A 468,866-nucleotide genomic window follows, 5' to 3' on the forward strand; every position below is an offset into this window, starting at 1 on the left:
GGCTTGAAACGGCAAGCAAAAATCTATTGTTCTAATAACTTGTGAGTCGAGGTACTTGTAAATCAGGGACCGTTGTATGTACCGTTATGTGGCCAATTAAAAAGTCAACTTTCTGAGGTCCCCTTTCAGATTTAGGAACTAAATAAGGAGATGTGAAGAAAGAATAGTATAGAGTTGGCCATTTCTTCCTAGACAAGAGAAATCAGCTCCAAATAAGGCCAAAGGTTGGTACCCTGGTGATACTGTCAGGTTCTCTGTTCCCACAAGTACGGCTTTGTCATGTTCATAGCCTCAAACCGAGACCATGTCACATCCTCACCCGGCTGCAACGCCATCATGGCCGGCCGCTTTTGTTACTCCTGTGCAATTGACTAATTGATCCTGGGAGAGAGGAGAAGGAGCAGTAGGGCTTTTGTCTCGGGAGCCGCTGAATAATGTGGCGTTAGGGGAGAAGAGAGCTGCTGATAAAAGCGGGGGCAGAGAAGGAACAGGATGCAAAGCATGCTTGGGATAATGTAGCTGCAGTGCTATCTCATTTCCGCACACAAAAGTAGCACGACTACTTTGTAAATGAAAGTCAGTCAGGCGAACGGTGCCCCTCACGCTCTAGCACCCCCTACTTGAGATAATGGCCGTATGCACATTGTAGCTGCAGACACAAGATTGACTCAGAAGAAAGACGTGTGGGGGTAGGAAACATAAAACACATAAATGTGTGACTGTATCCTTCTTTGCAGTATTTTCTCAGAAATGAGGAAAATGCCTCACACCTCCTGGTCTTACCTTGATTGAGGATAGAAAGACTGAACTGCCGGCTACCATATTTTCCGCACTACAAGGAGCCCTTAAAAGCATTCCATTTTCTCAAAAGCCGACAGTGCGCTTTATAATCCGATGGACCTTATACAGGGATCAATATTCCGATTTCTTGGACGTCCTATTTGAAATGTTGTGTTCTTTGTTACAGCTGCAGCGGTTGTGAAAGCTCTATATAAGTGAAACTGTATTGTATTGTATTCTCTTGAGTGTCACTCCATCTAGTGGATGCATAACGCAACCGCAGCCATTTTGTAGCTTCTATTCTATGCGCTTTATAGTGCGGTGCGCTCGAATGTGAAAACCGTTTTAAAATACGCCATTCATTGAAGCTGCATCTTACACTCCAAAGCGCCTTGTTGTGCGGAAAATACGATACATTTCTTCCAAGTAGGCTACACCTTGTTTTAGTTTAGGCAAATGGGGTTAAGGTTTCTTTCGTTCAGATAATGGTCTTTTTATTTTGTGTGTGTGACTGAAACAAAACAATAGCCAATGAAGTCAGACATGGGTGACACAAGGATGCCGGAACCAAATAGGGGATCAACTGGTGGTCTTAGTTGTTTGGTATGCGTGTCCCAATTATTCACCACAATAGGAACGACATGGACTTCACATCTCAAGAACTTGAGTAGAAGCGGTCTCATCATTAATGTACTCTAGCTAGCAGACTAGCAAACTATTAGCCTAGCTTGTTCTTTTTTTTTCTTCAACTGCTCCCCTGTTGCCTCTCACAGGTTAGTCAGGTGGACAGGGGGAGTGGATATTTTCAATAAAATAAGTAACTCAGTACAGTGTACGAATTTTTTCCCAATTTTTTTTTAATCAAATTTCCCAACGTAGTGCTAATTACGGCCATCATTCCGTGTGAAATCAATTCTTAACGTATTTCTTTCAAGTGATACTTCACACATTCAAGAATTCAAGAATTCCTGGCAGCTTGGTGGAAACATAGCTGACGTTATTTTCCATCATGAGCCACGGTATATGGTTTGTGGGTTTAATGTTCACGCTAAAAGCATTTTTGAAATGGGGTGTAAAATGATTTACATGGAAAAGAGGTCAGCTGCATTACACCCCCTTTCCTTCAGTTGCCGTGGCCTTGTCACATATGGTTATGCTTATTGGGTATATGGGCGATGGGGTGCGCAGGTCACTGCACCAGCATGCCTCAGAACATCACCACGCCCGGGCTACAGTAAGAATAGTGCACTGACTCATATTTCAACGCGTGCGTTTCTGTGCACGGATGAGGCATGGTAAATGAATGGAGATAAGAGCAGAAAAATGGAGGGGCTGGCTGCACACAGCTTCATCTCTTTGTGATGTGGTACACTGCGTCCCGTGTTTCTTGCGTGCACGCGGCATGAGGATCGCATGTTCAGGTGGGAAGGCGCGGGCAAAGTTCGTGCGAAAATAAGAGATTTAAATGTTGAAATGTGGTTGAAAAGACAACGTCCTTGTCGCTTGACTGATTGCTGTGACTTTTTTGTTCTCGATTAAAACTTCATTTGACTTTCTTGGTGGCTCAATAACGATTAAGGCACTCACGTGGACATGAAGCTTTCAACTTTCTGAAATATCAGCAAAATATTGATCATTTTTTAGCATTGCAGGTGACAACTGATTGATGGGCAAAGTATGGACCAGAGGCCACGAACTGTATCGCCCGCTCCATTGTTTAGTCGGGCCCGCCCAGCATTTAAAATATCAAGAGTCCTATATTACTTATTGCAGCTGTTTTTCCAAAATCACTTCATTAAATTGCTACGCTTGCACAGTTGCCACAAACAACTGCACGATTTCCAACAAAAAAACAATTTAGAGAATCCTCAGGATCGGGCATAAAGCAGTCTGAGATGGTCCAAGACACACCAATGAAAATGGGTTCAGGGAATTGCGCTTATCTCAAGAAGTCCACTGACTGGCAAAGAATTCTCATTCGTGTCGATTTCTGACAGGGGCAGGGTGCCCATCGGGAATATTTGGAAGATATGTAAATATTCCCCAACAGCCAGTGTATTTGTTCGCCAGTTATGGCCATCGCGGCTGCGAGCAGCCACCCCCGCTTTTCCATCCATTTGAAAATTCCAGTATGGCCTTTGAGCACAAAAATATGCCCACCTGTGATATCCTCCTAACTACCAGGAAAAAAATGTTGTCCAATCACATTTATTTTGAAATTCCCCAATCTATGTGAAGTAATTGGACTACTCCAAAATAACATTTTGATATTCCACTACATTTTTTAAACACTTGAATACTAGGCCCAAATACACTTAAAGCAACTCAACGTATTCATAAGAGTCTTATAAATAAAATGCCAACAGCATTTCAAGACAAAATGTGTTTGATAAAAAGTATTACTTTTCCTCTTACCATAAAAAGTTGAACGACTGGTAGTCAGGAGGATATTGCAAAATTCTGAATCGAGGAAAGACGATGGGCCAAACACAATGTTCACTTTGGTCTGGAAATTTCATTTAAGTTATCCATCCAACAATTTTCTAATCCGCTTATGCTCATGAAGGTCAGGCATGCTGCAGCCAATCCCAGCTGTCTTCGGGCAGTAGGTGGGGTACAGCAAGAACTGGTTGACAGCCATGTCATGAACTACGACAGTATGAGTGATGTTGTCCCGTATTCCCGCATTAATATACCGCCAAATGAATATCCCCCAAAAACTAATTGTTAACTTGCATGATGCTGGAGAGGGTCACAACAGTAATTCACAAAAAGGTGGTCGGTTTTGAGACTGCTGTCCTACCTACTCCAGGGCCTGGACGCATTACTATCACAGACAGTAAAATGAATAATTAAGTTCATCTGAGAAATTTTCAAGCGAACACAACAACATATTCCTCCTGCATTAATGTCCCGCATTAATATCAACTAATTTTAAGAACGGCTAATTCAGTGTGCATTTGTATGTACAGATAGGTCAGTCTAAAAGCGACAAACCGATTTTGCTGTGTTTTCTCACATAGGCCAATCTAATCTGAACTCATTCCTTCTTGCTGGTCCCTTTCACACCCTAATCGGTGAGACTTAACAGCAAAATCAATTTCCAACACCCAGCAGAGGGGCCCACTGCTTCACCACTGCGTCTGATTGATGACGCACAGGTGCCATCTCACGGGCCGCTGCTTTTTATCGCATCCTCAGACTTGGTCACCGTTCAGTGCTTTTTTTATGACAAATAACAGGAGATCTAATAGCCATACACCCCCGCTGCGTAAATCTGGGCGTTGACGGCCAAACTGAGACAGGTGGAAGACAGGCCCGCATCAACAAGTTATTTAGTCTGAAGCATCGGGTTCAAGGGGCGAAAGAACTTGGAAGAGTCAGCAGAATCCAAAAAGATGGCCTGCTTGTGCTATAAACTAATACTTTACTTCCCCCCCGACAAACATTTGTACGGCTGTTGCTAGTGGGCAATACAATGAATGCTGATGACATTTTTTTTTTTTCCAAGATGGCGCCCGAGTAGGCAGCCTTCGGCAAGTGCTCTTCAAGAGCCTTGCTTTTTTTTGTTCTTTTTTGCTGTTTTTGTCTTTTGTTTTGTCACATGTTGTTTGCTGTTTCATTGTGTGGACCTGATATGGACTGTTTTCAGCGCTTTTTGGCCACGACGTTCGTCAAAGGAGCAGTATCTGTGCTTGGTGGTTGCGCCTTCTCGGAAGCACGCCTGTACCAGCACAGATTTTGATTGGGAGGAATGTCGGCGCCATTGACTGTCGGTGCTGGACAGACCTGGGGCGCTTGTGTTTTTTGCGCCAGTAATGGGCAGCATTTTTCACAACCCCGATTTGTTCAGTGGCTATGTCAGCGCTGTTGGACAGTTGGCGTTGGTGCGGCTGGATGGATGGCCGCTGAAGTTGAGGATGAGGAGAGAGGAGCGTTGGCGAAGAGCGCCGATGCGTATTTGGAACCGTGAGTCGCCGCTTGGAATTGAAGTGGATTTCAATGGGACAGGAGAAGTGAACCAATCTCTTTTTTCGTCAATGGATGCTACAGCTTCTTGTTGACTTTGAAACTTAGCTTGTAGCCGACGTGTGCACATTTTGAGCATGACGTCTCTGATCCACTGGTTAAAGGACACTTTGATTCTCTCCTCTTTCATCTCAAACTGCTTCAAACAACAAAGCGTGTGACGGAAAAGTGGTTAGGACTGCACGACTGCCCGTGTTTTATGTTATGTGTTGTGTTTATTATTTTACTTTATGTTAACTGTTTTGTAAAGCGCTTTGTTACAGCTGCCGCTGTTGTGAAAGCGCTATATAAATCAGCATGTATTGTATTGTATTGTATTGTATTCAAGACTTGTATAGACTTCTTGCTGACACACACGCCATGTGTCAGACAGAATAATAAACATTTCTCCCATATGCCTCAAATATGAAAAAGTGCAGAAGGGGACGGGGGGGGGGGGGGGGGGGGATTCTTAGTCAAAATGATGCTGGTCTGTAAGGAACCAATGTGTGACTTCCATCAATTCATTGCCTGCAATGTTTACCTTCATTAGAGTTGCGGGTGAGCAGCCTTGTTCAAAAAGCATCTGAAACCAAAGAGTTGCCTTTGTTTGTTTCCTGCATCCTTTTCTCAATTTAGAAGCACTTATCATCAGGGACACTGAGGGAGCCTCTGCAAGGCCCGATGACGTCATTGTCACCATTTAATGGAACAAGGTTGGATGGTCTGGTTTAAATATTCTGACTCATACAATAACACACACACAGTTTTTTTCCTCTCAAGAAGCACTGCCTAATGTTAACCATGTAATTCACAAAACAGCTAATGACCTACAATTAATAATTGTTAACTTGTATGAAGCTGGAGAGGATCACAACAGTAATTCAAAAAAAGATGGTCGGTTTTGAGACTGCTGTCCTACTTCAGGGCCTGGACGCATTACTATCACCGACAGTAAAATGAATAATTAAGTTCATCTGAAAAATTTTCAAGCGAATATCACACTATATGTCTGCTAATTGGGAGTTTAACAGAAATGGACAATGCTCCCAGTTGTGCTCAATTAAAAAAGTGTCACTCACTGTGTTGGGTTAGTTTCAGAAAACTGTGTCTGTCTACATTTGATGACCACTGCACGCTGAAATCCAGATAAACCCAAATGGTTCACATCCTTTTTTTCCTTGCAACTACGTGTATACTTAGCTTGTGGGAGCGAATGTCGATGCAAAATTATGCAAAACTAAGGGCTGATAATATACTGGCACCGTTGCTTTTTCGGATTACCGAAATTTGTCATGTGATTTGATTATGTTTGCATCATTAGACAAGAATTTATGGCTATAAACGAGGGTTGCTTAGACTTCATTAAGGGTGTGCAAGAACAGAGCATGACGGTTCGCTCTGTGACTGCTCAAGGGCTTGGATTCCAAATTTGGAGGAAATCCTGTTCTAATGATAAGTACATTTACGGCGATTACGTTGATTTCTTTAAGTACCACGGTGAATTTATGACATAAACAGGCCACTTATCTAGTTCAGCGTCTCCCTGTGAGCAAGCTTCCATAAAGTTGACCCCGTGACTGCCACTTGATGCTGATAACATGGCAAGCTTTTGTTCACGAGGTCATTCTTCAAGGCTTTTGGCTTGGAGATCGAAGTGTTGCAAGTTCAAGACATGCTGGCGGGTAATTGGAACTGGTTGCTGAAAAAAAAGGCCTTTAGGTGTCCTCAAGCGGGGGAGGGCATGATGCAGATGTGCAGTTATTTCCATCTGACATCTCAAAAAGTGAATTGAAGCACACCTCCAGCTTCACTAAAACAACAGTTGTGGTAGCCTCAGATTAATTTCACTCATTTGGATCAGCGGCAGTTGTAAATGGGTGGATTACACCGAAGTAATCATGTTGTAGTACAACAACAGCCAATTGCTTCTTGAAAAGAATAAGATTTTAAAAAAATAAAATTTCACAATTTCTTTTTTGCCCTTTCGGTAAAGAATGACGAGCAGTGAGGTTAAGGATGGATCAAGTGATTGCGTTAAATCTGATAAATGGCTGCGTTCAAAGAGGCGAGTAAAGGCAAACACGGTTGCCAATCAATCACAGGGCGCTTTGAATTGTAATTCACCCGGCGCCAGCAGGTAATCTATGTGAACCAGTACAATGTTGAAAACTATGTGCCGTGCATACATGGTCATGAAAATGTGAAGCCGTGAACACTCTCCAGACAATGAAGTATCACCGTGGAGCATTTGTCCAATTTTTACTATTTGGCTCCTTGGCCCATGTGGGGAAAATGAGTCTAGTCGCTTAATGCATCTCTGCAATCCAACAAGTGTGTGATGCATTTCAAATCACAATGCGGCGATGTCAGGTAGTTACCGAGACGCGCATTTGAAAATTGTGATCTTTATTCAGTGCACTTTGTCAAAGTGCGCAAGTTCTGAACCACAAGCATGTTTGGAGAACGAACTTTCAACTGAGCTGTCGCACACAATTCCGATCTAAATGAGTGGATCACTTGAGGCAGATAAAATGTTAAGGTTGCATGTGGTGGAACTTTGGAATAATACTTTCAGTCTCCCGCTGCAGAAACTGTAATAGTCCAATGGTGAAACACGTGGATGACTCAAAAGGTTCAAGGCTTGAGGCTAAAACAGACCTTTTACCTCCCACTGACCCGACTAACACCGACTTAAGGTGTCCAGTGGAATAATGACATGAGGATGGAAGAAAAGGTTGGATTACATCAGCATGGCTGCACACAGGGCACAATGCACCTTCAATCAGACTGTTCTGTTGGCTTTCTGTGGAGCAAAAGTGGTCATAATTACTGTCGTTCAAGAGATGTCTAGAATGACCACTGAGATATGAAGGAAAATATCAGCCTTACTCCACTTTCAAGGTTGCACATGCCAACTTCCATGATGCTCAAATTGTCGTATGTACTGTAATGGAATAAATAGTGTTTCAAAAATCCCTTATTCTTGACTTCTGATGTCATCTATTTGTTGTAATATGTGGAGGTGGTTAAACATTTATATGGTTTGACACAACTCACACTCATAACGGCCCTCCAAGGGAAACCGTAACTACAATGTGGCCCGTGACAAAAATGAGTTTGACACCCCCGCCATAAAGGGATGCATTTGCATATCGAGTCTAGTCGCTAATCCTGTCAACTAGCCAACAAAGTATGATCAAAATCTATTTTATTTAGCGCACATTATGTAACTGTATGACCTTGAATAACAGATTCAAATTCGAGTAGAGGCATGCTCACCTGGTTCTTTAAAAGGAGAACACGATTCTCTGTCATTGCCACTCCAGCCAACATTTCCATCCACGTTTGCTCCCGGTTTACACACACGTACATGACTGTGCGTGCATACATATCTGTTCATATTCTTACTTTTGTTTTCTTGCCCACTTACTCAAGTTTTGTCAAATGGCATTTAAATTTAGAAAACGTAGACAGACAAATGGTATGACAATAGCCTAAGTGCCCGAAGACAGCTAGGATTGGCTGCGGCATGCCCGCTACCCTCATGAGGATAAGCGGGTTCGAAAATGGACGGATGGATGACTGCAGGGAAGACCGACAGGCAGGGAAAGAAAGCACGTCTAGGCCACAGCCAATCTCTGGTGGCCTAAACCGCTGTCAGCTTCATCGATACAGGCTTTCCAGCAGGGTGAACAAAGACAGCCCGACAACTGGCTGCAGTCTGATGGCGCTTAACAACTTCACAGCCTGCTAACTGACAAAGTCCCGCAGCGGGCCGTCAATTTGGCCACCGTCTTTCTGGGTCGACGTGGCCGGAAGAAAGAGACGTGAGGTGGGAAGGTTGTGGAGGGGTCGGGGTGTTGTCTCAGGTTCTTTGTGAGCAACTTTGAAGGTAGTACTTAAATGCGATTTTCTCTTGGAGCTCTACACTTTCACACCTGATTTATGCCTCTTTAGAAGAGCAATACATTTTCATGACATCTTAATTAAATCCAACGTGCAGGCCTCAAGCTGAAGCAAGAAGGCCTGCACTCTGTCTTACTTTGCCCGTGATCCCTGAGGTGAAAATGAATTGTGTTTTCCCATTCACTAGTTGGATTTCCCGGTTTTATTTTACTTCACTTGTTTGCAGGCAGGAGCCTTCAGTGGGTCCAGTTTTCCAGAATGCCATAGAAACCTCAGACTCATGCACATATGACAAAGTACCTGTACACTGAACTGAGTAAGAAATTTGGTCAGCTATTCCAGTGATTGTTGTCTTTGACCCTGAGAACAACCCTGAGAACAACTTGGACCCGAACAATAACTTTTTCAAGACCGACCGACCGCGAGGGAGCCAGCGACGACCGACCGTGAGGGAGCCAGTGATGACTGTGAGGAAGCCAGCGATGACTGTAGGGAAGCCAGCGACCGCGAGGAAGCCGGGAGACAACCAGCCAGCGACCACCGCGAGGGAGCCAGCGACGACCGCAAGGGATCCAAAGACGACCGAGAGGAAACCAGCGATGACTGCAGGGGAGCCAGTGACCGCGAGGGAGCCGGGAGACAACCAGCCAGCGCATGTGAGAGAGCCGCGAGGCAGCCAGCCAGCGAGCGTGAGGGAGTCGGCGACGACCGCAAGGGAGCAGGAAATTCACATCCCAAAAACATGCACTTCCAACCCTTTGAAGATATTGACTATAAGCTATTCGATCCCGAGAACAATTTGGACCCAGACAACTTCTTCAACAACAAACAAAGGGTAACAAACTCTGACTATTACCTGGATGAACAATTCAACACTAATATAAAATTGGAAAATGCACTTTCAGTAATACACTTAAACAGTAGAAGTCTCTATAAAAACTTCACAAAAATCAAAGAATACCTGACTAAATTCAATAAATTTAAAATAATTGCCATATCAGAAACTTGGCTTGATGAAGATAAAACAACTGAAATGGAAATAGAAGGTTATGAAATGTTTGCAATAATAGGGAAAACAAAAAAGGAGGGGGGGTTGCAATATATGTAGACAAAGCACTTAAATGCAGTAAAATCGAGAGATTGACAGACACAATAGAAAACCTAATGGAATGTCTAACCATTGAAATACATAATAAAAAGGCATCAAATATCATCATAAGTTGCATCTATAGGACACCAGGATCATGTATTGACCCATTCAATAAAAAACTAACAGATATGCTCAGTTACAAGAACGATAAGAAAACACTAATAATATGTGGTGACTTTAACATTGACTTATTGAACCCAAATGGACACAAAAAAACAACTGACTTCATAAATACTATGTACAGCAAAAGCTTTTTCCCAGTAATCCTGAAACCTAGCAGAATAACAGTTGACACGGCCACATGAATAGATAACATATTTATAAATAAGATTGATCATAAAATGGAAAGTGGACTTCTCATTAATGACATAAGTGACCACCTACCTGTTTTTGCAGTTTTTCATAATTATTTTGATAGAAAAGCTAAGTCACAACTCACATAACAGAAATAAGACTAAGAACCCAACGCTCCATCGATGCCTTTAAGCAAGACCTAGAAAAACAAAAGTGGACCGAGGTTGACTCAAACGAAGACCCAAATACAGCGTTTAATGTATTTCAGTCTACCATAATCTCCTTATATAATAAACATTTTCCATTAACTAAAGTCTCCAAAAAGTATAAAGACCCAAGTAAGCCATGGATAACGAAAGGCATAGAAAATGCATGTCAAAAGAAAAACAATTTATATAAATTGTTTTTAAAATTGAGAACTGAAGAAGTAGAAGAAAATAGAAGACCCATAAAAATAAACTAGTAAATATTATAAGAACCAGTAAAAGAGATCATTATCATGCACTATTAGAGCAGAATAAAAGTAACACACAAGAAATATGGAAAATACTTAACTAAGTAATCAGAAATAGTCGTAAAAAATTGATTATCCAGAGTTTTTTATCAAAGGCAAAAATACTATTTTGGAAAAAACTGTAGAAATAGCAACTGAATATAATGAGTATTTTGTCAACATCGGCAGTAACCTAGCAAAACAAATTCCTGATCCAACAAACTTGTTTGAAATAGATATGTAGAATAAAAACTCCTCCACGATGTTCCTTACTGCTGTAAAACAAGAAGAAGTATCAAATATAAAAACTTTAAAAAATAAAAAGTCAACTGATTGCTTTAACGAATTAAAACAAAAGCATTATTAGTTTGGCATTTTTTAATGTGCCAGACACCCTTCCTGAGACAACCCATTTGTTGTCGTTTTTTTTAATGTATTTATTTTAGTGGGTGGGTATTGGGACACTGGCCAGGAATCAAATTTGCACTGTCTGCAGGAACGGCAGCAGCATGTACTGTATCACTAAACTGCACCTGTTGTCTTTTTTTGCGACTTTTGCGAGCACTACAAATTGCTCGCTTGCAATGGAAAGTCACCATTGCAAGTGCTTGAGATGCAAGTTGAAATGCAAAAAAAAAAAAAAAGTGCACTGTACATGCCCAACACACTTTCAGGGACATCTTGATAGAATTTAATGTTAGCGGCCACCTTTTTTGTCATGACAACTCGGTTAAAAAAAAAAATCACTTATGAGCTACCATTGCTTAGGTTCATGATGACGTTTGGCAAACCATACTTCTGAAGTGACACCCAAGTGGAAGGAAAAGATATCTTGTCACCTGATCCCAGTCATGTGGTTTTCAAAACTTGCCATGAAGGGAGCGGTTGGGGACGAGAGATGGGATGATTTTTTGTTGTTGTTGAGGACAGCAGCACCCTGACTTGTCTTGAATGCTCATCCAAAGTTGCACTGCTCAAGAATTCAGTCGTCATGACTCAACGAGACAGTGAGGAGAATACGTAAGTAGCAGGGAAATGAGAGGACCTAGTCACTAATCTTGTCTTGTTCTGAAGTAATGTTAATGCTCTGAACTGTTATTAATAACGATTGAGAAGATTAGATTAGTGGCCCTTTTTTTAAATTGAAAACTTGAACCCCTTTTTTCGTGCAACACTAGACACACCCGACTATCTCCAGTGGCCTGCACATACGTTGAGTAGGCGACACCTGATCTAACAATGATGGCTTAGCTAAATTAAGCGGACCAATTACAAAGTGGCTCATGTATTGTTTAAATTTTCTATATGCATCCAATCGAAGAGAAACTGGACTCACCCATTGCAAACTTGATTTTTTTTCATTTGACAATAAACTTGTATCCAATCCAAATCTTTCTTACGTCTGCCTTTTAGGTATGGCCTGTATATATTGGCTGCAACAATAATAAATGATTTCCGTCCATTTTCTGATCCGCTTTATTCTCACAAAGGTCGCGGGGCATGTTGGAGCCTATCCCAGCCGTCTTCGGGGACACCCTGATCCGGTTGCCAGCCAATGGCAGGGCACACAGAGACAAACAACCTTCCGCGCTCAAACCTCGGGACAATTTTGAGTGTTCAATCAGCCTGCCATGCATGTTTTTGGAATGTGGGAGAAAACCAGAGTACCCGGAGAAAACCCCCAGAGGCCCAGGGAGAAACACCACACATGGAGGCCAGAGCTGGAATTGAACCCGGTACCTCTGCACTGTGAGGTTGACGCGGTAACCACTAACTCACCAGGCCACCCTTATAAATGATTTTTGTGACATTATTTAAGCCTGGCTTATTTCTAATGTCTGGTACCTGGCTAGCTCGATCCCACACCGCTGTCATCAATTCACACCTTTCCCCAGAGAGTAGCATTTATCCCCACCGACTTACTTCCCACCGAAACCAGCACTCTCTTGTTGTGAAGTGAGTCCATATAGACAGTTGGTACACAACAAAGTCCCTCCCTCAATCGATGGAACCTATTTACCATCAGCTATTGAGTCACCTGCCCCTCAGCAGGCTCCATGGCATGTGCTGACAAAACACAAACAAATTAGGCGAGCGAGGAAGAACAACAGAAATGGAAGCAGGCGGCATATGAAAAGACACATTTTGTCTAATGAGACTTTGGCAGCGCTGGGGGGGGGAAGAAAGAAAGAGGAAAATAAAGAGGAATGGGTCGATGGGAACAGATAATCACAAGGGCTCTGTCCCAATGTATAGAGTGTGACATTGCAGAGGTGAGGGAAGAGATCAATGGGCTGCTTTTTGTTGATCTGTAATCCGTAACTATCAATAAGTAATTAACCTACAAAAGGAGAATGTGGGAGATGGCAAGGGTACGACAACGGGGGGGGGGGGGGGGGGGGGCATATAAAACACCGGCAATTTGGCTTTGGGACGAGGGTAAACACTTGGTCGCTGCTGTTAGACAAGTCATCTAATCTCTTTTCTGGGACAAATATTCAACAGCATAGGCATCCCAGGACTGCTCAGCTTTCCAAAGAACATTTCGTCGTCTATCTGCAGCCTGATCACAACATCCTCTTTTGCCAAAGATGGAGGGAGGATGGTCTTATTAGGAGTCAGAGTGCCCTCTGTGGGCAAGAAAAGAAAAAACAAGAGGAAGGATAGTAGCAAATCTGCCTGCGGCTAAAATGCGCAAGCCTTCATTTTCCTTAATTGAGAGCACAAACGGTGGTCAAATTAACAAAACACAAGGCCAAAAGCGTGTCTGTACATGTTTAATGGCACACAATGCCTATACAGTGTGTCATGAGGATTTCAAGTTTCATTCATATCATGTCATGGATTACACATTGAGTTTGAAGTTCATAATAAAGCGAACCTTTGTACTGAAACGTCACATTAATCAATTAACATACGACATGACCACACAACTGGGTGTCTAAGAAGCGTCTAGCGTGCAAAGTTAAATTGTGTCGCTGTCAAAATGGCCAAAGTAGAAAACTGTTAGCCAGGAGTTATTGCTGGGGGGCTCGCAGCATGTCCACTTAAATTAGGATAATCAGGTAAAAATTGAGCTTGGAAGTAGCTTTTCCCCCAAAAAACATGCCATGGAAAGAGACCACAATGCTCCACAGTGGAGGGAAAAAGGATTGAAAGAGCAAAAGCTACACTGTGTAAAAACAGACAGCGGGGAACTCCAAAGTTGAAATTTGGAGTACAATTGACATTTTGGAGAACACCGAGAGAAGGTGTAAATTGCGATTTTAGCTTCTCTGGCTAGCTGCCATGTGCTAAAATTAAGAGTGTTTAAAAAGTGTTCAACTGTTTCAAATATTGTTAATACGTGTATGACAATATAGTTAAAATATTACGTGAAGGGAACATAGGGAAAATGATTCATGTGATTAATTTTGATTATTTTGGGGCTTAAACGTCCTTACTCCACAATGCATTTCTATGATTGTCAGTTAGGCGCAGCTTTTCACTTTGTGCGGGCCACTCCACTGCACCTTCACCAGTGGGACCTTAAAAACTATCGACAGAGGCATGCCTTACCAAATGAAGCCAAATCAACCAAAGATGGATTCCAATTAAGATGTAGGAACCTTTCAACGATGCTCAATGAAAACCTGAGCTCAGTTTTGAGCTTTGTGGCAAAAGCTGTAATTACTTATTCTATGTGGATGTCATTTGTTTTAGTTTTTTTTATTTTTAAGAAATTGTCACAAAAAAAATCCACAACCCCCCCCCCAATTTTTTTTTCTATTTCACATGTGTAGAGAATTTTGAGGGAAACAAATTATTCCATGTTGGAATGAGGCCGTAACAAACTACTTTAAAAAAAACAAAAATCAAGTGCTGTAAGTACAGCGCATTTTCCAAAACTTGGCAGGTAGGTCAACAGTCGTCAATTTAACGAACTGTCCATTTAAATTTGGCCAAGCGGTATGTAGGGTAGGATGAGGGCTGGCAAGCTTCATGAAACAGCTCTGCCCCTAAACAAGCCAATTTCAACATTACGAGGGTGCTTGCCAATGTCCTCCATCTAACTGGGCTCAAATTCAGCAATTAGTTCTTTCTGCAATATAAGCAGTACATTTACGTCATATCACTGATGTACTTTGATGAAAGTATATGACAAACGTTAAGACGCCTGGTAATTGTTTTCAATTCATAATAATTCATAATATCTGTTTTTAAAATGACATTTACAACCAAGAGTTCATGATGGTAACAGTCTGGACTCGAGAAAATGGTTCCAGATGAAACTCTCTCATTGGGAAATGTTGCTTTAAAAATCGACCTAACGGAAGTTCATCAATGTCACAGAACCGATTGTGGTCGACCTTCAAGGCACAACTGTACAGTTTCGTCTAGGAATTAGTGTGTCGGATGAGTTTGAGAATGTGTCTTCATGATTCATTGTTAAGAATGTCGAGTGTAAAAAATGGCTCCCAAAAATGGTTCTTCACCAGAAGGGACACCTAAAGAGAGAGGACAAAATGATATTATGAACAAGTCAGGTAAACATGTTCTCCACAGTTTACAAACGATGATGATCACAAATATGAACTTAGAGTACTTTTTAAACTACCTGTAGATTAACAGGAGTGTGTTCACTTTCACCGTTTTCATCATTATGGCTACAACAGACTATGGCAACTATCCTGGCAATGACACTGCCCATTGTAGACAAACAAACAAACAAACACACAAAAAGCAGGTGCACAAACAAAAAGTGGTACCGACCATCCAATGTAACATTGGCACAGGTTCTCATGGGACGTGGCCTGCTTGATCAGAAGCTCTACTTGCGTTGGCACATCCAGCGTCTCGTCATGAGAGAAGTCTCGACCTGGAGGGATCACAGTCACGTTAACCCTTTCATGCACCCTGTGACCTGATAACACGATAAGCGGTCCACTGTAGTGACCGCTGTCCCTCAAAGGGTTAAAATGCAAAATGCCATTTGTTTGGAACGGCCAAAGAAAGGCGAGGTATTTCTACACCAGCCTTCTCTGAGGCCAAGTAAGAAAGAAAATAAACGTAGACGTTTGAAGCATCATTTTCTTCACAGTTAAAGTGGCCAGGAGGAAAAAGTACACAATCTGTGTGTGTCTGTTTATTGTGTGAAATGCCATGAAGTTAGAAGGGTGATCATTTAAGATCATTCATCGTTCATTACATATTGACATTGATTTGTCATTGAAGAAGTGTGATTGTGACCATCAGTGTGGAAACCTGAAGCTGACTGGTTGAAGGCTGCAGAATTTACCTGTCAGTTTATCTCGCACTCTGTTGATAATTTGAATGGCTTTCTTGTTGAGGGCTTCGGGTTGCACCAAGCCATCGCCAACTGAAACAGATAGAAATTTCAAATCTCAGACTCTTGCGAAGGTATCAAATTGTGTTGGCTAAGCAGTGAGCAGAAGTGGCCTCGTTCAACAATCAAAACAAGAGCAAACAGAGCAAACGAAGCGTGAAAAGGCAACAACTCACTGAATGAGTGAATGGATTCAGGCACTGTAGTCCCTGGTTTCTTGTGCGTAGCTTCACCCATTTCTATTCCCTCAAGGGGTTCTGCGTAAGAGGACAGAACACTGTCAGGGGTATGTGTGTGTGTGTGTGTGGGGGGGGGGGGCATCTTTGTATAAATAAAAGCAACATTGGTGACTCACCTACTGACTGGCCCGCCGTATACGAGTCTGTCCTCGTGCGTGAGCGCTTGTTGCCTTTTGTGTTAGCTGGGGGGCAAATCATGCTTGTTAGCGATAACCACAACAACATGGCTTTTATTTATTTTTTTTGTGTTGTTCAAAAAGTGCTGTGAATTCTACTCCTGAGTCAAAACACAGTCAGGTAGAAAGATTTCTCTGCTGTTAAAAAAACAGAAGTTATTATTAGACCACATACAGTTACAATTAGCAGTGCAACATTCATTTGTATTTACACCCAATCATAATTAAAGAGCAGAACCAAAAAGTCCAATTTTCACATTGATACATTTCTTTTAAAATCTACCTTACTCTTCAAACTTTTTTTTAATGAAGGGCTACAGCTTCCTAGACTTAGGTTTGAAACAAAAAGCCTAATTTACAGTGAACATGATGAGTAAGGATACATATATCAATGCATATGTGATTGACCAATTCCTACCTCATCACTCTTTATCTGACAACAATTTTTTTATCTAATAGTACTTCACCATCTGTTCATGTGAATGTGTTGTGTTGCTTGAAATGACCTTGAAAATTCAAGGAAAAGGAGAAATTTTCACTTGAAATGCTTTGCGTCACGACAATGCCTGCCGGCCTTCCATTAAACCGCCTAAATCCTGTTCCTTTGTCCAGCCATGCAGTTGAGAGACATTATTTCATAAAGTAATCATCTGTCATTCCGTCACAGGCAGAGAAAACGGTCACACTGAGCCAGACTGCCGTTAACACGCATCAAATCTGCACACGCTGTACTACTTTACAAAATTTCCCTTCAACCTGACAGTAATTTATGTAGATTTTTTTTTTCTTAAGAATGAGACTAGGTAACTTATAACTTTAACATGTTTGGTAGATAGTGTACAAAGAAGGACTTCTCATTCTACAGTTTGTAATAGTTTGGGATGAAAGAGTAGCATACATTAAAAAAGTAACAATAAAATCGGATGTCTTTTCGGTGTTTGTTTTTCTTTTTACATTTGTAAGCATGGGGCTGAAGGAGTTTCTCCCAGAAGCTTTGTGCCTTGTCAATATTGATTTTGTTCCATCAATGTCAATTTATCTGACGTTATTTCAGTGCCAATGTGCATTTTTGTTTCTTTAATAGGACATACTGTATGCTTCCGCAAGAAAATGCTGAAAGCACAGAGGACAATGTTCAATTGTCCTAAATGGTTCCTTACTGTCCATGAGTCTCCAATTGAGCAGCGGGTCGTAGACGAAGGCCTCCAGCACGGCCATGACACTGTCTCTGTGCTCCCTCAGCACCTCCATGACCGTGTGGCATGTGATTCGGTAGTTACCGTCCAAGCCTGTCACCTTGCACATAATCAAAAACACGCAAATTACTGGCCGCCAAACACAAACTTTATACACAATCACAGTTTTCTGTCAGGACAAATAAATTCTGGATGAGTCCAGTATTTGCTAAATAAGGCTAAATACAGATGAAGATGTTGTGCCGGTTACCTCCATGGCATTGGTCAGCATCCTTGTCAATCTGAAGGGAATCTTTTCAGGAAACTTTTCTCGAGTCATAGCAACCTGGTCAATGTAATCCTGGTTAATCTTGGGGCCAAAATAATTGTCTGATGCGTGCATGTCACATAAATAAATTCCTCTTACCTCAAAACAATCTCCAAAGTCAATATGGAGGATCTTTCCACTTAACCGATCCAACATCAAATTGGAAGGATGTCTGTGAAGAACAGAAACATAATCTCCTTATAAACAATGTTGGTTAAACAATGGTAATTTCTCTCTCTTCTCGTCGATGAGTCCACCTGTCGCCCAGTCCCAGGATGTAGCCGACCATTGACATCACAGCCAAGGAGCGGGTATAATTCGTCCTCCTATCAAACCAGACCTGGAGGAGAAATAATGACTGGGTTACAAAATGTCTAAATGAGCTGTGCAAGATGACAAACAAGATGAAATGATTTTTTTTTCTCAACACCTAATCTCTGAACATTTGAAGAGGTTCACAAACGAATAAAAATTGCAGCTACAGGGCTACTTATTAAAGTGAGGCACGGTGCCTTCAATGACACTTTCCTTGTCCTACAATAGTTCCTCTTTTATAGCACGGTTTCTTATTTTGGATGTGTTTGTCAAGTGTCCTTGACATTTTACCCTTGAACCAGTGAGGACCGATGCTGAAAAGATCATGTCCACTCATTTATACTCGCCAGTGCTGCTAACAAGAAAAAAATAAAAATAAAGAAGCAGAGCATCTTACCTCCGAACTAGGGCTCTTTAGCCACAAAAGCTTTGCCAGGTCATCTCCGGCAGTGTTGTTGACTGCGTGCTCAAACACCTCCACTTTCTCCATCAGTGTCAGGTGGTCATAGTCAGGCGCCATCTGGAAGATAAACCAACCACTGCATGACTTTTCACTCCATCCAAGAAAATTACCATAATCCAGTGCTATGCACCAACAAACAAGGCAGTGCAGCAGCAAAAAGACAACTTTTATGAATGCCTAAAATAGGTCTTTAACAAAAAAACAAAACAAAACATTATACAGACATGAAATTTCAGTTCCAAAATAGGTCAAGATAACATGAGAAAGGAGCAAAGAATGGGCAATGCTAATTAAAATCAATGGCGGACAATTAAACGCTTTCTGTGCTTTTTCAAAACTTGGTCATAGGAAGCATTGTCTTTCCTCACAAAATGGCATGGTTGGCCCGGATCACAAAACTGAAAATTACATTGATCAGATTTGCATCGGCAAAACATTAAGAACAAATATGGAAGAGGTGAAGTGTATTTTTTTCTGCAGTAAAAAATCCAAACAACAACAAAAACACAGCAGAACATTAATCTTCAGCCATGTCCAGGCCCAAAACATCAGAGAGGAATTCCAACCTATTCTACCTGCTAGGTCAACTGGAAGAAGAACGGAGCACGGCTCAATAGTGGCAAAGCATTGAGAGGTTGGAGTGAGGCATGTGAAGACATGCGGGAAAAGGATGAGAAAGAATATGGAAGAAATATCAGGGGACACTCTGCAGAAACTGCCAACTCAGAAAAAAGTGATGGACGCAATCAAAAAATAGCTACAAAAGCAAAAAGCACAGCTTGAATACTCCCGAGCAAAGTGAAAAGGAGAATCAAGAAAGACAAAAGATAGATCATCAGTAACCTTGCAACCCAGGCCGAAGACGCAGCCAATCAACCCACCAAAACTACAATGTAACACGGATAGGAATGGGCAGCAATTACAAAAACCTAGAGTCCTCAACAGACCAAAATGAGTCAAGGAAGGAAAACTACTCAAAAGGAAGGAACATTTAAGGACAAGGGGCAGAACACTTCACAAACAAGCACAAAAAAACCCCAAGAAAAAATAAAGGATATAAAACTGAAGGATCCCAAAGCACAAGGTCTGGACGGAACAACGCCGGAAACCATCAAAGCCTTCCCAGAAACAGCAACAGCACTACCCGGCTATTCAGCTGAAGAAGAAAAAGAGCCAAGCAACTACGCTGAAGGGCACCAAGTAAAACTTTCTCCCCAAAAAACCTCAAGGACTGCAAAAACAAACAAACCAAAAAACTACATGGGAATCAGGGAAGATTCCAAGCAGAATTATTCTAGATAGGCTCTCCAAAGAAACAAAAGAAAAACAACAACAAGCTGGTTTCTGATAAAATAGCTCCTGCACTGAGTGCAACACCAATCTTCGCATCATGAGCAGGCCCTGGACTTTTGTCAGCCTCACCACTCAAATTCGACTTGGTATACAATTAAATCAAGCACACCTTTGATTTTATCTCACCCCCCCCCCACACACAATTTTTAACAACTGTATCACGAGCAAAATCAAAACGGCTAATATCATTTTTTTCCCCCAATGTTTTAATGTCTCACTCTATTGGCTGAAACTAGATGCTGCTTTATTGTCATTGACTATTTGTTCATTAGATATGGTAATGATTGGGACATTATATTGTTGCAAAATCTCTTTCAATTCCTTTTATATACTATCGAAAGAAAACCCTGCGGCACAAAGCAATTAAGGAGTCCAAATGCATCTTCGTTAAAGATGCATTGGTCTTTATTAGACAACAAATGAATGTAAATAACATCTTGCTTAATTAAACATAAATCTGCATTGTACAAAATGAATGATAATTTGTTGTGAAAATGTGTTTGCGCCTCAGTGTTGCTCTCTGAATTTAAGGACCGGTACGTAGGTGTTGGGGGCAAATGCGAAAAACAAATCAATAAAGACTTAGTCCAACACACTGGTGACGCCATGAAAAAAAAAAACCACACACACATTAAAAACGATCATGTGTTTCAGTAAGCATTATGCTCTTAGGAGGTTAAAGGCAATGAGGGCACTTTAGGACAACCGTAACAATGGGAACATTTGCATATATGACATAACAGTGATGAATCACCAGTTCCGATATGGTATGATTAAAATTTCCCTGGCACTTTTTGCGAAGTTGACGGATAACAGCTCACAGGTTTCAAGTCAATTCTAATAGAGGAAAAAAACAAACAAACCCCAATCAAATTCTTCCTGAATTATAAAAAGACCCATCGGGTGATGGATGTGCAGTCCCTTGAAAGACACTACACATAAATGCAACTCGGATTATGACTTATTGTCAAGGTAAAACTTAACGATGCCAAATGTGGAATTGATTACAAACAAAGGGGGTTTCAAAAATTATGAAAACTTTTGAATTTAAAATAGAAGAAACTAAAATGACACTGTGACAAACCTTGGCAAGAAAGAATTGCATAACATAAACCTTTATATGCTTAACATTTGTGAATTATTCACTGAGAAACGTAAAATGAAGAAAGCTGCCAACATCAGCAAACTTTAAACCCATTCTCGGATCAGTCCCTTTCGCTAACAGTTTTGAGGAGAAAGGACTTCAGACAGTGATTACATACCCTGAGCATGATGCGATGTTCAATGTTCAGGAGGATCTTTTTCTTTTCTCTGTAGTCTCGAATGAGAGCGTGCAGGGTGTCACAGTGGGGCACCCAGCCGATCAGGCCTGAGTTTGTAGACAAAGGGATCACTGCGTAGCGCTGGATGCTAACATGAGTGACACATGAAGGATAACAAATATTAATTCTGTGAGGGAAGGTTTTCAACAAAGATGTTACTGTGCGTGAATACGCGAGCAGTTAGCCTACCTGAGGTTCTTGCGCAAAGAGGCGGGGTCGTTTGCGAGCAGCGTGTTGACCAGACCAAATAGCTGCATGACTCTCTCATCCTGCCTGAGGTCCTCGTGGCCCTTTAACAGGAACATGAACTCATGGCCGTTGCTGCCTGCAGAGGGAGCCACAAATCACAACATTGACGACGGTACCTGATAGCAAGATGGAATAATTCTTCAATTGCCTCTACATGTTGATGTCCTTTGAGAAAAAATATGGCCAAATTTCAATATCATGAATATGGACTAGACTTCTTGGAGGGATCACTGAGATCAGTTTAAACGTCCTACAAATTTGAAAAAGCTGTGGCTGCATGATTGTGGTTCTCAGAGAGTAATTTGTGCTCAAGCTTTAATATTAGATTTGTATAGTTGTTTGCTTCTCAACACCATCCAAGCGATGCAAAGTATTTCCCGCCGCCAGAGAGGTCTGACAGTAAAATCTCAGAGCCCCGTAGCGGGTAACAGGTCTTAATCTGATGTCTTGCTCCAGAGGTCAGTTGATTTATTGCCTTTCATCTTTTACAGCCCGCATTGTGTATCACTGAGGGCGCAACACGAGAACGAGGCACGAGGCTGCCCAGTGCAAAGTGGGAGGTAAAGCGCAGCATTTGTGATTAATAGCAGCGTGATTTGGCTTCGAGACAAGGTGACTTTACGGTAGCGTGGCAATTTTTTGAAAGGCCTTCCAGTGATATTTCTCACCATAGAGCACAGCAAATGGGATAGTGTCACTGTTATTTATTTATGCCTCCAAATTGTTGTCCAAGAATGCTGATTTATGTGCAAATGGAAACTTTTATTACTACGATGATGGAACTGGTAATGTCAAACAATCTGTTCTGCAATTTTGATTCACCTGCAGCTGATTGGAGTTGGAATCAAAATTTACCTCGAGGAAAGAATGGAAATAGAAATTGCTATTTTAAACCATTGACTATACGGGCAGTTTTTAAAGTAACATGAACATTTGTAACTGCAATACAAGTGTAAAAATTACTTAATCATAACACAAAACTGAACTTTAATTTTGATGAGGAAAAAATATGCAGAAGAACATGACTAATTTGGGAGATGTGCCTCTTGACATGAACACCATCACTCCAGCTGTATATTCCCAATCAATTTTAAATTGTATGTAAGTTAACTGCGGTGTACTCAGTTAGGCTTTTGTGACTTGCATGCCCCTCCCCCCCCAGTATTTTAGAATCATAGTCACAGCAGGAGAGCTACACCCAAGGCACAGTGTGACTGTGACCTCAACTGAAGTGCCCTTCTCAAAACTGTTATTCTCAGCATAATGCATTTCAGCAATCACAGTTGCCATTGGTAATTGTCTTTTACATGTCCAATGAACTGGCAAATAACTATCTTCTAATATTCCCTGAAAAAAAGGCTTGCTGCTGCTGTGCTCAGGCCAAAGCGATATAACCGTTTTTCTTTGTGGCGTCTTGATGTGAAATCAAGGAAGTATGATAAAGCGAGTTTAGCCATGCACACACATTCTTTTAGATGTAGGAAGCCCTTTACTTCAACTGGATTTGGTGGCATGTCATGGTCACTAGCTTGCCGATTTATGTGAGACGGCACACTGGTCAACTGGTTAACATGTCCGTCTCACAATGCATGTTCTCCCTGTGCCTGCGTGTGTTTTCTCTGGGTACTCCGGTTTCCTCCTACATTCCAAAAAATATGCATGGCAGGCTAATTTAACTTGTCCGTAGGTGTGATTGTGAGCGTAAACGGTTATTCGTCTCTGTGTGCCCTGCGATTAGCTTGCAACCAGTTCAGGGTGAGACTGGTTCGAGGCGCACTGGCTAGAAATGGAGCCTGCAACAGGAGCCAAGAGAAAGGCAATGCTTGAGCACAAGAACAACCCCTGCCCCAACACCCGAGACACCCTCCGTGCTGCCAGGAGTAAAGCCCAGCGGTCAGCCCGCCGTTGTGCTAACAAATACTGGCAGGACCTCTGCATGGAGATCCAGTCAGCTGCTGACCAGGGCAGGACCAGGAGCATGTATGAGGGGATCAAAACGGCAACGGGTCCATCATGCAACAAAACCGCCCCTCTCAAGTCCAAGACCGGTCACACGATCCAAGACCAAACAGGCAAATGGACAGGTGGGTCGAGCACTACCTAGAGCTATATGCAACTCAAAACACCGTCGCAGGAGCAGCCCTTGACTCCCTGCCTGACCTTCCCCTCATGGAGGAACTGGACAGCGCACCCTCGCCTGACGAGCTTGCGAAAGCAATCGACGCTCTAAACAATGGCAAAGCACCAGGCCAGGATGGCATCCCCCCGAGGTACTGCGGCATGGGAAACACATGCTCCTGCAACCGCTGCACCAGCTTCTGAGCCTCTGCTGGGAAAAGGGCCACATCCCCCAAGACATGAGGGATGCCTCCATTGTCACCCTCTACAAGAACAAGGGGGACCGCAGCGACTGTAACAACTATCGGGGCATCTCTCTGCTCAGCACCATTGGGAAGGTGTTCGCCCGCGTCGCCCTGAAACGGCTTCAGCGCCTCGCCTCACGCAGTGTGGCTTCAGGGCTAAAAGATCCACAGTGGACATGATATTCTCCCTCCGCCAGCTTCAAGAGAAGTGCCGCGAGCAGCAAAGACCTCTGTTCATTGCCTTCGTTGACCTGACCAAAGCATTCGACCTGGTCAGCCGGAGCGAGCTATTTCAAATACTGGAGAAGATAGGCTGTCCACAAAAACTGCTCACCGTTATCCGCTCCTTCCATCAAGACATGCAAAGCACAGTCCGCTTCAACGGCGCTACCTCCAGCCATTCCCAGTCAGCAGTGGAGTGAAGCAGGGGTGCGTCCTTGCACCAACCCTATTTGGAATCTTCTTTTCCATCCTCCTCCAGTATGCCTTCTCCGACTGCGAAGAGGGGGAATACCTCCGCACACGGCAAGATGGTAGCCTCTTTAACATGGCAAGACTGCGCGCCAAGTCTAAAACCTACAACATCCTGGTAAGAGAACTACTGTTTGCAGACGATGCTGCCCTCACTTCCCATAGTGAGGCAGGACTCCAGCACTTGGTGAACAGACTCTCGCGTGCGTGCAGGGACTTTGGGCTCACGATCAGCCTAAAGAAGACAAATATACTAGCCCAGGGAACCACCGTCGCCCCCTCTATCACCATCGAGGACACGCCGCTGCAAAATGTCGACTCCTTCACCTATCTAGGCTCAACCGTCACATGTGCAACAACACTCGACGCCGAGATCAGCTCGAGGATCGCCAAGGCTGCCGGTGTGATGGCGAAGCTGTCGAAACGCCTCTGGGAAAACAGCCTTCTCAGTGCAAAAACCAAGGTTATGGTGTACGAGGCCTGCGTCCTCTCCACCTTACTCTACGGCAGTGAGTCATGGACCACCTACGCTAGGCAGGAACGGCGACTTAACACCTTTCATCTACGTGCCCTCCGGCGGCTGCTGCGCATCAGGTGGCAGGACCGGATTCCAAACACCGCGGTCCTCCAACAAGCCGGCCTCCTAAGCATCCAATGCACCTTGATGAAGAGGAGGCTCCGCTGGATCGGCCATACCTTCCGCATGGACCCCCACCGGCTGCCGCGGGAAATCCTCTATGGCGAGCTGCTTGAGGGACGCCGGAGTGTGGGCCGGCCCCAGCTGCGCTACAAGGACACTTGCAAACGTGACCTAAAGGCGGTCCGGGTGGATCCCAACAGATGGGAGAGTGCAGCAGCAGACCGAGCCACCTGGCGCAACACCATCCGCATAGGGGTTGCCGAGGCTGCGGCGGAGGAGCAGGACCGGGCCTCACAGAAGCGGGCAGCGAGAAAGTGCCGCGCAGCTGCTCCACGCACCACCCCACCATCCTCAACATTCACCTGCGTGAAATGCCAGCGGGAATGCCACTCAAGAATAGGGCTCTTCAGCCACTCGCGCTCATGCGTCCAGTACAGGACCTAATCCCCCCCTACGCGTCGACCATCGCCTTTCGAGACGAGGATGCTATATATATAGTTCAGGGTGTACCCCGCCTACTGCCAGAAGACATCAGGGATTGGCTCCAGCATGGCCACGACCCTCGTGATGATTAAGCAGTTTCAGATAATGGATGGATAGATGTTTGTGTGCCTGTGTGTGTGCACGTCAAGTCAAGTCAACAGTATTTATAGAGCACTTTCAAATAGCCATCGCTGCACACAAAGTGCTGTACATGGAGCAATTTAACATGCACAATAAACAATAAACACTTGTGTAACTTTTGTGCGGTTTGACATCTGTGTTCATACAATTTTCGGACAAGTTAAAGTTAAGCCAAAGAATCAGAAACCTTTTTTCTCTAACCCGACAAACTAAAGCAACCTGCCGATAATCCTTACCCATAATGGTGAGTTTTCGTGGGCGCTGCTTGGAGGTGATGACCTGCAGGGAGGGCGCGATGGACTGGATGCGAATGATTGGCTGGTTGGGGTCATAGGTGCCCGGGACGGCCAGTTCCAGGTCGCGGCACATCAGCAATTTAGGAGAAACATACTGCAGCTCCAGAGAAGTAAGCTGCATAGAATTTTGAGAGGATCGGTTAATGACATGGTCTGGTGATGCAGCAGAGGAATCTTCTTTTTGTGCCATATGGGGAAAAAAGCTGCACTTTTTAGCACATCTGTCTCATAGCGCAGAGGTCATTGGTTCAAATCCAAGCTCCAGCTTTCCTGTGTGGGGTTTGCATGTTCTCTCCATGACTGTGTGAGTTTTCTTTGGGTACTCCGGTTTCCTCTCACATTCCATGCATGGTAGGTTTACTGAAGACTATAAATTGTCTTATCTATGTGTGGTCTGCGATTGGCTGGGGACCATTTCAGGGTGTACCCTGGCCCGACGTCATCTGGGTATAAGCGGTGTAGAGAATGGATGGATGAATGATCAAAACTGCTACTGTGAGTGTACTGTAGATGGAATCGTAACAGCTCTGTCACCCAAGTAAATGTGACATCATAGCAGTGCAACACACACAATCAATCCAGCAAAGAAAATGTAGATCACGCACTGATAATCACTTTTCTCTGATTTGCCGAAAACGTATCAGCATAGTCGAGGGACTGCATTGCACTGTACGGTAACTTACATGTGTGGAATATAAAATAGCTGGGGAAGTCAGAATTGGTCATAAGACATTTGTGTTGGCGCAGCTTTGCTTACCTGTGGCAACTGTTTGGAGATGCGTCTGAACACATGATAGTAAAGGTCCCAGGCCTGTGTCAAGTCCTTCACATTTCCAGAGCGCATGTATTTCCTGCACCAATCCTGAGCCTCCATTAGGTCTCTGCCATAAGCCTTTACCATGTATAAAAATAAATGATTTAATCCTTGAACGTTGCTTGATTAATAACCTTCAATTTGAATTATTTCATTTAAATGGCACCCATTACATATGTATATTTTTTTGTCATGAGGTCAGAACTAGGTGTACTTTCTGGTGTTACGAGGGCAGCCAGACAGACCTGATTAAATGACGTTTCTTTCAGGGTCTGCGGCCCCCTCTCCATCATGGCGTGTAGAGGTTCGAGCACAGCAAACATGCCCTTGACATTGCGCTCCCCAAAGTAGAGACGTGAAGCCTCCTCGAGGCCCTCGTGCCACATCTCATGCCACAAGATGGCAACTCGGATGAGCTCCTCGCTAACCTGGATCGAGGACACAAAAGTATACATAACTACATAACAGAGTAATGACTATAATACCACCAAAATATGCGGATGTAATTTAACAGCTTAATCAAAAATACTTTGATGATGATGTCACAATTTATATATGCATTGTTTAAGTAAAAAATACAATCGTGTCCATACCATGATGGCTTGCTGAACCAGAGTGTTGCAGTGTTCACACATGTTTTTCAGGATTTTGTTTGCAGCATTGTGGCGAGCCGTGGTGGTTGATTTTGAGGCCACAGTTAGTGGGTAGATCAAGGCCTGGAGAGGAAGGGTTATAAGATAAGATAAGATATCCTTTATTCGTCCCACAATGGGGAAATTTACGGCCTCCAGCAGCAAGAATGTATGTAGAAAGAAGAAAGGAGAAAGAGAAAAAAACAACAACCATCTTTCAATTAAATACAACATGAACACAAATGGATAAATCGCAGTACTATTTATAATTTTCCTTCACATCATTTAATTATTATTATTATGATTGTTATTTTTAATTCATCAGCCTGACAGCAGTCGGTAGGAACGAGCGTCGGTATCTCTCCTTCTTGCAGCGCGGGTGTAACAGTCTCTGGCTGAAGGAGCTACCAAGTGCTGTCAGGGCGGGCTGGAGGGGGTGGGAGGGACTGGCCATCATAGCTTTTAGCGTAGTTAGTTAGTTAGGTTATGCTTTAAATATTGTTAGTTAGTTAGTTAGGTTATGCTTTAAATATTGTTTCAGGACAAAAAGTGGGGGAGCTCATTTAGCAGTAGAAGTGCAAACCTACTTGTGGATGATATCTCCCAATGTCTGTTAGCAACTGGTGGATGAGGCGACCCACCAGAGGACGAGGGGTATCAATCCGAGCAATGAGCTGTGGGATCACCTGAATAGGAAACACGAAGATGAGCACTAAATTAAATAGTTTTCACCTCACCAGTCGCTGATACCAAATAACTTGAGTTGAGGGATTGACAGAGAAAACTTGTCTGAAAATGTACAAAATTCCTTATTAAATCAAATGCTTCATATGGAGTCGATCATATATATCGAATAGCGTGGATTTCCGCTATTCCGCGAATGTCGGGGTCGACTGTCGGTGAAATTTAAAATATTCACTTATTACTCATTCCTATTATTTTTGTTTAAAGTTCAAAAACAAATAAGCGAATACTCAACGCAGCTATGGACCAGCAGGTCACCAGTGTGAGGTGCAAGCAGAGAACTTAATCTCTCAAAATAACTTACTGCAGTTCATAACTCAACTCATCACTTCTCGCTGGGCCGATTTATTAAAAAAAAAAGGAAGACTGTACCTGAATAGTGAGTGGCCCTGATCATATGTCGTTGCCAATAATCTGTCAATCACTACTTTAGCTCGTTGCTGCCTGGCAAGTTTCTCTGTAAAAGTGTGGTATTTTTGTGGCAGGATGTCCTAAATGTCGATATTCTCACCCGAGTATTAAAATCCAACACTTGTAATTCATATAATCATTGAACCACAAACAAGCATACGATAAACTAATGAACAGACAGTATACTGGCGATTGAGAAACTATTGGTCTGAAAAAAAACTCTTGTTCTGACCATGAACAGGTGACAACAGTATGTGTGTAAGTTTTACCTGCAGCCAGGTATCTATTTGGATGGTCTTGATGCCCTCCACCAGGGCCTCATTTACTTCAGGCCAATGGCCATAGTCAAACCACAAAGTCAGAACCCTAAAAAGTACAGTCATGAAATAGAACGTGAGGATAAACAGTACAGAAAATGAATGGATGAAGATATAAGAGTGAGCCTAGTTATTACAGACCGAAAAGAAGAGTAGGAGAACAAGCAACCACTATATGTCCTCTTAAACTCACATAAGTCTTGCTTTGTCAACTTAGGACAGTACCGGAGCTATTTGACTTACCTGAGTGTGTCTTGCAGGTTGTTTCCTCTCGACAATGAAATGGAACGGAAGAACCCTTGAACAGCAGGAACTGTGTACAGAAGCAAGGTCTTGGAGAGAAAAGGAAAGAAAGAAATATGGAGGAATATAATATATTTGTAATTATTATTTAAGTATTATTATAAACAGTGTTCCTCACATTTGTTGAGTGTTAAAAAGTTTGTTATTTCATCATGTAATGATGTTGCTTGAAGTTATGGGAGACCACTATAGCACAGTTAAAATCCCAATGTGGAGGGCCACTATCCTGCGTGTTTTTGATGTTACGTTCCTCCAACCCACCTGATTCAAATGATCAGCTCATCAGCAAGGTCTGCCGAAGCCTGATAATGATCCTGATCAGTTGAATTGGGTGTGTGTTCGAGCGAACATGAGCTCTCTTCCGCCGACATTTAAAAAAAAAAAAAAATCTGGTGACCGGTTGGAAGTGGTTGTGTAGGTTGCTAAATGCTATCTTGGTTGACAGTTCAACAGTTTTACACAATTAGTCTGCTCCCAAATTCGTCCAGCCTACATCTTTTTTGTCTCGGTTCTTTGCTGGTGAAGGAAACTGGCCATGTTGTACATACTTCTCGGTGTGTGAGTGTGCGTGTGTGTTTTTTAACTTTACTTGTGTGTGCTTGTTCTGCGCAAGGTGCTCAACACCGAAATTTTTGCTTCGGATGCTTCAAATGTGCCGCCCGGCACGCTCCCAGGGCTGATCACACAAACTGTGTTCAGTGTGACCGTTGCATAACCATGACACAATGGTGATACTGTATTCGCTTGCATATTTCTGCAAATCTTGTTTCGAAATGATAAGCCTGTTAGGACTAGCTTCAAACCAGAACTGAAAAATGAATAAACAATCAGTTCTGCACTATGGACAGAATTCTCAATTATTATACCTACACTGAAAAAAACAACCCTTTGGTTCTATTGGATTTACTTCATTCGGACATGTACATCGGTTTGGCAGGATTAAAATGTATTAAACCAGCAAACATCATTTGAATATTTTTTAGAATAATCAGCCGAAAAGTACTTCAGTTGACCACATATGAATCATGTACAACCGAAGGTTCGTTTTTTTTTTTTTAGTACACTCGACTGCCAGTGGACAACTATGATGTGAGCTTCATTCTGCACCATTCTCACCTCATTAACCTTTTTTTGTCCTGGCGAAGGAGCAGGACTCTGGTCGTTGCTGTCAACCTCACTGTCGCTGTTGCTGGCCTCACTGTTGGCACTGGCACCACTGGCGTGCCGCAGCTTCTTCTTCTCATCTCTCGCCTGACTCTGGTGCTTGTAGTGCAGCACCGCCTCAAAATTCATAACTGCCCATGCGTGCCAGGCCTGCCAAAAGATTGTACAAGCTGGATAAAAAAAAGGAAGGAGGCAACAACTGGAAATGACTTCCATCACGATGATGGCTCATGATGTAATTTTTCCAGTTTTGGTTGGTGATCCAAACATGTGTTAGCGAATGTGCTGCGTTATGCAACCACCTTTTAAAAAGGTTACAAGCTTAAGGTAGTTGGCATGGACAGATGGTAGAAGGCTGGATAGCTGAGTAAAATGCAAACATCCCTGTAGCCTGAAGCACTGGCTTGGACCAAAAAACAAAACAAAACAAAAAAACTACCAAAAAAAAAATTCTCTGCACTGCAGTTTCGTAAAATATTTGATACACTGGAGTAAACACTCTAAATATAACCACTCATCGATCTGTACAAATGGGCCATGAACTGACTGAAACTAAACATCGTTTTGTGGAGATGTTTGTGTTGAAAGGCATTTAAGACTTTCGCCTGTAAGGACAGCCGCCTGCCGACAGAGCTGGATTCGATTTGTTTTTTTAACTGTTGCCGGAGAGGTTGAAAGAGAAAGGTTAGAATGTAAAGAGGAGCGGTGGGGCTGACCTTGTACCAGTTGCGGTCGTGCTCAGTGGAATGGCTGTAATACTGCAGGACCTTGGGGATGGTACTCTCATTGATGCCCTGCAGACTGAGCTGCCACTCTCCCAGCTTTAGGAAGCATCTGTGCAAAAGAAGAATAAAAGTCACGTAAATCAGCGCATCTAAAAAAGAAAAAATGCTCATTGTAAACGATATGTTTAAAAAAAAAACATTAAGTAGGATAACAAAAACACCAAATTGCTGGGGACCTGATAGGAAACAGGAGGTCAGAGGTTAGCCCTGCTCTCCAGCAACAAACTCAATCGCTAAAATGTTCTAAATGCTGTAAAATGAGTGCAGTTTCAGGGTCTCCTGCTCCTAATTTAACAAGGGAAATGTTCAATTTCTAGAACCACTGAATGACATGACCGCATGAGCAGTAAAATGGTCCTACTGAGGAATATAATCATGATTATGATGTCGCAGCTTCCAAAACACGTCTGATAAGTGGCATTCAGAGTACGAAGGACAGTTAATCAAAAAAAAAAAAAAGGGAGCCAATTCTGTTTTGACTTCGGGAGAAGCAAGGCGGCATTTTTTATTTGTGTATTTATTTTTAAATAATCAAATGCGAATAAAAACTTCCCGTATGTGCTAAAAGGTTCTGGGATTACATCCAGAGGGTCTGCTTAATTATCCAAACTACATTTTCTTCAGTTACAGCGAGCTCTGCGGCATTCCTCTTCATCAAGCTCTGGATGGTAAGACGCTCACAAGCAAACTACTGGTGTGTGGCAAAGGCTGAATAAAACGCTCACACATGTTGAAGCAAATTGAGCGCTTTGTGCACATGGTGTTGTCATCCCTTCCATCAAGAATCCAGCAGTCTTGGGTCCATTTGCAGAATACCTAAACTAAATTGTTTTGAAGGAGATTATGTAATTTTTCCTGAGTGCTTTTCCATGCGAGCATGTCTTCACGTGTAAAATGGCAAAAGTTTCCTTAAACTGCAAACAGAAAATGTAACAGGTTTGACTTTTTGGAAAATAGCAGGAGGTGTCTGGATGTTCGGAGATGTCAAAACTGTGTGTCATTTGTAGAGGTGATACCAGGTTATTCACGCTAGACAGACTTTGTCTAGCGGGAAGAACGTCCCTGTGATTGTGTACACACAGTGTTGGGCCGCTCGGGTGTGCCCCATACCCCACATCAGACCTGTATTCTTTAAAGTGTGTCAGCGTGTCTGTAGGAAACCAGCCCTTGACTGACAAGATACTCTTGTTGTTACTAACATGCATTCCTCAGACAACCAGTGTCCCTCTTGGGAGGTTGAAACGATTTTTCCAAAACAGCCCAGGTCTTTTTTTCCAATTTGTCACGCTTTACTGTGTCAATGTGTGACAAATGAGAAGCAATGATCCATGTCTGCGCGTTTGTGTCAGAAGTTGAGAAAGATTGTAACTCAGGGCAGATGTTAAAGCATAAAAATCCAATTACCCCACCCTCCAAGATCCATCTGCTCCAGAAACGTTTGCATATATCAACTGAGCTCTGGATGTGATCAGTAAACAAAACATAAATCATGTAATAGATATTCTGCATATTACACATGTATGATACTCTACAGTTGCACTTATATGCATTTAACTTCATGTTGTAATTTACAAATAACACATTATGTTGAGCTGCTGAGCTCTTTCTTTGCTTTTCTTACAGTACCTGTATTACAAAATAGGAATTCACAGTACGTGTGCTCACTTGTGAAGGTAGAGTGTATTATTTTTTTCAATGAATACACCAGTGCCTAACTCCATTTTAGAATTGTGGGAAAATTAAGAATGGAACTATACCACTGAGGTAATTTTCAATGCAGGCTTTTATATTCCATTTTCCATTAGACCAAATCAGGATCAAATCTCTGTAATCAGCGTATGACAACATAGGAAGTCATCTGAATGTCAGGCTTTTGAAATGTTGCAGTCAAGCTGACAACATTGTGAAAAATAGTTCATGCTATGCATGGTTTCCCCACAGTGAGCTTCACCTTTCTGCCAGAGCCGTCAGTCAAGCAACTCAGTGGGAGGCCTGAAGGTGAAAAACCGGCAGCGTTGTGGAAGAAGCAAACCGCATCTGCGACAATTGACGGCACGGTGCCATGTTTGGGTTGCTGATGAGTAGCTGCGCGTGATATAGTGCGAAAGAGGGCTAAATTTTGCATTGCAAAGGTTTACTATTTAGTCACTGAAAGGATCTGGCTCACCTAGAAAAAGACCCTGGGAATGAACGTGAAGGTGTTTTTTAAAACAGGAAAAAAAAACCTCACTCGGCTACATTTTTCTTCAATTAGCGTGACAGTTGGATACACCATGCAGCATTAATAATGTAGAGAGACACTGTTATGAAAATAAAGGAAAGTGACGCAAATGAGTTCAACAGTTATGATCTCAAGTACGCTTCCCGAACAAATTTCCATATATAAAGTACACATAAACCAAACCTCAAGTCAGTCAAAGAGCACAGAGTACTAGATTAGAGATTTGCATATAATTTGGTCAGAAAGCATCTTTTTTTTAAAGTATGTTTATTTAAAGAGGACAAACCTTGCCATCAGTTTATGAAGCTCCTGTTTGTGTTTTTGGTCTTCGGCCGCAATAGCATGCTGGGCTTGTTGCTGCATCCCTTGCACAAAATGCTGCATGTGCTGGAAGGCATCAATCTAAAGAGGTACAAAATGAAATTTAGAAAGATAAAGGTTGGATGGTGGCTGGGAGGCTTTCTGGTCTACAAGTGTCACCCTGAATCGAAGAAAGAAACAATGATAAAGCAAAGATTCAAAGTGAAGAAATTTACTTTGATAGCGCACTCAGCATGTAGACAGTGAACAAGGGCAGTCACTCTCATAAATCCTCGATTATACTTTACATGCAATTTGCATACCACATTTTATAACTCACACAAAAGCATAGTTCACCACTGTCACTTGTAATTGTGAATCATCTGTTCTCACAGCTTGTTGAGCTGTAGCTCCAAAAGGACAATAAACCAAAGACGCAGGCAAGCAATAGCGCAGTTCATACTTCAATGCTTGCTGAATTGAGGTCTTAAAAATGCACTGCATTCATAACAGCGTTTTAGCAATTCAAAAGTATTATTTAAAAAAAAAAGTAAAATCACACCACAGTGGCAATAGTAAGATTTAGTCAAGTGAAAATTTCTAGATTACATTTTTGTGCTGAGCCTGATTTTTCTCGAGCACATCAGGTTTGCAAAATAATAATACTAATAGTAATAATAAAATATTTATGAATTAAGGGTTAGGTCCAGCACCAGGTGGCTTTTTTTCTGGAATGTCACAGCTCTAAATCATGCCTGGTGAAATTTGTGTCATGGCTATACGCGCTACAATACAAACTGCATGAGTCATCAAGCTGAGCACTGAACACAAATGCTCTATGTTTAAAAGTGTTTTTTCCTGAGACCTTTCTGTGCAACAAATTTGGAAAATAATATAAATATAAATAACTTTAGACGTACAGTATATGTAATAATATGAGGTGATTAAAGGTTTACCGGTATATTGTTTCAAAGTCAAAAGGAAATTCTGAAGGAAATCGTAACTACCATGTGGCCCATGACTAAAATGAATGTGACATCTGCAGTGTAAAAGTCCACCATACTATATTCATTTTTAATATCTTTTAATTTGCCAAATTTAAAACAATTACCCATGAGTCCTAGTTTAGTTTTTACTTGGAAATTACATGAAAAAAAAACAGTCTAAAGTCTCCAGTGAAATCAAAGCTCCCCTGGCAGGACTTGCAGGGAATTTATTGGAAACTAAATGTTTTTATCCAGCTTCAAAGCAATCAATCATAAACCACGGCTCCTGACTGACTGACTCATGCACGTCTAACATTACGGGCTGTCTTTATGGCGGGATACAGTTGTGATGGAAATAAAAGTGTAAACCGGCCTGGCTTGGAAAGGATATGCGAAAATAAGATGTAATGGGCCTAAAAAAAATCCACCTCTATTCTATTACTGCATTCCCATCCAGAAGGGTTACCAAAAAGAGACCTCGCTTGCGCTTACCTTTCGAGCACTCTTCCACATGTACTTCATATAAGCGTAGGTGACATGGGGGTGGGCCGTGGGCAGTGGGTGATCAAGTTGCTTCGAGGGGTCGACACCCAAAAGGAGCACCAGTGTCTTATGGGCCAAAGCCTGCAAGGAGTGAGGCGAGAAAGTAAAACACGGGGCAAATGCATCACAGCGGAATGAAGAGCAGCGTCAGCAAGTTGACGGACCATCGAGGCAGACACCCGATGATGACATTCTGTCATTTTGGAAAAACTTAGAGGCCTTGAGATCTGACAGACCTTCATTATATAACTGTCACGACACACGTTTACTGAAGTCGGCAGGAAGAAGTTATTAAAAAGATTTTGGGAAGCAACGAAGGTAAAAAGGAGAAAAAGACCAGTCTTAAAAGGGTTTTTTTCTTCCCACCCCCAAACCATGTCTTCACTTTCTCCAATATGCTTGCCATTGCTTTCACTTTCAGTTACATCACAGTTAGTCATTCAAGCATTATGTGTGTGTGTGTGTGTGTGTGTGTGTGTGAAGCTGATTGTCTGCAATGCTTTGCAATCAATGAGACTAACATAGAGGTGGATGTAATTTATGTGTTTCAATGTGGGGGGGGGGGGGGGCTAGTTGGCTGAGTGATTTCAGTTACTGAAAAGTTCAATTTGATGGACCCAAGGCCAAGCATGGCTACTTTGATAAAAATGACACCACGTAGCAAATCCAGCATAGATTTACACTACAGGGAACAAGTGTGTTTCTAAGTGTGCCCCAGTTCAGATCCAATCACGTCCAACATAGTGCTCTTCTTTTTTTTTTTTAGCACTAAAGCCATCACAATGGATTTGAATCAAAGTGAACAAGATCTGCTTTAAGTGCAGACTTTCAGATGTAATTTGAGGGTATTTACTGCAAATGCAAACCAAGTGAATGGTGTTATGGTGTAGGAATTGCAACAGAATTATACTTTTTCAGGGACAAAAGTAATGGGACACTGTATGCTGAGCTGTTCCATGGCCAGGTGCATGTTATTCACTCATTATGCCGTTTACAAGGAACAGATAAAAGTTCAAAATGTCATGAATTTCAAAATCTGCTGCTGTCAACTGGCTCGGATCGAAAGACCTCTCACCATGAGTGAGCAAGTCATCATTATGCTGGAAAATCCAAACAACCCCATCATAGAGTGAGCATAAACATTTGGCCACATGAACTGTCTGGAAAATTATTTGAAAAAAGAATGCACAGAAAAAGACTGGTACATGGCCGAAGAATTATTTCCCTGTTGAAAAAATAAAAAACACCCCAAAAAAACTTTACAACCGTTGGCCACAGAAGTGAAGAACAGTCTCCAGGTAGATGTATGTGTCAAAGCCAACAATCAAGAGAAGACTTCAACAGAGTCAATACAGAATGTTAAATACACAACTTGCCAAACATCTTCAAAGTAAATAAATAAATAAACCCCTATACAATTCTGAAACACCATTGTGTGGCCAGTTGAGATGAAGATCAGCTTGCGTGAGAGTGATGGTAAGACAAAAGACAAAAAAGAACTGCTCAAGATCCAAAGCATTCCATCCCATCAGTGAAGCATGGTGGTGATAAGTGTCACGGCGTGGGCATGTATGACTGCCATGGTACTGGCTCCTTTGTATTTCCTGATGATATGACTACTGACAAAAGTGCAAGGTTTAATTCTCAAGTGGGTTTTAGCCAATGCTTTCCGCTCATATTCAGCCAAATGGTTCAGAACTTATTGGACAAGGCAGATGGACAATAACCTGAATGAAGCGTACCGCGAAAGCAACCAAATGAGTGTTTCGGTATTCCATTGTTTGTGACGAATAAATCTACCCGTATATTTTTTTGAAGTTGAATACGAGTACATGCCAAGGAATGATGCAGCTTCTTACCAGACGTCCACTCTTGCCACAAAGGCTGGCATATTTCAACCACGTCCTCATATCCTCATGGGGGCTGATCACCAGTGACCTGACCATTAGAATCCTTTGCCAATCCTCCACAATACGCTGACAACCCTGAGAGAAAAAAAAACACACACACAAAAAGCACATATGAACGGCTCTTCTGTATTCATAATAATAATAATAATAATAATTAAATGATGTGAAGGAAAATTGTAAATAGTACTGCGATTTATCCATTTTGAGTTCATATTGCATTTAATTGAAAGATGTTTGTTGTTTTTTTCTCTTTCTTCTTTCTACATACATTCTTGCTGCTGGAGGCTGTAAATTTCCCCAGTGTGGGACGAATAATGGACATCTTATCTTATCTTTTGTTTTTTTTTGCTGGATGAAATCATTGCCATTATAGACGCCACACACACACACACACACACACACCAACACACATACACGCACGTCAAGTTCCTCATGCCAGTACAATAAACAGATATATTGGTCAACTTTTATGTATTTTCAAGAACTATTCGTTGGCATCCTCTGCTCAGACATGATTTACATGAGGAAGGCAATATTATACTTTATTTATTTTTTGCATGAAAGAGCAAAATGGTGTAACTCAATATTTTAAGTCTTGCAGTAAAGCGATGACAATATTTCACTTCATTTTAATGATGGGCAAAAATCTTTCTATGGAACAGTTTCTGAGGGGATCTCAATTTTGAGCATTTTGAGTCCATTTGACAGAGAGAAATGTCTGGAAAAACAGTCATGCATGATGGTCGCCTGAAGGTTAAGGCACACGCACGTTACTTGAATATGAAATAATATAAATGGTATAGTCGATGAGTAGGACAGGGACCCTTTGACAGAAGAGTGACATCAATCCCAAATTAATTGTTATGAGGGGAGAAAAAAAGGCAGTCACTGCATTATACGGTCAGTGTGTTTGCTCTGCATGGCCATCACGAGACCCTAAAGCAAATTTCATCTTTTACAATGGAGGGGGGTGGGGGGGGGGTCACGCTGAACAAGAGTAGCGTCATTTTACAGAGACAGGAATTCTGTTCGTCTGGAAACGTTTTCTTTCCACCTGTCAAGTCTGAAACCTTTGAAAAGTCACAGAAAGGAATTTGCCAGGTGCCATTTCGAACCGTGGGAAGAAAATGGATAGACAGGAATGAAACGCGTTGCTTTTCATTTCGAAGGTGGTGAGGTGAGAAACCATCTTTTGTCAAGAGACAAATTCAAACTCCAACTCACATAATTGGATAAACTTTATTGTCAAATATACTGTATCTAAATGCTATTATTCCTTGACCAAATGTGGAAAAACTAGGGCTGGGCATATAGTTGAAAAGTGTATTACAATTTAAGTATTATATATTTGTCGATACTTATTTATTAATATAATGATGATTATGCTTTAACTAACAATGGTAGATTAAAACCACGTTACTTTGCAGCAGTTGATTCCTGCCTTTGCCACAGGGGACAGCGCTTCAAAGCGCAGTCACCAACGCCAACATCCTAATGGGTATGCTACACCCTAATTCCAAGCCACTGCCTGTGTTAACCTGTACAAAATCTGGAGAAAAACAAGCGTGATGCATCAGGAAGGGCATCCGGTGTAAAAACTGCCAAAAATATCATCACTGTCGTGCCCCAACAGTGGAAACTAACTGATTGCAGGGTAAAATTCCTGCCAAGAGAGTGCTCTAGTAGACTGTATTAAGGACATGAGTGGTTTAGAAATTGAAATATTTGCGTGGATGGCGTGCAATGGTGCAAAGCATCGGGACAAATCATTTTGCATTGACCATTTTCGGTGAGTGACTTGGTCAACCTCAAGGTTGGGCAAGTATAATTATCCCTTGAAATGTTATTTACTTTTTTCTGTTTATTAATAAATGTGTTTTTTAATATATCTTCAGTTTGTAAAAAAAAAAAGAAAAAAAAAGAAAATAGACATCTTTATTTTTCACAATGAACGGTTCGGTTAATGTGCACATGAACTGGTTGGGTTCCGCACCTCTAATAAGGTTAAGAACTACTGCCCGAGCTCTAATAGATTGTTAATTTCTCCCACACAAAATCAAGGACATGTTGTTAAACACTCATCCTTAACAGGAACGATCTTGGAAGTGTGTGTGCGTGTGTGTGTGTGTGTGTTTCTTATATATATTCCAATGCTGTAATATTTAAAACTAGTACGCTTATGGACTTGTTTAGCAAAAGTCAGATTTGGAGACAGAGGAACTTTCCATGCTTTCCGAGAGACTATAAGGCTTTGCTAGGAAACTACTCATATATCCTTGTGTGCACCAACTGTATGATGTTTGGCATACAATGCCGCCCTTGAGCCACAGTAGCCTTTTCAACATCTGCTTTAAGATGCATTTGAGCTTTCACGTGTGAGTTTGTGTGTGTGTGCGTGTGTGCGTGCGTGCGTGCGTGCGTGCATGCGTGCGTGCGTGCTCCGATACATAATATTGAAGGCCTGAGGTTACCTGAAGCCTCTCCCACCATGTTTCTCGAATGATGTCCCTCCTCTCGGGCACAAGCTTGTACTGGATCACCTCCTCCAGCTCTGACAGCATCTGGCACGACACCATTGCCTGGGAAACACATAAGTGCGATTGTTTTGATTTAATCATTTCAATTTATGGGGACAATATCCCAAATATGTACAATACAAGAGACACGTGAACATGTGCAGCCCTCGCAAGGACATGGTTATTACCAGTTACTCATATATCAGCTTTTTAGAAATGGTCAAGACATTGTGAAATTTCTCCAGAAGCTGCATGCCCCTGCGGACATGCATTTTATTAAATATATTTGTGGAAAAATAGGTCTTTTAAATCACAAAGAACTTCAGAGTGGCTGACCTCAGTTCAGCAAACATTAAACACTTACCACAAAGTCCGCTTAGATTTTTTTGGGGGGTGGCACTTAAAATTAAGAATTATATGGCAGGGATGTGTGGTCATCCTGTATTATAAAATTTATAATTCTCTGGTCTGTGCTTAATATATTTTCATATATTGACATTGGATGGATGGATGGTTTACGGATTAAGGTTATGTTGCATGTTAACTCTGTCTTGACGCTGAGGTGGCAGCAATTAGCCAGGTGAATAATTAATTAGTCTGCTACTAATTGAAATAAGCTGTTCTAGGAATTTAAAGTGCCGGTAAATATATCAATCACACCAACTACCTTGTGGGTGATTGATCATTTTAAACTGCTGGACCTTTTTTTTTTTCTACATTTCACACTGAATTAATGTAGTTCGACCTACTATTCTCTTAAAGTTGACTGTAGCAATTTAGCTCACAGAGTAAGGCTAAATTGACTTTTGTCATGTTAATTGGTAAATTGATTGAGTGATTATCAACAATCTTTTCCATCCTTTCCATTAGACACTGTACTACGTTCAGAAAGTTGCTGTTGCAGGAATTAAGTACATGGTATCAAACAAAGCCCTTTTAAGCCACTTTGGGGTGCAGGTGGCGAATAAAGCCTTGTTGGATTTTGCCTATCGCTAAACTCATAATACAAGGTGTGTCAGCAAAGTTCCACAACTGGTGTCACAAAAATATATACTGTGGTGCCTTGCGATACGAGTTTGATTCGTTCCGTGACAATCCTCACAACTGAAATCACTAGCATATCGAATACTGTTCCCCCCATTGAAATAGATGGACATGCCATTTATTGGTTTCAGTCAACAACCCATTCCGTCTCAAAAATAGCAGTCTATAATATTCTATTTTATCTGTAAAACACAATAAGTAGAGAGTAATAATAGGATTCAATCATTTTTGTCACACTTTGCATTATTTGTTGTGCCGCTACCTGTCCTGAGCACCTGGGGGCCATATATGACAGATGGATATATACTGTACATCGACTTCTGTACAATAATGTATAGACTTTCCAGCTCATCACAGCTCCTCTCACAAGACAAATAGTAGATGATTGATCGGAGTGTTCTAGTGAACATCTAAATGTATTGCTGCGCCACTGGTGTTCAAACATTAGTTGCTTAAAGCTTAAGATGGGAGTGGGATTCAACAGATGGAATCCTCTTTTTTGAACGGACTGTTCTCAAATCTGATGCGTCATTCTCATTGTTATTACCATTATATCTCAAGTTTGTGCTTGCAAGTCAAAGGACATTAAAAAAAGTCAGCTGATGGCAGCTTGTATCTTGAAAATCTTGTAAATCGGGTATTCAAGGCGCCACTAAATCAAAATTCTAAATGACATGTTTTTCTCTTTGAAGTAATTCCTCCGGAGTCTAAAGCACTTTCCTAGCCTTCTATATCATGTCTCATGATAGGATTCTTCAGAGATCCTCCACATCTTCAGAGCCATCTTGATGTCATATAAATTTTCAAAATGGGTCGCAATGATGTCTTCCTTCAGCTTCGGAAGAGGAAAAAACATAACAAAAATCAGACGTAGCCAAGTTGGGTGAGAAGCGAGTTTGCTCCATTCATGGTGATGTTCATCTTGGCCAGTAACCGTCGGATGCTGGAGGCATTGTAAGCAGACGTGTTGTCATGCAGCAATCACATTTTGTCCCACCACAACTCTCGACTCATCTTCCACACTAAACGAGGCGAACGCCACAGGATATCTTTGTGGATGTACTGATTGACTGTCTGGTCCTCGTTGAAGAGGAAAACTCCATTTTTGGAGTTGAGGTTTGAAATTCGGAACCTTTCTGAAATATCTCAAAGTCGCTCTTCACACATCAAAAGAAATTCATAGAAGTTGCAATAGAGATAAAATGTATTTCAATGTACCCCATAGGCTCGACTGTAGCTCTCTCCAGCCATGGCTGTCAGTTCAGCATCAAGGAGGTCTCTTGCTTTGTCAATGCACTGCAAAACAAGTAAATTATAATTACAGATTGGATGTTGACAACAATGCTCTCAGACGAACAAACAAAAAAAATCAGTTTGACTGGATCTGCAGAGCCAGTGAAAAGTAAGCCTAATGTCCGTCTACGGATTCTGAATTATTTCAAAAGATGGCCTGGTTATTGATTCGATTAAAATGTAATATTGAATCAAAAGCAGATGGTAGCAGGCTACAGCCACGTTAAAATACAATATAGATGGCTAGATTCACTGGCATACTGCATCATTGTTCGCAAGCGCTGCCAAAAGTGACACAGAAGTGTGACTAAACCTTAGGCCAGTACATACGGCAAAGCAGTTTGATGAACTGTTGAGTGCCAAGTGTTATATAAAATGAACTGTTGAAAGCAATCCACACGCTACCTTGCGTGTCGAGTTAAAAAAAAAATACTAGAAATATGGACCACAGATCTGAGTTCCATCCACTGCTAAGCATTATTTCACTATTGTGGAAGACCATAATTAGTGAGCATCAGAGGAATAACTCAGTTTGAATGATGGTTAATCTATTGTTACACTTATGTCATGAGAATATTTTTTTAGATGTGGGAGGCATATGAGTGATATGAACCAACTTTGTATTTAATTCTGTCAGTGAGATTGAATGCTTTGATTTATGTGTGGTGAACTTAATTTCATTACACTCGCATGACAGTTTCTCAAAATGTTACGAAAACATTGCCTTTGTAGTCAACAATGGCTTCATGATCCTGACAATTATCCATAAAACATTGTGGGAATCAACAATGTCCTTTTTTATTTGGTCACAAACTAATTTCTTCAGCTGCAGCCACAAATCCAATTTTAGTCAACATTTAAGAAGTGTGGTATTCATAAGATGCTCATAACCCAAAGCATGGCATTCCTAAATATTAAATACTCATCTGATGTCTGTAAGAATCATGTTTTCTGGAGCTGTCACTAAAAAAAGGGTAAAATGATGGTCGGTGACTGAGGAAGTTCTCATAAGCCAGGCCAAACAGCTGTTTCAGACCAACTACCAGCAATTATTTTTCACAGGCGAGGAAAGGAAGAGTTATGTGCCAAAACACCTGTGCAGGCATGCACAACAAAAAAAGACAGAGGGAAAAGGTGACAATGAGGCTTTTTTCTTCACAGTTAGTTTTGTTGACACCAGAATGCCATCATTGGACTTGTGTAAGACAGACGGCTCCTGATAAATGCAGTGTCTGGCTCTAATGCAAGGCAAACACGATGAGCCCATCTATTCTCCTCCTTAAATATTGGTCTTATATGCATTTGCGTGACTCCACTGACATTACTATACCATTAAAGCATGGTATGTATGATGCTATAGGAATATTTTGGAATATATTGCCCTGTTAGAGACCGTCTGTCCCGAAAAAGATGAAAACATGTATATGTTAAATAAGTACATGGTAGAAGGCCACTTATAGCATCGGTATTGTTACAGAAGACTGCTTCCCTGGATTGCTGTGGCTATGCATTACCGCTGGAAGAAACAATTTACAAAGCCGCCTCAAATTATTCGCAGACACAGAAGCCCTCTGGGATTCGGCACGCACATGTCTGCGTGTCTGCTTGAGCGGCAAAACAACCAGCCCATATGAAATCAAACAAATTTAAGTGTGAGGATTAAGAACCACATCCGCAAGACTAGACTGTGCTCATGTTGACATTTCATCTTTCAACCATGCTCCATCTGCTTTTCATTGCTCATTATTCATTTTGAATGGCCTGGTGTCAGTAAGAGTAAAACGGCTGCTTTCCCTATTCATCGGACGCCACATCCGATAGGCCACACCTGGATCTAATCTCGGCTTTAGAGGGGCTGAGGTGGGGAGCACGGAGAGCAAGCCTTGGGGCTTTCGGAGTGTTTAGGGGATGTGGTGGATCAATCCCAGGACAGCAGAGGCACAGGTGTGAAGGTGGTGAAGCTTGTGTTCATTAAAACTCCTGATGACCTATTCCAGTAAGATCAACTCATTTCATCAAGGGCTTGTTCTCAGGATAGCGACTAAGAACTACAAGGCCGCAGTTTCAAGATAATACAAATACGTACATAAAACCGTGTGATTTACCAAGTATCCTATAAAATAGGGTGATAAAGAGCAGCATTTAAAGCTGTGTTCTCACAAAAAAAACTTTTTGAAAAGCACGTCTGGCCTTGGTTTAATGTTCAAACAGCCCTTTACTGTCATTGGCTCAAACGTCGACCAGTAAACATCATATACCGGTAGATAAAGTCACAAACTGATTGGATAGCGCTCGTGATGCATTGTGCGACTAAAATGAGCGATAACGCACTTTACTTGGTGGTTTTAGTAAAGGTATCTCAGACTCCAGCTCAATTAAATTAGCTTATTTTACTTAACTAAAGGTACATTATATAAATAGTGCTAATACAAATTGGATTGATTTGCAATTAGAATAATGTGCATTGTCTACACAGTTGCCATTTGAAGATGGGGCATCATGAAAAATGTCATGAAAGGTAAATTATTTCGTTATTGTCCGTGACCTTGACCCTTCATGGGTTTCTGGTTGATTCGTGTATTGGTAAAGAGGTGCCCCTTGCATTTGGTACCGCACCAAATCCTGCACTGTTCTGCCCCTTCACTCCATCATCGTAGCCCGAGTGGATGTCTATTCCACTTATTGGATTGGATTGGATACATTTTATTGTCAAATGTACTGTATGTGTAACATACAGCACAGATGAAATTTCTTCCCTCTCAACATAAAACAAGAGGAGCCGCTGCAGGTGTCCGCGCCGCTATCAAAAGGTTATGTATAGTATGTTGCTGTTACATTGCATGGCAAAAAGAGGACTCTTATTGTATTTTATCTTCCGCCGCAGACAGGGTCAGGCTCTAAAGTGCGTAAACCTGAAAATTGTGATTGAATGCTTCAAAGGGCAGTTACATAACATTTCAACACCATATACGTTTCACTTTATTAAAAAAATGAAGAAAAAAAACATCATATTGAGGGAATTTGATATTTTGAGTCTGGAATATTCCTAGACATTTTTTATTCCTTTAAAGTAGGTTGTCCACTGAGGTAAACGTTCAATGGCTTGCTGAAAAGCCTAATGGAAATTCCCAAAACAGTGAGGCTATTGTGCATTCCCATGGCATGTCTTTGGCTTTTCTAAAAATACAGCCTTAATGTACTGTACAGTAAACGGGGGGTAGACGTTTGATCCTTTGGGTGTATTTCAAAGATGATGGCATAACAAAACATACCTGCTGGGCCAACGAGAACAGGTCCTGATGCAGGGCAAGCACTGCTCTATAGAAGGCACCATCATGCGTGTCTCTGGGGATCATGCATGTGTATTCTTCCATGCTGTCCCAGTGTCCTGAAGGAAAAACAATCAAACGCTCAATGACCGTTTCACCGTAGGTGACCCCGATTTACATAACAAGGACACCAAACATGACTTGTCAATGATACGCTGTCAAGACAGTCTTCAAATAGAGAGCTTTGCTGGTCCAAGGCAAAGCCACAGACCACAAATCTCAGGCGATGCGTTCTGACTGTGGTACGTTTTTCCTCCACCATTATATATTATGTCAATGTTGTGGTTGGCCACTTCCATGTCATGCGAGGATGCGAATGTTTATATTTCACAGTCATCCATTGCATCCTCCAGTCACACATTTTCCAAAAGCTCTGCAGGTCTAAATGCATGAAATTTACAAAAAAAAAGTGCTCCTCGTTAAGTGATTTGTACTTGAGTTAATGCTCGTGAGATTAAAAAGTATCTGAGTTACCAAGTCCCCAAGCGGCCGCGGCAGCCATACGAGCCATCTTGGCCTGAGTTTCTTCACTAACGAGAGTCCACTCCTCACAGCACTGTTGGTGCAACTGACCCCTAAAAAAGAATCAGCATGGGCTCTAAGGGTGCATATACAAGAAAATACAGCAGAACCTTAACATTCTTTTTCCTTCCAAGGTCACACTATTTTGAAACTGGTGAAAGGGGGGTTGGAATTGTAATGCTATGGCTCTAATGTTTGCTACATCAGATACATAAGGTGCAGTAATTTTTAAAACTGCGGCTAGCACCGCAAATATTTTCCTCAATGTTCCTGTGAAGAGTGTATTGATTTAAATGTAAAATTCAAAACACATTAGGACTGTTAAATTGCTCAGTCATGGCGGCGGTTTGCCAAGTTACCTCCAAACAAAGATTTGGCGACAAGTGCGAAATGGGCCAAGGAAGAACCCATTTTAATGTCGATCCGACAAATTGGATGTATTTGAGCCAGGAACCACTGTGAGGCAAACGTGCTAGCCACATGCTTCAACATGCCGCATTCCATTTATGATTTAGATATGAACTGACAAAACACTTTATAGTGCTGACACATATTGACTACAGTACAATACGGATAATTTTAAAAAAAGAAATGTGAGTTATAAAGGTTTACTAAAATCATTCCAAAATATATCAGTTTCCTTTGTTGACTAACATTTAATAACAAATAACTGACAATTGGAAGTAAAAGATATTATAAGTGTTTTTTTTAACATTTCAAATATTCATTCATATATTGCTCTTTAAAAATTAACATTTCAGATCAAAATAACATACAATAAAAGCTTGATAACATGAAGTACCTTAGCAAATAAAAAATAAATGACCTATTGCACTACAATCCACAATGCATGTTTCTTATATGTAGCACGACAGTCCACACACACACACACACACACACACACACACACACACACACACACACACACACACACACACACACACACACAAAATTCATTATGAACAATCAGAGCTGGACGGACTGTCCTACAGGAGACCAAATCATCACATCATCTTATACAGGAAGTCAGCTGGAGTGGTCTTGAAAGAGAATGGGAAATAGAATGATGCACAAAAACCACGAGCATGAAGGAGGTTTGGAAACCAAGAGAAGCCAGTCTCCAACTGACTAATGCATGCAAGATGCAAGCACACACAGCTTCCAATACAATGTGTAGCAATACTGTAGGCAAGGAAGTGCTTGAGATGAGTTATTGTGTTAAAGTTTAAAATATTATCGTCAGATTAACAACGTATATCTTACAACCACTTATTAGTGTCAAACTAACCCCTCGTTTGAATTCACTTGATTCATTGAAGCTGCTAACGGCGCAAACTTCTCTAAACCATCTTTCTACCCACCCATGCTAATCCGAATCGAGTCATGGGGGCAGCAGCCTGAGTAAAGAAGCGCAGAATTCCCTCTCCAGAGCCTCTTCCACAAGAATAAGAAGTTTCAAGCATAGTCGGCAGTCATAGACACATTGACAAAATCGTTGGTACCCTTCTTGTTACCCTTTTGTCCAGACCTGTGACAGGAGTTTTTTTAAATAATCCTGTTAAAAAAGTTAAAAAGTGATTTTCATTATTTAATTTTCATTAGATTTAGATTTATTGTTACCCCAGTATTTATGTCTGATTGAAGATATTTCTGTGACCATTGTGGGTTTTTCTTTTCATCAAAAGTTGAATAATATATTGCATATTGTTATCGTCTTTCCTTTGGTATGAGAACAACAAACAAACCGTATTGTCTTCATCAATAATTCCCGACTATTAACTCTCAAATTAGCCTTCATGTAATTCACATTGCATTTCCTTATTTTTCATGGCATTGGGAGACATTGGAAGAGTGACATAAGACTGTTGCTGGAACTTCCCAAATAAGATGCCTTGGTGTTTTGGATGGGAGATGTAAACATTCGCCACCAGGCAGGAACTGCATCAACATTCTACAATTACAAGTATATATTCTGCATACACTTAATCCAAAATAAAATATTTATTTTCCTGACAACAGTGTGCCATGTTCAATGAACTAAAACTCACCTTAAATTGCCTTGATTTCATCTAGAGGAACCCTAAATGTCACGTAACGTGCCGATAGCACAATTTTAACATGTTCTATTTCTACCTTGGGAATAAACGCTTTCTAAAATTATTATTAACCTGACAGGCAACTATGTGTTCTCCAAAATCTGATACTCATCGACTCATAACCCTTTCAAATATTATATAATCTTCAGACTATTCAGGTTCTCCCAAACCCCAACCTCAGCAAAATCATTTTCTCGCATAATAAATATCATATCATTTACCAAAATGACACCAATGACAACAATCACACAAGACAGTTACATAAGTAGATAGCCATCTGTTTAGTGTCTGAATTTCGACAACTATCCACATACAGCATTTGGATCTTCTGGACATTACTGTCTTTTTCCCCCCCAAGAATGCTCTTTGAGGGTGAGCTGTCGCTATGGTAAGCCTTCAGTAGAGTGGCTGCACCTCTAACTGGAGTTGGCCGTCTCTTCATTCTTTCCGGATTGAATTACTTCAGTCAACTCAAAGGAACCTTGTTTCAATCTTCTCACCCCCATCAAAAGGATTTTTGTCAGGAGATTTGGAAAAGTCTCCTAATGCAGTGATCCCAGGCATAATTAATTCACACTACATTGACTAACTCATTCTCCGACATAGGGAAAAAAACCTAAACTAAAAGCATCGAACAAGGAGGATATACAGTAGCTGATGAATTCACGGTTATGCACACAGCGGAAAGGCTAGACTAGAATGGCAACTCAGATGTCAAACTCCAGGATACATAATCACATACCATTCTCCCAGGGCCTCTAAGCAGCGCATTCTGCCCAGGATGAGCTCTGGATCCTCTTTGTTCATGTCAATCTTCTTATCGTATGCCACCAGAGCATCTTCCCACTCATGGAGCTTCTCATACCAAGTGGCTTGGATTTCCTGATCAAAAAGCGGACATATAAAACAGCATTGTTTGGACCGATGCATAATGAAATGTAAGGCAATTAAAGTCTTACTTTTTGAGATGTAAGAAACCGGTACAATCTTACTAATACACCCTAAGAGGCATTTTAAGTGACAAAGTGATGTCTTTTTTCCAGGCATGTCCATAAGGACCTACAAAAATTGTTCATCTTGGACATCTTTCGAAAAGATTTCTATAGTACACTAAATTTAGTACCATATAGTTATTAAAAGGGCAAAAATATTCCACAGTATTCTTTTCATTATTTTGTTTGTAAAATATGAATGAATTCGCATCTTTCACAACATTTACTTCGCTCAGCAATGAAATCTTTCCCTCTATTAATCACTCCTCATAACCCTTGTCAGAAGTGTAGTTTATTTACCACCATGGACGCTGTGATTATTGACTTAGGAGCAAAAGCAACACATTCATGCGCAGTCCAAGCAATAGCAGCCAGCCAAAGCTTGTTGCTAGCTAGTTGCTGCGACTTTAAGTGGCAGCAATCTTGCCTCGCCCGCCCACTATTCGCACATGGCTGACGCAAGTGACTCGCAGTTTAAAGTGTCAATTATAGGTGTCAAATGACGATAGACCTGGTATGAGAAAAGTGATACAATGGAAACTTTTATCGCCTTTCCTATAAATATGTATATATATGTATACATACACACACACAGGTGTATATATATAGATTTTTTTTATCTGAATACTTGATTAGTTGATTGAATTTTCAGTAGGATATCCAAATACCAAAATATTCGAAAGCCGCAATCCTAATTTCTCATCACTGTTTCCCTAGGTGTGAAGTGTGTGACAAAAAAAATAAAAATTAAAAAAACATGAGGAATGCACATTTTCTGTACACTGCAAGACAGCATCAATTTGCTAATGTGTGCTTTTTCAACAATTTTTTTGTCTATACAATTGGGAAACTACTCAATACTCCAAGCGAGACGAGTAAATGGGTTTTCCACATGCTGCATTTTAAGAAGAAGGTGTTCTGCGGGTACGCAGCTGGACAGTACCCCCTAAAGAGATGGAAGCTGAAATAAAACAACCCACAGCACAGGTCATCAAGGTTGTATTTTATCCTGTGAATCAATCGTGGCATTGAGAAGATAATGGTGACAGTGAGAATTACCAAATCCAATGCCAACTTGCCAAGTGTTGAAAACACAATATCAAATTGTTTGTTTTTTTAATTTCTCATGGGCAGGCTTACCATTACTTTTTCTGATCTGTCTTGACAGAAGTATGCAATATAAATTCACAAATAACTCAAGGTTAAACACATTAAAGTTGCTAACATGTATCCCAACTGATTAGACTGAGAAGCAAAAGATTCTCAAAAGATTAGAGAAAAAAACTCTAGTCACACATAATAGTGGCAGAAAGGATTCTGGAGCAATACAGATAACTTAACGCATGATTAGTAAAGTTTACTTTGGGTTTAGAAGAAGGGGAAAAAAAACTTACCAGTTCACCAAAATGTTTCATGGCATATTCCAGCACACCTGATGCGGCTTCTGGCTGCTGCAGTTTATTGTTGATACTGAAAAATAAGACACATGCTGACTTTCAGAAGAATATCTAGCTGAAGTTGTATGTGGGACGTTTTCGGAATGAGCTGTACTAAACACGTTTTGCTTTGGAATCATAGCTTCAATGATAACTTCCAAATACTGTGATAAAATAAAGTTTAATATTGGTTGTTGTCAATGGAATTTACATTAAGATGCACATTTTGAATCTCTGTTGTCATACTTCAAATTGTTTTGCTTGAACCTGTTGCCATATATGCCAGTGACAGAATGGTGACATATCTGGAAATCGTAACTGCCTTACAATGATGTATGATGTGATATGGTACTGTCATGACATAATTTCTAGGAGGATGTACAGTGGAAGCTTGAGTTGCAAAATTAATTGGTTCTTTTCCCCATTCAAATTCATGGAAACAGAATGAGTCATGATATTGACCTTAGTTTGATCGTTGTGTGGTTAAATATTAAATTCTGCGCAATGTGCAAAAAGGTGACAAGATAATTTATGGTGATGAAATAACAGTGGGTTTGTTTGCAAATCACTGTGCAGCGTCTTAGCCTTTCTGGCTATGGTAAATGGACACCATTCCCAACAATGTGACACGGCTTTTGCGTTGCATTGTGGGATGTGGTGGTCATTGTAGGCCCTCAAAAATTAAATCACTAAATAAAAGCAACAAAAACAAAGACTGCAGAACCACAGAGCCATGATGTTTATTCGTCGAGAAAAATGACAAAGAATTGCGCGGCCACGCCAATGGACGGGCATTGTAATTCAAGTCAATTTGTGGAGGAATTTAAATGTGTTACGTTCCCATTCATCTGGCAATTAGCGTGGGTCAAAAAATGCCCAATTCAAATTAAATTGCACTAATAAAACCACCACCAGAGGGTACTGGAACTGCACAAATGGGAACCAATCTGGCCTTTTTAACAGTGTTACTTTACATATGGTGACATGAAAATTTACGATATTGTGGCAATATGAATATCGCAATATCACCATTAACGTTACATCGCAACTCTGCAATGGTATGTAAATTAGACTATAATATAATTAGATAGAATAGATATAGATAATTAGAATCTGAAACTGATATTTGAGGCACTTTTCCCTCTTGTGTTATCTTTTGAAGGACAACTGTACTATACTATACTGTAGTTCCTCAATGGTAAAAACCCACGAAAAATCCCAGCCAATCCATCTGTAAAATGAAGCGCTTGAGCAATGATGGTATGCAGTAGAGTTCCCGAGGACAGTGCTGAGGGACTCCTGAGCATGTTTGTCAGACATGACTTTTGAGACAGAGCTGAGGTCCCAGTGTGATGAAAAATAGCTCTGCGTGTGGCCAATGCAAATGATCTTAAAGCTGCTGTGACGGGTACAATTAATATGCACACCGGGAATGTACTTGAATAGAAACCAAATGTAACCACTGTCAGCAACGTAAGCACTAAACTGAACTCTGAAATGATCATCATTCACCAGCAAAGTTGAAACCAGAGCACCAGAGATTTTTTTAGCCAGAGTTTCAGAATTTAAAAGAAATTACAAAATACCAAGGACAAGGCCATAAAGCAAGTTTAACATCTTCAGAAATTTGATTAAAATATATATAAGAATACAAGTAGAGAGGGTAACAAGCTACACACACAGATCTTGAAGATCTCTTGTGCAACACAAAAGATATTGCACATATGAATTCATATTTCTACAGAGCAACTGGGAATCTATTCCGTGCAGCACAGAAGCAGCTCAGTCAAGGTATGCTAAATGTTGCCCAGTTGTGGCTTTTCATCAGACGAGACAACGGTGAATAAGACTCTTCTCTCCTTGTGGACCCTGTAGATTGAATTGGACCGCAGCTAAAACCATCTGGCTGCCAGCTTCCACAACACATGCAGTCTAATCACGTCCACATGACAAGGCTCAAACATCATGTTCTCCATCTCAACTATTCGCAAGGACAGAACTTCATGACTCGTGTCAAGAATCTCTTTTGCTTACTATGAAAATCACCAAGGGACAAGACAACCTAAAGCCTTTGTCCTGAATTGAAAGGTGACGTCTAACGGTTGAAGCTCTGCCCGGTCCGACTTCAGAATAATTAAGTATTAACGCAAATACGTATTGAAAATGTGCCGTTTATGCAAAATCAAATTACTTAGAATGGTGAATTCCTTCAGGATTGTTGGCAAGTGAGTCGTCCCCGAAAAGAAAAGACGAAAACTGAAACCAGTTGTAAAGAGGAATGGCAAGTCAATTGACTAAAGAATGTAAAGAACATAAAGAAACTTGAGAGACCATAAGGTTCAAAAAGGACAACTTCAGACCATTTCGAAATATACTGGCCTCAAGACTTACACCCATTTACCAGATTTGCTTTTCAGATTCAACAACTCTGAATATTTATTGCCCTTCTAATTCCAAAAACAGACCGTTGCTCCACTTTGGTTCTTTGAATATCCAAAGGAAAATGCGACTCTGCAGGATACTTGCTATAAAATAAAATAAGGAATCGTCAAAATCTCGGCCTTCCACAATTGATGCAAGGAATGTAACGCCGAATGAACCTACACTGAATAAAGACTCTTGATCAAACTTTACGAAAAATGGAATTAAGGATGACATGTTCCTCATCTAATAATTGGAAATCTTGTAATGTATGCAAAGCGAACAGAGAGGAACACCAGACTTCACTACTGGACCAAATTTAATAAGAAAGAAAATCCTCTTGATCCCGGATATTTGAGGCCAGCCAAATGCACATTGAGACCTTAATGGAATCAAACTTCTGAAAGGCGAACTGGCAAAGCACATTCAGAAATTAATACTGATCCGTCATAGGTACAGCTACTCGCGTGAGAAAAGCTTAAATAATGCAGGGCTATTTTTAACATCTGAAACCGTCTAGTGACCAGCTGAGGGTGTACCACAACTCTTGTCCAAAGACAGCTGGTTTCGGCTCCAGCACACCCATGACCCTAATGAGGAAAAGTGGTATACAGAATTCAGACATTTTTACATATGGATCAGGGTTCAGCAACTTTGATGGTGATAGTGAGAATGTGTGCATCCCCAAACTCAGACTGTGAACGTCTTAGCATGTAGGTAAAGCACGTGAACTCAACATCTGCTGGATCGCACACTTGCAAACTGTCCTGGGATAAACGTAGCTGATGGTGGGTTAGACCTCTGACACGATAAAGCTGCTCAGCATGTTTTTACCCAACAGATCCAACTAATGGGATAACATTAGTTCTTTCTAACACCGTGAATGGAAAGTAGGCAACGTTTTTTTGTTTGTTTTGCTTTTGTTATGTTGCCTCGAGCATGTTGAGCTTTCAGCTGGAGAAACTATTGAAACATTATCATCAACTGGCAGAGCAGAGCAGAGCAGACCGCGTTTCCTGGATTCGTCACCTTCAGTTTAAAAGGCCTGCAGAACAAAGTGTCTCTGGTGACCTCATTGGAATGCTGCTGTTACTGTGTGAAAAACGAAGTCTGGACTTGGTTGTATATTTAGAATATTCTCTTTAGAGTTATTCCATTAAAAAATATATATATATATTATATATATAATATATATATAATATATATACAGTATATCATTAAAAAAAGGCAGACAGAGTTCTCCATCACACATATAAATCAATGGCAACCTAAAATATTGTGCGTTCTCATTCAAACCCCTGTAACTACTTTTGTGAATTGTGGATGCAGTATTTGTCCAGGATGTTTGCCCGAGCTACTGGTTTGGAGGATGGAAAACTGTTAGCTGATGGAGTAGTTGCGTTTGCGCTATAACAGATACCTGCTGGCAGCCATCACTCGCTGAAGCCACCAGGACACTTGAGGGTCTGCCAAGGCATGACGTATGCCACTCAGACCTGCTCAATGCCCCCAGTGTATTCATATAGTCTTCCACCTCACGGAAAATAGTATAAAAGTATCTTAGAATAGTTGATTTAAGCCAAAGTCAGAGGTTTAACTGTGTAACAGATCGTTGTTCACGTTTTTCCCCCAATGAAGCCCGATGCAAGTCAGCAATAATCAGATTTGGTTTAGCATGTGATTTGCCTGCATTGGATTTTATACCTTTAAAAAACAAAACAAAATCAATCCATTGCCAACGAGAGAAAGTTCTCAAATATCCCTTGTGACTTGTGTTTGCACTGTAAGATGCGCGGGTGGCATAATGTTATCAACCAATAAAAAGCCTGATGTCTTAGCAGTAAAGATGAAGCAAACTGGGGTTAATGGAGCTAATCTTCACGGCAGTAATAACACTGTTGGATTGGTGTTTTAAATTACAATGATTATACATATCTACTGGCAATTTTGTGGCAAAAGGCCTACCTCGGTCGCCATCCTTAGGTTTTAATGAAAACCATTTCGTTAAAATGTTTTGTTTAGCCTTGATAGCCGTCCACTATTGACGTGCTGCAGCTTAACTTGCAGTGTCGCAGAGAACTTGATATTCCACAAGAGGTGGGATATGCCGCGGACTGTTTGCAGGTCAACTAGGGCTTGACACGAAATGATAAACATCCACACGTGAGCAGCTGAAGTCTTCAGTTCACCGAATCCGGTGCGTCTGTGTGGTCGGAAGAAGTAGGCGCACCCAGGAATAATAAGACCATGCAAACTATAGAGGACTCAGCAAGCTACTGGTTGAAACATAATTGTATAGTGAGAAAGCCGTTCTTATCACTGCACTAATTGGATGATATATTGATTGTCCCCACTAAAAAAAGATTACTTAAAGGGAAGGATCTGCAGGACAGGTAGAAAAGAGTTAACGTTATGATGTAATTCCAATTTCTTTTTCCACCTCATGTACCGTAATTGAACCCATGAGTGTTCTGATGACAGCTTAGCTCCAGTGCCCACTGATGAATAACATCTTTCAGCATATATTGGTGACAGAAAAGCATCCAGTGAGCATTGTGTAAGTCACCAAAGGTTGGTTGCTTTGGTAAGAATGTAACATCTGATGAGACGAGTTAGTGGGTAGCTGTGTTTTAGTGTACCGTTTCGAAGAAAAAACGGTGTGCTTGTAAACATATTAAATAGCATCCAGCTGGTTCGTGCTAGTACCAAATGACAGAGTCCGGGTCAAGTAAAGAGGAAAGTGATGCCGCTGGGATGCGTTGCTGGCAAGTGAGAAGATGTGACTCAGAGTAGTTAGGCAAATGAGGACATGCAGGAAGGCAAATTAATCACATTTTTTCCAGAAAGGGAGACTGACGCACATCAGTGACTTAAGGTTACAGGATTCACGAGAGCTTCAATGACGAAGAATCTATCATCACGTCACCAACCTTGCCTGTGATTATTTAGAAAAGAGACAACGTTAAACGAAACTAACTTAAACTATTTCACATAAACATGAGTACAGTGATCCCTCGCTATTTCACGGTTCGTTTATCACGGCTTCAGTGCATCGCGGATACAGTATTGTATATGTTGCTCTATGTGACTCACTGTTGTTTTGCAGCTTCTCGCGGACCATTTGCAGACTTTCTAACTCATTTTAAAAATATATACCTGTATATATACGATATATATTTTAACCTGTATATGTTTATTGGTCGCTACTTGGCGGATTTTTGTTTATCGCGGGTGGTTTTGGTCCCCATTAACGATGGATTACTGTAATCATTTAAAAATACATTTGCATTAAGGCCATTTAGACTTGATCGGATGTATTCCACCATACTTTGTTACATTACAATTCTCATGCTTTCAAACTTGTCACCTGATATTCAAGGATATTTCACAAAATTAATGAAAAAAATAACAATTGGATATAGATTCATGCATAGTGAGTTGTGGCGTGTAATTTAGAAGAGTGGCGTTCCAATCTTCAAGTACCGTACTTGAGGCAGGTCTTGGCATGTTATTCTTGAGAATTTAGTCAAATCTGTAGAGATAGCTTAAAATAACGTAAGAAAGATTACACTGCAGCCATAGAATCGTCAGTAACTGAATAACATTTGACTGCCTAACCTAACATTTGGGGTAGGGTACGTTTTTTTACTTCTTCCTACCCCTTTGAACATCAATAATTGTGTCGTATGCTGACTAATTTCCCTTTCCTTTTTTACTTACCTTACTTTCTGTCAATTTATTACTGTATATTATTTTTACATTCAATAAACAAATAAACAAACACAAACAAAGTTGTCTGTATTTTAACTGCTAACGCAAATGACTGAATTAAGAAGCTAACTTAAAACTGTGAATGCCCTTGGAACTTCAAGCAGCATCATTTGGATTCTTCTGCAGAGAAGAGGTCAAAAAAAAAAAAACAATGTAGAAGAAGCAAAAGTCACTTGGAAGGAAAGGCAGAGGGGCAGGGGTGAGAAAGGACTTACACCGTGTGGGTTGAGCACTGGGAAGAAATGGGAGGACCCACATGCAAATATTTAAGATGCTCTGGGAGAGGAGGTCTTCAGTGAGGGGAACACGAGTGAGCTGCCGTTCAAAGAACAACTGAGCAACCACAACTTGACTGACTGACTGACTGACTGGGCTCGAAAAGCTATCACCAACGACCCGAGTGAATATCTAGAACGTCTTCAATATGTCAAAAGTCAATCTCAGCATTGTGGCAGTCAGCATTCTGCTGGTAGTCGGGACATGGGCCCAGAATCCCAGGAAAACGCTGAAACCACCAAAGCCAAACAAGGCTCAGTGCTGCGATGAGGTGCGTTCTCTCAAGGTTCAAGTGGCTAATCTGACCAGTCTCCTTGGGGAGCTGAGCCGCAAGCAGGAGGCAGACCTGATGAATGTCGTGAGGCAAATCATGGACCTGGACAAACAGAACCGGCAGCAGGAAGCCAGGGTCACCGAGGCCGAGAGCAAGTACTCTGAAATCAACAACCGCGTGGAGATCATGCAGCTTCAGACCCTGCAGTCTGCTCCTCAGACGACAACATCAGGTGAGCATTCATCCTTTTACTGCGGATGTTAACAGCCACCCAATTAGTAGCACTCCTGTGTGCGACTATCATAACATATATGCATTAGTGTAATTTTCCCCAGTGTGGGACGAATAAAGGATATCTTATCTTATTAGAAGCTTTTTGTATCTCCGCTGTAATCTTCTTTTTAAAATCCTTTTAACGGAATTTAAAGTTCGATCTAAATAACTTTCAATTCGATTTTCTGTCAAAGTCATCTATCATTTCAGCAGTTTTAACAACACAAACCCAGAGCGCGGCAAACTCGGCATGATGTCATTTATCATTTCAGTATCTTGACTGTGCAGTCTCACTGGGTCACATTTATGTCACTGAGAAAAGGGGACATGGAGACGTTTGGACAATATGAGCAAATTAGACAGGAGCGCAGAGCAGGACGAGGCCTGGGATTGGGCTAGATTTAAGATTTGAGATTTCGTACGAGTCCATTTCTACTTCTTGTAAACCTTTCAAACAGAATAAACTACAGGATTCAGGAGTTATCTTTTGGGGTGGTAGTTAAATCAGGACATTAAACTATTTCAATCTTTGATGGTGACTGACAATGTTTTTTTTCTCCAGATGCCATTTATGACTGTGCAACACTCTACAGCAAGAACTATAAGATCTCTGGCGAGTACAAACTTCCAAAAGATGAGTTCCTGGGAACACCTGAGCTCAGTGTGAGTAATACAGGACAGGCTTTCTGTATTTTATGGACTACCTTGTGGTGATCATTTTGGTAAAGCATGAATGAGGAACGTTTGGATTTTCACTCTGGTTAAGATTTTGAAAATCCTTTTAGGTGTTCTGTGATATGGAGACAAACGGAGGTGGCTGGACTCTCATCCAGAGGCGTAAAGTTGGTCTGACAATATTTAGCCGTGACTGGAAGCAGTACAAAAGCGGATTTGGATCCATCCGCGGAGACTTCTGGCTTGGCAATGACCACATATTCCGTCTAACAAGGCAGCCTAGTGTGCTCAGGATTGAGATGGAGGTAGGTGTTGGCAAAGCCAGGTCTGCAAAATTTTAAGGGAAAAAAAACCCATACATAAACAATGCATAAAACACATTTATAACGAACAGTATCAATGCACAAAATTGACTAAAAACATTTTATATGCAGGACTGGGAAGGAGAGACTCGTTATGCTGAGTACGGGCTTTTTTCTGTGGCCAATGAGCTCAACAGCTACAAGCTCTTACTTGCCCAGTACAGAGGGAATGCTGGAGATTCTTTGCGCTACCATAACAACACCAACTTCAGCACTTTCAACAAAGACAATGACAAGTGTGTGGATAACTGTGCGGCATTACGCAAAGGTAATTCATGACACCAACTCCAAAAACAATGGAGCAATGATGGTCAAAAACTGTCCAAATAAATGCCCTCAACTCAATCTCATCTCTTTTGTAGGTGGTTACTGGTACAATTGCTGCACTGACTCAAACTTGAATGGAGTTTTTTACCGCTACGGTGAGCACATGAAGGGCACGGATGGGATCACTTGGTACGGATGGCATGGTCCCAACTATTCCCTCAAAAAGGTGGAGATGAAAGTCCGGCCAGTAGGTTTCCACCCCTAAGTTCTACAGATATAAATTCTGGATCAAGACCACACAAGATCTCACTTATACATGATCAACCAAAAATGGCTTTCCGACAGCTGCCAAAGGAAGTCAATTTGTTGAGAATTGCCTTGATGAGGTTCAAGTCAGTTGAATGTTTTGTTGGTATTGGGTGTTATTGTAAATTGTAGTTGTGTTTAGTGTATTTATCAGTAAAATATTGTATTTTAAATGTATTCTCTTTTTCCACTGTGCCACATGGGTGGCTGGACCATGACTCATTTACAGTACTTGCAAAATCAAGAAAGCTTTTTTTTTCCTGGATTGATAAATTTCATTCATGAAGAGTAGCAAAGACATGTCAAGGTGGATCAAACCTATTTCAGGTGTGGGTAAAACCCAATTTCAACGCATCGTTTTATCGCTGAAATGGGACCAAATGCATTTTAATTGTGCTGCATTTTATTTTAAAACAAACTATTGATGTCTGAAATTTGTAAAATGTGTACAGAGCTGTAAGTATGCTGTTTTTATGTGACAGAAAATAAACATATTTTTGAAAAGAAATGATTATGCCTAACTTGACTGTGACAATTACCTTTTCCGGGTTTGAAACGTGACAAACTCAATGCATACCAAAGTATTCTCACCATTCATACCAAATCTATTTGCTTTGAGTGACTGACCTCTGACTCTGACATGTGGTCACCTCATGCCAGAAGGTTCTAAGGCTGCTTCCACAGTGATGAAGACCACCCACAAAATACTTTATTCTGCCATCAAGAAACATACTTAGCTAGCTAGCTTTATCTGTATGAAAATGAGCCAATTTTGCTACGTTTTGATCAACAAGTTTGTTACAATACTGACATGCTTAAAAAAATAATATTAATCATTAAAAAACTACAAAACAAGCTCTACTGTCTCGGAAGTTCGATGGCATGCTTGGAGAGATTCATTTTCATTTTACAAGGTGCCACATTAAGTTACGATAAACATCTAATTAAGGCTGTAATGGCATCCTTCCCTTTTGGAAGAAATTACCAGTGGAATTAAGTCGGAATGTGGCGGAAGACCGACTGATCCAAGTCTATAAAAGTAATCAAACTGGTGAAACCAACTGTAATAACATTGTGGAATATATTACTAATAATAATGACACTCTGGACTGTGTTGGGTCACATATATTTTCATAATACAATTGGCTTGACCAAAAATATATCCTCGTTGTATATGAACTGCATCTGGACTGGGACGTCATTTTACTAGCCTGCTTTCCAGAGGGCGACAGCGACATTACAACAGGGACCGGTGACCTTACGTCCTTGTCCCGAAAATATGCACGATGAAAGACTTGCACATATCTGAAAAGGAGACCTGACAGAGTCTAAAAGTGTTGACGATTGGCCATAGCTGCTATACCAAGCGGCAACAGTGTTATGGTTAACTTTCAGTGCTTTTGGCTTGTGTTACGAAAGTTCGGTAATTTGGGGCTTTGTATTTCTCTTATTACTTTCAAATGTCAGCAGTGATGGTTGTTGGCGCCATAGTTACCACATTAGTGAAACAATCATGGCTTTTGTACTCTCAGACTGAACAGTCTGTTCAATAACGCTGGTCAAGTGCCACCACCAGATTTTGCGAAGGAAATAATACAACACGATAGAAATGTAATCTTTAACTGCCAAATTGGTGTAAAGAAAAAAACCTTTGCTTAACAGACTTCATAAACTATGCTCACGCCATAACTTTGATCATGTACGATGGACCCCGACACACTGACGAACGTCGAGGGACATTCCTGCTGTCTGTGACCACACATTAACATTAAACAGCTGAATTTGTGGTAAACATTCTGATCTTCTATTATCACTGATGTGGACCATCGAACAAGATTGTACAGAGATAGACAAGCGTGCTGCTTTCCATGTGACGTTACAGCTGTGGTGAGATTATATCTTTGTGCGTTCAGGCAACCAGATCGCATTTGCAGTCGATGGCCCACTGGGAGGATTTTGCAGTATATTATGCCATCTGTGTTGTTTTTATAACAACATGATTGAACTCAGTGAGCATCATGAGAGGCGGTGTATTTCGTTGCATCATGCTAAGGAATTAATTCATTCATTCATCTTCCGAGCCGCTTGATCCTCACTAGGTTCGCGGGGGGTGCTGGAGCTTATCCCAGCTGTCTTCGGGCAGTAGGCGGGGGACACCCTGAATCGGTTGCCAGCCAATCGCAGGGCACACAGAAACGAACAACCATTCGCACTCACACTCACACCTAGGGACAATTTAGAGTGTTCAATCAGCCTGCCACGCATGTTTTTGGAATGTGGGAGGAAACCGGAGCACCCGGAGAAAACCCACGCAGGCCCGGGGAGAACATGCAAACTCCACACAGGTAGGCCGGAGCTGGAATCGAACCCGGTACCTCTGCACTGTGAAGCCGACGTGCTAACCACTGGACTACCGGGCCGCCTCCATGCTAAGGAAATATATAATAAATATGTTTTAACACAGTACATTAAAAAGGCAGGCTGCATACTATAGATGGCATTTTCATCAAGAATTACAGGCATCTAAAAACATCAAATCAACCTTAGCCTAATTCTAAATTCCATTTACCAGCAATATAGTTCAACGTTTATTATTAACATGTGGTTCAGATCCTGCAGCCCATTGCCCCATATAAACTTACCCAGTTTGATCATTATAATGGAGATGGAACGAATATGGTCAATGAACAGCATACTACTGCAGTTGAGGATAAGGGTACAAAGGTACTCTGAAAAGCCATAGCGATAGGGCCTACAAATACAGCCGTGAAACCAAAACCCTTTACAGGCCAAAGCATCAAACATGGGAACTTGGTCAAAATAGACAGCAGCAATAATGAATATAATGACAGAACATTTTACTCATTTGTAGTGGGGTATCATTGTAGCATTTTGTTCAAATTTGAGCATAAAGATCCACACGACAGAATAAAATGCCCAATAGTAATCAGAAAGTCATGACCACGCACCATGACTACTCAATTACTCAAGCACCAGCATGTAGCCTTCAATATTATCAGAATGGCGATCAGATACTGCGTGCAATTTTTTCCCCCTCTTTTTCAAAATGAAGTCGCGAGTCATTAGAGCCAGGTTTACAAAGTGTTTCATGCATACCAGGCTATGTTTATTTATTTTTTATGGGAAATTCTGGAGAAGTGAGAACCAGATGGGGATATGAAAAAACTAGACTGCCTGTTACCATCATTCATCATCATCATCATCATTAAGGCTCCAGAGAAATTGCGAACAGCCCCCTGAGAAACACAATTACAGATACTCATAGATGAAAAAGGGGTAAATGTCCAATTAGATACCTGGAAAACTACTTTCTGTATGCCATTCTGAAAACAAAGAAATAAATGCAAACACAAAAGGGTGGAAAACGTGACGCATTATATCTAAAGGTTATGGAACTGATAGCATGTGTTTTGTAATTGCATCAATTTTTTTTCAAAATTAACAGTTGGCTTGTGTCACACTCACCTGCCAAACTAGATTTTTGTGACAATAACTGTGCCTAACTACCTGGAACAATTAATAGGAAAGGGATGTGAAATTGGCCTAAAAAGACAGTTGTAATCTTTCAGTTACATTGACTCAATGACAATAAATACATTTACATAATACTACTTTAAGATGACATACAATCACAATTTTTGCAGAAAACAAAGAAAAAAATCTAACCAACAACAATAATAATAATAATAATAGTTGCTGGTTTTTGTCAGCATTGGGATATATTCCACAAAATTTCAATTTAGTTTTGGCAAGATTTCACAAAATAATGGGTAAAGAACTGAAGATGAAAATGTGTTTAATCCTGTCCTCCAGGAACTACAATTAATCTAAAATATAATAAGTAATAAAGAAATTGCAAAATTAATTTGAGACTTATACTACTGTGAAATTTCATCAGATATGGTGGCTACCGTTTTTGTTATGCTTTGCAAGCGCTGATTATATTTTGAGCTCCATGACTCTTCACCTCCCTTTTGCGATTAGATTGATGTGCTTTGTTAATCACAGAGGAAATGAAGTTCTGGTAATAAATCTTTAGTTTTAGCTTTGGCAGAAGTCTCTGCTGAACAAATGGTTAGAATATGATACACCTGTGTCATTTGCATTTTGGCTGTGCCTGAGGAATTTTCAGCATTCACATGCAATTTCAATTAAGAAATAAATTTCAGCGTCCTACCTGATAAGAGACTCCAGGATGAGGGGTGACGGACCTTTTTGAAACTCCAACTCTTTATAATGCAAAGCTTTGGCATATGCGCGGCACTTAGCGGCTCTCTCACCAAGCAGAATAATACCATTGTCATCTCTCAATGGCAGAGGCCCCTGGACAGGAGATATACACCAAAACAAGCAACCAAGTCAGCGAAGGAGGTTGCTACACAACAACTCACTCCGAGAGCTAGTTCGGAACATAGGACAGTTTGAGCACAGCGCATAGGCTAGCAAATGTGGCGCACAGGTGCGTGACATTAGCCCTTGGTTATCTCCGCATTGGTTTCACTGCGTTTACGTATATTTGCTGGATAGACTGTTTCAAAAAATTGGACTGATGTTGATAATATTTTATGTCTATCAATGAAATGTAGTCAAATGTCCATCCCTAATAAAGACTACGTTTCTTCAGTCTGTGACGAATATATTATTAATAGAGATATTTAATCAGTTTAGTCAATTGTGATTTCACAATGATCATATTTACTATAGTACTGCGCTATTCTGGTTTTAGAATTCAACCATTTTAAAATCCCCCCGGATTGTGTATCTACGGATACACAGCTGAGATTTCCCCCAAAATATGACCTGTCCAATCCTGCCGTTTAATTGTACGAGGGAGGTGTGGTGGTTTTACTGCTTAATGTCGACCTTGTCACTGTGCTCCATGAACTCTGCCAGGTTCAGTAGTGTCTGCGTGACCTCTGCGATGTCCTGCGACGTGAGCGCTAACTCAATGCTGCGGATGAGCTCATCCTGCTGGTCTTCACTTAGCTCGGACCAACAGGATAGGAAAGCCGCATTGAAAAGGTCCCTGTAGACAGAGATACACAAATGTTAAAAAGACACTTGGGGATGTCGAAGAGCACACAGTCTTTCAACTACCGGTACCTTACAAACACAGTGATTAATCAAGTGTAATCTCTTTCAGTTTTTTTGTTTTCTTCTTAAGGTCACATCTGGAAGCTACTAGTGTTTGCAACCAGTACACAGATCCACAACATATGTTCTGTGGGGTTTTTTTGGGTTTGTTAGTTTGTTTTTTGCTATGCACAGTGGTAGCTATTGGATGGCTTTTGGAAGGTTTTTTTGTCGGGGCGGGGGCGTTTTTTTTTTTCTTCATAGATTCACCACAAAATACAAATTAAAAAATATCTGAACTGAAAATCGACACCCTATTTTATTCCATCTTCAGTTCCTGTATGTATAATGGCCAGGTGTCCGAATACTTTAGTCTGCGTATGACTAATGTGGTGGTGTACCTGGCTAGTGGGATGTAGGTTTGAGCCAACGACCAACACGATCTCAGTGCTGGGGAGGAAGACTCCTTCAGGAGGACAACACTTAAGCGTCTCAACCACTCCAGCCAGTCATCTTTGGAAACCTTTCGAGCGGCGCCCCAGGCCTGTGAGCAACAGATCGTTTTCTTAGTTCTTGAGAACTACGTGGGAGCAGTCTGTTGGATGATCACCATGCACAGTTGCACAAATGCACTTCTGTATTGAAATAGTTCACAAGAACTCTAGATTTGATTGATTGTAAATTGCTCATGGTTGCAGAGCAGTGGCAAACCAAACCAAAATCAAACAAGGTTGCAGTTCTTCCATTACACTAGGAATTGATGTTCATTCCATGCTTTGTAATTCATCATTGACACCATCGTAAGACAATATTAATATTGCGGTACTTTGACTTCTCATTATAAGATTGCCACATGTATTTTAAAAGCCGACCTCAGCATGAGCTGCAATGAGAGGGGGGGATTGTCGGTCAGTTTCTCAGTTTCTCAGAGAAATGCTACAACTTATTTTCCACAAAATGTTGTCGAGGGAATAAAAGGTGCAGCTAAAGGAATTTATTTTCACTGTTTGAATCACTGGAACTATCTGCTGTCCACGATATCACTGAATACACATGGACCCTCCTGGCCATTCCTAACGTCTTACATCATTCTCTTGTGAACCAGAATGTAGCCAGCTCACAAATGAACACAATGACTAACAAACACAAGAATCAAATTAGGGCTTTGCATTCGTTTTAAATCTTAGATGAAAAGCTCTGCACCAGAGGTAAATTTGATCTGGATGAAAATTCAGATCTCGGGAAGACAGTGGATATGATTTCTCCGTTGGTCAACTATTTTGACATGCGCCAATACAAAAACATCACAAACGGTCTCTGCTTCTCTTGAGCACATTATTATATTCTCTGCTGTGCTACCTGACCATACCGCATTATCTCTTGTGCGGCAGTAGAATTCTGGACTCTAACAGAGCTGTTGCTTTTCTTTTACATAAAGGCATTCGGTTACCCCGTGCGCATCTGCACTCAATAGATTTCACCACCAGACTTGGGTCTTTGATTTTTTTCCCCCCTTTAATTTGTAACGGTCTGTTCTCAAGTCATCACCTCAAGTAAACTAAAATGTCTTGCAGACAAGTGATTGGTTTATTTACTTCATTTAACATGCAAACAAAGCTAAATACAGCTTGCATTACGATACTTTCTGACCTTTTGAAGAGCTGTTGTGCTAACGTGAAGTTTCTTCATTGGTCCCGCTTCCACTGGTCCACTGACTAATGCATCACCTTGGTTACCACGTACATGGCGGTGCTGAAAGATAAGAGGATTCTCTTCCTCCTCGGCCAGAGTATAGCCCTGTTATGAATACAGACATGCAAGGACCACACAGATGGGGGAGAAAAAAAAAGGCTGTCGCATCAGGCTGACAAAAAAATGTTTTGTGAATTAACGAGTGCATTTCCATTCGGGGTAATAACTACTAATCTTTTGTGTTACATACTGTATGCATGTAAAAGGTTTGATTCTGATTAACTTTTTTCTCAAAAATGTGGCACTACCTACTAGATGTTAGGTGCTGATTGCTCGTACTTTAAATATTGAATAATTGCAAATTAATATAAAGGTGTATTATTCATCACTTTAGTAGAGTTGTCAGTGTTTGTATTCCATACAACGAGGAGAGGAGCTCACCTTAACAATGCGACATATGAGTATGTCATAGCGTTGGTGGTTGATCCGGTGCTTCAGCATCACTTTATTTACCATGGGGATAAAGATCTGGTACTGCAGATGGGAGGCAGGTGAAGGAGGGTAAATCACAGGGCATATGTGTGCTTAATTACATACCTAATTTTGTTTTCCCCGAAAGCCAAATAAATGAGGATCAAACTACTTATGGGGTCTTACATCAAAAGCTTCCTTTTCACATGTTGCCAGACGTGGCTACATGAGGAATGCTAACGATAGTGTTGATGAATGGGGAGGAGTAAGGCATGGGAGGAGACCGAGTAAATGTGACCTTAGCCACGCTCATAAACAGAACACCCCCACTGACAGACCATGACATAAGCAGTCTAACGGGAAGTAATAAAGGGCACGGGGTGTAGGAGTAAGTGAAATTCCGTTCATTTCCAGCCAGCAGTGGGAAGGCGGGAAGTGTTCTACTGAATAATTTCTCCAGAGTGAGCCAACAGCTACCTTTTTGCCCAATTGGAAGACGAGCGAGGACAGGGTGTCCATGGACGTGGAGCGCAATTCAGACGTACTGTCAAGCGTCCGGACGATGGGGTGGATAATTCGAGATGCGTAGTCAGTGAAGTCCAGGGATTCTGTTAGCCTGTCCAGAGTCTCTAAGGCAACCCTGAGCCACAGAGAAAGAGGGGGAAACCATTCAAACATACAAATAAATATATTTGCATATTCTGCCCATGTTTGCATGTTTTTTCTGGGTACTCTTCCCCCCCACCCTCCTCTCAAATAGTTCAATGGTTCCATGCACAATCCTCAAATTTTGTGAAAATACTTTGGAATTTTCAATCATGTTTAACCTATCCTACTACTTGCTGTTTTGCCATGTCAAAATGACTCCATTGTGTTTTTGAGATGAAAAATGACAATGATAATTTCTTGTTCTAAAAAATGTATCAGGATTAGTGATACATAACAATAAGAATTACTGTTATTACTGTGAATGTTGTTCTTTTTATTAGGGATTATTAATAATAATGCTGACGATTCATAAAGATGTATTGTGCAGGTAAAAATTTGTCTTCATAATATTTTCTGCGCCCCCCACTATTCTGAACACAGTATGTTGATTAATATCGCATTTGTGGAATATGAAAATTTGCAAATATCACATCATGACCAAACCCAGACAGCATGTGGAGCAGTGACGGTTGTTACCGAAGGTTTCAGACACTGTGATGTAATTTTCAGTTGGTAGCAAGTGTCAGAGATGGATTAACAGTTGGAATTTTTTGTTTAAATCATATTTCAAAAATGCAATGTCTAGATTATTGAGGGTGCACAGACGATGTTATTGTGAAGAACATTTTGGAGTTGACTTCCCCTTTAAAGGGTAACATGTTCATATGCAAGTAAAGATTAATGATTGAGTGAGGTTTGACTGAAATGGTATTTTCTGGATGAACCGACACTCCATCCACAGACATGTGTTACAGACTTGCGGGCTTGCAGGGGCACATCGGGGGCATCAAAAAGCTTGACAATCGGAGGCAGCAACAGGTGGAGGTAGTCGTCGAGATTGGCACCAAACAGCTGGATGGCATTTAGCAGCTGCAGATAAAAGCACACAACCCAGCACAAACATCTTAATAGGTCTCTCTTGGTGTCACCAGTCACTTTTTACCCGAGTAATCGATAGAATGATTGATAGCATTATAAACTCGACGAAGATTTGCAAGCAAAAGTCCTAATGAGTCGCCTCTAAGAATACCTCCAACTGCTAAAACACGATCAGAAGGGTGCACCCTTATTTAATGTGCACATGGCACGGCAGCAGGAAGTAGAGGTGTGCAAGTGTATCCTGAGAGATGGTTGCAGACAGAATGAACAGTTCTCCTTGGAATGATGGAGGTATGCTTTTCTTTTCCACTCCTTTGGATTAGTGGAATTGGAGTCCCATTTCACGACATACTGGTAAACCCCAAATCCTTTTCAGCCAAATCTGACTCGTAGATGACCCAGTCTATAGGCTGCTGTTATCTAATTAGTAAAGCCTCAGAGATTAACCGATAGCAGAGGGGAAAATGCACCGTGAAAAAACATTTTGCATATGATAATGTCCTTGTGGCCTTATACCTGAACTATTTGCAGGGAAAAAACACACAAACGCGAGAAGCATCTAAAACAGAAGTGAGTGGCTGTTTCGGGTCTATACAGTCTTGCCTTTTGGAGAGTGCATTACGTAACTTACAGTTGAGCTCTGAATGAGCTTGATGGAGCCAACAGAAAACTGAACTGGAATATATTAACAACATAGGAACCCCTAAATTCTGAATTTTGATGAACATCTGATTCATGTCACACAATCATTAAGAGTTTGAATGGCCATCAAGCATGACATCACAAGATAAGCATTCAAGGATAGTATAATTTGTTGTTTGAATGTTTCAGTTGCTCAATAAAAAGACCAGCCTAAACAAGGTGTGTTGAAAGAAGAACGTGTGACGAGAAGAATGTATACTGTAGCAGAGGTTACGTGACGTAACCAAACTACATTCAATACAGTCAGACCGCAGCTGTGTTTTCACTTCATATCCAACTTAAGGTAGACTGCTTTCTTATTTCTGTATATTAATACCCGTGGCTTTTTCCATGTGTATGAAATCTAATGTCAAAATGTTACTGTAATGAAGGGTTTATGATGGTGGCAGTTTGACCCTGAAACAAGTTATTTGTATTTAAAATCATAATCACTTCAAAGTTCAAACACTTCATTAGGCTAACCAGCTTCTCTGAACCATTGTGTTCCACTTTAAAATGTGTCAATTTACTGGAAATACAGAGTGTATTTCCGTGTAATTTATTCTTCACCGATAAAAAAAATGGTATACATTCTGATTCTGATTATTCTGACACATTTCCATTCTTGATGAGAATACACTTTCAGCCCATGGTGAGATTTTTAAAAAACTCTTACCAGCACACAAAATGTGAACCTGTTTCAAATCAAAACCTCCACCTGAACACAGGTGGCTAATGTTTTCGCCAGCAGTCGTTTCAAGTAGCCAGTTTCCAACAGATTGCTTTTGTTGGGAGCACAAGCCTGCATTTACCTTAATAGTAACACTGCGCCCGGTGCTGTTGTCATGCATGAAGACACGCAACATGTGCGGGATGAGCTGAGGCAGGTAAAGTTTAAACTCGCCCCCCAGGGCCACTACAATCTGTTCAATCAGAAGGATGATGGTGTTCTGCATGGGATTGTTTGGTGTCCAGTACTCCTGCAAAACAACAAGTACTTTAGTTTCCTAGTAACAATAATTAAAAAAATCACAGTCGCTATTTATTTTGTGAGAAATGTGTCAGAAACGTATTCAAAAATTCGACATGAATTGCAAAACTATCAGCGACGATTGGACTCCCGAGCTTGATTTGTACTCGTTCAAGCAACAGTTCTGATTCTTTGAAAATGAAGGTGACACAATTGAATAATAAATATGCGGAAATAGTGGATGGTATCTGTATATAATGCTATTTTTCCTCATTTATTAAGTGTGGTGACTTCTGTGTTGTCACTGTCCAACGTTAACAAGGCATTAACTAAACGTATATGTAAAGTGTATGACATACGGACTTCTTAAAAACACCTAAGTGCACAGGAAAACATCACTTTCTGGTAAAAATTGTCATCAGTTCTATGATACAATTCAAAAGGTGGCACAACCCAAATGATGTTTTGAATGAAAAAAACAGGACTAAGTAGAATGTTATTCTAAAACGAGTGGCCTTATTAAATGTTATCCCAATAATTGAACACATATTTTTTATGTACCGTGTGTATGTCTGTGTGTATATATTATGTACACAGGTATATATTGTACATATATAATACGTCAAACCAGCTCTGGTCTAGGGTTGAGGATTTTTGAGAAAATGGGACAAAACATATTTCTTATAGATTTGAGACATTTTCATGAGCTGGATCCAGGAAAAGGGATTGTTATAATATTAGTTGCAGAGGGGATGGTGGTGGTAGGGGTGGGGGGGGGGGGGGGGGGGGGTTAGGGGGGGTGTCATGAACAGGGAAGTAAGATGACATCACACTTCAGTAAAAACTATAACACCATTTTCAGAATAGGTGGTACAAATGACAACTGTGTTCCTGAGAGACACTGGCCTTTGAACTTAAAGCAGAGTACATGAAGTATCATTAACTGGTGGAGGTGTTTTTGGTCAAGAGGCCACAGGGCAAATACCGACTTCCCGCCTTGCCTGCCCGTGGGTGCTGACGACAGAGCAAACGAGTGCACGTTCGCAAAGACTATTCAAGCTTCCTCCTCTGGTTGCAGCAGTTAGAGAAGGGGGGAAAAAAGGAGAATAGATTCTTTGTTTCACTTGCCTTTTATTCACCCGGTGGGACATAGTCGCTTCTCTTGGTTCTCTCAATTATTTCTCTCTAAGATTTATCACCATTGAAAAAGTACTTTGAAAGCTGCAAGTGAGTTCCAACAGAAAGGTAGTCATACGATATTTTGTGCCTTGCAATTTAATTATGAGCATGACAGGTGGGTTTGTGCAAGTGCAGAGGACATGGATTTAGCAGTGATTCAGCATCATGTGATAAAGGTGAATGGTGTGAGTCAGTGTGGGTTTTAACGGGAAGAAGGAACTGGATGTTTTGAGTGGAAATCATACCTCAGAGCTGTTAACTGCGGCTCCCAATGCCATATGTATTTCAGTGTGTGAAATGATCCCTCAGCCTCAGCCTCCAGTGGAAAGAATTTAATGGCTACATTTGATTGATCATTTGACATGATTCTATGAGTCTTGCTTGAGTGATACGTTGTGTAATAATTTGCTTATGCTCTGCTATGTGAAGCGGGGGCCAAAACGTCATTTATCGAGGCCCTGATCAAGTTACAAACGAGTCAAATGGAGAACACAACCTCCATCTCAAAGGTTTACAGCTGTTTGCATGAAAGGACTGGCTGATCCCCGTTTGAAAACCGGAGGTCAGGGACACGGTCATTTGCCATTTCAAATATTTCTGTCATTCATGACACAGAGCATCCGACTCGCAAAACCTTTTGAGGAAAATAAAATGATCATAATGAAACGATATTAAAAAAAAATGATGGCTAAAACCATGAGTTAATAACATATACCATTACTCTGTTGCATGTGTACACATTTAAAAATTATTTTTTAAGAGATCCAAGTCGACCCTTACAGATGATTTTTTTGCATTGATTCCGCATCTGCCCTCGTTTTTTTTTCTCTAGCACATCAGGTTTTCATAATGATAAATATAATAATATAGTAAAATATCAAGTAATATTTATAAATTAAAGATTAGGATCAGCAACAGGTGGAGGGTTTTTTTTCTAAAACATCACAGCTATAAATTACAACACATAGCATGGATACTGTGCACGGTTTTATAGTTAACACTTAAAAACAAAAAATGAAAATGACTCAAAAACCTGACATTTTGGAAATCTACATCGAAAATATGTTAATACATCTTTAGTTATATAGCGCTATTACAACAGCTTTAGGGACACACAAAGCCATCTCTGATTATAGTTTTTGCAGATCAGAGCTCTTGATGGCAAAAGCTCGCAAGGTCTTTATTACCAAGCAGCCTCTGTATCTTGAAGACCGAGCTTGTTGCATTGAAAATAATAGAATGCATCCCAAAATGTATTTTGCTCAAGGCTATTCTGAAAGGATTTACTGTGCAAGGGGGCCAGATGACTAATCAATAGACATGTTCCAAATGAGAACATTTCCCGAACATCTGCAACCGACGCTAGTTCATTGCTCTAAGCTTCACTCGAGGTTCTCTTCTCTCCTACCTTCTATTTTCTTCTCGGCCTATTGCTCATCTCAGCCGTCACATATTAAATCATTGGAACATCCTCACTGATGAGGAAAAGAGGGGACCGTAATTACAAGGATGGAAAGTAAACATAATTACTCACTCTGATGAGGGTGAAGATGTCATCCATGTAGGGGCGGATGTGGATCTTGACAAAGCATACCACCATTCCCATCTGCTGAAAAAGGAACTGGAGAAACACAAGGAAGAAGGTAAGACCGGAATTACTGTGGGGATATCGGTATTCAACTTAAACCGAGAAGAAACTTGATAGCATTCTAGCCCTATCTGTAGTGCTACCTACCTCTCGTATACTGGCATCACAGACGCGAATCACGTTGAGAAAAGTGGGCATGACCTGAGGTAGGAATTGGACGCACTTGAGGCCCAGAGACTTGAAAATGAAGGTAACAGCCTGAACCACCATGGTGTGGTGGTTTGACAGTGATGGATCTCTCAGGATACGCATCAGAGTAACGATCGCCACGGCGGGGTAAAACTCATCCAGGGGCAGGTTTCCCATATTGACCAGCATCTCACTGGTGCTGTAGTCAGCTAGGATTGAAGAGAAAACTACAGTCATCAACAGCACATGATGGAAATATGAGCGACCAGAACGTACATCAAGGATTGTCCAGTTGTTGCTCTTAGTCAATCTGCGCAGCTTGCGCCTTCCATTGTGAAGTGTAAATTGAATGGGGAACTGATCCCACACCAGCTCCAGCCATAATTCTGCTATGTCAACCACCATACTACTACTAATAGCTTCTGATAAAAGATCCCCAAATTCAAATATTTGTGCGAAAAATAAAAACAAATAGATGGCTTATCTTGTGTTTAGTAGTTCTCCATATTCTGACCGGCAAAAGGATTTGGAATCCTTGATACTCGATTATACTGTTTTGTTTGGAAGCATTCCATCTCGCACAAATATTATGTAACATGACATTGATATCGGAGATGCGCCGCCAGTAAAGCAACATCCGTATTGCGTTGATTCAGTGAAGAGGGCAGCCGTGAGAGAACAGAATCAAGACCTTCTTGAGCAAGGTTACGCTGGCAGCCTCTTCCTAACAGAGGAGGGTGTAATAGTAACCTGCATAGTAGAGGAGTCTTCCATTGAGTGTACTTGATGGTGATAAATATCTCTAATTATAATAATAATAATAATAATTTTTATCCATTTGTGTTCATATTGTATTTAATTGAAAGATGTTTGTTGTTTTTTTTTTTCTCTTTCTCCTTTCTTCTTTCTACATACATTCTTGCTGCTGGAGGCTGTAAATTTCCCCATTGTGGGACGAATAAAGGATATCTTATCTTAATGCCTCGTGGTTGTGCGCAATATCTCAGTACTCATGTTATAGGACGTTCGGGACCTTAACCTAGTCTTCTAAATGAATAAATATAATTTACTTCGTCCAGACATTCGTCAACCTAAAAAGGCTTTGGTTCCAACATCATGGACAAGGGGAGGTTTAACACATGAACATAACTGTGAATCACAGCATGCAGCTTGATCATGGCTATAGCCTGTGTGTTTCATCATCTTCAAAGATCCATGTGGAAAAGTGTCTCCCAAAGCAAGCATGCTTATGGTTTTTCTTGTATTGTAAGCTTTATGAGGTAATGCCGAATCATATGGGGGTACACTGTTAGCAGACATTTCCGGACAAGATGTACATCAACTGCAGAGGTAAGACTGAACTATCTACTTTATATATAACACAACACTTTGCATACACTGTTAAGACATATTTTTATTTAAAGTATCCAGACATTCAATCCCAGGAAGATATATTTTATTTTTCAGATGGTAGGGTAAAGGAGTGTCTGGCAGTGAAATTGTTTGCTTTGAGTATTATACAATACAATACATGCTGATATATATAGCGCTTTCACAACAGCGGCAGCTATAACAAAGCTTAAAACCTTATGCTGAGTTTTCTTTTCTATTGCTAATTTATTATATTTATTACCGGTATATTTATTATACAAATATACTGTATTGCTAATGCGATATTTGATATTGTACTTTTATTGAACTGTGCAACTATTTTGTGCAATGAAACACTGTCCCCACCCCAATTTTGCTGCTGTAGACTGCAAATTTCCCCAGTGTGGGACAAATAAAGGTTATCTTATTATAAAATATGACAAATATTTGTCATTGTTGTGAATAAAGTGTACTGCACTTTCGTTCCAATAACATATTTAATGTCTAATGGTACTGTACAATTTGTATGACCAATGTGGTTTGACATAATTCCCTCACGGAAATAAGGATGAATTAGGACGTTCCAAACGTTTGTTTTTGGCATGTAGGACAGCTGTTGAAGGGCAACTTTCAGCGAGGGTGCTATAATGTTTGAATGCTCGTTATTGAAGAACTTAAGGTAATTGTTGCCTTTGTATGTGTCATTACCTTGACATACCATAATCTCAAAGTTCAAATGACAGCTGTTGGCCGACAATTCATTCCTGTGTCCTTCAAAGCAGTTTTTTTATGTACCTTTTCTGCAAGTGATGCTTATTGTGGTAGTATGTCGATTTAAATGTGGAGAGCTAGACGTCTGATGCTAGACAGATGTCTGATATTCAGGGTCTTATTGCACTCCTGCAAGAGTGCTCATCTCCCTGAAGGGCTGTAGACAACGTAGGCTGTCAATAGGTCCTGCAGACTAAAGTGAGAAGCTTTGCTCTTTGTGTCTTTTATTATTCAAATCGACAACTTGTCAGCAGAAGACAGCTAATGGCCTGTTTATGTAACCGAAAAATAAATAATCAGTGGGGTTAAATTAATTAACAGAACTGACGGAAAATATTTTTGCAATTTTGAGCAATACCGATCTCATAAAAATAATATTTAAAAAAAATACAGTGAAAGAGATGGGCAGAACCAATGAAAAATGTGACAGACAAAATTGGTGCCCTAAAAACCCACACGCCACAAAATGACCCTTATAAATCTGCCAACACATACGACCTGAGCCTTCAGGTCTGGCTGGAGTGCATTCAGTTTGAGAACAATCTGGTAAGACTATTACCATATTGTAAGTCAAGACACAAGCTGGGATGCAGGCGGTGGTTCTCCATGCGCATGGTTACATGTGCATTCAGTGTCAAAATCTATCCCATCGACCCATTTTTCTCAATATCGAGCCATCATTTGGATGTCAACTTTCTGAGCGGTGCTTGTAGACTTAATTAAAGTCTCTCAATCTAAACAGTGACGGCACATTTTGCCAACATTTGTGAATTGGGGAGCACGTTAAGTGATTGAATTCTTTTCAAAGACAAAAATTTGGTGGTGATGTAGGGGGTCGGGGGATCAACCCTGAAAGGAAGTCAATTTGGAAAAAAGCTTAAAGAATTTTTTTAAAAAACATTTCGTCATCATTCGTCACAATTTACATGTTCAAAGGAGGTAGGAAGAAGTAAAAACATAATAAAGCAAAAAGACAAAGCAAAAGCTCTTTCGACGCTTCCCAAGTCTGCCGAGACACACGCACGTGCATGTCGAATGAACAAGACACATGATCTGCCAACGACGACCATGGGCTTGAGACGTTCCATAACTCAAGTCATATTTAAAGAACCATTTTGCCAGAGAAAGCCCCCCAAATCCAGATGCTGTAAACTATCTTTTAACTGGCATTTGGTCAACCCAAAAACGCAAAAAGAGCTGATGAAATCTATCCCAATCCATGTACGTTTTATTCTACATGCTGAAAGGCTTTCTTAAACAACTTTTACACACATTACACCAAGATGTTAACGGCCCTGTCACGTTATATTTTTATAACCATAATGGCCATCCATAGGCCAATTGCCAATGCCCTGTATCCTGCATGCGTCATTGAAATATATATTTTCAAATGTATATCCAAACACAATCTATTATGGCAACATGTCCTACGGTTGGCAGGTGTGTTAAAATCTGGCAGCCATTTCACATTTCTATGATGGTTAGTCTTCATAAGATTTTACACCAACACACATTGAGACAAAGAAAAAATTGCTCACTGTACCCATGTGTAAATAACGACCAGAGAAAATTTAGGAATGGTCTATGATGTGGGTGAGGGGCTACCGAACAAACTTTCCATCTACTGGGAATTTAATATCACTAGTATTTTTCTAAGAACAAAAAAATGCAGTGTTTCACCAATCATTTATTCAGGACACAATAAAACGTGCTGCCTACGCAGAGATTAGTCACAGTGTTGAAAGGCATACCTGAATCCTGACTGGACTTGGACTCAGAGAGGCTGACTGCAGAGGCATCTCGTGACTGATCGATCATGCCAATGTTCACCTTGTGCTTGTATGGGTCCAGAGCTCCCAGCAGACCGAGAACGCGAATGGCCTAGGGGGTTGGACACATGACACACACGCCATGACAGTAAGTCATCTTCTAACTGGTGGAAATCTTTTTTATTATTATTAAATACTTTCTGAAAACAGACAAGCCTCAAGAGCAATCACAGAGCACAGACCCGCGCCAAGGCCATGAAGGCATGCCGGCACCTCAAATGTTTTCCTCATTTATTCACTTGTAACTGGAAATGAAGGCTCTGGATGAAACGTTACCTCTTTTTAGCTCTGAGACCACGTCACAGTACAGAGCATGATGTCCAAATCGGGATTTTTTTTTCCATCCATCAATCAATGAAAAAACTAAATTCGACTTGTCATGTGAATGCAACAGTCCATGATGTGACGCACATGCAGACAAAACGTGACGTTGAGTGGCACTGTCAAGAAGTGAGCACAGTGTTTACAAAAGTAAATGGTCCTTTGTGTGGCTTCTTTCAGAATGACAGAGGATCAAGGAGGGAGTAGGTACAAATATTTTTGGAAAATGAGATGAATCTTAACCGTCTCCTCATTTCACGGAGACGTCGAGGAAAGATGACATGCCGTCATTACCACGCATAACAAATGAATCGTCTGTGTGGATGAAATACCACCATCACCACAAACGTCCAATTAATGCTTCATGTTTCAGGTAGAATTAAATTAAAAGACAAATGCAAAAGTAACAACTTTGCAGATGCAGCCTGAGCGAGCACTGTGCATATTTGGCTTTTGATGGAATATATACATTATTAAGTGTACAAATGAACGCTCATTCTGCAGATGCATCAGACACATATCCGATTTATATCCAATTGCTGAAAGTTTAAAAACAAAACATGAAAAAATCAGGACATTGCATAGAAAAAGTCTAAAAAAACATCTGATACACGTCGCATACTGTAGGGGCAAAATAATAAAAGTCAGAGTTGGAAATGTTAATATGACCCAAGATCCTTCATTAACACACCTAATTCAATTTCACTATATGACAAACTATAGCATGCGTGCATTATATATATATATATATATATACACACACACACACACACACACACACACACACAAAATACAGAGACTACCGTCATCGATCGAATGTTGAAATGTTGAATGCTGAATATATAAATTTAACAGAGTTGCTTGAAGAAGGGGTTACTTTGTTTTTAAAGATTTGCTCCTTAGATGACATCTCCACTATGAAAAACACTAGCTCCGAGCTATTTGGACTCATGTTAAGACAATTTTAAAAAATTAGGTTATTTTTACTCCAAAATGTGTCCAGGTAGTTTGGAATAATGCAAACCAGAAGCTCTGATGGCTATGAATCATTCCACCGGAAATTATGTAACATGCCGTTGTGCACATAAATGTCCATAAAATGTATGTCATAACAATGAAAAAAAAGTCAGAAGAATTGGGTTCTTTCCATGCATACTAAATTTGTTGGGATTAAGGTATATTAATGAAGGGCTTTTAATTGTATTTTCCAAAACAATTTCTCAAAAACTTGTCTCGGTAGGGTACTTTAAATCATTATTAGTCCATTACTTCATCCCAGATTTACATGAAACGTGCATCATTATATTCTTTAACTTCTGTTCTTTCCCCACACAAAAAAGTCTCGTTTTGTCAACATCACATACATAGAATCATATGAACAGAAATAACTGCTAGCCGCATTCAACAAGTCAGAACCAGATCAAATGTTTGTGTAAAATAACTATATATAGTTTTGTATTCAACAAATATTTTAAAGGGTATTAATTTACCAGTCATTGTCGCCCCCGAAGCACATGTATTGTCAATGTAATGACCCGCCTTCCCTTAGTCTCTCATTACATAACAGGTAGGGAATAAACAATTACCAATTACATCACTGCACAAAAGTTTCAGGTCTCTATGGAAAAGTAAGGAAGTATCTTGGAGTGTTTGTATTCATGTGATGATGACTCATTGGTCAAAATCAAAACAGACAAGTCTTCATTTATTTAGCATATGTGAACTGCTCGGCCTCATTACGTGTCACTGAACTCCTGAAGGATGGTCATGCTGCTACAAAGGAAAGCATGAGAAATGAGAAAACACAAGAGGACAGAGGCACTCGTGCATACTTCTCTCCTGATGCCCTGATTCTGCTCTGTCTTCAGGAAATTGAGCAGCACCTCGAGAAGGGAAGGATATTTTCGGTAGGGCTCCACCACATAACCGGTGCTGGCCACCTGTTGGCCTAAAGTCCACAGCGCCACCTGGTGGAAAATGAAATATGCAGATTTAATAAATGCGTTTGTATTGATCAGTTTTTAATTCTATAAATACTAGCACAATGTTTTAACTTCAGCACACATAATTTTTTTTCCCCACAAAAAATACCATTGTTTGCTTACTATAAGAGGAACATAATAACAATACCAAGTTCATACCTGTCGCTTGGCTAATGAGGATGAGTCCTGCAGCATGTCCATGATAATAGGAAAAAGCTCATCCATCCACTTCCTCATCTCCAGACCGCTCACCTAGACAAGAGATCACCGGGGATACATCACATTTATTTCCCTTTGGTGGGCTCTCAAATTATTTTGGAAGAATTACTTTTGCTAACTGCGCTGCATACATTTTCCTCATTTGACACTTCCTTCCTTTGGACAAATCAATCTTTCAGTATGTTCCAAGTGTTTGCATTAAATACCCAAAATAAAGCAGCTGAAACGTATTGTTTGTGTATTCTACAGCACAGACTTCCAAAGATAAACTTTTGTCTTGCACAATTATACTAGAATACATGCAAATAGTCAACTCTTATCTTATCATTTCATAAAGCTGGCAAGTTACAATTTAAATTTTAAGGTCATACTCTTTTTTTTTTTTTCAGCGTGGTTTGGCTCCAGTTAGCTCCTTCTGCTGCCTACCGTACTTTGAAGTCTTGTACATGACTTGGACAAGAGTGCCTCAAGCCTTACCTGAGCCAACTCGCCAATGGTGGCTAGGACACTGATAACCACTCCAGGATTGGGGTCTGGATCTTTCAGTTTAAGGATTAGAGCCTGAAGAAGGCAGAGGGGATTTTTAGTGACAAAGAGGATATAACGAGGTACTCCCAAGAATTATCTGTTCCATAAGTCTGGTTAATTTTAAAGCCATATGTACCTTCATAATGGCAAATTTGAGTTATACCTTGAGAATGGGCTCCATGTAGGGCCGTATGAGGCGGGGGGCGTTAGACACCAGATGACCGAGCATACGGGCACTTTGCTCTTTGTTTCTGCCAACACCACTGTGCTCCAGCTCTGTTAAAATCTGAAAATCATCAGCAAATAAAGCATACTTAATTTTTTAAACATTAAAGATCAGTGTAGAACAACATATGCTTGTGAAAGATTCGTTAAAAATGAAAATTGGTGATGATTGAACATTTTCTTCAGAGAAATGTATATTTTAGGACATTTTTATGGAGTAACATTTTCTCCTATGTATATGGGTCCCCGTGCGTCAACTCTGTATATTACAGTATTTACATTTGTGACATGGATTATACCAGTATTGTATATTTTTTTACAGCATTTGTTATCTCTCCTTTCTGGAGCTATTTTTGCACTCCGCTTCTGTGGTTTACACTTTCGTGCACTTAAGATACTGTACTCAAATTTCCTCCTTGCAGTATTTGATAGATTTGTATTTACTGCCCTCTATAGGTGTTCAACAGGCACAGCACAGCAACTGAGGATGAACGTAAAAAAAGTTATTGATATTCATGTCATTTCAGAATATTTATAATACTCAGGTTATGAGAGGAATCCCTTTTCTTTAATTCCGTGCCAATCTCTTAGCATTCACACGACCTTTTTGGCTCAACATCTCCAACCTGAATGAGCATCTTTCGTAAGAAGGGCATGACAAAAGCCGGGTTCATGCTGCTGAGTCGTCCGATTGTACAGATGGCCAATTCTCTGATCTCAAACACTTCATCATTCAGAGCCACAAAGAGCGCTTGCAGGTTTTCCGCCTGGGCAAGGTGGGCATCAAAGCGCTCGTCCAGAGACGCCAGCACACAATACCGTATGTCTGGATCTGAAGAAGGATGGTGAGAAATGTTAAGAGTGAATGTTTCGATCATAGTCATCCTCGGTGGAAGACTGTCAGAAGTTACCTGGATCTGTAATGCCAACCACGAGAAGTTTACTCAGCACATCTGCAACAACCTGTACCGCCGTCTGGCTCACAACGTGGCCGCTGATGGGGTGTATGGAGGGAGTGAGGAGACGGGAGCAGGTGCGAGCTGCCTCCATTCGGATCTCTTTGTGCTCACTGTTTAAGAAGTGGTCGGCACAGTGTCGCACAAACTGAGTGAGGGAGTGTCCTGATGAAAAATCACAGCGTGAGCTCTATTTATCCAAACGGTGTGCTTTAAAAAAAAATAGCAACTGCATTTCAGTACCCTGAGAAATGAATGACCTGGAATATTCACAAGCATTTCTCTCTCGACTCGAGAGTGCAACATAAAATGTGGAAAAATGCAAATACTGTGACTTCTTTCTGTGGAATCACTGTATAAACACTGTGGCTTGACAGTGATGTTTGCCAAGATGTTTAATTTTCAATTGCAATAACTTGACCTTCATGAACCACGTCAAACTTTTCATGCACATCGGGTACTGTCTTGTCTCTGCAGTTCTCAAAAGGTAGCCAAGACTCCACCAACCAATTTAACTGTGTCAATGTCTTGGCTCTCACCTTCAAACTCAAAGCTTCCTAGAGTGCGCAGCGCGAGTGTGATGCTGCCAACATCACTGGCCTCTGGGATGTTGGTAAGGCTTGGTGACGCAAGCTGGTGAGCCAAGCCTTTGGGCATGCCCGGGTGGCGTAACGGCTTGTGCATCAAAACCAGCGAGAGCATCTTCAGAAGCCCGTCCTGTATGTCCTTTTTCAGCTGCGGGATCTGACGACTCAGATCATACAGCACCGCCGTCAGTGCAGGACTGGACAAATAGAGGACAAGTTCAAGTTATTGGATAAAACCTACAGCTGTGACATTTTAATGAACTGAAGGAAAACAAATTAATTTGTGAATTTTCTTGGCACACAATACAAAGCACAAGGTCTTTGCTCTGGCTATTGGAAAATAAAAAAAGTAAGTGACTGCCTAAATTATGCATATACTGAAAGACTTATCAATGTTGCCAAAGCTGCGCTTTGTGGGGGAAAAAAAAACGTCATACCTTTGAGAGCATTTGTTGTTTGTTTTCAAGCACTTTATTCAAAATTATTTTACAAACGAAAATCTCAAAATTCAACAATTTCAAGCACCCGGAACACATGTAGCTATACATACACAATAACAGATCGCAGTGTGTGATACCTGAGGCCCACAGCCAGCATGGGCTCCAAAAGCTCCTTGATGTCTGGCTGGATGCTTGGACCCATAGCTCTGGAAAGCATGCTGATACATGTGAACACAGTGGCGTCCACCTGGATGGACTTCTGTCTCCTGCACAAGACCGATGGGAAAGGGAAATCATTGATTCTTTTAAGTCCCGCAACATGACCGAATACAAACAACAATGACATCAAATAATTACTAAAAGCAGGAGTGCCCAACTAGTCGATCATGGTCAACTGGATAATCGTGAAATGCTCCCAATTCGACCACGGTGGGTGTAGGTGAGAGAGGGCAAAAAAAAAGGTTTTGGGGTGTGTGTGTGCATGTTAATATTCTTACTTTTTTTTGTTTGTGTACACTACAGCCTGTCAAACCTATAAGTCAAGTCCACAAAGTATGAAAAAAAGTAGGGCATCTAACCTATAGTATATATTTGTGTGCGTGTGTGTGTTCTCATTCAAAGCTTGTTTGATCTGCAACGCAACAATGGCAGGGATGCAAATCTTGAGCGGCATTTTAAAATGGTGCATGCGAGCCGTGACGGGGATGTTTCAGCAAAAATGGCTTTATGCGCTCCAAAAGTGCATCCAGTCTCCACTTCCCAGTGTCAGTTCTCCCATTGAAGGTACGCAGTGATTTTCTTACTTTGTAAGCCAAATCAGACCATACCATAATATGTCACTAAACTACAACGGCGCAATACGAGAGTCAAAATTTCAGTAAATATTTGCAGGAAAATAAAAACATATATGCCACAAATATGAAACAAGTGACAAGAGTTTTTCAGCACTGCAAAAACTAGGTCACTGCACAACTTTGGTAACGGCAAAAGGTCATATGCTAGGAACAATATTAATTGAAGACCCCCTGCACTGACTTGTGAGCGAAGTCCTTGGGTGGTAGAGCAGCCTTTATAATCTCCAGAATCTTGGAAAGATACGGCTGTATTTCAGATCGGACTGCCACCACCAGTAAGCCCAGAGCTTGGAAGGCTGCTGTTCGCTCCTTCTCCTTTTTTAGACTGCCCAGTAGGTAGCCCATCGTGTCGGACAGATATTGGTCTGTAATGCACATGTCAATATTACATTACAAAACTTGTGGGGGCTCAAACACGAAGAAGTAGTGAGAAAACAGTGAGGCAAAATTAAGTTGCAACTTGCTGTCTATCAGCAAAGAAAGAAAAAGAAAGAAAGAAAGAAAGAAAGAAAGAAAGAAAGAAAGAAAGAAATAAAAGAAAGAAAGAAAGAAAAAAAATTTGCAGCCAAGTGTTAAAAAAAGTTTCTTTAGCGCTTATCCAACTCTGTATATTATCCCAGCTGAATTTGGGCAAGGGATGGCAAATACCCAGCCAATGGCATAAACAGAATCACACTCATACCTGTGGACAATTTATTAGAGTTTCAAATGACGTAAACAAACAGAAATTGATGGCATTGCGATCAATTGCGAATATCACATTGCCAAACCTAGAAAACAGGTAAACTAGGAAGTTCCCAATGCAAGTTAAGGCCGCTTCGTTGCCAATTTCTATCGATGGAAAATGTGTGGACTGATCCGATTAATTATTATTCCACAAATATTAATCTGAATATTGTGCTCAGACCAATGGGGGCACATACAACATATTACTTAACATATCTTTTCGTTTTCACTTCCGCTTTAAGGAAGATTAAATGATCTTTCACAGCACATTAAGGTGCAATGGCAGACTTAACATGCGTGTTTTTGGCCAGAATACCCTGAGAATACTAATAATGCAAGGACAGGGAGAAAGGGGAAACTGCACCGGAGAAATGTGAGGCAAACATACGAATCTATGAGGTCATCGTACTAATTACAGTATAGCATGTTGCCCACTACAGCTAAACCAAAGTAAACTTGGGTCATGATATTACAATGGCATTCACATATCATAGCCATTCCTTCTCTGAGGTTTTGACAGAAAATAGTGCAAACGACCCAGATGGTCAAATTGTTTATTTTTGCACTTATTTACATATTTTTTCCATTTAAATAAGAATTCAACCAACCAGTAAAAGTATGCGGCTGGAAGGCACCGAGCCGTGGCAGCAGATTTAGTGTAGTCATCTGGATGAGGGGATTTTTACTGGTTCTGTATTTGAGCACCCATCGACACACCTGGGGGGAAAAACAAAGGCAGATTATATTCACAATTTAAAATTGAAAGATCATCGTCCTTACGAAACAATTGTGAAAACCCATGCAACTGTGAACCACCCTGAGATCAATTCAAATTAAAGTGTCAGCTGTATTTTGGAAGAGAGCTGATTTCAGAACTTTATCCCCGTTGAACAAAGAAATTTGATTTTTGGCCGATGTTGAACTCCAGGCTCTGTTGAAATAAGACGTGAGTAAGACACAATATACGTATAATGGTGGCAGATTACTTTAAATCCATTTACGGGATAACATTTACAATTTCAGAGTGGCAACAACAACAGCAAAAGATGAAAGAAATGGTGAAACTAACCTGATCAAAACGCTCTTCCATGAGCTCACGGCAGTATCTGCTCTCCACCAGTGAGCTCTTAGCGGGTACCGGTGTAGCTCCAAAACTGAGGAAGCTCTGCGGCGTGTTGTATCCCAGTAGGCCCAGGAGAGCGTTGGACTGTTGTGGCTGCACCGACTGGAAGCTGGTGAAAGGTGTGATGTGGCGGGGCTTTGTTCCGAAGCCCATGAGCTCCTTGCAGTACTTATCGTGCACCAGCTGCTGCTGCGTTATCTCTTCCATTTCCTCACGCATGCGCTGATGAATGATTATAGTCAGTATCCGTATGTGGTAGTCGATAAAATCTAATTACAACAAACCCTTGGAATCAAAAGTCCTATTATGAAACTTGCATTCACTAAACTGCAGTAAACTTACTGAGAGAGTGCCTCACCTCTCCTTCCATACTGCTGATACGAACCAGCTCATTCAAGATGAGAAGCGCACCATGGAACCTGTCGTCCCGATTCATGCCTTTCTCCTTAGCCAGGGTTTCGTCAAAGCCCTTCTCTGCCTCGTCAAAGGTTTGCTGTCACATACAAGAAATCATTAGCTTTACAGCACTTCCATTAAAAGGTGATTTGAGCGGATAGGATGACGGCCCATACTTTGTACCACTGTGGTTTCTGCATTTCTTTTGTCTCCCTCTGCGTGGTGAGAATGAGACTGGCCCGCAGCGCAGACACAGCACCCTCTCGGATGGCCTGCTTCTGGTCCCAAACGGCGTAGAAGATGTTGTCAAAGAAGGGCTGCACTTGCTGAAAGAAGAAGGTTGGCGCACTCACAGCCAGTTCCCTCAGCACCAATACCTGAAATCGAAGAAAATATTTTCATGCCATCATCACTTTTTTTAATCCTCTCTCTACAGTGTATGTAAATACAACAGTGTTTCACCATTCATCTTCAAGTACGCTACAACATCAAGTGCACTGCAATGCTTACTTGGATGGATCCACCTCAAAAAATACAATGAAAATCATATTTAACTTTATCTTTTAACCTGTCACATCTATCTTTTCTGAGTGAACCTGAAAAATCTTCACCAAAAAAACACAATTGAAAACAACAACAAACAACAATCCCCAGTATTGCCACTCACTGCAGCATGGCGTCTGCCTTCATTCCTGTCTGCTCCCAGCCACTCCAGCGCCCTCTTCACTTCAAACTCGACATATTCAGCTGTGAATGTGTCCCCTGCCATAGACAAGTGACCCATGGCTTTGGAAGCCATTTCCATCACCACTGGGTCACTGGAAGGTAGCAGATTGCGCAGGTAATTGGCGAAGCGGCTGATCCTGGTGGCATTGCCTCCCTCAACTCCAATCAGACTGACTGTGGAAAAAAAATTGCTAGACATGAAGTATTTTATAAAACACAACAAGCACTTGCTTTTCCAACAACAGGAGGATTAGGAAATTATTTGAATTTCTCCATTTTCTTCATATAGTCAAAAGGGATGTTTGTTTATTCTACTGTCACGGGAGAGGTGGAAAAGCACTTTGCGTTGCATTTTTATGTATGAGAAGCGCTATATCAATAAAAGTTATTGATTCATACACACCACTGCTTTCCATTGTATTTTGTTGGTCACTCGACATCATTTTCTGTGCGCATGAGTGTGACATGGAAGGGATCCGTTCACATTAGAAGTCGCATTTGTTTTTTAAATGTGAACGAGTACATAAAAAATGTGAATTGGGCATCACGCCTGGCAGTGTGAAAATAGCCCTATTGGAGCTTAAGTCATAAAAGGGGTGGTGTTGGGGTGGGGGGACCAAAAAAAAAGACACAGAATGACTAAACATTTACCTATTGCAAGAATCCCTCCTTTCTTCTCATTCACATCAGAGCTGGACACCAGCTCAAATATGTGGTGATTTAATTCATCATAGAATGTGGTAGCTTCATCTTGACTTAACTGTTGAAGGCAACACAAATCAGTGTTTGCATAAACCATCAAAAAACGCATTAAGCAGCAACAGAAACCCACTGTCAATAAAGACATTCATATTAAGGACAAAATTAAACCAACTGCAAGCGAAAACTAAGTCAATGTGGAGTTGGAGTCCCTGATTTACAGGTATACTTGCCTCTCTCAACTCTGTTGTCACATAGTGCTGCAGATCCTTGGCAGATTTGGCCCTGGTGTCTTCATTTCGACTCTTGAGCCCACTGATAAACTGCTGCAGCACAGTGGCTGTGCCTGACATGATTACCATTTCGATTGCCTGATCTGCATTTTAAAAAATCAAAAACGACATATATTCTGTGTTTTGATTAGTTTAAAGTTGACAAGCAAGAATATTGAGTTTGATTGATTGCTTCACGGGTGTGTTACTCGTTGACAGTACAGTAGATAGCTTCGTCTCTGGATCATGGCTTGTGGTTAATAAATTTATGGTTACCGTAAAATGGAGTGTACGTTTTATCTCGAAAAATTCTACACTCTTTGGCACATAGTAGATCTGAGATTAATGAATACCAAGAGGTAAATGGCGATAGTTGTTTGTGTTTAGCTAACGTCAGCTGTAGCTATAGCTAACGTGAAGCAATCATAGTCAATGTTGCAGACCTTTAAGATATATAATCACATGTAAATTGACTTACGTATTTTACAGGCGCATAACCTATATATTACTCGACTCTTGCAGAAAATTTTTCATGATACAACAATCAGGTTGCACCTGGGTGTAAATTTAGCTAGCTAATGTTTAGCCGCAGCCGGAGCTGACGTCCTGAAGGGTTCTTACGGGAGTTTACGAGAATAGATATTGCGCGTATCTTGCGCAGGCAACGCAATGCAGATTTTACCACTAAAATATGAAAGCTCCACAATCGTAATCTGAATGCATTCATTTCAGATTTTTTTTAATTCGAGATGAATAAACAGTAGAAATATTATAGCAATGGTGAAGCCTCGCACCTAGCAGCATACTTGATGTCTTCAGTTTGACGTATTTGATCCAATGGTGGAAAGGAAACTTTGATTCGCTCCTCTTTCATCTATAACTGCGTGTCTTGTATTATTTTGTCATTTTATGTTAACTTTTCTTTTGATGGCATTGCGGGCGCCCACAGGGGCTCCTCTTTTTGCATGTTGTCTTGAGAGGGAAGAAATGTCATCTGTGCTGTACAGCACATTTGACAATAAAGTTGTACTTGACTTGACTTGGATATGGGAGAGCAAGAGAACGGAAAATCAAGGCATCAAAGGAATATTGCACATGAAAGGGTTGGTGTGAAAATGGATTGGTAGATGGGTCGGAATGTGGCAACTGGTTCAGGGTGTCCCCCACCTACTGCCCGAAGGCAGCTGGGATAGGCTCTAGCACCCCTGCAAGCCTTGTGAGGAAAAATCGGATTGGAAAATGGATGGTTGGATTAATTATTTTGAGGGGAGTATACAAGAGTTTAATTTTCCGCACATTTCACCCATTTCAGCCCAAATATTACATTTGTGATAAGACTAGTGTTTGTTTTATATGTGATGTGATTTTGCAGAGGCAGCAGAAGTAAAGGGGGCCTCAGAAGCCTTACAAAAATAACCATGGATAAAAGAAGACGGTGAAAACTTGGTGGAAAAATCAGAGGGGGGAACAGATTCCTCTGTCACCTTATCTTGGACGAGCCAAGCATTCTTAACTGATGAGACGTCATCATAGTCAATCAGCGAGCCTTACCTTTCTTAAGGAGCTTTGGCTGATGTGCCAGTGGGAGGGAAAGAATGACTTGACTTGGAAATATGCTCTTCAAGTGTATTCAGTGCTCCTGTCCTAACAGCCACCCCTGGACAGGATGCAACAGACAGGATGTCGGGCCAGTTTTATCAGCTCAAGGCTTTGATTTCATGCATCTGTTTATTTTGTGCTTTGCCTCCTCACCCAAATGTGTTGTTGAAATGTTGACGGTTGTGGAGCCTGTCATTAACAAGAGACCCAAGCAAGATTTAATATGCCCGTTGAAAAGGCGGCCCAATGCCTGCATTACTCCCCCCGCACTTCTTGATCCATCTGTTAATCACTCATACCTTCAGACTTGCCTCGCACTGTCATGTACCTCATCCCTTTCCTGCCCCACTAACAATCACATTCATGTCATCTATTATTTTAGAAGGTATTCTTTAACAGTGGGGTTTAACAGAGTTTATATGAGTCACAGATTCCTGAGTAAAGATTCACATGGCAACATCTGTTTTGTGGGACTGCGTGGGTGGCTCTCATTACCTACCTGGACAAAGCCCAAAGGTGTATCTTGACGTGTTAATATATTCACCAGCCCAGGCGGTGTTTACTCTCATCAGTTATTTTGACACAAAATCCACAAATAGTGGCCACAAAGGGAAAACTCAGTTATCTGCACAGACTGTGCAGGTGCAATGTAAATCTAAACCATACACGGGTCCCCTTTTCACCACTTATCCTGTTCATGTGTGCTTGAGCCTATCCCAGCTGACTTTGGGCGAGAAGTAGCAATGACAAACTCTAGCCCATCATACATTTTGATGACAGACAAAAAAAAAAAAACACTAACACATGTCAAGCAAGTATAACAATTTAAATCTCTAATAAGATAAAACCAAATACTCACTCTTAACATGAAAGTCTATTCCTAGTGTAGGGAAAGGTGTCAAACTCATGGATCGGGGTCCATATTTGGCCCGTCACGTCATTTTATGTTGCTAAAATCTGTATCAAATTGTCAAATTGTCATGTGTAATAAATAAGATTGGAGATTTTGCAATAATTTTGTCACCCTGTTTATACTCACTTAAACAATAATTGAACAAACTATTATAGTTGACTTGAGTGATTTCAAAACTAGTAATCCATTCATTTTTGTTTACACGTAACAATACAATGAGACAATAAAACATGTATTTGGCTTCACTGTCATAGTGGTCCTCTTATGGAAGACGTAACTCCACAATGGCCCACGACTAAAATGAGCTTGACACTCCTAGTTTAGGGTGTTTTGCATCACAGAAGTGTTTCAAAAATTAGATTAATCCCTGTCCACTTTAACAATGACTAACACTATAGTTGATCTTTTGTCACTTTGAACAAGGTAACTGAGATTTTCTTATATCCAAGCCCCAAGGTCAAATCACTGATTATTTTGCAGTGCTCCTAGAAGTGTCAACCAAACTTTGAGATTTTGCAGCAAGATAGGCAAGGTGGAGCAGAAGAAGTTAGGACATCTGCCTCGAAGTTCGGAGGCTCTGGGTTTGAATCCTCCTGTGTGTACATTCTCCCTGTGCTTGCATGGACTTTCTCCGGGAACTGCGGCTCACTCCCACATTCCCAAAACACGCACGCTAGGTTAATTGAAGACTCCAAACTGCCCATGGGTGTGAATCCGAGCGTGTGAGGTTGTTTGTCTCTTGTTCTCTGCAACTGAGTGGCAATCATTCAGTCCACGTTCTACTTCACCTCTCGCTCAAAGTCTGCTGGGATAGTCTGCAGCTCAGCCACACCTTTGTAATAAGGAAGGGTGGTAGGCCTACACAAAATGGAATAAGGGATGAATGGAAAAGTCAAGTCCTTGGTCCACATTCCTTTTCTGGAGAAACTCAAACCACAGTTTGTGCATTTTGGTTTTGCATGGTCTAGCACTCAAGTGCAGGGAAGTAGAGAAGAAGACTTGGGAGCCAGAGAAATCTAACAAAATGTGTACTCAAACAGTAGGCAAAATATTAAATGAACAAAGTAAAAAGTGCAGTAACAACACCAACAGATATACTGAGTTAGAAGCATACTGTATATCACATCATCATCATGCCTAAAATCAACTTTTATTTCCACTTATATCCAACGACGCAAATTTTATTCGATCCAGCCAGCCTTTTTTTGATTCTGAGCTGAGTCAGCACAGCTTGTCTAATAACAGGGCATAAAGCGGCACAATGACATTGGGGTGTGCAATTAGCTAATGCAACTGCACAGCCATTCAGAGCCAAACCAAATATGTTAAGGATGCAGTCATGATGATGCTGCACTTTTTTAAAGGTCCCTGGCTTGGTTCATCCCTGCCATACACACATCAGTGCGTTGATTTAAAGGGCCGTTATAAAGACAGACGCTGAGTCCTTGTGTAGAAATCCCTTTCTCCGCTAGCGAGACATACAGTAAAGATCAAGAACGATTGGCAATCCATGGATTTCTGTACTGGGGAAAGCTAAACCAGTTAAATCTAACTTGTAACCTTTCCTCAACTCCTGTTGATAAAAAGTCTTTGGATTCTTAGTGCTCTTTGCTGGGTGGTTTCCAAATTTTAAGAAAGACACTTCGCAGGCTGGGTCCTACAATGCCTTCAAAGGTTCTTCCTCATGTAGCCGCCACGGACCGCATAAACCATGGCAAGTTTGGGCAAGTTCAATGTTAATTTGGACACCAGGTGTGGTCGAGCTGCAACATAAGTCATGTCATTGTAGCAGAAAATGCGGCCTTTGAAGAGCCCAGCCTGTGAATTTAGGCACAGCCAATTGTGTGTCAGTCCTGTGATTGACAGGTGATCAGTACAGATGAACCCTGCCTCCCTGAACCTGATTTGGTAAACTGTCCCCCCTCTAAAGCCCCGTGACGGTTAATCATCACAGAAAATTAATCGATCAACATCAAAACAAAATTTCCACAAACAAAGCATGCCCTCTTTCTTTCTCCTTTTAAATTGTTCATTGGTAAACTGCACAGTTTTAGGCTACTATTTTTTGTTACTACTACCTCTCACTATCCCACCTACACACCCCACAGTGGACTAACAAGCTTGATTCGAATTTACCATTTCAAACTGTACGATGGCAAAGTGAACTGGTGGAAACCAGGCTCTACGTAGCTGCAGTACATATGCAAGCTTTCACGGTAGACTAATTTCTTAATGGACCCCAGCGACCACCTGCTAAAGATCAAGCGGGTAATGTATTTTATCATCCATTAGACAGAAAGCCAGCATAAATTGTGTTCAAGGCATATTATGAATTGAGCAGGGAGATGGATGAGGTTTTTGTTCAAATAAATAAATTAATATGCAGCCCTTCTCCAATATAAGGGCTGCGGCCCAAGTGTGGGCTCCAAAATGCGTTGCTGTTTGCACCAGCCAATCCCTGGGGGCCATAGGACTGCATGTGTTATTAAATTGACGATGCCATGAAATGAAATTGTATTGGAACAAAATGGCTTCTTGTGAACTATTTAAAAAAAAAGTTTTTAAACTTTTGCAAATTTGTGTCTTACTTTTCACTTATGTGGGAATTTGAACGTAATTCTTTGACTTTTGATAACATTCTGAGAGTTGTCTTACTTTTTTTTATACACGACACGGCTCACACAGCATGAAGTTATTTCTTGTTTTATCTTTTGTGCGTATCGAAATATTTCTCTTGCGGATCTAACCAGTTTTTACTGCTCAGAATAGACGCACATTTAGTGCGTCCCAAAATTGGATTGAGGACTCACATTGGACGCATAGATCAGTTCCAGGCCATGCCAGTTGATGGTGTTTTTGATTTGGGACCTCAGATTATTCATGGTCATGCTTCATGGCTGAATAAGCAATTAGCAATGACAGCCACGGGGTGAAATATTACAAGGGTGCGTTGCAGGGGAAACTCACCCTTGTAATATTTCACCTGGTGTCATTTTTTTTTTACCTTTCATCCAAGAAAGTTCTGTATTTGTACTAAGTTGTCAAAAGTGAGATGTAGGAACTCATTTCTACAAATATCTTCTGTGTAGGAAGGAGTAAGCCTGTCATTTTCCCCAGGAATAGACGCCTAGTTAAAATTACAGCTTTTAAGGACTAGAAATTGACGCACTGTCTGTTCTCAAATGGAGCTCTGAGAATATAACCATGTGGTATCATTTATACATTTGTGCAAGGTTTTATGATATAAGCATGGACCCTAAATGACTAAATACACACTGTGTCATATACAGTGTGTATTTAGCTCAGGCCAGTGCAGCATTAGGATTTGGTTTCTTAAGACTCCTCAACCATAAATTGTACAGTAGACAACACTTTCCTGCAACTGTCAAATGCTTGTATTGTCAAGTATCTGCATTTAGAAAATTGTTTTGAAGATTCAAAAATAACTCCCCAAAGTTTCTAATTGGAATTGCAAATTAAAACAATTGTGTCAAGGTTCACATTAACAGATTTGTTTGTACTGCTTTATTAAACTTTTAATTTCGTCTCGGAAATTAGACATCCTGTATGTTAAATTGCACCCGAATTTTGTCACGTATCAAGGTGGTGGTGGACCCCAAAAATCAGGCAGGAGGGAGGAGCGGGGTGTATTTGAAGAATTGTATTTAAAACAAACATCCCGGATACAAGCGGCTGAAATGAGTTTTCTCCGCAGGGTGTCCGGGCTCTCCCTTAGAGATAAGGTGAGAAGCTCAGTCATCCGGGAGGGGCTCAGAGTCGAGCCGCTTCTCCTCCACATCGAGAGGAGCCAGATGAGGTGGCTTGGGCATCTGATTCGGATGCCTCCTGAGCGCCTCCCCGGTGAGGTGTTCCGGTCATGTCCCACCGGGAGGAGACCCAGAGGAAGACCCAGGACACGCTGGAGAGACTATGTCACCCAGCTGGCCTGGGAATGCCTCGGGATCCCCCGGGGAGAGCTGGAAGAAGTAGCTAGGGAGAGGGAAGTCTGGGCTTCCCTGCTAAAGCTGTTGCCCCCGCGACCCGGCCCCGGATAAGCGGTAGATGATGGATGGATGGATGGATGGATATTTAAAACAAAGAAAATTAAATCCTAAACAAAGTCCAAAGTAACAAACAAAAACCATGGCAGAAACTAAAAACTCTCAATAACAAAAACATGACCAAAACAGGACTGAAGCTAAAACATAACAATGAATTAAACATGACTGAAACAAACATGAAAGTAGCAAGAAGCAACAGCAACCAACAAAGCATGACAGTCGCAATAGCAACAACGACCCAACACCGAGTGTTCGGACAGGAGTCCTTTTATACAACTAATTACCAAATGACCAACGGTTGTGCAGCTGCCGGGCGAGTCCTACAGTGCCACCTGTTGGTCCCTAAACCGAAACATGACAAATTTGAGGGATAGGTCCCAAACAACAGGGCGGCCCGGTAGTCCAGTGGTTAGCACGTAGACTTCACAATGCAGAGGTACCGGGTTCGATTCCAGCTCCGGCCTCCCTGTGTGGAGTTTGCATGTTCTCCCCAGGCCTGCGTGGGTTTTCTCCGGGTACTCCGGTTTCCTCCCACATTCCAAAAATATGCATGGCAGGCTGATTGAACACTCTAAATTGTCCCTAGGTGTGAGTGTGAGCGTGGATGGTTGTTCGTTTCTGTGTGCCCTGCGGTTGGCTGGCAACTGATTCAGGGTGGCCCCGCCTACTGCCCGAAGATGGCTGGGATAGGCTCCAGCAACCCCCACGATTCTAGTGAGGATCAAGCGGTTCGGAGGATGGATGGATGGATGGTCCCAAACAACGATGCAGAGTTCTCATCCTTTTTGGACTGCTTGGAGTGGGTGCCTCAGAGCGCACCTGTTGGGGACTCCATCATTTTGCTGGGTGAATGGTGGAGATGGGGTAGTGCTGACCTTGACTCGGGACATCTTGAGACGGTAAAGGCAATACTTTAAAGACCTCCTCAATTCCACTGATACGCCTTCCTTGGAGGTGGTAGAGTCTGAATGACTCCAAGGTGGGTTCTCGTATCTCTGAGCTCCTCAGTGGAAGACTGGAAGGCTGTGAGTCGTGACCTAAAGAACAAGATCCTGGATATTTGCGAGTACATCTGAACGTACTTGCGAGTATATTTGAATGTACATGCGAGTACTTTTGAACATATTTGTCAATCAAAATATTTTTTACTCCACTTGACAGGTCCATGCTTCTGGAAAGAGATTTTCTCTATACTTATGCGTTTTTTTAACTCATTATGGCAGCGTTATACCATGACCAAGACATTTAGCATTCTGTCATGCGCATGTATTGGTAAGAATCCGTTCACTTTCAAAATAAAATATTTTTTAGCATGGATAATAAATACATCGGACGTGCTTTAAGTTTTTCTTTTTCATCTGAGCAGCAAAGTAATGGCCCATAGCACTGTACCGGTCCGCGGCCTGGTGTCACGTCGCGTGCTCGCCAGCAGGTGGCGGGTTCTCCCACCGCCTGTTCGGCACACCTGCCCGTTATTTCGGGCTGATTACGTGCCTTTATTAGGCGACTCCTGCAGTCATCTCACTGCCGGAGAATTCCTTACCGTGCCATTGCTCTCTATTTGCTATTCTCGTCGTTCGACCATTTCTCGCTGCCCTATTGCCTTACGGCCTCAATCTTCGCTTACTTCATATTGTGATCTAATTGTTATCTCGGTAGTTCCTCGCCCTTTATCGTTTCGCGAGCGTTTTCGGTTGTCTTCCTTATTTTTCCTGGTCCTTATTTGACCAGCGCTTTCTGTTACCGTTTTCCCTGTTCGGGCTCCTTTTGTTATTTATTAAAACCCCTTTGTTCTCACAAGATCTTTTCGTTGTCTGCTTCTCCGGGGATCCACCTCGTTTTTTTCTGTTGTGCACGAGGCGATTTCTCATCGCCTCGGGCTCAACGTGACAGAATTCTCCGGCCACCATGGATCCCGCAGACGCCGAAAAGATCTTGTCCGCTCTTGCTCGACAAGAGCGGCAAATGAGTCAGCACAGCCAAGCCCTTACGGAACTCAACGGCGCGGTCTCCATGCTGGCTCATCGGTTCGATGATCTCGAGCCTCGCCTTATTCGGGTGGAGGAACGAAGACCACCTTCCGGGCTTCGTCCTACCATCCCGGGGGCTCCCTCCTCGTACCCTACTATGTCGAGGGAGCCCTCGCTTCCACATCCCCCTCGTTACGGGGGTGAGCACGGGCAGTGTGGACACTTTTTACACAACTGCTCGCTCGTTTTTGACCAACAGCCGTCCTCCTATGCCACTGACGCCGCCAAGGTGGCTTATATCATGAGTCTCTTGACAGGTCCGGCGGCATCGTGGGCAATCGCGACCAGCGACGCTAAGCCGAATCTCCGCACCTCCTATCCTGATTTCGTGGCAGCCTTCCGTCGGGTGTTCCACCATCCCGTGCGGGGCAGAGAGGCGGAGGGGCGGCTGCTCGCCCTGCAGCAGGGAAGGCGTTCGGTCGCTGACTACTCCATCGAGTTCCGGATCCTGGCCGCGCAGAGCGGGTACGACGATCGGGCCCTGTGTGGACTGTTTCGCCGTGGCCTGAACTCATTACTCAAGGACGAGCTGGCGACCCGCGACCACAGCACCGATTTGGAGGAGCTGATCGACCTCGCCCTCCTTATGGACAATCGCCTGAGGGAGCGAGGCCGGGAGCGTGGAGGTGATCGGTATCCGTCCCGCCGCACCACGTACCGTGAGGAACATCGTGGGTTCGGTGATCACTCCCGGGACGAGCCGATGCAGCTGGGCGGCAAGGACGGTGGTGTGGAGGAAGGAAGGCGCCGTCATCGCGACCATGCTACAACAAACGGCGCCCAACCATCCCCCCGCGCCGCAACCAGCCATCCGGGATCGTCTTTCCACGCTCCTCCCGAGTACTGTGAGTCACGGCCCCGCGCGTCGCCCCCCGAGTCTAGGCGAGTAGACAAGCGACCAGGACACCCCAATAGACTCGAGCTCGAGGCGGAGGTATTCGGCGGTTCCCGGTCAAGACGGGTTCGGGCCCTGGTGGATTCGGGAGCAGATGACTGTTTAATGGACACTAATCTCGCGTCCGAACTGGGGTGCTTTTTAGAGGAGTTGGTTGTGGCGAAGCGGGTGCGTGATCTAGATGGGCGCCTCCTGGCGGTGGTAACGCATCGAACGGAGCCGTTAAAGCTTTCGTTATCCGGTAATCATATTGAGCATCGCCGTTTTTATGTTATGCGGTCCCGGAACGCCCCGATCATCCTCGGTTTACCCTGGCTTCAGACGCATAACCCGGTGATCTCATGGGCGCGCCCCGCTATCGATAGCTGGAGCCCTTATTGTTACCAGCACTGCCTGCAGTCAGCCGTCGGGAGGCACGAACGCGTCACGCCCCCCGAGGAGATCTGCCTTGACGGAGTGCCGGAGTGCTATCGGGACCTTAGGGAGGTCTTTAGCGAGGATCGCGCGCGCTCCTTGCCCCCACACCGCCCCTACGATTGCGCGATAGACCTGCAGGCGGGCGCTCCGTTGCCAACCTCGCGTCTGTATCAGGTATCCCATCCCGAGCGTGAGGCGTTAACGGAGTATATTAACAGCTCGCTCGCTGCAGGTCTCATCAGACCATCACGCTCACCGTTAGGGGCGGGTTTCTTCTTCGTGGGGAAGAAGGATAAGTCCCTACGACCCTGCGTAGACTATCGTGGATTAAATGAAATTACAATTAAAAATAGATACCCGCTACCCTTGTTGGACTCCGCCTTCACTCCATTACAATCAGCCACAATATTCTCAAAATTAGACTTACGCAGCGCTTACCACCTGGTTCGCATCCGAGAGGGCGACGAGTGGAAAACCGCGTTTAAGACCCCCCTGGGCCATTTCGAATACCTCGTCATGCCTTTTGGCCTCACAAACGCACCTGCCGTCTTCCAGAACCTCATTAACGACGTGCTCCGGGACATGATCAACATCTTCTGTTTCGTTTATCTTGACGACATTTTAATTTTTTCTCGTTCTCTGCATGAGCACCGGCAACATGTTCGGCTGGTGCTACAACGTTTGCTCGAGAACCGGCTCTTCGTCAAGGCAGAAAAGTGTGAGTTCCATGTTCCCGTCATCTCCTTCCTGGGGTTCATTATAGAACAGGGCAAGCTACGGGCGGACCCCATTAAGACGCGTGCGGTCACTGAATGGCCGGTCCCGTCCAACCGTAAGGAACTGCAGCGCTTCTTGGGGTTCGCCAACTTCTATAGGCGTTTCATCCGTGGTTACAGCCAGGTGGCGCTTCCCCTAACCCGCCTTACTTCGACCAAGATCCCTTTTAAGTGGGACCCTGCCGCGGATACGGCGTTTGCTCATCTTAAGGCGGCGTTTACTAGTCCCCCGGTACTGCAACATCCTGACCCTGACCGCCCTTTCGTCGTAGAGGTGGACGCCTCGGATTCAGGGGTGGGTGCGGTGCTGTCCCAACGCTCCCCAGTCGACCAGAAGCTGCACCCCTGCGCCTTCTTCTCCCGTCGACTCAGTGCCGCCGAGTCGAACTACGACGTGGGCAACCGGGAACTGTTGGCTGTGGTCACCGCCTTACAAGAGTGGCGGCACTGGCTCGAGGGGGCTAAGGAACCTTTTACCGTGTACACGGACCATAAGAACCTCGCCTATCTCCGCTCCGCGAAGAGACTTAACGCCCGTCAGGCCCGGTGGGCCCTCTTCCTCACCAGGTTCGACTTCGTTCTCACCTACTCCCCCGGATCTAAGAACACTAAGCCTGACGCCCTTTCCCGGCTCCACGAACCTGCGGGGAGGGACCGTTCCCCGGAGACCATCCTCCCGACCCAGTGCATAGTGGGGGCCGTCCAGTGGGAGATTGAGCAGCGGATCCTGTCCGCCCTGGTGGGGGTGCAGGTGCCGGCGGGGTGCCCAGCAGGGAGGCTGTTCGTGCCTCCTGCCCTCCGTTCGGAGGTCCTGCAGTGGGGACACGCATCCAAGGTGGCGTGTCATCCCGGGGTGAACCGGACTGTGCAGCTCGTCGCCCAGCGTTTCTGGTGGCCGGAGCTCCGCCGCGACGCGACGGAGTTCGTCAAGGCCTGCACCTCCTGCGCCTGCGGCAAGTCGTCGCATCAACTTCCGGCGGGACTGCTCCAGCCGCTGCCCATTCCTCCTCGCCCGTGGTCTCACATCGCCGTGGACTTCGTCACGGGCCTACCGCCTTCCCGGGGCCGGACGGTCGTGCTCACGATCGTGGACCGCTTCTCCAAGGCCGCTCACTTTGTGCCCTTGTCCAGGTTGCCGTCGGCGCTGGAGACCGCCAACCTCCTCATCCAGCACGTCTTCCGTCTCCACGGCATTCCGGCGGACATCGTGTCAGATCGGGGGCCCCAGTTTGTGTCCCGCGTCTGGAAGCGGTTCTGCCGGTCCCTCGGAGCTACGGCCAGCCTGACCTCGGGGTACCACCCTCAGTCCAATGGACAGGCTGAGCGCGCCAACCAGGATCTGGGGGCGGCCCTCCGCTGTGTTTGTCTCCACCGTCCGGCCTCCTGGGCCGACCACCTGCCCTGGGTGGAATATGCCCACAACACTCTCGTCTCCTCCGCTACAGGCAGATCGCCGTTCATGACAGCCTACGGTTACCAGCCACCGCTGTTCCCGTCCCAGGAGGGGCAGGTGGAGGTCCCCTCCGTGCAGCACCACCTTAAGCGGGCCCATCACGTGTGGAGGGAGGCCCGGGCTGCGTTGTCCCGCACTGCGTCCCGGAACCGGCGGATCGCTGATCGTCGTCGGCGCCCGGCGCCCTCATATGCGGTGGGAGAGAAGGTGTGGCTGGCTGCGAGGGATCTTCGCCTGGCCGGCTCGTCTGCCAAACTGGGGCCCCGGTTCGCTGGCCCGTTCGAGGTCGAGGCCGTCATCAGCCCCGTCGCGGTCAGGCTCCGGCTGCCGCCCTCCATGAAGGTCCACCCCGTGTTCCACGTCTCCCTGCTCAAGCCTGTGTCTTCCAGCACCTTGGCGCCCCCTCCCGCTCCGCCGCCCCCGGTTCGTGCCATCCTGGACTCTCGGCGCAGGGGCAAGGGCTTCCAGTACCTGGTCGATTGGGAGGGCTACGGGCCGGAGGAGCGGCAATGGGTGCCTCGCTCCTGGATCCTTGACCCGTCCCTTCTGCGCGACTTCCACACTGCTCATCCGTCCAAACCGGGTAGTCCGCCGGGAGGCGTCCATTGAGGGGGGGGTACTGTCACGTCGCGTGCTCGCCAGCAGGTGGCGGGTTCTCCCACCGCCTGTTCGGCACACCTGCCCGTTATTTCGGGCTGATTACGTGCCTTTATTAGGCGACTCCGGCAGTCATCTCACTGCCGGAGAATTCCTTACCGTGCCATTGCTCTCTATTTGCTATTCTCGTCGTTCGACCATTTCTCGCTGCCCTATTGCCTTACGGCCTCAATCTTCGCTTACTTCATATTGTGATCTAATTGTTATCTCGGTAGTTCCTCGCCCTTTATCGTTTCGCGAGCGTTTTCGGTTGTCTTCCTTATTTTTCCTGGTCCTTATTTGACCAGCGCTTTCTGTTACCGTTTTCCCTGTTCGGGCTCCTTTTGTTATTTATTAAAACCCCTTTGTTCTCACAAGATCTTTTCGTTGTCTGCTTCTCCGGGGATCCACCTCGTTTTTTTCTGTTGTGCACAAGGCGATTTCTCATCGCCTCGGGCTCAACGTGACACCTGGTGGTTATGGACTACTTTTTACAGACCCATAATACATTGACATGATTAATAATATATTTAGTTATGTCTTTTTTTTTTCAACATTACATCAATACTTGAGGTCAAAATGACATGACGCGCCATAAAAACTCTCACCAATTAATATGAACAAGTCACTAATTCATTTTTGACATCATTTTATCAGCTCACTTGAAAGATTTAATGAGAGAAATATCAAATGCATTTCATTTGCTTACAGTCGACTGTGCAGTTTTTGTCATCATTATTGATCGTGTAGTATGGCAGTTGTTTACCGATGCAGCTCACCTCCTGCAGCTTTCTCGTGACTTTTCTTCTTAATTGACACTTTTGAAAATGGTAAGGGCATCGTCTCTGCGACTGGGGGCGCCCTTGATCAACCACTTGACTCGGCCATCCCCTGCAGCCCCCCCTCGGAGGACGCACATTGACACGCTTGTGGGATCAGCTATTCAGATTGCATGCAAATCCGTGTGTGAGAGGGGGAGAGAAAAGTGCTGTTGCATTCCTCTAGAGAGAGAGAGAGAGAGAGAGAGAGAGAGAGAGAGAGATAGAGATCCCTCTTCCCCTTCCTCCTCGTTCCTCTCTCTTCCAGCCGGCGGCGGCGGAAAGCAGATTTTCAACCTGGTCATAGATGCGCGGAACTGGGACTGCGGAGTGCAAGAGACACGGGTAACCGGTAGAGAAGTTGTGGAGAGCCGCCGGACAAAATTCCAACCCATTCAAAACCATTTGGAGTTGTCGCACACTCCGGGTGGTTAATATTAGAGATTAAATCGATAATTTCCCAAGAAAAGTTAACTTGTGCAAATTTGTGCGGCGGTCATGAGTCCGCAGCGGAGATTCGGAGGCGGGCGGCCAACGCTGCTCCTTGTCGGGCTACTGGCGGTCCTGTTGCGGTGCTGTGTGGCCAGTTGCCCGGAGAAGGACTTGGAGGACCGCGAAGAAGAGGCCAACGTAGTTTTGACGGGCACTGTGGACGAAATCATAAATATGGACCCGGTGCACAACACCTACTCTTGCAAGGTGAGTTCGTCTCCATGTGGTTTTTGACATTTGCAGCTTGCAAGCCAGTACACCTGCTGTACGCCCCCCAAAAATTACAAAATCGAGCTTATGCAACCATATCGCCACACTTCGTTTAGAACCTGACAGAACAAATTCTTTGCAATGCATTGTCACACAATTGGAAAAGAAGTGGTTTTCTTTTCCACGAGCAACAGATGAGACTTGATAAACATGTGAAAGCAGGCGGAATAATTGACATTGTACAGGAAATCAAAAACGGGCATCTGCTTTTTTGCGTGGTATGCTACAAATACATTGAGTACCGCTGGACCCCCCAAAAAAAGGTTCCGAACTTTGATCGACCCAACAATTTGACCAACTCTACATTATTTCATATCAAAACACCCCGATTTTTTTTTGGGGGGGGGGGGGTGTTTTAAACAAAAATGGTTGATTTATGCAAAACAACCCAGAAAGTTACGTCAAATTGAATCAAGGAGCACATCAGTCCAATTGTTGACCAAAATGTGTTTATTTTTGACAGGGCAGTGGAGCGTCTCATATGAAATCCCCCCTTGAGGGATTGCAACCAGCATAACAAATTAAAATATATATATTTATGTCACTTATTTTGTGGAAATTATTGATAGGAAAGAAAAGTGTCTTTTTTTAAAAAAGACCAGCCTTATATATTAAAGAAGACTTTCTTATGCTTTGTTTTTATTTGGTCACCAATGAATAGATGTTCAACAAATTGCCTAAAGCAGTTTCCAGCTTTAGGCAATTTGTTGAACATCGACAAAATTTTTTCACAAAGGCTTTTTCACTTCATTGATCAACTGATACAATTAGCACCATACTTATCATCATTTCTAGCCTTTGCTAATGTCATAGAATATGTATTTTAGTATGGCTCCCGGTGGCCTCCTGATCTTAACATTTAAAATCAAAATATTTGTGATAGATTTTTCTTGAAGCAAGATGAAGGAAACCACATTCTCCTACATTATGCCACATGAATTATTAATTCATTACTCTAAAGTGTTAGGTATAAATGTGGGTGTCAATGATTGTTTGTCTGTATGTGCCCTGTGATTGTCTGGCTACCGGTTCTGCGTTTCTGTTACGTCTTACCCAAAATCAGCTGGCTAGCCTTCAAATAAGGGCAAGCGCTTTAGAATGTGTATGTACTGTATGTATGTATATAAATCTTATATGTATGGCTGCATGTATATAAGTAATAGTTGTTGGAATAGGCTGTAATTGGGATTTCTATTCAGACGTGTATGAAATTTTGGCTGCAAATATTGAGTGTGGTCCTTAAAATAGCGTTAGAGAACAATGCACCCTGTTCCTGGTGCTTCGCTTTGGACGAACAAGTCGTTCTCTCTCCCCATTTCGTGGGCACTCATTGTGTAACTTCTGCACCGCAGTAGACTTGTGGTAGACCACTCTATAATCTGTCAAAATAAACAACCTTGTTTGGTCAACTTGCCTTCCGACTCCGAGTGAATGAGCTGACTAGATTAGAGGCACACAGTTCTCGCACCGGAGACAGAAACCACCACCAGTAGCTAAATTGAGACGATTCCTCCAAAATGAAAATGGCCCTTCTGTGACGATTCATTCATCAAATCTCTTGCCGCTTCCTGTAATGTCTCACAATTTTTGTACTCCAGTGTATGCCTACGCTACTAAAGATTTTTCTGGATTCCTAGTGGATTCAAATAAAGTTTTTTTTATTGTATCACATTGAAGGAAGCCCCAGGATACTTTGTTCAGAGAACACGAAGCAAAAGTTTTATTTGGGTCACCTTTGCGTTTTTTTGTTTTGTTTTTAAAAGTAGAATTCTTTCTTCAGTTTTGAATACCTGATTATTATTTTTTTTTTCATAGATGCAATGCCAGTCACATTTGTGTTGCAATCAAACAATTTCTGTAACACTTAACAGGTTTAATGGCATACTCCTCGTGAGCAAACCGCTATAGTTCTCCCATCGTTGAGGGCTGCTTTTTCCAAACCGCACACTTCAGATCCTTCTAAATATGTTCAATACCAAATAAAACAGGTCTCTTTGCAATAGTCCGCTATTTTGTTCTGAATTGTGTTTTCCTGTCCTCTTTTAACCAATAGGTCAGGGTGTGGCGCTACTTGAAAGGAAAGACCACCATAAACCGTGAAATCCTGTTGGATGGTGGCAACAAAGTGATGATCGGTGGCTTTGGCAACACGGGAATCTGCGACAATCAGGTTGCCACGGGTGATACTCGCATATTTTTTCTTAACCCTGCCCCGGAGTCGATGGGGTCCGAACACAAGAATGAACTGATGCTCAACTCAAGCCTGATGAGGATTACGTTGCGGAACCTGGAGGATGTGGAACACTGTGTGGAAGGTAAGCAGAAATGCCAGTGAAATGTGATGAATGGCAAATTCTAAAAATCGTTTCTTGTCTTTGAGTTTTATCTGTCAAATCTTTTTTTTTTTTTTTTTTAAATAGACTGAAAGCAATTTCTGATCACTTAAAACTGCAAAGATTTCAAACGCTGGGCTCTGTTTAAATGATATAGCTTCAAAATTCCAGACTCTGTTTCCCAGAATTTTATGAATTGAGGACACCTGAGTCATTTTCTGAGCTTTGTTGCTTTGGAGGTGGGTGTGCCTGACGAACACCTGAAGGATCAGACTTCCGTGGTCAAAGAGTGATTCCCGACCTTTACACTCGATTGCCTTGCTATTTGAAGTCAGGGGTTAAACAGTTTGCCATTTATAACCTTGTAACAGAGTAATCTCCGTCATCCAACTTTTTGCCACGGCTTCGCACCATTTTCACTTCAATAAATTAAACATTAGCTCGCCGTGTCACAATTTGCTTCAAAGTTAATTTCCGTTATGGAATGAACAGTGTACCCATGAATAATACGTATTGCAAGTTCATGAGTACGCTTGCCACCTGAGCCCACCCCATGCCAGTGGGAAGTGAGCTTTCCGCTGTTTAACTTTTACTCTTTGCAGCTGTTCAAAGTTTGGATCAAACTAAAGCGCCGGGGGGGGGGGGGGGGGTGACTGGGGGTGTTATAGGTTAAAAGGGGCCCCATTTCTCACTTCAGATGTGTGTGTGTGGTTTTATTTAAAGTGTTGTTGGTTCAAGTATTAAGTTGAGTTTGCCTATCCTGCCAATGATTCCCTGTGCTAGTATTACCCCTCCCCCCCCCACCCCCCTTGCTGATATGGAGTGAGTAGCTTGGCTACTGTCATCCATGTTTGTTTTGGCCCTTTTATTTGGCACGGTTTACTTGGCAAGCACATTTTCTCATGTCGCCGTTCGACTGGATGAATACACAGAACACTCCCAAGAATGGTTAGATCAATGGTTAAAAGTAAGTGTGCTTTTTTTACACTTACAGTTCACTTTCTCTCCTCCAATTGAGTTGTTTGGTTTGCAAAGTTAAATCTGAGTTGAGTCCTTTCATGCCCCAATAATGAGAACCTGTAACCTGATAAAATGATAGGTTGTCCACCGTAGTATCTGCTGTCCCTGAAAAGGTTCAGGTGAAAATATGATGACCATGCTAAACCTAAGATGTGTTTAACGAGTCAACAGTCTCATCTGTTTACATTGTATGTGGTCATTTAGCATTGGTGCAGCCCATCATTGGGTTCATTTCTCACCACAACTGAACAACACCAAAGTTGCTGCTGGAAGGTCCTTCATAGATTCGGTCCACAAATCAGTCTGTGGAAAAAAACAAACCAAAACGTGTTCACACCTGACCGTATGAACTGTATCAAAGTAAAAACAAAATTGAAGTTTGATGAAAATAAATACGTGTCGTTCTAGCATGCCGAGACAGCATTGTGGTCTCAACATTTAAAGGTTCCAAGACTTCATTTATCATGTTCCACTCTGCTTTTCAAAGTTCCACTAAGATTGACATGTTTGGCTCACTATCAAATCTTTATAAATTGGCCCAGATGTTGACATGCCTCCGGGTAGGGGAAATGGACTTTCAGGCTAGTTTTGGTCCTACATTTTAATGAAACGTTGGATTGGATTGTTTGCAACCACCACCAGAGATTGGGGTGCTAGCAATGGGACAAGACTCTACCTGCCACCGAAGTCATTGTGCACTCCCATGCTTTCTCCTCATTCTTGACATGTTGGATAGACTCCAGAATGCCTGGCAGGGAGCTAGACTGGGAGACATGTCCTCAAGAAAAGGGCTTTGTGTGAGATACTTGACACTGGCAATTTGAGAATTCAGGGGAAGGAAGAGGAAATGTACATCTACTAGTATTCGCCAACGACCAATACCTAAAAAAAGCGCGTTGAAAAGTGGGATGGTTATAGGTGGGGATCACTTGGGACTTTTTTCTATCAAGAGTCTGACACAGTGGAGAAACAAAAGATTATTTCTGTCTTCCTATTTTTCTTGTCTTGATAAAGAATGTGAGAGAGGGACCAGCGTTTTGTATCATTCGTAATACGTACTCTGTATGCGGAAAGGAGCATTTTTCCGCTCAGTCATTCGATCGCTACGATCGGGCTCCGCAGTGATTGTGTCAGCCGGGCTTACTGAGATCGCGGCGGGGGTCCTGATTTAACAGCAGGTGGTCCTGCTTAATGACGTGCATGCAGCCAGGCCTGCGGAATTCTTCTCGAGGTGGGTGGGGTAGAGAACTTGGTGAGTCAAGCCCCCTCCCCTCCATTCCGTTCGCTCTCCCTGTGCCTCTGCTGCTCCTTCTGTGAATGAGTCTCGGCCTTTTCCCACTGTTTGTGCAAGGTGGAGGCGCTGAATTGTCTGGAATGCATAACCTGCTCGAGCCACCTGTCTACCTTTTCCCTATATCAGAGGAATAATAGCAAGCACTCTGTTTTAAGTATGATATCCAGTACATTTTCTTGAATAACCACATTGCCATTCATTCCTCTGTTTCTGTTTTAGTTTACTTCGCTTCAGTCATTCTAAGGCTACAGTTATGACATCTTTTCATACACGCATGTACAGATATACGGTAGCTAGCACATGACTTCTTTCTAAGAGAACATTTGTGTGTAGAATTCTAAAGTTGCATCCATATGAGATCCATATTGTCATCCCATCAATGCCTATACGAGCAGATATTTGGTTGGGATAGCATCAGAATTTAAAAAATACTACATTTCAGTGGTTGATGCTTACCAAAGAACAATTGTTTGGTCATTTATTTCTCCTCTTTATGTTACGAGTCAAAATTGGATGTTCATACAACTTCAGATACCCTGCATGAGTGAAGAGGAAAAAGTATACACTCAGAATTTCTTTTCAGTCGTTGATGTGATAGTCACACACTTAATAAGTCATCATCACAGCAGCACTATAGACTTTTTCGACACAATTCTAACCTTTTGATGAGCTCCTTTTTTCTTTTGTTGCTCAACTCACTGTAATTTAAACATAAAACTATTGTAGAAAGTAAAAGGTGTTGCTATCCAGCAGGGGAAGCCTCTCCTCGTCTCCTGTCTTATTTTATCATGTTTTAATTCCAGTGTTCCTCACTGTTGGTCTGACCACACTGGGAGCTGTGTTGATCTCTGGCTGTAGGGATGCTGCCATGAGGGGGGTCCTGGCTCGGAGGGTTGGGGGGTCTCCTCCATCTTCTTGGTTTGGGATCACCCCTGTGGTGGGGTCCCTGCGGCTGGAGGCTTGGCTTGGCTCCTGGTGAGGACTGGAGTAGAATTGTATTTATTTATTTATTTTTCTATGGTGGAGGGATAATACGGGATTGAAAAGCCACTCCGGCGTCACCCGCTAGTGTGACATTGCTATATAGCTGTTGATTTGATTGTGTGGCAAATAAACAGCAATCATCACAATGATGAGGTTGTTTAGATTTAGCAATACATTTGAATGAAAAATCACTTTTAAACTAATTTTTCAGTTGACTGTTGGGATAATCGATGGAAAATTTGACTCTAAAAGTATCCAATAGTGACAGCCTTAGCTGACAGTATTTACCTACCAAATTTTATTGAAAAATCCAGCTGTACGATGACCAGGTGTTTAAGACCAAATAGAAAAGCTTGAATAAGGCCTCCTGGACATTTTCAACCCAGTTTATCTCACTAACCTAGACATTACAAAAAGGACATCAAAATATTCATTCATAAATATATTCATTCATTCATTTTCCGAACCGGTTGATCCACACTAGGGGTGCTGGAGCCTATCCCAACCGTCTCCGGGCAGTAGGCGGGGGACACCCTGAATCGGTTGCCAGCCAATCACAGGGCACACAGAAACGAACAACCATCCACGCTCACACTCACACCTAGGGACATTTTAGAGTGTTCAGTCAGCCTACCACGCATGTTTTTGGAACGTGGGAGGAAACCGGAGCACCCGGAGAAAACCCACGCAGGCCCAGGGAGAACATGCAAACTCCACACAGGGAGGCCGGAGCTGGGATCGAACCCGGTACCTCTGCACTGTGAAGCCGACGTGCTAACCACTGAACTACCAAAAATTATTAAAAAATAAAAATAAAATAAAAAATATAATTAAAAAGTGTGACATGACCCGTTTAAAAGCCGATAGACTCAAAAGGAGTAAGCTCTCTCAATTACATCCATGGCTGTTTTCAAGACTACCAACGTGTAAAGTGCAAAGTTAGTTGAGGTCAATGTCCCTTTTGAATCATTTTATAAGTGAAGAACAGGCAAGTTGAAACGCCCAAAGTGATTCTGGGCAGTCACTTGGATGTACAGTGACCCGGAAAAGTCCCTCCTGTGTCTGGTGCATAAAGGAAATCAGAGCAAGAGTCTGCATGAGATTTGGACTCCCTCTGGGCAACAGAATTCCTGTTCCCGGGTTACATTACTAAAGCAGGGCAGCTGCCGTGGCTCTTGCGGCTCTTTACTGTCATCACGCCAAAACCATCAGATTTAGGGGGAAATTGTTTTGCTGGAACACCCAAGAGATCGTAGAAGCCCACATGGAATTTGCATTTCGAGAACCACTACTATCAAACTATCTTTTTTTTTTTTTAATTAAACAATCAGAGGATCCCACAAAATAAGTACTTGGTAACCAATTATGACTGCAATTACTTGTTGCCAAAACAACTACTTCACATTTCTGCATATATATATATATATATATATATATATAGGAAGCGCAGCAGACCTGACAGTTGGGAGTCCCACTTTTATCAACAAACACGGGATGGCTGGCTTGTTTGGAGTTCTTCGGACGACACCTCCGTCTCTGTGACTTCCTTTCCACCCACTCATCCGTCCCTCTGTCAATGAGTTGTCATGGTGAATCCACTTTGAATGCCATGTTTTCTTCCCTTATCACTTTGCCTTACTTCCAACTTTCATTCGTTATCTTCAGTCATCCTCTCACATTCTTTAAGTGACCTGCACTTGTGCACAATGTCATCAGTCCTCTGATTATGACATCCGATGAAACGCGTTGCTTTCAGCAGGGATTATAAATAGTGAATGGAGGAACACTTTTTGTGTCATTACCTTTTAACAGATACTAACTGACTAAGCAACCTGGTGTGAACTATATTGAAATTGTACGGGGATATGTCAAAAGTAAACATTACACGTTTTAGAAACATAATCTGCGATGGCATTTAACATACCGTATTTTTCAGATTATATGTCGCTCCGGATTATAAATTGCACAAGACAAAAAATGCATAATTAAGAAGGAAAAAAAATATATAAGTTGCACTGGAGTATAAATCGTATTTTAGGGAGAAATTTATTTGATAAAATCCAACGCCAAAAACATGCATGTCATCTTGAAAGGCAATTTAAAATAAAAATAAAACTAGAGAACAATGAGCACATCAGTGTAGGATATGCTGACGTTACATGACGCTTAAACAATGAACTGTGAATGTGCCTGGTATGTTCACGTAACATATTAAGAGTTATTTAGACAACTATAGCACAAAGAACATTCTAACAAATTTGCCAAACCATCAGCGTCACTCCAAATCATGAAATCCAATGAAATATTTATGCTCTGTTTCACTTTTAAACAACTTCGCCAACTCCGGTGGAAGAAGATGCAGCGCTTCCTCTTCTAAGTCACTTACGTCAGAGTCATTGTCAGTTGTTTTTCTCAATTACCGCCAACGTGGAACGTGTATCAACACAGGCCGAGAGCACCCTCTTGCGGTTAATGTGAAAATAACATTGATGTGTACAATGTGTTAACCATTTCACACATAAATCGCTCCAGAGTATAAATCGCACCCACCGGCCAAATTATGAAAAATACTGTGATTTATACTCCGGAAAATACGGTAAATTTATACTCTCTCTTTGCGTCTTCAGACAAATTCTTAAATGAACATTTCTTCTGAGACTTAAATCAGATAGGAACTCAAACCAATTCCCCTTCCCGGGCCAGTGCCTTCCAGACTCATGGGAGGAGCTTGTTCTGCCCCGTTATGTTGTTTTAGCCAACACTAGCAAGGACATGATGGCTTTCTGAGTCAAACTGAGATAAGTGGGAAAGCATGTGTCACCAACTTGACCATGTCCCTGTGTATACACACACACACACACACACACACACACTGACGTGACATCTCATGTGGTGGTTCTCGAATAAAGGCACAACGAGCCAAAAAAAAAAAAAACGCACACGAAAAGTGAATTATCAGGGATTCAGGTTGTATAGTGCTGATTTTATTGCTGACACTAAAATCAAATCTGTGTTTATTCACACATACAATGTGAATGTTTAATTTATTCAGTGTCTTATGAGCAGGGCACCACTACCTTTTGCTGTGAAGTTGGTGAAGATTGACATTACTGCTCGTGACACTTGCAGAATCTTGATCAGCTCCAATTTACATGAAGACAATGGAGAGAGTGGAGAAGCAGTCTTTCTCGTCGCTTGGTCTTTTTTTTCCCCCTCCTTGAACCAACCGCTCCTCTTCCTTGTCCTTCTTCTGTTGGCTTGTCCTGAGCAAACCCTCCCCTTTCATTCTTCTTTTGCTAAAGTGATGTCTTAAAAGAAGGGGTACAAAAGATGGAGTCAGTAGACTAAACTAAATGTGACTGAGCTTCATCAGTGATCACAATGGCGAAGCTTTTCTGGAGATCAACAGCACACGTTGCTTTACATACCCACACGTTTAAGATCTTAACAATATATTTGCTCGTGACCCGAGGACTTGCCACGGCAATGCCTGTAATGTCATATTCAAGCCTTGTGACGAAGAGACTGATCCATATAATTTGACAACATGGCACCTCCTCGTGCTCAAATACATCCCAGATTAGGGTGAAGCACTCCAAACTAAACTGTTCTCATCTTTTAACAAATTACAAATCTCATCAGCCTGTCAGGGGGCACTTGTGCTTTTCAAAATCTGTAATTAGTGTCAGTTTTAATGATGTATGATTTGCAAGAACGGATGGGGGAAATGTGTTCCTGTTTCAAGCTTTATGTGGTATATTCATTTTCCTTCAGACAGGTAAAACGGGGCAGGTTGAGAATGGTTTGTCAGTCCACTTGAGCGACATTTCCTTCAAGCAGTACAGTTGAGCTCTCCGTGGCATGGGAACTGTAATCCACAGTAGTCAACGCTATTTTGGCGGAGGGGTGAGGAGAATTTGAGATGATCATTCTCTCTCCCACCGGTTACTGTAAAAGGTGACAAATAATGTAAAGGTTCACAATTAATAGTTTGGTAACCGTTACAATTTAAAATGCTGACAATAATGCCAACCTCATCACGTGAGGGAATCCTACAAGTCATTTGTGATGACATTTTGCTTGCACCTCTGCTGAAGAAAATGCAAAGTGTATTTTCTCTCTGCGACATCGTAGTGTATGTGCTTCAAAATGTTTATGGTTCGTACTTAGATGCTTGCATTCTTTTAGTTCATCGCGAGATCACCACGAAATGATTGATCCTTAAATCCACCCAAGATTTCATGGTTGGTGGGTGATTTTGAGAGATTGTGCAAAGAGGAATTGTTGAAGATCCTTTTTTTCTGTATTCTCCCATCAAACATTATAGGTGGAGATTAGGTGCTGTCTTGTTGGCAAAAGGGGGTTCGACAATGTACTTTGTGTTGACATCAGGGGCGCTATTCATTGTTGAACACATGATTTGATTTGAAGAATTATTCATCTAAGTGGTATATATATTTGTTGGGGTACTGTAGTTTTTTTGCACAAGATTTAAGACTGTTGAAATGTTGCACCTTTAGGCCGTACAATGATTTTTTACCTTCCATGAAAATGTCAGCAACTTTTATGTTGGACATTTTGAAACCAGTCATCAACGTCACCACGACGGGGAATATCACACTTAATGAGATTGAACATGCTCAATAAATTGAGATTACAGATGTGAACAGAATTTGCAAACAGTGACAATTTTCACATTTTAATAGCTAGTTTATTGGCAAGGATTAAACGGTGAGTTGTCATTGTCTGAGTAGTTTTTAATCAAACATGCCCTTTACTCTTACCTGATCAAACTAACGCAGCAAGGCAGTCACATATCACCACACATGCAGTCTACACAGGTTTTCAAAATTATTTAGTTAAACATGGCCGAAATCTATCTAAACCTTACCGATAGACTGCGGCTCACCTGCGACTGAGTGAGGATAAGTGATATCGGATGGATGGATGAACTAGGAGAAAAAGCTATGTTGTCCAATGTGCTTTGTGTCTGCCTAAAAGGTCGGGATTTCAGCCTACAAAAGCTCCCCTTGGAGATAGGAAAACATACAGGAGGCTGTATTTGTATTTGTAACTTTGTATTTGTAGCAGGTCAACCAAAGCATGTGAATATAAATTGCTGTTTGACCTTCTCAGAACCGTTATCAGGTCTCGGTTAGGTGCTGTCCAAAAAAAAAAGTTTTGAACTGCTTGTTGGGCAGTATTTGAATTTGCATGTACCTATTTTATGTTTTTGTCCATTTGACATTCGTGCACCGTTAAAATCAGAAGTTATTTATTAGTTACTCAGTACTTGGATTTTTTTTTTTTCAATGAAAATAGTAAGTACTAACTCAAGTCATTATTTGGATTAGGACTTTTTAATTTGACTTGTCACATTCTTGTAAATTAACTGTGCACTTATTTGCGTACAATTTAAATAATTGGTTACGTGGAGAAACTTCATCTTTGTATCTACTTATGTGCAACATAGGGCAAGGCATACAGAACAAGCATTCACAGTTGGATTGTAAATTATTACCCGCACTCGGCTTCTCCCTTTTCAGTTCAACATAGACAAAAGCTTGGAGGCCAGTTTCTGGTGGGTTGCGGGGGGTTGGGGTGGAGGCCACAGCGGCTGCTGTCCTTTGTTGTTGACTTCTTGTCTTTTTCAAAGCGTTCCCTCCCAGCCACCTGCCTGCCATGGTGACTCAAAACTCTAACGGTCCTGCGCCGCAGATTTAGGAATATCGTAATTGGTTCAAAGCGGCCCTTAATGGATGGGGTTACAAAAAAAATGTAACGGCATCCAGGGCATACCGTCAAGTTCAAGGAATGAGGAACTGTTGGGAGGGACAGTGACAGGTCTACAGAAGTTGTGTATTGTTGCAAAGCACTCATCAAGGCAGAAAGGGTGAGGTGTTTGTCGTGGAGGTGTACAACCATTCTTGCTCTACCATAGTTAGATTAGCCCTCTTTGCGACACGTAGACAGGTGACTTGAGCTAGGGCGTTGTATCGCTGTGGCCTCTCTCTCGCTTGGCCTTCCTAATCTTCGGTACTCTTGGCAAACCTACGAGTTGAATCCAGTTAAGACCACGGAGTCATCAGTAAAATAAAGTGTGTTTGTTCATGCACAGGTTTTCACTGCTCGCATTGGGTACACCCAGTGGAATCTAGGTCACATATATTGTTATATTGTTTAGAACAGTGGTTCTTAACCTGTGTTCGATCGAACCGCAGTGATTCGGTGAATCAGTCACCGGGGTTCGACGGAGACTGCGCCAAGGAGGTTAAGCCACAGCCGGACTCTACGTCATTTAGTTATGACACGCCCACTTGGCCCTCACTGGCTGCAGATGATCACACTACATTGCTCGTCCAATCAGTGCTATGGGAAATTTAGTTCGCTCAGTAGTCACTTTGTGACTGTCATTATAGTACTTCGTGTGATTTAAAAAAAAAAATGTTTTCACACTTGCTACGTCGAGCATAATATACTGCACCACACAAGTGATCCCTGAATTTAATGGCAATTGACGGATGAAGTCTGATGTGGGCAGACCCTTTGTACACAAGTTTTACCTTTTAGGGGACCACGTGGACAGATGAGATTTTTTTCGCCATGCACACACCTGAGGCCATTTACTATCCAAACATGCATAGATGCACTTATTTTGAGATGAAAACGTGTGCTGTGAACATCAGCACCTTCTAAACCATTCCATTTCTTCAATCCATTCTCTGTCCCGATTTTGCTCACAAGTATAGCGGGTGAGCTGGAGCCCATCCCAGCCGACTTTGGACAAGAGGCATCGGGCACCAGCAGAGGCACTATTGATACAGTCCATTTAAAGTCTTGTGAAGAACATGATGGCAGATTTGTGAAGGTCACAACACTCATGCACACCTCCTCAGGGCTGCAATGTTACAAACTGGTGTTGTCGCATGAGTTCATCAAGTTCAGAGAGGAATTCTCACATCCCATGCAAAATTGTATTTTACAAATAAAGTGATTCATTGGTCATTGATTGGTTATGAATTTTAAATGCACATACGGCAATGTACGTAAAGCTACGCCAGATGAACACAACAACCACAAAATCCATGACTTTTTGACATGTTTCTGTGAGTGTTTTTTGGGGGTGGCAGCTTGTTACTTTGCAACATGTCAAAGTCATTGCCACACTGTCAATGTTTGTAATTCGTTGTTGTGCCTGCTCCATTCCATTTGTGTCCGCTCGACCAAGGCATATTTAGTGATATCTGAAATGTGTATTTTCTGAGTGCTACATTTGGGACCGTGTCATAATATTCGGGTGGGTTCAGACCCAGAAAGGGCTTGACTGTCCTCTGGGACGCATACAAAAATGACACTCACCCGAGCATACTATATCTGGACCATTCTGGGTTACGGAGTAGGCCTCTCCTGTTGACAGATTACCTTTGGGGATTTCATTCTAAATGAGCTGAAATTATTACTCTCAGTCAAAAGGGCCTTTCAGAAGTCCCTTGCAAAGTTTGAGCCGCTTCTTTTATGTTTGGCTTTTCTTTTGTTGGCTTGCGGAGCGTAATGTGACACTGGAAGTGACAGGCTCTTTTTTTTTGTCCCCCCTCAAAATCAACCAGCTCTAGTGGAGAACAATTATAATGGTGATGGAGTGTGCTTGACCACAGAAATGACATGGGTGTATTTTTCCATTGGAAATTGAAACTTTGATGTTCTTTTTTGGCACTCTTGTTGAAATCAGTAAGACTGAGGCTTCTTCAGCTCAATTAAACATGGCAATCTTTTTTTAAAAAAAAGAAAGTTTGCAATTATCAAAAAAAGTCATCCATCCATCCATCCATTCTCTGGAGGCTTACCCCCCATCGTCAGAATGTTTCGGTCTGAGCTGACAGTAAGTACATGAATAAATATCGCGTTTTGAGAACTTGCCACTCTGGGATAGAAGATGACCGTTTTGGTTCTCATAAAATTGGTTCACTGCGGACGACATGTTCAAACATGCCAAATACACTGAAATCCATTTTTGTATGGACAGGCTTATTTTTAAGAAACCACTCCGCCCGATGAAAAACAATCAGAGGCAGAAGGTGTGACTGGTGGAATGCTGAGTTGAGGTTGATGAGCCTTGCTGAATTTATCCACTTCCCAATAGCAATACAAGTTAGTAAGAAAATAGTAAAAGTATGGATTGGACAGATGCTGATACTGAACACGGGTGGTCATGGGAGCAGCCTGTCTGAGGTGAAATTAGCAAAATATGTGCTCGGCAGGTAAGTTTATCACCTGTTTGATTTTTGATTCGCTGGGCATCCCAAAAAAATACAACTTCAAAACGCTAACATTTTATGTTATATTAACACTCTGTTCCAAATAAATACAGCGAACAATGTAGCAGCTGTGGTAAATGTCGGCTTGCGCATCTTGTGTATGTCAGTGAGTAAGCAAATCCAGGAATTGTGTCCTCCACTGAACCGACCACAGAAAGCAGGGTGCAGTTCAGGGTAATGGCGTCTTGCTCAAGAACACCACAGGTGAGGGTCGCCGGGGTTGTTGGGCGTGGATACTTCATTGCTGCCTGTCTGTCCATACTTGACGAAACTGACGTCTTTGCTCGCATTCTTCTGCCGGTCCGTGACCACTCATGTTTGTTCAAAGATACAAAATTATACAACTATTGAAGATTACAATACATCTCTGAGCAAAGTAAACTTCATCAGTACAAGAGTCCTTTGTTTTTTTTCTCTCCTTTTGTGGTGACTTCAAGTAGCAAGCTTTTTGTGTCTGGAATGGTTCTCCACTTGATTAAGGATAGCGAGGAGGCCCGCATGGCTCTGGCATGTCATCTTTTTTCACACGAACCATCCCCAGGATTTTGTGCCTTGTGAGTGAAAGAGGCAAACTAACATCAATTAGGTACGGAAAATAAATCAATCATTCCAATAATTTGGGGGAAACCAGCGACCACATAAAAGCCATGTTTCATTTAATTTAATCTGCCCTAATTCTATTGCAATTGGATGTACAGGTATGTGTCCATCCTGTGTAAGATTACATTTAAAACTTGGTGATGGTACACCTTGAAAAGCACAGAAATGCAGCAGATTTTTCTGGATATTCCTTGATGGGTCAGGCATTAGTTTTGTCATGGCAAGGCAGGTGAACTCCTTGTGACTGGCTGCAAGGAAGCACTTTCCACAGAAAATTTATTCCCCCACTGCCGCTCATTTTGCTGTTATAGCGGTGGAGGTTGAATCTGCATTTCAGACGCACTAGTACTTCCTAAAATCCTAACACAAAGTCAGACATCAATTCTCGGCAGCAGTGCTTGAACGTAATCTTGTTCATTCTCCTTCCAGAGTGTGCCATAGCGTTGACAAGCAGGTAATATTTCCAAAAATCTATTGAGAAACATGGCAAATGGAAATAGTTGGTCATGACAAGATCGTCAGCTGGAAATCTGGCCCCGTCTATGGCACAGACGCTATTGTTAATGACAAACGTTTTGGCGGAATTGAAACGGAATGTGGGTCCTAATGTTTATCTGCGCTTACACAACAGCTCTGCTTAATGTTGAACTTTGGTAGCGGCTACAAAGTGCTTCTTTTGCTCTTGTAACTTCTGGTGAACAAACTATTTAGATACAATCAATGAAAAGTCACATTCCATAATATGTCCTCTCTTTAACTGTACTTGTTTGTTTGTTTTTTGGCCTATTTTTCAACTCAAATTGTATATAAAGACCCAGCCAGTGCCACCATTTACCTGTGTTACGTATTTAGATCCATGGTCAAAAATAGAGCAACCAATTAGTAAAGAAAGTCTCAGGCTATCTTGGGTTTGTCTCAGTTTAAGAAGGAGAAATTGGGAACTATGACATCTCACAGTTAGCACAACTTAGCACTGACCTCCAACATTCTTTCTCAAAGGATAAATCAAACGTTGCTGTCTACACTCAGACATTACATTTTTTGGAAAGCTGTCATGTGACCTTGATCTCTGAGAACTACATGAGAGAACATTATTCAGTATTTGAAGACAGTCAAGTGAGACACAAATAATCTCTGCTTTGTGAGTGCTCTTTGTGCATTTGCAGTGTGCAGGAAACGCACACAAACACAAGGTTATCATCAATATTCCCTGCTGGCCTTTTAGCCATCTGCAAACATTGTTAATATACCCGATGCGATGGCTGTCAGCCTCCCCCAAAAGGCCTGTTAGCAGTTTTCATGCACCCTCAGCCATCCGGACTATTTCACCTGAACGCTAGCCAAATGCAAACAGCCCACTAAGTTTTTTTCAGCCCCAATGTTATCTGTTAGCCTTTTTCCAACTTGGGAAGGCTCTGCTCTGTTGCTCACATATGAAGGAAGTGTTGGGGAAATCTTGAGGAGCGTTTGTTGAGCATGAGCTCTCACGCTAGAAAAGGGGGGTGGGGGGGGGGTTATGGTGGTCTAGCTGTCTGGCTTGCCCTTTGTTCTCCGTAATGACCTGAGCGTGTAAAGTTCGCCACAGCATTCAGGGGACATTATGGATCATTTTACCTGACGGCGGCTGTTTCCCTCCTGTTCATCAGCCTCGGAGGAAAGGAGATGTAGAAGTTGCACTCGCCTTGGCAAACACAGCTGCCTTTTAGAGATCTTGTATTGCATGTTGTCTCCAAAACTGCTATAAAGTAAGCCCTTTGTTTGAATGGTAGCAGTGTTTGTAATATTGGTGAATCTGGTGATGTGGATTAGGCATGGTATGGATATTTGAAAAATGTCAATTGACCAATTGATCATGAAGTCATAGGTTCTCATATGAATTGCTTTTTAGTCAGGTTCTTCAAGGCGAAAACTAGTTGAGATTATATAAACCGTACCACTGCTGTTTATATTCAAGTACTGGGAGTGCACAGCACATTTTGAATACATTTCTCGAAACTCAAACGTTACAACTTGAAACAACTGCATTTATTGAAACCAAACTCACTTCTGGTTAGCACCCCATAACTTTTTAGTTTAAAATAGCAATGCATTTTTTTTCTGCTTCACATCAAGCAGTGACTTATGTGGTCAATGTATCATTAGCAATAATTTCTAATTAAATTACATTGCAAATACGCTTATCAATTGCAGGGATGTGCAGAAAATTGCTAGACCCATAAAAAGAAAGGCCCTCTTTTTCTTTTGTTCTATTCATCTCAGACTTATTTTGTTGATAGTCAAATTTGTGTAGTTTGGAGTTTGTTAGTCCTTCAGATGAAGACCATGCCAAAAAACATTTTTCTATAGGGACAAAGATTCAATTTTTTTTATCCCACCAGTAATAAATTTGAACTTTGAACATGTTCCTTGAACCTACTACCTACCTAATCTCTGTCCCATTGTTTGTAAAGCTTCGTCTGAGTTCCCTCATTTAAATACCACATGATCTTCGCTTGCTTGTTTGCTTTTCAGAAGTTGTTTAGACCTTGTCTATTGAAGCACAGGCTCAGGCCCTTATTCAAATTCAGCATCCAGCATGTGGTCAAGTGCTTTACCTGCCCCGGTTGCTAAGGAATTGGCACTTAGCTAATGAAATGCCTATGGCTGACCGGGAGCACTTGATTGTGCTGAGACTGAGAGAGCGGGGCCAAGTGAGAGGGAAATGGGAACTGGAGCAAAGTAGCCAGAGCTGGGAATCGGCCAATGTGAACACTAAGCACATAGCATAGAAATGCAGCAAAAGAGAGGCGGATGTTCGGGGGCTGCAGGAACTGGCACATATTCATCACCTGAGCATGGGCCTTTTGGGAAAATGCATAGCAAAAAAATAAATTAATCTATGATGTCATCTTCTGGATTTGTGTCAGTAAGATACAATTTTAGGAACAAATTACAGATTTAAACCGCATAATGTTTCCTGAGTATGAAGAGCAGTAAATACTCATTACCTTCAGAGGCATATAACCATTTCAACTCCATGACCTTAAGGGCTGTCACTACCTTTGACCTTTGCACTTACTTTATGAGCCCTGTCCTCAGATTCTATCTCACCATGTCCCGGCTTCTGAGTGTTGCATCCTCTTGCAGCAGCAGCCGGGATGTTTAAATGTGCTCTGCAGTCTCACAATAAGTAACAGCAGGTGAGCATTGAAACCTGAGGATACAATTTAGTTGTGTGTGCACGTGTGTGTGCACCTCTGTTGACTTTTCAACATTTCTCAAATTCCTTCCTGCATTGATGGCTTTTGTTCTTTTGTCGTCACGTGCCAGTGCACCGCCGGTCTTTTTCTGGTGTAACTTTCAACTCTGCATTGTCTTCATCACTCGGATAGAATATATGCAATGTGTGGCAGTCACGGAGGAATAGATTTGTCGGAAATGGGAATGGAGCACAAACCGAACAACGTGACCTTCGGTATCGCTGACATCTTTCTCGTTGGTTTCCAATAGGTCTGCAATGAACAATTATTGTAAGAATCAATTATTTTTTTCAATTACAAGTATTTTGTCAATTAATGAATCGGATTTTTTTAAAAACTGTTTGTAATTTCCAACCCCATTGTTACAAAAGATTACATTACTGGTTTGATCCAGAAAATAGGCAAAAACATACGGTGCATCATTGTTTTCCAAAGTAAAAGTAATGTTTTAGTTTCGTTCAACACAAAGATAATCAGTCCATTCTATATCCATCCATCCATCCATCCATCCATCTGAAACACTTAATCTATTCGAGGGTTGCGGGTATGCTGGAGCCTATCCCAGCTGTCTTCGGGCAGTAGTTGGGGGACATCCTGAACTGGTTGCCAGCCAATCGCAGGGCACATAGAGATGAACAACCATCCACGCTCACACTCACACCCAGGGACAGTTTAGACTGTTCCATTATCCTGCCACGCATGTTTTGGGAATGTCGGAGGAAACCGGAGTACCCAGAGAAAACACACGCAGGAACGGGAAGAACATGCACTGTGAGGCCGTCGCGCTAACGGTCGCCTCCCCGCCCGCGGGTCTGCTATTCCCCATTCAGCAAAATGTTCTGAACTCAAATGTTTGCTCCGACGGATGCCGACACTTTGATGTCCAACACGAACTGATAAACCTTTTAAAGCCACACACCCTCGTAATCGATCTCAGCTCAGGTCAAAATGCCAGCACAGGGGTTTTTTTTGTGTGTGTTTCTTTTGCAACAGGAGGAAGTCAGAGCAAGTATGATGAGGAAAGTACAAGACATGTGGAGTAAATCAGTCCAGCTCCTGTCTGAAGAGGCTGAGAGGGTTAATTATGCAGGCCCATAGAGAAAAATGGAAGTTAGCTTTTTGGCCATAGTTGGTGGTTGCAGCAGCAGCGGCAAGATAAGAGCAATGCCTGGAAGTATCAAATCGAGTCGCAAATTTCACCAGGATTTACTTAGCGTCTATTTTATTACAATCTTACATTATTTTTTGGTTGTATGTAGAGGCGGTAGCTCTCCCCAACTTTCCCCAAAGTTGCTGCAGGGTCTTGTCCTTTTAAGCACAAAGCAAGGAGATGGGAACTGACTTGCAACTAAATTCCTGTTCATCCCATTGTGAAGGTGTTGAATGTGCTTGAGGTCAGGGCAGTGTGAAGATGGAGTAGGCATGTTTTGTGCACACTCAAGTCCTGGCCTTGCTTTGTTCATAAATGCTATATTGAAACGAAAATTGCCTTACCATTACTCAAAGAACAAAGCAGTTCAAAATCGAAACTCAAAAAAGCATGTCATGCAATTTGGCCCGAGGGTGTTATTCAATGTGTGTATGAGAGAGAGTTAGTTTTTATTTCTAGCTTTTGTTTCAAGTGAGAAGAACAACAGCTCGAGGGCAGGAGGATATTTTATTGCTGTGGGTTGCAACAAAACCACATTTAGTGGATGCTAACAAACTTTTGAAACCCGCTGCTGTGCTTTCGGGTATATTTCTGCAATACTGAAAAGGAAAAAAAAAGATTGCGGTCAAAATATCTGACCGTCTGCAATATGCATTGCCACAGTCGATGATGATGTCACTTTGTAATGAATTCAAATATAATTTTTCTTTTTGGGGGGGCAGTGGGGGGAGGGTCAGTGGATTAATTTTGGTCTTGTTTTCATTTTTTAACCACTTTTTTCCAACTTTCTTGGTTCAAAGCATATACCCCTTCCGACATGGTCAGTAGAGAGACCGGTAGGCGAGGTCATGAAAACGAGATGCTGATAATCATGAATGACTCACTTAAAAATGAATAAATAAATCAATAAAAATAAATAATGAAGGCCAGCCCGGTAGTCCAGTGGTTAGCACGTTGACTTCACAATGCAGAGGTACCGGGTTCGATTCCACCTCCGGCCGCCCTGTGTGGAGTTTGCATGTTCTCCCCGGGCCTGCGTGGGTTTTCTTCGGGTGCTCCGGTTTCCTCCCACGCTCCAAAGACATGCATGGCAGGCTGGTTGAGCACTCTAAATTGTCCCTAGGTGTGAGTGTGGGTGTGGGAGGTTGTTCGTCTCTGTGTGCCCTGCGATTGGCTGGCAACCAATTCAGGGTGTTCCCCGCCTACTGCCCGAAGACAACTGGGATAGGCTCCAGCAACCCCCGTGACCCTAGTGAGGATGAAGCGGTTCGAAAAATGAATGAATGAATGAATAAATAATGAATTAAACACTTCAATACATTTAATATCGGGAAGCTTTGATCCTTAAGTGCCTTAAGTATTTTACTCAAGTAGTTCCGACTTTATACACAACTGCAAATCCCACAAATGGACCCCCCCCAAAAAACATACTGAAGCAAAAACTGTTTGAAATAATGTCATTTAATTTATATTTTTATTGAAGGGAGAAAATTGCTTAAAATTAAAAAGTTGATCTCACATTTAACATGCATGTGAACCTCCTCAGATTTCCTAAAGATTTTTAAATTTTGAGAATTTGGATGTCTTCTCCTTCACGCCCACTATCATATCTGTCCTTTCTCATCAAACAAACAACTTATAATTTAAAATGTGGTGTTACCCAGCCTTATTTCAATTGCGTTAGGATTTGCCAACATTTATTTGGGGTTTTAATGTTAATGTACTACGTGACATGTTTGTGATTGAAGGTTGAACGCAGCGACTTCTAATGACTAACTGGTCGCTTGCTTGCATGGATGTGCCATTTGACAAATACTCAACATGACGCATCACGGAGGAGGACAGCGGAGAGAGAGCAAGTGAGAGAGCGAGGTTTACAGCCTGTTCATTAAAACGGCTCGCTAATGATTTACATGAGTGTGACAAATGCGCTCAGCAGAGTTCTGAGGAAAGGTTAGGAGATGAGGGTGAATCAACATTGTTTTTCCGCCGCTTTCCCTCAGTGACACTCACAAACGGGTTGCAAAAGGGTTGCAACTCTTTGACATTGGTTCTCTGACAATGTTGTCGTTACCGTCCAGTAACAGCCAGCATGAAAACATACTTATAACAGTCTGCTGAGTGCAACTACATTTGTCAACTTGCAAGGAAGTCGCAGAGTTTGTTTGGAACTGCACCGTAGCGCCCAGAATAGGACCAATTTATTTTCACCCTCAGTTTCAATAATTTGTTCACTCTTAGACAAACAAATAGCACCAAGGGGGTGAACAAACTACAGTTCAATGCACCAATAGTGTGAGCGTGAAAACATCCCACACACAAAATAACAGGTACCTTTAGTTAATATACACAGGCAAATACATAACAACTAAGTATAAGAATTTTGAAATATTTTCCAATTGTCGTTCACTTCACATGAACAAGCACCTCCCTATTTTTGAAACTTCTTGAAGCTAAATAAACCTAAATTCAGTCTGTCCACAAAACATGTAGAGAAGAAGTGGATCAGCTCAGGAACTTGACGAACATCCTAAGGTTGTCAGGCCCCATGAGATCTTTTACATCTGCTAAAAATTTCTCAACATCCTGAATTGGATATTGGGATTAATGATGTCTAAAAATGCATCCTAAAGCATGTTGATGGCGCAACTGAATTAAAAGGATAGTTTGTCGTCATCTGACTTTCTCCGAAGGCTTTTCTTCATGCTTCATAAATCAATCCCAACACTCACAGAGCAAAAAAAATAAAATAAAAAGCTCAACAGCACATCTCAGGTTTGACCAGCAAGGATTAAAGCCCAAAGCCAAAGCATCCTCCGCCACACTTGCTTGGACTGAAGCCCAGACAGTCAAGTGGACAGCTGTCTAGCCGGCCTTGCAGCTGCAAACACAAACTGTTCAGTGGTATGACATACAGAGCCAGCGAGACAAAAAACCTCAAAAGCCTCAATGTTTCGTCGGTTCAGTCTTCTTTGCTGTCGTTTTATGTCAATCATAATAGCTTTTTTCGTTTTCTTTTTCTTTTTAAGTGCTATAGGTGGGATGGAGAGATTATGGCAGGATTATGGTTTGGTACTTGGGATATGTGCAATATATTGACACAGCAAAGTGAAATTTGCATTTTATTTTAGGGATAATATCTCCTTGCTGATTTACTTTCATTCCAACATTTTATTTCGCATAAACTCCAGTGAAGTAACCTTCAACAATGTCAGCCAGCTATTAGCGATCATAAAACGTGAACGTTGTCTGTGAGCGTTTTCTCTCAGGGCTGGTTTTAAAATATGACCAACTCATTTCTTCAGTCCTTTTGTTTCTTTCACTGCCGTGATCCCTCACTGTGACTTGACGCTTTTCGCGAATGAAATTTATCCACGCACATGCTTCAGTGGCCTCGGTTCTCGGATTGGGGAATGTCACTGAAGTTCCCCACATTTGCAAGGATGTGAAATTACTGAGTATGTCGACTCGACACGCCTTCAGTGAATTTCCACTGTGTCACGCTCCTCGTCAGATTGACTGTCCATCCCCTGCAGACATCCCAGATATGAAACACCCCTGCTAAACCAGACTAACCTCCAACCTCAAGGTTGTGTGTGTGTGTGTGTGTGTGTGTGTGTGTGTGTGTGTGTGTGTGTGTGTGTGTGTATATATATCCTTTATATCCTTTATATATATATATATATATAAAATATCCAATAGGGCGGCCCGGTAGTCCAGTGGTTAGCACGTCGGCTTCACAGTGCAGAGGTACCGGGTTCGATTCCAGCTCCGGCCTCCCTGTGTGGAGTTTGCATGTTCTCCCCGGGCCTGCGTGGGTTTTCTCCGGGTGCTCCGGTTTCCTCCCACATTCCAAAAATATGCATGGCAGGCTGATTGAACACTCTAAATTGTCCCTAGGTGTGAGTGTGAGTGCGAATGGTTGTTCGTCTCTGTGTGCCCTGCGATTGGCTGGCAACCGATTCAGGGTGTCCCCCGCCTACTGCCCGGAGACAGCTGGGATAGGCTCCAGCACCCCCCGCGACCCTAGTGAGGATCAAGCGGTTAGGAAGATGAATGAATGAATGAATGAATGAATGAATGAATGAATGAATGAATATATCCAATGACGAACTAATTTCAGTGCAGACGGAAGCATGGTTGAAATATGCCGGACTGATTATTACACTTGGGTACTGTTTGACATAATGACAGACTGACGGTGATGGACGAGTACCCAGGCCGCTGGGTCCAATGCCGGACTGGCAAAATTTACGAAATCGCCCACCTCTGTTGGTTAGCACAACAAAGCAAGCAAGTTGTTTGCTACAAAACAATCTGCTGAGTTGCTTTTAATTACATGTTTAATATGGTGGGCAATTGACGATTAGTTATCTAAATTCTTCTTTGTTGAAAATGTGGGAAAGCTAATTTTCACATTCGGGAAGATTTGATTGAATTGCCCAACTTAAAATTTTATTCACTCCCTTTTTGAGTTGAACTGAAGGCAGTAGGAAATGACCTTTTATTACGTTGAACATTTTGACCACTGCAGCAGCGATGCACCACTGCAGCATCTTCCATAAATACTTCCAACCACAAAAAAAAGTGTGACAAAATTAACTTTTATTTTGTCACACTTTCCAAATTGTTAAGAAGATAGGAAACAGTTTTTATTCTTAAAAAAAAAAAACTTGGCAAGGCTTGATTGGAAACCAGACACGGGTGCATCGCTGAAGAGGCACGCCCTCCACGCCAGCTGCTGCCAAAACAAAAAACACAGACCGAGCAAAACCATGACAACAGGTTCTGGGGAGGGGGAAAAAAAGGATGAAGGCTGAAAAGGGATGTTGTCAAAACTTAACCTGCTTCAGTGTCTCAATATCTTGTAGCTCAACCTAACTTGCCCTAAGCAGCTGTTTCCTCTTTCAAATCTATGCACGCTGTGGTTTTAAGCACGACGCACCAGAGCCAAATTTAGGCCTGTCACAATTATACGTAATAAGAAGCAGATTCCCAAAACATATGGTCCCTTTCAATGAAAGCCTTGGCGCGCCAGTGAGAGGAAACGTTGTATTTTACAGCTCATGAAACTGGTCTTGAGGTAGTTATACCTGCCAAAACTGCTATTAGGGCAGGCGACTGCTTGAACCGGCCTTCAAACTGTTGACATTTCTCGTAGCTGTTTAACTCCCCTCGCCACTCGGATTTATTAAAAAAAAAAACATATACAGTACATTATTACAGCACTTTGTCATAAATAATATTTTTTTAAATGTATGATATTTTGATTTTCGATGATTCAAATTAATGATTTAACTGTTGTCATCTTAATTAAATTTTCTCTTAATCGTGATACTGCTGTGATATGAAGACATAGTTTGACTGTCTGACCGACCTTCAAGTGCACAGACTTTGTTTTTACGTCCTTTGCTTCTTGTGTTCCTGAGTTTCCACGGCGGCTTCGTAATGAAAGAGACTTCAATGTGAAATATCGCTGCCCTCACAAATGATCGCTCGCGGAAATAATTTCTCTTCGCTTTCTGGATCTGACATTGAGTCTGTAATTTGTGGTGCTGTTTTATTTGGTACATCCTGTTTTTTTTTTTTTTTTGTTGGTTTTTTTACTGCTTGGGTTAACAAAATATTAGGAATACATCTTGTTTTAGATCTGCACAGTTCCAGACAACCACGAAATGACAGTTAAAAAAAATAATAAATCTGTCCAAAACATCTTTTCTTTCCCTGGGAGTGATATTTTTCTGATTTATGACAAGGGGAACTTGTTGGAATTGGGTGTACAAATTGGTTTGCTTTTCATGACCACACTTTCGTTCACTTTACCACGGCTTGGTTAAAATCTGACTCTTGTGTTTGGTGCCTCCCGTTATCTCCCGTTGGCATCGTCTGTTCGCCGGGACGCCGGGGGTGGTCAAAAGGTTGATGAGACACAACAGTGTCCAAAGTGCTGCGCAAAGCACATAATCTTTATGGTTCATCCCGTTCCGTCAAGTTGACGACATTTATTATGACCTTCACGGGAGCACACTTGTTCTCAACTCTTGTCCCCCTTCTGCCTTGATCGTGGCTATGTTCTTGTCCTTGAGCAGAGCCTGTGCCTTTTAAACATGTTCGTTGGTTCGCTGTCAACAATGAACTCTGACAAGAAAAACATACATGGAAATACAAACAAATTGTTATATTCTTAGAAATCATACAATGCCCTCATTTTTTATTTTATTTTTTTTGGTCTTTCTTGCTATTTGTTTGTGGACGATGTATTATCTCCACCATAAAACGGCACGGCTTGTGATTGCTGCATCTTGTTTTAGAACTAAGTGACTCCCCTCCCTTGCCTGCTCATTCTCAAAACCTCATTGTCATGTTAAACCCCGATTAACATGACACCAGCAGACATGATAGACATGATAATTTGAAACAAGTAGTAATTTGAGTCCCGGGGAGGAATTGTTTCATTGGGTTGATCTTTTATTTGCACAATCTGCTCTACACTCCCTTTTTTTGCTTTTCTGTATTCAGCTATTCCCGGAAAGTGTTTAATACATCGGAGGTTGTCACCACAACCGCGACATAGAGATTAATTTGCGCCATGAAATGGATAATATGACAGATGCATGAGTTTCAACCTTTTGTCTGGCAAATAGATAAGAAACCTTTTACATGACTGCCTTGTGTGAGTAAAAGTATTCCCTTTCAGCTGAACACCTAAAAAGCACTGTGATGACTATCACATATGACGTTTGTTTGGAGCTTTGCAAAATCCCTACAGATAGCTCTTTGAGCCTGCTAGCAGGTTGATTATCAGAACACAAATGGGAAACCGCCCTGGCTTCCCGAAAACTTTAGCTAGAGCGGGGGTCGGTAACACGTGGCTCCAGAGTCGCATGTGGCTCTTTAGTGACATCTAGTGGCTCCCTGGAGCTTTATAAAACATTTTTGAAAATAGAAAAAAAATGATAGTAGGCTAATATAGCTCAAATATATATAGTGATGTTTTTTTTAAACATGCACTTTATTTATGCATTCAACAGACACAAACACATCTGCGTGCTACTCCGTGCTTCCTCTCTTCGCGTTTAACTCGAGAGGCGTTCAAAGACAGCCTAAAAAAACAGAAATTAATGATCACTTTACTGACACTAAGAAAAGCGAAAATAATGCACCAAAACAAAAAATCAAGCGAGAAAATCACAAAATAATTTCTATGGGTTTGTGAACACACAACAAAGGAATAAATAACATAAACAATTCTGAGACAGTCCAGTCTCCAACATGCATACAGCATGTGCTTCCTTCATTGTAAGTTTTATAGAAGGCTTTTATTTTTTTTGCAGCTCCAGACATTTGTGTGTGTGTGGTTTTTTTTCCTATAGGGCTCGTTCAACATTTTGGGTTGCCGACCACTGAGCTAGAGAAATTACTGGGTTCCTTGTAAACATGCAGCCAATGCACAGTTATTGGCAGCATTGATGGCAGGATAAATACAAAGAATTCCTTCGCCTGAAACAACTGTGGCCATTCCATTGTGTCTGTTGTACCTTAGAAACCACGTGAAACAATACCAGAGCTAGTTGTAGATGTTGTGTGTGTGTGTGTGTGTGTGTGTGTGTGTGTGTGTGTGTGCGCGCATGTGTGTGTGTGGTCCTGTCGTAGTCGTAAAGAAAATGGCTCGACAAAGCACTTGGTGAGTGTGCATGAATCAGGTCAAGCTGTTTTCCCGAGGTGAGCGCGCTTTCTTGTTGACAACCCGGAAGAATGCAACCACAGTGGCAGTGAAGTGTCAGAATGACGGGGTTGTCTATGGGAAGCTTTGTTATCGTCTCGTTGACACACGTTTGAACCCCCTCCAGACTTGGGGTAATGTCAATCATATCATGTGAAAAATTCAATACGGTTGCGTTCCCAGGTAAGAATCTAGTTGGAAGATATAATTAGATGGACAAACCTTCAATAAAGCTGATTTGTTTTCCCTTTAACTGCTGTATATGGGTGCAAATCCAAAGATGGTGCTAAAAACCACAGTTTGCTTCTTCCGGCTGCAACCTCATTTGGGCAGCCTCAATTGAGTGTTACAGTGGACTTCAATTTGCCATTACACGGTTTGGGATGACACACGAAGGGGTGTGTGGCATCAATGAAACTATCCCAACTCAGTGGTAACAAGTAATTCAACAATAAAGTGTAAATAATACAATTCTGCCTGTTTACTTGGAAACAAGAAAACCATATGACCTTCAATCCTCGTTCTTATTCATTACTAGACACAAACATATAACATGCAAAAGCTGCACTTCAAGAGTATGACAGACTTTACCAATAATAATTTTGCTACAGCAAATGTGCAGTGCTCACAGTACAGTACTACAAGAATGCATACAAACAGGTTTGCTTGTTTAACATAGAAAAGTGTGTAAAACAAGTTTTATAGCGCAACATAAAACCATCCATCTGTTATCCAAGACGCTTATCGTCACGAGGGTCACGGGCGTGTTGGAGCCTATCCTAGCTGTCGTCGGGCAGTAGCTATGGTACATGTTTAACTGGTTGCTAGCATGATTGCTACTATATTGATACAGTACCATGACAGACACCAGTAGAATACATTACTTGATCAATATTTCCACAATCAGAATCAGAATCGCCTTTCTTGTCATTGTATAGAATACACCGAAATTTGGGTGCCACTTCTTAGTGCATTTCCTAAAAAATTAAAATAACGGTTTAATGAATACAAAACTCAACAACACACAAGAGCAGCGCAAAATGTTATTATTAGCTTTCAAATAGTTTTTGTTTGGTGTAGTTCCTTGCTGTTGTTTGGAAGTATTGGTTTTTAGATCCGCTAGCGCCACCCGTTGTCTGTTGCTTGCCTCCTGTTGTGCTGTAGTTGATTTCCAACATCAGGGGATGACTCGATGCTTATGCCTGCTGCCGCTTTGGCCGGATAACCACACCGAGTCATGTTTCCTAACTTGCTTGAGTTCTGTGACTATGTTTGTGCGTCGGACCCAAATCCATACTAGTTGCATGCAGCTTTTATTACACGACCAATGCCCCTCTCTGAAGAAAACCCGGGGAAAAAACATTACATAATGTACTAACATAAAATTTACTGGTCGGTTGAAACTGAGCTTGAATCAATGGACCATGGCCTTTTACTAATACACTCTTGCATTAGCTTCTTTCCGGTAAAATGACTTGATGAGAGAATCAGCCTTCTTCTTCATTCACAAGAAGAATGGCCTCCTCAGCTTGGCTCGGGGGAGACAACTTAATTTCTCCACTGGTAATTAAATCACAACCACCGCTTGCTGAGGAGCCAGAGAAAAGCACATTGGTTTCTAACCGCACTAAGGCTGGATTAGATAAATCGCTGCCACTGTATCTGCCTTCGCTTGGTACGAGGAGTGAGAGAGGAGAATTCACTCCTTAAATGGAATTGCTGTGGTGACCTGGATCGTGGCAAAAGGGAGTAACTTTCGACTGATTCTTTCGATGCTCTTTTCTCAATTTCCTTTGTGCCCTTGGTTGTTGTAAAATATACAGTTTATAGTTGGAAATGGAGGAATTAGTCTTTGCAACTTCAGACCCCCATTCTTGCATCTACGCTGCATCGTCAGACATTTTAATTTGGATATGCCAAATGTATCGTAGGGCTAAGAATTTTGTATTCCATCGAAATCACCAATCGAGACTTCATTTTTATTTTAGCAGAAGCCTCACTTCACTCGTCTCTCCCTTCCCCAAGCAAAGCCACACCCCCAACTGATGTGCACGTGATGTGCAGTGTAAACAAGCTAGCCACAAGTGCGACATTGATAGTACGACCAATGACTAGTAATCTGTCCAACTCCTTCTGTTTTCTTGTCTTTTCTTCAGCTGTTGAGATATACATGTGTATATATATATATATATATATATATACCGCTTGATCCTCACTAGGGTCGCGGGGGGTGCTGGAGCCCATCCCAGCCGTCTCCGGGCAGTAGGCGGGGGACACCCTGAATTGGTTGCCAGCCAATCGCAGGGCACACATAGACGAACAACCATCCACGCTCACACTCACACCGAGGGACAATTTAGAGTGTTCAATCAGCCTGCCATGCATATTTTTGGAATGTGGGAGGAAACCGGAGCACCCGGAGAAAACCCACGCAGGCCCGGGGAGAACATGCAAACTCCACACAGGGAGGCCGGAGCTGGAATCGAACCCGGTACCTCTGCACTGTGAAGCCGACGTGCTAACCACTGGGCTACCGGGCCGGCATATATATATATATATATATATATATATATATATATATATATATATATATATATATATATATATATATATGTGTTATTTTCCAGTATAGTTTGAATTAAAGAGGAATGCCATTTCACTTGTTGAAGTTTTCCAAACAATGGTGTCAATCCATGGCAAAGTCATTATTCGAGCATTTTTAAGCCCCACAAGCCCCCCATCCTCCCTCTTGCAATGTTTTTGCTTTATCTCTCCAGTACAATGCTGGGCCTTATTGAGCAGAATACCTGTGTCACGGTGCCTCTGTACTGCCCAGTCCAACAATGGGATTCTTTCTCATTCCTCACTCCCTACTTAACTCTTTCCCCCAGGCAGGCAGGCAAGCAGGCAGGCATGTGTGTGCATTTTTTTTTAAATAATGATGACACAATGAGACCTCTTAGCTATGCAATCATTCATTGCAGTACATGAAAGATTATGTCATCAGACACCCACCAAATTCAAAGCCATTGCCACAAGAAAATACTTCTTATATAAAGAAATGGGGGCATATATGTTCAATTAAAATAATTGTTTTGTTGAGGTTTTCCAAAAATGATGTAGGGAATGCTTGCAGCAAGAGATATTTGCTTGCCATCTTTTTTTTTATTATTATTTTCTATTAACAGCAATGCCTTGAATAAGTCAGTGAGTTTTCTCACATTTCTTGGAGTGTGCTTTTGTTTCTGGGTAAACACTTTTCCGTCTGAGCTTGTTTCCCATAATTAGATATTAGATTACAGACTTCTCCTTCACGGGGCAGTGCTCTGAGGTCAAAAATGCCTCTCATGAGGCTAAATGTTGCTCGAGACACTGAGGGAAAGACTTAGCGGAATAGTACCAGTGTGGACAGCCAACCATCACCACACATTTGGTTTTCTAAGAGTTTTTCTAATGGTGAAGGAAGTCTGTAAAGAAAAGCAAGCAAATACCCACCTGGACTCAACAAAGATGGCGGTGATGCTTAGGACAGGATGACATGATTTGGCTTTTTTTTTTAAATTATAAACGCAATTGTTTCAGAGTGTTTTAGGTTGGGCATATCAAAACAAATAATATTGTGCTTGCCGGATTTAGAGCTGGTTTATTGGTAAAGAAATATAGCTGCTGAGTTTGGATAACATGTACTTGGATGGAGTGGTTTAGCCAAAATGTGTAATTTGCATTTACAGTACAAAGGGTAAAAACACCCCATTCCAGGACACTGCACCATTTCCAATTTGTTTTGGGCTGGAATTTTTTTCCACAGGAAATGCAAGGAGAGGAAAACAAATCTGTACCAGAGTAAAAGTACCACCGCCACATTACTTTTAATTAGTGTCAAGGGAGTGACATTGGCCTGCAACAGCTTTTCTGAACCAATACTGATAACCAGAAATCGTTTCATCGTGTTGTGCTTCACATTAACACCAAAGAAAGCGGATACACAATTCCATTTTTTTCATCTTGCTTGGAATTCTACTCAGGCGCCTGGACAGAGAAAAACTTTAATTTGAAGTGACATTGAAATTTCAAGTTTCATTTAAGGTTCTTTGCGTTTCACCACTTGAAACTTTTGCTATCACTTGTAGTGGCATCAAAAAAAAAAAAAAAAGGCTCAAGAAAAGCATGAGATTCTCACTAATTAGATCTGAAATCATACTAGAGACAACTTGTATGGTCCAAAAAGGTAAAATCCAGTTTTGATATCCAAGTTTAAATGCTAAAGGAGAATTAATAAATCCAACGTTTTTTGTCAAAGGTCATTACACAGGTCGTTGTTTTAAAATAAATCTGATTTTGTGGAGACGAGAGCCAAAGTAAGAGACGTCCCCAATCTGACCCCACACATTGATCATAAGTCTTTGTTTGCTAAACCCTCACATGTCACTGGATTTTGTGCAAGCTCTCACTTTGATGTGGGGAAAGAGATGAAGTCTGAATCTTAGTGTGTGTGTGTGTGTGTGTGTGTTCGAATCTAAACTATGCTAGTACCCCAGACTTGACCCAATTCAGGTTTTTCGTGTTGCTTCTGAATCATATTCTGCATTGATTGAGGGGTTTTTTTGCCAAATTAATATCTTATGAAAAAATAAATCAATGAGCTTTAGCACTTAGTCTCATATTTGACATGCTTTCCCAACATCCAATTACCAGTCAATTGGCTCCAGATCGGTCGCAGAAATCAGACCTTTAATCTTCAGGAAAAACCCTTTCACACGCAAACGTGCGGCAAAGTAAAAGTGCTGGGGGGCTAAGGAGTGCGGGACCAGTGGGAAGAAGGGAAAGTATGCGCTGAAGAGGGGAAGGTCGGAAACAGAGAAGTATGAAGCAAGATCACAGAGCCATGCAAGTTCTCACCACCACAGATCAAAGGTCAAATCCTTAAAGTGGTAGTTAGGTTGGGAGGGATTAAGGAGTGTATCGGGTCAGGTTGTCGGTGCGACGCTGCAAGAATGTGGGAATCATACGAGTTCCCCACCACCCCTGGCTCTCCCAATGTCTTATTGGCGCGAATTTCACAGAACCTCAAACATCTAAATTGTAAGGCTGACTTGATTATGTGCATTCATACCCGTCAGGTTTTTCAAACAACGCCATTCCGATGAAGGGGAAACAAAACTCGGTGGGTGTGTATAGCACGCCCATCCATCTCAGGCTAAGCAGCCCACCGTCGGTCCATTTGTTTCACTTGGCATATATGTCTTGAGCGTGTCAAGGGGAGGTCAATACTCGGCTGGGAGTCCAATCAAGGCTGATGAATGGGTGAGCAAGCTATATGCAACGAGGACTCAGCTGCGAAACCACAGAAGACCCAAGATGAGGGCACGAGTTAAAAATGTGCCTTTTGTCACGACGAGCTATTGTCAAGTGTGAAACTGCAGAGGGAAAGTGGCTGATTGATGCATCCTCGTCATCCTCAGCTCACTTCGAAACAGCTGTACAATGTTGTTGTAAAAGAGGCTTATAAAATAAAATAAAATAAAAAGTTTTTTGAAGGTCGGTGTCAGACTTTTTGACTGACCATCATTTTTTTTTTAAACTATACGCCTAAATAAGTCATGAGGTGTGATTTTACTTGAGACTTCAGTAAATCTTGTAAGACTTCATCTTCACAAGTGTCAAAAAGTCAAGGCCACGGCAGCCAACTCCAGGCCAGCACATAATCCATTTTGTGTTTATATTGCACTTAATTGAACGGTGTTTGTTGTTTTTTTTTTCTTCTTTCTACCTACATTCTTGCTGCTGGAGGCTGTAAATTTCCCCAGTGTGGGACAAATAAAGGATATCTTATCTTATCTTATAATTTTATGTGTCCTAGGATGGGCATTTATATGTATCAACGTAGCTACAAATACCAAAATTCCAAATTCTCAATTTTTTGAAATTACATTGAATAATGCTAGCATTTTTTAAATTGTTGTTGTTACCAATGCCTTTTATCAAAAATATTTGAAAAATAGTTGAATGTACAATTACACACTTCTCATTTGTTGTGTAAATAGCATAGTGTGAGACTTTCATGCATTTATTTCCATGAGTTCACAGTCATAATGGCCCTCTGAGGGACACCATTACACAGCCCCGGGCAAAGTACAGCCCGACGGCAACATTTGACCAGCAACAGTCTCACAGAGATCATGAAGTCAAAATAAAATATAAAATATTTTGTATATATTTACTTTGAACGTTGCGGTTTTGTTTCATGTTCCCATGTGCACATTTGTGCAAGCAAGAGCTACGACTTGTGTCTGCAGTATTTAGTGACTTCTCGGACTCCTCTAAAAACTGTTTACACCCCCTCACCCCCACAAAAATGAGAGCGGCAAAAATGACAATGGTGGTCCTCATGTGAGCATCACTCTTATTTCCTACATGGTGGAGGGTAGAGGGCCAACAAGTTTGGCCTGGTAATATGCAAATCAACAGTTTCATAGGCCATATGTAGTGGGTGTATTATAATTCATCACTGTACATTCTATATGTACTTCCCACTTAACTATATACAGTCAAACCTCGGTTTTCGAACATCTCTGTTATCGACCGAATCGGATTTTGTCCCGAAAATTCGAGATTTTTACGCCTCGGAATACGAACGAAAACCGGTTTTCCACCAAATTGAGCAAACCTGAACATGCCACTTGACTCCTCTCGGCTTCCTTATACGAGGAAGTGACACCTCTTGTCACGTTCATTGTGAACAGACGTGTTTGTTGTGATTTACGCAAATCTAACTGTTTTAATGTTATTTCTGTGTATTAGCCGCTAATCATGGGCTAATAAAATAGTTTCGGATTTCGAACAAATCGCTTTTCGAACAGTCTTCTGGAACGGATTTTTGTCGAAAACTGAGGGATGACTGTATTTAGAAGTCATGACTAGGTAGGGCTAATATGACTTGTCAGTTGGTACGCCCCATTAATGTTAGAAAGACGTCATTTTAATGATCGCTTGCAATTTGGATTAAAATGCCTAATTCTAACAATACAACTACACATATGCTTTTTATCAATACATTATAAATAATATAATACAAAGCTGAGGTTAGCATCTTGGCCCCCCCAGTTTTTTCATGCAGCAGATTTGCAGACTTCGTTACCCAGGCCTGCCATAACGACTATGTGACAAAAATGTAGTTTGACATACCCGATCGAAAAGATTCACTCCACAATTGTGTTTTGCTCTTTATTTTACAAATTTGCGCTAGCATGACAGGGGGTTACCAGTGTTGACGAATAAGAAAAACACGATGGTTGAAAATTGAGAATGATGAGAATAAAATGGGCTGGCTGTCTTTGCAATGCTTTTCATCTCACTGGCTCACTGCAACTGTTCAGAATTTTGCCTGGTGTTTGTCTTATGCTCACTAAGAGCTTTGATAATGTTTCTACAACCGCAGCGGGAGTTGTGCAAATGCGCTTATTAACTTGGCAAACAACCACTGAACTATGGTGGAGCGTGACTGCTTAAAAGTCAGAACTACTCGGCCAACGCGGACCGTACAGTAACAACTCCCCAGGAGGAAAGAGTAGCTGGAACTCAATCAGGAATTGATAGATGGCCGGAAAATGTTGCTGTTCTCATTTTGAACTTGTTTCAGCCACTGGAACTCTTGAATTCCGTAACTAATTCCCCATGAACATCCTCCTGTCTTGTCGTCGGGAATTTAAACATGTTTGAAAAACGGCATCCTAAAAATGTTCTGCCTTCTCTCCTTTTTGGAAATAGTCCTAATCTTTCAAATCCAGCAAGCCAACGGGAGACTTACGGACCCAGAAACATTGGAAAACCCGCTGAAATCCTCGGTTAAAAAAAAAAAGATTTACTTTGTCTGTGTCAAGCTTGCTGTCTTCATTTGCTCAAGTTTCCTCAGTCTTTGTACAGGTGTCAGGGGCTGAATTGACAACACGCCTCCATAGAGCAGCACCCATGGTTTATTGCCCTGACCCGATCTGTAAAGGGTCAGCAAGGGGAGGCGGTGGTGCGGGGCAGATGGAGATGGGAAGGTTGAATGAAGAGTTGACAGGAGTTTCAGCTGGGGGTGGGGGGGGGGGGGGGGGGGGGTCGTCTCACGAGCGCTTTGCATCGGGGGTGCACTGGGAGTAAAGCAAACAGCTGGAACACATGTTGACTGTTGAGATCGGTTTATTTCACTGGCCCTCGCTCTGTTTATGAGCGGCGAAGATCCAGCTGTGCGTAAATGAGAAAGGAGATGATTTAAATGTGAAAACGAGGACAAATAGAACCCTTGCGCCAACACCGGCAGACGTTTTCAACAAAGAACATGGAGCAATCAAGCTTGTGTATAATCATTCATGTTGAGGCCTTTTTTCTGGAGAGGGGATGTTGTCTTTGCGATGACTCGGCTCTCGTGTTTACCTGAAAAGTACACATGATGACGCGCTCTGTATTTTATTGACGGTTCTATGTTCTGTGAACATGTTTCTCCCAAAATATAGTGAGGTTAGGAAAAGGGACTAAACTGTTTTCAGTCATAAACAAGAGTGCTTGGTTAGGATTGATTGTTGATTACATTCTTGACAATCAATAAATAAATGAAGAATACCAATCAGAAACTCTATTTCACCCATCGCTAATGAAATTCTCAGAAGGGTCTGATGACTACTGTGTAAATGACTGCTAATGAATTCAAGGTGCCATGGCTGTCTCTGCTACCATATATTTGTGCGTCCTTACTCAAGTCATTCTCCTCTAAAAGTCAACGTCACTCTTCCTCCCGAGCAGGACTTTAATGAAATGGTTGCCATGGACCCTTCATGCTTATTGTATTAAGTGCGATCAATAAATCCTTTTTGTGCGCTTGCAACCTCCCCCTCATCTCCAAATCTCAATAAAGCTGAGTGCTTTCAGAGTAATGAGGATTGCTTGTGAACTTGGTTACCTTAAGTGCCAGCAAACTTAAGGTGCCCCATTTAGATGCTCTTTTTTCTTGTTCATATGCGCCAGCATGGTGTAGCTGTAGCCACTTGCAGAAAATCTGCATCATGGTTGTAAAAAGTAAAGTACATTGAGTGAGTCTGCATACTGCCAAAATCATATATTTTCCCCCTATATTCAATGCTAAGCTGATGTATTTTAAAAAAAAAAGTCAATGTCCTATAAAGGGCAATTGACTCGGGAGTTGTTTTGATGCTGGATCTTACTTAATACAGTGGTTACCTCTACTTACGAAATTAATTGGTTCTGGGAGAAATTTCTTAACTAGAAATCTTGTAAGTAAAGTCGTGTTTTCCAGGTAAATGCCCGAATCCGTTCCAAGCCCCAGACTTTTTTTTAAATCATAAAAATGCATCAAAATATTGAACAAATACATGTTACAATTAGATTATTGCACAATAAATGAGAGTTTTGCATAATGTAAAAAAACAAAGAATATAATAAAGAATAAAAATGGTAGTCATTTAACTCAACTGCATCCCGATCGTTTTTTGCCCTCTTTAGTTCATGTTCTCGCTCAGAAGTATTTTTTTGTAAAGAACTGAGTCAAGGACGTTAGCTTTTGTTGGCATTTAACAGTCCTTCGAAAATGTCCAAGGCAAACATCAGCATAGTGAGCGATCGCCCGACTGGTGAACACTTTCTGGGCGATTCGCATTTATACTATTGGAACACCTGATGGAGCGAGGGGTGAATGACGAGGACATTTCCGTAAACACACAGTTATATACACACACACACACACACACACACACACACACACACACATTCCTGTAAGACTATATTTGTGAGGTCCGGGTAACTCCAGATAGGGAGTGAGGACCACCCTTTCTGATAGGTTTAGAGAGGAACTAGTCTTAGATTTGTACACTAGATGTCACCCCAACCACTTTCCCCACTTCAACTTCTTTAAAAAACAGAGCAATAAAAAGTAGACTTGAAACTGAAATCATAGCAGGAGTGAGGACTCTGAATGGGCACATTCAAAGTCCTCACTCCTGTTGTGACTTTGGTTAAAATATCTTATCTTTTTTGGTTTTGTTGCAGTTAAGCATACAAATCAACTTTTGGTATGGCCTTCAGAGTTTTTCCTCTTATTAACCTGCAATTACACAGCAGACATTTTGTATTTTAATTTTAAAAAGTGTGAGTAGTCTGTTTTATGAATAATTTGATAGTTTCAACTTAAAATAAGCAGAGTTCCTCATTTATACATTATATATCAATCACAACTTGAACCGATTGATTGCTGTACAATTACTACTACAATAAAAGTGACCCATGCTTTGGCCAATTAATTTACGGAACTAAATCAAATATATTGTAAAACTTTATAAGTACATGTCAACATTAAATCTCACCTCAAGTAGAACATTTTTAACAACACTGCTCAGGAAGAGTAGAAAAGAATTGAAAAAAAAATACTCCAGCAAGAAAATTTAAATTTAAAAATGAAGAACTCGAGAAGCAGATCTTTTCTTGAAGTTCTTTACGTCTTTACAGGTTCTTTGAGCCAAGGCCTGCGGCTCTTTCATTTTGCAGTCAGTGCATTGTTCTTGCTTGACACCCTTTTATAAGTCTCCCCAGGTGTTTTTCCACAGCAGCCTTTTCTTCTTCATTCCATGGTCTCCTCAAATTTGCTATGGGAGACCCTAAATATGATGACAATTGCAATTTAATGATACTCACAAAGACCACCTTGTGATAGCTTTACAATGTGGATTTTATACGTAAAAAAATAAAAGTACTTGTCTTTTTCTCCAATTTAGATTTTGCCTGCTCTTTGGGTGTAAGGTTTTTTCCATCCATCCATCATCTACCGCTTATCCGGGGCCGGGTCGCGGGGGCAACAGCTTTAGCAGGGAAGCCCAGACTTCCCTCTCCCTAGCTACTTCTTCCAGCTCTCCCCGGGGGATCCCGAGTCGTTCCCAGGCAAGCTGGGTGACATAGTCTCTCCAGCGTGTCCTGGGTCTCCTCCCGGTGGGACATGACCGGTACACCTCACCGGGGAGGCGCTCAGGAGGCATCCGAATCAGATGCCCAAGCCACCTCATCTGGTTCCTCTCGATGTGGAGGAGAAGCGGCTCGACTCTGAGCCCCTCCCGGATGACTGAGCTTCTCACCTTATCTCTAAGGGAGAGACCGGACACCCTGCGGAGAAAACTCATTTCAGCCGCTTGTATCCGGGATCTCGTTCTTTCGGTCACGACCCATAGCTCGTGACCATAGGTGAGGGTTGGGACGTAGATCGACCGGTAAATTGAGAGCTTCGCCCTTTGGCTCAGCTCCTTCTTCACCACGACAGACCGATACAACGTCCGCATCACAGCAGACGCTGCACCGATCCGCCTGTCGATCTCCCGCTCCCTCCTACCCCCACTCGTGAACAAGACCCCAAGATACTTGAACTCCTCCACTTGGGGTAAGATCTCCTCCCCGACCCGGAGGGGGCACTCCACCCTTTTCCGACCGAGGACCATGGTTTCAGATTTGGAGGTGCTGATTTCCATCCCAACCGCTTCACACTCGGCTGCGAAACGCTCCAGTGAGAGTTGGAGAGCCCCGTTTGAAGGAGCCAACAGCACCACATCATCTGCAAAAAGCAGGGATGTAATACTGAGGCCCCCAAAACGGACCCCCTCAACGCTTCGGCTGCGCCTAGAAATTCTGTCCATAAAGGTTATGAACAGAATCGGCGACAAAGGGCAGCCTTGGCGGAGTCCTACCCCCACTGGAAACGATTCCGACTTACTGCTGGCAATGCGAACCAAACTCTGACATCGGTGGTATAGTGACCGAACAACCCGTATCAGGGGGTTCGGTACCCCATACCCACGAAGCACCCCCCACAGAACTCCCCGAGGGACACGGTCAAACGCCTTCTCCAAGTCCACAAAACACATGTAGACTGGTTGGGCGAATTCCCACATACCCTCAAGGACCCTGCTAAGGGTGTAGAGCTGGTCCACTGTTCCACGGCCGGGACGAAAACCACACTGCTCCTCCTCAATTGGAGGCTCGACTTCCTGACGGACCCTCCTCTCCAGCACCCCTGAATAGACCTTACCAGGGAGGCTGAGGAGTGTGATCCCTCTGTAGTTGGAACACACCCTCCGGTCCCCCTTTTTAAAAAGAGGGACTACCACCCCGGTCTGCCAATCCAGAGGCACTCTCTCCCTGTTGACCACGCGATGTTGCAGAGGCGTGTCAACCAGGACAGCCCCACAACATCCAGAGCCTTGAGGAACTCCGGGCGGATCTCATCCACCCCTGGGGCCTTGCCACCGAGGAGCTTTTTAACCACATCGGTGACTTCAACCACAGAGATAGGAGAGCCCACCTCAGAGTCCCCAGGCTCTGCTTCCTCCAAGGAAGGCGTGTTGGTGGAGTTGAGGAGGTCTTCGAAGTACTCTGCCCACCGGTTCACAACGTCCCGAGTCGAAGTCAGCAGCGCCCCATCCCCACTGTACACAGTGTTAGTGGTGCACTGCTTCCCCCTCCTGAGACGTCGGATGGTGGACCAGAATTTCCTCGAAGCCGTCCGGAAGTCGGCTTCCATGGCCTCACCGAACTCTTCCCACGCTCGGGTTTTTGCCTCGGCGACCACCGAAGCCGCGGTCCGCTTGGCCAGTCGATACCCGTCAGCTGCCTCTGGGGTCCCACAGGCCATAAAGGCTCGATAGGACTCCTTCTTCAGCTTGACGGCATCCCTTACTGCTGGTGTCCACCAGCGAGTACGTGGATTGCCGCCACGACAGGCACCAACCACCTTACGGCCACAACTCAGATTGGCCGCCTCAACAATAGAGGCATGGAACATGGTCCACTCGGACTCAATGTCCCCCGTCTCCCCCGGAACATGGGAAAAGCTCTGTCGGAGGTGGGAGTTGAAACTCCTTCTGACAGGGGATTCCGCCAGACGCTCCCAACAAACCCTCACTATACGTTTGGGTCTGCCAGGACGGACCGGCATCTTCCCCCACCATCGGAGCCTACTCACCACCAGGTGGTGATCAGTTGACAGCTCCGCCCCTCTCTTCACCCGAGTGTCCAGAACATGCGGCCGCAAATCCGATGATACAACTACAAAGTCGATCATCGAACTGCGGCCTAGGGTGTCCTGGTGCCAAGTGCACATATGGACACCCTTATGTTTGAACAAGGTGTTCGTTATGGACAATCCGTGACGAGCACAGAAGTCCAATAACAAAACACCACTCGGGTTTTGATCGGGGGGGCCGTTCCTCCCAATCACGCCCCTCCAGGTATCACTGTCATTGCCCACGTGAGCATTGAAGTCCCCCAGCAGAACAATGGAGTCCCCAGCAGGAGTACTCTCCAACACACCCTCCAAGGACTCCAAAAAGGGTGGGTATGCTGAGCTGCTGTTTGGTGCATATGCACAAACAACAGTCAGGACCCGTCCACCCACCCGAAGGCGGAGGGAGGCAACCCTCTCGTCTACCGGTGTGAACCCCAATGTACAGGCACTGAGGCGGGGGGCAATGAGTATGCCCACACCTGCTCTGCGCCTCTCACCGTGAGCAACTCCAGAGTGGAAGAGAGTCCAACCCCTCTCGAGAGAACTGGTACCAGAACCCAGGCTGTGTGTGGAGGCAAGTCCGACTATATCCAGTCGGAAATTCTCTGCCTCACACACCAGCTCGGGCTCCTTCCCTGCCAGAGAGGTGACATTCCATGTCCCAAGAGCTAGCTTCTGCAGCCAAGGATCGGACCGCCAGGGTCCCCGCCTGGACTCGAATCTGCAATGAAACGGGACATCCCTGATTTGACACTCATTGTCAAATACGTTGCATGCATTTTAACTGGTTAAATTATGAAAAAAGAGATATAGTTCCTCATCCAAAGCTTACCATCCAATTCAGTCTTCCCTCTTTTGGAGAGATGCTTTTCCCTTTTTGGGGCTAAAGGTCGATACCACCACATGAAAAGGAGAACAAAGTGACACATTTTACTAAATCAGTGTTGAACAAAAATATGCTATCAAGGCATTCATTTAGTAACCCAATTCCAGTGAAATTGGGACATTATGCTCATCAATCAAAACAGAATACAATGATTTGCAAATCATGTCCAACCTATATTTAAGTGAAGCATTACAAAGACAAGACAACATTCAATGTTCAAATTGGTACATTTAATTTTTTCCAATAATATTTAACTTAGAATTTAATGGCTGTAATGCGTTCCATAAAAGATGGAACAGCTAGCAAAAAAAATAATGTTGAGAAATGCTCATCAAACCCCTGTTTGTCACATCCCACCGGTGAACAGGCTAAGTGTGAATGGGTGGGTGCCATGATTGGGTCAAAAAGTAGCTATCCTGAATTCACAAGCAAAGATTGGGTGAGGGTCACCACAAGTTGAATCGTTGAGTTTCACAACGTATAATTGCAAGGAATTGAGGGATTACGTCATCTTTGGTCTATAATATCAAAAGGTTCACAGAATCTGGACCAATCAGTGCATGTAAGCGGCAAGGCCAAAAACAGATAACATTCAAAGGCCATGACCTTCGACCTATCAGAGAGCACTGCATCCAAAACCACCTTGTCCCAGCTTGTTTGGAACGTGTTGCAGCCATCAATTCCAACATAGTAGTGTAGCCAATTAAATAGAGGTTGAACATGACATGCAAATCATTGTATTATGTATTAAATACAAGTTCGTGCTTCCATTAAGAATAGAGAAGATTTACTGGGCAACATATAACATTTGAAAGGTATGTTACAAGAACATCTTGTATGATTTCATGCTAGTCAGTGTGAACCAACCGACATAATTAAATTTTGTTAGACCAATGCAAATATTTGGCAGAAATAAAATACTGATTCCTGATTCAAAATAACTATCATCCATAAATTATCTTCCCCGTTCAAGTGCATTCCAGTGGCAGCCAGTGAACGAGCCTGGTCTCTATTGAACGCGAATAGCAGGGGTTTCGAAAAACAACTTTTATATTGATAGATTACATTGTCCAGTGTGGGCAATGCATTTGATAAATGAAATGGTAAGAACATGAATCTAAATACAAAAATACCCAAAACAATGCTGTAATCGATCGTGTAATATTGTACAGTAGAAATTTTTGTTGTATGTCATTTCATAGTGCTTTAGGTGCTAGAGTGAATTTACGCCGCATTATTTCCCCCAAGAAACATTTGATTTATAACGGCTAAAAATACACAAGGATTAAATATAATTTATATATGTTCCTCATACTGCGTGACTACTGACCGGAACAAAATATGGAGAAATTAAAACTCTTGACATGTCCATTCATCCGTTCTGCCCCCCCCCCCCCCCACCCCAAAAGCCGACTGCCCCCATGTCGAGCGTTGCCACGTACAAAGTTACACCAGTGTAGCCCCTGAAAACAGCTTAACACGGAGCAAATGTAACCCTGCTCAGGAGGTGGTTTAAACATTTACTCTGGAGTAAATGCTAGTATGCGGGGCAGCACCGATATAAAATGGGACGTGTGAACGCTACAGGAGTAGACTTGCTACGCGTGAAAAGAGTTGATTACATACGGGTAGAATGTGTTGCTTTCGTGCTCGTTTGTACTTCTGTCATCTTTCCTTTTGTAGGAGACTGGACCGTCTCAGAGTTGATTGTGTAGTTTGTTCCTTTGTTATGTGTTCACAAACCCCCCCACAGAATTTATTTTGTGATTCCTTATGTTTCCTTTCCAATTGCCTTGCCATCTTTAAATTTGATTGGCCACAGTAGAAGCAATAATGACTTCTGTGCCAAATTCGTTTGCCTTCCCTTTTTGTAAATGCTCTTATGGTTAAAGAAGGATCTTCTTTGCTCATCTTTTGTTTTTACATAGGTTAATGGGTTACCTTCTTTACGAATTGCAGACATGACTGTGCTCCTCTGCTTCATATGTCTGATGACTTGTAGAGTCTTCACTGGATGTATCATAAGAGAACAATTTTTCTACCTTTGGATGGAATATCTCCTCGTCATCACTCGACATCAGAGGATGTCTTAGTTGGTTTGTATTCCTCATCTGATCCAAAAAGACTTGAGTCAGAATAATCACCATCTTCAGTGGGATTGTCCATCTGTTATTAAAAAAAAAAAAAAGATCAGAAAATACCATTGCAATTACTGATGTTAGAGAATAGTACTGATAATTCAGGCTTACATGACAAGATAGTTCTGTGGGATAAAATATTAATCGAACACATTAACATGGCAAAACAGAAATACCTTATAGAAATAACTTATTTTGTTTAATATGGGCAAATAAAGCATTTGAAACTGACCGGGTAATCAATTAAAAGTCGACTTATTATAATTTTTAAAAATGTCTATATCACTCATTTCCAGTGCTTGGTAGGTAAGTGCCGAAACCAAATAATGGTATCAGGCTGATACCGGCATTATTTTAAGGTTATCGTGGAGGCTGCCAATACCAGCAATCGATATTTCAGAAAATTAAAAACTTAATAAATGTAAATTTAATACTGTACTAGTTGCCACTACACATTTGGCGAATCATCTGCGTCACAAAGAGAGGCTTATTTCCAAGTATTTGGCAATCCAATAACAATGATGGCCGACACAGAGTGCGGAGAGAACAATTTTCCACATGAGCTGTACCCAGGTCAATCTTTTCATACACCTATTAAGATGCAATTTCTGTATATAATTACAATATTTACATTAATTCTTTGAACGCATCATGTGTACTTTTTAATCAAATTTGTTTGAATTCCTTCCACGTTCATCCTATTATATTCCCAGAAGAGGAAATTTCTCTTAGTATGTGGCGACTAAAATGAACGCATATTCACTAAATCTCTGCACGCCAGAGCATTTTTTTTCTCCTTGAATTACATCAACATTCATCCACTAATTTGCCGATTAACGTCTAATCACCAAGTTGATATGAGTATGATAAGGTTAAGATTCATGCTGAGAATGCATCACTAGTGTGTTTTTATAAGCCTGGGCCAATAACTGGTTTGACGTTTGAAAAGTCAAAGTTTCAATCACCACTAATTCGGCTTTGCCAATAAGGATATTTGGGATCGATAAACGATGAGCGAGTGTGGTTACAAATCGCAAAGGTTGATGACAGTGACAATGTATGTTGCCACAAAAAAAATCATCAAAATGTCCCCATAAAATAGTAGAAAGCTTAACAAACATAGAAAATATGCATCTCTCCTCATATAAGTGGGGGGTTTTTCAGCCCAAAATGCATAGGTTTTGGTGATCCACACATTTAACCTTTATTATTATTATTTATTATTTTATTTTAACTTTTGTGTTGATAATGGTTCACAGTATAATATTTCGTTCAACCCACTTTGTTATCTGTAAATTGCTTGGTATTTTACATCGTCTTTTTGCAGTTACTTTCTGTATATGGAAAGACACTGGTTCCATTTGCAACTAATTCTCTGCTCAACTAAGATGGCGGCGGCGGCGAAAGACGCTGGGTCATTTGCAACTAATTTTCTGCTCAACTAAAATGGCGGCGACGACGACGGCGAGACGACGGCGGCGGGGGGTGGGGGGGGGGGGTGTTAAAACTTGATTTTACCACACCAACGGCCTATTCTGTGGCGCTGTATTGTGTGTCTGACGGCCTATTGAAAGTTTATTGTTTGAGAGGAAACTTTCTATCTTGGTGACAACTCCTTAGGTACAGCATAGTAGAGTTATTCATATACTTGGTTTCACTCTAATGCTGATATAACACGAACCTTTGAGCCTGCCCGAATTACTTAGAATAACTAACTTGTAAGAAAATATTCAAAACTTGAGTGTCTTACCTGCTTTAATTCTGAAGTATTTGTCACTTTCTGGGGTTTTCTCGATGATGCTGACTCGTACGCTCACTCTTCTCAACGCCTTCCTTTTGTGCAGGTAGCAAAGCGCGCGTTTCCTAATTGATGGTCAGCGAGTGTGATGTGGGGGAGGGTAGCTGTAGAAAGTCGTTTCCTGCAACGTAACTGTGACGTTTTGGGGTGTGAAAACAGCCCCGCCCCTTCATAACCAAAACTCCTTCACTTTTCCTCTGAGGTCCGTTTTGAAGTGGGCATAGTAAATGTCAAGCAATATCAACATATTTTATGAACTCTTGTTTACACCAATGTCATGTACTCCTAAAATGAGCACAGCATATATACATGTGTGTGTATATACATACTGTATATATATATACAGTATATACACACACACACATATTTTAAAAACGATTTAAAATATTGTAATTGTTCTGAAAGCAACATTATTCCCAAATGCTAATATGGAATTGTGATGAAACATCATTATTATTTATTTATTGGATGCAATTCGTATTATACAGTTTCGATGTCCAAAGCAGAATAAAACGAATTAGATTTTCTGGGGACACGACTGCAACACTCAACTCTTCTTGCAAAGCTTTGTTGCTGCTGTATGAACCGCGCTCCTAATTGATCACGTGCTCAAACTAGTGTGGGGGAGGGGAGCTGAATAAACTTGGTTCAAACAGTGCAACTGCGAGGGTTTGGAGCTGGGAACAGCCCCTCCCCCCTTCATGGCCAACGATAAACTAAAATTGCTCAGCCTTTAACTTTTATTTTACTCTGCGGTCTGTTTTGAGGGGAGCATGATAAATTTCAAGCAACATCTATATGTTTCAGCAACTGTAATAACACAAATGTATATACCTGTTTATATTTTTTAAACCAGACTTAAATATTATAATTGTTCAATGAAACATAATTACAGTAAGTATTGCCATCTATGGACTTCTGTCAAACGAAAATTCCCTCACCCAGAATAAAAATCTATGCATTACACATTTGAGTACGATATTACATTATATGATTGCTTCAGGAGTATGAGGTACCGAATCCCATGATGCGGGCACTTTGGTCCCTCCACCACAGATGTCAGAATTTGGTTCACATTACCGGCAGTAAGTCAGAATCGTTTCCAGTGAGGGTTGGACTCCGCCAAGGCTGCCCTTTGTCATCGATTCTGTTCATAAACTTTACGGACATTGGCAATTTCTAGGCGCAGTGTAAGTGTTGATGGGGGTCCATTTTGGTGGCCTCAGTATTACATCTCTGCTTATTGCAGATGATGTGGGACTGTTGGCTCTTTCAAGCAGGGCCCTTCAACTCTCACTTGAGCGTTTCGCAGCTGAGTATGAAGTGGTTGGGATGAAAATCAGTCGGAAAAGGGTGGAGTTCTCTCTCCGGGTCGGGGAGGAGATCTTGTCCCAAGTGGAGGAGTTTAAGTATTTTGGGGTCTTGTTTGCAAGTGAGGGCAGGAGGGAATAAGAGATCGACAGGCGCAGCGGTGAAGCGGCTGCTGCTTGCTCTGCGCGCTTTGTATCGGTCAGTCGTGGTGAAGAAGGAGCCGAGACAAAGGGCAAAGCTCTCAATTTACCGGTTGATCTACGTTCCAACCCTCATCTACTGTCATGAGCAATGAGTCGTGACTGAAAGAATGAGATCCCAGATACAAGCGGCCGAAATGAGTTTTAAAGGTGTTCCGGGCATGTCCCACCGGCAGGAGGCCCCGGGGACAACCCAAGACACGCTGGAGAGACTGTGTCACTCAGCTGGCCTGGGAACGTTTCAGAATCCCCGGGAAGAGCTAGGAGAAGTGGCTGGGGAGAGGGAAGTCTGGGCTTCCCTGCTAAAGCTGCTGCCCCTGTGACCCGACCTTGGATAAGCGGTGGAATATGGATGGATGGATATTACATTAGTGATCGATTCATAACAACGGACGAACGTTCCGATAAATGGAACCTGGAAGCCATACGGAAGCTCGAAGTCCCGTTCGATACCGCGGAATAACTGTCTGCACAACTTTTTACTCTCTTTGGCACAAAAACAGCAGAATCTCTCTATTAGCATGAGTTTACTGGAATCGTGAACGACTTTCTATTCCATTCATTTACATTTACGTCCTGTCGATCGTTGCATCCAAACAAAGGAATGGTAATGACTGTGGAAGAGAACATGGAATGCATCCGATTAGATGCTCAAAGCAAGTTGCTTGTGGCTCGACGGACTGTAGAGTAAATGAACGTTTCCTGGAATGCTTGACCTGCTATCATGCTAACTCAAGTCACCAGTATTTATAGAGCACTTTCAAACAGCCATCGCTGCATACAAAGTGCTTTACATGGAGCAATTTAACATATACAACAAACAGTAATGCAGTCTGTAATAAATACGGTAGAAAGCACCGAACAGCAAAACCAAGAACAAATCTAAGTCATGGTGAGTCAAATGCCAAAGAATACAAGTGAGTTTTGAGGCGCGTTTTGAAGATGGGCAGCGAGGAGGCTTGCCGAATGTTCAGTGGGAGGTCATTCCAGAGAGAGGGACCAGCAACAGAAAAGGCTCCATCCCCTCTGAGCCTCAGTTTAGTTCTTGGTCCTTCTAATAATGTCTGGTCCGCAGACCAGATGAGGTCAGCGAGGTAAGGTGGCACGAGGTAATTTAGAGATTTGAAAAGGTCATTTAGAGATTTGAAAACAATTTGCGCTAACTGGAGCGCTAATCAGAGAGAAGGCGAGTTCCATCGCGCTATGGGCATGGAGGACTTTGAAGGGTCCCGTGGATGCCTTCAGACATTTGTTGCACAACATCAGCTGAGCAACGCTGTCTTGGGTGGTGATCGAGGGGAGGTCAAGTTCGAGATAGTGAGTGATTGGAAAGAAAAGCCACCAGCTGTTATAGGTCTCATTTTGGAGCAAAGAGCCCTCATTTTGTGACTACTCTTGTTATAATGTATTTTGTTCATATACCTGTACTGTATACTGCCGTTTTTGTGTTATTTGTGTTGTTGGGGCATATATTTTTGCATTTTACTGCTTGTGTTCTTACACATGTATTTTGTTAACACACTTGCATGTTCATAAAGGACGTTTACCGTAGTCATGTCCCACATAAGGAAATTCTGTTATGAAGACTGATTGAGCTACGCAAACATGATTTCTTACTAAAGAATACTTACTGTTGTTACTTATTGGATGCAAATCATAATGATCCAGTTGAAATGTCCAAAGCAGAATGAAACAAATTGGATATGCTGGGGACACTTCTGCAATACAGTACCTAACTCATTTTTTCTTGCAAAGCATTGTGGCTGGCTTCTGCGCAGCTCTGCTAAATGAAATGTAAACAAACTCATGTCTGGGGGGAGGGGTGCTGCAAAAACTTCGTTTTGGAGCAGGTAACAGCCGCTCCCCTTCATGGCCAATGACTAAGTCAATTATCAAAATTGCCATAGCCTTTTTGAACTTTGAGGTCTGCTGTGAAGGCGAGCATGATAAATTTTGAGCAACAACTACATACAGTATTTGAGTAACTAGGCTCACCAATGTCACATACTCCGCGCACACACAGTATATTTAAACTGACGTACAATTTTACAATTGTTTTTAAAGCAACATAATTCCAAACTCTAATATGGAATTTAGATGAAACAATTATTTACTTATTGAATGCAAGTCATATTTTCCAGTTTCAATGTCCAAAGCTGAATGAAATAAATTGGATATGCTGGGGACACTTCTGCAATACAGTACCTAACTCATTTTTTTCTTGCAAAGCGTTGTGGCTGGCTTCTGCGCAGCTCTGCTAAATGAAATGTAAACAAACTCAAGTCTGGGGGGAGGGGTGCTGCAAAAACTTCGTTTTGGAGCAGGTAACAGCCGCTCCCCTTCATGGCCAATGATTAAGTCAATTATCAAAGTTCCCACAGCCTTTGTGAACTTTGAGGTCTGATGTGAAGGAGAGCATGATAAATTTTGAGCAACATCTACATACAGTATTTGAGTAACGAGGATCACCAATGTCACATACTCCTAAAATAATTACAGCAAATAAAATTATATATATGTTCACAAACACAACCGCACACACAGTATATTTAAACTGACTTAAAAATTTACAATTGTTTTTAAAGCAACATAATAACAAACTCTAATATGGAATTTAATCGTTTATTGGTTTATTGGAATTGGAATTCTTTACTTATTGAATGCAAGTCATATTTTCCAGTTTCAATGTCCAAAGCAGAATAAAATGAATTGGATTTTCTGGGGCCCTCCGTGAGTCGTCACCTTACCGTGGTGGAGGGGTTTGTGTGTCCCAATGATCCTAGAAGCTAAGTTGTCTGGGGCTTTATGCCCCTGGCAGGGTCACCCATGGCAAACAGGTTCTAGGTGAGGGGCCAGAAAAAGCACGGCTCAAAGACCCCAATGATGAATACAATAAATGGATCTAGGTTTCCCTTGCCCGGACGGGGGTCACCGGGGCCCCCTTCTGGAGCCAGGCCTGGAGGTGGGGCTCGTTGGCAGGCGCCTGGTGCCCGGGCCTACACCCATGGGGCCCGGCCGGGCACAGCCCGAAGAGGCAACGTGGGTCCCCCTTCCCATGGGCTCACCACCCATGAGAGGGGCCAAATGGGTCGGGTGCAATGTGAGCTGGGCGGCAGCCAAAGGCGGGGACCCTGGCGGTCCGATCCTCGGCTGCAGAAGCTAGCTCTTGGGACATGGAATGTCACCTCTCTGGTAGGGAAGGAGCCCGAGCTGGTGTGTGAGGCAGAGAATTTCTCGAGAGGGGCTGGACTCTCTTCCACTCTGGAGTTGCTCACGGTGAGAGGCGCAGAGCAGGTGTGGGCATACTCATTGCCCCCCGGCTCAGTGCCTGTACATTGGGGTTCACACCGGTAGACGAGAGGGTTGCCTCCCTCCGCCTTCGGGTGAGTGGGCAGGTCCTGACTGTTGTTTGTGCATATGCACCAAACAGCAGCTCAGCATACCCACCCTTTTTGGAGTCCTTGGAGGGTGTGCTGGCACCAGGACACCCTAGGCCGCAGTTCGATGATCGACTTTGTAGTTGTATCATCGGATTTGCGGCCGCATGTTCTGGACACTCGGGTGAAGAGAGGGACGGAGCTGTCAACTGATCACCACCTGGTGGTGAGGAGGCTCCGATGGTGGGGGAAGATGCCGGTCCGTCCTGGCAGACCCAAACGTATAGTGAGAGTTTGTTGGGAGCGTCTGGCGGAATCCCCTGTCAGAAGGAGTTTCAACTCCCACCTCCGACAGAGCTTTTCCCATGTTCCGGGGGAGACGGGGGACATTGAGTCCGAGTCCCATGTTCCGTGCCTCTATTGTTGAGGCGGCCAATCTGAGTTGTGGCCGTAAGGTGGTTGGTGCCTGTCGTGGCGGCAACCCCCGTACTCGCTGGTGGACACCAGCAGTAAGGGATGCCGTCAAGCTGAAGAAGGAGTCCTATCGAGCCTTTATGGCCTGTGGGACCCCAGAGGCAGCTGATGGGTATCGACCGGCCAAGCGACCGCGGCTTCGGTGGTCGCCGAGGCAAAAACCCGAGCGTGGGAAGAGTTCGGCGAGGCCATGGAAGCCGACTTCCGGACGGCTTCGAGGAAATTCTGGTCAACCATCCGACGTCTCAGGAGGGGGAAGCAGTGCACCACTAACACTGTGTACAGCGGGGATGGGGCGCTGCTGACTTCGACTCGGGACGTTGTGAACCGGTGGGCATGGGCAGAGTACTTCGAAGACCTCCTCAACTCCACCAACACACCTTCCTTGGAGGAAGCAGAGCCTGGGGACTCTGAGGTGGGCTCTCCTATCTCTGTGGTTGAAGTCACCGATGTGGTTAAAAAGCTCCTCGGTGGCAAGGCCCCAGGGGTGGATGAGATCCGCCCGGAGTTCCTCAAGGCTCTGGATGTTGTGGGGCTGTCCTGGTTGACACGCCTCTGCAACATCGCGTGGTCAACAGGGAGAGTGCCTCTGGATTGGCAGACCGGGGTGGTAGTCCCTCTTTTTAAAAAGGGGGACCGGAGGGTGTGTTCCAACTACAGAGGGATCACACTCCTCAGCCTCCCTGGTAAGGTCTATTCAGGGGTGCTGGAGAGGAGGGTCCATCAGGAAGTCGAGCCGCCAATTGAGGAGGAGCAGTGTGGTTTTCGTCCCGGCCGTGGAACAGTGGACCAGCTCTACACCCTTAGCAGGGTCCTTGAGGGTATGTGGGAATTCGCCCAACCAGTCTACATGTGTTTTGTGGACTTGGAGAAGGCGTTTGACCGTGTCCCTCGGGGAGTTCTGTGGGGGGTGCTTCGTGGGTATGGGGTACCGAACCCCCTGATACGGGCTGTTCGGTCACTATAACACCGATGTCAGAGTTTGGTTCGCATTGCCAGCAGTAAGTCGGAATCGTTTCCAGTGGGGGTAGGACTCCGCCAAGGCTGCCGTTTGTCGCTGATTCTGTTCATAACCTTTATGGACAGAATTTCTAGGCGCAGCCGAAGCGTTGAGGGGGTCCGTTTTGGGGGCCTCAGTATTGCATCCCTGCTTTTTGCAGATGATGTGGTGCTGTCGGCTCCTTCAAACGGGGCTCTCCAACTCTCACTGGAGCATTTCGCAGCCGAGTGTGAAGCGGTTGGGATGAGAATCAGCACCTCCAAATCTGAAACCATGGTCCTCAGTCGGAAAAGGGTGGAGTGCCCCCTCCGGGTCGGGGAAGAGATGTTACCCCAAGTGGAGGAGTTCAAGTATCTTGGGGTCTTGTTCATGAGTGGGGGTAGGAGGGAGCGGGAGATCGACAGGCGGATTGGTGCAGCGTCTGCTGTGATGCGGACGTTGTATCGGTCTGTCGTGGTGAAGAAGGAAGCTCTCAATTTACTGGTCGATCTACGTCCCAACCCTCACCTATGGTCACGAGCTATGGGTCGTGACCGAAAGAACGAGATCCCGGATACAAGCGGCCGAAATGAGTTTTCTCCGGAGGGTGTCCGGGCTCTCCCTTAGAGATAAGGTGAGAAGCTCAGTCATCCGGGAGGGGTTCAGAGTCAAGCCGCTTCTCCTCCACATCGAGAGGAGCCAGATGAGGTGGCTTGGGCATCTGATTCGGATGCCTCTTGAGCGCCTCACCGGTGAGGTGTTCTGGTCATGTCCCACCGGGAGGAGACCCAGAGGAAGACCCAGGACACGCTGGAGAGACTATGTCACCCAGCTTGCCTGGGAACGACTCGGGATCCCTCGGAGAGAGCTGGAAGAAGTAGCTAGGGAGAGAGAAGTCTGGGCTTCCCTGCTAAAGCTGTTGCCCCCGCGACCCGGCCCCGGATAAGCGGTAGATGATGGATGGATGGATGGATGGATTTTCTGGGGAGCGGCCTGGTGAACTAGTGGTCCGCGTGTTGACCTCACAGTGCAGAGGTATCAGGTTCAATTTCAGCTCCGGCCACCCTGTGTGAAGTTTGCATGTTCTCCCCAGGTCTGTGTGGGTTCTCTCCAGATCCAACATTCCAAAAACATGCATGGCAGGCTAATTGAACAATCCAAATTGTCCCTCGGTGGTGAGTGTGAGCGCGGATGGTTGTTTGTCCGTGTGTGCCCTGCGATTGGCTGGCAACCGGTTCAGGGTGTCCCCTGCCTACTGACCGAAGACGGCTGGGATAGGCTCCAGCACCCCCGTGACCCTTGTGAGGATAAAACGGATCGGAAAATGACTGAATGTATGTTACAATGAGAACTCCGACATGCCTGAGGGCGTAAATATGCTTACAGCTTTAACTTTTTTAATTTAATTGCACTTTCCTATTTCTATTTAATGTGGTAGTTTCTTTCGAGCCGCTTGATCCTCACTAGGGTCGCGGGGGTGCTGGAGCCTATCCCAGCTGTCTTCGGGCAGTAGGCGGAGGACACCCTGAATCGGTTGCCAGCCAATCGCAGGGCACACAGAAACGTTCAACCATTCGCACTCACACTCACACCTAGGGACAATTTAGAGTGTTCAATCAGTCTGCTACGCATGTTTTTGGAATGTGGGAGGGAACCGGAGCACCCGGAGAAAACCCACGCCCGGGAGAACATGCAAACTCCACACAGGGAGGCTGGAGCTGGAATCGAACCCGGTACCTCTGCACTGTGAAGCCGACGTGCTAACCACTGGACTACCGGGCTGCCCCACTACGTACATATTTACTCTTATTCAAGGACTCTTTTTTTTTACATGTCATATTTTTCAAAAGTAACACTAATACAATTGAGTGCACATTTATTCTGCCACCTCTGTCCTTGTGTCCTTATGGAAAAGATGAGACTGATGCCCTAAATATAATAGTAAATAATAGTTCCATCAGTAGTATACAATAGAATATAAAACATTACTCAGTAAAAATACTCACAGAGAGCTTTGCTTAATGTTAGAAATGTGCACTTCAAATTACAAATGTGGAGCTATGAAATGACAACTAAAACCTCAATATGTCACAAATGGAATAAGTGTGTACTTCACTAAATTATTTTAGGTTTTTTATTTAGTGGTTTGATTTAAGGTGTAATTTCGGGTGGGTCTGAGGCCATATTCCAGATTTGGGTTTGCATAACAAGTTCTATTTCATAACAAGATGTTTGTTAAAAAAGTTAAACTTAGACAAATATTAGATATAATAAAAAATACATCATTGTTTTACTTTCTAATAAGCCCATGAGACTGTTTTCTATAATTTCAGTTTTGTTGGAACAAAAATATTTCAGAAATCAATAGGTGGCGGTAGTGAGTAAAAAGTGTGTGTATTGAATTTAAATGAAAATACACACAAAAAATCATTTTTGGTATATTTGTGAGGACCTCTCTGAAACTTTGAGAGATGCCTATATAAACCCTCTAGAGGCCTTTAGAATGAAAAACTTGTGAGGACTGGCCTAAATGTCCTCACTTGTCAAAAATGTCCTCACTACGTTGGTCTTATAATCACAGTGGTCCTCACAAGTATAGCCATACAAACACACACACACACACACACACACACACACACACACACACACACATGCTCACAAACGGTAGAGGTCACTCTTAGCCAATGGTATTCAAGGAAAGGATGATGCTCGGTAATAGCCAATGGGAGAGCAGCTATGTTGCGTCAGGAAACTCTGAGCTGTGACTTGCAGCCCATACTGTATTTTTACCTTTCGTGTCTTGAAATTTCTTTTGTAACAAAGGGCAATATTTTCCTGGTGAGGCGTTTCATAACTTGAAAATTTCGAGACGTTCGTAAGTTGAGGCACTGTGGTTAGTTTACACCCAGTTGTCCATTTGTTTCCGTTTACAACCATATTCAAGTTGATTTTTAAATGAACAGGGGGAGACTCTTGGTTAAAAAAAAAGACATTTCATAGAGCGTCTCTTCGACTACAGTTCTTTTGCTTCACCCTCTTCCACCACAGGGAACTTACGAATGGAAACTCCGCTATTAAAATTCAAGAAAAAATGCGTGTCGCAGTCCACCTCACGTCTTTTCCCTTCTTCTGGGTCAGAAAAGGCTTTTGGGTGTTGCTGGGTTCACCTACTGGTCTCGTGACCCTGACAAAGATGGATAGGGGTCGATAGTGCTCCTGTTTTGTCTATGGTGGTTTCCCACCACATAGTATCTCTCTCCATCAAGGCACCATCCCAAGTGATAAACGAAGAGCTTCTCCTGGAATCTACTCACCATCTTTCTTCTTCCCTTGTCGTCTTTGAAATATCTTCACAAAAAGTGGATGGAAAAAAAAGAGGGAAGGTACTATTCCAGTCCTTGTTAACAATGGAGCAGACAACAAAGACTTGTATTTGGTCATGTGCCGTTTCCAAGCCGTGTCATAGGACTCGGTATGATGTCACGGCATGTTATTTCCAAGAATTTAGTAGGAATTATTTTCCAGCATGATACACATCACGACAACACATGAAATGTATATACTTACCTTGTGTTGCAGTATTTTGAAAACTATTCTGAACATGTCGTTGCGTTTGAAACATGCCAATCCATTGGTGAAAAGGACACTTTGATTCACTCCTCTTTTATCTACAACTGCTTCAGACAACAAAGTGTATGCAGGAAAGTGGTTAAGAGTGTCTCCTGTGTTGTTCTGTATTATTTTGTCATTTTTTTGTTAACTTTTCTTTTGATAGCGGCGCGGACACCCGCAGCGGCTCCTCTTGTTTTATGTTGAGAGGGAAGAAATTTCATCTGTGCTGTATGTTACACATACAGTACATTTGACAATAAAATGTATCAAATCAAATCCAATCCAAATAGTAGTTTTTTGTTCTGTTTTTTTTTATATATATAAAAGGAACAAATGAAAATATTTATTGTTGCAGGTTGTTGGGCACGAATGATTGTGGCTCTTATGTCAATGTGCTGTTTTGAAGTTTGTTTTATGTAGCAACTTCAATGGCTGATTTTCAGAAGGTAAGGCAAGGAAATGCAGCTTTATTTATTTAAAAAATTGAAAAGCAAAGTAAAGAAATAAGAGTAGATTTCTAAAATAACTAAAAGCAAACAATGATTTAAAATGTCCAGAATGTATTAAAAGGTATGGAGGCAAAAAAAAAGCTACGATTTTAACCTGGATTTTAAATTTTTACACTGCGGATTGACTTCACCTGTGTTGGCAGCTTTTTCCATTTGTGTGTAGCTAAATGCGATGGTCGCAGAAAAATCAATCCAAACAAGAATGTACTTTGTACGAGAAAAGTCTATCGAAATCTAGCTCTTCGTCTTAAGCTAGCATAGTGTAGCTTTATTTTTATCTCATGTCCCAGGATAAGATTTGATTCAGTCGAATACAATTTCCTGCTTCACTATTGCAGGACAACTTTCTCATCTTGTCTATTGTTTGATGTGAAGCCCATGAACTTAAATGTGCCTCCAGTCGAGAGACACTGTAGCTTTGTCCTCCAATCAACATCCTGGAGTCTTGGCAAACAGTTCTTAATGTGTTCTTTTTCTTTCTTTCATGTGCTGTCACCCTTTTGTTCCGCCAATGCCCTTCCAGGTAAGACCACTCCCTTGTCTTTATTCTCTTCCATCATCATGACCATGGTCCCAAAAAACACATTTGCTAACCAAACACCGCCCACCCACGCACCTTTTTATTACCTCCAAAGCCCCCCAGGGAGTGTTGTTACTGTCCAGGTTCAGCTTTGGCAAATGAGACATGAACCCAGGCTGAAATATTTTGTGTGTCGAAAACAACTTGATTCATTGTGCAATATTGTATTTTTAATCTCACTGGTAATTTGTGGAATCAATAAAACACTGTATGAAATATTTTAGGATGGATTTACACTCCATGGTTCAAGTGATCCAATTACATCTTTTTACGCTCATGTAGCCCGAATTAGATTTGGGCCATAACCGTGTGAAAACAAAACATAACCCCAAAAAAATCAAAGATGGAATTCCTCATCTTCTTAATCCATAGACCTATTTCAAATATGGAAACAAAAAGAAACCAGATCCAAATCTTATGGCAAAGGAACAGCCTATGGACAGATACAATATCTGCTGTCAATGTGAGGCAGGCATCAAAGTTTTGTACCACATGATGTATACTCACACACTAATGAAAACTATTCTTACCCTCCCGCTCTACTTTGGGAAAATCTTGATTGATTTTTGTCCCAAAAGTTGCATGATGTGCAGTAAAGTTGGAACATTGTTCTGAAGAAAGAGTATGACTTCTAACTCAGATTCTATAAATACAATATTAATCATAATTCCGTGTTCAGACTAGTAGGGCTGCATAGAACTCATTATTGTAAAGACAACTTTGCGGTTGACTTCTCCGTTAAGTGCTGCCCATCGTCATTCCTTGACACTAAGCTTCGTGAGATGTGCCCGAGTTGGACGTGGAACATCTTTTGTAGAATTGGAATTGACGTGATTGAGCACTGCTTGCATTCAAATGCACTGGATTCCTCCAGAGATGCTGTCTTCTTTACGTTATCACCTGACTCCTGTACCTGACTTTGTGTGTTGATTCATTCACATTACCGCATTTAATATAAGATGGTCTTTTTTGCATTGAAATAAGACTGAAAAGTGGGGGTCATCTTATAATCAGGGCCGTCTTATATTCGGGCCAATACGGTATTTTAAATTGCTATTTGCATTTTTTGTTGAATATTTGGTACCTTCACATTTAGACACATTGACATTTGGAATACGCACACCAAATTGACATTTACAGGTAGTATCGGACACATCACAGAATACGCAGCACAGTCACTTTCGTTTCCTGGTGTGTTGAGAGCAATGTGTCTGACACTGGCGCTGTCACACATCTGATGATCTAATTGCATGTTTTGCTGTGTACAATTCTGTGTAAAAAGCACCAGTGTCTTACAGCAGGATCTCAGTGTAAAACATGCTAAAGGAGAACAGCGCGGATGCTCTAAAACTTGCAGAGAGTAAGCGAGGTTGGTTGATTTCCCAATTACAACAGGTTTAGCAGTTGAACTATGCGCCCCTTTTGTTTGAAACTCATTGTGCATGAAGCACACTCATTTCCAACTCTGAATGGGCCATCAAGAGCAGATGGCTTTGCTCGTGCTAAAGGGACATCCACTTTGATGCCGCTTTCAACCACTGCAAATGAAACGTAGCGACAGACCACAACGAGATTCGGTCCGGGGCTGGAGCGCTGTTGCCAGGCAAGGTCTCGGAAGGATATCTTTTGTTATGCATATTAAAAGAGCTCTTCAGTCAAAACAAGCTTTCCAGTCTGTCATTAAAGCTTCCAGATGACAGAGATGTCCTTTCATGTGTTCCCCTCTCTTGCCCTTCCCTTCCTGCTGGTGCAGTCCCATCCAAGCTGCTCTTCAGCTGCAACCAGCAAAGTAGCTTATTGCAAAAATATTGTGATTCCATATGCATATTTGACTTGAAAATGTTGTAAAACACTGACTCTACCAGGGGTTGCGCTGTTGTATTCTGAGCATAGTGGTCATTTCTCATACAGACAATTATAATCTGTTTTTGTCTATTTGGTTTTGACTGGATTTAGTTTGCTCATGTTTTCAGTGTCCAGTTTGTTAGCTCATCTTGCTCGTTAGGTTTTCTTTTCGACCTGTTTTTGTCAAATCAGTCCGTTGTGTCAATCAATCAGCTTCGATCTGTCAATTGTGTTTATCCAGGTTTACCTCATTGTTTCGTCTTGTATTTACTAGCTACCTTAGCTGGCTTAGTCTACGGCCGTTTCTTAATTTGCGTTCTTGTCCATTTTTACGTCCTTGTGATGCTAAAAAAGTCATTAGTTGTGGCTCAATCACTGCTCCAATTAGAAGTGCGAATGAACCAACAATGCACACAATACCTACTTATTCTTCTTGTCCGCTAGCTTAAACAAAGATTGTATCGGTTAGATAAGTGAGAAGGCGTGGCTCAGAAAACATCCCACGATGCATTTCGTGATGCTGTATGACAGAGTCAGGGGCAAAGTTAACAAATACACAGCCATTCTAATTCACAGAGACTCGAAGAATGTTCTCGCGTACATTCTTTACAAGACTGTACTTGGCAAGTTCACAGGACCATATTCTGCATTCTTCATATTGACCAACAGCCCACGTCTCTTCATTATTTCTGTCGCTGTTGTCATCAGAGACAGTTCCCCAAGTCATGTCTTGTTGCCGTTTGTGGTGACTTTCTTCGCAGCTTTGGTTCATTACATTACAGGTGGAAACAAAAACCTATCAAGCAAGTCATGAAAAACAGGCACACAAAGCAAAACATGAGAAACGAAAATCTAATCAAAGCAAAGTCAACAAAAACACACATCATGACACAGACTCTACAAAGTTATTGAATAATTTCATACCTTTGATGAGCGATAGAGCGCTGATACTTTAAAATGAAGTACCTGATGTCGGAATACCAAACAGTGTGGGCATTGTACATTGTAATCGGATCACAATATCTTCTCTTTGTCGCTTACAGTGGATTTCTGTTGATTAAATTCCAGTCTGGTCTTAAGAATTGACATTGACTGTTTAATGTATTTTTTTTCTCCAAACAAATACACCGAACCCCAAGAAATACAAAAGCTCTGTTTAACCTTCAAGTCTTTGATGTACCATCACTGGATTCACCGGCCTTTTTAACCACGCCATTGTCAAGCCGGCTTACTGATTGACACTCATTTTTGCCAGTGTGTTTGCAGCATAGCTTAATCTCTTCCCCCTCTTTTTTTTTTTTTTTTGGTGGCATTTGAGTGGAAGTGGCCACAGCACGTTGCACGAAGCGAGACAAAACACCTGTCAGATGAGTGGTCACGCCTCATCGCTGCACCTCTTTAAAGTGGGAGGTCCTCTTGTCACTCCGTGCGATGCCCCCATCTCTTCCAACCTTGCGTTTCCTAAGAGGAAGCTGGAAGTGTTTTTTTTCTTCATTCAACCAGTTCCTCAGTATCAGCTGCTTTTTCTTCTTCATATAGGATGCCATCTAAAATGGAAAATCTAAAGCGGAAAACCAATAAATTCTGCAATGATGGATCAAACTATTTTAACCATAGCAAATGTGGGAATCTGTTGCCGGGAGAAACTGTCGTCAGCAAAAAACCTTAATAAAGTGCCACTGTTTAAATTAAAAATTTCCCATTCTTTTCAAACGCATTTTCCAATTTAAATGAATTTAAATATTGTTAAAACACAATACATACACACAATCTTAACTTTGTGACCAAGTAATGACACATGACGACACTGGGTTTTGTTGTCTTCTTATGAGGTCACTGAGGTTTGGCATGATGTCATGCCAAATGGTGCTTTGACACAACTTCATATGTGCACTTTGTTGTCCTTATTTCAAGTTCTAAACTTCGGAGAGTGAGAGAGAGAGCGAGAGAGAGAGAGGAGGCTGGAATGCAGTTTTCATATCCTTCCAGATAATAAGATTAGGGCCATACCATCTGAGAAAGGAATTTGAGTCATTCCTTTTTGTAGTCCTGCGCTCTGAAAATGGAGAACTGCGGCAGTGCTGGTGCACCTTTCATCTTTATTTATTAATCACAGTATCGACTTGATATGCCTGGTCTCGTTTTTTAAAGGGTTCTAATTCTGTAAAAAATGTGTAGTAAATGTAAAATGCCATACAATTTGTTTTCTCCCGTGTCATATAGTTTACTTTATAATAAACAGAGGATAATAATTGGATTCGAGTAGTGTAATGTATTGAAGATACATGAGAATTTAAAAAAAACTCGATTTATCAAATCATGTTTTCTCCTTTTCCTCATACTTCATTGTTTGTGTGTAGAAGAGTTTTTCTGGGTTTGGATATTTTGACATGTGTAACATGATGTGATGCATTTGATCTTGATTCCATAACTGAAAAGTCTAAATCACAGGTGTCAAAGTCCAGGCCCGGGGGCCAGATCTGGCCCACCACATCATTTTATGTGGCCCGCGAAAGCAAATCAAGCAGGTCAAGTTCCATGTTTGCTAAAGTCTGAATCAAAATTTCAAATTGTCACATGCAATCCACAATAACAGTCATTATTCGTGACTTCTGATTTTAAAACTAGATTTAGTTTTTTATTTTGGGATTGACTAACACAGAAAAACCCACTTAATATTGTCACACATGCTATGTGCATCTAGAGCAGCATAATATACTGCACATCCACGAATGGAGGAATCCGAACTTCCAAAGTCTCCTGAAGCTGCTTTATCATCATGATGTCACAAAATGTGATTGAAAGCCAACAAATCTGTCATTTTGGGTTTTAGAAGCAGAAACCAGCATGTAGATACAGTTGGTCATCCATTCGATACAAAAAGTTCTGCACGCCGCATATAAATGTTACGGTGCCATGCGTGCTGTGTGCTTGGCTGTGTTTGTGAGCATGCATGTGTATCAAATGCATGCCAGTGTAATGCCGAGGCATGATAAGCTCTCACGGTGGCAAGCACCGGGGACACACACCGTATGTGTGCGGGGACCCCCTGTAAGAGCAACTTAAGCTCCTCCATGTGACAACAGCTCCGGTTCCTTCCTGCCCATTCACCCATAAGGGCAAAAAGGCACGCCCGATACACACAAAACCCTTTTGCGCCTTCTCAGCATGAGCAAACCTCAGACACGAGACATCATTTCCCAGACCTTTTTTTGGGGGGGTTCATAGCGAAACAAGAAAATGATGCACAATGAGACTTCAAAAAGGACGAGAGGGAGGCACACCTTAGCAAAGAGTCGAGACATCAGGAAGGAATGATGCGGCTCAGGAAAAAGACAAGTTGAGGCATGTTTTGGGCTGATCCTGTGTCGGCCTGCACTGACATTCTTGTATGTGCTCTTTCTTTCTGTCCATCTCCATCTCTATCTCTTGTCTGTTGCACAATCTGTTCCCTTGGGTATTTTCAAGGAAGGATTTCATTAAATGTGCTCAGACCGCCATCAAAATCAAGGGACAGTGTAATAGCCTAATGATGAGCAATCGTAAGCCTGCGATAATGACCTCATGCTTCATGTTGACGGTGTCCGTACTTCTTTGTGTCTTCATTAAAAAGAGTTGAAATTGCATTATTTTGCACTTCAATTTATTATTTATAGGATCCAGCACCCCCCCCCCCCCCCCCCCCGCGATCCTTGTGAGGATAAGCGGATCGGAAAATGGAAGGAATGAATGGATTCATTCAATTTTATTTTGCACTTTTGTTTTTTTTTTACAAATGAATCTTTAATTCAGTGAGAGTTGTTTGTGTTTTATTTTAGACATTAATTCTATTTCAGAGTACATTATACACAACTCTCATTTGTAACGTGTATTTGTTACATATTTTGATTTATGTCAGAATTTTGGAGGACTTGGAACGAATTAGCGCATTTCCATGGAAAACGCGTCTCTACTTACAAAATTTTCTAGTGAAGAAATTTCTTCCAGAACCAATTAATTTTGTATCTAGAGGTACCACTGTATTGGTATTGGTTACTTGGTTTCAGTGTGAATACTGAAGAGTTGAGTTCTTGTACTGGTATGCGTCCTCGAACATACATACTCTCGTGTTTCCTTGTCTGGCGTATATATGTAACATTTCTTTCTGTTGTGTGTCAGTACAGGTTGTAAATTTTCCGCCCGTAACTTCAGAAAAATCGTTCAACCAGATGGTTGCAACTGTGCATTCCCACTCGGAATTCCACTTTTCCCATTTCACCTTTCTGTGATCTCAACCACCCTGCTCAATTTTGCTGCTTGGCCATCAGTCATTACAATGTCACCGTCCGTGCATGAGGTTTTGAGGCTATTCACCTCTAAAGGGGTGTGTAGGTTATTTGTATGTGTGAGTATGTGTGTGTGTGTATGTCCACTTGTAATTGTATGTTTTTGCTTGACGCTGTTTTTACTCATTTGTTTTGTGTGTGTGTGTGTGTGTGTGTGTGTGTGTGTGTGCATCTGTGTGAGACATGTCCCTTGCGCCATCTTTTACTCCCCCTGTGGGAACATAAGTGACCATTGTTGGCTGCACACATGCCACCGGGCGGGGGTGTGGGTGGTGGGGTGTTTGTGGGATGAGAGTCCCTGACGTAAACGTGGAGGGACGCCCGAAAATACTGGGGCAAGCGGGTGCAGCGGCCTGTGTGCCAGACCCATCCTCCTCCATTCCAGCTTTGGTCCAATTGTCAGATTGTATGCAGCATATGCAGACGAGCTCCCATAGCCACGCCGCACTAAGCTGACTTGGACCTCTGACTGAATTTGGAGGGGATTAGGAACGATAGCCCCCGGGAGTTGCAATGCTACGTGCCGGTGTTAGCTTTAATAGTTGTTTTCAAGGATATTGAGATGTTTTTGCCAGCAGTTATTCCATTGCAGCAGTTTTCACAGTTGTCATCTTACATCAGTCAGGATTGGCGCTTTGGTTATGTCGCCCTCATATCAAATTTCTCACCTTGAAGATTAGAAATTGAGCAATGTACCTTTGATGCAAAGCCAAATGGCTTGGATACAGATGCTTTCACTGTAAAGGAAAAAAAAAGATATTTTGCTAGTGTAAGGCCTGGCTCGAGTTGTGGGAACCTAATCGATGTGAAATGGGTCTGTGGTCTTTCTATAAACGTGCACTCCATCAACTCACACCTGTGGTTACAATCCAGTTTAGTTTTTTCCCCTCTGGCATTGCTCGTTGAAATGTAGAAGATGAATGGAGTGTCTTAGATGATCGTATTAAAAATTCAGAATGAATTGCTTTCTTCAGGTGTAGTATACTTTAACACCAACTCTTGAGGCTTCACCCTGACTCTCCCGTCATGAACTTTTTTAAAAAGGTTGACCCTGTTGGAAAGTATTATTTGACAACGATCATGTTTAATCAATTTGCGTTATCGTGTCGGAAAAAGAACTGAATTACGTAAGGTGCAGCATTATTCAGCTGCATGTGTTCTCATCAGCTCCTGACCACCAGAACACTTAAGACGATTGCTTTCCCGATGACCTGAATTATGTGGGAGGTCGAAAGGAAAGGACGCAGTAGGAGAGAGAAAGGAGTCGCACAAGTGATGTAATGGGATGGAGAAGGGACACGTAATCGGTGAGAATACTAAGCGTTGGGTTGCGCATCCCGAGAATTGGGACGATTCCACTTACGATCCGGGAAAGAAGCTTGAGTTTGATTAAAACAAATTAAAGGGTGCTGGTGTGAAAGCGCCCTAAAGTCTGTGATTTATTCTACGATTTCTGCAGTCCTGTAAGATGAGCACGAGCCACATAACGCAACGTCAAATGAGTGGATCATAAACTCACTGCATGTTCATACTGCGCGTTAGAATGTGTGGTTTTTACGTGCATCGAATAGGAATAAAAAGGCGGAACGTATGGTCATTCATGTTGGTGGCAGGGAAAACGGGCCAATGTGGAATTCCAACAAGACAAACACAACTGGAGGTGAGCCGTGTTATTAACACTCATTTTCAGACACAGAGTCAGTTTAAGATAGTAAAAATCAATTCATCACACTTCATTGCAAAAACATAACTCTATAGGACTTAACATGCTAGGATGTGTGGATTTGACACCATTTCATCATGATTTTTCGAAATATTAGACACGACTAGATTTTGACAGATGATGACCGCGCCAAATCACAGTCTATCACAGATTGCTTCAAAATGAACATAGCTAAAAATGTTCTTTTTAAGACTAATTTGGAAATCAGAATGTGTCACTTGTCAAAACAAACATCGCTAGAGGGCCTGTAATATGAATACATGAAAGCCTTTCTGAAGTGCGTGTGTGTGTGTGTGTGTGTGTGTGTGAGTGTGTGTGTTCCTGCATGTGCCAACGTTTGTCTTGATTCAGGAGAATGACAGTGTAGTCAGTTGCTTGCTTCATGAAGCCTTGTTCATTCCAGGAGGAAGAGTTGGATACACTTCATTAACCTCAATGTCACATGCAACACACACACACACACACACACACACACACACACACACACACACACGGAATTAAACACAAGGAGTAGACAAAAAGACACATTGAGGGAAGAATCAAGTAAAGCACATGCCAGGCGGATGAAGATGGATGGCAACCTTTACACAAGGCCCTTTATGTTGGCTTCCACAAGCCAAACAAAAAATTCACCAAAAACAGCTGCTTTGTATAGACATCACTCTCTTTCTCCACTTTAGGAAAGTGTGTGGAAGGACAGTGACATTTATGGATATTAACGGCAGCGGGCTGAGCTGCACTGCATTCACTTAAAGATTAAGTTGTTCCTATGATATCTTTTGCACAAAATATGTAAGATTATTTTCTATCCCGTGCTAAATTTGTCCAATCCAAAGCACAGAGCAATCACACCAATTTTGAGAAGATGAAAGTTGTTGTTCTAATCAGATGCTGCAAGACTTTGGCGCAACAACTGGAGATGTGCCATTCTGTTGTTCCGCCTGGCAAACAGACGTTAGTGATTCCCAACCAGGGTGCCGTGGCATGAGACATCAGTATCTGTCATAAAGCCATGTTACCCATGCTAACAACTGATTGTAGTGGATTTTGGATGGGGAGGAAGGTGCACATTCCTCTCCAAGATGGCAGAAGATACAATAAACCTGTTGGCATTCGTACAGACGAAAGTCATAGTTACCTGTGTATAGATCAGATTTTTGTTCAATCAAATAGTTCCAGATTTGACACTGCCGATTGACATATATGGAGATAAAATTTTCGGTTTGTGTTCAACCCAAAAGTTCCACTGTACTTACTATATATTCCGCGCACCTAAAAGCATTCAATTTTCTCACAAGCCGACAGTGCGCCTTATATTACGGTGCACCTTATATACGGATCAATATTCGGACTTCTTGGATGTTGTATTTTAAATGTTCTGTAAAGCGCTTTGTTACAACTGCAGTGGTTGTAAAAGTTCTATATAAATAAAGCTGTAAAATAAAACTATATTGTATTGTATTGTATTCCTTTAGCGAAACTCCATCTAGTGTATGCATAACGCAACTGCAGCCACTATCGCAGCTTCTATTCTATAATGTGTTGCACCCTATATATGAAATTCATTCATTGAAGGTGCACCTTATACTCCAAAGCACCTTATAATGCAGAAAATACGGGATGTGTTAATCACCCGCTATGGGCTTATCTGATGATTTTTGTGTTGCCTGACCTTCATCCAGATGAACTGCATCACCACTCGATGTTGTTCTTTTAATCACTCTGTCGTGAGGCGGCGCAAGGATCTTCGAGTGTTCGGGCGTATCTAAAACAACATCCCTCATCTGTAAAAAGCCAGTGCGTGTCGTCAACCAAGGACATTATGATTAATCGTTTCACATCTCATCATGCTAGCAAACTGTTTGTCTGACTTGAGCTCAGAGTTCCAGCCCTCTCCAAATGTGCTTTGCGTCATTAAACCTTGATAGATATATCTCGGTCCACATCATGCTTTTGTCCCCTTCATCATGCTCCATAGGCAAATTGATGAGCTTGTTAATTACATAAATTTAAAGCTATTTCTTCTGACAGCAGGAGCTTTAAGAGCCATGAACTGAGCAATATGTTATGGAGAATGGCACAAAGGAGTAGCTTTATATAGCCCGAAATAATGGCACTGCATATGTTTTGACGGAGGTCAGACTGTGATGTCACTGGTGGCACCAAGCAGCGTGATGAGACTTTTTGAATATCGCTGATACATTTGATTTCCCTGTGCCTCTTTGACTTTGACATCTGCTTGCTTTAATTATGCAGCAAAACCCTTTGTTATGCAGCAAAACCCTTTGGAATGGCTGCTCATCCTGGGTCGGCACTTAGCACTGTATTAGATTAATGAATCCTGCTGAAGCGGTCCAATGCTTCTGCTGCTTCACGAAACACTTGACAAGGTTAATGTGGCGCCATTGCTATTACAGTGTCACTGCCATTATTGGAATATGGAATATTTGGAAGCACCAGTTAGCAAACCTGTCTGATTTGATGCATAGAGTACGTGTTCTCTCGACTACTCTTCCCATTAATATTTGATTTAATAATGTTGTCCAGAGTTGCTTTTGCCTCCCATCTCCAAATCACTACTTGTGTCTTCATTTGTTTACAGTTGACCAGGACCAGGAGGAAATAACATGCACAGCTTCTCTAGTTTCGGATTCCTTAGCTAAAAGTTTCACAGGATAACATTGTGAGGAAAAGGAGGGAGTCGGCAGTCATACTCCCAGTTCGCACCATCGCAGTGCCACCAGCTGCATTCGTAATCATGGCAGCTCCCACATTTCAACTCGTCAACAAAGTGGAAGCAGATTGTCGGAGGAGTTGCATGCTCATCATCAAATTGCGCGTGTGGGAACAAGGTTTCTTGACCTCTTGTCAAATGAGGGGAAACACTCACTCCTTAACGAGAAGCTGAATTCATCCGGGCATATTTGTGAGAACTGATAAACCTCTCTGTGGGCGTGCATCACCAATGCACAAACACGAGGCCAAGGTGCTCTGACATTACTTCATTTGCCTAAAAAAATAAAAATAAAATAAATAACAAAAAAGCCCCACCAAATTGTGCCAGATTGGTGGCTCCAGCAGTTAACACCTCAGTTCCCATCCGTTGAGATTAAGCAGCCAGCAAACTTCCCCCATCCAGCAAGTCATGTTTTGGGGAAAGCCACCCCGGCAATTGGTGCCACTTAAAATATGCGCTGCATGAAGTAAACAATGACCAAAAGAATCCCATGCCTCCCTTTTTCCTACTCTTGCCCCCGAGCCTATTTCTCAGCTTCTATTTATTTTTGAGGGGAAAAAAAGAGGCAATATAGTGAAAGGCTTGTATATGCCTCACAGCTGGAAACTGATCAGCCTTTTTACAACTCACCGTGTCCCGCCGGTGAGAAAATGCTGTCGTGGCTCTGTGTTCCTCTAGACCAATGGTGTCAAAAATACGGCCCGTGGGCTGGAACTGGCCCCCACGGAGGTTCAATCAGGCCCGCGGGATAACTCAAAAGTGAAAAAATGCATAAAAGACACGGAATTAATATTTTAATAACGTGCAATTCATGGAGTATCCGCTAGGGGACACTGTTTTGATCAGAGTAGAAGACAACATTGTTTTGATCAGAGAAGAAGACAAAAGCATCCTCAGTCTGTCACTGAGACAGACCCAACACAGCAGACGCTATCAAGGACATGTAAATACTTTATTCTTGACACATTTAATAGCCCTCTCCTTAGTTTGTAAGGTATAGGCAGGGATTACATTTAGATTTTATATGCACGTGTGTAAATGGTTTAAAAAATCCTTTATAAATCTAGTTTCATCTTTATAAAAAATTACTTGTTTAAGTTTTGTGCCTTTGTACAACCAGTGGGGGATCAGTTGCAATGCACATATGTGAATGATAAAAGTAAATTGCACGTTTGTCTAAGGAAATCTAAGGTGCTTCATGAAATGTTTGGGAAAAGATACGTTTTCCTAATGTTCTTGTGCTTCTTTAGACCAATACAAAGGAAAGCCATGTTATTTTGGTTATTTAGAACAGAGTATGGTATAATTTTAATGGTCCGGCCCACTTGATATCTACCGAAGCCATATGTGGCCCACAATGTGAAATGAGTTTGACACCCCTGCTTTAGACTTTCTCCCATTTTCCAGGTTTTTGGTCTTGTTTGTGGCTTGGCCTCACAGCCTTCCAGCACAGACTCATCTCTGAAGCACTTTTAGTTTGTAGAAGCTGCCTTAATTCTTTGAACAATTTCCACATTTTGACCAATGCTAATCATTTTAAGTATCGTTGATGGCTTGTAAGCTTGCTAATGTTTTTACTGTATTAAAAACTCAGAGGATAAAAATCCTTGGCTGCCAAGGAACCAGTTCCCTTTGACCAGTGTGAGGTGAGTGAGGTTTTGGAAGTGTACAATGGAATGAGAAAGAAGGGGACGGATGACAAATTTCTTTTTCTGCCTTGAAAGTCCGCGGAGTGGGGGTGTCCCTTTGAGAGGGGGACAGTATTCAGTGGGCTCGCTCCATGTGGTAAACTTGAGTCAGAACTTGGAAACAAAGCCCCCCTTCCTTTGCGACAGGCAACTTTTAACAAAGACATTTTGAAAGGAATCTCAGTGGAATGTCGAATGAAAGAAGGAAACTGGTTTGGCCTTGGTCTTCTCCATTTGGATCGAGCCATCTTGTGAAATCAGCAACATTTTACGAGGGTTAGCAGCGAAACCTTGATATTTCAATGGCTCTGACGTTTTATAACTTGCTGGAGAAACATGCTTCTAAACTTGCACAAAATATAGTTGGGCGTTTGAAAATGGCTGCGATTGTTTTTCTTTTTTAAGGATGAGCCTCAATAGAGAAGCATTTAAGAGACAATGAAAATAAGAAGAGACGAAACATCGGAAATGAAAGAGACTCGCTTACGTGACAAGAAAAAGGACATTTCAATTTCAATATATATACATTTCAATATATATATGTATATATATAATAGCACTGTGATTTATCCATTTTGTGTTTATATTGCACTTAATTGAACGGTGTTTGTTGTTTTTTTCCTTCTTTCTTCTTTCTACCTACATTCTTGCTGCTGGAGGCTGTAAATTTCCCCAGTGTGGGACAAATAAAGGATATCTTATCTTATCTTATATATATAAGGATACTGCGCAGAACCCTCAAGCTTCCTGGCCTCTGGTAGAGTAACCGAGCTGAATGAGGGACGGACACCACCCGAGGGGGGGTGAGACGAGGAATTTTATATACAGTATATATAGTTTTTCTTAGGTCTTAATCTTGCCAGTGGTTCACTTATTTATAAAACATAGAAGAATGCTAAACTCAAAACGTTAGCAAGTGAATGAAGGTTTTATTATGGCACATGTTTGACCTTCAAACAGATCATTTCTACAATGGTACCTCTACTTTCTTCATATCAGAATCAGAATCAGAATCATTTTTATTGGCCAAGTATGTAGAACACACAAGGAATTTGTCTCCGGTATAACACGCTGCATTAGTATCATCGTAAACAAGGACATGACAAATGGGTATGCAAGGACATTTCGTAATGTAAGTGAGACAATGTGCAAAGTATCAAGCAGAGCTAAAGTGATCAGTGGTAGAATACAATACAATGACAGTTTGTACAGTTGGTGCAGAAAATCATTGAACCATTTTAGAGTGACCAGTAGCAGTATTTGTAGTACAAGAAGAGTGACTACGTCAGTGACTGTTTAGGGAGTTAATGGCTAGAGGGAAGAAGCAGTTTAAGTGTCTGCTGGATTTGGTGCGCATAGATCTGTTGCGCCTGCCTGAGGGGAGTAGCTAGAAAAGGTGGTGGGCAGGGTGCGGGGGATCCAGGAGGATTTTACGTGCCCTTGTCTTGATTCTTGCAGTGTTCAAGTCCTCAAGAGTGGGTAGGGCAGTGCCAATGATTTTTTCCGCCGTCCTAACTGTCCGTTGAAGTCGGAGTGTGTCCTTTTTTGTGGCGGCCCCAAACCAAACCGTGATGGAAGAACACAAGATTGATTCGATGACTGCCGTGTAGAACTGGCGTAGCACCTCCTGTGGCAGGCCATGCTTCCTCAGGAGCCTCAGGAAGTATGAAATTTTCAAGTTACGAAACGCCTCAACAGGGAAATATTGCCTCTTGTTACGAAAAAAAGGTACAAATACGCAGCTAGTCGCAGCTCTGAGTTTCCAGAATGCAACATACTTATAGCTGCTCTGCCACTGGCAATTACCAAGCATCGTCCTGGCATCCCATTGGCTAAGAGGGACCTCTTTACCGTATGTGTCTATGTGTATAGATAAATAGATAGATATGTGTCTATGCAACGTCCTCGTTATTCACCCCTCGGCCATGAGGCGTTCCGATAGTTTTACCTAAATGTGAATCACCCAGAAAAAGTGTTCACCAGTCAGGCGATTGCTCAACATGCTGATGTTTGCCTTGTACATTTTCGAAGGATTGTTAAAAAGCAGATGAAAGCAAACGTCCTTGGATCTGTTCTTGACAAACACACAAGGCAAAAGCCACTCCTGAGAGAGAACATGAACTAAGAGGGCAAAAAACGAGGAGGACACAGTTAAAAGTTAAATGACCATCATTGAATCAATCTAATTGTAACATGTATATGTTACATATTATGGTGCCTTTTTATGCTTTAGAAAACATTTATGTCTGAATTTTGAGGGGCTTGGAACGGATTATGGCATTTACATGGAAACCCCGTCTCTAGTTATAAAATTTTGTAGTTAAGAAATTTCTTCCAGAACCAATTAATTTTGTAAGCCGAGGTACCACTGTAATTCCATTTATATTCAGGGCAAAATAGTTTTGAAATGGAAACAAATGAGCGTTTGGTCAGCGTCCAACTAGAAAAGTAGTTTGTGTTTGTTTTTCGCCAAAGGTTGTGATTAATAAGTGGCGACTTACTCCACCTTCTTGGGCTCTTACTCAACCAATAAAACCAAAGGATCGGCATTTGGTTTTCTGTCCGTATTTGTTTAAGGCTTTCAGTATGCATAGGCCTACTACTTCGAATAAAGGAGCAGCGGCACCCTCCTACATACTGCTGTTTAGCCCCAGGTGTCGTCATTGGATTTGGCCCACATCCATACTCACATGTTTTATCGCGAAATGAAAACTTTTACTTTGGTGAAGCATGGTAGCACTTTTGTTTTATGGGCGTCACTGTTTCTGTACGATTAGTCATTTTGTTTGATTGAGCTCAAGGAAGTCCTGAGATCAGCCATTTCTCTCAATCTATAGCCACAACTCTCCCTGTCATGAATCACTTAGAACCAACACACTGAGCTAAATGGACACCCACCAACACCCTCAGCCCCACTCCCACCACCACTCCGTGCTCCCCCTTAATCACATTAGCCTAAGTGATATGGGAACGGCAGGCCAGACACACACTCCCTCCTTCTCTTTCACTCTTTCAACTTGACTAAATAGCCACTCCTCCGGAGATTTAAGTTGTCTTAAGCTCCATCTTTGGATAATAGACTGTTTGCTCCCTCAGAGACCCCAGTTTGGAATAATGAGGATCAAGAAGAGAGCACAGAAAGCAAAATGAGAGAAAGTAAAGAGGGTGAACAGAGAAGGGGCAAGGACATTGTGCTAATACTCACCCACGGACAACTTCCATCAAAAATACTTTTGTTTGGGAGGGGAGGATGGCTGTTTTTTTTAGGGAGGGGGGAGGGGGGGGTTGCATCGAAACCTTTATACAATCAGATGACAACTGGAACCTTATTTTTTGTCTGAAAAAACAAAAAAAGAATCTTGTTAAAAATTAAAAATCAGTTTGAGGTGCCATAAAATCTTGAAATTTACGAGCTGTAAACAAGTTCTTCTCAGCCGTTCAGCTGTAAAAAATAATTTAACCACAGTAATAGAATTGAAAACGTTTTGAATTTAATAAGAAGCAACTGTTCATTATGTTGCCACTGGAATCTTACTCTCAGTTCTGGTTTTTCCTCTTTTGTTCTCTTGTTGATCTTCTTTCATCATCCCTGGTTAAAGGCGAAATCCATCTTTTTTCATAAATTAAAAAAAAAGTGACAAAAAACAAAATGCATGCGAAGAATTATTGATGCTCAAACTGATTTAAACTCCAAGATTGTGTACAACTTCAGGCCGGATGTCACTGAGCGCTGAAGGTTTGCGAGTGTGTACGCATGTAGCGTAAGTTTTTCTTTTTTTTTTTCTTCCAGCAGGGTTCGTTCAAAGTCGAAAATGATCGCTACCCTGACGAAAACTCAACGCTTGCAACGCTTGCAGTGCTGGGAGACTCTTTTTTTTTCTTCCCTGAAAGTACCTCTTCAAATTCCGAAACGCACAACTTCGGTTGTGTTCGACCTTATGGGGACCACTGTGTTTTGGTGCTGTTTTATTGCTGTTGATGCGTAATTCTAGTTTAAGTGGATTTTTAAGGACAGATTAGCTCCAGATGAATTATGCCAGCAGCTGTCGAAACCAAACAACGTTACCTTAAGATAAATTCAACCATTTTTTGACCTCATCGATTGAAACAAGTGACACACTCATGAGATGTTACCCCACTGTATCTGTAAATCGACTTCCCACCTCATCGAAGCCATTCTCATCATTTTCACCCTTCATCATATTTTTGGATATGCTATTGACTCTTTCTTCAAGCTAATGCCTAATAACTTGTTTCTCCCCCTCTTTTTTTGCCTACGGAAGCTCACAAGTATTTCGTTGCAGGTAAGAACTGGCTTTGAAATGGGCACGTAGTTCAAAGTGTTTCAGTCAGCGTTAATTGTTGGAAAGTTCAAGGAGACATGAAAATATTGCAGAGTTACTCAGTGGAATTTTTGTTGGTTCTTTGTGGCAGATCCAGCCTTTTACTTGTGGTCGGAATCCAAAAATGCTGCTTCCCTAGCTTTCAGTCAAGCTAATTTGTATACACCTGAGTATGCCTCGGTGTATGGTATGGACCTTAAAAACTCACACGACTTCCCGGAGAGGATAAGAGTGAGGGCAAGGTCAAAGGTCATGCGTGGCTAAGCAGTAAAGGTTTGGGTTATTGCAAAAGTTTTGGTCTCCTTGGGGATCTTATTAACTGCAACTCTGGAGGCCAAAGCAGAGCAAACAATCACCTCCATAAGATGAGACAATGTACAGTATGGGCTGAATTATGCGCCACCATAAAGTCAAATTGCTAAACAATTTGCTAAACATTGCACATTGAAAAACTGAATCCGAATTACAGTTGAATTTGCATAGTTTAATTTCAATCTTTACGTTTAAAAACTGCATCTGAATTATACAATTTGAATTTGAAATTCTTCACTGAAAATTCAATGCCGCGTCTTTTTCACATTCAGTTTTACAAATACAAAATCACATTTTTTCCACCCAGATTCATTTCACTGACTTGTCCCATTCAGTTTTACTAGTAACAATTCAAATTGTCAATACGCAAATTCAGTTCGACAATCATCTGATACTTGAGGATGAGCAATCGATAGCAGAACCCAGATGTCATCTTCATCCAATCAGCATCTTCGTTTTGAGCATTTGACACAAGCGCTCCAGTAAAAAAAAAAATCATGTTATCTCCTAAGCGACTCTTCACCTTTACTATATTACACCTTTCTTTAACCTTTGTGGTACAAAATTAAGGATTGCAGTGCTTTGTTCACTGCCTATGTATGTTATTGTTGAAAAGAATTGATTTCTTTTGGTCCGGCCATGTTCTTTAAAAAGCCCATGAATAGCACATTGAGCTTGCAGGTGCTTTGCTGAAAGACCGTATAACCAGTGCTGTATATTGTTGCGCTTCCCCTCCAGCCTTAAGGAACAAAAAGCAGCAAGTTTGGGCTGTTTCAAATGTGACGCTCTGTCAACAATGCGCAAAAACGGTCCTCCTTTCATTTTTTCAGTGGACCTTCATTGGTGTAGTCACTGAATGGGAGATATTTGGTCATATCCCCGCAATAACGCATTCCTCTTTCCATTTCCTCTTCGCCGTTTCGTTGTTGAGCTTTCCTGCCCATTTTAGGTCACACTGTTTTGTGCACGAGTTATCTCCCCTTCTTTTTGGCATCCCATCCTCCTTGTATCCTTGAATTAAGATTAAAGTCCGCCCAGGAGGTCCACCCTTGGACGAGACACTTTCCCATCTATCTGGAAAGCCTCTCCCAGCGGTCAGGGCCGTCCTGACCCGGTGTTTCTGCCTTTGTTCAGATAAGCGGCTAATGAAGTGACACACTCACCAAAGTTCTCAAGGATTGGATTTGTCTCTTCCATTTTTCAGCCCCTTGATGTCGGATCAGTCACATTTGGCATTGCTACCATACTCGCTCAGTTTGGGACGCATCAAGAGGGAGGGGCTTTATGTGCCTGACCTTCATGATAGAGCCATGCTTGATGTTGGCCTCCTTTACCTTCTTGGCTCTGAGTCATTGTTTTTCTTTGGTTGTTATTGCAAGTCATCTGTGACAAATCTGTCAGTTATTACCAGTGTCAACTTCGTCTTGTTTGTGTCCATTTCAAAGTGTCAGGGCTTTGGAATATAAACATGTTAGTTCATGCCGTTTGTCATGCGCGAGTACTTCTTTGCAAAAGACTTACGAATGTTTATTCCCATGGACACCTGCACCAGGACTGTTTATTTCCCGTTCCACATGTCTGAGCCTGAGAGTTTATTTCCAAATGTGTCTTGAAGCAGATGAGCTGTCTAGAGAGCAGACGCCTCTGGCAATGTAATGTTGCTATTGAAAAAGCGTTTTAATTTAAACATTTGATTAATCAATGCTAATCTGTTTTTTGGCAAACATTGTAGGGGGACATACATTTGATCATTTCATAGTCATCGAAAAACGGTCTTGAATAAAGACCATATTTCGGAGTAAAGCCACCCAAGCATTTTATTACTGCATAAAGCATGTATACGTAGCATTTGTTGTTTAAACATGCATCACATTTTTGGAAGGTGATGCACTTAACAGACAGTATTGACTTTTGTTGTTGCAATTAATTTATTGTAAAAGTCATTTTGATAAAGTTACAGTAGTTTACTTCAGAAAAGAAATTCAACGGGACACTGGTAGGCACTAATTCGTTTGTATTTGGATTAGCCGATTTTTTTCCTGCATCAAAAAATAATGACATTAAACCCCCAACCAGACTCTCCACCACTCACAAATGTTTGAAAATGGTGCTCAAAAGGGCATTGCCAGGATGACCATTGGGGTTGAAAACCAGTCCATGTAGACCGCACCAGTAGACACCCATCAGAAAAAAACAACAACAAAAACTTGATTTGGGGTTGAGAACCCCTTTAACCTTCAAGACAAATGAACATGAGTTTGGTGAGCTTGATAAATTGTCTTAAATGCTGAGATTGGTCTTTCTTTCAGAATAAAAAAAACCCCCACTGAATAAATAAAAAAACAAGCAAAGGAAAAGTCTTTTCGACATAACCTCAGTGATTCACTTAAGTAAGACAATTGTCGCCCAGGGGCATGTTTATTGAGTTGCTGCGGTAATCTTTCTGCAGTGTATCTAATGCTAAATGCTTCAGTTTCACCCTCTCTCCCTCAGACTGTGCAACAATTGAATGCACGTTTTCCCTGAATACAGACAGCACCGGTACAATAAGGCGTTAGGACTTTTCATTCTAACCCCCATGTAAAATTCTTATCTGCAAGGTCTCATCAAACTTGGTGAAATATTCCTGCAATGTCTGCTCATGCCTCCGATTAGCCTTGACTCCGCCACATTTCCAACAAAGTTTCTTCGACTAATCGGCATATTCAATTTTAAACATTTCATTTCCAAATAGTGCTTTGTGTTTACCGCAGTGGCGTGCGGTGAGGTTCATGGTTGGTGAGGCACCGACTCCTTTAGTGTCAGATTTACAAATGTATCAACCAAAAACAGTAGCTTATTCAATTGGCTACTGGTTATTTCATATCCAAAATTTGACCCCATGGGTAAAAATACAATATTCTATTGTATTTTTCTTAGACCAATTTATTTTGTTATAAGATTTTGACAGGCTCTGCAGTTTGGTGTCATCAAAATGTTGTGACATCTCATTAAATGTTGTACAGTCGACCACATCGAGGAAAGTTAGCTCACAAAATGATCAAACCTAGCTTTCATCTGAACACTGATGTTGACCATAATCTTGTCGAACATTTGTTTTCTCTCATCTCTGACCGACTGATTTCTTCCACTGTTGTTTCGGCCAAGTGTGCTGCATTTCTGCTCAAATCGCTCATACAGTGTGTTAAAGTCCCGTCTCATGCGTTCAACAACTCCGATGGCGTCGTGGGTTCGCGCACAACAATATCCAATGTCCATGACTTTGTTTTGTAGCACTCTAAAAAGTGCATCAGTTTCACTGAAAATGCCCTCATATGCCATCATTAAAAAGCATGTCGATGCTTCTGACAGCCATCGATCATATCCAGTGACCATCATTTGAGTATCATTGTCCCAGCGATCGGGATCATAGGTTTGCGCTACTAGTTTAACTGTTTTAACAGCTGTTTTCTCCAACACTTCCAAGACATACGCAGCTACAGCAGGGGCTCGCCTATCATCACTTACATCATCAAATCCTAAAAATGCTTCCATCACCACAGTCCACTTCACTTTTGGCAACATAGCGCAAAATAACAGATCTGTGCTTTGTTTGTGATATCCGTAGTCTCGTCCAACTCTATGGAAACAAATGGGGCAGCATTGATCTCCCTTTTTAGATCATTTATTATCACATCACCGAAAGCTTCAATTATATCGTTCTGTATTCTATTGGACAAGCCAGAACGCACACTGGATGAGTCCAAATGTCTAGCTAACCTCTCATCTTTCTCATCAAAAGCATGTGATAGTTCTACATAATCGCCACGATTAGAAGAGCTTGCCCTCTCGTCGTGATCACGAAATGCCAACTCCCGTTTAGCGAAAAAGCAGGTTGCATGAATGAGGTCTTTCACAATCTCTCGGTTTTCCCTTACCTTGGCATTGCGGATGCTAACGTTGAACCTCCGCTGTTCGTTCAATGCCAAATCGATTCTTGCGCTTTTCATATCACAATATCCAGACAAGTTGAGAACAAAAGGCAGGAAAAACAGTAAAGACGGGTTTTCGAAGGACAGCCACATCACCGTTCTTTTCGGCTTTACCACTCCGTTTGAAAAGTTGTCCGGGCTGTCCCGTAGTTTGAAGCAAACCTTTTCACTCCGGCGTTGGTCTACCTGTGTTAATCACGTCCACTTTTGACTGAAAGTCCAGTTTTGAGAAGTTTTTAAGCTTCGCTATATAATCCTTTTCTTCCATTTTGGCTGTCCGACGTAGCAAATTTAAAAAAGGATCGCCTGGCGCCTCTGCACAGAAGAAGAGCGCAACGTACCTGTTTGCTCACGTACGCCCTCTTAATTGCGGCAGAGAACGATCTGCCGCAACCTATGCCTTTTCACTGCGGTTTTATTTCCCATCAGCAAATCTAAATATGTCACCAAAAAAACATTAAACTTTAATGGTTTAAAAACATTAGCCAGACTTAGGAAAAGCAGATCAAATAAATGTATCTGCAAATGTTATATTGCTGATGTGCAGATGTACGGCAAGCAGGACGTGCCAGTTGCATGTATCAACCCAGTTTGTGATGATTGCGCAATGCAATGCGCGTTCAGAGGTGCGGCACTGCCTCACCTGCCTCCCCTGACCGCACGTCCCTGGTTTACCGTAATGTTCAGTGAAATTATTTCAGTCTCTCCCTTTACCACACTGGAAAGCCAGTAAATGCTCAGCACTTTAAAGTAGCACATCCATTCAAATGATGCCCAGTACTTACATTTTATGTCTTACTGTGTGATTTGTGCAGACTCAGGCATACAAATTGAAAGTCTCTCAAAGGATTAAAAGCTCTTTGCGTAATTGGGAAGGCTGGAGCTCTTTTCCCAGCACGTCTTTGCAACGTTCTCTTCTCTTAGAAACTGCTGCCATCTCTTGGCAAGATGCATATACTTCATTTACAATGTGTGATCAGACACTGCCTGCTGAGAAAAACCAGGAGGAATTGTAAAAAACATATTTGTCAATTATCTTCGTCCATTTTCAAATCTTGTTTATCCGGTTGAGGGTTCGGGAGGAGCTGAAGCTTAGCCGAGCTGACTTTTGGTCAAATGGCGGACTCCTCCCTGGACTTGCTATCACTGAATCACGCAGAAACACACACATTCATTTGGTTTTATGTTTACATATTTTTTTATGAAGTTAACAACCGTAATTGACATAATATACAGTAGTTAACATCTTTGTTGAAAAAACCCCCAACTCATAATCTATTTTGGGAGGATGCAATTTGAGTGAGTAAATTCAAAGTGAAGTGGAATTCATCCTCTAAAGTCCTCTAAAGTCGGTTGGTAGTCGGTTGGTCCTTGAGATAATCAACATTTTTTTACGCGTACAAAAAAAGAGAGGTTGTGGCGACCAGTTGCAATACCTAGAGGGACCACTAGGAGAGGCTCTTGCTCCAGTACGAAGGTGAAAGTGCTCTACTGAGAAGTTGCTACCAACTATGAACTCCACACACACAAACACACACAGACACACACAAACACACACACCACACCACACTACACACGCGCTCCCCACCCCCACACACGCACGCGCGCGCGCACGCACGCACGTACACATACTGGAGTAAGTCGAGAGTAATAGTTTTGACGTTGTTTCCCAACATTATTGTTTTCTTTCTTTTTGGCTAAGAGTTAGTTTGTTTAATTAATTCATGAAAGCAATAACATCCTGACATTACATGAGAGGTCAGAAGACACATTTTTCCCTTTGTGTTCGGGATAGGGTCATCAGGTCTCATGATTGCATTGAATTATTCACATCATTCTCATCATTGTCCTGCCTGGTTGGAGCTAAAGATTTGTGGTTGCTTTAGCGTCAGTCCTGAGTTTCCAACACACGAATACTTACTGAGAGATGCTGAGTCACCATGCAACTCTCTTTGAGAGGGTGGCTCAACAAGAGTGTGCAAATTCCCATCTAAATGGCCCTGATTAAGCATCACAGAATTACCAAGTAGAAAGCCATTTCATGTCACTATTTTTATTTTTTTTATTTTTTGGTGGGGAACAAGCAACACTCATCCTCCATCAGTTGCTGCCACAAGGACATCACATTATTATTCACTCACATACTTGGCACATGACAAACAACCCAGAATGTGTTTTCATTAAGCTATTTCAGGTTTAATTATGATTTTATATTAATTTTTTTTATATAACATCTGGTCGTTGGATAGTGAGTGATGAGCATGGGGGACTGGGTGGAAAGGGTCTCTGGGAATTGACATACGTCTTTATTAGCCCATTATACACATGCATGATCATTAAAAGAGAACAATTGGGGAGGCAGAGCTCTAAAAAGGAGAGCGGTGGTTCATGCTCATTCATATTTAATATGTCATTTGAGCCGCGTAGTGTGGAATCTTCATCGCTCGGGTGCACCTCTGGGGTTATTATATAGACAAGGGCGTTGTCTCCCATTCTAATCCTGTGGCGTGTGTGTGTGTGTGGGGGCGGGGGGGGTGGGACTGTTGTGCACTGACGTTTTATTTATTTTGCCATTTCGCATACTGCAGTCAGTGGATCATTCATTCAATTCATATCGAAAAAGTACAAAAACGTCAAAGTCTTAATGTTTGACAAATCTGCTCCTGCTTGTATTTGGAGGATGTGTGACTGGTACATGTGTTCATTTAATAGTAACCATGACTGTGGATGGTATGTTCCGCTGTCACTTTGTCGGCCACGCGCAAAACTGTCCACTGTTGGCTGCAAGACAGAGAAAAAAACAATGTCAGTATTCTTTGGTTTCTGCGATTCAGTGAAGCCCCATTCATTTGACACACTTGGATCATATTAGTAAGCCCCCATTGTGCCAACTCTACGCTGGTGGAATGAAGCCAACCCACATCTGGCTTTTGGTTTCTCTGTTGACAAAGTTGGCAAAATATGATGAAACAATGTACAGCTACTCACATGGTAGGTCATGGCAGACTTCGCCCGTTGCACACGTTGAGACGTGACGAACACATCGTCCTCCAGGTTCTGGAATACAGGCGCGGCATTGCAGAGCTTCACCTGATGGGGAGAGTTTTTCCCTTTAGGAGTCACCGCGGCATGCCATCCTTTTCCATTGGTTTGTCTTGCGCATCCTCCTCTCGAACACCAACTGCCCTGGTTTGGCTTTTGATTCCGCATGAGACTTGATTTGGAGTTTGATGGTTTTTGTGTTTTTGTTATTGGATTTGTTTTACTGTTCATTGCTGTATGATTTTTTTCTCTGTTCTTGACCAAATTGTTTTTTGATTCATAATTTCAACCTTTTTATGCCTCAGATTACGACCGAAAATCGGGTCTCGACCAAATTGAGCGCACTTGAATGCGCCACTTGACTCCTCACGAGGACATTATGCTTCCTCGGCTCGTCGAGGAAGTGACACTTCCTTGAGTAGCGTTCCATTGTGAGCAGATGTGTTCAAATCGGTTTTCGAACAGCCCTGGAACGGATTATAGTCGAAAACCGAGGTATGACTGTATTTGCCAAGAAAACCCCCAGAACACTTTTAATTACCTTAAACAGCGATAAACGTTCTGTTCCAATCAATGCAGAACTCTGAAAGACAACAAAAAATTGAATCCAAATGTTTTGAATTTAAAAATTATATTCACCTGAGCTGTAATAAATGACATAACTGGCATAAAAACAAAATCAAACAAAAATCATTGTCGTGTCATGCACAGTTTGAACATTTAATTCAGCCATTCTTGATTCCACTCATGCTATTTTGATCATCACCAATTTGCAGTCTCCAGTGAATCCAGCATGCGTTTTTTTCAGTCTTGATGATATATATTTGCATACATTTTGTAACGAGCATCATTGAAGACTGAAATATTTTATCAAGTTCACGATTCAAACTCCTGTGGCGATACTCAGGCCCTTTTCACAAATATGTACTTTTCCATACACCCAAATAATTATTATTGCTAAGAGGCCAGTGGATTGTGTGAGTGTGTGTACGTGTGTGTGTGTGTGTGTGTGCGGGCGCATGTGAGTTTGTGTCTGGTGGAGGTTTACAGTATCTGGGCGATGCTAATATGATGTCATTTACCCATGATTGCTTCTACTGTAGTGATAACTAGGACGGCGTGTGTAAAAGAAAGTAAATAAGAATTGGGTGTATTGCGTTCTTGTGTGTGTGTGTGTGTGCGCGCGTGTGTGTGTGTGTGTGTGTGTGCGTGTGTGCGTGTGTGTGTGTGTGTGTGTGTGTGTGTGTGTGTGCGTGCGTGCGTGCGTGTTGACCATACCCAGATTAAGAGGCCACTGTCTGACCCAGAATATGTCCCATCGCGCCCCCACTTGCTCCTTCACTCAATGCCCCCAACTGTCATCCTCATTTTGTGTTTTGGACGGACAAGCTCTGGGGACAGGCTTGGGGTGAGCTCCCCATTAGGAGCAAAAATAAAATCCATATCGAGATGGCAGCCAATCAAAGCCTTTCCCCTTCATTGAAGTTGTGGAGCTACGAAGATGCATATATTCTACTTTAAAGGGTAACTTTGAAAAATGGCTGCGCCTTGATCGGGATAAGAACCCGAAGATGAGATAATAAGCATGCATTGATGACTGCTCCTATTCCTGCCCAGAGATTTGTATTTAATTGAAGGATAATCCTGATCCTCTACATCCAAGTACTGCCATCCCCCGTTTATCCGACGGCGTTGATCCCACTCCCCTCCTCCATTCCCCATCCACAGAGCAGACTTGCCCTGGATCCTCTCTGCTGGCCCCAATTCGCTCGTGCGTACAGTCCATGCAAAAGGCGATGATGACCTGCTTGGGGGGGCGCGTCTGCTTTGTTTGAATTCAGGCCACACCCAGTGCCGAGAACCATTTTTTTTTCTGTTGCTGCTCTGATTGCGGGGTTGGGGGCTCAAGGCCTTGTTGATCTTACGCAAACGCCATTCACAAGCCACTGCATGATCCACGACACTAAGCACATTACAAGTATGTGATACTGCATATGCATGGACTACACTGGAATCATTATGGGCAAACATCATTTGAGTGCACTTAACATTCGTTTGTTTTGAAACCATTTTACATCTGTTATACAAGTGTAAAATAAGGCCAACTAGTGTTTAGCATATCTGCCTCAAAATTCTTGCGTGGGTCCAGGTACACCTCCCACATTCCCCAGAAATGCATGTTATGTTTATTAAAGACTCAAAATACTCCAAAAGTGCGACTATGAGTGTAAGTTATTTACTCAACTGCGACTCTAAATAGGATAAGCGGTCTAGGAAATGGATGGATGGATGTAACGAGTACATGAAAACCAGGGATGTTTGATACCACTTTTTTTCAGACCGATTCAGTATGAGTACTCACTCTTGATACCAAGTATCGATACCACCAGTACTTATGATGCATGAAATTGAAATTAACACAATGAGAGCTGATTGTGAATAAAATGATCTCGTAACAAGTGCCGTACTAAGTGGAGTCTTAGTTCTTTGATCGATAAGTCTTCTTCTCCTGTCACTCCTTGATGAGGTCAGTTGTGGTTTTGGAAAACCTGTGGAAAAAAAAAAAACCCTTCCGAAAATTTGGGTTGAAATTTAAACAGTACAACCAACCTCCAGCGGACAGGTTCCACAATACAGTTATATACTAAATGAAGTTTAAAATACCCCCAATGCTCCTCATTTCAGTCTGTCCATTGCCTTTAAGGTCAACCCAGTTACACAGACTGTGATCTTCCTACCTCTTTTTTTATTTTATTTTATTTTTTTAATGCAATGATTTACCATCTTTGGCAGTGAAGAGTTTGGATTTTGACAAGGTGGATTTCATGCAGCAACAAGGAGTCTCATTTTTGACACAGGTGGGCTCATAACCACGCAACATATGGCGCTGTAATGAAACCACTGTGCATACCCAACGTACAGCGCGTGAGAAACAACACGTGTGGGAAGCAGCATCGAAAAAGCCATTAATGGCCTGGATTTCACTGAATACACACGAGGTGTTGAAAAATGACACACAGAAAGAAAAAAAAACCCTTTAGAATTCAAGCGGTGTCCTTTATCAGTTCCAAAAATGCACAGTTCATGATTTTTTCACAAATCATTGAATTTTTTAAAATGTTTTGAAAAGTGTTTTCCTGGCAATAGATTTTTTCCCCTTTGGATTTTATTAATCCGCTCCTGCATCAATCTAGCACCATCACAAAACGTTAACGTTGTATGCATTTTCTTCAGTAAGTGACATACATGTGTGAACATTTCAAGAAGTTCAAGTCAAAAAACAAGCTAACCATTCTTATAACACAACAACAGCAACAAAGCAGCTTCTTAACTCTTTGTGAAATGTATGCAGAGGTAGTGGGTTCGATCCCGGCTCCGGCCACCCTGTGTGGAGTTTGCATGTTCTCCCAGGGCCTGTGTGGGTTTTCTCAGGGTACTCCAGTTTCCTCCCACATTCCAAAACCTTGTATGGTCGGTTCATGGAACACTCAAAATTGTCCCTAAGCGTGATTAGGTCCACGGATGGTTGTTCTTTTCTGTGTGCCCTACAATTGGCTGGCAACCGGTTCAGGGTGTCCCCCGCCTACTGCCCGAAAGAAAACAGCTGGAATAGGCTACAGCACGCCCCGTGGCCCTTGTGAGGATAAAGCGGATCGGAAAATGGATGGATGGAGAAAATGTTCCCACTCAAATTTGTGTGACTTTGCAGGTTCTGTCGGCTTTATTTTGACACAAAAATATTTTCGCAGCATATTAAAGTGGCTTGGGGTTTAGCTTTGAGACATCATTTTAAAAACATGAATTGGATAATTAAAAAAAAGCCAAAATGTAAATTGTCTTCTCCATACAATACCCGATCTCACATTGGAACTCCAAGCACACGCCTTTGAGAATAGGCAAACGAAATTCAATTAATTTATGATATGATCGTACCTAGTGGCAATCCCTGGCAGTTTCTCATTAAAAACATAAACAAGAACGAAAAACACAGGTATTATTGTTCCCTAATTGATAAGCAAGCCATTATGGGATTTATTTGCCCCACCCTCAGTGTTCACCTCCAGTCTTTTCCTCCTTGTCACATTACACTAATCCATCCCTGGCTTCCGTAATGGAGTGCACGTAACAAGGCATATCCAGAACACCGCTTAAGTCATTTTGTGTACACCGGGTGAAAAAAACAACAAAACAAAACAAAAATGCAGTGCAGAGAGCAGGAGCTTGAATGTGAACGTCTGACTGTTTAAAATTAAATTATTTGGACACGCTTGTGACGTCAATCGGTTGACCGGAGAACTGGAAGACTTGTGAAGGTCTGGTTAAGAAGAATGAGACATCTTGCTCGGGAAGTGAGTAATGCAAGTATGAGGGGGTGGCAGAGGGGGGCCTCTGTCGCAGAGGTCCATTAGCCTAATTGGCACTTTCGGGCACTTAATTGGTGAGTCGGGGAGCTTGGGGAAAATAAACAGTAAAGAAAAAGATGCTCCCAAAGTGTTTGCGTGGAATGACAGAGTGTATCGTTTTCGAGGCGGATAGAGCATCATCTCATTTGCATAAAGCATTAAACATTTACACTGACCTACAAATGCTGACAGCCTCCTTTCACTCACAACAATTTCTTATCTTTGTGTTTCATATCTCACGCTGCCATTTTCCTCTCACCGCACACTGACTGTACATAGACAATTCCAGCATTCCCCACCCCCCACCTCCACAAATGGCAAACCTAATGTTGCTGGTCTTTCCCTTTAGTGAAACACTTCACTTGCTAGTTTTTTATCACGTGCCTTGTGCTGCTGGAACATAGTTGGTCCTTGGCGAGGATCATTTATTTGCTCTCCTGTCCTGTCAATTTTCTTTCAAATGAAGTAGCAATTTTTTTTTATTAGACATCTGCCATAGAATACTTTCATTTTGACAGTGTTCTTATATTTTTTGACATACATTCTGTGTTACACAGAAGATGCACAGAAAATGGCAGTGACACGTATTAAAACATAGAATCAAGGAGACACAAACGTGTCTGCTGTCTGGTTTGATGTAGTTGTCATCACCCATAAAGCACGGGTGTCAAAGTCAAGGCCAGAGGGCCAGATCTGGCCCGCCACATAATTTTATGTGGCCCACGAAAGCAAATCAAGCATGTCAAGTTCCATGATGCTTGCTGAAGTCTGAACCAAAATTTCAAATTCCATATGTAATCCACAATAACAGTCATTATTCTTGACTTCTGATTTTAAAACTAGTTATCCATCAATTTGTTGTGTGCCGTGTATGTAATATGTGGAGGTGATTAAACATTGATATGGTTTCCCAAAATTCATAACGACCCTCCAAGGCAAACCGTAACCGCAATGTGGCCCGCGACAAAAATGAGTTTGACACCCCTGCCATAAAGGTTTGTGAATCTGGATCCACACCGAAACACAATTTTTATCATCATCAACAACATCAACAGCCCTGTTAATAACTTTAAATTTAGAACCCAACTGTGCTGTTGAAAAACAAAATCATATTTCTTTACTCGTTAGCAATCAGCCGATAATTAGGTGATTGGCTCGATTCCTCATCACTTCATTCGATTGGGGTTTGATATTGTTTTCAGTAGGGTCTGTGTGGGAAAACCTTAGAGTCTAATGAAAGAGGGAAATCGAACAAGGAACTTGCAACCTTCGTTCGACTGCAACAGAAGTGATGACAATTGATTTTCCAGTGACTTATTTCGTGTGCACTTGAGTTTGGAAAAAAAATGTTTTTCGTCCTCCAGACACCCATGTCCTCTGTCTGCCGTGCTTTAAGTGTCAATTTCAATATTATTATTGCATGTTTTCATGTACTTCACCTTGCAACTTCCCGTCTACTTTCTCTGCTTGCAACCTTTGTGCTAACTGTGGATTGAGTAAAGTACGACATAGAAATGACAAGAGAATGCCGTTAAAGGACACACCTACAAATGGATTAATGTCAACCGGTCTGTACTTGTTCAGGACTTGGAGGTCATCCGTTTTGCTTATTCTTTAGAGGGAGACCGGTATCTTAAATGCTAAATTGTGGTTTATTGACGGCAGAAGAGCAGACGGTCGATGAGTCAACATTATTGACTTGGGGACCGATATGGGACTGAGCAAAGATAAACTTTGCTGAGGAAGATGAGTTCCCCGGCTATTTGGGTTTAAATGGCTTTGTTGTACTGTGAGCCAAGGTCAGACCTTCTGCTTTCACTTTCATAGGCTGGATTTACACGACATGGTTTGGGTGACACAATCATGATTTTTTTTTTGCTCCCAAGTGGCACAATTCCGACATGGGTCACGGTAGCAAGGAAAGAAGAAAACAAAAAGGCAGATTAATTACATACTCTTGGGTCTGAATATAGAAAAAGCTGGGAAAAAAATCTGCAAGAAATCAGACAAGTGACCAAAAATGTCTCCGGTGCAGTTGATTGCAGATGAGTGGTCTATGCTCCCTCTAGAGCTGCCGAGACATCTTAATAGCATTTAGGGTGGACAAAATATCGAACATGTTGTGCATATTGAAACGGGCGTGCGTATGTTTGGCTCGGAAATCCGACATGAAGTTGATCATACATTAAACTCTTTGCTGAAATGAAACCCACCCCCAAACAAGAAGTTGTGCAACCAGACACAGATGGAGCGGCATCTTCTACACTACGGTTTACATCAAAAACTAAACTAACATCAAAATGCTACCTACTAAGTACCTTTTAAAAAATCACAAGAATAATGTGGATTTGCACAATCGTTTATAATAGTATCGCTGAAAAGATGCTGTTGTTTTTTAGAAGGCAAAAAAATTTGATCCGTGTTTATTTTTTGCTGCCTTAAGCTAAATAAGAACATACAGCAATATGATTGCCTCACGGTTCGAAAGTCCGGGATTCAAATCTTGGCTGCGGGCTTTACTGTATGGAGTTTTCATTTTCTTTCCATGCTTCCCTGTTTTTTTTCCTCCCACAAGTTGCATGCTAGTTTAGGATTAAATTGCCTAAAAGTGTGAAGCGTTTTTTTGTGTGTATGTGCTCTGTGATTGGCCGGCAATCAAGCCACGGTGTAACCCGCCACTCGTCAACTCCACTGGAATAGACTCCACCTCATATGTGATCCAAATGAGGACAGACACAATAGACACTGTACAGGGGGCAAAAAAAATAATGTTGCTCTCCATGGTGCAGAAACTGCCTGATTTTTTGTATTTTGCATTATCGGTCAATTGAAATGTGTCGTTTCCTGCATGCTCACCAATGGAAAAGTAAATGTAAAAGTAGGCCAATAACCGGAAGCTTTGTTTGGAAAGCATCTTGCATACAAGTGATTTTATGCTTAACCCTTTCATGCACTTTATAACCTGATTACATGGTAAGCTGTCCATTGTCATAACCGCTGTCCCTGAAAGGGTTAATGATTATTGACAAAACCGAGTGAGGCAACCAAAAATACTCTTTTGAAATGCCGTGTAGTGCATATCTGCCTGTGCATAGGTACTATTTTTCTGACGTCCATCTGGTCTGTCTTTCTCATGCATGGGCACCACCTTTCTTGAATTCACACTTTCATCGTCATGTAAATTAGGACCATAAAAGCATTCTAAGTGAATGGAAGTGTGAATTAAAGCTAAAACGCAGGTCTTCTTCCGCCTCTTCCTGCACTATTTGCAAAATAGTGGTGGCTGTCTGCCGTCCGGAATGGTGGCCCATGACGGGCCAATCAAATGAGCTATTGAGCGCCTGCTTCATTTGTTGCTGTGGTGAGTCAAGACAGACGATCTGGCCTCAGGTCCTCAGGGAGCCACTGGCCGCTGTGGGGGCTTGTAAGGGTCACATGGTAAAGATCTGGTTTAGATCAAGAGGTGAAGGGTGTATGTGGGGACGAGGCGGGGGTTTGGGGGGGGGTGTAAGTGGAAACCTGAGAGGATGACGACTGGGAGGACAATAGGAGTGTGTGAAGAGAGGTCTGACATATTCCTCCAGTTTTGGATGATTGGTGTCGTGTTCCAGCATGGCATACTTATAATTCCGCTTGTGGTGGAATGGCTTGCAGGTGTTGAAATGGAAATGAAATGAATGTCAGAAGAGGTGTTCCGGCTCGCTTTGTAGAAAAAACACTGTGCGCAAAATTGTGAAACGTACTCCCACAAATTGCTGGGAGCAGACCATTGCTCGCACTCTTCTCCTTTTCTCTCTGTCTCTCTCTCCACTCTTGTTTCACCGACTCAATTTTTCTCCTCCGTCTTTGCCTCCTCATCTTCGGGATGGTTTTCAAAATGAAATCTCACAAATCATCATTTTTTCTCGGCGGTGTTTTTCTCCATACGAGGTGTTGTCGTGGCAACGTGGCAATAATTCCCCCTCCTACCCCGCCCCCCTCACCACCACTGTCTTGTAAAGATCATGGATGCATGGATTGGGCCTGAAATACTGTTGTTCGTGCTCTCTGTAACATGTGCTGCCGTCTGTGGTAAAGTGATTTCATTTTACCTTTTGGGGAGGATGGAGAGGGTCAAAGGAACGGGTCACTTGCGCAGGATGCATGCAAGATGCCGGTAATAGACTTGCGGGAAAAGTAGCCTCTGAAAGAAAGGCTGACTTAAGGGGAACCCGCCTGGTTTTGTCATTAAAAGGATCTGGAAGACTTCACATTTTTACCTCTGCCAAGGAGGTTACGTTTTTATCGAAGATTTATTACTTTGCAGGATTATGCAAAAAAAAAAAAAAAAAAGATGTATCTGGATTCCATGAAACTTTGATGAGGACAAGGCCATGGGCCAAGTGAGAACCATTCCATTTTGGTGCCGATTTGAATAAAATTAAGGCTGTATCTTGCTGAGTAGCAAAGGTCTGTGAGCGTGTGCGCACGTCGTGAATGTTGTTTTTCGGCGGGTTTCGTTCAAGGTCGCAAACGGTCGCAAAGACGCTCGCAAAGACGGCCACCAACAATTTTGATTGTCTCAACAGTTTTTCTTTTGGCAAAGACATTTTAAAGATGTTTAAAATTTGAGGGCCAAAAAAGCCCTGTTTGTGAACATTAAAACTGTTTGGGAATGTCAGGCGAACGTCTTTGCAACGCGTTTGCAACATTGAACGAACCATGACAATAAAACGGACTCCCAAATGTTTGCCCCTCAGTGAGATACGGGCTTTAGAGAACCAGGAAGCCTGCCTCTTTTTTTCTTTCTTTTTTTTCCCCTCATATTTCTACATTTTTCCTTCAGTTAATAAATTCAGACATATAGGAAGTGGCTGTCAATGAAGGGGGTCCGATTGAGTTTTTTTTTCAGTCTTTGCTGAAATCCGAAGAGAGACATTCTAGTTTAATAGTGAACGGGACTACGCAAAAAAAATAAAATAAAAATAAAATAATAATAATAATAAAAATAAAAATAATAGCCTGATGGAATTGTATCAAAATACAAATTAATTTATTATTTTATTGTTGTATATGTGTGTTGTATATATTTCCTCCAAGTACAGCACTTTGTATACAGCAATGGTTGTTTAAAAGTGCTCTCTAAATACAGTTGAGTTGAGTCATATGCGTGTTTGGGCCTCAGTAATAAAGCTCCCGTGCATGCAGTCAAAATGTCTGTGCGCAGTCATTGGTCTCGGTTCATGGCCATACTTTTCACTGTGGTTGTTCCTGTTCGTTTACCGCGTTTAGCAGTTAGTTAGCCAGATGAATAATGGATAAGGTGGCTTGTGGCACGGGCAATACGCCAAACACATTGCTGTGATGCTCATAAAAAGAAAAGAAAAAAAAATCAAGCCCGCTAACCTCCCTGCGCCTCCCCTCCGCCGCCTCCCTCTGAATCCACCCCTCCACTTGTGGATGACGGACGAGTTGATGCATAGGCGCTCGCTCTTGTTGAGTCTTGCTAGTTTCGCTCTGGATGAAGAGAGGCTATTACTGTCATCATGCACATAAAGCTTCTGTCAGATTTCGAGAGGGGGTATATGCTGCACACCTCTGTTCATTCAACACTGTTGTGTTGAACCTTTTTTCATTTTTCAAAATTGCCTTCAAACACTTGAAGAATCACCCATGCATCCACCAAGGCTACATTGGACATGGAAACTAACTTGTGATTTTCATTTTGACCAGGTGCAGATAAACACACTAACAATTTTCAAAACGGTTTTAATGAGTAGGGCGCACTCCATTATAAGACGCATAGAAAAGAAGCTACAATAATGGATGCAGTTACGATACGCATCCACAAGATAGAGCTGCGGTAGAAGGAATACAATACAGCTTTTTATTTTATTTATTTTTATTTTATCGAGCCTACACAACCAATGTAGCTGTAACAAAGCCATGAGAACTGGTCACAAACACGGATGTGAACCATATAAATACAAATGTCATTCCAAAACAATAAATGAACGTTATGAAGACAGTACAAACAAAAAGGCACACAAACCTCGTGGGCTCACATCCACAAGGGGCTAAACATCCTTAGAAGTCTTGCGTGTCTCCATCTTCCTTCATTTAGTCAGAAGTTCACTCTGCTTTTGGTATTATCTTCGTTTCATAATGGCTGCGCAGAGCTCAATTAAGCCCTGCTTTTCACCACTGTCATTGTCTTCAGACAACATTTATGAAGAAAGCGGTTTACGGTCCTCACCATAATCCGCTAACCGCTGGTGGCTAACCACTAATGATTTTTTACATGATGTCAAAATGCGGTGTTTTGTTGGCAAAATATTGAGTCACATTATATTCTCCTACTGCTAATTTCCTGTGAAAAGACTGACTGCGTGCTTGCATTCTGCACAGAATGAAAAACAAACACAGGCAAAATGCTCTATTCGTTTTTTGTTTTTCGTAATGATTCTGGTAAAATATGATGAATCCATTCACATTTCTACACCAAGTTCCTCATGGTCACTGGGCATTTTACTTTTGCCCCTAAATCCGTTTTCGGTTCAACTTAAACCTTCCCAGTGCTTGTTAAGACTGAATAAATGGAGCTAAACAGGTCGTTCATTTGCCCGTCTTTGTGATTGCTGCTAGAATAATTGCGATCCTCCCCATTTAGGCAGGATTCCAGCATGCTGTCAGACTGCACTGCTATTAAGAAGAACTGGAATTATGAGGGTGAAAGAGAAACTACATTGACGGGCTAGTTTGAAAGGACAACGTGAGCATATGCATGTAAAATTTATGGCTGTCTCATTTATAGGCTGGATTTCAACATCGCGAGCCAATTAATATCGCCCCCTCTCCCTCTATCAGAGAAGATCCAACTCGACAGGCAGCCAGCAACCAGCGACGGAGACGGAGTGAAAAACTGGAGCGAGCTCTGTTGCGTACATGCAAATGAATCTTCTCGCCGTCACTTTCAATAGGACAAAGATAATCAGCTATACAGCATGTTTGTGTTTTACATCAGTATGTTGTTCTGCTTTTGTGTTTCGAGAAAGATCAACGCGTGCAAACAAAAAGCATTGACATTGAAAAACAAGCTAATTGTCGTTCAAAACAAACAAACAAAAAAACTGCACATAAGGGCTTTTGATGGAACCGGAATGGAAAATAGAATATTTTGCCAGCCGTGACGCTCATTAAAGTAAAACAAGAGCTGTTTCATGAAAGAAACCGTTCACTTTGTGCATCCACACTGATTGTCATCTATGAATAGCAGCGTGCTCTTTTGGGCCAAAGCAGTTTGGGCTTTGAAACTATTTTCCTGCATAACAGGAGAGGTAACTCACAGTATGATTTTAATGATGACTCCTATTTCTCAGGTCTACCTGGTGGTGCCTGATACTTTTAGTTGAAAATAAACTGGTCGTGCATGAAAATAGCGGTTCGGCTCGCTAGCTGCGGCTAGTCTTTAAATCGTCAATTAGTGAACGGGGGCAGTTGTCCGAAGTTAAACTCCATCTTCCTTGCTAAAATGTGTCTCTTAATGTGTCACAAGCTGTGTGGGAAAGATCTTTAGTCATCATAGAAGATGTAGGACACAGCATGCACCAACATCAAGACATTTGTGTCACGCTATGACACTGTGACGTATTACCTGTCACACAAGTGCCCGGAGCATTTTACAAGCGTGTGGAAATATTTGACAAGAAAACTGAGAGCAGTAGCATGGTCACTGTTAAATTATGCAAAGTCTTTCCCAAAATAGGAAGTGAAATAGAATCCGTGAAACAAAGAAATGTTTCATCTATTTTTAGAGGCTGAATATGATGTCCCATCTTAAAACACGTCGCTAGAACACAAGATGAGACTTGTCGGTTCGTTGAAGAGAAAAAAATATGCACAAGGCTCTCACTAATTTCTAATGTTCCTATTCCGGTCCATTGAAATATACCATTGCATGAAAAGTGTGCTGTGCTACAAAAATATCAATGACGGCATTAATTAATCAGCTTGCCCGACTTTCACTTCATCATCGTCGTCGTCTATAAAAAAACATCTTGAGGCGTTTGACCCCGAACTGTGTTTTTGTTCTGTGGGAGGAAGAACCTTAAGAACCATTCAAATCTGTCGTGCTACCATCGAGGGTAAACTAGCTGCTTCATTCTTGGAGGGCCAGCTTCCAATTTGTAATGAGTGGTTGTCATGCTTCTCGCTGCATTCTAAGACCGTCCTTGGCTGATTTTCGAGAATCTGCGTCATCCTCCAGCCTCCTTTCTCAGTGCTGACCTTCCAGTCTTTTCAGTTTCGCAGCTTGGCCTGAGAGGTAATTCCACAATCACATGCCAGTCACAAGTGTCAGCCTCCGCTATCGTGACATGCTGCAGCCGAGCTCCAGGAGTCTGTTGTTTCTTTTAACCCACCTTTTTCTGTCTCGAAACTCAACGTTACTCACTTTCTCTCAGTATTTATTTGATATGCAGTGAACTCAACGTACTCGTGACGCCTCTTCCGATGTGGCTTCAACAACGGTTCTGTTCTTATCTGACATTCGCTTGATTCGTTATGAAAAGAGATGCTTTTAAATGAGCGCAGAGGGTTTCAGTTACCGTTTGTATTTTTACAATTTGAGGGAATGATGAGTACCGTATTTTCCACACTAAAAGGCGCACCTAAAAGCCTTCCATTTTCTTAAAAGCTCACAAGGCGCCTTAAAATCCGATGCGCCTTGTGTATAGTCATTAATATGATAGTAATATGTCAACCCCAAAATGGCTCCTTGCTCGAGACATGCTGACAGCACAGAGCTCAAACTTAAAGTGATCAGTTTTCACAGTTGAACATGGAAATAGAGCAGCGGCAAGAGAGTTCAATGTTAACGAGTCAATGTTATAACTTGCTGTTGGTTCAGTGAACTGTGTCGCTGCTTTATTATTAAATATGTTTTACTGACATCTGATCTTTCTGTTGGTGTTTCCTTGAGCATAGCTCCATCTAGTGGATGCATTGTCGATTGTGTCTTATAATGCGGTGCGCCCAATGTATGAAAAAATTACAAAATAGGCCATTCATTGAAGGTGCGCCTCACAATCCAGTGTGCCTTTTAGTGTGGAAAATACGGTACACAAAAAGGCCAAATGAAAGGAAGACAAAATGTTTATGCTTCCATACAGGTCACAGTGTGAAACGACATGCTGCAGCCCATTCACTCAGCACACGTCTTCCTACTTTGGCCGTTTTTGGATCCGATTTCTACTGCTTTTCCAAACATATACATTCCATTGCGGTCACGTTGCAAACTGGTGTGGCCAAAATTTAGGCAAAGCGTTGTCTGTGTGCTCCCTGAACAATTTGTCTCCATCAAATCAAATAGAATCAGGGATGGCAATTTTCCGCGTATCCGCCGTATTATTTCTTAAATTGACCATTTTTGTGAATCGTCTAAATCCGTTGAGAAAATTTTAGGGGGGGTTTCAGGTACCTTATCGTCGATTTTTCACAAGGTCTCCCGATTAGTCTTTCCATCTTCCGATTGTAAACAGCCATGCGGTTGGACGTGTATGATGTCTTACTTGTTGTGATTGGTCGCCCCGTCCAGGCCACGCCCCTTTCCGCTTTTTTCATCACTAGCCATTTCCATCCCTGTAGAATAGAATAGCCTTCTAATGGTAGGCTAATTCATTTGATTTTGTTTTCGCCATGAGAAAACACCTTGCGTAATAGAAATTAACTCCAAATGAGCCCCAAACTGCTCATGACATTTTCAGTCATGCATGGGGGAGACATTCACATGCAATCTACAGGATGTCATGATTAATATGATTACGCCTCTTCGACTTGCTCATACGAGCTTAACATAACGAATAGAAGTCTTCCAACGTCAGGAAAGTTGCAGCGGAAGTGCTGGCCACACATAAACGGCCTGAAACATTCCCGCCAACACAGGTGAGAGAATCTTGAGTAAGTGCGCATTGAATGGTGTGTGTGTGTGTGTGTGTGTGTGTGTATGTGTGTGCGCGTGGTTACTACAGTGGACACCTTATCATGTTATCAGGTTACGTGGTGTCATTATTGGTGCATGAAAGAATGAAGACGTCAATGAGACAGTTGGCCCACCTGGAGTGAGCCTTGCCTCTCCAAACTCAACTCGCCGCACTGCTGCTCATGAGGGAGTCAGTACGCACAATTTGTGGCCTTTCTGCATTGCAAAAGATTTGCAAGTCTTGATTGAAAGGTGATGGATGGATTGATGTCGCACATTTTATGTCCTCAAGTTTAAACCTTTCATGCACCCTGTAACCTGATAACACGATAAGCCGCCCACTGTCGTAACCTAACCACCGTCCCTGAAAGGGTTAAAAACCGATATGGAGCCTCAGAAGAAGTATAATCTTACACGAGGAAGCCTGTAGAGCCATCAAAACAAGTTTAACTACTTACTTTTGGGAAGAGCTTTGACCAGGTCTAACCCAGAAAAGAAATGCTGCTTTTAAGAAAAAAAACATCCCTCACGTGCTTAGTCATCTTCATGTACTTATGTTTCTACTTTGGATCCTTGCTTTCAGGGTACAGCTTTGCAAAATCCTGTAAATATTAGGTTTGACCATAAGGGAGTTTCAACATCTCCTCTTGCCGCTTTTTAAGATGAAAATATACGCCCACGAGGTATAAATATCATTTTTATGGAATAACATTCATTCCAGGAGATTTTTTTCCTTGCATTACCCTAAAAAAAAACCAAGGAGAATTCATTCCTTTGATGCTCTCAAAATGAGGATGATGAAATTCGGAATTGAATGACGTGCACCGGGGGTGTTAAACTTCAGCGGCTCCAACGTAGACCGAACTGACGTAAGGAGTCTCTCATCTCTCATTGTCTTCGTTAAAATGAATCTTAAAGGCCAGATTTGCTTCCACAGCCGATAAGCCTTGCAGCATGCGGTAGCCTCGAGACACGCACACACACACACACGCGCCTTATTGACCCATCACTGCCAATCACTTATTGAACTCGACAAATGTCTCTCTTGGCACAAACTATAACATGCACACAACTTTTTTTTTGGACCCTCTCCCACCATCATCATCTTCGTGACCATCATTTTAGCGGATCTTTTGGCTCCTTTAATCGTGGTTGTCATTTCAAAGGCTTCATGAAAGAGATGTTAACCTTGCACGCTACCGGTGGCATTAAAAATGGATCAAAGCGGCGCCGCTTTGATGTGGACAAGGATCTTCCGTCAGATCCATGTCACCCTCTGCTGGGAGGAAGCGGCATTTCACAGATCGGATTCGGGTTGCTCCCTCTTTGTCATGCACATAAACAGTTGTAAAAGTCAAGAAGACAATGAACAGAGTGCAATAATCATCCCCGTTTCTCGGGTTTTGTTATGCGGCTGAATTGTTCAAGCTGTTCAGGAGACCGCCGAGACACCTCTTTTTTGGATCGTGACGATGATGGTGATGATGATGACCACAATGATGTTGATGATGAGGTGTGGAGAGGTGTTGAGGATGCGTGGTGGCGGACGCGAATGGCACAGATGAAAATGGAGGCAGAGACGGAGCTGGAGAAGACACAGAACGCGAGAGAGAGAGAGAGAGGGAGACAGAGCGAAGAAACATAAATAATTGATGCTCGATCCCGCCTCGCATCTGCCGCCTGCTGTCGTTGAGTTTATTCCAAGCCGAAACATAGCATGACCTCATTATCGCATTAGGAGAGCAGTGAGGAATGTCTTCTTAAAAATACCTTTTGAAAATTTAGCGCTATGATATGGATGCAAATTCCTCCACACCTTTTTTGTATTTAGCGAGAGCCGCAAATAGGAGAGCCTAAGATTTAGTCACATTTGTGTCAGTGTGAGATATAATTGTTGTCGTTAATTTGTGTTGAGGCCAAATGGAGCGCACCGCTCGGCTGCAAACAGTGGAGGCGCTGTTGATTTAGTTTCAACTCGTTTTGCTGTCTGAAGAAGTCAGAAATAACGTCAGCAATGGGAAGTTGGTACACGCAGTGCCCTCTCTTTGTACGGATGTTCGGTACCGCTTTTTTTCCCGACCGATAACGTTCCCACTAGTGCAGGATGATGAAAAACCTTTGTCACATTACAAAAACTCACATGTTGGGAACTGGCATGGGTTGCAAGATAAAACTGGTTTCACATGATGTATGCCATGTAACCATGTTGAACATCTGTGAAAATTTTGATCAAACATTCAAGTCTTGGAATGCTGTGTTAAATTTTTGCTTCAAAAACTCCAGATTCAGGAAATATAAATTAGGTTTTACCATCTTCAATAGTCATTGAGATGTAGACACAGACGCTACTTTTGATACCTAAAAAAGACCTTTCTTTCTTACTGATGCTTTTCATTCGCTGGTGTGTCGCACCACTGCTTGAGAGCGCCACATACTGGTAAAGAGGACTGACCTGATGCCACATTAATTTGCTTAATTTCCTGTACGCGCCCAACCCTGGCTAAAGGTTGCTGCTTTGAAAAAGCCATTTATAGCGATGCACATTATTACTTCTTGATGAAGAGGTCAATTTGTAGTTATTTACCTGTATTTCAAAAAAGAATCTTTAATGGTTGAATGTTATGCATGATTTTTCCTTTTTTGACGTACCAGAGAATCTCAGAGAAGTGGGTACTAAAAGACGAAGTTACTTTTGAATTCCAAATTCCTGTTTAAAATCTCAAAATGTCACTGAAATTGAAAGATGATTCTTGAAGTTCTTAACTATCTGATCAATGTGTTTAGCGGTGTTATTGTAAATAGCATAAACCGTCTTGGCCCGAATATAAGACGGTGTTTTTGGCATTGAAATAAGACAAGTGGGGGGTCGTCTTATATTCGGGCTCTAGACATTATACCCATTCACGGTGCTAGATGGCGCCAGATATCATTGAAGCGAATGCTGAACTTGACTCCCCAGGCCAAAGCGAACCCCTGTCACGAAGAATAACAATAAAAATAGTGGTAGCACAAAGAAGAAAAATAAAAAATTGTGGTAAGAAAGAAAAGCGAAGAAAATAATAGAAGAGATAACAGAAAATGGAGAAATGTAGCGACAATCTGGAGAAAAGTGGGTCAAAGATCGGCAGCTGAGGAGAAGTTATGATGTAATTTACATTTCAAAAACCAGAAGCCATTCATTTACGACTGTGATTGCACTTTAGTTCACATATTTAAATGTTCAGATATTAAGATATGAATGAGGCAAAATAACATGCTTTTTCTCTCAAATATATTGTTTCAAATATATTTGTTTCAGATGTACTGTAATTATTTTCTGTATAAAAATTAACGTGGTGTTCAAAAAGTCTTTTTTCAAACTTGAGTCTTGAAAAAAGAGGGAGTTGTCTTATAATCAGGGCCGTCTTATATTCGGGCCAATACGGTATATTATTTTCAGATCTCAGTGTAATACAATGCTCTTTTTTGTCTTACTTTTGTCATCAGTGAAGGTATGCCTGTGAGTTGAATGTAACTGTCTATAAAAAAAGAGAGAGGGTCTTAATGCTCAGATGCGTTGACCCATCGGTGACCTAATCAAAATCCCATTTTAATGGTTTGTTCAAACACTTTTGTGCAAGTGATTCTTTTGATTAGACGCTAAGCAAATGGAGTTGGCTGACATCTCCCAAGACCTCAAACCCCTTTTGTTTAGCCGCGCTACACTGTTGTCAGTTGTCACCCTCCCCTCCGGAAGGACGACAGCGCTATTCTGCAAAGCCTTTATTCTTTATGCTCGTTCGATCCCCGACCCCTCCTCCCTTTTGTTAAGACAACCTTCCGTCCAACAGCCCCCCCCCCCCCCGTCCGTCCCCATCTCTCTCTCTCTCTCTCTCTCACACACACACTTTGCTCTCATTCATTCCGCCGGCTCAGTGCTCCCGCGCTTCAGGAGGAGCGTGTATGGGGAAACCAGCAATACTACTATTGTTTTTCTTCGGAAAAAAATTACTACGCGGACCAAAGCGCTTTTTTTTTTTTTTTTTTAGCTTTTAAACAGCATTCCTCCTCCCCTTATTATTTCACTACCCGCCCCGCCGTCTCTCAGTCGTGCTCTCGACTGCCACATCTGTGCACGGACTTTGCTCACTGGCTCACTCACGGCTGCCTCGGTGGACCGAGGGTGTTGGCACCGGGACCATAACCTGCTGCCGGCGGATTAAGCGTTCTTTCAATACCCGGAGTCTGCTTTGCCGCTTTGGCTGCTGATTGTGAAGGTCCACCTCAGAGATGTAACTCAGAAATCCACGTGTCCAAGACACCAAGGCATGGACCGAGACAATCCAAAGGAATTGATGCTCAGGGAAGCGTAAACCCCCCCCCCCCCTCTCCAAAAAACAAAACAACAGCTGATAAACTGTTGAAAGCGGGCAAAGAGTGAAGTTATTTCCTGCTCAATCAGATCAGGGTGCAATGAGAGCCTTTTCCTCTCATTTTTGCAGTTGAGATTTCTTTGGTACTGCTCGTAATATGCTTTAGGAGAGCACCACAAATCTCCACTTCTGGACATATTTAATTTTTGTAACCGTCTGACTTGTTTTTCCTATAGAGTGTTTTATGTTCATTGGAACCACTCTGACAGGTTGCGTGCATCGTAATCCTCAACTTTTCTTGTTTTTTCTTTTGGGTGTGGGGGGGGACACTTCTGAAGACGTCGAGAGGCGCGGGAGTGGAAGAATAACGAGCCCAAGAGCGATGCTGGTGTCAAGTTCTCATATGCCACGCTTGTCTATCTCTTCACCGTGACCAGCTTGTCCGAGGGATACAAAGAAACAGCTGCGTCACGTTCGAGGAGCAAATTGTTGTTGTTGACCCCGGCGAGTTCCGTGGAGTGGTGGGAATAAGATACCTGGCTCTTTGGGAAATACTTGACACGTTGCTGCTGAGCACCAGACCTCCGCATGGTTTCTAACTGCTTTTGACAATGGAGGCAGAGAGCTTATAGAAGGCAATCCCCCGATCAGCCAACAAATCGGCAGTCAGGGTCACTTTAAGAGCAGAAGAGGATTCCTGTCGGAGTTGAAGTTTTCCGTGTGGATATATTACAATTTAACCATACCCCCCATAACTCGGAGGCATAGCAGTGCAACACTCTCGTACGCAGATTTACAACCACATCACCACCACCCACGTGTATCATACTCTTATATTCACTTTATGTATTAACACATCACCGCCACTCATAAATATTCCGCACCGAAAGACCATTTGGATTTTCCCAAGAGGCCACGGCAGGATGTAGATAGTAAGAGGTAGCATGGACAGGTGGTGGGCCGACTCCAACAAGTCCTCCTCTGTCCACCTTTCTTCCCTCACGTGGTGGATGTTATGATGTTTAAAAATGTATCGCCCGGGTACGGCTGAAAGTTTCTCAGTTGGAAAGAGTTCTTGCCCGCGTAGTTGGAAACACACCTGAATAACGGGCCATTTTGTTTATTTTTTGGGTATTTCTTCACTGGGCGTCGTTTAACCAACCGCCATCATACTTTCCAACGGGTCTTTGGGCGCCTCTCGACGCCCTCCTCGCCCCGTTGTCTCCTCGGCCGCCCTGGAGGGGAGGGGGTCAATGGAGTGGACCATGGCCGGGTGTCATTATCCTTCGCCAACACCCCCAGAGCGGGAGCGGAGATACCAACATAAAGTGTCTCTGGTGGTGCGCTACTTCATGATCCCCTGCAACATCTGCCTGATCCTCCTGGCCACGTCTACGCTAGGATTCGCCGTTCTCCTCTTCCTCAACAACTGTAGGTTTACACCTTTCGAATGCCGCATTCATTTGATCGCTGCGTTTTGTGCCATAGAAGGCAGCCGAAAACGTTGTTTGGATTGCAGTCTGGCTACATTCTGTTCGGTGTGGTGCACGACTTTTTGCGTTTCTCCTGACCGCCCTAGAAAAGGACATATGCAGTCTTTTGTTGAGGTACTTAATGCTGTAGTACGCCACCTATAGGACAGAATTTGCTGGATTTTGATACGCACTTCAATGGGCGCCACAAGTTGTTTTGGAAATGTGAAATGTAATTAAGGTTGTAGAAATGGGGCATATCCACTTTGCGATCTTCACGAAGTATCCATTATTTTCTGTTTTTTGGACAATTTCCTCTGTACCAGTTGGCTGTGTCACTCTAACTTGGTTTCACTTTCTAATCCTTGGGGTCCGTTGCTTCTCATGTTGTGTTTTGCGGGTGCAACTGGGATAAGGTGGATCATTTCAAAACAGGCAGACAGGTGTTCGTGTGTGTGTGTGTGTGTGTGTGTGTGTGTGTGTGTGTGTTGGGGGTGAAAATATACCCTGGAGAGATGGATGAAGTCAGCATGTGATCCAAGTATGACCGTGGCTATACTCTCATTGTATGTTGCCATACAAACACAGGTGTTTGACTACCCGTGTGAGGGGAAAATGATACACACAGAAACACACAAAAATCATCCATCTAACGATTTCCTTCGCTTGGCTAAAATGTCACACTCAGACACGTCAAGTCAAGTCAAGTCAACAGTATTTATAGAGCACTTTCAAACAGCCATCGCTGCATACAAAGTGCTGTACATTGAGCAATTTAACATGCACAATAAACAGTAAGACAAATTGGTAATAAAGGCGATAGAAAGCACCAAACAGTAAAACCAAGAACAAACCTAAGTCATGCTGAGTCGAATGCCAAAGAATACAAGTGAGTTTTGAGGAGGGCTTTGAAGATGGGCAGCGAGGAGGCTTCCCAAATGTTCAGTGGGAGGTCATTCCAGAGAGAGGCACCAGCAACAGAAAAGGCTCGATCCCCTCGTATTGATTTCCTAAAGATATTGGCTGAATGATGTTCATGCGGTGACATTCACACAGGCAGACACTGCGTCAAGAAAGTGAGATGGGGGAAGACGAATACGTTTTTGAAAAGACATCGTCACGTCCATGAAAATGGGAAGAATTGTTTTTCCTCCCCGTCCCTTGCTTCTTACTGTATGTTGCCTATCTGGGTTCGTGTGTTGGTGTGTGTCTGTGTCTGTGTCTGTGCGTGCATTTTCTGTCATCATGTGATTTTTTGAATATAATTGACAAACAAGTAAAACCCTGGAAGAAATGAATGATGGATTGAAAATAGAGTGTGTCCATTCAGTCAGGGTTGCGTAGCCCAACTTGACATTTAACTAATAAAGAGGTGTGTCCCAAGACTTTTGAGCAGAGCCTTTGCCTATATGTGCCCCATAAGGTATTTATCTCCCAGCGCTGTCTGCTTCTCTCGAGAAAGCTTTCCCCGATGGAAAAGGCTCCCGTCATGAGTGACTGGGGCACAGCTTCGGCAGACACTTCATTATTCACTTGAAGCGCCGGCCTCGTCTTTGCACTCTCCTCTTGTTTTTCCCCCCCGCGCTCTCTTTCTTCCCCCGAAGCTCCCAGCTGTTGACAAGCAATTCTCTGTCAGTCTCGATTTAAATGTCAGGCGCGTCTAAAGATTCTTGGAAAGTCCGAGGAATAAATTGTGGATCCCCCGCATAAATGTGTTACGTTTGTGGTTTAATTGCTGTGTTTCATCAATATTCCTCGAGTTATGCGGAGTAGAGACAATATGAAATGTGCTGCAATGTCAGCCCGGACCACCAGGGGGCTCTGTTGAGTGAGATAGATCTTTTCCGTGCTGATGGAGGTTCGATTGAGTTCTGCACTCCAGCAAGCTGCTGTTCTGGGATCCATGCATCATTGAGGAGCACGCCATGTTGGCATTGTTTTTTTTAGTTATGTGACATTTCAATCCATTATGCCTCCAAGGTTGGACATCATTCATTGTGGTGTCTTGTGTGAGACCACAGATTCATTCATATTTCCAAATATCCCCCCCATTGAAAATAATGGAAATAGTATGCAAGGTTTTCAGAGTCAAAATGCCTGCAACATAAAACCTTTATTTATTGTAAGTTGTTGAAAATCATTTTCAACATTCATGTTATGCTGACCTCTTATGTGTTATCTGAGATTGTGGAGCTTTGAAGACATTAATTCCAAGTCGTGTTTTTGAAGTCTCTGACTCAAAAGTATTTCAGATGGGTTACCTACAGTATTTGCAGAAATTCTATTTAAGGGACAGTATGTGGGTCACAATTTAATGTGGATCACAATCTAATTTTGTCTGTTAAAAAAAAGGACTTTGCACCATGGGCCACTTCTGTTTAAATGTAGCATTTGGGTGTTTCTGTAATGGACAGGTTAAGTTTTTGATTCACTTGGCGCTACAATGTCATGATAATGCGTTCCCTTTATTGTCTGGTCTGACAACATAGTACAAATGCTGTTATTTTTAACCCCCAAAACGCAAAAAAAAGTCACACAATGTACAGATATCAATAATAACCCCCCATTCATGTGGAAAACCTCATTCTGAAAATACGGTGTATTTTTTACAAAAAGTTTAACTATCAACTATAATGTGTCTGCAGGGTTTCAAAAGCTTATTTCTTTTTTTTGCTCTTCTCTCTTTCAGACAAGCCTCCTCACTTTACACCCGCTCAGCTTCCTGATGGTAAGTCTTCTTTCTCATTGTTGAACACTGTTGTTTTGGCGATATCGGATACTGCGGATAACTCGGGACTATACCCAGGAAATTGGCTGCAGTCATTATATTGTACAGGACCGTGAGTCGATCTCATTGTACACTCTTCCGAACCTCCTCGGTCTTCAGTGCTCCTTGTCCTTTGCTTCATTGCATAGAAAAGTTCATTGTTAATGCAAATGTGGAAACAAATGGAAACGATCCTTGGACATTTTTCTTGATGCCACTAAATGCATCTCAAATCAAAGTCAATTGATGTGCTCTGCTTTGCAAGTTGGACTTATAGTGTGCTCATTCATTGTCAATACGGCCTTGTTTCTATTTTCATATGGTCTTTTAGTATAAATACCCTACCTGACCACTTTTAAGGCCAGACTATCCATGGATCTCACCCCATGTTATGATAGTATTCTCATAGTTGTTTTCTGCATTTTTTTTACCTTTCACATAAGCCACCACATCTCTGTTTCAAGCCTTACCATGAATATTTATCAGCTGTAGCACAGTGCGATAGTGCTTGATAGATTTTAGTTGTATAGTTTTTCAACGCCTTGAGCTGGGCTTTCGCAAGCTCTAAAGGTAATGGATCATCCTGCTTATTGGTTGGCACCAAAGCTGGGTGCCTAAAGGGCGAGCGAGTATAATGATTCCAACCAGACGGGTGATGCTGCTGAATCCTACTTTGATACATTAAGTGCTCTTCATCCCAGATCCACATAGGCCAGTTTATTTTGGCGATAGTAGCGGGTCCATCTGAGGGATGATGATGGTTTTTTTTCTTGCTAATAGGCTGCTCGCTGTCTTGAGAGATTATTGAAGTGGATGAATTGATCAATCCTTGAATTTTGCCTTCCGCCTGCATCTGCTTCCCGTCAGGTAGTGTGCCAAAGAAGCATGTGCGATTTGATTGCAGGCATTACAATTTAGAGCAGTCATTTATTTACGTGTTAATGATGCAAACTGAATGAACTTCACAAATGACAAACAGTTACACAAATTTGAAAAGCAAATATTGTGACAGGATGTGAGTCTCTGTTGTGAAGCCTGCCGTGTACTGATCTAATTTTACCCGCACAAAAGGAATGAAATGCTGCTGATGGACTGAGCCCAGCATTCACCATGCATTTTCCGTGTCTGGGGGCACAGTTTGTTTCTGCACAAATCAAGCGTTTAAAAACTGCTGCTCACATTTAATTACCTTTCCAATATTTCTTTAGGCTTTCCATCAGCAGCCTGTTATTTTTTTTATTTTATTTTTTTTTTAATATTCCAAGGAAAACAAAAAGGCCAGTGTCTAATCAGTGGATTAAGCCTGTCCAGCGGGACACTGTTTCTGCGGGTCATTTAACGCCGGGGAGATTAGTGAGACAATTACACAGTCTGCCTCAATAGAAGAGTTGGCCACTCTTTGGAGATTTAGCACTCGTGGAGCGGTGATTAAGAAGATGCTCCCCAGCATCCATCGGCTAATATAACCATGCCATTAGTCAAATCTGGTCCAAAGAGCACAAACAGCGCTTCCACAGAATCTGTCCTCCATGCCAAGGACACTCCACTTCGTGATTCTTAATTACAGGAAATCACAGACAAGCATATCAGGGAGCGTGGTTTTTTTTTTTTTTTTTTTTTTTTTTTTTTTTTAGCCCAGTTGGTTTCGGAAATGCTGTTAATGATACGTCCTTTTCGGCGCACAGATTGTAAAGGAAAACTTTAGCAAATTAGAGCAAGATAATCCTGGCTCCCGGGGGACAAATTACTCCAGCTTGGAGATAGTTGTGTTGTGTACCGCCCACAGATGAATGTGAAGTCCCCCTCCCCGCTCGATGAATGACCTGCAATCACTCGTCCCAACAATGATAAAAGTCACTAAACAGTTTTTAATTAGCTCAGCTCAGCTGTTCTTCACTGGCTGTTGTCTTTCAACGATAAGACAGTTTTTGGATGTTTCGCCAAAGCTAGCTAGCTCTGCTAATAGGCAATTTGGGGTATCAGAAGTGTACTTTAGGAAGTTCTTTATGGAGGACAGCAAATGAGCTAAGTTCTTAATTTTGGTGCAAGAGGTTCTGTGGAGGTTACTTCCTGTGTGGAACACTTGTGCAACTTCATGTCTACAGCTTTTGATATAGCATCTGGATTTGTTTTTATTATGGGCTCTATTCTTTCAAAGATCGTCTGATTTCATTTTGGTGAGACACATTGCTGAAGGCGTAAAGAATAGGAAATTAAAAAGTGCTGCTCCGACTGATCGGTTCACTGAGCTTTCATTTATAAGGCTAATAGTGCTAGCTAAATTCGGTGGCCGTTAGCATGGCAAAGTACACATCCAGACTTGGATTCTTATTTCTTTAATTCGTAGGGGAAGGAATGAACATGACACATGGTCCACCTTCTTTCTGTGTGCAGCCTGAGAGACGGACACTGCGAGGAGCATTGAAAGATGCACTCGTGCTGTGCGACCAGATGAAATGTTTACCAGCACACCCTGAAAAAAATTGGAGCATTTGCAAGGTTCAGGGTCGCAGTGTCGAGCCCGGTGACAGCAGCCAATTTAGCTGTATATCCTGACGGACGGACAAAGTATACCCTGTAGCACCAATATTAGATTTGATCAAAGCCGGTAGGACACCTGGAAAAAAAAATAGCGGATGCATGCTTCCTTATACTTTGAACACAACATTGGAAAAGAATATAGCTTTTTGGCAGCTCAGGGGTAATACAGGGACCAAATACTTTACATCATGAGAAACCTCGGATGAGGGAGAAGTTCCTGCATACATTTAAACACAGGGGTGGACGTGTGTTTAAATTTGCAATTCGTGCTGCTTGAGTTTTTCCTATGTTCTTGGCAATAGGCGTTATTCACACAGGAGCGGAATTAATTATGACTCCACCAGCCTATCTTAATTAAATCTTTTCACATCATAGATTTCTCACAACAGAGACAAAATATCTTGCGCATCTCAGAGGGGGCATGGTTTTCCTGGCTGAGAAGGTCTCAGATTAACTTGGCAAATTTATGCTGTTTGTTGTCTGCCCAGATATCGAAATTCACAGAAGCGTTTTAAACATTTGAGTGAAGGCCTTGACTCCACCAAAACAAAGTTGAATGCCCTTTGAAAGTACACAAAACTTTTGGTTGGAGTGCTCTGTTTCATTTCATGGCCCCATCGTATGCATCATGTTTTATGTGTATTCTTTTGGAGAGAAAAGAGCAGGTCAGTTGCAAATTAATCACATTTACATGTCGGCACGGTGACATGTCTCCACATGGACGCAAATATTTGGACTACCTTTTTCTTCCCTTCGCAAAGAGACGCGACTTTGTACAGATCAAACTTTGATCTGTACTTTGTGTTCGAGATCAAATGAAGCTGATGTGAAGTGGGCAGGACTACAAGTACTGAGACTTGGTTCGTAGTGACCTAAATTTGGTATATTATAGAAACAATTCATACCAACGCCACAGTGGAAATGTTTTTAATGTGCTCACATTCTTTGTGCAGCTGCGTTCTTTAAGTGAAAAAAAGGCATTATACACGACACCGTGTATAATGCAAAGCAACAAAACAAACGGAAAAACAAATTTACCAAGAGTAAAAAATAATTGAAATGATATTGTTTACAAATATCTCACAATCTACATAGATCCTAGCTGGAACGTACAACCAGAAACGCATCGTTGAAGATTCAACATATCCTTTATTTGTCCCACCCTGGGGAAATTTACAGTCTACAGCACCATAACTGGGGGGTAGAAAGAAGAAAAACAATTGTTTGCATGCACAAAAATAAATGTTTCGGAGAGAGCTGTGCACAGTTCAATTAAGTGCAATATAAATATAGATATAGATAAGGTGGCTGTGCGATTTAAAATTGTTACTGTTTTTTCACATTTTATTTTTTATTCAGTAGCCTATTATTTTATATTTATATTTATTATATTTATATTATATATTTATATGATCAGACCCATATTAAATTAATAACATTAGAGTAGTAAGGGTGTGACAATTTTTTTTTCTCCTGATCAGATGCCGACTCTTTGTTCCTCCTTAATAATCATAATCAGTTCATTACATATAAATGAGAGTTGTTTGGACAGTGATGACTCCAATTACCGTATTTTCACGACTATAAGGGGCCATTAAAAGTCTCCAAGATGGACAGGACGCCTTATAATGCGGAGCGTCTTTTGTATGAGCTGAGATCCAAAACCTGGCTGAGACCCGACACGCTGTTTATATAGAGAAAAGACGGAAGTGAGGTTGACCAATCAGTGAAGGGCGTCCGTGTATATATGTAAATATATGGAGAGAGAGAGAGAAAAGGTGTACGTGAGTGACGACACGCGTGCGGAGAAGAGGTCGGCCAATCAGTGAAGGGCGTCCGTGCACATATATGTAAATATAGGGAGAGAGGTGGACGTGAGTGAGGACAGGCACGCATTCCGCCAATGAGTGAAGGGTGGGCGTGTAAGTGGACGCTAAAGGCATGCCTCTAGCAGGTACCAGCACCTGTATAAAGTGTGAGTATGTGCATTATTGCAAAACAAATTCGGTTTTGGTTTCCAAGAACCCACAAAAATGAATTCCACAAAGAGACACGCCTACGCAGCTCAATTCAAACTCCAAGCCATCGGTTATGCAGAGAAACATGGGAATCGAGCAACCGCCAGAGAATTTAATGTCAACAAATCCATGGCTCGCAAATGGAGGAAGCAGGAGAACGAGCTTCGCCAAGTCAAAAAGACGAAGCTGAGTTTCCGTGGAAATAAGGCGAGGTGGCCCCAGTTGGAAGACCAACTGGAGGGGTGGATTCTTGATCAAAGAGCAGCGCCGGCAGAAGCGTCTCCACGGTCACCATTCGACTAAGGGCGAAAACGTTAGCCGAAGAATTGAAAATTGAACATTTTCAAGGAGGTCCGTCTTGGTGCTTTCACTTTATGAAACGGCGCCATCTATCCATGAGAGTGAAGACGACCGTGGCTCAGCAACTTCCAGCGGACTACAAAGAAAAGCTGGCCGTTTTCCGCACCTACTGCAGTAAGAAGATTGTCGACAAACGCATCCAGCCTAACCACATAACCAAGATGGACGAGGTCCCGCTGACTTTCGACATCCCGGTAAACCACACTGTGGAGAAGAAGGGGACCAGCACGGTTGCGATACGCACAACGGGGCACGAGAAGTCTGCTTTTACCGTCGTTCTTGGTTGTCCTGCCAACGGACAGAAACTGCCACCTATGGTGATTTTTAAGCAAAAGACGCTGCCGAAAGAAAAGTTTCCAGCCGGCGTCATCGTGAAAGCAAACCAAAAGGCCTGGATGGACGAGGAGAAGATGAGAGAGTGGCTAAGTGAGGTGTATGTTAAGAGACTGGACGGCTTTTTCCATGCCTCGCCGTCACTCTTGATTTGCGACTCCATGCGTGCCCATCTCACAACAGCGGTGAAAAACAAAGTCAAGCAAATGAACTCCGAGCTTGCTGTTATTCCCGGAGGCTTGACTAAAGAACTCCAACCGCTGGACATCGGCATCAACCGGGCGTTCAAAGTGAAGTTGCGAGCTGCATGGGAAAAATGGATGATCAATGGTGAACACAGCTTAACGAAGAGTGGGAGGCAGCGCCGGGCTAGTTACGCCACAATCTGTGAATGGATTGTGGCTGCTTGGACGAACGTATCTGCTAGTACAGTTGTTCGAGCTTTTGGCAAAGCCGGCATCATTTCTGTGGAGCCACATGACAACGAGAGTGACTCTGACAACGAGAGGGAACCCGGCGGTTTGGATGGATTACCGATACTTGCACAATTGTTCAATTCGGATGCAGAAGATGACGACTTTGATGGCTTTCTGAGTGATGATTGAGCAAAAAACGTGCGTACCTTGTAAATAAAATACGCCCGAACTCGGTTCTGCTTTCATTGCCTTTTAAAAAACGTGTTTTAGCGTGTATCCGTATGTCTTGGTATGTTACCGTATGCTTCAAGCTAACGTGTTAGCGTGCCCGCATGCATGCCGTATGTTTAAGCTGGCGTATGTTTTACCACTGTAAAACTGCGCCCATTAATACAGTGCGGTTTGTCTATGTGTAAAATACAGAAATGGCACCCATTAATGAGACTGCGCCCAACCGTACGGTGCGTCGAATGGTCGTGAAAATACGGTAAATTGTTGGATGGTGTTGACAGAAGTGGTGGAGAAAAAAAAAACGAATGCGCACGCACACTCACACACGCTGAAATGTCACCAGAATGACATTGTTAATATGTTAATTTGGGTAAGATATGATAATTAGATTGAACGAAATGTCCTGCCATGTCAATGTGTTGCTGAACAATGTCGTACTCTGATTTCCTGTTGTTAACTGAGTCCTCCATCACAGTCAATGTCTTCCATAATGAGGCTGTGTGAAGTTATTTAAGCGTTTAGAGCGAGGGCGGGGGGGGGGGGGGGTAGTATTGGGGGGAGGGCTGTTTACTCCCACTTAGAAACACACAGACAGTCCTGCATGTTCTGCCCTTGCAAAGAAGTCAAGAGATCTGCCGTTCATTGCTCTCCATTGATAGCTACTGTGAAACCCTCATAAAGTGAATTCAGAGATTTGTTTACAAAAAGACTAATGTCATGCTCCATTAAATTGGAGGATAGTGGCTGAAAATACATACCAAGACTGAGAAACTGTAGCAACTACTGAGTTGTGGAAATTAAGCATTGAATATTTTTGCATTTTTGTGATCCAGATTTTTTTTTGGGGGGGGGGCAAAAAACGGTGCCTTGTGACGCACTCCAACTCGGGCTTATTAGAACTTGCGTGCTTTCATTGTCACCACCGTCATTGATATGTGCTCGTTGTTTACCATTTTGGTCTGTATCTTTTCCATTACCATTGTTGGTATATAATTATTGTGGAAATCTACTGGACTCTAAATTATGCAGACGATCATTTCAATCAAGGGCGTCAAACTCATTTTAGTTAGCTGATAATAATGGTTCATTCAACTATTGTTTAAGTTACTGTAATGAGCAGTTAGGTTACAAGGAAAGTAATACAATATGGCTCTTATTTATTACAGATGACAATTTTCTATTTTGGAAAAGATTTTAGCAAGCATCATGCAAGTCAAAATGCTTGATTTGCTTCCGCTGGCCACATAATATGATGTCACAGGCTGGATCTGGCCCCCGGGCCTTAAGTTTGACACCTGGGATGTAGATAGTTACTGAGTGTAATATACTGTACTCGTCTGTTTACTTTCTGTTATTTACATGATTAGGACTTTGTATGTGGGATAGGGTTGGATTTAATACATTTTCTTTTCTTCATTTCCTTTTTAAGCAGTACATGCTTGTATAAAATTTATTTTCTATTACGAGCATACATGGCAATTCTTCTTTTGCTGTGTAATTATTATTTTTTAATGAATGCATCTCTGCTACTTTTTGGCTTCATTTATGTCGAAAATGTTATGTTTTCTTGTCGTGAAAAACAAACAAAAAAAAAACGAATGAATGATGTGCTAGTGTTGTAAACCTGCATGACGCAGTGAACATTTTCTTTGCTTTTGTGCATACTGTATTACTTTCTTGGAGGCTGACATGACAACCACTGTGCGTTCTGCCTCACACCATTAGAACACCGCAACATGTGGCTGAGCAGCATGTGACTGACACCATTTATGTTCAACCCATCCGCAATACAAACAAACAAACACACACACACACACACACACACACACACACACACACACACTCTGGTAGACTGCTTGTTGCCCTCTCTAATATTATTTCTGACAGCAAAAAGCAAGAGAAAGTTGAAGAAAGAAGGCCGGTAAATCACCTTTATGTCAATGTTTTTTATTTTTTTTAACATCCGAGTGTACAAAAAGGCATCAATAAACAAATAATATATTTGCTATTTGTGCAGAAAGACAACAAGTTGTGCGCTGCCATGTGACAGCCAGCCAGAAGCTGTCGAAAATGTCCAAGGCAAACATCAGCATAGTAAGCGATCGCCCGACTGATGAACACTTTTTCTGGGTGATTCACATTAACGTAAAGCTATCGGCACACCTCATGGTGGAGGGGTGAATGACGAGGACACTGCATAAACACACATCTATCTATCTACACACAAAGTCACATCCGGTAGAGGTCCCTCTTAGCCAATGGGATGCCAGGATGATGCTCGGTAATAGCCAATGGCATAGCAGCTATGAGTATGTTGCGTTCAGGAAACTTGGAGCTGCGACTAGCAGGCCATACTGTATGGCCTTTTGTATCTTGAAATTTCTTTCAAAACAAGAGGCAATATTTTCCCATTGAGACGTTTCGTAACTTGAAAATTTCGTATGAAGAGAAATTCGTAAGTAGAGGTACCATTGTATGGTAATGTCCGTTAAAAAGTGGCTTCCAGTGCTTCAAAAAATTAATCAGAAAGGAGTCAATCAATGTCAGCAATCTTTCTCCAGCGTTTTTTTTTTTTTTTTGTAAGCACAACCCTCGTCGCTCCAAATATAATAAAAGCAGCACTACCGATGCAGCTGCAAAGTACTCTCTCTGAAACAGTCGCGCTGTAACACCAACAAATTAATTTCAACTGCGCTTTACTCTGTAAGGAGTTAGCTGCTCGTGGCCATAATGTGACAGGCATAAAAACAAAGTCACAAGAAAGGAAAAAGCTCCTCTTATACACTAAGTGAACAGTCATGGTGATAGTGCTAAACTCTTGCAGTTTAAGCCCCACACCCCTTCTGTCCTGATAATTAGAAGTTAGTGTCAACACTATGTGCGCTGTCTGTGTTCTATTGCTCTTTTAAAGAAGAGGAAGCATGGCTGCTTCCTCTTCTTTAAAGGATGCTGAAAATTGATATTTGAGCCAAGTTCTTTTTTAGAGACGGATCTCATCTTGGGTGGAGCAGCACTACTATCTAAACGGAGATATATACCGTAAATAGACTTTAAAGCTAGAGTAGGTAAGAACTTGCCGGCAGAATAACAGTTTTGTCATGATATCGATACTGCCCTGGCTTGTAATAAAGCACAGTAGCTCTGTTGTTGCCATGGTGATCTTAGTTCAGATACATTTCTAGTCTGCGATTGACTGATTTTTGATTGCTGTTGCTTCAACTTCCTGGACAGCTGATGCGCACACACGCACAGACACACACACTCACACACACACACACACACACATACACACACGCGCGTACAGCCAGACGCACCCACACATAATGTGCGCAATAACGGTGTGAGTGCTTCCACTCGTGATTTATAAGCTGTGACAATAGCCACTGGTTTCAGGAGGCTCCAATTTCGCCACAGCTGCTTCCTGTCACCACATCGCCGTAATTCCAGTAACAAGTGTCTTCCCAATTTAACCGGTCGGTTGCTTTTGTGACGAGGAAGGGATACCATGATTTCATGTTAGGTATTAATTGAATACATTAGAGTTAAATCAGCTGTGGTAAAAAGGGTACATGAAAATAGAAAGCAGAAAAATGGCGCTCCTCACATTTCTGCAAGTCTTAATCTTCGGGCCAGCTCATTACCTCGGGGTAGCTGTGACATCCACGTCAAGCAAACAATGCATTAGGACGGGTTGATTTTTTTTTCAAGGTCCTCTTCCGATGCTTACACAAGCAATAAATTAATCAATATTTGAATAAACGATATCAGATTTAATAAACATAAATGTCTTTGCTTTATAGGTTACTTTAAAGGCAAATGGGCCATGAATTATTTTGAAAGACAATATATTTATCAACTTCAGTTGCAGTTGTTAACTTAATAACAGTCTTGTAAGCATTGACAACTTCAGTAAATTCAACCCCCAAAAAACTTGTGGCCTTTGAACTTTAACTTTTCATGTTTTATGAAACACTTATGTGTAAACATATGGACTGCACACGGTTGGTTGAATGCTCTAAATCAGCGGTCCCCAACCTTTTTTGCCCCACGGACCGGTTTAATGTCAGGCAATAATTTCAGGCACCGGCCTTTTATGCCAGATAAATACAACAAAATAATATGATATGACCTGATTACAGTTTGGTTCGGCTTGAAATAAAATGACGGACTGATGATGACCCAGGCCACTGAAGGATGATGAATGACGGACCAGCAACATTTAGTAAAATGCCCACCTCTGCATAAAATATAAAAACAGTATTCTGCATATAAAAGTACAAGCCTACCGAAATGAAGCTGTTTTTAAAAAAAGTTGCAGCCTTTGCGATTTGAAAAATGCATTCAACGACCTTGCTGTGTTGATTCAAATTCGATTAAATGTTCAGCCCTACTATGAGCTACATAGTGATATGTGCCACACATACCCTAATTAGGTGTTTTGTTTTGTTTTTTGGTGGAAAAAGGCCCATGAATGACCACTGGTGTCGAGTGGGTGTGTTTTCTAATTGAATACATTAGTGGAGAATGCAACTCACACACACACACACAGTATACTGCCAAACATGCTTCTCAGTTCATTTCTCTGCAACCCTGTAAAAGGAATGAGGGGAGTCACAAGGATTGCCACAATTGCTGCAAAGATATTCACTTGTTCACTAAACAACCCCCGGTCAACCTCAAGCCTCGTCAGCGGTTGCTTCTTGCACAGAGTAACAAAAAGGATTTTTGACAACTTCCACAGTCAGATATCTGAAAGTACATTCACTTCACCTCTTATGGACGCCATTCAAAATAGATACACTTATTACTCATATGTTTAGGCTGACAACATTGCACCTTAAAGTACCAAGTTCAGCTTGAGCGAATGGCAATATTTTCGTCTTTTAAACAAATTACGAATCAATACTTGTTATGTGGCAGATTGAAATCATGCTAGGTCCTGGTTCCTTTATTTAAAAACTCTTAAATTGTGAAAAGACACAATGATACAAGTCAGGGCCGCTGTCAAAACTCCACCATTTGGTTTTTTTTTTGCTTCAGGATGCGTTTTAGTTTCCTTGACTTTTAATGATGAAGGAGAGAAGTCAGCGGAGACACTTGCCAAGATGACATGCAGCCCATTAGGTGCATGAGAGGGGATTCAACTCGGTGTACATTTCTGCATTCTTCATCAAGAGAAGTTTTAGATCAAAGTGCACCCCGTACAAAAAATAAAAAAAATAGGGGGAGGTTTTTCCAAGATATACTTGGCTGTAACCACCATGTGTTAGCCCGGGATAGTATTGTTGGGGAAATTGCAATGCATTGAAAATGTTTGGATCAGATAGCTTGAATATGGGTCTTTGCAGTACATCTCAGACACATTGGAGATAAGAGCACAACATAGATACAGACTGAGGGAAGATAAAAGCGATTTTGAAAGATTCACAGATTGTCGCAATGCATTTGCTTTGCTGTATTGCTGATTTGCTGATTGACTCATGTGAATTGAAATTCTTGTTAACTTACCTACTGCAAACCTTTGACCGCTTCATTTATTCACACAATACTAATGTATACTAATGTATCTAGCTATTTTCCGCTTTTCATCAAACTGTAAATATTGTGTGTGTGTGCGTGTGTGTGTGTGTGTGTGTGTGTGTGTGTGTATGTGTGTGTGTATATATATATATATATATATATACACAAGTTATACACACACACACACACACACGCACACACACACACACACACAGAGCCATAATCAAAAGCCGCTTGCTTGTACACCAACAAGGAGACACATAAACAGGTAGGTATAGGGACATTTTTGTGTGTGTTTTTGTGTGTGTTTTTGTTTTTTTTAACAATGCCAATATCATGATGCAAACTGCACAAAGACAAAATTAATTTCTGAAAAAAATGTTGGAGCATGGTATTTGTGGTTGTTCTGGTGTGCGGAGGTTAGCCTCAGTAAATCATGGATTGGACTCGTAACATTGAAGTTCTGGCAAAGGGAAACTGTTCAATTGCTATTTAAAATGAATTTTTCCCTTTGGATATTTACACTCATTTGTCCTCGAATTCAAGGGTTTCTTTCAATCTGTGAAACTCCGTCACAAAGTTTTGCAGAAATTGTCTTTATGGATATTTATTTGCATGGTCCTGCTAACTATAACAGAGAGACCAACAAAACAGCTATCAAAACAGTACCTCTCAGCTTTAATAATTTGAAAACAAAAGTTCATCCTCTAATATATTCCCAAATGCTTTTCAGCATGGCTCCGAGCTGAACCTGCTGAATACAAATTCTGGATATATCAGGGTGTTTTGTAACTATAAGTCTATCGTATTTTATTTTATTTATTTTTTGCCACTAATTATTAAACCTTGATGGACAGAGACTCAAGGATACTGATGGATTCTGTAGTATTGCCCGTGCATTGCATAAGCCAATATTGTGTCTGATTGGCTGCTTGTGAGTGTTTGGGTGGGTTGGTGCGTTCTTGTGGCTCTTGCCCGAGGGCTCAACAGGAGCTCGGTGTGCTTGGGAAACATTTTGTTATTAGTATTCCTGTCCTCAGGACTTGTATCTCTCACACCACCACGGCAAAGAATTATTGCTTGTGTGTGTGTGTGTGTGTGTGTGTGTGTGTGTGTGTGTGTGTGTGTGTGTGTGTCTGTGTGTGTGTGTTGTTCATATATGTGGTGGTGCATTATATTTCAGTCTGAATTTGTACTTTGTGGAGAGGAAAGCATCCCGAATGAAGCGAAGATGATCAGGCTATTTTTAGTTAGAGAGCTTGGAAATGTATCAATTATTGAAAGCAGAGTGTATACGTGAGTGTGTCTGTGTGTGTGTGGGGGGGGGGAGATTTGGAGACTGGAGGAGTTCTGAGTGCAGAGAGAATCGGTGTAAAGATTAATAATAAAACATGAAGGCGTCAAAGGAAAGTGAAGAAAACTCTTTGGGTGTGTTTGTGCATGAGAGAGTATCATGACATACAGTGCTGTGAAAAAGAAAGGCTATATTTCACTTTTAGCATACGAACACAAATGATGGGGTTCAGTTAGAAAGATTTTCATGAAACTTTGTAGCGAGCTGGCTAGGAGAACTTGGTGACAATGCGGATAAAAAAACAATGTCGCAGTTTCAGTCGCAAGAGACATTGGATGCCTCAGATTTCCGAGGTTGGCGTTTCGAATCTGGCCTCTGGCTTTCCTGTGTGAAGTTCGCATGCTCCTCTTGTACCTTTGTGGATTTTCTGTGAGTACGCCGTCGTCGTACCGCATTCCAACAACATGCATGATAGGTTTATTTAAGACGACAAATTTGTTGTGAACGTGAGTGGTGAATATGGGTTAAAATACTTGTTGCCGTTTACATAGACATCCATAGAGCAGTTTAGTGTCAAAAGTAATGTAAGAGACTCCAGCTGACCCAAGAACCTAATGAGGATTGTCAGGCTCTGGACCAAACCGAACAATGTTTTGCATTCCACAAATGCAGGCTCAGACAAAGTGCGATAACAAAAATATTTATTCCAGACAAAGTACAAACTGAAATCGCTGGTGACAAGGAGCCAGGGAAAAAAAAAAAACAATGCATGAAGCAAAAAGCGCTTGCAACGGCAAGGTACAAAGAGCACACTGAGAATACACAAACAAACTATCACCAGTCCAATAACGCGAAACCAAAGATCAGGCTCGATAAAAAGGAGTAATGAAAATACAAAGTTCGATGACAAAATGAGCGTGACAATGAAAGCTATCGAGAGGTCTAGAATACACCACTTGAAGCACAACAGCAAGCAAGGTCAATAATGTGACAAGAGACTAAGCGCAGCTTGTCAGTCCTTTAATACATGGCAGCCTTTGATTGCTAAATGCGGAACGGGTGCGCCTGCTGGAGGGAAACGCCATTCACGGGGGCTGGGGCTCTAAACAAAACAAACAGACAGACATGACAAGGATAAGCAGGATAGAAAAATGGAAGGATGGATGGATGAAGTTGCTAAGGAACCAATGGAACGATCCATCCTACCAAGATTGATCATACAATACAATACAATACATGCTGATTTATATAGCGCTTTCACAATAGCGGCAGCTGTAACAAAGCGCTTTACAAAACAGTTAACATAAAGTAAAATAATAAACACAACACATAACATAAAACACGGACAGTCGTGCAGTCCTAACCACTTTTCCGTCACACGCTTTGTTGTTTGAAGCGGTTTGAGATGAAAGAGGAGAGAATCAAAGTGTCCTTTAACCAGTGGATCAGAGACGTCATGCTCAAAATGTGCACACGTCGGCTACAAGCTAAGTTTCAAAGTCAACAAGAAGCTGTAGCATCCATTGACGATAAAAGAGATTGGTTCACTTCTCCTGTCCCATGGAAATCCATTTCAATTCCAAGCGGCGACTCACGGTTCCAAATACGCATCGGCGCTCTTCGCCAACGCTCCTCTCTCCTCATCCTCAACTTCAGCGGCCATCCATCCAGCCGCACCAACGCCAACTGTCCAACAGCGCTGACATAGCCACTGAACAAATCGGGGTTGTGAAAAATGCTGCCCATTACTGGCGCAAAAAACACAAGCGCCCCAGGTCTGTCCAGCACCGACAGTCAATGGCGCCGACAAAAGACAAAAACAGCAAAAAAGAACAAAAAAGCAAGGCTCTTGAAGAGCACTTGCCGAAGGCTGCCTACTCGGGCGCCATCTTGGGAAAAAAAAATCATGCCACTGACTGTTTGTTATCATCCATTTGAAAAAAAAAATCTTTTGCTTATCCCTCAAAATTCACACAATAGAAACAGCCCGAGCTGCATTTGAATTTGCCCAATTTTGAAGTGATTTGTTTGTATTTCATCCATTGGTGTAATTTCCTGCGTATATTTTCCATCTCTGGCTCAGGCAACAATCGCCTGACCTGCTTCAGATTGGTCTCGCTTCTGAGAAGGAACAGATCGGTCAAAGCTGTTTACCTGCCTGTCTGGCCTGTTATTAAATACTATTCACTGTGGGGCGCAAAAATATTAGAAGAGGAATAGATCAGACTGAAAAAAGAATGTGATATGTGTCCATTCATCGATTCATTAGCAGACTGACTGAAGATTGAACATTGATCCAGGAAGGCTTCATTAAAACAGTCTTGGTTAGCATTCGTGTTATTGAGCAAAGCCTCAATTTACACTCAAACAAATTGAACAAAACCTCCACACTAACTCTCACACACAATGTGCGGTTCAAGGGTCGGACCCCCGACCCCCTGATGTCACCCCCTATAATTTTTCCAGCCCAATTTCCAGGAAGTAAATGGCCTCATGTGACACTCAATTCTCCCCTTATTGGTGAAACATGAATATGGAACAGTCCCTGCTAGAGAAAAGACGACACACACATATACACACACACGCACACACATGCACTAATGTCTGACCAGTCAAAGACCCCCGCACAAAACCAGCTGGAGATCATCTGCTGAGAGGTTACAGACGTTGAAGAGTCTGACCCTACCCATCCTAATGCACTATTCATGATGCCCTTTCCATCGGTCCTGCCGCTATTCTACCCAGGCACACACATCATGGACAGTGTCTTTGGGATTCAAACTACATCTGCTGTTTAGTGTGTTTGTGTATAGCGAGAGCACACAGCAGTAAGTGCAAACCAGCCAGAATGAAATGTCCTTCCAATAACGGATACATAGATAGAAAAAAGGTTAGGTGGGCTGAATGCAATGATTGTCAGTGGGTGGTAGGTGAAGGATGAATTCAAGGCGGCCGAATGCACGGTTAATGGACGGATTGGAAAGAACTGATGAATGATGGGTTAACGAATGTATTTTCTGGGCACTAGATGTCATGATGTACGTTTTTCTTGACTGTTGTGATTGGATTACATTTTGTTTCATGTTTTGTGAAGCACATTGAGTTGCCTTGTGTTTGAAATGGACTCGATAGAGAAAGCTTCCTTGGCTTGCCCTGTTATGTTTGCCCTGTGTTGCTTTTGTCATCTCTCCTTGCTCATAAGGTTTTTATATTCACACATTTTCATCATGCCGGTCGCCCTTGTGTCAGCCAATCAGCTCTCCCAGCCTGTTTTTTTTTTTTTTGGGTGAAATCATTTTTCTGCTACTCGACTCCTCCACCACTGTCCACCATCACCGCAAAATGCCACTACCCGTGACATTTGATAGATGGGATCTCAATGTACGGATACGGCGAACAAAACTGATGTGATGGATTGGTGGCCATGGATCGATTCGTGAACGGTTAGTTGGTTTGTTGGCTGAATGAATGGACCGTTGGATGGTTATGTGCCGTATCTCAGCAAACGTAGCACACCATCAAGCGCCTTCAGCTGGTACAGAATGCCACTGCTCGCCTCTTGACTGGTACTCGTAAGAGGGAGCATATAACTCCTACTTTGGCATCCCTTCACTGGCTCCCCATTCATTTTAGAATTATTTTTAAGATCCTCCTCTTTGTTTTCAAATCTCTGAATAATCTCGCGCCACCTTACCTCTCTGAGCTCATACGCCCCTACACCCCTGCCCGGCGCCTCAGGTCTGTGGACCAGTCTTTGCTAGACGTACCAAGAACTAAACTGAGGCTCAGAGGGGATCGAGCCTTTTCTGTTGCTGGTCCATCTCTCTGGAATGACCTCCCACTGAACATTCGGCAAGCCTCCTCGCTGCCCATCTTTAAATCCCTCCTCAAAACTCACTTGTATTCTTTGGCGTTTGACTCAGCATGACTTAGATTTGCTATTGGTTTTACTGCTTGGTGCTTTCTACCGCCTTATTACTTATTACTTATTACTGATTCGTCTTACTGTTTATTGTATATGTTAAATCGCTCCATGTACAGCACTTTGTATGCAGCGATGGCTGTTTGAAAGTGCTCTATAAATACTGTTGACTTGACTTGACTTGACACATGCACAATGGCGTCCTTACTCACTATTGTTATTCTTTCACCAAGGCTGTTCTTTCTGCCCGTTTCTTTACCATACAGATATTTATGCATTCACAGCCAACACATCTCACCATATGAATTGGCCTATATTTTGTACATAAACTGATTCTACTTAATGCATGCTGGCACTCCATTAAATGGAAAGTGAATCCGATGCAGTCTTTGCTTCAAGAACACTCTGCCGATGACAAACACTCAACGCGCAAGCATCAGCAAACCATTAACTGCGGTCCTCTTGTTTTACCTCCAAGAGCTTTTGGGAGGTAGTGTCGTCGTCACAAGAAATAGGTTCAACTGATATATAAAATTTGGCTTTTCTCTGCTCAAAACTGTTTTGCAAAAGAAGTGTGTATGAAACTTCCTGGCTTTTATATTAATAAAGTGACAGCCATGGCACGATTGTTTTCTTCAATATCATGTTCATATTAAAATTAAACTGTGAATTACTTTTTTTTAAAATCACAAATGAAATATGGTGGCCCGGTGAGGCAGTGGTTAGCGCATCGACCTCACAGGGCAGAGGTCGTGGGTGTGATCCCGGCTCCAGCCTTCCTGTGTGGAGTTTGCATGTTCTCCCCGGGCCTGCGTTGGTTTTCTACGGGTACTCTGGTTTCCTCCCACATTCCAAAAACATGCATGGCAGGCTGATTGAACACTCAAAATTGCCCCTGGGTGTGAGTGTGAGCGCGGATGGTTGTTCATCTCAGTGTGTCCTGCGATCTTCTATTACTCTACTTTTCTCTTAACACCCCTTTCTGGAGCTGTTCCTTCCCCCCAGAGAAGCCAAATAAAAGGACAAACAACTCATCCTTTGACATTCATGGCTCGTTTTATTGTATTTGATAAAAGTCAGCCAAAACGATTTCTTGACATTGAAAACATCAGATAACATTTGTTAATAAATTACAAATTACTTGAGAACTCACTAATACAGGTTTAAATTGAAATGTATTCAAAAGATATATTGTACGCCTCTTGTTTGCTTTAAGGATATCTTTAAGTTAAATTTATGGAAAGTGGGAGCCCAAACAGACAGTGTTGCGCTTGTATTTTTGTCTCTGTTGTGTTGCTGCCAATCTAAGTAGCTTGACCACTTTCACGACTGCCTTTTGTTGTGTGCCACATCCATTTAGCCGCTTTATTCAAAACAAACTAAATAGACGATGTTCACAGTTTGAACTCGCAAGGTGAAGCTTAAGAGGCACTGGCAGTTCAAATCGTGTTAGGCAAGCTGCGCATGTATGAAGGAAACAAAAGGTTCACAAAGAGGTAGGTGTGGCGATACGTTTTTTTATGACTCGGGGAAAAAAACCCGTGGGCTTTGGAATTGAATGTTGCACGGTAAAGTTCATGCAGAGTCCAAAGTGTCCCATGAGGCCTCTGCATATGTTGAAACTACCTAATTACAGGTGAAGAAATTCAGCCTTGACATGATCCCTCTTGAAGTGCTGAGAGAATGCAGTGTTTTAATCAGACTCAAGGATGTCATTGCTGCGAAGCATAGTAAGCGCACCTTTCTGGGGAATCACATAGTCCGCGATAATCTCTGACTACTTTCCCATTCTACAAGATTCCCTTTATGCAATAGACGACCATAGAGCAACACACTCGTTGCTCTGGAGACAATGAGCAACATTTATCTGAGCCGCCATATGTTGAACATCGCGAGGTGAGGCATCGCTCAGCCAAAAAGCCTTTAATAGATGAAACATTGCTGACATGTATTTCAAACGGATGTCTCGTTTGCATGCGATGCGCCGCTCTGGTGCACATTAAAAGTGTTTTCCATATAAATTGCTCAACCCAACGTATGATAGATAGCCTCTGAAGCAAAAAACGTGCTGAATGGGAAGGAAAGGCGTCCGCTAAATGAGACTATTTCACGAGGGTGTGTTTATTTGTACATTTTATTTGATCGGGAAGTTACGATTTAAAGCAACTTTTATATCTGTCATGTACAGTATGTTAGTAGGCTTTCACAACCAACAAATGTCTACAAAAACATGATCAACATACCATATGTATTAATAATACATTTTAGAATGGCTAGAAATTCTTCAAATTACTTTCACAATTAACCCCCCCACCCCAAGAAAAAAACAAAAAACATATGGCACAGTGGTCAACTGGTTAGCACGTCGGCTTCACAGTGCAGAGTGCAGGGTTCAATTCCGGCTCCCGCCTTCCTGTTTGGAGTTTGCATGTTCTTTCCGTGGCTGTGTGGGTTTTCTCTGGGTACTCTGGTTTCCTCCCACATTCCAAAAGCATGGATATTAATTTGATTGAACATTTCAAATTGTCCCTAGGTGTGAGTGTGAGCGTGAATGGTTGTTTGTCTATGTGTGCCCTGCGATTGGCTGGCAACCGGTTCAGGGTGTACCCTGCCTACAGCCCGAAGACAGCTGGGATAGGTTCCAGCACACCTTTGTCAGGGGAAATGGATTAGAAAATGGATGGATGGATATATTATATAATTTCTACATGAAAAACTAAAAAATCATGTTTGTCAGTTTGTATCCATTCAAAATATTTTCTATCAAGCAAAAATGTTGTCAGGTTACCTCGCGTACCAATAGTGATCAAAATGAAAAGCGGCCAAAAAAAAATCAATTTACTTCATCCAATAACAGTCTGATCCTCGACAGCACTGAGTGAGAATCTGTTTGTTGAATTCTTCTAAAACAGCAAAACAGCCATGTGTTCAAGCATTCTTTAGTACGGGGGACATATTGGAAGTGGATAATTAACAAGCGCAACCACGAGCAGAGACACATTCAAAGACAAATGGCAGTGCCTAATGACAACGATATGCATGCGCTAGCTAAAAAAAATAAAAAAATGTCTTGTTGCCCCGGCTACCCGAACGGCTCTTCTGAAAGACAATCTTTTCTATTGGCACAGTTGAAAACGAATTTCTGTGAGAGCGTGGAAAGCTTTTTTGAGCAGACACACTAAGTGAAAAGAGCAATTTTAGAAGGGGGGGGGGGGGTGGCTGAGCAAAGAGAAATAACTTTAAAAAACTGCATTGTTAAATATTCTGCTGTTGCTTGTGCTGTTTATGGTATGAATTAAACGGACAAGCTTTCACACTGCTTTTGTGCCTTGCATGTTTATTTATTTTTTGGGAGAGGATTTCGATGGAATACATTAGTGGTAGCTTCTATATAAAGAGAAGGATGATCATTTTTTTTTCGTAGTCCTTCATCCTCAGCAATAAAACTGGCTACTTAATTTAGCAACATGGATTGGACAAAACATTTCTCAGTAATATGAAGTGCTGCCGACATACAGTCAATATTATCAAGATTTTATGGACTTAGTAACTTTCTGACACCGTCTATTAAAACTCTGCCTTATTAACTTTGGAAAACGTAAGTTTCCCTCTCTGTTGATTCCATTAGGTCAGAATGTCAAACTCAAGGCCCGAGGGCCAGACCCGGCCCGCCACATCATTTTATATGGCCCGTGAAAGCAAATCATGAATGTCAACTTTCATCATTCTTGCTAAAATCTAAATGCCAAATTGTCAGGAGTAATAAATAACGTAGAGATCTTGCAGTGTTACCATGTTTACACTTACTTGAACAAACTACAGTATATAGTTGACTTGAGTGATTTCGAAACTTAGTAAGCCACCGCTTAGTTGTATAGAAGTAATGATACAATGAGACGATTAGACATTTATTTGGTTTCTCCATTGTGAGACTAATAAAGGTCTTCTTATCTTATCTTAATGGCCCTTCGAGGGGAGACTTAACTTTAAAGTGGCCCGTGACAAAAATGAGTTTGACACCCCTGCCTTAGGTGGTGCAGCTGTATGTAATATTTTCGCATTCTAAAGTACTTTTCGCCCGGTAGTCCAGTGGTTAGCACATCGGCTTCACAGCGCAGACGTACCGGGTTCGATTCCAGCTCCGGCCTCCCTGTGTGGAGTTTGCATGTTCTCCCCGGGCCTGCGTGGGTTTTCTCCGGGTGCTCCGGTTTCCTCCCGCATTCCAAAAACATGCATGGCAGGCTGATTGGACGCTCTAAATTGTCCCTAGGTGTGAGTCTGAGCGTGGATGGTTGTTCGTCTCTGTGTGCCCTGAGATTGGCTGGCAACTGATTCAGGGTGTCCCCCGCCTACTGCCCGAAGACGGCTGGGATAGGCTCCAGCACCCCCCAGCGTCCCTAGTGAGGATCAAGCGGCTCGGAAGATGAATGGATGGATAAAGTACTTTTCTGGTTATTGGCCAGCTTTCCACTCCATGGTGTTACACCAACATCCAGTCCCTCGGGTCAGATTTTGACTATGTATCTATTTGTTCAATCTGACTGCTCACGCTGTAAGTCTCTGCAAGTGTGACCCATTGCAGGTCAGGATGAGCTCAGCGCTCATAAGAGAGAGAATGAAGACAGATGAGCTGAGTGCTGCTAAACACTCTCCCATTCAGTATCATATTCCTAACTACACACGAACCTAAGTTGTACTTTTTGTTTTTTTCCTCTCACAGAGAAAATATCACACCAAGCACTCCCAGCTTACTGATGAAAATCACAAAGGGTGGACGCTTTTTTGAGATAATTTTGTGTCATCCTCGATTAATTCTACAGCGGTCGCGAGTAGCTTCTCACATCGCTCCAATGCTACGCTGAAAGCCAGCAGTGTGTGTGTGATGAATACTGTCAATAAATTTAAATGCACACCCATTCTCTGTCCCTTGCGGTTACCCATCCTCTCCAAAGTGTGTGTTTTTGTAAATTATGTACGCTAAATGCCCTTAAGGTACCTCGGAGAATAAGTTCAGTGTCTAGGATATGCAGGGGATGCTGCATTTTGATTTTTGGGTGAACACAATTATATGCTACATTCAACTTTCAGGGCTGTTAACTTAGAAATAGTGAGATATAAGTTTGCAAAGAGTGACAGGGGTCCACAGTGCTGCTGTGCTTCTATGAAAATCACTTCCACTTTTCTCTATTGGCTTATTTGGAGTCCTCGATTTGAACTGGTTTAAAAGAAGAGGTCAATTTTTCACATCTCCATCCCCCTGGTCGCTGTTTTTATTTTCCCTGCGCAGAAGCCGGTGAAAGAGAAGGAGAGGGTGAACAAAATGAAGTGATTTGTAGCCACATTGGTTGGAGCTATTGATCAGAGACCTAAAGCAATTGAATGAGGAGGTGCACAGAAGGGAGGTGAATTATGGGGCTCATTGGAGGCGCCTCTACAACTAGGCCAGCCGCAAGACTTCCAGACAGTTTTCGTCACGTTCCCCTCGATGGAGACTCGATACAAACCGAAAGAGCTTTCTGTGTGTCTATTAGGTCATGTTTACTCCCAAGTATTGTAGTTTTCTTTGATACATCATGGTAGATTATGCCTTTCCGTTGTACTTCCTAAAAGTTCCATACCATGTCTTGGCGCACCTTTGATGGGATGGATACTTTATAGCCACTGGAGATACTTAATTGGTAGAAAATATTCCTTTATAAATATAAGAAGACTCTCTTTTAAGTGACATTGTCAATGAGCAAAACGTGTACAATTCAGACAGTGCCAAATACAATAAAACAATTTTTACCAAAACCAATGTCGGGTTAGGGTCGACATTGTCCCTAACGTTTGCATCACCTATTAATTTGTCATGATTTGGCTGCATTACCCTGTGTAATAGATTTTGCACATTCTTTTTTTGTGCCTTCTTTTTTCTTGTATTCTTTGGCGTTCGACTCAGCATGATTTTACTGCTTGGTGCTTTCTACCGCCTTTATTACCATTTCATCCAACTGTTTATTGTGTATGTTAAATCGCTCCATGTACAGCACTTTGTATGCAGCGATGGCTGTTTGAAAGTGCTCTATAAATACTGTTGACTTGACTTGACTTAACTTCTCCAGGCTTGTTTGCTAAATAATTTTTTTTCAGCTCTGCCATGTCCAGCACGTCTCTCATGTGCTGATTGATCTTGTGCCTGTGTGTACAGATTGTTCCTGATGCATTCAAGGTCCGCTGAGAATAATGTAATGACAAAAGGGAATGAATTGTTCTAACCCCTATCAACTTTGCCCATGAACATAGGTATATAATTTATCCTACCGTATTTTCGGCACGGTAAGGCGCTTCGGAGTATGACGCGTGCCTTCAGTTATTTGCCTATTTTAAAACTGTTTTCATATGTTGGGCCAACCCCATTATGAAATGTATAGAACAGAAGCTACAATAGTGGCTGCGGTTGCGTTATGCATCCACAAGATGGAGCTACGCTAAAGGAATACAATACAGCTTTATTTACATAGAGCTTTCACAACCGCTGCAGCTGTAACAAAGCACTTTACAGAACATTTAAAATACTACGTCCGAGAAAACAGAATATCAATCCATAAATAAGGTGCATCAAATTATTATGCGCACTGTCGGCTTTTGAGAAAATTGAATGCTTTTAAATACGCCTTATAGTGCGGAAAATACGGTAGCTATATAGTAATTTTTCAGATCAGTTTTGTAAAACTGGACAATTATATGTGGCACACAGCTCATGGCACAATAATTTGCCCCATAACGGTGTTTGAGCATCTGTCTGAGGTTTAGCCTACTGAATTGTATCACTTGGTGGATTGTTTTTGGAAGTCAATGTCCATTAACTGCCGGATCTCAAACCCTCCACTTCTTTTCTGGGGCCATCAGAAGGTTACTCTGTCCTAATACCCATACTCTTTTCCCATATGGTGGCACTAATGCACAAGTTAGAACCATTGCCTCTCCCAGCTCTCCTAAGTGTTAATGAGTCTGTGTGCACTTTGTTGTGCTGAGGCATGGTGATGAGGACCATATGGAGGAGGCTTGCCTCTCATCTAGGAACGTGGACGCTTCCTGGCTTGCCATCCAAGCTCTCTCCGGGTTTCCTGTGAGATGCATCCTGCTGCCATCTGCTATTGATTTGGGCTTTCTCCAAAATTCCAGGAATATAAAAAAAATGTATGTGTATATATATATTTTTTTAATATATATATAAAACAGAGCCCTGATATGCCCAACACTGGAGCTGGCATGCAGGGCTTAGATTCCTTTCCAACTCCTTTTTCAAGGAGAGTTCTGATGGCATGGCTTCCCTCCGCCAAGCGTCAATTGGGCAGCAGTCACTGGAGGGAACTCTTCCAAAGCTCGATTCCAAGTTGTTTATATATTTAAAAAGTAGTTTGTGTCATGCAGCAACTGCCTCCAAGTTACTAAGTTTGAAATTGGTTTTGCTTCTGGAATTTTGGTCTGATGTCTGCATGTGTCTGCATCATTATCTTTGTTTTTTTGCATCTATTCCCTGCATGTCTCCAAGTACTGTATGTTGTTCCTCATTAAAAAGTGTTCCTCACACTCGCTCACTATGCCTGTTTGTAATTGAAAAGGGTAAAAAATAAATACAAATAGAATACCCAAGGCGAGAAACAAGAAAATATTTTCTATCGAATGTCCATCAGCGGTCTTTGTGAAGTGATGTCACACTCAGTGATGTGAACAAAGCGGCACTCTTTCTCCTCATCATATCAGCCTGGCTGAATAATTGCATCCAACAGTGTGCCGGCAGCAGTCCTGGCTTCCTTCATGCATATTGCAGACCCGCAGAAATCAGTTCTGTGGCTAACTGCTGCTGAGTTAGAGCAGCAGATAGGAGGTGACAGAATCGGGTTCTGTCATCCATGGCTGCATTATTGATAACGTTTGGAAAAAAAAACACGTGGAGCAGGACGACAACAGAGTTGAAACTATTTTTGGTCAACTAGCTCTGTTCCATGTTCAGCGAATCATATTAACTAGCGAGAGTACAACTACTTGATGCCCATTGTTCCAATTGGTCTGTAATAAAGATATCCTGATCACATTTTTCATGTCCATTTTTTTTCTCTCGAATTAACGTGTACCAACGTGGTAACTTTTTATAAGGCTGAAAATCACATAATCCTATTCGGACAACGAGAAAAGATGAAATGTGCATGTGAAGTATGATAATCATGCATTTGAATTTAATTCTGTGACGTAAATCCCAAGTGTCAAACTCGAGGCCCGGGGGCCAGATCTTGCCCGCCACATCATTTTATGTGGCCCTCGAAAGCAAATCAACGATGTCAATTTTCATGATGCTTACTAAAATCTCGAACAAAATTGCAAATTCTCATTTGTAATAAATAACAGTAATACTGTGAGCATTTTCTTGTTACCAAACCCCTCATTACAGTAACTTCAACAATCAGTGAATATACTGTTATTCTTGACCTCTTTATATGGTTTCAGCCAAAACGGCCATCCAAAGGAAACTAATTACAATCTGGCCCGGGACAAAATGAGTTTGACACCCCTGACGTAAATCATAGCGGTTATCCAGTGCAGTGAAACGGGGTGTCTAATTTTAAGCGCTCTTTATACGTTTTTTTCCTCATGTAGGAGGACATAATATACACATTGTTTTCCTTAACCCTTACACGGACAGCGGTTCCTTCAGTGGACAGTGTATCGTGCACGTGCAGGTTACAGGGTGCACGAAAGGGTTCATGCTTGTAGTTTCAAGATTCTATAAGCAGAAGACTGTCGTTCGTGTGCATTACTACCGCATTAATAAATTGCAATCAGTATGACTAATTAAGGAATTTTCATTGTCTGTTGCTCATTGAAGACGTATCGCCATGTGTCTTATCCTTCAAACAAACTTTTTTCCCCTTCCATGACAAGTATGATTAGGCCGATGTTATTTGCCGTCAACAACTGTCATATTTCACCGCTGATTTATGAAGACGCAGCATCTGCTTGCTTCAAAGACTAAAAAGAACAATAAATGAGGGAAGGGAATGATGTAGCTGTCGGACATTTGCTTCTGTAACTATTTTATTTCTCCCGTTTTCTGCAGCATGCTAGGCTATAAATGATGTCTCCTATTTATTCGAACAATGTTCCGTTTGAGGGTGTTTGTCGATGTTTAATTTGAAATATTTTGTTTTTTGAGGAAATGATGAAAATAGAAATGAACAGTTCCAGCAAACGGTCACATCACAAAAACTTGAATAAATGATCAGGTAATGTTGTATTAAATTGTAAAGCAAACATGGGGAAGCAGCTATGATGCTGCATGTAAATGGAATGAAATGCCAACCGAAATGAATTTAGAGCAGAGAGTAAATGCCTTTAAACCCAGATTAAAAAAAAAAGCCGCCCCCCTCCAAGCCTTTGATTGAGGTCTTTTAAAAATGTTTAAATCCCGCCTTGCCTTACCTTAAGTAAGTTACCTTTACACAAAAACAATAATGCACTCAGCCTTGACTTGAGTAACAAAGGTATTGTGTGAATATTTCCTGTATTGCGGTTGGCTCTACACACAATTATGATTCCACAGGTTTTCTATATGCTCCTTGTTGCTTTGCCTCGTGTTTTGAGCTGCACTCCATGCCAGTGGGACATAATTAAAAGAAATGAAGTAGCATTAGCCAAGGGAGTCTACAAATAGCAACGACTGGATCCCAGAGCAGCAGCAACAATAGGAAACAACGTTAGCATGGGGAAAATGACAAATCTGGGTTGGTTTTTAAAACAAGTTGTCTGATGTATGTATTTGAGAGATGTCTTATAGGTGTTTATGCAGAGATGTACAGTATATATATGGTATAATGATCTGCTTTTAAAAGTTTATGGCGACAGGAGACTTCCTTATTGCCAATTCATTTTCTCACCCATGTTTCCCTCTTTGCCGCATACCATATTCTCCTAATACTCCTAATGAACTTAATGTCCTCTCCTCCTTCTCTGCCATCACCGAGATTACTTCACATTTCCCTAAATTGCCTTACTGACTGCGGTGGTCTGGTCTATAGCCCGTGCTTGCACAATCCAGGGTCTATTGTTTGGTAAATGTGTTCATCCTGCGCATTAGCCGAGTGAGAACCAGATGGCTCATTTGTGAGAGTGGGTGTTCGAGTCAGGTACACGGGTGAAATTGTTTAAGTGGCGCCACTATAAATACCTTGCCCCGATCTGGATAGTTAAAAATGGTAAGTAATTATTTTAAAAGTTGAACCCTAAATTTACCATAAACTATGACCCCTGACCCCTTAAAAAATAAAACTAGAAACCATTTTAAATTCATTTTGTAACAATACCCTTATAAATAAATGAACAAACAAAAACATAATTGGAAAAAAAATCCTTCGGAGGTACAAGGACTCTGGCATGTACCGTCTGCTGTTGCTTTCCAACTTACTACATTCCCATTAGCCATTTTATTACTTTATTACTTTATTACTATGACATTTTGACTTTTTTTAAAAACCCGTATGTTAAACTACCTATTATCTTGAGAAGGGCACTTACTCGCCCTCACGTTGAGCAGTGACACATTGATCAGATTTTTAGGCAATGGAGACTTCACCATGCCTACTTGTAGTAAATAGCAGAAGACACAGAAACTAGTCAATGGGTTTATTACCACCGTCTTTTTGTGTCAGAGACCGTATAAGTGTATAAGTTTAATGCAAGCTTTAATTTTCAATGAGAACTCTGTTTCACCATTTTTAGCAGGACTGAGTAAATAAATTAATAGAGTATATATATTTTTAAAAATCATTTGACATCGCAAGAAGTCAAGATTTGCAAGGTTAATCGGTTTTCCCGAAGAAGATTTGACAATTGGCATGGCGCCATGAAGATGCAGAGGGAGTCAACCTTGACGGTTGGTTGTGGGATCAAAATCACCTGCGTGTGCACAATGGAAAGTATTGCTTTCCCAATTGTATGATGCAAGTGGCTCTAATTGCATCATCGGCCGTTGTCATGGCAACCTTTCCCCTCACTGCCTCAAGTTTTCAGGCACCGTCACTAATAGGTACGCTGCTTATAAATAGAAGGGCCAAGACAAGAACCGTAAAAAGAGCCCCTCTGTATTACTTAGCATCAGCTGGGGAAAAGAAAAATAGAGCAGCTCCATTTATTGGGCAGTAAATGGAAGATGTCCCTCAGGAGTGTTGGAGTATAATGAATTTACATTCATTCAACATTGATGCAACGTCACTTCGATGCCACTGAGCTGTGTCTCCCATCAAAACACCATCCACTCTCATACTCTGATCTCCTGTCTTTCGGCTAGTTGTTCATTGGTGTTTGTGTCATTGATCAAATCTGGGGGTTCACATCGAAACATTTGCTATTTGTGCATCGGTGCCCTTGTGCTTTCGCTATTTGGCTGTAGTCTTGTCTCAGCTCATGACGTTTTATTATTTATGACCATCTTCACTTGCTTCCTTTGGGTCTTCTCAAATCCTTTTCTGATTCGCTTTGAAGTCTGACAGAAAACGATGGAATCTTTCCAAGACCTGGCATGCACCACTGACATTAAAACTTTTAAGGGCCAACCTTTCAAGTTTTACACAATCATACGTGGCTGGAGGTTGGGCAAGCCAGCTTGTACCGGCTTTCAGATGTTAAACAGAAATAAATGTCTGACAATGATTTCATATGCCTGGCCACCACGTAATTCATGATCAGTTTTAATCAGCTTTAACATGTAACATGAATACATAATGGAGCATATTACAATTAATGATTGGTTGTTTTCTGATAAAAATCGTAATCTCAGACAAAGCGACTTCATGGAAAAAAAAAACACATTTTAATCCCCTTTAGCTCACTAATCACAAGCGGCATTTGTGGACAGCTCCGAGCTGGTTAAAAAACGTTTCTCAGCCACATCACACAGTTGCCTATCTTGTTCCTGCTTTCCTGGCTACTCCCAAATGCTTGGCGCTAAGCTAACTTGTCCTGCACCATTACGGGCAGCAGCTAGTAGTCAATTCGGCCACGACTAACAACTGTGGGCAACGAAAATCACAATTAAAACAAAAAACAAAACCAAAAAAAAGCTGATCTCCCTGATTTTTTCAGCATGACTTTTTAAAACCGTGGTACACCTTGATACAACTAACCACTCCATGTCTACATGCAGCTAACATTGATTGATAACTATTTAAGTGTGACAAAGGTGGAAAATTGTGTACAGTTGTGACCTTCCTCACAAAGCTTCTTGTCACTACCTTCATAAATTAACAAACTTTGACTAGAATTGAGACTTTCCAAAACATGTCTTAAGATGTTTTCGGTGAACAGAGAGAATGTTGGGCAACTGGGATCGGTCACAGTTTTCCATTCCAAAATAAAATAGAACGTTAATGGGGTGTCATCGTTTTGACCCTCCCATTCATGTAAAAAAAAAAGACAAAAAATGGGCATATGTGTTTTTTCACAATGCAGCGATAATATATTTTTATGTAATTGTGTTGTCCACCTCGATTAAATAGGATTTAAAAAAAAAAGAAAAGCATAGTCAATGTTTTCTGGCTTCCAAAACGCATTAAACCACAGGGGAGACTGTAATCTTGCCGCCAAAAGACATTATCGCCAGTTGGAAGCAAAAGAAATTCATTTCAGAAAAGGTCACAACACTGGTAAATTACAGACAGGATACAAACTGTAAAGTGGGGCTACGTCTCAATGTCACATTTTTACAAAAGTTGACAGAAACAATAAGTTATTGAACATGGACAAATCAATAAACTTGAATGATGAATAAAATAATGTCAAGGAGATAAATGGCCCATGTGCACATATGTGCTGAGAAGTATATTTACACACAACACTATCGTCGTCTTTCTTCAAATTTCCATTAACAATAAAATAAAGTATTGCATGATTCCATTTGAGCCAGAAATGTTTGTTTTTAAGTTTGCAACATACTGAATCAGCCATGGCTAAAGGTATGGCGTTAAATTATACATCTTTCCGCAAGTGTGCCGTGTTTTAAGCACAACAGTGCTATCGCTTCTCTTTCCTGACTCATTCTGTCGATACTTAAGGCGCCATCGAGCCATCATGCTTAATGGATGAGCCTCAACACCTGGAAAAGATGTTTGCTCGAACAAGTACAAACTTGGACATGCTGTCTTTCTCTGCAATGGGATTTTCTTTCTCGACCTCCAATAGAAAAGGAAAAAAAATAGCAGCATGGAAGTGAAGCTTGTAACGCTGCAGGGCTCAAGGGAGATTACGTTACACTGTGTGAGTGCATGGAAGAGCAAACATGCATGCGCACACTCATTTTCACTCTGTAAGACCTTTGGACAAAGCTTGTATTCACACTAGAAATGGTTTGAGTTTGTATTATTAATCAATAGCGAGCAAAGTGTAACACCAGCACGGTGCGGCCACCCAGTCACAGCAGACTCTGTCGTCACAAAGGCACACACACTCAGCACACAATACACACACACGCATACACACACACACACACACACACACACACACACACACACACAGACATATGCTCACCAAACACTCATTTAAAATCCAAGCACAGCTCATGTTGTCAACTTTGCATATATTTCGATCATCTGAATCCATGTACCTTTCTTGCCTGTGCGTGTTTCAATGTGCACTCCTCCTGGGTACAAGGGAGGGTTACGAGTTTGTGATTTAAAGTCAATTTACATTTTTCTGCCTTAGCTCTGGACACTGCAGTAATATAGTTCAGTCTCCACTTTCCGAGTGGACATGACGTCATACTGCATTACAGTCACCTAAAAAGGGGTGATCAGATTTTCACAATTTAAAACCTGAACACTCCAATTTTCGCTGAGAATCGAATGCACATTAAATTTTCACCAGGAACTAAATATCAGAAATCAGTGGCGGATGCTGGTCTGTCAAAGAGGGGAAGCTCAATTTTGGCCGACACCACAAAATGTGTCCGTTTATTTATACGAGAATTCTACTCTCTGTTCCTTTTCAAGAAAATGATCTGTGACCCTGTCATACCAGCAAGGCATCTTTTCCAGGGACTTAATTAGTGTCCTACAACTACAGGAACTACAATAAAACCCACCAGAAATAAAAGATAAATTTGTCGCTCGTTGTTTACAACACAGAGTGTTGATTAGGAGAAGTCTCCAGCTCAACTCAGAACAGAATGTGAATTGAAAAATTGCTCACACGGACGCCTACACTAAAAGGTCGGTGATTGGCTCATTTCGATGTCAATCAAACTGGCACACAGGCTTAGACAGATCATCCAATCTGATGCAGAAAAGCCTGGTGTCCGGTACCCTCCCACTGCCACCCATTCCCAGAAACGCCGAGGGGCTGGATGACATTTTAGGGGAAGCCGAGTTTCCCTTGCAGTCCGAGAGCAATCGCCACTGTAAGAAATGTAATCGGTAGTCAATGACCAGTGGTTATGTTATTACTTTGGCTAATATTCAATGTTATCTTGGTTGACAGTTGAATGGCGCTGAATTATCTGACCTTTTTTTGGCTTGGTCCCGGCAGCTATTGCAAGCCAATTGTGTTGTTCACTTCGTGCTGTAAAATGGAAATATGTCGCCAGAAAATCTCAGCCTGCTTTGGGTCTGACTGGCAATTGCGGCATTCGGCCATGAGGACTACATTTCAAATGTTTCTCGTTCGGGTGGGGCGAAAATATGCCTCCTAGCTATTAGATTCGGATTGAGAACGAGAACGCAAATATGAATGTGACAGTCAATAGGAAGGAATTTAACAGTAAAATTCTTTTTTAATTTCTTTATTTTGTGAATAATTATGAAAAAATGTATGACTGACGTCCTGATGGCGCAAACATTTGATTTGATTTTATTCATCTCAAACAGACATGAAAATAAAAACAGCACAACAGAGGAACAAAGAGGGAAAATGGTTGGCTTGCTGACTGGAATAAAAAAATAAATGAATAAACGGGAAGAGGTCTGCATTAAAGTGAGACAAAATAATGGCGCTGCCGATATCTGCGGACACTCAGGGCCCAAGGCTCAAACCTGAGACTGTCTCTGTTAAACCGGGAGGTCTCGTCACCCGAACCTAAGGGGAAAAAGTGTTTATCCTTTATGCCCAATACTTATTTTTCTCATGTCTGAATCGCATTTGGTCATCATGTACACTGAGTGGATGATTGCATTTATCATGCAAGGAACTTAAACATTAAATTACAAACCATGCGATTTTTGTTGGTTTAATGGACAAGGATGTTAGACTTCATAGACTCTTAACCATCAATCAAGTAGATTTGTTGTAGAAGTAGAAAACGCTGTAGAGCTTTTATAAACTATGCATGGTGTATGAGTACCCATTCTTGTTCAGCCTGTTCACATGAAAATTCAGTAGCATCATCCACTCAGTCATACATTGCAATCAGTCCCGAACAGACATAATTCTACTGGTTTTTTTTCTCTGGAAACAGCTGCATTCTTTATTCTAAAAAGCAATGATTATTCATATTAATATGTCCTTTTGTGGCAGCTATGGTTGTTGAGTAGAGTGCAGACGCGCACCAAAAACCCACAAGATTTTAGGGTAATTCATCCATCCGTCCATTGTCTGAACGACTTATCCTCACGAGGATTGTGGGCGTTTCTGGAGATGAATTAGTGCAGGAGGTGGGGGACACACACCTTGAAATGGTTAACAGACAATCCCAGGGCACACATAGACAAGCAACAACCCCTCACGCTCAGATCTCACAACAATTTAGAGTGTTGCATTAACCTTCCATGCATATTTTTGGAATATGGGAGTAAACTGGAGTACCCGGAGAAAACCCACACAAGCACGAGGAGAACATGCAAACTCCGCACAGGAAGCAGGAAAGACAGAGCCCAGAATCAAACCCACCGTGCCACCCTTTAAGGGTAATCATGTTAAGATAGTATATTTTAATCCTACCACTTTAGTGGATAAGATAAGAAAACCTTTATTAGTCTCACAATGGAGAAATTCCCAATTCACAGCAGCAAAGTTATGAAAGGAAGAAGTAGAACAACAAAATATAGGAGCTGCTGGAAAGGCAGCCACTCTCACGGCGCGATTTTGAAGTCAGGAGGCAAGCATAGTGTTTGCCGCACAGCATGTCCACCATATTTGTCGAGTGTTTAGACAGAAAATGTTTTCTGGAGTGTTTTGATCCTCATGTGACCAATCAGTGCTGGGAAACAGTCTGATGAAAAGCACATATGCCGTTTGTGTATTTTATTTGTATCTCATTACAGTGGTACCTGTACTTACGAAATTAATAATTGGAGAGAAATCACCCAACTGGTGAATATTTTTTCTGGGTGATTCATATTTATGTAAAGCGATCGGAACACCTCATGGTCCCTGCGGCGAATGACGAGGATGCTGCATCAACACCCATGTATATATCTGCACACGTAGACACATGGTAGAGGTCCCTCTTAGCCAATAGGATGCCAGGATGATGCTCGGTAGTAGCCAATGGCAGCGCAGCTATAAGTATGTTGCGTTCAGGAATCTCAGAGCTGCAAGGAGCAGGCCATGCCATATTTTTACCTTTCGTATCTTGAAATTTATTTCATAACAAGCGGCAATATTTTCCTGTTGAGGTGTTTCGTAACTTGAAAATTTCGTATGTAGAGATGTTTGTAAGTAGACGTATCACTGTATATGATTCTATTTTATAATATGATTTTGTTTAGTGAAAGAAAATGTCAGATGGGATCGGTCCCAGCTCACCTGTAACCCTGGACAGGAGAAGCGGGAGAACGTAGACGGATGTATGGATGCTTTTAAACTGATATCTTGCTTCCTCAGGGATAAATCCACCTGATCCATTTTGTTCACATTCTTTACACATTCCCAAAGATCACCTGTCAATCAACCTGTCATCAGAGCCAGCATATTTCGTGTTGATTGAAGTTTTAAGGGCCTTTGTTGTTTAGCTGTGGTGTTGCTGTTTAGTATCTTGTCTGTTTGTGGATCCGAAGGAAACAATCATCAAATACATGATCTCCTCCAGGAAAGAACTACATAAGTATGCAGTTTGGATATTCAGACCGTTGCATGCACCTGATACGGTGCCTTCTCTTTGACCGTGTCTGCACCTTCAATGTCAGTCTTTATTCACTCAGCTCAGCTCGAGGCTACAGCCGGGATTCAGAGCAAAACACTGCAGAAGAAATTTGGCTGTGAACCGTCAGACTTTCTCTCCAGGTGGTGGGTCAGCTGTCAAAAGAAAATCGTCTTTTTTTTTTCTTAGCCTTTCATCATTTCATATGACGTTTGTTGTATCCCTCTTTGGCTTCGTCGTTCATCCACCTCGGAAAGTTGTTTGTACGCTGATCCCATTCAAAGTTGCATTCGAAGCACACTAAACATATCAACATGGGCTGTAATGGTGTTTGTTTCTTTAGCTTTGATGAAGTTATGACATATTTTCACATTGGGCTAACAGTTTTAATTAAGTTGATACGACTGGAACCTGATTGTTTTATTATGGTACACTGCATACCAGTGACAGGTGGTGCATTTCGTGCAGGACCTTACGGTAAAGTAATTCACCTCTTAAAACCACTGCCATCATGTCGCAATCACTATGTGTGACATTACTGAGAAAGAGAGCGAGAGAAAGAGAGATATTTTGGGGATTTGACAATATAGACCACTATGACTAAGCAGGAAGCACAGCTAAACCGTTATCTTCCAGTACATCACCTCAAAATAAGTCCAAATCTTGACACTACCAGAATGCAATTCACAATCAATAAGCAATTCCATCAATGTTCATGACATTGGCACTCTGCTTGCATCACTACTGTTGTTACATACATTAAGACGTTTCTTGACTCCTAAACTCTCTTTGTTTTGTTCGTCTCTCATTCAAATGTGGCAAATTTTCACTAGGAATTAAATACACGAAATTTAGTCACTAGTCAATGACCAGTGACGAGTGGTTGTATTATTACTTTAGCTAATGCTAAATGCTAACTTGGTTGACAGTTCAACGGCGCTAAATGAGTCAATGCATTCACCACTGTATGCCATATTTTGAGTTCACACGTCTCACATACGCACGCACACACACACACACACACGCACACACACACACACACACACACACACACACACACACACACACACACACACACACACACTATCACTCCCAGGATAGAATAAGTTGCCTTGGGGGAGACTATTTGCACACAGATGGCCTGTGTTTGTGAGCGTGTGCGATGTGTATCAAACTGTCGATCTACTTCAGCAAAACCCAGCGGCCGGTCCAAGTGCACATGCCGGACTGCTTGAAGTCTCGGCCTGAGGGCCACTGATAAGAAGTGGCTATCTGTGTGCAAGTAGGTGTTCATGTAACATGTTTCATGTTTTGGCTTTGTAGACTCTCGTGAGTGGGAATTGTTCCCAGTGAGTGATAATCAGGTCTCGGGCACCTTTGAGAGTGTATTTATTTTTTGCAAAGACGCAATGCCAGCTGGCTGGCAAGAGGCCCTCAAAGTGAGTGTGTCGTGCCACCAGCTGGAGCTGCCACTACACGGGTCAATTAGTTTCTAACTTGGTGTTTTATGTTCACACTACATCGAAGCAAAGGCGCATGCACGTGTTATAGTCTACCTGTTTGGTTTATGTTCGCAGCAGTGTGTCATTTTTTATATCTATCTGGTCATGAAGCTCAGGACAAAGTTGGGAGTGTGCATTGTTGTTTTCACAGTTGTCATTGCTTCATGTTCATGCCCAAGAGATCCTCGTCACTGCTGGTTTGTTTATTGTCGAGATGCAACAATGAACCAACAACCAGTTGGTTATCAAATTAACCAAGGATTCTTTTTTACAAACGATTAATCATTTTGAGTCATTGTCCAAATCCTCAAAGTTTCAGCCTCTGCAGTTTTTTTCAGAATTGTTTTATTCCTCTATAAAAGCAGACTGATCATGTTGCATCAAAAAAAAAGCCAGTTATCGTTAATATCTGTCTTTACTTGGGAAAACAGTGATCAATATGTTTGCTTATTTTCTGACATACTGCGCACCAGACTAGTAAACGAATCATAAAACGATACCAGTGTTGTGGTTTTAGAGTACATTTTGTTTTACAATGTAACAACCAACCTCACCCAAAGGTATACCCAAAATATGCTGAACAGGCTCCAATGTTGAACAGGCTCCAATGTTTTAAATAACACCACAACTGTGCCAACGTTAATGTGTTAGACTAATTGTTTTTGACCCACTTGGAATGTGAAGATATCCTTAGTATAGTATTTTATTGCAATAGGTGATTATAGGACATAGTAATGTTTTGCAAAGGCCCTATTGCTCATTATATGAATTTGTACCAAATCATTTCTAAGACCGACCTAACTGTCTCCTATTCAGGCTGCCGAGGGAAGTTGTGCGGCTTTGGCGCCGTGTGTGAGCGAGACCCGAACGACCCTGCCAACGCAGAGTGCGTCTGCAAGAGAGGTGAATGTCCGTCCTTGGTGGCGCCCGTGTGTGGTTCCGATTCGTCCACCTACAGCAACGAGTGCGAGCTGGAGAAAGCCCAGTGCCAGACCCAGCGACGCATCAAGGTGCTGCGTAAGGGGCCATGCTGTAAGTACCACCGCGGGACCAACAATCGACAAACCAAAACTTTGCATTTAACAGAAGTAATTTTGTGGTTACCGTATTTTCCGGATTGTAAATCGCACCAACCATAAAATATATAACATAGAGGGGAAAAAAAACATGTCGCAATGGAGTATAAGTCAAATTTTTTAGGGACATTTTCTTGATAAAATCAAACACCAAGAACAGACATGTCATCTTGAAAGAGTATTTCAAATAAAAATAAAATCGAGAACAACAGGCTGAATGAGTTTACGATATGCTAACAATACTGTACATGACGCATAAACAATGAACTGAGAACGTGCCTGGTATGTTCACGTAACATATTAAGAGTTATTCAGATAACTTTCGCATAAAGAACATGCTAACAAGTTTACCAAACCATCACTGTCATTACAAACCACGAAATCCAATGAAATCTTCCTCCTCTCTGTCAGTTTTAAACAACTCCGCCTACTCCGGAGGCAGAAGATGCAGCGCTTCCTCTTCCTCGTCGCTTACGTCATCATTGATTTATCAGCACAGGCCTAGAGCGCCCTCTTGTGGTTTAATGTGAAAATAATGTGATAAATAATCATAATATGTTAAGAATTTCACACATAAATCGCTCCAGAGTATAAATCGCAGCCTTGCCCAAACTATGAACCCCCCCCCCCCCAAAAAAAACAAAACTACAATTTATATTCCGGAAAATACAGTGCTACAGTAATATTTGTGCGGACACTTAGGCAACATGGGACGGCCACTAATATTTTACATTAATTCATGCACGTTTGCATTTGCAACAACAGAATCGCTCTTCTCCTGATTATAAGCTACAATATGTACTGTACATATATTCATTATTTTGACTGCGTATGAACAATCACTGGCTACAAAAGTAGGTACACTGAAACCCTAATACTGTAATAAGATAAGATAAGATAAGATAAGATATCCTTTATTCGTCCCACACTGGGGAAATTTACAGCCTCCAGCAATATAATATAACTAGCTGGTTCGCTCATCAGCTAGTTCCTGCAGAAGGCTGGTAAGGTGGTGTTTCGCCGCCCGCAGGGCGGCTCATCAGCTAGTTCCTGCGGAAGGCTGTTAAGGTGGACCTTCGGCCCACAAAAGTGTTGTTGCTTGGTTCAATTTTTTGTTCATCTTCATTGCTTATCGCGAAAATAAAGAGATGTTTAGCTCTACTAAATAACTAACAATTTCATTGCAATGCTTGTGGGTAGACAACATTTTTTCGCTAAGATGCCCGCGCGATCGTAGTGAGCCACTGCCTGTGCGGCGTAGTGGCGGCGCGCAGCGGCGCGGTGAAGTAGGTACGTTTTGAAAAGGGACAGACGGAAGGACAGACCACGTGCGGGACGACGCGCAATATATACAATACAATACAAAGAACCAGGGGCGTGCTGACCATTGTACATTTGGGGAAAATTGTACGATTGCCAAAATACTGGTTGACAGGTGCGAAATTCATTTCGCATAACTGAAAGACTAATTATGTTAGATCACAAATGTCAAGCAACATCTGATTTCCATTCAGCCCTTTTTTTTCAAATTAATATTTCATTGTATATTATTCCACTTTCTGTTTCTTTAACAGAAAGCTTTCTGCTCACATTATGCGTGTGTGGCCTGTACATGGGAAGTCAAATTAAATAGCATCTAATTTCAGGCAGTAAAATAATTATATTGTGAAAACAGTGGATTTAGAACTGGCATTTTTGATGGTGGAGAACATATTGTGATTTCCCCGACACCACAGGTCTCTGAGTGGCGCTTAATTGCTTGTTATTGTCATCTTAATGAATCCCCGTTGCGCTCTGTCCTACCTGCACAGCTTTGCAGTTCCGTCTTTCTCCCAACAAAGCAAAGTTTTCAATCTTGTCCAGTCTCCTTTTCATATATTTCGCCACTATGGAGACAAAACCAAATCTGAGACCCCACATATACCCTCAACACACAGACTACCGTTGCAATTTTCTGTCGGCCTCACGTGGTCCAACCAGTGTGTTTCCAGAGCTTATTCGAAGGGTAGGATTACATTGCAGGTTGGCTTCTGCTACTAATAACAAGCTCGGTGAGTGGTCACCGCAGGCGAAGAGGAAGGGAAGCAGATAAAAAAGGGCAAAGAATGGGCGGGCCGAAGAGGCAGGTTAGAAATAACATTGAAACGGGCGTAAACTGAAACATTCACCATAGATGGAGATGAAAGAGCCGACCGATGACTGAGGAACCACCGCGTTAAAAAAAAAAAAAAAAGACTAGAAAGCCAAATCTGCATGTGTCCCCTGTGCAGCAGGAGCAGAACAATTCCCGCAGGCAACAAACAAACAGCATGTGGTCACTGCGAAAACAGTATAAATAAGCACAGCAATTCTCATGATGATAATGATGATGGTTGTCTTGCTGAATTTCACTTAGGGATTAAAATGCTTGTTTTGAAAAGGTCACAATTAGAGCGGAGGGAAAACAGACTGCCCTTATTACCTCAAAGCCCCCCCCCCTCACAGAACTCGGGTGGGATTTTGAAGACACGGTGAACGTGAATCAATACTTCACTTACGTTACCTTTTCATTTCAACTGATGTGCACTGCTTACACTGACAACATGGCTGTGAACAGAGAGTAGCTACATTACAAATGCAGTCAATGTTGGTTTGACTATGTTTAATGATTTTTCTAAATGCCCCATTGTCTTTAAAAAAAAGTGTCTAATGACATTAATATAATCGAAGAAACAGGCAACCCCATGGGCAGAATCATTTTCACACTCCTTTCTGTATGACAGGATAAAGGCCCAGTGGAAGGCAATCATGAAATCAATCGTGCTGAAAATTTGCAAATTGCAAAAGCGGGGGAGGGGGGGCGGCTGTTCCCTACCTGTTGAACAACTTTGACCCGAGGTGTGTGCTACCAAGTCATACATATTTCCTTCACCTGTACAACTCTATCCCGGAAAAAGATTTGCCTGGAAAACAAAGAAAACATACAAAAAGCATTGTGAAAATTTCTTTTTTCCACGAACAGGAGAGAAAAAATATTTTGAAAGTCAGCAATGTGACTTTTGTAATAAATAAAAAAATAAATAAACAACATCTGAGAATTTATTTTATTTTGTCTCAATTCCAGTTCGCTATTGTTAGCTATTGTTTGTCATTGAAATTAATTGAAATTCTATTAAGATAATCTGCTTCAGGCCCCAACCCCAATTATGGCAACTACCGTATTTTCACGACTATAAGGCGCCATTAAAAGTCTTAAATTTTCTCCAAAATGGACAGGACGCCTTATGGTGCGGAGCGTCCTTTATATGCGCTGAGTTCCAAAATCTGACTGACAGTTGACACGCTGTTTATATAGAGAAAAGGCGGAAGTGACTGTGGCCAGGCATGCGGAAAAAAGTCGGCCAATCAGGGAAGGGTGGGCGTGTATGTATACATATATGGAGAGGGATAGAGAGGACAGGCAAGCTAGTCCGCCAATGGTGAAGGGTGGGCGTGTAAGTGGACGCCTCAAGCCAGTACCAACACTTGTATAGAGTGTGGCAATGTGCATTGTTGCAAAACAACTCCGGTTTTGGTTTCTAAGAACCCCTGACAATAAATTCGACAAAAAGACACGCCTACGAAGCTCAGTTCAAATTTAAAGCCACCGGTTATGCTTTTGGCATGCGTGCCCATCTCACAGCAGCGGTGAAAAAAAACAAGTCAAGCAAATGAACTCTGAGCTTGCCGTTATTCCCGGAAGCTTGACTAAAGAACTCCAACCGCTGGACATTGGCATCAACCGGGCGTTCAAAGTAAAGTTGCAAACGGCATGGGAACAATGGATGATCGGTGGCAAACACCACTTTACAAAGAGTGAGAGGCAGCGCTTGGCGAGTTACGCCACAATACGCAACAACGAGAGGGAACGCGGCGTTTTTGATGGATTACGGTACTTGCACAATTGTTCAATTCTTTCTACACACACACGCGCTGACGCCATGTTTCGCTCTGTTCTTTACTTTCAAATGTGGGAAAGCTACACACGAGAGAAATGTTGACTTTGCTGTTGCTACTCCTTCTTTCCGCTCGGCAATGCGTAGCAACTCACACTAGCATGTGATCCATTCAATGACAACTGAGATGTGCACTCCTCTGCTTCTGATACAGAGGATGAGGACTTTGATGGATTTCTGGGTGATGATTGATCGAAAACGTGAGAACATTGTACGATGGCTAAATAAAATACACCCGAACTCAGTTCTGCTTTCTTTGCCTTTTTAAAAACGTGTTTTTATCTTATCTGTATGTCTTAGCATGCTACCGTATGCTTCAAGCTAACATGTTAGAGTGCGCGCATGCATGCCGTATGTTTAAGCTGGCGTATGTTTTACCACTGTAAAACTGCGGCCATTAGTACGATGCGTCCCATGTATGTGTAAAATACAGAAATGTCACCCATTAATGAGACTGCGGCCATTAGTACGATGCGTCGAATAGTCGTGAAAATACGGTACTTTTTCCATTACAGTATTTGTTTTTCACAAACAAATATAGCGCTGTATTGTGTAAAAGAATATTAAAAAAGAATACAGGAAAATTTAGAGACTGGCTGCCTTTCCAGCAGCTCCTATATTTTGTTGTTCTACTTCTTACTTTCTTAACTTTGCTGCTGTGAATTGGGAATTTCTCCATTGTGAGACTAATGAAGGTTTTTCTTCTTCTTCTTCTTAAACAAATCAACTAGTCTTCTAAAGCGTAATTTAGCCGCCAGCAAGTGTTTCAATTTTGTAATTCCTTTTTTTTTTTTCATTTCAAAAGAAATGTAAATTGCACCAGCGACTGCTCTGAGTCTTTTTTTCCCGCAGTTCACATGAGCAGTGTTGCATCTGAAGCTTTTTTGGCTATCTTGTGTCTCAAAGCGAAGCAAAAAAAAAAAAGTGATCAAGTGACAGATCGTGATTTGAAAAACTTTAAGCCGGGGCAATCAAAATTCAAGTCTATATTTGTATACATACAAGTTAACTAGTTCATCATAAATCCATCCATCCTTTTCCAAACTGTTTGTTGTATGCCACATTAAATCCAATGCTGCAATAGACGCAGTCTATTTCAATGGCTCCTGAAAGGGAAATTTGAAAAAAAAAAAAGACAGACAAAAATGATCTGTGTTTGGCTTGAGTAGGTTTCCCTAATTTGCTGACCAGTTGCCATCAATCTAATTTCCCTTGAATTCACCAATAGTCCCACTGCCGATGTTTGTCTCTGCGTATTTGTGTGAGATAGTAAAAATAAGTGTTACTTGGAGGTCATGTGACGCCAAGCGCTTCTTAGCTCAAGATGGATCACTCTGCCGGAGATTATAGCCTTTTGGGCCGCATCACCAGCGTAGATCAGGATTGTAGAATACGGAGCGTGCACAAGGTGAACAATCTGACGGACTGGGGTGTATTCCAAGTAGCCTGTCAGTTGGATTACATTGTCAAATGTCCTCATATGCCGGTTCGAAAGTGTTTGGCAGGTTTTCATGGCGGTAAATGAAGTGGCAAGATTTCTGAGAAGCTGTCATGTCTGATTCAAATCAACTAGTCTTTTCTGCAGCGCAGCCACCAAAGAAGACATGCATTTTTCCACACATCGTCACATTTATGTTTAGAAGCAGAACATATGTACGGTGCCTTAAATACACTTTTTTGTGCTTCCAGGGTTTCTTTTTGTGGACAAAACAGCAAAATTATTGTAATTATATTACAAGAGCAATGATTGATTTATTCATCAACTATTAATCGATGACCAAGTGAATAGATATCAATGTTTTGCTAATCGATTAATCTGTAAAATACCTTGTTTAATTTAAAATGTTCCAACTCCTCAGAATGTCTGCCTCTGAAAAGCAAATATTGTAAGTTTTTTGTTGTGCTCCATGAAAGTAGGTGGATTCTCATGCTCACGAGAATAAAATTATTACATTTAAAAATAAAACATTTAGAAGCATCTGCTTTTGCTTTTTTGAGCATTTTTGGCAATTTTCTGACATGTCACGGTCCAAACCAAGAACTGAATCATAATTTCGGCATTCTCTGTCTTGTCAACTTGAAATCATTTCCTGTTTGTAAAAAAAATTAGATTAAAGAAAATGTTCATTTTCCCAAATATAACATGTTTTCATCAAATTAATCCCAACAATCGACAAAATAATCAACAGAAAAAAAGACTATTAAAATAATGATCATTAGCCCTAAATAATTTCCCTGACCTTAATGTCCAAATGCAAACATAACCAAATGTTAGCAAAATGTAGGATTTGTGTGGCAGAGTCTCGGGATTTTTGCACAGCACATCAACTAAATTTAAGAATTAGTTGGCCAATCGGAAACCAGAGTACCTGGAGAAAAAATTAAAATTAAAGCTGGTATCTTTCCATCAAAAATGAAAATTGCTCAAGTTATTCCAATCTATAAAAGTGGAGAAAAACATCTGTTTACAAATTATAGACCAATGTCACTACTACCACAATTTTCAAAAATATTAGAAAAACTATTTTCTCGCAGACTTGATAGTTTTATACAAAAGCATGCGCTGTTAAGGGAGAATCAATATGGCTTCAGGGAAAAACGGACCACCTCAATGGCAGTTATGGAGTTTGTGGAAGCAATAGCCACTAATATAGACAACAAAGAATTTACTGTTGGGGTTTTCCTAGATCTAAAAAAAGCTTTTGACACAATAGATCACAGTATATTATTGAAAAAACTAGAAAGATATGGCATTAGAGGTGTAGCTTATAAATGGATAAAAAGTTATTTAGAAAACAGATATCAGTACGTGCAACTCAACAATAAAAAAACGAATCAACTGAAAATCACTCACGGAGTTCCTCAGGGGTCAGTGCTTGGTCCAAAACTATTCATCTTATATATAAATGATATCTGCAAGGTTTCAAAACTATTTAAATGTGTCCTATTTGCTGATGATACAACTTTCTACTGTTCTGGAATAAATCTGAAACAGCTCCTGACAACCGTAGAAAACGAATTAAACAAATTAAAAAACTGGTTCGACAGAAATAAATTGTCACTTAACCTGAAAAAATCGAAGTCAATTGTTTTTGGCACAAGACCAATCAAACACCAAGCTAAAATTATGGTAAACTCAATTGAAATAGAAAGAGCGTATGAAACCAAGTGTCTCGGATTAGTAATAGACTCAAAACTATGTTGGAAACCACATATCGATAACGTAAAAAGAAAAATAGCCAAGACCAAAACCTCTACAAAACCAAGGAAGTGCTAAATAAGAGATCTTTGTACACATTATACACTTCATTATTATTACCATACATGACCTACTGTGTGGAAATATGGGGAAATGCCTGCAAAACAAACACACTCCCTATTCTCAAACTACAAAAAAAAGCAATTCGAATTATTAATAGATCCAAATATACGGAACCCACAAATCCACTATTTATCAAATTAAATACGATGAAATTTTATGACCTGGTTGACTTTAAAATCGCGCAATTAATGTACAAAGCACACAATAACCTGCTCTGCCAAAACATTCAGAAGTTTTTTGAAATTCGAGAAAGCAACTATGAATTAAGAGGTACCAACTTATTCAAAAAACTCAAAACAAGAACAAACATCAAGCAAAGAAGTGTATCTAGCAAAGGTGTTAATATGTGGAATAATCTCGAAACGGACCTAAAAATGAGTAAATCGCTTGCTGATTTCAAAAACAAATTAAAAAAAATAGTACAAACAACCTACATCAATCAGAGTTAAAATGATAAATTCTAAACATTAAATATAATGATAAATCAGAACTAAGTTGATAAATAGAGAAAGGTATTGAAATATTATGAATACAAGAGAAAATTGACACAAGAGTGCCAGGGTGAGGATGTATATAATCCCGATACAAACCAAAAGTTGTGAAAATATCACGGTTAAGGGTAAAGTATGAGCCTTATTGGAGACTTCTTCTTACTTTTTCTTTTCTGATTGATATAAAAATGATTTAGTAGATATAAACACATAACGGGGTAGGACTAGATAAGTTTTTTTACTTCATCCTACTCCCTTGAACATAATAACTGTGTTGAATGAAGACTGATTTCTTTCTTTTTACTTTTTTATCTACCTTATTTTCTGTCAAATTATTACTGTATATGTTTTATGTTCAATAAACAAACAAACAAACAAACAAAACCCACGGAGGCACGGGTTGAACATGCATACGACATCCAGGAATCCCGGAGCTGGAATTGAACCCTGCACCTCTACACTGTGAGGCCGACGTGCTAACCAATCGACCAATGTGCCAACGAAGAATTGCATTTATTTATCTTGAAATGAAAATAATCTGAACTAAGTTAAATAATGACTGAACTCTGAATACAGTAAATTGAAGCAGTTGAGGAAAGAAAGCATGTTTTGGGAGGAATTATAATATGCAACATCTCCAAATTGTAGCCAGGCAATTCCGACTCCATAATTTTTTTCCCTTTCTACTATCAGGTCAGCTGTTGACAACCGTTCCACTTATAAAAACCTCAGCCATGTGTCACCCTTTAGAAAGGCAGCTGTATATAATAACTCGTGTTTGGTTTTCTACCTCACTGTCATCACTGTCATGGCAACATAGCCGCTCTGACTGCACACTCTTCTGAAGCTGACAAGTGGGCAAATCATCACATTCACTGAGCATCTCACTCATCTCACCAAAGAGGCTATTAGAACATTTAACGTGTTCGTCCTCTCCTGAGGGCCACTTTTTTTTCTTATTTTTTGAGATGAGGGCTTTTGCTTGCCCTCACTTGTCCATCTAATACTGTATTTATATCGTCCGCTTCTTAATGGTTCGGACCAGTACAGGGCAAGTTTCTTCATTATCCTCATTTTGTTCTTCAGTCAAAATTGTCTCGTTTTCACATCTTGACAGTCACGTGGTTAAAAGAGAAATGGGCTCAGATATGATCAAAATTAAAAGGCGATGCTCCGTTTAAAGAGACTACCTGATAACAACGAGAAGCCAACGGCACTCAATGGAGAGCTGGAAGGAGCCAAGTTGAAGAAAAAAAAAACCCATCCAAAATGAAATGTCCCTGATCTTTTATTATTTAAGGGAAAAGTATTGTCTATATTCTAAAAATTATATATATATATATATATATATATATATATATATATATATATATATATATATATAAATAAAATTAAGAATATGGTGATGTGCCGGAATTACTTTACATTTTTCTCATTCGTGGATTTGTGTGACATAAAAATGTTAGATAGACACTGTTGCTGCTCAACAGATCCCGACATGACTCAATTGACGAAAAGCAAAAGGTAATAAATACAAAGCATGGACATTAGCCTAGCATCACCGTAAGCGCGCAGCTCAAATGAAGCATGTTGCGTCTACCGATTCGTATCGACGGCTGTTTTCAACTCGGGCGCTAATCTTCTCTTGAGTATGCCATCTTTGATTTTGGCACAGTATAGTACACAGTTTGGATAAACTTTTTAAAGAGTTGCAGGATCTTTTTCTTTTTTTTTTATCAATACTTAAATTAATGTTACACTGTACTGGAAATATTTAGGCTACGAAAAGAACATAGCAATATTTTTGTTGCACAGTCATCTTTGACGGGAAATCCCTAGTCCCAATTGTTTGTTATGTTGAGGTTCCCCTGTACTTATTTTTTTCAGGAAAATGTGAAAAGTACTTCTTATTGGTAAAATCCAATCACACTGTAAATGTTAAAAAGCTGTCAATGCATGGCTTCGTTGAAACCCGGCACCTCCAGCTCTCTGATGGTCTTTCCTCATGAAGAATTATGCATGTAAGGCAAAGCGACCTTGGTAGAATATTTGCATATCTGCACTCCAAAGTTACCATGTCAGTAAATCATTGCGTTTGCATTTGATGTCAATGCACATCATGTCTTTGGCAATGATCAGCGCGGTTGACTCCGTGATTGCCTTCAACTGGATAACTTTCTTATCATGCAAAAACCGACGTGAGAATGAATCCACTCGTATTGTCTGTTATTTAGCAGAAGTTAATGTTGCTCGTCCTTTTTTAGAAAGCTCGGCTGAGAGGAGACAAAGTTGGTCGCACTGTACCTCTTGTTGTAAATGAGCTCCTCTTTGTTTTCAGCCTTATTAATTGTGTAATGTGGGGTTGACATTAGGGAGCTTCACTACGGTCTGGGGAAAAAGGAGCTGCTCTGACCGCCAGGAATATACAATGTACCCCTTCCCAGACCGCACGAGCTGTGACTCTCTCTTCCAGAGGGAGAGCGGGAATTGCTGGAGAAGTCATCTTGTGTAGCCACTGTTGTGGAACAGGGACTTTTCATTCGTCCTTACTTTTGCTTTGTGTAAGCACAGCAGGCAGTGCAGAATGCAAGTATGCATCTGGATGAAGTTGGCTGAGAATGACATTGGGATTTTGTGTGTGTTTTGTGTGTGTGTGTGTGTGTGTGTGTGTGTGTGTGTGTGTGTGTGTGTGTGTGTGTGTGTGTGTGTGTGTGTGTGTGAGCGTGCGTGCGTACGTGCGTGCCTTCTACCCTACTCCTGCTTTGTCACTCGATGAGTGCATGCTCCCTAACTCATAGAGTTATAGATCTATCGCTCTAAAACCAATGGCCGGGGGTTGCTGGAGCCTATCCCAGCTGATTTCAGGCGAAAGGTGGACTAACCCCTTAACTGCTCGCCAGTCCAGTCACATATAGAGACGACCAAACATACACACCCAGATTCACACAGTCACAGAGTGGTACCCGATCCCATGCTGCTCGCACACAAGTAAGGCGAGTGTACCACAAGCATGTTGACATTGTACAGTGAAACTCCTCTACAACGAAACCTACATAGGCGAAAATACTCCCTAGTGTGAAAAAATCTTCATGCATTAACACCATTCCTACTGTCCTGCCCCCATACAACGAAAACAAAAAAACCCTGTTGCGTTATACGAAATCTTTTTCTCTGCTCTTGCCTTGCAACGAGATTCACTACAACGAAGTCTAATCCAAGAGCGACCTCTACTGCTTCGCTCGGAAACGGCAACAGCAACCACCACACTGGTTTACACATGCGCTGTAGTCCAGGAAGTATGTGTTATTGTTATTTTCAGACGCAGCAAGAACGTTGCATTGCTAAAATGGCTACAAAACATCTTTGGATGTCAAGCAGCTAAAACAAGAAGAGCTTTGACACTGGAAGAGAGGCTAAAAGTGATCAAAATGAAAGAGGGAGGAAGCAAAATCCAAGAAATTGATGTAAGCGAAAGTGAATGATGATAGTAAATTTCGCAATTTCTTTCCCTTTACTTCTTTCTACACTGACGATATGAAGTGTAAAATAAGTGTACGCTCATTCTTATGATACATACTATTGGAATAAAACTAAAGTACACATACCGGTATGTTGTGTGTGTGTGTGTGTGTGTGTGTGTGTTTACATCTGAGATCAAATTTGCTACAGTGAAAAACCCCCTGTTGTGAAAAATGTCTTGCTGCAAACATGATTTTTGATGTAGAGGAGTTTCACTGTAACACTATTTACACACTGCGTTCAGTCAAGTTAGGTTGTGTCGCTCCGTGTGCTGCACCCATTCCGTATTACAGAGAGCATGCAGATGGAAGATTTTGGGAACAACACGATCTTCAGTACCTGCAGCTAAACACAGACTGATTCGAGGGAACTTGTAAATTGAAGGAGCCTTAAATCAGCCAAGTTGCTACTTCGGTTGCTTTTCTTCTGTTTTTGGTCTGATTTTCTTTTTTTTTTTTTTAACTGGGCTGTAGAAAGCGCAGATTCATTCCCTTCTAGGCGAAGAGCGCTAAGGTCAGGAAACCTCCAAGCCAAAGTATCTCTCAGCTTTGTATCTGACACGAGTGCTCTCTTTTGTATCCTCTTCTCCTCACTTGTGTTATTGGTTTGGTAACACCCTCTGCTAGATGGCGGAGATGCATCACTCTGGGGCCCGAATCCACAAAGAGTGAATGAACCGCGGCTGCTGTCATTGCCCGTAATTGCTCTTCATTCGCACCTGCAGTTTGCTTTGTCTTGACGTCCCCTTCACAAAAGGATATTGCGCCGATGACATACCAGCACAAACGAGCCCACGCTCAGTTTGACATCGGAGTGCAGTTTGCACCTGTCCCCCGCAAACCCCCCCCCCCCCCCGTCCCCCCGGATTGCACACATGGCAAACGTATGAATGCATGAACCAAGAACACGGTGGCACTTAGGAGGAGACTCTTTCGCTCAATTCGTATCTTAAAACTGCCTACTCGACCGAACATTTTTGATCTGCCCCTTTCTGGGTTTTTTTTTCATTAAATATAATGAGGTATTATACAATGTCCTTCAGTCCCAAGAAAGGCCCCTTCAAATAAAATGCTACTACGGGGAGTTGGACCAGTTTTGTTTTTGTCCACGATGATGAAATTATTTCGCTAACGCCCCTTTTTTGCATGACGAAAATGAGAAAATGACGAGCTAAACGTGGTTCTTTGTTGACTAAAATATGACGTGACATATGTGAGTTTTCGTTGACGAGACACTGTCGCTACAAAACTTAAGTTAGTCATCCAGACATGTCCGTGACTGAAGGCCTTCTTATTATTATCAGACAAACGTAACATTAGCATATATTGGAAGCCTTGAAAATCTCCAGACTGGAGAAAGGTCTACAAAAGGTCAGTCAGTATCCTGTGACGTGATTCTGAGCAAAACTCCAGAAAAATCTTGATAGCAGAAATTACAAATGCAGATTAGCGCTCAGCTCGTCCGATCAATTTTCTTCGCTCCCTTCCTCCTGCTTTGCCTCTGAAAGATACCATCTCCTCGTGTCTTGCTGCTGCTGTCATAAGCAGTAACGCGCATTGCACAATTGCCCAGATATACAAAAACACAGACTAATCAAATCTCTCTTGGGGGATTATTTAGCACATTTATGCACGCTCACACTAACACAAAGAGAGCCACGGGGTCATGGTATGCAACTCCATTTCCCTGTTCTCATTTCCCCAAGGTGTTGATTTCTTTTTTTTTCTCTTGGTATTCATAACCAGATCTTGGCCAAACTAACACTGTGTTCGTGCGTGTGTGTCAATACGCTATATATGGTATGAATACAGCAACACTACCCGTATGTGGGCACACACTCGCAGATTAAATATACATTTGCGTTTGAAGTCCCCTATACAAGCATGCAATCCACGCAATGCAAACTGCAGTAAGACACGTCGACTATCTGCATACGTGCCAGTGTAGACACAGACTAAAGATTGCAACTGTGGGTGTATTTCTTGGAATTATACTGCTCCAGTTTTGTGTAGCCTATAATGCATTCATGTGGAGTACCTCTATGTGTAATGACTTGGAATGGGATTATTATAGTGATGGTCATAAGTGTGCATTAATGGTTTGCAAAGACTTTAGAAGGGCGGTTAGTACGCTGGCCTCACAGTGCAGAGGTGCAGGGTTCGATTTCGGCTCCGACCTCCCTGTGTGGAGTTTGCAAGTTCTCCGCGTGTTTTCTCCGGGTACTCTGGTTGCCTCCCACATTCCAAAAACCCGTATGGCAGGCTGATTGAATACTCTAAATTGTCCCGAGGTGTGAGTGTGAGCGTGGATGGTTGTTGGTCTCTGTGTGCCCTGCGATTGGCTGGCAACCGGTTCAGGGTGTCCCCCACCTATTGCCTTATGACGACTGGGATAGGCTCCAGCACACCCTTGTGAAGAGAAGCATATTAGAAAATGGATGAATGGATGGATTTTGTGCTGTGTATATATATATATATAAGTGTCCAATACTTGGCTGCACTACCAATGGGTCATTTTAATATCTTAATGGGAAGCCACCCTCCAGTTGTAATTATAAAATTTGTGTACCCTATTATCGGTGGTCTCCATACCACCATTCCCGTGCACTGAGGTTTACCAAATTATTTCTCAAACCTATTCCTCAGCAGATGTAATAATCACTCTTGTTGCTGTCGACGCTTTTATCCCCAAAAGTTGAAGTTGCGAGTGAAATGAAATTGCAGAAACATACGCCGGCATGCTCTGTTTTGGAAGTGATGAATGATGAGAAGATTTTATGGTTCGCCCTGCATTCTCAAGGGCAACCCAGCAAAGTGAGTGAAAAAAAAGTGGGTCTCAGTTCAGTGGGACTGTTTGAAGAACGACATCAAACATGGAGAATTATCCTCTAGTGGGCCTTGTGTTGAGAAAGATGAAGCAATATTAACCCTTTGGCCTTCTCGTCGCTTCGGCCGACTCCCCCGTTTTCTCTTTTGGATTCATGTCATCGTCTGTATTTACTTTTTTTCCACGAATTAATTTTGTTTATTTCTTCAGAGTTTGTCCTCTTCAACAGCACCCTGACCCTTTCCCTTATCTCTTTTTTGCACCTTTCAGTCTTATTACCTCTTGCATTGCTCCACATCCTTTCTCCACATTTTCTCCCTCAGTCTTAACATTAACTTTCATTGCTTCATCCCAAGCTCTGACATCATTTGAGTATCTCTTTTGTCTCAGTTTATTCATTCGAATTTCGCTGAATGAAAATGGGCTCTGGCTCATTGTTTCCATAGGTACATAGCTCTAATAAAAATATAAATTAATACTGTCATTAAATACATTCTTAATTGCTTCAAATTGAATCGTGCCTTTGCGTTCGAATGTGTAAAGTCTTCACATTCCCACTTTTTAAAAATTTTTTTAGACAATTGTCTTTCCACTTTCGAATAATGTTTTTGGAATAAAACTAATAAAATGTATCATGAATACCTAAAAATCATTTTTGATGTGATAACAAATGGTAATTGTCCCAAACTGCAAGAGTTCATTAAAAACCACACTAGAGTTGGACATTGTAAAAACGGTCATGAAAAACAAAATTAATTGATTGATTAAGCAACCGAAAATTAACAAGCAGCATAATAATTCGAAATAGATTCTGTCAATGCCAAAACAAATAGCGTTTGTACTTTTAGTTGGATCTCGTTGATAATGGATAGCAGGAATAAAAATTAAGATTATAAGCAAAAACAAACTTTTTCCATGTTTAATTTTTTTTTTTAATATGTTGAAAAATTCATGTTGGCCAACCGAGCAAAACATTAAGACCACCAGAACAATCTAATAAGGTCTAATAAATGGGCTGTATTTTAAAAAAATCATATCTCAGTATAGCAGTCATTAAAGCGTAATCTCTGGGCATGCATTTAATTTAATTTTTTTTTTTTGTGGTACTTATTCCAAAAGAAGGAGCAGGCTCAATAAGAGATATTGAGAAAGGCCGAAGAAAATATTGTACACAGCTCATCATGTTATATAAGCAAACTCAAATCCAAAGCAGTAAGATTCTAACAGCAAAATACGTGTCATCATAACTTTGTCAAACGATGAAAATAAGATTGTGTTGTTTTCATTTCCCAAATTCGTATAGGACGCTGTCACAATACACCTTTGTCATTTATTGCTGAAGTTACGACTGAGTGATGTATGTTTTTTCATATTAATATTAGCACTTTGTAATACATTTTTTGTAAATACAGTAATGTTTTAATACATATGTACGACTAACAAAGCTTTTATTATGGAGAGAGAGAGAGAGAGAGAGAGAGAGAGAGAGAGAGAGAGAGAGAGAGAGAGAGAGAGAGAGAGAATTTTCTTCCCCCCCCCCCCAGTGAGCATCTATGAATGTTCACTTTCCTTTTTATACGGTGTTTTTCAAAAGACTCCCTCTCCTTCATGTCACTGTCACCTTTGTAGCCACTTTCCTCTCTTCTTCTCCTGCTGCTGGAAGGTTGGGGGTTCTTGATTAGAACTCACACTGCCAAGTTCTCCCACATCGCATCATTGCATTTGATTAGCTCCCACCCACCTTCCCCCTGCTCCAGTCACCCCATCTTCCCCCTTCCATCTCTGCGCCTGCACTACAGGAAGCAGCCCACTCATTCGCATGCATGCACAAAAACACATTTATGCGCTTTGCAAACTCATCATCACACACCTTTAAAGGACACATGCAATGCCAATCAGTCTCCACACGGACACACACACACACACACAGGCTGCTGTTGATTCCATGTCAGCAGGGAGCCAGCTCACACCAGCATGTCGCTGACAACTTCCTGTCCCTAATGAAGCATTCATACACTTTGCAGTGGCAAACAGTGGTTGAGAGAGCAGAGCTGATCCCCATCCGAATACACCAACCCACCTGCCTCCTGGATGCCTGGGCTTTGGATGAGATGGGAGAGGATTGCAGTAATCGCCCCCCCCCCCCCCCCCCCCATATTCCAAAGCCCCTCTGCCCCACTTTTTGAGGAAGACATTATCCACCTCTCCTTACTCTTGATTCTTCTCAGTTGTCATCAGTCATCTCGTAACTAAGTCTCCTAAGGTATCACCACGAAGAGCTTTGAAGTGTATTTTCCTCACCTCATAAACTACTTTTGAACAAAACATGCTAAAACCAGCCGTAAAGTAGCGCGGATGTATCTCACCTTAATACAATCCCTGAGGTGGGTCACAATCCGTTTCAGAACGCTGCTACAATGTTTTTAGATTTCAAAGCAACTTGCCGCTCATCTTCAGACAACTCTATAAAGAATCTATGGCATTTTGTAACAGCGTACAAAGTATAAAAATATGATGATGGTATTGTGATGAGTTTCTTTTGCAGGCACAATGTGAACTGTCATACGAGTAAGATGAAGTTAAGCACATATGTATGAAATAGTAAAACATCAGCTCTCAACTTCAACAGTGGACACTTATAATCTCAAATCTTTTTTTTTCCACTCCCTTAAATTACCGTATTTTCACGACTATTCGACGCATCGTACTAATGGCCGCAGTCTCATTAATGCGTGACATTTCTGTATTTTACACATACACAGGACGCATCGTATGAATAGCCGCAGTTTTACAGTGGTAAAACATACGCCAGCTTAAACATACGGCATGCATGCGCGCACTCTAACACGTTAGCTTGAAGCATACGGTAGCATGCCAAGACATACAAATAAGATAAAAACACGTTTTTAAAAAGGCAACGAAAGCAGAACTGAGTTCGGGTGTATTTTATTTAGCCATCGTACAATGTTCTCACGTTTTTCGATCAATCATCACCCAGAAATCCATCAAAGTTCTCATCCTCTGTATCAGAAGCAGAGGACTGCACATCTCAGTTGTCATTGAATGCATCACATGCTAGTGTGAGTTGCTACGCATTGCCGAGCGGAAAGAAGGAGTAGCAACAGCAAAGTCAACATTTCTCTCGTGTGAAGCTTTCCCACATTTGAAAGTAAAGAACAGAGCGAAACATGGTGGCAGCGCGTGTGTGTGTGTCGAAAGAATTGAACAATTGTGCAAGTACCGTAATCCATCAAAAACGCCGCGTTCCCTCTCGTTGTTGCGTATTGTGGCGTAACTCGCCAAGCGCTGCCTCTCACTCTTTGTAAAGTTGTGTTTGCCACCGATCATCCATTGTTCCCATGCCGTTTGCAACTTTACTTTGAACGCCCGGTTGATGCCAATGTCCAGCGGTTGAAGTTCTTTAGTCAAGCCTCCGGGAATAACGGCAAGCTCAGAGTTCATTTGCTTGACTTTTTTTTTTCTCCGCTGCTGTGAGATGGGCACTCATGCCAAAAGCATAACCGGTGGCTTTAAGTTTGAACTGAGCTTCGTAGGCGTGCGTGTCTTTTTGTCGAATTTATTTTCAGGGGTTCTTAGAAACCAAAACCGGAGTTGTTTTGCAACAAAGCACATTGCCACACTCTATACAAGTGTTGGTACTGGCTTGAGGCGTCCACTTACACGCCCACCCTTCACCATTGGCGGACTAGCTTGTCTGTCCTCTCTCTCCCTCTCTCTCCCTCTCCATATATGTATGTATACACGCCCACCCTTCCCTGATTGGCCGACTTCTTTCACAGTCACTTCCGCCTTTTCTCTATATAAACAGCGTGTCGGCAGTCAGTCAGATTTTGGAACTCAGCGCATATAAAGGACGCTCCGCACCATAAGGCGTACTGTCCATTTTGGAGAAAATTTAAGACTTTTAATGGCGCCTTATAGTCGTGAAAATACGGTAACCAATGGATATTTTAAATGGGCTGTTCGGCTTCACAGTGCAGAGGTACCGGGTTCGATTCCAGCTCCGGCCTCCCTGTGTGGAGTTTGCATGTTCTCCCCGGGCCTGCGTGGGTTTTCTCCGGGTGCTCCGGTTTCCTCCCACATTCCAAAAAAAACATGCGTGGCAGGCTGATTGAACACTCTAAATTGTCCCTCGGTGTGAGTGTGAGTGCGAATGGTTGTTTGTTTCTGTGTGCCCTGCGATTGGCTGGCAACCGATTGAGGGTGTCCCCCGCCTACTGCCCGGAGACGGCTGGGATGGGCTCCAGCACCCCCCGCGACCCTAGTGAGGATCAAGCGGTACGGAAGATGAATGAATGAATGAATGAATGTTCTGACAACATTTTTATTGCGTCTCATTGAATTGCGGTTGTATCGCCGTGGCATTTGGTGAAAATCATGTCTAGAAATCTTGAAACTATAACATTCAGATATTTTTTTTTCCCTCTTGAATGACAGTTTGGAATCACCATTGACGGCGTGGCCACCGACTGAGAATGTCTGCTCTGTGGTTTAAGTGATTTAAACCTTCTGCGTGACAATATTACTGACTTATTTCCATGTCATTGCTCGCAATCACGTCATTCGTCGAGCCTTGGATGTAGTTAATCGTTAAACCACGTCAGTCCATCTGCCATTGACTGTCGGGATCATTCAAGCGTTATTGAAAAACTGACAAAGGTCTGCTTGCACTCAGTAGACCGCCGACCTCCACTTAAGCATATAATATCCATCCATCCATTTTGCGATCCGCTTTGTCTTCACAAGGGTCGCGGCGGGCGCTGGAGCCTATCCCAGCTGTCTTCGAGCAATAAGCGGGGGACACCCTGAACCGGTTGCCAGCCAATCGCGGGACACACAGAGACAAACAACCATTCGCACTCACAATCACACCTGGGGACAATTTAGAGTGACCAATCAGACTGCCATGTATGTTTTTGGAATTGAGAGGAAACCGGAGTACCCGGAGAAAACCCACGCAGGCCCGGGGAGAACATGCAAACTCCACACAGGGAGGCCGGAGCTGGAATCGAACCCGGTACCTCTGCACCGTGAGGTCGACGCGCTAACCGCTGGACACCGGGCCGCCCGCATACGATATCATATATCAAATCATAATGTGGATCACAAAAATGGACACCGTCATAGATGCCCACTTCCGCTATACACATACACTTTCTCATCACTATAATTGAGATGCTAAGAAGAAATGCAATTTGTTACCCTATTTCCAATGCAAACCAAAAATAAGAACGTGCCCCACTGGTACGGATAATTTAAAAACTTGCTTGTGCATTCCAACCTTCAGAACAAACAGTCACAAAAGCCAGACGCAATCATCCTGACTTTCGAGATGCTGTCTCACCACAATGGCGCTAAAATGTCATTGCTCTGCATCTTTATCTTGTCAGTGTATCTGAATAAGGGTGGGTCACCTTATCTTCAGTTTTGTCATTATCGTCGCCATTTAAAATGCTCTGGGATTTTCTCCAGTGATAGCGATCTGATAGATATCTTTAATTGGCGGCTAGAATCATCTCATTTTGCTCCTTCCAAATGGCCCCTCAATTTCATCCCTCAATATTTTCTTCCATTAGCTTGTGATTTGAGTTTCACTATATTTAATTCAACGAGGGCTTTCACCAACTCTGACAATCAGCTACCCAATAAAAACTAATCTGCGACGGGTCTTGGGTGCATACCCGAAGTTTGGGGGCGCTGCGTTAGGCTAGAATTTTTGTTTTGCATGTACCGTTGAGGCTGATCATAACCTTTGAGTTGCTCTGCTTAACCTCAGCGAGGTTATTACTTTAGGACCCGAGGATGATCAGCGCTTCATTGTTCCGACCTAATTAGAGTGCCACGATGGCTGCCATCAAACGGCCGCCGCGGATGACTACATGATTTTCATCAGTTTTCCCAAATTGAGAGCCGCTATTTCATGCTTGATCTGAAACTTGCTCTTGAATGGTTCTAAATTAGAGTTCCTTTTGAACTCCGGGAAAATAAGATATATTTATATATTTTAAATTTTTTTAAAAAGTTTCCCAAAGTGTTCATTAGCAAAGTCTTAATGCTCTCTAAACCTCCAAAGGACTTGACAGGAGCAGGAAATAAAAGGGAGGAAAATGTATCTTGAGAATGAGAGTGAGAGAGAACGAGTGAGGATATGCTTTGATTAAGAGCAGTCTTCATAGCCGCCCTTTCTTCTTACACATCCATAAAGTATCTCTGCCCACATCTCTGGCTCTTATTAAAAAGACAGTGGTGTCATTTCATCCCGAAGGCGAGAAGCTGAGGATCATGTTTTCAAAAAGAAGCTCCCTTTTTCTTTTTTCTTTTCTTTTTTTTTATCATTTAAGCGAGAGGGTCAATAATACTCATCCTTCCTCATCTTATGGACACGGTGGGTATTTATGTGCATAACAGCAAAGCATGTCCGGCGTTTCATTTGAGTTTTGATATCATTATACAGTCAAACATGGGTTTTTGAATGTCTCTGTTCTCGACCAAATCGGTTTTCGACCAAAAATTTCGAGTTTTTTTATGCCTCGGATGACGACCATTCAGTTCTCGAACAAACTGAGCACACATGAATGAATCACTTGACTCCTCTCGCCTTCCTTACACGAGGAGGTGATGCTTCCTCGGGTAGACGAGGAAGTGACGTTTAGCGTTCCATTGTGAACAGACGTGTTCAATAAAGTTTTTTTAAAAAGAGCGTGGTTTCGGTTTTCGAACAAATCGTTTTTCGAACATCCTTCTGGAACGGATTATAGTCGAAAACCAAGGTATGATGACTGTATAGTACAGTGGTATCTCTAATTATGAAATTAATCGGTTCTGGAAGAAATGTCTGTACTAGAAAATTTAGGAAGTAGAGACGCGTTTTCTATGTAAGTGTCCTAATTTGTTCCAAGCCCCCCTAAGTTGAGACATGTTTTATGAAGCATAAAAATGCATCAAAATATGTCACAAATATATGTTACAATTAGATTATTACACAATAAATGAGAGTTGTGCATCATCTGGAAAAAAAATAAGAATAGAGTAAGGAATAAAAATGATGTTCATTCCACTTTTAACTGCGTCCTCATCGTTTTTTGCCCTTTTTAGTTCATGTTCTCTCTCAGAAGTGGTTTTTGCCTGGCATTTTGGGAAGAACTGATCCTAGGACGTTTGCTTTTGTCGGCTTTTAACGATCCTTCGAAAATGTCCAAGGCAAAAATCAGCATAGTGAGCGAACACTTTTTCTGGGTGATTCACATTAACATAAAACACCGGAACACCTCATGGCCCGAGGGGCGAATGACGAGGACGTTGCATAAACACATATCTATCTATCTCCATCCATAGACGCATACGGTCAGAGGTCCCTCTTAGCCAAAGGGATCCCAGGACGATGCTAGGTAATATGTAATAGCCAATGGCAAAGCAGCTTTAAGTATGTTGTGTTCAGGAAACTCGGAGCTGCGAGTAGCAGCCCATACTGTATTTTTACCTTTCGTATCTTGAAAACTTGAAAATTTTGTATGAAGAGACTTTCGTAAGTAGAGGTACAACTGTATATGATTCTATTTTATAATATGATTTTGGTGTCTATTTTAAATATGATTTGAAACTCCAACCTATACTTCACCTTTACAGATGTCGTCTGTGCCATGATGAAGACTCGGTATTGGTAATTACAGACATTTAGATGACCAGTGTCTCCCCCCCTCCTATCTATTCAAGTGGATAACCCAACCAATTACTGTAATGAGAGTTGAGACCACTATTTAACGAAGTGGACTTATCCGCTTGTGTGCGTGTGTTACATGTGAATTCATCATACTGTGTATGAATTCCAGCAATGTTTGTTGCAACGAGAAGCATTATACTGGCCACGGTTAACAACCATTTTGCAAGGTTTTAGAAATGGGAGTGCTTTACGGCATGACACTCCTCTTTTAACGCGAGTGCATACTGTGAAATGTGCCGTTCGTAAATATTAATTGATCTGCGAGAAAGATGCCGATTACGTTCCATTACCTTTTGTGGAGCTTCTGAGCCCAACGAACAGCCCCCGTTAGTGGCAGCAAGCATCGGCAGAATGAAAAGTTGCACCAGTGAATCACTCGGCGACAAGTGGCACGCGGTTTAATTAGGCTGAAAACAAAGTCCTCCGGGAGAATACCTTTCCCATTTTTCTCTTCCCGCTCTTGGACTCATTTGTGGCAAGGTAAATATTCAATGGGTCCCTTCTCGGCCAGAGCGATTAAAGCTCGCTGGAGCATGGCAGGAAAGCATGTTTGGAATTCAAAGCTCTAAATCAGAACACAAAGCCGCGACAGTACGTCCCCTCCGTGGGATGTCAAGTACTTCTTGACATTCTGAAATACTGCAATGGGCCTTCCAACGCGCACTAGCCGCCACTTAAATACAATGGACTCCATACCATTGTGACGGTAGGAGCGAGTGGCCTCAAGTACAATTGTTTGGCAGCAGTGTGAGTGAGTGAGAAGCACACCCTTTTGGACTTATTGTTTTTTTTCTCCTCCCCCCCCCCCCCACATCCCTCACAACCCATGCCTTTCCCTGCCTTCAGTTCTCAAAGACCCTTGCACTGAGGTGACCTGCAGCTACGGCAGCACCTGTGTCCAGTCCACTGACGGCTTGTCGGCTAAATGCATGTGCCCGCTGGGCTGTGAGGGCAAACCGGAGCAGACGGTGTGTGGCAGCGATGGAAAGGACTACCGCAACGAGTGTGAGCTGCATCAGTATGCCTGCAAGCACCACAAGAACATCAGGGTGCAACATCAAGGACGATGCGGTAAGATTTTGGACTTTGGGATTTTGTCACATTGCATACGACGCAAGCCACCAGATGTATTTTGCCAAGATTTTAATGACTGTAATTTCCCATGATGAATACACAAAAAAAAGAAAAAAATCCAAAGAAAAATCCATCTATCCATCCATTTTCTGATCTGCTTGATCCTCACAATGGTCGCGGGGCGTGCTGGAGCCATCCCAGCCGTCTTCGGACACTAGGCGGGGGACATCTTGAACCAGTCGCCAGCTAATAGCAGGGCACAAACAGATGAACAACCATCCGCACTCACACTCACACCCAGGGACAATTTTGAGTGTTTGATCAGCCTGCCATGTGTGTTTTGGGAATGTGAGAGGAAACCGGAGTAGAAAACCAACACAGGCACGGGAAGAACATGCAAACTCCACACAGGGAGGCCAGAGCCGGAAGCAAACCCACGACCTCTGCACTGTGAGGTCAACGTGCTAACAATTGGACCACCAGGCCGGGCGCCCTTGAGAAAAATCACATTTGTTATTTTTCATTCAACGTTTACCAGAACCTGGAGGTTGTAAAAAGGCATACCAGCATTCCAATATATTTAATCTCAAATATTACAAATGAATGCAATGTAAAATGTATTGATTATGAGTTGTCTGGTGGCGGTACGGTGGTCGACTGGTTAGCACGTCAGCCTCACAGTGGGATTGATGACACGAATCTACACGACCTTTTTTTTTTCTATCATTACATGGGTTTCATCGAGGGAACCTGTTTTGAAGATATAGACAGTATCAAGATGGCCGTGAGGACTGAGCTGTGCAGGAATATGAAAGAAACTCTCCACTAATCCATGAACAAATTGAAGACTGGGAGAGTATATATTGGAATCCAGGGGGATTACGTTGAAGGGGAAAACTTGTGATTTGTAGTTTGGATTTGAAATATTTTATATATATATATAATATATATATATATATAATATTTGATGTCACATTCTGACACATTCTCTTATTTAGGCTTTTTCAACACCCATCCATCCATTTTACATACTAGTGGTCCTCATTATGATTGCGTATGAACTGGAGCTTACAGTATTACGTCTGACTTTGTGCAAGAGGCGGAATACACCCTTAACTGGTTGCCAGACAATTTCAGAGCTGTTATAAATGGTTTTAAAAAAAAAAAATTTAACAAATTTTCCCTCCACTTGTTGTAAGAAAACAAAATGTCCATGCCGATGGTGTCACAAATAACATTTTTGTTCCATAAGAAAACACATTCGCAAGCCATCAAGTGCCACTATAATCATAGGAGTTATTTAACTAATCAGAAGCATCTTTACATGCAGGGAATGACTCACTATTAAAAAAACTTCAGGATATTCGTGCAACAAAGAAGCGAACACACAAATAAATAACACACCAAAAAAAAAAAAACGGTTTTTTTTTCATCTTTTTTTGTTTTGTTTGTTTGTGGAGCCTCTCCTAGCTGTCTTCGGGCAGCAGGTTCGATACACTCTGAACAGGTTGCCAGCTAATCAGGGCCCCAAACTAATGATCCTTTTTTTTCTTGTAAGCAGAAACTTTTTGGTGTTTCTCTCTTGTCGTCTCTTTCTTTTCTTCAATTAGCTACTACCTCTGGCTATTAATTCTCTTTTGTGTTCTCCCCTCACTGGCAACGTGTCCCTGCTCAGTTTCATTCTTTATTTACTTGTTTGCTTATTTTTATTAATTCATTCATTCATTCATCTTCCGTACCGCTTGATCCTCACTAGGGTCGCGGGGGGTGCTGGAGCCCATCCCAGCCGTCTCCGGGCAGTAGGCGGGGGACACCCTGAATCGGTTGCCAGCCAATCGCAGGGCACACATAGACGAACAACCATCCACGCTCACACTCACACCTAGGGACAATTTGGAGTGTTCAATCAGCCTGCCATGCATATTTTTGGAATGCGGGAGGAAACCGGAGCACCCGGAGAAAACCCACGCAGGCCCGGGGAGAACATGCAAACTCCACACAGGGAGGCCGGAGCTGGAATCGAACCCGGTACCTCTGCACTGTGAAGCCGACGTGCTAACCACTGGACTACCGGGCTGCCCGCTTATTTTTATTTATTATTATTTTTTGCCTCACACCAGCACTCCTGTAGTGTGAACTGTTCTAAGTAGCACTTGTCAGTTTCGCACGGTCCAGCTTCCCCCGCCCCCCACGCGTACTTGTTTTCATCTCGAAGTGGTTGTTTACTCCCTAGGCAATCTCCCCCCCACCCTCCCCGTTTGTGTTGGGGAGCCAGATGGGGAGAGAGCATGGTAGTTTCTCGCTCAGAGACAGAGCCTAGTGGTGGGCAAAGGGAGATGGATATGCAGGTCTGCAGACAGAAGGTTGGTCGCATAAATCCAACCCGAGTCGGCCCGCAGGGAGCGTCGCTTCCCCCGATTTATCTGCGCTGCTAGTTTCTGCAGCATGCAGGCCATTCTTTTTGTAATTACCCTCTTTGCTCGGCTGGAGGAGAGCGGGGAACCTGGAAGCTGTTCTTCTCACTTAATGGGAGGTAATGGTGTTGCTCTCAAGTAATGGCCTGGCTGGCAGTGAGGTGCTGCGTTATGCAGAGAGGCGCCACGTGCAATGAGATAAAAGACCTGTTTTCTTGTCTTCATAAGCCTCTGCATTGTCCTGGTAGAAAACCAGGACAATGGTCTGTCTTCTGATTCTCAAAAGACAGACCGCTCTGTCCTTTGCATTGCTGCTCTTCGTATCGCAGCCAAAAATCACTTGGGAACCTTTTATTGGTTTCTGTTTTAGGGGCTCTTCACACAAGAGAGGAGTATGATAAACTATGAATTGCTTGTTGAATATACGGGGGGAAATCATGACTATATGGATCAACAAAGTTTCCTCTGTGATTACGTCCATATTACATAAAATTGTATTTTAACAATACAAGTTGATGGCGAAATGACTTAACTGTTGAATAGACTGCTAATTATCTTCTTCATCGATCAATTTTTTTTCTCAATAGAAGACATCACACAACACCATTTTCAAAGATGGTCTCATTTTAACACTTTCTTGCACAAATAATGACAACCTACTGTACATCAGGACTTTTTTTCTCGAGTGTTTTATGAGTCTTTTGGCATTAAAAAAAGTAATAATTGCATTGGATGGCAACACACATAAGGGTCCCTGGTAGTAGTTTATGCACAACCGTGACATTAAGATGCATTAATATAAGAGAAAACACCATTTGAATAGCTGTCCACTCTAGTAACCGCTGTCCCTGAAAGGGTTCAAATCAGGTCTCAAAGTGGAAGAGATTGACAAGTCTTATCTATCAAAACACTGAAAAGAATAGTCTGTTAAAAAAAATGAAGTGCAAGTGAATTGTCCTGAGTAGGCATGAGTTTATATGTCATAACTGAGATGTCAATGGTGGACCGTGTGCTTGCTCATGACTTGAACCTGAAGCAAGATACCTCTCTTGCATACTTTATAGTCCTCACGTACAAAGTAGAATAATATTCAGAATTCTGATTTAAATTTAAAAAAAAAACATGTTCCAAAATGGGCTGGTTCTGTAAATGACACCCATTGACGTTTATTTTGAAACTGATGGGATAATCTGTCTAAATTGTTGGGACCAGAGAACACTTCTATGTCACAATCGCAGCAAGTTGTCGGCAACAGCACGATTGTTGTGTTTTTGCTTCGAAGGGACACTTTGAAAAGCCCTCGCAATTGTGTTTCTTCGGATATCAACAACCATTGACAGAGCATGGTTATTCCAGCATTTCAGGCCGTTTTTGCGGATCATAACACTGTCATCTGTACAATATCTTTATTTTTCTAATCACAGTAAGTTACCCTGATAAGGGGTGCTTATAGTCGTTACCTTTCCGCTCATGTGTGTGGCTTTCCTGGATTATACAACCGAGTGCACTCGGTATGTCTTGTGCGAAGCACGGCTGCGTTTTAATGTCACACCGCAACATAAATCCTTTGTCTTGGCCCATTGTAAAAATGTGTCGAGCAGGATAAAGCCTAGAGTCTTGTTTCGATGCGCGCCAACGTCCTCTCGCTCATCCACAAACCAATCCCATTATGATCCGGGCCTGATAAGGCCAAACAGGATCGCCTACAACGAAGGAGCAGCAATGGGGAGCGAATCACACTGACTGCCTCTTTATCTCATTCCTTGTCTGCTTTACGATCAAGAACTCACTCGCAGGTGCTCTCGGTTGCTAAGCTAAAGATAATGTAAAATTAAGTTATGCGTGGAGCAGCAGGAATTGAAAGTGTTTCCTTCCACTCTCCACTTTCTAAGACTCAACTCCACCCTTCTCCACTCGCAGTCATCTCTGCGTTTCAGTTTGGTACATTGAAGTTGCTTCTTACCTGCAACCAAGGCTATAAAAGTGCCATGTTGAAGAACCGCATGACCCAGGATGATTTTTTTTTCAAACTTGATTTTCTTTCATTGCCGTTCTATTTTAGATGACAGAAAGACCAACTAATGAGACCTTTTTTTTTAATGCTCCATGCCTACGGTCTGAACAACCAAAGCATTTTTTTTTTATTTCACACATCGAGAGCACGTATTCAGAGTTCATTCATTGGAAAAAATTGACCTACCGGAACCAATTTCCGAAGGATGAAGATATATGATGTTGAAATCAGCAGCTTCCAATGTGAAGTAAAAACCAGGTCACAGCCTTTCCCCTCACCTCTGTGGACACTACAATAGTTGACATGTACTGAAGGGCAAATACCGTATCTTTTTCTTGCCATGTTGCAGCAGTTAATTAACATTCAGACGTGTGTATGTGTGTGTGTGTGTGTGTGTGTGTGTGTGTGTGTGTGTGTGTGTGTGTGTGTGTCCACAGACCCTTGTCAAGACAGTGAGAACAGTTTCAACACAATGTGCCGGGTCGAGGCCATCACCCGCCAGCCGCTCATCTTTGGCTTGCCCGAGTCGTGCCCCCCAGCTCGCGAACCGTTGTGCGCCAGTGACGGCGAAACCTACAACAGCGAGTGTGCCATGAGAACAACGGGCCTGCAGAAAGGCATCAAACTCAGGAAGATTCACACGGGACGATGCAGGGGACGGGGTAAGTTCCAACTTCACCTTCCACGCTTTCTCTTCCTCCAATCCAATCCATAATGCCGTTCCCCTTCACAACAATGTCATGTGCACAGCCATTCACAGATCTATCCATCTATCCATCCATGTTCTGATCCGCTTTATCCTCACAAGGGTCGCGAGGGGTGCTGGAGCCTATCCGAGCTGTCTTCGGGCAGTAGGCGGGGGACACCCTGAACCAGTTGCCAGCCAATCGCGGGAAACACAGAAACGAGCAATCATTCACACTCACAATCACACCTGGGGACAATTTAGAGTTTCCAATCAGCCTGCCGTGCATGTTTTTGGAATGTGGGAGGAAACGGGAGTACCCGGAGAAAACCCACGCAGGAACAGGGAGAACATGCAAACTCCACGTAGAAAGGCCGGAGCTGGAATCGAACCCGGTACCTCTGCACTGTGAGGTCAAAGCGCTAACGACTCGCCCACTGCGCCGCCCTTCACGGATCTATTTCTGCTTAATATTTGACGAGGTGGCGTCAAGACCTCACCCCAATCCAACCCCTCTCAGCGGTATAGAGTTGAATGATTCTGAGGGTTTAAGGTCAGTACCTTTCCAACAGTAGCCTCCTCCAGCCTGATAAAAGCCTTCAGGCTGACTATCAGCGTGAGTGGGACAAGAGGAGGAAACCATAGTTAAAAAATGGCTGTGTTATTGATGAAAACACCATTTTCCACGGTGTGTTTTCATCGGCGCCAAGCTCACGAACAGCAGTGTCGGTTCAGGGCAGCCGGTTTTACAGACGGTAAGGTGTTGAACATAAAAATCAAGAACGGGCAAAGAGTAGCCGTCTCCTTATTGGAGCTGTCTGTCTCAAAGGCTGAGAAACACTGAACACCGAAACATTTAATCCCTGATAACGTAGTCGGAAATGGTACGGAAGTTGTCGTATGCTAGTAGCATGCTAGTTTTCTTTTGTTGTTGTTGTTGTTATTCATTGACACATTTTTCGGTGCTCACTGAAACACACTCAAAAGCAAAAGTTCCAAGTCATAAATGCATGTGCTGACGCGTGTCTCTCTTTCATCCCTTTCTGTTATGCGCATTTCAAATGAAAGAACAATTCAATTTGAAAAACCAATCCATGAAATCATATCCATTAGGAAATTACAAGTTGGTAACTAATCAGAATGACCATTTCGACATGCTAGTGCACATCGTTGGAGCCCTCTCACTCAGATTGAGGGGCAATGTAATTAAGTGTGGCATGACATGCTTTTAAAGAAAGCGGGGAGAGGAATTGGATTGCTGTACACATTTGATCCACCGATCAGCAATGAAATAAATTTGAAGCCTTGCGAGCGGTGCGAGAACAGAGGCCTCAAATTGGATTTTCTCACTTCACCGCTAAACTTGCCATTTGACGCAACCAGTTCATCTTTTTCTTCATTTTCCAAATGAATTTCTGCTTAGTGAGTTGAAAAATAATGAGTGTGGCAGTTTCGACTTTACTTGGCCGTAAAAATATAATCTTTAAGAGTTGACAGTGTTGTAAAACTTTTTGGTGTGGAAGTTTCACATCAAGCAAAACATGACATCATGTGAGCGTCAGTGACCACAAGGCTACAATCGCCAGCCTTTTTCAAATAGTAGGGTGTGCCACCCTAGGGGGCGTAGTGCAATGCTAGGGGGTGTGCATGTGGTGACCCCAGGGAATGTGTTTTTTAAAATTATTTTTAATTTTTGCTGTATTAGAATAACATTTGACGTTTGGTGTTTGGTGGTCAAAATAACATTTGACCACCGGGCGGCCCGGTGGTCCTTTGGTTAGCGCGTCTGCCTCACATTGCAGTGGTTCAGGGTTCGATTACGGCTGCGGCCTCCCTGTGTGGAGTTTGCATGTTCTCCCCGGGCCTGCGTGGTTTTTCTCAGGGTACTCCGGTTTCCTCCCACATTCCAAAAACATGCATGGCAGGATGAGTGAACACTTTAAATTGTCCCAAAGTGTGATTGTGAGCATGAATGGTTGTTCGTCTGTGTGTGCCCTGCGATTGGCTGGCAACCGGTTCAGGGTGTCCCCCGCCTACAGCGTGAAGACAGCTGGGATAGGCTCCAGCACCCCCCGCGACCCTTGTGAGGATGAAGCGGGTCGGAAAATTGATGGATGGATAGATAGAATAACAATTTTGACTGGGCCATGTTTGGCTAGTTTGAAAAATCATTCGGCCGTACTGCAGCCTTTCAAACACACATAAATCAAATGGTAATTTTTTTTCCCATACTGCCATTGGGAATTGACTTCCACATGTGCAAATGTGTGCATTTAAGTCAATACAGTTTTCGGGAAAAAATAATCAATACATTTAAAAAAATCGACACCATATTTTGAGACCTTTTGGAAAAAAAAATACAACTCTACATGTTCCGAATGCACAATAAATCATGGCTGTGCAACCATCTCCAGTCTGCGTTTGGACAGATTCATGACTATGGACGATGGATTTCTGTTTCCTCGTTGCAGAAGAATGTAAGGAGGAGTGTCGCTTCAACGCCGTGTGTCTCGTCGAGCAGCTGAATACTCGCTGCTCGTGCGATCCCATCGAGTGCGATGGGTCCTACAAGCCCATCTGCGGCAAGGACGGCCACATGTACACCAACGACTGCATGCGCCGCAAGGCCGAGTGCCTGGGCAAGATCCTCATCCCCATCAAGCATGCTGGGCCCTGTGGTGAGTGGACCAAAGGGAGGAGGACGAGGTGTCCTTTTCCCCCCGGCTTCCCTACTTCTGTTTCTTCCTAACGTTGTAGACTCACAAATGTCTTAAATGGTTCAATGATGCTCTTTGAATGGGGAGGGGCCACTCGAGCCTGTGCCTTCACGTCACTTGTTCACCTTTGAAGCTCATCCCTCCATCTCCGATGACACCCGCATGTTTCATTCATCCACCTGCGCCTCAATCCGTCTTTGTCTCGTCGTCTTGCGTGTTGTCTAAAAAAAAAGCTGTTCTTTCTTGTTACAGTGCCTCAGTCAGTCTTGTCTGTCTGTCCGTCTTTGTCCATGTTGGCTGTGTCTTCCTGGCTGTCTGGCGACAGGTGGAAAGTGAGGTCACCCAATGGGCGACCTCATCAGATGGATGCTGGGGCGGGGTGAGGCCTTCCGCTTTGCCCCGGGCGGATCCAACAGGAGGGGTCTTGTACCGCTGCTCTTCTTCCAGTCTCTTTGTTTCACTCTTTCTGCACTGTTATGAACCATGAGGTTGGAGAAGTCTGCCTACTTTTTCTGTTAAATTCCCAAACCCACACACCCAAGTCTTTTTGTTTGACATGCTGTAGTACACTCAAAATTACCTATATCAGCCTGTTCCACATTTTCCACAATATTGATTAAAAAGCCTTGCAACTGCAGTCCTTTGAATATGAAAGCCCATCACAATTGGTTTAATTTTTTTTTAATGGTTAGATCCTCCTTCAATTTCAAACAAGTAAATTCTCTTTTCATTTGAAGATGTTACAAGTGCAACACAGGATTGAATAAACCTGAGTTTATTGAGCGGATTTTATTAACACAATTGTCCTTTTCCCAAACATGATTTTGAAGTAAAACAAGTTAAGGTATGCTGCTCTGAAACTGCTACAATTAGCCATTAACCCTAAGGGTTCAAAAGTCATCATTTCCAAGAAGGTTTTGATACATTCATGAGGAAAAAGTGGTGCTGAAGCTAATTTACCAAATTCCCTCCTTTGCTCATTAGAATGCGTGCAAAAGTCGTCTACAACTACGCATTTGTACACCGTCCAAAAAACAGAACTGGTACTTTGTTTACCTCAAATAGTAGTTTAAGTTTGAAAATCTTTCAAATATAAAAAAGCATTCATGCTAACAATGTTAGCACAACAAAGCAAGGGCATTGTTTTTACTAACTATTTAATTCGGCTTTCAATTAAAGGTTCAACCATTCTATAAGCTTATTTTACTTTGCTGTGGAATTTGGGAAAGCCAATTTTCACAACAGCAAATTTTGTGTTTTATTGACCAACTTCAAATGTTATCAAATGTACAGTATGCCTTGAAATGTTGAGTTTCAACAACCCTTTTTTTTCCAGTATAATTTTGTACATTCTTATGTATTCTGTTGCATTTCACACCATAACACAATAAGTTTCTTTTCGATTTTGATGTTTTTGTATTAGTTTATAAAATGACCTTATGAAATAGCAAATAATTGGCTGCTGAATGTGCTGGAACCACACCCCACTCAACTGCAAACTGGCAATTAAACACCAAATACTAAGTTCTAGAAAATGGATGCTACTTCATCGGAAATCTTTCCTATGCTTACGCGCAACTATAATTTTGAGCTGTGAGAATAAATCCGCTTAAGAGGTCAGGTGGTTGCAATATATCCCACTGGGTTTGTCATTGTGATTGCTGTGACAACGAGGCGCTCAAAAAGGGCCACACGCTGGCTGCCATGTTGGGCTTTTATTTTTTTCTCCTTTGTCTTCCACCTTCTCTCTGTGACATGTCTGCACTCATAATGTACACTGAGGCGCTCGAAAGTGGTCACGCCAGCCCCGAAAAGAATCTCAGAATTCACATTACACCCCTTTTGTCGAAGCTGCTTATTTTCTTTGACAATGTGTCGTCAAAAGGCCAAAAAGCGCACGCAAGGTGAATTCTCATGAGGAACTGTGATGTTATTTATGGCAATGATTCTAAGTTATCATGGGACTTTTTTTTTTCTCCTTCAAATGTGAATAGTCAACTATGAGAGCCCATGGGACCATATTCACATCCCCAGACTATGTGATTAACACATTAAGATGTACATACTTTATGTTTGTCCTTAGACCAGAACTGAATACCAAACTCAATCTCGTGTTGTCTGCATCAGCAGGCGGCGTCCTTCATTACCGTGACTTGTCCGCCTGTGCTTGGCATTAATGAAACAGTTGACAGTGCCAATACTGATGTGTTTTGTTTTGTGCCTTCCAACAACTCCACCCACATTTTTGTCTCGTTATTCGACTTCCCTCTCAATATCTCTTCTTCCCAAGCGCATCATGCAGCTCGTTTATGAGTGTGTGTGTGTGTGTGTGTGTGTGCGCGCGCGTGCATGCGCTTTAATACATTCTTATTGGAATTTGCATATTATTCAAAACAGAACAGCACAAACGTCAAAGCTTGATTCCGTTTTTTAATTAAACATCAAAAGAGAAAAGCAGAGCAGCCCACCGAGACGGTTAGCTTCGTCAGACTGGTGGTAAGCACAGTTGCACACAAGATACACTTGCACTTTTTTTTTTTGTCTTGGTAGAACTGAGAGCAGATTAGGTTAGTCACTGTCTTTAAAAAAACACTGTGGAGATTAGCAGCCTTGTAAAAGACTCAAGATCCTCGTGTGCATGTGCGCTCAAATCGTAACCCAAAGAGCTGTGGCAACACGACGCAGTGTGGGGTTTCCTCAGCGATGCTCGCATCTTGACAGTTCCGCGGCTCTGTCAGAAAATGTCAGCCGGGTGCGCAAACGCAATCAGTGCCTCCGGGCTTCAGTTTCATGTCAAGAGGTAGCGTTTGTGTTTGTTTGGCATGCGTGCTTGGTGATCCCTGCGTGTCAGTCAAGTGTTTTAGTCAACACATTTACATGTTCATGAAATAATTCATAATAATGTCTGCATCCCTTGAATCATTTGAATTGTGGTACTTTACCACAGGCGGTACGGTGGTCGACTGGTAAGCACGTCTGCCGCATAGGTGCTGCGTTCAAATCCGGCTCCGGCCTTCCTGTGTGGAGTTTGCATGTTTGCCCCCTGGAAATGGATGGATGGATGGATGGATATTTGATCATAATAACTCTAAAATCATCTATATGCTACCCTGGCTCGTGAGCAGAACTATGCCGTTGCTTTTGAGACACCTTGTCACTTTCTTGTACATTCAATTGAACTGACAATTTTTACTTCAAGGCATAAATTTAAAAACAGAGAAGTGATGAAACAAATAAAATGAGGGTCAATAGAGCACTTGCATCAAAACCACTTCCATTGTTTAACTCAGTAGCAAAATGCTCACCTACATCATGTACCGTAATTTTAGCATGTGGTGATAAAGCTTCATGCAATTTAGGAAAATGTCTTTCTTGCACTGTCAACAAAAGTGACAACGAATATCGAAATTTTATTCTCATTTAGTGCATTCCATCACCCTCATTAAAGGTCCCCTAAAATGTGGGATGGTTTGAGTCTGCAATAAATTGCATACCAAACGGTAAAGTTTGGTTGAAAGGATACTTAAGTTACACTAACCGAAGGTATTACACACTCATACAGATTTGCCAAAGAAAAATGTTCTTCACTTCCTTTTTAGCTGATTTGATTCTAGGATCCGGCCCACATCGTACATCCCTTCCAGTAATTTCTTTGAAGAACCACGTTGCTCAGTCTTCACCCTTTCATGCCTGACCTATCAAGGAATAGCCAGAAAAAAATCAGATTTTGGGGAACTGAGATGTTCATTAACCCTTATAACGAAATGCAGAAAAATATTTTGCCATATTATTTTGTTTTAGATATTTGTTGTATCACATTTATAAGCATTATGTAGATTACATCAAAAACTGAAAAATCATATTTTAAACTTGCAGTATCAAATTTGATACAGATGATTTAATGTACCTACTCGAAAGAATGAGTTACATAATGAAAATGTATGTATCAAATATGATACAAATGGCATTATGGGGTTAAAATATCAGCTTGTTGGAAAATGTGTTCTCCAACGTAGTTCAGCATTCGTGGCTACTTTCCTTTCACCTCCTTTGACGTCGTGATGATTCATCTCGTTGGAATGATTACGTTCCATGTTGAGCTTTTGCCACAGTGCAGTTCAATAATTCGCCAAGTCAAGTGCAATCAATTAAAGCGTCCCAACCACAAAACCCCCGTTCCCGTTAGTCTCATTTGAAGGCGAGACATATCTATTGTGGTTAATTTGTGGATAACGGATTGTAAATCCTCACAGATGGCATCGTTAGTCATTTCCCTGTGCGGAACACAAAGAGGAATTCTAGTCTGCGATAGTACAATGATGTCCTCCCCACCCCCTATTGTTAGATACCAACATCTTGATTTGAAAAATTAGACAATGATCGATTATCACAATTATTCACGTGTTCTTAAATGGCCACTTACTAGTCCAGGTATCTTCTGGGATCCTTTATTCATTTATTTTTTCATCTGTCAGTATATCACCATATAAGAGGGGTGGGAAATTTCGAATAGATTTTGTTCAGTTTGATTTTAACGTTCCTAGCGATGTTTGTATAGCATTTGGGTGAGAGGTGGAGTAAATCCTGGAGTGGTTAGAGTAACTGGATCATGCCTGCCGTATTTTAATCTAACTTGCATGTGTTTGGTATGTCGATGGAGGCTCAGTTGTTTGGCAGAAACCCGTTCAAATACGGCTTGAGCATGCAAACTCCATACAGAACGGCTAAACTGAGATTCCGAAAACCTCTCGACTGTGAGGCGGACATGCTAACCACCTGAATGTCGCTCCAGGTTGCATACTGTGATACATCGTGTGTATTGCAATGAATTCCCAATTAATTTATGAATGTTCATAAAGAGGTCGTGGGTTCGATTCCAGCTCCGGCCTCCCTGTGTGGAGTTTGCTTGTTCTCGCCGGGCCTGCATGGGTTTTCTCTGGGTACTGCGGTTTCCTCCCACATTCCAAAAACATGCATGGCAGGCTGATGGAACACTAAATTATCCCTCGGTGTGAGTGTGAGCACGGATGGTTATTTGTCTCTGTGTGCCCTTCGATTGGCTGGCAACCAGTTCAGGGTGTCCCTTGCCTACTGCCTGAAAATGGCTGGGATAGGCTCCAGCACCTGTCCCAGGTGTGAGGATAACGTGGACCGGAGAATGGATGGATGGGTGGATGTTCCAAAAAGGGTTGCAGAATTTGAATTGCTTGGAGGTTTCTGGATGAGTTCACATCTGTTCGTATCATCCCACGCAAAACGGGCAGACATTTTGTCTTATTTGATTCCCGGTAGTTTATTAATAGCTCATCTCAATATTTTTCATCATCAGCCCATTAATGTGGAAGATGACGAGCGTGTGAATTTGGCAGGAAAGATCCAGTAAGTGGGCCACGTCCCTGCAGCGCGCTGGGCATTAACAATCCAAATGGCTCAGTGGGTCCCCGACGTGTCATTGTACCTGTGTGCAGTGTACTCTGCCTAATGTGCTTTTTTTGGCTCGTCTGTACCGCCCGGAGCTTGGTGAAAGGATATTTGGATTTGCAGCATGTCACTGTGCGTCAAAGACATGCCTTCATTGGCATTTAGAGCTGCGCTGCCTCCCGTATGACCAATGCATGCTGAATAAATTCAGTCTAGAAAAAAAACCCAAAGCAAAATAACGAACAAAAAACTACGTCTACTCCAGAGATTAAAAATGGGCTTGAAACTAATTGAGTGTATCAGAATTTTAGGGAACAATAGCTTGATACACATAACTCGTTTTACGGAGAGAAGCAAAACCAAGAATACAACACGTTAAGCGCTACAGCGTGCAAGGTCAATAATCCGACAAGAGACAAGGCAGTTTGGCAGTCCTTAAATACATGGCAGGCTTGATTGCTAGACGCGAAACAGGTGCGCCTGCTGGAGGGAAACGCCCTTCACGACAGATGAGGCTCGAAACAAAACAGACAGACCTGACCAACTCATATTTTCGGCCACTTTTCGACTTTCCTCAATTGTTTTGGGCATACTGTATGTGTCATGACATAAAAAAAGAATGTGTCATGCACAAGTTATTATTAGCGGACCGAAACTAGTCATTTACTTTTCGAAACAAAGTTAAGGCATTTGTATATTTTATCAAGTACTGATTTCACCCTGCCCTGTAAGTTGCATCACAAAGCTCCAGTCGAACCCAAATTCGATATTTTACCATTCCATTTGAAGAACCAGATGGATTCCCAAATGAACTTAGAAAATTGATTGTACATGCGAGTTTGCCCTGGTATGCTAGCGTCTCATATAACATCAAAGCCTCTAAAAGGTGACCGATGTTCAAATCCTGATTTGTGTTCTTTAATACGCAAGAGTAACCCGTTGAGGGTTTGACTCCCAAGCAGTCGCTGAGTTTTGAGTGCACACGTCAGCCTGAGTGCTGTTTTTCCTAATCAAGTTAATTTGAGGAAGTGCGGCGTAGAAGCAGATTAACAGCAGGCATCCTGCCAGTCCACTTAACGTGATCTCCGGGCCATTCTCCGCAAGCAGAAATTGTCGAGATTATTTAGGTCAGCGGGGTGCCACAACTCACTTGAGGTGGCTGCGTGCCGCTGGGCTGTCATGAAATCAAGCAAAGCCACACGTTTGCCAATGTGGTTTAATTGGATTGCACTTTTGCTCTCTCAACACATTCTGTGGATTCTTTGTAAGTAATGCCATTAATGACATCAATTGCTAATCATTCTAAATACTTCACAACTGCAAAGAAAAAAAAGATGTTTGGGCGATGTTCTTGAACGTACAGAATCAAGGATAAGAATTACGTTTTTTTTGGGTCACCTGAATCTAAAAAGTGCCCCATTGGCCGATCAAAAAATGTCCTCCGTATTTCACTCAAAATGCACCGTCGTCTGAGTTGAGAAGCAACCGCGCCCCTCATAAGTATTCAAGAGTCGTCGACAGACACAGCCCACAGGGCACGTCTTCTCCTTTATGTTAATGGAGCCTTTTCCTTCACTGATATCATACATGAATGTCTTTTAATACAAAAGGGGACAAGGGATTCCAATCAAAGGCTGGCAAGTTAAAAAAAAAAACTAAAGTGATGCTTGGTGTGCATTGTCTGCGTCCCATTGGAATGCTGGCTTGCAATGGGCTTGTAAGGTCTTTCTCTCCGCCAGTTGGCCACTGCAAGCGTCACCTGGACTGAGCCAATTCCACAGACTGCATAATCCGAACACGAACTGATTGAATTGCACCTGGACCCGCAGGGCTGAGGTTGGACTCCAATTACCTATGCATGAATTGAGCAGAGCTTCCCTAAATATTCCCTCAGCAATTTAACAAGTTACAGGAGTTTAATGGGACTGCACCATCCCCACTTGCCTGGTTTGCGCATTTATGGAACTTTGTTGGTGGAGTTGCCACTTTCCAATTATTTAGGGTTGTATTTTCCCATTTACTGTTCCATGGTCAGGGTGTCCTCTTCATCAAAAGCTTGAACTGTACAGTGGTTACCTCTACTTATGAAAGTCTCTTCATACGAAATGTTCGAGTTACGAAACGCCTCAACAGGAAAATATTACTTTCATGTTGCAAAAGAAATTTCAAGATACGAAAGGTAAAAATACAGTATGGGCTGCTACTCGCAGCTCCGAGTTTTCTGAACGCAACATACTTATAGCTGCTCTGCCACTGGCTATTACCGAGCATCTTCATGGCATCCCATTGGCTACAAGGGACATCTACCGTTTGTGTCTATGTATGTAGATGGATAGATATGCGTTTATGCAGCGTACTCCTCAGTTGCCCCCTCGGGCCATGAGGTGTTCCGATAGTTTTACGTAAATGTGAATCACCCAGAAAAAGTGATCTCTCACTATGCTGATGTTTGCCTTGGACATTTTCGAAGGATTGTTAAAAGCAGGCAAAAGCAAACGTCCTTGGATCGGTTCTTTACAAAACGCCAGGCAAAACTCACTTCTTAGAGAGAACGTGACCTAAAGAGGGTTATATGACCATGATTTTTATTCTTTATTCTTTGTTTTTTACATTATGCACAACTCTCATTTATTTGGCAACAATCTAATTGTAACATCGTTACATTTGTTACATATTTCGATGCATTTTTATGCTTCATAAAACATTTATGTCTGAACTTTGGTGGTCTTCACATTCACATAGAAAACGCGTCTACTTAAAAAATGTTCTAGTTAAGAAAATTCTTCCAGAACCAATTCATTTTGTAAGTAGAAGTACCACTGTACAAGCCATTTGCACAGGAAAAGTTGAACAAATGCATTAATCAGTTAACTGCTGTATCGTAAAAATAAAATGAAACAAAATTATTTAGTCAGTGATTAGACATGAAAAGATGTGATGAAGGCGAGCTACTGCATCAATGTTTTTAGCATTCTTAACCCTTTCATGCACCCTGTAACCTGATAACTTGATCTGCTGTCCACTGTAGTAATCGCTGTCGCTGAAATGTCCTACAAAGTGAGGATTTGTGACTCGTACTATCGCTTACTTCCATCGCAGTAAGTTTCACGACTTGTTCAGTTTTTACATGATATAACCTGAGCTTTTGAGGCTCCACTGTCATCCATTTTGGAGCCTTGCTATTCCGAATTCTAATCGTTGCGGCACGTAGAGCTTAACTTGTGTGGCGGCGCTAAGTGGGGAGCAGAAGTCTTAATTAATGTCCTCACTTACCGTCGCTGTCACGTTGGAACGACGGTTCAGCCTGTGGAGCGGCAACAACAATGCCTTGGCTGAACTGCCAAAGTCTTTGCTGGGCAGATGTTCCCATTCAGCCGTCACTTTGCATGAATAAATAACTTGCAGCTTTTAGTTCATTCTGTAACAGAAACACAGAAACACGCATGAGGTGTTGGATTTAAGGGTTTGGAAGTGGGAAAATGTTAAGAATTACCAAACAAACAAAAAAAAAGCTTCTTACTCCATCTGAGAGGAAAAATTAAATACATTTTCCATTTCTGACTGTGCAGCACCAGTTTTTACACTTTGTTTTTGTTTTGTTTTGTTTTTTGTCCCTAACATGCTCGCCCATTAATAAATCAGGCGGAAATTTTGCCCCAAGGAGGTGGCAGCATGATAAAAACAGTTTGGAATGGAAATACTTTCATCTTTTTTTTTTCTTATATGGGAGACAAAGGCGTTATCGCAGGCTGCGGCTGCTCGCGACTTTGGCTGCTGAACTTTTACGCAGGCTGAAGTTAAGTTTAAGCTTACACGCTTTGAAAAGGCTTGCAGCGGAGTCATTCGTTTTCAAAGCTAGCCTAAATTCAACTTGTGCCAAAGAGCTTATGTGTTTATGTGCCCCTCCAGCATCTCTCATCATATCGTACCCGGTAGACCACCTCTATAAAATCTCAGAAAACCCCAAACAATTTTTCTCTCAGAATCCTAATAAATTCTGATTGTCCGAGGACTGCGACGCTTATTTCACACACTTTTTGTTAAAAGTAGAATAGCATGCTCATTATGTCTGTAAATAGTTCACACAACGTGGCATTCGTGTTGCTGGTCGGCTCCAAATGTATCAAGCACATATCAATCACGAGACTCCAACCATGCTAAGGAATGATGCAATGTCATCCCTTCATGTTCACACCAATATTACCTTCCAACAAAAGCAACGAAGAACAAATAGACTTTAAATGAAGTCCTTAGTCGCTCTGAGGCTTCGCTGGCAATTTTTCATCAAGATAGATTTGCCGCTCTGCCCTATAGACGCACCACATTTGGCAGAGAGGGCCATCCTTCATTGCTGAAAGCTTTGATGAAATTCGCCTCTCGTGTATTTCGGATGCAGAAGTGCACACCGACCCGCCGTCAGACCTCAATCTAATACTTCCACCGACTCGTAAGGTTTTAAAGAATTGATGGAGTCAGGGAGGGCAGGGTCCGATCAAACGACTGTTCGGGTTTCCCACTCTCCTGATCAACTCAGGCCGTGTCTGCCACGCCTGCACTCATTTCCCGAGAACTGCCGGTGCCAGATCCAGCCTTCGTTTTAATGAAGCCGTGCTGGAGTGTTATTGGGGAGACTGGAGCAGACACCTTCCTGTGATGTTCACATTTCATATCAGCCTCTGCCCAGCAGCTTGCCGTTTTTAAATTATTAAAGAGGCCCCTTTCTTCTTTCTTTTCCTTATTATCAGTTTTTTTTATAAAATTATAATTTCTGTCTGTTCTCGATGCTTTACTCTCTTTGGCTGAGGCCATGGCTCTTGCTCAGACGCAAATGGATGCCTTTGAAGGGGCACGCTGGGAATGTCAATTAATCCTGATGCATACGTGGTAGCGCAACCATTGTCCGTTGGCTTTTTCATCATTGCCTCGCCACAGGGCCGCTTTTTTTTTTGTTAGTTTTTTTGTCTTGGCTGTTGTTCGTGCCGCCAGTTTGAATATACTCCTCAAAAGATTTAGCATACATCAGGATAGGCATATAGGAAAAGAAGTGACAGGAAGATGATGCATCACAGTCACAGGTGGTTGTCATATTTCTTTTCCCCGGGTCCCGACATTCATTTGTAACAGTTCTCAGTGACACTATAGTCCAAATTGTCACATTTTTTTTGCCCGTTCTAGCCCCAAGACCATTCTCCAACCTCTCTTTGAAATCACCCATCACTGTTTCACAATAATAACTTTTTGTCTTTTGGGTGGTTGGCTTTCAGATCTCCACACGCCAAGTCCCTGTTTGGATAAGGTGTGCCACCACGGCGCATTGTGCGTGGTGAAAAACGATGAGCCCGTGTGCGAATGCCTGGAAGCCTGCCCTCAAACATCAGACCCGGTGTGCGGCTCTGACGGCAGCAGTTACGGCAGCCCCTGTGAGATGCGAGCGATGGGCTGTGCTCTCCAGAAAGCGATCCACATCCAGCATAAAGGGCCCTGCGGTGAGTGTCTGCATATTAAAATGATAGAAACAAAACACATGCCAGGACCTCATTTAGAGAGTCAGAGAATCATACATCATGCTGTCACTTTGCAGAAAATAATGTAGTCGCCGTTTGTCCAAGTATGGACTCGAGGTAGTCGATTGATGTACTATACTATTTTTGGCTCTCTGACATTCCAAAAGGGTGTCAGAAATGCAAAAAAAATAGCAATGATGATGGCAGAACTGGTGTAGCTTTTTTTCAAAAGGTTACCTCGCAATTCAGTGAAATAAAATGTCAGTTAAAACATTACCGGTACAATAACGAAGGGCTGTTGGTGGCGTACTGGTTTAAATTGCAGACTTTCTGTGCAGTTGATGTGGTATCAGGTTACACTCACTGACCAATTCAAAATTACCCAGTAATGGAATGTTGACAGTCTCGGGTTCATTACTACACTGCTTAAATAGATAAGAGGAAGAAGATTTTATTTCAAACTAGAAGTGAAACGATTCATCAACAATGAATCGAAACTCAAATTAATCGGATTTTTTTTCATAATGGATTAATTATTTCGATACCGTTTTGAATTTAACCCTTTGATGCATTCTGCAACCTGATCACATGATAAGCTGTCCACTGTAGTAACCGGTGTCCCTCAAAGTGTTAAAAAAGTCCAAATCACCCTTGTGTTGAATCAAAATAAAAATAAAAAAAATGCTTTTGGTTTGGGTGCAAAAAAAGAAAACATGCCTATTTTCCATGTTAGGGACTAAAACTGGAACAGTATCACAAATTTTTTTCATTGGTGCATTTTCTGCACTGTTAGTTTGTAAAAAAAAAAAACCCATCCTGTTTTTTAATAAAGGGATGGCAATTTAAACATGTTTTGTTCATCCAATTCATCAATTAATCGGTCATCAGTTCTTAGGATAATTGTAAATTCCAGCCCTCCAACACCGAGCAGCAACGTCAACAACATCACATCACAACAACAAAACACACCCCCAGACACAACAACAGCCTCGGTTCAACATATGATTGCCACTGCGTGCCGACCGACGCTTGGACGTAAATGATTTCCTCCAACTCTACAGTCAGATCATGTTGCATTACAACATACTGTTTCCCAGGTATGGGATCAATTGCAAAGAAAAAACACTCTGTTCTTTAACACAAACTCTTGACTCTCTCTGACTTTCTGTCGGCTTAATTCGTTCTCTGACCTTTAAGTGTCGTGTTGCACTTTAGTCCCAATCAAAGAGAACACGGAGCATACTCGTGTGTAATTGGCTACATGAGTCATTTGGCATTATCTGCCAGCGGTGGCGCATCAGCTCATCATTAGCACACGGGGGACAATGGAGTTTCAAGTTGAGCAAATATCTACAGATCCACTCTGCAGACACACAGTCCCAAGAAGAGATTTACAGCTTGTTAAAGCCACTCAGTGAATACTCTTGATGCCATCTTGGCAGGCCAATTATCCCACCGACTCCACTGGTGATTGAGTATTTTCTTTCTTCTTCCTTCCTTCCTTTTTTTTTCTTTTTAACCTCTCAATTCACGCACACGGAGCTAAAGTACGGCAGTTATCGTGCGCCGCAATGCAGCCCCTTCCTACAATCCCTCTCACTCAATATCCCTTTTCACAGTCTTTTATTCGGATGGAAATTCTGGCGTGGCGTTTGCACGTTCTCCCCGTGCCAACGTGGGTTTTCTCCGGGTACTCCGGTTTCCTTCCACATTCCAAAAACATTCACGGCGGGTTAATGGAACACTCAAAATTGTCCCTAGGTGTGACTGTGAGCGTAAATGGTTGTTCGTCTCTGGCGAGCAGTTCAGGGTGTCCCCCGCCTACTGCCCGAAGACGGCTGGGATCGGTTCCAGCACACCTTGCGACCCTTGTGAGGATAAGCGGATCAGAAAATGGATGGATGGATAATTTGAAAAGAAGATAGTGGAGAATACGGCTGCAAATACAGGAGGATTATTATCACTTTTCAGGTGTGGCATCGCATTCACCGGAAATTTGAAACCACTTTGTGTGATTACTTGACTGCTTGTTTTGCAACATGAGAAAAAGTTTGATGTTTTCCCTGCACTGAGTATATAAAATAGGGATTTTGTCGTTGAGGTGGAACATGGATTACGCCCTCCATGACTATGGAGAGCATCAGTCATATTCCATTGATGGCTCGGTATAAATTGAAACTTATGTCTCTGCTGTCATGGCAACAAGAAATGAAACGAGCACTCACAGATTGACGCAAATGGTGCCACGCCACAGGTAAACGGCATGCGTCGGCGCTCAATGAAGGAATGAGCAATTGTTTATTCGACAAAGCAATAGTCCCAGGGAGAAATCCAGCCCAAGTGGATGGTTGGTTTGCTTTTTTACAGTTCGGCCATAAAACAATGCCGAGCCATTGGTTTGCCTGGAATTAGCCATCTGCGGAACGATGGCCGTGATCATGTGAGTTATTTTTGGGCTGTTTGCACAGCTTCATTCAGGACAGTCACCAGTGATTCCCTGTAATCTCCGTAAAGGCTATTTCCTCTACTAACGGTGTTTATGAGGCAGAAAGGGAGAAGCGGAATGAAATAGACAGTGGGATGTCGGTTTACAAACAATCTTGGTGAAGAACAATTTTTGAACAAAATTTTGTAAAATGCACTTGATTCACACACTATTTTCAGTTCGCTAACTACATCGCCTCGCTTGAGCTTTTTGCAAATGTGTAACACATTGCAGGTATCTTTTTTTTTCTCGAAATGAGCCCTAAATCTTTTAACATGCTGTTAAAAACAGGGTCAACCCAAATTTGTTCTATCACTACAACATTGTATTTCCATTCATTTCAATGGGAAACCTGACCTCAGTTTGCAGAGGTTTCTGTTAGCATGGAACAAATACAATTTTTGAACTTAGGTTCCACTCTACTCACTCTTTGATTCTGTTTGAAAGGTTGAAGCAAAAGTAAAAAACTGTGATTTTAGTTATTCTTGAAGAATTTGTCAATTATTTATACGCAGATGTTAGAAATACAGATTTATTTGAAACTGCATAAAATGTGCAGCCTGTGCCAAACAAGAGACAATTAAATTTTTGGTTAAAGGTACAAATGCAGTTGAGCAAAGTGACTCACTAAAAAGTTGCTTTCTTTCTAATCAGACATAAATCATATGTTAGAGCAGATCTCATTAGAGGCTTTTTTTTGCTCTGCAGCATTTATTTATTATTATGTAGTTAATGCTGGGGTACAAAATCTTTTAAAATATGTTTCAGGTGATACAGGTAATGCATCTACAGTAATTCATCATGTACTAATCCTTAATAGTACTTCCCATCCACCACCATCCCTATAAAGTTCACTTTGGCCTCCTCTATCCAAATGTGTGTGTGTGTGTGTGTGTGTGTGTGTGTGTGTGTGTGTGTGTGTGTGTGTGTGTGTGTGTGTGTGTGTGTGTGTGTGTGTGTGTGTGCGTGCGTGCGTGCGTGCGTGCGTGCGTGCGTGCGTGCGTGCGTGCGTGCGTGCGTGCGTGCGTGCGTGTGCGTGTGTGTGTGTGTGTGCGCGTGTGTGTGTGTGCATTTTTAGACTCCAGTATGATTTTATTTCCAACCCCGAGGGCTGTAAACCAAAAAAGAAAAAAAATCGTTATATGCATGAATCGGGTGCAACCTGACATCTGTTATTATTCGAAAGATCTCAACTCACCAATTGTCCTTTAAATCCAGTCCCCGCTGGCATTTTTAATGGTGAGTGACCCAACACCTTGTCTCGGAGGGCTGGGACTGGCATGCTTGGTTAATAGACACCTCAGCTGGATATAATATTGACCTCAGGATTGGGGTCCTTCATATGGCTTTCGCCAAACAGATGTGAGAATAGGAAAAAATAACAACTTGCGCCGCACCAGATTTTTCACCCTCCCGCTGGTTTTAGAAATGATACACACGCTAGAAGGCTGTATATAGGTCGCACAAACAGCATGAGGAAACAGGATGAGGGATAAATAATAAGGAGGAGCAAACCACATAGGTAATAATAGGTATGCTTTGCTCTAAGAGGGTATTTGTATGATTTTCACCAATGGAGTTCAATCCATGATGCATTGAAGGTCACTTTTTTCCACCAATCCATTCAAAACTTAAAGACATTGCCACCATCCATCCATCCATTTTCTTAGTCGCTTCATCCTGACAAGTGTCGTGGGGGGTGCTGGAGTCTATCCCAGCCATCATCAGGCAGTAGGCGGGGGACACCCTGAACCGGTTGCCAGCCAATCGCAGGGCACACAGAGACAAACAACCATCCACTCTCACAAATCGGGACAATTTAGAGCGTTCAATCAGCCTGCCATGCATGTTTTTGGAATGTGGGAGGAAACCGGAGTACCCGGAGAAAACCCATGCAGGCCCGGGGAGAACATGCAAACTCCACACGAGGAGGCCAGAGCTGGAATTGAACCCGGTACCTCTGCACTGGGAGGTTGACGCGCTATCCACTGGACCACCAGGCCACCACTTTCCCACCAAAAGAGAAAATAAAAGAATAAATCAGAGTGAGATTAGTAACATCAGAGGTTTCCACTCGAAGCCCAGCGACTTTCAAGGGCATCTTGATGAACTGTTGTCTGGGTTATTGAAGGAAATGAGCATTATGGGAGCACCTGCGTTTAAAAACAGCATGCAAATTACAGATGCTATCATGGGTTCTTTTTTTGTTAGACCCAGCATCCTTGTATGTTGCTGTTGTATTAGGAAGCTGATTGAAATCTACACGCAGCAGTTAAATGTAATCGTAATCAAAACTCAAGATGCTCAAAATATCTGTTTATGGACAATAGACGGATTGATACACAAATATCAAAATGTGAGCTGATAATCTGTCTTGAAGGCAGTTTACCTTTTTTGCAAAGCTTCTCTAGCTTTGAGCGCGCACATTGGTCAGTATGCCGTTGTCTCTTGCTGTGCGGAGCATAGGGATGGGGGGGCAGGTGGGGTTAGAAGCAGGAATAGTCACGAAAAGGGGATAGTAGGGAAGAAAATGAGTCACAGCAGTAAAAGGATAATGCAAAGGCAGAGTGTAGTGTCTACTTGGGAAAACAAATTGATATGAATGAAGGTGGTAGAGTGCCTCATGCAACTGTTGCTGCTCAAGCTGGAGCCAGATGCTCAAGCCGGATGGCTCGATGGTTCTCTGGAGCAGACACTAACGTTTACACACTCGCAAATTGTTCGGAGTGATGCTGTGGATACGACAAAACTTTGACAGCCCCGTTGTCATTGAAAGTGAACATCTAACACACATACAAGATCATTATACCGTGATCGTTTCGACTTTTCAGCTGCTCAGAATGATCGACAACAGTGTCCAACTATCCATCATGATTGGTTGGCTTGTGTCAGGCTATCATCAACAAAGAGCCTCTGGGACAATCTATTTAAAATGCTCTTGTCGTGCCGAGAAAATTCAACACTCTTTCAATTTTCAGAGTTTGAGCTTATTTATAGAGCCCTAGTGGTTGCAAATGTCTTCAGTGATGCCAGCCCTGCTCTTGGGAATTGTTTGGATTTGTCTTTTTTTTTTTCTTCAACCTTGTCCTCAGATCTGAATCTCAATAGAGTTACATCTGTGAAGTTTTTTTATTTTTTTCATTCTTGTTTTATTTTGAAAGTTCTTGTTGAAATGAACATAACTTGCCTCAGGTAGACTCTGGTTGTGTGTTACTATCAGTGTGGAAATTCTGACTCTTTTCTTCATTCGTTGTTACTGCTTTGCTGCAAAGACATCACACCCTTTCTACCCCCCAATGTTGCTGCTGTAGACTGTAAATTTCCCCAGTCTGGGACAAATAAAGGATATTTTATCTTATCTTATTAAAAATGTTCCTTCCATGCACTTATTTGATCTTCTTTCCTTGTAGATGAGGCCTGTGCCAATTGCTCTTTCGGGGCAATCTGCGACGCCCAAAGTGCACAATGTGTTTGTGCAACAGAGTGTGTGGAGTCCCACCAGCCCGTATGCGGTAGCGATGGCACGACCTACACCAGCGAGTGCGAGCTACATGTGCGGGCCTGCAAAAAGCAGATGGACTTGCGAGTGGTCAGCCAGGGAGAGTGCAGTAAGTAGTGCATCCTTTTTACTCATTGTATCAAGATGAGAACTGTTGTGTATGAATCCTGAAGGGAGAAAAAAAAAACATTTCTAGATTGAATGAACAGTCCACTAGGTTCAATATGTTTATCATCAAAAAATATTAAAAGGGTTTCTGCATGCCCTGGAAAACTCTTCGTAATGGTGGGTTTCGCAAATATAGTGCGTCTCTATTCTCTTGTGTGTTTTTTCAGAAACTTGTGGCAACATTGTGTGTGCCTGGGGCGCCCGCTGCGTCCAAAGTAAATGCGAGTGCCCACCGTGTTCCGGTGAAGCATTTTCTCCGGTGTGTGGAAGTGATGGCACCACCTACGAGAACGAGTGTGAACTCCGCCTTTCCTCGTGCGTGCAGAAGAAGAGAGTTGAAGTGGCGAAGGCCGGCAGTTGCGACCAAGGTAGGAAATGGACTTTGAAATAGCGTAATGATGTTAACCAATCGGCCGTTGAAGTTGTGTAATCATCTTAATAGGCTGACCTGACGTACAATATTCAGTCATCTGTGCTTTAAAAAAAAATGTTTTTTTGCTAATGGGCACACGTGCCACCCGCCGCATGCTAATGAACTGGAGTAGAGAGAATGATCTGGAACTGTGTGGTCATAAATAAAGCCTATCATGGGGAATGGCAATTAATTCTGGCTGCTTAAAGATAGGTTAGTTGGACATTTCTAAATAAGTTTGTCACACTTGGATTCTTTTGTTGTGTCAAATCTGTGATTCCACCGCATGCACCATGCTGGTTTGCCTCTAAAAATGCGTCGAAACGGAAGAAAGAGGAGTCCAATCCCTCAATCAAAAAAACTAAATGTTAGTTCAGTGTCCCGAATTAGCTCGTATTTTTCTCAACTGCAAGACAAAAAAAGAATATAATTGTGACCTTGGCGTCGACGCAAATAACTGACATTGCTCTGTCATCCCTGCTCACTGCTCACTGACTTTCTAGGCTAGCTGTGTATTTATGTGATGGAATACAAGACTCAGATTTTATTTACAAAAAAAATTCACAGTTTTTGCGAATCAATGACTTCATCGGAGGGACAACTGTCTAATTTTGTGGAAGATTGGACAGTACTTTAGCTGACATGTTTGTACTGCAGCACTTTATGTGTGCTTTTATATGTGTGGGCGTTCCGTTTTAATGCAGCTCCTTATGCCTTAACTTGTGTTTCTTGTTTTGTGTATAATAGATTTTATTGTCAACAAATGTGTCTTGAAAGCATTTTCACTGCAGTTTATAAGCCGCGTTCTTTTCGTGAAGCATATATGTTAAATTGTTCCTTCTAACTGTACCATATGTTTGTTTGTTAGATTTAGTGCGATTATGCTAGGTTCAGACCGGACATGAAACGCCACGTATCTCACTTGCTTTTGTACTCTGTGCAATTACAAGGGTAGTTGCTTCAAGCGGAGTAGAGGAGGGGATCACCTGACATCTGAAAAAAATAAAGTTTTAACATCACTTGTCAATCTGGTGAGTGATGGTTGCGTTCTGACTGTCGCTAATGCTAAATACTCAGCAGCTGAAAACAAGTCAACGCACTCACCATTACCGGACCTTTTTTTTCCACTCGGGCACGGCAGCTATTGAAAGATGGCTGTGTCGTTTACGGTCCCACATTGTAACATTGGAAAAGCGCAGCCAGAAACGCTCAGACTGACTTATTATCGAAGCTCTGCTGTACAGTTACTCTTTCCCAGTACATTTTACAGAGTTCTCAGTCAGTCGTTCTCATGTAGTGTTATATTTTCACTGAATTAGATCTAATTCAGTGAGCAAATCATATCTGGATCAGCACTGACAGAGCCAGGCAGCGATATCACATTCCCTTCCTCGAGCGTGACTCTGCAGGGAGCGACGAGCTGTCCTCTGGCTGTCACGCAGATGGTGCTACGCCGTTCCTCTTGTGGCTCGTGGGTGATCACAGCAAGCAGACAACGTGCGAAGGGGAGCAGATTACTCCTGCCAACGGGAGGGCTGGGAGGTAGCTGCAGAGAAGAAAAAAGGGGGCAGGTGGAGGATGGTGCAAATAGACACGAGATGAATCCACTTCCATTCTACAGCTTGCCATGGGTGTTTCTTTTCTTTGCTTTTTTTTCGTACTCTTTCTCCGACACCTTCAGTTCCTTCATTGCCATTGTCTACCACATTGGCCGGGGGCCTATGAGGCGACTCATGGTGCCAAAGCCTCTTGTGGTAGATTTAACATCACTTCATTGACTGAGTGACCTTTTTTTGTATGTAGAGCGTGAAGAAATGCACACGTCTGTGTGTGTGTGTGTGTGTGTCTGTCTGTCTGTATGTCCCTAGACACACGCTTCACACTCTGGCATTCATCTGCTCTATCCACATTGTCTGATAGTGGACCTGCATCAGGCAGACAAACCTTTGCCTTCCCCCCCCCCCTCCCCTGAGGGTCTCCACACTAGGTCGTGCTGCCTGATGGTTTAATTTTTCTATTTCATTCTACGCCTAGTTCATACTGTCCCCGAGCATCCTCCACTTTTCATCACTTGCTCATTTTCATTCAGAGCCTTACACAATAGAATCTTGTCTCTTTTTTGTGTTGGCTCACCGTCGCTGCCTGCCTTGTCGCCCACTCTAGTCCCTCTCCATTTTGCACTATTTTCTAAAAAATATATAATAATCAGGTCCCTTGGAAAGAAAAATGTTACAGACAGCACTTGAATTGGCTGTGATCGATAAGGTTCTACTGGGAGACGCATGAGGCCTGACTTTTTTGTTTGCTCTTTCAAGCCTATCTGTTCTCTTTCAAATCCTCCTTCAAGTTTTTTTTTGTTTACAGTATGAATTATATAGTGCTAAATTGGGGCAAGTATCCCCACTTAAAAAGAGAAATATTATCATTTCACATAGTAATTTGATAGACTGGGATTTTTTTGTGAGGTTTATTTTCTTCAGTCTTTTTTTTTTCCAGTAAAGAGAAAAAACTCTTTCTTTGCTGACAGTTTCAGCGGCAGCCTTCATCAATTCATTAAAAACAAGACAAAACTCTTACATGGGATTCTTGTGTACAGACACGTTATGTATTTATTGGTGTACAGAGGTCTCTTACGTTGACAACAGTTTCGGCGATCATCATTTTTGCTGCTCACCAAGAATCATGACGGCCCCTGAGTAGATTTGTCCCAAAACAGATCGGGGTTAGGAACACCGAAACGGCTGTAAATCAAAACAAACATCTCTTATCCTAAATCTCGTGTGTTTGTGTGTACGTGTGTGTGTTTTTCCAGTGGGTTCCCCAAACAGCAACAAGTATAGTATTTTCCACAGCAAGTCGCCACAGAGATGATCACCCGCATATCAGACACCTTTTTTCTTCTTAGCTTATGTGATGCTGTGTGAGGGGTCTTAGTCTCACATTAGGCTGCAGTTGGCTCGCAGGCTGTATTATATCCGCAGGCTGCGGAGCTGTCACCACTTCCTGATGTCAGACCAAGCCCTGTGAAAAACCGCATGCACAGTCAAGGGCTGAAGGTTGAAACAAGGGTTAGGGGGTAGAAATGGAATCCCCCCCCCCCCCCCCCCAGAAAAAAGAGTCCCGTTGTCTTATTAGGTCCGTTGCATGCTAACATAAGAAAGTAGATACACAACCTACTTGGTGCAGGTCTCAGCGCTACATAGTTGAAAACTTGGTGAAACACTTAATATAGCTGCTGGATGGGACTCATCGGCAATTTCCTTTGCACTCGATCACAGAATAAATGACCGGGGACTATATTCACTCACTCTGCTGTAGACAACAGCCAAGCTCCTCATCTAAGACATGCAGTTTGTCTGTATTTACCCACTTTTTAAACTTAAAATCTGGGATAAGACCAGGGACGATGTTTTTTTTTCTTTTCTTTAAATACTCCTCTTTAGTCTTGCTTCATAGAACCAAGTGTGCCAAGCATAAATTGGCCCTTGTTTTCCCTCCGCTTTAATTTAGCAATAATGAAAAATGACAGTGTCCCCTCTGTCCACCTTACAGGAGAATTTATCACCTGTTTAATTTCACACTTGGGTTAGCCTGGCTTTAGCGTCTTTTCACCACTCAGGAAAAGTATGAAGTCAGAGCGATGCATAACCTATGGTGGAGGGTGAACAGCGGTTGTTGTGTAAAATGCTAATGGAAGACATTAAGTGAAAATTAAAACAATGTTCTTCATGTCACACTATAACAATGCCATGATATCAAGCCCTATTTGAATAGTTGACAATAGCCTCATATGTGTCTAGCTAGCTGATACTGTATATGCTAATCTAGTACCGTGAACTCCTCTACAACGAAATCATTTTTGCAGCAAGACATTTTTCAAAACGGGGTTTTTCACTGTAGCAAATTTGATAACACACACGCACACACAAACGCATGTGTACTCTTGATTTTTATTCCAATAGTACATAAGTATGAGCATACACTTATTTGACACTTCATATAGTCAGGGAAGAAAGAGAAAGAAATTTCCAAATTTACGATCAGCATTCACTTTCACTTACCGGTACATCAATTTCTTGGTTAATGTCTTTTATTTTGCTTCTTCCATCTTTCATTTTGATCACTTTTACCCTCTCTTCAAGCGTCATAGCTCTTCTTGTCTTAGCTGCTCGACATCCAAAGGTCCGTTTTGTAGCCATTTTAGCAATGCAACGTTCTTGCTGTGTCTGAAACGAACAATAACAAATACTTCCTGGACGACTGCGCATGTGTAAACCAGTGTGGTGGTTGCTGTTGCCGTTTCCGAACGAAACAGTAGAGGTCGCTCTTGGATTAGACTTCGTTGTAGTGAAACTCGTCGCGAGGTAAGAGCAGAGAAAAATATTTCGTATAACGCAACAGGGTTTTTTCTTCGTTGTATGGGGGAAAGTGGGAATGGTGTTAATGCATGAAGATTTTTTTCACACTAGGGGTTATTTTCGCTCATGTAGGTTTTGTTGTAGAGGAGTTTCACTGTAGGGCTTCAGTTTGCTGTTAATTCTGAATTTAATTTATTGGAGCTATACAACAAACAATTCGAGGCATTCACGTTTCACCGCTAAAGCGTGTGGTTCGAGTTTATCTTGGCCTTGACAACAGTACACGTTAGACATGAACGGCCTGACTAATGTGGTCGAGCAGACATTGTCGGCCTCACATTGGCCTCTATTATTTCGTTGTCTATGGCTTCGACACTCTTGCAGACAAAGTCATCCTCTTCTATTATACATTGTCAAATGCTCAAAAATGATTTCTTTCTCCCATCTGTGTATTTTGTATGCTATTTATTTTCTCTCCCTCTCCTCACCACTGATTCTTGATAGAGCTCCTTTTGCTAAATAGATGGAGAGTTTCGAATCCATTGAGTAACAGTGACTGGATGGGCAGTGCAGAGCTGATGTAGTCATCTTGGCCGGGGACACGTTAATTGAAAGGTTCTTCAGCTGCGTGGTGGGCACATCAGAGAGCAAAAGATAATTAGGAATCCCCGTTTGCTTTTCTCTTTTCAATATTCCATTCCTGTGTCTTATCTCTTCTATTTATTTGTCTCTGAGAAGGAGGCTTGAGCGGAATACCAATTGGCTTCGTATGCATTTCTTTTTTACTGTGCACTGCTGAGCTTGCGTACGCCGGCGCAAGGGCAAGTAGCCAACCCTGGAATGCCTCTGCTGTTATTCCATTCTCTTCCTGCTCATTTGACTTGTTATAGAATGTACCTGGGAGAATGTTGCATAAATTGAGAATGTCACAAAATACAAGGTGGAACTCGCATGATGGCTTTCGAAATATAAGTAAGCTTATTTAGCTAAGACCGGCTGAGTATGTCCTGACAGGACTTGGGTGTGCGTTTCTAGAAATGTCTGAGGATTTTGTGTATTCGATGGGGTCCTTCTTGGGCAATGCAACACTCCACCTGGAGCTTCATTTATCAGAGTTCTTAGAACAGGTCCTAAATTCGCTCATATGACTGAATTTTAGAGCGAGCATAAGTTTTTAAAAAATCTACATTCATCAAATGTGTGACACCTTGTCATGTGCACACCGGGAAGTAATCTGTGTTGATAAATCCCACCTGTTCCAAGTGCCACACTCGCGCATGTGTAGCCTCATTTGCATTGAGAAACGCCTGCTATTGACCATATGTAGTAGCAGCAATCCCGTTGAGAAATATATATTGCATGGTCCTCAACCAAGATTTTTTTATGATTAACGAGACGAGGGCCATATCCTCGTATGGTAAGCTTAGGACATGCGACGTCACAACTGTATGCGCGCGGCCAGCACCCCTCAGCTTCTTGTTTTAAGCACACATCCACTGAGCTTTTCTGTAGATTGGATGAACCTTGCATTCATTTCTCCAGGCCATGTAGCTCGCTGATTATTTGTGCATCGATTGAATGAATGATTTCTATTTGATGTAGCAGAAATTGGTGTGCAATGGTGCTTTTGATGAATGCGTTTGGTGAACACCTGGTTTCATTGTCTGGAAAGCCGTTCCATGTTTAGTTTCATTGTTCTACCACAAAATAGGGCATATGCACACTCCTTGGTTTCTTGACAGTCACTTTGTAGTATTTTTGTGTAATATTGGTAACTGGAGCGGTCCGGTGGTTAGTGCATCGACCTCACAGTGCAGAGGTCGTGGCTTCCATCCCGGCTCCGGCCTTCCTGTGTGGAGTTTGTATGTTCACCCCCGGGCCTGCATGGGTTTTCTCCGGGTACTCTGATTTACTCCCACATTCCAAAAACATGCATGGGAGGCTGATTGAACACTCACAATTGTCCCTGGGTGTGAGTGTGAGAATGGATGGTTGTCTCTGTGTGCCCTGCGATTGGCTGGCAACCGGTTCAACCCCCGCCTACTGCGCGAAGACACCTGGGATAGGCTCCAGCACCCCCGGCGACCCTTGTGAAGATAAAGCGGATCAGAAAATGGATTGATCGATGGATGGATATTGGTAACTGAATGTGTCCTACAAGTTACCAAAATGCAGCTATATAAAAGGTCATCTCGACAAACTGTGCACACGCACAGTTTCATACCTCAATTACTTTTTATTGCTGTATTGAACGCTTTTGGATATTTCCCTTTTCTCTTTTGAGTAACAAATTTGTTGCAAATGAACTTTCTTTTTCCCCATGGGTGCTGTCTTGCAAACTCTGCATCTGCTAGTCCCTCCAACTTTTCCAAGCTGGCTTGCTTTCACTCACTGACTTCACACGCATTCACCTATTCTCCCTCAGGAGTTTTACTTGCGGTTTGTTGTTTCCCCTAAACGAGTCCCCAAACAATCCTGCAGCTTCTCTTTCTTTCCTCTTCGTTGCCGGTTTTAAGACTTGAATTTATCGCCGTGTGCTAAAGTTTATACAGCAGCTGCGACAGCACTTTTGTGATCCCACCGGTCGCGGTCATGGTCTGAATTATGGGGCGTTGTTCAACATATGGCCAACCTGAGCACCTCGTTGACTTATAGAAGTGAACCCATAAAATTTCTTCCAAGGTCACAGTGAAAGACCAACTGGGACAACTTTCTTAAGGGTCTTTGCAAGATTTAATTAGAAATTAAGAACTCAATTACCTCACTGTTGTATTTAGTTAAATTCTCATATCTGAAAGCAGACAGCCGAAAAGCACGCCTTTCCACCATTTTTTTTCTGCACAGTTGGAGGCAAAGCTTATTTCTGTGGACTCGCTGAAATCAGTGACAAGGAACTCGATTTGTTTAAAATTGATTTCCCTGCTAGAAAACGAATATTAATCCACTCCAGGGGGCTGAATTTAGGATATTAAGAAAATGTTTAATGACTGTACAGCCAATCTTGAAAGTCTTAAAAGTAGGAGCAGTAGTACCGCCATTACTTTAGTTGAACCTTAGCTCGAGTACTTCCTCTTTGCCTTAGTATCATAAAAACCTTGACAACATGAGTCTCACATTAGCTGCCGTCTCACCGGTGTGTTCCTGTGTGAGTGAACTTACCGGTAAGTCCCTGATCGTTTTCTTGCAGACTGTGGCTCAGGAGGGTCGGGCTCCGGTGCGGAGAGCTGCGAACAGGACCGCTGTCGCATGTTTGGAGGCTCGTTGGATGAAGACGCTGAAGAAGACCGATGCGTGTGTGACTTCACTTGCCACACTGTGCCTCACATCGAGGTAATGATTGTTTCAGTGAATGAATCAGTTGTGAAACAAAGTCATTGGCTAGTCTCGGTTGCATTTGCAAACCAGATTTAAAAAAAGTTAAACTAAAAGAAACAACATCAACACCCATTATTCAAATCATGAGCAATATTAGGTGGTCAAGTATAGTTCATTTAAATGTTAATATTGTTTGAGCACTCATGAGCTTTCTGATGCAAACACAAATTCAAATTATTCCAAATGAAAAATTATTACAATTTCACCATGAGGATAAACTGTTTGGATCATGGATGGATTGATGTTTTGGGGGTTTTTTGTCCTGTAAATTAAAAAAAAAAATGTAGAGTAATTGTATATAATTTAACTCATTCAGTACCAGCCATTTCTGGAAAGACGTTTAAAAACGTCTTTGGGAGTGAATGAGTGCACGCTCTCTGCTTTTAGATGGATAATCAACTTAAACCAATCAACTAGTGTGACACTACAAGGACTTCATTCTCGTACATAGCGTGCAATCAAAGTAGTTTATCATTCTGAAGATACCGATGCCTTGAAGATATGATACCAGCCACAGGACGGCACGCCGTGACACATCCACATCCAAAGCAACTGTCAGCATGACCCCTTCCAATTACCTAGGAATACATTGTGTACTTCCACAGCCCTTTAGAAATTTTTGTGTTAGGACACTCCCGAGGACAACGAAATGGGCTAGACGAGCGAAGTGGTTCCAGAGCTGTTCGGAGATTGTAATCGATTACACTCGTTCACGCACTTAGTGCACAAGTTAAAAGACAGCTCTGCTTGACTCCTCGTCTCTTTTGTATTTTCAGGTTTAATGTTATTATAAACACAGACATCAATGTATTTGTGATTGATAATAGATTGTGGATTTCTGTGTGTTCCACATGTAGGTTTGTGGCTCAGATGGGAAAAGTTACAGCAATGAGTGCGAGCTGAAGAAGGCCAGGTGTGAGAAACAAGAGCAGTTGACAGTTCAGCACCTGGGCTTGTGCGCAGGTCTGTGTATCCTCTCAATGCATCTCCAGCAGCCATTGTCATTGACATCCCACATCTCTCACTCTCTCATGTCATCCATTGATGGGGCAGGATTAGTAAATGCCTACGATGCTGTATTTGGAATTGTGCCTATAGAACTGTGGTCTTGCGTAGTATGGTGGATTTGAAGTTGGGTATGTTTCATAATGCTACAGTAATTCACAGGCATTATGCATTACTCAAATATTGTTGGGGAAAACTGCATCATAATTTGGGAAAAATACTTCATAATTCGGTGAGTGGTGTTTATTTTGTTTTGCTTTACAACTCCGTGGTGTGGTCAAGTTTGATGCCCACAAATAAATATAAATTGTTCCTCATCTTCTGCTTAAATATCAGCCCTGTGACAGCTTACAAACATGAACCCTTCCATTTTTTACTTTTTGCAATTTTGTGGAAGAATTTTGAAAGTCACTCTCACTAAAAGCTGATGATATACCGTATTGGCCCGAATATAAGACGGCCCTGATTATAAGACTCAAGTTTGAAAAAAGACTTTTTGAACACCACCTTAATTTTTATACAGAAAATAACGAATAAAGGATATCATATCTTATCTTAATTACAGTGCATCTCTTTTTTCTTCGTGCTACCGCTATTTGTATTTTTAAATCTTCGTTCACTTTGGCCTGGGGAGTCAAGTTCAGCATTCGCTTCAATGATATCTGGCGCCATCTAGCGTCGTGAATGGGTGTAATGTCTCGACCCCGAATATAAGACGACCCCCACTTTTTCAGTCTTATTTCAATGCAAAAAACAACGTCTTATATTCGAGCCAATACGGCACCACACTTCTGTTTGTCTGCACGGTCAATTGAAGTAACCATTTTCCAACCTGAATGATTTGCACTGACTCTACTGCGTAGGCTGTACAGTAACTCTGGTTTCTGACTTGAGGATCAACACCCTCTCGCTGTCTGCAACTGCGTTAACGTGTTAGATTTGCCGGATCAGCGGCCCAACTGCATAGGTCGCCGTTGTCTTCTTTCCAAAGTTAAATTGAGTGCACCGTTTAACGTGTGTCTGGAAGCAGAGCAAAAGCCACCGAAGGGATTTCATGTGATCATTTCATTCTGTTTCATTCCCCATGGGAATAAAAGAGAGTAAGATGGAGAGAGAGGGAAAATTGCCCATTTTTTCACACCCATCCTTGGAGATTGTTCTGCTTCCTAAGCTGGCCTCTTTGGGCTCTGACTGTCATGCTTTTCTTCCATCCGTGGATAATCAATGCCTTTTCCAAAGTACCCTCTAAGGTATCTCCTCTCCCATTGGCCAAATGGTATCAAACTCAGATGTTGGGGAATTTCACTGGCCTTCGCATTAGCTGTGTTGAGAGAAACTTCAGTTCACCTCAACAACCAGCGAAGCATCAAAACATGCTTGGCAGAGCATTGAAAGCTTAGCTGTTTTTAGATATTCCACAGAAAGTTATTTTTTATTTTTATTTTTTTTCCAGAGAATCCCAACTGTTTTAATCAGCTGCATTTGCGTTTTATTTCAATTCAACCTTGCAAATCCGGGTCAAAGATTTCTGGAAAATTCAGTTGTTATTAGTTTTGTTTTCGAAAGAGGTCAATGTATATACCTCCTATGTATACTTGTGAAATCAAAGTACCGGTAAATATTTGTAGAATACACCTCAATATATTTCATTCGGTATTGCTGTAGAAACAGTGAAAAGATGTTTTGCAATGTATTATTAAAAAAAAAATAAGGTACAAATTCAACCAAAATGAATCAGAATCAGTCCGGAACAAATAAACATGATGTACTGTACAAAAAGATACACGGAGCAATAATCAGAAGTTGGCAAAGATTAATTATTACACCCAATATATGAACTGTATAGAATAGTACAGTGAATTGTAATACTAGTCATGGACTGTTGGTTCATATTATTTGTATCCTTATTTTCAGGTCTTACAGTGGTTCCGTTATTATTATCTTTATTTTATTATCAGTTATCTTATTTTTACACTTGTAAAATCTCACTTCACCAAATTTTACGTATGTGCTCAGACTGTTATATCAAGATATTAGCGATGCAGCAGGCCAAGACGGCGCGAGAGTGTGCCACTGAGCATGCTCAATTGGGCCAGACAATGGCAAGGGAAGGGTGAAAACCCATGAAGGGCAGCGAGAACATACAAACGTAAAAAGTTCTGCTCGACCTAATAGGCTCAGTGGAGATCGCGGGATTGAGCTGAGGAAACTGGCAAGTGAAATGAACTGTGACCACTGCCCTTCCCTGGAGCTGGAAAGCACTGGAAACGGAGCAAGGCCAGTCATCACCATTAGACTGAGCCTCATATTCACACCAGTAACCAGTGTGATTTATGACCCTTGTTTCTTCAGCCCCACGACTGTAAATGAGCAGCCAAGAAAAAGCGATTGAGAGGGAGAAAAGAGGGAGAAATTTCTATTTTCTGTCTGTACCATTTTATTTTGCTTGGAAAAAAAATAATCAAAACTTGGCATGAATGATGAGATTTTGATTGATATTTTTACCTCGGCCGAAAACGAATGGGTTGGCTATCTAAGACTTAGGTAGGCCACGTACTAGGAAAACCACAACACTCTCTTTTACTGTCTGATGTGCTTTCATTTTCCAATGGAAATGCTGTACTATCAATCACACAGACTGAAGAAAAAAAGCGGCTTTATTATAAGCTCATAGTAAGAAAATGGTTCCCCTCAAGCAGGTGCAGCGATGCACATCAACATCATTAATTTGATTCTTTTTTGCTGGTCACATTTTCACAGGCACTTGTTGCTCGGTACATTTCAACTACTGTAACTACAACAGACAACAAAAGGTATTCCTAAATTTGTGGTAGGTAACATAATAAAACGAGAGACTGGCGGCACATTGCAGGACACATGATGGGAAATACACGATCTTCATAAGAATAAGGATGAAAGGATGGTGGATCATTTATTTCACACAATTGGATCACTGCTTTGTATTGTTATCTAAGAACACGAGAAAACAAATGAATGAGTCTGGTTCGGGCAATTTTGGTCCGTTGAAGGCTACCGCGTCCTTAGACAAAGAAGCGCCACGCGAACTCAGCATAGAAGGAACCTGTCTGGCAATGCCACAGAAATATATGCAGCCTGTCTGTCTCTTTGAGGATCTGGAGATGGCTAAAGTGCAGTATTTCCAATCCCGTTATATCTGACAGGAATAAATGAAGAGAACATGCCTGCAAGGAGGCAGTAAATGTCAGCTGCATCGTTTTTTTTTTTTTTTTTTTTCACTGAAGGTAAAAGCATCATTCCCTCCCTCCCACGATTTTGAGCCATTGTCAAGGAAGTCGCAAATAGATTTTTTTTTCCTGAAAACCGACCCCACTTTATATGTCTGCCCCTTGAGCCAATCACATTGTTGGCAAAGAACGTATTGTACCAAAGTGATTGTGTTTCTGTGCCTTTCCAAAACATTTTTTTTTCTTCTTTAGCTCGCGGTGACATCTTTCATCTTTTTCCTTTTTGTTCCCTACCTCATATGTGATTTCAGCCACATCGCTGCCGGAGCCCGCCGAGACCCAGCACTGCTCTCTGTCTGTGTACGGATGCTGTGCCGACAACTTCACAGCCGCCTTGGGAGTCGGACTCGCTGGCTGTCCGAGTGAGTCCTCCACTACATCACATTATCACCCTTTGTCTTATGCTGCGTTCCTATTGTAAAAACACTATTATGTCATTAGATCAAATTATGTTTGTGAGCAGAATTGCACAAAAAAAAGCTCTTAACCTATTTTGACTAAAGTTTGTGTACGGATGAATTCCATTAGCTTAGGGTTTAAGCTATCATTTGCTCTAATATTTTGGTACCGCTGGTGCAGATAGGTCTGCACTTAGCTGAGTTTGAGTCACGAGAAGGTTCAAGTCACACTAACATTCTCAAATCTTCAAATTCAAGATTATATATGCCTGTGTTCTAAGATCCTTGTCGTTGTCGCATACAAACAAGAATGTTAGCTAGTCCTATTTTGGACTATTTTAAACACCTTCCTATTGTCCTTATAAGACTGCAGCTCTGCGCCTAAACGCATACAGTGTAAAAATGTGGGAAGTAAACATCACCGCTCCAAATGCTGGTGAGGTTCTTAAATGCTTTCTGTCCGGCACCAAAAAAATAAATAAAAGGACTGCAGGGAGCATTTCGGCGCTCGGTATAAGGTGGCATGTTAACTTCCAGTCCACATGTGTTGGTTGGCTCTCTTTGTCTTTTGAAAAGTAAAAACTCTTCCTGACATTTCGCCTTCCAAAATTACTGTGATCTCACTATTGAATACAACTACCTCACAACCGCGGGTGATCACACATTTAAAAACAAAGGTTTGCTGGAACATATTGACAGCGAAACTTGTTATGCCACCTGACCTTTCCACCGGAAATGCTGAAAGCATTGCTGTGCATGAGATCCATTGAATAAGGACAATAAGTGACTATTGTAAAATCCCGACTTGACTGTAGCGTGTGGCTGAAAAAGAAACAACACAATTTGAAATAGGGATAAACTCGGATTTAGTCGAGATTTAGCTCACTCGCTCCACCATCTATTTGTGGAACACTGAGCTTCGCTAAATCCAAAAATTCTCCTTTGTAAGTTGGATTGTGGGTGAAAAAGAACCAGAAATAAACAATATAGTGTTGAGCAATTCATTTTGTCCTTGTTGTTGTTGTTGTTGTTGTCCTCAGGCACGTGCCAATGTAATGTCTACGGCTCCTATAAGGGCACATGTGACCCAGCCACTGGTCAGTGCTCTTGTAAACCGGGTGTCGGGGGACAGAAGTGCGACCGCTGCGAGCCTGGCTTCTGGAACTTCCGTGGTATTGTGACGGAGAACATGAGCGGCTGCACACGTAAGCTTTTTTGGACGGTGGGGAGGCGGTTGGGGGTGGGGGTGCATCTCCCATTTTGAATAGCTTGGTAACAACCGAGTCTCACACATATTACTAAAACTGTAATTTTAATTGTTTTTAGATATAGTTTAATTGGGTCCGTCAAGAAAAAAAAAATACACGATCAGTAAATCTGGTGGGCGGCCCGGTAGTCCAGTGGTTAGCACGTCGGCTTCACAGTGCAGAGGTACCGGGTTCAATTCCAGCTCCGGCCTCCCTGTGTGGAGTTTGCATGTTCTCCCCAGGGATGTGGGTTTTCTCCGGGTGCTCCGGTTTCTTCCCACATTCCAAAAACAAGCGTGGCAGGCTGATCGAACACTCTAAATTGTCCCTAGGTATGAGTGTGAGTGCGAATTGTTGTTCGTTTCTGTGTGCCCTGCGATTGGCTGGCAACCGATTCAGGGTGTCCCCCGCCTACTGCCCGGAGACAGCTGGGATAGGCTCCAGGACCTCCCACGACCCTAGTGAGGATCAAGCGGCTCAGAAGATGAATGAATGAATAAATTTGGTGTTACCTGCCTATTTGAAACTGTCTGTGAGCGAGTTTGCTTGATAAATAGTGACACGGTTTGGCTAAGGTGCTGTCTATGTATATAAAACCCCACCACCACACCAAATGTTTCCACCCGTGGCATGCCAGGTAGTCTGACAACGATCTTCCGCTTAGTCGCAGTGTCCTAGCTCCACTCAGTTGTCATGGTGATAAAAATTCACTAAGCATGAACTCGCTGTAGTTATAAGCAATGAGCGCCACAGCAAATGAGCTCCCTTATTTGCCTCTGACAAGATTGCGCCCTCTAAAGAAATAGTGTGCCTCGTTACTTCGTATTGTTATTTTCTTGTCACGTTATTAAGACGTGTGCAAACTGTTTTCATTTGTGAAACGAAACCGCTTTAATACAAACGTATCAGAGCATTTTTTACATAATCTTTTTTTTCCGATTTATTTTTTCATTTTATGAAAATCATGTCCAAAGCTTTTTTTTTCCATCATAAATGTTGTGTTTTTGTTTCATTTTCACAGCGGATTTAAATGTGTAATCACAACCGGTTAATTCTATTTTAAAATGACTCCTTTATTTCTTCTTTTGGGAAACCTGATTTTGTCCTGTCAAAACCGAAACCAACAAACATGCATTTGTATTCAAGTAGTCCGCTTGGCTCCCATGGGATGCCGTTTCCTGCAGCCAAAATGTCAACGTTCAGATGCTCCGATAGCCGCAGATGATTTCTCGTTGATAAGCCGAGATGTGCCTCGGCCTCTCTTAATAAGCATGACAGAGGGATGTACGGCACTTCTCGATCCCCAAAAGACAACGAAGCGCAGACGTCATTGATTTCAGGAACACGGCGGGATTATTGTCGCACCCTCAGGCTGATTGTCTTTGGCTTTTTGTTGCACACTCGCCTTCCTCTGTGGCCCTCAGAATGAGTGAGTCGCAGGACAGGGACCGACCTCAAGCCCTCATCGATCCATCCCTTTTATCAATCCTTTCTTCTCTCCTTCCCCACGGGCAGCGTGCAACTGCGACGCCAGCGGGTCCGTGCGTGACGACTGCGAGCAGATGTCGGGTCTGTGCTCTTGTAAGGTCGGGGTGAAGGGCATGAAGTGTAATGTGTGTCCAGATGGAAGCAAGATGGGCATGAACGGCTGCGACAAAGGTAACACACGGGCAATTACCGGAACAAAAATTTCAATGCACTCTTGTTCTCACGTCTTGTTCTTCAATGTTGTTTTTCTGGGGATAACTTTGTGTCTAACAGGGGGCTCTGCCCGTCATCAATAGCAAAGAAGATAATCCTGCAATGTACATTTTAATGACGCATGATTCGTGAATATTTTTATTACCTCCACCAGGGAAGTTATTTTCATCTGCACGTGACAGTCCATGTGTAACTTGATTAAAAAAAAAAAAAAGATAAACGCTTCAACCCGCTATATGTTTGTTCTTGTCATAATATCTTACACATTATATTGTTAATTTTGGTATTCTCTTAAAAAAATGACTTTAAATAGAAAAGATTCATTTTCTATTGTTGCAAGGTTATTGTTCGAATTTAGCGGCTTTAATCTTTTAGATTGAGCATGTTATTCTTGAAAGGTACAATTTTCTTCTCACGCCGTATCAATGACAATCAAAGTAAGATTATATAAAACATCCCGTTGTCACAAACTTACTTTTTCAGCAAATTGAACAATGTTTTAAGGCAGAGCAATGCAGATTCAGATTTATAGAATCACGCTTTTCAAACACAAGACATCTCACTGTGCTTCACACAAAAAAAAGACCGTAAAGCATTTGCAAACACAACAGCTCACGACATTCAAAAGTAGAAAAAAAGAAAAGTAACTGAACAAAATGTTTTAAACGCCACGGCGACATTTAAGATAACATAAGAAAACCTTTATTTGTCTCACCATAGAGATATTCCCAATTTACAGCGGATTTAATTGATTTAAACACATGAACAGAAGACCAAAATATTGAAAATCTTTAAAAGTAAAGAAATAAAAGTAGCTTTATTGAATATGAAAGAAAAATAAAATAAAAGAGCAACATCAAAGGTCGGGAAAAGAGTTTACACCCAAGGGCGTGACCTCTGTTGGCCTCTTGCTCCATGTGTATGCAGCATAACAGCTAAATACAACTTCATCATGTTTACTTGGGCTCCACGAATTGACCCAAGTCTGCAGCTATCACCTTACAGACATTCAATCATTATTTAACATGTCATTTAAAGCATTTCTTTAATGTCTTCACGGCTCATACCATTCGATAATTTATTCACCAGGAGCAGAATTTTCAAATCTTTTCTACAGCTGACTGGGGGTCCAAAGCCTTTCGACAGGACCCCACATTGTCATGGCCATTTGATCAACTTCAAACTTTCTACGAGTCACAAAAAAAAGGACTTGAAACTCTTTAGGACTGTTGTATTTAATCCCGCCCACATTTCCAACCTCTTCAACAGTACATTATGATCAGCTGTATCAAACGCTGCTCTGAGATCCAATAAGACAAGCATCAACGCATTCCCTGCATCAGTGTGTGAAGTGATATCGTTTTCTACAGTCATAAGAGTAATGAGGTTGGAAACCTGATTGGAATGCGTTTAAGTTCAAAAATTTGCTTGAAAAGTTGAATGGAAACCGCTCACTCGAAAATCTTGGTCAACAAGGGAAGGTTGGGGGTTGGTCCAATATAAGGAGATATCAGGTGTTCTTATTGTTTTTGTTTTTTTAAGAAGGTTGACGGTCGCTTGCCTCGGTGTAACCTTGTTCCAAATGTTCTCCTTTTAACATATATGACTGCAAGTTGGTTCATTTGTATTTCCGCATAAGCACTATTGATTCTTCAGATGAATAATGAAAACGGGTTGGCTTTAAGTAGGTTGATGGAAAAGGTTAGTTCCTGCTGTGGGGAGGGGCGCGCAGCTGCTTGATTAAGATGCTCTCTATCAGCTATTGACTGCAAGTCAAAAGCTGAATCAAGTCAGCAACGGGGCGCACCGGTGGGGCTCCCCTCCCTGTTCACCATGTCAGATGAAAAGACAGGGCTCCGGGAGGTTGAGGTGCATGAAATCAGGAGGGAAGTACAGGGGGGGGTGCTTTAAGCTGCTGTGGTTTGCGCTATCGCGCAAAGGTCTTTCGCTTCTGGCCTGTTGCGTGCACGCCAGGCCCCTTCAGCACGTGCAGAAGTTAACTTCAAGGCTTCAAACGCTTCTTAAGTACCAAAAAGATTTACCGAATGTAAACATGACAAAGGCCTCTCCAAAATATTCCGAAGTGCGGTACATATTTGCAATATGACATTCCCTTTGATCCACCGAGGCTGCTTTTGGATGAAATCGTGTGCGACAGGAAAACTCTGAATTATTCATTTCTGTATTTGACAGGTAAATACACTGCTTTGTGACTATATTAATATATTAACACTTTGGGTTATATGAGGGTATAATACATAGATAATGTACCCGATCAATAATTCAGAGTTAGTCTGGTCGTCTGTCAATAAAACGACTCCGTAAATCGCGCGTGCATACAATAGTGCTCGATTCAAAGAGTTCTTCTTTACTACGGAACAATCCGATGGAAACCTCTTTGTACCTCTTGTTGTATTTATATTTATAGTTTTTTTATGCTGATTATACTGTTATACTAAAGTATATTCAATACATAAGAGCAAGAATATTGTTTACTGGGTTTACAATGTTCACACAAAGTGAAGAGATTTTAACAGGGGCTCCAAATACGGTTGCGTTTAATTTAATGTCATTACTCTTGCAAGCAGAAAGATTAAACCTAATCAATTAATAATATCAACTAATTACTCTTTCAGGTCCAGAGGCTCCGAATTCATGTGATGAGTTACTTTGTAGTTTTGGAGCATCTTGTTTTGAGGTGAATGGTCAGGCCCATTGTGAGTGCCCCTCACCTGACTGTGATGAACGCAACAAAACTAAGGTGTGTATTTCACAAGGGTGCTGTGCATGACTGTGTGTGTGTGTGGGGGGGGGGGGGTCACCTTTAATTGAGTGGGTTTGCTAGCGTGTTCCAACAGGGAATGAAAAACTGTTCCCCATCTCTGCCCATGTGGAGCAGGTGTGCGGTTCTGATGGGGTGACGTATGGCGACCAGTGCCAGCTGAGGACCATCGCCTGCAGGCAGGACAAGGACATCACAGTGCAACACTTTGGACAATGCACAGGTGAGCCCTGATGAAGCCTCCATGCACACATCATACAGATGCCCAAATACAAACCCCCCCCCCCCCCACAGCCCCAGTCGCCCCAGTCACATGACAACACTTAACACCCTGGTCTCACATATGCACCCCCGGCCCCAAACTCTTATGCTTGAGTTTGAGCTGGTGGATATTATCAGTCATGCAGTGTGCTGACCGAATCTGGAGTCAATTTCCACTCAGTGATCCAACAGTGTCCTGTCCTTTCACCCGAAGTCAGCCCGGAGAGTTCATGACCCCCGAACAACATAAATAATGTAGAAAATGAAGAGCTCTTCCAAGGAGGTAATCTTTGAAACCATGTAGATTTGAGAGCCTTATCTGTATACATGAATACATAGATGACATTAGATGTAAATTTGTCATCTGCGAAATTGGGAAAATTCATTAAAAATGTCCTCGTCAAAGATAGTGTTTTGATTTAAAATAATTTGTATAGTAGTAGGTCACCTTTTCCTACACTTTTATGAAAGTGAATGAGATATGACTTTATGACAGACATATTTTAATGCTACTTAAATGATTTCTCTCACTCTATCTCTCTGGTATATATCTATATTGGTATACATTCCAATACCAATCAGTTTCACAAAAATTGTACAGATTATGTTCAACCTTAGACATTCCATGCCTTTAACCACGATTACTCAGCAAAGCAGCAGTGTTGATTTTTTTTTTAGTGATATTTTAATTAGATCAATCCAAACTATTTTCACCACATTCATAGAGCTGTTTAAAAGTAAGGCTAGGTCAAAGCAAAGTGGCGCACGTCACGAAAGAAAATTTGCTGAACATTTATAGCAGGCATGTCCAAAGTCCGGCCCGCGGGCCAAATCCGGCCCGCGGTCGAATTTCATCCGGCCCTCGGCCCCCTGTCATAAAATCAGTGCCGTCTGGCCCGCAGGTTGGGCGCAATGGAACACGTGTTGCATTGACTGAGGTCTTGTCGACTGGTGAGTGATGTTTCATAGAGTACTGCTTCCCTCTAGTGGCTAAATGAGTAATAGCATTCACTAAATGAGTAATAGCATTTAGACACTAGAGGGCATCACTCACGAGTTAACAAGACATCACTCCGTGTTTATATTGACTGATATGTCATATTTCAAATTCCTGTTTCAAATGAACCAAAAGAAATTCTTAAGATTGTTGAAATTAAAATAAAAATGGAAATGTGAAACAGACTGGCTTACTAAAATTTGTTGAACAATATTGTTGTTCAATGTAAAGAATGTCAGCCAAGGTCGGCCCCCCGACATTTTACCACATAAAATCTGGCCCCCTTGGCAAAAAGTTTGGACACCCCTGATTTATAGGAATGAAAAGTCTGCGGGGGGAAGGGGCTGCCAACTTTGCCGCTGTAAATTGGGGATTTCTCCATTGTGAGACAAATAAAGGGTTTCTTATTCTTATTATTATAAATAAAGCACTGGCAGGCTGTCTGTCTATTTTACTCACACGGTGTCATGATTTTAACCCCTTCTGTGAAGCGTGTCAATTCAAATCGGTCACAAACGTTATGGAACATGCCAAGTGGATGTGTATTGAGTGAAAGGCACATCTCCTTTTTCCTTTTGGTGCAGATGCCACTGGGCACAGTTGGGATCAGTGTTTTAGTTTGCCGGCACAAGAGCCAAGGTCATGACTTTCATGTCTGATCATGTTGCCCCAGTGACAGCCAGCTTTTGCCATATTGGGACGGTATGGAAATGTTGCAGTGAAGAAGAGGAGGGCCAGCTGTACGGCTCTGGACATAAGCCACTGGCAGCAGCTTGGCTGGAAGTGGTTCTTTCACCTCATCTCTCTGTGCACTCAGGCCAGGTGATTTTGTACACCTGTCACCGGGATAACTAAGTCATCCACTACTAGTGAGTGACTCCTTGTTAGACTCTTTTGTCCCCATTTTCAGGAGCCAAGCAGGGCTTTAAATTTCAGGGAAAGTGGTCATGTTCTGAGATGGGTTACCAGGGGAAAAAAAAAGGCTGCCAAAATTCATTCCGTGTTTTTTTTTTTCATGCCTCCATTGCCTGGCAGTTGCCATGTGACTCGTGTGTAATCCCTCGCCAAGTGTTGCCGCACATGGAAGGAAGGCCAGAAGACGCCTCCAAGCAGATTCGTTTTTTTTTTCTTTTCGACTCATTCTATCAAGCCCTCAGGGAAGGAACAGACAGGCGCCCTGACGGTAGATCTTTTAATTTTTTCCCCACCCTACGGATGCGGTTGCGTGGCGGGAAGCATCTCCGCCACCCCTGTAGGCTTCAGGGGTTCGATCTGGAGCTCATTTCACGTGTGGCTGGGTGCGAATTAGCATTAGCTCTGCCTCCTTCCTCTTGCTGTGCTCCAGCCCGGTCCTTCAATCCCCCTGCTGTGTACATGCAGAGTTTGCAGACATGGCAGATTTGTGAACGCACTCGCTGACCGTGTTGCATTTGTCAACAATGCAACACCAAGGGCTTATGGATTTGGGTGACTATTTAGGCATTGAGGTGCAGTGGAAGCTCCAAGGTCGAACGCAATCCTCTCCCAAAGTAAATAAAATAACGCAAATGTTTGACTGCTGCCTTCATAAACTCTTCGCAATGATCTTCTTGAATTCTATGTAAACATGGAACAGAACACAAATACCATGTAGCAGAGTGACCATTTAATGGAAATGACGACATGACCACTTATAGTGTGAGGGTGCGGGTTCTTGGGGTAGGCAAGCAGCACTGTGTTGCAAACTATAAAGCCTTTCAATAACCTGGGAAAAAAAAAACATTTGTGCGCAATCTTCCCATGGTGGGAAGTGGCCAGTGACTTGCCAATGGCTTAGCCTCCTCCCATATGGCGTTATCACCTGTAGGTTTGCAGCAAATTGGCAAATGATGCTAGCATATGGCGTCGTCAGCCTGTGTGTTAGTCAGGCTTCTGTTGCCTTCTCCAGCTCGTGCTCAGAGGTTTTATTTCTCATTATTCAATCCCTCGTTCTTCCCCCTATTGTTTGCTCTGCCATCTTCTCTCCCACTGCTGCCTTTGTTAACGTGTTTACTTTGTCACTCTGTCGCCCTTCTTCTTCTGGCCTCTGTCTTTTGCCTTCACTCTCCCCCTTACAGCCGAACATGCTTGACAACCCGAACAATCTTAATAGCCATGTTTCAACATTAAATACATGCTTCCAGACAAACCATGATGACAATGATTTCTTTTCTTACTCTCCGTCTTGGTGACATGACTGTTTGCTGGCCGGCTAACATAGAAAAATGAATGCTAACGGAGTGTTCAATCTGATTGAGAAAAGCCCCCAAAAATTAAAAGGCTGGGCCGAATGTCCTTCTATCTCATACTTAAGCTATTCTCCATAAACATACACTGTACGGGCACAATTTTCAATTCAGAAGGGCCGAAATGTTTGACTTGACTGACCCTTGAGTCGACAGCACACTTTTGACATATCAGTGGGAGAAAAGTGTTTGAGTCATCTCATACTGCTGCCACTCTCAAGACAAAAACACTGGACAAAACTCAGAAAAAAATGACCACTGACTCACCGTGAACGTCAGTTGCTTGTTTTTCCCATTAGAAGGTGGTCATAGTGTGTGAGGGGCAAATGTAATCTTTACCGTCTGTTTCATCCGGGTGGTTGCCTGGCGACCAATGTGACCGCATCTTTGGTGTACACACATAGTTGGCCCATATGTTCATCTCAGGCCTTTTTGTGAAGTACAGAGAAACTCCTCTACAACGAAATCATGTTTGCAGCAAGAGATTTTTCACAACAGGGGGTTTTTCACTGTCGCAAATTTGATCTCAGATGTTAACACACACAAAAGAATGTGTACACGCACACACAAACATATGTGCACTCTTTATTTTTATTCCAATAGTGCATAAGTATGAGCATACACTTATTTGACACTTCATATAGTCAGTGTAGAAAGAAAGACTTTCTCCGTCTTTCATTTTGATCACTTTTACCCTCTCTTCCAGCGTCAGAGCTCTTTATGTCTTAGCTGCTTGACATCCAAAGGTCCGTTTTGTAGCCATTTTAGCAATGCAAAAATGGTGCGTCTGAAACTAACAATAACAAATACTTCCTGGACTACTGCACATGTGTAAACCAGTGTGGTGGTTGATGTTGCCGTTTCCGAACAAAGCAGTTGAGGTCGCTGTTGGATTAGACTTTGTTGTAATGAATCTTGTCGCGAGGCAAGAGCAGAGAAAAAGGTTTCGTACAACGCAAGGGTTTTCGTATGGGGGCAGGAAAGTGGGAATGGTGTTAATGCATGAAGATTTTGTCACACTGGGGGTATTTTCGCCCATGTAGGTTTCTTTGTAGAGGAGTTTCACTATAACAAAATAATGTCACTATTAATTACAGCTATCTGACCTTATGGATGAAAGAACAAAAAAGATCCCCCCAGCCTCGTTTCAAAATCTTGTCAAAAGTTTTCCAAGGAGAGTGTAAGTTTCTGCAGCTGAAAATCCCATATATGGTTCCCATTTGCAATTCCTGCAGGAGTTCCACTGCTTTTGTAAATGCAGCGTCGCTTTTTCTCCCCTCTTACCTTAGCTTCTGCCATTATCTGCACAGCCATCCAGCCGCCTGACACTAAGCCTGCATGCGGAGTGACAGGTGTAGCCAAGGGGAATGGCAATGCATGCCGCCACAATGTCGACGATACCATCTCCACTTCTCTTTGCGACCCACTCCAAATCTGTCCCTACTCAAAAAAAAAAATGTTCCGAGCTCAAAGCTGACACCTCTGCCTGGTCCTCCGCCGCCCCAGGTGGTATCACGTTTCACACCTCAGTGAGGAACTGTCAGTCAAGGAGGTGATTATAGCAACGTGAGTAGGCCGTACACATAATGATAGGCGAATCCTAATTAGGTTTGTGTTGATGTCACCCACCCGCATTTATTAGTATGGCCAGTGAGGGATGCAAAGAAAGCCCGCTTGTCTCAGCTAACTTGCTTAAGTAGCTTCTCCGTATTTACTCACTTTTCTTCAGGAGGACTTTTTGTCCTATTTATCGTTCTTTCATCAGAACAGAGTTATGTCCTGTTTTTTTCTTTTCCGTGGGTAATAATGGTCTCTCGGCAGCGAGCCTCCTCTCTCTTCCATACTCGGAGTGATTCTTTGCCCGAATGAGCGCTTGTTTGCTGTGTATCTGTTTGTGGTGGCGTTGACGGCGTTGGCGCCAGCGAGCGGAGTGCCGCCTTTGAAGCCCTGAGTTAAAGCAGCTTGGGTTGTTTTTTTCATGGCCTATTTCCATCAATCATTCATCACCAGCGGCACTGGCTGTTGGTGATTAAAGCTTTACTTCTGCAAGGCAGCATGTGAATATGGATAGAAAATTCAAAGGCATACGTGCGTTACACAAACATGAATAAATAGTAAGCGTGAAAATAGGCGGAAAAGACTCACTCAAACCGTGCATTGATTGCAACAATGTGCAGATGACACACTACAGTGCATTTTGCTCTGTGTGGTTATCTGTTGGCACTATGCATATTTATCATTACTTTATTGGACCGCTACCACGGAAAAATGAAATAACGGCAACCACAAAGCCCTTCTTCTGACATCTAAAGAGCGGACAACAGTGTGTGTATTGTTTGTTGTTTGTTTCTTTACCTGTTTGTCCATTCATCCACCCTTTTTCCGATCCGCTTTATCCTCACGCGGGGGCGTGCTGGAGCCGATCCCAGCCGTCATCGGGCAGTAGGCGGGGGACACCCTGAACCGGTTGCCAACCAATCGCAGGGCACACAGAGACGAACAATCATCCGCGCTCAATTTTGTGTGTGTGTGTGTGTGTGTGTGTGTGTGTGTGTGTCTGTGTGTCTGTGTGTCTGTGTGTCTGTGTGTCTGTGTGTCTGTGTGTCTGTGTGTGTTTTCATAATGACATTGCTGACCATCAACGAGAAGGAAAGTGTACATATTTTTTGTCATCAGTCAGGAAAAAATATATATATTTTGTTGCCGTTGTGTAAGTTTTACTATGAGGGGGAATTACAGCAAATGTCACAAGTTTCCAACATTTCCATCTTGGCTCAATCATTCATCCATTCCTTGCTTCCTCCCCTTCCCTCCGCCAGAAACCATCTCCGAGCGGGCTGAGCGACCCACTCCAACCCCGCTTACCGCCACCACCATCACAACGCCAGCTCCCTTAAATCATAACCTGGTGTGGGCCATTCCGCCTCCGAGAACGGCCGAGACTGCTGAGACTACGGTGCAGCCCCCTGCCACCACGCCCTCACCCACGCTCACACACCACCGTGCGCAAAAAAGCCACCACCACCCCTCCATCCACATCCAACCTCAGTCGCCACAGTCAACCCCTGCCCCTACCGCTACCGCCTCTCAAGGTAGCCCCGCCCCCTCGACCGCTGCAAATTCTTTCGAGGGTTCGGGCAGCGGGGAGCCTAGTGGAGATGACCAAGCTGAGGAAGAGGAGGAGCCGGAAGAGGAAGCGGGTAGCGGCGTACCACCAGAGGCCAGTGGGGCGGAGGAGCCTTTTGGTAAATCCTTGCTCTTTCATGATTACACCCATAATGCTTTCACAGCTCAACATATTGTGAGTATGGACCAAATATTTAATGTCATACCATAACATATTCATGTCATCAAATACTTCAAGTCAAATATGTAGATGCTGTATGAAGATGGGTTTATTATCTTCTTTATGTTCCGTCATTGACCACTCCTGCACAGTTTAATCAGATCCGGTGATCAAAAAATTCCAATTAATGTTCAGGTTTGATGGTCACTGTCCCAGATGGATTCAATTTACAACGACAGTTGTGAATATTGATTTTCAGATGTCGCTTGGATGGTAGCGTAGCTCTAAAACCTCCATGTACCTTTTAGCATTAAGTGTGATCTCAGAGATGTGCAAGTCTATATTTCCCAGAGATCAATCCGGACAGTCTTTTCCTCTTTGGTTCAGGTGAGCTTGGGCTCAGAGAAGCTGATGGCCTTTGCTTTGCATGGTAGAGTTTTAACTTGCATTTGTAGAACTGTATTAACTGGCAGGGGGTTTCCCAATTGCTTCCGAGCCCACGTGGCAATGTCGTTTTCAAAATCACGCCCCGGCTTTAATGAGGTCCAGCCTGAAGGATTAAAGGTGACAGGCGTTCAATCTTGGTTTGCAGCCTTGCTGCTTACATGCTGAGATTTCTTCTTTTCATGATATCTCAATTTGAGTCAGACAGCAATCTGCATGGTTCACTGTCACTGCCCACCGTCCATGCTGTCATTCTTCCGACAGTCAAATAGCAGAAGAATAAAGTTTGAGCTGGCCAGATGAAACCGCTGGCCCGTATCCGGGTCTCTTAGGAACCTGAATTGAGAGGATGATATGACTGGGCGGTTTGAGTTGAGAGCGCGTGCGTGTAGGCTGCCTTCAATCAGTCACAGTCACATGACAAGTCATCCCAAATCTTTCCCGATACGCCCTGCTGCCTGGGGATGACGGGCTCCTTCCCCTCAGATCCTGTCTAGTTTTGCCTCCTTCCATCCGCCTCAGTTGTCGGCTTGCAACAAACGTAGAGGATGGTTGGAACAGTGTGACCCCCCACCACCCCCCGATGTGGTCTTCCTCATCCTCTTCCTCGCCTCCTCGCTCTCCCAAGCGTCTTAGATTTATCCTCCTGTCAGATGCTGACCAATGCTCGGTGACGCAAGGAGCATGTAGTGTGTTTACCAAGCAGACCTGCTGTCTTGTGCCTCTCTGTCTGAATGAAAGTGTATCCAACCATGCCCGGGTGCTTTTTTTTTCTCCCAAAGCTTTATGTGCGTCTATTGAAGTGCCGTACCATATCAAATAGCCTTTTTTTTTTTTTTTTTTTTTTAGAATGTAGCATGATGGGATTCCACAACGATGCACATATCCAAAGCAATCCAAAATGTTAGCGGAGTTGAGAGGTTCAAATCTCGAGCTGAGGCCTTCCTACCACATTACAAAAAGAAATCAAATGCATGTGAGGTTAATTGAAAACTGTAAATTGCCAATTGGTGTGAATTTGGCTGTGAGTTGTCTTTATGTGCCCTGCGGCTCTCACCCAAAGTCGGGTGGAATAGCTTCCAGCCCATGTGCAGAACGGGAATAGAAAGAGCTCAAGCGGAATAAAAAATTAATGCATGGATGGAAGTTCCGCTAATGGTAGCGTGGAGGTAACCTAGAAACCAACTTTTTATTGTACAAAACTCGTGAATTGTTGAATTAAGTGCAACTTTTTACTACTTGTTACTTCTATTACTTATTACTGAATGATTCTTTCGTGTTACTGTAATAAATCGTTAGTGTACCGTTGCAATAGAGTATGTAAATCAAGCAGGTGGTGGGGCGTGTGCAGACCTCGTGCATGTGTAATGGCGCTCAATTGAAATCTCCACATAAAATCTGTCCGTGTGTTAGCGTATGTTTATGTGACAGTTATTCTTACGGCTCCCCGTGGAGTTGCGATGCAGTCTCCTTGCCACTTCATATTCCCCGTAGTCATCCTCTCCTCTTTGGCCCAGCACCCATAAATCTACAGAGTACACTCCAACACATGCTCTATAAGCCCTTCATCTTTCTCCTCCCTCCTTCCTTTGACCGCGAGTCCTTGAGCAGAATGTGTCCCCCCCTCCCTCCCCGCCCCCTCCCGGCTTTTGACGTCTTTACGACTTGTTTAGCCGTTAGCTGTTTGCCTCCATGATTATTTCTGATCGCCGAGCGGCCATAAACTGCGCGGCTTCGGCCGAGACGCCCCTGCCGCCGACACCGTCATTAGTGAAGATGGAGGTTCACTGCTTGTGCGGTATATTACACAGTTGGTCAGGGAACGGGACCACACACTTCTTGTTTTTTTTTTTTTTTAATGTGCTAAGACGGCCGCATATACAACAAGCATACATGCATAACTTTTCTTCTCGTGAGAGTGGGGAAGGGACAGCATTGATGCCGGCTGTCAGTCAGATCTCTTTATTTGGAAACCCCATTCATCTTTTTTTTTAAATAGCGTATTGGCCCGAATATAAGACGGCCCTCATAATAAGACTAACCCCTCTTTTTCAAGACTCAAGTTTGAAAAAAGGCTTTTTGAACACCAAATTAATTTTTATACAGAAAATAATTACAGTACATCTGAAACAAATGATTATAACAATATATTTGAGAGAAAAAGCATGTTATTTTGCCTCATTCAACTCTAAAGTGCAATCACATTCGTAAATGAATGGCTTCTGGTTTTTGAAATGTAAATTACATCATAACTTCTCCTCAGCTGCCGATTAACCTGGCTGATCTTCGACCCACTTTTCTCCAGTTTGTCGCTACGTTCCTCCATTTTGTGTTATCTCTTCTATTATTTTTTTTCTCTTTTCTTTCTTACCGCTATTTTCTTCTTGGTGCTACCGCTACTTTTAATTTTATTCTTCGTGACAGGGGTTCACTTTAGCCTGGGGAGTCTAGTTCAGCATTCGCTTCAATGATATCTGGCGCCCTCTAGCGTCGTGAATGTGTATAATGTCTAGACCCCAAATATAAGACGACCCTCACTTTTTCTCTCATTTCAATGCAAAAAACACCGTCTTGTATTCGGGCCAATACGGTAAATATGTTGCAAATATGATGGAATACTAACTTACTGTGTTTGGGCTTTCTCCAATTCCAATTTGTCAACAATCTCATTATAAAACTTCCCAACTGACATAAAAGGTGAGAAAGGACAGCGTGAATTGTCAGGAACGGGCAATCAGACAGACATTGTATGCAATTTACAGGAATGTGATGCAAGCGTATCTGCCCTTTATTATTACCCGCTGTCATAATCCTTTCTTGTACTCTATTATTATGTTAGAGTCATAGACTCTTGGGTATTCGTTGTGCTATTGTATATGTAATATTATTCACATCATTATGAGATTCTAAAATACACAACTGCTGTTTTTGCTCCAGTGCGGAGCATCAACGTGGGCATGGTCTTTTGACAGTGCTCAAAATGCGCTTCACGTTTTGCTTCCTGTTTGAGAATTTAAAATAGGTAGTCATGAAACAATGCAGATGCTACTAATCACAATGTGCATTCTCAAATCAAGACAGAAAATGTATGAAATCACAAAAAAATATGATAATATAATCAATAATAATAATCATAACAATAAAGAAGGACTCAAAGATAGGCACTGTCAGAGTGGTATTAACTTCCTAAGATCGTTATTGTTGTGCTTGTAATTTGCCGTCTTGTTTCTAATATTTGCACCCCAAACCGCCCTCCAGGACCCACATTGGAAAACACGGCAATATCCGTCGCTGACGACAAGTCGTCTTGTGACAACACCGAATTTGGATGCTGCCCTGACAGTCTGACTCCAGCCAGCAGCCCAGACGGAACCAACTGTCCACGTGAGTGTACTCTCATTTTTCATCAACTCAATTCGCAAATCTGATTTTCGGTTAAGTGACCCTTTTTTTTTTAAGTTGAATATCCTTTTACATAAATATCACAATCTCAATGCATAAATAAACAGTGTTATGCATGGTTTAAAATGACTTATAAAAATGGGGATTTTGATTAAGTGAAGAAGTCGCTTGCAAAATATCTCTTTGCTCACATGTTCTATGTTATGTTATTTTTCCGTCATTTTTATAATTTATGCATTCAAGAGATTTTGTGTTCATTTCCAATGTTTATTTTGAGGTAACTAATATTCTGCCATCTGCAGTAACAAACAGATGAACAGCTGGTATTTTCTCTGCTTTCATGAATCAACTCCCTCAAGTTTTGACAGATGGATTGAACGTAAACAAATCTCACGTGGGGAAAATATGACCAAAGTTTGTCATGACTGAGAAGATGATCCTTTCATAAAACTGATCTGTTCAAAGAAATAACGGATTGTAGGCCCTTCCAGGGGCAGAATCCACCGAGTCTCGTTGCCTTGCAAGGACCCTCCCAATGATTTTGACAATAAAATGCTGTAGTTGTCGGGCTTGTTTGAGAATCAAAATCCATTTTAGTCCGACACGTTTACATAGTGTGTGAGTTATCGAACGGAGATCCATTTTTGACTGAAAAATTGCAGCATGGCCCTTCGTTGACCTGATGATGGCCTTTTGCAGTGTCATCATCAAAGAAAGTTTCAAAGAGGAAGCTTTTGAAAATGGTGGTGTTGTTTTTTTTTTAATATCTGAATATGATCAATCCATTGCACTTCTCTTGCAAAGTCTATATTTATTAGCTTGCCACTGGGTCCGTCTGATCCCCAAGTGAATTTATTTTAAGGCCGCTGCGGTTGGAAGTAAATGCCATTGTCTCTATTTGCGGTAAATCTTGATCTTCCTTCACATTTTGTTCTTCGGTTTTCATCTCAGCCACGCTCGCCACCCCTTCTTATTAGTCAGTGACACGACTCGATATCTCCCTGGTGTGCTACATCTCACTTTTCTCCCCAGATGAACCGGGTCAGTGTCAATCCTGCTTTGTAACACTCTATTTCTCTGCGGACTCCGGCAGGGAAAAAGAGTGGATCGGCTACTGAAGGGGCTTTCAATCCAATCAGTGCGTTCTGATAGACTTGTTTCTAAAGAGATAAAGGGCTCTGTGGATGCTCCATCCCTTTAGTTGAATTCTGTTTTCTATGTGTTTCACCAGTGTTAATATAACTTGGCAAATTTTGAGCAGTGACTCCTACCCCCTGCGGTATCCCATAGCTCTCGGTAAGTCAAACCAGGAGAACTCTCTACTCCGAGTGAGATACAAAGATACTATTTGCAATTCTTTTGCTGTTCGCAGGCTCTGTTGAAACGTTCTTCCCATTGCATCGAAGTTAAAACATAACCAACAAATCATAACATGTGGTGGGCGCTGAGGACATGTGACTGTTCACTTCAGTTCGTCGCAGTACAGTAAAACCATGATCTGTTAAGTGTTCTAACCAAGGCGTGTGTAGGCGGAATATTGATGGTCTTCTTGAGTGACATCACATCAGTGTGAACCGTGTGTACCCTGCCACTAAAAGAAGAGGAACACAGTGGGCAGATCAATTTTACATCAGCTGATGCAGGATCAATTACACTCAATTGCCTATACCCAATTAACGATGATTAACTGACAACCAGTGCAGCATGTAGTTCGCTTAGGAAAGGCTTTAGTTTCTATCATGACCCTAAACAGGATGAGAAGGAAAGAAAATGCATGAGTGGATCGATTCAAAAAAACCTCCATCCATTACAGCCCCCCCCCCCCCCCCGCCGAAAAAAAAAGAAAGAATTGACAAACACCCTACGTGGACTATAACTATGACAACTCAAAAACTATGGTTTGATTTAGACGTGTATTACTTGGCTCCAGTGACATAATTTGGGCGGGGGGCAGGGGGGTTCATCTGAACAGCAAAATTCGAAAACAATCGCAGCTCCAAAAGAAACAGATCAGAGTCAGGCCAGTTTCTGATATAGATAGGAATATGTTCTGAATCTCCTTTCTACTGAAACGGTTGCACCTTACTGTAAAACGACAAATCTGATACACTGTCATTGTACATAGTACACGGCTGGTAATAGAAAAAGACCTTCAGCAAAATCGCAGACTATTCAATATTATATGTAAAATTAAAAAAAAGTTAAACACATTAGCGATGCAGTGCTTATTAAATTAGGAAAACGATTGCTGACAGTGAAGTAACTTTAGTTTGTAAGACAAGGTTACTGGCTTACAAACTTAAGTTGGGAAAGAGTCAGTCCAGGACGAATAAGCAATATTCAAGGTTTAATAATTGAATAATTTATCAAAATATTCTGGGTTACGTCATTGCTGTCCTTGCTCAGTGTTGACACTGATGCAGTTATTTCCTGCATGGTCGGTGGATGATTTATGCGGGTTTCAGGTAAACAGGAAATATAAACTCAGCAACGTTAGATATCGTGTCGGTTCGTAATGAATACTCTATATGACACCACCAACCATTTCTATTCAAAATTTAAAACGACAGAGTGCCTAATCCAATTTTCATTTCTTGAGTAAGAAGTCACGTTCTTGTCAAGAATTGGTCTCGCGTCGTGAGCAGATTGTTTAATGGTTGAATGTTACGCTTGATACGTTTGAATCCAGCCTACTTTCCTAATTGCGCCACTTTATTGTCACGTCCAACTGTGAAGAAGACAATTGTTATATCTAATTAACAAAAAGCGACTCTAATGTGTGGGAATACCTTTTAGTAGTTTCCCTCAAGGGAAAACATCATCGATCGCAGCGGGTTACATTTGAACAAGACACTAGCAGCAATATGACATCCACGATAACGGCCAGCAATTGCTTGTGGGAGCATTAATGGTGCGCTAAGTTCCAGCTTCTCTTCAACTCTTCCATACGTTGCTGGACATTTATGCTTCACAGTTCAGTAGAAGCTGATGTTCCAACAGCTCTGTCCCTCCTCTTTTACTTCCATTCTTCGTCACAGTAACAGCCTGGTGCATCACCCTCTCGGATGTTTGTCTTCTTCTCACATTTAAATTCGCTCAACCGGTGCGCTTTTTCCTCCCTGCTCAGTTTACTGGCAAAACTTTGTTCATTTTGCTTCTGTTTTATGGACACCACTAGATGTGAGTCACTGAGTCACCGCCTGTAAAAGTACTGCAGAAGGAAGGGTGTGGCGTCGACCATCTTTTTTTTTTTTTGGGTGCACTTTCAGCTAGGCCGCATCAAGCACAGCCCTGCTGCTCTTAAAAGACAATTAAGACTATCTTTCACGATAATCATGCAAGTGCTCCTCCCATTTCCCCCCATTGCCAAAGCTCAGACAGGGGTAACCATGATTGATTTGGCCAATTTGTTCTGTTGATTACAAGCAGCGTGGAAGCGCAGAATCTCACACGTCCTCGCTCACTTAGGGGCCCTCGACTCGGGAGTAACACTGCGCAGAGAACTGAGTGATGGTGTGTGACGGAACCTCCAAAGATGAATTCAGCGAATCGTCTCCTCTGCCGAGGGGGGCATTTTTGCGAGTCGCACATGAACACGATAACTGATATTTTTTCTTTCCTGCATCGCAATTATTTTAGTACATGAATCTAGCACACCAAATATGTACCCAAATCAGGACCAGAATGGATTTAAAGGTCGTAAATGTTCGGTACTCAGTGGGATAGTGGCTTAAGCAGGGGTGTCAAGCTCATTTTTGTCGCGGGCCACATTGTAGTTACGGTTTGCCTTGGAGGGCCTTTATGAATTTTAGGAAACCAAATCACTGTCTAATCCCCTCTACAAAATACACATACAGCGCAAAAAAATTGATGAATAACTAGTTTTGACATCAGACGTCAAGAATAATGACTGTTATTGTGGATTGCATATGACAATTTGAAATTTTGGTTCAGACTTTAGCAAGCATCATGGAACTTGACATACTTGATTTGCTTTCGCGATCCACATAAAATGATGTGGCGGGCCAGATCTGGCCCCCGGGCCTTGACTTTGACACCTGTGCTTTAAGAGAGGAGGAATGGGCAGTAATTCTCAGAGAAGGGTGACGAAAGGAAAGCACCACTTTGTGGGTGTCTTTGGTGAGAAATTAGCATTTTAATGTGGTTTAAAGCTCGCAAACAGTTGTACTAGCATGATTTGGCCCCTTGAAAGCAAAAGGCCTTTCAATATAGTATTAATTTCAGAATGTCGTGTGATTTAAAATCACTTACCATCACAACCGTTTCACAATTAAGGCATTGTCCTCAATGTTGATCCCGACTGTGAAGGATGTTAGTGCCAGTGCGCGTTGTCTTTTCCTCTCATGTGTTGTGTATGTCTGTATAACATGCTGTCTTTTTACCTAGCCCTCCACGCCTCAGCCAATTTTTGGGATGAATCGCTGTCTGGTAAAAGAAAACAAAATGGCTTAAATTTCCACCTTCTTGCCTCCCTCTTACATTTCACTGTCCACCACATCCACGCCATTCACCACTAGATATGTCCCTCTCCCACTTTTACTTCCAGTCTTATGGAAATACCCAACCAACAGCACACACACTAACTCGCCTTTGTCAGACACACACCAACGCACAATCCATCACTAACCCACAAGTGGCACAAGCTGAAAATGAACAGTGTGTGAAGGCAGCAGGAAGTCTGCTCAAGACAAGTTGTTATGTCACAGTATCTCATCTTCTTTCCCTCTAGCCACCATGAAGTTCAGTGGTTTTCTGCACTTGGACCAGGTGGAGGGACAAGAAATAGTATACACCCCCGAGATGGAGGACCCCAAATCGGAGCTTTTCGGAGAGACGGCCCGCAGCATCGAGAGTGCCGTAAGTGCTTAGTGTCACAAGCTTATATGCTACAGTATATGCTGGCTACAAAGCCATTGCACGACCATACTTGAGCAGCTAGCATTTTAGCATGCAACGTAATCTAGTAGGAACATGGCTGTATGGTTGTAAGCTTAAGCCAGCTAACTTGGAATATTCAGTAGTACAAGTTTTGGAAGTGTGAAAGGTAGTGATGGGAATAAGTCACATAGTCACAAGTCACCATTGGAAAAAATGTCAAACTGAGCCGCCATTGAATTTCAAGCAAGTATAGTCATTTGGTTCACTTAGTTCAAGAGTCCTTAGTCAAGTCATGAAATCTTACTCCGTTTAGAATTTTACAGGGATAATAAAATGTTTATTTTTTTCCGTCGATCTCACTTTGTAGTTGACACAGTTGTCTACGGCTGATAACACCAACAACACTGAATATTGAGGTACTTACTTGATAGTGCATGCACACGTTAGGAAATCGAATCAATTTGTGAACTCAAAGGTTCCCCTTGATCCGGTGATTAGCATTGGTCTGAAAAACGAAGGTGGCCAAAACGTGCCTAATTCAAACTAAACTACCAACAAACTAACCAGAAATGGAAATATCTGGCCTATTTACCAGATGTGAGGCTTTTAATGTCATGACATGATGACAACGATATCGTGGCAATTTTAATGTTGCGATATCGCCGTTATTGTTACATCCCTAATGAGTGTGTGTGTGCGTGGTAATGGTTATTTGATAAACTTCTCAGCATAAAACATCACACATGCACACCAAACTGTTTTTGTAAAGGGACACAAAGCAAACTATTCTAAGGATATGGTGAATAGTGGAGGGCATCAAGTATTCTCAAAATTGCCGATGTGCTGATGAAAGTGAAAATTGTTTGCAAATGGTTTCACCGCCATAAAACTTGATTTCATCATCTGAAGTTGTGTTTGGAGCTTGTTCAGCTGCTGATTCAAGTGGTTAAAAAAATGAAATGGTGCTTTAAAGCATCTCGAGAACATTTCCTGCCTAAATTGACGTTGAAAAATGCTGCCATGTGAACAGTTTCCCTCCATTTGGCCACTGCATCGACTCGCTTCAAAGTTTTCCTGCAGAGAACTTCTGATTTGGAAAGAGCCTAAGTCATCGTTTTCAAGCATCATTTGACAAATCTCCACTTAGAGCCGGCCGGACTCATCGTTTTCCTCCAGCTCCTTCAGGTCCACTCGAGCTGGTTTCATTGCAGGTGTTGACACTGCTGTGGTTGCTAAATGGTACTCAGGTGCACCGGGATGATGGAGAGCGGAATAGAACATTTTTGCTGGCTGCCCGAGTAGAGTGTGAATTCAGACCACATTATTCCGACATGGTTGCCTGGTTGATATTTGATGTTTGATCAAAGGTACAGTATATTGGCAAATAATTTTCAGAAAATCACCAAGAAAATGAGTTTGTAGTGCTGGTGTGTTATTTTCACAAACACGAACATCAAACAAGGAAGTATGTTCTGATTTCAAAAGTTTTGTATGGGAAAATAACACCATTTGCTTTGGTGTCATTTTTCAAGGCATGTCACTACAGCAATGAGGAAAAATTTAGTCTTGCAGCTTTTAATTTTGTAGACATCAATTCTTGACATTTTTTTAGTTTTTACACAAAAGCACATTCATTGTTGGCAAAAAAGATTCAATACATGTATTAGATGGATAAAGATTCTACTTCATTAATTCCAGGCAGGAAATTTCATTTGTTGTGTTAAATTATTGGTTTGATCTTCGGGAAAAAAAGGTCAATAGAAGCTATTTTTTTTCATAATTAAGAAAATACCATTTTCCACTTTGGAATCATTATTTCAATCACTGTCAATTAAAAATTAAGAGCTATAGAATTAATCCATGACAAGTCCGGCAGTCATCCATCCATCCATTCTCTGGGTCGTGGGTGTGCTGAAGCCTTTCCTAGCTGAGTTTCTGTTTTCAATATATTTATTTTTAGCAAAATTAATTAATAATTCACTCACAATAATTAATAATTCAATAAACTGTTGTTTGTAGTCAGACCTTTGTTAAATTGTTCATTTCTAATGGTTTTGTGGGTCGTTTAAGCCAGATTGGTACAAAGGAGATTCCCCGGGAGTGTCGAGCAATGGCTATGCTCGTTTCGTTCAACCCGACACTTTCAATTCAATACGTTGCACACAAGAGTTATTGTAGTATCGGCATCCTGAGTACCAAGACAAATGCCTCCTGCGCCTTCTACAAAAAAAAAAAAAAGCACAGCTCACGTTGAGATAGTGGCAAGATTGAACTGGGAAAATCTAAAACAAGCAACTGACAAATGCAATTGCTTCCAAAACCGGAGCAGCAAAAAGTATGTGAACCCGAGTCGCAAAGTTAATTGAAAAGTACCGTAAAGAACTGTGTTTCAAATAGCTGTTCCAGTTTGCCACGAGGTCCTGAGAGATGTAATCAAGCTGCCAGTCCAGTTTGTTGTCTGTCATTATCGGCCCTTGAAATCAACATTTTTGTAGTCGAGCCTCACTTCCCTGATGAAATGAGGCCTTGCTTGTGTGTGAATGCACGTCGGTGTGTAGTCACATCGACCAATTGCTGGATCAGTGTCACAAGCGTCCAGTGGGACCTAATCTATGTTACCTCAAAGTGTCTGCGTGCGTACGCGTGTGCCACTGTTAAAACTGCGCTTGTTTGTCTCTGCTGCCACCCGCCATCATTTACATACCGCACACATCCAAGGTCCTCTGTTGAAAATTGAAGTGGGGAAAAGTCAAGCTTCAGTTTCTGGTACAAGAATTCTAAGCCAAGGACAGACATCCACCGAGGAGTACTTTTGTGTCCTTGTGCCATGTTTCATGGAGCTAGTTGAAGTTTTCACAAATACACAAAAGAATACATTTTAACTTATTTTCAGCTATCACATCAATCATTTGTGATTTGATAATTGAGAATGCGGAGGTGGAATTTCTGGGTGCCATTTGTGTTGCATAGCTACTTTTTGAAGGTTTTGTCGATACTTGATCGGCTTTAATGCGACATTCAGTCCAGAGGCAATGAAAGATACCCTTTCCACAGAGAATCCCGCACAAAAATTGACAGCGTCCTGCTAGTCACACAGTAGAAATTTATTTTGCAGTGTCGGTGACATTCTCCTTTTGGCGGTTTTCAATCAGCTGAGAAATCAAGTGAAGAGAGTGTGAGATTTCTTTGAAAGCATCAGTAAATGGGACATAATATGCCTCTGTCAAATCAGTGCGATGCATATGTGGGGAGGGGTACGGGAGCTGCTGGAAGTGGGTTAACAGGCCCTCTGGCAGCTTAAATAATGACACGGTGTGTATTTAGGAGATTGGATGTGATGAATCCACTGCAAAAGGGAAGAAACACTTAAAATGGCTTGCTTTTCTTTTTTTTTTCGTAACATAACATTTTTGAAGCTCCCATTTCAGGAATAAACGCTGTCCTGGATTCTTTTTCGGCGGACCAGAAACAGCTTTCAGAGCTGAAAGTGTAGTGGCCTTAAATAAATTTGGTGCTTTGAACCATCTTGCGTTGAGAGAGTCTTTGAATTTGGCTTTCACATATTGAGGCAAAACTAATCAAGAGCACGACATTTATCTTCAAGCTTTAACCCCTGTCACGGGTTGAGCTAAAATGTCAGTTTCTTTTTCTTCTTTTTTTTAAAATCACACACAAACACACACACACATTAACATTTTCTAGCAAGCAGATCGGGTACAGCTGTTGGGAAATGAAATTAGCTTCGTGATAGGTTTGCACTCGTCGCCTGCCTCATTAAGATCCTTTTTTTTCCTTTCCCCATGTCCCTTTTCACTCTCTAACGCTCTCAATCGCCCCTTCTTTTATTCAGCTCAATGACCTCTTCAGGAAATCGGAGGTACGCAGAGACTTCATGAGCATTCGTGTCCGTAACCTGGCACCCAGCAACTCCATCCTGGCCTTTGTGGAGGCTAATTTCAAACCAGGTGAGATGCCAACGGACCTGAAAAGACAAACAAGTGTGAAGTGTTGTAAGATTGGGAATATTAGCCTTTCTCTTTCACCTTCTAGTTGTAATTTCAATGGCAGCCCGTCATGGCAGCATGTGACTTCGGTTTGAGTTTATTGCACATTTCTCACCACTGTTTGATGCCAGTTAACAAAATTGATGAAATCCATAAGACATGTTTTTCTTACAAATGGTTAACTCCACCAAATTGTTCGATCATGTCACTTTTGCTTGGAATTTGTGTGACAGAAATTTCCAACTAAAACCTCCCGTTGCACTCGACAAAAGCCCATTCTCCCCCCACCATAAACTATACTTCATTTATTTTATTTCTTTTTTCTTAAATGTTTATATATATACATTTATATATATATATATATATATTTTTTTTTTTTTTACAAACTGCATTTAGCTTCCTTTATCCCCGTCATACGGGCTAACGGGCATCATTAAAGCGGCTGTCCTCCGAGACCACTAAAATGAACATCTGTGTCAAACATTATGAGACCAATTCATCTGAAACATGGGGAGGAGGGGGCGGGGGGCAGTCCGACATGCAGGTGGAGGACAAGTGTTCCCCGGAGAGCCTCCTGGTGTCACAGGCAGGGTTTGTCTGGTATATCCACTGCCACGCTGAAGAAGCACAAGTCCTGTGTGTTTATTCTGTAAGTGATCCTTCGAGGTCCTCTCCTGAGTGGATGCGCCTGTTGTTTATTATAGACACAAGATACACAGTGGAGGACATCGAGGGAGCTCTCCTTAAACAGCTGAAAGTCTCCAAGGGAACGAGCATCGCGGTGAAGAAGCCGCTGGATGAAAATATTCGCTTCAACAACTATGGTAATTGATCGAGGATTGTGTCGGAGTTAATGAATAGTGCATTTATAAATTGTTTCCACATCGCTTACTGATAACTTTATATGACTAGGTCATTCACAAACATGATTTTCAACTGTTTTAACCATCAGTGTTGGATGTATGGGCACTGAGTGGGATACTTTGCGGTTGACGATAGCCATGCATTAAAAGTTCTCATCCTTTACATTGACAGGCGTATCCTCCATGCCCTTCTATACTACCACCACCACGTTAGTCACCACTCATGCTCCCACCACCACAACCAGACGTTTGGTAACCTCCCCCTACATCACCCGTCGGCCCCCGGGCACGACCCGCAGGCCCAGCACTGGCAGACGGACCACCACCGCATCAGCACCCGTCACCACCCCGATCCCAATCACCACCGCGGCACAACCGATCATCACTACGACGGCAATGCCGCGAACCACCACCGTCTCCCACGTCCGTGAAAGACTGCACAAGCACCAGAGACCCTGCGATTCCCACCCTTGCCTCCACGGGGGAACCTGTGAGGAGGAGGGTGATGACTTCAGTTGCAAGTGCCCTGCCGGGAGAGGAGGCTCTGTTTGTGAAAAAGGTAAGGTGTGGGTTTTTTTATTTTTTTCATTAAAATATTACCGTATTTTCTACACTAAAAGGTGCACTGGATTATGAGGCTCACCTTCAATGAATGGCCTATTTTTTAATATTTTCATACATTGGGCGCACTGCATTATAAGACGCAATCTACAATGAATCTACTAGATGGAGCTACGCTCAAGGAAACACCAACAGAATGATCAGATGTTAATAAAACTTATTTAATAAAGCAGCGACACAGTTCACTTAACCAACAGCAAGTGATAACATTGACTCGTTAACGTTGAACTCTCTTGCCGCTGCTCTATTTTCGTGTTCAACTGCGTAACCGATCGCCTTAAGTTTGAATTCTGCGTTGTCAGCATGTCTCGAGCAAAGAGCAATTTTGGCGTTTAAATATTACCGTAATGACCATACACAAGGCACATTGGATTTCAAGGTGCGCTATGAGCTTTTAAGAAAATGGAAGGCTTTTAGGTATGCCTTTTAGTGCGGAAAATACGGTTTCCTTCAACTTGTTTGGAAATTTTAGTCTACTTTGACCATTTCCCAAAAAAAAAAAAAAAAAAAAAAAAAAGACCAACTGGCCTTTCAAAGACCTTTTCAGATGAACTACAAGACAGATGGTAAGACTCCACTGTTGGTTCAATTTCCAGCATCTGTCAGTGTAATGTCCCAAATCCCAAAGCGTCTGTCCATTTAGCGGGTCATCTTCATCAAATATTTTAAACTAATATCTTAGATGGGGAAGTGCCTCTGAGGAAAGTCTGATTTCACATATCGAAATGAAGTCACACACACACACACACACACACACACACACACATTCATCTGATCAATCAATTCACAAGAACGAGCTCATCAACTCCCTGCACACACACAGAGAGTCAGACAGCCTGATGGGGAGAAAAGGAGCCCAGGGAGAAAAATGGATGATGAGGATAATCATAATTGTCAAGAGTCAGAAAAAACAAAAGATTCCCATGCTTGTGTCTAAATGTGTAAATGAAAGGCTCAGCTGCTCCTTCCTCTTGTCATCATCCCCACTTTGACAAACCAGAACAATCACCTTTCCCCAAAAATAAACTGATCAGCTGTCATCAAGCCCTGACGTCGCTCTCCCCCGACAATGCACCTGTTACACCGGAAACAAAGTGAGTCACGTATTGACTTTGTCCCCCTGCAGTGATCAAGTACTTTATCCCGTCATTCGGCGGCCACTCTTACTTGGCCTTCCAAACCATGAGCGCATACCACACCGTCCGCATTGCCATGGAGTTCAGAGCATCCGAGATGACAGGCATCCTGCTCTACAACGGCCAAGAGAACAAGAAGGATTTCATCTCTCTGGCTGTGGTGAATGGCAAAGTGGAACTCAGGTAACCAATCGCATAGTGAACAATGGCTCGTCAGTATCCCTGAAGTCATACATTATTGATTTCGACTGAAATTTTCAAATACAAAGGGTTCCCCCTGAGGGCTGCAAGCAATGAATGAATTCAAGTGGAAAAGTGTCACAGTGGCCCTCACTTTGATACTTTTTGACTTGAATTCATCAAACACGTGAAAAACATTCCAGCAGGCTGTTATAGATTGTTTAGATGCTACAGTTCGTTTGAAAAACAAAAGTTTATTGGGAAGTAGTTGAGGTGTGTTTGGGTTTTGAGGCACAAGAATAGATCCACACCTGCACTAAGCAGATTTCCACATTCAGAAACAAAACAGGACTGATCTGTAATATGCTGACATTTTTTAATGATTCATGTTATATGTTTATAGATCATACTTTGACAGAGCAGAAAATGGAGGAAACCATTTGTGAAAACATTTTGTCACCGTTGTGAAGAGAAATTGTTTACGAGTAGTATATGTCTGTGTGTGTATGTGTGTTTGATACGGTTAGAAATGCACACTAAAATATGTCTGTAATTCCTTATCCTTGTGATATTTTGACAAAACCATGTCCTATACATGACAAGACACCAAGATTTTTTTTTTTTTAATCGTGAAAAACTGCATGTCTCCTTTAACCTGAAATCGTGGAACGGATTACTTCAGTTTAAATTGTTTCCTATGGGCAGAATCGTTTCATGTTCAAATAAAGAAAAAGAAGCACTACTGTCTTCAACAGTAGTGCTTCCGCTACAAATTCAAAAGGCTTACGAATCCCTGCGAAGGAACGTGGGTCCTCGCAATAGCTTTGGCTTTCACTAAAACTGAGAATAAAAACAAATACAAGTCATTGATGGAGTCATGGCCCCCCACCACGAGAAACTAAATATTGACAAAGCAGGCTATTGGCAGATTTGCAGGTTGAAGATGTGGAAGCAAAGCTTTTCATAATCATGTTTGGTGAGATAAACATAATCACGATGCATACTGTATGTGCGGGAGGTCTCATTATGATTCATAAATGCAGGACCACACAATTCAGTGGAATTGCCTGGAAATTAAATGATCAAATACAGGAGGTACTGTGTATCAAAACTTCCACTAGATATGTCAATCATAATATTGCAAAGTTTGCAGTGATATAAGAACTGAACTCTGTCTTTGAGAGATATTTCCAAAATATCAGAAACATAAACTATATTTGCAGGGAAAGTCAAGTCAACAATTTTTGTTGCAAAAAATATGTTCTCTGCAGCCCGACTAGTCTCAACATATATATTCTGATTGGTATTGTTTTTGTAGAACATGAATTAATCCGCAAAATCATTTTTAATCCCTCTCAAGGGGGCAACCATTTTGCCACTCGCTGCTGACTGAAAATGACATCACGGTCACTCAGGGCTCAGGTAATGACCAATAATGGCTCAACTTGCGAATGTTTCATGACCAAATTGAGAAAACATGCGAGCCATGATTATTTTCGACTGAGCAACTGTGATGTCATTTTCATCTGATAACAAGTGGCAAAATGGCAACCCCCTGAGATGGATAAAAACTGGGGATTTTGGGCCTTTGAATGTATACCTTTCCAACAGTGTCAACCAAAACTACAAACCTTTGTATAGGCACCATTTTGCCTAGTTTGCCTACGAGGTTAAAGGTTACCACTACAATATATATATATTTTTTTTAATTACATGTAAATCTTTCTGCTGCCTCCTAAAATCCCTTCTTTCTTTCCACACCCAATTCCGAGTGCAATCAACAGCGAAGTAATCAAGATGAGATTAGTCACTTGTAAATTTAGAAACGAGCTCAATTCCAGAAGTCTCGCAGTGAGATCACCACTCACAGCTCTGTAAATCCAAGTCATGGGCACATGAACAAATTATTTGTGGCAAATAATTGCTTCTGCGTTGCTTAATGTGTGTGTGTGCGCGCATGGATGACTCTTTCTGTGCTGTGTCGTTTTCTTTCCTTCCAAAACCTCATTAGATGAAAGGTTGTTTAAAAAAGAAATGTATAAGTGAGTTGTCGCCTCATTACAGGCATGTCATTTACATTTGCAGAGCAAGTTTGTAAAAAACAACACGATGGGCCTTTTTTGGAAGATAGGTGCGCGTGCGATTGGTGGTGACTGAAAGTAGACTACAATTTAGACCAGGTAAAAGCAGGTCTATGTTGTGGCACTGGTGGTGTAACGCGATTTTGGTGGATTTGATTGAGCTGCAGGCAGACAGATTGTACACTCCGCCGATACTGTATGTGTTGTGGATGTCATATGACATCAGCATAATCGAACTCCCGATTTTTATTTTTAAACCCCCCCCAGTGCTGTGGCACAACTCACGCATGTTTGTGCGCGTGTGTGTGGTGGTGGGGTGGTTGTGGTCAATTTTACATCATCTGCAAGTGGAGATCTTGCAGGTCCTCATAGATGTACTTAGCATGGGCCGATGTTCTTCCTTTCGAGATATTTTTATTTAGCATTTCAGCTTTAACATGCAATTTCTCCAGAATGTTTTTTGTCTAGATATAGAAGGGCATGCATTTTAATGTTTTGTTTTGGGTTCTTTTTTTTTTTTTGGATATAGAAAAAACAAATCACAAAATCGATACATGCTTATCAATGGACACATTTTACCATTGTCTATTTATTTGATCCCAACTGTGACTTAACAGTAAATATTAAAAAAATATGATATGATTGCTTTCTGCTCTGTTCTCAACCTAAATGAATTGTGAAATTGAATCATGTTGGAAAAAGTCGCTGGCTGACCGTTTCACACGCTGCGTCTTTGTCAGATTCAACACAGGTTCGGGCACGGGCATTGTGGTCAGCAACATTGAAATCACTCAGGGCCGCTGGCATCAACTGGTGGTGACCCGCAATCGGCGTCTCGCCATGCTCAGTGTGGACAACGAGCCACACGTCGAAGGCGAGAGTCCGCGTGGGACTGACGGCCTGAACCTGGACACCAATCTATTCATTGGAGGGGTGCCTGAAGAAATGAAGCAGGAGTAAGTTTTTACATTTATTCTTGAATATGCTGAAACTTCATTCTGAATATACTTGAAAAGACACAAATAATCTGTTGACTGCAGCCACCATTCATGGGAATCATTCATTTGGTAGCTTTTGCTATTGAATTTGCAATGTGACATCTCTGTCTAAACAGCGCTCATCAGATCCAATTTTCCTCACTTTGGGAATTTTGCTAATGAATTCTGACATTTTAATCCAATATGGAGTTTGGCCATATGTCCTAATTCAAACGATGGAGGTGATAATTGGATTAGATTTGCTAATGTAGCGAAAAAAAATCAATGGTGACATTTGCATCATGAAGTACCGTTTGACAAGGAGCTCCTCTCTATCAGGCTAGTAATAATGTCAGACAAGTAATATCAGGAGGTTCGTATTTAAACTCGGAATGTGTCAGTTGTCGACAAATGCAATGTGTCCCACCCGACATCTTCTACTGTAGATTTCCCCCGTGCATTTTAATATGTGCGGATGGCTGAAAAATAAAAGTGCTGTTGTCATACCTCATGAGGAAATGGTGAATTCCAAAAGCCCGAAAGAGCATATATTTGTTAGAATTATCCAGGACACCATCTTCAGCTCATGTTGGGCTCTCTGTCACTGTCACACACACACACAAAAGTTGAAAATGTTTTGAATAAAACTGTCACTTCGATCCATCCAATTTTTTTCTACTGGTTATTGCTGTTGGGCCTCGCGGGAACCTGAAACCCATCCCAGGTGACTTCCGGCTAAAGGTGCACTGTAGCCCGGATTACTCCCAGGCAGCTGTGGGGCACACGTAGACACAAACAGCCTATCACACTCACATTCACACCACCACTTAGTGGGAAATGAACCCACGCCGCCTGCACCAAAGTCAGGCGAGTGTACCACAACACCATCACTGACTAAAACTACCAGTTTTTTGTATAACCCGTGAGAGTCATTTGTCTTCAATGGTTACATGAAAGTTCTACAACATCAAGACATTCCGTAAGATATGCACACGCTAAATGATCATAAAAATTAAATTATCCCTGTCAAGTTCATTGGCATCCAAAGGGTCATTAGTTTCACTGTTGTGAATTTAAGATGTCGAACATTAGCGTGATGGAATGACTTTTCCTTCTCTCGTTTTTGCAGCGTAAAGGAGAGGACTGCTGTAGCCTCCGGTCTCGTGGGCTGCATCCGCCTGCTGGATGTCAACAACCGGGTGCTCAACCTACAAGAGAACGGTGTTGATAATCTCTATGGCAGCGGTTTAGGCGAATGTGGCAACAACCCATGCCTGCCAAATCCCTGCAAGAATGGAGCCACGTGTCAGGTCAAAGAGGCAGAGATGTTCCATTGCCAGTGCAGCAAAGGATTCTGGGGTGAGTATGACAGGGAAGCTGTAACAATGTAAAAGTGCACATGGGGTTTATTTTATCCCTTTAAATTGAATTAGCCTGGGTGGCAGGCCTTTTCAATAAATATGTAAAGTAATATTTTATATATATGTACATATATTTTTTATACTCTCTCTCTCTCTCTCTCTCTCTCTCTGTCTCTCTCTCTCTCTCTTTCTCTCTCTCTCTCTCTCTCTCTCTCTCTAACTCTCTCTTTCTCTCTCTCTCTCTCTCTCTCTCTCACACACACACACACACTGTAGAACCATCAATTTTCTAATCCGCGTACCCTCACAAGGGTCGCGGCTGTGCTGGAGCCTCTCCCAGCTGTCTTCGGGCAGGAGGCCAGGTACACCCTGAACGGTTTGCCAGCCAATCGCAGGGCGCACATAGACAAAAAAAAATAACCTCTCCATGCTCACACTCACACCTAGGAACAATTTGGAGTGTTCCATTAACCTACCATGCATGTTTGTGGAATGTGGGAGGAAACCAGAATACCCGTAGAAAACCCACGCAGGTATGGGGAGAACATGCAAACTCTACATGGGAAGGCTGGAGCCGAAATCGAACCCTGTACCTCTCCACTATGTGGCCAATGTACTAACCAGTCGACCAATTGGCTGCCATTTTTATGATTATTATTATTGTTAATATTATTGCACAGTCAACTAAGCAACTATGGACCGTGACAACACCTCAATCACTCATGAATGTAATATATTTCATAAGAATTGCTCCTAAATTCTTGTGTGAACTTGTGGACGTTGATTTTCTTTCAATTAAGGGTTTCACTGTGATCGTGTCATGCTGACAAATCCCAAGTGAGCCTGAAAATGCTTCAGGACTGTAGGCATGTTCGTGCTGGAGGTCTGTTTGTGAACACCATCCAGTCGGGCCGTCCAACACAGACATAAGAGATTAAATGTTGAGGCTAGACAGAAAGAGGAAAAGGTCCGCCAAATGCTCAGTAATTGGCCTTTGGCCTATCTGTGCTTCAACATCCCTTCTGGTTGTTTCCCTCCCTGCAGCCGATGCCAGCTAACAAGCAGTTCAGAGAGAACAGTTAAGAGCAGACAGCGCCGCAGCCTAATCACGCGTGCCTCTTGCCGGTTTGCTCTGTGGCATGTAGCAGAAAGTTTTTCCGCCAAGTTAATTGTTAGTGTAAACTTTTGTGCCTTAATCTTAAAGGGATTTAAGATGGACTTATCCTTGGGGTTGGAGAGCATATTTCCCCCACTGAACAATATTACCGCCCCGTCAGTCAGAGACAAACTACCATTGATTGGAAGGAATTAAAGATCTGTTTTGTGGTCAGCTGATTGTTTCAGGGAAGGAAATTGCCACCTACGGATGGCCAATTGCTGAGCTCTGACCTGATTAGCTTGCAGCTCAGTTGTGCTCATTTAAAAGGGGTTTGAGAAGGTCATTGGGAGCCAGTCAGCTGCAAGAGTCTCGATGCCCGTGTACTTGAATCTGGTTCGCTGTATCCAAATGAAATAAACTAAAAAGGTAAATGTCCTTCCTGGATCCTGGCTGAACTGATTTTTATTCCTTATACCACGCGGCATGCTTTTTCGCCGCATAACAAATCCGTTAATTGTGAAGGCACCAAGAGAAGGAATATAGGGTGCCCTGGAGCCCTCTTTCTGGTCCTAATAAGTTGATTGAATTATAAAATTGGTCTCTTTCCTCCCTCTTTCAGTTGCTTTTCAAACTGTAAGAATTCCAATCAATGCTGTTTACTGCGGGGTCAAACGTGATAATTTTCCAGTTGTTGCGCATCGAGGTCGATTTAGTTTCTCACCGCAAGCCTTCGCCGTGAGCCCTTGCTTATGAAGGGACTCTTTTGATTCTGTTATTGTGAGAAGCACGACCTTGGACCTGAGAAATACCTTGAGACATTTTGCTCTGAGCAAACATTTACATTAGCGAAGGGTTGCAAAGAAAAAAGAAAAAAAAATAGCAGGGAGGGAAATTGGTCAGCCCCTGTCGTGAAAAACATCAGGTGCACATGATGAAACTGTGGTCAACTGCTGTAATTTCCCTGGGTTTACCTCCAAACAAATAATATGTGGCAGTTGAACCAATTTTAATCACGTGAAACCAAAAATCAACTACAATTTCTTTTCCATTGAGCTCAGTAGGGATAAGGATCATTAAAGTGCTCCTTGCCACAGGCTTTGACTCCCAAAAGGTATAGAGAGCCAAACCATCAAACCCACAGCCTTTCAACACTGACCTATAATCATCACGATGACCTATTACCTTTAAACCGGATGCATACTGTTAGGACCTGACCTCCATTTTAGAGAAAATCCCCCCCACTGTTATGCTCCATATTTTGCCTCTAATCAGTTGAAAGACAAGTATGGCAATCCTCTCACGATGGATTTGTTTGCATCTCTAGGTCCAACTTGTGCCGATGTCCATGACCCATGCGAGCCCAGCAGGTGCCATCCGTCCTCCCGCTGCCAGGCACTTCCCGAGGGAGGCTACAAGTGTGAATGTCCGATGGGTCGCGAAGGGAGGCACTGCGAGATAGGTAACGTTAGCAACGGTAGCAAATCAGATTTCAACTAACCTACATCATCGTTCGACTCTTTTTCATCACGTGATATATTTTGTTTCAATTCAGTATGGTCCATAATATTTTTAAAAAAGAAAAAAGTGACGGGTAAATACCTGTTTGATCGTTTTTAAAAAGTAACAAGAGTCAAAAGACAAAAACAAAAAACAATTTCGTTTACTTCTTCTCCCTTGTTGTCCTTTGTTGGCCGATTCGAATGTTGCCATGCTGTGTTGCATAACTGACACAGTCATTCCGCCTAAATACCCCACGATGGAAACCTATTTCCAAACTGAGCTGCACCAATTGCTAGAAAATAACTTTGCACTCGACAATTCTCAGGATTTACCAGTTTTTGTTCCGCATCTTCCTTCAGTTGTGCCTCGTGCTCTTCACAACCTGTGACATTTCCATCTATTTTGAATCAAAAGGGAAGATCGATTACAAAGAGCATTTAAGGGGAAATGGTGTGAGCCCCTCAGGGTTGGTGAGCAACAGAGGTCCGATGGGTTGAAAGTGAGGAAGGCCGAATGCAAACGATTGGCCCCACTGGGCCGTCCGCTGTATTGACTCTGCAATAGTTGTTAGTGAAAAGCAGCATTTCTCCCTGACTCGCTCCCCCCACACCCCCAGGTGTCACATTCAAACCAACGTGTTGCTATCGAAGCGCCACATGTCAGCGGAAGAATGCGAGCCTCAGACTAACTTTCACATCTACATTGCATTCTTTCTTTCAAGGTTATTGTCAATGTATTGTTGCCACGTATGGCGAAAATTTAAAGCGTGTTTACCTCTTTGCGATCGGGAGTGTCCTTCAAAAAAATGACAACATAGTATTGCGCACATGATTATCAAAAGAGAAGCATGAAGCCCTGGCACTCCAAACCCTTTGGGAATCCACAAAAGCTAAACGGGAATGGGTGAGTCCCTGATCGCAGGTGAATCAAATCAAATGGATGGACTTGATGCAAAATCGATGCCATCCCATTGAGAGTGTCTCCCATTCCAAAAGGTGATTTTTATTTATTTACTTTTACACAGAAATCAATGAGATGAATAATCGCATCGCCCCTCCCGCCCCCGACTGCTGTGATTAATGAGGGCGTCAGTCAGCCCTCGACAGGGGCTCGCAGATAAAGCGGCAGCCTGGTGGACAAAGCCCCCGAGAACTGAACTGACAACAGTTAAAAAGACAGGCGGCTTTCACGTAAATAAAACTTAAGTAGTCTAACCTGGTTACGTTCATACATTCAATGCAAAGATTACTATTACAATTGAGGAGATTATGGTCATTCCTGTTTGGAATTAGTGTGATCAGATTACTCTTTGTACTTCAAACAAAATAGCATTAGTCCCACTGTCACTTAAAATCACCCCAGAAATTCCATTTCAATGCAGAGTTGTGGTTTGCTGCCAAGCCACGATTCATTTCGTACTTAATTCATTCATATCTTTGGCTTTAAGAAGCTATTTTTCCAGAGCTAATAGTGGAAATAAAATCATACCCTGTTAACGTTCTTGCCAGCATTGATGGAAAATAGAAAATATATATACAGTGTATATATATATAAAAAAAAAATCCTCATCTCACCCCTCGGGTGGTGTCCGTCCCTCATTCAGCTCGGGTCCTCTACCAGAGGCCAGGAAGCTTGAGGGTTCTGCGCAGTATCCTTGCTGTTCCTAGCACTGCATATTTTGTCCGATGTTGTTCCCGGGATCTGTTGCAACCACTCATCTAGTTTGGGGGTCACTGCCCCGAGTGCTCCGACCACCACAGGCACGACTGTCACCTTTACCTTCCAGGCTCTCTCCAGCTCCCCCCTGAGCCATTTATTTATATATATATACACACACACACACACACACACACACACACACACACATACATATACACTGCAGGAATAATAAGGTGGCCAAAGGAAGAGATTCAGACCACGGACGTTAAGACCCGAAAGCTCCTAACCATGCATGGAGGGTTCCGTCCCAAATCCAGCACCCACAGACTGTACGCAAGCCAAAAGGAAGGAGGCCGGGGACTAGTGAGTGTGAGAGCCACTGTCCAGGATGAAACATCCAAGCTCCATGAATACATCGAGGAGAAGGCTCCAACGGATGACGTACTCAGAGAATGTCTCAGACAATGGGGAACAGAAGATGAGACGCTGGAAGAGGGACCATCATGGGAGGACAAACCCCTACACGGGATGTACCACCGGACCATAACTGAAGTGGCTGATCTCAAGAAGTCCTATCAGTGGCTAGAGAGGGCTGGGCTGAAGGACAGCACAGAGGCACTCATCCTGGCTGCTCAGGAGCACTCCCTGAGCACCAGAACCATTGAGGCCCAGATATACCACACCAGACAAGACCCAAGGTGTAGGTTGTGCAAAGATGCACCGCAAGTGTGCGGGGGCTTATTTCCACACTGTGAATGCAATGGGCTGGAGGAACATCCCCAAACACAGAACAGAACATCCTGCAGACATAGTGGCATTCTTTCCAAGTGGCACTCCACGTGCCCTTAGATGTTGTTTGTTTGACTGTGACATAGTGAGAGACTGCTGCTGCTGTGTATTGTTTGGTTTGGTTTTATTCTGAACGCCGCTAAGGAAGTTATGTTATGTACTTCACCTTGGATTTTTTTTATTTTATTTTTTAACTGTTTGAGAATGTTCTGCTTACATTTTGGTGAGACTCCCACAAGCAGAGTGTTAGCATCAAAATTATTAAACGGATGAAGTCAATTTCATGTAGTCATCAGTTATGAAAATATGCAATGGGAATTGTGGATAAAATGAATATCACGTCTTAATGTTTAGTTTGCAGTAGTTTATTCATTCAAGTTGATTTAATGCAAAATATTCAAAATGCCTTATTGTTTTAGCAGTGCAATTCTAAAATTTGAACTTTTTAGAAAATGTGCGGTGCATGGAGGGTCAGAAGCTGTCCAGCCAGGTTTCAGCCAAGATCTTATTGTCACTGTTTAGTTGCCGTCATTTGGACCAAAGCATGGAAACTCTAATTCAACGTCTTCATTCTGCCAGTTGTCAGTTGTTTGCTTATATAGATTCTAATTCCATTATATTTGATCCTGTTTAACTCTTTCAGGGATAGCGGTGACTGCAGTGGACAGTTTAGCATTTAATCGGGTTACACGGTGCATGAAAGAGTTAAACAGGCGGAATGAAAGTCCCCTTTTTTATGCTTCCAGTTGCGGAGAGGAGAGGAGCCTACATGCCACTATTTAATGGAGACTCTTACCTCGAGCTCAAGGGACTTCATCTTTACGGACATGATCTGCGGTGAGTTCTTTTTTTTTCTGCATCCAGATGTTTGCGTTACTCATCCGCCCCATCGTTGTGACTTGAAACACAATAAGCAACTCTTGCGTACATGTTTCACCTCTCTGCATGCGCTTTGTATCCAGTCAAAAAGTCAGCATGACAGTCGTTCTGATGGCCAATGACACCAACGGCCTGATCTTCTACAACGGGCAAAAATCTGACGGAAAAGGAGACTTCATCTCTTTGTCCCTGGATGAGGGGATCCTGGAGTTCCGCTATGACCTTGGCAAGGGGCCTGCTACCATCAGGTTGGCATAAACCGACTCTCGTAATAAGGGTTGTCAAAGCCAGGGACACAGCTGCAGTAAACACACTTGATATTTTATGTCACAACTTATGCTGCTATTTTTGTGACAAACATTCCGTTCGGGATACCGTTCGGGCGGCCCGGTGATCCAGTGGTTAGCTCATCAACCTCACAGTGCAGAGGTTGTGGGTTCGATCCTTCCTTGTGTGGAGTTTGCATGTTCTCCCCGGGCCTGTGTGGGTTTTTTCCAGGTACTCCGGTTTCCTCCCACATTCCAAAAACACGCATGGCAGGCTGATTGAACACTAAAATTGTCCCGAGGTGTGAGTACAAGCGTGGATGGTTGATCGTCTCTGTGTGACCTGCGATTGGTTGGCAGCCGGTTCAGGGTGTCCCCCGGCTACTGCCCGGAGACGGCTGGGATAGGCTCCAGCAACCCCCGCAACTTGTGAGGATAAGCGGATTGGAAAATGGCTGGATTTATGGACATACCGTTCAAACAAACCTTACTCCATAGCCTTACTCCCTTTTTGGGGGTTCCTGGGACGAGTTGACGTAGTGTTCAAATTTATTTAATTTTATTTGGCTTTATTCAACATTGCCTGACAACATTTGCCCAGTTGCTCACACACCGAGATGTTCTTGTGATTTAGGAGTAAAGAACCAATCAGGCTCAACATGTGGAACACCATCAACTTGGAGCGCTCCAATCGCAAAGGAGAGATCATGGTGAACAAGAAGGACGCTGTTCGAGGAGAGGCACCGGTAAATGCGCTCACGAGCTAATGTCGTCTTGCTTTCAGCATGCTGAGCTTTTGGGCCGATGCGGGATGCTTTGCCATGCTTGGGGGGCATACTTCCTGTTGTTGTTGTTCCATCAAATGCTCCTCTCACATCATATTGCAAAATCCCCATCAACTATTACAATTGTTTGTGCTCTTCTTTGTGCTTCTCTTATTTTTGAAGCCCCATAACATTTCTGCTAATTCCCCTCTGTGTATAGAATTCAACTCCAGACAGAGGCTATAATATGATTTTAAGTTTTATGTAAGAGTACTGGCTCCTCTTTTGTGTTTTTTTTAATGAGATCCATGATGAAACCCAGCCCTCTATGTCATTTGGCTGAAAAAAATGCCCACGTCTGACATTCATCAAAGTTAGAGGTCGAGCTGCAGATATCTGGGGACACTTTTGACAGGCTGTGGATCCTGTAACTCCTTTTTTGTATTGTTTTGTTTTTCAGCCTTTCATTTCATTGAGGTAACAATCCAAAGAAAAATGGCCTCAAGAGGGCACCCTTAAATTTATGAAGTCAGACACCGAAGAAACACATTGCGGCATCACAAAATTCTTTAGTCCACCCGAGCAGGTGCACAGTTTCAAATGGTGTCGAGCCTTTGGCCCGATAAGCCGCCATGAGCCATCCAAGTACATTTGACTGTGCAATTTGTGATTATGAACACACATTTGGTTAACTCCCATCATCTCCTCACAATCAACACAGCAAATTTTCCTCTTCGCTGCTTCCCCGCCGCCACCTTCTTTCATCATCCATATGGTAATTGTAATCTTACTCCTGCAATAGAGGCAGAAAATCTTCATAGAATAAAGGGGGCGAAAAGCAAAGAAGGCAGTGGAGGGGGGTGACTGGCTGTTAGGACGGCAAGGGATGAGCTGAAGCTAGTTAAAGAGCTTTAGAGCCGAGTGTCGGCACTCTTCAAAATAAAATGTCTGCGCGCTTGGAATGGACTTATATATTTATATCCAGGATATATTGCATGCTGGGAGTGTTCTTCATACCGAGGACAGCTCGGGCTGACAGCATGATGAAGCACATACTTTCAAAGGCGCAGACAGAAGAAATAACAGTTTTGGTTCACCTCACACATCACGGCTGCACGTCCTTTAAATGAGGCTTATTGAGGGATACCTTTGTTATCGACAAGGGCTCTGTTTTCATCTCTTCACAATGCCATTTCTTCTTCTTGCATGATCTCTCAATGAGTATTTTCATTTGAGTTTTTAATGTGCATGTACACAAGATAAGAAAACCTTTATTAGTCTCGCAATGGAGAAATTCCCGATTCACAGCAGCAAAGTTATGATGTATACGAGTGATAATGCCACACCGCATGCTGTGTCGCATATTCTTACAGCTCAGGCCCATTCCCTTGCTAATTTAAAGACCTGTCTTAGAATATACTATTACAGTACTCTGCAAAATCTTTGCACCATAACATTTGTTGTTTTGGCAATAAAAAGTATATTGCCAAGGATGAACTGTGAAGACAATTCAGAGAGTTTTGCATTTGGGTTTGGTTTGTCCATCTCCATGTAAGGTAGCAAGTTACTATCTTGTTAATTAATGCGTGATGTGGAACAGATGCCAGATGCCCAAAATGATTCTGATGGTTGGACAGTTCCAATGGTGTCATATTGACTCACATGGTAAAAAAATATAAAAAAATAAATAACCATGAACTCTTAACCAGATCATTGCCAAAATAATATAATAAAAAATTTTTTCAATTTCAAGTTTCAACTTTACAGATGACTTATTTGCTGTTCAGTTAACGATGTCTCCTGTGACACATATTGGTATCAGATGGCAGAGTAAAGGTAATTACAGTCACCATGACGCACCACCTGTTATTTTACCCCCCGGGGTCAGGTGATTAGGTAATGTACAAAATTATTTTTAAGTTGACGACGTACCCGGCAAGAATCAAGGCACGGCATCTTAGCGACTGCTTATAGCAACTTAAAGAAGTCCAGTATACTTATCGACCGATCGTGGCATAACAAAGGCTAAATCAAAACAAAACCAAGTACAATCTTCTCACATAAATGACATCATGAAGTGAACTTTTATTTACAGTATTTATTTATTTTGCTTGCTTGCTAGCTAGCTAGCTAGCTCATCCATAACTAAAATAGCCATGTGTGGACCGAAGACCAAAATGCCAAAGATCAAAATGCAGAGAACAGATGTCACCAACCGCTGATTAGTACCCAGTCGTATAATAAATTTGAAATATATAATTTAATTTTTTTTTAAACTTTAAAAAAACATCGCTTCTGCAACATTCATACCAATGTCTCACCATGAGCTATTATTAAACAGCGACCTGGTGCCACTGGCTCTATGTTGGTGACGCTCGGCATAAAATAAAATAAAATTAAAAAACGGGCATTTTTAAAGCCAAACTTTGGGCATACATATATTTGGCCTGGCTCAGTGCATGAAGCCGCTTCATGTGTGCATGTTGTTGCAGGTTTCAGCATGTCTCACTATGCACCCTTACCGGTCTTCTAATAACTATATTCCTCCCTATTTCTTTCTCTATGATGTGCTGTCTGGATATAAGAAATCACGCAAGGTAATGAGACAAGTCACACCTTAGCCCATGTTTCATTTTCAGCCATTCACTATGTCCTCTCACTCCCACCTCTCTTTGGGTCATGGAAAAAAAAAAGATAATAATAATTCTCCAGAGCAGTGGGCAGCTTTGTCGAAAAACTTGTCGTTTCATAAGCCCGTGCGCACACACAAAACCGCACTGAGGCAAGGAGCTCTATAAAAACACACATTGGCTTTCACCTCAGTCCATCTGCTGCGGGGGCGGATGGGGTGTGAAGGTTGGAAGGAAGAAAGAAAGAAGCAGAGACAGCCGTCATTGTGCCGGCCATTGTTTTTAAGTGGCAACAAACGTTTTCATTAGTCCTGCGTAGGTGGAGATATCGCGTCGGGGCCTCGCAGCTGTGAAAAATGTACCCATGAAGACAGTGGATGTACTTAGGAGCAAACCCGCGTTGTTCCTTTGTCGTCTGCCTGTTTTGTAAACAGAAACAGTCCTCCATCCAATGACAAGTCCCCCTTCACCGACTCGCTCGGCCCCACAGTACCCCAAATGCGCAGTGAACTTCAGCGAGCTACAAACACTCCATCAAACCTGTTGTGCCCTCTCTCACAAAAGCCAACTAAATTACACTTTTTCCTTGTATGATATCTAACTTGAGTGTCGCAAAAACACAGGTTTTTTGTTTTCTTTTCTGCGGTGGCAGCTGTGGCAATGGTGCTCTGTTTAAAAAAAAAAGTGTCCTTCAGAATATATCCTACTGTCTCATAGCTCAGTTAGCAGCCCAACAGAAAGAGGTGGACAGTATATCCAATTAGCGTGCTCGCTGTTGGATTTCGTACATTGAAATAATCATGCGAATCGTACCGTCCTCAAGGAGACAGTGATTTAATTGCCATTTTGTTTGTGAGTCGGTGAGGAGGATTAAACATTGTATGATAATTGAATGAAAATATCAAGTGGCCCAAGGAAGAGTCCGTTCAAAAAATGTTGGGATTTTTTTGGACTTTTGCAAGTTTTTCCTTATGATGAAAAAAAACATAATGAAATATGATGAATACAGTGAACAAAAAAAAAAAACATTTTAAAAAATTGATTTTTTTATTGATCATGTATTTACCGGTGGTCGAGTGGTTAGCACATCAACCTCACAGTGCAAAGTTCGTGGGTTCGATCCCGGCTTCAGCCTTCCTGTATGTAGCTTCTCCCCGTGCCTGCCTGGCTTTTCTGCGGGTACTCCGGTTTCCTCCCATATTCCAAAACATGCATGGCAGGCTGAATGATCACTCTAAAACTGTCCCTCGGTGTGAGTGTGAGCGCGGATGGCTGTTTGTCTCTGTGTGCCCTGTGATTGGCTGGCGACCGGCTCAGAGTGTCCCCCGCCTACTGCCCGAAGACAGCTGGTATAGGCTCCAGCATGCCCCGCGAACCTTGTGTGGATAAAGTGGATCAGAAAATGGATGGATGGATACTGTATATTTATTGGTTATATTGCTGATGTCGGACTAACTAAAATATTGCAAAATGTTAGCAAGATGTTAGCAAGTTAATAAATGATTTTTGTAAAAAAAATAAGTAGTCGTGATAACGATCGCATATTTGTTTGTTAATCAAGGCCCCGCCCCTATATTTTTATTTGCTTCGCTATTGAAGTTTTAATGTAATTTACTAATAGTGTTTGCTGAACAGGCGGCATGCCCGCCTCACAGTACAGCGGTGCAGTGTTCAATTCCGGCCCTTCCTATGTGCCGTTTGAATGTTCTCCCCGTGCCTGCCTGGGTTTCCTCCAGATATTTCGGTTCCCTCCTACAGTCCAAAAACATGCATGGCAAGTGAATGGAACACTCAAAATTGTTTCTAGGTGTGACTGCAAGAGTGAATGATTTTATGTGTGCCCTGCTATTGGCCCACGTACTGCCCCGAAAAAAACGGGGATAGGCTCCAGCACACCTGCGACCCTCATGAGGATAAGCGGATTGGAAAATGGATGGATGGATTTTTGTTTAATGTTTTGTCTTGCTTATAACTTGTAAAATATATATATTTTTAAATGCATTCATCAAGTCACGGTTCAAGAATTTGAACATTGTACACTCAAAGATTGATCAGTGATTTAATATTCATATTATATATTGTCTCTATTGTACTTTTTGGGTGTGCATATAGAATCGTCACTGTGTAACACAATTTGGGGCTTTGCATCATCGCTGTCCCATAGTGGATGAGAACATTGGCGAAGCAGAACGAATACACTCACATCTGGGTCCAGCCACCTTGGCTTAAGCCCTCGATATGTCTCTGTTGGATGCAACAACACAATCTCAGCTTAAGCCAAGCGTCTCTGCCTCCTGCACTCCAAATCCTCGCCTCAATAAAAGCCAGCTCACCTTCACAAAGCCTGTTTATTTGGCCTCTTCTATCGTTTTTCCAGCAATTAACTCCATCTTTCTCTGCTGACAATTAGTGGCCCACTTAGAATAAACTTGATTTTTTTTCTTTCCTTAGATCTGTGCCAAGCTTTAAAAACAGATCTATAAAAAAAATCTCTTGTCTTTATATCTCAGGATGATTCTCTTTTGGACTTGCTTTTAATGCCTCACATCTAGAAGATAATTGACCACCCTCTCAGCTGACATAGAAATTAATTATGTTGTAATACATCAACTGCGCTGATGTGCGTTGAGGGTAAGAAGGTGCAGTTATAGCCTCCGCGGGCTCTAAAACGAATACGGATCATTTTAATGGAAGAATCTATTTATTACGATGGCATATGTGCAAATGCACTACATTAATCTCCCCCTTTATATATATCAACTAAAAGGATGCAACTTACTTCAGGCTCACAGGACCCAAAGCAGACAAATGCATAAACCATCACGTCCTGAATACAAAAGGACTACAAAAACAGATTACATTCTAAAGCCAGGAGGGTTTTGTGTTTGTTTTCCCTGTTGAAACCAATTTGTTCTCATCTTTCATCAGAACCTCCATGTGGACCTCAACCTGAAAGAATCTCTCTTTGTTGGTGGTGCTCCTGACTATAGCCGACTTGCACGAAGCGCCGCACTCACAGAAGGCTTCAAGGGAACGATCCAAAAGGTAAATGTTTGGCAGCCTTTATTTCCTGCAGGACTGTTGTGACATCGACGCAGCCTGTGGCTTTTTTTGCACTGAAGCCTCTGAAGTCAAATAAAAACCGAAGGTTTGAACTGCTGTCTTGAAAAGTGTCACGTAACACTTTTGACGTCTCACAAAAGCAGCAAAAGGATTCATTCTATTTTTGTGTGTGTATTTTTGTGAAAGCGATGACAAAAACTAAAAGATCGCAGCTTGACGAAAGGTCATCAATGAAAATAGGAATTGAAAGTGCAAGGCAAAGTCTTCTACACATTCTTTACCTTAAGACTGAGTGGCTGTGGTTACGTTATGCATCCACTAGGTGGAGCTAGGCTAAAGGGAATACAATACAATACAGCTTTATTTATATCGAGCCCTTGACAGAACATTTCAAATACTCCGTCCAAGAAATCGGAGTATTGATACACGTATAAAGCGCATCGGAGTATAAAGCGCAAATATTGTGGTAGAACTTAACTATCGGGTGCTCTGCATCTGTCAGGTTATCAAAGTGTATACCATTGGTTGTTTTTAAGTATCAAACAGTGGTTCTACATTGTTGACATTTATGCTGAACTCGATTGTCAAAATATTACTTACAATTTGGCAGTACGCTCAATGAAGGCTTTATTATTATTGTATTCGACCCTGTAACACATTAATGTAATTTCCATTAGTCCCCAAAGCTTAATCTAAACAAACAGGTTGATCATCACCGTTCGAATGTAAAGGCAAGGCAACTTAATTTAGATTGCACATTTTATACACAAGGCAGCTCAATGTGCTACACACTGACAAAGACACAACACCTACAAGCATTTACAAAGACGACCGCTAACGACGTTAGAAGCAAAGCAGAGAACACAAAAGTAATTTAAAAAGATCACTGGGGCTAACTCCACTTCTGTTGGCTTCTTCCATTTTATTTTACTTTTTTGCAGCATAACAGCTAAATGCTGCTTCACCATGTTTACTTTGAACTCTGGGCTCTGGTGATCAGGAGACGTTCCGCTGTACTATTTAATGACTTGTTCTTTCGGCCCATACAAATACCAAGCAGTTATATAATAGTTGTCAAGTTGTCATGTTATCATATCAGTTGTCATATTAATATATTTTTTCACGTTCTAAGATCAAAGTGTCACTGCTCATTTGGATTAGCATGCCATGAATTTAAGAATAGAATGCACATTATGAAGTCCCTTTTTTGTTTTGCCTTAGATATTTCCCGAACATCTTCCTGGTATTTTTTTTTTAAATCGTCCCTATCTCTCGCTTTCCAGTAAAATGACATAAATAGCCCAGCAGAACAAAAGCAGGATGTTGCTGTTTGCATAAACTTGTGATTAGTTCTCTTCTACAGTTTCCCCCTGACACTTTGGAGAAAATCACAAGCTAAGTATGGCATTTGTCTTTCGTGGCCACTGGAGAAAAGTTAATTATGTCGAAAAAGTGTTGAGTTCTCAGTTTGATGTAGAGTTTAACATGCACTTTGTGATGCATGAGCACCAGTTGTAATATCTGATGCCACTTTTACTGTGGATGTTAGTATTTCTCCTTCGGTGATGTTTGTGGTTTTACTCGCCCATGATATCCTTTCCTCCAGAGCAAAGTGTAGATGATTGATTGTTTTTGCTCCATGGATTCGACTACCGTTGTGAAGTCTGCCTCATCGTCTAAAACCGGACAGGATACAGATGTTATGTAGGGCTGATAAATCTCGTCTTGACTTGGCATTGACTGATTTCCCTAACTGGCATGAGTTTTTTGCACTAGATCATTTTGATGGGCACGCCAATCCTCAGAGAAGAGAACGCCCTGCGCTCCCAAAATCTGGCCATGTTCCAGGAGCACGCATGTTCCCGAGAACCCTGCCACAATGGGGGGCGCTGCAACCCCCAGCTGGACACTTATGAGTGTGTGTGCCTCAGTGGCTACTCTGGCGGACACTGTCAGAACAGTAAGTAACTTGAGTAGATTTACAGTGGTACCTCTACTTGGGAAATTAAGTAGAGTTTTGGAAGAAATTTCTTTACTAGAATCTTTTGTTAGTAGAAATGCGTTTTACATATAAATGCCCTAATCCGTTCCAAACCCACCCAAAATTCAGACATAAATGTTTTCTAAAGCATAAAAATGCATCAACATATGGAACAAATACATGTTGCAATTAGATTATTACACAATAGACGAGAGTTGTGCATAATGTACAAAACAAAGAATACAGTAAGGAATAACAATGATGGTCATTTAACTTGAATGAGTTTATACTAAAGTAGCACTCAGGGAAATTATTAAGTGAATCATGTGGCACTTCCGCAACATGTAACTCACTGTACCATTTATCGTGTCTGCTTGGCAGCTTCAAATGAACCCCTGGCTCGATGTATCTTCCGAAAACATTCCCCGCCTCTGCCATTAACCTTGCGCACGTGGCCGTCTGTCCTTTTGACGTTAATTAAATATGCACCAGCACTCCTGTGTCGGCTCTGATGACTGAACCTTCCCTCTTATTGATTGGTGTGAGCTCATCCACTCAACAATCCCCCGGTGTCCCATCCTGCCCCTTCCTTCACAGCCATTTATGAGAAATCTGCCGGGACTGAGACTGAGGCCATTGCCTTTGACGGGCGGACGTTCATCGAATACCACAACGCCGTCACCAGGAGGTAAGGAAGAGGACGAGATCATGTCCCCATCTATTTAGCCTAATACTGCAATTCCATCCTAATTGCCATATTAACCAAATAATATAATAATACAATCTGTCTCGTCGCGCCCTCACTAAGCCGCGATGACAAGCTTGATGATACCATTAGCTCACACGCTTCAGGGGGACTAGCAGCAAGCTAATAGGCCTTCTTTTAACACAATTTCCCGTAATTACCGAGACGTTCAACAATCAAAGTGTTGCCCTGAGTAAACCATGTCGTCTTTTTGCACAAGACTTGCAATATCTGACATTCTACAAAAGAGATCAAGCTGATGGCATCAATGTCGAAGAGTGTCGTGGAAGAGACACGACACAAGAAGAAAACAAAAGGTTGTCTCCCTCTAGGATGCTGGTTTGACATTTGTACTTCTCCAGCGTGAAGTTTGCCACAGGGATGATGAGAAACAGTCTCTGAACGGAGAGAAAATAAACGGTTCCGTGTATTTGTCGACACAAAGCTCCAAGTAACAAAGCAATGTTGCATAAGGCGCTCCCGGACCACTGTCTGTTTTTGTGTGTTGCTTGCTTTGTCCAGTGTTAGCCTTGATGTCTTTTTGTCTTTGAGTGTCACGTCTCACATTAAATGTCCCTCACTGTCTTTCCTTTTCCACTAAAGCCAACTGACCAATGAGATCCCAGAGTAAGTAGACGATACGTCTATTGGGAAATTGCCCGGCTTCAGATCGAGCCCAACTAACAGCAACAAATGGTCCATTTTTTTGGATAATTAACATAACTGAAGAACACTAAAAACATCACGTTTCCAGTCATATTCTCATCTACATGCCTACGAGAACCATCCCGACTGTACATCTCCCCCTTATTCTTTCAATTCAACGTCATTTTTTTTCATTTTGACAGATTTTGTTGTTGTCACCACCATTTGCAGTGTCATTTGACCGTTTCTGTTCCCCTCGGCCGCCCCCAGTGCAAACGAGAAGCATGAATGTGCGCATGAAAAGCATTGCCAAATTGAATTGCTGTTTTTAAAATGTGCGATATTTTATGCACGGTGAGTATACAAAATGAACCGCCATGCATTTATGCATTAAATGGTATTACGTGGAATGTGGAACATAAAGGAGCACCCCCCCCTCCCCCGCCCCCGCCTCCCTCCCTTGAAAAACAGCACGAGGAAGATATACTGACCTAGTTTCTGGCACTTGGACAGTTTATTATTCCTGATCATTAGCTTGGTAAGTAGCCCGGAAAAGCCTACTGGATTCGGATCAGATTTCCAATCTTTGTCCTCTGTGTTTATTTTCCAAATATCTGTTATGAGGAATTCATTAATTACATTACAGGCCACCATAGACAGAGCCAGCATCATGTTAATCACAAACATGGCCCCCTCCCATGGACCCCCAGTTGAGAGCCCTTCCAGTGTGTATCCAAAGGCATCAATCTCACTTAACAGAGGTGGGGGTGGGGGAAATAACGGCTCCTCTGAGCCAGACTGTCAAAAGTGTAATGGATGTCACATTTAGTTAAAGCGCCACAATGAATTTGAGTCTAAGTAAGCGCAGCTCGGGCGCAGCGCTCTGCAGGTGCACGGATCAATTCGGCTTGATTTGATTTGGAACCAGAAATGAATACATTTCTCACAAAGGCCATCGAGTGCTCGGCAAGGGCGCAAAGTCAAAAACGTTCACCTCGGGTTAATGGTACTACCACGCAGAGCACCCTTGGATGGCTCTGCTCGCTTTGCCCGGACCGTAAAAGCTTGGGTGGATTTGGCTCAAGGCCCATTCTTTCAATGACAAATCATATATGCCGATGATTTCCCACCGCCGCTGTGGCACTTGACCCCATTTTTTGACCAGTGTGTCTCGTTCACTGCTCTAGTTAATTGATGCTACCCAGTGGCATACTTGCCTCGTTTAGCTCAAGCGGTTGTTCGGGAAAGTAGCTGAATAAGGTCTCGGTGCGAGGTGCAGACGCTGAAAATGAATACACGTTATCTTGATGTTGCCCTTTAAAAGATGTTTGGTTCTTTTGGGGGTTGTGGGGGCACATTAGCAACCTTGATAGAACAGTGGTGCCCTGGAGTGCCTCCTTTCATGGTTGCAGTGTGAAGAAGGCACAAAGGGATGCACATTCAGGTGAATGTCTCGATTGTCAGATCGAGAAAACAAATATTGTTGGCAATGATCGCGGTGCATAACAGCTTGTTCTCCTACAATAAACTCAATTTACAAGAGGTAATTATATTTCACCACTTTTTAACTGTTTTTTTTTTTGTTTTTTAACTTATTAATTGTTAAAACGGCCCATTCAAAACCAAACAAAGAGACCTCAAAGACCGTGAACAAAACTGTGTTTTGTATTCGATCGCGCAAATCAACTGTAATGAAATAAAGTAACTGCGTCACATTGGTTCTCGCGAATAAAGAGTGTATCACGATATGAATGCACTCGAGTTTGGAGTCCAATTGAATCCAGTGACTGCCTGCTCTATTTGGCAGTCCACTTCACTCCATTTCCTTTCCAGCAATCTGGTCTTTCAGTGCACATCGTATTTACACCAACCGTTGCTTTCATCCGGTGTCTTTTTCTAGCATTAGCGTCACATGGCTGACGAAGCAAGAATTTGTTTTGTTGGGAATCGACAATTTGACCCCCAGCAGCAGTAATAACAATCAACTCTATGTATCTTTTTTTTTTTTTTTAATGGCAGTCTCGGATAATTGTTTCCGATAAAGATTCACTGAAACGGCTCATGCAGAGAGGACATAGCAAAATACTGATTTCCTTGGAACAGGATGAGCAACAAAGAAAATAGCTGGATTGGATTGATATAAACTGCGGGGGTCTTTTTTTTTTTGTGTGTGTGACCGCACATTCAAATTGCAGTGTTTCAGCCATTCTGTGTTAAGGAACAGGAAATATGACTTCGAGCGGCATTCCAGTGCACTTTTCCTTTGACAGCATTTATTTACAAGGGCAACTTCAGACCCGCGACGACACAACATCACACTTCTGTTGCAAATAATTGAAATCACATGTGGTCAAACAAAATGTGGTTGCTCGACAATCGATCGATCATTTGAACACGCCTATCCCTCGTCGCACACTTCCTGTGATCACGACAGTCACGATGCTGGATATTGGAGTGAAGGACCATTAGCTTGTTTCATCTTTCGGTCACACCAACCCCTCCATCCCTCCGTCCTTTTTTGGCCTCTCCGCTTACATTGCATGCCCTTGACTTTCTCCCTCCCCCCCCTTTTCCCGAAGTCCCGAGTCTGTGGAGAACCCGTCTGACCAGAGGTGAGTCTCTCAGACCTTTAAGACATGCGGGCTTTTATTCCTCATCCTCCTTGTTCTTCTTCTTCTGAGACAAACCCTCACCTTCCGCGGATGCGGCATCGTTTTAATTATCGCGACAGAGTTACAAGAACGAGTCAGACTCAACCTCTTCCCATTTATTGGTTTCATCCAAATTCAAGGCTCTGATGGCAGCACAGAACTGGATCCGCAGCCTCCGAGGCTCTCCCGTTGGGGCCTTTGGCTCTTGTATTTTACACTCTGCTGCCACCTAGAGTCACACTGGCAGGAGCGGACCGTTGCGGAATACGCTGTTAACAGAATTTGAACACGTGTTCGAAGTAGATAAAATCCAACCATTTATAAAAACAGAGGCGACGACACAGTACCGGTCGCGGAAGTCAGCGGCGTATATGAGATTTCCAAACCCCGCGTGCGTGCCGTTGTTTTATTCATGATATATTCAGCTCGCTTAATAACCTTGAACTTATCACTGACAAGCTGCTTGGATGGAGATTTATTGGTCCTTGTGAGCGCTTTGAGGGTTTGCCAGAAGAGGATTCGTTGAGCTTTATTTGTTTTGGGTTGTATTTTTTTTCTCTGTATGTGGAGAAAAAAAAATGATTCTTTCCTTTTTTTGTTGGTGTTTCTGGTAACCTCAGCAGATTCAGATAATGAATGATTTTTACATCCAGGACTTTTTTTTTTAATGGAGAAATAGTAATTCAAGAACAAAAAAATAAAAACTTTGCATTTGTAAACAGAAGATAAGAAATATAAAATGAAATACTTTTTTTAAAGTCATTTTGTTCTGCTGAGGTGAACCACATTTTTGCTGTTCTGCCAACTCTTGTCTCATTACTCTTCACAGTGTTCCTCTTTCATTCTTGCACATAAGAAAAAAAACTCACTTCTGTGAGCCTCTTTTTTTTTTCCACGCTGACTCCCGTGCCATGTCGTCAGTCTCGTCTAATCTTTTGTACCCAGCTCTTTGCTGTTGTTGCTTTTTGTTTTCATCTATGTGCCACTGGTTGTTTGTTGTCCTCACCTTGCCTTTGTGTTAAAATACCCTTTGAGGAAGGTGGATTATAGCTTTGTGCCAGATGTGCGAACAATTGCACAGATGCTGATTGATGGCACGCACACAAAATTGTACCTTACGAACAGTCATGCCAGCATATGGTAGGTTGGGGGGGGGGGGGGGCGTACCCATTGACACTCCACCGGAAATCATAAAGAACTGGCTGGCCTTTTTTTTTGTTTTTAACATTCTCATATGGCGATTGTGAGTGCACGTTTGGCCGTTCCGTGCAATGCCTCTTTGGGATAGCATCTTATCTTCACCCTCCCAGGGTGTGAGCAGGCAGAAGATCAAACATGCCACCTGAAGACACATCAGCAGACACAAGAAGAGAGGTTGTGAACAGCACCCGCTCGGTGGACATAGAGCGCCCCCGCTATACTAAAACACTGTCTGCATTCCCATTGCCCTCAGGTCAATAATACACAACATGGATGAAAGTCTTGCGATGGAGTTTGTAGAATGAATTACCGTAGTCATGCTTAGTTACCCCTGAATCTTGAATCTTCATCTTCCAAAGGCGTCATTTTGGATAATTGTATGGACCTAATTTTTTGCGGAATGTTCTTGTCCCCTGAAAAAATCTTGACCCCCAAAAATTCAAGGTAAACAAAGAAATGTTCGGATTAAAGTGGTGTGAAATTGGAGCAAAGGGATGGACGCAAAGCTCTCAGGGACAAGGTCAGTGAACTGTGGCCCTCAAATGAAGCAAAGCGGGTAAACGAGTTCAGTATGAGAACACAGAGCCTCACTGTATACTGGATACAATTAAGCAAAAGTGTGTAGACATACTTTTGCAAGTCCTCTGCCATTGTCAACTTCCTGCATATTTATATTTCATGATTGTGCTATACCAGTGGTTCTTAATCTGGGTATAATCGAACCCTAGAGGTTCGTTGAATCGGTCTCGGGAGTTGGACGACGCCTCTGCCATACAATTAAATTATTTTAAAAAACTATACTTATGGCTTGAAATTTTATTTACTTTTTTCCATTTTTAATGAGTTTTTTAATGCCTAAAGAAAAATCCCATTTTTATTTTTCACAAATGAAGGGTTCGGTGAATGTTCAAGTGAACTAGTTGGGTTCAGTACCTCGAACAAGGTTAAGAACCACTGTGCAGTACTGAAGTTCATTTGGATTCTTTTCACGATCCCCAAGCAACACTTTTTCATGTCAATAAATTAGAACTTAAAATGTCAGGATCAATCAATTCCAGGACATTGGGCAACCTTGACTTAATATTGAAAAAAAAAATCCTCCCACCCAAATAGAAATCATCGCATCTAAGAATAAACTGTCTCCTTCATTAAAAAAAAAAAAACTTATATTAACTATGCAGGTAATGTATTAAGTAACATTTTAACACGACAATTGTTACCTTGGTGTTAAAAGCGAAATAAATATTTTCCTTCGACTGATACGTGGCGATGCATTGCTTGACATTGCAGTCTAACTCAATTTGAATGCAAGTCCACTTCAACTTCTGGTGTCGATCCCCCACACCCCACCCCCCTTACATTCTTTCTCTTACTACGCATTGCTGAGGCTACGTCTATTTTTGGAAGGAATGTTTCAAAAAGGACACCCAATGTCTGTCCAATTCCCAATTGTACCATCTCAATTTTCTTGTGCAACTTCCAACCAATTGTCCATCCTCGTAATCAATAATATCCTGCACCTTGTGTCATCTTCATGATGATAAGACATGATAATATAATATAATATAATATAATATAATATAATATAATATAATATAATATAATATAATATTCGGGCGGCCCGGTAGTCCAGTGGTTAGCACGTCGGCTTCACAGTGCAGAGGTACCGGGTTCGATTCCAGCTCCGGCCTCCCTGTGTGGAGTTTGCATATTCTCCCCGGGTCTGCGTGGGTTTTCTCCGGGTGCTCCGGTTTCCTCCCACATTCCAAAAACATGCGTGGCAGGCTGATTGAAAACTCTAAATTGTCCCTAGGTGTGAGTGTGAGCGTGAATGGTTGTTCGTCTCTGTGTGCCCTGCGATTGGCTGGCAACCGATTCAGGGTGTCCCCCGCCTACTGCCCGGAGACAGCTGGGATCGGCTCCAGCACCCCCGCGACCCTAGTGAGGATCAAGCGGTTCGGAAGATGAATGAATGAATGAATGAATGAATAATATTGAATATAGCGCTCCCTTGCTTCACAGACCCCCCCCCCCCCCCCCCCGGTCAACTATTTGAACTCTTTTCAGTTGACTGAAGGACATCCGCATGTCACCTCACGCCTCCGCCTTTCTGCCCCCTCCAGTGAAAAGGCTCTGCTGGTGAACAAATTCGAGCTCCGCATCCGCACGGAGGCGACTCAGGGCCTCGTGCTGTGGAGCGGGAAGGGCGTGGAGCGTTCCGACTACATCGCCCTGGCCATCGTGGACGGCCGCGTTCAGATGATGTACGACCTGGGCTCCAAGCCGGTGGTGCTGCGCTCCTCAATGCGCGTCGACACCAACCGCTGGATACGCATCAAGGCGAGCAGGTGAGTGGTGCCGTGTCAGCGAGGGAAGGCTTTTTTTGTTATCACTTTGATGGGATTACACTTCATCCGTATTCTATTCCTGTCGCTGCCATCCCTCGCATCAATCCTCTGATGCTCTGAATTGACAGATTAGTCTCGGATTAAGGTTATTTCCACGCCTGGTCATGCTTGAGTGCGATGCGCCTCGCAGATGAAATTCCGTGGATGCATTAATGAATGTGGGGGAAGGAAGAACATGCAGCAGCACTTAGGCTCCACATGGGAAAATTAAATAATAATGTCATAAAAACCGCACGAAGGCGAATCCCAACACACACAAATGTATCTTGGCGATCACGCTCCTAGCATGACAGCTGATGCCACACTTTGGGGAATTAAGATCTAAATTACATTTGCAATTAATCAGATTACCACAAATTAGTTGAAGCGGGGCAAACTTGGAAGCTTTTTATACCCTCTGAGTGGGTTGTGTGCATTCCCCTTTGGGTAATCCAGTTTTCCAGAAGAATATTGTTCATTTTCCTGTAGCACTAGCATATTATGTATATTACAGATGGGGTAAAAATGAAAAAAAAAATCATCTCACGTTTTCCATGAAAAACAAGGTGTGAATGGGAAAAAAAATCCAGTGAAAACTGGGAAATATCGCAAATATGAAAAAAGGAAAAAAAATCTGGGAATATGCAAATTGGCTGGTGCTAAACTGCAAATATTCAGGTGTCGACTTGAGACAATGTAGTTTAACCCAAACATTACTCGATGACAAACATGTTTTAGTTGCACTTACAATGTGGGTCTTATACTGCACTAAAACATGAGTCGGCCTATTTTTTATTGTTGGTGGATTTGGAATGATAAACAGGATCTCAATAAAATTCCAATTTTAACAGTTGATTTTTGTGAAAAATGCACAAAAAGGAGTTCATGCACTTAATGTTGGTTTCCCAAGCATCACTTTTGTGTCGTCCTTCAATGGTCATTTTCTTGCAAGAGAGCCCTTTGCACGGATAGAAAAAATACAGTTAGTGGTTATCTTGTCGTTTGCTTCAAACGCTTTTCTGACGGGTTTGCATCGTGGATCTTTTGTACATGCATTGAAAAATGTATTTATTCACCTGTACATCCAATATCGGTGCCGATTATCCTCACGAGGGTTTCGGATGTGCTGCAGCCTGTCCCAACTGTCTTCGGGCAGTAGGCTGGGGACACCCTGAACTGGTGTGCAGCCAATCGCAGGACACACATAGACAAACAAGCATTCGTGCTCATCGTCACACCAAATGTATGATCAACAATGAAATGTATGAAGTGTTCCACATCTGCACATAGTTTGTACGTATTTAAAACAGCTTTTTCTGTCATGCATCTTGTTAGGCAGTGTGTGGTCCTATGTGGACTCTCAATAGCACTGGTGAAAAATTGCCCCCCACCCTCCGCAACCCGTCCCTTCCAGCATTGATGTTCTCCTTCCCTGATCTATATGAGTAGGACAGAGCACAGACGTCGCCTCAGTCACGGCATTTAGATTTTCTCGGCACAATCAAATGTAATACGGCGGGACAATAAATTACAATCTTGTTGCGATTCAAATGTAATGAAACAGTATGGGTAGATCATGTATCCCATCAGCAAAGCGCAATATACTCCCCACAGTAATTCGGCAAGATTAAAACGGTGCGCCTTCAGGGTTCAGTCGTGAAAATAGTAATGTTCAGATTGTCAATGTTACGTATAGATTGCATTTAAATTCATCAGGTTAGCTCCGAATTGGATGTTGCCTTGACATCGCCGCTTCCTCTGGATGCGCTTCGTGTGTATGTTGACGAGGTTTTAAAATTCAAATGAAGCTTTGATTGACATCGCTTTCACGACAGCTGCGGCTGTAACAAAAGCTGCGCGGCTGCGCGTGGACAGAACATCAAATTATACGCCGTTAGGAATAATCTCCGAACAAAATACACAGCGGCCCCGTTTGCATTTGCCACTTTGTGTGCAGGAGGTGGCGCGTTGTATTCCCTCTTGTCGCGCATATGGTTTAAAGCTGAGAGAGAAGCAAGACTAAAGTATTCATTGACCATAGCATGTCATGATCACAACAAGCATTAAGTCAAACATATTTGTGACGAACTGTTTGAAAGTAACCCAGCAACTGTAGTTTTACAGAAGCAAGCAGTTCATCCATTGGCGAAAAACACATCGATCGAAAGATCGGTTCAGTTTTCCTGTCACATTTAGTCAACTCTTTCGCTTCACGTTACTTTTTGGAACGTTGACTCGTGTCCCTCTTGATCTCTCCTCGGGAATACATTCTTTTTGTGACTCCTCGCAGTCGTACCTTCCCAGACAATCCGACAGAGCCCCCGATCAACAAAAACAGCGCGGTCGCAAACATGCCGCCCGTCATGGCGAAAAACAAGTGCCCGCCACGGCCAAAAGCGCTAAAAAACAATCCACAACAGGTTTACACCATGTTCAATAAACATTTTTTTAAAAAGTGGCAACATAAAAATTAAAGAGAAAAAATTTGCGTAACAAGCTGCCGCGCTCAAGGCGCCATCGTTAATTCGCAAAGTTTCGATTCAATACGTTAAAACTTACTTCGACGATTCTTTAAAATGTTCGTTTGTGGATGTTGTCCCAAAAAACGCAGCTCATTTAGTCCCAGGCTTTAACAAAAAGAAAGGAAGCGCGGCATCGAGCGTGCATCGATCACATTAAAGGATTCTGCCATTAGAAACAAATTACGCTGCTTGAAATTGGAGCGTGACCCATTTATCACCTGCGGCCTGCTGGACATAAACTTTCAGCACGGCTGTGAACCCAAGTGCGGCGGATAATTACATTTGCTTCCATTGTGTAAGAAAGCAGTAATAATTGCTGGTTCAACGTCCATGCCAAGCCAAGGATCGTTCTCACGTCTCATCCTTGGCACGCCAAGAGCCACACGACATCATTTGGATGTCGACGGCGGAGTAAATCTCAGCATGTGTAGTTATATTGCTGCAATCTGCGTTCCTTGCCGTTTTAATGAGGCCCCCTCTGTCGGAATGACACTTTAGTGGGTTCAAATTATCCCCGTCGTCACAATTCTTGAGTGTGTGCAACCGCTTAGTACGGGGGCCACCTTGTATGAAGGCGACTCTTGCGGCATCTGTTAGCTGCTAGGCGGGCCCATTTACAACGCTGCTTGGCAAAGGCGTTTATGTGGGCGGGGGGGCGGGGGGGTGCTCAGTGTGCTGCCAGTGGAGCGGTGGAGTCATGATGCTTCAGATTAAATCAAAAGAACATTTTACAGCTATTGAGTATGACGCGCATGCTTCTAAACAACAGCGCCGTCCGTCTTTCCGCAGAGCGCTACGAGATGGAACGCTACAAGTCGGCAATGAGGCGGCAGTGACGGGATCGTCGCCTTTGGCGGCAACTCAGCTGGACACAGACGGAGCACTTTGGTTGGGTAGGTGGCCGCGCTTGGATAGAGAAATGGAGAAATAGATCATCCGCTCTTGACGATGTCTACAAAACGGCTTCCATCATGGGGGCGCTTTGCTCCAACTGACCAAGCCCCAATGGGTTGTTTTTTTTCCAGGTGGCCCATTTAACCCTTTCAGGGACAGCAGTTACTACAGTGTTACTACAGCTTATCATGTTATCAGATTGCAGGGTGCTTAAACGCAAAGAATCACATGTCCTCTGATCCAAATCAAGCATTATACAAAGGCGACAGCCCTACTTTGAAGGGACCCTTACGTTGATCAATTCAAGCATCTGCACTCCAAAAGACACCACATGTATTTGGAGTTGGGGGGAGGGGGGGGGGCTAAAACAGCTATTTAAGATGGAACAACTTTAAAATTGACATTTTTATCAGTTACGGCAACAATTTTAGTTAGCCCAACAAACCTGAGTCGTTTTTCCTCACATCTAGAAGTTGCGGGACAGTTGAAGGGAGAGTTAGTACTGTAAACTCTTATTTCTCTGTTGGAAATGTGGGAGAGCCAGTTTACCACATGAGTAAAACTTAAAATATTTTGTTGACTTGGCTAACTTCAAATTTTATCAGTTTGTTGCAAGGAAATTTTTTGTTCACTCAGCTTTTTTTTCTTTTGTTGTTGTTTTTTTTAACAGTGTAGAATTAGTGTAACTGAAAGCACAACAGCACACAGCGTACCACCACATTCGGTATGGCAACAAGAGTGTACCAAAAGTGGAATGGTTTTAGTCAGCTATTTGGATTTTTTTTTTCACAGTAGAAAAGCATTATAATTGTAGACCGGCCGAAACCAAATCTTGCGGCTAGGTCGAGACAATGGAGGTGTGTCATTGCTTTCAGGTAACGACATGAAGTCAGTTGAGAGAACTGAGCCCCGCAGCAAGAATACATAATCCTCCAATCCTTCCGTCAAGGGCTCTTCTTTTTAAATCCCCTTTTCACCACCCGTCATTAATTAGACGGTAACGCGCGTGAAATTAGGCCTGTCGATCCCCGATTTCTAAGGTGCACAATCCGATTAAAATGGGCGCGACAGAAGGGGTAAAAGAGCTTTTGATGGGAAAGGGAACTCTTGAGTCCAGCCGATAAGTGCGGGATATCAGCGATGAGGAGAATGTATAAGCTCGGATGAATATTTGAATTAAAAACTTGCTGGTGCGTCGAGAAAGAAGACGAATTTGACTGTGCTGACGCAAATGCGTAACTTGCCATCAAACATATTGGAGGAGAATAGGAGGCGTCGAAACCCCCATTGGGTCACTGCGTCTCCTCAAAGGATAGAAGAAATCATTTAGAATTCGATTTAAATTGAAAAGGTGCGAAAATAGAAAGCACAATGGATTGAATCAATTGCGTTGAATTACAAAAGTGCTCATTTCATATGAGAGAAGAACTTTTTCATTCTGTTCACGCTGAGATTAAAACACATTATGACCGTCCTCAGAGGGCTACCTTCCAATTTAGATATCAACTTCTTAAATTCTGCCCCTCCAAAGATAATAATAATGGTCCCGCTTGATTGACACTGCACTCGTTCGTGGTCGTAGTTTGCGGTGCATAGCATCATACCGAGAGTTCTTTCGAAAATGTCATCCACGTGGACTGTCACTCTCTCATGGAGCCAAATGAGTTCATGATGAACATAGTAGTGCATACGTCAGCCAAAAGGAGATTCCTCGAAGATTAAAAGTATATTTAAGTACCAGTACATCAAAACAAAGGGCCGGAGCTTTAAAAGGGCCTTCAACCCTGTACGCAATTCATTTGAAATCCAAAGGAAACGATCAACTTCAATGTGGAGCAGAAAGATTGCTAATGTCATGTCACTCACTTATGAAACCTTTTAACTGCCTGAGGTTCGTCCGCCTCCGAAAGGCAACTCCTACAATCACCATTGTTTGCACTCTTTTCAATACAGCAACATTTCTGAACCCATTTAAATACGAATTCAATTAGATTCAATTCAGAACCACAAGGCAGCGGAGGCGTCACTTGGCCACTAAACACTTCTTTGAAAGCCTTACCAGAAGCTAAAACCCAAAAATGATCAGTTAATTGTTATCATAATTGTTTTTTTTTTGTTTGTTTTAAGTATGTTGTTTGATTTTGCTCATGGGCAGGGGCAACCGGAGGGTGGGGCCGAGCATTCACCAGCATCCCATTTGTGCGTTTACGATCATGTGGAAGGCATATCCAGCTTGCATGAGGGGTCATCAATTTGGGAACACTTTTTTTGAAATCCAAACACTAGTTTAAAACCCTTCATTGAAATGCTCACCCTAGTTTCAAACCCTACTTTGAACCCCCTAACTGTAGTTGAAAACCCTAATTTGAAACCATACTTTGAAACCCTCTCCGAAGTTTAAATCCCTTATTTGAAACCATAACAACGCTAGTTTGAAACCCTAATTTTAACCCCTAACCTTAGTTTTAAAAACCCTACTTTGAAACCTTAACCCTAGTTGTATGGTTGTGATGGATAGGGAGTGTTCCCAAAATCAAACAACCGTACTTAAAACAAAAAAACAAAACAATTATGATAACAACTAACTGATCATTTTTGAATGCCAGAAGCAGCTAGTGTTTGGCCTTGCAAAAGACAATTACCACGAATCATTCTTGTGTCCGACAACAACCAAAAAAAGGATGTGGAATACAATATCTTCCTTCTCTGATTTTGTGGTATCGTCACATTCCTGCAAGATTAAGATATCAACAGGGGTCGACTTTTTACCTCGCTCTCATTATGTTTTTCTTTATGTTGTGTAGTCAACCCCAGATTTAATAAAGTAACAAGCCTGTTTTAAAAAATCAAAGAGCAGACATCTGTAAATGAAACACCCCAAATTCAGTGTACTGTGAAACTATTTGTGCTCAGTTAGATCCCACCGCTATTATTTTTGTATTGACAGAGACACTAATCACATCTTTTGTTTGCTCTTTCCGACGGCTGACCTGTCATCTTGTGTGCTGTTGCCCCTCAGGCGGTCTGGAAGAAGTGGCCGTGGCCCGTCGGCTGCCCAAGGCCTACAGCACGGGCTTTGTGGGCTGCATCAAGGACGTGGTGGTGGACGGCGTGGAGCTCCACCTGGTGGAGGATGCCTTGAACAGCCCCCAAATATTACACTGTCCGGCGGCCAAATAAGCATCCAAGCACGAAAGAAAATGAAAATAAAAATAAACACTGAGAGAAATGAGGAAACAAATCAGTCAATACTCAAGAAATCCTCCCCACCCTTTCCACTCCCTCCATTGCACCCATGTCTCCTGCTGTAATTATTTTCTATTTTTGTAAACTTTTCATCGGTTTTTATATGGGAAGATTTTTTTTTTCCTGTCGGGTTTTTTTCATATTTTTTTTCTTCTGCACCTCCATTCACGTCCATTGCCTTTTTTTTTAAATCAATATAAAAAAAAATTCTGTGGAATCGTTTTGCTGTTAAAGCCGTCGCCAAGGTAACAGGAAACGGTTACTTATTGATTTTGCTCATTACTTGAACTCTGTTGATTTTTACTTAAAGCCTTGTCATGGTGCCATATCTGCCACTTTCGTTCCCCCCAAACATTATTTTTACATTCAATAATATATATTCCATGTACATCCATATCATATAGTACCACATTCCCTCACCACCTACCAGCTCATTGCTTTTCCCAAATGAGACTCTTTCAGATCAGTCAAGCTGCTACAGTGACAAAGTATAATAAATAAATACATTCAGCCATTCACTCCCATCTTCAGCTCACAGCGCCAAAAATGTATGAATTTCAAATTAAATTGATCTTTTGCCGGATAAGAAGCCCATCTGACTCTTAACACCATCACGCCATGAAATAACATCATATTAATAAATAGTTTATAAATAATACCAGAGACTGTGAATGTGTAAGGTTGGTTCTCCTCAGAGAGAACTATGCTTTTTTTTTTGTCAACAAATGATCACTCACATTGACCACTATTAATGCATGGATGGATGTATGCTGCGTTGATTTTTCTGTCCTTAACGCGCATTTTTTTTTCATGACAATAACAAAAGTATTGGCTCAGTTCCTGTATCTTTCCAAAGCTTTTCCTGGGAGTTGCGCAGGAACCTTGAATGGCGCACGAGAAAAAAAAATGAGAAAAGGAGCAATGCAAGGAAAAAGAGATGACTATCTCGGGACGTTATCCTGCCTGGTTAACAGTCAACAAACAACAAAAGACTTGACTTACTTTTTTTTTTCTCTTCCACATTCCTGGAAGAGTCGGATGGGGCTGTTGAGAAAGACTGTGACCCTTGTTGAAGCCATAACAGCCACAAATCAGTGATGATTCCTTGTTAAATAACTAACATACTGTCGTAGCGCATGGATTCGTAAACAGTCAGTGATGCAATGAGGAGTTGCTGAACTACAATAAGCTGTGATGACTGATATCTTCTTTTGATATGAGATCTTTGGCAATATATATATTCTAGAACAAAATCATAAAGACATATTTGGTGGTTGAGTAGCAAACGCTCTTGTTCGTTTACATTCTTGACAATGTTTCCTCTGAGAAAAGATCTGGCATCCATTTTTATGTACAGCCCACCCGTTTTAAGTGTAAATTTAGCAAAATGTGTTATCTGTGGAGGTTTATGTTTATTTTTTTTTTCGGAATATACACTGGAGCCATGTCTCTTCTACCACACTTTGATAAATGTACACGGGGGAGGGATGTCACGAAAGCTATTATATAACTGTCATGCAGAATATCAGGTGAAATCAGGAAACTCTCTTCTGGTGTATCAAGATGCATTTCAATTCCAGCACTCGCTCTCTTTATATCTTTTTTTTTTAATTTTGTTTTTAGCCATGCTGTTCTTTGGTTTTGACCAATTCAGATGGCGACACTTAAGAATATATGGATATTTGTATGTGACTCCAAACAATAAAGCCACATGATTTAATGCCAACTTGGAATTGCCTTTAAAGCCACCAGTCACCTTGACTCTAAGCGTCGTCCTTATTTTAACCAATTGAGAAGCCCCATTCCCCCGTATAATAGTAATAGTAATGACAGATAGTCATAGGAAAAGAAAAAAGAAAAAATGCTCGAGGAATGTTGAGTTCCTTTCTTCTGTTCCTTATTTATATCTCAAAGTGGATGTAAACTACTGTCTGATCACCAACCTCGTCAAAGGGCAGTGCACCAAGTAAAAGTGGTATGACCTGAACATTACTAACTTTATGACCTTTGTCTTGTGTTCCTACCATCATGAAATAAAATGTCAACCAAAATGGACTTCGTCTTTGTCATTGTTCCATCCGTATTCCGATCCACTTTATCATGCTCACAAGGGTCGCGGACGGTGCTGGAGCCTATCTCAGCTGTCTTCGGGCAGTAGGCTGGCTACACTCTGAACTGGTCACCAGCCAATCGCAGGGCACACGTAGACAAACAACCATTTGTGCTCACAATCACACCTTGGGACAATTTAGAGCTGGGGTGCCCAAACCTTTTGGATCGAAGATCAACTTTTTGATCAACCAACCTCCTGCGATCGACCTGTTACCGTGCACAAGCACGCACAGACACATGCACGCCATGATGAGACTTTTGCAGCCTGTTCACCATCATAGCTCATACGTACCGTTTAAACATGTTTACCTCGGCCCTCTAGACTCTTTGCCGGTGCCCTCAGTGAATTGTACACGAAACAAACTGAATGAGAATAATAACGATAAAAGATATAACGCAACAGCTCTGATCACAAGCTGCAATTGCAGACAACTGAGTGCTAACAACTTCCGGTGACGGAGGTCACGTGCCACCCATAGGTTAAAGATTTGCCTGCTTTATTTTATATCGCATTATTACTTGTAAGGGTAACAAAATTATTGCAGAATCTCAACGTCGTTTATTACAGATGAGAAGTTGACATGTCGGTACATTTTTTTTGGCAAGGATCATGCAAGTTGACACACTTAATTTTCTTTCGGGGGGGCCACATAAAATAATGTTGCGGGCCGGATCTGGCCCCCGGGCCTTGAGTTTGACACCTATTTCTTTGGCGATTGTAGTGTTAGTTCCCACAATTAAGGAACAGGTTGCTAAATCAACTTTTAATGCTCATAAACCAACCTGTCAGTCATTTGGTACACACATTTCTGTTCAAGTTAATAATTTTACCTTAAAATGATCCTGAAATTATTCCAAACTGACCTTTTTGAAAAAGCATGCAACTGATAAAACCACTTGGCAACTGTTCATTTGCAATGTGTTTATTATTCTTTGTACATTGTATTTATTTTTGTTACTAATAAAGTTTTATTTTGTATATTTCCTCAGGTGAACATTTCTTTCAAACAGTTATTTCAAACATTTCAAATAACTAATAAAGGTATTAGTTTCGTTATCCAGGCAGTATTTTTGATTATTTACAAAGTTTCTGCCCTTAAACCTTTAGAAAACGGGAATGTCAATAAAAGAGAACTAGATTGAATGTGAGCATATAAGCGAAGATAAGGAACTCGATTCACCACGGACTGTCAGCTGTTTCAATGGCTGGATTCTTCAAGTAGATTATCATCAAACACACACACACACACATGCACCATTATCTTGTGCAATATTTGCCTACGCAGGTGCAACACATCCTCTTGAAATGAACATGATACCTGCAATATGGATTTGAATCCCCAGATGCAAGGTTGATGACTTTGCATCCATCACATTTAGTGTTAGAGAGCACATACGCAGCTAGCGCTATTCTCCTTCCACATTTCCATTTCCATCACATATCGATCAGACAGTGAAGTCGTCCCATTGTGTGCCAGCATCGTTTTTAACTGCTCGCCAGACATAAGCAATAAATACTCAGTGGGAGCGGATCTTTTCAGCCCGGAGCACATTGTATTGGGCTGAGGAAAAATTCCAAGAAGAGGAGATGTTCCATCTCTCCGTTCTGTCAGCGCTTGTGTATATGTGGGTTGTGGCAGGACACGGGGTCAAGCTGCGGGGAGGCAAATAAATCCATAGTTGTGATGCCTTTGGGCTCGCAGACAATTGCATAAGCCTGTCCATGCCACAGTAGATTAATCTGGAGTGATAGGCCTGTTGACGTCAATGCCGCCCGTGTACGCACGCGCCATCCTCCAGAACAGAGAGGTGCAACCAGCATCTTTTCTCTTGGAACCAATTGACATTATGACAGCAGAGAGCAAAATTAATTGACATGTCCTTATTGGTTTAACGGTCAACAGGCTACAAAAGCAGAATTCAAAATGTAAGTGCGGAATATTGTACTTGCGTCATTATCCGTTTACAGTTTGACCAGTTAACTGGTTGGCCATTGGATAAAATACAGTAAACTTTGGAGCACAGGTGCCAAATTCAAGGCCCGGGGGACAATTCCTGCCTACCACATCATTTTATCGTGATTTACAAAAGCAAATTATTTGTATCAACTTGTTTTTGGCTAAAATACCAAAATTGGCTTAAATACTAAAATTGGAATTGTCTCTACATATATATACTGTATATATATTTAAACTATTCCCTCTTTTGAAATATAATAATATCTGAACACAACTGATGACAAAACAAGTTCTTCATCACTTTGATGAATATATTGCTGGCGTCTTGCTGAAACCTCCTATGTCACAATTTAATAAATAGCAAACACTCTTGTTTTGGAGGTCGAAGCAGGAAGTTCCACTCCAGTAGTCATGAGTAGTGTGTCGTGTAGATGGCCGCAGTACATAAGTGCAGCATTTTTGTAGTGCTTTTAATGTTGAATGTTTAACCGTTAGAATGCAAAGTAATTTATTTAATCCGCAGTTGCTTTTTTTAAGTGCTTTAGAAATAACTTTATCTTAAATTGAGTACACTCCTACAAGCACACTGGTGCTGAGAGTTTGTTCTGAAGGTTAGAGCCGGAACATACGCGCCACCCTGGTATTGTGTGCAACTTGACGAAACGGATAGCCAAATAGCCGGAGCTCGCTGAAACTGTCCGGCGTTCTAGAGACAATCTTGCGCGAGGACAAGAACAACGTTTGTAGACTCCTGAAAGATCGGAGGGACTGCGATGACATCTCGCAGGTAAAGTGAAGTTATCTTATGTTTTTAAACTGTCCCCTGTTACTGCCGAAGTGTTGGGACACCTGCTTCACTTTGCACGAGCCGAGCTTCGGCAAGTTTACAGCCGCTGGGATATCGAGAGAGCGCCTGCAGTTGGTCGAGGGGGCCAGTTTCAATTTTGTCCAATCTTAATGGAGAACCCAAGAACCTTTTTCTTTTTTGGAAAATGATGAATTATACATGAAATGACTGATATATGTTCACTGAGAACCAAAATATATGTTTTTCCAAAAATGCAATGCTTTAATCCTTATTTAGGATTAGGGCCAAATTTGCTCCTTTGGAATTTAAGGGTGGCATTTGTGTGGCGGAATTTATAGGGGCCAAATTTGACCCCGTGGGTTCTGCAGGGTTAAATAGGACAAACTCCCTCATAAAAGTACATTCCCTCATGGTTAAAGAATCATGTTACAAACATTGACAAAGAACACAAGTGACATTCTCTCTCTGCAGAATTGCCCCCAAGTAAAATGTGGGTATATCTGTTTTATTGGATCTCAATACAATGCTCAGATTAGGTGTGCCTAATGTTATGGACAGAGTGTATATCTATTGTTACTTCTACTCGCAGTTTGAGCACCAATATTGGCCTGCTTTTTGGAATCTGGTTTTGTTGAATCATAATTGTTTTGTTTTGTGATGAATAGTTTGTGTGTTCGAGCTCAGCCATAGTTGCAAACATGCAGTACTTGCTCTTTACCGCTGGGCCAAGTATTTGTTCTCGTGCTTCAGCATTCTGTCCCGCTGCAAGGTGAACTGGGAGATGTTGACTCAACCAGCTGGCTGCTCTGGAGACAATTTTGTGCATCACGCTCTTCACAAATTGCTTTCTTTGCACTCCTGGAGTTTGTAGTTGACACAGCAAAGCAAATCACTATACGGGTGGTAAACAGGTCAGTGTGGCAGATGTGTTAGTTGATATTGATGTTGTCAAAGGTGCTGAAAATCTGTCTATCTATCTATTTAGTTTCCAGGTTTGTTAGTGCTTCCATTTTTGTATAATTCTATAAACTTCACAAAATGGAAAGTAAAGCAGAACAGTTGATAAACACATTCTGGAATGGTGTTTTTATTTTCCCCCCAATAGGAAATAATGGAAAAGGAATTAATCTGTTTCAAGGTTAAAGAGTCACAAAATCTTAATTACCTTTAAAATATAAAAAAGAAATACTGGCTTAACTGTCATACAAGTATAAAAGAACAAACAACAACATTCAGAAGCAATAATATTGCATAACAGTGTTTCAAAGCATGGCCAGGATCCACTGACAAACTTCCCCAATACATAGTTGATCCTTGTCAGCGTTAGCACAATGGTCTCAAACACGCGGCCTGGGGGCCATTTGCAGCACGCGGGATCACACTTTGCGGCCCCCTACATTCGTAGAAAAATGTAATATTGGTTCAACAACCACCTTTTTAATGTGAAATTGCTGTGGGCGTTTCGTGTGTTGTTGGGGGGGGGGGGGGGGGTTCAGTTACTTTTGGGGGGTAAATTATTCATGGTTTTCAGTCACTTTTGGGGGGTAAATTATTCATGGTTTTTCACTATTTGTGGAAAGGCTTGGCTCCTACTCCCTTGTGAATAGGTTTATTATAACTCCCAGACAATTTTCCGTTTTACACGTTTGTAGTGTGTTAAATTTTCATCCCAAACTTGGTGAGAACCAGCTAATGAGAGTCATAGAACCAGGACCAAAAATACTACATTGCAGAACGTCAGAACCTTAACGCTGGGGATCGCAATTCGATTCAAGGCAGACAGAGCATGCACACACACACACACACACACACACACACACAAAAAGAATGAGATTTAAAGTAGGTGTGAGCGGCCGTGACATTTCAGAGTGTTGCTTTGAGGCTGCCTCCGCACTTCCTGAGGTGAAAATCTCACAGTGCCAACAGACGATGCGCAGTTCGATCTTCATGAAACAGTTTTTCACTGCTCCGTCGCACCACATTTGAATCCCCCTTTAAATCCACACATATCGTTGCCCACTTCTCCATCCATCAAAAATAACGTCATGTTGCTGCTCTGTGTTCATTATGTACCCACCAAAAGGCTCCCCCACCCCTACCTAGCCCCCCTTTGTTAATGGACCAGACCGCATCTGTCACTGAAACTCATTTGAGAAGAGTGAGTCAGTTTTCTCTGTAGGGCCACAGGAAAACAACAGCCTGTGTGGAGGAATAAGATAACGCTGGCAACATTTCCAGGAGAAGTCGCCACACCACCAACTGTTCATGCTTTTTTTTTTTTTTTAATGCACCACATGCATATTATGGAGCATTGCACGATTCCCCCCCAAAAATTAAGTTGCTGTTTTTTCTATTTTGAAAAAAGGTCAAATTTAATACAGTATATTGTACTGTTTTTTTAATATCCCATAATTGTTGACTTATTACATTACGCATAAAACATGAAAGATAAAAAAAGAGATTAAAAAAAGATAATTTTTAAAATGAACTGGTTGCCAGCCAATCGCAGGGCACACAGAGACGAACAGCCATCCGCGCTCACACTCGGGGACAATTTAGAGTGTTCCATTAACCTGCCACGCATGTTTTTGGAATATAGGAGGAAACCCGAGTACCCAGAGAAAACCCACACAGGCGAACATGCAAACTCCACATAGGAAGGCCAGGCCGGAATTAAACCCACTGTGAAGCCGATGCGCTAACCAGTCGACCACTGGGCCGCCCCCATTTAAAATTACATTTTGAAATTTGAAATAAAGAACATTCATTCATTCATTTTCCGAACCGCTTTATCCTCACTAGGGTCACGGGGGATGTTTGAGCCTATCCCAGCTGTCTTTGGGCAGTAGACGGGCACACCCTGAACCGGTTGCCAGCCAATCGCAGGGCACACAGAAACGAACAACCGTTCGCGCTCACACTCACACCTTGGGACAATTTAGAGTGTCCAATCAGCCTGCCATGCATGTTTTTCGAATGTGGGAGGAAACCGGAATACCCAGAGAAAACCCACGCAGGCCCGGGTAGAACATGCAAACTCTACACAGGAAGGCCAGAGCTGGAGTTGAACCCGGTACCTCTGCACTGTGAAGCCAACGTGCTAACCACTCGACTACCGGGCCGCCTCCAATACAGAACAATAAATGGAAAAATCCAAATGTATATTTGTCCGTTTCTCACCCAATTCGTGTGTTTTGCACAGGCAGAAAAACTTGATGTAATTCAAAGGATGAAAAGATCGAGAGCCAGATTCCCCTTTCAAAGGAGTAATTTAGTTAATTATGCAATATGTGGACTTAGACTGAGAAACATCCAGTCATGGGGGATGTGTGAGTTTAGCACCGCGTGTAAATACTGCATCTCATCATCTGAGCTAAAAATACAGATCACATTAGCAAAATCCACACCCCAAGACTGGTCTGTGACCAATATAGCCATCGCCAATATAGTCTGATGCCATGCTGGGGCTGCTAAGTATACCACCTTTTTGTCGGCGGGCCTAGACAGGCATGCTGTAAATAGACGACCGAGGCTTTATTGAACTTGAGACATTACGTAAGAGGCTAAACAGCAGCTGATGCCTTCCGTGCCCCATTTTCCATCAACCAGCTTGAGGCCCAACACGAAGCTACCCGTGTCTTTCCCGTGACACATTTTGTTTGCCTCTCTGTTCTCTTGGCATCTTATCAGGCCAAAGCAGGTTATTTTGCCATCTCATGCACTCGTTTTTGTTTGTCTGGTTTGCTGCTCCAGCCTTTTGCAAGGAAGTGGGTCGCATGGTGGCTGTCAAAGGAAATCCTATTCTTGGAAAGCCCTGACTCACTCGTTTCCAGAAGTCATGACCTGAGGAGGAGGGAGTGAGACAATGAAGCAACCAAATAATCAGACTTTAATTGATAAATGAAATAAAGCCATAAAATGTAATGATGTAATTTCGTAGAGGTTTGGTGGCCCGGTGCTCGACTGCTTCGCACGCTGGCCTCACAGTGCGGAGGTGCTCCAGCCTTCCTGTGTGGAATTTTCATGTTCTCCCTGTGCCTGCGTGGGTTTTCTCCGGGTACTCGGGTTTCCTCCTATATTCCAAAAACATGCGTGGCAGGTTAATGGAACACTCTAAATTGTCCCTGAGTGTGAGCGCGGATGGCTGTTGGTTTCTGTGTACCCTGCGAGTGGCTGGCAACCGGTTCAGGGTGTCCCCCGCCTACTGCCCGAAGACAGCTGGGATAGGCTCCAGCAACCCCCATGACCCTAGCGAGGATAAGCGGATCAGAAAATGGATGGATGGATTGAGCTGACAGTCTTTTCTTTGAATACTTTCTCTTACTCAAGTAATTATTTGGAGGACAAAAGCAATCGCAGAGCGCACATAGACGAAAAACCATCCACACTCACACCTAGGGACAAGCAACTCTTAGCAAGACGTTTGAAAAAATAAAGTATATGCTATAACTTTGTGGGAACACTTTGTAGAAGGGCCTTTACTGTACCAGCGTGACTCCCCCAGTCAGTGCCCGACTCAATCAAGACATTCATGGATGAGTTTGGCGTGGAAGACAACACAGAATACCTACTGTATCCAGAAGATGTTTGGGTTTTTTTTTGTTGTTGTTTTTTAAATGCCATCATGGTCCGTTTCACCTGTTTTCAATGATCACTGTTAATATTTGCCTCCTCTTGCCGGAGTCTTGGCAAGGGGCACATCGCGTGATATGTGGATAAACAAAATATTAAAGTACCTAGACCAGGGGTGTCAAACTCATTTTTGTCGCGGGCCACATTGTAGTTACGGTTTGCCTTGGAGGGCCGTTATGAATTTTGGGAAGCCATATCAATGTTTAATACCCTCTACATATTACAGATACAGCGCACAACAAATTGATGAATAACTAGTTTTAAAATCAGGAGTCAAGAATAATGACTGTTATTGTGGATTACATATGACAATTTGAAATTTTGGTGCAGACTTTAGCAAGCATCATGGAACTAGACATGCTGGAATTGCTTTTGTGGGCCACATAAAATGATGTGGCGGGCCAGATCTGACCCCCGGGCCTTGACTTGGACACCTGTGACCTAGACTGTAAAGAAGACATTTTGTTTGTGATATCCTCTCTCTCTCTCTCTGTCTATCTCTCTCTCTCTCTAGATGTTCTGTGAATACAATTCCCTTGTACGATGCATTTTAAATACTTAATCCGAGGGTCATAGAAAAGTCATCCTGAAAATATCTAGTCTGACACTGGATACTTGCTGGATTTAATTACACGTTCATCCCATGACTGAAAAATGAATAGCCTAATGGCATGCTGCTGAATTGGCCGGATTGCGCCGTGGGTTATGTTGGCCAGGGCCGACTATGATCTGGTGTAACTACGCCACGCACGATCAGATGTAATCTCCAGGCACGGGCAACACAGCTGTTGTGTTTGCTCCCCATGACAAGTCCGAGCCAGGACCTGTCGGTGCCCTCATCTGGTCTGGCACGGTCTGGCCCATGTCACAGCCAGCAAAAACTCTCTTGGCTTGGGGATCACAGGCTGGACTCTGTTTGCTGTTGACCACTCGGGGAGGAAGGCGGTCAGACTAGTCGGCTTTAAGGCTGTCACATTCACCTAAAGTGGGGTAAGGAGGGGGGGGGGGGGGCAAGGGGGGGGGGGGGGTCTGATTGTGCTATCAGGCTCGCTCACATTCATCCAAATCCCAGATTACAAACCCTCCGCCCCTTGCGCTCCCCTGCACACTCCCTCTCTTTCAAACATTTGCGCAAAGCACCACATTTCTCTCACTGTTTTATTCTCGCTGACCCCGGTAACACGGACGAGCACACACCCCTAAAGCTCCCCCCCCCACCCTCCCGCACATCCTCAATTTGTCTCTATTTTGTCCCTATTCCCTCCTGCCCTCACTTGTGTAACTTTTCTGGATTATTAAAATCAGAGGAGAAGGAAGGGGCTTGTGGAAGGCTTCGACCAGAATGGTGAGGTAGGCAGAAATAATCCCCTTCAACTTTCCCCGTGTTGCTGCTTTCACGAAATAATGCATTTAGCTCGAGTTATTTTGGGGTCATTGAATAGAAACATACAACAGGTGTTGAATCGTGACTCCTGGCACAGAACCAAATCAGCTGCAAGAGTCATTTGGACATTTTTTCTGAATTACGACCAACTAAAATTAAAGCAGTGGTCAAAGTTTTGCCATTTTTTAAAAACTGTACTTATGTGAATTGTTTTAGGCCTTTAGTAGTTTAGTAGTTTTACAGAAAAGGCATTTGTGCAAGTGGTTCAATCAATTCCGAGTTGATGTTCTCAATCACCATATGATTGACTGGTTCGGTTCTGGGTGAAATGTGATTTCCATCTAAATCCGATGAAATAAACTCACAGTCCCTTTTTTGGTCCGTGATATAACTTTTGTTGACTCTTTGGAATCGGCCCAATATTTTCCTCAAAATGAGAGGTTGAACTCCATCTTGTTTGACCTTGGTGTGCTGATAGCTACAATTGTTTCCGAGTCGCATTTCTTGTAGCGTGTCCCCATTGTTTTGATGTTTTCATTGCGACAGCAGTTCTGGGATGGAAGGATTAAATATAGATTAGTGACAGACCACAGTTTTTATTTGCCGCACGCTTATCTTTTTCTCTATGTATCTGTGAAGGATTAAAAAAAAAAAAACACGACAATGAGTAATCTGATCACCAGCTGACACACGCGACCTCTCAGTGGTTCCTCGGCAGAGTCAATTTTCCGTAAATTATCAGAGGATAACAATACCGTTGTCACTCGTTTAGAAACAAATAAAATACGCCATGAAAAATAGACGGTCAAAACAGTCTGACACTAACATTGGCTGTGTTTCAAGATTAAGTTACATTTTGGTGGTTGCTGCCGAAAAACGTGATCTTGAATTACAATTGCGAGTAGAGGACAAAGTTCTGCCGAAATGGAAAGATGACGAGACTGTACGAATTAAGACTGACATCATCGTCAGACCAACAAAAACAGGAGAGGCTCGGATCGCTAATAATTTAGCTGGCTGCAGAATGACCATGATCAATGTTTAGCCGTGAAGATTTAACATGTAACGTACAAGAATGCTCATTTTGATTTTGGCTTGCTCAGTTGTGAATCACAAGTTGTCACAAACTCTAAGTTATTTTTTTTTTTTACCCCATTCAAATTTCAAAACATTTCTATCGAATCGTATAGCCTTATTTTTGACCAACTTTGTGCCTTGGGGAACCATAAATAATTGTTTCCTCTGCTCATACCCACCAAATTTCTATTGAATTGCTGTACAAATTCACCATGGCGAATAACTCATCACCATCAAAGTCCTTAAATTTGAAGCATTTGCTGCCCAGCCCCCCTCGCATCACCAAAACTCCTTTTCTAAGACCACTGGAAGCCTTTATCCCATTTAGCCACAAAACATCGACTTTAGTTTAACCCCTTCGAGTTGTACTTTGCACTTTCAAATGACAGAAATTGCATCAGTTGACTTGACTCCCTCGCGTCCCACAACCTAATCCAGCCTGGTGAGGAATCCAGGTCAGGTGCATTCCGGGACAGATGTCTGGCTTATGTTTTAAAATAATCCAGTTCATGTTTTTGCCATTATCGCACCTTCAGAGACCCGCATATTTTCCTAATGTCTTCTAATATTTGCATCCCAAATTGTTTCACTGTAATTGAAGTTCAAGAAAAACCATGGAGAAAACATGCCAATAGCAACGGCCAAGCCATCGTTGTCACTTGGAATTGTCTGTCAAGTACAAAATGGTCGCTGGGGGGTTATCTCTCAATGCAGAGTGCTAAAGTCTGACATTTGCATTTATCTCTCGGAAGGATATTTCTTGCCTTTTCCACGGCTGTCAGTTAAACTGAACAGTTAGAAGTAAATGAGAGTTTTGCACATTAGATTACGGCTGTGCGGTGGCACGTGAGTTTTATGTAATGTGCCGTATGGGTCGTAGCGTGTAGGTGTAGAGAACCTTTCACTTGTTGCCTAGAGCTTTCTCTCCCCTGGGCAGTCTATAGTAAAACTTGTTTTTTGTACAATTTTTTTTTCTCCCACATTTGCAATGTGACGTGCATCATCGAGTGCATTTTTACCAACCATTTTTAAATCCTATCGTCATATCTGTGACCAACTATGCTCAATTGATTTTACCGTATGGATGCTCTTTTTAATTTTTTTTTTTTATTGTGTTATTCTGTGTGTTTGTGTGTTCTGTGTGGTGCAGCCCTGCTAAGCAAAGTGCCTCCGTATAGCCGAGCGCAAAACGAAATTTTAAGCGCACCATTTCATTATTTTATACCTAGACGGTACCACGACAACACGGAGACACGATTAACATCGCGATATCGAATACCCGTGACATGCCCAATACCTACACGTCCAATTGTCAGGCGCTCGGGGACGAAATGATGAATAAACAAAGCTAAGGCGGTCAATGCGGCGTGTTCTATTTCTTTTTGATAGCATCATTATATTTGTTTTACTCTTGGACTGACACTTCCAATTCCATTACTTCATATTTCTATATGCGGTGCAATCTTTTAAAGTCATACCGAACAGCGCACAACTTGTGAGAGTGAATCTACCATTTAGCACCTGCCAATCTGAGTAAATCACGCCCGATATCTTTTTTTCTTTGATGTCAACAAAATGTAAAGTCGTATACTCTTAGACCACCAAACCAATCTAAAGCCTTTGTTATACACGAAAGATATTTCACTGTTGATTTTTTTTTCTTCTTCTTTCAATTCTCTTTCTTTGACCCTTCAAATGGGACCTGACAATGATTATGGTGCATTAGCCCTTTCAGGCGCAGTGGTTCCGACAGTGGACAGTTTATCTTTTTATCAGGTTACAGGGTGCGTGAAAAGATTAAATTAGCCCGCAATGGCCCGCAGTCATTAGAGAGTTTTAAACGGGAGCGCGATATGTCTGCACAGCTGACGTGTGGCATCCCTTCAGTACATTCTTGCTGCTTCACTCTGTCTACCCACGTACGTCTGCTTACGTACCAAGCGCAATACAATATAGCTTTCTTTTTTACTCGCGACACGAATCCAACTTCAGCATGGACGTTTTGCAGCTGTTCGTATGTTGTGAATATTTTTTGAGGGAGCGAGTGTGCAACAGCCCGCAGTTACTTTGAGAATTCGATTGGATAGAAACTGTATTTACACATTTGTGTTTTGCAACAGAGGAAGTGATCATGTTATCTATTAGCTTCTGCTTTGCATTCCTCTAAACTTGAATGTTTTTACTAAACACTACTGATCACATTTAGGTTAGTCCGGTGGATGTCTCATCGAGGTGGACGTCTCTACGTAAGCCTATTTCAACCGCTGAAATATCACAAGAAGCTATAGGGAGGGGTCTCAAACTCGGGTCCTGGAGGGCCTCTTTCCTGCATGTTTTTCCATCTCTCCCTGCTGCAACATAACTGATTCACAATGATCTGGATCATGATCAGGCTGTCAGGTGTGTTACAGCAGGGAGAGATGGAAAGCGGCCCTCTCTTCTAAGTTAGAAGACAATGAGGAAATGAGCAGCATACCTTCATCTTCTCTCACGCCTGATCTGTTTTCCTTTTGGAATAAAAATCAATTACCGGTAGATTTATACCGTGACATGAAATAGATGCCTCCTGTTTTCCTGTTACGTCAACGGTGGCATTTGACAACACGAGAATTTCTGAAGAGCATCAAACTTGACATTCTTTTTTATTTTTTATGTTTTTAAGCCGTCTAGTTCCATGCATATCTCACATCCGCAATCTGGCAATGATAACGTTTATCTCTCAATTTGAACATAGTTTCTGCTTCTCCCGAGTGAGCTGTTTAAGTTCTCCGCCTCGTCTTCTCTGACAAAACAATGAAATTAACGAGGCATCCCGGAAGATAAAGTTTGCAATCTGGGCCTGTTATCAATTTTTTTTTTTTAATGGCGCAAATGACAGGACCTGCTAATGGAAGATTTGCTAACCTGACCCATTAGCAATGGCCTGCATGCGATTAAGTTCAACATTTGCAATTTTAAGCAACATTAGGCACATGATGATTTGATAATCGGTATGATCGGAATCTACGTGACCTTTTAAAGTGTACTTTATAATGGAATGGCTGACGTCGAACACGATCAGTTCCGGGGTGATAGTCACTCTTTGATTTATTCGTATTCAAGGACAATTTTCCCCATTTTGACCATTGAACTATATTGTTGTAAATATAGAAACATGTACCACTTTCCTGTGTTATTTGTCCAGAAGGACAATGAATTTTTTACGATTTTATTGTGGTTTACGATTATTTACGATTTTATTCCGATTGGGATACCACCAGCGTCACCGAAGCAACAAAAGGCAAAATGAAAAGGTATAATACACTCCCGACTTAATGCGTGACAGCAGCTGGAATTTGTTTTGTTTTTTTGTTTTCAGGTGGTTCCATCCCAACATCACCGGAATCGTAGCAGAGCAGCTCCTGTTGACCCGCGGCGTCCACGGCAGTTTCCTGGCCCGGCCCAGCAAGAGCAATCCGGGGGATTTCACCCTTTCAGTCAGGTATTTATGCTCTTCCCTTCCATTGCCTTCCCTACATCTGTTTTTTTTTCCCTCATCGATCACAAGCCTTTTTTTTTTTTTTGCTGCCTCGCTGTTCTCAAATTGCAAAGTTCAGTCGTGAGAGCAAACAAACCTCAGTTCTACCCGGCTGAGAGATGAATTTACCATTTTAGAGTCACTGAAATGACATTGTGAGTACTTTTAGATACCAATCCATACTCATTTAAAGTTTATGTACAACATCTGAACCCACACTGCAAAGTTCAGAGACTCCACATCCTTAAAATGAATCGTGTATTACTGGCATCGGTCGGAATCTTTAGACCTAAAAAATAAACTCTTTTCAGGATACCCCAAAATGACAATTGTTCAATTGTATCTTCAAAGAGAGCGAGGCATTTTCAATAATTTGTTTTAAAAAACAAAAGCAAAGTAGCATCTATACTCAGAGTGCCCCACCCTTTTTGGACCGAAGAGCGACTTTTCGGGCAACCAACCTCCCGCGATCGATTCATTACTGCACGTGCACGCATACACACCCATGCACACACCCACACATGCCATGATGACCAGTCGCCATAACGGCCCCGAACATGAACGAAACAGAAAAATAAAGACAAGAGTTTGTGAGTTTATGAAAAGCAAATCACTGCCTCCCTTAGTCAGTGCGGCATGGGACACACTTTTGCAGCGTGTTAACTGCAAGAATATCACTATCGTAGCTCATATGTAACATATGGAAATGTTTCTCCTGGCACTCCAGATTTCCATTGCTCGGCATCGGTGAATTGCCCAATGAAACAAACTTTGAATGAGCACAATAATAACAAAAGATGGATTGCAACGGCTCTGATCTCAAGCTGCAGTTGCAGACTGTTGACTGCTAACAGCTTCCGGTTGATATCGGCCATGTGGGTTAAAGGTGACATGAATGGCCTATTTTGTAATTTTTTTCATATATTGGACGCACCACACTATAAGATGCAATCTACAATGCATCCACTAGATGGAGCTATGCTCAAGTAAATGCCAACAGAACACGACACTACACCATGATTTATATAGCGATGATCAGATGTCACTAAAACTTAATAAAGCAGCGATACAGTTCGCTTAACCAACAGCAAGTTTTAACACCATTAACGTTGAACTCGCTTGCCACTGCTCTATTTCCGCGTTCAACTGCGAAACCGATCGCCTTGAGTTTGAACTCTGCATTGTAAGCATGTCTCGAGCAAGGAACCATTTTGGGGTCGAAATATTACCGTAATGACCATACACTAGGCACATCGGATTTTAAGGCGCGCTGTGAGCTTTTGAGAAAATAGAATGCTTTTCGGTGCACCTTTTTAGTGCGGAAAATACGGTAATACAAAAATATATATTAATAACACACACACACAGACACGCGTGCGTATCTCCAGCATTTCTAGATGTCGACTATATAATGTCCAAAAATGTTTAAATGATACTAAACTAATCCTGTTGTTCATCATGTGGTAAGCTCTTCTTGAGCTTCCAAACTCAGTGTACCGCACTCGCCATTTCTCACCACGTGCGCACACTTTCAGTATGTTATCAGAGCAGTGGAGAGCCTAATGAGCAAATTAGTCATTATCCGGCATGAGTACTTTGAGTGATAGTTCCGATGGTAATAGTCACTGTGGGAGGTTGGCCTCCTTGGCTCTGTCTTCTCTTTCTCTCCTTTTTTTTTCTTTTTGGAGTCTCTACCTGCTCTTATCTTCTCCATTGTATATGGAACCCAGGAAACATAATAGCGATGTAATCAATTTCTAGGGAGATGAAACCTCAAGGAGGGAAAGTTGGAATGTGCGAAGAATGAGTTTGTGTAGCAGTAACATTTATGCTGTTATTGCATTTTTTTTTTTTGTAGAAACATGCTATATGATCACAGAATGTTTAATTAAAGACATTATAACACAGAGAGTTTGGGTTTTGTATGCTGGACATTTAGGGTTTTATAAGCATTAAATACATTTTAAAAAGTAATGCAGAATTTTTGAAATTTGTCCTAAAGTAGAAAGGGTCCTTTCACACAAGCACTTTTTCTTTCTTTTTTTTCAAACTCAAGTTCATCACTTGGTGCGTGCGGTTCATTTCGGCAGGTGTGGCGATAGCAAACAAACTCGGGTGTAGGATAAATACACCAAATGCACTTGATATTATGTTTTTTTTTGTTTTGTTTTTTGTTTACAGTACATATTCCTTTCAAATGTTTTTCATTAGCATAAATATTTTCACTTGTTTATTTTGTAAATAATTATATTGGATGATTTCCATTTCCATACAGTCCTGTATTTTACTGTAAAAAAATAAGAATAATCCACGAAACAGCAAGGCCGCGAAACGCAAATCGCCTGATAGCGAGGGATCACTGCACATGTAAACTGTAAACCGATTAGATCATTGACTTGATTCGTTTTTGTTGTTTGGTCAATTGTAACGCATTTTGATCCATTCAAATTCTTCCGCTGGTGACCGCACATATTGGGAAAAAACATTTTACTATTCATATTTCCGTGCGACAGCACTCGAGGTCTCTTATTTTCCTTCTCAACCGTATGATTCACATTGCCCCAACTGGAAATCGGGAGTTCATTCGTTTACTGACTTTCAATCTTGGGTAAGTCAATTTCAGGTTGCAAACACCACATCATCGCGCCAACAGTTTGCATTCCCTGCAGGTTGTTGTCATGGTGACGGTGAGCCAAAATTCAGCATTCGCCATCGTGGAGTTTTGCCCCAGTGGTGTGTGCGAGGATTTCCACGTCCCTCTCTTCTCCTTCTTCCTTTGTGCTTAGCGTTGATTCTAGCGGCTGCACCTGTGTTGATGAGATGATAGTCCCCACCCGGTTTAACATGGGAATAAAATATTTATCGTGTCTTCCATTGTAATGTACGTACAATAGTAAAGTAATTAAGGAAGTGAATAAAATGGAAGCGCTTATGTTGGGCTCTTCCATCGGTAACAGTGTTTAACTGTGAGATAAAAGCAGTCTAAAGGCCTGAGCGTCAAAGTGGGACTTGAACAGGACGATGGAACTATTGGCGCCGTGCCAAGCGCCAATACCAAAGCTGTTAAGCAATTACCGGGAAACACATAAAGAGAAAGCCGTGGCTCATGAGACAAAAGGAGAAAGGAACAGAAGTGTTGAGAAACACCAGTGCGATCAATCAATCAATCAATCAATCAATCAATCAATCAATCAGAGGTTGGCCTGGACTGCTTCGTCCCTCCCTCCAGAATCGTCTTTCTTCATCTTACCAAGTCTGTGTGAGGTGAGTTGCATTGTTTCCGGTCTGTCAGTTGGGATGCAGACTGCACGCATTTATTATTCACGATGCGATGACTTCTGATAACAAAAACGAGTGCTCTCGTAAAACCATTTTCAGTCATCAAACACTGTCGGGGAAAAAAAAACAACAACATACAAATAGGCACAATTTCTCGCACAAAGATCAGGACCAACTGGAGTGAAGCACGTTATTCCGTCTTTTCATTGTATCCGCCTGCCCAGTGCACTAAACAAAGATGAAAGACTAAAGCTCTCGGGCAAGGCAACTTTATTGATATCCCGCATTTCATCCACAAGGCTTCACTCAAACAAGAACGCAACACGCTAAAAGCATTTGTTTTCAGGCACGCCGACATTCAGACACAAAGCAGAAAAAAACTAAAGTAGCTTACAAATATTACTCAAAGAATGTACAATAGAAAACGTTAAAAAAAATGAATATTCTAAAAATGGAGAGAAAAAGTAATTCAAAAGAGAAAAATATTTTTAAAATTGATCAGAAGACCTTAATCCAAGGAAAGGGTAAAAAAAAATTTGCATGCAGCATAACAACTACATGCAGCTTCATCTTGTTTACTTTGGACTCTGGGCTCCACGAATAGACGAAAGTTGGCGGCTCTCCGACCCCTAATGACTTTTTGGTCAATCAGCATTTCATTAAGTCACAAGTGTCAAAGTCAAGGCCCCCCACGTCATTTTATGTGGCCCGCGGGAGCAAATCATGTGTGTCAACTATCATGATTCTTGCTGAAATCTGTTCCGAAATGTTCAATTATCATGGGTAATAAATAACAATGAGATTTTCCACCGGCTCCTCTGAGGGAAGCCATAACTCCGAAGTGGCCCGCGACAACTCCTGCATTGAGGTATTCACCAGTAGCAGAATTTTAAAATCTATTCTACAGATGATTGGGAGCCAGTGTCTCTTGTTGCAAACTTGTTGGGACCCACAATGCTCACTGAAATAATTTGAAACGAACAGATAATATCCCACTGGATAAAAATAAATGACTTGCTTGATTAAAGAGCAGTTATGAACACAAAGGAGAAAATAAAACATTCCACTTGGTAATGAACAAACAATTGTTTTCTTTTTATTAGTTTCACATTGTGCCGAGCAGCAAACTGTTTTCTTTTCTGTGTGGCAATTTAAAAATGTGAATATGTATTTCGGTTTTAAAAAGTGTTTATATGTCATTCATTTAAAAAATAATAATAATAATAAAACATGAACAGCATTTATGCAACTTAATTTGTGTGGAAAGCACTTTAGCATGATACATATGAATACCGTGTGTTCATGTGGCGCTCGCAATTTTGCCATTCAATGTGTGTGTATGAGACAAATTTTAAGTTGCGGTCATCATGAGTTCAACTATGTTGAAGCCCTTCTCAAATAAACTTTGTCAAAACGAGCCTTGAAAAGCAAGCAGATGGCTCGATAAAATTCATCGCGTGGTACGATAGCGTGTGAGTGGGCGCTTGGCAAATAAACATGATCTATATTTTACTTGTGCAGGCACACGTGTGGGTGTAATTTCTACATGTCCGCAGGGCATAAACCTACCTCTGAAATGAAAAATAAAAAAAATTAAAATGTCCCTCTGCCCACCAAGGCGCAACGATGAGGTGACCCACATCAAGATCCAAAACTCCGGGGACTACTATGACCTGTACGGGGGCGAGAAGTTTGCCACGCTGGCCGAGCTGGTGCAGTACTACACCGAACAACAGGACCTGCTGCGAGAGAGGAACGGCCATGTCATCGAGCTCAAGTATCCGCTCAACTGCAAAGACCCCACGTCTGAGAGGTGCCCGCTTCACGCCCACACTGATAAATCAGATCCGATTTGCATTCAGTCCTGCACAAACATACACGCAGCCCTCCGTAAGGTCAGCAGAATGTATGGCTACTTTCCATTAGCCCATTAAAACTACATCAAAGTTTCTTTCTGACTGCAGAACGGTATTTGTTTTTGTATAGGTTTTTTTTTGGGGGGGGGGGCTATTGGGTTAAATTTTTCACTCTACAGACTTCACGGTGTTGCTTTTACAGTTGAAGAGGCAGTTAAGCCATCTAAGAGGTGTTATTAGGCGAAGCTTTTAGCGCACTTTCCTTTCATCGCCCAATTGCAGCTCATGATGCACTTTAACCCGAGACAGGTTCGTCATTTCTCCCGAGATGGAATAGAAATTGCATCTCAGTCTGTTTTTTTCTTTTTTCGATGAAATATTGTACTCTAAATTCATGATCACGTGTATTTCCAAAACTGATAATAAAAAAAAATATGCTTCACACCGGTCGTTGTGAGGTCAGGGGTCACTAATGTTGGCCCTGAGAGAAGCGCTGCTGGCTCACAATCTCCATTTTAATTCATCTTAAATGTGTTTGACGGGGCTTGTTTCGCACCAAATTCATCTCGTAAAGCGGAAAATATATTCAAGTAAAATGAAGAATTAAGCATTGGGGAGAGCTAAGTGTTGTCGTCCAACGCCTGATTGATTCATTAATCCGCCCAAAAATGTGGTGGAAATGAGCCTGAGGGGAAAAAAAGTGGTGGCTTGATCATCGTGCAGCACACAGATGTGTCTTCACTCACAGTGCTTCCGGAAACTCTTTCTACATATTGTGGTGTTACAGCCTTATTCCAAAATGGAATGCTTACCAGATGCACTGTATCTTAGACCCTGTCCACATGAAAACGTGTTTCAGTGTATCTGCAAGTTATTCCCCATTTGGGCATTCCATCCACCCCAGGGCGGCGCTTGAGAACCTGTAAACGATTCCAACCAGGCGCGAGGGTGAATAGATCACAAAATGTCACCCCTTTGGATTTCAGTGTGTACAGTCCATATGCTTATTTCCCGGATTGATGAGTACTAGTGATGGGACGAGCGACACTGGTGCGTCAGCACAATGCCGAGAGCTCAAGAGTGAAACCCCGCATCGGTGCGTGTACTGTATTGCTTTAAGAAAGAATCACGTGACCAATACCAGAACTGAATCGTTTGAATGTGCTGCGCCAAAGTGTGTTGATAAGGACACAAACTGTATCAACATGTCGTGGATTTGTTGGCTGGAGTTTTGCGAAATGATTGATCGTTGTATGAAGTTTTCCCAGTGTGGAATAATTTTGATCTTGGTCTCCTTTGAGCATTGTTTATTGTTATATACAATTCTTTTACGGTGGCGCATTGCACGCACTTTATCAGTTTATAAAGTGAATGACCTGTTCTACATGTGATAGTCAGTGAAAGAGCCTTACAGTTGCTTTATTCATTTTATCTTATAATTGCGAGATCCTCCATAATTGAAGTCCAACGCTGCCTGTCAGAAGCAAACACACCCAGAAACCAAGACCCTTTACAATATTGGAAATGGAACCAGAAAACATATCCACATCTGCATCAACTTTCATTTAAAACTCTGCTCACGATCGTCATCTGAACCATGTGTAAGAGTATTTTCTGAGGCTGGGGAGCTGGTGTCTAAGAGGAGAAATCGCCTTGGAGCAAAGACACTCCAAAAACTTTTGATCCTCGATAAAATTTCTGAAACTAATCACTTTTTTGTCTTTTATTTCACATGATTTAACAAAACTTTCTACATAAGTTAAACAATCTGAATTGTAACTAAAATTTGCTATATTTTGCATTCCAACTCAGTTGAGCATTTACACAAACAAGGAATTTATTTACCTGCAATGATTTTATAACTACTGCAGGGGTCACTATTGGGTGACCAACACAGAGTCAATACAGTGCTGACACAGTTTGTGAACTGGGTCAATACACTCCTTGAGGTATCATCGTCCCATTGACGGGGTACTCATTGAGTACTTGTAGCAGTTGGATGACGTGGGTGTAGCCACCATCATTGTCAACAACAATGGCGGATAACCGTGATGGCCTGAAGGAGGCGCTTTACTTCGTCATCCATCCAGACAAAACTCTCCTCCTCTGATTGTTTGGAATTTGCCGCAATTGTCGCAATGAATGTTTCTTCGCTTATTCTTCCTCTATTTATGCTTAAGCTTCTTCTTCTGTTTCCCGGCAACTTCCCTTGGCTGCGCAACAGCGCCACTTTAGGCTTGGCACACACACTACAACCTTTCAGCATCTTTTTGTGGACACTAATTTCTTGAAATTATTCAGTGTTTGCAAGATTCCTTTCATTTCTTTCTTTCTTTTTTGATGAACAAACTGGGCTCTGTTTCCATGTCGACTTGGCCGTAATGTTCGAGTAGAAATCGGCATGCGTGACTTGTGAGACGCCCGCAGCAACATTAAGAGGCCGTTTCCCCCCCACAGGAAGTTAGAACATTGTTAAGCCTTCCTCAACTCAGATCCTCTTGCTTGTCTTGATCATTTGTCTTCCTCTACCCCCCCCCCCCCACCTCCTTCTTCTAGCCTCAAGCTGAGCTTTTTCGATTTTCTTTCTTGTTGTATAATGGCCAAGTTCACCTTGAAAAACATGAAAAAAGATGTCCACAATAATAAAACATGGCTTAGTTTTCAAGTAGAGGGATAACGCGAGTAAAATTGCTATCTTACTGCACCATAAGTAAAAGTTGAGCTCCACTTGAACAGTTCACAGTGGGAGTCAAAACGGATGTGAAGCGTTTGGAATTTCTTCCATTTCTGCAGCAGTTTGGAATCAAATGTTGTCTGATCTTCACCTGAGTAGCAAGAATAAGTTAAGCAGTCTGATTAGACGAATACCACGCCAACAATTATGTGTTCATATCTTGATTGAAACTAATAGCCCGCTATGGATTTCCAAGAGCTAATCAAGCACCGGTGTGAGCCAAGCTAGAGTCTGAACAACGAGCCCGGGAGAGAACTGTCTCCTCTCAAGAAGTATTGCCTGATGTTTACCATGCCTTGCTTAAAAGCGCTCTCGGAAGACCGAAGGTTCAGAATTGTTGACGTGTAGTAGAAGGCTGGAAAAGGATGTCATAGAGTTGTAGTCGAAGCTTGTGAAAGAGCTCTTGGACGTTCCAGAGCACGACAGGCAAAATATTCTGCAGACTGATCAAACCAACGCTGAATTGGACCGAGAATGATAAGATTGTGTTCACTGTATTTCATGACATGAGATGGTTACATTCGTAGAAAGCACTTTCAGTAAGATGCAGTTGTACACCCTTTGCAAATTATCCATCCACCGCTGTATACACTGCACTGCTTTTACTATTGTGGGTCATGGGGACATCGAGTCTATCCCAGCTGACTTCGGGTAAAAGGCGGACTTCACTTTGGACTGGTCAACCAATCAATCACTTGGGTGCAATCAAAACAGACCACCAGTCACACCCACGCTCCCTTTCGCATCCATCAGTGAGTGAGAACTGAACCTCTGCTGCCAGAACGGAAGTCGCGACTCGAGAGAGTGAATCACGACACCGTCTGTGACGCAAATACAACCTGAAACCACAATAATGAGCTTGTGAAAATGTACATGGTTCAAGACAACCGGATTTGTTTTTCACATGTTACTTGTCATTTTCATTTGTGTGTTTGTGTATGATTCCTCCCTGTCCTCCAGGTGGTATCACGGCCACCTCTCAGGTCGAGAGGCTGAGAAACTGCTCACAGAAAAAGGCAAGGCTGGTAGCTTTCTGGTTCGAGAGAGCCAGAGCAAACCGGGCGACTTTGTCCTCTCGGTTCTCACCCACGAGGAGAAGCACGAGAATGTCGACCGCAAAACCAAGGTCACCCACGTGATGATCCGATACCAGGTACTTCGGCATGATGCCACAGAAATACTGAAGCATTTGGTCCTAATCACGTTCGAACTCGGATTTGGTGTTCTCCAGCAGGATGGTAAATACGACGTCGGTGGTGGCGAGAGGTTCGACACCCTGGCGGACCTGGTGGATCACTACAAAAAGAACCCGATGGTAGAGAAGAGCGGCATCGTCGTGCACCTCAAACAGGTTCGATTCACAAAAAGTAATTCCCGACCAATTCTTTCGTATTCCGTCTTGAATTTGTCTTGACAATGTTTCATTCTCCTGCTGTCAACAGTCTCTCAATGTACTTTCAGGCAAAGATATAGTTGGCAAAGTAATCATTGGTTTCTCTGTCCCAGTGGTTGACTGGTTAGCACGTCGGCCTCACAGTACAGAGATGCAATGGGTCGATTTTGCCTCCGGCCTTCCTGTGTGGAGTTTACATGTTCTCCCCGTGCCTGCGTGGGTTTTTTCCGGGTACTCCGGTTTCCTCCCACATTCTAAAAACACGCGTGGCAGGTTAATGGAACACTCTAAATTGTCGGTCGGTGTGAGTGTGAGCGCGGACGGTTTTTCATCTCTGTGCCCCTGCGAATGGGTGACAACCGGTTCAGGGTGTACTCCACCTACTGCCGAAGACAGCTGGGATAGAATCTCGCACACCCCTTGTGAGGATAAGCGGATCAGAAAATGGATGGATGGATGATGTCATCATGAAAAAAAAGCAAAACGTGTCACATGTCACACGACGGACAGGAGTTTCATCATTCCCTCAACCCTCTAAAACTAAAGCAAAAGGCTTCACATTCAATGTGTACATCGGTGAATACAATAAATAACCAAATAGATAATCATCAATTTCCCCCCCCCCATTTTGTACTGCTGACCTTGTTTAAGGTCACGCGGCATCTCAGCTGACTTTGATCTCCTTTTTCAAACAGCCCTTCAACGCCACAAGAATAAACGCAGCCAACATTGAGAATCGAGTGCGAGAGCTCAACAAGGTAGCAGACAATTCAGAGAAGCCCAAACAAGGATTTTGGGAAGAGTTTGAGGTATGTTGCCTTTGTTTTGTTTTTTTATGTTGTTTTTTTGGTGCTCTTTATGCTTTTTTTGGTCATTTTATATCATGCTTTGTGCGCATGATGCACCGACAATCCATGAACGTCCTGCCGGTCGGCTATATTGTCAGAGATTTTAAAAGTTTCAATTGTAAGCCAATGTTGATGAAGTCCACGAAGGAGCCTCAGCTGCGGCTCTCGTCTCTCATTGAAGTGAATGGGACTCCGTGGGTGGTGCATGCGCTCAAGTTTTAATATTTCAATTCAATATTTAATTTAGGGTCGCGGAGCCTTTGGCTGGTTATACATGTACAATCTATAATTCTTTTTCAGTTACCGCTTTGTGTAATTTAGACGCCTGTGCACCCAATTGAGCTCCGCTTCAAAGAAAGAGCTTTGGGAAAACTAAAGCCCCGTTTACAAATAGCTCACTGTTACTTCAGAGGTCACGCGCAGCAGCCCCATCTAACCTCCTCCGTCATGCAGCAGACGCTTGGAGTCTTACAGTGACCGTAATCGAACCCAACGTTGTGGTATTTGAGGCGGCTTTCAATATTGCTTCAAATTGCTAGTGTGCATCCCTATTATTTCATCCATCTATCCATTTTCCGATCCGCTTATCCTCACAAGGGTCGCGGGGGGAGCTGGAGCCAATCCCAGCCGACTTCGGGTAGTAGGCGGGGGACACCCTGAACCGGTTGCCAGCCAATCGCAGAGCACACAGAGACGAACCATCATCCACGCTCACACTCACACCAAGGGACAATTTAGAGTATTCAATCAGCCTGCCATGCATGTTTTTTTTTGGAATGTGGGAGGAAACCGGAGTACCCGGAGAAAACCCACACAGGCCCGGGGAGAACATGCCACACAGGGAGGTCGGAGCTGGAATTGAACCTCCTCACTGTGAGGTCGACGCGCGAATCACTGGACCATCGGGCCGCCACTATTGCTTCACTCAACTTAAATTATCCGTGTTTCGCGGTTCTGTTTACGTCAGCTAAACTATGCTCTTTTGCTTTATTTCTGCTTGGCACCATGATAAATATTGGATGCAGTAGTACCAAATAACTAAAACCCAACGAGAGAATGGAATCGAAATATACAAGTTCACAATAATGGTAAAAAAAAATAGACAGGAAATAGATTCATATTCCTCACAACGATAATAAAGTGTTATAAAGTAAAACAAAAGTTAGACAAACAGGTTAGCCATATGGTTTCTTTCAGCCACTTAGCGCAGAACATTTCACACATACAGTACATTACTATGCGGACAAAAGTATATGGACTGCAAGACCGTAATTCCTCCTGAGCCTTCATTCTTCATCTTATCGGGGAGCAACTTTTTTTTTTTTTTTTTGCGTCATGGAAAGCTCTCGCGTAAAGTAGCAGGGAAAAATGGCACAATACATCCAGTCCGTTCCAAACTTTTACTTTGATCACCGTCATCCCAGAAAATCCCGCTTTCCATGGAAATGGAACCAAGGTAAGGTGAAGTGATCTTTTTTTGGAGAGGAGCAGTTTGGAAGGCGCCGTGCACTGAATCTATTTATTTCCATTTTCACCATGTATACACGTGTGGCCCAGGTGTCCTATTTTGTCACCATGACAGTTTTGTCACATTTAATCTTGTACGTTGCACGTAATCAGGCAGAAAACAGCATTTCTCTTGCTTCGATTCCCACAGGTACTTCAACAACAAGAGTGTAAGCTGCTGTATCCCCGGAAGGAAGGCATGAAACCAGAAAACAAGAGTAAAAACAGATACAAGAATATCCTCCCCTGTGAGTCGCTGAGCATACTGCTGTTTCCTGCCTCACCGGCTTCCTGTGGAAAGAAAGCGTGACACAAATAGACAAAGCAGACAAGGCCTCTGATGTGGTTTGCGATAACTTTGCAGACAGGCAGAGAACATCAGGAAGGTCCGCAAGAGCTGCAATGTGGATTAATGATGGGTTTTTTTTTTTGTTTGTTTGCTTGTTTCAGTTGACACGACACGAGTTGAAATTCGAGACGCAGATCCAGATGTTCCTGGTTCAGACTACATTAACGCCAACTACATAAGAGTGAGTCTGCTTTGGTTAGCCTGAGCCAGTTGAAAGTGAAGTTACAGACAGGTCATGCTTAATATATCAGACCGGTTATATGCTGCCCCCTATTGGTAGGAAGTGTCCGGTCACAATCACACTTTTTTTTTGTCTATTTAGTAGTTTGAACTCTCATAATAATGATACAATGCGAGACTCAAGAGCTTTACATGTTTTTTTTTTCTATGCAGGGCTCACATGAGGCAGGGCGCCAGGGGGAGGAGGACAAATTCTTCATCGCCACCCAAGGGTGCCTGCAGAATACAGTTATTGACTTCTGGAAGATGGTGTATCAGGAAAATACACGCGTCATCGTCATGACAACAAAGGAGATGGAGAGATCACGGGTATTGTAATATTGTTGTTATTTTTAAGTGTTATAATTCATTTTAGGGGACAACATTACAAATATTCAGCACTGGAGCATGCATTTATGTCCATAATAGGGCATTCTTAATTGCCATTCACTTGTAAAAAGAAAAAGAAAAAAATGAACCACTGTAATATCATTCAGCATTGCTTTGCTGTGCCGTTTACGGTGCTGTTGATTGTCACATTCGTTCATTTCGCATCTACTACTTATTTTAGTTCATGTGTGGGCCAAAATAAGGAAGACGGCTAACAGGGATAGTATGACAGTTAAGCCAATTGCAAAAGCCGCTTGAATGGATCCAGTTCTTTAGGTTGTCTAATTCCGACAAACACCCGCCGCTGCTGCCACAGCCCCGCTCCCGTCTCAATCTGACTGTTCCGCTATCTTATTCCTTTGATGTAGAACAAATGTGTCCGTTACTGGCCTGACCCTCACAGCACCGTGGAGTTTGGAAGGGTGCAAGTGAAAAACGTGGAAGAGTGGCGAGCTCAAGACTACAACCTGACGGAGTTGGAGGTGACCCATCTGGACCGGGTAGGGAAAGCTTTGCCCTCAGTCAGTGCTGACACATTGACCTGGGGTCAAGATTATATAACCCTTTGCAGAAAATCCTTCAACACGTGCTGTGCCTGCTCACTCTCAAGGAAACATTGAACAGATATTAGCAAAGCCTTCAACACGTAACTGGATTCATTTCGAAACAATTGTTTGTGATATTATGTATGCATAAAATATACTGTCATCTCCTTAAAAGTGGAAATCTGGGAATCCAGGGCCTCGTCCTACTCAGAATGAACCCCCACCACCCTTTCACAACAGCTGGAGCTGTAACAAAGCGCTTTACAGAACAGTGAACATAAGATAATAAAATAATATAACACAACTTAAAACACAGACAGTTATGCAATAGTAACCACTTCTCATGCATACGCTCTGTTGTTTGAAGCAGTTCTGGATGAAAGTGTCCTTGTGTGTGTCCTTTCACCGGTGGCTCAGCGACGTCATGCTCAAAATGTGCACACGTCTGCTACAAGCTAAGTTTGAAAGTCAACACAACGTCCATCGACGAAAAAAAAAAGAGATTGGTTGGGTTCACTTCTCTCGTCCTATGTAAATCCGCTTCAATTCCAAGCGGCGACGCTCAGTCGCCGCTTGGAATTGGAAGTATGCTTCACAAGCCATCCATCCATCCAGCCGCACAAACGCAGACTATCCAACAATGCCGACATCTCCGCCGAACAAAACGTGGCTGTGAAAAATGCTGCCCATTACCGATGCAAAAAACACAAGCTACCCGGGGCCTGTCTAACAGTGACAGTCAAATAGCGCCAACGTTCCTCCCCATCAAAACCCAAATCATTGCTGGGACACGCGTGCTGTCGAGAAGGCGTGCCCATCCAGCACAGATTGTTCTCCCTTCGAAGAATGTCGTTGCCAAAACGCTGAAAAACAGTCCACGTCGGGTTCGCACGAAGGACTACAAACACCGTATGACAAAACACAAAAACAACAAAAAGCAAAGCTCTTGCCAACTACGGCGCCATCTTGAACAACTATATTCTAGAATGAAGACTGAACCAGGATGGATCAAATGCCCCCATCTTACTGTTTTGGTTTTTACTATGATGCTCACAGAGGGAACCTCTGAGATACGTCTCGCACTACCAGTACCTGACTTGGCCAGACCACGGAGTTCCCAACGAGCCCGGGGGGGTCCTTTCGTTTCTTGAGGTGATCAACCGGACACAGAGGAGCAGTCCAGAATATGGGCCCATCGTCGTCCATTGCAGGTACCAGAACATTTCAGATCACTGTATCAAACTCAAGGCACGGGGGCCAGATGCGGCCGTCACATAATTTTATGTGGCCCGCGAAAGCAAATCAAAGATGGCAACTTTCAGGACGCTTGCTAAAATCTCGACCAAAATTTAAAATCTTCATTTATAATAAATAATTGTGATGCTGTAAACCTTTTGCTTTTACCAAACTTCTCATGACAGTAACTTCAACAATAGGTGAATAAACTGTTATTCTTGACTTCTTTATATGGTTTCACTCATAATGGCCCGACAAGGAAAATGATAACTAAAATGTGGCGTGCGACAAAAATGAGTTTGACACCCCTGGTTTAGATCGTCCCTGCGCAAATGGCGGTCCACATATCATTCCAAACTCGCTCGCTGTCCCACCCTGCGCATTGTTTACAGTTGAGTTTTTTTCTTGACTTGTGGTTTTGGTTTTTTTTGGTCAGACGCCAATGTCTTAACCTGTTAACCACATATGAGCTATGAGTTTGAAATTGTTATTGTCCACTAACTGAGCGAGCCAAACGTGCACAATCAAACAAAATCAAAATCAGCCCGCAAAGCCGAAATTGACCAAATCTGTTTTGTTCACATGGTTCGTTTCCTCATACATAATGAGACCTTTCGTTCTTGTTGTTCCCACAGCGCTGGGATTGGGAGGACTGGCACCATTATTGTCATTGACATCCTCATTGACATTATACACCGCCAAGGTAGGATCACTTTTTTTTCTGATTAAAATGTGTTACTTAATACGGTCTTATCACAAATCGGTGCTACCGGAATGGAATAGCAAAGGTTGTTTGTTTTGAGTTTTCTTATCCCATTCAGCCATTTTAGTGACAAATCGGATCACAGACATTACAAGTGAAGTGTGAAGCTTTAATTTGACTTCCTGAAACCAATTTGGGAAAGTGGGCAGGGGGTTGTATGCTTTCCATTAAGAAAAAACCCGTGCGCTGTTCTATGACCTTGGTTTCACGATGATACGTTCTCTATAGCTGCTGCTGTTACAACCTTAATCGTAAATTTTGTCAGGTCAAGAGTTCCGCAATTTCATTTCGATCTTTAAAGTAGCTAACCAACGTAATGTACTTTTATTGTTATATTTTATTTATTTTTGCTTTTGAGTCACATCTTGATCCGCAATCAAATATCCTGACTGACCCCATCATATTGAACACATGAAATGACATGAGTCAATTTGTCTTAAAAGGTTTTTGTGCTGAATCCTCGCTGAACTTTGTCTGGGTTCATACTGTGCGTGCATGTGTGTGTGTGTGCTTGTGCCTCAGGCCTTGATTGCGATATCGACATCCCCAAGACCATCCAGAAGGTACGGCAGCAGAGGTCCGGCATGGTACAGACAGAGGCCCAGTACAAGTTCATCTACATGGCCGTGCAGCAGTACATAGACACAGCTCAGAAGAGGTTGGAAGAAGAGCAGGTACTCGCCTGGTTGCTCGTTAAACACAACAATTCTAAAAGCTTTAGAAAACTCACGCCGGACCAGTACATTTGATGACAGCTAAATCGGTGGACTCAACATGAACCCTCCCAGTAGGTCTCCAAAGTGATGCACACCATGTTTTCATTGTGGATCTTTTCCATCGAATTCCAATCAGTCAGTGAGGATGAAGTCCAGCTGCGTGATCATAATGTTGTCACTTGACTTGACTTGACTTGACTTACAGAAGAGTAAGATGAAGGAGAGAGAATACTCCAACATCAAATATCCTCCAATGGCCAATTCAAGGTCCAAACTCAACATGGCATCGTCGCGCTCTTCGTCTGTGTAAGTACAATTCAGACTCTCGCAATTGAAGTGACTTTTGACGTACGTCGAATGCCTCTGGCGGACGCTATCAATGAAAAGCCGGCAAGAGTTTTAAGTGGGAAAGTCGGAAAAGTCTCATAGCCTCACCAACCTTCTAGTGAGCTGCCGTCCCTGTGTACAAATGTCTAAAAAATAGCAAAATAAACCCAAATTTTGCCAGTTAGCAAGTATTTCATGCACCAATAATGATCACCTGTAACCTGAAAACATGATAAGCTCTCCACTGTAGTAACCGCTGTCCCTGAAAGGGTTGAATAAATGAAATTGCAAGAATTTCTACATTTGAATTTGGGTTTTTTTCTTTCACTGTTCAAATGTTCCTGAAATGACATCGCAGTTTAAACTAAAAAAAAAAAAAAAGATGATGTTTCACGAGGCAATATTCCTTTCACTTACTGTAGTCACTGTGTAAAATCATGCGAGTGGGACGTATTTGGTGAATTCTGCTGGCTCAGGTCAAATTTTCATCAGAAAAATGATCTGACTATATCGGGAATATACGGCATTCCATATATTTGTCACCTATATATTACATAACACAAATATTTAAAACAGTATTATGTGTGCCGACGTGTAGCTGCACATTGTTTCATGGGTTCAGAAAATGTAAATGGTAATAGTGAATAAGCGTCACGTGCAAGGTGAATAGAGCCAAAAATTGCAATCTCTAAACTGCGTTCGTAAGAAAGCATATTTTATCCCTCTGTGTCGTTTTAGGATGACAAACGATGATTCTTCAAGCGTGTACGAGAACATCAACTTTAAAAGCCCGCAGACGTCGTTCAGCAGTAACACGAGGAGGTAAAACCCAGGGCTGCCGACCCGCACGTGTTCCTCGCAAGCCTCTCTGTGAGTATCGTTTGCAACGCGGATGATGTAAAACGGCATCTGGTGATTATGAAAACCTGCTCTATCTGCTCAGACTCTTTCATTGTTTATATTCAAAGTTCAAACAGGAAAATGATTCCTCATCAGCTCATAGTGTCAAATCTTTTTTTTTGTGTGTGTGTGTTAAACGTCCAAGCAAGCAAGCAATACTCTTCAAGGCTCGAAATAGCTTCCCCCCTAACCCCCTTTGCGGAGCAGTTTTTAGTGGTAAAATTGATAATTTTATATGTAATGCATATTTAAAATGTTTACACTCTGTGAAGTAATTAGTCATTATATATTAATATATAATATTAATATTATATATAATAATATATATATAATATTATATATTATATATTAATTGTTTTTAAATATTGTAAAAATATTTGTATTTATTTGTGTTATATAATGAATAAAATAAACTAACTTTGTACTTTACTGGACAGATTATACATTTACATTGTAATTATTTATGTTTTGTTTTTTTTAGCTTAGTACGGATGCCCTGGCCCATCTGTCCATTGTAAAAATTCATTGTGGCCCTTGAACATCAAAAGTTTGCGCATCCCTGATATGTAAAGACAATTTCATTCTATCTGCGTGTAAAGTTTGGCTTTAAATGTACAATTTTAAGAGTCTTATGTGCAATCCTGCAGTACTGTACAGTAAATGATGCAGCACAAACCTGCATTTACACTGGGGTTTGACTTTACGCCATTTAGCACAAATTGTCATTTAACAATGATCAAACAAATGAAGATTTGTAACTAAAAGGTCATGCTGAAAGCCATCCAAAAAAAATAATAATAATAACAAACATTGTGTGCTTATCATTTGTTTGGACACCATCTTATTTAATTCATTCCTGCTTAACACGTCATGACAAAGGTGGAATCCGGCTTAATTTCCACAGCGTTTGCTCATTCGAAGTCCGAGCGCACGCTGATTATGTTTCAGCCTCATCAAGGGCATCGGTTTCTTGTCCTCTGAATGCAAAGAGACAGCGGCCTTGAACACCACTTGTCTGTCTTGTCCGTTCACTTCAGTGTCAGCGGAGGCCTCATCTGCCACCCAAAATCCCTCCGGTGGGGGAGGCGTGATCGCAGTGTACTGTCGAGAAAGTGCACCTTGCCCGTGGTGAGCGACTTCTCTCAAGTTGGAACCTCTGCTTGCGCTTCTGGAGTTAAATCTCCAAGAAGGAGGAGGACTTGTCACGGATTGTGCTCCTGACCCTCCTGCTTTTTCCTCCATTTCCGCTGCTGCCTCCAAAAGCCTTTCCTTCTATTAATCAATGAAAGTGCCTTGTTGTCTCAAATCAAGATGTTATATTTCTGCTCTTACTTGGAAGATGAAGGTTCAACCGAGGGGTTGCGCGGCCACAAAAGTATTGGATCGGAGCCAAGAAAAGGTCAAAGCAAGGTCATCTCACAGACATCCTAAATGAGGCTGCTACTGGTTTTGTCATTTCATCCAAAAATAATAATTTTAGGAACAAATATTCAACACCAGGCTTTCTATTGTTTCTCCTAATAAGTGTATCGTGCCGAAATGTAATCTTGATCGTTCAGCTACAGACTTGGAGTGTAAAACAGCTAGAGTTTTATTTGGAACCGGTTCACAAATTTTATCAGCACTTAATATCTCAGCATTGACCAAAAATGGTACCTGACAAAATAGTATCTTGTGTTATTTAATAACACAAGCTTCCGTTATGGCCACGCTCAAAAGAATGTTTTTTAATACATAAAATACTCTTGGAAAAACATTGGTTTGTGAGACATAATGTTGTCATTGCGTGTGGAGAGTAAAAATATCATTTAATTCATTTCAAGCATTGTACTCTAATATGTAAGAAAAGCTGTAAAGTGAGGGATAAATAATAATTTCCCAAGAATGACATTGTAAAATGACGGTATATAGAATACAAATGTCGAATAATTATTTTTGAGGAAAAATTAAAGATTACAAAAAAGAACTTGAATTGAGAAAACATTGTGGGATTAAGATAATAAAAACGGTTGTAAAATTTTGTGAAAAGTCAGTCATTATATTATGAAAAGGTCATAATTTAACAACAATAAAATTGTAATTTGCATTTGAAAAATAACCCTTTTATTGTGAAAAACATCTCAATATGACAAGAAAAATGTCATAATTTCATTAAGAACAAAGTGTTATTATGCTAAAGGCATAATATCGTAGTATTACAGGAAAATACTTGCTTTGCTAGAAGAAATTGACACAGAAAATATGTCATTTTACAGGAATAAAATTAGAGAAGAAAGCTGGAAATGTCTTGATTATGAATGAATACAGTACCTGCGGTAAAATGAGCACTGGCAAGGATGTTTTAAAAAAAAAACAAAGATGGTCATATTCATATGACCGAATATTAATAAAATTATATTTTGAAAAATCATCACACTCTGGTCCCCTCTAATTTAATTATTTTTTAAAAAATTGCCATGCCTCGACATGAATAGCCAATCAGAGACAGAAGAGACGGAAGGCGTGGCCTAGGAAATCGTGTCACTCATTTGCCGTCACGTGGCGCAGCTGTGCAGGGACACCAAGCACTCTCAGTGTGCCTTGGAGATACATTTCGCATTATTACCAACATGAATAAGAAATGTTAGCATTGTAGCAACCGTGGCTAAGATCATCTCGTTTACGAACGTGCGCTCCCTTGTCAGTGAGAGGCGTGGCTTTTCATCACATACTCGAGGATCCGGGCACGGAAGAGTGAACGGAGGCTAGGATACATTCACCTCTTACAAGCACGTTGAAAACTGCAAACTTGCCCTTTGACTGTACATTTTACCTTTTTTTTTTTTTGGCGTGGCCACCAATTAGCTCATAACCAGTACGAGTCGGGAAGAAGGCATGAAAGGATTCCTGAATGAGAAGTAGCCATCTGTGGATTTTGTTTGACTCGCCGTCCTCGTTAATCATCAAGTCTGATGCGCTTCAACATCTGCCCCAGGCGAGGGTCACAAGGAGACCCGGGATGGCGATTACGCCGCACCAGATGGCTATCTGCCCGAGATTGAGGAATAGATTGGTCTCCAAAAAGTAATTTAGACGACAGCCGTAATCCAGGCTTGATGATCGCTGAGCGCGTAAAGTCTACGTCACTGATGCGATAAGGAAGCCCATTGGAGCGCTGAACCCAGCAAGCTATTTTTAGCCCCTGTCCTCGTCAAAAACAACGGCAACCATGTTAGTGGAACTTGACCAGGCTCGAAATCCGTGAAAGAAAAAGTCAAGAGAGCTCGAATGAAATTGATTCAATTTGGATTAGACCGATTGACATGCTTTAAGACAGTGATACTCGTCAGGTTTTGTCATTAAAGTTCTTAATGACAAATGAGTCCGGTTTCTTGCGTAATCCGAGTTTTAATGATCAAACAACATCTCCTGCTTGGCTCACCAGTGGCATGAATTTCTTTCTTTTATTTTTGTATCTTGTATTTAATATATGTGTATCTCAGCGTGCAGTCTTGACGGTGAATAGGGGAAATGTAGAAAGCATGTTTAGCTGGGTTGTTCCATTTCGCCAACATTTTTGGCTTTTCATTGAGACAGTGTCGGTCTCTACTCAATACAATTTTAGGGCCCGATTTGCTCAAATCTCGACGAGCAGGCGCTAAATTGCATGTTCACTCTCACAAAATGAATTTGTGAAGCATGATAAAAACAATTTGCTATACTATCTGAGCCTAAGGTGAGGTCAAGTCCCATGAGGCTGTTGTCTCAGAGAGCCTTATTTTGAAAATGATCAAGTTGCTATTGTGGGCCGCATTCACAAGTCACCTTGTTATATTGACATCTTTTCTGATTGTTGTTTTTCTACAATTTCCACCTTCATGGCATCGCTTCCCAGTGTGTTCGAAACCGTGGCCCGTGTACCCTGACTTCATTGGGAAAGGGTTGGTCGTGTTCCCGTATTTATGAACGTTGTCAACGCATTGAATCTTTTTGAATTTGTTTCATTTTTCTTCCACTTGGCCTCTGTCTTTGACATGTTCTAACATCAATACTTGAAAGTATGAAAATGCTGAATCTTGGACATTTGTGGTGGAGTTTTCTCAAATGTTAAAATGTTTTGTTTTGATTGTGTTTGTCTGAATGTCTATTATTATTCTTGTTGCGTTTCCTGTTTTGAACCAGCGTTCAAGGAGGGTTTGCAGTGTACTTTCTGCTCGTCCCCTCACTGTGTATTTACTTGAAGATATTTCTTTTTGTTTCCTTTCGTATGTTCTGACGTGAGTCCTGCCTGTTGTTCTCGCACTGGCTTCTGCTCAGTTGCCTTCAAGCTGAACAAGCCGCCGCTCGCGGAGGCAAAAAGTTGCCGAGCGTGGTTTGTTACAATAAACTTACTGTATATGTTATGCTGAGACTTGTTGTTTTTTATGGTGAAATCTCTTGGTCTTCAATATGAGGCGTTTTAAATTACAGAATAAATGGATCATTGGATATTTTAACATGCACTATGTCAGTGGTTCTTAACCTTTTTAGAGGTACCGAACCCAACCAGTTAATATGCACATTCACTAAACCTTTTAAAAATAAAGATATCTATTTTTACAAATTCAATATATTTAAAAAACGCATTTATTAAAAACGGAAAAAATTCAATACAATTTCAAGAGATAAGTATAATTTATTTTGTACGACGTGCTATCTCGACAGTCACACGTTGACTACTAAACGAACTAAATTTCCCACAACACTGATTGGACAAGCAATGTCATGTGATCATCAGCAGCCAGTGATGGCCAAGCGGGCGTGTGTCTTACCCTCCATGGCAGAGGCTCCGTCGAAGACTCACCGAACTCGGGTTAAGAACCACTGCACAATGTACTACACTTCTTGGATTTGTCTGAATTCTAACTTCATTCGTATGTTCTTGAAATGCCCCCCCGCCAAAAATATGCATGGCTATCTTGCCGTATGAACTCAAGTGAAAAACATTCTTGGCTTTGCATCTTGTTTCTCGGTACAACAATGCATTCTGTGTCCGCCTGCCACGCTCCACTGCACGCTATTTGTTCACGTGAACGAATTAGACAATTATTTTTCCTCCCCACTGATTATTGAGGAAGTTGTGCTTTTATGACTGTTCCCTCGCGACTCATATTGTAAAATTTTATCCGCCACCTGTCATCATGATGGCCTGCCCAGAAAACCCCTTCTTGCTTCATACAAGAACTCTTTTATCACGGCTTCCTGACAAGGCTTTTGTTGTGTTTAGTCAAGAGTCCAAAGGTTCGTTGTGGGAGGGCATTAGAGTTAATGACTGTTTTACGATTAGAACGTTTCCATGATCACATTCAGGTATCGCATTGTGACTCGCGTTATGCTCCGTTCACCTTAATTGCGACGGTGACAGTTGGAAGGAGGATCTCGCTAACACACCACTTTTTGAGCCTAACACTTAACTTTTTGAGCCTTTAAGGCCACCGAACTTGAGCCCTGGAAAGTCCCTTTGTTGAGTGATGTCAGTGTTCATCACAGCGGAATACAAGCGGACAAGCACATTCGTATGAGCTGATAATTTTCTGACGAATTTGCCCATTCGCAGTAATGTCCATTTTCGAAAGGAAACCATAAACACCTAAACCTCATGTGTCTGCTTTGCTTTTTTGTGTGTTTAAGACCCACAAAGGTGGTTTATCAGTGGTGTAAAGCCAGCCGAAGCACAATTTTAGTTCTCATTTCATTTATTATTACCCACAAAAAAAAAAAATACAAATCAACTTGGTCATAAAATATTTTAGGAGAAAAAAAACCCTCCAATAGCAAATCTGCAAAAATGTGGATTAAAGTGCAACAAAGAGCTTTTTTCCCTTCCCGTCGGAATGCAGCGTAGAGCAAGTCCATTTGAATCTGGCTCAGTTAATAAAGTCAAGATATTAAATGATGCCAAACCTTCAAAGTGTTGCTGTGCAATGAAAAGTGTGTCTGTCCAATTCAATTCTAGCGAGACGACAGATTTTTGGATTTCACATTTTCTTGATTGAATTTCTTAACATAAAATGCATCCCAGACAGCAATCATAGCACAATTAAAAGTAATTGCTTCCCTGATTTCCTTTATGGGATTAATAAAGTATATGTCGTAGTCAATTTTTTGAGACCCACAAAATTTGGACAAATGAGCCTTTCATTGAAAAGCAACAAAATAGTCTGCGGAAAAAGTGAAATATGAAGTGAATACTGTGTATTTTTTCAGATTACCACTAGGGGGTGTCATCATATTAAAAAAAACTCAGGAGAGCGACCTCTTGTGGCCAAGTGCTGTAGGAGGCAAATCAAATGGAAAACACAGTGAGCCCGTCACAAGTGAAACTACTTACAAAAGTGAAACTATTTCCAAAGCATTTTCTTCAGGCCATCCCTCTGATGTGATCCGCAAACTATACACGGAGTCAAGTCCCCCCACCTGCCGATTATTGTTCATGTCTATTCTGACAGACGCGCAGGTCAGTTGAGTGGGTCAAAAGCGGGGACCATGGTCGCGGTGACGGCGGTGCGGTTCGGGCGGACCATCTGCATACATCGCATGTTTCCAGTGCTGAATATACACTGCAGCGGCCACAGCACCACAATTATCAGCAGCACCATAAGCACCACGAAGAGCGTCATCCGCTTCCAGTCTGCCATCCGGTCCAGCAGGCCTAAATTCTGAGACGGCGACTGAACCGGAGCGCCGCCCCGCTTGTCGGCGCCAATGTCGATGCAGACGCACAAAGCCGAGAGGCTGTCGGACGCCGGCCTGTTGCTTTTGTAACACAGCTTCTCCCCGTCCAGCCAAACGGGCTCCTCCTGCTGCTGGTGACCGGGCAGCTTGTGCAGCATTTCGTGGTTGGTGGGCAGAGACGGGGGGCCCCCTTCTGGCAAAGTGGTGCTATGGCGGCAGAAAGGGCAAAAGAGTTGCAACGTCCCCGGAGCGGCGCCGTCGTGCTCGGCCGGCGAGATGGCCATGAGGCGGGAGAGGCACTCCAGGCAGAAGGTGTGAGTGCACGTCAACAACTTTGGGGTTTTGAAGACGTTGTCGTAGGTGTTGTAGCAGATGGGGCACTCCAGCTGGCTCGCGATGGACATCTTCTTTCGGGGCTCGCCGGTAGCCTCCGGGTGGTCCACCTGCGTGTGCCAAATCTGCGGCGACTGTTCCATTTTTAAGAATAAAGTCCAAAGCGCTCCAATTGGAACTTCCTCCTCCTCCTCCTGCTTTGTCCTTGACTCCTCAACCGCCCTAAGACAACAAAGAAAGTAGCAAGTTGTTAGTTTAGTATTACTCAATCTTTTAGCCTCGAGATGATTTGATTTGCTCAAGCATGCATTATTGCCAGTCATGCCCAGTTGAACACATTCTAGTTTTCTCTCTGTATGCGAGTAATTAAGATCCAGTGGATCTTCTGATTTTGAGCAACCACCTCGGGGTCGAACAAAATTGGAGGTTCCACTTAGTGTGATGCCTCCGGCTTGTCATAGTGAATGTGAGTGAATCAAATAGGTTGCCCTGAGGGGGTTGGTCTTAACGATACACCATAAATCAGAGTTTGGTATGTACCTTCGTTTTATGGGTATGGTTTAGTTCACCTTGGGTCAAGTAAGGGAGCAAAGTGCTAAATAAATTAATATAATAATGTATGCCTGTTGGCTGAGGGTTGTTTTTTGTTTTGTTTTGTTTCCAAAATGAGTACTGTGCTCCCCTTACAGGAGCTTAGTTTGGGGTTGTTGTTTTTTTTCCCCTCCCTGTTTCTTATGTTATTCTTTTCTTCTCCCGGGTGGATTCATGTTCTGTGCGCCCCCTGTTGGTGATCTATTTTGTTGCTCCCTTTTTTACAATGACAATGAAGCTAATCTGACTTGGAAGTTTAGTGTAACCACTAACAGATTTTCATGAAGTTTAACATATTTTATTTTTCTTTTGAATTAAATGTAACATCAATCGTTTGTCTTCTTGTGGACAGTAACCATTTGAAGTAGTCTATAATATAAACACACACACACACACACACACAAGTAATGGCATTTGTTATTTTGGCTCCATCTGAAGAGTTTGACAGACACCAGTTGAATGCATAAAGCTCCCATATTAGTGTGCCAAATCATTTGTCTGTCAACCAGTTCTCCAGCATCCAGTAGCTGGCTTTGCGGTGCCCTGAAATGAGATTCAATTCCAGTGTTGTTTCTGTTGCTTGCAGCAGGTGTACATTTCTGGACAGTCAGCACTGTAACAAAGTCACTGCTTGTTCTTGCTTACAATCGCTCGATCTACTCCCGGAATTCCTGCTTTGATCTCTCTTTTCTTTATCTCTCTCTCTCTCTCTCTCTCTCTCTCTCTCTTGTTCTCTCTCTCTACATATATATATGACTGTTATGGTATGTGCATGCAAAATCCCAGCTGTCTGATCAGATTGGCCTCCCCCTTCAACTGCTGAAAGTAGCACACTTTTTTTCACCCCCCCCTTCTCCAAAGTTTCCCTTAGAGAAAAATTCTGCTCCTCATGATGGCCGCCCCACCCCCCCTTTCACCAAGTACAAAATGCAAATAGCTTCCAGTGAAGTATGACTTATCCAAAACGTGTGTCGGACAAATATTTAACTGGTCGCTTCCGATTCTCACTCGAGCGGTTGTGCAGCGTTGTGCGTTCGATTGACTTGCATTCGTCAGCCGAATGCAAGTCAATCGAAATAAGCATGAGGAATCAGAATCATCTTGATCGGCCATTGCAAGAAGACACATGGTCACCAGTGGTTTGAGCCATTCCGCCAACAAGCAACTACCGTAATACCAAAAACATTGAGTACATTACGTACCTGTAAGTACATAGAGTCTTAAGCAAAGTAAGATTAGTGAAATATAGTCATCAAGCAAGACAAACGGACCACCAGTCATGCCCCATTTATGATAATGACAGTTGCCTGTATCTGGGACAATACATTCATTCATTAATGTAATTCATCATTTATAAGGCTGCCTGACAAAGTAGATCCAATAATTATTCCAGTTATTCTATCCATCACAAGTGTGTGACAAATCATTTAAAGATAACACAGTCTTAAAAGATGGTGCTAGCTAAAGTGCTGCTAGCACTTTAGCAGTTTTTGCTAGCTTCCATTACCACAGTCAAAAGATTGGAGCTTTTCATCCCACTTTGGGAGGAACTTTAAAAAAAACTGATTTCGGTCTTCACATTCTGTACACCACACGTTTTTAAATGTGAATGGATACAAATTGTTTCAGTTTAAACACCAAAACGCCGAAACTAAAACAACCAAGTCAGACCATGCAATCGTTTTATCATGTGTTTAAAACATGTGCTCTGAAGAGGGAGAGAGTTTGAAGGATGGCTTTAAGGTTCGAAGTTTCAGGAGGACAAAGATTTAGTGCTCATATACCGCAAGTGCGTTTTTTATCATTGTCCAGTATGCATATTGAAGAAATTTCAGGAGGTTTTAGTTAACGGTTCAACAACACTGAACAAAAAACTTTTTTTTAAGGTTGGTTAAGTTGGTGTGGAAAATCCAACGAGTTGTGCTCCAAATGTAACCTTTTTACAACCCAGTGGAATACTTTTTAGGGAATTTCCACCCACTGAATTGTTGACATACAAAGGCCTCGTAACATAGTCTGCACATTATTGCATGTTCAGCTTTTTTGTTCAACGATTCAGCATTGCAGTTTGAACCGACCTTAGTATTGGTATTTCTTTGCTTCTTCGCCATTCCTACGCAATGTCCCTATAAACATCGGATCATTATGACCTACAGTACGTTATTTGAGTAATCGGCTTGAGAAGAAGCAGCTTTTCTGAGTGTGTATTTGCAAAGACAAGAAGATACAAATTGGGGTGGAGGTGCGCGTTGTTGCAAACACGACCTGCACAGTGCACTAGGTAAATAACAACACTGGCTCGTGTTGATCGAAGCCAGTGAAGTGAAAGCAGTTGTGATAGCAACGCAGTCTGACCTTTGATGCCATTCTATTAACACAGGATTTTATTACACTTACTGGCCACACAATTAGGTAACCCTGGCTGCACAGAACACAAGAGGTATTTTAGTTTTTGCCACTTTATTTACACAGCCTGCCATGTGGTTGAAATTGATTGAAATTACCATATTTTTTGTACTGTAAGGCGCTTCGGATTATAAGGCGCACCTTAAATTTTCAACCTGTTTTCATATATAGGACGCATAGAATAGAAGCTACAATAGTGGCTGCGGTTGCGTGATGCCTCCACTAGATAGAACGACACTAACGGAAATACAATACAAAACAACTTTATTTATATAGAGCCTTTACAACATACACAAGGAGGTAAAAATACCCTTAGATACTGTTAGTAATCACCACTGGCAGATGGCAGAGGAACACTAACAGGGAAACAACTCAATGTGGACTATAAAGAGACTGCGGCACCATATATAAAGCGCATCGGATTATTGGGCGTACTGTCGGCTTTTGAGGTAATTTAATCCTTATAGATCGGAAAATTCGGTACTATTTATTTTTTCATAAGGTCATGTTCAATTAAATATTCATGATTTATACAACAGTGGGTTCAATTCCTAATGTAAATATTCATACGTTTACGAATGCACAAAGTAAGAGCAAGACGTTTCTACTACAGTGGAACTCCTCTACAACGAAACCTGTATGGGCAAAAGTACCCCCTGGTGTGAAAAAATCTTCATGCATTAATGTGTGTGTTTACATCCGAAATCTAATTTGCTACAGTGAAAAAACCCTTGTTGTGAAAAATTTCTTGCATCAAACACGATTTCGTTGTAGAGGAGTTTCAATGTATCTGTAGTGTGAACGTGGACTATAATATGAAAGAGAAATGGACACTGCATGACAACAGATCAAAGCGAATCTTAAATTGAATCGGGCCTTGTGAGATGAATCGATTTTGGTTTGATTGGTTTGGTTTGATTTGGTTGAATTGATCAAATGCTCTTCGTTTCAAAATGTAGGCAAAGCTCTTGAAATTGAAATGGATTCAGGTTGTAAATATTTGAATCGCGCTTACTTAGGTGGAGATGTTTTGACCACAGTCACGGTAAGTGGAGACCATGCAGTAGATTTACTCTAGAAAAGACAGGCTCTGTTTTTATTTGGCCAAAGTGCTAAATAGTATACAGCACAGTCAAATATTAACTGCGAAGACTCAAAAGCGCCAACGTTTCACCCCGTAGAGTGATAATCATTGGTCTTATCACCTGCACATGTTGTTGTGTATTTTTTCCCTGTGCCACTGACCTACAGACACGTACTTTCAATCTTTTTTTTTTTGGTAACTGTTTTCCTTTGTGTTATCCAAGCCGCGTCGTCAGCTCAACTGCCAAATGCGAGGATGATTGATTAAGATGAAGGTGCTCAACCTGCCAATTGGAACCTGATCCACCCTGTTGTTGAAAGAGCCTCAACTAAAGTAGCTAGCAGCAAGAGATGGGGAATTTTTTTTAGCCAAGTTTGCACAGCCTAAATAAAGTAAACACAAACCAGTCAGTGGAGCTGAACATGCAGGCTGAGAGGGCAGAAAAAAAACTTTCAAGTAGTGACATAATGATAAACAGATGCGGGTGCTACTTTAAACTGTAGGCTGCTTAAACGCTGACATTTTCGATAACAAAGTTAAAGGAGTGTCCAGTTAACTCAAGCCGGTCCTTGGCCTCGAGGACCGCACGGCGGTCCTTGGTCCTCGGCCTTGGAGTCAAGTCCTTGGTCCTTGGCCTTGGCCTCAGAGTCAAGTCCTTGGCCTTGGCCTTGGGTTGCCGGTCTTCGGATACAACGAGGGATTAGAGCCCCTAATCCTTCGTCCACAGGTATAAAGTGGGCCAGAGGACCGCAAAAATCAAACAAAATCCATCCAGGGAAACCCACGTTGATAACTTTGTCTGGCGCTTTAAGAGGGGCGGGGCTGTCACTGACAGTCAGTACAACGTGCAAAGAGCGGCATCACGGTTAGTTTCAATCACGGTTCGTTCCGTTCGCGATCAGCAGTTTAAATAGCGTGTAAAGCCTTTCTGTAACAGTGAGTTTGAGTTTGTTTATTGAACATAAAACATATACAGTAATAATTTGACAGAAAATAAGGTAGATAAAAAAGTAAAAAGAAAGAAATCAGTCTTCATTCAAGAGTTATTATGTTCAAGGGAGTAGGAGGAAGTAAAAAACTTATCTAGTCCTACCCCGTTATGTGTTTATATCTACTAAATCATTTTTATATCAATCAGAAAAGAAAAAAGTAAGAAGAAAGGTCTTGCTTAAAGGCATCGATGGAGCGTTGGCTTCTTAGTCTTATTTCTGTTATATGAGTTGTTGATTTAGCTTTTCTATCAAAATAATTATGAAAAACTGTGGTGTCTTTTATTTAGTTATTTTTGCACAGTCGTCACGTTTGTGCGGTCGCACTAGAATGTTTGTTTGAACCAAGTAATTTGCGTTACAGCTGGAGTCAATAATGTACTTCACTTCCCGGTTTGGCCAGCAAAAAAAACACCATGTATAGTAAGGCGTTTTTCGCTGTAAAAAACAACAACCATGTTTAGTAATCCGTTTTTAGACCAAAAAAACGACCATGGATAGTAAGGCGTTTTTAGCCGAAAAAAAACGACCATGTATTGTAAGGCATTTTGAGACGAACAAAACGACCATGTATAGAAAGGTGTTTTTTGACGAAAAAAACGACCATGTAAGGAAAGGTGTTTTGAGCCGAAAAAACGACCATGTCTCGTTTGCCGTTTTTAGCCAAAAAAATGACCATGTGTAGTAAGGCCTTTTTAGCCGAAAAAAACGACCATGTACTTACTATACATGGTTGATTTTTTCGGCTAAAAACACCTTAGTAAACATGGTCGTTTTTTTCGGCTAAAAACGCCTTTCTATACATGGTCGTTTTTTTCGGCTAAAAAAACGCCTTACTATATATACATGGTTGTTTTTTTCGGCTAAAAACGCCTTACTAAAAATGGTCGTTTTTTTCGGCTAAAAACGCCTTACTATGTATGGTAAAATTTTTTCGGCTAAAAACGCCTGACTACACATAGTCGTGATTTTTGGCTAAAAACGGCAAACTAGACATGGTCTTTTTTTGGGGGGTTGAAACGCCTTACTAAACATGGTCGTTTTTTTTCGGCTAAAAAGGCATTTTTAACCGAAAAAAGGCCTTTTTGCCATGGTCATTTTTTCGGCTAAAAACGCCTTACTACACATGGTTATGATTTTTGGCTAAAAACGGCTGACTATACAGTATACCTAGTCGGGGGGTTTTCGGCTAAAAACGCCTTACTATATACGTTACATGGTCATCTTTTTCGGCTAAAAACGCCTTACTATACATGGTCGTTTTTTTTGGCTAAAAACGCCTTACTATATACATGGTCGTTTTTATGGGTTAAACTCCTTACTATCCATGGTCGGGGGTTTTTTCCAGTTAAAAACGCCTTACTAAACATGGTCGTTTTTTTCGGCTAAAAACGCCATACTACACATGGTCGTTTTTTTCGGGTTAAAACGGCTTAGTATACATGGTCATTTTTAACTGGCAGTTAACCATTCATCAAAAAATATATAACTATATATATATAAATATATAATAATAAATATATATAAATATAAAAAAATGTATTTGCATAGCACAGCGATTCAACAATACTGACACATTTTTGCTGTTTTCATGATTGCTAATGATACGTAGGTTGCTATAACAATAACACTGATCAACACGAAATGTTAATCACAGATGGCTTCATGTTTTAAAGTATTTTTTATTTTTAAAATGTCATTACCTTTTAGCATAATATATATATTTTTTTAAGTTTGACCTATCAGAGCTTGTGCAATAAAGATGTTTGAATTGTAATTTATAGTCATGATGTTTTCGGAAAATGACTCCACCTCTTGCTGAACCTCACCCTCAGTTCATTAATATTTCTCAGTATTTTACTATATTCTTATTACTGGTTTTATGAAAAACTTAGATGCTAAAGAAGAAAATGAGAGCAGATTCTAAATTAGTGCAACCAAAAAAAATCAGCTGGAAAAGTTTGCTTGCATCTCTGATTTAAAAAAAAGTTGACTAATCCAATCATTGCAAGAGATTGTACCTCATTCTCAGATCTATCCATGCATCCATCCATTCATCCATCCAACCACTGACAAACTGACTGGCGGACCGGTGGACCAGTGACAGAAGCGATGACAGAAGAATGGTTAACGTAACCTGACGGACTGATCGACTGATGATTGCAGTTTGGAAAAGCTTGAAAAAAAATGACCGCCTGACTATGATGGATGGGTACCCAGATGCCGAATGATGGACTTGCAGAATGTTGCTAAATTCCCACCTCTGCATGATAGCTTCATTAATAATCGAATTTGTCCATAAGTGAATGTGAATGCTCTAACTATGTGTCCCGTGTACCATTAAAAAAGAAAAATGAATTTCAATTTCTGTTTCATTGGTTATAATCACACGTTTCCCCTGCTTTCATTAGTGTCCTTGTTCGGTGTCATCACAAAACTGAAAATAAAATTTTAAAAAATCGGTTGGCTAACCAATGCGGAGTTAGTCCTTCGTATGCTGGTGTTGTTGTCACACATCCATGTCACACACAACCGTTTTTTAAAGTATATTTTTCCAGGATACTTTGGTTAAACTCCAGATTGCACCATTTTTTAATAATTCGACTTTGGAAGTTACACTCTAGCTCGCTACAATGCAGTTACAGTTTGACACCGTTGCAAAGTACGCTACAGCAACATTCTAATTATTTCTTTTCTTTTTGTTTCCTTTTTTTTCTAGATCTCCAAAAAATAGAGTTGGAAAACACTGCAAAAAAAGTAATTCCTATCAAAAATGAGATGAAGAATATTTTTACCTGGAATCCAAGTGTCCTCTGGCGTCCTTGTGTCCCCTCAAAGAAAATGAAGAAGCAAATTTGTGCTACTGGGTAGTCTTTCTCTGACAACTTGTTCGAGTTTGGCGCATGAGGTCGAGTGTGTGAGGGGGTGTGCCTGCCTCCCTGCCTGTGTGTGTTGGCCTTCCTCTTCGCTTGTGCTCGTTGGTCGTTATCACCTCGTCTGCCCAGACAAGTCTCCCTTTTTTAGCGCTTTATGCAAATGCTTCCGAACCGCTTCCCGACCTTGAGGTGGCGACTTGAGGCAAAGTAGAGGAAGGCTTCAAGGAAATACAAGTTTGGTTTCCCACCCGCATTCCAACCCCACCCGCCCCCATCCCCGAAGGATACTTAGAAAGTAGTTTAGGCTGCGGTTCGTTTCAAATTACAAGTCACAAACGTTTTTTGTTTGTTTTTAATGATTTTTTGTGTTATTGTTTTTGTTTTGTTTTTTTAACATGCTTCTCAGAATTAGCAAACTCATCAAACAAGAAATGTGTTCGATGTATTTCACCGGACACCTCCTGATGTTTTTTTTTCCATTCTTAACAGATGAGTATAGTTGCTCACCTAGTGGCGAAGATGATCAATTACAGTAATTGAACCCTGAAACAAAGAGATGTATTTCATCTCTAAAGTGATGACGGGAAACAAAAAAACTAAGCCAGAGTCAAGCTTTGTGTGTGGGTCGGGGTTAAAAATCTCATTGTTCATATGTGGAGCTTGCTATCACATTCCACATACATGCTTTTTAGGTTGGATTGACTTTCCTAATTGTTAATTGCCCCTTATATTGGAATTGTGTGTGAATGTGAGTGGCAGCAAGTCGGGAGTGTATCTTCTCAGTCAGATGGCATAGGATGTAAAGGTATTGGTGAAAATTGTTGGCTTGATTATTTTATGTTGTACAATGAAACCCTATTATGTGTGGGCAATAAGAACCAAGCCCTGGGCGTAAACAAAGGTAGTAGGTCAGGTTTTTTTTTTTTTAGCAAATTAAAAAAAAAGAAACCTCACAAATGCCAAACTGTGACTATGCATGCACAATGCAACCCCAATTTCCGAGTGATGCATTCTCTTGAGTTTTGGGCACAAAAAAAACCCAAGTGTCAGATTGTTCAAAGAAGAGGTCAAGTGTTTGCCTGGAGCTGTTTTTGCCTAATTTAAACATGAAACAAAGGTAATTACATCCATTATGTGAACCACTTAGCCTCACCAGGGTCGCAGGTGTGCTGGAACCTATCCCGGCTGTCTTCGGTCAACAGGCGGGGTACACCCTGGATCGGTTGCCAGCCAATTGCATTTGTGTATAGAATTTCGAGGAGGGGAAAAAATGAATCTATTATATTCTATTTTGTGATGAGGCTGTTACATAATAAAATATAGAAAAAGTGAAACGTGTGAGTACTTTTGGATGCACTCTAAAATCATTCCATCCTGGGAAAATATAATCCTGAAATGATTCAACTAAATTATTAAAGCCCCAAATGACTAGGACATTGTTTGCCATGACTTACAGAATGCTCCTCCTTTATTTCATGGTCACTGCTAATGGCAAAAACGTGAGTGTTCAATACTACGTGTTGGGTTATTTATTAACCCAATCTCAAATAATGCAGTGTCATATCAGGAGAGGAGTGTTTTAATTTGCTGCATCACCGCCGCTTTAAGGAACAAGTTGGAGAAAAATGTCATTTCTCTTCCTGGAACACATTGGATTCATGACATGTTCCTGACTGTAGAGATTAGTTTTCTACTAAATCATTTATTTGTCAGGATGAGTTGCATTTGGGGGATGCACGTGAGAGGATGGACTGTAAAATCTCCATGTCATCTGGAAGTATCTGTCTGGCTGGCTCCAGCTCACCCAGGACCACAAACGCTAGAAAAACTGAATGGATGGTACTTATATCACAGATTTTTCAGTACAACCACAAAGGAAGAACCGTTGCGGCTTCTTTGAGTTTCAATCAATAGATCATTTTCTGTAGTCTGTCTGTCACATTTTTAGATGGTTTTGAAGTTAAATCACTTGTTGTTCTCCGGACAAATACAAACATGCTATGACTATGTGGCCTTTTAAGTTATACTGTATTCTGATCATTTTTGGCAATGTGCCATGGGCGGACCCCGAAAACTATGTTCACAACATGCTGACAGAGAAATTCATGGGTGAAAAAAAAAAAATAAAGTCAAACCAGAGAAAGAGGTCTCTCTTCTTGTGTGTGAGAGAACAATAAATCAACATGGTAATTCTTTTTGCAGCACACCCAAACGTAAACAGACAAAGGCTGTGGCCTAGAAACCTAATCAATCAGCAGAAACCATTAAATGTTTTGGTCCAAACAAACACCCGAATCGAGTACGAGTGAGATGAGCTATCAAGGCTTGAGTGTGCCATTTACCGTACATCAGTTTAGGCCATCGACTTATCTTTATGGCTCTGCAATACAGTCACGTTTCGAATCCAAATCAACTTTGGCCCTCCATTTGCTGACATCCTTCCAGACAAGGGAAGTAATATGTCCTCGTGTGAGTCAATATTTCTTTTATTGGGACATCGGGAAGTCATGGTTGGTGCACATCGCTCAAAGTGGGTTCACAGGTTCGCCTTGCGAGCTCCAGATCACTATTGTCATGTACAGCCGTACTGGATTCCTGCAATTAACCATACACATATTGATTTCTCCTCTAATACAGCATATTTTCATGATTTAAAAATGTTCAGAATTGTAGATGAATACTTAAGTACTCGACATTGTGAGCAAATGTTGATGGAATAATTTAGTAAACACACCCCAAAAAAAGTTTATCAAAACAGAATGTCTTATCATTTAGAAAAGATGCTAACTTTGAACGATTTCAATTTTAGATCTTTCAAAGTTAGCATCTTTTGTCCAGATAAAAGCTTTGCACATCTTTGTATTTAATCAGTCAGTTTACAGCTGTGCATTATCAAAAGTCAAAAGCTTGAATTTATGAATATGAATTTGAATCGGTTTCCAAATATTTGACTGGTACAAATGAACTCCTGATGGTGTTGGGACACTATTATAACCGAGTGGCTGAGTTTAACACCAACAAATTTTGGTAAAGATTTTAACCCGTCAAGTTTTTAGTATGTTTAAAAACGACATTGACCACGTGATCAGTTGTAATTGAGTGGAGTCTCGTCAACTATGGCCACACAACTATGGCCATAAACACAAGCACGACACGAGCGCAGTAGCGCACCATGAAACGTGTACGGATTTGAATTAATGAATGTTACCACGGCATTGAAACAGATTCAACCTTTTTACTCACATGTATACAAACATGATTTTGAACTGGTTCTTTTAAGGTATTAAGTTACGACATACTCGTTGTTGGAAGTACAGTAATGTATCATTTTTACATTAATGGTACGTTGTGTAGAAATTAGTGCCATCTAGTGGTGCACTAATAGACTGCAACAATCTAAGGGGAAAGCGCCTGCATTTTGAAGCACGCGGACTACGGTGCCACAGAGAGGACATATTTTGCTTTTTCCATTGTCTGTTGTGCCGGAATCATGCGGCTTCATTGGTGTCCGTTTTTAATCCGTCTAAGACACGTATATGACTACACGCGTTACTGATTACATCAACAGCTTTTAAAATTGTCTGGTTTGTGCATGCACAAATAAAAGACGATTGCTGTTCTTGTAGCCCACTTATGCGGGACCCATGACTATTTATTTTAAAAAAAAAGTCTCAAAATGTTTTTCACAGGTTCTCAACAATGTGCAAAATATCTAAGAAAAAAAACCCCAATAAATATGTACAAAACCAGATTCCGCAAGACGAAGAGGAGACTCAGCCTAACACTGAAATGTTATGATCAGACAATAATTCTCAATTTCTCAAACGCAGACAAATAAACACAGCTTTTCTACTGATTTTGCCGTGGATGACTTTGTACAAAATCAGGCTGGTCCTAAACATGACACTTTACACTTTTCATGCAAATATAAACTGAATAGATTCCAATATTAAAACACAAACAAGACAATTATTGCAACCACAAATGTTGACAAGAGAGGTCCATTTGAAGGAATATTTGTTGCGGCTCCACAGAGACATACAGTCCTGAGTCATTCATAAACGTACAAAGGCTAGAATACATTTCCAGTGAAAACAATTACTTCCTAAAATGTCACTTTTTCCTCCTTAAATTACGATTCCATTGGAAAACAGAAATGTTGGTTGATCATTTTCATTTTATTTGTAGAAGCTTCATCTTGTTTCCTGGAATAAACAAATAATTAGTTGAAGTTCCACTTTGAAAAATAATAATAAAAAAAAGGAAAGAATAAGATTCACCCAGTCCTTTAAGAAACTTGTTGACTCCGCTCGGTTCAGGGTCAGAAGAAGAGTCCAAATATTCAGCCACTCTAGTTTCAAACAGCCCTACACAGGAGAGACACAAATTACAGGTCCGATTGATTACTTGGACTGCAAATGAGTTTCAACTAGCCATGTGTGCTGCACTAGCACAGTAATTATTTTGGGGATGATTTTTCGATAATAGCAATTGAAAACAATAAGTTTACATACATTTGAGTTGGCTTATTTGGTTCAAATAGTTTGCTGTACTGCTTGGTTTCAGAAGGACACACATGAGCCTTGATACTTAAGTTTCTGTGCAGATTAATAGCCACCTTAAACAAACGGTTAGTCAGCCCATTGTTTTATTCATTGCATCGCTAATCTCTCAAGACCTTTGTGAGTATTAGTTTTAGTCGATCAGCAGTACCTCTTCCTCCTCCCTTGCGCAGCTCTTTGTCCTGAATGAAGCCAGCAAACATCTGCGATTCCATGAAGAGCTGCAAGAACTGACGGACGCCACGCGACGGGTGAGACTTGCGGAAGTTGTCGCGCTGAAGCTCCCTGCTCCCGTTGGAGGACTCGGTCATGTGGAGAGGATAATGGCCCACCAGCTCCACAAAGAAGCACACAAAGGCCTCCGATATCAAGGAGCACAGGTCCACCGGCTGATCTGAATGAGCAGGACAGGGGACGAGAAGTATTTATTTATTCAAACGGAGGGACTAAGCAAGGACGGCAGTGGGTTTTCCTCTCGTCCCATTAAATCATTCCTAAACCAGGTTAGGTATGTGGTGTTGAGAGGCAAAATAAGGCCAGTGTGTAGCCAAACACTGGGCTTAACAGCACAACTTTTTCATCTCAACAGTATTTTTATAGCAACACTGCCACCTAGTGGACAGTCAGAGAACAACGTACCAACCTTCAGCTGTATCTGCGTCGTCCTGCTTAAGAATTTCTTCCCGCTCTTCCAGAATCTGCTGTAATGCTGCTTGCAGTTTACTTGGCAGGATGCAGTCCTCATCCCCGAGCTGCACAACGATCAGGCATAAGGTGATTTTTCCAGTAACCCCGCACTTGATTTATTGGGATTCAATGCAGTGATTTATTTTTTGCCCACATTCAAGTGGGTCTACTCTTGATCACTCATAAATTTTTTTCACACTGAGTTAGGCAGCTTTGATTTTTTTCCCTCTTAATTAATCAAGTCATTTAAAAACTGCATTTTTGTACCGGTACATGTTGTTTATCTGTGTCTAATCATTACATTTGTTTGATGAACTTAAACAATGTGGGGAAACTGTAGATGGGGGCAAATAGTTTTTCATGGCATTGAAAAGGTATCTCTGAACATCATCCTACAGTACAATACAATACCTGAGTGATAATCTCATCTGCACACAAATCCACAATGAGCACCTACAAAAAGAGTCGGAAAAAAAGATATGAGCAAAATTCATATTCATATGGAGGGAAGACCAAAAGACAAAAAGGTTGACAAAATCCACAAAAACTAGACGGCCACTCTATTGAAGGCCAACTACCACAAGGTTCAAAGGTTTACAAAAGTGTCTGTCATTTCATGCGACGGTTAGGGACTTCCAGATTCTCCAGCATAAGACCACTGGACTGCACCATTTTCTATTTTGCAGTTCCACCGTGGCTCAGACAACAAAGGGAGAAAAACAAATTCTGCTATCTGCATTTCTACATCTGGAAAAATCTGATTTCCTCAAAAAGTGTTTCATGTTAACTCAACTGCAGAGATGTTTGCTTAGCGAGGAGGCCTTTATTTGTAGAAATCCTTTCGAAAATAATATGTCAGGCAAACGACAGACTTTGAAGAAATACTAATGCTAGTAAGCATGATATGTTACCTTAATTTAGAGTCAAATTTAATTGGTTCCATAAAAAAAAGAGACCAAAACAAAATCTCTTCGGGATCCCTAAAGCGCAATCAATAAAAACAATATAAACAGTTGAGTGATGTAGATAATGAGCTGTGACTAACCTCCTCTATTGGGAGTTCAAGCACCTGCGGCAGGCAAGGGGTCAGCACCCCGATGAGGAAAGGCGTGGGGGAGCAGCTGATGTCCAACATGCTGGTAGGAAGCACAGGCACGAAGGTGTGCTGCCAGGTAAACGGGTACAACAGCGCCAGCACTCCGTGGCCGCAACGGGACAACAGACTGGTAAGATCAGATAAAACAATAAAGACAAGCTTTCAAGCAAGACGAAGAGATGCCTTTTCGCAGAGCTGTGTGAATTCAGAAAAGAACGCAGGCGCATGTTTGTGGGGGCGCACCTGAGTTTTTCAGCGACGAAGATGACCCTCCTCTCAAGCAGAAGGGAAGCAAACACCTGCAGGAGGTTTCCCACGCTGAGACACTGGAGCAGCGTGTCAAAGTCCACATGCTCTAGTCTGGAGTCGACCGGACGACACAGAGTGAGCACCTGCAATGAGAGTCCGATCGTAAGTTTTTTGTTTTTAACATACAAGAGACACATCCAAACATACTAATTTTATTATTATGTGTTGTGTTGTATTATTTTGTTCTGATGTTCTTTTGACTTCAAGATGGCGCCGCGAGAGTGGCTGTCTTGACAGCAGCTCCTATACTTTTTGTTCTTCTACTTTCTTCCTTTCATAACTTTGCTGCTGTCAATTGGGAATTTCTCCATTGTGAGACGAATAAAGGTTTTCTTTTTAATACACATAAAGCTAAAGAAGCTTTCTGCTCTGTTTAAGGTACGTTAACACTTTGTTTCCGGACCGTTTCAAGCCATCGCAAACAAAATGGGATCATCGTTATTGAACGGTCAACATAACAGACTGTGATCGTCGTGGTCACCCGGGAAGAATTTGAAACTGTCATAAGATTTGCCATGTGGGTGAGAAACCAAGTCAGCAAAATAGATTTGAAAAATGGCAAAAATCTGACGGCACATTACATCTCGGGCAAATGGGGCTGCCAGGGCCGACAGCGCAGTTTAAATGTGCCCTGACACAGACAGCCTCGCATTACTCAGACACCGAGCAACAAAATTGTGAATTAACACCTCCCTGTGGCGGCTTACCTCATTCCCGGTGCCGGGCAGGAAACTTTTGACCATGACTGTGCGGCCTGGAGCAGGGAGAGGCGCCTCCATCACGCTGCGCATAAAAGGGTAAACTAGTGCCGGGGAGATTTCTCGACGCCGCTCCACCTCCTCTAAAATCTGTGCAGAACGAGGCAGACAAATGATTGTTGTTTCTGGGTACTGCCATCGCTTGAAAAGTATTGGGACACCTGGCTAGGCCACCCGGTAGAGAAAATGCACGATTACCTTGCGTGTAACCTATCAAATGGTTGGTGCCCCGGAATTAAAAACAACATTTTATCTCTCGCTCGACTATCGGAATGAAATACGCTCAAAGCTGCAGCGTGTGCTTACTTTACCTTTGCAAACAGGTTGAAACAGCCCAACTTGCTGACGACACAATGAACCTCAGGGAGCCTTTTGCCCTTTCCGCTGGGCTTGAACAGGACAAAAGGTTTCATACCGTATGTCAGACACACCTATGACATCACTGCTCAAGTATCAACACTTCAGCAAACACGGTACGTTTAACAACATGATACTTTACAACACACAAAAGGTGGGTTTACAAGCATTTCAATTCAAAGGAAACAAAAAAAAAAAACGAACGAGGTCTGTGCCGTTAACGAGCGTCTCGTTACTATGCAGGCAGCAGTTTTATACAACTGTAAAGCTAAAAAAAATTCTGGCAGCACACAACAGGCCGAAGCCACATAACACATCAGCAAGACCACGTCATTTAAACCCCAAAATACTATACGGGGTTTTGACGTCTCCGTCAAACACAAAGACGTTTCTCACTTTCACTCATGTGGTTTTTGGTCCACGATTCTCACACGCACTGACCCTACATGGTTGCGTAAGCGTGTGGCCGGCGGCCAAGTCATCACAAAAACATCACGCTCAAGTGACTCACCAGGATCTTACGGCAGTAACAAAACCAACGGCTCCCGTCTTCTCCAGTCAGGACAAAGGAGAAGGTTTCACTGGAAAAAAAACACAGACACACAAAAATCACGATTGTCAGGCATGACTCGGCCTTCAAAGATCCTAAATCACCGATGAAGATTGGAGTTTTGTTTTTACAGATAAACATCAAAATTACAATGGAAAAGAATGTTGATGCATGTTGGGATTTTTCGGTTTTAGGGAAAGCACAAAGAGGAAGTAGAGGTCATTGCGGTGGAGGTAATAATAGTCATCGCGGACCAACTTAAAACAATGGAAAAGGAGAGGTTTATGGTGTTGCAAAATGCCCTGCATTTTATTTGCCATTTCGCAATAAAGTTAAGACAGAATGTTACGATTTAATATTAACACGGGTTTACAAATTACACACTTTATATTGAAATCCTTTTGTTGCACTCTTATGGGAATTTAAACAAAATCAAAATCATCATGAGAAAAATGTCAAATGTCACGCTCTATCATGGCTGACCTTGGTGTGTGCGATGAAGGCTTCCAGTCACGGATGTCAGGAAAACAGAATTTGGGAATGACCTTGAGCTGATCTTCGGCTTCCTTGGAGAGTCTGGATGACTTTTCAAACTGAAACGGAACAATTCATATTCAAATCGAGTCAGATAAGCAACTCCCAACCAACCAACGATCATAGACGCTTCGTAGTACAATGAAAAAAAGAAATAGTAATGTTGGACATTAAGAATCAATTAGTCATTTATCAAATTCAGGAGCTACAAACCATTTTTGGGAACTGTTGTGTTATTTCAGGGGAGTAGGTATTGGCTGGGGAACCTTTCCTCAGAGAAACCACCACAAACATCTGGAAAAGCTGCTGCTGCTGTGCCTGGATCAGGTCTTTCTCCAGAGTGCGGTAGCCTGGCCTCCGCTTCAGTGTGGACTGTTTGTAAACGGATCTCCTTAAACCTGCTGCACACCACACAAAGAGCTTCCCGCGTTTTCACAAGAAATTTGGAGAGCTGTGTCCGACATTGAATTTGCTGTGTTGTGGTTGGTGAGATACCTTTGCCGTTGTCTTCGGGGTCACTCTCAGTCCCGCTGGTCTCCCCTGACCAGTTAAAAAAAAAAAAAAAAAGGGAAAGATTAGCAAGATGCAGCTGTATGGAAAGGAGTCACAGAGAGTATCGTCACTTGAAATCGGCCTTTATTTTTCAACAAAGTTGGCTGCATTCGGCCTTGTCTGTGTGTGTATGTGTGTGTGTGTGTGTGTGTGTGTGTGTGTGTCACCTCGCACTGGAACTCCTTGGTTTTTCACTCGCTTCCTCCCTCGTTTGTCATCAAATATCGTCTTGATCTTATTGACATACTGTGTGGTCAGGAAAAATACACACAAACACGATTTTGTAGCTATTCCAGAAAGATGCTCAAAAAAAACCAAATGGCAGAGTGGAGGACCCACAAGAACTGGACAAGTATGTTTTAATAGGCCAAATGGGCACAGTCAGTTCATTGTGTGTGTGTTTCAGCATTTCATCAGAAGTGGAACAAAAGAGCTCAACCAGCATCTGGGACGAGATTCTTTTCGACATTTATAGTCAGTGGTAAGCGTCTCATTGTCAAGTGGTTATAAGCTAAGCGCTGAGTGTATATTTGTTAACAATTACAACTCGTTTGCGTGATAAACATTTCCGTAAATTCCGCGCACAGAACTATGTTGTAATCGTAATATTATCACTGACAAAAAGCGCGTACACAACCTGAGGTATGGCAGACGCCCCATTATTGTAGAGACCTTAAAGTAGGTAATACAGAATAGCAACATCACACATTTTGGGAATTTAAAAGTTAAAGTACATAGAGATGTTTAGCCAAAATAGGTCTCTTGTAAATAGTAAAGTGTTACTATACCTTATTGGTAAAGATTGTTTCTGTCAAATCACTTTCTCCCGCCATGGCTTATATGTTGCATCTTCATTCGGATAAGTGCGCTCTTAAGTTGCCTTACGACGACGTCGTTTGTTCAGTGACTTCTACTTCCGTCTAGTAACAAACCCGCCTCCATTTACAGTCTTGCACCGAAACAAGTGACGTCACTTGTTCTACCGCATTGCAGAAACACCACTGGATCACTGGCTGAATGGCACGTGGAATGCAATGACAAAAATCAAGCTATTACCTGGGGAGTCCTCTGAATTTTAGGAGCGCTTATGCGTCGAGGGGTCACAGACTTGGGATCATCGGCGATGGTTGGTCTTAATGGCGACATTGTCCTCCTATCCACTTTGCAAGATGCCCCTTGTACGGTTTGGGGTTTTAAGTGGAGCTGTAAAACATTTTTTAGGGTCACAGTGTCACTATGGTGCGTTGAATCTGTAGGGAACTTTTGCGATAAAGTGAACTCACAGTATTCGTGAGACTTTGGGATTGAGCCTTGCCGCAAATAACGAAAATGCCAGAATAATAGACGCTCACCCAAAATGGGTTGCAAGTGCCTACAGAGGCCACAAGGTTGCGACAAAACACTTTCCTTTCTATTAGACAAGTATACCGCCTGCATGAATGCAGATTGAACCCTCGGCTCAACAAAGGCGCTTGACACGAAGATGCTACAAAACAATATTTGGATTTTAGACGAAGCTTTGGCTCAAGCACAAAAACAGCAAATGACACAATAATATTTTTTTTCCAGCAGATCATGGAGGATATGCTTCAAAACAAATCTGCGACAAGGTGTATTAACTGTATTGGCCCCTTACCTTTGTGGTCTGAGGCCTGTTGACAGGAAGACACAGAGGGGGTAACTTGACATCCTCATAAGGGTTCTCTCTGGTCACTTCACCTGAGGAGAAACCAAGTCATCGGATGAAATTTAAAGAACAAATCCAGTCCAGTCAACCCAAGTGCTGAACATCCAAAGCGTGCAAAGCAACAATTGCCAAGAATAATGAGCAGAGGGTTGTCTGCATGCCAAGTCCAAGAGTAAAGTCAAATAACATGACAGTTTTATCAAGTAGAAACCCATATACCACAGGTGTCAAACCCAAGGCCCGGGGGCTAGATCTGGCCCACCGCATTGTTTTATGTGGCCCGCAAAAGCAAATCAAGCATGTCAATTCCATGATGCTTGCAAAAATGTCGACCAAGATTTAAAATTCTCATATGTAATAAATAAGAGACACATTGAAAGAACTTTCTTGTAGCCAAACCAGTCATTACAGAAACTTAAATAGTTGAATAAACCATTACGGCTGAAACCAAATTTTCTCAAGTCAATAATAACAGCCCTCCAAGGGACACACACACACACACACAAACACAAGCTCAACTTACAGACGATGTCTTCATAAATATTATCATCAGAGTATGCATGGTGAAGGCCATCCGAGTGCCTCGTTTGGCTTCGCAGCGTGCCTTGCTTAACAGCGGGATGCAGTGCGTCCTCGTACTCAAAGGACCTCCTGTAGAATTATGGGATGCAAGCGAAGTGAAAAGACAATTGACAAGTAATAACATAGTTGTGGCTCTTGAGCAGTCCTTCTAGATGTGGTGAGATGTAAATGTAAAAAATATGCTGCTCTGAGTGGCCCCTTAATAAATACCTCCCAGGCAACCTCAACAATCGTGGGGGAAATATTTTTCTGCAAAACAAATCAATTTTCTTGAAAGCGCTGGTAAACCTTTGAGTACTGTTCATCTTCCACAAAAAGCATGGGATCAAAGCAAAACTGGAAAAAAAAACAGGTCTTATAGTGCCCGAGACTACAACATGAGTAAGCCTAATATTTTTTTTGTGGATTTGGAATGAATTGCAGGAGATACTACCTGAAAATTTTCATATTTTAAGTCCATTGATTATTTTGTGAAAACACACACACACACACACACACATGAGGTTTTTTCATTTAATGTTGCTTTCTTGTTCAGGAGTTTTGTGCCGTCCTTGAATGTTAATTTTTATGCAAGAGAGCCCATTATACTGGAATTTTTGCTGTTGTTGTTGTTTTCTTCAAATCCTTTGCTGTCCGTTTAAGATCGTGTATGTTTTAACAATGCACTGAAAAATGTATGATGACAAATGAAATATTTTAAGATCTCATATTTTGTCCATATTTAAAATGCCGTTTTTGTCATACATCTGGTTAGGAAGCAAGTGGTCCTATACCCCCCACACCCCCTGAGTAGCACTGATGAAAAATGTTTGCCCCTTCAAGCATTTAAGATGCCCATCTCTGACGTACCGTTATATTCAAATTAATTATCCTGATCAAGCTAGAGTCTACAGTACAGTATTTATATACTGTGAAGATATCGGTACTGTAATCTCTGATTTGGTTCATGATATTGGTCACTAAATATCCGAACTAGGATATTCAAGCATTTTTCTTTGAGACAGGATCATGGGTGTGACCATTAGAGACCTGCCTCGCATGAGGTCATATGAGCAAACAAGTCAGGACTTGGGCAATTGCAAGTTACGTAAGTAAATAAATGCCAGTGACACGATGATGGGAGCCAAGAGATGACGACTCCGCTGAGGCTACATCCTGAAATAATAGCAAACAACGCTAAATCAGCACTTGGATGCAAGACAGCACTTTTCTCAGAAACAAAGCCTTTAAACGCCAGGAAAACAGCAACTTCTACAGAGAGCAACAAAGAGGAAAAACGTTGATGAGATGCAACTTCAAAAGATTTCTAAGTATTGAATTGAAAACGATCATTCAGATACAAACCCAGTAACTCATGTATCGATGTAAAAGGCATGCCAATAAATTTGAAAGAAACCCTTATATTTATGCTATTAGAAAATTGTCAAATGCAAATTGCAAATTTCACACCCCCAGTTGGGAACATCTGCCTTACAAAGTCAGAAAAGTGTACAGTGGAACCTTGAAGGCCAACATTTCCAACTATAACATTTCCTATTAGAACAAGAGTTTGGTCCTGGACAAACTAATTTCAGATTCAAACGGACCACGATGTAATCCGTCCCGATGAAGAACAACCCACCTGTTATTTTGATGCCTTGAAAGTCCATTGGTCCTGGCAACGGGACAGGGAGGGGGTCGGAAACTCGGTGGACGGGCTACCCTGTGATCCCTGCCACCGGCATGGTTGTTTTGAGTTGATCCGCTGTTCCGTGGCAGTACGTCCTTTTGACCTCCCCGATACTTGAATGTCCGCTGCGGTTTAGGAGGAGCTTCGCCGAAGGATGCTCTGCCTTTCTCCCAAAGAAATTGTCCCCCTTCGAGACTCCGCCAGAAACCCCGAGAAGTATAAAAATTCCCAGCCGGCATGTTGTCGTCGGCTAAGTGTGATAAATGTTTGGCCTCTGCATCGACGTCCAAGATGCCGTCTGATTTTCGCTCGCCATCGACTGCGACTTTGTCTGTGTTGGAATCTAGAAAAGGTGACATCAGTCTTTGTATCGGCTTGTCTGCTGAGCTTGAGGTGAAAATTTTTGTGGAGCATTTGTGCGAGGACTCAGACTTTGGACTAATCCTGCAGTTTCTTGATTGTCCTTGAGATTCCCGAAAATCTAAAGCCAAACTCTGAGCTTTAGCAGAATCTTGAGTATGAAGGCCCTTGTTTGAACCCCCATTGCTCATGACAGCCTCAGACGGAATTCGGGCGACACTCGGAGGCTTGGCCTTCACGGAAACATCCTTGCTGCGACCTTCCCACTGGGAGATCCTCTCCTTGATGTTACGCCCCTGCTCGGGAGACTGCCGGCCCTGCCATCCGACGGCAGCCTCCTTCTGCAGATAATCAACATGAGCACCCCCTCGCCTGCCCTGCTCCACACTCAGAGCCAGCATGTTCAGAGGGGGTACAAGTCAACTCGCCTCCAGTTCTCCATTCATGCGTGCACCGAGGAAGTCTTAATGTGCCTTCTCGTTCCCGTGTTTGCCTCCTTGTCTCCTTTTGTAAACCTAAAAGGTAAACACACACACACACAAAATCACCTCTTAATCACACTGTGCTTCAAAACAAGTCCAGACAGCTCATAGCAGGGTCAAGCAAGGTGGACACACGTAAGGGCAGCTGCAAGATGGTCACAGAGCCAGAACGAGGGTCAGTAAGGACAGACCCCCGTTTGGCCCCGTCAGGCCTCTTTCCAAAATATAAAACCAGTAAGAATAAGGAAATAAAAGGGAAGACAAGTGACAAAAACAGGGTAACTACGTGTCATGTCTTGAGCTGACCCAACCCTCGCTTAGGCCTCAGGCAAATTCTGCTGGTTTTGTCTTTTACCAACATAGACGGCTAAATCTGAATTACCAATGACGCAGCAGAACGTCGAATCTTATTTTGTGCTTTCAGGGGCTCACGTTCACACGTGGGAGCTTCAAAATAAGAGTACTGTATGTGAAAGCGGTGTGAGAAACTTTGCACAAGAACGCTAACGCCTACAAAAAGAGCAGGCGATAAATAATAGGAGGTGAGAGATAGAAACGTTTTTAACCACTTTCTACAGAGAAGACTATGGCTATAGCCGTTCTATGAGGTCCCCATTGTTCTTTGTTCAGCACTCAGACTTGTTTACATGGACAGTATGGAAACAGAAAGAAGAAAATATAATGCGGTCATACCACAGAATTATTTCAGCCTGTACTGTGTGACCTCGAGATCCGTGGATTCTGCCAAGTAGTGTGCAGCATGAGGATTTTTTTTTTTAATTAAGGTTAAATTACAATATAGTGACTTCTTCATGACTAATCTGTTACAAGAGCACATTTGAGCATGGTTAAAAAAAAACTGCCAATAACTAAATCACCATTGGGCCAACACGGTGGACTACTGGTTAACACATCTGGCTCACAGCTGTGAGGTTTGGGGTTTGAATCTCGGCCGCCGCTTTCCTGTGTGGAGTTTCTAAGTTCTCCGCGTGTCAGTGTGGGTTTCCCCTGGTTTCTCCATTTTCATCCGACAGACCTCAAAACATGCATGTTCACTCAAGTGAGACTGAAAAATTCTGAGTGTAACTGGTTGTCGGTCGACATGTGCCCTGTGATTGGTTGGCAACCAGTGCACATGACACTTTAGTATGTCCTCTGTCCACCCTCCAACCTTATTCTCGACTCCATTTCCAATAAACGCCCACGACCATACAAATAACAGAAGAAATACTATATATTAAACTCCCATGTTGCACAGCAAAAACGGTACTTACAGTATATTAAAAGGCATACCGTGTACTGTTTGACCAAGATGGGCTGAAAAGATAAACGGCTGGATGTTTGTTGGATTTCACCGCAGACTGCATGTACATTTCCAGAGCGGTTTTGTACCTTGACCGCAATGCAATAAAAACCATCAAGAGAGCAACGTCAGAAGTTCATTTAATAATTACATAGAGCAATGGTGTCAAACATACGGGCCGCGGCCCGGACCGGCCCCCAAGGAGGTTCGATCAGGCCCACGGGATAATTTAAAAGTGAAAAATGCATATAAGACGAATTAATATTTTTAATAGGTGTGTTCATGGAGTATCCGCGAGGGGACACATTGTTTTGATCAGAGAAGAAGACAAAAGCAGCCTTTGCAACCATTGCATTGCAACCAATGACAGAATCCTTAATGACTGTGGGGGTGGTCGTTGGGAGGAGGGGAGGGGGATCTTGTCAAATTCCACAACACAACTCATTATCTTCATAATGATATGTGCTAAATAGCTATAATGAAGGAATTTGGAGTAAACATCTTAACCAGAGCCATTCTGTCAGTCAAACGTTGCCTTTGTTTTGGCCTGACCTCAATCAAATATGCGCCTGGACTGGAATGCGCTTCCAGTGGCGTGCGATGCCAATGTGTCTCCCAAACTGACCCACTTGCATTATTTGCACATTTTCACAGGAAGGTCCGAGTTGTGTTTCCTGCACTGCAGGAAGACGGCTCGACGGACTATCCATAATTATGGGGCACAAGCTGCAACCACTTATTTGAGCTATGTTGGGATAAGATACATTTGAACCATGTGACGGTCATAAAAGAGCACCCTTGCAATAAATGACATAGAAGGGAGAGCTGGCCTCGGAGTTAAAAACATGAGGCAATATTGGATTTTATTATTTTATGTTAACTGTTCTGTCAAGCGCTTTGTTACAGCTGCAGCTGTTGTGAAAGCGCTTCTATTGTATTTTATAAGAGAGTCAGCGCGAAGGCAGTCTCAATTCCAGTGCTCCTTCAAAGGCGGCCTTTTCTGGAAAAATCTGTTCTCAAAAGTCACAGTGAAACTTGGGAGGTTGAAAAGTCATCATGTCAGTATATCTAGCAACACAAACATCGGCCATTTGGCCAAATATTTGGGCTGACGTTTGAAGGTCCATAATGGTCTGATTTAACCGCCTGGACGATTAATTCGCCGGGCCTTAATTTGGAGATGGACAAGTGGACTGGAATAAATGAGGTCACCTTTGACGAATTACTACATTGGATTTTTACTCATCAACAATTAAACGGAAAATGTGTTCAGCAATTTGTTAAAAGGAATGGTGTTAGCAATGTGTAGGCTAAACGGGAGCTTATTATTGTACTTGTTATCTTTTTGTGTACAAATGGTTTGGTCTCTGAAGTACCTTGCCTACCCACCAAGTGTGGAATTACACAACAAATAAATCTTTCGATAGTGTTGTGTAAAAAAAATGTCTAATGCTAAACTAAAAACCTCCTCTTGCCTTAGGATTGTCACAAAAGGTGTCATTTTATACTGGAGCATTGTTTTCCCTCGCCGCACAGCTGCAAGCAAGTCTTACAAGTGTCAAATTGTCAGGCACATTGCCAGGTGTAGAACTGAGGAGCGTGGAGCGCACCACCCGTCGACTCTGGAACTGTACAAACTGATTCATCACACTTCTTCATTTGGCAGGCTACCGACTGGTTTTCCCAGGATAAGCCTGTGGACAGTCTGGACAGCTGTGTTCAGGGTAAGTAATTGTGCATTTCAAGCATGGCTGTGCACCAGTCTACATCGCGCATAAAAGACAAGCTTTGGTTGAGGTTTGATGTGGAAGCAGAATCCTGTCAAACACCGCCTTTTGGGAGGAACTAATATGAGGAGGAACCCTCTCAGTTCTCCAGTCTCGCCACAAGAATAAAGGTCATGGCAAAAAGAGACAGTTTTGGATTTACAATGGAATCTTCACTTTTTTATGACGGTTATTCACTTACTACAAATAAACCATGTTCAAGTGTAATCACCTGGGACGTATGTATGTGTGTACCCTACCCCATACCCCCACACACATTTTTCTCCCCCCTCAATATGGAAATAATTTAATGTGCACTTTTTTTCAAGGTGCTCTTCCCATATATTTTTTACCAAACTCAAGATATAAACTAATCTATATTACAAATAAACAATGTCAGATTTCATCCATCCATTCATCCATTTTCTAATCCACTTATCCTCACGTCCTCATGAGTGTCGCAGGCATGCTGGAGCCTATCCCAGCCATCTTCGGGCAGTAGGCGGGGTACAAACTGAACTGGATGCCAGCCAATCACATTGCTCACATAGACAAACAATCTTTGCGCTCACAATCACACCTAGGGACAGTTAAAGAGCGTTCCATCAACCTGCTTTCGGAATGTGGGAGGAAACCGGAGTACCCGGAGAAAACCCACACATGGACGGGGAGAACATGCAAACTCCACACAGGACGGCAAGGGTCTGGAATCTAATCCTGCACCTCTGCAATGTGAGGCAGACGTGCCAACCATTCGAAATACCATGTCGCCCACAATGTCAGATGTATTATCATAAATGCTTTGGTCTACTAGGCTGGGCGTATAACAAAACAAATAAACCATTAATATGAAGGACAGTTTATCTACTTTAATTAGAGTTGTTAACCTAGAGTTGCACTTTTAAGTGTTCACATAACTTCAAAAAATTCTACCACACAAGTTTGGAGTAAACATAAACGTGTAAATCATAGATTACATTACAGCAATAGCATAAACAAATGTGTGCCTTTATCACTCCAACCTTTCATGACACAATGATAAGTAAACATGTGGACTGCATTTCTTGAGTACTGGATTTGTGGAGAGACGATACAAATCAATAAAAATATGATACATAAAAAATTTAAGTCTCACCACCGACCAAAATTGTGCTTTTTTTTTAATTGCATTTTTTAATATATATATATGTATATACTGTATATATGCAGTATATACTGTATATTTTACGGTCAGAAAAGAGAATCTTCTTTCTTTTGGTCGACAGATTCGGCGTCCCAGGCTACAATATTCTGTGGGTCTTGGAAGTTCGGTCAAAATGCTCGACTGGCAGACAAGGAGTTACATGTCACACCGACTCAAACAAAACATTGTAAACTTCCATTATTGCAAACTAATAATTAATCATAAGCCATTACTAACAATTAGCTAACGACAAAGAACGTCAAACCTTCAACTATTTTTTTGGCGACTCACACCACAGTGGCTTGTTTCTAGACAAAACAAACATGGACACATTCAAAAGAAAAGTATTGAGAAGGACTTACCGGTTAAGCGCAGTGCAAAACTCATCATCGTCCCCCTCGGCCATCAAATATTTGACTTAAAGTTATGACTTTGGTCGCGCTCATGCTTCAATGATAAGTTTTCAGACGTGGAAATCTGCATTCAAGGCTCCTACTGACGATAAGATCAACGTTGAACTGAAGAAAATGTTGGCGAATGTGTGCCGCTGATTATCGTGCAGTCCAGCAACAAGAAAGAAAAGTGGCAGACACAAAAAGAGAAGGGACGAATTAAGTTTTACAGCCCTCGCCCTACTCTGGTGACAATCGCAAAAGTTCAAGTCACACATATTCCGTTTGGAGCTTTCAACATAAAGTCTCAAAATAAGTCGGGACGGCTTTCAAAATAAAAATGAAATTTCAGCGCCATAAAATCTCAGACTCCTTCACTTTTCCATGCATCTCTCTCTCTCTCTCTCTCTCTCTCTCTCTCTCTCTCTCTCTCTCTCTCTCTCTCCGTGTATGTGTGCGTGTGTGTGCGTGTGTGCGTGTGCGCGTGTGTGTGACTGCGTGTGCGTGTGTGTGTGTGCGCACGTTTCTTTTCTATATACGCAATTAAGCATATAATATATAAGAATGGCAGCTAACTTAATAGATTAATATATATATATATATATTATATATATATATATAATATATCATCCAGTCCTGGATACTAAGAAGTCAACAGCCATTGTCAAGACAACGCCATAGACGGCACGTGGTCATGACGTCACCACAAGACACAGATCAGCTTTCTCATTTCACTTTGTCAATCTACAATTAATATAAACTCCACAAAGTGAACCTTCTCTTTAAAATTCAATGCATGATACGTCGGGTAAAAATGACGGAAACCATACATCATTACAAAAGATGAACATTATTGCTGATCGTTTGGGTGTCACTATGTAAATACTGGAGAAGATCCTCTTGTACAGAAAATAATGTCGCCATATTCTCCTGGAGTAATAATCACATGCAAACATCACAGACAGACTTTTTTACCTTCTTAATCCCCTTTTAATGTACTTCTACCCATGATGTTCCTGAAGAAAACCAAGAATGCACACACATTACTGTGCATTACAGTGCGGGCAATTGTTCTGGGCTCCAGATAAAACATTTGAGTGAAAAAAAAATCAATTTTTAATCATGCCATTTATTTTCATATTTTTATTCAGTCTTCAGACCCTCCTTGATGAGGTTGAGTTCATAACAGATGGTCTCATAGCGATACGCCATACGGATCTGAGCCACGTTGGTCTTACGGATGTCATTCCCTTCCGGGCCCTCTTTCAGGTAGTTCTGACCCAAGAAGTGACTTTTCTCCTGAGCACAGAAAAACAGAGCAGAGATGATGTTCATTAACCAGGTGTCAACTAGCTACTAACTGATTACTCCAGTTTACCAAGACATTTTGGACAGTTGTACTTTGAATCTACACCAGTCACTAATACTGCAATTAAAAGTTGAGGCACCTATCCAACAAAAAGTGCAACTGAAAGCAAACGTGGAGTGATCCTGTTTCTGTTTGTCTCCAGTAGGTGGCAGAGGAGGGCTTTCCCTCATGAACCGCAGCTGTCTGTAATCATGCTTTGTTACCAGCTGCCTTTTAAAGACTACCACGTTGACAACTGGCTGTTGAATTATTACGCCTAGCTCACGACTTTGTTTCTAAGTGCTTCGATTTTCTAGAAATTTTACATTTCTGCGTTCCTAACCCTAGTCTACGTTTGTCGGATCCCCTCCTCTGCAAAGTGTTCCGGAATGTAACAGACTAAATGCTATAATTATTGTTGTGACTTTCAGCTTGTTTAATCAGGGGTCTGAAGATCCGCAGTTCACTACGATACAGTTCTGGCAAGCAAAATCAATCGAAGTAACACTTCTATTGCTTTGACCCACGCACAAAGACAGATAGGTGAGTTATTCAGCAAATTAACGGAGGGTCAATGAACAGGTGAAATTTGCAACTCTACGCGGGTCAGTGTACACCAAAAGTGACGCTCAGGAAGACGATTTGCACATATTCAAAACAGAAAGCTTCACCATTATGCTTTGTCACATGCTCTTGTGTTTTACGGAGTCACCGAAGACACCGTAAAAATTCAAACTTTTATTATTCACATATTAATATTTAACTTCTGCTTACACTTGTATGATGGTTAAATAATCTACATGATTTGGATTGTGTTCGACCTCAGAGGTTCCATCTACACATTTAAATCAATACTGGAAACAATTTATAATCTGTTGAATAATCAAAGCCATGATATGTTTTAGGGGCTGGGCACAGATGAAATGTAAACCCGGAAGCTTGTTGCCATGAGGCAACAGCGCCATCCGGTGTTCGACTGCACAAACCTCTATCAAAAACGTCATCGGGAACGTGGACAGTTTTACTTTTTCAATCTAAGGGCTCTGTGCTCTACCTCGTCAGACAACGCGCTCTGCAGCACGCTGTTCCTGGATATCTCGCACATATCGCAAGTGCTCAACTTGAAAACCTGCGCCGCAATGGCATACTCCTCCATCAGAGGTTCCTGCAGGGAAGACAAAGCAACAGGATAAACTCTTTCATTCAATCATGTTTAGGTTCACTTGTTTAGCCCGTGTCAAAGACCTTGGTGTAATGGAACTGCATGGGGTCGTCGGTGGAGAGGGAAACCATCAGGCCTTTCTTTTGGAACTCCAGCAGGGGGTTCTTGGCGTACTCAAGGAACAGACTGTTGTTGCTCAGGGGGGACATGGCAATGGGGATCTGGGTCAGGTAGTACAGGTACTGCAGTACTGGACTCTGGTGGTTGAAAAACGCGTCCAGAAGAATGAAAGAAATGTTCTGGTAAAAGAATGACCTCAGGAGAGTTGCTTAGCCGAGTTTGCTGATTCAGATGGCCCCTGGGAATATGAACTGTTTGTGTATTCTATTCATGTGTGTCTTTAAAAGAAAAAGGCAAGTGGAAAAATATAGTGCTTTTAATGTGTGAAATAAAAATAATGTGTGACACGGCATTTGATTCCAAATTATGGTCAAGTTGACCAAGTGTAATCTTGTTTTCACTCCACTAAATAAACATCTGGAATAGTTTTATGCAAATAGTCAACAGGCTGTGTCATTCGTTGGCTGTCATTCCAAATGTTAGCACATTGCAAGAGAATGCATTGTTGTTGTTTTTTTGGCGATGGTGGAAAGCTTTCACAGTATCCTCATGAGTTGAGCTCGCAAGGATTTGAGTGGTCACACTTTTTGCATGAATTACGAGTATTTTTACACACCACCTCTTTGGAATTGGAATAAAACAAGCAGGATGTGATTGGAGTGTACACTGCATCCAGGCTGCCATTGAACATTTCGCCACTGACCTTCTTGAGGTTGAGGCCATGCGAAATGTTGTCAGCTGTCATGAAGGCAGCCAACAGATGAGTGATGGCGCCGGCTTCACCGCAATGAGGCCTGAACATGAACGTGTTCATTCCCCGCTGCCTGCAAAAAATAGATCCAAAAAATGATGATTAGCGAATGCAAATTGATGTTAATAAACGGGAGGGATCTTCGAAAAATGTGGAAAACAGAAAATTATCGTATTGGCCCGAATATAAGATGGCCCTGATTATAAGACGATCCCCCCTTTTTCAAGACTCAAGTTTGAAAAAAAAACACTTTTTGAACAACAAATTAATTTTAATACAGAAAATAATTACAGAACATCGGAAACAAATGATTATACCAATATATTTGAGAGAAGAAGCATGTTATTTTGCCTCATTCAAATCTTAATATCTGAACATTTAAATATGTAAACTAAAGTGCAATCACATTCGTAAATGAATGGCTTCTGGTTTTTGAAATGTAAATGACATCATAACTTCTCCTCCGCTGCCGGTTAACCTGGCCGATCTTCGACCCACTTTTCTCCAGATTGTCGCTATATTTCTCCATTTCTGTTATCTCTTCTATTATTTTCTTCTCTTTTCTGTCTTACTGCAATCTTTTATTTTTCTTCTTCGTGCTATGCTATTTTTATTTTTATTCTTCGTGACAGGGCTTCACTTTGGCCTGGGGAGTCAAGTTCAGCATTCGCTTCAATGATATCTGGCGCCATCTAGCGTCGTGAATGGGTATAACGCCGAGACCCCGAATATAAGACGACCCCCACTTTTTTTCTTATTTCAATGCAAAAAACGCCATCTTATATTCGGGCCAATACGGTAGTTACGACTTGGGGTGACTGACCTCCGCAGTTGGTTGAGCATGGCGATGTTAGCATACATGTAGTAAAGGTAGTAGGTGTAGGATGGGTTCCTAGCAATGTCCCATTCCTCTGGTTTGGGGCTCTTACTGGAGAACATGTGACCACTGTGCTTGGACTCGTCGTCCACACTATCGAAACCTGTCACCTGCGCAACGAGAAGCAACTGGTCAAAACTTCAAGCTAATTGCAAAAGAGGAATTATCAATTTGTGCTCAATGCTGTATAACTACAGCCATCCATGTTGGCTTTTCTCGCTCACATGCTTGAGGAAGATGCTGAGCTCGGGGTTGGATCTTGGGTCGATGGTGGCGTGGAACACGGGGAGGAAGATGTTCTCCAACATCTTGCCAAAGTGCGGGACAAAGTCCCTACCTCTGAAGATGTCGCTAAAGTAGAAGAGGGACAAAACATTGGGATAAAAATGAGGATTTAGACATACACAAGGGCGGGGTCGAGATCTGCTCTGAAGTTGGCTTTAATAGGAAAGTAGAGAAGACTCACTAGATCCTGGGAATTTGAATCATCCACTTGAGGTGAGCAGAGTAGACCCTGTGCTTGACAAACCAGCTGGACAACTTATTCCACTCGTTGGGCGTGCAGCCGTAGATGGACAGACGAGGCTCAGCATATTGGTACTTGGCGTCCTCCAGGTCGCTGGCTACCTCCTGTTGAAACAAACATTGAGTTAATCCAGAAGAAGGGAATCGATAAATCATGTTTCTGTCAACTTTTGATATGCACCATACACACACATATGCCTTGGTGAAGAATAACTAGAATGTGTTTTACTTTTCCTACAATTATATTATGGTCATTCTACTCTTTAGAACAGCAACTGACCTTAATGATGGTGGCAAAGTATTCTCCGTTGATGTGATTCTCCGTCTTCAGGTAGAGGTCACGTAGCTCGCTGGCTCCCACAGGATTGTACTTGGCATTGAACTTGTCAAAACGCTGAAAGGTTTGTCTGCCCTTTAAAAAAAAGATACATGTTTTTAGATTCTATGAAAAGCTGTAAAACCGTGAAAGGCCAAAGTTGGAGTCTTTAAATGTAGATAATTCGTGTTTGTGACCAGTTCTCACGGGTTGCTAAGGAGTAGATATTGTATTTTTGTGAATTTCCTGTTGTGCTTCATGCTACACTCTGAGGCAGCTACGTATGGATCCATAGTCTGATTTCTTGGATGTAGTATTATAAATGTCCTGTAAAGCGTTTTGAAGGCTCTGTATAAATGAAGCTGTATTGTATTGTATTGTATTGTATTCTATTGTATTCCCTTTAGCATAGCTCCATCTAGCGATTGCATAACACACCCGTAGCCACTATTGAAGCTTCTATTCTATGCGCCTCATAATGCAGCGTACCCTATATGTAAAGTTTTAAAATAGGCCATTCAATGAAGGTGCGCCTTATTGTGCAGAAAATTGAATGACTGTATTGAACAAAAAAAATCATATAGTTTTTGTGTGTGGGCAGTAAATTACGAGATTATCATTACCTGTCGACAACATTGTAAATTGTTACGGTACATGACATTTGCCAATGTTAGAAGGTCAAAAACAGGCTGGCCAGTTTAATCGGGCCAGGCCCCAATTCTTCAAGGTCGACTGAAGTATTTTAGTATTTACGCTAGATAGTGCGCTGTGTGAGGTTTCTCAGTTAAAAATAAATAATATTTACATCCTAATAAAATACACATATGCATTTTTAACTGCATAATATTAACTTCCTGCAGTAGTCAATAACTTACAGCATGCACGTCCAATGAGTCCACAGTGAGGTCATATGGATGCAGGTTGAGCGACTCAAAGAGCTCCTTCATGGTGACCTCTTTGCCTTTAAGTTTGTGCACAACACGGTCGGCGTCTACGCGGTACGACTTCTTGATGAAGCGCAGAAGGTGCTTCTGATTCATACAGGCAGCGGCGTGGATGTGAGTGTCCACCTGTGGACGCAAAATATCGCACGCGTGACAACTCTGACCCTGACTAAAAGGGAGCAAACACAAACTCTGTTAGACGGCTACCTTTCTGCAGTTGTAGAAATCCCTGTGGGGGTTCTTCTTCAGCTCCTTCATCTCCTGCATCTCATTTAACATCTCGTGCACGTTGAACTTGGACATGAGAAACTTGAGACGACGGTGACTGTAAGTCTTACTGAAAATAGAGCACCGTTTATAACAATGAAGGTCAAAAATGCCAGGAAAAGTCGATTAGAACATCTGAACTTTATTTGGAGTTTATCGGATGCATTTTTAAAGATGGCGGTTGTGTGCTCACAGCCGACTCGCGTCTAACACGAGTTTGAATGCGACTGGTTGATTGTGAACGCAGCAGACAACCCCCTCGTGGGGACTCACGTGGGACCCTGAGCAATCAGAGCAATGAGAAAATTCATGTCGTCAATGAAGGTGGTGTAGCTAGCACATGGCAGGTCTCTGGGCTGATGTTTGTCCGCGGCTTTGACGTCGTCGTACACGTAGATGACGCCATCCTTCATACGTGCGACGTAGCCCAGATTCTCTGGCAGGTCGGCGGTATCAAACGGGTCTTTGCCATTCTTCGGTGGGGGTGTGAAGACTGAAAAAAAATGGTGTGAAAATGTTCAGCAATGCACCACATAGAGAAGCAATGACAACGTGCAAACAGAAACATCTAGAAATGTTAGCAGAATACGCCATAGGAGGTTCCGCCCAGCAAATCAAATTGATACAAGGAGAGTCAATAAGATACAATGAGTCGTCACGGGCCTTTTTGTGTGATTTCGACATGTAGAACTCGGCTACTATTAATTTTGACATTCAGACGTTATTAATCTATGACAAGTCAAATGCATTTGTGCATCAGAGGTTGAGAATTAGCGAGGACAAAACATTGTCCTCACCGGGCTGCACCTGGTCCTCCGCCTTGAAGGCCTCGCCCTCAATGTCACGAAGGTACTGCGAGGCTGTCCGGGGGAAGCGCTGGTAGGCCAGCCTCATGTACTTCTCTCTGATGCTCATTGCTCGGTACAGACCTTTGCAGGACTGCTCAAAGTCGTCCATTGTAACCTGTATAGAGGAAAGAGACAGGTCATCATCACCATCTTTTTTTTTTAAAGTGTGTCATCAAGGCAGTGTTTCTCAAACTGTACTGAGCTGAAGCACACGTTAAATTTGCAAAATCTCACAGCACACCACCACACAAACATATCAAAAGTACGCATCCCGATTTCGTACTGACTTTGGTCCTTCTCTGACATTTAAGAGAAGAACATTTCATTGTTCTGTCTGACAATATACCGGTAGATGACTATCAAAGATAGGTAAACAAAGATTGTAGTGCAGTGAATTGATCATTACATTTACATTGGGGATCACTGCAGTCAAGTATACAAAGACAAGACAAATACAATACACTCTCCACCCCGAGCTCATATAATTTGGATTTTGATAAACCTTTTGAATGTGATAGTTGGGATTACCTCTGTCATTGTGACAGCAGGTTGTATAGAATACAAACAAATTGACATAAGTTTAGACTGCTAAGTGGAGGCAGCACAGCTTTTTGAACGTGACATAATTACATATTAACTATTAAAGCAATTGTGATTTCGACCAGTTAGAAAGTAATGTAACTCTTGCCCTTACCCCAGAAGCGTAGTCCCCAATGATGGCCACTCTTTGGAAGTCCGGCACTTCCAAATAGATGGGTGTGTCCACTTCCACTGACATCACAGGGACCTCACGTGCGTGGGTATCAGCCCTTGGCGTGGCCATGCTGTGAAAGCGCTTCTTGCTATGGATGGAGTTAATCAATAATATATAAATCCCAGCTTACATTTATAGCCCCCAAAAATTGTTGACAGAATTTTATTTTTTAAAGTTCTTTGGAACGAACAGAGCATTACACACCAAACATTTTGTCTAATATTTTTTCAGTTTTTTTTTTTTGGTTTACCTTTTGGGAGAGGGTTTATTTTTATTTTATATTATTTTTGTGAAAAACTCATGTTTTTGTTGATCAATTTTTGGGGAATAATTTGGGGAGTTTAAATTTAAATATACAAACATATATGTACGGTACATACTGGGTGGATCAGTACATGTACTTGTTGCAAATCGCTTGATTCAGTGAACACACTTCGGTGTGCACGGTATCAAAAATACTGGGGCGGGGGCAGGGTTGGTTTTGGGATTGGCCAATGAGGTGGGCGGAGAGTGGCCACCACAGTAGCACTGCCCTGCCTGATTTATCTTGGACAGAACAATTGGACTGTAGAGTCGCTCTACCTTATATGGCCAAAATAAAACCTCTCCTCTCACATGAACACTTTGAGACAGTAATTCATGCCTTTGTCACATCCCGGCTCGATTACTGCAATGCCCTTTACTTTGGAGTCAGCCAGTCCTCCATTAAGCGCCTTCAGCTGGTCCAGAATGCTGCTGCTCGCCTCTTGACCGGTACTCGTAAGAGGGAGCACATAACCTTCACTGGCTCCCCATTCATTTTAAAGATCCTCCTCTTTGTTTTCAAATCTCTGAATAATCTTGCGCCACCTTACCTCCCTGAGCTCATCCGCCCCTACACACCTGCCCGGCGCCTCAGGTCTGTGGACCAGACATTATTAGAAGTACCAAGAACTAAACTGAGGATCAGAGGGGATCGAGCCCTTTCTGTTGCTGGTCCCTCTCTCTGGAATGACCTCCCACTGAACATTCGGCAAGCCTCCTCAAAACTCACTTGTATTCTTTGCCGTTCGACTCAGCATGACTTAGATTTGTTCTTGATTTTACTGCTTGGTGCTTTCTACCGCCTTTATTACCATATCGTCTTACTGTTTATTGTGTATGTTAAATCGCTCCATGTACAGCACTTTGTATGCAGCGATGGCTGTTTCAAAGTGCTCTATAAATCCTGTTGACTTGACCTGACTTGACTTATGGAGAAACGGTTCAAAGCTGTAGACGTCAGATTTATCCAAACTGAAGGGCATAATGTGATTGCTCACGTACCATTACAAAACTGCGCAAGTTCCCAAAATATGGCAGTTACGTCAATGCAAATACAAACTCACCGCTTCTCAAGATCATCATCAACATGAAGGTGGTGTGCCATTTCATGGTGGAGAATGGGACAGTCCTCGGGCACGTCAAAGACAGAGATCTCATCGCGGATGTCCTCGCCTTTGTTCTCAGATGCAAAGATCTGCTCGGCAAAGGCCCGCATCTTGTCATCGATCTCTGGGGTACGGCAGAGACGGTGATGGCGGTGAGCACGTGGAAATGTTGGACGTTCCAACATATTGTCATGCCGCACTAGAACAAAAGCGCAACTACAATCCCTTCAAGCAAAATTCTGACCGGATGCTTATCAAACTCTATTAATACATTGCCAATATGACACAAAAAGTATAAATGAAAAGAAAAGAAGAAAGATAACAAAGGGCCTCACGAGGGCTTCAATCCAATCCCACAATGCCTGATACTAATGAAGCGGTCGCCTACATGCACTCGTCGACAAGTCGACTCCAAAGACAACCATTATACTATATGGCCCATAAGGACAATGTCTCACCCGCCATACTTACTATGTTGACCTGATCATGACCAGCAAGATGGCACCCAGGGTAGAAAAAGAGAGTGTTAGAAAAGGCATGCATGGAAAAAAAAGATACACTTATGATCTTATACTGTACAGAAAGATCCAGGAATAGAGACTATGCCGACACCATGTGTCATATACACAGAATACCTAGAATAGGAGTGGAAAATACATGTATAGCTGTCCACCACAATCATAGAAGTATATTTCCATGTTGTGTTTTTAGTTTGTTTGTTTGTTTTTCATCTACCGTATTGCACATATGAGATTGAACAAAGAGTTTCAGATTATTTTTGCTGTGTTTTTCATGGCATAACAGATATTAAAAATATTTTTTTTTAATTATGGGAGTTGTTGGTGCCATAAAAGAAGAATTCAAAACACACATACAGTATTTGCTAATTTGGAAATGTAGAGTAAGGGAAAAGACAAGAGGTGAGTTGTAAACGAACTGTGAACGTTCCACTTTCAGGAGCAGTCAAGGGCTTATGAAAGTCCTTCCTGAAAAATAACCACCTTTCCAAGAACAGACACTTGGTTAACCTCTCTCTGCAGTTTACTAAATCAGAATGGCTTTTTTTTTTAATTGGCTATGAAGTCCAGTGACCGTTGTGGCTGTGCTAAAGTGTGACATCACCAGGAAAAACATTGTAACCAATTCTGTTGGTCTACAGTTGCAAGAAAAAAAAACGAAAACCCTTTGGAAATGCCTGCAGTCATAGATCAACTTATCATGAAGAAATATTGGATTAAAAATGTTCCCCGTTCTTGCAGAACAAACCAGCATCTCAATCCGGTTGAAGTCAGGACTCCAAATGTGACATTTCTTCTGATGAAGCCATTCTATTGTTGAGTTACTTCTGTCCTTTGGGTTGTTTTCCTGTTGCATCACCCATCTACTGTTAAACTTAAATTGCCAAAAAGGTAGCTCTAAATTCTCAAGACTACAAAATGTCTTGGGTATTCATTTTTTTTTCCAATGATGGCAATGCGTCCAGGTCCTGAGGCACAAAGCAGCCCCAACCATGGCCCTTGACTATAATTACAGTTGGAAGAGGCTTCGGTCTGTGGAGTTGTTTTTTTCCCACCGCGTGTAGCATTATCTGTTTCCTCCTTCTGTCCGCAGAAGAGGTTTGCTAGTGCTGTGGAACACCCCGGTGCTGTTTTGCTAACTTTAAACCTGTAGCAGTCGTTTTTTTGAAAAGCAGTGGCTTCTTCCGCAGTGTTCCTCAATTATATTCAACTTTCTTTAATGCTTTACTGATTGTAAATTTATGGACAGAGTTACAATGTGCCAGTGAAGGCTTAAGTTCTTCATTGCATTTATTGAGAGTGCTTTTGTGCAAGGCATGTTCACAACAGGCAATGCTTCTTCAAGTCAAATGAAATTGTATATTTTTGTTGAGTTGTTCAAATTGTACTGATCACCCAGGTTGTTCCCCATGTACGATTAAGTCAATTTTAGGGTTCTGTGGTTAACATCACACTTTGCCTGTTTGTCGTCACTGGTATCAATCTGTGGTGGCATCGCTAAATAATCATAGAAAATGCCAAATCACAAATGGAATTTATCTGTCCATTGCTCAAGAGGCTGAAGTTTCATTGGGATTTGTTGACACCTCGTGACGTCCAGCATGATGACGGCAAACCCTCTTTATCTGAATTTGTTTCGTTTTCTTCAAAAACGGTATTCTTTATTACATTTCCAGAAAAGGAGATTACTCTAGGTTAAGTATCGTTGGTGTCCACTTATGTGCACACCAACTACTATTCCCGTTTATTGGTTGACTCTCAACATTGCACACAATGAGCTTGCCTGCTAAAGTTAGAACCTGCAAGTTTGTTATCTGTCATGGTGTTGATAGTACAACACAACGAAGCAGTGACCTCTGACATATGCTTTCACAAGATTACGCATCCAATTTTTTTTAGCCCCACCTCTCCAGTCTTCTCCGAGGCACTTGAACAGCATTTACTAAAATTCCACTTTTGCCATTTAAATTGTGCAGTCACACATTGAAACACATTGCTCACACTCACCCGGCACCAGAACTTTCGGCATGGTGACTCGCTTCGTGCACGTCTCCCGGGGAATAAATCAAGGAGGGTGGTCGACCGCTGGACCACTGCCGTGCTGGTGAGTGTGCACAGTCCAAGTGGTGGGTCACAGCAATATGAAGCTCCTGGGGGTCGCACATGTTACTGGAATCCGCTGAGCCCAAAAAGTGCACGCTGAGGCGAGGCACTCCCCACCGCCACCCACCCTCCCCCCATTCCCTGACACCACACGCACTCATAGATGTGCACCTCTATTTTAAATTGTGTATCCCACGCACACACAGACCCCAGATACGTGACAAAGACATGTGTAAGAGCGTAAGCAATTATGGGGAAATATCCTCATACGTTTTTATGTTTGGGACTTGAGTCAAACTGACAACTAAAGCAGACACACAAGTTGTCAAAACGGGAACTAATGAACTTGATCATTTAAAAAGCAGGTACAACATTTCTTTGCAGTTTAAAAGCTGCACAAAATCTTTGAACTACGCCAGCCACGTTTGTAATGTAAAGCGGCCGAGTGCTTGGATCAGTGATGAGCAACAATGGAGATTTTTGTCAGCGCTCCTTGGTGTCCACGCAGCTTTTAACCAATGATATGAGTCAACATTAAATGTAAGAGCTCATTGCGTGCACGTTTTCACAAATAGCGATTCACTCAAACATTTTAATTGTACCGTCATTCATTCATTCATCTTTCGAGCCGCTTGATCCTCACTAGGGTCGCGGGGGGTGCTGCAGCCTATCCCAGCTGTCTTCGGGCAGTAGGCGGGGGACACCCTGAATCGGTTGCCAGCCAATCGCAGGGCACACAGAAACGAACAACCATTCGCACTCACACTCACACCTAGGGACAATTTAGAGCAGGCATGTCCAAAGTCCGGCCCGCGGGCCAAATCCGGCCCGCGGTCGAATTTCATCCGACCCTCGGCCCCTGTCATAAAATCAGTGCCGTCTGGCCCGCAGGTTGGGCGCAATGGAACACGTGTTGCATTGACTGAGGTCTCGTAGACTGGTGAGTGATGTTTCATAGAGTACCGCTTCCCTCTAGTGGCCAAATGAGTAATAGCATTCACTAAATGAGTCATAGCATTTAGACACTAGAGGGCATCACTCACGAGTTAACAAGACATCACTCCGTGTTTATATTGACTGATATGTCATATTTCAAATGATCCTTGCAGTTGTGGATATGTGTATTGGTTGTTCATTCCCCTGTTGTTCGAGTCAAAGGTTTTGTGACTATTGAAAAGTCATGGTGATACATTTTATGTTTCAAATCAATCAATTTGCACTCAGGAGACTTCTGTTTAAGAAAAAGTCAAGTGAATAAGCAGTTGCATGTGATATACCTGTTTCAAATGAACCAAAAGAAATTCTTAAGATTGTTGAAATTAAAATAAAAATGGAAATGTGAAACAGACTGGCTTACTAAAATTTGTTGAACAATATTGTTGTTCAATGTAAAGAATGTCAGCCAAGGTCGGCCCCCCGACATTTTACCACACAAAATCTGGCCCCCTTGGCAAAAAGTTTGGACACCCCTGATTTAGAGTGTTCAATCAGCCTGCCACGCATGTTTTTTGGAATGTGGGAGGAAACCGGAGCACCCGGAGAAAACCCACGCAGGCCCGGGGAGAACATGCAAACTCCACACAGGGAGGCCGGAGCTGGAATCGAACCCGGTACCTCTGCACTGTGAAGCCGACGTGCTAACCACTGGACTACCGGGCCGCCTGTACCGTCATTCAAAATTCCTAAATCAATAAGTAGGGATGTGTGGTCACAGACCGGCAGACAAGAGAATGAGAGTCTCCATGTTCGATCCCCTTGCATTTGAAGAGTTAAAATAATAATCATCATCATCATCATCATTGCTGAATTTTAGCATTTTCTATACAAACACATGGGAAAGAAGCAAAGGTGGAGAATCCAGATCCACAAAGTAAAAACCGTGCCACGGTTTGACTTTAGAAACAGGTACCGGTACTTCTCTTCAACCACCGGTAGGTATATGAGCTCGTAGCACAGTGGTCCAATGCATGGACCGCCACTGTGATCACAATAAATCCATAAGTCCTAACTTAAATGAAGGCCAAATACAAAAAAAAAAAAATCTACCTGGTGGTAATCATTTTTTTTACTGTAACACAAGTGTAAAAATAAGAGAACCTAAACAAACCCTAACAGTCAACCTTCACTTTAACCCTTTCACGCAACCAGTAACCTGATAACATGATCAGCTGCCTACTGTAGTAACCGCTGCCCCTGAACGAGTTAAGTTAACATCCGGGGTAGTGCAAAAACACCCTATAGTGGGCATTTATGTAACCCGCCTCTGGTGTGCCATCCATCATGAGACTTTGCAGCGTGAAGAAAGTCAGCAGGACTTCTATTTTTAGGGAACATGATCTTAAATGTCAGAGTTCGTTTTACAGTTGAACGGGTTAGAGTTTTAAAAGTTAAAAAAAAAAAATGTTGAGTTGGTTCAAAGCTCAGAAATTCACTTTAGGGTTTCAACCAAAGCATATACACTGGAAGCATAAATATTTACTGCAATACCAAATGGAACATCTTTTTACAGTTTTACATTTGAGATTGTTTCAGCAATTCAAAACTTGGCTGTTGGTCTGCTTCATAAAAATTGTCATCCAACAACAACAAATTGTGGTTATCATATATCTGATCTTCGTAGGTTCTCATGATACTGACGCCCGGAAGCGTGAAAGCTCGCACTCGGGGGGGGGGGGGGGTCTTTTGCTAAGGTTTCCACGTGAGGTTGAACTTGAAGGACACCGGTTCAAAGTGAAAAGGTAGACAAATGAATGAATCAATCATCACTTTTAGAGTGAGATGTAAATGGTTGCCAAAGTGAACACGGACATGTGGCAACATGCAAGCCGAGGGGTCGCCTCCTATCATATTACCTTGCAACGCCATCCCGCCTCCTCGAACAGCCGACAACAGCTGCTCGCACACTGGATGTTCTTAATCTAGTTCTTGATTCTCAAACTTTTTCCAAGAAATAACACGTAACAGATCCATTATGATTGGTCATAATGGCGGCACTGACAGAGCTACAACATTAAAATACACAGTAGCATAGTCGGCCTAAGTGGTCATGAAAAACTAGGGGTTTTACTTTTAAGAATCACACATCAATCAAAATTAGGCTGACACTTCAAATGCAAGTATGTCGAACACGGTAATTAATGCAAAGTAAAGTCCAACTGAACTGTATTTAGGAAGAGATTTTTTCATGTGCCACTTAATGAAGCGCAGCGTATCATTAGCGGTACTTCCATCCATCCATGCATTTTCCGATCAGCTTTATCCTCACAATGGCCGTGGGGGGTGCTGGAGCCTATCGCAGCTGTCTTCGGGCAGTAGGCGGGGGGCACCCTGAACCGGTTGCCAGACAATCGCAAGGCACACAGAGACAAACAACCATCCACGCTCAAGCTCACACCTCGGGACAATTTAGAGTGACCAATCAGCCTGCCATGTATGTTTTTGGAATTGGGAGGAAACCAGAGTACCCGGAGAAAACCCACACAGGCCCGGGGAGAACATGCAAACTCCACACAGGAAGGTCAGAGCCGGGATCGAACCCACGAGCCACGACCTCTGCACTGTGAGGTCGACGCGCTAACCCTTTGTGGTACTTCTACCACTTAATTACTGAACTAGATTTATTATTGAAAATCAACAGCACAAATGCTGATGAATGCAGCAAACAGCTACCGGTACTTTTTTTTTGTCAAACTGGAGCCTATATCGCCTTGATTCTGCATTAGCAGTTTTCAGTTTTGGAATTGTGATTAATAGATTTCCACTCATCTGAACGTTTATATTTACATGAACTGAACAATGTTAAATGGACTTTCAAATGTCTTGTGCCTTTCTAACTTATACAATCAATTTCATCCGCTACCCTCCAGTGGAGCATAAGAGAAAAAAAAAAACTTGACAGCAAGCTGAAAATGTAACAAATGTGGTCAAATTAGAGTCAGCGACTGCAATATGGGTGGGACCATAAGGCGCCTTTTGGTTGTTTAAATGTCGTAGGAAGTTCTAATTACTCTTAATAGGTCTGTTTTTTCCCCTCCAGAGCAGAGTACTCAGACAAGCAGACACTTCCGAACATCTTTGCCACAAGCACCACATCAAGGTAGGTCGACCTTTTTAAATTTTTGATGAATATACTATGCTTGAAAATTCAAGACCTCAAACATGGGAATATGTTACTTGATTCATATTCCCATTGAGGGCTGTTTTTTTTTCCAGGACAGGGCAGGTTTTCATCCGCATTATGTTGAACAGTAATTGAGATCTGAACATTGGCTTGGGTTTTATTTGATCAGATGTTTTTTGTTTTTTTTAGATGACAAGTGAATGACATTTTAAGTTGATTCGCAGTCCAACTCACATTGGGTTTACTTATGATAAAACAAATGGTAATGATGAAATAGCACACCATTTGTTTTTGGCTGCTTTATTTAAAAAAATATATATACGGTAGGTTTTTTTTTTCTTCTCAGCTTGTGTACAATGGAAATCAAAGTGTCCGTGGACGGTCTGCCACGTTTGGTTTGCGGAGTGACAGATGAGACAACATGCCAAGAAGTGGTCACAGTGTTGGCTCAAGCCCTGGGTACGTGCCGATCTGGTGGAAGCAATACATTTATATTTATGACCCCCATAAAGTTAAAAACAAAACCATGCCAACATTTTCATACAGGCCAGCCTGGACGTTACATGTTACGCGAGACGTTCAAAGACTTCGAGAGGTGCATGGCGCCAGCTGAGCGGCCTCTGGAGATGCTAAAGAAGTACGGTGAGCACGCCAAGGACGTCCAGCTCACTTTGCTCCACAGCGGCCCTTCAGTTTCCGACGAAATGAGCAGGGCCAAAGTGGGCCGACACCAGCCTTGTCCGCCACTGCGGAGGAAAGAAACCGGCGCTAGAGGTTGGCCTCGCAGCGGGTCGCTGAATCTGCATCGCCAGAGCTTCCCGCTGTCCTGCTTGAGACGCGACACAGACCAGAACAACGAGCACCTGAAAAGACCCAAAAGAAAGTCGCTGACCTTCATGGAGGAGGCTTGGGAGTGGCTGGAGAATCTCGGCAAAACACAAGTTTATAGTACATCTCGCGATCAGGAAAGTGGCAAGAAAAAGACGGAAAAAAATCAACGAACTTTTCTGAGTGTCACACTTTCCGCCGCGAGGAAGAGTCCGCGGGAACAGAGTCAAATCCGAGGTCACAGAAACTCAAAGTCCGACTTGGATCAGACATCTTGTTGCATGGGAAGCCAGCAGAGGGTGAAAGAAAATAAAAAGTCCAAAAAAACACATGCAGAGAAACTCGACAGCTTCTCCAAATCCAACAGTGAAGATGAAAATAATCATCTAAGAGAGACGATCATATGCCAGCTCAGCTACCTTCAAAAGCTCCAGGTCCAGATAGGGTGTGTGGACAATGAAATTTTAGAGCTGGAGGAAAGCGAGAGGACCAGGGAAGAGCAGAAGCTGATTGAAGAAGAAACGGAGCAGATCAGATTCTGGGAGAACGAATTAAAGGCAGAAGAAGAGTTTGAGAGAGATTTGCAGAATCAGTTTCATGATATGAAAGCCAAGGTTGTGGATTGCAAGGCCAAACTGGAAGACTACAAAAACGAAATGCAAAAACTGGACTTCTATGAAGCGCAAATTGTTGACTCCAAAGGGGGCCGACGAGTTGCAGATGAAAATCGGACCAAAAACTCCAAAGGGCAGCTCTTTGAGACAGAACTAGATGTAAATAGTGACAGGAAGTGGACGCCCAGAAATTTCAACCCCTCTCCTGCTTCATTTCCCCCAAGTCAGATAAAGGAGCGCCGGCCCACCGGGCCGGCCGAGCTCAGGGAGTGGTGGGCATGCTGGTCTGCAGGCCAAAACTCCAAATCAAACAAAAAGACGACTGAGATACACCGCTCGGAGCTCACGATTTATTTAGGCAGTACCAAAGATTAATGAAGCAAAGGAAAAGTCAGTTTGAGTTATTGGGCACTTAGTTGCTATTTTGATATTTGTCATGTAAATGTTTAGGAAGCACCAATGCCGTCAAACCAACATTGCTTGCACTTACTCCGATGTGAAAAGAGTTTTTGTCATGACGACCTTAAAGTTACTGCTTACCAGTGTCCACACTTAATCTATTTCCGTATTGTGCCATGGGGGGTGGGGCGGGGGTCACGGGTGACTAAAGAAATGCCCCTTTCCAATGATGCCCAAAGTGCCCCCAGTGTCCTAAAAAGCAAGTGTTTAGTATTCTGAGGTCAAGCGCCTGCAAGATACTGTCAGGTTTTTGAGAGTCTTTGTATCTTATTCCTGGCCTAAAACAAAATCAAATGTGACTATGATATCTCCCTCCATTGTCTTTAGTGTTGACCTTTACCCCCCCCCCCCTCCCCCCCCCATTTCCATGAAAGGAGCCCTTTTGCTGAGACAAATGTTCAGTAGCGTGCAATAAATTTTTGTTGAATGGACATAAATTTGAATTTTGTGTACATTGTTATATTGTTTTTACAATTTTAAAAGTTCAATGTGGTCCTTTCTTAACTTTGAGCACCTGCCCCCCCAAACGGCTTTGCATGTCCCTGGTACAGAATCAGTTTGAAATTTTTTTAATCCTTTTTGGAATGTGAGAGGAAACCGGAGTACCCGGAGAAAACCCACGCAGGCATGGGTTGAACATTGAAACTCCACACAGGAAGGCTCAAGCCGGAATTGAACCCTGCACCGTGATGTCAGAGTGCTAACTAGTTGCTACTAGTTTGGAAAAAATGTTTTGTATATCACAAGGGGACCTTACAAAAAAGTTACTATATTATCGTCCGATCTTTCAAGTGCCAGGCAGGTCGACTATGCGATGTCATTGATGGAAGTTAAAAAATAAAAAAAAAATACCACCACTTGATTTTCATAAAACTTTAATTTGCTTATTCATTCAAGACCATTAACGTACATAGGAACCTCTGTACGCGGTTCAACTGAAACCCAGTGATCTCTGCAGACTGATCCTGATTCTGTTGTTTTTTTTTCCTTTTTTGTTTTTAGACGTAGTTTCTAATACTTTACTCCCCCCCCCCCCCCATAAATTTGTTCTCTTATATATGAAGTCTGATTTTAACTAAGGGAAAAAAAGCACACATTACATACAGTATTGTTTAACCCAGAGGTTTGGGATGCATATCATTATCTCTACTTAACAAGAAAGCCATTCTAAGATTGTTCTTTATATCGGTGGCTGGCTGGGAAACAAACAAACCTTTTAAAGCCCCACTACCCCCTCTTTATTTTGCTTGTAGGTTTTTTTAGGCACCTTGTTTCTCATAGAAGAATGAGTTTCGATGGAAAAAGCAACATGTGCAAATAATAATACTTAAAAAAAAAAAAAGAATTGCAGATATAAAGATGCCACAAGGAATTCTGCACCTGGGAGAAATTGCTTTAGTGGAGCTTGTGAATACCAAAAAAAAGTATTGAAAGGCTCCAGCTTGGTAAAATTAAATCCCCTTAGAATCGCAAATACACACACACACAACCCATGCTTTCAAAAAGCTCTCAAGTCAAGCATTTTAAAAACTGCTAAAAAAACGAGCAGAGAAAAATCCTCGGTTGAAGCTCGCCCATGAGAAATATGATCCTCCTTATGGAGGGAACTTTTAATTTATGCATTTTGTAGGAAAGCATACAGTAGCAGAAATCTCACAAAGAAACCATTTCAAGTGTCTGTAGGTAAAGAAGCAAACAAACTCGGGGAAAACAATATCTTGGAAAAGACACTCAAAAGACATGCAGTCACGCATGCGCGCACACTCATTCACATCAACTCAACAAATGGACACATTGACAGGTGCAGAATTCCAGAAAACGCTCATTCCAAAACAATTGGGGGGCACAGACGGCCACACAGTCTGATTTAGTGGGACGAGCCCCTGTCCCTACTCACAGCGATGATACATCACACATGCACACGCTCAAGAGATCTCATGTGCACTCATCAAGAACATCATACGATGAAGGCGGGGGCAGGGGTGGGGCTGGGGGGGAAAACTTGCCCCGCATTATCCATGGCTCCATGAATTATGTGGGCCAATTGCTGCATTGTGTGCGTACGTTCTGGGTTTTAAGCGTAGCGTGACATATCGGGTTCACTAGTCTTCCCCCCCCCCCAAAAAACCGACCCCCTTCCCCGCTTCGACCAGCACCAAAGAGTGTCGCTCAGTCAATGACACCAGGCTGGCGAGTCTTGCGCTCCACACTGAAGCCCTGTGTGGGAGACAATTGAATTTCATGTTAATAATCACACGTATGTTCCATTAAAGTGATATCCAGACATATCCAGAAAAGCTGTGTACCATGAAAAAAAATCTATTATTCTTACGTAATGTATTGTTCAACAAGAAGGTTCAAGAGTGCCCAAATTAAATAAAGATGTCATTAAATAGTAATTGTTGGATAAAAATGTCATTGAAATATTTATTTACTTGTATGTCTCCATATATATTTCTTTCACTATTTCAATGATTTATTTATTTCCAGATTCATTGATGGCGAGCGAAATGGAAATCTGTCATTGACGCATCAAATTCAGTGGGCGGGATCAGTATGGGACAGTTCTCAACAAAAAGGCAAACACCACCCGATGCTGGTGGCCATAAAAACGTAAAACCACCAGAGGGAGCCATTTGCGCCAAGAGTCCCTGGCAGGTTCTCCCTTTTCACACTGATCGAAGCAAAGTGCTAGGCTCCAATAAACTAATCCTAACTCATCAAATTTGCGACCGATTTGGACACGGATTGGGTGGGTAACTTTTATAATTGGGGATTTTCACAACACATTACATGAATGTTTACAATCAAGCACCTCAAAATATTGCAAGGCTGATGGTTGCACACAAAGTTTAAAGGTCTCGGCTGTTAGTTTGATCGTCTGTCACTGTGTTTCTGAAGGGGGACCATATGTAGGGGAAGAGACAACATGACAACCACCATTTTATTTTGTTGGCATTGGTTATGTCCTTATTTTGGAGAATCTACCCCACGTTTCAAAACTAAAATCACTACAATCAGAAACCGCAGCACTCATCAAAAGTTGGGTAAAGCGGTGCTACTTCCTGGATTTCAGTGACATGTAACAGTGTAGTTTGAAATTGAATCAAATTTTTTTCGAATATATGCTATGTTGTACTTTTGTGTTCATATGAATGCTATTTTATTAGGATTTGTAAGGCATTATTTATAAAACGATATACACTAATCCCTCGTTTATCGCGGTTAATGGGGACCAAAACCACCCGCGATAAACGAAAATCTGCGAAGTAGCGTCCAATTAACATAAACAGGTTAAAAAAAAGTTGTTTTTTTTAAAGTCCGGAAACGGTCCGCAAGAAGCTGCAAAACAACAGCGAGTCACATATACAGTACTGTACTCCATGGATATGTAAAAAAGTAAAAATTAAAAAAATGTACTTTTATTTTTTTTAATATGTTTGAAAAAAATCCACGATGCACTGAACCCGTGATAAACGAACCGCGAAGTAGCCAGGGATCACTGTATTTAAAACTTTAAAAAGGATCAATGGCTTGCGATAATGGATGGATATTGGCTAGATGATGGTCATGTGCATCTAACTAGCGTCTGTTTTTCAACATACTATTTCCTTAAAAGAAACGTATTCAACATGCAGATTTTTGACCACCTAACCGCATGAAAATTGCTTAAAAATTCAATGAGTCATGATTTTTAAAAACATTTTTAAGGGCGCTCATTCCCAAAGTCTCAATAGAAATAAATTGAGTAGAGGGACAAAACCACCACAGGACCGCACGTCGCTCTTATTGCAAGTACAGGCTAATTCGTATGGACATGGCGATTGCGGTTGTTTTGATCCGTCTCTACCAGACAAGTCATATCCTGTGCATAGGTCATAAATACGTCGACTTCAGTTTTACATATGGCATGTTGTGATGATACACATTTCTGCAAAGGATCCATGGAGGTATTTGTGAGACAGAAAGATTCCGATTGAGGTACCTTTGAATTGTCCGGACCACGTGGCTGTCGAACGATGACGAGACGAGGGGCACTAGAGTCGTCCAGAGTGATGCTCTTCAGTCTGTTGACCAGACGGTCGGGACGTGGAGTTACTACCGGTTTTGGCCCCTCACTGCAATGTCAGGGTCAAAAGATAATGGAGGTTTAGCTTAGCAAGCCACAACAGTAATGCGACACTTTACAATTTGATGAATGAAACCCTCAACATGCTCCTACCTGACTCTGCGCACATTGCAGGCACTACATTTTCCTGTGCGTTGATTAAAGACAACTGAAAACTCCACTTCATCTCCAGTCTGGAGCTCCAAGCCATCTTGGACTTCTTTGACGTGAAAGAAAAGCTTCTTGCTGTCACCAACTTCGTATGTGATGAAACCAAACTAGGAGAAGCACAACATACTTCAGATTCCTTTTCTTTCAGCAAGATCCTGTCGTATTGAGTTGGTGCATGACAACAACCTGGTCTTTGACGCACTCCACCAAGGCTCGACGTTGGGGCACCACATTACAGGCCATCTTCTGTCCGGTCTGAGGTATTGTGCAAACCTGGAATTTCACTTGTTCTCCTTTTTGCAGACAGACAACCTTGTTAGCCATACCCATGATCCCAAAGGGATAACTCTGGCCTTTACCACCACCTGAAACATCCAAAGTGTCGATGAAAAAAAAAGGTTTCTCTTAAAAAAACAAGCAATGAAAATGCAACTGCAAGATCAGCCCCACCTTCCTCAAGGACTTCAATAAGCCCCTGATATTCTGTCTGAGAGGGGTCCACACTGCGTATTGGACGGATGATTTTCCCCACCATCACTGTCGTGCCAACATCATCCCCAATGCCATTTACTGAAAACAGTGCATTTTCCCCTTGTTTATCGTGTGCAAGAAAAGTGACATTTGTTCAAGACAAAACAAAACTAATCCAAACTCATACCAGCAGCCACTTTGGTGACCTTCTCAGCACTGACTTTATTTCCCTTTCCCTTGGATAGCGTATATTCCACTGTGTCACCCAACTCCAGATCATCCAAGTCCCCACACATTTCACTGAAAGTTGGAAACAACACACACTTTAACCAAATATTGTAGTTATCACTGTTGAGAAAATCTGAAACAAGTTCTCCAAAATCATAAATAATTCAATTTAAAACTTCACCTATAGTGAAAGAAGATCTCCTGGTCGTGATTTGCGGTCTCGATGAAGCCAAAGTTATCCTTCAGTGTGGCGATGAAGCCTTTCAGCCTCTTGCCACCGCAGGCGCTACGGTTAACCACTCGGATGGAAACGGCACTCTGCTGGCCGCTTCTTTTCACTTCGTTGATAGAGAACTCCACCTAGAGGTTGAACGTGACCATGTCACACACTCACCACAACTGAGGAGCTGATTCATAAAGGGTTCTGTTTGCAGCGCATCTAGATAAATATATTGTAGAGGAAAGCTTAAAACCTAAATTTTCTAATCCGCTTATTCTCACAAGGGTCGTAGAGCGTGCTGGAGCCTTTCGCAGCTGTCTTCGGGCAGTAAATGGGGGTACACCCTGAACTGGTTGCTAGCCAATTGCAGGGCACACAGAGATGAACAACCAATCACGCTAACAATCATACCTAGGGACAATTTAGAGTGATCTTAAAATATCAGATGTAAAATGTTCCATACTTGCACGATTCAAAAGAGATTTTCTGCATTTACGGTTTCCCTTTTTCAAAAGGGGCTTTCTCTTAAGGTCTTTATGATCGATTCATTCCCACAAGAAATGCACAGAGCAACCACATACATGGGTGTTAAGACTGTATGATTAATATTACAGCTGAGTGGTGAACGGATAGAATGGAATGACTTAAGTCCGAAGCGTGAGCATTTTGAAGCATGCGCAGTACGGTACCGCACAGCGAGCACACTTTGCAAGCCTATCACCAATTTCTTCAAAAGAGGCGCAAGCAAAATGTCATCACAAACGACTCCTCGTAAGTGCTTGTTCCACATGCTGTAGTCATGATGTTAAAGAACCACGTCACAGTTTTAAATCAGAGTAAAGCTATTTAAAACATATTCTGAAGTTTCTCTATATGGTCAGGTTTCTCAAAGAATCTCTGGGCATCACTACAGCAAAAAAGTACCGTATTTTCACGACTATAAGGCGCCATTAAAAGTCTTATATTTTCTCCAAAATGGACAGGACGCCTTATGGTGTGGAGCATCCTTTGTATGCACTGAGTTCCAAAATCTGACTGACAGCCGACACGCTGTTTATATAGAGAAAAGGCGGAAGTGACTGTGGCCAGGCATGCGGGAAAGAAGTCGGCCAATCAGGGAAGGGTGGGCGTGCGTATGTATGTGTGTATGTGTGTATGTGTGTATGTATGCATGTATGTATAGATGGATAGAGAGATAGAGAGAGGACAGGCAAGCTGGGGAGCAGTCCGCCAATGGTGAAGGGTGGGCGTGTAAGTGGACGCTAAAGGGACGCCGCAAGCAGTTACCAACACCTGTATAGAGTGTGGCAATGTGCATTGTTGCAAAACAACTCCGGTTTTGGTTTCTAAGAACCCCTGAAAATAAATTCGACAAAGAGACAGGCCTACGAAGCTCAGTTCAAACTTAAAGCCACCGGTTATGCTTTTGGCATGCATGCCCATCTCACAGCAGCGGTGAAAAACCAAGTCAAGCAAATGAACTCTGAGCTTGCCGTTATTCCCGGAGGCTTGACTAAAGAACTCCAACCGCTGGACATTGGCATCAACCGGGCGTTCACAGTAAAGTTGCGAACGGCATGGGAACAATGGATGATCGGTGGCAAACACAACTTTACAAAGAGTGAGAGGCAGCGCTGGGCGAGTTACGCCACAATACGCAACAACGAGAGGGAACGCGGCGTTTTTGATGGATTACGTTACTTGCACAATTGTTCAATTCTTTCTACACACACACGCGCTGCCACCATGTTTCGCTCTGTTCTTTACTTTCAAATGTGAGAAAGCTTCACACGAGAGAAATGTTGACTTTGCTGTTGCTGCTCCTTCTTTCCGCTCGGCAATGTGTAGCAACTCACACTAGCATGTGATGCGTTCAATGACAACTGGGATGTGCAGTCCTCTGCTTCTGATACAGAGGATGAGGACTTTGATGGATTTCTGGGTGATGATTAATCGAAAAACATGAGAACATTGTACGATGGCTAAATAAAATACACCCGAACTCAGTTCTGCTTTCGTTGCCTTTTTAAAAACGTGTTTTTAGCTTGTATCTGTATGTCTTGGCATGCTACCGTATGCTTCAAGCTAACGTGTTAGCGTGCGCGCATGCATGCCGTATGTTTAAGCTGGCGTATGTTTTACCACTGTAAAACTGCGCCCATTGGTACAGTGCGGTCTGTCTATGTGTAAAATACAGAAATGTCACCCATTAATGAGACTGCGCCCAACCGTACGGTGCGTCGAATAGTCGTGAAATACGGCATGTCAAAATATTTGATCAGATGATACCTTGTCTCCAACCTGTGGACGAGGTGATCCCTCCAGATCTTTTGTATGGTATGTCACAGTAAGTTTCACTCCACAGTCTTCGTAGGCGATCACTCCATCCTCTGGTTCCTACAACGCGACAAACTTATTCAATCCAATATAATTGTATCTCAATTTGCTATTTTAGAGAATGGAGTGGTTAAGTATATGACCGCGCGGATCAAAATGGTAATCAACAACTCTTCTAAATAACAATTATCCATGAGCCACATCAAACACACAAGTTAAATGGATCATATGATTGAAGAGCTTGTTAAACATATTACGTGCATGTGAGCTAAACTCATAACGCACTTAGTGAAGATTCGCAGTAAGATCGTAAAGGCATGGGCAATGGCAGATACGTCTGCTATAGTAACGCTCTCTTGTAATCTGAACCTTAGCTTTCCCCGTGAAAATAGTTGGGAAGTGTGTCAAAGGGTTTGCCGGGTAATTATTGCTTGAAAGAAATTGGTAGGATTGGTAGGATAAATTAATTTTTCATGGATTCCAGAGCTCAAAGCATGTCCCGGGAAACATGTATTGCTGGCATCCAATAACATGGCTGTAAACAGCGAGGAGCTAGTTAACAAAAGCTCTCGGAGTTGCCAAGTTAACCCATTTGTTTGCAATATTGACTGACCTTTCTCACTGCTCTGCTCTATGTATTGTCCAATATATGTGGTATGTATTGTCCAATGCATGTAGCAGCAAGGAGGGTCTATCGTCCGAGAATCTACCTTATTTTCTGTCAAATTATTACTGTATATGTTTTATGTTCAATAAACAAACGAACAAAAACAAAAACAAAAAAAAAAAAAGGTTCTCCTACGGGAGACCAAATAAAAGTCAAATTCAAAATTCTTGCACCTTTCCCCATAATCGCCCAGCCGTAATCCAGACTTTGTATACTCCCTTTTAAATCATACTGATGATTATGTTATTTTTACTTTCAATAATTCTGCAGCCATACGTCTTACTAAATTGCTGTTCTTTACAACGCTATGAGTTAAATGGTGACCAAATGCATGCTGTCAGCTGCAAAAGTAAAAAAAAGAAGCAACCTTTGTGTCTTCAGAAACCAACCTTGCCTACCATTTTACCCTTAAAGAGATGAGAGGAACAGGCACATCTTAGACAAAAATTCTCAAACCTAAACAGGGCTCCAGACAGGCCCGACATCTGGGCATTTTGCCTCTAATCTTTTGGGACCTTGCAAGTACATTACAGCATCTACTTGCACATGTGCGATTTAAAAAATATATATATTAAGATTGAATATTTTTTGTTTCTGACAAACTTGTGCTACACACACTAAAAAAAAGTTAGTCTGGAGCCCTGCTAAAAATGTTCAGCTTGCGTTGTTGTGTCATATAATTGATTTTTGCTCCATGCAGCACTCTTGAGTCCTACCTTGTCTTTTTTCTAACCATAAGAGGGAAGAGAAGTGGTCATTGAAAAAGAAAGCAAAAAAAAAAAAAAGGGGGAAAAAATAACATGAACCACGAGCAACCCTTTTTAAAATGCAACACGGCTAAATTGCCATTATCTGTTCAAATTAATGATACGGTACCTTCTCTTTGACCTTGCTTGGACTGGCATTTTTCGCAGTGGCTGACACGACATCCTTCTGCACCACGCCCACAAAGCGCTGCTCAGACTGTGTATGAAAGGACACTGTGCCCTTAGGCAGCTTCTTGATGCGCACGGCATGGTTCCTCTGAGCAGAGAGCATATCCTAGCAAAGATAAGATAATTAGACTGAGCTTCATTTGGTCTACAGCGTTATGGGGGAAATGTAACGTACAGGCACGACAGTAAACTCCACTTCATCAGATATGTGCAGTTGGCTCTCTTCCAGGACTTCACTGAAGTGGAAGAACATCCGAGCGTCGCGATCTACACACTTAATGAAGCCAAAGCCGTCGCGTATAGCAGCTATCACCCCCTGAAATAAGAATCGTTAGTCTGGATAACATGTCTTCCACAAGAAACCACAAATTTGCATCTCTTAAGTGTGATTTCCCTCAAGGACCGTGTCGCCACAACACCCCGCCAATGTTTTGTCTTGCTCACCATTTCACGAGTCTCTTTAGTAACATCAAAGGAGTCAGAGAGAATGTCAATGTTGGTCGCCCTCTCCAGCTTGTCTCTGCGGTCGGTGGAGATGTTGAATTGCACATGGTCGCCCTCCAAAAGAGTCACCTTTGACTTTGTGTCCTTTTCACCAAACGGCATTTCTTTGTCACTGAATCCAATTCGAGCACTGATACGGCCTGGGAGAGGGTCATTCTGTGCCAGCAAAAGAAAGAGCGACCAATGATAAAAGGTGTGTCAAGTTATTTTCTAAAACGACTACTCTAGAAACAACTTTTGAGGTGTAATCGACTTGCCTGGTTTTTAGTGGGAACCTTAGGGATGACCTTGGTGACGGTTCCTTCAAACTGTTCAATGCTGATATCCTCAAAGATTACAGTTCCTTGAGGGAGAAGTTTGACTTCTGTGGCAACCTCCTTACCCTATGATCACAGGAACACATGGTTCAAGAGGTCACGCGAGATTCATGTAAAAACATGGGGAGTCAAAGTCGTGTAAAAAAGCTGGAGAATCCTTACATTTCTGTCTTTGATTGTGAACTCAACATCATCTCCCGCCTGCAGGGCCTCAAGATCGCCCTTAAACTCACTGTAGTGAAAAAAGATCTCCTTTACTACATCAGCCCTCTCGATGAAACCAAAAGCTTCCTAGAAAGACAACGGGTGGTTAAATAAGACAAAAGATGCATGTCTAACATTTGCATAATTGCAAAAACTTGATAAATCACAGTAGGCATGCATTACACCTATAGGATCTGTCTAATAAGTGTAAAAAGAAAACCCAATTGTTCACTTATATTGTCATGTTATTTTTTTAATAAAACCCTTGCTTCGGGGACTTGAAATAACCTGCCCACCCCCCAAAAAATGGTCCTCAAAAGTGGAAAGTTACTCAGCAAATGGGGTCACAGATCAGCAAAACTTCTCAAAGAGAAAAGTAATTTTGAGCCTTGCACATTATGAAACCACCAGAGAGTCTAGGCTTAAATAACTTACAATTATTGCTCGACTATTCAAGTCGAGTGTTTGGTGTTCGGGTCAAACAATGTTATCGGTGACGATTACCTTTGTAGCGCACACCACACCCTGGCACCTCATGTGCTTTTTCTTGACAAGTTGAATATTACGAGCGCTGACCGCACCAGTACTGAAAAACAGGATGTGGATAGAGTTCATGCAATCGTATTGGAAAAAGGGAAACACGAATGACAAAGACAGAGAGTGAGAACTCACTGCTTGTTAGTCTCCATATAAAAGGTGACTTTGTCACCAGTGTCCAGGTGAGTATTGCTCTCCACATCATCCGGAGTGTAGGTAAGGTAGAACACTTCCTGCGGAAATCAAACCCACTGTCAAGCTTGGATATAAGGGATGGGATGCGGCCTGCTTAAATTAAACACATGTACGAAATCAGGAAATCGCACTCCAGATGAAGTCTGTGATCGTGCTGTTTGCACTCAAGAATTTTGCATGTGCGTTTCTCGGGGGCGGCGCACGGGAGGGACTGCATGGGCGGAGCGAGGCGAGGCTCCTGGCACGGAGCTCGGCTCCGCAGGAACAAAGAGAGCAGAGGGCACGAGCTTCTGGCTCGGCACTCTATACAGTGTAAACACAAGAGCTGACTAAAAACATTTGCTGGGACGGCTGGAGGGCTAACTTGCAACGGCGGGATTATAAAACAGTAGTGAGATATGCGTCGGCATCATAGTAAGAATGCACACGAGTTATCAGAGCTTGCCTTTTACATCGAGCGCATAGTGCCAAAACATGGACCTGTGTTTGTGTCCCACGATATATGTCTGGCAGAAAAGGGCACTTGAGCAAGTTGGTCAACAGTGACAGCCGTTTTGCTCCATCTCACTATTGAATCAATGTCTAAGAACAAATTGTGTGGCCACTTAGGACAAGTTACACGACAATATGTCGAAAAACCAAACAAAAACAAATCAGACACGCCAGACACTCTGTCATGGCCGCGAAGCATCCCAGACAACCAATCGTTTATGTTATACGACATGACAGTGGAAATGCTTGCGACGCGCTTGTCAGGTTAAATTTGGGCTACATTTGTGTAGTCTGAGCTCGGCCGAACAGAAAGCAGTCAAAACATGAAACAAAATTATGCTTGTTGTGTGTTGCCATGAAATTGGAGAGATGGATAATTCGGAAATGTCTTAACACATTACCCCATTACGCTCATAACAGACACTTCCAGTGGGCACCTGGCCGGGAGCGGATTTCCCGTCTAAAGTTCCAGGAATTGAGGAGACAACCTATACAAAACAAGGTCGTTATTTAACAAACATATTTGCCAAATTTAAAAACGTGATTCTAAAATTAAGCTGAAAACATGAACACATACACACACACATACGCACAAGCACACACTCAAACCTAAGTTGACTGCCACTTACCATGACAATGAACACAAGCGCTCACCAGTCGTGACGCACTGGCCAAAGTGGAGCTGGGGATTTAAATGCCTTGCTCAAGGGTACAGCTGTGATTGTGGGCTGTTAAAAGATAACGTGCGGGCTGCTCTACAATGATTGATTTGTCTTTGAGATGGTAATCAATCTCGTGCAGGCACAAAATATCCATTTTCGAATTGCTATCCATTAGTCTGCATAGAGCATGACAGAGCTCAGAGTAACGTAGGGTCCTCTTGAATGTTGACATGTTCGTTTGATTGATGGATTATTACTCATCCACATTCTGCTGCAAAAGGAACTATGGTCTATAAGAAATCAACTCCATTTGGAAGACTCCTCAATTGAGATATACTCAATGAGGGCATTGACCCCCAATTACAGACCATTTGAGCATGACGATTAATCTTCCAGACATCCCAAAGCCCAAGAAAACACAGTATGAAGGACAACACGCTAATGCAACATTCGGCTCAATTGATGTAAGAAAATACAGTCGCTGTATGAAAATTCCTGCCTTTAAAACATAAAGCTCAATTTTGACATTTTTTGCTCCTTGTTGCACTTTTCAATGGCGACTACCCTTATGGCATTATACTGAAAGTTGTTTTAGTTTGTCTTAGTATTTATTCGTTCATACTTTGTTAGCGGCAGAATTTTTAATACAGCTTATGCATTGCGGCTCTCAATGTACAATTGGTGGTGCTATGGCAGCTCGATCTGTGTCTCTTTTGGTGTTTGTGTCTTTTCATACTGGATTGCATGGCGAACTCATTCATACGCTTGAAAAACGTCAACACAACTTAAGCATTTTAAGGCGACAGACAAGGACAGAACCAAATATAAAACGGTGTTCCTTAACTGGATGAATATAACCATGCAGCACAGTAAAGGGATAGGCGTGCAAGTCTGGCCCCACCTGGCCTGAAATGCGCTCCTCTGGCAGCACCTCTGGCTTAATCTTTAGCAGCTTCACTGCTATGGGCTTGCCAGTGCGCCTGTCAGAGGACACTTCAAACTCAACATCATCTGCGAAGAGAACAGCAGAGGAAAAATAACTTGGTGTTGGCAGAAGCAAGCACACAAGTTTGTGTGGGTCCAATATTCCTCACCTCCTATTTTGAGGTCCTCCAGGTTGCCACAGTATTGTGAAGAGTGAAAAAACAGACGAGCCTGTCGTTCAGAGCACTGGATGAAGCCATAGGAATTCAGAAGCTTTTCTATCACTCCCATCTCTCTAATGCCAGGACCTGTACCATTAGCATATGCAGTGTGCCCATTGTTATGGAGCATTCCTGGGTCAAAACTCATCTGGGGAAGAGGAAAGAATTTGGAGTTAACATCGCAGACAATCCGAAATGTAAAACAAGTGTTCAAGTGTTCCCTGCCAACGGTAAGACAAAAATAAAAATAAAAAAAGAATTGCAAAACCATGCATACAACACACGTAAAAAAGTGGGAAGGGGGAAAAAAAACAACTCAATAAGTTTCTCTGTACAACAGCAAACATTACACTGACAGCTTAATTTCAAAACAATTCAACCCATACATAAGTAGAACGGTGTTGCACGAATGATCTAAGCTGCATGCAGTAAAAAGTTTCAATTTGTAGTTTGAAAGTCATTAGTACAGTAACAAGTGCCATACAGTTCCATTTTCCAGTAAAACAAAACCTGCTCTGCTCCCTCTACTGTCAGACATCCTGTATGGGTCGACTTTGGTCCAGATCTAAACACAGACGCGTTTTGATAGACCCAGAACCATTTTATGGTTAGTATAACAAAAACCTGTCATTTAACTAGAGCAAGTTTAAGTAATTCATTCATCTTTCCACTGGAATTACACAGAAAGCCTTTGTGTGAATTTACGCCCCAGAAACAGCTAGACTGATTGGATGTATAGATGGTTTTAAGAGGACCCCAGGAAGACTAGCAGTGCGTAAAGGCACAGCTAAAGGGGACCCTAACAAATAAACAACTACATCTGTCTCTCTCTCAATGTGTCTGTCTTTCTCCCTTTCTAGTCTGAAACCCAGACATGGGCAAATTAGGTGGGCCACATCCGGTAAAAATGACAGCACTAGTTCTAACCTTGGCACGATTACTTTTTGCAAGGTGGAGGGAAGAAGGCCAAAAGGAGGCCTGACAATACTGGACGCAAAGGCTCAGTCATTTAATTAGCGAGAAGTGTGGTCCTTGACCTGCTGTGTATGTGTTCTAACTAGCCCGAGAACATTTCTGTTGTGCTACAGAAATAAAATTGACTTGGATTAAACAGATAAATTAGGAAATACAAGTTCTAGAAATGTTTTAACAATACGTCCAGTTAAATGTGAAAATCATCAGTAACATTTGTTGGGAGACTAAAAAATGTTTATATTTGTCAGTTATTTGACGGCCTTAAAATATTTGGCATTGAATTACAATACACGGTATACATCTTGATGTTCAAACTTGCCTTTAAGATATTTTCTTGCAGTGAACCGCTCTAACTGGAGAAACCCTGAACTAAGTTGTGGCTCACTAAGAAAACCCAGAAGGGGGGGTGGGGGCAGCCCACACACCTTGGTTAAACAACACCACGCACAGTTCATGCTGTTAAGGCACATGATACATTATGATGTTATAGAACTATAAAAATACTTCTGGACACCCAGCATGCCCTCTTACTGATCTCTGATACAAGGGAGTCCGCTTGTGTTTTTTACTTCCTGACAGGTGGTGGCAAGAGACTGACGAGGAGCGGGGAATAGACATGGGAGCGGTCGAGGTGGATGCGCCGGTGCTGCGAGCCACCGGGGGCTCAGAAGTACCCCTTCCCACTTTTGACATTTTGGCTTGCACTTGGCTATGCTGTTGGAGAGGAGCATTTTTACCACCTTGATGCAGACAGTAGAGATTGTCGTGCACACTGAAACAAATGGTGTGCTGAATTTACTTTTTTTTTCAGTGGCTGCACAAAATCACCTGGATTCAGATGATTTTACTACGTTCAACCACTTAACGAATTAAGATGCAGTTTTCAGTGTACAGTACTGTAGTACCAAAAGGTACTCAAAATATCAACATCCAATCTTTGCCAAAATACTGCAGAATTTTCCTTTTCGAAACAGCTATTACATCATTGCCACATAATAGCTCAGCATCATGGTAATCAATTGCAAAAGGTTATACGGAAAAACTTTAACCCCCCCCCCCCATCATTCTGATTGATTTTCCCCGACAACGGAAGAAGAAAAACTAAAATCAACTTAAAGCAGTGCAGATCAAACATTTCTATGGCAGCATCCTAAAGGGTACTGGAAGAGTCAAATTATTACACTATAGAGGGAATATCAAAGGAAAAGACAAAGAGCAGTGCATCTACAGTGGAGAGTGTTGATGAGTGATGGGTTATGGGGAGAGGAGGGGGTCCAAGATCAGCCTCTTTTATTGGCCCAGTCATGAATAACTTAGTCCAAAGAGTGGAAAGGTTCTCATATTGATTGTCCATTAAAACGTGTCAACAAAAATCGATCTTCGGCGGCCAACGGCCAGTTATCTCCTTTTCTTGGCCTTGGGTTTGTGGGCAGTGCTTTGCATGTGTCTGGGTGAAATTGGGAAACCTGTATTTATTTGTTTAGGGGTGGAGGGGGGCTGATATGTAGGAGGCGTGAAAAGTTTGATACTCTTCTTGGAACAGCCACCCTGGAACAATACTCCCGAGCAGAGGCTAGTCTCTGGAGCCCAGAGGTGATGGAAGGTTGGAGTGCCATTCACAGCAAATAGATAGACGTGGGGGGGGGCCAAGGCAGGCTGATGGGCGTTCAATGGGAAGGGTGGATGAGCATTCGATGGAAGGGCAGTGGGGCGTTTTAGAAAAGGAGGTGGCAATGTGGAACTTACAGATCGGCCATATGGCGACAGGCTGAGTCCGACTGGGGATGTGCTGCTCAGGTCAGCGCTAACGAACGTGGTGGGTGGCGACGCAGGCATGGTAAATTCAACAAAGCCTTTCCAGGGGCTGCCCATATTTTCCCATAAACTCGAACCACACTTGCTTGAACACTTTCGCTGATTTCGATAAGTATCTTTTAAGTGACTGTTTTTTTCTTTTTTGCTTGATGGTAAATGATTACCGTAGCTCTAATGAAACCACCCAATGATACACCGCTGGATGTCTGCAGGGGCGAAGAGAGGAACAAACAAGATGGGTGAGGCAAATTGGTCAGCCAGACACAATTTCACAAAGCGGGAAAGGGGGTTCGGGCTCTTCCCTGATGGGGAAGTGTACAGAATGCCGAAAACTAATACTTAGAACATACCTTGAATCAACCGTAAGTGCACGGCGTTTTCTATCAAAGGTAATCAACCACAGCAAAATGAAATACACAATTTTTTGGTTCAACTTTTGGATCATTTAAGTATCATTAACATTTTGAAGATTACATGTTTTGTTTCTTCAAAAGATTACATAAAATGAGTGTGCATCAAACACGATGAAATTGTGACAATTTAAGTGAGTGAATGAGGGTAGACCAAGGGAGAACCCACTGGGAGGTTCTCACTGTACTACTTTGAAGTGGGACCCCAACAGCCTCAAGCCAAGGTGAATTGCACCGTACGGTAGCGAGCCAAGAACGTAGTGTAAAAGCAAATTCCACAAACGTGTTCTTGAGCCTTGGCGAAGGTCTCATTCACCAAATTTCTGTGCCGATACGCTGCAGAAAATTCATTTAACACTGAGGAGAGCAAGTTAGGAGGCTAGAGCAATTGAGGGGTGTTCCAAGTGTTGCTCAAGGAGACTTCTGTGAGAAATGCATTTGAATTATTTTTAAATACCCAAACTTAACAGTTGGGTTGTGTATGCAGTACTTTTTTGAGGATTTCCCATTTTAGCCGCAGTAACATTCTTGACCAAATGGGTTCCAATCAGAAACAAAACATTTATACCGTTTACTTGGCATTTCTTACCAAGCTGAACCCACAATAGCAAATCAGTATTTATGCGTTTTGAACAATAAATGCCACCGCTTCAAATGCAGAAAGTCTGGGACATATTCCTGCTCTCTTTGATACACCTACGAAATTTGGCTACACCGACCAAACACTGGTCGTTTACCTTTGAAAATGTCTCTAATGGATGAGTTACACGACTGAAATACAACCACCATTTTTGCTAAGTGGTTTAACAAACTTCAACTTTTGGGAAAAATCACAGAAAGCTTGAAAACAGGGGAAAAACATTTGATGCATAGCGAAACAGTGGTTAACATGTTGTGCTGAGAATACTGTACATGAAGACCCACCTTTATCAGTTGTCTTGAAAAGGTACTTCGCAGGTTCTTGATGACTAATACGTTGTTGCAGATCTCTTCATACACGGTCCAACACACACACGCACGCGCGCACACTTGTTACAGGCTCGTGGCACAAGTTGTAGATGCTTGCAGCAAGCAAAAGCAGGAAGAAATGTAGCAAAGGTAGAAAAACACGGCTTGGAAAAAGAATCCTGGATGAAAAACGGTGGGCGAACAGAGGGGGGTTGAAGTGTGGGAAGTTATGAGGAAAAAATAAAAAAATAAACTAGCAGACAGCAGCTCACTCTACACCCCGGTGTCGTCGGTGGTGTGATGAGGATGAGGAGAGCTAGGAGCAGCGTTGGGACGTGTGCTTTGTCAAAGCTGTTGAGTAGGCACAAACTTCTGGTTTCAGATCAGTTGTCTTCTCACAATAGGTTGGGGCGTAGGATTGCTTCTCTTCGGCTTTTGTAGACTGGCCTGATGTTGGTCTTTGGTCAAGTCAGGATTTGGTTACACTTTGTTGTTTTCAACCCTTGAAATGATCATGGAGCCAACATATCTTGGGAGTCTCGGGAGTTGCAACGTTGCTTATTTTGTTTTTGGAAATTTCTCTTCGGTTTCTTTCTTGTGATCTGAACTTTGAAGCAGTTGCGGATGGTACAAAAAAAATTTCAGTCCCGTTTCAGTTCATACTGTTGGGATAGAAACACAGCGACAGGGACGAGCCGTTAATTTTCTTTCAAACAAGAAAATAAACAGACGTTTAGGTTCAAAACACAGCAAAATACAACACGACAGTGTTGTCCCTGGATTTCAATTGGCCGGAGGAAAAAGGCTATTACGCATCCTAAGTTAACTATACGTCATGTTTATGATGTATACTATCAATATATGATTTAGTTCCATGCTATCACTGCCCGGTGTTGATGCGTGTGGAGTTGCGTGCAATGAACATATCGTGTGACTTGAACTTTAAAAAAAAAAGAAAAAAGATAAGGCTGAAGATAATTGCATTTGGAATATAATTGCAATTTGCCACTCACAAAGACTGAGTCAAATCATTGGGAGCAGGGTGGAGAGGTTCAGAGCAGGCATAGATGGCAACAATCTTATTAAAGCGAGGTATGCATAATTTTTGGTGAGTTTCCAATCCCACAAGACCTTGAGGCAAGTAGCTAACATGTTTGACTTTTTCGCCTTGCAGCGTTAAAATGAATAAAAATCATAGTGTGCACTGTGTATGTATGTATAGGCTGAAGCATGTGGCTGTAAGGGCAACAAACCTTTCACAGGCAAGCTAGCACAGCTTCCTGATGTGTGCTGCCCATATAAAATAAAAGGGTTGACTTCGATTCATGTGTCGGATGTTTGTGTGCTCACACACACAGACTCTATATTGTGTCCAGCACTTGACAAATTAAAGTCCCCTTTGGCACTTATGGGCGGTTTTCAGAATGGATGGTCCAAAGGTGACCCACTTCGAGTGTCATTCTATTCTTTACAATCAATATGCAACTTTCATTGCTTGAAGAGATAAGACAAATAATTAGGGCTGCGATTTGGGCTGTCGTTTGGGTGTGAATGTCTTTCGAGTGGTGAAAAAATAGCTTTCGTGCCCACTTGCTCTTTGTGACATGCCAACACATCCATGTAATTAATGGCCCTTTATACGCTTAAAATCAATGAATTTCAAAAACGGTTCGCAAGAACCCGGCACAAGGTCAATGCAATGCAGTACTGCTTAATCAAGTCCCACGCTATCCAATGTGATGTGAATATGAGGCTTGGTAAAGCGCTTCGAACAACATCAAGTCCTTTCAGTACACTCCGTTCATTAAGTAATAGTAAGTAGTTCATTAAGATTAAGCCATTTTAAAATCAAAAGAGCATAGATGGTTTATTAAAATAAAGACAAATTAACTTGGTTGATAGAAAAGGACCTTGAATTTTTTTTAAAATTGCATTCACAATTTTCATGTGTGTGTGGGGGGGGGGGGGGTGTCACAATTAGATTTTCCAAAATTCATCATCTTTAATCTGATTATGACATACAACCATCCTCTAGGAACTGTAGTGCCAAACTACTCTTGAGGGTCTCACTGTTGACCAAAGAAAGACTGTCCTCATAGGAGTGCATTAAACTACAGCATGTATTCTGTGTCACATGCAAAGGGGGTTGTGTCGCAAAATGTTTTGGGGGAAGCCCAACGCACGGGTCCAAAAATAGGTTCTTCTAAGATGCATGTGACTGTAGTTGACTAGAGAGAGTACAGCAAGAAGGCGGGAGCAACAAGTGCTCGTGCATACCTTCAGATCAGGTCGTGATATTTATGGCTGCTTTGCCCTAATGTGATCTTGCGCAACAGTTCTCAACACAACCACGTTTTGCGTACCCAAGAGTGCATGTTCAGTCAAAGAGTACATCCGGGCACACTGAATAGGAGATGGATTCCATCAATGGGTTAGACATAAGACTATGACCTAAATATTGTATAGAACTTTAAAAAACAGGCTGAGAGGCAAGGCCGAAGATATAGCTCATTTTTCTTTCTCAATTAAATCTGTGGGGCATTATAGTTCACTGCTAGTACATACGTGCAAGTTGTGACAGGGAGATTGTCAAGCATCGTGAAATGCTTCAACGTGGACTCTTTCAAATTCAGTGAGCTTTAACGTTTAGGATCAGCCACAAATGTTTCAGTTCAGGTATTGAACTATAAAATGATATCTACATCAAAAAAAAATAAGTGCTTTACTTTTCCTCAAACAGTACATTTTAAAATGCGTGAATAAATGATAATTATCCATTAAAATTGCAAAAGAACTGAATGAAGCCCTTCTGAGCCGACTTTCGGCAAAGGGGGGACTACCACCTCGACTGTTTGTCAATGTGTTTATTAAGACAGTCAATCTTTCACACAGTAACCAAGGAAATAAAAGCTGTGTTCACCATGCAGGTCAATTGCATTGTTTTGCCCATATATGTGACATGTACCATAACTGATTTTTTTTCTTGCAATTTGAAATGTAGAATTCAATTTTTTTTCCCCTGATCTGATCCGGGCCTCTTTTGTATGTGGATATAAATTACACATGACTCCGCTGTGACTGCATTATTGATGCTCAGCTCATGCTCAATCTGACCTTTACTTCCTTAAAAGCCAAATAAATAACTGTCAAGTTTATTCAGTTCGATTAACATGATACATCGACACATAACGATAAACCTTGCCAGGGAAAGTTTTTTAGAAAAAAACATCTGCTGCTCATTTGAGAACAATGCCCTTTTTTATGTACTGTACACCCTTGATTATTTGATTACCGGTTATGGCAGACAACTCCCATCATACTAACTTGCTCTCTCGTCTTCAGGCCTACGTTCGGCAAAGTCGATGCTATTTCAGCAAAATTAGGCTAAGCGCTGTTAACTATTTTGTATCATTAAGTGAAGCGCTGTCTGTTTTATTTCTACTTGCACACCGTTTGGCACTGGGATAAGTTTGAATTGTGGATTGATCGCGTTGAGTTCATGATGGCCGCTACAGCCAATATTTCTCTATACACTGGCAACTTCATCTCAGCACACCTAGAGAGATTAAGAATCTACTAACATAGCTGACATTAAGTTACAAAATACAAAGAAAACGAGTGAAAACAAACACGTTTCATTCTACTAGTCTTTCAGTGTCAAGCCTAGTTTATTCTCTGGTTTATGTCAACCTGAAACATGGAAGACAAACAAATACCGGTCATGTTATGGAAAACTATTTGCACTTTGTTGCGTTTCTGTTTGATGGTGTGATATTTTTCTCATGTAAAATATGTGCCTTGGCTTAATAAACATTGGGGAACACAGAGGAAGTGTTACAAATGTTTAAAGTGGTTGACCTTTTAAAATGGCATGAAATGTCAGAATGGTAAACTTCATTTTGTCACACATCATTACCCTCATCAAAGTTGCTGAACATTTTAAACTACATTATTTAGTGAAGGAAATTCATTACTATACACTAGATATATACAGTACCCTCTATAATTAAGATAAGATATCCTTTATTCGTCCCACACTGGGGAAATTTACAGCCTCCAGCAGCAAGAATGTATGTAGAAAGAAGAAGGGAGAAAGAGAAAAAAAAAACAACAACAAACCTCTTTCAATTAAATACAATTATTGGCACCCATGGTTCAGATGCGTTAAAAGCATTTAAATTTCATTTTAATTGCAGAAGCATACTCTTGTGCTAAAAGTTGGTTCACAAGACACAATCAAGCTCCTGCTATGGATGTCTCGGTCCCCAGATCTCAACCCCATTGAGAATATGTGTCGTGAGCTAAAGAGGAGAGGGCAGAGGAGAGGACCGAAGTCACAGGATGTTTGAGATAGCGCAAAGAGGAATGGTTGAAGATACTTATCTCTTTTTCCTTACATCTTGTGAACAATTACAGAGATTAGGTTCTCTTTTGTTTGGAACGGGTGGTTGTACAAAATAGTAATATCAGGGGTGCTAATAATATTGTTGTTAAAGGATGATTTCCTAATCTGCGAATTCTTTTCTCATTGAATAAATACACCATTAATTCTAAATGTGGTTAAGTGGGAAACTGTTTTAAAAAAGCTGCAATTTCAAACCACTCAGTGGGCCCACGCTTGTGCCAGAACAACAAGTCCTCTGACAGGAATCGCCATGTGACTTCCCAGCAGTCGCCATGCTCAGCTGGACCTGCCAGAGGCCTGAACAAACACGTTGCAACATAATGCAGCCGTCCAAGGCGCGAGAGCATTTCCAGAAGGACGTGCATGTCATGAAGCAAGTGAAGGTGGTTTGCTGTCAGTCGTTCCGCTTGGCTCGGCGTAAATGCCTGTCACTTTAACAAAAGAAAAAAACTGCGTTCTGTCAATGACCTTGTCTGAACAAACGGAACCAGGGAGATTAGCACTAAGCTAACTATTTGGTGCTTATGTCCAGGGAGTTACCGATCGATTAACGCAGCAATGGGACACCCAGTCTCCCCAAATAAGTTAGTTACGGGATATGTTTGTTTACTGTATTCAAAGTATTAAACTGACGCACAGGAAATTCAACACTACCGTACTATTAAAAGGGTATACGAAATACTCTAGAGGGAGGAAAACACTCCATGGAGCGATTCGTTGCTCATATTTCAAGTTCAATTTCTGTATTAAGAGCAACTTCAGGGGAGATCACCCAATTGTACACCACCCGTACCGCACTGGAACGAGTTTCGTTTTAACAGCGAGTTTCTAAAATGTAGTCTTCTAATCGTAGCCAAACGTGGACTTTTAATGATTCCTGTAGACTCCGGTTAACGGGCACCGTTAAAAAATAGCCGCACGAGGACCGGACAACAAAGAAGCCGAATGATGAATTTAAGATTGGGCTTATCTATTTTTGCTGCCATTCAACTGTCACTGACACGGAATCAAAATCAAACTATTAGACAATAGTCGTGTCAACACTAGATTGTGATGTCTAGATATAATCGCGAGAATGTTTTACAAGCGGAATCTGATTAGGCC

General features: G+C 42.1%; 9 protein-coding genes and 2 long non-coding RNA genes across 30 annotated transcripts; 5 read left to right on the plus strand and 6 right to left on the minus strand.

The window, feature by feature from the left end:
- Positions 1–13,395: 13,395 nt before the first annotated feature.
- Positions 13,396–87,078, minus strand: mtor (mechanistic target of rapamycin kinase). Its single transcript, XM_052059667.1, has 58 exons — positions 86,912–87,078; positions 86,395–86,537; positions 86,114–86,222; positions 85,404–85,636; positions 84,913–85,113; positions 84,699–84,833; positions 84,287–84,562; positions 83,826–83,934; positions 82,673–82,856; positions 81,775–81,903; positions 81,150–81,394; positions 80,566–80,775; positions 80,281–80,486; positions 79,593–79,715; positions 79,379–79,462; positions 78,842–78,934; positions 78,533–78,667; positions 76,302–76,431; positions 72,367–72,617; positions 72,166–72,252; positions 69,295–69,462; positions 67,680–67,792; positions 66,692–66,854; positions 66,185–66,277; positions 65,702–65,848; positions 64,453–64,595; positions 63,842–64,004; positions 63,156–63,301; positions 50,291–50,366; positions 48,647–48,786; positions 45,761–45,861; positions 45,230–45,345; positions 41,883–41,960; positions 39,576–39,683; positions 37,054–37,179; positions 35,144–35,275; positions 33,652–33,767; positions 31,076–31,193; positions 30,312–30,509; positions 29,136–29,224; positions 28,845–28,941; positions 28,008–28,106; positions 27,382–27,504; positions 27,034–27,216; positions 26,732–26,866; positions 25,915–26,089; positions 21,521–21,656; positions 21,272–21,419; positions 18,591–18,713; positions 18,136–18,218; positions 17,978–18,050; positions 17,822–17,896; positions 17,536–17,671; positions 16,316–16,381; positions 16,137–16,217; positions 15,913–15,993; positions 15,387–15,492; positions 13,396–15,121 (listed from the first exon to the last, which is right to left on the minus strand). Exons 2-58 carry the CDS (start codon positions 86,521–86,523, stop codon positions 15,106–15,108), a joined length of 7,539 nt encoding a protein of 2,512 aa, XP_051915627.1. The 5' UTR covers positions 86,524–86,537; positions 86,912–87,078; the 3' UTR covers positions 13,396–15,105.
- angptl7 (angiopoietin-like 7) lies at positions 56,802–59,465 on the plus strand. The gene is made up of 5 exons (XM_052059815.1): positions 56,802–57,306; positions 57,910–58,010; positions 58,133–58,327; positions 58,457–58,652; positions 58,747–59,465. Exons 1-5 carry the CDS (start codon positions 56,949–56,951, stop codon positions 58,914–58,916), a joined length of 1,020 nt encoding a protein of 339 aa, XP_051915775.1. The 5' UTR covers positions 56,802–56,948; the 3' UTR covers positions 58,917–59,465.
- A 13,145-nt stretch (positions 87,079–100,223) lies between the features above and the next one.
- On the plus strand, positions 100,224–362,503 carry agrn (agrin). 9 transcript variants are annotated; one of them, XM_052059668.1, is made up of 39 exons: positions 100,224–100,730; positions 102,847–103,108; positions 203,215–203,253; positions 239,350–239,565; positions 262,329–262,553; positions 267,422–267,646; positions 270,141–270,347; positions 281,072–281,293; positions 287,207–287,404; positions 287,631–287,831; positions 295,421–295,563; positions 296,466–296,571; positions 300,131–300,241; positions 301,318–301,482; positions 303,040–303,183; positions 305,862–305,986; positions 306,125–306,230; positions 312,349–312,774; positions 316,518–316,643; positions 321,412–321,539; positions 325,411–325,525; positions 326,269–326,388; positions 326,600–326,986; positions 328,175–328,367; positions 331,186–331,401; positions 332,552–332,781; positions 335,207–335,341; positions 338,577–338,667; positions 338,793–338,957; positions 339,610–339,721; positions 342,325–342,336; positions 345,298–345,414; positions 347,209–347,392; positions 348,011–348,101; positions 348,762–348,785; positions 351,383–351,415; positions 354,778–355,002; positions 358,353–358,456; positions 361,477–362,503. In XM_052059668.1, the coding sequence occupies exons 1-39, from the start codon at positions 100,530–100,532 to the stop codon at positions 361,635–361,637; spliced, it is 6,291 nt and encodes a 2,096-aa protein (XP_051915628.1). In that variant the 5' UTR covers positions 100,224–100,529; the 3' UTR covers positions 361,638–362,503. The 9 variants fall into 9 exon arrangements, with proteins under 9 accessions (XP_051915628.1, XP_051915631.1, XP_051915630.1 ...); XM_052059671.1 differs by lacking the exon at positions 351,383–351,415; XM_052059670.1 differs by lacking the exon at positions 348,762–348,785.
- Positions 140,080–143,452, minus strand: LOC127596879 (uncharacterized). The gene is made up of 3 exons (XR_007961576.1): positions 143,318–143,452; positions 141,323–141,373; positions 140,080–141,211 (listed from the first exon to the last, which is right to left on the minus strand). It is a non-coding gene; the product is annotated as an uncharacterized LOC127596879 (long non-coding RNA).
- Positions 362,504–366,401: 3,898 nt separating the features above from the next.
- Positions 366,402–398,634, plus strand: ptpn11b (protein tyrosine phosphatase non-receptor type 11b). 3 transcript variants are annotated; one of them, XM_052059789.1, is made up of 16 exons: positions 366,402–366,560; positions 377,033–377,155; positions 382,089–382,283; positions 386,021–386,213; positions 386,292–386,411; positions 387,149–387,262; positions 388,959–389,055; positions 389,258–389,337; positions 389,550–389,705; positions 390,134–390,265; positions 391,367–391,521; positions 392,182–392,249; positions 392,832–392,983; positions 393,231–393,331; positions 394,091–394,222; positions 395,290–398,634. In XM_052059789.1, the coding sequence occupies exons 1-15, from the start codon at positions 366,547–366,549 to the stop codon at positions 394,176–394,178; spliced, it is 1,788 nt and encodes a 595-aa protein (XP_051915749.1). In that variant the 5' UTR covers positions 366,402–366,546; the 3' UTR covers positions 394,179–394,222; positions 395,290–398,634. The 3 variants fall into 3 exon arrangements, with proteins under 3 accessions (XP_051915749.1, XP_051915750.1, XP_051915751.1); XM_052059790.1 differs by having other exon boundaries at positions 386,295–386,411; XM_052059791.1 differs by lacking the exon at positions 366,402–366,560 and adding an exon at positions 372,387–372,563.
- Positions 398,635–400,513: 1,879 nt separating this feature from the next.
- On the minus strand, positions 400,514–409,421 carry LOC127596865 (RING finger protein 223). The gene is made up of 2 exons (XM_052059831.1): positions 409,144–409,421; positions 400,514–401,500 (listed from the first exon to the last, which is right to left on the minus strand). The coding sequence occupies exon 2, from the start codon at positions 401,419–401,421 to the stop codon at positions 400,729–400,731; it is 693 nt and encodes a 230-aa protein (XP_051915791.1). The 5' UTR covers positions 401,422–401,500; positions 409,144–409,421; the 3' UTR covers positions 400,514–400,728.
- Positions 409,422–412,841: 3,420 nt separating this feature from the next.
- Positions 412,842–428,444, minus strand: dennd2c (DENN/MADD domain containing 2C). Of its 3 annotated transcripts, none has more exons than XM_052059742.1 (20): positions 428,024–428,444; positions 424,703–424,801; positions 422,520–423,442; positions 420,840–420,967; positions 420,266–420,348; positions 419,686–419,832; positions 418,797–418,875; positions 418,573–418,617; positions 418,291–418,478; positions 418,027–418,136; positions 417,505–417,574; positions 416,948–417,025; positions 416,586–416,726; positions 415,813–415,961; positions 415,519–415,696; positions 414,885–414,926; positions 414,430–414,538; positions 413,938–414,180; positions 413,505–413,591; positions 412,842–413,429 (listed from the first exon to the last, which is right to left on the minus strand). In XM_052059742.1, the coding sequence occupies exons 3-20, from the start codon at positions 423,326–423,328 to the stop codon at positions 413,398–413,400; spliced, it is 2,718 nt and encodes a 905-aa protein (XP_051915702.1). In that variant the 5' UTR covers positions 423,329–423,442; positions 424,703–424,801; positions 428,024–428,444; the 3' UTR covers positions 412,842–413,397. The 3 variants fall into 3 exon arrangements, with proteins under 3 accessions (XP_051915702.1, XP_051915703.1, XP_051915701.1); XM_052059743.1 differs by having other exon boundaries at positions 424,684–424,801; XM_052059741.1 differs by lacking the exon at positions 424,703–424,801.
- Positions 428,445–429,181: 737 nt separating this feature from the next.
- ampd1 (adenosine monophosphate deaminase 1 (isoform M)) lies at positions 429,182–440,066 on the minus strand. Of its 2 annotated transcripts, none has more exons than XM_052059765.1 (15): positions 439,900–440,066; positions 437,333–437,498; positions 435,906–436,053; positions 435,161–435,326; positions 434,637–434,856; positions 434,304–434,433; positions 434,028–434,222; positions 433,117–433,248; positions 432,778–432,941; positions 432,536–432,662; positions 432,258–432,421; positions 431,387–431,507; positions 430,647–430,820; positions 430,456–430,566; positions 429,182–429,352 (listed from the first exon to the last, which is right to left on the minus strand). In XM_052059765.1, the coding sequence occupies exons 1-15, from the start codon at positions 439,919–439,921 to the stop codon at positions 429,197–429,199; spliced, it is 2,196 nt and encodes a 731-aa protein (XP_051915725.1). In that variant the 5' UTR covers positions 439,922–440,066; the 3' UTR covers positions 429,182–429,196. The 2 variants fall into 2 exon arrangements, with proteins under 2 accessions (XP_051915725.1, XP_051915726.1); XM_052059766.1 differs by lacking the exon at positions 439,900–440,066 and adding an exon at positions 437,846–437,867.
- Positions 440,067–443,960: 3,894 nt separating this feature from the next.
- Positions 443,961–447,361, plus strand: rassf11 (Ras association domain family member 11). Of its 2 annotated transcripts, XM_052059807.1 has the most exons (3): positions 443,961–444,091; positions 444,462–444,574; positions 444,662–447,361. In XM_052059807.1, the coding sequence occupies exons 2-3, from the start codon at positions 444,472–444,474 to the stop codon at positions 445,930–445,932; spliced, it is 1,374 nt and encodes a 457-aa protein (XP_051915767.1). In that variant the 5' UTR covers positions 443,961–444,091; positions 444,462–444,471; the 3' UTR covers positions 445,933–447,361. The 2 variants fall into 2 exon arrangements, with proteins under 2 accessions (XP_051915767.1, XP_051915768.1); XM_052059808.1 differs by lacking the exon at positions 443,961–444,091 and having other exon boundaries at positions 444,446–444,574.
- On the minus strand, positions 446,875–463,707 carry csde1 (cold shock domain containing E1, RNA-binding). 6 transcript variants are annotated; one of them, XM_052059738.1, is made up of 21 exons: positions 463,334–463,707; positions 461,931–462,205; positions 460,716–460,898; positions 459,159–459,357; positions 458,966–459,075; positions 457,804–457,890; positions 456,851–456,948; positions 456,683–456,764; positions 456,137–456,265; positions 455,915–456,040; positions 455,598–455,813; positions 455,329–455,469; positions 455,095–455,259; positions 453,504–453,611; positions 451,176–451,354; positions 450,954–451,066; positions 450,746–450,865; positions 450,482–450,660; positions 450,239–450,402; positions 450,002–450,134; positions 446,875–448,233 (listed from the first exon to the last, which is right to left on the minus strand). In XM_052059738.1, exons 2-21 carry the CDS (start codon positions 462,054–462,056, stop codon positions 448,186–448,188), a joined length of 2,706 nt encoding a protein of 901 aa, XP_051915698.1. In that variant the 5' UTR covers positions 462,057–462,205; positions 463,334–463,707; the 3' UTR covers positions 446,875–448,185. The 6 variants fall into 6 exon arrangements, with proteins under 6 accessions (XP_051915698.1, XP_051915697.1, XP_051915696.1 ...); XM_052059737.1 differs by having other exon boundaries at positions 450,482–450,659; positions 450,742–450,865; XM_052059736.1 differs by having other exon boundaries at positions 458,909–459,075.
- Positions 463,340–463,897, plus strand: LOC127596880 (uncharacterized). The gene is made up of 2 exons (XR_007961577.1): positions 463,340–463,507; positions 463,618–463,897. It is a non-coding gene; the product is annotated as an uncharacterized LOC127596880 (long non-coding RNA).
- Positions 463,898–468,866: the final 4,969 nt, after the last annotated feature.

This window comes from Hippocampus zosterae, chromosome 2 (assembly GCF_025434085.1).
Source record: "Hippocampus zosterae strain Florida chromosome 2, ASM2543408v3, whole genome shotgun sequence".
Taxonomy (NCBI): domain Eukaryota; kingdom Metazoa; phylum Chordata; class Actinopteri; order Syngnathiformes; family Syngnathidae; genus Hippocampus; species Hippocampus zosterae.

Excerpts from the sequence above, each read along its gene's own strand:
- angptl7 (XM_052059815.1), top strand. The coding sequence starts at position 56,949 with ATGTCAAAAGTCAATCTCAGCATTGTGGCAGTCAGCATTCTGCTGGTA. Across the intron at positions 58,011-58,132 it reads TGGGAACACCTGAGCTCAGT|GTGTTCTGTGATATGGAGAC; the intron begins GTGAGTAATACA and ends AAATCCTTTTAG. Across the intron at positions 58,653-58,746 it reads CTGTGCGGCATTACGCAAAG|GTGGTTACTGGTACAATTGC; the intron begins GTAATTCATGAC and ends TCTCTTTTGTAG.
- mtor (XM_052059667.1), bottom strand. The coding sequence starts at position 86,523 with ATGGTAATCATGTCAGGCACAGCCACTGTGCTGCAGCAGTTTATCAGT. Across the intron at positions 72,253-72,366 it reads GTGATGCCAGTATACGAGAG|TTCCTTTTTCAGCAGATGGG; the intron begins GTAGGTAGCACT and ends GTGTTTCTCCAG. Across the intron at positions 18,714-21,271 it reads AACATCGCATCATGCTCAGG|ATGGCGCCTGACTATGACCA; the intron begins GTATGTAATCAC and ends TTTATCTTCCAG.
- agrn (XM_052059668.1), top strand. The coding sequence starts at position 100,530 with ATGAGTCCGCAGCGGAGATTCGGAGGCGGGCGGCCAACGCTGCTCCTT. Across the intron at positions 296,572-300,130 it reads GCACCTGGGCTTGTGCGCAG|CCACATCGCTGCCGGAGCCC; the intron begins GTCTGTGTATCC and ends ATGTGATTTCAG. Across the intron at positions 326,987-328,174 it reads AGGCTCTGTTTGTGAAAAAG|TGATCAAGTACTTTATCCCG; the intron begins GTAAGGTGTGGG and ends GTCCCCCTGCAG.
- ptpn11b (XM_052059789.1), top strand. Across the intron at positions 390,266-391,366 it reads AGGTGACCCATCTGGACCGG|AGGGAACCTCTGAGATACGT; the intron begins GTAGGGAAAGCT and ends TGATGCTCACAG. Across the intron at positions 391,522-392,181 it reads CCCATCGTCGTCCATTGCAG|CGCTGGGATTGGGAGGACTG; the intron begins GTACCAGAACAT and ends TTGTTCCCACAG.
- LOC127596865 (XM_052059831.1), bottom strand. The coding sequence starts at position 401,421 with ATGGAACAGTCGCCGCAGATTTGGCACACGCAGGTGGACCACCCGGAG.
- dennd2c (XM_052059741.1), bottom strand. The coding sequence starts at position 423,328 with ATGCTGGCTCTGAGTGTGGAGCAGGGCAGGCGAGGGGGTGCTCATGTT. Across the intron at positions 420,349-420,839 it reads TATTTATGAAGACATCGTCT|GTGAAGTGACCAGAGAGAAC; the intron begins GTAAGTTGAGCT and ends GTTTCTCCTCAG. Across the intron at positions 417,575-418,026 it reads CCTTCATCGCACACACCAAG|TGAAACCTTCTCCTTTGTCC; the intron begins GTCAGCCATGAT and ends TTTTTTTTCCAG.
- ampd1 (XM_052059765.1), bottom strand. The coding sequence starts at position 439,921 with ATGCCGAAAGTTCTGGTGCCGG. Across the intron at positions 433,249-434,027 it reads ACTCATTGGACGTGCATGCT|GGCAGACAAACCTTTCAGCG; the intron begins GTAAGTTATTGA and ends TTTTTTTTAAAG. Across the intron at positions 430,821-431,386 it reads ATGGCCTCAACCTCAAGAAG|AGTCCAGTACTGCAGTACCT; the intron begins GTCAGTGGCGAA and ends TTCAACCACCAG.
- rassf11 (XM_052059807.1), top strand. The coding sequence starts at position 444,472 with ATGGAAATCAAAGTGTCCGTGGACGGTCTGCCACGTTTGGTTTGCGGA. Across the intron at positions 444,575-444,661 it reads AGTGTTGGCTCAAGCCCTGG|GCCAGCCTGGACGTTACATG; the intron begins GTACGTGCCGAT and ends ATTTTCATACAG.
- csde1 (XM_052059735.1), bottom strand. The coding sequence starts at position 462,056 with ATGGGCAGCCCCTGGAAAGGCTTTGTTGAATTTACCATGCCTGCGTCG. Across the intron at positions 456,949-457,803 it reads TCTGTTATGAGCGTAATGGG|GAAGTGTTCTACCTTACCTA; the intron begins GTAATGTGTTAA and ends TGATTTCCGCAG. Across the intron at positions 450,660-450,741 it reads GAAGTCCTTGAGGAAGGTGG|TGGTGGTAAAGGCCAGAGTT; the intron begins GGCTGATCTTGC and ends GGATGTTTCAGG.